This window comes from Arthroderma uncinatum (assembly GCF_011692745.1).
Source record: "Arthroderma uncinatum strain CBS 119779 chromosome Unknown scaffold1, whole genome shotgun sequence".
Classification (NCBI taxonomy): Eukaryota; Fungi; Ascomycota; class Eurotiomycetes; order Onygenales; family Arthrodermataceae; genus Arthroderma; species Arthroderma uncinatum.
The window spans coordinates 4,839,070-5,261,293 of NW_022983863.1; the positions used below are offsets into that span (position 1 = coordinate 4,839,070).

At 48.8% G+C, this 422,224-nt stretch overlaps 144 protein-coding genes and 2 non-coding genes across 146 annotated transcripts; 78 read left to right on the forward strand and 68 right to left on the reverse strand.

The window, feature by feature from the left end:
- Positions 1-1,851: 1,851 nt before the first annotated feature.
- Positions 1,852-3,090, reverse strand: GIQ15_01463 (uncharacterized protein; the record flags this gene model as incomplete). The annotated part of the gene is made up of 1 exon (XM_033548880.1): positions 1,852-3,090. The coding sequence occupies one exon, from the start codon at positions 3,088-3,090 to the stop codon at positions 1,852-1,854; it is 1,239 nt and encodes a 412-aa protein (XP_033409831.1).
- A 3,262-nt stretch (positions 3,091-6,352) lies between these two features.
- Positions 6,353-10,043, forward strand: GIQ15_01464 (putative HC-toxin efflux carrier TOXA; the record flags this gene model as incomplete). Its single annotated transcript, XM_033548881.1, has 11 exons — positions 6,353-6,414; positions 6,472-6,684; positions 6,744-7,027; positions 7,113-7,634; positions 7,941-8,065; positions 8,398-8,572; positions 8,629-8,652; positions 8,710-8,781; positions 8,845-9,027; positions 9,413-9,514; positions 9,670-10,043. The coding sequence occupies 11 exons, from the start codon at positions 6,353-6,355 to the stop codon at positions 10,041-10,043; spliced, it is 2,136 nt and encodes a 711-aa protein (XP_033409832.1).
- A 2,745-nt stretch (positions 10,044-12,788) lies between these two features.
- On the forward strand, positions 12,789-15,287 carry GIQ15_01465 (carnitine O-palmitoyltransferase 2; the record flags this gene model as incomplete). Its single annotated transcript, XM_033548882.1, has 4 exons — positions 12,789-13,101; positions 13,161-13,190; positions 13,254-15,095; positions 15,163-15,287. 4 exons carry the CDS (start codon positions 12,789-12,791, stop codon positions 15,285-15,287), a joined length of 2,310 nt encoding a protein of 769 aa, XP_033409833.1.
- A 1,302-nt stretch (positions 15,288-16,589) lies between these two features.
- On the forward strand, positions 16,590-20,897 carry GIQ15_01466 (DNA damage-responsive transcriptional repressor RPH1; the record flags this gene model as incomplete). Its single annotated transcript, XM_033548883.1, has 5 exons — positions 16,590-16,802; positions 16,859-16,956; positions 17,068-17,960; positions 18,022-19,066; positions 19,136-20,897. The coding sequence occupies 5 exons, from the start codon at positions 16,590-16,592 to the stop codon at positions 20,895-20,897; spliced, it is 4,011 nt and encodes a 1,336-aa protein (XP_033409834.1).
- Positions 20,898-22,366: 1,469 nt separating this feature from the next.
- On the forward strand, positions 22,367-24,629 carry GIQ15_01467 (uncharacterized protein; the record flags this gene model as incomplete). Its single annotated transcript, XM_033548884.1, has 4 exons — positions 22,367-22,672; positions 22,979-23,928; positions 24,073-24,122; positions 24,214-24,629. The coding sequence occupies 4 exons, from the start codon at positions 22,367-22,369 to the stop codon at positions 24,627-24,629; spliced, it is 1,722 nt and encodes a 573-aa protein (XP_033409835.1).
- A 308-nt stretch (positions 24,630-24,937) lies between these two features.
- On the forward strand, positions 24,938-25,972 carry GIQ15_01468 (serine/threonine protein kinase; the record flags this gene model as incomplete). The annotated part of the gene is made up of 1 exon (XM_033548885.1): positions 24,938-25,972. One exon carries the CDS (start codon positions 24,938-24,940, stop codon positions 25,970-25,972), a length of 1,035 nt encoding a protein of 344 aa, XP_033409836.1.
- A 3,231-nt stretch (positions 25,973-29,203) lies between these two features.
- On the forward strand, positions 29,204-31,025 carry GIQ15_01469 (polyamine transporter TPO5; the record flags this gene model as incomplete). Its single annotated transcript, XM_033548886.1, has 3 exons — positions 29,204-29,388; positions 29,444-30,004; positions 30,074-31,025. 3 exons carry the CDS (start codon positions 29,204-29,206, stop codon positions 31,023-31,025), a joined length of 1,698 nt encoding a protein of 565 aa, XP_033409837.1.
- A 58-nt stretch (positions 31,026-31,083) lies between these two features.
- GIQ15_r0004 lies at positions 31,084-31,199 on the forward strand. Its single transcript, XR_004500573.1, has one exon. It is a non-coding gene; the product is annotated as a 5S ribosomal RNA (ribosomal RNA).
- Positions 31,200-33,267: 2,068 nt separating this feature from the next.
- Positions 33,268-34,721, forward strand: GIQ15_01470 (uncharacterized protein; the record flags this gene model as incomplete). The annotated part of the gene is made up of 6 exons (XM_033548887.1): positions 33,268-33,444; positions 33,512-33,594; positions 33,665-33,809; positions 33,884-33,919; positions 33,978-34,584; positions 34,681-34,721. 6 exons carry the CDS (start codon positions 33,268-33,270, stop codon positions 34,719-34,721), a joined length of 1,089 nt encoding a protein of 362 aa, XP_033409838.1.
- A 210-nt stretch (positions 34,722-34,931) lies between these two features.
- Positions 34,932-35,741, reverse strand: GIQ15_01471 (PEP phosphonomutase; the record flags this gene model as incomplete). The annotated part of the gene is made up of 1 exon (XM_033548888.1): positions 34,932-35,741. The coding sequence occupies one exon, from the start codon at positions 35,739-35,741 to the stop codon at positions 34,932-34,934; it is 810 nt and encodes a 269-aa protein (XP_033409839.1).
- A 605-nt stretch (positions 35,742-36,346) lies between these two features.
- On the reverse strand, positions 36,347-37,998 carry GIQ15_01472 (MFS transporter; the record flags this gene model as incomplete). The annotated part of the gene is made up of 3 exons (XM_033548889.1): positions 36,347-37,605; positions 37,658-37,720; positions 37,779-37,998. The coding sequence occupies 3 exons, from the start codon at positions 37,996-37,998 to the stop codon at positions 36,347-36,349; spliced, it is 1,542 nt and encodes a 513-aa protein (XP_033409840.1).
- A 1,037-nt stretch (positions 37,999-39,035) lies between these two features.
- Positions 39,036-39,807, reverse strand: GIQ15_01473 (uncharacterized protein; the record flags this gene model as incomplete). The annotated part of the gene is made up of 2 exons (XM_033548890.1): positions 39,036-39,348; positions 39,401-39,807. The coding sequence occupies 2 exons, from the start codon at positions 39,805-39,807 to the stop codon at positions 39,036-39,038; spliced, it is 720 nt and encodes a 239-aa protein (XP_033409841.1).
- Positions 39,808-40,521: 714 nt separating this feature from the next.
- Positions 40,522-41,595, reverse strand: GIQ15_01474 (dihydrodipicolinate synthase; the record flags this gene model as incomplete). Its single annotated transcript, XM_033548891.1, has 1 exon — positions 40,522-41,595. One exon carries the CDS (start codon positions 41,593-41,595, stop codon positions 40,522-40,524), a length of 1,074 nt encoding a protein of 357 aa, XP_033409842.1.
- Positions 41,596-43,708: 2,113 nt separating this feature from the next.
- On the reverse strand, positions 43,709-44,144 carry GIQ15_01475 (uncharacterized protein; the record flags this gene model as incomplete). The annotated part of the gene is made up of 2 exons (XM_033548892.1): positions 43,709-43,924; positions 43,986-44,144. 2 exons carry the CDS (start codon positions 44,142-44,144, stop codon positions 43,709-43,711), a joined length of 375 nt encoding a protein of 124 aa, XP_033409843.1.
- A 590-nt stretch (positions 44,145-44,734) lies between these two features.
- GIQ15_01476 (uncharacterized protein) lies at positions 44,735-46,302 on the forward strand (the record flags this gene model as incomplete). The annotated part of the gene is made up of 3 exons (XM_033548893.1): positions 44,735-44,932; positions 44,983-45,114; positions 45,199-46,302. The coding sequence occupies 3 exons, from the start codon at positions 44,735-44,737 to the stop codon at positions 46,300-46,302; spliced, it is 1,434 nt and encodes a 477-aa protein (XP_033409844.1).
- A 622-nt stretch (positions 46,303-46,924) lies between these two features.
- Positions 46,925-49,495, reverse strand: GIQ15_01477 (uncharacterized protein; the record flags this gene model as incomplete). The annotated part of the gene is made up of 2 exons (XM_033548894.1): positions 46,925-49,264; positions 49,469-49,495. 2 exons carry the CDS (start codon positions 49,493-49,495, stop codon positions 46,925-46,927), a joined length of 2,367 nt encoding a protein of 788 aa, XP_033409845.1.
- A 1,918-nt stretch (positions 49,496-51,413) lies between these two features.
- On the reverse strand, positions 51,414-53,329 carry GIQ15_01478 (uncharacterized protein; the record flags this gene model as incomplete). The annotated part of the gene is made up of 2 exons (XM_033548895.1): positions 51,414-53,131; positions 53,182-53,329. 2 exons carry the CDS (start codon positions 53,327-53,329, stop codon positions 51,414-51,416), a joined length of 1,866 nt encoding a protein of 621 aa, XP_033409846.1.
- A 2,972-nt stretch (positions 53,330-56,301) lies between these two features.
- GIQ15_01479 (uncharacterized protein) lies at positions 56,302-57,399 on the forward strand (the record flags this gene model as incomplete). Its single annotated transcript, XM_033548896.1, has 1 exon — positions 56,302-57,399. One exon carries the CDS (start codon positions 56,302-56,304, stop codon positions 57,397-57,399), a length of 1,098 nt encoding a protein of 365 aa, XP_033409847.1.
- A 1,646-nt stretch (positions 57,400-59,045) lies between these two features.
- Positions 59,046-59,937, forward strand: GIQ15_01480 (uncharacterized protein; the record flags this gene model as incomplete). Its single annotated transcript, XM_033548897.1, has 3 exons — positions 59,046-59,232; positions 59,294-59,535; positions 59,599-59,937. The coding sequence occupies 3 exons, from the start codon at positions 59,046-59,048 to the stop codon at positions 59,935-59,937; spliced, it is 768 nt and encodes a 255-aa protein (XP_033409848.1).
- A 563-nt stretch (positions 59,938-60,500) lies between these two features.
- Positions 60,501-61,743, forward strand: GIQ15_01481 (uncharacterized protein; the record flags this gene model as incomplete). Its single annotated transcript, XM_033548898.1, has 2 exons — positions 60,501-60,517; positions 60,579-61,743. 2 exons carry the CDS (start codon positions 60,501-60,503, stop codon positions 61,741-61,743), a joined length of 1,182 nt encoding a protein of 393 aa, XP_033409849.1.
- Positions 61,744-61,930: 187 nt separating this feature from the next.
- GIQ15_01482 (uncharacterized protein) lies at positions 61,931-63,841 on the reverse strand (the record flags this gene model as incomplete). The annotated part of the gene is made up of 5 exons (XM_033548899.1): positions 61,931-62,452; positions 62,507-62,836; positions 62,892-62,911; positions 62,969-63,614; positions 63,728-63,841. 5 exons carry the CDS (start codon positions 63,839-63,841, stop codon positions 61,931-61,933), a joined length of 1,632 nt encoding a protein of 543 aa, XP_033409850.1.
- Positions 63,842-65,034: 1,193 nt separating this feature from the next.
- Positions 65,035-66,594, forward strand: GIQ15_01483 (TLC domain-containing protein; the record flags this gene model as incomplete). Its single annotated transcript, XM_033548900.1, has 4 exons — positions 65,035-65,176; positions 65,241-65,551; positions 65,608-65,895; positions 65,965-66,594. 4 exons carry the CDS (start codon positions 65,035-65,037, stop codon positions 66,592-66,594), a joined length of 1,371 nt encoding a protein of 456 aa, XP_033409851.1.
- A 1,260-nt stretch (positions 66,595-67,854) lies between these two features.
- On the reverse strand, positions 67,855-69,550 carry GIQ15_01484 (ribosomal biogenesis protein Gar2; the record flags this gene model as incomplete). Its single annotated transcript, XM_033548901.1, has 3 exons — positions 67,855-68,692; positions 68,764-69,454; positions 69,517-69,550. 3 exons carry the CDS (start codon positions 69,548-69,550, stop codon positions 67,855-67,857), a joined length of 1,563 nt encoding a protein of 520 aa, XP_033409852.1.
- Positions 69,551-69,805: 255 nt separating this feature from the next.
- Positions 69,806-70,566, forward strand: GIQ15_01485 (uncharacterized protein; the record flags this gene model as incomplete). Its single annotated transcript, XM_033548902.1, has 4 exons — positions 69,806-69,913; positions 69,991-70,209; positions 70,275-70,395; positions 70,466-70,566. The coding sequence occupies 4 exons, from the start codon at positions 69,806-69,808 to the stop codon at positions 70,564-70,566; spliced, it is 549 nt and encodes a 182-aa protein (XP_033409853.1).
- Positions 70,567-72,003: 1,437 nt separating this feature from the next.
- Positions 72,004-73,440, reverse strand: GIQ15_01486 (uncharacterized protein; the record flags this gene model as incomplete). Its single annotated transcript, XM_033548903.1, has 2 exons — positions 72,004-72,886; positions 72,947-73,440. The coding sequence occupies 2 exons, from the start codon at positions 73,438-73,440 to the stop codon at positions 72,004-72,006; spliced, it is 1,377 nt and encodes a 458-aa protein (XP_033409854.1).
- A 2,078-nt stretch (positions 73,441-75,518) lies between these two features.
- On the forward strand, positions 75,519-76,992 carry GIQ15_01487 (uncharacterized protein; the record flags this gene model as incomplete). The annotated part of the gene is made up of 6 exons (XM_033548904.1): positions 75,519-75,743; positions 75,834-75,868; positions 75,955-76,028; positions 76,091-76,309; positions 76,372-76,712; positions 76,774-76,992. The coding sequence occupies 6 exons, from the start codon at positions 75,519-75,521 to the stop codon at positions 76,990-76,992; spliced, it is 1,113 nt and encodes a 370-aa protein (XP_033409855.1).
- A 1,075-nt stretch (positions 76,993-78,067) lies between these two features.
- GIQ15_01488 (pH-response regulator protein palA/RIM20) lies at positions 78,068-80,871 on the forward strand (the record flags this gene model as incomplete). Its single annotated transcript, XM_033548905.1, has 6 exons — positions 78,068-78,208; positions 78,277-78,331; positions 78,397-79,288; positions 79,344-79,918; positions 79,983-80,385; positions 80,442-80,871. 6 exons carry the CDS (start codon positions 78,068-78,070, stop codon positions 80,869-80,871), a joined length of 2,496 nt encoding a protein of 831 aa, XP_033409856.1.
- Positions 80,872-81,631: 760 nt separating this feature from the next.
- Positions 81,632-82,562, reverse strand: GIQ15_01489 (regulatory protein cys-3; the record flags this gene model as incomplete). The annotated part of the gene is made up of 2 exons (XM_033548906.1): positions 81,632-82,242; positions 82,304-82,562. The coding sequence occupies 2 exons, from the start codon at positions 82,560-82,562 to the stop codon at positions 81,632-81,634; spliced, it is 870 nt and encodes a 289-aa protein (XP_033409857.1).
- Positions 82,563-83,453: 891 nt separating this feature from the next.
- Positions 83,454-84,995, forward strand: GIQ15_01490 (uncharacterized protein; the record flags this gene model as incomplete). The annotated part of the gene is made up of 1 exon (XM_033548907.1): positions 83,454-84,995. The coding sequence occupies one exon, from the start codon at positions 83,454-83,456 to the stop codon at positions 84,993-84,995; it is 1,542 nt and encodes a 513-aa protein (XP_033409858.1).
- A 7,643-nt stretch (positions 84,996-92,638) lies between these two features.
- On the forward strand, positions 92,639-96,085 carry GIQ15_01491 (dDENN domain-containing protein; the record flags this gene model as incomplete). Its single annotated transcript, XM_033548908.1, has 6 exons — positions 92,639-93,260; positions 93,391-94,262; positions 94,323-94,382; positions 94,439-95,192; positions 95,442-95,762; positions 95,826-96,085. The coding sequence occupies 6 exons, from the start codon at positions 92,639-92,641 to the stop codon at positions 96,083-96,085; spliced, it is 2,889 nt and encodes a 962-aa protein (XP_033409859.1).
- A 1,439-nt stretch (positions 96,086-97,524) lies between these two features.
- On the forward strand, positions 97,525-98,656 carry GIQ15_01492 (uncharacterized protein; the record flags this gene model as incomplete). Its single annotated transcript, XM_033548909.1, has 3 exons — positions 97,525-97,687; positions 97,762-97,997; positions 98,051-98,656. The coding sequence occupies 3 exons, from the start codon at positions 97,525-97,527 to the stop codon at positions 98,654-98,656; spliced, it is 1,005 nt and encodes a 334-aa protein (XP_033409860.1).
- Positions 98,657-99,577: 921 nt separating this feature from the next.
- Positions 99,578-100,979, reverse strand: GIQ15_01493 (uncharacterized protein; the record flags this gene model as incomplete). Its single annotated transcript, XM_033548910.1, has 4 exons — positions 99,578-99,939; positions 100,013-100,380; positions 100,434-100,800; positions 100,868-100,979. The coding sequence occupies 4 exons, from the start codon at positions 100,977-100,979 to the stop codon at positions 99,578-99,580; spliced, it is 1,209 nt and encodes a 402-aa protein (XP_033409861.1).
- A 7,708-nt stretch (positions 100,980-108,687) lies between these two features.
- On the reverse strand, positions 108,688-109,614 carry GIQ15_01494 (uncharacterized protein; the record flags this gene model as incomplete). Its single annotated transcript, XM_033548911.1, has 1 exon — positions 108,688-109,614. The coding sequence occupies one exon, from the start codon at positions 109,612-109,614 to the stop codon at positions 108,688-108,690; it is 927 nt and encodes a 308-aa protein (XP_033409862.1).
- Positions 109,615-110,862: 1,248 nt separating this feature from the next.
- On the reverse strand, positions 110,863-112,201 carry GIQ15_01495 (uncharacterized protein; the record flags this gene model as incomplete). The annotated part of the gene is made up of 2 exons (XM_033548912.1): positions 110,863-112,106; positions 112,177-112,201. 2 exons carry the CDS (start codon positions 112,199-112,201, stop codon positions 110,863-110,865), a joined length of 1,269 nt encoding a protein of 422 aa, XP_033409863.1.
- An 881-nt stretch (positions 112,202-113,082) lies between these two features.
- GIQ15_01496 (DNA mismatch repair protein) lies at positions 113,083-116,150 on the forward strand (the record flags this gene model as incomplete). Its single annotated transcript, XM_033548913.1, has 2 exons — positions 113,083-113,329; positions 113,386-116,150. The coding sequence occupies 2 exons, from the start codon at positions 113,083-113,085 to the stop codon at positions 116,148-116,150; spliced, it is 3,012 nt and encodes a 1,003-aa protein (XP_033409864.1).
- Positions 116,151-117,782: 1,632 nt separating this feature from the next.
- On the reverse strand, positions 117,783-121,382 carry GIQ15_01497 (cell division control protein 25; the record flags this gene model as incomplete). Its single annotated transcript, XM_033548914.1, has 2 exons — positions 117,783-120,797; positions 120,864-121,382. The coding sequence occupies 2 exons, from the start codon at positions 121,380-121,382 to the stop codon at positions 117,783-117,785; spliced, it is 3,534 nt and encodes a 1,177-aa protein (XP_033409865.1).
- A 5,297-nt stretch (positions 121,383-126,679) lies between these two features.
- On the forward strand, positions 126,680-128,009 carry GIQ15_01498 (homoserine kinase; the record flags this gene model as incomplete). The annotated part of the gene is made up of 3 exons (XM_033548915.1): positions 126,680-126,746; positions 127,302-127,600; positions 127,662-128,009. The coding sequence occupies 3 exons, from the start codon at positions 126,680-126,682 to the stop codon at positions 128,007-128,009; spliced, it is 714 nt and encodes a 237-aa protein (XP_033409866.1).
- A 331-nt stretch (positions 128,010-128,340) lies between these two features.
- GIQ15_01499 (uncharacterized protein) lies at positions 128,341-131,935 on the reverse strand (the record flags this gene model as incomplete). The annotated part of the gene is made up of 9 exons (XM_033548916.1): positions 128,341-129,479; positions 129,545-129,909; positions 129,957-130,081; positions 130,202-130,294; positions 130,433-130,708; positions 130,766-130,828; positions 130,894-131,065; positions 131,111-131,153; positions 131,239-131,935. 9 exons carry the CDS (start codon positions 131,933-131,935, stop codon positions 128,341-128,343), a joined length of 2,973 nt encoding a protein of 990 aa, XP_033409867.1.
- A 1,719-nt stretch (positions 131,936-133,654) lies between these two features.
- GIQ15_01500 (uncharacterized protein) lies at positions 133,655-134,332 on the reverse strand (the record flags this gene model as incomplete). Its single annotated transcript, XM_033548917.1, has 1 exon — positions 133,655-134,332. The coding sequence occupies one exon, from the start codon at positions 134,330-134,332 to the stop codon at positions 133,655-133,657; it is 678 nt and encodes a 225-aa protein (XP_033409868.1).
- Positions 134,333-140,958: 6,626 nt separating this feature from the next.
- GIQ15_01501 (NADP-specific glutamate dehydrogenase) lies at positions 140,959-142,681 on the forward strand (the record flags this gene model as incomplete). Its single annotated transcript, XM_033548918.1, has 6 exons — positions 140,959-141,004; positions 141,071-141,201; positions 141,276-141,357; positions 141,420-141,482; positions 141,543-141,829; positions 141,905-142,681. The coding sequence occupies 6 exons, from the start codon at positions 140,959-140,961 to the stop codon at positions 142,679-142,681; spliced, it is 1,386 nt and encodes a 461-aa protein (XP_033409869.1).
- Positions 142,682-144,801: 2,120 nt separating this feature from the next.
- GIQ15_01502 (Allergen-like Asp f 7) lies at positions 144,802-145,705 on the forward strand (the record flags this gene model as incomplete). The annotated part of the gene is made up of 2 exons (XM_033548919.1): positions 144,802-145,598; positions 145,654-145,705. 2 exons carry the CDS (start codon positions 144,802-144,804, stop codon positions 145,703-145,705), a joined length of 849 nt encoding a protein of 282 aa, XP_033409870.1.
- Positions 145,706-147,902: 2,197 nt separating this feature from the next.
- GIQ15_01503 (uncharacterized protein) lies at positions 147,903-150,760 on the forward strand (the record flags this gene model as incomplete). The annotated part of the gene is made up of 6 exons (XM_033548920.1): positions 147,903-148,070; positions 148,124-148,255; positions 148,331-148,802; positions 148,870-150,034; positions 150,092-150,573; positions 150,672-150,760. The coding sequence occupies 6 exons, from the start codon at positions 147,903-147,905 to the stop codon at positions 150,758-150,760; spliced, it is 2,508 nt and encodes an 835-aa protein (XP_033409871.1).
- A 748-nt stretch (positions 150,761-151,508) lies between these two features.
- Positions 151,509-154,424, reverse strand: GIQ15_01504 (ribonucleoside-diphosphate reductase large subunit; the record flags this gene model as incomplete). Its single annotated transcript, XM_033548921.1, has 5 exons — positions 151,509-151,552; positions 151,617-153,094; positions 153,161-154,101; positions 154,161-154,318; positions 154,406-154,424. 5 exons carry the CDS (start codon positions 154,422-154,424, stop codon positions 151,509-151,511), a joined length of 2,640 nt encoding a protein of 879 aa, XP_033409872.1.
- Positions 154,425-155,083: 659 nt separating this feature from the next.
- Positions 155,084-155,673, reverse strand: GIQ15_01505 (uncharacterized protein; the record flags this gene model as incomplete). The annotated part of the gene is made up of 3 exons (XM_033548922.1): positions 155,084-155,301; positions 155,378-155,526; positions 155,582-155,673. The coding sequence occupies 3 exons, from the start codon at positions 155,671-155,673 to the stop codon at positions 155,084-155,086; spliced, it is 459 nt and encodes a 152-aa protein (XP_033409873.1).
- Positions 155,674-156,014: 341 nt separating this feature from the next.
- Positions 156,015-156,788, reverse strand: GIQ15_01506 (phosphoribulokinase/uridine kinase; the record flags this gene model as incomplete). The annotated part of the gene is made up of 2 exons (XM_033548923.1): positions 156,015-156,667; positions 156,749-156,788. 2 exons carry the CDS (start codon positions 156,786-156,788, stop codon positions 156,015-156,017), a joined length of 693 nt encoding a protein of 230 aa, XP_033409874.1.
- A 1,539-nt stretch (positions 156,789-158,327) lies between these two features.
- On the reverse strand, positions 158,328-159,739 carry GIQ15_01507 (uncharacterized protein; the record flags this gene model as incomplete). The annotated part of the gene is made up of 3 exons (XM_033548924.1): positions 158,328-159,415; positions 159,458-159,648; positions 159,729-159,739. The coding sequence occupies 3 exons, from the start codon at positions 159,737-159,739 to the stop codon at positions 158,328-158,330; spliced, it is 1,290 nt and encodes a 429-aa protein (XP_033409875.1).
- Positions 159,740-160,407: 668 nt separating this feature from the next.
- Positions 160,408-161,706, forward strand: GIQ15_01508 (dihydrofolate synthetase Fol3; the record flags this gene model as incomplete). Its single annotated transcript, XM_033548925.1, has 1 exon — positions 160,408-161,706. One exon carries the CDS (start codon positions 160,408-160,410, stop codon positions 161,704-161,706), a length of 1,299 nt encoding a protein of 432 aa, XP_033409876.1.
- Positions 161,707-162,519: 813 nt separating this feature from the next.
- Positions 162,520-167,304, forward strand: GIQ15_01509 (STE/STE11/CDC15 protein kinase; the record flags this gene model as incomplete). The annotated part of the gene is made up of 14 exons (XM_033548926.1): positions 162,520-162,699; positions 162,801-162,935; positions 163,012-163,041; positions 163,107-163,171; positions 163,226-163,658; positions 163,718-164,554; positions 164,612-165,091; positions 165,163-165,297; positions 165,363-165,641; positions 165,711-165,918; positions 165,972-166,422; positions 166,483-166,717; positions 166,769-167,147; positions 167,228-167,304. 14 exons carry the CDS (start codon positions 162,520-162,522, stop codon positions 167,302-167,304), a joined length of 3,924 nt encoding a protein of 1,307 aa, XP_033409877.1.
- A 580-nt stretch (positions 167,305-167,884) lies between these two features.
- Positions 167,885-169,703, reverse strand: GIQ15_01510 (Methionine aminopeptidase 2, MAP 2, MetAP 2; the record flags this gene model as incomplete). The annotated part of the gene is made up of 7 exons (XM_033548927.1): positions 167,885-167,941; positions 168,012-168,098; positions 168,183-168,344; positions 168,407-168,679; positions 168,747-169,342; positions 169,411-169,545; positions 169,664-169,703. 7 exons carry the CDS (start codon positions 169,701-169,703, stop codon positions 167,885-167,887), a joined length of 1,350 nt encoding a protein of 449 aa, XP_033409878.1.
- A 424-nt stretch (positions 169,704-170,127) lies between these two features.
- Positions 170,128-171,088, forward strand: GIQ15_01511 (DnaJ domain-containing protein; the record flags this gene model as incomplete). Its single annotated transcript, XM_033548928.1, has 2 exons — positions 170,128-170,303; positions 170,383-171,088. The coding sequence occupies 2 exons, from the start codon at positions 170,128-170,130 to the stop codon at positions 171,086-171,088; spliced, it is 882 nt and encodes a 293-aa protein (XP_033409879.1).
- Positions 171,089-171,503: 415 nt separating this feature from the next.
- GIQ15_01512 (outer mitochondrial membrane protein porin) lies at positions 171,504-172,795 on the reverse strand (the record flags this gene model as incomplete). Its single annotated transcript, XM_033548929.1, has 6 exons — positions 171,504-171,653; positions 171,721-172,223; positions 172,284-172,314; positions 172,386-172,474; positions 172,579-172,612; positions 172,748-172,795. 6 exons carry the CDS (start codon positions 172,793-172,795, stop codon positions 171,504-171,506), a joined length of 855 nt encoding a protein of 284 aa, XP_033409880.1.
- Positions 172,796-173,304: 509 nt separating this feature from the next.
- Positions 173,305-175,561, reverse strand: GIQ15_01513 (asparagine synthase (glutamine-hydrolyzing); the record flags this gene model as incomplete). Its single annotated transcript, XM_033548930.1, has 8 exons — positions 173,305-173,338; positions 173,412-173,516; positions 173,569-174,839; positions 174,895-175,043; positions 175,106-175,141; positions 175,194-175,246; positions 175,359-175,409; positions 175,536-175,561. 8 exons carry the CDS (start codon positions 175,559-175,561, stop codon positions 173,305-173,307), a joined length of 1,725 nt encoding a protein of 574 aa, XP_033409881.1.
- An 818-nt stretch (positions 175,562-176,379) lies between these two features.
- On the reverse strand, positions 176,380-177,088 carry GIQ15_01514 (SUMO conjugating enzyme; the record flags this gene model as incomplete). Its single annotated transcript, XM_033548931.1, has 3 exons — positions 176,380-176,633; positions 176,708-176,982; positions 177,054-177,088. The coding sequence occupies 3 exons, from the start codon at positions 177,086-177,088 to the stop codon at positions 176,380-176,382; spliced, it is 564 nt and encodes a 187-aa protein (XP_033409882.1).
- A 535-nt stretch (positions 177,089-177,623) lies between these two features.
- On the reverse strand, positions 177,624-179,492 carry GIQ15_01515 (uncharacterized protein; the record flags this gene model as incomplete). The annotated part of the gene is made up of 5 exons (XM_033548932.1): positions 177,624-177,722; positions 177,780-177,872; positions 177,927-178,693; positions 178,753-179,209; positions 179,295-179,492. 5 exons carry the CDS (start codon positions 179,490-179,492, stop codon positions 177,624-177,626), a joined length of 1,614 nt encoding a protein of 537 aa, XP_033409883.1.
- Positions 179,493-180,400: 908 nt separating this feature from the next.
- GIQ15_01516 (peroxisomal-coenzyme A synthetase) lies at positions 180,401-182,198 on the forward strand (the record flags this gene model as incomplete). The annotated part of the gene is made up of 5 exons (XM_033548933.1): positions 180,401-180,934; positions 180,997-181,033; positions 181,090-181,958; positions 182,017-182,053; positions 182,131-182,198. 5 exons carry the CDS (start codon positions 180,401-180,403, stop codon positions 182,196-182,198), a joined length of 1,545 nt encoding a protein of 514 aa, XP_033409884.1.
- A 363-nt stretch (positions 182,199-182,561) lies between these two features.
- On the forward strand, positions 182,562-183,450 carry GIQ15_01517 (uncharacterized protein; the record flags this gene model as incomplete). The annotated part of the gene is made up of 4 exons (XM_033548934.1): positions 182,562-182,809; positions 183,021-183,076; positions 183,158-183,309; positions 183,427-183,450. The coding sequence occupies 4 exons, from the start codon at positions 182,562-182,564 to the stop codon at positions 183,448-183,450; spliced, it is 480 nt and encodes a 159-aa protein (XP_033409885.1).
- Positions 183,451-183,826: 376 nt separating this feature from the next.
- On the reverse strand, positions 183,827-186,172 carry GIQ15_01518 (fungal specific transcription factor domain-containing protein; the record flags this gene model as incomplete). The annotated part of the gene is made up of 5 exons (XM_033548935.1): positions 183,827-184,295; positions 184,378-184,622; positions 185,202-185,497; positions 185,559-186,021; positions 186,113-186,172. The coding sequence occupies 5 exons, from the start codon at positions 186,170-186,172 to the stop codon at positions 183,827-183,829; spliced, it is 1,533 nt and encodes a 510-aa protein (XP_033409886.1).
- A 940-nt stretch (positions 186,173-187,112) lies between these two features.
- Positions 187,113-190,814, reverse strand: GIQ15_01519 (uncharacterized protein; the record flags this gene model as incomplete). Its single annotated transcript, XM_033548936.1, has 6 exons — positions 187,113-188,046; positions 188,103-188,236; positions 188,290-188,576; positions 188,646-189,199; positions 189,248-189,464; positions 189,869-190,814. The coding sequence occupies 6 exons, from the start codon at positions 190,812-190,814 to the stop codon at positions 187,113-187,115; spliced, it is 3,072 nt and encodes a 1,023-aa protein (XP_033409887.1).
- Positions 190,815-191,079: 265 nt separating this feature from the next.
- Positions 191,080-193,356, forward strand: GIQ15_01520 (ribosome biogenesis protein Nop4; the record flags this gene model as incomplete). Its single annotated transcript, XM_033548937.1, has 1 exon — positions 191,080-193,356. The coding sequence occupies one exon, from the start codon at positions 191,080-191,082 to the stop codon at positions 193,354-193,356; it is 2,277 nt and encodes a 758-aa protein (XP_033409888.1).
- A 203-nt stretch (positions 193,357-193,559) lies between these two features.
- GIQ15_01521 (progesterone binding protein) lies at positions 193,560-194,096 on the reverse strand (the record flags this gene model as incomplete). Its single annotated transcript, XM_033548938.1, has 3 exons — positions 193,560-193,738; positions 193,838-193,933; positions 194,000-194,096. 3 exons carry the CDS (start codon positions 194,094-194,096, stop codon positions 193,560-193,562), a joined length of 372 nt encoding a protein of 123 aa, XP_033409889.1.
- A 1,250-nt stretch (positions 194,097-195,346) lies between these two features.
- Positions 195,347-197,711, forward strand: GIQ15_01522 (general amino acid permease AGP2; the record flags this gene model as incomplete). Its single annotated transcript, XM_033548939.1, has 3 exons — positions 195,347-195,581; positions 196,367-196,532; positions 196,595-197,711. The coding sequence occupies 3 exons, from the start codon at positions 195,347-195,349 to the stop codon at positions 197,709-197,711; spliced, it is 1,518 nt and encodes a 505-aa protein (XP_033409890.1).
- Positions 197,712-197,952: 241 nt separating this feature from the next.
- On the reverse strand, positions 197,953-198,942 carry GIQ15_01523 (uncharacterized protein; the record flags this gene model as incomplete). Its single annotated transcript, XM_033548940.1, has 2 exons — positions 197,953-197,973; positions 198,049-198,942. 2 exons carry the CDS (start codon positions 198,940-198,942, stop codon positions 197,953-197,955), a joined length of 915 nt encoding a protein of 304 aa, XP_033409891.1.
- Positions 198,943-199,284: 342 nt separating this feature from the next.
- GIQ15_01524 (fungal specific transcription factor domain-containing protein) lies at positions 199,285-201,876 on the forward strand (the record flags this gene model as incomplete). Its single annotated transcript, XM_033548941.1, has 6 exons — positions 199,285-199,415; positions 199,498-199,574; positions 199,635-199,680; positions 199,749-200,511; positions 200,575-200,826; positions 200,905-201,876. 6 exons carry the CDS (start codon positions 199,285-199,287, stop codon positions 201,874-201,876), a joined length of 2,241 nt encoding a protein of 746 aa, XP_033409892.1.
- Positions 201,877-202,805: 929 nt separating this feature from the next.
- On the forward strand, positions 202,806-203,909 carry GIQ15_01525 (casein kinase II subunit beta-1; the record flags this gene model as incomplete). Its single annotated transcript, XM_033548942.1, has 1 exon — positions 202,806-203,909. The coding sequence occupies one exon, from the start codon at positions 202,806-202,808 to the stop codon at positions 203,907-203,909; it is 1,104 nt and encodes a 367-aa protein (XP_033409893.1).
- Positions 203,910-208,600: 4,691 nt separating this feature from the next.
- Positions 208,601-209,926, reverse strand: GIQ15_01526 (branched-chain amino acid aminotransferase, cytosolic; the record flags this gene model as incomplete). The annotated part of the gene is made up of 3 exons (XM_033548943.1): positions 208,601-209,303; positions 209,369-209,666; positions 209,743-209,926. The coding sequence occupies 3 exons, from the start codon at positions 209,924-209,926 to the stop codon at positions 208,601-208,603; spliced, it is 1,185 nt and encodes a 394-aa protein (XP_033409894.1).
- A 693-nt stretch (positions 209,927-210,619) lies between these two features.
- Positions 210,620-216,221, forward strand: GIQ15_01527 (SCY1 protein kinase; the record flags this gene model as incomplete). The annotated part of the gene is made up of 6 exons (XM_033548944.1): positions 210,620-212,063; positions 212,132-213,267; positions 213,672-213,694; positions 213,936-214,091; positions 214,158-215,037; positions 215,106-216,221. The coding sequence occupies 6 exons, from the start codon at positions 210,620-210,622 to the stop codon at positions 216,219-216,221; spliced, it is 4,755 nt and encodes a 1,584-aa protein (XP_033409895.1).
- Positions 216,222-217,094: 873 nt separating this feature from the next.
- GIQ15_01528 (uncharacterized protein) lies at positions 217,095-217,836 on the forward strand (the record flags this gene model as incomplete). The annotated part of the gene is made up of 2 exons (XM_033548945.1): positions 217,095-217,697; positions 217,774-217,836. 2 exons carry the CDS (start codon positions 217,095-217,097, stop codon positions 217,834-217,836), a joined length of 666 nt encoding a protein of 221 aa, XP_033409896.1.
- A 1,071-nt stretch (positions 217,837-218,907) lies between these two features.
- GIQ15_01529 (uncharacterized protein) lies at positions 218,908-219,387 on the forward strand (the record flags this gene model as incomplete). The annotated part of the gene is made up of 2 exons (XM_033548946.1): positions 218,908-218,991; positions 219,046-219,387. The coding sequence occupies 2 exons, from the start codon at positions 218,908-218,910 to the stop codon at positions 219,385-219,387; spliced, it is 426 nt and encodes a 141-aa protein (XP_033409897.1).
- Positions 219,388-220,065: 678 nt separating this feature from the next.
- GIQ15_01530 (RSC complex subunit Sfh1) lies at positions 220,066-221,954 on the reverse strand (the record flags this gene model as incomplete). Its single annotated transcript, XM_033548947.1, has 3 exons — positions 220,066-220,137; positions 220,239-221,541; positions 221,614-221,954. 3 exons carry the CDS (start codon positions 221,952-221,954, stop codon positions 220,066-220,068), a joined length of 1,716 nt encoding a protein of 571 aa, XP_033409898.1.
- A 697-nt stretch (positions 221,955-222,651) lies between these two features.
- On the reverse strand, positions 222,652-226,707 carry GIQ15_01531 (uncharacterized protein; the record flags this gene model as incomplete). Its single annotated transcript, XM_033548948.1, has 7 exons — positions 222,652-222,672; positions 222,733-222,997; positions 223,058-224,066; positions 225,348-225,446; positions 225,544-225,652; positions 225,771-226,541; positions 226,594-226,707. The coding sequence occupies 7 exons, from the start codon at positions 226,705-226,707 to the stop codon at positions 222,652-222,654; spliced, it is 2,388 nt and encodes a 795-aa protein (XP_033409899.1).
- Positions 226,708-227,240: 533 nt separating this feature from the next.
- Positions 227,241-228,524, forward strand: GIQ15_01532 (transport protein sec13; the record flags this gene model as incomplete). The annotated part of the gene is made up of 6 exons (XM_033548949.1): positions 227,241-227,243; positions 227,300-227,338; positions 227,437-227,552; positions 227,631-227,661; positions 227,725-228,131; positions 228,200-228,524. 6 exons carry the CDS (start codon positions 227,241-227,243, stop codon positions 228,522-228,524), a joined length of 921 nt encoding a protein of 306 aa, XP_033409900.1.
- An 831-nt stretch (positions 228,525-229,355) lies between these two features.
- On the reverse strand, positions 229,356-232,837 carry GIQ15_01533 (ankyrin repeat protein nuc-2; the record flags this gene model as incomplete). The annotated part of the gene is made up of 6 exons (XM_033548950.1): positions 229,356-229,589; positions 229,648-229,841; positions 229,891-232,174; positions 232,220-232,237; positions 232,378-232,698; positions 232,751-232,837. 6 exons carry the CDS (start codon positions 232,835-232,837, stop codon positions 229,356-229,358), a joined length of 3,138 nt encoding a protein of 1,045 aa, XP_033409901.1.
- Positions 232,838-233,385: 548 nt separating this feature from the next.
- GIQ15_01534 (uncharacterized protein) lies at positions 233,386-234,680 on the reverse strand (the record flags this gene model as incomplete). The annotated part of the gene is made up of 2 exons (XM_033548951.1): positions 233,386-234,611; positions 234,662-234,680. The coding sequence occupies 2 exons, from the start codon at positions 234,678-234,680 to the stop codon at positions 233,386-233,388; spliced, it is 1,245 nt and encodes a 414-aa protein (XP_033409902.1).
- A 952-nt stretch (positions 234,681-235,632) lies between these two features.
- On the reverse strand, positions 235,633-238,092 carry GIQ15_01535 (uncharacterized protein; the record flags this gene model as incomplete). Its single annotated transcript, XM_033548952.1, has 3 exons — positions 235,633-235,882; positions 235,931-237,706; positions 237,764-238,092. 3 exons carry the CDS (start codon positions 238,090-238,092, stop codon positions 235,633-235,635), a joined length of 2,355 nt encoding a protein of 784 aa, XP_033409903.1.
- Positions 238,093-239,256: 1,164 nt separating this feature from the next.
- On the forward strand, positions 239,257-241,400 carry GIQ15_01536 (MFS multidrug transporter; the record flags this gene model as incomplete). The annotated part of the gene is made up of 5 exons (XM_033548953.1): positions 239,257-239,287; positions 239,343-239,868; positions 239,919-241,037; positions 241,102-241,180; positions 241,236-241,400. The coding sequence occupies 5 exons, from the start codon at positions 239,257-239,259 to the stop codon at positions 241,398-241,400; spliced, it is 1,920 nt and encodes a 639-aa protein (XP_033409904.1).
- Positions 241,401-241,679: 279 nt separating this feature from the next.
- GIQ15_01537 (myo-inositol transporter Itr1) lies at positions 241,680-243,427 on the reverse strand (the record flags this gene model as incomplete). Its single annotated transcript, XM_033548954.1, has 3 exons — positions 241,680-242,829; positions 242,882-243,178; positions 243,246-243,427. 3 exons carry the CDS (start codon positions 243,425-243,427, stop codon positions 241,680-241,682), a joined length of 1,629 nt encoding a protein of 542 aa, XP_033409905.1.
- A 329-nt stretch (positions 243,428-243,756) lies between these two features.
- GIQ15_t0011 lies at positions 243,757-243,828 on the forward strand. The gene has a single exon. It is a non-coding gene; the product is annotated as a tRNA-Thr (tRNA).
- A 227-nt stretch (positions 243,829-244,055) lies between these two features.
- Positions 244,056-246,690, reverse strand: GIQ15_01538 (translation initiation regulator Gcn20; the record flags this gene model as incomplete). The annotated part of the gene is made up of 8 exons (XM_033548955.1): positions 244,056-244,407; positions 244,464-244,932; positions 244,986-245,072; positions 245,132-245,305; positions 245,376-245,679; positions 245,726-245,806; positions 245,857-246,579; positions 246,628-246,690. 8 exons carry the CDS (start codon positions 246,688-246,690, stop codon positions 244,056-244,058), a joined length of 2,253 nt encoding a protein of 750 aa, XP_033409906.1.
- A 1,290-nt stretch (positions 246,691-247,980) lies between these two features.
- Positions 247,981-251,343, forward strand: GIQ15_01539 (uncharacterized protein; the record flags this gene model as incomplete). The annotated part of the gene is made up of 2 exons (XM_033548956.1): positions 247,981-247,998; positions 248,098-251,343. The coding sequence occupies 2 exons, from the start codon at positions 247,981-247,983 to the stop codon at positions 251,341-251,343; spliced, it is 3,264 nt and encodes a 1,087-aa protein (XP_033409907.1).
- Positions 251,344-252,389: 1,046 nt separating this feature from the next.
- GIQ15_01540 (uncharacterized protein) lies at positions 252,390-252,870 on the reverse strand (the record flags this gene model as incomplete). The annotated part of the gene is made up of 2 exons (XM_033548957.1): positions 252,390-252,535; positions 252,594-252,870. 2 exons carry the CDS (start codon positions 252,868-252,870, stop codon positions 252,390-252,392), a joined length of 423 nt encoding a protein of 140 aa, XP_033409908.1.
- Positions 252,871-253,383: 513 nt separating this feature from the next.
- On the forward strand, positions 253,384-254,354 carry GIQ15_01541 (mitochondrial 54S ribosomal protein YmL9; the record flags this gene model as incomplete). Its single annotated transcript, XM_033548958.1, has 2 exons — positions 253,384-254,191; positions 254,251-254,354. 2 exons carry the CDS (start codon positions 253,384-253,386, stop codon positions 254,352-254,354), a joined length of 912 nt encoding a protein of 303 aa, XP_033409909.1.
- Positions 254,355-256,494: 2,140 nt separating this feature from the next.
- On the forward strand, positions 256,495-257,046 carry GIQ15_01542 (uncharacterized protein; the record flags this gene model as incomplete). Its single annotated transcript, XM_033548959.1, has 1 exon — positions 256,495-257,046. One exon carries the CDS (start codon positions 256,495-256,497, stop codon positions 257,044-257,046), a length of 552 nt encoding a protein of 183 aa, XP_033409910.1.
- Positions 257,047-258,564: 1,518 nt separating this feature from the next.
- Positions 258,565-261,554, reverse strand: GIQ15_01543 (JmjC domain-containing protein; the record flags this gene model as incomplete). Its single annotated transcript, XM_033548960.1, has 2 exons — positions 258,565-261,233; positions 261,284-261,554. The coding sequence occupies 2 exons, from the start codon at positions 261,552-261,554 to the stop codon at positions 258,565-258,567; spliced, it is 2,940 nt and encodes a 979-aa protein (XP_033409911.1).
- A 794-nt stretch (positions 261,555-262,348) lies between these two features.
- GIQ15_01544 (para-hydroxybenzoate-polyprenyltransferase) lies at positions 262,349-263,179 on the forward strand (the record flags this gene model as incomplete). The annotated part of the gene is made up of 1 exon (XM_033548961.1): positions 262,349-263,179. The coding sequence occupies one exon, from the start codon at positions 262,349-262,351 to the stop codon at positions 263,177-263,179; it is 831 nt and encodes a 276-aa protein (XP_033409912.1).
- A 55-nt stretch (positions 263,180-263,234) lies between these two features.
- Positions 263,235-263,930, reverse strand: GIQ15_01545 (phosphopantothenoylcysteine decarboxylase; the record flags this gene model as incomplete). The annotated part of the gene is made up of 1 exon (XM_033548962.1): positions 263,235-263,930. The coding sequence occupies one exon, from the start codon at positions 263,928-263,930 to the stop codon at positions 263,235-263,237; it is 696 nt and encodes a 231-aa protein (XP_033409913.1).
- Positions 263,931-267,281: 3,351 nt separating this feature from the next.
- On the forward strand, positions 267,282-267,921 carry GIQ15_01546 (uncharacterized protein; the record flags this gene model as incomplete). Its single annotated transcript, XM_033548963.1, has 2 exons — positions 267,282-267,479; positions 267,568-267,921. 2 exons carry the CDS (start codon positions 267,282-267,284, stop codon positions 267,919-267,921), a joined length of 552 nt encoding a protein of 183 aa, XP_033409914.1.
- A 347-nt stretch (positions 267,922-268,268) lies between these two features.
- GIQ15_01547 (monothiol glutaredoxin-5) lies at positions 268,269-268,838 on the forward strand (the record flags this gene model as incomplete). Its single annotated transcript, XM_033548964.1, has 3 exons — positions 268,269-268,283; positions 268,349-268,613; positions 268,684-268,838. 3 exons carry the CDS (start codon positions 268,269-268,271, stop codon positions 268,836-268,838), a joined length of 435 nt encoding a protein of 144 aa, XP_033409915.1.
- A 542-nt stretch (positions 268,839-269,380) lies between these two features.
- On the forward strand, positions 269,381-270,157 carry GIQ15_01548 (uncharacterized protein; the record flags this gene model as incomplete). The annotated part of the gene is made up of 2 exons (XM_033548965.1): positions 269,381-269,510; positions 269,568-270,157. 2 exons carry the CDS (start codon positions 269,381-269,383, stop codon positions 270,155-270,157), a joined length of 720 nt encoding a protein of 239 aa, XP_033409916.1.
- A 290-nt stretch (positions 270,158-270,447) lies between these two features.
- On the reverse strand, positions 270,448-271,568 carry GIQ15_01549 (uncharacterized protein; the record flags this gene model as incomplete). The annotated part of the gene is made up of 3 exons (XM_033548966.1): positions 270,448-270,789; positions 270,850-271,403; positions 271,472-271,568. 3 exons carry the CDS (start codon positions 271,566-271,568, stop codon positions 270,448-270,450), a joined length of 993 nt encoding a protein of 330 aa, XP_033409917.1.
- A 678-nt stretch (positions 271,569-272,246) lies between these two features.
- GIQ15_01550 (uncharacterized protein) lies at positions 272,247-273,736 on the forward strand (the record flags this gene model as incomplete). The annotated part of the gene is made up of 5 exons (XM_033548967.1): positions 272,247-272,284; positions 272,383-272,539; positions 272,644-272,706; positions 272,766-272,905; positions 272,980-273,736. 5 exons carry the CDS (start codon positions 272,247-272,249, stop codon positions 273,734-273,736), a joined length of 1,155 nt encoding a protein of 384 aa, XP_033409918.1.
- A 553-nt stretch (positions 273,737-274,289) lies between these two features.
- Positions 274,290-274,948, reverse strand: GIQ15_01551 (MSF1; the record flags this gene model as incomplete). The annotated part of the gene is made up of 2 exons (XM_033548968.1): positions 274,290-274,679; positions 274,796-274,948. The coding sequence occupies 2 exons, from the start codon at positions 274,946-274,948 to the stop codon at positions 274,290-274,292; spliced, it is 543 nt and encodes a 180-aa protein (XP_033409919.1).
- An 806-nt stretch (positions 274,949-275,754) lies between these two features.
- GIQ15_01552 (PX domain-containing protein) lies at positions 275,755-278,777 on the forward strand (the record flags this gene model as incomplete). Its single annotated transcript, XM_033548969.1, has 2 exons — positions 275,755-276,278; positions 276,335-278,777. 2 exons carry the CDS (start codon positions 275,755-275,757, stop codon positions 278,775-278,777), a joined length of 2,967 nt encoding a protein of 988 aa, XP_033409920.1.
- Positions 278,778-279,156: 379 nt separating this feature from the next.
- GIQ15_01553 (Lpz11p) lies at positions 279,157-280,461 on the reverse strand (the record flags this gene model as incomplete). The annotated part of the gene is made up of 5 exons (XM_033548970.1): positions 279,157-279,376; positions 279,426-279,562; positions 279,627-279,902; positions 279,967-280,278; positions 280,357-280,461. The coding sequence occupies 5 exons, from the start codon at positions 280,459-280,461 to the stop codon at positions 279,157-279,159; spliced, it is 1,050 nt and encodes a 349-aa protein (XP_033409921.1).
- Positions 280,462-281,213: 752 nt separating this feature from the next.
- Positions 281,214-282,309, forward strand: GIQ15_01554 (pre-mRNA-splicing factor srp1; the record flags this gene model as incomplete). The annotated part of the gene is made up of 4 exons (XM_033548971.1): positions 281,214-281,299; positions 281,696-281,831; positions 281,892-282,186; positions 282,257-282,309. The coding sequence occupies 4 exons, from the start codon at positions 281,214-281,216 to the stop codon at positions 282,307-282,309; spliced, it is 570 nt and encodes a 189-aa protein (XP_033409922.1).
- An 860-nt stretch (positions 282,310-283,169) lies between these two features.
- GIQ15_01555 (uncharacterized protein) lies at positions 283,170-283,691 on the forward strand (the record flags this gene model as incomplete). Its single annotated transcript, XM_033548972.1, has 2 exons — positions 283,170-283,451; positions 283,506-283,691. 2 exons carry the CDS (start codon positions 283,170-283,172, stop codon positions 283,689-283,691), a joined length of 468 nt encoding a protein of 155 aa, XP_033409923.1.
- A 411-nt stretch (positions 283,692-284,102) lies between these two features.
- GIQ15_01556 (uncharacterized protein) lies at positions 284,103-284,935 on the forward strand (the record flags this gene model as incomplete). Its single annotated transcript, XM_033548973.1, has 4 exons — positions 284,103-284,106; positions 284,223-284,327; positions 284,419-284,798; positions 284,858-284,935. The coding sequence occupies 4 exons, from the start codon at positions 284,103-284,105 to the stop codon at positions 284,933-284,935; spliced, it is 567 nt and encodes a 188-aa protein (XP_033409924.1).
- Positions 284,936-285,187: 252 nt separating this feature from the next.
- GIQ15_01557 (gamma-glutamyl phosphate reductase) lies at positions 285,188-286,674 on the reverse strand (the record flags this gene model as incomplete). The annotated part of the gene is made up of 3 exons (XM_033548974.1): positions 285,188-286,092; positions 286,153-286,314; positions 286,374-286,674. The coding sequence occupies 3 exons, from the start codon at positions 286,672-286,674 to the stop codon at positions 285,188-285,190; spliced, it is 1,368 nt and encodes a 455-aa protein (XP_033409925.1).
- Positions 286,675-287,126: 452 nt separating this feature from the next.
- Positions 287,127-288,879, forward strand: GIQ15_01558 (COP9 signalosome complex subunit 3; the record flags this gene model as incomplete). The annotated part of the gene is made up of 5 exons (XM_033548975.1): positions 287,127-287,282; positions 287,377-287,613; positions 287,673-288,104; positions 288,202-288,354; positions 288,409-288,879. 5 exons carry the CDS (start codon positions 287,127-287,129, stop codon positions 288,877-288,879), a joined length of 1,449 nt encoding a protein of 482 aa, XP_033409926.1.
- Positions 288,880-289,199: 320 nt separating this feature from the next.
- GIQ15_01559 (iron sulfur cluster assembly protein 1) lies at positions 289,200-289,671 on the reverse strand (the record flags this gene model as incomplete). The annotated part of the gene is made up of 2 exons (XM_033548976.1): positions 289,200-289,354; positions 289,416-289,671. The coding sequence occupies 2 exons, from the start codon at positions 289,669-289,671 to the stop codon at positions 289,200-289,202; spliced, it is 411 nt and encodes a 136-aa protein (XP_033409927.1).
- Positions 289,672-290,179: 508 nt separating this feature from the next.
- On the forward strand, positions 290,180-291,072 carry GIQ15_01560 (NADH dehydrogenase iron-sulfur protein 7; the record flags this gene model as incomplete). Its single annotated transcript, XM_033548977.1, has 4 exons — positions 290,180-290,222; positions 290,289-290,478; positions 290,549-290,925; positions 290,978-291,072. The coding sequence occupies 4 exons, from the start codon at positions 290,180-290,182 to the stop codon at positions 291,070-291,072; spliced, it is 705 nt and encodes a 234-aa protein (XP_033409928.1).
- Positions 291,073-291,487: 415 nt separating this feature from the next.
- On the reverse strand, positions 291,488-292,746 carry GIQ15_01561 (uracil DNA N-glycosylase; the record flags this gene model as incomplete). The annotated part of the gene is made up of 3 exons (XM_033548978.1): positions 291,488-291,808; positions 291,865-292,324; positions 292,388-292,746. The coding sequence occupies 3 exons, from the start codon at positions 292,744-292,746 to the stop codon at positions 291,488-291,490; spliced, it is 1,140 nt and encodes a 379-aa protein (XP_033409929.1).
- A 576-nt stretch (positions 292,747-293,322) lies between these two features.
- On the forward strand, positions 293,323-295,241 carry GIQ15_01562 (uncharacterized protein; the record flags this gene model as incomplete). Its single annotated transcript, XM_033548979.1, has 2 exons — positions 293,323-294,189; positions 294,243-295,241. The coding sequence occupies 2 exons, from the start codon at positions 293,323-293,325 to the stop codon at positions 295,239-295,241; spliced, it is 1,866 nt and encodes a 621-aa protein (XP_033409930.1).
- Positions 295,242-295,822: 581 nt separating this feature from the next.
- GIQ15_01563 (ubiquitin carboxyl-terminal hydrolase 14) lies at positions 295,823-298,469 on the reverse strand (the record flags this gene model as incomplete). Its single annotated transcript, XM_033548980.1, has 6 exons — positions 295,823-295,970; positions 296,032-297,718; positions 297,780-298,053; positions 298,114-298,254; positions 298,312-298,379; positions 298,439-298,469. The coding sequence occupies 6 exons, from the start codon at positions 298,467-298,469 to the stop codon at positions 295,823-295,825; spliced, it is 2,349 nt and encodes a 782-aa protein (XP_033409931.1).
- Positions 298,470-298,678: 209 nt separating this feature from the next.
- GIQ15_01564 (21S rRNA (uridine(2791)-2'-O)-methyltransferase MRM2) lies at positions 298,679-299,889 on the forward strand (the record flags this gene model as incomplete). Its single annotated transcript, XM_033548981.1, has 7 exons — positions 298,679-298,852; positions 298,906-298,956; positions 299,008-299,034; positions 299,092-299,444; positions 299,504-299,552; positions 299,611-299,772; positions 299,827-299,889. The coding sequence occupies 7 exons, from the start codon at positions 298,679-298,681 to the stop codon at positions 299,887-299,889; spliced, it is 879 nt and encodes a 292-aa protein (XP_033409932.1).
- Positions 299,890-299,942: 53 nt separating this feature from the next.
- Positions 299,943-302,438, reverse strand: GIQ15_01565 (Atg7p; the record flags this gene model as incomplete). The annotated part of the gene is made up of 7 exons (XM_033548982.1): positions 299,943-300,032; positions 300,101-300,451; positions 300,505-300,972; positions 301,029-301,173; positions 301,229-301,998; positions 302,073-302,181; positions 302,248-302,438. The coding sequence occupies 7 exons, from the start codon at positions 302,436-302,438 to the stop codon at positions 299,943-299,945; spliced, it is 2,124 nt and encodes a 707-aa protein (XP_033409933.1).
- A 2,549-nt stretch (positions 302,439-304,987) lies between these two features.
- GIQ15_01566 (imidazole glycerol phosphate synthase hisHF) lies at positions 304,988-306,744 on the forward strand (the record flags this gene model as incomplete). The annotated part of the gene is made up of 3 exons (XM_033548983.1): positions 304,988-305,110; positions 305,171-306,598; positions 306,664-306,744. The coding sequence occupies 3 exons, from the start codon at positions 304,988-304,990 to the stop codon at positions 306,742-306,744; spliced, it is 1,632 nt and encodes a 543-aa protein (XP_033409934.1).
- A 225-nt stretch (positions 306,745-306,969) lies between these two features.
- On the reverse strand, positions 306,970-309,249 carry GIQ15_01567 (DNA polymerase epsilon subunit B; the record flags this gene model as incomplete). Its single annotated transcript, XM_033548984.1, has 2 exons — positions 306,970-309,163; positions 309,218-309,249. The coding sequence occupies 2 exons, from the start codon at positions 309,247-309,249 to the stop codon at positions 306,970-306,972; spliced, it is 2,226 nt and encodes a 741-aa protein (XP_033409935.1).
- A 260-nt stretch (positions 309,250-309,509) lies between these two features.
- Positions 309,510-310,921, forward strand: GIQ15_01568 (tetratricopeptide repeat domain-containing protein; the record flags this gene model as incomplete). Its single annotated transcript, XM_033548985.1, has 2 exons — positions 309,510-310,613; positions 310,676-310,921. The coding sequence occupies 2 exons, from the start codon at positions 309,510-309,512 to the stop codon at positions 310,919-310,921; spliced, it is 1,350 nt and encodes a 449-aa protein (XP_033409936.1).
- A 71-nt stretch (positions 310,922-310,992) lies between these two features.
- On the reverse strand, positions 310,993-311,597 carry GIQ15_01569 (yippee family protein; the record flags this gene model as incomplete). Its single annotated transcript, XM_033548986.1, has 2 exons — positions 310,993-311,503; positions 311,551-311,597. The coding sequence occupies 2 exons, from the start codon at positions 311,595-311,597 to the stop codon at positions 310,993-310,995; spliced, it is 558 nt and encodes a 185-aa protein (XP_033409937.1).
- A 434-nt stretch (positions 311,598-312,031) lies between these two features.
- Positions 312,032-313,787, forward strand: GIQ15_01570 (disulfide-isomerase; the record flags this gene model as incomplete). The annotated part of the gene is made up of 4 exons (XM_033548987.1): positions 312,032-312,402; positions 312,452-312,830; positions 312,887-313,326; positions 313,397-313,787. 4 exons carry the CDS (start codon positions 312,032-312,034, stop codon positions 313,785-313,787), a joined length of 1,581 nt encoding a protein of 526 aa, XP_033409938.1.
- Positions 313,788-314,254: 467 nt separating this feature from the next.
- Positions 314,255-317,543, reverse strand: GIQ15_01571 (uncharacterized protein; the record flags this gene model as incomplete). The annotated part of the gene is made up of 2 exons (XM_033548988.1): positions 314,255-316,870; positions 316,926-317,543. 2 exons carry the CDS (start codon positions 317,541-317,543, stop codon positions 314,255-314,257), a joined length of 3,234 nt encoding a protein of 1,077 aa, XP_033409939.1.
- Positions 317,544-318,906: 1,363 nt separating this feature from the next.
- On the forward strand, positions 318,907-320,995 carry GIQ15_01572 (MPE1; the record flags this gene model as incomplete). Its single annotated transcript, XM_033548989.1, has 4 exons — positions 318,907-319,078; positions 319,153-319,432; positions 319,496-319,593; positions 319,656-320,995. 4 exons carry the CDS (start codon positions 318,907-318,909, stop codon positions 320,993-320,995), a joined length of 1,890 nt encoding a protein of 629 aa, XP_033409940.1.
- A 395-nt stretch (positions 320,996-321,390) lies between these two features.
- On the forward strand, positions 321,391-326,490 carry GIQ15_01573 (nuclear pore complex subunit; the record flags this gene model as incomplete). Its single annotated transcript, XM_033548990.1, has 6 exons — positions 321,391-321,699; positions 321,764-321,830; positions 321,898-325,149; positions 325,216-325,422; positions 325,901-326,060; positions 326,241-326,490. 6 exons carry the CDS (start codon positions 321,391-321,393, stop codon positions 326,488-326,490), a joined length of 4,245 nt encoding a protein of 1,414 aa, XP_033409941.1.
- Positions 326,491-327,037: 547 nt separating this feature from the next.
- On the reverse strand, positions 327,038-328,204 carry GIQ15_01574 (dolichyl-diphosphooligosaccharide-protein glycotransferase; the record flags this gene model as incomplete). The annotated part of the gene is made up of 4 exons (XM_033548991.1): positions 327,038-327,219; positions 327,288-327,643; positions 327,706-327,803; positions 327,857-328,204. The coding sequence occupies 4 exons, from the start codon at positions 328,202-328,204 to the stop codon at positions 327,038-327,040; spliced, it is 984 nt and encodes a 327-aa protein (XP_033409942.1).
- Positions 328,205-328,748: 544 nt separating this feature from the next.
- Positions 328,749-330,008, forward strand: GIQ15_01575 (uncharacterized protein; the record flags this gene model as incomplete). Its single annotated transcript, XM_033548992.1, has 2 exons — positions 328,749-328,805; positions 328,893-330,008. 2 exons carry the CDS (start codon positions 328,749-328,751, stop codon positions 330,006-330,008), a joined length of 1,173 nt encoding a protein of 390 aa, XP_033409943.1.
- Positions 330,009-335,674: 5,666 nt separating this feature from the next.
- Positions 335,675-336,609, reverse strand: GIQ15_01576 (uncharacterized protein; the record flags this gene model as incomplete). The annotated part of the gene is made up of 2 exons (XM_033548993.1): positions 335,675-335,761; positions 335,878-336,609. The coding sequence occupies 2 exons, from the start codon at positions 336,607-336,609 to the stop codon at positions 335,675-335,677; spliced, it is 819 nt and encodes a 272-aa protein (XP_033409944.1).
- A 714-nt stretch (positions 336,610-337,323) lies between these two features.
- Positions 337,324-338,155, forward strand: GIQ15_01577 (kinetochore protein spc25; the record flags this gene model as incomplete). Its single annotated transcript, XM_033548994.1, has 2 exons — positions 337,324-337,546; positions 337,611-338,155. The coding sequence occupies 2 exons, from the start codon at positions 337,324-337,326 to the stop codon at positions 338,153-338,155; spliced, it is 768 nt and encodes a 255-aa protein (XP_033409945.1).
- Positions 338,156-338,341: 186 nt separating this feature from the next.
- GIQ15_01578 (meiotic recombination protein Ski8/Rec14) lies at positions 338,342-340,517 on the reverse strand (the record flags this gene model as incomplete). Its single annotated transcript, XM_033548995.1, has 9 exons — positions 338,342-338,525; positions 338,590-338,776; positions 338,828-338,921; positions 338,977-339,143; positions 339,207-339,338; positions 339,388-339,464; positions 339,526-339,562; positions 339,614-339,631; positions 340,172-340,517. 9 exons carry the CDS (start codon positions 340,515-340,517, stop codon positions 338,342-338,344), a joined length of 1,242 nt encoding a protein of 413 aa, XP_033409946.1.
- Positions 340,518-340,897: 380 nt separating this feature from the next.
- Positions 340,898-342,242, forward strand: GIQ15_01579 (cell division control protein 10; the record flags this gene model as incomplete). The annotated part of the gene is made up of 6 exons (XM_033548996.1): positions 340,898-341,024; positions 341,108-341,236; positions 341,293-341,374; positions 341,446-341,583; positions 341,643-341,856; positions 341,910-342,242. The coding sequence occupies 6 exons, from the start codon at positions 340,898-340,900 to the stop codon at positions 342,240-342,242; spliced, it is 1,023 nt and encodes a 340-aa protein (XP_033409947.1).
- A 377-nt stretch (positions 342,243-342,619) lies between these two features.
- GIQ15_01580 (guanylate kinase) lies at positions 342,620-343,470 on the reverse strand (the record flags this gene model as incomplete). Its single annotated transcript, XM_033548997.1, has 3 exons — positions 342,620-342,889; positions 342,962-343,164; positions 343,458-343,470. The coding sequence occupies 3 exons, from the start codon at positions 343,468-343,470 to the stop codon at positions 342,620-342,622; spliced, it is 486 nt and encodes a 161-aa protein (XP_033409948.1).
- A 371-nt stretch (positions 343,471-343,841) lies between these two features.
- GIQ15_01581 (uncharacterized protein) lies at positions 343,842-345,905 on the reverse strand (the record flags this gene model as incomplete). Its single annotated transcript, XM_033548998.1, has 7 exons — positions 343,842-344,098; positions 344,160-344,266; positions 344,320-344,599; positions 344,687-345,122; positions 345,179-345,601; positions 345,650-345,816; positions 345,875-345,905. 7 exons carry the CDS (start codon positions 345,903-345,905, stop codon positions 343,842-343,844), a joined length of 1,701 nt encoding a protein of 566 aa, XP_033409949.1.
- A 693-nt stretch (positions 345,906-346,598) lies between these two features.
- Positions 346,599-346,934, reverse strand: GIQ15_01582 (DUF814 domain-containing protein; the record flags this gene model as incomplete). Its single annotated transcript, XM_033548999.1, has 1 exon — positions 346,599-346,934. One exon carries the CDS (start codon positions 346,932-346,934, stop codon positions 346,599-346,601), a length of 336 nt encoding a protein of 111 aa, XP_033409950.1.
- Positions 346,935-350,127: 3,193 nt separating this feature from the next.
- On the forward strand, positions 350,128-350,442 carry GIQ15_01583 (uncharacterized protein; the record flags this gene model as incomplete). The annotated part of the gene is made up of 1 exon (XM_033549000.1): positions 350,128-350,442. The coding sequence occupies one exon, from the start codon at positions 350,128-350,130 to the stop codon at positions 350,440-350,442; it is 315 nt and encodes a 104-aa protein (XP_033409951.1).
- Positions 350,443-353,346: 2,904 nt separating this feature from the next.
- On the reverse strand, positions 353,347-355,552 carry GIQ15_01584 (glycerol-3-phosphate dehydrogenase; the record flags this gene model as incomplete). Its single annotated transcript, XM_033549001.1, has 3 exons — positions 353,347-354,626; positions 354,686-354,934; positions 354,994-355,552. The coding sequence occupies 3 exons, from the start codon at positions 355,550-355,552 to the stop codon at positions 353,347-353,349; spliced, it is 2,088 nt and encodes a 695-aa protein (XP_033409952.1).
- A 763-nt stretch (positions 355,553-356,315) lies between these two features.
- Positions 356,316-358,064, forward strand: GIQ15_01585 (3-hydroxyphenylacetate 6 hydroxylase; the record flags this gene model as incomplete). Its single annotated transcript, XM_033549002.1, has 4 exons — positions 356,316-356,672; positions 356,736-357,493; positions 357,556-357,674; positions 357,745-358,064. 4 exons carry the CDS (start codon positions 356,316-356,318, stop codon positions 358,062-358,064), a joined length of 1,554 nt encoding a protein of 517 aa, XP_033409953.1.
- A 432-nt stretch (positions 358,065-358,496) lies between these two features.
- On the reverse strand, positions 358,497-359,055 carry GIQ15_01586 (uncharacterized protein; the record flags this gene model as incomplete). Its single annotated transcript, XM_033549003.1, has 3 exons — positions 358,497-358,654; positions 358,715-358,774; positions 358,836-359,055. The coding sequence occupies 3 exons, from the start codon at positions 359,053-359,055 to the stop codon at positions 358,497-358,499; spliced, it is 438 nt and encodes a 145-aa protein (XP_033409954.1).
- Positions 359,056-359,515: 460 nt separating this feature from the next.
- On the forward strand, positions 359,516-361,465 carry GIQ15_01587 (shugoshin C terminal domain-containing protein; the record flags this gene model as incomplete). Its single annotated transcript, XM_033549004.1, has 3 exons — positions 359,516-359,564; positions 359,637-360,620; positions 360,684-361,465. The coding sequence occupies 3 exons, from the start codon at positions 359,516-359,518 to the stop codon at positions 361,463-361,465; spliced, it is 1,815 nt and encodes a 604-aa protein (XP_033409955.1).
- Positions 361,466-362,956: 1,491 nt separating this feature from the next.
- GIQ15_01588 (porphobilinogen synthase) lies at positions 362,957-364,171 on the forward strand (the record flags this gene model as incomplete). The annotated part of the gene is made up of 2 exons (XM_033549005.1): positions 362,957-363,181; positions 363,263-364,171. The coding sequence occupies 2 exons, from the start codon at positions 362,957-362,959 to the stop codon at positions 364,169-364,171; spliced, it is 1,134 nt and encodes a 377-aa protein (XP_033409956.1).
- Positions 364,172-364,706: 535 nt separating this feature from the next.
- Positions 364,707-366,983, reverse strand: GIQ15_01589 (C6 zinc finger domain-containing protein; the record flags this gene model as incomplete). The annotated part of the gene is made up of 2 exons (XM_033549006.1): positions 364,707-365,983; positions 366,056-366,983. 2 exons carry the CDS (start codon positions 366,981-366,983, stop codon positions 364,707-364,709), a joined length of 2,205 nt encoding a protein of 734 aa, XP_033409957.1.
- Positions 366,984-369,057: 2,074 nt separating this feature from the next.
- On the forward strand, positions 369,058-370,579 carry GIQ15_01590 (salicylate hydroxylase; the record flags this gene model as incomplete). Its single annotated transcript, XM_033549007.1, has 3 exons — positions 369,058-369,183; positions 369,390-370,117; positions 370,201-370,579. The coding sequence occupies 3 exons, from the start codon at positions 369,058-369,060 to the stop codon at positions 370,577-370,579; spliced, it is 1,233 nt and encodes a 410-aa protein (XP_033409958.1).
- A 619-nt stretch (positions 370,580-371,198) lies between these two features.
- On the forward strand, positions 371,199-375,118 carry GIQ15_01591 (uncharacterized protein; the record flags this gene model as incomplete). The annotated part of the gene is made up of 11 exons (XM_033549008.1): positions 371,199-371,264; positions 371,355-371,384; positions 371,463-371,535; positions 371,596-371,667; positions 371,721-372,442; positions 372,497-373,268; positions 373,327-373,809; positions 373,872-374,104; positions 374,197-374,575; positions 374,644-374,815; positions 374,878-375,118. The coding sequence occupies 11 exons, from the start codon at positions 371,199-371,201 to the stop codon at positions 375,116-375,118; spliced, it is 3,243 nt and encodes a 1,080-aa protein (XP_033409959.1).
- Positions 375,119-375,265: 147 nt separating this feature from the next.
- On the reverse strand, positions 375,266-377,576 carry GIQ15_01592 (uncharacterized protein; the record flags this gene model as incomplete). The annotated part of the gene is made up of 3 exons (XM_033549009.1): positions 375,266-375,573; positions 375,646-376,295; positions 376,777-377,576. 3 exons carry the CDS (start codon positions 377,574-377,576, stop codon positions 375,266-375,268), a joined length of 1,758 nt encoding a protein of 585 aa, XP_033409960.1.
- A 1,102-nt stretch (positions 377,577-378,678) lies between these two features.
- On the forward strand, positions 378,679-380,826 carry GIQ15_01593 (replication factor-A protein 1; the record flags this gene model as incomplete). The annotated part of the gene is made up of 6 exons (XM_033549010.1): positions 378,679-378,785; positions 378,841-378,986; positions 379,039-379,129; positions 379,187-379,733; positions 379,792-380,684; positions 380,736-380,826. 6 exons carry the CDS (start codon positions 378,679-378,681, stop codon positions 380,824-380,826), a joined length of 1,875 nt encoding a protein of 624 aa, XP_033409961.1.
- A 1,500-nt stretch (positions 380,827-382,326) lies between these two features.
- GIQ15_01594 (uncharacterized protein) lies at positions 382,327-384,309 on the forward strand (the record flags this gene model as incomplete). Its single annotated transcript, XM_033549011.1, has 2 exons — positions 382,327-383,031; positions 383,089-384,309. 2 exons carry the CDS (start codon positions 382,327-382,329, stop codon positions 384,307-384,309), a joined length of 1,926 nt encoding a protein of 641 aa, XP_033409962.1.
- Positions 384,310-385,802: 1,493 nt separating this feature from the next.
- GIQ15_01595 (uncharacterized protein) lies at positions 385,803-388,392 on the forward strand (the record flags this gene model as incomplete). The annotated part of the gene is made up of 4 exons (XM_033549012.1): positions 385,803-385,957; positions 386,035-386,596; positions 386,662-386,847; positions 386,929-388,392. The coding sequence occupies 4 exons, from the start codon at positions 385,803-385,805 to the stop codon at positions 388,390-388,392; spliced, it is 2,367 nt and encodes a 788-aa protein (XP_033409963.1).
- Positions 388,393-388,749: 357 nt separating this feature from the next.
- GIQ15_01596 (uncharacterized protein) lies at positions 388,750-389,067 on the reverse strand (the record flags this gene model as incomplete). Its single annotated transcript, XM_033549013.1, has 2 exons — positions 388,750-388,901; positions 388,980-389,067. 2 exons carry the CDS (start codon positions 389,065-389,067, stop codon positions 388,750-388,752), a joined length of 240 nt encoding a protein of 79 aa, XP_033409964.1.
- A 588-nt stretch (positions 389,068-389,655) lies between these two features.
- GIQ15_01597 (uncharacterized protein) lies at positions 389,656-392,610 on the forward strand (the record flags this gene model as incomplete). Its single annotated transcript, XM_033549014.1, has 1 exon — positions 389,656-392,610. One exon carries the CDS (start codon positions 389,656-389,658, stop codon positions 392,608-392,610), a length of 2,955 nt encoding a protein of 984 aa, XP_033409965.1.
- Positions 392,611-393,408: 798 nt separating this feature from the next.
- GIQ15_01598 (uncharacterized protein) lies at positions 393,409-397,095 on the forward strand (the record flags this gene model as incomplete). Its single annotated transcript, XM_033549015.1, has 2 exons — positions 393,409-396,034; positions 396,101-397,095. 2 exons carry the CDS (start codon positions 393,409-393,411, stop codon positions 397,093-397,095), a joined length of 3,621 nt encoding a protein of 1,206 aa, XP_033409966.1.
- A 303-nt stretch (positions 397,096-397,398) lies between these two features.
- Positions 397,399-398,505, reverse strand: GIQ15_01599 (uncharacterized protein; the record flags this gene model as incomplete). Its single annotated transcript, XM_033549016.1, has 5 exons — positions 397,399-397,548; positions 397,610-397,793; positions 397,859-397,910; positions 397,985-398,148; positions 398,204-398,505. 5 exons carry the CDS (start codon positions 398,503-398,505, stop codon positions 397,399-397,401), a joined length of 852 nt encoding a protein of 283 aa, XP_033409967.1.
- Positions 398,506-399,184: 679 nt separating this feature from the next.
- Positions 399,185-400,362, forward strand: GIQ15_01600 (Poly(A)+ RNA export protein; the record flags this gene model as incomplete). The annotated part of the gene is made up of 2 exons (XM_033549017.1): positions 399,185-399,448; positions 399,520-400,362. 2 exons carry the CDS (start codon positions 399,185-399,187, stop codon positions 400,360-400,362), a joined length of 1,107 nt encoding a protein of 368 aa, XP_033409968.1.
- Positions 400,363-400,885: 523 nt separating this feature from the next.
- GIQ15_01601 (methionine-tRNA ligase) lies at positions 400,886-402,727 on the reverse strand (the record flags this gene model as incomplete). The annotated part of the gene is made up of 1 exon (XM_033549018.1): positions 400,886-402,727. One exon carries the CDS (start codon positions 402,725-402,727, stop codon positions 400,886-400,888), a length of 1,842 nt encoding a protein of 613 aa, XP_033409969.1.
- Positions 402,728-403,154: 427 nt separating this feature from the next.
- GIQ15_01602 (DUF1715 domain-containing protein) lies at positions 403,155-403,772 on the forward strand (the record flags this gene model as incomplete). The annotated part of the gene is made up of 1 exon (XM_033549019.1): positions 403,155-403,772. The coding sequence occupies one exon, from the start codon at positions 403,155-403,157 to the stop codon at positions 403,770-403,772; it is 618 nt and encodes a 205-aa protein (XP_033409970.1).
- Positions 403,773-404,712: 940 nt separating this feature from the next.
- On the forward strand, positions 404,713-406,161 carry GIQ15_01603 (WD repeat protein; the record flags this gene model as incomplete). The annotated part of the gene is made up of 1 exon (XM_033549020.1): positions 404,713-406,161. One exon carries the CDS (start codon positions 404,713-404,715, stop codon positions 406,159-406,161), a length of 1,449 nt encoding a protein of 482 aa, XP_033409971.1.
- Positions 406,162-406,525: 364 nt separating this feature from the next.
- On the reverse strand, positions 406,526-408,544 carry GIQ15_01604 (pheromone processing carboxypeptidase Kex1; the record flags this gene model as incomplete). The annotated part of the gene is made up of 3 exons (XM_033549021.1): positions 406,526-407,875; positions 407,944-408,304; positions 408,375-408,544. The coding sequence occupies 3 exons, from the start codon at positions 408,542-408,544 to the stop codon at positions 406,526-406,528; spliced, it is 1,881 nt and encodes a 626-aa protein (XP_033409972.1).
- Positions 408,545-409,464: 920 nt separating this feature from the next.
- Positions 409,465-410,091, reverse strand: GIQ15_01605 (DUF431 domain-containing protein; the record flags this gene model as incomplete). The annotated part of the gene is made up of 3 exons (XM_033549022.1): positions 409,465-409,586; positions 409,641-409,658; positions 409,740-410,091. 3 exons carry the CDS (start codon positions 410,089-410,091, stop codon positions 409,465-409,467), a joined length of 492 nt encoding a protein of 163 aa, XP_033409973.1.
- A 571-nt stretch (positions 410,092-410,662) lies between these two features.
- On the forward strand, positions 410,663-411,375 carry GIQ15_01606 (cAMP-regulated phosphoprotein Igo1; the record flags this gene model as incomplete). Its single annotated transcript, XM_033549023.1, has 3 exons — positions 410,663-410,698; positions 410,761-410,844; positions 410,938-411,375. 3 exons carry the CDS (start codon positions 410,663-410,665, stop codon positions 411,373-411,375), a joined length of 558 nt encoding a protein of 185 aa, XP_033409974.1.
- Between the last annotated feature and the right edge of the window lie 10,849 nt (positions 411,376-422,224).

The window sequence follows — 422,224 nt, forward strand, 5'->3', positions numbered from 1 at the left end:
ATGGGCTGGCCTGGGTCATTTGAACCCGGCAAGGGAGAGGCAGCAGATCAGGCCCGGGGTTGCAGCACTTACAACGACACGTAGACTCCGTGTGTATCCCCTAGGAACGAGGCTGACGCCAACGGCTGGCTGCTACTGCGAGGAGAGGACTTGACAGGACGGTAGATGGAGCTGGCGAGTGGCGGGCATCCCACAGTCTGCGTGCTGGAGAGACTCTTCCTTATTCTTCGCGGCCGGGAGACGAAGCGGAGGGCATCGCGGGCAGCGTTGTACAGGCTCAGGGAGCGGTGGACGGCAGGGATGAAGTTGGTTTGGCTGATTCGTCGTGGCTGATGGAAGTTGAGATTAATTTGGGATCCTTGGGTCCGCGTATTGTCTCATACATCGCGTGTATTAGATACGGAGCTACCTACCTTTTGCAGGAGTCCACTATCTAATGGAAGTCACTTTTCTGTAATATATGGTAATTTGGATACAAGACTAGTTAAGGATGTTTCAGCGAGAAGTCAATGGCTTATGTAACACTTTCCAGGTCAATACCTCACTCAATAGCATCAACCATCAATACAACATTTACCATCAATAGACAACCGGATGGTGATAGACGGAAGAGGGTCGCGTGTCGTCGATGGCCGTCACCGTCGCACAATATCCCTCAAATCACCGTTGTCTCTCACAAAGGAGCTCACAAAACGCTCATATATCAAAGGGAACCTGCATATACTAACTGGCTGACTGGCTGACCGACAGTAAAACCGCCCCTGAGTCCTCGGGCCTGTCCGCATGTATGCAGCTAGCGAGAGGAACAAGCATGGCTTCGGGCATTGGTTATCCAGCCTGACGCTGAGACTGTACATATCAGCTCGTTCCAACACGGTAAACAGTCACGATGGACGATATAGAAGAAACATGAAAACATGACAGGTCATCTCCTACGTCTTTTCCACGTGGAGATTCATGCACAAATCTTCGTATATACGAGGGAGAGAGCTCTCTACCACTCCACCGTTCCATCACGGTGCTTTGAATGTCAGCATGGACAAGGCTATTTTGCGATCCGCCACAGTACCCAGACTCCGCATTAATACGTCCAAGCAAGGGGAGAGAGTCGCCCAAAGCGTCACGCCGAGCACTCCGAGCGTCACCCGAAGCCGTCCAACAGTCCAACAGTTGGAGATAGCTCGCTGTATCGCGGACGCGCGTGCACTTGAAATGAGCTTCTGCAGTTTAACTCACGAGATGCGTACCTGCATGTCTACACACCTCTAACTCGGCACCGGAAGGCTAATTTTGTATTGGTAAAAGAGTTTTGTCTGGATGATCGCTGGAGCAGAGTTAGTGGCGTGTACCCCTGAGTCGCTCATTTTCGCTCTCAGGGACGGAAGCTTTAGGATGTCAACATGTCGAGAATTTTGATAATCTGTTGAAAGATATTAGTCAATGTACGGAGTATGGGTGTATGAATTGCCTGTTAACTACGAAAAAGACACCGTGATAATATCGTAAAGAAATGGAATTAACGTCTAATTAATAAATATACAAAACAATTCAATAAGCGTCGTTGCAACTTTCAGATATACTCAAACGATTTTGCTCCAAAAACGCTCCAACACGGCCATAAAAAGATACAAGAATAAATGAAAACACAATGGATGAGTTCGTGTCATTGGTGGAATGAAATAATTAATAGTCGAGTAATTGAGCTGAGCCCCTGAAGCTGATAAACCACAAACAATCCCTTAAGGTATAACAAACATCAAAATATCATGTCTTCCTACTTCTTTCGAAAATGATGAAGAAGGATAGACTTGCTTCAGTGACATCGTGCCCACAGCCTGTGACTTTGACCGTTTATTGACCGATAGTGTTACCGACGAGTCTCTCGGCAGCACCAACAGAGTTGGCAGCATCGAGGTTGTTAGCGGCATCGACGTTCTTGATGGCCTCGATTTGACGTCCGGCAAGACCGTTGGTAGCACCACCGAGGAGGTTTCCAGTAGCGCCCTGAACGACACCAGTGGCAGTTCCAGTGATACCCTCAACACCGAGCTGGCGCTTAGCGGCATCCAAACCGTTGGCAGCACCGGCACCGTTGGCAGCAGCGACGTTCTTGATGGCCTCGATCTGACGTCCGGCAAGACCGTTGGTAGCACCGCCGAGGAGGTTTCCAGTAGCGCCCTGAACGACACCAGTGGCAGTTCCAGTAATACCCTCAACACTGAGTTGACGCTTAACGGCATCCAAGTTGTTGACAGCATCGGCACCGTTGGCAGCAGCGACGTTCTTGACGGCCTCGATATCGCGCTTGAGGACACCTAGTTCCTTAGCAGCACCGAGGTTGTTGGCAGCAGCGACGTTCTTGACGGCTTCGATATCACGCTTGAGGACACCCAATTCTTTAGCAGCACCGAGGTTGTTGGCAGCGGCGACGTTCTTGACGGCCTCGATATCACGCTTAACGGCATCGACGTGGTTGGCAGCATCGGCACCGTTGGCGGCAGCGACGTTCTTGATGGCCTCGATCTGACGCTTGAGGACACCCAATTGTTTGGCGGCGCCGAGGTCGTTGGCAGCGGCGACGTTCTTGACGGCCTCGATGTCGCGCTTAGCGGCATCGACGTTGTCGGCAGCACCGAGGTTGTTGGCAGCAGCGACGTTCTTGATGGCCTCGATCTGACGTCCGGCAAGACCGTTGGTAGCACCACCGAGCAGGTTTCCAGTAGCACCCTGGACGAGGCCAGTGGCAGTGCCAGTGAGACCGTCAACGCCAACCTGACGCTTGTTTGCGCCCTGGGTCAACTTTCCGGCAAGACCGATAGCCTCACCGCCGACGTTAGGGCCGGTAATGCTACCGGCTCTTCCGAGAGTGTTTTCGGTGGCGCCTCCGATGATCGAGTTAACACCGGTGTCGCGCTTGACCTGTCCCTGGGTTGCCCCATCGACAGTTCCTCCAGCAACGTTGTGGACTACTCCGTTAGCAGTGCCAGTAGTTCCGCCAACAGTTCCTCCGACAACATCACGAACTGCAACTGGGGCAGCAAAGGCAGAGCTGACCATGATGGCCGAGAGGACGGTAGATGAGAAACGCATCTTGATGGATTTGAAGGAATGTTAGGTTGGGAAAGAAGGAGTGTGGAGAACCAGAGGAAAATTGAGAGAAGAGACTAAAGAATGTGTAAATGAGTGAATGTCTCAAGTTGGTTGCTGGATAAGAAAAGAAGAGGTGATCCAAGAGGATTCTTCCATCCTTTTATGCCACCGGCCTCACTTCCTGCTCCCTTTCGATATGTCACGCTCGCTCTCCCGTCATTGCAGATCCGGCCAACAGCTCGTGTCTCCTTTCGGAGGCGGCCCCTTTAGCCAGTCCCACTCACAAGGAATAACTGCTGCCATCCGTGCTATTCGCCGCATGCTCAGTCCTCACCAGGGCGAGCTTCTCCGGAGTTGGAAGTGATATCTGCACGATCCCATCTTTGGCTCCACTCCGCTTGCACGGAGTAGTTTTCATTCAATAGGTCAAAGTTATGCGCTGGCGGAGGCCTCACTACCAGAGCTTGCTAAAGCAGGCTATCATCTCGGCTGGCATTCTTGTATCTGTAGGTAGCTCCTACTCAAAGCTGTAGATAGAGTACGGAGTATTGATAACTGGGTATCCTTTGACAATACTCCGTACTTCCTGCTCCTCGCCTCTAGACCACCCTGGAGTCTGTTTGTCTCTGCCTGCTCTCGACTTTTGCGGACGGCTACCTGTCGAAAATCTCTTTGTGGCTGTTGTTGTGATGTTGAGGTTAAAAGAAAAAATGTGGCTTGTCGATCGTCGAATCTATGGAAAATTGAGTTTGCGGGGCAAAAAGGGGTCGAAGCCACCAGTTCCACAGGTCGGCTCAAATGATAGTGCACGCCCTACACCATGTTATCATAGTTAGGGGTTTAGTTAGTGATCTACATGCTCGCAGGTGCACTTATCAAGCCTTGTTCCATGGGTGCTGTTGAGCAACCACCGGCATATGGAGATGTACCTGGCAAGTGAACAGCTATCCACGCCGTCAAGCTTTGCCCCTTGAAACGAACCATACCGCGCATACGCTTCAAGGTCTCAGGAACGGCAATAATGGAAGGTGTTTTATCGAACTGGTCATTCGGAGATGGCGACTATTTGTCAACCTAGTCGGACTATCTCCACGGGTTATCAGCCTTCACTCTTGAAGCCCTATGTCATCTATAGAAGCATTTAACGTCCGCCACTTCGCTACAACACACGGAGTACTAACCACCACAGGGCCTGAGCTAGAACAATCGAAGGTGAAACCAGTCGCCTTCAATATGTCGCGTGGGCCTTCGTAGATAGGGGAAACCAATCGTATGGGTTGGAATTGGGCCATATCTCAACGCTCCCCACCGGTGCAGGTAAGTCAGGGATTCCTAGTTATCGGTTGTGCATAGTTCTCGTCAATAGTTAATTGCGAAATAATCTCCGATATTCCACTGCGTCCGATCACATATTGGCGATACGCCTCAGAGAGGCTTCTAAGCGGCAGGCGGACCTGTTTATCGCTTCAGTGTGGACAACTAGTATTACGAATACTACCTGTTGGAATATCTCCCACTTAATTATCGATAGCCCCAATAGCGGGGCTTCCTTAGCAACGGTATAGCTTCGTTTAGCGCCTCTAGCTTTAACGGTAACGCCCATCACAGCGGGATGAATGTCAGGCACCCCATGCCCTGATGCGAGTGAGTCGTGGGAGGATGGGAGGATGGGAGCTGCCATTTGCTGCGCGGACGCTTCGAGAACGAGGCTAGAGGGCATCGTCAGTTGATCTTCATGAAAGCGGTCTGTCTTAGAATTATCCTACCAGGGTAAGGCTTGCACCACGAGTCGACTCGACAGTAGGAAGATATCCCGTACCAAACAACCGTCTCTGCCGTCTCTGCCGTCACTGACAAGCTAGCAATGCCCTTGATTGAAATGTACTTAGCCAGGGGAACTCTCGTGATGATCCTTCATTCCAGTTGATTATCAATCTTAAAGCTGAAGATCCTAATTCAACGTCTGCGGTTGTGAGGCAGACTACTACTGGTCTCTCTTGGGCGCGTACTCTGTACTTCCGTCGAAAGAAAGGAATGCAAGCAAACAGGAGAAGTGTTGTCTAGGTTAGATCTCGGGACCCTACAACCTAGATGGATGAGTGTGATGAGATGTTTTAGTCCGTTTGGAAATATCCTCTTCCAGGGTAGAAATGTGACGAGGAGCCTGAGAAAGGCTGAAGGCATGGTGGCTAGTAGCTTAATCGAGTTCCGTAAACTTTCCGGAAAACATTTGCAAAGTTACCAGTCAGCTCCGAGGACCAGGAACAGGGCTCGATGTTAAGTTCCATAATATATTTCATCTCGATCCATCCGTGGCTTGTTTCTTTCTCTACATCCTGACGTTTTGTTGTCCAGGATAAATTTGGCTAGAGCCCGGCTTAGTCATCGCTCAACTCCATGCTGATTTGAAACAACATTCCGTTCCCGAATTCCGTTCCATTCCCAAAGCTCAAGGGATAAACAAAATGGCCAGGTTATCTGTGGCCTTTGGCATTGAATCTAGCAGTTGAGCATGCGAGACTCACCAGGCAATGACAATATGCAGTCCAAAAACGCCCCTAGTCGACGGCAATATCGCCAGTATGGTACCTCCTGTACAAACTGTGTTCGCGGGAAGTCAAAGTGCACCCCAAGTCAAGGAGACCAAACGACTTGTCAAAGGTAGAATATCTCCGTTTATTTACTTTTTTGTCTTGGGTGCTTTGGCCTAAACCATGTATGCGATGCACAGATGCCAGCGTCTAGGAAAAGAGTGCCAGCCAGCACCAGCAACTCGTAAGCGGAGAGCTGTCGATCTCTCTTTAACTGCGAGGACCAGGAACTTAGAAGAGAAGCTCGATGAAGTCGTTGGTTTGCTCAAGCCTACGGTGGAGCCCCAGATTCCCCTCAGAGCGCAAAGCTATGCGGTATGTTCTCGATGTTGACTATTCTAACCCGGACTTGAGCTTATTGGATATAAATTCGCCTTTCTAAGCCTTCCCTGGCGACTCCTACACCATCGGCTGTAAGCTCCGATACACCACCAAGACCTGCCTCCCAGGGCCTTGGAGTGCCATCGGGAGAAGCGGAAAAGATTCTAAATACCTTCAAAGGACAGCTATCGAGCTATCTACCCTTTGTAATCATTGAGGATTCAATGACTGCGGAGGCATTTTATAGCCAATGGCCTTTCTTCTAGCTGACTATTGTGGCCGTCACGTCAAGATCAACTGATAAACAACTTGCCTTGGCTGAAGATATTAAACAGCATATTTCCCAGAGAATGCTTTTTGCAGGTGAAAAGAGTTTGGATTTACTCCTCGGCATTCTCACCTTTGTAACATGGTTCGTATGACTGACTTCCGGGATGTCAGAATTGACCTTGACGTTAATATCCTCTAGGGGACGCTTTACTGTCTATCCCGCACAGATCTTGACAAACCTTATGCAACTAGCTATTGCCTTGGTATATGATCTAGGTTTGAACAAGCCGGTGTCACAAGAGCCAGCTCATCGAGTCCTGTGGGAAGGACTCCCGGAGAAAACTCACAGTCCGGGAGTACGGACTATGCAAGGGCGGAGAGCGCTACTCGGTTGTTTCGCTTTAAGCACAACGTACGTACACCTTTATCTTTACCCCTTAAAACTAGACAATCACTCATGACTTCATTTAGAATTGCGTCATACTTTCGAAGGCTCGAACCTTTGCGCTGGACCCCGTTCTTAGACGAGTCTCTTCAAATATTGCTTGGATACAAAGAGTGCCCGTCTGACCTACTCCTAGTTAACCTCGTGCGATTAAGCCTTATCGCTGAAAACTCAGCAGAGAGCCATTGGCAATCATCGCCTGTATATCCGATTCAAGGCGATGGGACGCTATCAGAATTTTTCCACAGAGCAATCCACGCACGACTCGACAAGTTTAAGAAGGACCTTTCTCCAGAGCTCCAGCAAAACAGTAGGACATTGACACAGTATATTTTGCATGTAAATATTAACCAAGATTTCTACAGGGGCACTTTTACTAGGACTATATGGTGCAGAGGTCACTACCCATGAGTTTTCAGTATCGACGGATTCCAGCATGTTTACTGCTCCAGGGCTTCAACGCGTTGATTCGCTTTATAGCTACTTGCGTGCTACCAAATCCTGGCTTGACTTGTTTTTCACAATCCCACCAGCTGAGTACGTGGAATTTTCGCTATCAGTTCTTGCACTGCTCGGCCGGTGCCTTCTGGCGGCATTCAAACTCTCCACATTTGAGCACCCAGATTGGGATGTGTCTCTAGCAAGGGAAATTTTGCCCATGCCACTCATTCTTAACCAGGTGATAGAAAAGATGTCACAAGTAAAAATAGATGCCGGCTTAGCCAACATCAGCGAAGAATCTACGGACATTTATACCCGTTCTGCGAGGAAATTCTCCGCAGCGAAAATGTACCTTGAAACTCAATCTGAGAAAAAACGTATGAAGAAGAATACCGAGGCCGGAACAATGACCACAGAAGACGCGCCGTCGGATATGTTTGATGATATGTGGGTTAATGACCTGCTATTTGGTCCCGGTGATTATTTATTTGATACCCCCTTACCAAGACCGGATTTGGCTGGACCGGAATCTCGCTCCCAATTCCGTTCCTGAAATCCGGAGGCAAAATCCGGAGGTCAATTCCGGTCGTCGAATATAAAAGGTCAGGAACCGGATTCCTTAGTATTTATTTACAGCTCCTTCATCATAGCCTTGTGTTTCATTAGCTATTAGCAGCTCGATTCATCCATTGCCATGTCGGAGAAGGGAATGGGGGTTGGTCCGCCCCTAGATCAAGCAGTAAAGACGACGGAACAAGGAGAATTACAACCTAACCATTTAGAACAAGGTGATGAAGGAGCCGATGAAAAGCCCAAATACGTATTTGGTGTAAAGCTCGCTTTCATCCTAACGGCTCTCGCTCTTGTGATGTTCCTTTCGCTACTGGATATTTCAATTGTTGCTACGGTGAGTTAAAATTATTATTTTATTTTGCAACACTTCGTCTCATACTAACTCCTCTCGTTTTCTTAACTGTCAGGCGATTCCTCGCATTACAAGTGAATTTCGATCACTATCTGACATTGGATGGTATGGTAGTGTGTTTCTCTTGGGAAAGTGAGTTTCAATGCCGCTTGATATTACTCCTGAGCTGAAAATTGGGCTCACAGTACAATCTTAGCTTTTCACTCCAACCTTTAACAGGGAAGATATACACGCATTTCAGCCACAAGGTCAGCATTCTAGCGTAATTGGTTATCTTACTAGTACTTTTTATACTGATTCTCACGGTCTCTTAGTATACTTTTCTGGCGTTTCTTGCGGTTTTCGAATTTGGTTCACTGCTCTGCGGTGTTGCGGTTTCATCGAACATGTTAATTGTTGGTCGGGCAGTAGCAGGATTAGGATCCTCAGGCCTGTCAAATGGGGCCCTCACTGTCCTTTCATCATGTATCCCGGTACATAAAATGGCAGGTAGGTCGGCTTTAACTCTCTGTTACCGAGTATAGCTCAGACTAACGTTACCACAGCTTATCTTGGGATCCTTTTGTCAAGTAAGAAAGCATAAGGCTGTAATGCGAGACGCCGTTCTAATGAATCTTTCATTCTAGTCGGACAGATCGGGATTGTTGCTGGTCCACTGATTGGGGGGTCTCTAACGGAATATACAACATGGCGGTGGTGTATGTTTACCCCTGATTCTACGTATAATCAAGGATTACCTCTTATGACTAACATATGCCTAGGTTTTTACATCAACCTCCCTATTGGAGGCATTGCTGCCGTCTTGCTGCTTCTCGTCGATATTCCTAACCGAAAAGTGAACCCTGCCAGCAAACACCATCTCCAGCGGCTTCAAAAATTAGACCTCGGTGGATTCGCTCTGTTTGCTCTCGCCGCGGTACAACTCCTTCTGGCTCTCGATTGGGGTGGGACAAAACATGCTTGGGGAAGTGCCACTATTATAGGCCTCATATGCGGTGCTGTTTGCACCACGGCTGTATTTTGTGCATGGCAATATTACAGAAAGGACGCTGCCATGATTCCTTGTTCGATAATCAGACAGCGAGTTGTTTGGTGCAGCTGCTTGCTCGGTGGTTTCTTCATGGGCGCTATGTTGTTGATATCGTTTTATCTGCCTCTATACTTTCAAGCAGTGAAGGGTATTTCACCAACCCTCAGCGGAGTTTACCTACTGCCCCAAGTTATAAGTCAGATTATATTCTCCGCTTTCTCCGGTATCTTGGGTATTTCTCTCTTTCTTCTGGTCTACCTCCGTGGCTTATAGTTATCACTAACATTCCACACCTCTAGTCAAGAAATTCGGTTACTATCTCCCGTGGAGTGTCGGTGCAAGCATCTTGATATCAGTCTCCGCGGGCTTGATATCCACCTTTACCCCAGCCACCTCAGCAGGTATGTGGATAGGTTACCAAATCCTCGCGGGCGCTGGTCGAGGATGTGGGCTTCAAATGGTAATTATCTATACTCCTCTAACGAATCACCATTTTCCATGGCATTATCAGGAGTCCCTTACTAACATAAGTTATGTGAGGCATAGCCTATAATAGCAGTACAAAATGCTGTGACCGCCGAGCAGGAATCAATTGCATTCGCTATTGTGATGGCCACCCAGACGTTTGGGGGCTCGGTGTCCCTCGCTCTCGGCAAGGCAATTTTTAGCAGCGGGCTGGAGACAGCGCTGCCCATATACGCCCCAGAAGTAAACCCCGTGACGGTTATCAATGCAGGAGCAGGCGCAGTGAAAGACGCCGTTTCTAAGCACTTATTATCAGGGGTCTTATTGGCATATAGCGAAGCCATTTCGCATGTATTTTATGCAGCTACTGGTATCGCTTGCGTTACATTTCTGCTGAGCTGGGGGATCGGCTGGAGAAGCGTGAAGAAGCGACCTGAACCTGGAGAGGCCAAGTCAGAGACTTGACCTGAGTTCAGGCTCGCCATAAATTAATATATCGCAAGAAAAAGGGAAGTTCTTCTTGATTACGACGAATCAAGGCTGGCCACATACTAAGCCGGAGCGGAGCATGCTATTTTGTTGTGTGAATATGGATAGAACATATAGAAACGAACGGTCATACCTCCCACTGTTTCGTTTTGGATAGTCCATTAATCTAACTCGTGTGCAATTGTTGAGAAAACCGACGACATTCTCCCGTAGATGGTTGGTTTCGGTGAATGTGTGAGAAAGGTGGAAGTCATGGTCAAATATTTAAAGCCTCGGTCATATTTAGCCGCGGCACAAGCTCAAGCTCCGTGGTCCCAACATCACCAGCTATAACAAGCTACTCCATTACATGCGACTAATTCCCAATGATATACAGTTTAGCCAGATGTGTCCTTAAACTGTAACATACGTACTCGTTTTCCTCGAAGGGTCATTTTTACAACTCTTTCAATTGGATTCAACGCGTGCGTTGAAACGATGGCAGACCTCGAAGCAAAGCAAAGAGCAAGGGAGTCGGTAGAAGCTTTCCTCAAGGTGTAAGCTGCCTTATTTTATCCTTGGAATATTGCTCGCGATATACCCAAATCCAATAACAATAATTCTTTTACTAACATACGTCTCGCAGGTATGGAGAAATAACAACAGAGAAGAATTACGAGGTGCATATAAACCCGCCCATCTATGCATGTCATTATCCCAAACATGGGTGCCGCTTGGAGTGTCTTGCGGATTACTTCTACAGTATGGGATAGCATTAAAGATAGTTATTGACACTTTTTCCTAAAGGGATATGACAAACGATTCTTTGAGGATATCCGCCTTATCGATGTGGAACCCTCTGGAGGGGCAACCTGGGAGTTGGACGTGACAGAATACTGGTCAAATCTGAACGGTACCGATTTCTTAAGGCCCTCTATATGTTGCCATTGATTATACAGAATGAACATATCTAACCATGCTGCATGTACAGGCGTTATGCATGGGGGCGCTTGTGCGGTTGTATTTGGTACGTTGGTTCTACCGTGTCTACTACTCGCGCAAAATACACCAGGCTTCAGATACCCACCTGCTTTGAATCACTAGGAGGAAGATTATACTAACGTACTTGCCGGACTGAAGACATGTGCACGGCTATATCGATGAACCCGGTAACCAAGCCGGGATACTGGTAGTGCGTGTCCCTCTTGTTCCTTAAGGACGGCCCAGCTATCGCATCCTCGGTCCCTCTAGCTAATCCAATATAGCTTCTTGCAAGGAGTTTCACGTTCATTGAACTTATCCTACCTCAAGGGTATACCTACTGGTATGTTAATGGCAGATGCATCACGCTATACCTACGGTTTTAAGAGCCTTGTATTCTAACAAAAATAGGTACGACTATTCGGATTAAATGCACAACCCTTCAGCATGGAAGAACAATGGCAATGCTTCGCGGTGTAATGGAGTCGGTAGACGGAAAGATTATATATGCAACAGCAGAACATCATAAGGTCGCTACTCCTGCAAAGCCAGAATTTGCAGAACGGTTAATGAAGGAGCGAGAGAGGATAGAACTAAGACGAAGAGAGAAGCTGTGAAGAATAGATCATCTTTTACACAAACATATATCAATTTCCGAGGACGACGTCTGATTTAAGCATGTAACCCTGCAAGGATAGGTTGTTGTTTTTATTTTACTTTTCTTCTCGCAAAATGGCCACACCGTAAATAGCTACATACAAGTGGCATATAGGATGGAAACAAGTGTAACCCTCGACACCACAGTATGATACTTGCCGGGTAGGGTTACGGCGCCGAGTTACTCCCGCTGAAGAGAGGCAAGGGAGCCGGACGCTTAATATAAAGTTGCCCCCCTAGAACAAGCTCCCTTTAAAAGAAGCTCCGCTGCCCCGACCCCCCATCCTCGGCAAGCTGGCCCGATAAATAATAGATAAACCATTTGCATCGCTCCTATTCCTATCTCTAACGAAAGTAACATTTACAGTAACGTTGGAATATTTTTCAGAACCATACTATCAAAGAGAGAACAAAGTGAGTGCTGGTTGGCTATCTTCTTGGTTTCAACAAGTTGGATTCTTGGGTTACTCCCGCTCTGGTTGACACTCGCATCTACTATACACCCTCATGTCTGTTGCGTTATATCCTACATACTCTACATCCTACCGGCCTTCTCCTATACCTTATCCGACTTCACATGTGTGGCTGAAGGAGTCGAGCCGGAAGATGAATGAAGCTCGTGATCTCATCTCGTGGTTGGAGTCGCGGGGTTGACTACGAACTACATTCTGTGTATGGCGAGGACGCATCATGATATCCTCCTTATATATCCAATACCCATTCCTTACATGGAAACACTCTCTCGTCCATATCTTTTGGTTAATACCGTGGCATCCTTTACTGTCGCCGCCTGCTCATCGTTAAAAATATACCCCTGCAAGCAACGACGTCATCAAGTCCAACTCCCAAATGCCGCCATACTGTCTGCATGATTGCCACTATTTTTACCGCAGTGCTTTACGCCTTTTATCTATCTCTACTCTAGTTGCTGCTCGATACGCTTAATATCTGTCTTTTTTTATTGTTTTGCGTTCTTTCGTCCAGTACTTATTCATGGCAGGCCAGGTTTTCAACCGTATAAAACTCCTTCGTGATTCTCTCAACGACACTACGGATAAGCGTTCAGCTTCCCCTTCGCCTAAATTATCGCCTACTATTAGATCTATGGGCAACAACGGCGAAAATATGACCACGTCTAATGAGAATCCCGTGGAAGGGGGCGCCGGGAATGGGGACACCCCAAAGGAGAGCAAAGGAATTACCTTTGCTAACCAAAACTCACTGCCAAAATTACCTATACCAGATCTCGAGTCGACTTGTGCCAAGTATTTGGAGGCTTTAGCACCGTTGCAAAGTAAGAGAGAACATGAAGCCACAAAGGCTGCCGTGGAAGAATTCATGACAGGTGAAGGGCCTGAACTTCAGGAGAAGCTGAAGAAATATGCTACTTCCAAGTCGAGCTATATAGAACAGTTTTGTGAGTAACTCTGCTCTCGGAGTGAGTATGCGTTTAGCTGACTGTCCATCATGAATTAGGGTATGATTCTTACTTGAATTTTGATAACCGTAAGATAGATACCTGAAGCTTCTTTCTATAATTAAGATCGGGATGCTGATACAGTTTATTAGCTGTCGTTCTCAACCTTAATCCATTCTTCCTGTTGGCGGATGATCCGACGCCAGCAAGGAACAACCAAGTAACAAGAGCAGCATCTCTTGTCGTTTCTGCCTTGTCCTTCGTTCGGGCAGTACGGAAAGAGGAACTTGCGCCGGACACAGTACGTGGGAAACCACTTTGCATGTTCCAGTACTCACGGCTATTTGGGACGGCGCGAGTACCTACCCCCAATGGCTGTGTCATTGGTCAGGACTCTGCATCTAGACATCTGGTAGTGCTATGCCGAGGACAGTTCTACTGGTTCGACGTGTTGGATGAAAACAACGACCATCTGATGAGTGAGAAGGACATATCTATTAACCTTCGAGTGATTATCGACGATGCAGAGCAGACACCAATCCAGGAGGCCGCAAAGGGGGCGGTGGGAGTCCTGAGCACCGAGAGCAGGAAAGTATGGTCTGGGTTGAGGGATATCCTGACGCAAGATAGAAGCTCGAATAACGCAGAATGTTTGAATATCGTCGACACTGCGTTATTTGTGCTCTGTTTAGATTCCACAGAGCCGTCCAACGTGGCAGAGCTCTGCGGGAATATGCTCTGTGGCACAGGCAAGATTGTTCGGGGAGTGCAGATAGGGACATGTACGAACAGATGGTACGACAAGCTGCAGATTATCGTTTGCAAGAACGGCAGTGCGGGTATAAATTTCGAACATACCGGTGTGGATGGCCACACTGTGCTTCGCTTCGCCAGTGACGTCTACACGGATACCATCCTCCGTTTTGCCAGGACTATCAATGGCCAGGCACCGAGCCTGTGGGCATCCAGTAGCCCTGCACCATGCAAACGCGACACGGTAAATCGGTTGGACGACGCCAGCACTACGCCTCACAAGCTCGAATGGGACATGGGCCCCGAGTTAAGTACGGCGCTGCGGTTCGCTGAATCCCACCTGGCAGATCTGCTGCACCAGCACGAATTTCAGGCCCTGGATTTCGCGGGGTATGGAAAGAACTTTATAACCAGCATGGGCTTCTCGCCGGATGCGTTTGTGCAGATGGCGTTCCAGGCAGCTTACTATGGATTATACGGACGCATCGAGACGACGTATGAACCCGCGATGACGAAGTTCTTTCTGCACGGAAGGACGGAGGCGATTCGCACCGTCTCGACCGAATCGAGCGAGTTCGTCAAGACGTTCTGGGGCGATAACCCGGTGAAGGAGAAGGTGAGGGCGCTCAAAAGGGCGTGTGAGAAGCATGTCGACACCACCAGGATATGTTCGAAGGGGCTGGGCCAGGATAGGCATCTCTATGCGCTCTACTGTCTCTGGCAGAGGTCGTTTGGCAGTGGTCCTGCAGTGCTGGAGGGGGATGGACCCTCACCTGCAGCCAGCACGCCGGACGAAGCGCACAGTACGCCCAACTCCCGCGGCGGCCGCCAGCTACCGACGACGCCAGCGCTGTTCAGCGACTCTGGCTGGGAGAGGATCAATAACACGATCCTCTCGACGTCGAACTGCGGGAACCCGGCCCTGCGTCATTTTGGGTTTGGGCCGACATCCGGCGACGGGTTCGGAATCGGGTATATCATCAAAGACGACTCGATATCCATCTGTGCGTCCTCGAAGCACCGCCAGACCAGCAGGTTTATGGACACGCTAGATTCGTATCTGGTTGAAATACGCAAGCTACTGCGGGCTACGGATCAGGCCAGCGGGAAGGGCAAGGCTGCGTCTGTACAGGAGCAGGCTGGAAGGACCGAACGCAAAGGTCGAGGACGAATGATCCGGACAGACTCCCTGGGCCTCATGGATGGCATGGAGAGCGGCGATGACGATGGGATGGGCGGCTGTATGTCTATCTTTTTCCTTTTCTTTTCTTCTTCCTCCCTGTACGATTACTAACTATGCACGTCTAGACGGCTTCTTCGACGCGGGAATGCTGCAGCATGCGCTGAGGGGGACGAGTACGGGCGAGAGGGAGGACGGCAAGGCCTCTCCGCGACGCCTGGTGGGCAAGAGCCTGAAGTTTAACGAATACTAGGTGGAGGAAGCCCAGAGACACGGCGGGTAAATAGTGTAAACATGAGTGGTCAAACTATTGCATATACTTCTGTCTGTTTCCCCGCGATGATAAACTATAAGCCCGCCAGACCCAGTCGTCGACGTCTTCCCTGCATGCCATCTGACCACTGCAGGCCAGTGACCTGGAGACTGAGGCCCCCTGGAGGCGGTTGATGCGTTGTTCGTCCTTCTTTGCTTCTTTCTTCCGTCTGTCTTTCCTCCCCCTTTTGGTGGATCTGATAAGAACTTTTTTTCTTTTTTTTTACCTTTTTTTCCTTATCTATGAACCATCACATGACCCTCTTACGTCATCCTTAAAGCGGCGACCCTCTTTTTACCATATCAGGACTAGCGTAGTTGATTGTTACCCGAACAGGACTAGCGCCATCCCTTGTCAGCCAATTGCCTGATTCGGCCATGTCTTTTTCGACTTCTGCCCAAGCAAAACTTCCAACGACCTCGCAACTACTGCACATCTACTGCATCTACTGCATCTACTGCGACCTCACCTCCTCCTCCTCCTCCCCCGCCATCCATACGTGCAATAGGTGCGACTGCGAGGTGCTGCTCTGCTGCTGCTGCTGGCTGCGAGTGTTGGCTGAGTTGGTGCTGCTGCATGGTCGTGCTAGGATCGCTGGGTAGGGGACACACGGAAAAAGGGTACTTCCAGGCCTGCGACATTAGCACCAAAAACCGCATATTTACAAGGGCCTGTCGGAACCAGCACGACCGATCGAACCTTCGACTTCTTCCCTCTTCTCGTCCTCAGGAGCTGCGTCTTGGACACCTTCACGATCCCCAATGGTGTCTCTGCTGCTCCTTGCCCACCATCTCACGACCTGACACTCCGCCCCTCGACGAGACCTGATACAGTCATACCAGGCCGGCTGTCTCGAGTCGTTGGTTTTTTCCACTCACAATACCGTACTAAGCGACCTTAACACCCGGAAGTAACCCGCATACTCGATCCTGGTCGTTCTCCCTTCTGCCCAACCATATCTACTACACTGCACGCATTCGCTACTTCCAACCATACTTAATCTAATCCTGCGCCGTACCTCGTCTTCCCGCCCTTCTGGCTCTTCTTCTGCCAGCTACGGACCCGTTCGGGGGAATCGATACTGCCTGCTGTCACTCTTCAAGGGCGTCTAGCCTCCTCTCAACAAAATCAAGGCTGTATAGGGCTGACGAGAGAGAAAAAAACAAAGCAAAAGAAAAGAAAAGAGAACGGTTAGGAAGAGCGAAAGGTGCGACACATGTTCGCATAGATCAGCCTACAGCCATGGCGGAACATCATATCGTTCCAGGCGGCAATACAGCTGCATCAATGACCCCACCTGCCAGCGCCGACGGAGAAAAGATGCATCCTCATAGCCTCAATTCTTCCTCTACGTCGCCTCGTCCTTCCATTGAGGATGACGGTACTTCTCCCATCATGGACGATATCCATCCCGATCATTATTATGAGGGTGGGAGAGTACCGGTCTTCAAGCCGGTTAGTCGTGTCCGCGGATAATTTTTTTAATCATCTGTACTAATACTGGATGCTAGACCATGGATCAGTTTCGAGACTTCAGGGCCTTCGTTCGTAGTATCGACAAGTACGGCATGAAGTCCGGGATTGTCAAAGTGATTCCACCGAAGGAGTGGTGAGTACCGCAAGCTTCAATGACATGTCATTAGCTTTTATAATACTATCTAGAGCCGCCATTCTTATGATTGTCTTGGGTGTCTGTCTTGCTAACTCATGACACAAACAGGACGGAGTCCCTTCCCGCCCTAGATGAAGCCGTCAAGACGATCCGCATCAAGAACCCCATCGTCCAAGAATTCACAGGGTCTCACGGAACCTTTACCCAGGCGAATATTGAGAAACAGCGGTCATATAACCTGCCACAGTGGAAGGCTCTGTGTGAAGAGATTAGCCACCAGCCTCCAGCTCGGCGCGGAGAGAGACGCTGGACTCAGGGAAAACCCCGCGGAACAGCCAGAGGACAATCTAACAAGCCTGAAGCCCAGAAACGCAAATTAGCTCCAAACAAGCGTAAACCCAGTGAGGAATTACCCGAAAACCAGGATGATGGTGATGGATCTAAGCCGGAAAGTCCACCCACCCCAGTGTCTCCAGAGTCCAAGCCCGTCAAAGCCAAATCCGAGGAATTAAGTGATGGAGAGCCGTTGCCAGCCCCCAAGCCAAAGGGCAGACAACCCAAGTCTGTCTCTGCTCGTCGGAAAAACAACCGGGATGAGCATGATGACTACATTGATGAAGAAGCTTTCATCGATTTTGACTATCATCTCTCCAGTAACGAAGAGTTCACCGCCGAAAGGTGTGAGGAACTCGAAACCGCTTATTGGAAATCTCTTATGTATAACAACCCCATGTACGGTGCTGATATGCCAGGTTCTTTGTTTGATGACGCCGTCACTTCATGGAACGTTGCCAACCTGCCCAACCTGCTGGATGTCCTTGGCCAGAAAGTCCCCGGGGTGAACACTGCATATGTCTACCTTGGCATGTGGAAGGCCACCTTTGCTTGGCATCTTGAAGATGTTGACCTGTACAGTATTAACTACATCCACTTTGGCGCTCCGAAGCAGTGGTACAGCATTTCGCAGGAGGATCTCCCACGGTTCGAAGCAGCAATGCGAAGTAGGTTTCAGCTGATTTGACTATCGATAATGCAACGTGGGTAGCTAACCGTGAATAACAGGCATTTGGCCGACCGATTCGAAGAACTGCAGCCAGTTCTTGCGTCACAAGACATACCTCATCTCCCCTACGGTTCTCAAGTCACAGTACGGCATCACTGCCAACAAGCTAGTTCACTATGAAGGCGAGTTCGTTATCACATTTCCTTATGGGTATCACTCCGGATTCAACCTAGGCTACAATTGCGCAGAGTCAGTCAATTTCGCCACGGAAAGTTGGCTTGACTATGCCCGGATTGCCAAGAAATGCCACTGCGAAACGGATACCGTCTGGATCGACGTCGATGAGATCGAACGAAAGCTACGAGGCGAATCTACTCCTGAATACTACGATGAGATTAGAAGTGAGCAGTATGAAGGTGCCTCAGACCTTCTTACCCCGCCTAGGAGCGTTCCGGAAAAGTCCTCAAGGCCCAGGAAAAGGAAAGTCGATGGTGTTGAATCCAAATCCAAACGCGCTAGGTTACATTTGGATTCTCCAAGGAAACCTCCATGTGTTCTGTGCCCAAATAGTATGGATTACGAGGAACTTTTGGCTACCGAAGGTGGCTTGTCGCAAGCACACAGACGCTGCGCGTTGTTCATCGAAGAAACCTCCATCCTCAAGGACGACTTAGGTCGCGAAATCGTTTGTGATATCGACAAGATCCCCAAGGCTCGAATGGGCTTGAAATGCTTGTTCTGTCGCGAGGTAAAGGGTGCTTGCTTCCAGTGCATGTACGGAAAGTGTGCGAGAGCGTATCATCCAACATGCGCGTTACTTGCTGGCGTACAGGTAGAATTTGGCGAGACTGCAGTTATTGCTGATGACGGCCACGAGTACTCGGTTCCGGCCATTGATCTGAAATGCAAATATCATCGTCAGAAGCGCTTTGGCTCACTGCCCTCACAGCCTCTCGATACAGACTCCAAAGTTATGGAGACGGCGCTCAAGTTAAAACCTGGAGATTTGATGCAGTTTCAAGCTGATAAGGAGATCAATGGAGCTGTTGTGTTGGAGAATCGCCCATCGGAGCGCTCGTTGATGTTGAAAGTGCTTCCAAGAGGGTAAGTATTTTTTACATTATTATTTCTTGTCGTGAACTAACGGTATACCTTCTTTTTCTTCCCTTCTAGTGATGTGATTGAACTTCCATACCGTTGGACCTTAATAGTTAAAAAGTCGAATTTCCCGCCACTACCTCCGAACATCGTACCGCTTCCCCCTCATCTATCTCGAAAGCCCGATTCGAGAAACGATTCGAACTCTTCCATGCCTTCTCACGGCATGATATTTGGCGATACCTCTTCGGGCTACCGCTGGGAGGACTTTGTTTGCGAACAACCACCATTTAATCCGGATACGTGTACAGTTGACCTGGCCAAACCGGAAACACTATGGTATTATCTTGGCAAGACCTCCACGGACTGTCGTGCCCAGTATACCCATAATATGGATATTCCAATTCATAATTCTAGGTCTAATTTCCTTGAGAGTGTAAGAACACTTAGAGCACCCACTGCTCCAGCTAAGCCCGGCCGTCCTCCTATCTATAACTCGAGCCCAGTGATTTCCAGAGCCCCTTCCGTGACCCGGCCGCTTCTAGGACCAACAACCACACAGGCAGCAACGACGACGGTAGTAACGACAAGAGCGGCGTCCCCGGCAAAGTCTCATGCTTCCAATGCACAGACAAATGACAAGCTCCCAGTGTGGAGTCCAAGCGACAGTGCAATGAAATCTACAATGGCTCGCCGGCTTATTGCTTCTATTACTGAACATGCCAATGTAACTGCTGGATATACTATTGTGAATCCTGACTTTGTGGTGCAGACGCTTCTAGGAGATGATACCTCGCCCATCCCAAAGAACGGCTTGGAAAAGCTCAGAACCTCCATGTCCGAATCGCAGGTCCCTGTCCGATCCGTAGATGGCACCCTCTCCTACCAACCGCTAAACATGGAGGGCGACGACGTCGATCATCTCATCCGCATGCTTCGATTCGCCGTGAGCAGCCTCACCAGCGTCGTTAACGTACCGGAGAAACCCAAGGCCCCGGAACAGCAGCGGATAATAGCACAAGAGCCTGCAAAGGTCCTCGAGCTCCAACCCCAAGAACCCGCCGCCCCATCCATCACCGGAAGATGGACATTCCTGGAAATGCAGCGCCGTCAAACCCCGTCCGTCTACTGCTCGCCATATGCACCAGGTTTTGGGTTTTCGGATTATGCCAAGGAGGAATATGGACTAGTAGGAACTCCGCAATCATCTCGAAAAGAGCCTTTAGCAGCGGACTATTTTGCTAAGCTATCACCAGAAGACCAGGAAAAGATAGTCCAGGCATGCGGGCCGGTTCCCCCCGCCTCGGAAAGCTTCTCAACCCTGGATGACTCGATCATAGCAACTCATGGCCCTGAAAACCAGAACCTCCTATTCCCTACGACAGAAATTACCGCGCCTAATACCTCCGCGGCCATGATCCCTGATAACCACCTCCATCCCCTATCCGTTTTCGATATGACCCTTCGCGCCGACTCACCTGCTTCGAGTTTCAACCGTGTCCCACTCCACTACCAGTCTCCTCAGGAGTTCGGGAGCCACATAGACCACGAATCCTCACTGCTCCCGCGCCACCTCAACGACCACCACGATCTCTTCGGTGATCAGCAGGCAAACACACGGTTTTGGCAGAGGAGCGTGCCGTGGAACGATGTTGATACTCAGTCCCATGGTGACGAGCATAGGCCATTTTTCGGGCCCCATCTCCGTCCCCCAGGACATGAGTATGCTTCGTCGGAAATGGAATTTGGCAAGGGTCCTGGGTCGCTTCATTCAATGGATATGGCTGGATTTGGTTTTGATGGGCCAGATGATCTCTTACCGGAGCCCAGTCCATAGAAAAATTCCTCTACCTATAGTCTGGCAGCCATAGCTGTATTTGATTACTCTTACGCCCATGATGGGATGCATATACCTCGGCTCTCAAGTCGGTTTTTATAACGCCGATACTTCTTTGCCTTCATTAAATATGTTTTACGATAGAACCCTTTTGTTTCCTTTTTGAATTCCATTCTGCCTTTCGACAGTTGGCTTAATTTCGGCAATGCTGTCCATTTTTTTTACCTGTCCAGTGGACGGGGTGGGATAATATCCTTTCTCTAGCGGACCGCATGCCGCTACGATGCAACAAAAATACCTAAAATCCTTTTTTCCGTTTCCTTTTCTTTCTTTTCAATCTCGACAACGGAGAATACAAAGGCTTCAACAACTATTGTTCAATTCTTCCGCTCGCCGCCGTGTCCGTCCCTCTGCACCTTGCTCGGACAGCTTCAACAACGCCACGGGATAAAGGATCTTAACTTCCGCGACTCACTCTTAGACGATGACTATCATGTCCGCCCGTCTCATTCACGACGCATACAACCAATGCCATTATGATGACCCCAGTCCTCCTTCGCCCCGCGTGTACATTTGCGTTCCTGAAGCGTTTCGCCCCCATTATATTCGCTGTCCCCATGTTTTACAAAAAAGAAGATAAAAAGTCTGTGTTCATGACACCTTGATTGTACTTACCCATACATCTTTAACCTAACCTACCCCCTTTCACTCCTTTCCCTCCCCTTGTTTATGGTCCCCCTTCCTACGGTATGTGACGACACATTTCGATCTCCCGGTGGTTCATACCACATAAAAATAGCCAAGATATCTCTCCCCCATATGATCTGTACTTTCAGTTTCCCACCGATCTACCCATGAACATCCCCCCCGCCCCCCCTCTTTTTTTCTACCGTCTGCTTATTCTATATCCCTTTCCGAGTCTGTGGCCCTTTCTCTTTCTTGTTACTTTCCTCCTTTTTGAACCTCGTGTTTCGTCGACGATATACGGGGAGTAAAGAAGGGGTATTACAGCAAGAAGGTCAAAAGCCATACGAGGAGGAAACGGGATTTACCAAAATAAGCGCCTGTTTCTTAAGGCACATCCAAAAACAATAAAATTTTCTTGATTCTCATGATAGTATATTTAAATATACATAGACGTATTTCCGTATAGATTGTAAGTCTCATTATTATTGAATGGTGGTATGAGTGAGTAGGCAGAAGAAGATATGGAATAGTAATGAATTCTTACAGACACTGCATATATGTGAGATGCGAAACATTACCGATAACGCAGTAACTGTAGTAGAGAAAATGGAATCGGCGGTAAAATCCCTAATATATATGTGGCCAAACTGGAGAAGTTCTTCTCTTCCTTTCCGTATCCATTATTGGGCTCTGAGATATTCCAAGATCATAGTGCCAAAATTCTATTAGTAAAGATTTCTATATCTTGTCTCTGCCTTCAAGATTTGCCCTCGACTTCTTTAATGGAGCTTTTCAAAGGTCTAAATTTCCGCCATCGAGCTCGCGCCGGCGCCAATAATGGTCCACACGATGAAGAAGACGTGGACCAGGGAAATATACCGTTCCAGAGCCAACAACGCCAGCGCCAGCCACGGCTTGAGCCCAAAAAAGGGGGCGGTCAGGGCAACACACCCGCAGCGCTCAAGGAGCCCCCTGAAGACATCAAGCAAAGCATCTCAGCGGTAAAGACATTCCTTGCGGCCCGCATGGCTATGAGATGCCACTCCTGCGAAGCAAATATCACCGAGGGCTTCTGCGTTAGAGACTGGGTGCGTCGCTGGTTAGAAGGCGCTCAAGGTAATCCGAAAAAGGCGTGCTATGTATGCGCAGCGCGATGCACCAGTTGCAAGGCTCTAACATGTCTCGGCTGCGGTAATAAGCCCCAAAAGTCAAAGAAACCTCGTGAAATCGAAGGATGTTACATGGATTGGTGCTGTCGTGACGGGAGACTGTTTGGGATATGGCTTTTGCTAGCAAGATATGACCGGGTTGAGATGCGTTGGCAGGCGTCCTCTTCAACTACAGAAACTACACCAGCCTCAGCAAGAGGTAATTATGGTGCTAACAACAGAAAGACACAGGATGCTAGAGGAATCGGGTATGCAGATGGCAGCATGAGCCAGCATAACCCTTTCGCGGCGCTCTTCTATGACGGACCCGGACCGCCTCCAGGATCCTTGCATACACCGCTTCAGTTCCAAGGCGCAGACAAAAAGACAGACGAGTTTGTGGGCAAGGTGTTTGATTTTGTCAGCGAGCTGATTCCAGGGCCTGCGAATAAGAACCTGCCTCCCGAGCTTCATGGAATGTTGCGGCTTGGTCTACTCTTGGACAAAGTTGCAGAATTGCTCCGAAATGACTCTCTGGACGATGTGACAAAGCGCGCCCACGTATATAGCAATGTCTTCGACCTTGTTGGAAAGCTGGCTTCGCATCCAGAATTAGTTGATCTAGTTCGAGACGCTCGATACCATAAACAGCAAACTCCTGGCCTTGAAGCCCTCTCTGCCGCGTCGAACTCATCGCACAGTGGTTCCCCGCTTGTGCTTGGTGAAAAAATTGCCTCCGTGAGAGAGAGATTGAAGCAACTGGCCCGGCAAAGCGCTATTGTCCTTGAAGCTTCTGGATGTCAGGATCTCACTACTAGGAGTGGGGAGAATCTGCTTGACTGCTGTGAGAGAGTCGTTGCCATATATACCATAATAGCAGAAGATGAATCCCCTTTGGAGGAAGCCAGACGGAATTCATCAGCAACTCCTCAAGAGAAGTGGGAAGCGTTTCACCAGAAACATGGAGTTTCTCGAGATGAGGCTGTTTTTGAGCAGAGCCATGCATACTACCATAGAGCTCTAGCCATGATGCACTCGGGCCCTGGGCGAATCAAGCGTATGGTTACGGAGGTGGCTAACATGTCAACTTCCTTGCCTATAGGAATATTCGTCAAAGTGAGTGAAAGTCGGCCTGATATGATGAGATGTCTGATAATGGGGCCACCTGATAGCCCGTATGGATATGCACTTTTCGAGTGAGTTTCAACTTTACCCTTACCCCTATACCTTATTTCAGGAATGTTGAATCTAACTCCAATTCCTTGAATGTATGGAAATACCAGCTTTGACTTGTTTTGTCCGTCGGCCTATCCAAACCAGCCTCCGCTGGTGTTTTGCAGAACAGCCTTTGGTAGCATTATAAACCCAAATCTTCATCCTGATGGGAAAGGTAGGTGATATGGCCTATTTCTCACTTTCACAGAGCACCTCCATTACAAAGGTAAGAGGAAGTATAACGCTGATATTAACCGTTTTTATAGTCTGCCTCTCCCTCCTTGGAACATGGCATGATGGCGATGCTGCAGCGCAATGGCAACCAGGAAAATCAACAATTTTATCAGTCTTGATAAGTATCCAGGCTATGATTTTCACGGAGGACCCCTGGCGCAACGAGCCGGCTTTCACCAGCGCCGTGGGCACAATAGCGGATATGCAGGCGCGTAAATACGTGGAGAAGATTCACCCACGAGTAATCACAGCGGGGATGCTACACTGGCTTTTTAAACCCGGACAGCGACATGGAATCTGGGAAAAGGAGGTCCGAGCTCATTTCCGATATAACGGAGCAAAAATGATTGCAAATGTCGAGAAATGGGCCATAGCAAATCCAGCGCTTAAATCACAGGGCCTGGTACAGGAGTTAAAACGAGGGCTAGAAGATATCAGCCGCCGTTAGGTCACAATGCAAATAAATACAGAATAAGATAGCAGTTTGGTCTTGATGCTTGGAAGAGGTGACATGATTCAATTGTCTCCAATGTTTATAACTAGTAAAAGCTCAAGTCTCCGAGATTAAGATGGGCGTAAGCTAGGAAATTGGCACCCTCCAGGGCTTGTTTTAGCTAGATATAACTAATGAGGCTACTTTAGTTAACCCTTAACTGAAAACACATGCCCCAACCTTGTACGGATAACTTCATTTGAACTCCCAACGTGGTTACAAAAGTTGCGGTCTTGTCAGCAATCACCAGCATTCATTATACCATGAGCTCCAAACTCCAACTAGATGACCTGCACTGGATTAGTGAGGGAGCCAACTGCCACGTCTATGAGGTAAACCGTTTCATCGCAGTCAAGGTGCCTAAACCTGGCGACCAAGAGCGAGAACAGTTTCGCAAAGAGGTGAAGGTTCTCGATATTCTCTCCAGCCACCCGCCCTGCCCATACGTGGTATCCTGTTTCCTGCACAACGATGACTGCATCTTTCTCGAGTACATGAGAGATATCTGTCTCTCCTGCAGAATCCAGCAGAACCACACCCGGGATGGTGGAACGATGCGGGTGGTTAGAGTTGATAAACTCGAACCGCTCAGTCTACGAAAGATATGGATGAGTTACCTTGCCCGCGGTGTGGCTTTCCTCGAATCTCTTAATCTTGCACACGGCGATCTTCGGCCTGAGAATATTCTGCTTGACCGCAACCGCCTCAAGCTCTCAGACTTTGACTGTACTTCGGAAATTGGATCCGTATTTGAAGCGTGCATTGCACCATACGGACGGCTACTTGGCCGCGAAGGGGGCCCCGACGAAGGAACCGCAGGCCTGCTTGGGCCACGAACGGAGCAGTTTGCGCTTGGCTCGTTATTCTATCTTATAAACTATGGATTTAAAGTCTATGGTGATCAATGTTTAGGCGACGATCCATCTGGTAGAGAACATGGGCCTGCAGTCTTGGATCTGCTGCAGGCAATAGTGTTTCCGGAGCTGAGTGGGGAGGCAGTGATTGATTCAATTATTAGGAGGTGCTGGCATGGCGAATATAGGACGGTGATAGAACTAGCAACAGACACAGTGAGCCTACTTTGCGCCGGCGATGTTGATAGAAGCAAGCTTGAGGATTCCAATATACCCCAGGAGGAGTCCTTGTTACATAGGAGGGTTTGCGAGGATCTTGTAGCGAGCGGACTCCCAAAAGCCCTCTCCTCGCAGAGCCCTCGAGGATTGGGAAAACGAATGAACCGCAGGTATACTCCGTATTTGCGGGAAAGTTCTGCAGTAGGGAGGTTAGAGCATATGTGACAAGCTTTTGTAGAACCGATAAATAATCCATTGACAGCTGGCTGACAGCTGTTGATCACATTCTTAATGTCTCTAGCAAACATTATGCCAGAGTTATACATAGATCCGGTCTCTCGACTTTGCGTCGTACTAGATAGTGACTCCGGCAGCTTCATAAACAAAGACTTGAAACGTAAAGGCAGCTCCTGGATCCGACCAGCCTTCGGCAGTGACGGTTTCTCCGCTGCCGTTGATAGCTACAGCACGCCAAGTCATTGGACGTACACAACGACCTTTCTTGAGTTACCCGTTAGAACCGAGTGTTCTCTGAAGATTGTACTCATATAGCAGCTGCGTTAACAACTGGACAGGCTATTAGGGGTAAAGTCGGCCTTTATTCTGAGATACGAGATATTTGATTGATTTGATTGGTCAGGTGGGTCTGGAGCAATCTATGAGATTTCAATCTATCAAGCACTGATCATCTAAATACACGATATTGAGCTCCTATTTATGTTCCTCATACGGCCATGTATCTTGCCATCGCGGAGATGCCAGCTACAGCTGAAACAGGCGTTAAAACGCCGGGCGTAGCATTTGTTCGATGATGGAGAGCTGACACTGATATTTAATGAAACGGCGTAGTTGACTAACGTGTTTCGTACGATCAGGCAGTATTACACCGAATCTCCGTTCAACATTTATATAGTCACAAAACAACTGTAAGGTTGTGTCTGGCTTGCAAGTATGCACTTGGCCTTTTGGTTGAACTGGGTATTCTATTATTAACAACAACGGCAGAAACCAAAATGAGGAGGCAGTGATTATAAAGAGTATCAACTACTTCCGCATACACAACGAACATGACATTTTACGTCGTTTCCAAAACAAAACAAATCTGCTTCGCCCACTAGTGGATGAGAAGGGTTCCACATCTTTAGACCCGATGTCCCGGTAGATCACAATGAATACAACATCAAGATTCTTATGAAACATCATCGATGTTCTAGCCCGTCCCCAGCATCATACGAAGAGATTGTAGACTAAGAAAGGTTTACGGTTCTTACGTAGATAATATAAAATAGTCCTGGCGAGATGTTAAAACCCTTCTATCTGCCAGAGAAATTTACCAGGAAGATAGGGAGTTTGTGCTAAGGATAATGAAACTCGATCCAAGGGATAGGTCGACTGCTCGTCAGCTCTTGGACGATAAATGGTTTTTCCAACCTTGAGGCCCAGGATTCCGATTATATAGATGTGAATTTCATGCCAGTTCAATTATAGAAACATGCTCCACATCGCTAAATAAAGTTGTGGATCCCGTAACCTTAATCACTCAACAAAATAAACACCACGCGGCTTTGCATATAAATTACTTTAATTTTATTGCAAGTAGCTCGAGTATAAGTTATTACGTTCGGCTCCCCTAGCCATTTCTACAAATCCAGCTGGTCGTCGCTCTTCTCCTAAAGGTTTTCCGTTCTTATTAAGTAAAGATATAACGAATTAATATTAGCATAGCGTCCAGAATACAAGGCTATTCCAGGAACTCAGAAGGATAATAGAGATAAGATGGGTAGTCAATTATACAGTACTGAATATGGTTGAGAGAATTTAAGCAGACCCTCATGGCTTTGGAAAACATTTGGTACGGTTATCTCACATATTCTAGGGCTAGTTTCTTGGAGATAGAATGGATGATTTGACTATAAAGGGTGTAATAATCTTTCCTCTTATGTATAACAGCCCCTACCATTCCATAGGGGCAATATCCCAAGATATAAATAGAGTATACAATCAAGTCCGACTATAAGCTTAACCTTCTAGCTCTCATTAATAAAGACAGCGTGTATATCTGTCAACTGTATGTTGAATGCCCTGTTATAGGCAGTTGAGCATTGATCCAGGTTAAAGCTGTTTTCACAACAACCAACTTTCTATAGTATTATACTCCCACTTTTTATAAAGTGGGAAGAAAGGGTTTGTCTTTTTCCCCCTACGCACAGATTATTGGATGTAGAATAAAGCCTTTTATCTTCTGTGGAGTCAGTGGGGAGAGTTTTACCTAATATCTATGTAGATTCCTTCAGTCATATTCTGCCAGGGCTATATTGTTTATACAATGAGACAGATAATATATCTATCTATAAACAATAACAAATCTCAGGATGGCCCAGCAGGCTACGTGCAAAATGCCAGTACTCTGGAGCTCGGCGTTATATGTCTTCATGTAAGTCACATATCAGCACATACAACACAGCTCACATACATCTCACTCATCAACACCACACCTCGTTTGCTCCCGACCAATAGCCTTTGAACTCGACGTCCGTTTAGAGTCGAATTTGATACACATGGCGCCAAAATCAACGACCATTAGGCTTGCTTCCAGTATCTTCTGGCTTGTATCGTCATGTGTCTGGCTAGCAGTCCATTTCTACATAATGTGTCGTGCTGGGGCTATGTCCGCCTCAGATGAATATATCATGTTTCTTGCTGTCGAATCAATCATAGCGGCGATGATTAGAGTCAACGAGGACATCGAGGCCAGGGCCCAAGAGAGAAAGGAGGAAATGCGGTGGTTCTGTATGTATGCTCAGCTCCTTATAAGTGTATTCTTCAGCTAACATTGGATATATAGTAGCCCAACTATCCATTACGAGACGGATGATTCAGGACCCCATCAACTAGTTGAGCTTGAAACAGTTGTCCTATCCATTAAAGCCGGTCGACAATGTGCTCCGAACCGGGTCACGGCGTTAATTCTCTGGAGCGTCAATATTACAAGAAGCCCACAGTTACCGAAATGTGCTCCTTGGTTCTTTTTCTGTCCGGCGGTGGTGTGGTACTGTGTTTTGATATCACCAGGCGAGGAGGCGGAGTTCATCGAGGGTCAGGAGTATAAGGTGTTTGTTTTTCGACTACATCGCGTGTAAAATAACACAACGTCGCAGATAATTGACATCGACATGGACATCATCATAACCCCCTTCCGCGCCTCGAAAAGTCGCGGTGAAGTGTTTATACGGAGCTCTCCGCGTCCAGGTTTTGGGTTCCGGCAAAGCGAACAAGCTTAAACCCTGCGCTTTGCCGAAGATGACGGGGATGCGGGGGGAGAGCTTTTCGGCCCTTCTCCTCCCCGTATTCCAATTCCTATATCATATCGCTGGATGCGCCTCATCTTCTCCTTCTTCCATGGAATATTTACCAACTAACCGACCTACTTGACCGTTCACCCCCCAAATCCCCAAGATGACGACAGCGTCACAGGAGGATGGCGGGAGGTTGCGGAGGGCGTCGGAGGACGCAAATGCGAACGCAGCCTTAGCGAAGATGGGATATAAGAGCGAGCTGCCTCGAAATCTGGGCATGATGAGTGTTCTTGGTCTGTATGTTGTCGCGGTCACCCCGTTCAAGCTATTCGGCGTATCGGAGTCGTCTATTTTATGTGCATTGGGAATCATGAGCTAACTGGCTGCTCGGGCGAAACAGGTCCTTCGCTATCATGGCTGCGCCTTTCGGCCTGAGTACTACGTTATATATCACTCTTACGGACGGACAGTCGGTCACTATAATCTGGGGTTGGGTGCTCGTTACTCTGATTTCGATAGCTATCGCAGCTTCACTTGCCGAGATATGTTCCGTATACCCAACAGCGGGTGGAGTGTATTACTGGAGTGCGATGCTGTCAACGAGGGAATGGGCGCCGCTAATGTCATTTATTGACGGGTGGCTGACATTAGTGGGAAACTGGACTGTGACGCTGAGCATAAACTTCTCGGGAGGCCAACTGATTCTGAGTGCGATTTCGCTTTGGAAAGAAGACTTCGTGCCCAACCAGTGGCAGACGATCTTGATGTTCTGGGCTGTTATGCTAGTGTGCGCGCTGGTAAATGTTTTTGGATCGCGATATCTGGACCTCATCAATAAAATATGCATTTTTTGGACTGCATCAAGTGTACTTATCATTATGGTCACATTGCTCTCGCTCGCTGATCAGAGAAGAAGCGGGAAATTCGTCTTTACGCACTATGATGCATCCGCTAGTGGATGGTAAGTATATTCCCCCCTTTCTCTCTTCGCTACCTACTACCTTATCTGACTACTCTTCTCAAATTTCAGGCCGACCGGTTGGGCATTTTTTGTCGGCTTGCTCCAGCCTGCTTATACCCTGACTGGTTACGGCATGGTTGCAGCCATGTGCGAGGAAACACAGAATCCACATCGGGAAGTTCCCAGGGCTATTGTTCTCTCCGTCGTCGCGGCCGGTGTAACCGGCCTTGTCTATCTAATCACCCTTCTTTTCGTCCTCCCAGAAGTCAAGATGCTCCTATCGGTTGCCAACGGTCAACCAATCGGTCTTCTCTTCAAGACAGTCACCGGCTCGGCTGCTGGTGGGTTCGGCATGCTCTTTTTGATCATGGGAATTCAAATATTTGCCGGGATTGGTGCTCTCACTGCTGCCAGCCGCTGCACTTACGCCTTTGCCCGTGACGGCGCTATACCAGGATCTCGACTCTGGAAACGGGTAAATGGTCGACTTGGCGTCCCATTGTGGGGGATTGTTCTCTCGACTGTAGTCGACTGCCTCCTAGGTCTGATCTACTTTGGTTCCGCGGCAGCATTTAACTCCTTCACTGGTGTTGCTACGATCTGTCTATCGACATCGTATGGTCTACCGATTTTGATATCCATTGTTCGTCGGCGCAAGATGTTTAAAAATGCGCCCTTCTCTTTGGGGAAGTTCGGCTATGCGATTAACATTACAGCAATCTGCTGGATATGTTTCTCTACCTTCCTTTTCTGTTTACCGGTGTCATTGCCAGTGACGCCATCGAGCATGAATTATGCAAGTGTTGTATTTGCTGGGTTTGCCACGATCAGTGTTGCGTGGTACTTTGTCCGGGCTCGCAAAGCGTTTACAGGACCTCCAATGGCGATGGACGACGTCAGGAAAGATGAAGCTGGCGTGTTGGCTGGTAGGACCGTGCCTCATACCGAGGACGGGGTTACATCTTTAGATAAATCTGAGCCAGAGAAGCAACATGTGGAACATGAGATGAAGAGGGAATGATAAGATTGATGAGATATACATCTGTTTTAACTCCATTTGCTCCCACAACATATCACATACGAACACAGGAAGTGGAATATAGAGCTTCCCGTCCGCTCAGCTGTACTCAAGCCACTTGCCGGCCGGTTAGTAGTTGGGTGGGTGACCACCAGCGAATCCTGGCTTTCGTATGTTTTTTTATCGCACTTCCTTGGACTTATTAGGCTCTTTCGACTATGGGTCGACCTCGCCGTGGAAGCTGGCCATTAATATCAACCTCGCTGACCTCCATAGATGAAAGAACACTTACACCACTTTCAGTTCCAAGGTTCCAACACGTTGAAGTGTGTATATATATCTTTAGTCTAATCTAGTGCTCATATGAGATTCGCTTGCTAAATGATTATCCGAAGATATAGAGATGGATGCATAATGTTACAATAAACACTTCGCGGCCTAAGCTCAAGGACACACGATCTAAGTACGACAATACTCGTCACTTGCTACACATATACGCACCTTCATTGACGCCATACTAATAATAGGCTGAATATTATTTACCTCCTCAACGTAGAATATCGTAATCCATCCGAGATTGTAATATTCCTTGCAGCCTCATATGGTTATCGAGATCAGACAAACACAACATTTAACGTACCTAATTCTTCCCTTAGACGAATCTATATAAACCATGAGCATTTTCTTAGGATAAACCGGGCTTATAGTACTCGTGTCATTGGTATTTGGGGACAAATAACTACACAGCCATCACGGAAGTATTTGCCAGGTTGAACAAGTAGAGATGCCACTTCGGAGGTGAGTATAGATCGATATGCGATAACCGGAGCCCAATTTTCGTGCATCCATAGTTTAACTTCCTCTTCCGTCTAGATATATAACAATATAGCAATAGAACCAACAGCGGCATGGCCGAGAGTCGAATCAAAGAAACCCCCGCCGATGAAGAAACTCGAGAAGCACGAACTGACGAACTAGAAGCTATTGATCAAAGGCCCTGGACGTTTATAAAAGCCTCATTTGGTTAATCGGGCGCAGGTCACCTCTGACGGTCGACATCCATTCTCAAAAGGGCAGTTGGACATCGCAACGAAAGCCGATGCAAAGTGTCGTTCTTGTATAGGTTCATTGATGTGACGAGACCTCCCATTGTGCTGTTGAAGTACGGAGTAGCTAACCAATGGACATGATAGGCAAAAGGCCAGTCAAGCTCGCACATTTGATATGCATGCAGGGGATACATAAACGTCAAAGCCATGCCACAAACGCTGCGCCAGGGTTTAGGATACAACAACCTGCGTATTTGGTTGCGCCCTCCAACCAGCAGGCCTTTGTTTCATGGCTGCACTTGGGCACTCGATCGATATACGGGGTCTACGGAGGATACAAGATACACAAGAAAAGAAAAGAAAAGAAATGCGCAGGAGGTTCTCTCGAGCTATTGGCCGATATCGACCAACTGTCGCTCCCCATTTGCTGATCGCGTGGCACAGGATGGCTTGATTTCAGCCCCGTCTCCCTCATTTCTGACGTCCAGGAGCACTAGCTAACCGTCACGGTTTAGGTTTCGCGGTAGCCGACAGCCTCTCAGGGTTTTAGAATCCTCACGATGGGCCTCACACGACGGTCGGGCCTCGGGATGGGCTGGGATAGGCCTGAAGAACCTCGATGGACGCCGCCCCGTCTACCGAAAGGGCGGGCGAGACGAGGAGCTAGGGGTAGGTCATCACAGATTGCCCTCGCTTCCCGTATCCTTGCATATATGCCGTGTCAATCTGGATCTTAGTCGACAGGGTTCGGGCCTCTGAAGGCGAATAAGCACCCGGTACTCGCGTCCATGTGTTGAACTCGCATAATGCAAGCCTTAGTCGCTCTGTTATAGCACAGGCAGCAAGTACGCTGGTACACCTCACGAAGGGCAATGTACAGTTGACTCCACCCAACTGAATTTTCGCCCATCGTATATGCCTGGGAAGACACGCAAGACCTGTGCTTCTGGGTACAAAGCAGGGCGAAGGTTGCGGGGAGAGCTCGTTCGCAGGAAGTCGAGAAATTCCCGAGATCCGAATATTTATTTAACGGGGCCCTTCCTTCCCTCGGCCTTATACCCCCTTATATACCGTTGTTTACTTCGATCATCCCCCATTCCAACAAGTCGTTGTTAATACCTCCATCGCGAAGGATACTACTTCGTTATATTGAGAAATAGAGTCGAACGTCAAATACATTTTCGTTGCAAAAGGTCATGGCTTCCATCACCAGGAGAGTAGCTCAGTTACTGGGCTTCGTTGGCTCGAACCCTAAGCCTTCAGACGAGCTTCCCTGGAACCCTCACAATACCAACTTCCCTACCCGCAAAAACCTCCCTGATATTCCAGGAGCTCCCAAGGGGGCTGCTTGGGTATGGGGTAAAGATGACAATGTGAGCAGGATTCTTTTATGTTTACGTGCTCTTTTTGAACTTGTCGAGCTAATCATTACGGTCATAGCTTGGGAGGCTTAATCTACTCACCCCAAGTCGAATTAAAGCGGCTGCGGCTGAAATCAAAACTGGAGAAATTATACCCCTAGAGTGAGCGACTACAACGTCCAGAAGTGATACTACGGTATCTGAAGAAGGAATCCGATCTAATATCATATAGTCTACCCCTCAATGTTCCAGAGACGCCTGGTTTTGCCCGAGAGAAATTCGTACATACTATCAAAACAATTATGAAAGATGTCGCATACGACGATAAGTATGAATTAAATACACAGAGTGGAACTCAATGGGATGGATTCAGACATGTGAGTACATTCCCTATACTAAAACCCACAATATGAATTGACCGGACATGCCTAACCACGTCTCTCACCAACAGTTTGCTCATTTATCATCTCTCAGCTTTTACAATGGTGTAAGTACTCGTTACTATTCTAGTACGAGAATAAGTGTATGCTAAACTTTTGAAACAGACAAAAGGAGATGACATAGTCGGGCCAGATGCAAATCACAAGTGCAGTATACACCATTGGGCAGAGCATGGTATCGCAGGTCGCGGAGTTCTATTAGACTATCGGTCCTACGCGAAAGCCAACGGGATCGAGTATGACCCGTATACTGCACATGCCATCACATACGAAGAGCTCCGCAAATGTGGCAAAGCACAGGGCATCGATATCCGACCCAAGGCCCAGGGTGGGGATATAAAAGTTGGTGATATCTTGTTGATCAGGTCGGGATGGGTGGAAAGTTACCATGAGCGCAGCCCCGAGGAGCGTACAGACCTGGCTCTCCGGCCGCACGCTGTCGGTGTCGATGACGGACAAAAGTACGCTGGGGTTGCACAGGAGGATGCGATGCTTGACTGGCTGCACGACTGCTACTTTGCAGCTGTTGCTGGCGACGCACCGGCCTTTGAGCGATGGCCAACCCCCGTACCATACTATCTGCATGAATACATCCTTGCTCTGTGGGGGATGCCACTTGGGGAGATGTGGGATCTCGAGAGACTGGCGAAGAAATGCCATGAGACCGGGCGCTGGTTTTTCTTTTTGACGAGCGCTCCGTCTAATGTTCCCGGTAAGTTACACTGCCAATATTTTGGCAATATATGTCATGCATCCCATACTAGAAGAAGGAACTTATCATCCATTCGCTAACCACTATCTGTAATAGCCGGAGTGAGCACCCACCCGAACACGACTGCTATTTTCTAGTTTCCTGAATCAGAAATTAGTGATACTCCGGGGGATATATGAATTTTTTTCTTTTTTACCTAATCATTGTTTATGGAAATCATTTTTCTCGGATCCTGCACAAGTCCATTCATGTTATTGTGTAGATGCTATTCATGGTTTGTAGAACAGCTCTTGTACATATATATATATATATACGTTGACCACCCCCAATGAATGATCGCCCTATATTCATGCCAAAACCTTCTCCATGGCGACACGATATGCATCCATTGCGATATCGCCCAACTCCTTCCCGAGACTGATTCTCCTAACCCCCATATCCGTCAACTCCTTCACTGTTAGGTACCCCGGCCCAGTTTTCAGTCTCGCATTCCACAGTCCATCAAATGCATCAACGCACATCTTTCCTTCCTCCCTGGACACTCCACGCCCATAGTTACCGCCCCAAACAAAAACGCAAAATGCACCAGCTTCCATAAAGGCCTTTCCTCTCGCAATGGCTTCTTCAATAGTTGCACCGTGTCCCAAAACGTCTGTTCGTGCATTAATCACAAAATCGGGAACCCCGAGCTCAGCTGCTTTGGCCATAACTCGTTTGATGCGATCCACGGCTTCAGACAGTGGCATTGACTTTCCCGTTTCGTTATCTTCGTCTTCAAGGTTACATCCCACCACGCCAGCGTCGATGAGTGATGTAATGGTTTCTTCAAGTCTGTCTCCCCATCCATCCCGCATGTCAACTGATAGTGGTATGGGGTCTTTGTTGTCTCTCGAGGATATGTGTCGGTTAATTACGCCAACGATATCCTTGGCCGCCATGGTGAGCATTTCCGGCTCAAGTTCTTCGTCGGGTTTGCCATGTACGGCTGCCACGGCAAAACTGCTGGTTGCCAGGGCTTTCGCTCGGTGTTCACCCTGGCTTCCCTTGTGGCTAAGGACGATGTCTGCTGTCCGGCCGTCATAGACATTGCAAAGAACCAGGGGGTCACCTTTCTTATGAAGGCTGCGGAGGAAGAGTGCACGATCGTTTTGAGACATCTTTGCTTGTTTGTATTGGAAGAGGAATATTATTATTATTTATTTCGTATTTGAGGTATTGATTGTGTTGATCAAGGAAGGGATTGTTGTCTTTAGAATTGGAGAACGTCTTCTTCCATCGAGGGAGAGGGAGTTATTTATGTCTATAGCTGTGGATAGCAGAGACAGCGACTTTAGAATCGAACACGGGTAAACCCCGATCCCTATCTCAGTGCTCCGCCATTTCGAAGGGCGTATCCTCTGATCCTGAAAAGTATACTGCTGAAGTTCAGAACCCCTGATTTGATATATTGTCAACAACGTTGCAATGTTTCGTGACTCACTTCGCCTCCACATCTTCGGAATACGGCATTCTTCTTGCATTTTGCTTTCTCACCCGTGTTTCCTGTCCATCTTCTCCTTCGTCTTCTTCCTGCAAAACGCCAATCATGACGTGGCGGAGGGCGCAAAGTGGAACGCGAAGAGGACACGATATCACGTGGAACAGGGGTCTGTTTAATTGTTTTTTCCACCAAAAAGTACACCAGGGGAAAGGGGTCAAGATTCATTATTCAAGAGACGATACACCAAGTTCACGGGGAAAGGACATTGAGAAAAGTGATCACTTATATGAACCACCGAAACTCTTCCACTTCCGGACCATCTCGAAGTCTTTTCGTTGGCACATCACTCGCCGATGTTTTAACGCCTGCCCGGCGATTGCGTCGCCGATTATCCCAAGCCATATACAAACCAAGTCCAGCTGCGATGCAAGCGCCTACGCCTCCAAAAATACCAGTGGTGATCAATGCAGGCTGATATTTTGGTTTATCCTTCTCACGAAAGATATTACTACTGACTAGTCCCATGAGGTTGGCCAGCGGCACGCCGACAGAAGTGAGCAAGACACGCCGTCCTTCATGGGCGACATTGTTGTTGTACCAAGTACTCAGCAACACGGATGGAGCAGATGTACCCCATGTCATCATGAAGGCGCCAAAGTAGGCAAGTCTTATGTGTTGCTCGACATTGTCGATGGAGGCATAGATCATGAATCCACTGAAGGTAAGGAGGAAGCCGAGGACGATGAATGGGGAGCGTAGACGGGTGGCGTCAGAAATGAATGCTAGAATCAGCAGCATTGCTGCACCGGTGCAGTTGGGTGCGACAGTGTATAGATTCGTCTTCACTGTTTCATAGCCTAATCGCTGTATGATCTGGGGCAAGAAGAGGGCAACAGACTGCAGTGGGACGCCGAGGCAGATCTCGATTGAAATGAAACAGTATGATGTGGGTTGTCTGAATATTTCAACGGCTTCACGGAATGAGAATTTCTCGTTGACGACGGACGATGAATCCACTTGTATACGGTGGAAGGCGAGGGCCTTCTCCTGCGCGTTCAAGAACCTTGCCTCAGCTGATGTGCGAGGGAGATACCAAAACGCAAAAGCGGAAAAGCATACGGTGCATGCTCCCTCGATGAGAAAAAGGTAGCGCCAACCTTGCAGTTTTGAGTTGGGGATTTGGAATACCCCGAACGCAAGTAGACCAGAGAAGGCGTTTGCGATATTCGACGCAGCGTAGAATATAGCGAGGCGTCGGGCCAGCTCCCCTCGCCGATAGAAGGTGGTTAGGTAGTAGATGACCAACGGTAAAAAGGCCGATTCAGACATCCCCAGTAGCCAACGAAGGGCAAACAGGCCACTGAAATTATAAGTGGTGGCGGAGAGGAGAGTCAGGGAACCGAAGCTGAACATGCATATCGGCAGGACACGGGCTGGACTATATTTCTTGCCGAGCATAGCGATTGGAGGTGCAAAAAGAACATAAGGAATGAAGAATATCGACAGCAGAAGGTTGTATTCTCCGCTTGCAAGATTGAGATCTATCAACCATTATTAACCACAGTTCTCGAGAGAAGTAGCAGTAGGACATACCCTTGCTGAGGCCGTTGGTCTGGGCATTTCCAATGTTTCCTTTATCGAGAGCATTGAAAAGATCTGTTACCGTTAGTTGAATCCTGTATGGCTACAAGGGGGACATAAGGAGCTAACGTACACATCACTGCGAGGACAGGGAGGAGTTGAATATCAAGCTTGGAACAGAGTGCGCGCTCTGCCTTATGGTCGACGACTTGAACCACAGCATTATCGGCAACCTGTCCTTCACCATCTTCAAGCGTGGTTTCACAGTTATTCCCATGACTGTTGTGGCTGGCTGACTCGATACCGTTCTCTCTGAGGACCCCGTCCGGCAGGATAGCCTTGCAATCATCCATTGGCGACAGTTTTGCCTATCTCGCGCAGATGGTCTCAAAAGAGTAGATGGCAGAGAAATCAGGGAATGGTAATGCCAGACGCCCTTCCTATAGCCATTCCGCAGTATCATGTCAAAGAAGAGGAGGACCAAACGACACAAAGCCACGAGACCAAGATGCTGAGGAAACTTCCGCGAGTAACACAGCTGATATCCGGATATGCCATGGTCCATGGTTCACTATCGATCAGGCATTACCCTGCTAAGCAGTGAATGTGAGTAGGAAGAGATCAAGTTATCCCTTGAGATACCTTGCCATTCTTTCTTAGCCACCTGGTTCCACCCGGTTGATATACATCTTTATCACCTCTAGGTCTCTGAGTAAATAGTGAAATGGTATAATCAAGACACTATACACACGACAGAGGATTGTATACAGGTATGATAAGGAGTATATTGAAGTAGAGGTTTGTGAATGGACGTTTGTTTAACCCCTTGTCACTTTATGCGAGTAAACTTCTGGGTGGAGCCTGCAACTCGGATTGCTATAAAACCACGAGAGAACTCGACTTCCAGAGTCAAGGAAGCAGGGAGGATTAGAGTATTTAAATATTTCTATCTACATGTATCGATGTTGTCCGGTGGTAGTACATCCAACTAGGAAGAGGTTGAAACTGGGATCCATTCTATCATTCTATTTATGTATGCTTATGCTCCGTGTACTACCTAGGGTATCGAATGTGTAAAAAGAATGGTACCAACACCAATCCCTGGTCCGTTGCGCCATAAACCATGGTTGTGCTCCGTAGGTAAAATAATCATGTCTCAAGAAAGGGTGAAGGTCGTCTGCTTGTTAGCAAGTACTTTGTGGGCGTTTACTGGAATGCACGTTTACATGCTTCCACCATGTTAGTGATGGCCTGTCTGCCAGCCTGCAGCACTCCATCCATGGCTAAAAATGCATGCGGCATCCGCTCCATAACTATCACCTCACACTTGACGCCAGCCTTCTTTAGCTTTTCGGCGTACTCCTCGCCTTCCTGGCGCAAGACATCTAGTTCACCTAGCATGATCAGCGCGGGCGGCTGGTAGGGCAGGTCCGTGTTCATAGTCGCGATAGGTGGCGTTGTTGGTGGTGTCTGCCGTGTTGTCCATGACTGGGACGACGAGAATCTGGAGCTTGAGAGCAGGCATAGAGCGAGCTATTGAGCGATGGGCTATGATTGCGGCAAGGTTGCCGCCAGCCGAAGAGCCAGCGACTGCGATGCGGGAGGTGTCGATGTTAAGTAGCGAGCGATCGCCAGACTGCAACCAGAGGAGCGCCTCCCAGGCATCATGGACAGCCGCTGGAAACGGGATTTCAGGACCAAGCCTATAAGGGTAAGTATATGCAGACAGGTGAAGAGATAGGGGTAGGGTCATACCTATATCCAACGGTGACCACGACACATCGTGCTCTACTACAGACATTCGTGCAGACTGCGTTCTCCGTGTCTAGATTACCCAGCACCCATCCTCCTCCATGGAAGTAGAGCATCACTGGCCATCCGGCATCGTTCTCGGGTTCATTCTCAGCGGCATCTGGCCAGAAACATCTCACCTGGACATCGGGCCCGTCGCTCTCCTTGCGCTTGATTGCAACATCCCGCGTCTCGCCAACGGGTATAAGGGGCCCGGCGCCGGGTATGAGCACCCCTGATGCTCGAGATGCACCTACGGGCTGGTAATGAACCTGCTGTAGGTCTTTGATGTGCGAGTTGTAGAATGCAACATACTCTGGGTGCAGGAGATCGCGGACAGACTCATGCAGAGGGTAAGGCGGTTGAGACATGTCTGCAGCCCTCGCTTTGTTCGTTCGTTTCGATATCTAGCTATCCTCGTCTTTCGGTATCTCGGTTGAGTGATCGGCTGTATCTGTTCCCTAAGCTCGAGTTTGTGGCTTGCAGCAAGTTGGCTGCTCGGCGCCTCGCCGATGCATGACTTTATAAACCTGGCCCTCCCTCCGTCACTCCGCCAGTTGTACTCCATAAGTAACTCGGTATTCACCCTCTTTGTTCTTCCTCTTCACACCATCTCGCATGTCGAAGTCGCATCGCACCGCTTAACCTGGAGTCTCCCCCACGCAACGCGGGACGAGCCAGAGCTGCGGGATTCCCAGCAAACTTTGCTAGTGGCCGGCGGGACCAGCATTGAGTTTTGCGTGGCTTACTTTCCAGCAGGAGAGCGGCTGAGGCAGTCGAAGGAGCGTGGGAGGGCAAGTTGCTGGTAGGCTGGGAGACCGGTAGCCAAGAAGGAGTATCAATATTCAGATTATCTATTTTTATCCCAAGCCAGAAAGAGCCAGAGCCAGAGCCGGAAGAGACCAGAAACAACCATAAAGAAGCCAAAAGCCATAAAAGAAGCCATAAAAAGAAAAGCCATAAAAGAAAGCCATAAAAAGAAAATCCATAAAAAGAAAAAAGAAAGCCGAAAAGAAAGAAGAAAGCCAAGGAGAAAAGCCCAGAAAGAGTCATTACTAAGTATAAGGGACAAGGGATAAGTACAGCTACAACGCCTTCTCAAAGTCAGCTAGCTCCTTGAACTGCATCGCATACGTATCCCGGGCCTCCGTCGTCGGCCGTGGAAGAGGTCTCCGTGCATTTTCCCCATAGCCATAATGGGACTGCATCGCGGACTTGATGCCAACGACACCACTCTTGATGGCGGCCCAGTCGCCGCGCGAGAGGACGTCCTGCACCTCACGGGCCTCTTGCATCTTGCCCTCTGCATACAGGTTTAGCAGCAGCATGCATGTCTTGGGAGCCAGGTTCGCAATGCCTCCGATAATCCCGGACCCCCCACCGATCATGGTCTGGAGCGTAAAGTCGCCTGATCCTCCGAAGCAGAGGAACGTACTGCCCGCACTGCTGGTTCCGTTGCCGTGGCTGTTGCCGTTGCTGTTGCCGTTGCCATTGCCATTGCTGGCGCTTGCTAGCTTTGTACTGTGTAGACGCTGTGCGGTGGCGACGCGGTTGAGTTTTCCCGTATTCCCACAGGTGAACTTACAGCCCACGATATTGGGGTGCTTGCTTAGGGCTGTGATCGTGTCTGAATCCAAATCCAGCCCTGACGCAGCAACAGGGTAGTTATATATAACGATTGGAATGGGAGAGGCGTCAGCTACATCTGTGAAGAAATGCATGATCGTGTCTGCATCGAACAAGCCCCGGTAATACGAGGGCGCGAGGACAAGGGCGAAGTCCCCCCCGCTTGCGTATGCATCACGACATAGCTGAATGGTCTCGCGCGTTGACTGGGCACTGCAGCCAACCATTAGGGGCATGCTGGCATAGCCGGCGCTGTCTAGAGCCTGACGGGTATTTTCTGTGATGGAGTTTCGCTCTTGAGAAGATAGATGTATGGCCTCTCCGTTGGAGCCATGGACGGTGATGCCTGTGACGCCGGCCTGGGCTAGTCTTATGGCATGTTTTGAAGTGGTAGTAAGGTCGACGTCTTCGGTGACGGGTTCAAAGAAGCAGACTGTTGGCACGTAGAAACCCGGAGTCAGGGTGCGCACCCCCCTGGTGACGGGCTGCAGGCTACTCCGGCCCATGTTGTCGCCATTATGCATTGGAGGCATTGGGTGTAGGGATGAAGGAAAGGCGGAAGGCAGAGACGACGGCATTCAAGCTCGATCAAAGAGATAATATAGGGAATGAAGAGGTTTTGATGTTCAGCGTAGGAGTAGGGAGTATATATATATCAAAAGGCAGACCATTGACCGTATATGTCGAAGTTATCAAAAGGAGCAATGGAGTTGAATTGAGGGAGTAAGAAACAAGATACCCCCCCGGTGATATATATATGCCTCCACGCTTTGCATGGCAATCCCGGGGAATAAGTAGAGTTAAAGGGCAAAGGGTAGTTGGAAGCCTGAGGGAGGTCGCATCAGCGCCCGGAGGCGTGGGTGTGGAGAGAAGCCGGCCAACATTGCATAACGATTGTCCCAACCAATGAACCCGAAAACGAGGGCTAGAACTAAAAAAAGAAGGTAAAAATAAAGGAGAACTTTGAAGCGAATCACAAGGCCAAAAGATCGGTGTGAAAAGAAAAAAACATGAGAGCGTGGAAGGCCATGCTTGTCAAGGCCAGCCTTAGCTCACGATCCGGCTGATTGGCATGGTCATTCATTGTACATAGTACGGAGTGGCCGTGGGATGCGCGGGTTGTGGGTACCCCCGTACCAAGTCAATCTCCGAGCGATAGTGAGAGTCCGATAGCTGAGTATCGCACTTACTCCGTATCAGAGGGCGGAGAGAGCTGGAGTACGGAATGGTAGAAGGCCGGAAGTTGTTGATATAACCCATGTTTGTTTCCTCTATCGACTAGTTAGCGTGTGCAAAAGAAAGGAGAAAAAAGGGAAGAAAAAGTAAAGTAGAGACCAAGGAGAAAAAAGCAAACAACGACGCTGTGGAGAACCGAGTCCGATCAACGAAGGAATCAGGGAGAAGAAGGCCGGTATCCAATTCGTTGAACCAAACGAGGAGAACGAACAAACTAGCAGCAGCGAGAATCCGCACCCGCAATTTACGATGGGAGATACGGCGGAAACGGCGAACGGCGATTTCATTTCTTTTTCCTCCTCCCTTGCCCACTGAGACCCCCATGTTATGATAGCATACGTACCCATATAGGTACATTGGCCGATGGGGTTGGTGCTTGCGATTGTTCCACGATCCATGACAAACAACGGGAAAAAGTAAAAACTGAAATATAAGTTGCTCCATAAACTATAAAATGATAGTCCTATATCATGGCGCTCGTAAGTACTCCGTATACCCTCTTTTAGTGCTGCTGAAGAGTCAAAGGCCATCGTTTCAGTTAGCTAATGAGTAACTTACGGACAGGCTTAGGTTTCGGTTAAAAATAGGAAGGATTCCCGGTCAGACTCCAGATTAGGACACCACTGCATCAAACCCATGGGCGTGGGATGCGCTGTGATATATAGTGCTCAGGGATTTGCCTCTCGGGGAATTGCTGTCTTGTTTTGTTGAGGCAGCATCAGGGCCTTGCATGGGTCGTGGGTGCTGGTAGCTTAGCGTTGGTGGTGATCACATTTTGCTGCATGCAACGCATCACTTCTCAAGGCGGAGGATGGGATAGGATGAGATAGGGATGGGGCCTTGCAGGGCACCCCCACCGTCGCCGCAGTTGCTGCTTGCCTAACTGGGTGCAGCTGAGCAGCTGGGCGGATCGACTTGGAGATGACCTTTAGCGGGAGTGACGCGAGATATACTGCGTAAGTCCTTTGACCGCTCTGGACTGCTAGTCTAGCTGCTGGGAGGCGGAAATGGTGGCTGACCCATAGTTTCCCCGAGACGGCTTCCAGATGTTTTCTCGCTGCCGTCAAGAGCTGTCTAGAACGATGCAAGAAGGTGATTGTTTCTTTTTCTTTTTCCTTTTTTTCTTTTCTTTTCTGTTGTTTTTCCCACGTGGAAGTTAGCGGGATATTGCTTCTGTTTCGGTTCGTTGATGTCTGACAAGCAGGACAACGCATGCTTAATTTGAGATAGTTGGGCTAGCTAGATACATTGGATTCCTTCTAGCGGAAGACTGGAGAAGAAAGAAATTTGAATATAAGGCTAGGTCAGAGTTTTCCTTTTTTTTAGATATAAGCCGAGCACTCAATCTCGACATCCGTGTTGCGTGGTAGGGTCTTGACCGCAACGCATGTTCGGACCTACTCCAAAGGGTTAACGCCCGCCAATAAGCAGCAGTGGGTGAGCGGAAGTGCAGGAGGATATGCAGTGTCGTACCGGCTTGGGCTCGAAGCTAAGATACTGAGCGTAGACCTCGTTGACGGCTGCAAAGTCGTCCATGTTGGCAAGGAATACATTGACCTTGAGCAGCTTCTCAAGGCTAGATCCTGCAGCCTCTAGCACCGCAGTGATGTTGCGGAAGATCTGTGCCTGCATCACCACACCGAGTCAGTTCTTCGCATCCTCATCGACGCTCTGCCATCAGACGTACAGTGCGGTCCTTGACTGTCCCCTCGACCAGTTCGCGGGTAACTGGATCAGTGCCAACCTGGCCGGAGCAGTACACGATGCCATTGTGGATGATGGCCTGTGAGAGCACTGGCAGTGGCGCGGGCGCCTTGTCGGTGAGTACAGCTCGTTTGGCAGCCATCTTTCTCTTCTTCTTCTTGTTGTTCTTCTTCTTTGCTTCTTCTTGTTCTTCTTCTGGTCAAAGAATCCAGCGTGGGGGAAGATACTGCTTACGTCATCTGCGCATAGCCCTTCCTCTCGTACTCTAGTTCAAGACTAAGCAACTCTACTATATGAAGTTATCCGGCTGTCGTGCAGTAGTCACAGTCTTCGCATGGAGTATTTGATTGCCAGTGAATGGATACAGACGGCGCCGGCTTCGGGCGATGCGATGTGACTGGTATATTCCGGCTTCCATCTCTCTACGAGTGAAAGGCCCTGATTCGACCCGCATCCCCCCAGCGGCCAGCTCTTCTCCCTACATCCTACATCCCAGCAGATGCTCCCCCCACCAAGCACCAGCAACCAGCAAGCACCAAATTAGACTGCAAATTAGACAGCAGGGAACCGGGGCTAGTGACGTTCGCCGCGGAGTAGGGCCCGCAACGCCGTCGATACCACAGCGGCTCACCGACAAGAGGGATTGGTGCGAGCACATTATCGGGATATTGAGATCCAGGCCACATCATAGAGACAGAACGAAGAGGAGAGAAATAAGGAGATAACGCTGCTATGACGTCGAACATCGCTAATCAACCGAATGCTGAGGCAGCCGAGCTGAAGGCGCGGTATGTCGGCCGTATGCTACAGGACGTCGATGGCCCAGTGCCGGTTATCGACCGCGAGGTAGCACGGCGTAATTGCCAGGTCATGCTTGATGCCGCAGACGCTTTGGATGTCGACTTCAGGGCACACGCAAAGACTCATAAGGTAATGTTGTATCCCCCGGATGTATTGACGTGGGCTGACGATGTTGCCAGACAACCGAACTCACCCGCTTCCAGGTTGGGGAGAAGTCGGATTCCGTGCGACTGATAGCGTCCACGCTCGTGGAAGCAGAGCAGTTGACTCCATTCCTGAAAGAATGTCAATCAAAAGATCGGAAGGTAGATGTATGTTTCCCCGTTGCAACCTTGGGAGGAGGTGCCGCCGTGCCCCTGGATGATGGTATAGGACTAGGTTGACGGTATGAACAGTTGATCTACGGCCTCCCCGTTCAACCATCTTGTTGCCCGCGTCTGGCTGAACTGGGTAAGATACTCGGCCATGGAGCAGTGACATGTCTGGTTGATAGCACCGAGATCATCCCGTATCTATCTCGCTACCATGCGCTCTGCGGCATGAGGCTGGGCATCTTTATCAAGTTGGACACAGGCTATGGTCGCGCCGGTGTAGCTCCCGATAGCTCGCAGTTCGACGCCATAGTAAACGAACTCTACGCCCTGGAGATCAAGGAGCCACACCTCCTGACCCTGCGTGGCTTCTACTCGCACATGGGACATAGCTATGGGTCTGACAGCCCATCGGAGGCAATGGATTACCTGCGCCTGGAAATCGAGCAGTGCGAGCTCGCCGCGAAACGTGTCTCTGCATTGCCTCCTCCCGTCCAGCCCGACGGAGAAGCCGACTACTCGCAGCGACGCTTCATTCTCTCCGTCGGCGCCACGCCTAGCACCACCTCAGCGCAGAATCTCACGGCCTCTCAAACACTTTCCTTACCTGGAGCAGACAAGGTCAAGGCACTGATCGAGCAAACTAAACAGAAATATGACATCGAGTTGCACGCGGGTGCATACGTGACGTTGGATGTGCAGCAGTTAGCCGCCCGTGCGCGTCCGTGCAGCTCACATCTATCATTTGATGACATAGCGCTTACTATGCTCGCAGAGGTGGCATCGCTGTATATGCACCGTGACCATCCCGAGGCGCTTGTTGCATGTGGTTCGTTGGCTATGGGCCGTGAGCCATGTCGTACCTATAGTGGCTGGGGTATAGTTACACCCTGGCGCGAGCAAGCAGGTGATGACCAGCAGCAAGGGAAGACAGGTCACTATGATCCCGATGGGGACAAGACGGGTTGGATAGTCGACCGTATCAGTCAGGAGCACGGCATTTTGCGCTGGAACGGGTCGCGAGAGAATATGCAGCCACTGCGAATCGGCGAGAAACTGCGCATCTGGCCAAACCATTGTTGCATTTGCTGTGCAGGGTTTACCTATTTGCTTGTTGTTGATTCGACAGCCCAGGGAACCGAGAAGGACCGCATCGTTGATGTTTGGCAGAGCTGGAGAGGGTGGTGAGTATGAACGCAGACAACGGACAGACACGGATACACACGCTATTGGGCCATTAGAGGTACATATCTCCATTGCATCATATTGTTAGACACGGTGACGGCAAGGTGCATCAAGGCTGGGGGCCGGTACATGGAAGTAGCTACGGAGCATTAAATTTCAAATAGAGACAAGACTACCTGCTGTGACTCGTTACACACGGTCCACTCCGTTATAATCGTCATATTCTCGTGCCAACGTCGATCATTAGAGAAAGGACAGGCGAAGACGCAAGTAACTCCATGGTTCCAACACCAATGCTAACTATGCTGTGCAGTGCTGTGCAGTGCAGTGCTGGATAAAAGGCTAGACGCAAGCTGGTACGAATCAGAAAAGAGTAAAAAGCAAATCAGAGTAGAGTAATCGGAAATGACAGTAAAAAAGGGGGAGAAATCAAAAAAAGAGAGCAAATCATATCTCATATCTTAATTCCTCGTATCAATCTCATGAGAAACTCAAATAGCAATGCAGAAAATTTCAAAATCAAAAATCAAAATCAAAAAGAAAAAAAGTAAACCAAGTGATACAAAATGGTTACAGAAAGGGGAAGGGATAGAAACCAACGAACTCATCATCCAGGACTTGGAAACTAGAAGCAGTCATCGGGCCACTCGAATTGGTTTGTCTTCGCAGCACTTCCCGCATGCTCAGCTGGCAACTTGGGAACGGGCGGGATATTCTCGTTCCCGTTTTTCCCCGGCGTGACGGTGATAGGTTTATCGTTGTTTGCTTTACGACGGGGTGTAATGCTGTGCTTCTTGGGACTGCCGGGCCGGGATATCATGTCTGCTGTTGGAACCGAGGCGGGGCGTGGGGGTGGAATTAGAGCTGTGTTTGCATTTGTATCTGCGTTGTGTACTTGCATTGGCATGGGCTTTGGCTTCGAGGCCAGGGGTGGTTTGGTAGATGATGGAATGGGAAGAGGGGCCGGAGTCGAGATAGCTACTGCCTCGGACGCGTCGGAGCCAGCATTGTCAGAGGTAGTGATTGGGGTTGGGCTCGAGATAAGGGCTTGCTTTCTGGTCAGGGCTGGAGCTGGAGCTGGGGTTTGGGCTTGCTTGGGTCTGGATTCGGACCGCGCGGGGACAGATGCAGGGCGGGTGATTGTTTCGTAGCCCGAGAGGTATTCTGGTTTGTTTTCTTTTGCTCTGCGAGATGGCTGGTTCCGTCGGACCTCTGTCTCGGCGCGTACATCGCGAGGACGAGGACGCGGGCCGTTTAATTCGGTGGAATGGCGGACATTGCGCGGCGGTGAGGAGGCGTCACTGTTTTTAATTCCCCTGCTATAGGTGGTCGAGATCCGACGACGCCGGATACTTGCAGGGTCGGGGGATGGCGACTTGCGTTTTCGTGACGGTGGTGTGCTTCCGTCTGTGGTCTGGTTGGCGATCGTGGCGGTGGGAGTGTTGGTAACATCCGCTTCTCCAATTCGTGGGGTGGTGCGCCTTAGTCGTGGCTCTGATTTTCTCGTATAGATTGGCTTCTCCGGGCTGGATTCTTGCTCTGACAATTCACAAATGGTGTCTGGTTCTTCTTTGTCGAAAAGCAGCCTCTCCGAAGGCAGGGAGGGTAATGCCCCTGGAATGAATTTCTTCCTCCTCATCCGCGAATATCGCAAGTCATGAGCTGAAGGAGCCGAGGCGGTTGGAGGACCAGTAGCATTTGTGTCTCTTTCTGACTCTTCCTCTTTGCTTTCGCTCTCGTGTCCGAGCGAGCTGAGCTCCCGTTTGTATTTCATAAGTTTGTCTTCCAAGTTACTAACCTTTCTCCGCAGTTTGGTTTCCTTGGCTAGGTCCTTGTTGGACTGTTCTTTCCGAAGAGACTGGCCGATGTTGAGGAGTGATCGGGAGTTCTTGATTGTTTGAATTGAGGAGCGTTTGGTGGAAGAAGGCGGATGTTGCCGTTCAAGTGGTGTCGGGGGGAGTTCCTTGCTCGTGCTAGATTGAATAGATGCACTTGGTCGATGGGATTGCGGCTGTGGTGTTTGAACTGGCGGCAACTTGGTCGGACTAGCGGTGCTTTCCCTCGAGTGTCCGTATCTATATGTTGGAGTATGGCTTCTATAGGCCGAGGAAGCCTTGTATTCCTCGTAGGCCTTCTCGATGCGTGCGGCTTGAGGTGTATCAGCCAACGAGGCCATTGACGCTGACCCTTTGGACGAAGAATCTTGGCCCTTCCAGATCTCAGAGACGTTCCCCCATACGCCCAGCGGGTTGAATGCGGAGACAATGGCCTTTCCGAATCGAAAGACGCTCGAGGAGTGTTTGGAGTCGGCTACATCGCTATCGGCCGTGTTGACTGAAGAAAAGGACGCCTTCTTGCCATGTTTCCCATGTAGAGTGGGAGTTACGGGTGTATGTCCGGTCGACTGCCATCCGTTTGCGCGTCTGCCTCTGACATCATTGCGTTCATCCATGTAATTTGAAAGTAAATACTCCTGTTCGTCCCCGATGAAAGTGGATGGCGGCTGCGTGCTGACCCGATCATTCATACTCCCTTCTAGGAATCGAGATTGACGTTCTTGTCTCTCCCTAAGTTCCGTGACGTCCTGTCCTCTGCGTGAACGAAGGCTGGGTTTCTCAGACACTTCTTCTTCGCGAGCAATACCATTCGAAGCCTGCTCGCCGTCCCCATTCATCGACCAATCATTAGACCGAACGCGTTTCTGAGCTGAATGTGGCTGGTACGAATGGGCAGCGTCAGCACTGAAGCGATTGGGATTTGCCTCGCTGCGTCGATACACTGAATGGGGCTGGGCATCTTCTTCACCCAGCGGGTATGATTTGCGTTTTGAAGGCCCCGTCACCACGGCCCTATTGGTATCGCCGTAGTACCTGTTTCCATGGCCATTGCTAGGTTGTGTAGAAGCAGCTGCAGCTGACTGTTGTAGCGTGCTCTCCAGCTGGCTATCAACAGTGAATTCACCACCCTGTGCCCAATAGTCCGTTAATAATGTCAACAGTGCAGGAATGGGCAATATTGATCCCTGATATTGGGAAGTGGGATAACCAAGGATATACAAATCATCGAGTCGTTGCGGGTGGTGTCATGCTGGATCTGTGGAGCGCCAGAACAGGATCGTGGCAGCGTGAGATGTAACCCGGCCACGACGATAATATTAAACAAAACTTACATCGACCATTCTCCCCCGTCGAGACATGACTCGCGATCCTCTATCCTCCCTCTAGAGAGCAAAAGTCATCAAGCCGAGTAAACTGGATAAATGCATCATTAGCCACGTCATGTTGTTTGGATGTTGCATGTTCAATCTGGTTAATTGACTTTTCTAACTGCGTTCTTGTTTGTTTGTTTATTTATAGTAAAACGCGTACACAACACTTACCAGGCACAATAATGACGAACAAACGTATGAACGAGCTACCTGCTCGTGAAGATGCAGATAGCGACTCGACTCCTCGACTCGACTCGACTCGACGACCACCGTCCTGGTCGTGCTCGGATTGTTGACGTTGGCGGGATGTAGCAGGTTTGTGAAACACAGGGATCCAACTCGAGACTCGGTCGATAGACGAGAGCAGTGATAACGAGATAATGACGACGAGATAAAGAAGAGAAAAGGAAGAATGCAAGCGTGAAGGACGTTGCTGATAGTGACGAGCGAGGAATCCGTGAATGAAAAAACCTACCTTTTCGCCTCCCCCACGCCAGACTCAGAACATCCTCAACGACGACATAAAGGCCATGGGTCCGTCAAAATCTGCTTCTCCTATCCACTTCAAGCCAATCCACTCCCCGCACTCGGAGATGAGCGCGTAACGGAGTCGAGTCGAGTGGATGTTTGTGCTGCGTGGAGAGGCAGAAGAAGAAACGAGACGCCGGAGTTAGGGAGAGGGAGGGTTAGCGCTTCCCGCGGCGCGGTTAGTTAGGTGAAGTCAGCTACAGGGAGACAGGCAGGGCAGCCAATTACGCGCTGAGGGATACTCTACGGTACATACGGAGTACAGTGAAGGCAAGGAAAAGAGTGATGGCTATAGTATGTAATGTTTTTATATTCCCATTTGTTCAATATACGGATACGATAGATATACCTAAACGAAACAGCACAACAGATCGATCAACAAGGAAAGGAAAAAAGGGGGCGTTTAGGAAAAAAGATATTAAACAGCACGGGCAATGGAGACCGAGCGGGGGATAGCGTGTGCGAAAAGAAAAAATAACGAGAGATGAAATAAAACATTTCGAATGGTATGGATATATTCAGAGATTAAGGCAATCGCTCGAAGGCCTGCGTCCGTCCGTCCAAACCTGGTTCTGCGTATATCTTCAATTCATTTGATTGGACTTTAACCTCCTTCAGCTGACTTTTTTGTTTCTCGGTCCGTTCAGATGACGTTGCTGCGCCTGTATATATAAGATAAGAGATAGAGATATAAATAACTGAGGAGGAGGGGAGGGAGGTAGAGAATAGGAATGAGAACAGGTTAAAGTATATCTGAGAAAAAGGTTGGTGGGGAAGAAGTGAAGTAGGAGAGGAAGAAAGAGGAGAAAAGTAAGTCAAGGGTGTGCTGGATATCATAGAAAGGCAAAGAGAGAACAAATTCAATAAGCGAAATAGAAGACGAACAGAAGAAACCAAGACATATCAGAAGGTGACCGTGAAATCGAGAGACGAACATGTAAAATAGAGAGGATAGCCAGTGAGCGTATAGCGGGAAGCTGGGTCGGGCTAGCGTTGAAAAACCAGTTCTGAGAGGATCGTGTACTCGACGCGATCTAACGGCCCAAAGCCAACCAAACCAAAGCATATAGAACATTTGACACAAGGGCAAAACAAAACCAAGCCAGCTAGCTAACGAAAGCTGCGCAGCCAGGCAAGCAAAATACCACCAATTCCCAATTCCAATTTTTTTTGTTGCGGTAGAAAAAACGATCTGATCGCTTGGTGAAAAGCGATCGGTCCAAACGTTGCTTTGCCAGGTACTGGAGCTGGAGCTGGCGCTGGCTGTCTTGGTATGGTACGGTTGGTATATGGCACATGGATAAAAACACGGACAAAGGAAAAGTCTCCATCCAGGTGGAATAACAGACAGAACCGATGCGATGGTGGGTGTAGGCGTTTAGGCTACTCGGGCTGGACCGGCCATTCTGGTGGCTACTCGTCCGTCGGCTCGCTTGTAGGTCATGTTTCCAGCGATACTGCCATCGTCGTCGTCGAGATCGTGTAGACCTGCAATGCGAGAGAGGAGGCTTGCTCTGCTATTCGCGCCAGAAGAGGAGGAAGTAGATGGTGGAACGATGGAGTCTGCTCTCTTGCCGTGGTGGAGAGGCTGGGAGAGATGGGCGGAGCCAAAGACGTCTGTGTGGCCTCGCTTGGAAGAGAGAACGGGTTCGGAGCGGAAGGACCAGCCTTTGCCGTGGGTTGGATCGTAAGTCGGTGGTGGTTGACTGTTTGACGACGAGCTGGAGTTTGATGAGTGCGTTTGTTCTGTTGGCGTGGCTGGTTCGATGACGTCGTTTGCAGTGCTTGGGTTGTATGGTGGGAGAGATGGGGCGGCGGCGATGAGAGAGGATGGAGGTGGCATCTGTGGTGTCTGGGAGGTTGTGGAGTGGTATGCTTTTGGATCTGAGGAGCGGTAGTCGTATCGTGGTGCGCTGGATGACGATTCGTGTGGGATGGAGATGGGCGGTAGACTCGCCTTGGGGTTGGGGTCGGATAGCTGTCTGGATGGGGTGTGTGGTGGTTGTTGCTGCTGCTGGTATGGTGGGTATTTGTTCTGGGATTCGTATTCTGTGCTGGTCGAAGAATGGCGTAGGTGTGTGTAGCTGGGCATCGGCGAGGAGTATGGTCCTTGGGTCGGTGGGTGGTGTGGTGGCTGCTGCTGCTGTGACTGCTGTTGCTGTTGCTGTTGATGCTGTGGCGGTAGCTGGGGAGCGCAGTACTGTGGTTGTGGTGCACCAAAGGAGAGATGTGATTGACCCTGAGACTGCACTGGAGGACCAGGTAGGGCCATCTGACCAGGTGCTGGCTGCTGGTACTGCTGAGATGGTGGTCCCGGTGGAGGAGGTGGTGGTGGATAGCCGTACCCCTGAGCCACCGACTGAGCGCGCTGTGGTGTTGGGCAGTAATATCCTCCCTCCATACCAGAGTTGCTGGTGCTTCTCGGTCGCTCGACGGGCGTTCCTGGATGATACGAGTCCGGCGTGACATGTCTCTCATCGTAGCCGCCGTAGTCCTTGCTTGATTTCGGTTCTCGACGACGCATACGCACGTCACGTCTGATACGCACTCGACAGCCCTGCTCAGCCACGATACGCGAGAGGGTGGTGCTCTCGGACAGTCCAGGGAACTTCTTTGCACTGAACACGGTGAATGCAACGGTCTTGACCTCTAGACGGAAATACATGCTCTTCTGTGGCTGCTTCGACTTCATGGGCATGGTCATACCGGTGGTCGAAACGGTGCCTACGGGTGCAAGAGCGACTTTATCCTCATCTTTAGCGTCCTTGGGCTCCTCGTACAGGCTGAAGTTGAGTCTGTACAGTCCCTCGTGTCTGACGGAGAGATCGGGGAAGATGAAGTAGCCTGCCTGGCTGGGACGGTCGAGATAGGCGATGCCAGCGACTGGAACTCCCGTCAGCACCGGACAGGAAGGCGGTTGGCCCTGGACTCTGCCGTGGGCGAAGGGACGGGCCCATTCGAGCGTGGCAAAGAGGAAGAAGTTGGCGTTGTAGGAGAAGGTGACGTCTGTCTTTTGCATGTCGTTGTTTGGGTCCGACTCGAAGATGCGCATCTCCACGATCGGTGGCGGGTCGACAGGCCGTCGGTCCGCGGATGCTACTCTCGTCAGCGATGTTATCAATTCAACAATGGTCTAGGGTACGTACATTTGGCACCGGCGCCGCAAGCTCTGGCGCGTTCTGGCTGCTGCATGACCCTGAGCGAGTAGGTGATCTTCTTGCCCTCGCGGGTGATTCTGGAGGAGGAGTGTTCGGTCTCATTTGGAGGGTGAAGGATGGATGATTTGGAAGCCATTTTGGCGGCGGGTCCCGGAGGACGCGAGCAGACGACAGTTATCTCACTTCTCGAGTCAGTCTATCGTGTATCTTCGTGGTGATGATGTGATGGTTGATGTGATGGTTGATGTGATGGAGGGCGCGTACACACCATGCACCGACGGCAGAGTCAATTGTGTACTCGTGCGGTAAGACGAGCCGTCTGTCTATTCTGTCTATGGTGACAGAAGTGAGTACTCGTAGATATGTCGTGAGTAGAGAGGGAGGTAGAGAGGGAAGTAGTAAGAGAGAGTAGGAGAGAGTAGTAGGAGAGAAGAATAAAGAGCAAAGAGTAAGAAAGAGGGAGGCGAGGACCAGGTCCGGGGCTCTGGGGCCGCACTGATGCCCCCGGGCCCAGCGTATGGTAACGGGCGTGACAGTACAAGGGTGTGTCTTGGCTGATCTTGGCGCTTGGCACTGCTGCTTCGCTTGGCTTCCCTTCTTCCTTGGGCCACGCCGGCGGGCTGGGCCGGCAGGGGTGGAGACACTAGTCCTTGATCAGGAAAGGCGTCGTTACCACCGTACTGCCCGTTTCTTTCACTTCTCTCGTCTCTCTCTATTACATCTCTCTATTATCTCTTCTATCGCCCTCTCTCTCTCCCTTTTCATCTTTTTACTCCGTACTGGTACGATCTATGTATAGTATATGTGTTAGCATGTGAGAGCAGGGATAGTGCGCGAGTCAGGGCGCCACTGGTAGCATGCGGCCCCGCGGAGAAAGTGGGCGCAAGAAGGTTTTCCCTGGCGGTAACAAAGAAAGAAGAGAAACTCAGAAAGTCAGAAAGTACCGAATACGCCTATTTAACCCCCGCCAAGACCGCACAACGTGGCCCATATAACCACCTTCTTCTCTGAGCGACTCTCCTCTCCTCTAATCTCTCGTAGTTCTCAGTGATATATATACAGTGAGTAGAGAGAGCAGAGAGTACAGAGGAGAGTGAGTATGGATGATCGATCCAGTCCGCCACCAACCAAGCTCCCACCTGCCACCGCTAATCCCAGCATTAATGCATGTGCAGTGCGGCGAGGCGCATCTGACCTGCCCTGACTCCATACGCCGATTACTCACCCAGCACCACGAAGGCGGGTTCAGGAGGAACAGTCGTAGATTGCCTGCCACACAGCCTGGCCAACCATCCACCACCAACCATCCACCATCCACCGACCAGTCGACCAACCACCGACCAACCAACCAACGGATCCAACCAACGGGTCCAACAGACAAACAGCTGGGTTATCGTCTGACCAAGCCCTCACACACGTCCATCCAGCAGCAGATACCATGTCGGACCTTGCCATGGTAACGGATCGGCCGTACATACAGTACATACACTCCATCTAGTCTATAGTCCATCTGGAGTATCTGAGTATCTAGCTCGGACGGGCGGGAGGGACACGGCCTTCTTGCATGCTTATAAAGGAATGTCAAAGTCGTGCTTGTAGACAGGGTGTCAGTTCGTGCCATGGCTAACGGTATATTAATGTCGACAGGTAGCTGTAACTTGTAGCATACGGCAGATCACCAGCGTCTTCTGCCGTCTGGTTTCTTGTTTCGGGATCTGGAACCGTCGCGTCGGGTGCATTTCCTTGTCAAATAGCACGATACCTGTACGGAGATATTGGTGCACAGAAACTGCATCGCCATACAGCTTCATCTTCACGTCAGGCTGATTTGTGCTAGGTCTGCTCCTCCAGCGCCAGAGCCACGTCGCCGGTGCCCTGCTTCTTCACCTTCGTCTGTTGGTTATCGCTGTCAGCTGTCTCTTGTTATCCTGTTGGTCTCGAAACACTCTTGGCCGCCCGTTTCATCGCATATCTATCTGTAACGGCGGGATTCCCAGGGCCGGGCGGAAGAATAACTCGAGAGGTCAGATCTATTCTTGTCAATGCGGATAGCTAATAGTTCCGGCACGCTACATCTCTTAGTCCCGTTCGCACTCCATCCAAAGCAGAGCTTGCCTGGAGAGTACTCCATATACCCATTTAGGCATAGCAGACAATAACAACAACAGCCACGCAGAACAGCCAAAAAGGCTTAATATATATCTATCACGCCAGTCACAAGTGTTCAATAGTGAGCCACGCGGGTGAAGCGACCGTCGACTCGCCCGATTGAGCAGTCCAATTCGTACCCTGCTAACGAATCAGTTCTCGTACGAAGCAGCGAACGAAAACGATAGAATAAAACGTGGCGTGGTCGAACTTCCTTTTTCCTGGCTATGTCGCTGGAAAGCTACTTGACTCGCACCGACGAAAGTTGCAACGGGGAGGAGACACGAGCGAGGATTAACACGCACGCCCAATCAATATTCCCGTATGAACTGCGGTATCAAGGGATTACAGGGAGAGAGCGAGAAGAGGTCGAAGGTTTGACCAGCAAGCCCTCCCCCGGTCCGTATCTAAATCGAACAATCCAACCACAAAGAAGAGAAAGGCGAAAAAGCAAGCACAGGGAGGCTTAACTTAACTTATTCTGGTGCTTTGCTCCGGTACAGAAAAAAGATCTGTTAACTCTATATATATTCCTCCGCCCAGTCTTACATAACTTTCTGGTCAAGGTGACGGGCGCGTGTTAGCGAAATTTGAGCAGTGCGTCTATCTTTGTTCGCTGATATAGCTGGGAACTACCGTTAAGGCCGTGCGATGCCAGGATGAAGGTCGTGGTTCTTCCGTATGCCTCGCTTCTCGCTTCTGGAGAGAAATGCGACAGGTGAGGTTTTATGCACGCATGATGATCATGCAGTGTATTTATGACTGATATATGTATTCTCTGTAACTTGATGCGCGTCATCGGCTGGGATCAAATCAGCTTTGAAATCGTTGCATCACGGCCGAAACGCCTTCATTCGCTCCTTGTGCCACCCGTCATCGCACAGCCTTGGCGTCACACATACACAGAGACATAGACAAGAGCAGGAGAAAGGGATAGATATACGATGCAGCCTCCTTTCAATGTCAGCCGTCGTCACTTCAACTGATGTCCTCGCGGTATATGATACCCTGGCCTCGATAGGCGAGACGGTGCTAGAGATTGAGATCTTGCCGGAAGCCCTTGGCCCGTTCTTGAAGGATGATGGCGAAGGCGGCGGCGACGTCGGATATATAGGTGTCACCAAGAAGGCGCTGGTGCGGGCATTTACTACTGCGCGACGGGTGTTTTTCGAGTCTAGAAAGCTGCGAGAGACAGAAGAGGATGCTGCATCGGCTTCGGCTGTCATCCTGGTGTTTGATTCAGAGCACTTGACGGCCTGCAACTGGCGGAAGCGAAGGATCCAGTCGAGGGCTGGCGACGACGACAGGGGATACAGACACCTTTTATCCGTCGAGTGCAATTTCACTGCCTCCTTGCTTCGGTCGCCTTTACATCGTCATGCAAAGTCGCCGACGCTGTGGTATCATCGCTTCTGGGTCATGGCCCAGCATGCGAGATTACCAAAGTCTGAGCCTGAGTCAAAGTCTGAGGTTGAGATGCTAAAGGCTGAAGTCGACCTTGTGCTGCGGGCGGCTGGACATCATCCCATGAACTATTACGCCTTCAGCTACTTACGGCAATATCTAGCCCTGTTGGCTCGGATCGTTGGTGGTGATGATGGCGATCGATCGGATCACATCACATACGAGGTCGAGGTCGATCCCGCAGCGAACAGGGGAGTTACTTCCCGCCTAATATCCGATGCTCATCTCGTTACCACGGTGCGTGACTGGTGTCTACGTAACCCCGGCGATAATTCAGGCTGGATGTTCTTACTCCATCTACTCTCGCTTATGGACGATGGCGATATCCAACACGACGTCGTACAGTGGGTTATCCTGTTTGGGTTTGACGTGCGATGGCAAAAGGAGGCCCTCTGGACCTTCGTTCAGCTAGCTGTCTTGAAGTTTAAGGTCGTGTCTGATCTTGCTTGTACGGTTGCTGCCGACTCCAACGCCAGCGCCAGCGCCAGTGAGCAGGGTCAGGGACAGGGACGAACAGTGGCAAGTGAGACTAGCCCAGACCCAAGGCCGTGGAAGAGATGGGCTCGTAGGGCGGCTATACCAACTACAATATGACCGGCATTGCTGGTACGGACGGGAGCTAAGCATCGTGGCGGTTTTTACACGTTGCTTGAAATACAAGCAGTGTTGCTCTTCACATACTGGCAGAAGTATACGAAATGTAAGATCTGGACAAGAGAGGATAAGAATAGAAAACGCTATAACGCTATCATTGAATCAGAGGCTGTCTTGCTAGGAATAACGGGCTTCCTGCATCTACATCGTCAATAGCCAAAACCTTCCGTACCGGTGACTGGACGTGCAGGGTAGCGTCGTGTAGTCGAACAAGGCCTTGTTGATCCCGTTGCCCGTTGTGTAGGTAGATATAGTCTTGACCAGGACAACCAATAGCTGAACATTCAACACTCAAACAGTTTCAAGAGAGAAACATCCAACAAGTATTCGCTAAAGAAGGACGGCCGTATAGCTGTATCACTTCTTGCCTTCAGCGGCAAGCTTCTTCGCATTCGCTACAGGCTGTATCAGTACCTTCCACCACGCAAGCGAAATAACGAGTGACGTACCAGCTTCCTGCTTCTTGCGCATAATCTCAGCCTGAGCCTCCTTGGTACGAGCGAACTCAGTGCCGCTCATCTCGTTTTTCTTCTTCTACACGAGGGGTCAGCGCTATCGCTATCGATAAAAGCGAGGAGACATACCTGGCCTGCCGCCTCCTTCAAGTTCTTCTCTCTCGCCTTGTCACGCTGGTTACCGCGGGCCATGTTGCTATATTAGTTTCACACGGGACGACACGATGCGATGTGATGCGTACGAGACAGGACTGGTTAGCAATACAGATAACGGGGCTGCCGCTGGGCGCGTAGAGAGAGGGAAAAGAAAGTCGATCCTGTTCGCTTCGAGATCGAGTGGCCAGCGTCAAAAGTAGAGGGTGGTCATGTGACATGGACGTTTCCATGGGGTTAAAGGGACGATTGGCTGGCGATGGTCGAGAAGAGCCGTGTTTCAGCGTCGACAGGGCGCAGATGCGCTGAGATGAACGATATCCAGTCCCCAGGGGTGAAGACAGGCCATCCTGAGGCAGATGAGAGCCGCTGGGCTAGGACGGGGCCAGGAAGGGCCAGCTTGAAGTCTTCCCTCAGAGGTTGCCCTTGTTGATACCCGCTGGAGGCTGCATCTATGTATAGACCCCCAGCATTGCTGTTTCATGCTATTCATATCATTCAAGTACTGTACTATGGGGGGAGATGTAAACTAATTCTTCCATTCAAGGTTTCTTCTTGCGCCTATTGTTCATGTCCTCTTTTATTCTCTTCTTGTCCCCGTCTCTTCTCCTCTCCCTCATATTCACGTTTCTGTGTTTATCCAGTGCTGCCATCAATGGCTGACCTGCGATATGTCTAATTCATTACACTCTTGACTGAGCTTTTCCTTCTATTGATTATAGTGTTACTCTCCAGGCTGTTCAGCCATTGCTCATCCTGCCGGCCAGGCTTCTTCCTACTGCTTCTACTTCTACTTCTACCTACTTCTCTTCTCATCTTCTATCTTCGTTCAATATCATCCTCTTTAACTACTTCTTTGATCACTGATATAAAGCTCATATATCTCCTTCAACCTCCAGCAATACCAGGACAAGGCAATCGTCCGACTTTCTCTACCGCACCTGTCAAGATCACACATAATACGGAAACATCCTCGAAATGGCGTTTCCAAAGCTTCCCTTGGCCGGTCCGGGATATGTGATCTTGAACATCGTCCGGGTCATGAACATCATCTGTCTACTCGCCATCATCGCAGCCAGCGTTCTCTTGCTAGTGAAGACTTTCTTTGTGTCCAATTTCTTCTTCTTCGAAGCTGTCACCCATGTTGCGATTGCATCCATCAGCTGTACGTTTCCCTGGGACCTTCCATGCTAATATAACTGTCAAAAACCCTAACATGATTGTAGCATTTCTCATCGTCTCCGAACTCAGCATCTTCCGCGGATATTTCGACCGTAACTGGCCTCTTCTTGGCCAGGACTCAGGCTTCATTACACTTGGAACAGCCATGGTGCTACTTGGCATATCAACTCTAGGATATTTGAACAACCAAGCCACGAGCCAGGATGCAATAGGCCTTCCATTCTGGAGACTTATTCTGGGAGCCGGTATAGTCTCTATCGTCACTGGAAGCATTAATATTGGAATGGTTCGTATTCAAACTTGCCCCGTAATTTACCACCCTGCCCACTTACTGACCATGTTTCTATAGAGCTTCTTATTCCGCGACTCAGATCTCGGAGTCTCTGCACGCCATGTTCGTGCTCGCGGAGCGGTCGCTACACAGGAAGCCGTCACACGCAAGGACAGCTACAAGTCATTCCAGCTTTCCCGCAAGGGGTCTCTGCCCACGTATAGTTCCTCGACTTCAAGTCCGCGGTCTGCATCAGTACGCCATGCTCCGCGATTTCCAATTCGCATTTCCTCTCCAGTCATGACTACGACAGAGGAGTTCGCAAGGTCACCAATTACACCAAAGTCTCCAACAGCTGCAGACCTGGCTGTTCCCAACCTTGCCCACCATCCCGCAATGTATTCTAACCACGTATGATGATATCTCCCTGGGTGGAATGTGGATCAGGATTGCGCATAAATATCACCTCTGCCAAGTGTTCTTCTTTGATTACTGAAAGCTTTGTCTTTGTCGAATCTCATTTGTCATTTCTTGCACGGTTATTAGCAGGCGTTTCGGGTAGGGCGTTGTTTCATGGTTTTATTATATTGAGGACTCGTTCATTTCCGTGGTTCCGTGTTACTTTATTTCCATCCAGGCCAGCGAGTGTTAAGCGTTCAAGGGTTGTGAAATAAAAAAGAACATATTTTCTATTTAACCAGAAGACTCTAACCCAGTGTTTCTATCTTGATATCGTTACATCTCTTTGTGCTGAAGAGAGTAATGGTAGAATGTAAAGTCACTACTATGGAGATCCCTGTAGATAAAGACCCAGCTCCGCGCTTAAAATATATATCGATGACACCTATGCATATACAAGAAAGCTATCAACAACAAACCACCAGAAAGATACTCGCGCGGTGCAGGATGGTTCAAGTTACTGTTCTCTAGAGTCCATACTATTATACTCCCTTCCTATAGCAGAATCTAGGGTATTGAAGATGCTCTCCTACGATATGTACGTCCATCAACCACGCACCTTGCCTACGAAACTGCTAACATTCAAACAACCGCAAAAGCATCAAGGGGTTAGCCATCTTCTTCGCGCCCATATTAATACCCAAGGCAATCGCACTCTTCCGCTCAGTTAGCTCTCACGTCGCAAACCGCCCGCCTCCTCAACCTCTCCCCCCGCTCGCCTCGCGTGCTCTTAACATCCTCTTCTTCTCGACCGCGCTTTTCCTCGCTCTCAGTCTCCCGTCCGGAAACAACGTACTATCCAATAAAAGTTTTGGAACAAATGATATCTTTAAACTCACGAATTCGCGCTTCAATACGCCTACGGAATTACTCTTTTCGCGCCTAAGGCGACTAGGTGGACAGTATGAAGTTGAAAGCGAACATGATTCAACCCTCAAGAAACTATTTACCTCCCCCATTGCAAGGGGAGTGTATTTACAACTTGGATCAGAGCCTCTGATAGCTTGTCCGTTTTGCTCGCTTGACAGCTCGATCACATATCTGCTGTATTATCTACCATTTAACACTCTTGTGCCGCATCTCTTCCACCTACTCGTCATCGGCGCAGTGACTTCTGGCGCTATCGTGGGCCCCAAAATAGCTCGATGGAGGAACAAGTTTCTCATCGGCTCCGTGGTGCTATTCGTGCTTGAGCTGTGTGTTATCCTACGAGCGACCTCTCCTCTCTTTTCCCTCACAGAAAATACGCCCAGCGCTCAGCGCAATAAATGGACAAACATATACAGTCACTACCCAGACGCTCCAACGAGTTTGCATGTTCAGCTAGTCACGCTGCGACCTCTAGCGTTTACTGTGTTTGACGCCATTTGCGCAGCGCTTATTTATCTATCAGCTACAGATAGGCTGTTCTATACCCCTCCCACGCCCGCCGAGCAGGCACAGCAGGTTGTATCGATGTCTGCGGCGACAATGATGACTGCCTTGACAAGGCTACAGGCTCTCAGCGTGACGAGAGGTGCGATCGCACGCGATCCGGAATTAAGTGCAAAGTATAGCGCTTATCATTGCGGGGGAGGAGGAGGGAAGGGAGATGACGAGTGGATATGGCAGGAGGAAGAGGTTATCAATGCTGTGGCAAAAGTGATGAATGACAGAGCTTTGCAGTCAAATACCCGTAGGAATGAGAAAGGGGTTGAGATGCTTAATCCGAGTGAGTATGTGGATACGATTACAGCTGGCTTGGAAGACCCCGTTAGTAGTTGACATTTGCACAAAAGGGGATGATCTAAATTGCCTTTGACATGTGTATGTATATAATTCGTTGGATAGACTAGATGGGAATTAAGATCGGTTGCGCCGAGATAATGTAATGTGTATTATGCTTGTATATTATATGTACACGGTGTATTCTAGCCTATAAATTCCAAACACGCAGCCAGGTAGCAGTTGGCTACTGCTTAACCCTGGACTCCATAGACGGCACTGTGTCAACCTCCACGAGAGGACCCTCGTACACCCTCCGTGCATAGGCAAGATAATAGACAACACTAAACACAACCACAAATGCCCAAATAACGACGCTATAGTTCATATCTCCCGCTGTCGGAACTGCTTTGGCAGGGAAGAAACTAAATATCAGAATGACTGTTAGGTATATGCATCCGAAGATATTGATGGCTATCCCCAAGGCGCCGCGGACATGCCATGGTCCCCAAACTAGGCGGGCCCCGGTAGTGTTGGCGAGGGCCGGGCCGGTGTTAGTGGTCGAGGAAGGGTATGACACGCTTCCCGTGCAGCGGTGGTAGAGGAGCAGGATGGTGGCAGTCAAGTAGCTGACGTATAAACATGCGACTGTTAGGGAGACGATAATGTTAAAGGCTGTGGTTGAGCCGATGACTATAAGAGAGAGAAGAATGGTAATGGCAGCTGTGACGAGAACAGATGTTAGGGGAACTTCGGTGCGTCGCTCAACCTGCAGATTCAAATTAGTTTATATTCAATGCAAGCTGTAAATGGAGATACAAACCTTCGCCAATGCCTTCCACCCCGGAAGACCTCGATCTCTCGCAAACGACCACGTCATCCGGGACGTAGAAGCGAGATAATTGCAGTTTGCAAATAGAGCAAGCGTAACGATGACTGAAGCCATCGTTGCGGAGCCAGCAATTGAACCCGTAGCCTGGACGAAGATTTCCATGAATGGGAAACCGGTTGGTGATGCTAGGGCGGCGGGCAAGTTGACTATGCTAAACAGGGTCGCGATGAGCATGGCGAGGCCCAAGCTGCCGTTTATGAATAGTGTAAGGATTATGGAGCGCGGGACTGTGATAGACGGGTTTTGTATCTCCTCAGACATCTACATTGGGTTAATAACCGTGAGAATAAAGGTTAGATATGGGAATGAGACATACATGATATGCACCATCGAGACCTATAATTGTTATTAGCAAGGGATGCATTATTTAAGGAACATAGAAGGGTGACTTACCCAAGAAAGCAAACGCATTTCCTATCAATCCAACTAGGAACGATACCCCTTGACTCGACCAACCTCCCTCGTTGATGAAATTCTTAAAAACCAGACTGGCATCATTCTTCACTCCAAACTTAACGAGCGGTATCAAGACGGCCAGAAACCCAACAATATGAAACGCCAGAGCTATCTTCTCAAAGGCAGGCAACAGTCTACTCGTCACAGCATTGATAAAGACACAGTACAATGCCACAGCCCAAAGAATCAAGGCTGTATGCCACGATTTGGGCGAATACGACGGATTAGTCAATGTAACGAGTCCCTGAATCATCGAGCCGGTCAGAAAGCAGGCGGAAGCAAAACCAGCCTGCCATCCAGCCACGGTCAGCCAACCGGTAATGTAGCTGAGGAATTTGCTGGAAGACTTTGGAGCGAGCATGGCGACCCAGTGGTATTGGCCGCCGGATGTGGGAGCCATGGACACCAGTTCGGAGAGGGTAGTGAAGACGGCCAAGTTGCCGACCCAGATTACTATGTAGCCATACACGATGCCTGCATGGCCGCCATTCTGGAGGCCCGTGAGGAAGAGGATCAGTGACGCTTCCCAGGTGATGAGGACAGCGCAACTAAAGCCTAAGATGGAGAGAAAACGGAATCCTCGCTGATAGTTTATTAGTTAATGCATATATATATTAGTTAAGCATATATATACATATATCCAGGTGATCGCTATTGTTAAAGGTCTTCGAATGCAAAGATGGGTATGGTACACACCCTAAGAACTTGCTTCTTCCCTAAACGCCTGAGTTCTTCGCGATCAGCGTCTTGAAAGGAGCCGTCATTATATTCGTTGGCCGGCTCGAACGCCTCGCCACGTTCGTTTCCCATGAGATGCAACGGCAGCGTGTATCTCTTCAGCGATAAATAGGGAAATCAAAATCGTGTTTATTTTTGAGGCTGAGAGCAAAGTCCGAAGCTGTCGAGATAGAAGTCCGTATGGAGAGTGGTTATATAGAATTGGGTTTGACTAGGATCAGCTAGCCAGGGTGGCATCCGGCGTAGATGAACGCTTGGAGATGCATGTGTGACGGAAGAGCAAGATCCGAGCTAGTTCTGCCTGATACGAAGGATTTGGAGAACATCGTTGATCTTAATATACGTCTGAATCTAATTTGATGCCTGTATATCGTCCCCGGCGTCTCGATTTGGGTGTCGATTATGATGTCGACTCCAACTTCTGTTGGTACGCCGTTCTCCGTACTCCGAGAAAAGGAGACGACCTGAAGAATATCCTGCGGGTCTAGCGTTAGTTAACACTGTGGAGGCGAATAACTATCTGCACGGAGTTGAACAAACTGGGATGCCATGACTTTCATCGTTGGTGAGGCGCTGAGATGTTGGCTACCCCTGAAGCTATACGAACTATAGCTCTACTCAGCATCACCGTCATCCAGCATCCAGCACCCAACATCTAGGAAACATCTAGTAGTATTGATATCTAGTAGTATCAATGTCTAGAAGTATTAGTATCTAGTAGTATCATCATCGTCGTCAAGAGCGATGAGTAAGCAAAAACACGTGGGCCCGCCAAAAGGAGCGTTTCATGGGCGCGGGACGAGCAAGAAACATCGACAAAAGGCATCAGGACGGACACTCTGGCTGCTTCACCTTTGCCCGGCGGAGCATCTGTATAGCTTTCTCTCGCTTCGCTATACTCCGTACTCGGTCTGGCTGCGTGGTGCGTCGTCGTGGTCGAAACTTGCGACACCGCCATCTAGGGAAACCCTGTCCTGGTCCCTGGCCCAAAAATCGAGGATAGGGATACACACATCACCGAACCACTTTCGCCCCCGTCGCCCGCTCGCTGCACAGAAGAGATTTCGGGCTCTCGACTGACCTCAATCCTCGATCTGGGTGGAGTGAACTCGCCCATTGCACGGTTTCCCGAGTCTGAATGCGATCTCCCTCCCTTTCGACCTTTCGTTTGCCTCTCTCATAGTTACGTCCGTACCTTCGAAGCTCGCAGCAGGTCGACGTTTGAGCACAATCTCGTGAAGCGGCAGGACAAGTGACGAGGGGCAATGGCCAAAGAGACTGTAGCCGTGGCCGGTGGTCGGAGTGAGGACGGCCTTACTAACGTCAATGCCTGTGTCTCGACCATCGAGGGAAGCAGAGCGTCGAAGGGCACTTCCTGGCGAGAATGGGTGGTTGCAAATCAGATAGGTGCGCACAAAACAACAATTGTATTTATCTTCGTCTTTTTCGTACTCTAACTGATAGGTCTCAGGTGGCTCGCTTTCGATCCTCGCTGCTATTCTTGCCGTACATACCTTCGTACCTTCTCTCAGGGCCTATACGACTCCGTACCTAGAGCTCCCTCACTACCATGCCGAGACAGGAAAATACACTCAGGGGCTGGATGACGTATACTTCATCATCAGCTCTATGCTGGGCTTCACTGCTACAAGGGCTATCGTAATTGACTGGTTATTTTACCCTATCGCTACCCAGCTGGGGTTGAGACACAAACAGGCTGTTCGATTCGCTGAACAAGGATGGCTGCTAGTCTATTATCTCGCCTTCTGGACATATGGAATGGTAGCTATACCCCGATGACACTGCTTTTTTTGGCATATACTAATGCAATTGCGCAGAATATTTGGTACAACTCCAGTTACTGGTTCAACTTCCGTGCGATATGGGCAGACTGGCCCACCCGCGAGGTCTCCGGCAGCGTTAAGCTATACTGCCTCCTTCAGCTATCATTTTGGGCCCAGCAAATCTTTGTCATCCATATCGAAGCCAAGCGCAAGGATCACTCGCAGATGTTTATCCATCATATCATCACCAGCACGCTCCTTGGGTCTGCATACGTCTACAGCTTCTACAATGTTGCGAATGTGGTTCTCTGCTTGATGGACATTGTTGATTATATGTTACCGGTACATACCCTCTTGCTACCTAACTAGCTATCTAGTCTTGCCATTACTTCTACTAACGACACTTGCTAGTTTGCCAAAATGCTGAAATACCTTGGATTTGAACGCGCCTGCACAGTCGCCTTTGGTGTCTTCCTTGGCACCTGGGTCATTGCCCGCCATTTCATCTACATGGGTCTCTGGTGGTCCATCCACAAGACAGTTCCCGCCGACGTTCCGTTTGGATGCTACTCTGGCGCTACTGGCAAGCAGATATCAACTGGCTCCCCGGATCTGTTCTTCCACATCTTCAGCCCCTTCCTGGACCTCAACGGTCCAATTTGTATGACCAACACGGTCAAGACGATTTTCCTTGGAATGTTGCTACTATTGCAGGTCCTATCGCTTATCTGGCTGGGGATGATTATTAAAGTAGCGCTGGGCGTTATATGGGGCGGATCCTCGGCAGAGGATACGAGAAGTGACGATGAAGGAGAAGTAGACGACGCTGAGCCAAAGGAGAAGGCCACCGTCTCTGCAAGAAACACGAACACATCGACGAGCTCGGAAGGTACCTCCTGGTCTCGATCCGTCATGGCCAACGGATCGAACCATCAGAGCCATCCGGTGCGCATACGAATGACCCGTGGACGAGTCACGCTGAGTGACCATAATGATCGAAAAACTCTCCTTGGTAGAATTGGCTGTGACAAGTCAACATAGAACTAAAAAGGCGTTTTGCTCTTTTTTATCATCTCGCAATTTGCATCTCCTGCCTTTGAATACTGCTTTTACCCATTCATCTTTCCATCTATGTTTTCATTTGCTTTTACTTCTTTTTTTGATTTTCGCTCATCAGGTCTGATTTTGTGTCGAGAAGCTTCCCTCCCTGCTGGTAACGGTGACGGTGACGGTGACTGACATGTGTTGAAAGAACTTCTATCATTATCCTTCCTATACCCATAAATATGCTCGGTTAAAGCTCTTTTTAATATATTTCCTGTTTCTCGCCTGCAAAAGAATATATCATATCATTGCACTTGATTGTTTTATGCGATTCTTTCTCTCTCATCGCTTCTTCCTGCTGTGTCTGTCATCGGCCGCTCCCTTTGGGAATACATACATTATTCTTCCCTTAAACAACGAAATCTGCTACGAAATTTAGACGGATGGTTATTATTTATTTACATTAATTTTGTTTTGTTTTTGATTGATGCGTTTCGTTTTGCCGTCCGCTCTGCTAATATCTATTGTTAAATGCCTTCTTTCCTACCTGATGCCGTCTGCCAAATAAACGAAGTCGGAATTCGAACGCTGGGGTCATCGTTTCTCTTGGCTTTCGTTATTTGTTCATAGCTCTATACCATGTGTATTGGTTGTATGTTTTGTCTGCCTGCGCCTTCATTCTGGTGCGTATATAAACTGCATTTGATACCCGGGACAATGTGATTTCATAGACGGCCTATCTCAAGCACTCGCCCGGTTTATTATTCCACTACACCCATACTCCTCTACTTTCCAACATGCATCTTCCCTGTAGTCAGAACCCGGGAGTTGTGAGGGATAACGTATTGAGTTTTGATATCGAATCATGAAGGTTGAGCCCTGGTAGCTTCTTCGGCTAATACCTTGGTCCTGGGACTTTAGCCAGGGGAAATATACTCGGGACCTGAGGCTGCACCTGAGGCTGCGTGCACAAAGTCATGGTACATTCGAAGTGATTTACAAAGTAGCAATTCCCAGCTATTTAACTTCAACTAACATGAGTTTAACACCGATAGAGATAGGAGTAACATTGTAGAACTGAATTTGATATTTTTTGGCCCTAACTCCCGTGGATATCACTCGCTCAGTTTGGTCTTTTGAAAGATCGCTGAGTTACAGCACATTTAACAGAGAAAGGGAAAGGAAACGACAGATGATGATAAATACAGAATAAAATATATTTGCATCGAGTTATTTCATTCTCCCTTCGTTACCATATCAAGCCTTGGCCTTCTTCGTTTTCTTTGGTTTCTCATCAACTTGCTTGCCTGGCTTCGCCGTCTCACCCTTTACCTTTGGGGCATTCTTGGCCAGCTTCTGGTCTTTAGCTGGCTTCTCAGGTGTAGCAGCAGTATCTGCAGGTGCCTTTTTCTTCGACTTCTTCGACTCCTTCTTCTCTGTGGCCTTCTTCACGACCTCGACGGGTTCGACGGCTTTCTTTTCTTCCTTATCAGCCTTACCGTTAGATATCGACTTGGGCGTTGCAGCTTTCTCCTCGGTAGCCGCAGCTTTGCCTTTTGACTTCGCCTTCTTGGGAGTTTCCTCCTTGTCCTCAATTGCAGCAACAGCAGGGGCTGGGGCGTCCTCAATCTGCTCTGGGGCAGCAACAGCAACCGGAACATCTTCTACGGCTTTCAATTCCGGGATCTCGTACTCGTAGCCCATCGCTTTCATCTTCTCGGCCTTCTTAGCCCTTTTCGATGACTCCTTGGAAACAGCCTTCGACCACTCCTCGCGAGACTTCCCCCCCTCAAGTCGTCGTTTTTCAATCTGGTTCCATGGAGTCTTCTTAAAACGGCGGTTGGCTCCCTTCCACATAGCTGGGTGGACTTTGTCATTAGGTATGTACTTGCATTTCAAGATGTGGCCGAACATAAGGTAATTTTGCATAGTGCCTGCAACAACCTTCGCGACAGACGTGGATGCAAACTCGATGAAGGCGTAATGTTTCGAGCTACCAGTCGTACGGTTGCGAGAGAGACGCAGACGTGTGATGTCTCCGAATTGGGAGAAGTAAGCACGCATCTCATCTTCATAGAAACCGTGTGGGATTCGCCTGGACATAACACGTATGGATTAGCCTTCGCTCAATAGGACTGCACTGGAATGGTGGATGGTGAAACCTACCCGACGTATACAGTGCCTGGCTCCTCTGGCTCCGCATTCTTCTTCTTCTTTTGTCGAATCGCCTTCATCGCTTTCTTAGAATCGGGGATCCTCGGGACTTCTTGACCTGGCTCAAATCCTTCGTCACCTGAAGCATCCTCCTCTCCACTGCTTTCGAATCCCCGAATCAATGCAAGGGTTTGGTCATCTTCAGCGGCATCTGAATCCGCATCAGACTCGAGAGTAGCCTCTTCTTCCACAACTTCAGGGGCCGTCTCGACAAGTTTCTCGGCCTCTTTCCCTTTATCCTTTGTCTTCTTCGTCTTTTCAGTAGCAGTAGAGCTCTTCTCCTTTGAAACGATGTTGGCAGCAGGTTTCTCAGATTTAGCCTTCTTCTTTGGCTGCGTTTCCTTCTCAGCCTTAGGTTTAGCTGCCGCTGCAACTACCTCCTTCTCAGGTACATCTTCGTCATCGCTCAGGAAGTCGGCTGCGCGTTTGCGGGGTTTCACCTCCTTCGCAGGCTTCTTATTTACTTTAACAGGCAGTTTCTCGGGTTTGGCGCCGTTAACCACGCCGTTTTCTTTTGCCGGCTTGGAATCAGATGGCTTCGCTTTGGTCACTTGCTCCTTCACTGGCTTTTCTTGTGTCTTCTTGGACTTCTTCGACGGTGGATGGTCGCTCACCGCAGGCACGGACGTAGCGGTCGCGGGCGCTGTAAGAGTGGGTTAGAGACGTGTTCTTGTAAAATTGAAAAGAATAGGGATATTAGCAGACCTTTGCGCTTGTTGGCCTTCTTTTCTGGAGCCATTTTGATATTCGATTGGTTTCAATTGTTTGTTACGAAAAGAGGCTATCAGTTCGTGACCTCCATAGTGATTTGCTAGCCAAATTTTTTTTGCTTTGGATTTTCTTGTGGATCAAGCGCCAAGATTTCGAGAGCTGCTCCGCGCGAAATCGATAACTACGCGTTGGACCATCATCGAGCTCTCTTTAGCACTCAACCACCATACTTGATCCGCTGTGTACGGTATACACTGGTGGCAGCAGCTACGAGGTGAGAGCCATGAAGAAGAGAAAACGTTCTAGCAAAAACAAACCTCTAACCCAAGAAGAAATATGGGATGACTCCGCCCTCATTGAATCCTGGGAAGAAGCTGCGGAGGAATACAAGGTACGTTTAACGGCTGCATCAAATACGTCCCTTGTGATAAGCTGGAAGTATTTCTAATTGTTTATCTTCTATATCAGCTCTACCACAGCATCCAGGCCAAGGGCCAGAAAGTTGAGGACGTATTGCGAGAGGCTGAAGCTTCGAATGGAAACGAAGATGTTATGCAGGTAGAGCATATCACGGGAATAGAGGCTGTCGCAGAAGATCATGCTGTGAACCTATCCGAAACTGTGATTGTCGAAGAGTCGGAGGGGAAGGAAAAGTATACAGGTGGTCAACCAGTAGACCACAGCCAGGTAAATATTACTCTCTTAATTTGATCGCCTGAACAGGTTGCTAATACATGGCCTTCAATATATAGGACAACGCTATCCCAGACGCAGTCGCAGAGGACAGCCAGCCCGCAGCTGGTGGACCAGCAAGTGGAAGCTTTGCGAGCATGCCACAGATGGTGATTAATGGAGCTCCTAACCCGCCCAACAGTAAGTGCATCTCTGGAACTGGCGGCAGGTCCATATGAACGCTTTGGCTAACGAATAATCCTATATATAGTTCAAGATGAAGCACTCAAAAACCTCATGATGTCTTGGTACTTCGCAGGTTACTACACTGGATTATACGAAGGCCAACAACGCGCGGGAGCAAAACAGTGATATGGTAATTTTGAAAATTGAATCATCTGCATATGCATCTTGGATAATATTCTTCAGCCAAAACTCGACGTGACGACAGCCCCATCCCTTCCAATAGTTGACAACTTGAATCACTCCGGCCGCGGAAGGTTAACACTCGATAAGGAACCATTTTGGGCGTTCTATGGGTCGTCCTCTGACGACATGGATCCTACTTTGATGGACTGGATGACATTGACTTCTTGCAAGTTCAAAGCTAGCAACGAGACCAGAGGCATGTTAGGGCTCTAAGCCCAGTCTGACTCTCAGGCAGCTTGAACAGAATGGCCATGCTAGATCATAAATGGTAGCTCGCAAGCCGAGTGCTTCTGATTATCCGCCTTTCACAATAGAACACAGAAATAGTACGGTTATTGCGGAAATAAAGAATGAAGTGTTGACTGTAATGTAATTTTATTGGCTCGATAAATATAAGTGCTACGATAAAGGATGTATCTAACTCTATTTGACACGCCTCAGCCCTATGAAGCAAACTACGTTAATAGAATGGTAAAAGGCGGGCGCAACACGAGCGAGACAAGTCGAAACTTTTTGGTTTGATATTGGCAATATTATTGACCTCGTTGCGAGAACGCAGAACCCATCATGGAGAGGACGGACGAGACTTCGATGATGCCGTTATTTCATTTCCCTCCTTGTATATCATGCTATTCCGGCCCAGTTAACGCTGGTGTATGATTAGCGAGTTTGGTATTGCGCCCATGGCGACGGTTGAAGAGATCGGGTTCCGGTTGAGGCGAAAGGATACGGCAGAGTACATTCGCATGTACTAAGCGATCGGATTCTCGCTAAACAGCATTTGATACCGCAGTTAATGACGCGGAAGCATTATTCCACACTGTTCACGTAAGTAAAATTGTTTCAAGATGGATAGGCCTAGTTCAGGCCGCAATGACGCCCATTGATAAAATCGAATGAAAGGAAGATGCAAAATGAGTGATGTATGCCCAAAGCGAAGCTCATCGATCGCCCTTTTGGCAAAAGCAGCCCTCTGAAGAGAGAAAACTTCCACTGGCGGATGAGTTTTAGATTAGGCAGATTGAGATCTATCTGGGTCTCATATTAACAAATTTGTAGAGGTAATGGATGCGTATACCGTTCGACAAGGGCATAGAGACCGTGAATATGTATGGGAAAGAAAAAGAAGAAGAAAGCAAGAAGGAAGAAAGTCGGAAATGCATTTTGTATGTGGTGTCACTAACCGCTTTGGGTTAGTTTTATCACGTGATATCTATATCTTGAAGAAGACGAAGAAGATGAAGAAAAGATGAAGAGAAGGATTCAAATGATAGATTTTACATGATAGATCGTTATATCTAAAAGAGACTAGGTACTGGGTATAGTCTATGTGGTAGAGGGACACACGAGAGAACCGAGTCGAGGATGAAAAGGCCATGTCTAAAAACGGGCGAGCACCTTCTCCTGGGTATCTCCCATAGCCCACTCGCTGCGGTTTTCCTTGCTGAGCACTCTGGTGGCTTGTTCGGCTGTGAATCCCTTCGCCTCAACAGCAGGGTTATGTCCAAGCTGGTTTATCTTTCCAACTTCTTCGTTGGATACCTCCGTAGACGCCTTGCCGTCTGCACGTTTATACACCGTGACAACGACAGCACCACCGAGACCGAGGTTATGTTGTAAAGCAACATCAGTACCCTTAACCAGACGGTTGTTGGCCCAACCACGCAGATGCCAGACCAACTCTGCGCACTGAGCGATACCAGTCGCACCTAGCGGGTGGCCCTTGGAAATCAGGCCGCCAGAGGGGTTGATAACCATCTTTCCGCCGTATGTGATGTCGCCCTTCCGAACCATCTCGTGAGCCTTTCCTGGCTCGCATAACTCCAGCGCATCGATGGTGATCATCTCGTTGGCAGAGAAACAATCGTGTAGTTCGCAGACCTTGACGTCCTTGACGTTCACGCCGGCTTCGGCAGTGGCTGTCTGGCAGGCATATCGGGTCATCTCAAAGCCCATGAGACTGATGGAACTTTGGTTGTAGACTGAAGGGGTGTCTGTGGCGAGACATTGACCAGCTATGAGGATAGCTTGGCTCTTGAGGTGTGGTCTGGCGTCGAGGAAGGCTTGTGAGACGACTACAGCTGCGGCACCGCCGTCTGATGTTGGGCAGCACTGGAGCTTGGTCAAGGGGAAGTGGATCATGGGTGCGTTGGCGACTTGCTCGAGGGTGTACTCGGTTTGGAATTGGGAGTATGGGTTTCGTTTCGAGTGTTCGTGGTTGATACGCCCGATTTCGGCGAAATCCTCGGCCTTTGCGCCATATCTATTGACAATGGGTTAAACATGTCTCTTTAAAAAGATTGTATGGGGAGAAGTAGCTTACTTCTCAATATATTCAACACCAGCATTACCAAACATCTGGGCAGCTCCTGGAGCATTGGTAAGTCCTCTGGTGGCAAACATCATCTCGCCTAGTTTGCCAGTGGGGTTCTCTCTGTCGTCAAATTTGGAAGAGAGACTTCCGGGGCTCATCTTCTCGAATCCAACCACGAGCACGCAGTCCGCAGCACCGTGCGAGACCATGGTGCGAGCCATAGCCAGGCCGGTTGAACCCGTGGAGCAGTTGTTGTTGACATTGTAAATGGGGATCTTCGTAAGTCCGAACTGGTAGAATACTCGCTGGCCACAGGTGCTGTCTCCGTAGCAGTAGCATGCTACACCCTGGTCAACATCGTCGTAGGTTATATGGGCATCCAACATGGCCTTGACACCAGCCTCGAAACCCAGCTCATGATAATCAACCTTTCCGCGTGGCTTGATGAACTTGGTCATGCCAACGCCCAAGACGTAGGCGGGAGACTGTGCGCGTTTGCCCATTGTGAAGAGTATTAAGCAGTCGGGGATGTATACGGAGTAAAGGTTTATGCTATGGCGAACAGGCTACAGTCAGCAGAGTTCAAGCGGCGTTAGATGACGGTCGACTTACAGTCTTCAAATATTGAGCCAGAAATACCTATCTTCGAGCCCCATATCCCCAGAAGGCAGAAGTCAACCGTATTTATCTCCTTTTGCTGCCATCCTGTGCTCCGAAGCTCGTTCTTTTTTTTTGCGGGGATCCCGAGGTCCCGAGGCACGATCGATGCTTACATAAGCTGCTTTCACGCATCCATAAAAGCAGCATAACTATCAAAGTGATGGAAAGCAACAAACACCCGCGCCGTCTGTTTAGCCGGAGTCTTATTCCCGTTTCATAGCTGACATGTGGCCTGGGGAGATGCTGTAGACTCTGGCCATATTCTGCAAGCCAATGAAGAGTACTGTTGACGGACTATTAGATGGTGGCAACTGCAGAGGTCCAATGTAGAGTGTTTAAATATATCGCTTTTGCGATGTATCTGCATCGATTGGGCTTAAGGGCCTCCATCTTTTGCCGGCATGGCTACCCAACAACCCTGAACCGATAGCACCAGGATCCCGTCCGCCCCGAAAGTGATCTACCGTGTTGCAAAGTGAAAAGAAAGGCTTTCAGTCGAGGATGCTGGCGATGATGCCGATCTATGCAGCGGATAATGGCAGGACTTCTCGGCTTATAAACAGACTCCTTAAAGCGTCCGCGGGGCAGGGTTAAGCGAAGTGCTTGAATCATACAGGATACTTCCTCCTTCGAGAACCAACATCGGCGGTACAACGGCGGTTGGGATCGAGGCACCACGCCCTTTCTGCAGTACGACTCAATGGGCTGCATCAAGGCAAGTTTCGCAGCCTGGTGTCTGCATCGATGAACCCTGGTTTTATCTGCCCCTCTTCCTCTGAGTGTCTTTGGCCTGCTCATTATTGGCCGATGCCTGTCCGACGAAAGCCAAAACCGCCCTTCAAAAACGTCACTGGCCAGACATCCCTTGATGCGTTTGTGTGATGCTGGATGAAAGGTACTTCTACCCCCTGTTCTGTGGCATATCTCGCACAGGGGGAAGTAGCAGTGACCTGATAGCCTGCAGAACACGCCCAAGGTTCACATGTAGCCACTGGTGCCTTTGCTCCTCTCTAACGGAATATCGTTAGTGCGCCATCTAGCCTCAACCTTGGGATGTAGAGCTCGCTGCACTTCATCTCCGAGTCTCGTCTCTCTTCTTCCTGAGGCAGCTCATCTTCAACTTCACTCCTCCTCCACCGTTGGGCTTCTGCTGTAGAGGCTACTCATCTCAGGGCGTTCGTCTCTCCCCTTCCTTCTCTCTCTGTCTATATATCTCTCTGGCCGACTCCTGCTTTCCTACTCGTCTCTTTTCAACGTCATTCTTGCGGTCTGTTCTCCAGCTTGCCAACTTCCCCGCCATCTCAAGGTGCCGCTAAAAGGGAGACAGTGAGCTTTTTCTGCTATCAGTGTTGGAATACATTCCGTTTGCTCTTTTTCATCCTCTGGAGGATAATCCCTACTGACCCCAGTTAGCTGGTGATTCTTTGTCAGGTGAATTAACTTATATATTTCTTCACTCTCATATATTCTTTCTAGTCACTGCATAGTATATATTCTTTGTTGTCCATTTGGCTGTCCCTTTTATATTCACCTATATACCTTCGCAGCTCTCCTCTGAGATGCTGCCAATGCATTAGCACCCAATACTCCTTTGTTTTCTTGCTCTATATATACTGGACACTTGAAAATACCTTTGCTTGTCTGCCTGTTTCTGCACTGCTGTTGTAGTGACCCCCTCTGTCATACGCTGTGGTGGTGGCCCAGTAACAACCTCATACTGGGATATCCAATTCACCCCCAGCCCCTTTCTGGCAGATCCAGAGACATAGGATATAAAAAGACTGGCCAGGTATAACTGTCCAGCAAGACCCATGGACACCTGTGGGACGCTGAGAGGTCTACTCGCTCACACGTCGAGAGGCCACTTTGCGTTCCATAGGTTTCTGCGGGTGAAGTTCTGATCAACACGAAGCCACCGCTTATGTCGTCATCACAGGAGGATGCTGGACATGTAACAGCACTCACGGCACCAGTTTCAGCATCCTCCTTACAACAGCCGGCGTCACCAGCGAACCCACAGCAGACAGCCACCAAGATGCCACCCTGGGCCATACCCTTCGACACGCCGGCCAGAAACCGCTTCCTGAAAGACTACCGGATTCAGGCGGCCTCTGCAACCTCAACCATCCTCGCCTGCCTTGCCGTGGTAAGCAGTTTTCCCCGTCGTTCGGCGCGTTGGTGATATACGCGGCTTAAAATGTGACTTTGCTTGGATTCAGCGCTGACTTGACACTAGACGCCACTGGAGAACGTGAAGACTCGACTCCAGTCGTGAGTCTCTCTTAGGCCTAATAATCTGGTCTATATTTGGAATAACAATTGTAATTATGTATACTAATCTGATTTGTATGACTTAGATACAACTTTAAAGGGACCACTGACTGCCTTCGATACATGCTAAGACATGAAGGCCCAAGAGGCTTTATGGCTGGTAAGTGATCTATGGCTTTGGGATTACCCTGTCTCTAAGCATCATCTCACTTTCATATCCAGGCGCTCTACCACCACTGGCAAGTCTTACGATAGTCAGAGTTACCAATTTTACCATCTATCAGAAACTTAAACATACACTCTCCGACCTCGTTGAAAGGAATACCGGAACCTCACCATTAGTCGTCTACAACACTCCAGGTTCCCTTCCAACATTTACCGGTGTCTCATGTTTTATGCTTTCTGGAATGGTGGCGGGTGTTTGTGCTGCCCCCATTGCTTGTAAGTGCCATCTACAACATCCTAGTTTTACTTTTTATAGCCAAAAACTAACGTAGACTCAGGTCCCTTCGAACTGGCCAAAAATGTGGTTCAAACTTCTGTATTGATGGCGAGTAGCCAGCGTGGACCAACCGGACAGGGCCTCAAGTATACGTCACTCCAAAATGTTCCACGTCTTTCAACTGCTCAGGCCATCAAACAAATCATCTCTCGTCATGGCTTTAGTGGTCTATACACCGGAATGGGTCTTCACATGGCCCGAGACACAGTCGGCACCGGGCTGTATTTCGCCATCTACGAAACCTCTAAGCAATTGATATCGACGTACCTGGGTGATCACCATTCTCCGTTCGGGCCACCGTTGGTCGCTGGTGCGCTCTCCGGAACCATCCCATGGCTATGTGTAAGTGAAGTCATGTTTGTATATAGGGCGTACCAAACCTGAGCTAATACCCATCTTTCAGACATACCCACTTGACACGCGAAAGACTCGTCGACAGAGCATGATCCTAGGAAAATCCAAAGACATGGGAGCCGCATTGGCCAAAACCTCTGTTTATACAGGGTTGTCAGTTATCATACTACGCACGGCTATACAGAATATGCTCCTCTTGACGATGTTCGAATATTTCAAGAGAGAGATTGATAAATTGCCAGTTGATCCGAGTCCGCCACTGGTTTGAGCAGTTTTGATGCATCGCAGCTGTTCGTGGAATTTCGAGTTACTCTGACAATATTTTACTGCTCTGTTGTTTTCATCTTCTCTTGACCTTGGGTGATGTTTTTTACATATCTTCTTTTTCTTTGTCCATTTGGGATCTATATGAGGATGATGGCGATGCTATAGGTTTTATCACTTGTCTATAGTCTCAATCTTTTTGTTCGCTCGGTCTTACTATCGAATTCTTCTCACGCGAGCACTGCCGAAGCAATGCTGCATACATATGGACCCCTTGTTTCTTATGCAAGCTACAGATGCAAATACTGATTTTTGATTGCTTAATTACGTGGTATCAACACGGTATTCTGTAGATACTCAGACCTTCTCTTCCAACAGAGTGTCGCTTATCTATAACCTTTATAACTAACGTTAAACCCGCAGTATAAAGGTAAACGGTAGCTAGTCCATAGGCTCTGTTGCATTCGATGGTACGTATCTGATGTGGCCGCCCGTAGCAGTACATTAGCGGCTACATGCTCCTACTTGGAATGTAGTTACACACCTAGGCAAGGATTGGCTCTATCATTGTATTGTTGAAGCAAAAAAGTCCCTTTGACTCCATAAATCATCTCTCAAAATTATTAGAATTCCGTACTATCGTGGTCAGACGTTACGAAAATGTGCTCTTGGTGGTGAGAGATTCGGCGTGGGGTCGAGGTCTCCGTGGTGATCGCGTGTTTTGTTTGAGATGAATCTGATAACGTTCGACACCGTTGGTCGTTCAACCACATCCACCACCACAGCTCAAGCCCAACGCGTTCACTTCTTTTCTACCAGCTGGGAGCTGTGGGCTATAGGACAGTTTCCCGGTGTATCAAATCACCATGTCTTCGTAAGTTCCCCAATTACAAAACGTGTTGATGAAAAATACCCCTCCTCCGCAGTAAACTGGTGGCTATACAGAAGAACCGCAGGCTAATATAATTCTGTTTCAACATAGAAGCATCCTCCAATTGCCGTTTAGACGGTCTCACAATGTATCCCTCTCTGATGCTATGAAACAATATATCTCTACCAAATATGACCAACATCCGGATATGTTCGCGGAGGACTTCATAATTATTGACCAGATGCGTGCGGACGCCGTCAGCCTACAGGAGCCCCATGAGAGTGGGATAGTTCGGCTGGTCATCTATGCCGCACAGCTAAAATGGATTGGCGGGAAGTTTCCGATCGATGTGAGTTCGACTCTGTGCGTTGGGATGGGGAGGCCTGTTCGTCAGTACTGATTAAGGCATTTTTGCAGGTTGGCGTGGATTTCCCATGGTACCCTGCGTTTGGATTTAACACAGGACAGCCAGGTTAGCTTGCACAGGGCTCATATATGTACGCTGTGAGGAATCTGATAATAACTTGGCCGACTTAGTATCCCAAAATAACCTCCGATCCGAACTCGCCAATATACTCTTTAATCTTGCCGCGCTCTACTCACAGCTCGCTGTTTCTTTGGGCCCAACAAATTCGGAAAGCCTTAAAGCCGCCTGTAAATATTTCTGTCAGGCAGCTGGTGTTATTGAACACCTCAGAACCGATATTCTACCAGATCTACGGACTTCACCGCCAGAAGACATGGATGAGATGACCTTGCGAAGTTTGGAGGAGCTATTACTTGCTCAGGCGCAAGAGTGTTTTTGGCAGAAGGCAGTTAAGGACGGTCTTAAAGATGCCTCAATTGCACGTCTCGCCGCGAAGGTCTCCGACTATTACGTCAATGCCGGGGGTTATGCAGTGAAATCCAACACCATCAGCACCGACTGGATTCATCATATGACTGCAAAGCACCATCATTTTGCTGCTGCTGCCCAATATAGACAATCACTCGATTGCCTAGAAAAGAGAAAATACGGCGAGGAAGTTGCAAGATTAAGGGATAGCCTTTCGTGTGCCAACGAGGCGCTGAAGGAAGGAAAATGGATCAATAAGGTTGTTTTGAATGATCTTAACGGGCTAAAGTCTCGAGTCAGCGAGGACTTGAAGAGAGCCGAAAAGGATAACGATATTATATACCTGGACCATGTCCCTCCAAAATCCGAGCTTAAGCTTTTAGACCGGGCCAACATGGTCGCCGCTAAAGCCCCTGTTGAAGTGACAGATGGACTGTCAATGATCGGGGAGGGTGCACCTCTTGGGCGTGCACTCTTTGCGAAGCTAGTGCCATATGCTGTGCATGTCGCTGCCAGCATTTATGTTGATCGTCGAGACCGTCGCGTTAATGAGACTATTGGGGAGCTTGAATCGATGACAACGAAGCTCCGAGAGTAAGATATTCCAGTGTTTCTCCTTGACTGAGCTTAGAGCTAACTATCAAAATAGTCTCTTACAATCCTTGAACCTCCCCGGATCGCTTCAAGCACTCGAAAAGCCCCTTGGCCTACCACCAGCTCTAGTCTCCCATGCGGAAGAGATTCGTCAACAAGATGGACTAAATCGCATTTTTACATCTTTGGATGATACCTCGAAACTCAAAGCAACTGATAAGTCTATTTATACTGAGGCAGTTGAACTGTTAAAGGCGGAGAAGGACGAAGATCAAAGGGCCCGACTAAAATACGGCACTGATAGATGGAATCGAGAGACATCGGAGAAGGCTGCCCCTAATCTTTATTCGCAGACGAGTGAAATAGAGGGCTACCTCTCGTCAGCGAATACTAGTGATAATTTCATCCAAGGAAAACTAAACGAACATGGACGAGTGCTCCAGGTTTTGGCAGGGACTAATAGGGATCTAGAGGCGTTTGTACCCAGCAGTCGAAGATCCGTGTTGTCCCCTCAAGTTGAACGTGAAATAAGTCGGCTACGGGGTGCATTGAACGAAGTTAGTCGACTGGAGAATCGGCGAAAGCACCTGATTGAATCTCTGCGAGAGACATCTAAAGGTGATAATATCAGTATGTGGCCTCTCTCTCCCTCGTTACTTGATCGAGGGCAACATATGCTAATTTACATTCCTAGACTCTGCACTCCTCAAGGAAACAGGGCGTCTAGAACGTGAATTCCCCATGCAGAAGATCCAGCCTGGTCAATTTGAAGGGCTGTTTGAAGAGCATCTCCGTCGTTATGATAGTGATCGCAACATTCTTTCTGGTGAACAGAAGAAACAAGATCAACTAGGAGAACAGCTGCGAGAGGCTAACAAGGCGTTTACAACTGCTCGAAAGGGCGACTCGTCGACCAAGGAGAGAGAGAAGGCATTGCAGGACCTGGAGATCGGATATCTGAAATATAAAGAGATCATATCTAACATTGACACGGGGAGGAAGTTTTATAACGATCTAGCTAGGATCGTGGGACGATTTAGAGAGGATTGCAAGAAGTTTGTAAACCAGCGGAGGCTGGAAGCTAGTCGAATGGAAACGTAAGTCTTTCCTCCTCTCCAATGTGTTTGCAAATTCCTAATGCTTGTTTATACAGAGATATAACCAACACATCAGCCATGGCAGCGATGAACATCACGCACTCGCCCACACCACAGCAAATACCAAGTCAACATCAGCATCAACATCCACAAGCAATCCCTCGTGCAAGATCCCGCTCACCTCAGAAATCAATGTCCCCGTTTCCAAACCCCGCGGCACCACTTACAGCGCCGCAGCCTACACGAGCCAACGTCATACCTCCACCAGCGTCCCTGCCATCTGTAGGCGGCGGTATCTGGTCGCCCGAGGCGGGGATCAAGTTTGCTCCGTCGGGCCCGCCAAATGCACATGTTGCTCCGTATCCGGAGTCAAGAACTATTGTTGAACCTTCGGCATCGGACGTTAGTAATGCAGCTGGCGCTGGTTCTTCCGGTGCAGCAAAACCAGGACACTGGGATCCGACGAGAGGTCTGAGGTTTTCGTAGTTCATGTTTATAAATGGTATATATGAGATATCTCGAACTCTTGGAGTTTATATTTTATCTATTTGAGCGTCCTGACTTGGCGTGTGTATATGATGAATATCAGGGAAGCAAAGGGTTGTTTTAAGTAATCAAACTACTTCTAGAGCTAGAAAAATAGATCTCTCTTTACGTGCTTTGCAGCGATTGAATGGTTGGAGTGAATAGATGGGCATAACATGAGCTGGAATTGTTTTCCTTCACCTATTTTGTAAATAGTATTATAGATGGGCTGGACCATTCATCATCATCGAGGAAAACATACATCAGCGTCGTCTAGGAAAATCGTCAAAACATAATCACTGCCCATCATCCATCCATCCATCAGCAATTGCCCTTTTGCCACCAAAACTCGTTCATACACGGACTGAAAAGGGGAGGATGGTAGTTTGGTGCCCTCTTCTGTCCTGGTCAGATGAGCGTGTAACAGTCGCTCTGTCCACCTTTGAGTATCCCTTCCTGGCCTCAGGCTTTAGTTGAAATGCAAAAGTGTTTCCGGTCAACCAGTCAGAAATGGCAGGGTGCTGCGGCCCGCCAAAAAAGATAAAAATCCAAAGATGAAAATTACAAATAAGAATAGATAGTCGAAGAAGAAGAGGAAGGGGCCTTGGGATCGGCGATGGGAGGAATAAATGGGGATAGACCGTCGCTATCCAGCCGATTCAGGTATGTCTCCAACTAAAGACCAAGAAGGAAGATAATAATGCCGGCATTGAATTATGAATCAGGGCGACGATTGAACTTCGGAGGCAGGACTTGTGGTTGACGCCTGTCTCTGTTTCTGCATTTGGTGCCGTCCGTTGCTCTCCTGGTACTTGTGGAACATGCCAGATAAATCTCCCTCGGTAAGCGCGGTGCCATTCTTCTCGACAATGAGATTCCTCAACCATCTGTTTTCCATCTCTAGCTGGCTGACCCGGGATTCTAGCGTGGTGTTCTTAGTGGTCACTTCTTTAACTGTCTTTTCTAGGTTCTTTTCACGTTCCTTCTTCTTGATGCGGAAACGAGCGCTGGCCGCGGTGTTGCGTCGGCGTTTGTCTTCTTCTTGGGCCAGACGGTCGGCCTTATCGATGGCTGCAGCGGTGGCAGCGTCCGGTTTCCGTTTTGATGGAACTGATGTGGATTGTGATTGTGCAGTGGACTGTGTTGTTTGTAGCTGTGTATGTGTCTGTGGTTGTGGCTGTGGCTGTGTCTGTTGCTGTGGTTGCTGCTGTGCTGGTGCGGTCTGTGGAATGGTATTGCTGGGTACGGGTTGAGCTGCTGGGTAAGGGGATGATTGCACTGGAACCATGGGTGGCTGTGGTTGGTAGTATGGGAATTGCGGAAGGTTGAAGTCTGTCGTTATCAATCAGCCACAACGTTACGATAATGTTAGATAACCAGCATCCGTGCTCACCATTCAGCATCTCCACGTAGTTCATGTCCTGGCGTCCGCTTGCCGGGCTCACTGTCCCCGAGACGGGCTGCTCGTCCATCTTGACATTGCCTGCGGGATCGAAGTCGAGAAACTCGGCATTCGTGAAGAGGGCGAGTTCTGCATCCACATCGAACAATTCCTCTGGCTTTGCGGTCTGCTCGTACGGAGAGGGAATGGTATTGAGCTCGTTGAGATACTGCGAGAAATTGGGCGCCCGACGCCCGTTGAAGTCGGCCATGACGGCGGTTCTCTGTCGTGTTCAGCTATTGTTCGTGAGTCAAGCGCATCCGGTCCTTGTCCGGTCACCGTCGGACGGTCGTTAGTCGGCTGCAGCAAACAACACGCTAACAGTCGCTGTCTGTGTCTGTCTTAGACGGTCCGACGATGGTGTCGAGTGATATGTGTTGAAAGAAGAAGAAGAGCGCAGCGCAGGCTCGCGGTTTGGGGTCGGCGGTGGGGAGGAGGAGAAAGCCCGCGATGACAAATCCGCTTTTTCGTTTTTCTTTTTCGTCCTTTTACTTTCCTTTTCCGGTTTTCGGGCGAGCGATTTTCTGACGTAAGCACCTCGGCACGTCTTCCGCTGCCCGTCCGACATGGATATATGAAGATATATCCGTAGATAGATATAGATGTGGATATAGATGTAGGTATAGATATAGACGTTAGGTATAGGTATAGAAGTGAGACTGCCTTCTTCGTACCAGTTCGGCCGTAGTTTTGTCCCTTTTGAAGCCGCGAGGACGATATCTACGGAGATTTTGAATTGCCGTGTATTACTCAAAACCGTGCGATACCGGATGAGTAATCTAAGTCCAATAAAAGTAGTTAAATACGGTAATTGTGGTATTTTATGGTAATATGCTTAATAAGGTATTTATTTCCTAATCTGGAAATAGTTTTGATGAGTCAGCATAGAACAGTCACATGAGCGGGATATATCAAGCTCGTTATCATGTGATGGATGCATTACATAACATGACGAATGAAGATGGATGTTTTGATTGTAGATAAGAGAGAAGTAAACAAACCTCGAGCTTGCGCAAACTGAACGCTTCTTGACACGATTGCTAGGCTTACGGAGGATATATGCAAAGCCCAAGCATGCGCAGCCACCGTGGATAGACGGATCATGGCACGCCAGGCCTCCATCCTCGCTCCCACAGCAGCAAGTCTGTCTGATACGCTTCGAATACCCTCCTCCGCAGCTCCGTTGATCAAATCGCTGGGCAAGCTTTCGCGGCCCTCTCTTATTTCCCTGGTACTTCAATGGCTAGAAAATAAGAATTTACCCAGCTGCAGGCCATATCTACTCTCTGACGAGTCGAAGTCGCAGGATCAAGATGACGAGACGAATCCGTATACGCCAGCTGAAAGCGTCGAGGAACTAAGGATAATATACGAGGACTTTCGAGGTCGAAAGGGCGGGAAACGGGAGATAATTGACCGGATCCTAGAAGGGGACTGGCGACGAGGCTTAACGCTTCGCCAGCTTGCGATGGCGGACGCACAATATATCGAGGAGCACCCTACAAGCCATCGGTGGACGGTGCTCAGGATAGAAGCAAGCAGCGCTTCAGCGAGCTCTAGTACAAACGATACACAGAGCGGCAATGATGATGCGACAGCTCTCCCACAGTTTCAGGCTTCAACTTTTCTCAAAGCTATGCAGCGCGAAATATCACCCCTCGTCAAAGCGCATTATCATGTTCACCGATTTCACTCGCTCCCTCTAACACTTGTTCGGATACTCGCCATCGACTCACCTTACCAATCCCCGCGCCAATCTCCGTATACATTTACGGATACCTCAAGGTTGATCTACCTCGCCTTCCCGGACAGCGCACCGTTTATATATTCCTCGCTCGTTTCCATACCAAGCTCAAAGAAGGATGGGACTACTAATACATATTCTACCGACATTCGGACCTTACGGCGCATTATCAATGATGCGATCCCCAAAGCACTCTCACGCCCGCAGCGCCGGTATACGTTAACTTCAACATCCCTGGCGGCTAAGAGCCTTCATACCTTGCTTACACTCCGAGGGCCATGGAGGACGAACTCTGCCAATGGGGCATTTACAGTGTTTTCAGACGCGGTTGCTGAAACTGGGCCTCTAGAACCGAGGCTAAGCACCGACGTTCCGTTCACGAACAATAATACTGAAAATATAAATCGTGATACCTCAAATGACCAAGAGAACCAAACCCTCAACCATTCGAAGAAACAGAAACGACCCCTTCCAGAACTAAAATCCAATGCACAAACACTTAAGAAGCGAAAACAAGCCATAATATCTCGTTTCGGAACTACCGGTGACCCTAATCGTGTACTCTCTTCTTTCAACCCAACGCTAAAGCCTATTGATAGCAGCAAAGGCTCTTCTATTCCTAAAGTCCAACCATCCACCAGCCAATCCCTGCCACAAATAACTCCCAATCCTGTCTTAGACCGCCTACAAATTCATCTTCAAGATCATCCAACATTAGCCCCGGATCCATCTCCTCCTCATACCGTGGTCTCACTCACATTCTCGGGCTCAGATGTTGTAGCGGGCCTACGACAACTGGCTGAGTTAGGTGTGATTGATGCTACCCGGATGCCGTCGTGGATGACAGGCGAGGAAGGGGTGAGCACTGCTGTGATTAAAGGAGGTACAAGGGTGTCATAACAATATTCATAATAATATTCATGGGAAACTGGCGCAGGAATGGGAAGGGATTGTTTTTTTAAATACCTGCATCGTCGGTTGCACTTATTCAGCGATTTATACGTACCGCCATCGCAGTACATGGCTTAGATTCAGACCTGCTTAATGGAATTGTACAAATGAACAAAGGAAACTTGATTATATTTCTGTGTTAAAAAAGAATGAAAAGGGTCGCATAGGTCGACAAGCTATAGGAAATATGCGCCAAACCCCGGATAATGTACCAGCATTACGGGCTATTATATATATCTCAAAGAAAGTAATGCGCTATGCCAATGCTAGCGATACCGCCGTCGGTAACCCCAAGTTTGATGATATGTAGAATAATCTGCAGTTGACACACGTCTGTTAGTCCAAAAACATCTTCAATCTGGTCTCCGACTCAACTATTAGGAGAAGGAAAAATTACAAAGATGTACTCGTACCCCGTATGCAGCTCAAACCCAGGCTCCGGCCTATATTTAGGTATCCTTCACTGTTCAATTTGCCCTCCTTCACCAGATGCTGCATCAACGGCAAATCATCTGGTTGCCACGGCGATCGGCTATGAGGTAGAGTATTCAGTACAAATCGTACATTATCAAAAAAGGGGTGGAATAATCTCACCAATAAACACACCGAATCTCCTTTCCGCGCTGACTGGAAACCCATTGTTCAAAGCAGGACTTGTGGATACTATTGCCACATGCAGCTCTGCACCAGACTATAGATTCATTTTCAGCTTCAAACGGCATGAAGCAAATCGGACAGTCCCCGTCAATTTCTTTGCGGTTCCCCTCAGCGTTGCTTGTAGAAGCGGCCTGCGAAGGATCTTGCGGCGCATTCTCGAAAATCTGGCGGAGCTCCTAATCATGATAGTTAGCTATCTGTCTTCATCTCGAGTTTAAGATCGATGGACTTGCCGATGATAGAAACGCGAGCTGGTAGCGGAGATGTTCATGTGCTCTAAGGACATGATATAGGACCTGTGCAGTCATTTAGGGATCATTTAGGTGAATGTTTTCAGAAGAATTTGGTGATTGAAGACAGTAAACAGGGTATCATACGTATACTATATGCTTGCATTGGTTCCCTTTCTGCGAATCTGGGCAGCTACACGTAGGCTCTTTCCCAATGACAACCTGGTATATATTGCCTGTTGATCCGGCAATGTCAATATATTCCTCCGGAACTTCCTCGGTCCCTCCTCTAGTCCGCTGGAGAACAAATAATCTAATACTACATGTTAGTATCTTGATATATGCGGCCTTTGGAGCAGCTCGAAGGGCTCACTCCAGGCTGTCGAGCAATAGCTATTTACCTTTGTGTTCTTGCCCTCTCTAGCTTGACTAGATAGGTCTGTGGAGGTTTTGATCTAAACGCGCGAAGTCTGCGCTCTGCATCTCTCCTTCGAGGCTCCTTTGCCTGCCTTTTCTCCTTTTTTGGTGTCGCTTGAGGGGACGCTTCGCCAGTGAGATCAATTACGACAGCGTCATCTGGAGGAGTCTTTGTTTTTCGCGCCCGTCGAACTGGCCGGGGCTGTTCACCCGTGGTATCTGTTTCTCTCTTTCTTTTCATCTCATTTAACCAAGCATAACAATACGTAGATAATGAGAGCTCCTTGATATATATATATACAGCTTTCGCTTCCTTTAACCGCGAAGAAACGCGGAATAGCCGCCATATCACGTGATGTCACTCTCTTATCGCGCATCTTGAAGTCGACGAGCGCGAAGGCATCAACAGTTGCGAGCTTCATACCTGACCCAATTGTAAACGCCATCCATGTCGCGGCCACGGGCCATCTCTGGCGCAGATGCGCACAAAGAGCCACATTCTATCTCATTGAAAGGTACGCATGCTTGCAGGTATAACGAAACGAGCCACTCTAATGTATGTTCTAGTACTACGGTGAGCTCTTCTGGCGAAGGTGCGGACTGGCCGAGCCAGCAGCTGATATTTCGACGAACAGTCTTTCACGGCCGTCTCTATCGTTTCAACACCCTCTTCCAGACTCTGATGCACATATCTCGAAAAAGGCGTCGCTCAGCTACCCTTCAGACACGTCCGACCCCCAGTTTATACTAAGTCCCAATGTGGGTGGGAACCATGCCGTTAGTAATGGGAGGAATGCAGAGACATACGATGCTAATTAACCGGTTTTTATAGCTAACGCTACCGCCAGCATTTGGGTCGGCATATGTTGGCGAGGCGTTTGCGTGCTCGCTATCTGCCAACAATGAGGCGCTTAACGGCAACTCTCGTGTGGTCACTTCGATCAGAATACAGGCAGATATGCAAACTCCCTCACAGACAATTCCACTCGAATTACTCCCACCGGACAAAGAATCGGACCAACCGGCTGGTACATCGGCGGCCAACTCTGTACAGAAAATAATCCGGTTTGATTTGAAAGAGGAGGGTAACCATGTGTTGTCAGTAAGCGTCAACTATACTGAGACTCTCATGGCGCCCAACAAAGACGCACACAGCGGATTCCAAGCCTCTGGGGGGAGAGTGCGAACTTTCAGAAAGCTTTATCAGTTCATTGCCCAGCCTTGTCTGAGTGTACGGACCAAAGCTACAGAATTGGCCCCACGTGAAGTAGAGAACCGCTCTCTTGGGCCATACGGGAAGACACGGTTACTTCGTTTTGCGTTGGAGGCACAGCTCGAAAACGTCGGCGATGGGATCATCGTCCTAGGGGTAAGTGCTTTTGACTATAATCGCAGGGGCACCCATGTTCCGATTTACAGAAAAGATGAGGTGCATTTAGGCCCTGATATTAATTTTGGCTAGGTCCCCATGCTTAATTCAAAGCCTCCATTCAAGTCGACATCACTAAATTGGGATTTCGATCAGAAAGATGGAGATCCAAAGAGAGAAGCCCCGACCCTGGCCCCCCGGGATGTCCTCCAAATTGCATTTCTTGTAGAACAGGAAGAAGGCCAACAGGAAGGTCTCGAGGTGACTCAAAAGGATATGAATCGAGACGGCCGCACATCTCTCGGGCAGCTCTCCATCCAATGGCAGGGTGCGATGGGCGAGAGAGGATACTTGACAACGGGAAGCTTGATGACAAAGAAGAGGTCATAACACCTTCCCAGATAATAATGAGAAGCACCGGCCCCTGGCCAACGTTGGTATTCTCAAATCCCTGAAGAGGTTTGATGTCGCTACGGGGTAAAACCCTGCCTGGTAGATTGGGGGCCGGATGAACCCAGCAACCGTGCACCAGGTTTGTGCCTGAGCGCTTATCCATGGCATAAATGTTTGCTGTTGGTCATCTACATAATTTAGCCAACATCAATTGCAAGGAGCAGGGAAGGGATGAGATCCTCGCTGGTTCGAGGATCGGGGCTGAGCTGCCATGAACTTAACGATTTGATGTGATAATTTTACAAGGTTGAAACCGGCGTCTAACGTGAGACATTGAGAATGCTACGTACGGAGTATACGGGATCGCAATATATTAATGTTATCGTAGAGGTGTGGAGTAAACCAGGGTGTCACCAAATGTGCCCACATAGTGGCCTTTAGATACATTTTATACACTTCGTAAGTAGTTAGTTATGTCGTCGTCATCTTCGCTTCAAACGCCACTGACATTATATGAGAGAACTACATTATACAACTATCAATTTGACACGGTACTCGTTTCAACGAGGAGGATGGACCGAGAATAGCATCAGCTGGAGGAGAAAACCCCGTTTTACAACGTAGTCTCTGAATATATTGGATTGTATCCCGTGTTTTGTACCGCCTATATCTCTCCAGAGGTATGGTCTATATTGGTTTGTTTCCTTTAGATACTCGATAAGTTTATAGGCGAGGCATACGTAAGAATCGTCAATCAACTGGTAATGGAGTCCATGAGAATAGACTAGGATACGCCGTATATCAGTGAGAGGAACCTGATAATATGGTGTTGAATGCTGATCTATACTCCGGCCCCTATGGCAGTAAAGAGCTGTGTCATCAGGGCTCCTCAACGTCCTGTTTTAGTTCCGAATACGTCTATGAGTTCACAAACAACAGTCCCTAAATGCCATTGTACAGTATACGACACCCCCAGGTTATTCGAACGCCATATCTTTCCATATATCTATCCTCTATATGGTACTTTATATGATACGATACAAACCACTTTCACTATGGTTTTACTAGTCTCACCAACCGGTCAGCCCGGGACCTGGAATCGGTATATACCTAGCCTTGCTTGTTGGCCTGGAATTTTACAAAGTACTAACTCTTATATAGGGTAAACAAGACGACTCAAGTACTAACACCGTTATAGACAATGAGAGAAACGCGAAGGGTCAATTTATCTCTGGCGGCTTGACTGGGATTGTCGAATTGCTTGATAATGGCACTGTTATCAAGTCACCCTTTCCCGGACCCATGATAAAAGATCATATCCAGGATATTGCTAAGGAAGCTAGTATCTACCAGCGACTTGGCCCTCATGAGAGGCTTGTTAGACTAGTTAGCTATTCTATCGACGGTCTTATACTTGAGTATATGCCAAATGGCGACCTCAAGGCCTATCTCCAGGCTCACAAATCAAGTCTCATTCCAATGAGCCTTAAATTAAATTGGGCATACCAAATAGCGGGAGCTGTCACACTTCTACATGATAATAATATCCTCCACTGCGATATAAAACCTCGAAACCTGCTTTTGGATAACAACCTCAACATCAAAATTATCGATTTCTCTGGCTCATCGATAGACGGGTCGAAACCAACATCAGGTGAAGCGACTCGGTTTTATCCACCACGCGACTAGAGAGATCCACCAACTATAGAAATATATCTCTTTGCTCTAGGCTCAACTCTTTATGAAATCTTTCGAGGAATCAGTTCTTTTGAAGATCTTCCTAGTGATAAAGTAAAGACACTTTATGAGGCCCAGCGATTCCCAATTGTTTCTGATATTCCGTGCGGCAAAGCAATCGAACAATGCTGGCGATTAGAAATTAAATCCGCTCAACAGCTACACACTGCCATCGGAGCTCTAATCCACGATATTCCTTAACTAGCGTACTGTAGGCACAAGGTATTCGCACATTCCAGCTAACCGCATTTCCTTTTATTTAAAATTTTGTGGTTGCTACAAATACAGGGTGCGCATGTCAAACTGTTCTACGGAGTACTTTGAAGCTTTCAGCAAGCTAGCCACGGTCCGATACGACCCTGCAATGGTCCCCTGCTTCCGCTCCGATGTTCTGGAAAATATTCCTGGCAATTGGAGGTATTCCAGCGCATTCTATAATCTTCTCCTTGGCAAGCATATGGAAGTTTCAAACGAGATAGCTTCCCCGTGTTTTGAATATAGGTGCATCTAGCTCTTGCTCAGCCCTGGTCCGCTCGTCCATGTAGGACATGGATTCGATATATTATGTTTACTACGTGCTCCGTCGATAGAGTTCGGGCACATCTGTAGGGAACAACCTTGAAGCCTCAAGGTGAGACATCAACGCTGTCTTACGCATCTAGATATGCAGGAACACAGCATGAACGCAGGCTGGTTCCAAAGCTATCCAGAACAAGTGACACGAGTTAAAAAAACGAGCTCTTTTTTCAGCAAACGGTTTTCTCTCGCGGTACTCTCGTATATGGACAAGATTTTCATATGTGCCGGGGAACTGCTCCGCACCCCTATTATTGGCCACGACGGCGTTTTCCGTATCGTTAGCGCCCGCTATAAGCTTGCGAGAGAGGCGAGTTGCGGATTGCAGGGTCAAAAAATCAATCAAAATAAAGTAAGAGTTCCAGGCGTCCGCGTGAGTGAACCGCCGATGCAGAACTGTCGCGATCTGCCAGCCCTGTGTGACAAGAAGAAAAGCCATAATTCGCAATCGAACTGACTGTGAGTAACAGGTTGGAACCGTTGATCCGCGCTATCCTGCGAATCTGGGAAGAGCGTAGTCTGCCGAGGAGTATCAAGTTATTCCTGGAGCCGTGGCCCTGGGCGCTCCTTTTGGTGCCTGAAATAGGGCGACGGGCTAGCTTCTTTGGAAAAAGGGGCCGATGCAGGTCTATGAACAGACCATGCTGATTCGAACGAAAGGGGCCATTCCGAGGGACAGTTTGGCAAAGCAATGGAAGTTTAGCTGCGGTATTGTGAGTTTACACGGAAGGATACGCGTCGTCAACTCGAGGTTTTTTCGGAACAAACGCCACCAGTATCCTCATTTGACATGATTTGCATTCTTCCTGAGCCGTGATGGCGCTGGTAGCCCTCAAGCAATCGATACCTAGAGGGAGGGATCTTCTGGCACTGACGACGATATGAAGTATGCTCGCTGGAGCAGTTCGTGGGACCGAGGCCAATCAGTGCCCTGTCGACCTGGGGGCGTCGTATCTTGTCGCTGCCAGCGATGGCCGGTTGAATCCACGATCCCTGGATGATCGACCGTAACCCCTGAGAGCTCCACTCGAGGGGTGAAAGGTGAAGTTTTTTTTTTTTTTTTCTGGTCGTGTCTCGAGAAAACAAGGCCGAAAAAGAGAGCGTTCGCGTGTCTCGAAAGACGATGTTGGACAGTCAATGTATCCTCATTTCGAATCAGGGGGTTAAAACATCCGTGATTGCTTGATAAACAAACGGGACCGGCGGCGGCAAGACAGGCCCATGGGGTCAGGGAGTTATATTCGAAGCCTCAGGCAATTATGACGCTGATGTGGGACGGTATATTTATATATTATCGTCAATGCTGATTCCTCCATACTGAACTAGTCTCCATCGTATATCTGGCTCATGCGCATCATTCACAGCGATCTCCACATCCTCGGCCTTGATATGAGCATTCAGCAGCGATGGCTGTCCTGTGGCAGTCTCAGAGATGCGTATCGAATAAGGAATGTCTGGTTGCTGGCTGGTTGCTGGGAGAAAAGGGTCGTCCCTTGAAGCCGATGTAAATCGTCGCCCGAGTCAGTGCACATCGGTTTAGCTCCGTAGATATAGACTATTAGTTAGGACTCCATGTCCATAATTCGCCGTAATATTAAATTTTTCGTTGCTCGGGGGATTGTCGATTGTCCGATCTCACAAGAAGTTGTCTTGGTATAGATCTCTCCATCGAAAAGCACCCCGGACAGCTTCACTACTGACGGCACAGCACCTCGCAGCATCACTCGAACCCGGTCGAGTCTGCCCGTTAACTCGCGTTCAAACCGCTAGCTCGTGCATGCTGGACGCTGGTTTCAAGTAAATACCAGAACTATCCCCAGATAAAGTCCCCTAAAGCCCACTCTCCTCCCTCCGTCCCTCGCTCGCTCTCCGCCTGCACCAACGGAAGAACATCGCCAGCAGCAGAACAGACGTCGCCAGCACTCCCGTCAAGTCAAACGAAGGACAGATCCAGCTGGTCAATTGCTGGATATACCTGTCGACCCCCGAGAAGGCGATTTTTCGCCTGCAAAGGACAAAAAACCTTACCGCCGTATCGCATACCAGCTACAGAGCTGCCGTTTCTTCTTCGCTCGCGGGACTTGTCCGGCCCCCTTGGTGAAGCAAAGCTACTTTGATCGCTACAGGTTGATGACACTCATGCGCGAAGGAGTCAGCTACCTGCAACTGTTCTAATAGCGACTCTGATTTTTGCCTCCCATATACCGTTCGCCATGGCGCCTGCGCTCACCGTCGACACGCCCTCCTCCGCTCCCCTGGCGGAGTTTTTCTGGATAGCCGGCGTAGACGGCTCCGAAATACTGGATATCTACTCGAAGCTAGGAGAGGAATACAATGCGTCAAGGTCGCCGGCAATACCAGTGACAGATACAATTGAGGAGGATGCAGACGCGGAGGTGGAACAGGAGAACACCCAGTCAACTGGCAACTCGCCAGCCCTCTCGAACAGGAACTCGTACCAGTTCCCCAAGTCTGGCGATGAATCGCGCCTATCCTTTCGATCTTCGTCCTTTGAGCCGACTACAGAGCCCCAGAGCAACCGGAGCAGCTTGACGATCAAAGGTACCGCCAGTTCAAATGGTACCTCCTTCCTGAGTGACGCCGATTTCGATGACGCCCTTCGCAAATTCGCCTCGGAGAGGGACTCGTTTTTGACAGACCTTAGCCTCAGTGCTGGAGCAGTCGTACCAAGCCGCCCGAAACCTCGACCGAGGACGCAGAAAATCGTCGCGGAAGATGTCAATCCCTTGAAATCTAGCATTGGGAGCGTTCGCAGGCACATGTCGTTTAGAGATATGAGCAGCATGAAGAGACAGCCATCGTTGGCAAGGCAATGTACGCCTTCCCCATAGCTTTTCTTGAACCCCCGTTGTTTTTTGACATTTTGTTTATACTGCATCATTTCTAACGATTCATTATTTAGCCTCCGTTCGGACATCCAGACGTTTAAGCAACTATAATTCAGTCATCCCTGTACCGCAACCGCTGGAAATGCCCACAAATATGCATCCTCTCAAGCGAAAGTTTGAGCCGGTTCTACTCGACAGATACCCGCCGAAGGGAGCTCCAGATGAAATTCAACGGAGAGGCAAATTCCCCGACTATATCCCCATGTTCGCCTTTCCCAACGATATAAATATTGTGTCTTCAGACGTACGGCCGCGGTCAACATGGCACGGCTTCGCCATGACTGGCGGTGACGGATCTAAGCTGTACGGGGTGTGCGTGACAGTATGGATTCCACTAAACCACAATGCCTCTGATGAACTAGAAAAGAGATGTGAGGAGTGGAGACGAGACAATATGACCAACGAGGAACGAGAGCTGGCTTCCAGTCTCGGCGAACGACTTGGTCTTGAACGAGCCAAACTGTCCAGACTACTCGCGCAGCTTCCTACTGTTCCATCTGGATCCGCATCTCGAGAGAACCTAGAAGACGAGATCAGTGCAGTAGAAGAGAAGATTGGTTTAATGGCCGATCTTCTGCGCCCTGTTCGCCACGGTGCTGCCTCTAAGATTGATGGTTTGACAGACGGTGATACCGGGTTCTGGATTCCCCGAGCTTATGGCATCCTCGGAAAGGACTCGTCCATGGTAACCTTCTGGAAGGAATGGCTTAAAGCAGTCACTGTTCCGATGATGGATGGCGCCATTCTCAGGGTTCCTCCGACCTCTCCCAGAGTGGGCAGATGGCAGCCATTGGAGAGATACGTGGTGAACTTGTGCATGGAAGCATTCAGCCCAATCTCTTCCAAAACCCAGGTCGAGATCTCTATTCGAGAATTACGACTTTTCGCCAGAAAAGAAGCCATCAATGAGCTGCCTGGATCACGAAACGTAAGCTACAAATACTCCTAACGCCCCTTTATTTGCAATCATCCGCTAATTCATCGATAGACTGATCTATACCCTCTATTTCGCGCTCTTTCGGTCTCGAATATCATAATTCTATTTGAAGTATGTATCTTTCCGTATCCCTAGGCTTGATTTTTAGAGTCTAACAATCTCTCTAGTATGCACTCGCTGAATCGAGAATAATATTCTTGTCATCACATATCTCCATGCTGAACCTTGCAAGTAAAGCACTGGTTGAACTCCTATTTCCATTCCAATGGACAGGTGTTTTTATCCCTATTCTACCCTCTCGCCTCATTCAAGCCATTGAAGCGCCGTGCCCTTACATCGTTGGCATCGAGAGGCGATATGAAAACATAGAATTCCCCTCGGACGACTTTGTACTTGTTGACCTTGACCAAGATCTCATCGAAAGTACATCACGCCCCACTCCTCTCCCTCGCCATCAACGTCGAAAACTCCAATCATTATTGCAAGCTGCTGCTCCCCTCCATCATCGGTATGGAGTTAGTGCTGGGCCACCCGCATACGCCATGGAAACCTTCCCATATGACTGTGTGCCAGCAGAGATCCCATCGATATATTCACCAAAAGCGCCAGCCACAAATCTACCCAAATACGTTGCGCTTAACTCCGCGTCATTCGGCCAGCAATCCTCGACTAACCCTGCTCCAATCTACAATACCTTCTTATGTGCCAAAAACGATATCTCACTTTCAAGGGGCACCGATCGCCCTTCTACTAGCTCGACGTCGAGAAACAGCAACCCATCATCTCCAAGAACCGCCTCACCAACTTCTATAAAATTCCCTCAACCATCAACCCCAGTATCGCGGAATGATTCTGGATTTGCGTTGCAGGCATCTCTTCGCGAAAAGCGGTCAGGCCACTTTGATCAGGCATCTCGCAGAAGTTCGTCTTTAGCTATAGACCGACGCCAAATACCTAGGAGGCCCAGTGTCCCGTTCCTCGGACACTCCTCTAACCTTTCCGTAACGACATTAAATACAGATGCTGGAACCTCTGTATACGCGCCATCGATATATGCACAGTCTACAATCGCAGCATCGACAATAATGCCCCAATATTTCCAACCTTTACGAAACCCAGCCGGATCCACCTTAATAGAAGGCCATTGCATGCAGCTACAACGACCTATAGACGAGAAATCTACGTGTGCCATTTGTGATGAAAGAGCAGATGAGGCAACGTATAAGTGTACCGGCTGCACAACAGTTGTACACCACCGCTGTGCTGGTCAGATCTGCCTGGTGTGCCCTGTCGCATTCCACCCAGACCAAATCAGAGCAGCCTTTGTACGGTGTTTTGCAAGCTTGTTGTACACATACAAGAAATTTCTTCGACCGGCCAGTGGAGATAAGAAAAAGAACGGTCTGACCTATGACTTTCAAATGGATGCTTTCCTTAAGAGTCTACCCCATGAGCATGCAGAATATATGACCGTTTTGCAGCAGACTCAAGGTACGTCCTAATTCTAACCTTGGAATATAGATTTTATTGGCTAACAAGTCCCTTTTTTTATAGGATTTAACGAATTCATTGGTGAACGAGAACGCGCGAAGCAAAAATCGAAGGATCCACGAATTACCCTGTTCGATGAAATTGTGCTTTCGAAACGTAACCGTGGACGTTCGTCATTTTTCTCCGGCCGGATGACAACGGACTTCCTGAGCGATACCACGAATCATCTCTGGCGATCAGCAAGCGCCTCCTCTTTTTCCCCGAATACCCGGAAGGAGATACCTACTTCACTGGATTGGAAGGCTGTCGTAACTCGAGGTTAGTACATACCTGCATCCTTGTACCATTTCTCTATGCCGCCATTCTTTTAACTTTACTAACCTTGTTTCAATCATGCCACAGTGCCAGCAAAAATGGACCCAAACTATATGAAAGAACCACGAATGATACAAGGGACTCCACGAATCTCTAAAACCGTTAATAATGCACGACGAAAGCCCGTTCCTGGTGGCAACTAAGATGCAATTCCTACTAATAATACAGAACCATCTCATCCCGCCCAAGCCATCAAGCTTCATAATCCAACCCTATTTCCAAATCTCCTGAAGACATCGATGGCGATACATAGCATAAGAGGAGCAAGCGCATACCCATTAGAAAGAACTCGATACCCGACATAGATTTCTTCCCTACCCTGTGCGTTTCGCCTCATGAAAATGGACATACCACGCTATTTCATCTTCTCCTTCCTTCCATTTAATCTAGTAATCTCCCCGTTTTCATCTTTGGCACCTTTTCTATTTTCTATTTCCCTCTTCTAGCTTCTGTCCCTCGTTTAATGACAGACATCACGCTATGGAGCTTTTGGCGTCCTGAACCGGGGTCCATACTTTTTTTTTGCCTGCATTTGGTTCCAATCTCCCTATTTTGATCTATTATACTACATATAGTTGCATTTTCGATGACTTGATAGGAACTAACTACAACGCTGGCGGATGGGTGGTATGGGAAAGGATGGAAACAAACTTCACTGTTACTACTACCTATAATAATAATATTAATTAATTTCATGAACATATATAGTTTTTGATCCAACAGCTGTGCGTACGAACTCTGGAATGTTTGCTTGATACAACCGCAGCATGAGAGATAATCATGTAAACCCACACAGGCTGAGTTTCCGAGAGTTAATATGCTAATATCCGTGATTGGGTTGATGACAGGTCTCCAAGAGTAGCAATGACGTGCGGTAAACGTATGCATCAAGGCTTTGCTTGCCATGCCGTCTTTAATCCCTACATTGTCGCTTTTAGATAGAAGAAAAAAGAAGGAGAGTATAAAGTCTTGGCGTTGAACTTGTCTTGGCAGGTACAAGCCTTTTTCTCACTAGTCCTTATCGGGTTTAGTTTCCGAACACGATGCCAAGCCTCCTGAGCCTACTTCGAAACTTCCACTTTCCTTGCATCTTTTGGACAACATCACAGCTGATGGGACTCGAGTTCGGATATGGGACTCGTGGATAGCCATGATTGCGTCCCTGGGACGCGTGTTCTTCTAGGCGTTTCTGTCTTAGAATGTACTGTGGAAGGCACAATTGCGTCGTCCTGGAGTATGGCATTCCAGGCGGCCACAAATTATTACATAGCCTGTAGTAATATATATATCGTTGATTATCCTATGGACTTCCAGTTGGAAACAGCAGAATCCCCAGTGCATAAAGCATTATAGTTTCCTTAAATATCTCCCCAGAAGCCCTTTTGCAATGGCCAACGACGACGAGTTTCACGATTTCTACAAATATACCCCGTCAAAGCCAGCGGCTATCACCTTTATTGCCTTATTTTTGATATCCTCTGCCGCTCACCTCTTCCAGCTTGTTAGAGGCCGCGTTTGGTTTTTTGTGCCTCTGGTTGTTGGTGGTATATGTTAGTATTCAACTTTCAAGCGTTTGAGAAATCGATCAGATGTCCATGTTTGGAAATACTAACTCCGCTTTCAGTCGAGATAGTTGGATTTAGTGGTCGAATTATCTCCAGTACTGAAGCTCCTTTGTTTACGGACACTCCCTACATAATCCAGAACCTCTTCCTCCTTCTGGCTCCCGCTTTGTTCGCCGCTTCTATATACATGGAGCTTGGACGTCTTATCCTTGTGCTGGAAGGAGAACAACATTCTATTGTTCGCCGAACCTGGATGACAAAGATATTTGTTACTGGAGATGTCTTATCATTCTTAGTTCAAGGGATAGGTGGGCACATTTCAATTTTGAGCACTCTGATTTCTTCAAGGCGACACCGTCCCGGGATATGATTGGACAAGAACAGTTAGCTAACGTGACCTATATACTCCGTATAGGTGGTGGAATTATGGCAAGCGGAAAACCCTCGAACCTGTCCCTTGGCGAGAAAGTTGTCGTGGTCGGCTTGATAATTCAAATTCTCTTCTTCGGCTTCTTCATCATCGTCTCCGTCATTCTTCATCTCCGAATGAATACCCATCCAACCACTGCCTCGTTATCCCTAGGCTTCTCGTGGCGCAAATATCTCTATGGCCTTTATGCGGTTTCTATCCTTGTCATGGTGCGTTCTGTTTTTCGGGTTGCTGAATTCGCACAAGGCTCAAACGGGACACTATTGAAGCACGAGGTTTACCTTTACGTATTCGATGCTGCGTTGATGTTTATTTTGATGGTGATATTGAATGTGGTTCATCCGGGTGTTATCTCGGCCTTGGCTCGGGGAAAGGTGGCTCTGAAGACAACGGATACCCTGGAGATGCAACCGGGACGGGATGATTTGACTGGACCACGAGGGGTTGAACCTACCACCATGCGCCCAAGTTTTACCGAGTCCACCTATGTAAGACATGCTATTGCGACGAGGGGCTTGGCATAATTTCAATATGCCCTTGGGTTGTTATCCCTAGCTAACTGTTGGCCCGATGTCCCGTCTCTAACAACTCCAAGTTCATCCTCTCTAATAATATCCCGAATTATAGACTGGAGCCTGTTTGTTCTTCTTTACCTATGAACTCACTCTCATGCCAGTTCTATCCACATTATAGTGGATGAATATATCCTGTTTACCCTAATCCTTGGCTTAAAATATCCCATGTATCATATTCGGTAAGCTTGTTGTGGAAACTGGCGTCTTGGAGATTCATCTCGACGCAACATCTTTGAGCATCAACGCAGAAAATATCCGGTAGAAAAGTCATAACTGCTACTCCGTATACTCCGTGGATCACGAAGGGCGGAATAGCATCGTCTACCATGCTGTGGTACTTCCCCTCGAGGCAGGCAATAGCTAATATCTTCAACTCTCGAGCCACCCCTATCTGGATGAGGGTTTCTTTGACCTCTCAGCATCGCATATATAGTTAGCCAAGTTAGGCCTGGCGAACTAGGTGCCTAGTGTACACGAATGCTCCTTCTCCTCGGAAACTAGTGTGATATTCAGTTCAATGGCCTGTGTCAGATTTGTCTTTACCTTTCCGGACTCAGCAGCAATCATACAGGTGTTATAAATCTGTGTAGTTTAGATAAATGGGCTCGGTGCTGATGACATATCTATGGAACTCTCTAAACGGGCCGCTACCTCTGTGCGATGTTACGGACCTCTTAGTTTTATCAACCCAATTGAAATTAAGTGCCATGTAGTACGGGGTATATGAAAGAAATTTATTAATATTATGTAGGATATATATATACAATTTTCATCAATAAACATAAGTATCCTTAGTTCTTATATGAAATATATATGAACCATCCAATTTCCCAAAACAGTAGCAAATCCAAGATTTAAATAACTTAAGTCTTAGTTGATGCCGACACAAACTGCGTAGCCGAGCCACATGTTCGCACAATTTGAGCCAACTGCCGGGTTCCAGGTATAGAAGTCAGACAATGCAATACCATACTGGTTAGAGAGATCCCAGCAGCCGTCGCCGCTAACAACAGTATGCCACTTTGTACAGTTCGCAGCGGCACCTGCCTGTGTGGGTGCTGGTGGGGGTACTGTCGTCTTCGTGGATGACGTTGCGGTGGTTGTTGTCCTCGTGGAAGTTGTAGTGGGTGTAGGAGTAGGTGTGGGAGTAGGTGTCGTCGTGGTTGTTTGCACGGGCGTGGTACGGTACCAGTTCGCCTTAGGATCTCCTAAACATTCTCCAACGGTAACAGCTGAATCACCAAAATGTTAGCGGGATAAAGGTCAAATGATCGGCGAGGAAAGAAAACGGTAGGAATAACATACCCCTCAAACCCCTATTTTTTAGCTCATCCAGCAGTTGCTGTACCAGTAGCTCTACAGTCGTTTGATGTACATCGTGGGCCAAGGCAATGCTACCTCCTGCATCTAGCTGCTGCTCAAACAAGCTAACGCTGATAGCAACACCGTCGGCGGTATCGTGCTCGTAGTCCTTGGTATCAATGTTGGCATCAATGACATGGTATTTGAGATCAGCCATTGTCTGTAGAACCAAAGTATTATATGCGAAATAGGGGGCGCGCATATAAGTTGGTCGGTTGCCATTGATAATTGAGGCGAGAACGTCATCCAGCTTTGTCATTTCGGAGACGATACCGGCACGAGTAAGCGTAGATAAGTCCGCATGGTCATACCTAAGAATTCGTTAGTCTCTAGAAATAAGGTCTTCCGTAAACAAAACACTCACGTATGTGATGCAATCTGATGTCCTCCATTAAACGCCCGCTGAAGCACAGCGCTGTAAGAGGTAATGCTACCAAAGTTCTGAGCATTGACAAAGAGCGTTGCCTTGGCCCCATTGCTATCAAAGATATCTAGTAGCTCAGATGTATAATCGTAGGGACCGTCGTCAAAGGTTATTGCCACGGTTCCATTGACTGTGCAGCCCTTGATAATTTGACCAAATGGAACTGCGATAGCAGATTGTGCGGGTACAGGGGTGGTGCTAGTTGGGGTTGGGGTCACTGTCGATGAAGTGGAGGTAGTGCGTGCACTTGTAGTTGTGGGAGTAGTTGTAGGAGTAGCCGTAGTTGTTGGAGTAGTTGTACGAGTAGCTGTAGTTGTTGGAGTAGTTGTAGTTGCCGGGGTAGTTGTGGTGGCCGGTTTAGTTGTCGAGGTCACCGGCTTGGTCGTTGTAGTGACTGGCTTGGTTGTCGTAGTCGCAGGCTTGGTCGTTGTAGTGGCAGGCTTGGTCGTTGAAGTAGTTCTGGGGAACAACCAGGGGAAAATCCATGATTTACCGACCAATTGCGGTTGTTCAAGGTTCAATGGGCTTGCTACGACGCAGCAAGCAAGTAGCGCAGCAATAAAGAGTGTATAGAGTCGGATCAACATGATGCCCACTGCGAATATATATACGAAACCCAAAAGAGATGAAAGAGAGTTGGTACTAAAGAATGTCAAAAAAGAGTGTGTGGTATGGGTAAAAGAGTGTCAATTGACGGCGGGCAGGAGGCCTGTTGCTGCGTCAATACATATATGGAATCAAAAATGCCATAGTACCGGTGGTACTGTGCTGTTTTATATACCCATGACCAGCATGGGCCGGCTTGTCCCTGAACGAAGCGCGAGATTTAATATAGAAATATTAGAAACAGAAGTACCCCGTACTCGGTAACGAGTGAGCGGGGTCTGCTATATCTCGCCCAATCGGCTAATATTTGAGATAACAGGGACATGGGAGTTGTTGAAGACAAGAATAGGTCTTATTATGGAATAGTGCACGGTTTCCGGCCTTTCGATCTAGATTTTCTAGATTGGGGGGCGGAGGCTGACCGGCATGCATCAAATCCTCGCTTATATGCAGGGGAATCATCCAATAATGGATATAACGGAGCCTCAAATTGTTGGAAATGACTCGTAGCGGCGTCTTGCCAAGGTGAAAAGAGTGACTGCCAATATCACTTGCTTTTAGACAACCCAGCTATCCATTCAGCCGGGTGACTCGTCCTAGACCAGCGAGCATCCAAGTATCCTCGGCTTGGATTCTTCGTATAGAGAATGTGCTAAGGGTGTAGTTGTCATTAGTCAGGGTACTCCGTATCATCGCTCGCTACACCACGCTTAGCATCCGGAGTGGTTTGGATCTCAACTTCGATCTTTCACCTTTGGCAGAAGGTTTCTAGGTTCAGGGGTATATCGTGGACAAGGACAATGCAACTAATATTTTTTAGTTAAAACTCTCAAAGTCCTCATGTGGATTTGCAGGCGATGTTGGAAAAAATCCTATTCCTGCTACCGGGGTGGCGACGGGGGTCACGTTTCATCGGAGACCGTCGTTCAATCCCGACTAGCTGTGTCAGAAACTACCCCGTCGACGACGCCATTTGCCTGATATGCAATGTATACCACATTGGGCTAGAATAGCAGATCTTTCGAGGCGTAAGAATGGTGACGATAAACGCCTGGAGTATGCAATCGCCCTGAGCCGTCATAGAGTGCCGACATGAACGTCCATTGATATATATCCGCGGTGCTCCGGACGGAATTTTCCGGCCGATAACTAGTCGAAGGAGCTACCTGCTTCGAGGTAAAAGACCGAACCAACCCTAGAGGTGATTGGCTCGCGAAGGGCTCGTGCATATATCGATAGTTGAAAGGTTGTTCCGCCCCGACCTTGCGGATTTATCAAATTTGAGGGTGTATGTAGTATGGTCTCCTTGCAAGGAGCTTCAAACCCCATAAGAGTAGTTTACACTACACATCTGGTAAAATTATTGGCAGAGATTGTATGTCGCAGAGACCGGGGGTAAGAAATATGTGTTGGCTGATTCCCAGTCCTGGAAGCTTCAGTTGTTGCGATCTTCACGGGAATTGTTCCGTCGCATAACTAGATGTTAGTTATTACTTGAGAAAAAGTGAACTGAAACTTCTCCTTTATTGTTACCTTCTTGAACCGACTGGAATACTCGTCGTATCCGCTCTAACTTCTACTCCCCTACCTTCACTTTTGCAATCAAAGCTTCTTTCGTCTCGAGCTCAAGGATGGTCAAAGATTCGAAGTCATCGGTCACTATAAGCCTTTGATCCGCTCCACGGTCCACGAATAACTCCACAAGACCGTGTAGCTCGTCGCTCTTGTGATTATTTCTCCCCAGTTTTAGTGGTTTTTTCCAGGTTATTCCTTGACCATTGCGGCTGGGTGTCAGGGTCAGCGGCATAGCTAAGCAAAACACGGACCATTTGGAACTCCTTGTTTTGGAGCGAGCGGGCTAGCAGGGGTTTCCCGCATTTGCAGTGATTGCAGGCAAGCCCTGGTCATTCGTGCTGATACGTAAGAGTTAGGCTAAATGATGAATTCGAAATCGAGGAAACATCGGAATGCGGTGAGTCTGAATTCCTGTTGCAAATTGTGTGGTGTATATGAAGGGCTTAGACCTGCTAAATGGACGATATTAGTCTAGTGGGGGATAATCTTTGACCCTTGAAGACGATTGTTTTACATGGTGAATATTTCCTCCCTTAAAATGCGGTCACTCGAGGCCACTCTAGTACCGAGTAATACTCCGTAGATGCGTCGTTTAACTCGGTTAGCCAGCCGTCATATCTATCTCTGGGTGTAGTGGCGGTTGACCCCAGTAAGCATCACCCCTCCTGCTCAGCTCGTCAATGGTCTCGAAGGGCAATTTGCGTGCATATTCGACAAAGTTAACGAATGGTTTCCAAAACTCATCGAAACTGCCAGCCCGGTCCTGAACAATGGTCATCTTCACGCGTCTTAAAGACGAAGCGGGAAGATGTACGGAAGCGTCGAACTCTGGTGCGCTACTCCTGTGCATCTGGACCCTGGAAAGCCCTCTTACAGTCCGGTTCAACATTTGTTCTCTCGCGGTAAATTGTGCTTTTGGCGCTTTGGGATGCCGTTTACGGCCTGGCTTAAAATTCATCGCCGCATTATTCCCCCGGAAATGTCAATTTCTCCTCGCGGGACTGCCCTGGTGACGTAGACCTGAATGTCAACGCTTGTCAAGTCTTCCATCCGAAGCCACGGCTTATATTGAAAGGCATCCTCCTCGAATGTTGGCCAACGTTGACTTGAAACGCAGAGCTTGACTCTCTTCGGGGATACCTTGGTTAACTTCAGCATCAGATATACCAGTTCTGAGAGGTTGTCATTGAATTCAGAGAAAGCTAAATAGAGTGATTGATGGATATAAGCATTTTCAACGCAGAGGCCATATCTAGCCAAGCCCGACGGTGCATATCACCATCAAAGATGATATAAATAATTTACCCATCTTGTGGGGACGAGAGGTCGACCAGGTTAGCCTGCCATGCGTTCGTATCGTGAATGAACCCCAGCAAGCGTCGACTCGTGCGCGCGTCGCGGGTATCTTTCTACTGCTCCGTATCGGCTAGTGGGATGAACTAGGTCAGGGCGGTATCACACCTTAGTTACTCCAGAAGAGCAGTGTTGATTGTTGCGGTTTTCTTACTCGTATGTATAAGATCGCGCGCTAAACTGACGATGCACAACGTTGGAAGCTGAAGCGACAGCCTTGAGAGTTTTCATAAGTAGACCGTCAAGCTAATATGAAATATAGGGACGAAGTAATGATGAAGACGTTGAGCTTGATATTCTTGTATCCAAACGTCGTTCGTCGCGGGGCTGTGCTGTGTCGACGCCAGAGCCGCCTGTTTGTTTGCTTTTTCAACGGTGGCTAGAGTTAGTTACCTAGTTCGACCTTGTTATATATTGTTAATCGAGCATTATCAAGGAACTCGAGGAGCTTTACCTTACCCTCTGCACTCTTGCCTCGCTCATAGTGCTATGTATGGAGTATCTAGCGAGGTACAAAAAAAACTGGTTACTAGCGAGAATCCTTAATATCCTGCAGTATTTCACAGTTGCGTGGCTAAGCCTCCAGGACCCCCTCAACAGTTCATCAAATACTGGTGCCGAGCGCAAACATAACTAAATTACTCTCTAATTATTTGGTTTCTAACATAATTTTAACCAGTTTCGCAATATAGTTAATTTTCCGCTAGCCAAGCCCTATACAGAGTAACCAACTGGCTTACTGTTGGCATTTGAACTTCTGCGGCATATTAGCAACGGCCTTTACTGTTCCAAATATGAGCGCGCCTCTAAAAATCTAGGGTGGGAGAGCGGTAATGTCTAGGATCTGAGTGGTGACAGGAAGAAGGTCTGATTCTGGATATTGAGTGCAATACCCAGTGATGTATTTTTGAATTCGCCTTAGTAGAGCAGCTCTAAGCCAGGTGTAATGGATTATTAACGACGGGCAACCTTTCCAGCATTATACATGCTCGTTTAGCACTAGAACGCACCGTAATCTGCGATATATCGCCCATGATAGGGGTTCAATCCAAATGGCTTTGAGAGAAATGCAAGGAGACTCTACCTATACTCTTTAACTGACGAAGCTGTTAACTGACGAAGCTGTTAACTGACGAAGCTGTGAGAGGGAAGGATGTTGAATCCCATACGGGCGAGGGGGGGCTTCAAAATTATTGCGTTGAAGGTGTTGCATATGGAGATAGCCCATATTGCACCTTGTCCGATAAAATATCGGGGTGCGATTGAACAGTTCTGGAAAGCCACCCCTTCATACCCTAGAGCTGGAAGTTTGAGCTCTGAGCCCCAAGGCCGCGGGCGTCTTTATGTTAGATTTCCTCGACATATAGACAAACTGTGGCATAAGCATCCTCATTTGATAGATATTCGCTTGTATCTTTTTCTCTTCTTGTAGTAACTTTGCTTCTGGGAAATTTAGGCTTTAAAGTTAACGACGGGCCGCACTTTCCGAAAGTTAAAACTACTTTCTATCCTTTTTCTATATCGGTCAACAACAATAATATCCGTGCCACTAATTCCTGGATCTTCTCATCGCCACCCGTATCATCAAGATCTCCGTCTCCCGTCTAGCGTGCTCTATGCACACTTCCTCCCAAAGCGATGCCTTTCATTGGATTGCCACCGCCGCCGCCACCTGGAGAGAATAGGATAGCTCCATCTGCTACTTATTTTTATTCCCACAGTGGCTGCAGCACCGCGATTCAGATCGCCCTCTCCCTGCGCGGCGATTCCGACCACTTCCATCCTAGCCTAGAACCGGGACCGTACTTCGGTACTAGCATGCAATCGAACGGTATTTGGACCGGAAGGGAGGCTTCTGCAGTTTGCTGGAACGGCGTGCTCCGCGGCAGGCGAGAGGCGCCAGAGCTGTCTCAGACACAGAAGCACAGTATACCAAGGGGGGATTCATGAAACGAGCTATTGCCGCTATGTGTAGTCCGTATGTTCTCTACCAAGGATGCGAAAGTGACGTGCTCTGTACGGAGTGCATCTGAAGCTTCGTTCATCACCAGTGATCCGACATGATAACATGGCCGTTATCATCCTACCTCTCGCACAGAAAACCCTATTCCGTCCCGTGGTCCTGATTCATATCACCCTCCTCCTTTATGACGACGCTCAGAGTCAACTTTAGCTCTACAAAGCTACACGTCACCATTCAAATAACCTGAAACGAATGGGCCAGCGCTTGACGGATCTCGACCGCCTTCGCAGAGTCGGCCGGGAGCTGTTTCAGCACCTCCGAAAGTGCAATCGGGCTCATCCGTCCGTGCTGTGATGAATACAGGTGTTTCTGCAGTTGATTGTCAGCCACCGCATACTCATCACAAAAGGACAAAAATGTTGCAGCATTTGAGAATAACGCCCCGAAAATATGGATATGATCAGGATCAGTACACTTTTCCACATCTGACGAGTTATAACAAACATTCTGGGTACACAACTTGCAGTAAAAGGTAAGAATACGAGCAAGGTTTTGTTGCAAAGTAGCTCCGCCTGCTACCCACGCCGCCGCTCTCATGATAGCTAGGCTTCCTGCACTTCTAACACAGTAAAGGAGCATACGGTCAACATGGGACGGTAAGCCAAGGTTGCGGCTTCCTAGAACATCATAGCCTGGGTTACCTTCTGGCACATTAGGGGTAAATTCCGGTCGAAATTTGCATCCCCTTTCATGTATCTGAAGGTGAAAGGCTAACAGCGCTCATGGGCCATGATACGGCATACCTCCAGTTCTGAGGCAAACCCTGAAAGATAGCTTGGATGACCTGGGTACTCCAACCATCTGCCCACCATCGTATGGGAGCTCTGTGTAGTAGTACGGAGTAATGAGCAAGAATAACCATTGCCAATGGTTCCCGGGCCTTGAAACACGGGAAGAGAGTGTCAGGAAATATCATGGGAAATCGGAGTGCCATACCCCAATCCTTTCGTTTTGTTTCCATCATAACAAAAGAGTCCCATAGCTGGCTTATTGCAAGACGATACGTGCCTTTGAGGTCATAACCCTCACCGTTACCTTGAATCTGCCGTGGGGGTACCCACTCATTGCATAGTTCGTCTACCAATTCAAGTGCAGTGACTGTATCTGTTGATAGATATTGCCTATCGGTAATCTGTGGGCCTCGCTGGAGAAGTATCCCCATGTTCCCTCTTTGGAGCGAATCCCATTTCACTTTCAACAACGTCATGCCTTTCCTGGTTAAGGCGAATAAGTCAAGCAAGTCCCCTATGGGGTCTGGCATTGCACTCTCATTTCCAGACAACTGAGACGAACCAAATGCAAAGAAAACCGTTAAGTGTGAGAAGGCAAAGATTGCGCTAGAATTCGACATAATCTCTTCAGGAGGAAGGGACGCGAATTCCATAATAGCTGCTTGATAATGTTTCTGAGCTAGCTCCTTGTGAGAGAGTTCCTGGGGGGCGATACCCAAGTGCTTTGTTGCTTTGAAGCGAAGATGGTGAATATGCAGGGCTGATATTGCTAGGATCCCATGTTTTAAGAAATTAACGGATTGCATTTCTCGCGGCACAGTTACTTGCCATATTGGCCTATACGCTTCATAATCCGCTAATGATGCAAATGCGGTCGTTGCATAGTGATGCATAAGCTCATGCTCTCCGGGAGCCACGTTTGGCGTACTGTTCAACGGCCCGGGCACGGTGGTGAAGGAAGATGCGGCTTCAATTGCTGGAAATAAGAAGCAACTGCCAGAGGGAATAGAAGACGTTGAGTATTCTTGCTGATAACCCTCAGCCAGAGGTTCGTTGGTGGCAGGGTTGTTGGACCGGTGAATTGGAAATGGCTTTGTAGCAGGAAGTGGTTTCAAAGGCCTTTCTCCAGATTTCTGAACCTCCGACCTTGCGGGATCAGAGGAGCTAACAGCATACGTTCTAAAACTGCAAGCTGTTTGCCTGTACCTGCAGTTATTGCAGCATGGAGCTTGTTCGTCGCACTATTCAAGATAAGGTTGAGCAGATGTGCCAGCCAGTCTGAAAATATATGTATAGGGCCCTACCTTCACCTTTCTTTTCTTACACTGCAAGCAAGCATTGCGAGATCTCCGGCGTTGGCCTGGTGCTGAGTTGTGGCTGTTAACTGCTTTCCCTGTCATGGGGGTATCGGATGCGCGACAAGTCCCAAACGAGATGTGTATTAAAAGCCAGGTACGTAGTTATTAGACCTCGAGTCAATGTAGCCGATAAATGTTTTGAGGAGCTATAATAAATTCCTTGCTGCCGTTCTTGAATCAAATGCACTCCCTTGACGTTGCTTTATCATCTGCGAAGAACTTAGGCTGCCACATAAAATCGAAATATAAAGATTTAAATACGAACCTATTACGAAGCTTCTTTAACCACTTATTTTGGGGGCTTGGGGGCTTACATAGTCTGTTAACGAAGAACACCATACGAGCACAGTAATATCCTCCTCTAGTGTTAAGGGATATGTAGGAAATAATCTATGGGTAGAGTACATAATTTATATTATAGAAAGTATTGCATCTTTGACTCTATCGTGATCATTATTAACATCCATCATATAGCTACATACGCTCAAATCAAACATCAGCATAAAATATGTTCAAAATAAAAACAGATACAGGGCAGAGAAAGCGCACTAGATAGCGATTCTTGCTGCTGGCGGGGGTATAGGGGCGGTAACTCCATTTTCCATCTTATCTTTTATAATCTTTCCATCCTTCCCATCTTGGCCCAAAGGAAGCAGTGTAGTCGTTACATTGCCTTGAGTCTTTTTCACACTGGCGAAATTTTCGGGAGTGTTTGCCTCGACGTCCTCCTGCACTTCTTCGTACATTAGTTGAATCGTCCGAATTTCTTGAAGCACATCCAGTTCGCAGTCTTCCATGCAGAAATCACGTTCCCGCTGTTCGATCTGTTGCCTAATTTTACCATACTGGGACTGGTGGTAGCGCTTTCGGTTTGGTAAACCAGATCCTTTCAGATAAGTTAGGTATCCGGCGATGGCAGTGTTAACCGCCCCAAAAATTGTAATCAGGACTCGGGGTCCGTTTCCAGCCCCAAGGGCTGTAAGTGCCGCTGCCACGATAATCTGTACTCCCAAACAGCAGCTTATTAGGAGCGTAAAAAAGCGGTATTCTCTTTTGTAGCGAGCCTCAGCATTGACGACGCGGGTATATATCCCAACATTAGAAGCTGGACGGCGGAATAGACTGGCTGTTGCGAGTCCGGCAGGTGTGTCGATACCCGTGAGGACTCTAAATGTCCTGAGTTTGGAATGTGCTGATAGAAGATGTGGCTGGCTTAATGAAGTCTCGGTTCTCCGTGTCCCGTTGGTTTGACCATTAGTTTGGGTATTGGCCAGTCCATTAGGCAGCCCGTCCCCATTAACCGGCACATCAGCAAGTCCATTGGCGAGTCCAATAGCAAGTCCATTCGCAAGGCCATTAGCCCGCGGCATCGTCTCTGACTCTATGGCGTAGCCTTTCTCCTCTCTATCGAATGCATCGATGATACGTCTTACCGTACCACGGTTTTCTCCGTTTGTCGTGTTTGTAGCTGCCATGGGGCGCTGGAAAATAAGAAGAACAAGTACTCCGTAACAGCGGTCCACCAGCTCAGGAGAAGGCAAGGCTGGGAATGTTTTGGAAATTAATTGGACAATAAGAGAGGATGGATGAGAGTTAGCCTGCGTCCCCAAGTCTTATTTAAGGGGAGAATGGAGATAGTAACACATCAACGAGGCACAGCCGACTTGACTTATGCAAAAGTCATCGATGATGCGCCCATTCTCGTCCATTCATAACAGAAGGATGGGCGGATAGGTCCAATCCAACCACTGGGGGCGGTGACTTCTGCAATGTCCAATAATCGCCCTTGTCTATAGAGCCTCCCGTGTATTCTGTCCGTTGGCTAGCCTTATTCAAACTAGAGCATGGGTTTGGTCTCAGCTCAGAAAAGTTCCTTTGTCGATCGTCAAGGGCGTCTATGGCTTGGATTGGACAATAGGATGCGGCTATTCAGCTTATGCTCCATAAATATGCATGCATACGAATGGAATTAAAGGATCATCCTGTACTCCGTATTTCAGATGTAAGATGTTCACATCAGCGACAACACTGAATGAGGCAATCGAGATAGATAGGCTGTTATCTTAGCCAGTTCATGTCGCAACACAGGCAGTGGCTGGTGTGCTGAGGGCGAAGAAGGTGAGAGTGTTAGAACAGTTATATTCGACCAACATGTTAGTGTCAACACGTCCGCCCCCTCACGTGTTTTTTGATCCCTGTTTCCAAGTTGGAACAAGGATGAACAGGGCGATGAACTGAGGAATGGACTGCATTTGCGTTAGGCGTTGCCAGGCTGAGCGGCAGCTATTTCTGGCTGTCGTTGGACGCGGTTCGGACACTCTAGGAAGAGATTATGAGTGGAGCAAATAAGATATCGAAAATATGTACTATTATCAAGACCGAACTGGATGTGGAAAAGACCAGAGAGATGTCTAACTAAATACAGCAAAATAGATAACCTCCAGCCCAACAAGGGATACATGCGCGTATAAACATAGATATTGCGTTTAAGAAAGGGATTAGGTCAGCAGGGACGTTGATCGTAAATCAAAATAGTAGACAGACGGGGGATGAGGCTCCAGATGAGAAGAGGGTAAGGAGATAACGGAACTCGTGGGGTATACATGCAACAGTGGATAAAAATGAGATGGAAAAGTGGAATGCAAGGAATACAAAAATATATATGAAAACCTGAGGGGAAGGGAGAAAAAGAAAAATCAATCGTGGAGGTCGGTCTAGCGTCGCTAATGTTCTTTCTTGTCTTTTTCCGCTGGTTTATCGCTTATCTTTTCTTTGCTGTCGGTGATGTCACCGCTTGTATCTGACCCTTCGCGTTGGGTTTCATCTCCGGTGTCTTCAGAGTCGACGATTTCACCCCAGCCGGACCCACGGCGGCTAACTCGTCCAGTCGCGCCAGGGATGATCCCACCTACCTGCATCCCAATGCTCCCAGTAACGCTGTCGTTCCGTCCGTGATGTGAGTGCATGCCACTTCTCACGCTTCCCCGGTCGGGGGCAATTATACCTGACATAGAATGAACACTGGCCCGCTCATTGTTGGAGGCTCCGCCGCGACCTATGGCGCCTACCACATTATGTGCAGAGGAGCTACTTTGGTCTGCTCCAGCTCCGCCACCCATATGTCCACTCAAGACGCTGAGTGGTAGACTCTCACGACTGCCGCTGAACAGAGACGAGGGGGCAAGGGCAAGCACTGATGCATTCGTATCAAGCGAATTACGCCGCCGACGTTTGGATGACGAGGCCAGTGTGAGCACGGATGCATTGTCGGTCAATAAGTTGTTTGCGGTGGCAGTCGAATAAGTGGTAGGATTTAGGTTGGCGTTAAGGTGTGGTGGAACCGCCGTGATTGGCGATGTAGGAAATTGGTGCGTAAACTGGACACCAGGCTGTTGGCTGGTGGCATTGTGAGATCCTGTGCTATTTTCGCCACCTATCCCAGCCGAGTAGTGGTTCGCATTTTGTGCAGCATTGAGCTGGGTTGACGGAGCAGCGGATTGAATGGTCGTGAGAGTCGTCGTCAGAGAGCGAACTGAAGGCGCCGGTGATGAGAAGGTGCTGCCCTCTCCGCCGCCAGTGGAATTGAATCCGTTACCCCCAGTAGCACACGTACCGGCTTTAGAGTAGCCCGTATCCGAGATCGTGGTGTCGCCGGTCGTGGAGAGTGTAGGTGCAGCGGATATGTCCCCAGTTGCGGGAGCTTGGTGGTCATCGTAGTGAGACAACTGACTGGGCCGTATACTATTCGCGGGTTCAGAGAAGGAGAGATGGCCATTCGTATGTTCCTCAGATCGTCTATCGGCAACGCCCGAGAGATAAGGGTTGTTATTCTTCTTGTTCTTGGTAAGAGTGCTTGAGCCGTTTCGCTTGCCAGACGCATTATTCGGATTGCTGTCAGATGAGGAGCTCTTCAGGTTTGTGAGGCGCTTCATCCAGTGGGAAAACGGTCGTCGTCTCGCATGGCGATCTGTGGCTGCCTGTTAGCCTTCCCGAAAATGAGAATCTCTGGTTTCGGTTTCAATTCCAGGAAGACCTACCAGCTGGTGCTTCTGCAGCTGCCATACTTGAGAATCTGTCAGTAGCAGCCGGCTTTGATAGCAGGATCTTAAAGACGAAATGGTGTCGATTCGAGCGTTGCCTTCGAGATAAGACCAGCTATCGAATTGCGACTCCGCGGGCCGCTGTGCCACCTCCAAGGCTGCTTTCTTGCTTGCCCAAGGGTTCAGCTTCAGGTACTCCAGGCGGGCCAGATCTTCCTATACGATGCCAGGTCCGGAGCGTCCTCGTTTCTTCGTCTGCTCTCTCGAAAATGGTTGTCAAGGGCCAAACTGCTATCGTTGACGTCGAGCTGCGCCTGCCGATAAGCTTTGGGGGCGTCCTGGTCGTCCTTAATAAGCACTCACGTGATATGACGCTTCTGTCAAAAAAAAAAAAAAGGGTGACAGAACAACCACAACTGAAGTCCTGGCGCTTTCACGAACGGACCAGAGGCTTTATAGGAGTGCTCTGGGGGCCCGGTATGCATGGAAGCAACATGATACACCTATGAATCGTCTATCCCCCATACACTTGGCGGTTTCATTGTCCAACTGGTTACACTTTTCGCCGCTTGTCTCGAACCTAGATTATTAATATGCGAGAGAGAGAGAGCTCTTTATATGGCCTGTCTAGGATAGAAGAGAAGAAGAGGCATCTATAAAGAGATCCGTTCGAGTCTCCTCTCTTTGGGGGAGAGAGAATACTCACATTTGTATTTCCGTTATCACACCAGAGCGTACTTTCCTATAGACCACCAAGGCGAGAACTACCCAGCCATTATTGATACCCGAGACTTTTGTTTGCCGTCTCCCAAAAAGCGGCTGACCATGGACAGTTTTGGTATTCTTTTGGATCAAAATATATCTCGTGGGTTCCAGCTGAATCTACGCCCCTGAGCTATCATCATGGACGCGGGCGTTCCTGTCATTCGTGTATTGCCCCCGGAGGTTGCGGGGCAGATCAGATCTTCCTCTGTTGTGACAAATTTGAACGGAGTGATCCTTGAACTCCTTAAGAACTCCCTTGATGCCAATGCATTCACAGTGACAATAAACGTCGATTTTCAAAAGGGAACCTGCTCAGTGGAAGATGACGGACAAGGGATACCACCAACTGAGTTCAGTGAAAATGGTGGTCTCGGGAAGTTGCACTGTATGTACAAAAGACAAAGCATTTCTCCGGGAGCCTACTGACGTTTCCTCTATTAGACACGTCAAAGTTCTACGTTCCAAACGAAGTCTATGGCCGCAAAGGCATATTTCTTTCGTCTTTGATATCCATGGCCTTGGTGACTATTACTTCCCGTAATGGATCATTCCAGTCGACAAATTCTATCATATTCCGCCATTCAAAACCTATCTCAAGGCTTTGCCCAGCGCCAATTTACCATGGGCTCTTGCATCCTCAGCATGGCACGAGAGTTACAGTTAATGATCTTTTCAGTAATCTCCCGGTCCGGGCCAAGCGCCGGGCACAGGAGCTTCGAAGAAATGAAGACGTCGACCGAGAGTGGAATGACTTGAAAAGGGCGTTGACTGGTCTTTTGCTTGCATTCCAAACTCCGGTTAAGCTATCCGTAGTCGATGCGTCTAAATCCCGAAAGCTCGTTTTTCGGGGCCAGCCTCAGGCCCCTCTCAGCCGCCAACAGATACTAAAGGACGAAGGCCAGCGGTTATTTGACCTGGAGCGTGTTCGATCAATCCTTGGGCAGGCGGGATATATCGCTCCATGCGACTTCCCGTTATGGGTTGCTACATCAGCTAGAAGTTCTGATATCCTAGTAGAAGCAGCTATATCTCTACAACCAAGCCCGACAAAGCAAGTGCAATTTATCTCATCAGGAATCAACCCTGTCTACTCACGTGGGGACGCCAATCTTTTATTTAGTGAAATAAACCAGCTATTCGCCTTATCCAACTTTGGGGTTGAAGATTCTTTCAAAGGAGTTAGCGGTGACATCGAAGGGAAACCCATAGGGGACATGAAAGCTTCATCTGATTCTCCGGACAGAAAGCCCAGGCCCAGATCCAAGGGTGTTAATAAATGGCCCATGTTCTATCTACGAATTACAACAGATCGGGCAAACCCGGCCTACAATCTAGACTCTGAATTCTCCAACCCTAGAGTATCCATCCAGAAGGTTCTCAGAGTTATCAGTGCAATGATTCGCCAGTTCTTAGATCAATACCATTTCTCCCCTCGACGAACGCAACGCCCTAAAAGGAATAGACAAGAATCTTCGCTTACGTCTGAAAATGAGCAACAGGAACGATGTCAGACTAAACGCTTACATCAGGAGGACCGTTGCGTCAGAACAGGCACTTCTAGCCCACCGATAATATCAAAGAGCGCAGCTGCCACGATCAGCCCACTGGTTTCAAAGACACTACCATTTAGAAATTTCGGTGTTTGGTCAAGGGTGAAGAGCGGAAGTGGTAGAGCCTATCATGATATCTGTGCAGGTTTACCAAGAGGGAAATCTCAACCCACCTGTCAGACAGATAGCATGTTAGGTGGTGCGCAGCCTTCACGGCCCTCATCCGCTGCCGCCAACCCAATGAATATAGGGCCGGGTGGTTTCCAAACCCCATTCGATATCCCAAATACGCCTAAGGTGATAGGAGTTAACTCTGGGCATGAACACGATATATTCGACGAAACACAAGATCCGACAGATGAAATAGTGCCTTGGACCGACCCTCTCACAAAAAGGGTTATATATATAAACAAACGCACTGGTCAAACTGTCACGGCGAAGAACTCGAAGTACATCAAACGGATTTCTCGTTCCGCCTCAACGCCTCAAACCATTAAAGATATCCAGTCGTTAAACTGCGAAGGCAAAGGTCAAATACAAACGGAAAATTCTGAGTGGCTTGACTCGTTCCTCGAAACATGGAAGAATCCTACCTTCCCTTCGCCCGAACTTCCCATTCCATCCACAGTATCTAGGGCAGGTAGTGCGGAAACATGGCGTGCCGGTGCTATTGTTGATACGCATTGTCTCAGTTGCGAGGGCCTCCAAAATGGCGCTTTAACCGGGTTGATAGGCGGATTCGACGGCAGGCTTAGCAAAGATGCCCTCTCAAAAGCGAAGGTTATTGCCCAAGTCGATAATAAGTTCATACTACTCAGTACGTTTCTTAAGCGCGACGAGCAACAGGACGAGGAGGTATTGGTGCTGGTAGACCAGCATGCTGCAGATGAGAGATGCCGTGTCGAGGAATTATTTGCCGGATTATGCGGCTTATCGGCCTCACATGTTGTCGATACTACCACGTTTGCAAAGCCCATGACCTTCAGACTCTCGACGCAGGAGGCAAAACTATTCGAGACTCGTTCGGGTTATTTTGCGTCTTGGGGATGCCGCTATGAAGTCCTGAGGGAGGCAGAGGGGCGTTACCACCTTGTGATAAATAGCCTGCCAACTCTTATCGCAGAGCGATGCAGGATGGAGCCTAAACTTGCCATTGATATGCTGCGCTCAGAAATCTGGGAACAAACAGACATAGCAAAAGGTCCAGCGAAACTAGTCTTGGATGATACAAAAGATACGGACCAGAGGCCTTCTGAAAAGGGGTCTTCTGCAAAGGCCTGGGGGGAGGCAAAGTCCCGTCACTATTGGTTGGAGCGTGTCGGGAGCTGCCCGAGGAAGATGGCCGACCTTATAGTCTCACGCTCATGTAGGTCAGCGATCATGTTCAATGACACGCTGTCTATCATGGAGTGTGAAAGCTTAGTCGCTAAGCTTGCAAATTGTGCATTCCCATTTCAGTGTGCCCATGGGAGGCCGTCGATGATACCAATCATAAATTTAGGAACCAGGATTTCATTTGACTCGACATGCAATCCTTCTCAATTGAGCTCATCTTTTGATGATGCGCGCGGAACAAACCCGCCTGATGGCCGGCAAGCAGAGCCCTGCTCGGATTTTGTCACTGCCTTCAACAAGTGGCAGAATGGCCCTCCATAATTCAAGGCGGTTGGTATACGGAGTATATCTTTTTTGGTCAGAGAAATTGGGCCCAGTACGGAGTATACTCCGTACAAAGAACCCCTGGAATAAATTTTGTATAGATATGGTTTGGTAATATTGTATACTGCAGTCTGCTTTTGGGTTCTTGACCGGCATATTTTTGGTATTTTAGGCTGGGGAGCCGGAGGCTTATTATTTTTGGAGCAACAAGAGATCCCCTATCCCAAACTTGAGTCCTGCATGTTCGCCGACATTTGTTTAGCGGCTACTGGACAATGCACTGCATTGAGCCGCATTCGACTCCCGTCGTGTCCAACACGGCAGAGGTTCGGGGACGGCAGATTTTCACAGAAAAATGAGCCAACCGGGGAGCTATTAATACGGTAGAAGAAAAAGCAACCACGGGGATATAAGGCGATTGCTGCACACATCCCTGGGTCATCACAAATCGCTTCACACCCTTACCGCCTGAATGCAAACGGATGACAGCTGCATCAATGATTGGTCATGTGACGACCCGCGTATTCCGCTGAAAGCGCGACAGGGTCAAGGGGCGGCCATGCAATGCAGAGTGGCCTGGTCGTACATGTCGACAGGGGCGTCGCTTGCCCTGCGTCTTGCAGCAGTGGCAGCTGCAGCCGGCGGGATTAGCGCGACTTGACCGACTGGAATGACGACACAGCATTATCCCTAAAGCCCTAATCGTCGTGTTTCTATATGCCGCATGCATGCCGGAAAGAGCCCTACAAAGCAGCTGTATCCTTACTCCGTAGACCAGTGACAATTATTTGCAAACGCTTGAGCTAATTAATTACGTACGACTATGGAGTATCTCTTTGAAAATACTTTTTTTCAAGTTCTCTGAATTAAGCAGCTCTATTCATATATACACTCTCGGCTATGGCGATAAGCAAGCAAAAGGAACGAGAAACTGATATCCGTACAATGAATGTAACAGGGCGGACGAGAGAATATTAAAGAAAACTGGTCGGATGCACATGAAAAATTAACTCATAATTACTTTCGCCTTTGCCTAATATTTTCCAGCTCCACCCTGACCACAAAGAAGTAGGAAAAAAAGGTATACATGATCTCGTCCCGTCCACCCTGCCATTTTGAAACCGCACTCGCGTGCTTCCACATGTAGATAGACGCGCCATGATGTTTCCTTTTAAATAAGAAGATTATCAAGGCATAAACAAACGTGTAGTAAAAAAAAACAAGCAATAAAACAAGTTCCCCACCCAATGAGGTATACCCACCACCCTCAGATCTAACATATGTAACAGTCGAGTCAAGTAAATTGTTTTAATAGACAATTGAATCTGCAAAGAAAACATAAACGTATTGACAAACAGGTTGGTATTGGATATCTGATAAAAAAAAAGGAAAACCTCCAGCAAGTGAAAGAGTATATGTCCGTAAGAGGGGGAATAAGTTCGTTTGTACGGTGGAATAGAAAGAATACAGACAGCGGGAAAAAGTAGAGCGAAAGGAGGATAGGTCTGGCCGTAAAAGTCGTAAAATCGTTATGCATTAGTTTTTAGCTTCGATGCTAAAGAGAGTTGTAGAGGGTTGTTATGTGTTGTAGGATGATGGGTATGTGCTGGTGATACTGAATAAGGGATATCACGCAGCAGGAGCTTTGAGTTTGGAACTGTGAGTCCATGCTAAAAAGTCGAACTTGTCCTTAGTATTCTCTTTGGCGAATACTGAAGGGCTGGGTTCCGTTGGAGATCCACGAGGGGTAGTTGCGCGCTCGCGAGGTTCCAGAACAAGAGATCGTCGATAGTACTTTTGGAAGCTCTTATCACCAGCAGATCGGACACGAACAAGCTGGTCTTGTATCCAAGTCTGGAGCTCTGGAACTTCACTGAGTCGATAAGGAATTTGGAAGCGTTGGAGTTCGCTGATGATTTTGGCGGTCTTCATGTGCTTGTCAAAGTTAATGACCTCGATGGAGTTTCCATCAGCCGCGAGAGTGCGGGTGTTTTGGTTGCCGTGGTCGACGAAAGTGAGATCAGTTAGGTAGGTTCCGACAAAGGGTAAGCATGGAGGCACATGATTTTGTAGTCGTTGTCTAAGGACAGCGTAGTTGCGGGATACATCGACGATTTCTCGGAGGCTCTCTAGTGAGTTCTTGGTTTTAATGGGGACCAATTCCCATGTGCGCTTTAGGCGAGAGATGGTGGATGAGTTGAGTGAACAGATGATAGCCATGAGGGTATCGTAGTTGTTTAGTTCAAGGCATTTCGTGGCTATCTTGACCCATCGCTTGACGACCACGGCACGCTTCTTCGGCTCCTCCAACTGCAAGATAGAGTCAGCAACAAGGTTGGCAATGTCCGTTGATAGAGTGGACATTGCGCGAACGTTGACGGCCAAAGAGCCAGTTTTCTTCATCCATTCTGTCGACAGAAGTTCTTCGGGGAGAATCGAGCAGAAAATCTGGGATTCCTTAATCGTAATTTGGCGAGCAAGCTCAAGGGGGTCGAAGTCGAGGATACTGATACTTGCGCCACCGCTCTTCCACTGCTTCAAAAGATTTAGTTGACTCTTGGTCATGTTTGAGGGTGGTAGCGGCTGGTCGGGGCTGATGTATTGGGCGATCGATGTATTCGTCTTTCCAACCGAAGATATCAATCGTGGAACAACTGGTCCATGGAGGGATGATACTTTTTCGACTAAGTCGACAAGTCGCTTGCCAGCAGTGGGTAGTGTGATCAAAAGTTTAGTCCTGGCAAATTTGAGGATCGATGGTAGTGCGCAGTCATCAACGTCGTGTCTCCAATGGGCCTCGAGCCAACCCTTAAACACATTGTACACGCGTAAACGTACAGGTCCACCGGCTTTGGGGGTCTCGCCAATATAATCATAACGGTCGATCAAAGTCTCAGCAAATTCGACTGGAGAGGTGAAATGTCGGAATGTAAGGTAGAAAGTTGAAACAAATAGTGCGTCAGGTGTTGATGCGTGGCAAGTTAACTTCTCAATCAAGGCGCGGAGGCTTCCACCGGTCACTTGGCCATCTTTGAACATAAGCTCGTGTGCGTAGGTTTTTTCTAATAGGGTATCCTCCTGTTCATCGCCATCTGATGTGGTTGATCCCTCATCGGCTTGCGAACCGTCTTTTGAAGGGGATTGGGGAGTAGTACTTTCAGGCGAGGTAGGACGCGTAGGTGTTTCGATAAATTGTGTTCCTTCAGTTTCAGTTGGTTCAATTGAGAGATCCATGTCGCTATCTGGAGGAAGGGGAATGTAGATAGCTGCGTCCTGTTGCCAAGGCGCATCCCCAGTGGTTTTAGTTGGCGAGTATGCGTTGAATGGCTTGGTGAGATCGTGGTCGGAGTTTGCGGCGAAGGGGTCGGTGAGGTCGGTGAATGAGGAAAATGTGGAGGTAAAAGATTCACAGAATGGCGAGGTAGGAGTACGGAGGGTTGAAGCGTCGGTGAATGAGGACGGAGTCAAGGATATTGTTGACATGGATCCATCAGGGATCTGAAGGGGTAGTGGCCGCATTGGCATTTCATCAGACTTCGTTGCTGGCGTTGGCGAGTCGATCTTGTCTGATAGTGGCTCTTCGCGATGGGTTGGTGTAGCGATGTCCTCAGCACCAGGGACTGAAATACCCAGTCCGACGTTCTCCAGTTCGAAATCCCCAATCTGCTCCAAGACTGTCCTGGCCCTAGAAACACAGTCCCCAGCACCGCGTACACAGTCAGTAGCAGCATCGACTAGCCGTTTGCCATCACCCGGAACGAAAATCGTTTCATCGTCAGGGTTGTTAGGCGCACGAAATGCGTCGCGGGCGGCGTGGACAAGTTCGGTGATCCGCTCGTACATGGCATCCTTTGACCGTTCCAGCAAGTAAGACCGATGTAGGTCGCGTTCCCATACTTCCTCAACGACAGATAATAGCGTCTTGCATGACTGAACAGCTTCCTGAGTCGTAATTATCAGTTCAGTAGATGATGGTGATTGTAAATGTAGACCGATGAAGGATCCAAGGACTCCTAGAAAACCGTCGTGAGCAGCAGTTAATCGCCCAGATGCAAGGTTGGGGTTTTTGGTAGCAACGGATGAGTGACCGTTGTAAGATATTCTGTGTGATAATGAGGCCCGTTTGACCTGTACTGATGCAGGGCGCTGTGGTGTTTCGCGGCCAGATCTCTGACTGATTGTGGTTGAGTTAAGCAAGCTGCGGCCGCTGGCTCCCTCTCCAAAGCTCCCCCTCCAGCTACTCGAAGAGTTTGGAGTACCGATGGAGCTCGTCGTGAATTGTGAGGCGAAATTGAACGAACTCTCAACAGGTGGAGTGAGAGGTCCCTTGAACATTCCATCCAAGGCATGTGGTGAGTTTAGGTTGCTATCCAAGTGATCCAACGCCCTAACCAGCCCGACTTCTTCGCTCCAGACGTCTAAAAATCGAACTCCTCGCGTGACGATGCGGAAGGCCTTGAGCAGCATCAGGTCGAATATGTTATCCAGACAAGTTTCGAATTGTCGCCCATTTGCAATGTCCTGCAATTGCTTCGCCAGCTTCACGAGTGATGATAGATCGGAGAGGAGAGCTTTCCTGTTTCGTCGTAATCCGTCGACCCTTTTAACCAGCCTGCAGTCTCTCGTCAAGCACTCGGATTTTTCCTGCCAACCAGTAAGTAAATGGATGCCAGCCTAGACGTAACAAAAGAAAACAGTTATACCACCTACCAGTAGGAATCGTACTCCAGCAATCATTCCCCTCATGTAATCCTGGTTCGTGAATTGATGGAGCGTAGACCCGTTGCCTCCCCTGATGACATCCCAGAAGTCCATCAGAGCCTTTAGCAGCGGGTGCATTTGTTGGGGGTCATATGCCTCGCAGTAGTTGGTAGGCAGCCAGCCCCTGGCTCCGGTCTCGAGGAGAGTACCATCAGCCCAGCCGTTGGTATGTACAGAGTGGACGAGGATAACATCTCCCTGGTCCAAAGGCAAAGTGACGGTAGAAGACGAGATCGGTCCATCCGGGTGAAATGGGTAGAATGCCCTGAGATAGTTATGGAACAAGGACCGTTCCTGGTCGCTTCGATCGACCATTTCTTCGCGCGAGCTATGCGGTGTCAACGGCGGTGTCATTCGCAGCTGGGCTTTCAAAGCCGTTATCAGTCGATGGTTCGTGGCCACGGCCTGTGATCCAGCATCGTCCTGAGGGATGTTTAGGGGCGCAACATATTGGGCGTTAGACTCCATGATCCACAGAGAGTCGAGTTGCAACTGAGGTTCGGATCCCAATAGCGTGGTCGAGGCAGCTCCTCCTAGTTGCGATCAACGGCTCCCTCTTGCTTGGTAGTCTGCCGCCCTCAACATAGATCCTTCTCTTCTCCTTGGTATGATCTTTTGTGTATTCTCTAGGCGGAGGCAACAAAAATATGAGCGTCAACAAAAACTTGTTCAACAAGTGGCGAACATTGGAAGGTTGACATGTGACCTCACAAACTGCCAAAAGGGGGAGTATGTATACTACTCACCAACAAGACGACACCTGAAGACTCGACCACAACGGCTCTCGAATATGATGCCACAGTCACTGTTGCGAACTGTTACTGATGGTCTAGGTTAATGGTTCCTGAGCGGCTGAGATGTTCCTGCAGGGCAAAGTGGTTCTCCAGGAGAAGCCCGGGCAAGATCAGAAACACACGTGTGGAAACGGCCAGTTCGTCCAGGAATCCAGCAAGGCAGCGATTGAATTGTCCTCGGGGGTCGTCCCAGATCTGGTTAACAGCAGCCAGAGAGGACGCGTTGATCTTAAGAAAAACAGGGACGAGAATATCGTCACGCTCTCTCCACCGGCCCAGAACTGCGGGAGGCAGATATGGAGATGTCTCAGGAAAGCGTGAGAGAGATCAAAGAGGGTCTTCCAAGCACGGAGGGGGGGAAGTATCAGCAAAAGCTTCAGTTGAACTTAGGGAATGTTGAGGATGATATCAATCATAGCCGGAGGTGAAGAGAGACGGAGTGTTCTAAGGGGAAGGAGGGAGAGAGAGAAAACTTCCAAAATCCCAGAACACTGGATGCATATGGAGACGCACACCTTCGCGGTCTTACTCCAGAGTCAGGTCCTACAAGCTGCCTGTCTCTGCAATTTTGCCCTCCATCCATGCACGCCGATGGAAGCTCGATGGGGCCCGCTAATTAGCTGTGAGCAACGGGGGGCCCGGGACGTCTTACTCCACTAGGTTAGTATAGACAGCCCGCCCTGGACCTTGTGCGGATTGCTGTAATTTGAAGTTCATAGTAATTAATACGAGAAATATTATATGTGCTAATGCTAAGGGTGACAAAAAAACAAAAACGCAAAAAACGAGAAAACAACAACAATCGTCGAATCTTTTTTAGCTTCGAGTGGAGGGCGCTAAAAGCAAAAGGAAAAAAGGGTTCTAACGTTTGTGATGGCCGGCACTTTTGACAGCTCTCGAACATCCTCTAGGAAAGCAGCCTACACATCCCGGTGGATATCGTGGCCATCATCGTCCAATCCTTTTCGCCACATTCTACGCACAACCATGTCTCCCAGCACCGGGCGGATCAAATCGCTGCCTTGGCTGCCTTTCCCTCCTCCCAGACGCTGACCGTTCTTCCTGTCCGTTCCTTTTATACGGCGTAAACAAACCGCGTCTTCCATGTTTTTGCAAGCATTGTGTGGGCACGCGCCCTTTAGCGCACTGAGAGAGAAACAGCTGCTGCTAACATATCCACCTCGCGGCACCCCGGAGTCCTTTCTCTGCACGTGCGGCAGCGCCCGAAAGGAGAAGTCGGGAAACACGGTAAACGTCGACCTTGGTGCCCAGCCGACTTTCAAATTGCCGTGACTCTCTGGCAGTTGCCCACGAGACGGGGGGACTCCAGCAGGAAGGGTAGCATTATAAGGTGCTTCTTACTATCGCCATCTGCGGTCTAAGAAAAAAGGCTAGGCCACATGCAAATCTGACTATAAGCAAATGATGAACGACGGAAACCCTCACGGTCAACTAATGGGGAACGGCGGCATGGACTATATGTATACTTACGGCTGTGTGCTCCGTATGGGAATGTACGGCCAGCATAGTGTGTATGATAGGCGGTCGAGATGTCTCCAGAACGTATCATGTCTTCCCGGTGGCCCTGGCCAAGACGCCAACTGTAGAACTAAAACTAACGGCACACCGATTATAGTTGGCTCCTATTGGGGATGACCAGGGGATTGGGTTAGCCTCCCCTTGCCTCGTCCACCGGTTCTTGCCAGGGGGTTCCCTGTCAGCCTGTGTGGGTCGAGTCCACTTTCCGACTACCTTCCGGCTCAATCGCCTGAACAGGCTTATATGTCTCGGTAGGACGCAGACATCCAGTATATTACTTAATGGTATTCCGCTATATTCTGATCGCCTTCTTTGAACAGCAGTCTCCTTCTCGAAGAATGATACTCTGTATTTTGTTACGCAAAACCTACTTTTGTCTGCAGAAATGATAACATGGCTAATTAGTCAATTGCTAAGCGAAGAACCATGGAAATACTTTCCTACGTTCTGTCAAGATGGCTCTTGTGGACGGGGCGGGAAGCACTTGGCGTGAACTAGGTTCTGTGGTGGAGATCTCCATTGCATGATGAAATCACATTTCGGTTCAATTTTCCCAACTGTCGACAAAAAGGCATCCTTGTTCAAAGGAATGCTAACAGCTATCGTTGCTTCGACGTTCCTCTCTCCTCCATACAAGCTTTGACAACAACTTAGGAAACTGAGCATCTGTCTACCACCGTGCATACAAGCATGCACGATGTTTACTGATATAAATACGCCGACATGACGCCAAAAAAAAAAAACACACAGGGCCGCGTCTATTCCCCTCCATTGCATGGAAAATGAGGCGTTATGTAAAAAGACCCAATTGTTTGCAAATCCGTACACCATGATCATGCACTGTTGGTGATGGGGGGGACCATCACACGTTCTCTGGCGTCACCATCACTCGAGATCAAGCAAGGGGAGGATCATCATCGCGATAGTCGTTGTTCTCCTTTCCCCAACCTTAAAAAAAGCAACCATGAATAACCCTGAATTATGCAGCTTTATGGTTTATTCTTACCTAATCAATTCTTCACGCTGAAGAATTCACATGCCGTTGGCTTTGTTACTTTGAGGTTCCGTTACTACATACGCTTTCAGAGGAGTCAGATTTACCTTCGGTTCCCTTCCGCACGACCTGTCAACTTGACTTACTCGGAAAATAACATAACTGACTCCCGTCCTTTGATGGGTGAAGGGAACTGGGGAAATCAAAACAACATCTCGCAATGGCGAGGGATCCATCAGGGTTACCATAACTACGGTGCTTAGTTCTGAAAGGCATTTCAACATCATTCCTATTTTGATCGACAAGTGGCCAAGTTTAGCCTAACCGAATGATGAGTTAGAACGCTTACGCTCTCCTTGATTGGCGTTCAGAAGCCGCCTCCGTCGCCATTCGACACCACCCTTCGTAAGCTGGGTGGGTCGCTGTGAACGCCAGTTGTTGTTCACTACTAGATAGTTATACGCCCACCGATCCTGATGCAGATATATAGTCATGGTATGTCTGAGGCGCCATTCTATGTGAAGAAACGTGCACAACCACGATGCATATCCATGTACTACGTATGGGTCTTGACGATCACCCATCTTCTACTAGATTTACGGAGTCAGGTTGTGATCAAACGGTGGGCAATCGATAGAGAGCAGCCTTGCTCGTGCCAAACGCATAGCACAATATGCCTCAAAATACGGAGTACGCCTCGAAGGTGTTTTTCTTTTAGGGGACTTCTAATTTCGGAGCGATCCAGCCCCCGTGGTGGATTATGTACACTTTGATGTGCATCCTCAAGTACTCCATACAGAGCCACAGCGCCCCAGCTTACCCAAAGGCACGGATATGGGACTCAGAGTGCACCCACCCCTCAAATGATACTCAATCACGATATTCCGCCAGGCCCTGTGCGCTGGATGATGTCCCAGCTTGCATCTCTAGGTTTTGCATAGTGCATGTCTCTCCATTTTCCCGGTGACCCAACGGCCAAAGCACACCTGTACGGAGCACTCCGTCTGTGGTACTTGTGCCCTTCGTACGGAGTACACAACGAGCATGTGTTCACAAAAAACCTACGGCCCACCATGACTCTACTCGACTGATCATATCCCAGATAATATACCGCCAACTAACCCTCCAAATCGGCGATGACTTCATGAACCCCTCATCTCAAGCATACGTGCTTGAGTATATCCTTGGATGGTGAAACGTGGGCCAAACCCTCGGAGATTAAGAGTGCAGACGGCCTGTGGAATCAATCAATTCGACACCCCTTTCAGGCGTCTTTTTCTCGCCCCTGATCTCGCCTTCGATAGTGCCTTGGATACCACATCATTCTCTCTCCCGCTTGCATGGCCATGGTATATGCTCAGGCCCCTGGCTAGCCTTTTTCGCCTCCAAAAATGAACCATGTGGGGATATACTCTCTGCCGGTAACGATTTACCCCCAAGAGAAGCCTAAATCATATTCCGTACTCCGTACGATGTACGGCGTACTCTTGTCATAAACGCACTGCAGCAGGGGCAAGTGTTTGGGTCCATCTTGTAACCGGGCTTTGTGCTGGTAAATGAAGACAGCCTAACGCACACACCTATACTCCGTACGGAGTAGCCTCATTTATATGTTCATACTTGCATGCTCTTCTGCCGCGTTCTTGGCCGATCAGGCGACTGTTACCGCGTATAGGAGCAGGCTAAGCTGATCAGATTCCTGCTAAATTTAATACTCGGGGTTGGGGGCTTCGCGCACCTAACTACCACTTCCGGGGAGGTTGTTTACTCAAATGCTGCGCCTTGTCCTAAGCAAGAGCACCCCGGAGAAAACGAGCTATGCCGTATGCTATGAAGAGATCGCTTGCAAGGTGGTAAAAAGGGGGAAATGAGGCATGGTCAAGGACCTACCCTGTTGCCCAACTCGTACTGATGACCTTTAAGGGGCTGAGTAAGACAAGAAAGACCCGTTCTTACTATCCATCAGCCTTTAAGCTGCGGCCGTCTGCGGCCAGCAAATAGTCGACCCCCGGGTATGGATGGCAGCTCAAAGGCTCCCAACGAGATGGTATTCGAAATATCGCGAGATGGAGCAAAAGCATGCTCAGTTACTTAATGCGGACGCTTGAGTTACACTGCTCCTTCATATCTCTTGGTGACGGTTAACCTGGGGCCCCATATTCCCGCCATGTCAGCGCCACATTGAATCTATAGGACAAAGATGAATCCAAGAAAGGGGGCTCGAGGGCTGTCCGTAAACGGAAGTTTTAGGGCTTCCTGCGCGATAAGATAAGGTCACGTGATGTCTAAATTGCACCACCAAAGAACGAACCACCAAGAGTCATAGAAAGCAGATTCTTCGTCGACGCCGATATACCTGCAGCTAAGGGAGTGTATATCGATAGTGGCCCTGTGCATATTTCCGGCTCGTCCAGTTGCTGTCTGCTGAATTGGTCGAAATGGCGTCGTTCACAATCAGGGTCCCTTGTTCATCCGCCAACATCGGCCCAGGATTTGATGTCATTGGTACGTTAGATCGCTGCAATCGATAAACCCGATACCACCCCCTCCTTCCACGGAGCCTCAATGGAGACGGAAATAAGCATAGGAAGGTTAAGTTCAATAGATAAATCAAATGATATAGGCTAATGATATATATTTTATGTTAGGCTTGGCACTATCTATTTACCTCGAGCTTCATGTCACCCTTAAGCCAACCTCAACCTCGTCTTCCAATCTTCGATTAAATTGCGGTATAACATACGAAGGAGAGAATCCCGATGAAGTCAGTCTTGACCCCGAAGTAAATTTAATTACCAGAGTAGCACTATACGTGTTACGGTGCCACAATCACCATGCGTTCCCTGTCGAATGTCACGTACATATCAAAAATCCAATCCCATTGGGGCGTGGGTTAGGTTCAAGCGGTGCTGCTGTGACAGCAGGCGTGGTTTTGGGCAACGAGGTTGGTAAATTGGGGCTGGATAAGGCCAGAATGCTAGACTATTGTCTCATGATTGGTGAGGAGCCTCCTACGCTTTGCCTCCCTTTCATATGCCGATGCTGATCTATATTCTATAGAGCGTCACCCAGATAATGTTGCCGCTGCTCTATATGGTGGCTTCGTTGGTACATATCTCAACGAGTTAAAGCCAGAAGACCTAGCATGGAAAGAAATACCCCTGAGTGAAGTACTTCCGGCCCCGGCCGGTGGCATAGATACTGGCGTCAAACCACCAGAGCCGCCAGTTGGAATCGGTCATTACAAGAAGTTCCCATGGGCAAAGGAAATTAAAGCCATTGCTATTATTCCTGAGTTTGAGCTTCCCACGGCTAAAGCAAGAGAAGTTCTTCCTCAGACATACTCTAGAGCTGATGTTGTAAGTTAATCGACGCTTCTATCCCTAACATCTATGGAACCGATACTTATCCTTGAAATAGATCTATAACCTCCAACGAGCAACCTTGCTTCCTTCAGCATTGGGTCAATCTCCCCTTGATCCTGATATGATCTACCTCGCCATGCAGGATAAGGTGCACCAGCCATATCGCAAGCACCTGGTCCCTGGCCTTACTGAGATTCTCAATTCAATGAATCCGACCAGCCAGCCAGGCCTGTTAGGTATTTGCCTTTCTGGTGCGGGTCCGACGATATTGGCCCTTGCGACCGAAAATTTCACGGAAATTGCTCAAAGAATTATAGATAATTTCAAGGCTAATAACATTAATTGTGTTTGGAAAGTGCTGGAACCTGCGGAAGATGGAGCTACTGTAGTGTATAATAGTTGATATAACCATGAAAATATATTATACCGTTCAGTATCTTTTTTTTTTTTCTCGAAATAACTGGATCGTGGCATTGGATTTGATACCAGGGTCACAAACTAAATATATATATAAACTCGAAGTTTGAAATAACGTTGCAGTAACTACATCAAGTCTTACAACACGTATACGCTGGAGTAGGTGGTGGGATTAAATATCTATAGCTATATTGCACATTGATGCAGTCCACACGAAAAACAGCGGGAAAATATACCAATGAGATCTTTTGGCATAACAATAACTGACATTAGCAATTCTATGATAAATTGATAATATAACGATGACCCCGTGGATATTAAAACATTCCTTCCATATCCAGGTCGATAAACTCCGGATTCCCAACCCCCATATCCACTGCGTTTAACACATCATCAAAAATACTGGTGTCCATATCTGCCTGGGTCATATTAACTTCATTACCGGTTGACGGCCCTGCTATTGCCTCTGAAGCTGCGGCATCCAACATCGCATCTAGGCTTCCTGGAGTTGCGCCTGTCCCTGTAATGCCTTGATTCTGCTGCTGCTGGCGCTGTTGGTCCGGCTGCTCTCCAACATCCAACTGCATCTGTCCGCCCTCGCCAACGCCTGTAAGATCCATATCTTCCATGATGTTGCCAACGTCAATATTATCAACTGTCTGGGGCATTTGAGGGACGGACGTAAGGGCTGCGACGCGCCTGGAGAGGCGGATAATGAGCTCGGCTCGATGGGGCTCAGTTTCTATCACTATACTTAGCGATTCTCTCTGAAGATTAAGCGCATCCCTCAGGCTAAGCATTTGACAACGAGGCAGGGAGTCTTTCAAAGTGTCGTCGATAGGTTGATATGTTGCCTGTTCCAGTGAGAAACATTCGCGCATAGGCGCACATATTAGAGTAGCTGCGATATCAATAGCTAAATCACCACTCCCTGTTTCACTTTGCAGTTTAAGCTCTTCTAGTATTCCTGCAAAAACTCGGATGGCGCCTAGATGCTTCAATCCGGCCAGCAGTTGCCTGTGTGTATAGCTTGGAGGCGTCATGCTGATCTCCGGGTCTGTACTCCAGAGTACTAATGATGAGAAAGTATTTCGTATTCCGGTGACCATGCCGCCAGGCGCAGAGTTGGATCTCCATCCTTCTAGCTCAGCTCGGTTAGAAATCCCGGTCCGTTGGAAAGACTGATACGGCTCAAGGGCATTTAGGATAGGCTCGATGTCTGTCCTTGAAGGGTGGCGGGCTTTCGCGTCTTTAAGCTCATCCTCGAGAGCCCGTGCAGTAATGGATAATACCGTGCGATGAATCTCCTGGGCCTCCCCAGATATGGAAGTTGGCTTCACAAGCGTAGACAGAAGGCGAAGCGACGTTGTGAGGTCGGTGCCGGATTTCCAGATGTGTTTGCTTAGCCAGGTTAAAGCCATTACCAACGAAGGTAGTAGAAACGGTTCTAAAAGATCTACGGGTTGATAATTCATCAGTGCCTTGGCTGTGCCAATCGAGAGTATATAGAGGTCAACTTACACTCAAATCCACCCTTAAGAGTATCAAATTCCAGTTTTCCAGCTTCGCATGCACTTAAGCTCTGGCTAAAAAGTGTAGCAACCAAAAGGTAGAATTCTTGCGGGCTGCAAGACGACATAGATTCATCACTAATGCCTTCAGCTATGAATAACGCTGTAATCCAAGCGCCGAGATTGTGGGTTTGTTTCTCTGTTAAGTCTTCAAGCTTTTGACTTGAGGCGCCTTTCTCGAGCAGGCGGCACATAAAAGAGTCGGGGTTGTAAACTCCAAGGTCTTGGTAGCTGAGATCGTATTTGTACTTGAAAGCCAGAACCAAAAGTAACACGCTTCCGAATTCGTCGTAAACGGGTTGACTCTCCCCTTGTCTATTGTTACTGACTAGTTCCATCATATTTGCGCGTAGGATTCTTACCTTGGTCCTCCTCCCATTTCCAGGAATCCAATAAAGCACATAGAGGCTGCAATATGCTCAACGGGCTTTTGAACAATAACATAATATCCAACGCTTGCGGCCTGCGCGACAAGGAGTTGCATATACTTTTTAATGTCATGGTATCCTTTCTCAAGCACAGGCTATGCATTACCTAAAGAGGACCTGTTAGCAAATATCAAAAAGATTTTTAAGTCCTGTGGAAGGCAATCTTGGAGAATATTTACCTCAGCTATAGCCTCGACGATTGCCTTTGCATTGCCATCCATCGATTCAATCCCACTCAGCAATTGCTCTGCTCGTTCGGGGCTATTATTGATCTGAGCAACAAGTTCATGTTTCACAAATCTTCCTCCATTTGGCAGTGTCTGCATTGGGTTCTCTCCCAAGAGACGCTCAATGCTTGATTCAGGTATTAATTTATGTAAGGCACATGAAAACAAAAATTCTTGTCTTACATCGGATAAAACCGAATTGCCGTGCATAGAAAATATTTCTGAAAACGATGGGAATGTATTTGGGTCTACCCGTGCCAAAGCACGAGTGATACACAGTTCAACCGGTATAGGCTCAACCACCGATCCTGCAAGGTCTGCAAGAAATGGGGGAAGCTTATTCACGAGAAAGGCCCGGAAGAGGAACATCGTTTTATGTGGCTCATTCCGGTACATACCGTTGGACAGGACGTCGAATGATGCTGTGATTAGTTCTTCAACCAGTGCCATGTGATTTCCCTGCAGCGTATATAAGTATAAAGCATCAAGGAGAATGAAATGGTCATACGAACTTACCCCATAGCGATTATTTAGGTAGTTGATAAGGACGTTGTCATCTATTAAAGGCCGTCCTACAAGCTAGATAACGAAAGTAAGTATAGCTGCATATGGCCAGCAACCCAAAATGAAAGTATACGACATACCAGAGAATTGACATATATATATAGCCCGGCCCTAGAGCTAACAGGAGGAATATCCACCACCCTCGATTCAAACTCCAGAGTAGAAACATTCATCTCTTCCATCGCTGGATCTTGGGTAGTTTTCTCGCTCTCTTTCACGAAAAGGCCAAATTCTTTCTGTAACGCATCAAGCCTATTGCGCAACGGAATAGAAATTTCAGAGCAAACTGGGGCATACGCTGTCAGGGCCTGAGCCAATTTCTTTCGTTGGTGCTTAAAGGCTTGAAAAAATGTTAGCACTCATGGGGGCTATCTATTGCTTTGGCGAAGAAAACAATCTGATAGTTAGCGAGACACAAGACTTACTTTCTGAATTTTGGGATGATAGTGCAGTTGCACCTATTTCAGTTCCTGCCAAGGCCCCGAACAAAAACCCGATTGCTACAAATATTGAAACAACATCGGGCGAGCTTAGCAACTGTCCTCCACCACCCTCACCCTTCTCCGTCTCGGTTAATCGACTCCACGATATTAGGGTCAAGATCCAATCGGCAATTGCGGAGCAGGTATTCATGAATCCGAGAGCGGTCTTTGGAGCATGGCCGGTGGTCACAGCTGTAATTACATTTTGTATGATGCCATAGTCGGTCAGCAAGGTGGTCGGTTTTTTCAGAGTTTCTGGGACCGAGGCCTTCCCCCCATCGATTTCGTGATTGGCGCTGTCATTATGCGTTTTGTCCTGCTTCTTCCGGTGCTGGACATCGGATTGAATGCTTGAGTGGGCTAGCAGAGATGGCAGAATTTCGAAGATATCAATATGAGCAAGCCTATGTATAGCGTCCACATAGTCCGGTACCAATGGGTCCCAGTCAAACTCTGTAACCGTCCTTGACTCCAGTATAATATCGACCAGGTCTTTGCTCGCAATAGGATGGCGGCGTAGCATTACCCTAGCTAGTTCCTGGAACTCGTCCGAGCTTATCCTTTGGCCAACGCATTGCTGGAGGAGCTTCTGCCATCCTGACTTTGATGCGCTAGACGACCGATTTTGTAACGCAGCCATCACGTAGATATCGAGTTTCTTTGAAACAATATGAGCTATGCAAAGACGACAAATATCGCATGTCGCCTATGCGTGTATTTTCCCGAATGCAAATAAAAACAAGGGTATTTATATATAGCCGTAATCAAGAAACGGGCAAACACATTGACCTGGCAAGAATCGGCCGTTGATTTTAGCACCAGGCCAAATGAGTGAAGAAAAGGCTGCTTCACTGACGTTATTTGATCAATATACTCTACCATGGAAAGAGAGACGTCGTCTCGAATATTAGTAATATAATTAGGTAATTCATTAGGTAAACAACTTATATAATCACATCAAACTTTACATAATATGTAAATCACATGACCAGTTCCACGTGGTCAAAGCCTAAGTTCTTGCTGCGCCACAAGTTCAACGACATCTCGTCAGTATAAAAGAGAACAAACAGGTAACAAGATGGAGGGACAAGAGAGGGACAAGAGAGGTAGATGCTAGAGAGTAAGCACTAGACAGCATTTGCCATAGGACGCTCTGTACCGTGCGAAGGAGATGTGGGTGAGGTGTTAGCGTCTACGGAGTATAGATTTTGGATTTTTGTATCCTGCATGTATTCTCACATGCCTGTCGCCGTTTCAAAAAATTTGCCACAAGCACGCCTCTACGGAGTAATATCGGCGATACAGACGGTCAGAGCCCGAGAAATCCTTGGCCAATAGCAGTGGAAGAAAGATAATCGCCATAATCTCCAATAATCAGCCTCCATCAACTACCTCGTCTTCACGCAAGCTGTGGCTGGACTTGGAAGGATGATACAAACCGGAGCTACCGAGTGTAAGGTTAGTGTTCGACAATGCTTAATATAACGGATCATAGGGATGATGTGGGCAGGGGGGTGTGCCCCTTTGCCTCTTCCATCCGTTGCATATTGATGGTGTGCATAATATGGGCTTGGTTTGGCGTTTGGCGTTTGATTCTGTGCCTGTCCTACACATGGAACTATTCTAGATGATATGCAACAGCTTGGTGGTGGCTACTAAGTGCCCTGTTAGGAACCTTGTAGTTAGTAGTCTGCGAACACATACCGATGTACCAGCTGATGCTAGCCAACGCCACAATAAGAGCGTTTATTGTATAGGGTCGAGTCTGACAGTCTGGTGTATGTGGCACGCCTTTCGTGGGGATGAGATAATAGGCCGCTCGGTTGCAGAATGGCAGGGATGGATACTATAGGTCAAATATATGCAATAATCATAATATAGTATTACTCCCTAAAGTGTCAGGGGTATAGGTCATCTCGACTACCTATTGGTTAAGTGACATAACGATACCAGGGGATAGCTTTAAGGTATTAAAGAAAAAGGACACCTGAAAAAAATATTGAGCCTAGACATGTAGAAGTATTTTTATCGTGCTTTGATAAAAACAGAATGTTAGAAAGGCTCATAATATGAAATATTGTGTCTGTCGCTGTCACAGTACGCCAGAAAGGATTAGATATGCAGGCCGGAATGTGGGTTTATGAAACGAGCGGAAGGATATACATAGAGATTGCCACCAGAAGTAGAGAAATCTTGTTGTTGCTCTCTATGTCAAAAAGAGGGCAGCGGGGAATGAGAAGGGAATATATGAGTATGAGAGCGTCATTGTCGTCGGTATCATTCATCATCATCATCCGTTGCTGTATTTTTTTTCTTGGGGTTTTTTGTTTTTTTTTTTTGTTTTTCGATTTTCCTTTAGCTAAGACCTTGTGCTTCTGCTATGCCTCGAGTATGTGTTCGATTGTCCGTCCGCCATTTCATCCGGTGATCGCGGTCCGACCATCCAATCCTCCATTGCTAGCCACTCGCTCCAGCTCTTCTCTGCGGCCTCAATCTCGGCATTTTCTGATCCCTGAAGTGGCCTGAGGAATGGGATAGTCTCGAGGGGCAAGATATCGTAATCCTTTTTCACAGCCGCCCATCCTCCACTCTTCGCGGCAAAGAAGAAGTTGCGACGCTCCTGTTCGTGCAATGAGCCAATTCCCGACGCCCAGTCATCACCGAAGAATCCATGCAAAACACCTGGGTAGTCCATTCCTGTTGCCACCAGGCGGCGAATGTAGGGAACCATCGACACGCTTGGCGCTGTCGAAACCCCTGATGGCGATCCACCGGGTGGACTGGAAAGAGAAGCATCAGCCGCAGAGTTAAAGATCGGAGTCGGTTGTCTCTGGAACGGAAGATGTATGTTTAGGAAGGAGGAAAGAGCTTGTACAGGAACAGTGTGTTGGGCGTGGTCGAGGAAATAGCGTTGACAGCTCTGGTAGCGCGGGTACCATTCAAAGATATCGAACGTCGAGTCTTCAGGGCGCTGGGAGGCTTCGGACATGCCAGCCCTGACCACCGAGTCGTAATGGATACGAGGATCTGTCGACATTTTCGCGTCGGGGGCTGCTATAACCTGGCTACTCTTTCTACTGTTGAACCCTTTAGCGCTCCATTGGTTATATCACGTAACATTAACGCTTCTCCATTCAGCCATTGACCCCCTGCTTTCATTCCATGTTCGGCGGTTAGAAATAGGGCGGGGAAGGAAGAAGTGTAATTGCCACGGTGATCCTAAGAAAGATATAGCAGCATTGGGGGGGGAGGTGGTGGTATGTACCTGTTTCCGGTCCACACTCTGCGGAACAATGGCCAATTCGAGGCGCGAATTGAGGTTGTGGTTGAAAGGAGCTTCTTGAACAAGCGTGGATCTCTCTCGGGTATTTGATTCCCTATTGACATTGGCTAGGAGATAGGGCTGAAAGGCTGTCGGCGCATGAAGGAGACGAAAGGCAACGTATATAAACCGCAACAGTTGAAGGACCTGATATCATAGAAGGAGAAAAAACAGGCAGGCAGACGCACGCCGATGGATGCGTATATTGAACACCGTATATTCTGGCCACTGATCAAAGCAACGAGGCAAACCGTGAGGGTGGAAGCGTCTATTATAGGAAAGCGAGTTGGAATGAAGAGACCTGTGCCTGGGTAGCGATTGACTTTTTAAACCATCGGGGAAACTGGTCTCGAGACGTCAGCAATGGAGAGAGAAAGGATAGAGAAAAAGAAATACAGACAACCCCCTTCATGCTACTTGGCGCGGAGGCGAAAGTACGGAGTGGGCATCGGAGAGCAGATGAGTATCGCACTCATCATGGTGAACCAAAAAATAAAATAATTAAAAGAAGAGGCGCTACAAGGGTTGTAGTGAGTTAGTCGGAAGGGTTTTTGGTCTTGATGGAGGAAGGAAGAAACATGCTCCACTATCTCTCCTGCGATGGACTTGCATGCATGGTGGAGCTACCTTGGGCTGATTAAAAGGCTGCTGGGCAGTACCCGATAAACTCGGGAGGCGAAAAATAAAAAGAAGAAAAAAAATAAAAACGTAGGTTCGCCCCTGTTATTAATCAGTGTTTACGTTTGGAGGATGGTAACCGAAAGTATGAGGTGCATGGGGGTGCGGTGGTGGATGGAGATGTGCATGAGCGTTTGTTTCGATTTGAGAGATATCAAGAAAATAAGGAGGTCAGATGGTACGGAGGATGCCGTACCAGGGAAAATCAGGGAGACTGGTTTGTAGTATCAAGTACTTCATAATTCACGGTAGGTGATCTTCGTTCCATTTCCTGTTCGTTCGCTCCTTTGATCACGTATATTGGGTAGGCATACTCCGTGCTTCGTACGGAGTCTGCATGTGTTTAATGCCCAACATGTATAGATCGGTCTAGCAAGGGATGTGCGTTTCACAGTTTTCACGTCAAGGCTCTGCAGGCGCCTGTATGTATAGACCATAAATCTGTCGTTTTTTTATGGATTTAGGGTTCGTCTCCGGCCTACCTTGTTTCCGTCACCAATATGAAGCCGTCGCTGCAGAGTAGCGATCTATGAAAAGGTGAGGGGGTTGCTTCCAGCCTGGTCCCGTTCGTAACCAAGATGACGCTGGCCCTGCCTGCCGACTGCGGACTGCCGTTCAGTGACCGCCCCCAGAACCAGTGGACGGATGTTTTACGGTAAGTTGGAGATAATATAGTCTTCGTAACGGCCAACGTCTCGTGCAGCTCCTAGGGGTCCAAGTTGTTGCATTCCTCCCTGTTAATGGGGGGTGCTTGATAGGCGGTCCAGATGCATGCCATCAAGTCAATAGGATATCGTTTCTCGAAGGTCCTTGAACCATATGTTCCTTCTGTCCGTCTTTCTTTTTCCCTCTCTCCCTCCCGTTCTCTCCCTCTCGTTTCTTCGCTTGGTCCAAGAGCCTCTGGCGGAAGTACGATGTCGTACCGTTAGTGGAGAAATGATAGAGCAGTGGGCCCTGTAGGGACAACAAGCTGGTGGAACATGGTGATTGGACATATTTGTTATGTAGGTCGGAGGTACGGAGGTACGGGGGCGGCAAATCGATCCATCTCATTTGTACCTGGGTGCGTGGTCCTTGTCGGCTGGCCCGTGTCTACCAACATACTGGTTGGTTGATGCCTGTTCTTACGTTGATCTCCAGCAGCACCACAATTACTATCCTCCGGGGGATTGGAACGAATGAACCTGCACCGGAAATAGATTAACTCTTCCGGTTGAGATGGTTCCTTGGAATCCCGGTTCTCAGGACAGTCTGAACCGCCCATATAGTACGGAGTCCATATAGTAGCAATCCAAGGTCAACCGAAACAATATAAAAAAAAGTATCAAAGTACCTCCGTACTTCTTGGCACGTCGTTGGTGCCTCTATACCTCGATCGATGGAGATCTGGTGATCTGATCCCTAGTACTTTTTCTTTTGTTTGTTTTACAAGCCAGAATCAGCCCGTCCCCGATTCAAAAGTCTAATCCCGTCTGTTTTTCACCTCTCTTACGGATGGCTTCATCATCCGATGTTAGTCCGAGCTAGCTAGCTAGTACTGAGTGGTGCTGTTTGGTACGACGGAGCTTTCCTTGGAAACAAAAAAATTGGCTGCTGTCTGAACTTTGAAGCATATGTTGGCGTATGCAGAGTGAGGCAGAGCTCCACAGGGCGTTAGAGGATGCAGGAACGGGAGTGGATTGTCTGTTTGAAAAAGAACTCTTCCGTGATTCGTGAGTGCAGCATGTCGAGTAAGAAAGTTGCTCCGTACGCCATCGCCTATAGCAGCGCTCCCAGCAGCCCTATAAGCAACGGAGAAGGGCGATCGAATGGTGCAGGGGTGTCCACGACGTCTAGAAAAAACTCAAGCCACAGCTCCAGGTCCTCGGGAACTAATTTGCCACCTCGGGTGAGGCCCGTTAGCTTCTATCAACGTAGGCTGGCTTCACAGGCGAGGGAAACATACGGAGGGGACTGCCCTCGGCCGCTCAAACGCTCGCTCGAAGGGAGAGTCCGACGATGTGCGACTCATGCAGCCTCCAAATTCCAGCCAGCTTGCAGTATGGACGGCCACCTGCATTGGAGATCCCGTCACTCACGGCTCGCAGGAAGAGTCTGCTGTTCAGGCATGGAGGATGCTTCGTTGCACCGCGAGGCCTATCATCGCCAATAGTGGCTGTGGCGGTGCAACGTACACCAGCCACATATAAACATTTTCCGAGCGAAACTCAGAATCCTGCGTGTGATTCCCCTTCTGCGCGGTCTTTTCGTATTCCTGTGCTCCGCAAGCCTCCGTCAACCCCGCCAGCCGAGAGACTAGAGACGAGAGACGAGAAATGACGAGAGAAAGACGAGAACGAAAGAGGCGTGCGGCTCATTAGTCATGTCCGACCTGTGGCTGGTGGCTGGTGGCTTGATGTGGCTTTTTCCATCGACAAACGACCGAGACGGCCGAAGTATCAACGACAGCACAGTTCGATCTCTTCCAATCCACTCTTTGCTCTCTCTCTCTCTTCCGGTGGATTTGATTGAATGTCATTGTGATGCGTCTGATCCCCGTCTTCTAGTATCGCCACTCCAGGCCGGGTTTCCTACCTTCTTGAAGGAGGTCAAGCCGCGGGGGAAAGCATAACTACTGACCCTGTCCATCTGCCTGTCCGATTCCTCGAGCTTGGAGAATGGCGCCTTTTTAGTGCTACATTCACCGCTCGCATCGGTTGGTCAGAGTAACTGGGGCACACGGACCGGATTGACGTGCGTACGTACGTCTTAACTTTTTCGTTATGCGGAGTGTTGACCTGCTGGCCATTTGGTTGGAGATGTATGGATGAATATGTACATCGTACATATTAGAGTAGGCGGAAGTCAGTACCTTATTTTTCGATACCTAGCAGCCGCCAGTGGCAAACAGATCACTGACACCGCTTCAATTCCGGAACTCTTTCAATTGTTTTATCTTTTAGAGCTCCCTGCTATTGCATTCGCGTGGGAGCTGGTTGTATGCGCGGCCCGTTGCCACTCCTGACATTGAGCACATATCCTCAACTACCATTCACCTGTTTTGGAATTCGAGATTAACGTGGCGGATATCTACCGGTGTCTGCTCTTCCTATGTTTATTATTTTTTTTTCGGCCTACGTCTAACCATCAGAATGGCGCCAGGCACATGCTTCTACTTCATTTATTCGGCTCACTCATGGAGAGACGTGGCGAGTACGGAGTATTCTCTACATCAGACGGTCTGAAGAATGTTAAAGGTTGATACCTCAGATACCCATGTCGACGGTTTCCCAATCTCTTGATTACTCGGTGTGACTTTTTGGACTGGGGCACTAGATGCAACGACGGCTCATCTGTATCATATACAACACGGGGAGAAATTGCGGTGAATAGCTGCAAGATGACTCGTTGAGTTATCTGGCAACGAAAAAGGGGGTTGATAGGTTGGCAGTTGGCGGGTTCTTCAACGAAAACGGGGTTGGGCGTTTTCTCAAGGACTGCCATCGCCTTGTTGGGGCTGCACTATCGATATGGAAAATTCAATGCGGTGACTGCTCTGATCTGTACTGACTAGTGCATTGACATTCTTTACAGCTAGGCATTGATGGCCATGACCATGGTTTTGGATATGCACCCCTTACCCGCAGAGAGGAATGTCCACCTAATGCCGTGATTGCCGGACACGGACCTAAAGAAGGTCTATTGTGGGAAGGTGTTTGTTATATGCAAGGCTGGGTGGATGAAAAGGTTGATCGTTCTGCAGCCATATTACAACGAGACGAGTTTACTGCCCATTGGCTAGAACAAGCCGACGTTTTTTTATATACCTCCTGCTTCCTTGGATTTGCCACAGTTTCTCGATCACTATTGAAGATGACTTACTAGTACCCGGCTTAGGCTCTTGGGGCCAATTGATTCTTGAATATGGGATCCCCCAACTGTTGAGTAGCCTACCGTCTTATTCTTCACTGAAAAATGTGCCAGAATGTACTAGTGGTTTTGGTCCTGCCAATGACGCTGGTTAGATGCGGAATTCATGCTTGTCCCTTGATGAAATGAAGGTTGGCTCGCGTATGAGAAGTAACACCTTGGGAATACTTATGTTCCTCAACTAGCCTATTTGTTGGGCTACGTGCATACATATATATATATATACGTGGCGAGGTGAATCTCGTCTGGTCATATGGTATAAAAGTAAATTGGGTTATCCGATTATCGATAAGACTGTATAGGCAAGGATAACTCGCTCTGATCAAAGCCTGCCTGTTGATTAACCCCCAACGATTATTGGATAGGATATACCTCGAATTGACATTAAATTAAGCTGCATATCTTATATTATGCACAGTTCCTCCAGGATATATACCAATGACGTAGTTGGATTAAAGAAACCCCAGGAATGCGTTCCTTGTTGGTTTTCACTTTCTTTATACAGAATATGGCTAAGCCTAAGTCTAGATGAAACTAAGGGAGGCTCATTTTGGATTCACTAACCCTGTCCTGTCTGTTACTTAGTATAATTATTCATTTCCCTGATACAAGATATCCTATGTCTGTTATATCTTCACCTCCACCCTTTCATAATGATAGGACATATGTATAGTAGCACATAATCCGGGGACTCCGCTCTGCCGTTAAATTCTAGATCACAATCACTAATACAAGAACAAAGCGAACCGTCCATATAGAATATCAGTAGGGTAGTATAGATTAATAAATACCTCATCTCAACCCCGGGTTCCTACGGTAAATATATACTCCGCCATGAGGCATATCAGTGCAGAGATAGGGCTTAGCGCAGAGACGGCCGGAGAGGGCCGAAGTCGGAAGGAGGCCGAGCCAGAAGTGGGCGAACGGGCGAACGGGCGGGCAGAGATAACATCGTCGCACGCAGATAAGAGCGGCAGCCGCCCGGTGGTTAAACAATATAGGATAGAGATAGAGAGATAGAGAAAAGAGCCTCGGGAGAAGGAGGAAGGGAGGTCCGCTCTCGGCTAGCGCGCGTCCTTATCAGTCTCCGCGGTCGGAAGGTTATCGGGCATAAGCTTCATCCCTTATCTCTCTGCTCTCCATCGCTCCTTTCGGCTTTATCTCACATGTGCAGTTCGGGGTCGAAAGCTGAGCGATAAAAGGTTTGGGGAACGTTATTCTCCGACCTTGGCTTGCGTGGGATGTGCGGTGGGAGATGCTCCGTCGATAGTGACTGACTGCGTAATGGTAGGTGAATAATGTGATGGTAAATGAATAATGTAATCGATAATGGACAGTGAGTAATCGGCTATCTGTAGAGTGCCAGTGGGTGGTCGGAAGATAGAGGATGTGTGTGTGTCCCGATGCTATCTCTGCCACCCGATAGAGTCGTAGCCCGCGCTGGCTGGTGGTGTGGCCGGGAAGAGTTGGGACGAACCGAGAAATTCTCTTGAACCTCTCATGAACTTGAGAGTTGGGATTTATTAAGCTATTAACCTTTCCCATCTCTTCCCTTCCTTTTTATTCCATCTTTATCTTTCCCTGCTCCTCGTCTCTCTCATCTTACCCTTCTTCCATACCGTACCCTGCTATCCATATCCCTGTGCTGTCACAGACCTTATCTTATCAAGCTCATAGCTATACCGATCGGCCGATCACCACCTACCTACCTATCCTGCCCTACGCAAAAAGATAAAAAAAGATAAGAAACGAAAATGGCCAACTTGCCAATTGAGCCTGAATTCGAGCAGGCTTATAAAGGTTCGTGCGGATGTGCAGGTTAGACGTACCTGGGGTTGCGGTCTGGTTGCTTACACGGTGATATAGAGCTCGCCTCCTCGCTCGAGAACTCGACTCTCTTCCAGAAACATCCGGAATACAGAAAGGCGCTGTTGGTTGCCTCTATTCCTGAGCGAACGATCCAGTTCCGTGTCACATGGGAAGATGACAAGGGTCAAGTACGTCATTTCCATCGATCATATATCATCGATTAGATATTGAAGAGATGTGCTGACAGAGGCTGGTGATGTAGCTGCAAGTCAACCGGGGGTACCGGGTGCAGTTCAACTCGGCCCTGGGTCCGTATAAGGGTGGTCTGCGATTCCATCCGACAGGTGAGTACCTACCCGCATAAGCCGGTTCGTGGGGGAACACGGTCTAACAAGCATTCGCGCAGTCAACATGTCGATCCTAAAGTTCCTTGGTTTTGAGCAGATCTTCAAGAATGCTCTCACAGGCTGTAAGCATCTCAAAGAATTCGTGACCTTGGTAGGTAGCTAACGATGTGTGTGCTTGGTAGTGAACATGGGTGGTGGCAAAGGAGGTGCCGACTTCGATCCAAAGGGCAAATCGGACAATGAGATTCGCAAATTCTGCAGTGCCTTCATGATGGAGCTAAGCAAGCATATTGGTGCTGACACTGATGTGCCTGCTGGCGACATTGGAGTCGGCGGCCGCGAGATCGGCTTCCTCTTCGGCGCGTACAAGAGACAGCGACACATCTGGGAGGGCGTGTTGACCGGCAAGGGCAACAGCTGGGGAGGAAGCTTGATCCGGCCCGAGGCTACGGGATACGGTCTTGTCTATGTATGACTCTCCCTTATCGTCCTTATAATATGTCGTGGTCTGTGCGGGTCACTTACTAACAGTGGGTTGCTGCAGTACGTCCAACATATGATAAAGCATGCAACGAACGGACTAGAGAGTTTCACAGGCAAACGCGTTGCCATCTCTGGCTCCGGAAATGTTGCCCAGTACGCTGCTCTCAAAGTGATCGAGTTCGGCGGCATCGTCGTCTCCCTCAGCGACAGCAAGGGCAGTTTCATCGTTCGAGACGGTTCCGACTCCTCAATCACCCCCGAAGAGATCCGCCTGATCATGCAACTCAAGGATGAGCGAAAGCCGCTTTCCGGCATTGCCAACCATGCCGCCTTCGCCGACCGATGCGAATACATCGACGGTGCAAGACCGTGGGTCCACGTCGGAAAAGTCGACGTCGTGCTTCCCTGCGCTACCCAGAACGAAGTCTCTGGTGAAGAGGCAAAGGTGCTCGTCGCCAACGGCGCACGCTTCATCGCTGAAGGGTCGAACATGGGCTGCACGCTGGATGCCATCGAACATTTCGAAGGTCACAGGACCCAGACCAAGCGTGATCAGGGCGCGGTGTGGTACGCGCCCGGCAAGGCAGCAAATGCAGGAGGGGTGGCAGTCAGTGGACTGGAGATGGCTCAGAACTCACAGAGACTGACGTGGAGTGCAGAGGAGGTGGATGGGAAGCTGCAGGGGATCATGAAGGATTGCTTTGAGACTGGGGTGAAGACAGCGAGGGAATATATGGAGGTGGACGATGATATGCTGCCATCATTGGTGGTAGGAAGCAACATTGCAGGTTTCATCAAGGTATCTGAAGCCATGCGGGACCACGGCGATTGGTTCTAAAAACCCATTTTATTTCCTTCTTTGTATTTTCGGGGGGTGGTTTTGGTTGCCTCGTTGGTTTGGCTTGTCTGGCGTCCGAGGTATCATGTTCATGTCCCTTCATCTTGGGCAGGTTTTTTTTTTTGACAGGGCAGTTTTCTTGATTGTTGTATGCACTGATCAATCTGGATCATGCCATTTTCCTTGATTGAGGGATGGCTGGCGGGCGTACATAGAAACAGCCCATGTACGACATCCCCATTCCTGTCAGGGCACCAACTTTTTTTAGGCGAATAACGTTGAGTGACATGATGACATGTTCTATTTTTGCATCCAATTACGGTCTTGAGGCAGAGAAACGTTAGCAAAGTCGGGTCCTTTGTCCAGCCTGCGCCATGGATTCCCACAGGTTTGACCTGAACATAAAATAAACGAGCGTGCATGAGAAAATAGGAATCGAGCATGTAACGTATCGCGTTTACCACGGATACGTGGCTCCCTCGCTCGCTCAAGGATACGAGGTCGTAAAATACCAGCTGAATATAGACCAAGACGAAGAAAGGCGAGGAAAGGCGAAGATACGAGGGATAAGATGAGGTCTAGCCGCCTCAGCCCTGACATGGATGGCGGGTTCTACGGCAGTGGAGCAGGCGGGATGCCTCCGTACCGGCTCAGACCAGCCATAACCTGAAAAGGACCCGTATTTACGAGAGTGAGAGAGACGAGTTGAGATGATAGACGGTGTAGATGTGAGATGATGTATGGAAGAGAGTCGAGTGAGGTCGGAAGATGCCTAAAGGGGCGGCGGTGAGGGACGGCAGCAAACGCACTTCTTCCGCATCCCACCACGTATGTTATACGCAGTCAACGACCACAAAATGCATGAGATCGATCGGACGAAGCGAGATGACGACAGAGCGAGGAGTGAGGATTGCAAGGTGGACTGGCTGCATGTCAGAGCCCACCTGTGAGCGGCTAGAACGTGGCATGAGAGATGATCGTACACGGAATTCAGCGAGTCGCGAATTCGCCGTCCCCAGGTTCTTCTTCCAGGCCCTCCGATCCCAAGTCGAAACCACGTACTTCCTGGTTGATATCCCCAGTCATGGCCAGGTTGAGATCTCGCTGTCCCCGCTGGCCTTCGTCGCCACGAGCCGGAGCCGGAGCCGGAACCAGAACCGTCTTCCCACTGTGGGAGAGGGAAAAAAAAAGCCTCCAAACACGGCGGCTCCACGATGAAAAATCAATCCGACCCTCAAAGTGAAATGCGAGTTAAACAGTTAAAATGCGAGTTGAGGCGGAGGGAAGTGCCTCAGCGATGTGATAGGTGGACGGGCGAGATGAGTGGCTGATGGAGCGAGCGGTGAGTGGTCGATGGCGCAGGAACGAAGAGGATAGGCGGACGATCCGGGTTTCAGGGTGATTTCCATGGTCCTACGTAGGATCGCATCAACAAGTCGCACCAACCTACACAGCTTGATTACAGTCAAAGGCGTACGAGATGAGAGGACGGGCGGAGATTTCTACGGAGTGTCAGTACGCAGTATAAGTTGGAAAGTGACAGTGTCAAACAGGTTATGGCAGGCAGGTTGAAGATAAGGGTGAGAGCTGTCAGCCTCTGGCGGTGGCGCCTAGGCAGGAAACGGGCTAGGCTCAGGGGTCAAAAGCGAAAAACTCGGCCCATCAGGCACATTTCCAGGGGTCACGGCCAGTAGGAACGCTGGGACTTCGCTGGCTGCTGGACGCTGGATACTGGACCTCTTCGTGGAGGCTTGGGCGCTTTGTTGGCAGGCCGCGCTAGCCTCGTCCGTCCCTTTATCTACCCTGCCCGTCCCTTCTCTCCTGCTCTCCTTCTTTTTATTCCTCTCTCCATCGACTCTCTCTATCTACACACACTCTCTCTTTCAGAGCAGCCTGACTCTCGCGACACATCATTCCTTTGGTGTCCTTGACTCTTCCGTCTCTAACTCACTCTCTCTCACTCTTTGCCTGGAGCATTGTGTTCATCTGAATCGCTCGGTTCGATTCTCGCATTCTTTCTGAACATATCACCCACCGCACAAACAAGACCCCCTTTACACAGCTCACTCTTTAAGCTGTTTTTTATCGTTGAGCTAGCTCTCGCATAAACAATCACTACAATGGCTCCTCAATTTCTCAAGGCCTTGACTGCCGCCGCGGCTCTCTACGCCTCGCTCGCCACTGCTCTGCCCGTCCAGAAGCGCACCGTCATCTGGGAGACCGTCACCGATGTCGTCGTCGAGACCGTCACTCGCACCTCCACCGTGAGAGGCGTTCCCGGACCTGACAGCACCATCGGGCCACCATACGGCTCTCCCACCATGCCTGCTGTGCCTACCGTCGCTGTCCCAACCCAGGAGAAGCCAATGGACCACAACAAGGCTCCTGAGCACACCACCCCAACACCACCAGCTCCAACTACCACCGCTGCCCCTCCACCACCACCGACCACCAGCGCTCCTCCACCTCCTCCACCAACTACCAGCGCTCCTCCACCCCCACCACCAACTACCAGCGCACCACCACCTCCACCACCAACTACCACCCCACCAGTCGTCATCCCAACTCCTCCACCAATGCCAAAGCCACCAGTGATCAGCGTTCCACCAGTCACTCCCCCAAGCACTGGCGGCAGCGGCTACTCCGGCCCCTGTGCTCCCGGCGCTGCTTGCTCTGGTGAGATCACCTTCTACGATGGTGGTCTCGGCGCCTGTGGAATGAACATTGACACCCAGTCCGACGACGTCATTGCTCTGCCATACGAGCTCATGGGTCCTCTCAGCAACAACAACCCCTTCTGTGGAAAGACCGTCAGCATCACCTACAACGGCATCACCTCCACCGCCATCGTCAAGGACAAGTGCATGGGATGCACTGGCCAGAACATCGACATGACCCGCCATCTCTTCTACAAGTTGTAAGTTTCCCATACCACCATTACTTTATAGACTATATACTAATTCACTTCACAGCGGAGTCGAGGCTGACGGTCGTATCCCTGACGTCAAATGGCACTTCATCTAAACTATTTCTATCAAATCTGGGTTGATATAGTTTACTTACTTGCTCTTCTTTGTACATGTAGCAGTTTGTTTGCTCATCTTCCCATGAACGCACGTCTTTACTTTTTTTTCACTTTATGGCGGGAAAGCTTCTGGGGATAGCATGGCATTCATTCGTTTTATTCAATGGTATGGGATGGGGTTACTGGGGAATAAGGATTGGAGATACTTCTTCACTCGTTGCGTTCACTTCTTTCCTGACTGTCCCTTTCAAGGGACAGTTCATGGCCTTCTTTTTTATACCGTTATCATTCGTCCAGCCGATTGCAGCCATGCTGCATGATTTTCACATTCACATTCACATTTTATCTTTTTACCTCTTTCTGCACAAAATGTTCTTGTTCCTGTTTTGGCTCCCAGATAGAATGGATTACGACAAACACGAAAACTACTTATTATGACTTTTCATTTTCCCTTCTTCTATTCGCCGAGTCAAGTCATCCAGTTGATCCATTCGTCTATCCCTACCTTCGTTCATGTGGAATAGAACTTGCGCTTGTTGCTTCTTTTGTGTTTAACCATACCCTCGCTTATATTTGGTTTGTTCAATTGTCTCATTTCCATCCTATTGTAGTATCTTGTAGTTGCGGTTATGTAGTTGTGGTTGTAGTTGTAGTATCTTGTAGTTGTGGTTGTAGTTGTAGTTGTAGCTGGCCTCGATGCTGTAGATCGTACAGGGACCACAGTCTAGACATCCAGATCTTCATATACTCAATCGCATGCCATGTCTTCAGTACCTAGTCGACAACTAGTACCCGTATAATCGCCACGCCTGTTGGGCAGCGCTGAACCTGGCTGGTTTTCACCGTACATGCATAGAACTATTACATGCAGTGCCGTTGGGCTGCCGGAGGATTATTACCTATCGCATCCTGCAAGTACCCTACACCCTATAGACACCCTAGAGGTACATACATCACTTTGGATACACCCTCAGCTCCGCTCAGCTAGAGGATTCAACCCAGTTTCGGCCCTGGGAGCTCATCGAGGATCTGGCATGCCCATCACCGTAGTCCTTGGACATATATTTGTTTTATTTTTCGGCCGGGTAGGCCGCACATGGATTGTCGTTCGGTTTCGGTACATATCATATTCGTCGACTACCTTGCTCCATGCTAGCTCGAGGAAACACAGGGAACCAGCGAGCCAGTGTATCAGGATGGTTCACCAGCGCACCCTTAATGATCAGACAGGCTTGCTTGACTCGAGATGATGTGCAGCCACCGTCTCGACAGTGCGATCACCCGTTCACCGCGACAGAGCTATCGAGCCTAGCTGCGGACGAGCGGACAAAAGGATGCATATATTTGGGCGATCGAGCAAGACTTGCAAGCAGGATGGACAAGTGGAAGCGAGCGCCACGTATCACGAAACGGATCGAGGCTGAAATCGACGAACTGCCCCGAGGCTAGGATGGGATCGACCTGCGGCGATTCGATGCGATCGCCTCTCGCTAATTTCCACTATCTCGAGATGCAGCTAATCAGACGGTGTTCTTGGGCCTTCGTCCATCCACCGGGCCTTCGCACTACTCGCGGACTAACGTGTCTAGGCATAAACTAGGTGCTCGATGGAGACCGAGGACTGGGTGGCTGTCCGGCCGTCCTTTTGCTGCATCTCATGATGAAGAGAGAGAGCAGCAATACGGGGTGACGCCGCAGAGTCCGCGCAGAGTCGGTGCGATAGCCTCTTTAGCCTGCTTTATTCGCCATCTCCGCCTCCTCTCCTCTTCATTGTCCTGTAGTGCTGCTGCTGCTGCTGCTGGTTTTTTCTTCTTCTTCTCGCTGGAGATCGACCCGGCTTTGTTCGCGCGGTATTTTGTCTTTCAGGCCCGGTTTGATTGACACTGGATGCGCCCTCGCATGTGGTCGATGGAGTAGATACGGGGTCTCTAGTCAGTTACATGCTTTGACCGCATGCGGTGTTTCTGTTTCCCCATATCACGTCTCCGTTCTCCCTCGTTTTTTCCAACCTTCTTTTCAATAACCTTCTTTCCCCCGATCTTCTTTTCTTTCCATCGTCTTTCCTTCGATTCGCTTTCCTTTCGTCCTTTCGTCTTTCGTCTTTTCCTTTCGACTGCTCGACTTCGTTTTTCTTTCCTTTCTCGTTCGTCGCATGGATGGATTGATGGTGAGCCGACGACTTGCGCGAGGTGAGCAATGGACTCGGGAATAGATCACGAACACGGTCACGGCCGGAGAACCATCTTCGCCGTGACCCTGCTCATGGTGGTGCTGTCTGCCGGCTCTGTTGGGCTTCGGCTGGCTTCACGACTGTATATGCGGCAGGCCGTGAGGGTTCGTGATTATTTGATCGTTTTGGCATGGGTAAGTTGGTATCTAATGGCGGGTGGTTGCGATGTTTGCTGACCTCCCTCCAGATTTGTGCATTCGGCCTTTCGTTCTCGATATTATACGGAACGACCAAAGGGCTGGGTTTGAGGATGCAGTATATAGCTACAGCGCAGCGGCTGGACTTGAAGAAGGCGATATATGCGTTTTCCGTCTTTTACGTATGTCGTTCAGCCCAAAAGTACCCAGGTACCGACCTCATGGGAACGACCCGATCCGCTAACTCGGGTATATAGAACCCTACGTTGATGTTGATCAAAACATCGATACTCTTATTCTACCTTGACAGTATAGCTGATGTCCGCGCCTTTCGCTGGGCTACCTATGCTACCCTGTTCGTCGTCAACGCTGGTGGCATCGCTATGCTCTTCCTTAGCATATATCGCTGTCGACCTATGCGGTCCGGCTTCATGTATCCTCCAACGCCAGACAATGCGAAATGCACCAGCCTCGTCGACCTGTACCTGGCCTCCGTCCCTATCAACCTCGTGACGGACTGTGCTATTCTTGCCTTGCCCTTGCCTGTCATCTCACGGATGAGTCTGCCGTTCAAAAAGCGTACGGCACTCTACCTCATCTTTGCCGCTGGCGTGTTGACTACCGTCGTGACTATCATGCGCACGGCAATGTTACAGCATGCCTACGTTTCGCGAGATCGGGTTCAAACCGCTGCGTCCTGGGACGGAATTGATGAGGATGCATTCCCATGTATGCAGCATCCATCATCCCCTTGCCCACTGAACGCATTGAGAATACTAACATGTCCATGTAACAGGGCATGCATCGGAAGCAATCCTGTGGTCGGTTATTGAAGTGAATGTTGGCATCGTTTGTGCTTGTGTTCCTGCCATGAAAACATTACTTGCTGAACTTCTTCCACAGTCATTAGGGGGCGCGAACACTTCCAAATGGCGCAAAGACATCAAGGAGAAATCTCCGATGAGGGGTGACAGCATACTGGTCGGACGAGACTCTTTGACACCACCGCCTCTCGCCATCAATGGAGAGAGGCGATCATGCAGCCCTGACTCGACCTACAGCGATATGGATGTCCAGCCTGGTTTCAGGGAAGCAAGGGCTAGGAAAAGCAACTCGCACAGCCTAAGGAAAGGATGCACGGCTCGTGGGTGCGGCAAACCCAGACGAACGAAGAGCATGCTGGAGTTGACGAACAAGGAAGCGCTCCCATTTTTGACCGCCATAATCTTCCTATTATTCCTCTGGGGTTTCGCATACGGCTTACTCAACACCGTCAACTTTCACTTCTTAATCGAGGCAAAGACGAGCTATGCCAACGTTATCGGTCTGCATGCTGCTTATTTCGGAGGTTACCTCATCGGACCGGTGATTGGAGGCTTGATGCTAAAAAAGACAACTTTCAAACTAACATTCATCGTCGGACTGTGTCTATATGCCTGTGGCATTTTAATATCCTGGACGTCTGCAGTGCTGGCGTCGTTCCCGACCTATGTCTTTTCGAACGTGGTCATCGGTACTGGCATGGCCATTGTTCAGACCAGCTCCCACCCTTTCCTTGCTCTTTGTGGACCACAAGAGTATGCGGAAATGCGCTTGAATATCGCGCTCGGCTTCCAGTCGATCGGTAGTGTGATATCATCAATATTGGCGAAGAAGGCGTTTTCCCCAAAAGAAATCAACGCCGAGGATCTTGTACAGATGAAGTGGGCTTACTTCGCAATGGCACTCCTTCACATCATGCTAGCTATTGCAATGCACTACCTCTCTCTTCCAGAGGCAAACGATAACCAGCTCGCCGACCTCGCACGCCAGCGACAAATGGCCAACTCGACTAAGCTCCATGACATTCGGGTTGTATGGATCACCCTAGCACTGGCCGTGTTTGCTCAATTCTTGTTCATCGGTGGCCAAGAGGGTATCAATGTGCATTTCAGAAAACTGGCCAGGCAGACAAGAATAAAGTGAGTCCTCCCCCCTGGCTCCTTATTTTTCATAACCTATGTTCTAACCCGTTTTAGGAATGTTACATCTTTTGAATCCCAGGCAATAGGGTTTGCACTCTTTGCCCTCGGTCGGTTTGTAACGGTTGCTATGCAACTAATTGCGAAACCACGCACAATTCTTCAGATTCTATACATGGGCCTCATTGCCTGTACGATAGTTTGCGTGACCGTACACGGCAGAAGCGCCATGATCGGTGCTCTAGGCACATACGCGTTCGGAAGTGGCATATACGGCCTGACTTTCGCAATCGCCCTACGTGGAATGGGCCACCACACCAAATCAGCAGCTGCATGGTTAACCTTTGCAGTATCTGGCGGCGCAGTCTTTGCTTGCGTCCAGCGCGCAGTCGCTATAAATCGCGGTGTTCAATTCTCGTTTGTTGTTCCCGCTATACTCTTCGGCATATGTTTGGTATTCCCGATCTACCTAAACGTCTTCCCCGCCGCACAGAGACATACCGATCCCACATTGAAAAATCATCGTTCAAGGGGTGGTAGTATGGCATATCACCCCACCCAGAACGGCCGAGGAGAAGGCTTCGCCGTTCCGGAATCAATATTTCCTTCACAAGAAACTATCGCACGAGTCGTTCAGCAGTCGCAGGACCGTTGCTCGACATGTATATCGTCACCTATGCAGACGCCAAAGCCTTCGAAAGGCCATCACCGTGGACTAATGCATAGTTTGTCTTCATGGCATGCTTCCTTAAAATCTCCCACATCAGATAAAGCTTCTCTGTGCGAACCGTGCCAGTCACCACGAAGTAATTGGAACATGAGTCCGAGGTCAGAGAGGAGGAGATGGCCATCAGGTCCGTCTTCTCCTCCAATGGAAATGGATGAGGTTGATGCACAGGGGAGTTCGAGCTATCATCGTTCGTGAACAGCGGCATGGAGAATAAACTAAACAGGCATTAGCGGGCGTATTTGCTTACATTCTTTTGTTGACGATTTTCTTTTTCTTGCCCGACAGCCAGTCCTTTTTGCATTGACATATACCCTGCATCATTTGTTTGTATAGGCTGGGCATTCGGGAGTTTTCAGTTAGGTTTTCGGTCGAGAAGCCAGTATATGTATATGCCAAAGGCATACATAACACAGCACACAGTAAGATATTAGGTTGCTTTGATAGCTCTTACTTTTAGTTAAAAATATAATATTATAATTGGCAAACTCAACAGTCTACAGTTCAGTGTTAAGGCAGAAGGGGAATCAAGATAGAACTAGCCATACGAGAACGTTCGATTATCCAATTGCGACATAAAAAGGAAATGAAAAGGGGGAAACATTATTTTTCACATTAATTTATCAGTTCGACTCATAGACAACATAAAAAGAATTCAGGGCCATGCAATAGAGGGGGAATAGGGAAATGGTCGAAGAGTTCACGTATATACGTGATTATAAATACGGTATATTGTTAGATTGACATCTAACCACTGCACATCACACACTCATCCTTGTTCTCAATGCTGCCTAGGATACAGTTAGTACCTTGGTTAAATGAAAGACGCTCTATACGGTTGAGGGAGCAACTTACAAGCAAGGACTTTTTGTGAGTAGATGTCAGCTTCTGTCTGAGCATCGTCCTTTTCCTCCTTCGATTCAGACTCATCAGCATCAGCTGGCTCACTGGTCTTCTCAGTTGAGCTATCCTGGGAGACAGTTTTCGAACTTGACGAGGCGGGAGTGCTCGACTCCTCATCTGGGATGGTTTTCTTAGAAACTGGTCCTTTAACTGCCTGCTGTGTTCCGTCGTACATTGGGCGTGGGACGGCAGAATATGCGCTCGCAGAGCCTGCGATGCCGACACGTTTCTTCATCGCTCCATTGGCGCGTGCAACGTTAGTATCGACAACTTTGAGCTGTTCTTGGTCTACGGTGAACTGGATCGGGGCGGATGCAGCCATGGTGCGGAGATAGTACATGCCAGTCTTGAGACCGAGCTTCCAGCCTGCGAAGTGCATACTGGTGATTTTACCCATGGTGGGCTCTTTCAAGTGGATGTTGAGTGATTGGGACTGGTCAATGAATGCACCTCGATCGGCGGCCATTTGGACGATGGTTCGCTGAGAAATTTCCCAAACGGTCTTGTAGAGAGCCTTAATGTCTGCTGGAATGTTGGGAATGTTTTGGATAGAACCGCCGTCAGCAATGATACGGTTCTTCATGTTATCAGACCATAGACCGAGGTCGACTAGGTCCTTGAGGAGCCATGGGTTGACAACCTGGAACTCGCCAGCGAGAACACGACGAGAATAAATATTGGACGTGTATGGCTCAAAACACTCGTTGAATCCGAGAATCTGACTTGTGCTGGCAGTGGGCATAGGGGCGAGGAGCAAACTGTTGCGGACACCATGCTTTGCGATGTCGGTCTTAAGAGAATCCCAATCCCATAGGTCGGTTGGAGTCACATTCCACATGTCATATTGAAGGATGCCCTGAGACACTGGGGATCCCTCGTATGAAGAGTAAGGACCGTCGGCCTTGGCCAGCTCGCACGACGCGGTCAAGGCAGCGTGGTAGAGAGTTTCAAAGATTTGAATGTTCAAGAGTTTGGCCTCGGGGGAGTCGAAGGGTAGTCGGAGGGCAAGGAAAGCATCAGCAAGACCCTGGACACCGACAGCTATTGGACGATGACGGAAATTGCTTCGCTTTGCCTCTTCGACGGGATAGTGGTTTCCATCGATAATTCGGTTCAAGTTCATGACAACAACTTTAGTAACTTCGTGAAGCTTGCCAAAATCATATTCACCACGGACAGCGTCTACATATGTAGGAAGGGCAATGGACGCCAAGTTGCAAACTGCGACCTCATCTGGGGCGGTATATTCAACGATTTCAGTGCAGAGATTAGAGCTTCGGATGGTACCGAGGTTCTTCTGGTTACTCTTTCGGTTGCAAGCGTCCTTGTAAAGCATGAAGGGGTTACCAGTCTCAGTCTGAGCCTCGAGAATAGCGTACCACAGCTTCTGAGCCTTGATTGTGCTTCGGCCTCGACCTTCCTTCTCGTATCTATATACTAGTTAGGCGGGGGATTTTTTTTATATACTAAATAGCTTCGAGGTGGTTGGCACTTACTTTGCATACAAGGCCTCAAATTCATCTCCGTAGACGTCAGCCAAGCCGGGAGCCTCATTTGGGCAGAAGAGAGTCCACTCAGCGTTCTTCTCAACTCGTTTCATGAACAAATCAGGAGTCCACAGGGCCAAGAAAAGATCACGGGCTCGAACTTCTTCCTTTCCATGATTTTTACGGAGGTCAAGGAACTCGAAGACATCAGCGTGCCATGGCTCCAAGTAGATGGCAAAGGCACCTGGACGCTTGTTGCCACCCTGGTCAACATATCTCGCAGTGTTGTTGAACACACGGAGCATGGGCACAATGCCGTTGGAAGAGCCGTTAGTTCCAGCAATGTAAGATCCAGTAGCACGGATACGGTGAACGTTGAGCCCAATTCCTCCGGCAGTCTTTGAGATCAAAGCACAAGTCTTGAGTGTATCGTAAATACCTTCGATACTGTCCTCTTTCATATCAATGAGGAAGCAGGAGGCCATCTGTGGCTGTGGGGTACCGGCATTGAAGAGAGTTGGAGAAGCATGAGTGAAGTACTTTTGAGACATGAGGTTATACGTCTCAATCACCTTCTCGACATCCTCGCCGTGGATACCAACGGCAACTCGCATTATCATGTGCTGTGGTCGTTCGGCGACTTTGCCGTTGGTCCTCAACAGATATGATCTCTCGAGTGTCTTAAAACCGAAATACTGGTAGTTGAAGTCACGGTCGTATACGATAGCTGAGTTGAGCTCCTCGGCATGTTTCATGACAATCTCGCGAGTCTTCTCGGATATCATTGGGGCTGGACGGCCGTTCTTGGGGTTGACATAATGGTAGAGATCGTCTATGACGGACGAGAATTGCTTCTTGGTCTGTTTGTGGAGGTTCGATACAGCTATTCTCGCGGCGAGGATGGCGTAGTCTGGATGGGTGACGGTCATGTATGCAGCAGTCTCTGCGGCCTGTTGGGATCTGTTAGTGATATATTTGGCAACAGCGAGCAAAAGAGAAGACGGCGTACCAAGTTGTCGAGCTCGACTGTGGTCACTCCCTGGTAGACACCCGAGATGACTCTCTGTGTAATGGCTGCTGCGTCGACATGCTCGGGGTTGAGGCCATAACATAGCCTCGACACGCGGGCAGTGATCTTGTCGAATTGTACGCGCTCCTTGCGGCCATCTATACCGTTCGTTAGCTATGTGACAGGGCATAACTCGAGTCGGGATATTCAGGCCAGGGATGTGCAATAAATCAAGGGTTATATACCTCTCTTGTAAACGAACATCTTGCCAGCTCCCTTTCGATTTCGTTGTCAGACTGTGTAATAGAGCTGTGCGAATAGAGTAATCTTCTTCCTCTGAAGCTTGTGTGCAGAGACGCGAGGAGACGGTGAAGGTGGCTGCTTCGAGGGGTTGGGGAGTGGAAGATAAGCACGAGAGACGATCGAGGATTTTCCAATTTATACACAGCGACGCGTCTTTCTTCTTTGGGACGCGGCGAAAATGGGAAAAGGCGTAGTCACGTGACAATATCAACGCGCTTCAGGTTTTTGGCGGGAGGGCGGATTATTAATTATTGATTATGGGTATTCGATATAGCAAAGCACGAGACGGTGGCTGGGACGATCGGAGACCCAAGCATGAGGGGCACGCGAGATACTACTATACAGCTGCGGATCCCTCAAGTATGTCAAAACACATAGCATACTCCTGAGAAGAGGTATTACGCTAACATCGGGCATTGTCTGGTTAAAGACAAGTATACACTCATGTCATTCAAGTGTGACAAGTCACGCAAGTCAACTCATGTCAGTCAACGTCAAACAATTCTATTGGAGCCGACTAAGCGGACTGTTTCTTCTATGTAAAACAAGAGTATCACCGGGAACAAGTATACAAGGCGAATGCAAGATGAAAGGCGAAGCAGTAAATTGAGTAAGGACGCTTAAAGGGCAATAGCTCCAACGATAGCAACGACCAGAGCTACGAACACCGAGTCAGCCTTGTTGAAGGACCCAGCGTTGTGCGTGCTGGAAGGAGCAGAGCCAGAACCGGAGGTCGAGGTTGGGGTGGAGCCGGAAGTGGTCTTGGAGCCGGTGCTGGAGGCAGTTGGAGAGGAAGTAGAAGACTCAGAAGAGGACGAGGTGTTGGTATCAATGAGCTCTAGAGGGGGTAGACTTGGTTAGCGACTGTATTTAAATTATCCACACCCGAGGATTAAGACGGATCTTGAACGCACTGATATCATGTCCAGCATCGGAGCAGATCGTCTTGAAGGTCTTCAGGCCAGAGTCGACATCTTCCTTGCAGAACTTGACAATCTGCTTCTGGACAGTGTTGCTGGCGGAACCGCAGACCGTATCAAAGTCGCCAGGAACATTCTGGGTGCTGTTATAGACCGTTAGCCCGGTTATCATACTTCCAAGGTCAGCATACAACGTACTTGACTGCTCCGATGACACAGGCAGGAGGGAACGCCGCGACGAGGCCGCAGAGGGCGAAGAAGACGAAGACGAGAGCGGATCTGGCGAACATGGCGAGCGATAAAACAGACGTTCGTAGGGGGGAAAAAGTGGTAAAAAAGGACGGAAGCTGAAGAGCGTCGAGCGTAAGAAGAAGCGAAGTGGTAATGAGCGTGGTTATCGAGCGATAAAGCGACTGAAAGAGAGACCTAAGGAGCGATGGTGATGGTTAACGGTCGATGGACGAGGGTGAAGAAGGAATGTTGATGATGGATCTTGTCCCTGCCAAGCCGCCAGCCAGGGCCTCAAACACGCTAGGCCCCTGGATCGAGGGAGCATTTAGCCGCCACCAACTCCGACACAGACTATGTCATCTATATCATGGACTACAGTATATTCAGGATATATAGACAGTTAGTTCTTCCACCGCGCGTCCTCCTTGCTAACAACGACCTCCGCCACAGGCAGCCGGCAGTCCACAATCTCCCGTCCGTTGACCAGATCGTTCTCCCTCGCCCTTTTGTCTGCCTCCTCTTCGTCCTTCGCAATACCGGCACGCACATGTCTCTTGATCAGTCTCTGTCTCGCAACCTCAAAGTCCACCTCGACAAACCACAGCTCGTCCAGCAGCGCTGCCGCATCGCTCCACGGCCGCTTATCGAGGGCGAGATAGTTGCCTTCGAATAGCAGTATGCGAGCTGTAGGAGGGATGGGGATGTCGTTCTCCACCGGGTCTTTAACGGCGTGGTCGAAGCTGGGAGCGTAGAGGGTAGGCGAGCTTGTGGTTAGCGGGTTGCGCAGTGAGCTGATCAGGGTTATCAGGTTGGTTGGATCAAAGGTGAATGCTGCACCGCGGCGAGCAAATGCGAGGACTGGATCTGGCATGGCGGATAGTTGCGCGCGGGTAAGGTGATAGCCGTCCATGGAGATGCAGGCTGCAACTAGAGAAGGACTCATGGCGTTAAGGCGATGGACGACGGCGGTTGCTAGTGAGGTTTTTCCTGAGCCGGGGATACCGCTGATACCGACCATGTAGCGTGCCGATGGCTCTGTGGATTGGAATGCCCCTACAGTTAAAATCTGTGAGTACCAATGCTATCCTTACTATCGGGTATGAGGGGGCCCTTGTAAGAGTGGACGTCGCATACCCCATACTTTCTGCGCGAGACGCTCGACCTGCTCGTCCATCGTCAAGTGTACCCACGAACTACACGAGTATGAAGATCTAAAGAACGTCTGCTGTTAATAATGGTGAGATGGCTGGTGGTGAAGTGGTGGAGGTATAACTCTACGCTTTCCGCAGGATATGCCCACTGTTGTTACTAAGCAGGGTGTTCGCTCCAAGTTTCTCCAATACAGAGACCATCGGTATGACAATTCCAACATCTTAAGATGAGGCTAAAATTCCACCCTTGCGGCTCTCTATCATGATCACACAACCTGACTTAGGTACTTTCTCGTTACGAGGAGCAGTCCGCTTTTGGCTCAGGATTACTGAAGCTCATGAGTAGCACCCGCTACTAGTCGGACATCTATCAAGATCAACACTCGCGTGGCTAGCAGTTGTGAAACCACGCAACAGGTCAATTTCCCACAATGATCGTGATATACCCTATCTCGAGATCAGCTTATCTAGTGGCCGATCGAGCCTTAACCAGGGCCACATCGATTGCAGATCTATACTTACTACAGCCAAGGAAGTAGTACTGACTCAAGCATGACAGTGACAAAAGGAATCACCATTAGGAGCTCCAGACAAGCTACTTCCAACGAGACAAACGAGCCAAACAGGCTTGAGGTAGCTTTTAGGCTCATTTACCCCAGATGCATTATATCTCCTGAGTCGTTCAATCGCCAACATACCTCGCATTCATCCAACAGGAGACTTTTCACACGGCCGAAACCATGAATAATTTTATCACTTTAACTGCTCTGGCACTCGTCACCGCTACCATTGGCCTCGGGGAAGCTAATATTTCCAATGTCCAGCATCGGCTAGTTCCATCTCAGAACCTCTAACATGAACAATGTCATAACGGGTGAGCTTGCGGATGTGGAGTAATTCCGTCAGGGGTTGAAGAACCAGGCAAAACTAACTCAAATATAACTTTCAATTACTAGTAGAGGCCTTCCCTTTGGGAATGGAGCGTTGCTGTAATTATGCACTTAAAAATATCTACACGCCTACGTTGCGCTATCAACTACATTTATTATATGGACAGGCTTTAAGAGTAGGACATCGGCTAACATATTAAGCTGAGTCTACCGCCTACTTCTACGAGTTGGTTTTTGAAATGTATGAAGTGCCCCTGAAGTTATATAGGAAGTGCTGGAGTTAAGCGTGGATAAGCTTGTTTAGTGGGGTAGCCTGGATAAGCTTAACCACCAACGCGGGACAAAACACTACACTGAAACAACACCTTGTTTTTAAATGCGTTGAACAAGCCGAGAAAGTCATATTAAATAACCGTACCATCGGTAAGTAAGTAAGCAGGCAGCAAGAAAGTAGATATAAACCCGCCCAGGCCCCAAAGAAGAAGGAAACATATAAAAACACCCGCAAAAATCAAAGAATCATCCATCCTTTTTAACCATAAGGCTACACACACAGGGTACAGCACGGAGGTATTATATCGTCTGTCCTGCACATCTAACAAGAAAGGAAATATCATAATGCGTGGAAAGTAAAGAAGTAGAAGAGACCGGCTCTTAGGAAGGGAAAGGTGGTTACTCGGCGTTACGCTCGCGATTGAGCTCACGATTAATGATACGTGTCAGGCCGGCGGTGGCCCACCATTCTTCTGGAATATCGTCTCGTCTGCTCAGAAGATTGAGCGTGTCGTGTAGCAGTTGCAGGCCGGCTGCTTCATTCTCGAGCGTGAATGAAGAAGCGGTGGGCGCAGCGTTGTCAGACGACGTACCAGCATCGGCCTGTGTTTGGGATTGGCTCTGTGTCTGTGATTGGTTTCGTGACTGGTTTCGTGACTGATTCCGGCCCCGGCTTTGGTACCGTTCTGTATCATCGTCTGCCTCTGTATCTGAGTTTTCAGAAGAAGAGATGAAATCGCAATTTGCAGGGAGGGGTGGGAATGGGTCGAACATGATGTGCATGCGCGAGGAGGCAGTGGAGCCAAATGATGAAGCAGGGGTGAGAGATGTAGGAGCCGTGGTTGATGCTCGAGATACGGCCGCGGAAGCTGATGCAGTGGCGGAGGTGAAGGAGGAATCTGCACTGGGAAGATGGTTGTCTAGCGGGATGGTATTGAGCAGCCTGGCCCATGTGTCTGATACATCGGGGACCTCGTCATCCGTGGGCATGCGGTTGACGTCACGGTCAGTGGAGAAGATGTCGTCTAGAGAAAATGAGGGTGCAGTCGATGGTGAGTTACGTGCCGTGGCGACGGAGCGGTGTCCCACGCGACGGAGTAGAGGCATGCTGGCGTCCATGGTCCCCTCGACCGGGGAAGGGTCATCGAACTCCTGGCCGGCGGCCTGAACGGGGTCCTCAGGATGGGCGGGCGCGAATCGAGGCGAGTACGATGCGCGGTGTCGAGTAGCATGGGCCACGGACAAAGGCGGGAGATCCTGGCCGTGCGGGTCTCTGGGAATCCTCATACGACGGCCGGGGGAGGCATAGTTGACGCTATCTCGTAGCAGCCGACGGCCTATCTCACGACGACTGACGCCTGGCATCTCGACATTGTCCCACACGCTTCCGCCATAGTCGAGCAGTGGATTTCTGGCGATACGTGGGAGTGACGGGTCCCTATCGCCGCCGCTGCTGCGGTCGCGGTCGCGGTCGGCCGCCCGAGAGACTGGGTCGATTATTAGATGCCTGTCTCTGGGGTCGAGCGTACCGATGGAACGACGGGCAGCCTGGAGCCTACCGAGGGTTCTCCGCGGGTATTGTGAGGCGTGCGAGCGTCGGATAGACGAGCGACCTGCTGCCGTAGGGTCGGCTGGTGGCTTAGGGCTGGCATCTGCGGCAGTGCGAACACCGGAACCAGCACTGGGGCGCGTGCGAGACGCTGGAGGAGTGTAGTCGAGCCTGACGGATCGTTAGTGTTGATCGATATAAACGCGTTCTGAGCTGATGTTATCACGGGTCCTGGAGGGAGCGACACTTACGGGACACCCATGATTGCACAGCAACGGCGAGTATTACTAGAGATGGCAGAAGAGAGACGACGCGAGGGAGAATGAAGGCCCCAGAGAAGATACCAAGTATTAGGTGAATAGTGAGTGTTGTGATGGAGGTGAAGCTGAACCTGGCGTATCGAGTATGGCGATTACGGGGTTGCTGAGGTGAAACGCGGGTAAAAACTCCAGCCACCGTAGCCACACGTGATGGAGCCGCGATACGAGTAGATAATGGTGGCAGTGACAGTGATGATGATGACAGTGAGATAGAGATGACCGAGATGAGATGGCTGTAGAGAGGAGATGGCCGTAGAGAGAGGGCGATTTGAAGTGAAGCGAAATGGAGGATGTTCCTCGTCTTCCGCCTGGCGCAGCGTCGCAGGGGTAACCGACCACAGCTACACAAGAACCAGAACCACGCTCTATCTAGAGTAGATGAATAGATATAGAAGTAGTAGATATAAGAAGAGAAAAGTAGATATAGATATAGATATAGAGTAGGTATAAAGTAGATATAAAGTAGAAAGTAAGGAAGAAGAAACTACACCTCACGTGACCACGACTTATAAAGATCGAGAAACAACTTGAAGCTCGACTTGAAGACCAGCTCAGATTCACGATTGAGACCGACACAGCGACATAGAAGGTCTACTATGGGAATTGGCTGATGATCGACCTTGGCCTCGCCCGCATCGCGCGCCTGGTGCCGCCAGCGTCGCTCGCCTGGAAAGCCGTCCACGTCGCAGGCACCAACGGCAAGGGCTCTATCGCGGGCTACCTCTCGACCCTGCTCACGGCCGGCGGGCTTCGCTGCGGCTCCTTTACCTCGCCGCACCTGATCGATCGCTGGGACTGCATCACCATCAACGAACGCGCCGTGCACGAGTCGCTCTTCCGGCATGTGGAGGAGCAGGTCAAGCGGCTGGATGCGAGCCTGGGAGTCGGCGCAACCGAATTCGAGCTGCTCACTGCCACGGCCTTTGAGATCTTCCGGCAGGAGAAGGTCGACGTGGGAGTCGTCGAGGTTGGGATGGGAGGCAGACTGGATTCGACGAACATCCTGACCAGCGCCAATGTGCTGGTGTCGGTGATTGCGAATATCGGGCTCGACCACCAAGCTATACTGGGCAGCACGCTCGCTGAGATCGCGGCCGAGAAGGCCGGTATCATGAAGGCGGGAGTTCCCTGTGTCGTCGACGGGACAAACCAGGAGGAAGTCAAGACGGTGATGAGGGAGCATGCGAAGGAGGCCGGTACTGCTGCCACCTTCGTTGAGCCGGACGGTATAGCGGCTGCCTATCCGCAGCTACAGCAAAGGTTCAACGACCTTGCAGCCCAGCCGCATCAACGGTCGAACATCTCCTGCGCGATCGCCGCCCTGGAATATGCTCTACCACGTCTACGAGCAAACTTGAAACCCTCCGACCTACTCCCGTTCCTACCTCTCAGCCCGCGCGCCGGCAGACTGCAGCACGTCGATCTGTCCCCCCTCATACCTCGCAGCGAACGCGTCCTGCTCGATGGGGCCCATAACCCGCAGTCTGCCAGAGTGCTATCATCATACGTCGACCAGACCCTGCGTCGGCCAGAGACAAACATCACCTGGATAATCGCCGCATCACAGGGTAAGGACCTGCAGGAGCTGTTCGGCAGCATGCTCAGGCCCGGAGATAACGTGGCTGCGGTCCAGTTTGGCCCTGTCGACGGGATGCCATGGGTCAGAAGCGTGCCGGACACTGAGCTGCTGGCCACGGCCAGGTCCGTCACAGATATCGGATCAACCACGCAGTTCGGACATGATATCGTCCAGGCACTGCAGTGGGCGCACCAAACCGCCGCCGACAAGCCCATCGTCATAGCCGGCAGTCTCTACCTGGTCTCTGACGTCTTGCGTCTGCTCCGCCAGACCACCGCCGCCGCAGATGATGCGGATGCTGATGTGGCTCGCACTGTGGCTTATGTGTAAATATTACTTGATTGGGAATAATGCCACGAGCAATCCTGTTTCATCGGATCTACAATCTCAACCCTCTTTCCCCGGACTTTTTTTTTATTTTTATCTGATACGATCCCCCCTGGGCCTGCTGTCGTACGGAGGGGGAGAAGCAGGAAGCGAGACGAGACCAGGAGAAACACCGTCGATCCAAGTAGACTCGTTCTCATGACCAGTTCATTCTCGTAGCAGCCGTAGATACGTAGAATATACGTAGTTTATAGAGAAACGTCGCCGTCGCCGTCTCTCTAAGCGGCGTCTGCAGTGACAGCCAAGTGCGTCATCGTTACCCTTAATTTCTTCTCTCACCACCACACATCCAGAACCACGCGGGATAGAGAAGCACTGCGGTTGAGAAGACGCTGTTTGCTAATTGTCTGCAGCTCGACAGGACCGGCGCCCGACGCTTCTCTCCCAACCCCTTGCCCGGGTCCAGATAGCTTCCTCCCCCTGCTCCCTTACTGCTGCTGCTCGCTTTCGTATCAAGAACCTCCGCGTAACCATCGACCAGACCATCCCGCACCGAGAGGGAAGCGAACAGGCGAACGAGCAAAAGAAAAACAGGCAATAGGCAGCAGGCCACAGGCGGGCTGCTCAATCAATGTGCAACACCACCGCACCGCATACCTGACATGAACAAACCACAGCTGTCATCGCCACTAAACAACTCCCTTTTCACCGCAACTCCAGGCCCGCCACGCCATACCATACATACCACGGCCTTCCCGCCAGCAAACAGACGTATACAGACAGATACAGAGAGACGGACGGACCGACGGCCGAACGATGGTGGTGTCCCGACCCCGCGACCGCGAACAAGATAATGGAGACGCCACCCGCATCACAAATACCCCTTCCAAGTCGTCCAGAATGTCGAGAGCGGACTCTAGTCCGCCCAAGAAGGAGCGGGAGAGGGACAGGCAGATCAAATCGTCAGCCAAGGACGTCGCGGAGCTCACTGATTTCGTACGTTTGCCTACCCTTATTCTGAGAGCTGCGAGCTGAGAGCTGAGAGCTGCGGGGAGCGTGAGATGGACCAGATCGGCTAATGGGTGTGCGGATGATAGCAATTAGGGGATTGTCTGGGCAAAGGCGCCTTTGGGTCTGTCTACAGAGCTCTGAATTGGGGGACAGGCGAGACCGTTGCCGTCAAGCAGATACGGCTGGCTGATCTACCAAAAAGCGAGCTGAGGGTTATCATGGTGAGTGCTGGCCGTCTACCATCGAGTGCTGCACGATATATATATACCGGGCTTGATCTAATTATTATCCATGCAGCAAGAAATAGACCTGTTGAAGAATCTAGATGTAAGCTCGGAGAGATTATACGGATCAGGAACCCGGTCTGGCCCAAGGTAACTAATCTATCATAGCATTCGAATATCGTCAAGTACCATGGTTTTGTAAAGTCTGCAGAAACCCTAAACATTATACTAGAGTATGTCCATATACACCTCCCCAATACTCTGCTATAGATCTAACAAGCTGCTAGGTACTGCGAGAACGGATCCTTGCATTCCATATCCAAAAACTTCGGCCGTTTCCCAGAGAACCTTGTTGGACTATACATGTCACAGGTACTTCACGGACTGCTCTACCTGCACGAACAAGGTGTCATACACAGAGATATAAAAGGTGCAAACATCTTGACCACCAAGCAGGGTCTGGTGAAGTTGGCGGATTTTGGTGTAGCCAGCCGAACCACGGGACTTCATGAGTCCAGCGTCGTTGGCACACCATATTGGATGGCTCCGGAGGTAATTGAACTCTCCGGTGCGACGACAGCCTCGGACATCTGGAGTTTGGGTTCAACCGTCATCGAATTGCTTGAAGGGAAACCCCCATATTATAAGTTCCAGCCCATGCAAGCCTTGTTTCGAATTGTCAACGATGACCACCCACCTCTTCCTCAGGGTGCTTCTCCCGTGAGTAGTCCCTCCCCCTACCTTGCTGGTATAATGACTGCTAAAACATACCATTCTAGGCCGTAAGGGACTTCCTCATGCAGTGCTTTCAAAAGGACCCGAACCTGCGTGTTTCTGCAAGAAAACTACTCAAACATCCCTGGATAGTAAACGCTCGACGATGCGACTCTGTTGTGCCGAAGAAGTCCACCGAGTACGAGGAGGCTGTCAAGAGTGTTCAGGAGTGGAACGAAGCACTCCGATCTCCCAATTCAAATGCCATCCGGAAGACCTCACAACAATCGGGGATGGGGAATAGTCCCATGTCGACACAAAAGGACCCTTCCCTTCACCCCGTGAATATAGCAAACCGAGACTCCCTATCTGTTCTCAACATGAACGCCGCTGAAAAGTACCGCTCCCCAGAAAATGCAAATGACGATAACTGGGACGACGACTTTGCCTCCGCCATATCTCCTCGCGCCCTTCACCTCCCACACCTTAAGCCCCAGGATAATTTCGGCGGAATGCTCTCTCCCGAAAAATTAAAGGCCTTTGCATCCCTCGAAGGCATAACTGAGCTCTGCCAGTCAGATAGCTTCGGTGTAGACGATGACGGCCAAATTAACGATTCCATGAATAATGACGAACCTGACCCCTTACAGACCATTCGGCCACTGACCCGAAAGTCGCCTGATGATGAAATTATGCCACCACGCAGTCCACGCAGGAGACATAGACAATATCCTGGTTCCGCCTTTAGGAGGAACCCAATAATATCGTCAGCCTCAGGAGCGGCGAGGCCGGTTCGCCATTCGCGGCCTGCGAACTTTTATGAAGAGAGTTCGGTGGAGGACTATTCGGATCTCATTGAAGCGAATGACGAGGTGTTGGAAAGTAAACTGTCTGCCATGCCGGTGAGAACATATCAATTACTCGCTCCTGAAACAATTATCATTCTAACGATTTTATAGGGTACCGGGCAAGACGAGAATGCCATCCAAGCCCAAGCTCTAATGGGTCAAGACATATTCTCAGGCGACGAGGAAAACGGCCCTATAAAACCAACATCACACAGGCGCAAAAGATCTGAACTCGCGCGCTCCCGGTCAGCAATTGAAATAGAAATGTACGCTGAGAACGAAGCAGATGAAGACTTCTCTGATATCTTAGGGGACGACGAGAGTACGCTTGTAAAGCTAGAAAGTGACGAAGGCTCAGACCGCAGCACGTTACTTCTCAACTCTAAACTATCTACTAACTCGTGGCTCGGCGATATTGATGATGAGGATGATCCATTTGCGCAACTCGAGGAAGGGCTGGATGAGTTGGACTTGGAAGCTAACATTGCGCGAGACAAGTATGCCCGGTTACGAAATCAGGTTGAGAGCCTGGTTAGTTCGTTGAAAACATCGCAGGATGACGAAATTCTAGTAGATATATCAGACCAATTGGTAAGTGCTCCCCGGCCCCTTTTTACTACTATTATAGATTTTTACTTTAGTACCATGCTAACTCTTACTAGATGACCATATTTTCAGACATGCCTGAAACCAAGTCTGTGATTATGAGTGCTCATGGAATGCTCCCTATCCTAGAAATTCTAGACACCTGCAGGCGCCGGGATGTCATCTCTAACCTTTTGAAGATAGTTAATGCTGTATGACTTACCCCTATTCCCCTTTCAAATGGCTGATGCATCAGGCACTGATACGTGCGTGATAGATCATCTACAACGATTATGAGATCCAAGAAAATCTCTGCTTCGTTGGTGGTATTCCAATCATCAATAAATTTGCCTCGAAGAAATATCCAAGAGAAATCCGTCTTGAGGCAGCGGCATTTGTCCAACAAATGTTTCAAACATCTACCCTAACCTTGCAGATGTTTGTCAGTGCCGGTGGATTGAACGTTCTTGTTGAATTTCTTGAGGACGATTATGAGGATGAGAGGGAACTTGTTTTGATTGGTGTCAATGGCATATGGAGTGTCTTTGAGCTGCAGGTATGTATCCAGCCCTTACATTATTGCATCTACACATCTTACTGTGATTGGAATCTCACACATCGCTAGGGGTCAACTCCAAAAAATGACTTCTGCCGAATACTGTCTCGAAACTCAGTCCTGGACCCCTTGTCCCTCGTTTTGAGTAGGGTACTCGACGAGGAAGAGGGCGAATTGGCAGAGGTTTGCGAGGCTCGTATTTCTAACATTTTTTTCATATTTTCACAAGCTGAAAGCCACGTCAAAGAAATGGTTGCTGAGAGAACTGTCCTACACCGTAAGTGGAATGCATCTACACCCTGGATGAATTCATACTAACGTTTATAATAGGCGTTTTGAAAGAATTAAAGAGAATGTCACCCACTCCTCAGATAACGATGCTTAAATTCATAAAGAATCTCTCCATGTTATCTACGACACTGGACTCCCTTCAAAACTCCAACGCCATTGACGTCCTTACCGAACTTCTCCGATCAACGATGAAGAAGCCCCATTTCCGCGAAGTGTCAAACCAAATCTTGAACACAATCTACAATATGTGCCGTCTCAGCAAATCGAGGCAGGAGGATGCCGCATTAAATGGCATAATACCTTTACTTCAAAAGATTGTCAAAACGGAGCGGCCCTTGAAAGAGTTTGCACTGCCTATTCTCTGCGATATGGCACACTCTGGCAAAGTTGGACGCCGTGAGCTGTGGAGGAATAAGGGGTTAACGTTTTACATCTCCCTACTCTCAGATCCTTACTGGCAGGTCACAACTCTGGATGCGATTTTTACCTGGTATTTTACTCTCTAGCCCATCTTATACTTGGAATGATTCTTACTAACAATTACGATTAGGCTTCAAGAGGAAACCGCTAAGGTTGAAGAGTATCTTCTTGATACCCAGCACGGGGATTATTCATTCACAGTTGCCATTATCAGATGCATGGCAATATCAAAAGCCAATGCCTTTGAGAATCTTCTTGAGCCACTCCAAAAATTACTACGTTTAAGCCCTGCGATCGCAGCCACTCTTGCCAGACCTGATATGTTTGAGCGCATTGGCCAAAAACTACAGCATACCAAGCCTGCTGTAAGGGTGAACCTGTTGCGTATACTATCTACAATCTGTGACTCAAGCCAGGAACAATGTGGCCTTCTCCGCCGCTATGGACTTCTCGACGCGATCCGAGAGCTACAAAAGGACTCTCGAGTTCTTGTCAGGGAGCTCGCAGGCCAACTTGTAAAAAATAGCGAGGAAAGTGATAGCGTCAGTCTGAACGGATCGAAACGAAGACCAACCCCAAGACGCAGAAGCACGTCCACGGCTGCCCCTCCTAGCCTCATCTCAAGTCACTCCATGCCCGCAACCCCTCAAGTGACCAGGCCGGGTTCTGCAAAGCCATACTACGAAGGTCGGGAAACTCCGCGTCGCCAAAACGGGCTTGATGGCTCCTTAATCCTTCGCCCTGGGAGCCGGGACGGCAGAGGCCCAAATATACACCCTGGCCTGGCAGGGAATGGTAGTACTGGACTCTCAAGCAAGACTCCGCGACTAAGTCATAGACTATCGCAACAAATTCTACCAAGTTTACAACCAAAGGAAGAAATTCGAACCCCAACATCTTCACGCACCCCGTCTCTCCTTCAACCATCATCGAGGAGACGCAGGCCAACTAATAGCAGTAACTCAAATTGGACTTGAAATTGTACTGGACTAAAAGAGGAAGCGGGCCGTCTGTATTTATTATAGAGCGATTGTGGAGTCGGCGCATTTGGCGGGTTCAAGCTCTTTTCTTGGAAGCATCCTTATAGGTACAAAAAACGGTAACACCAATTTTTGTTTTTATCTGGTTCTATGGGTTTCATAGAGCATCTTTATAGCATTTGGAGACTGAGATCCGAAACCACACATTATCTTATCCTATTCCTACATCTCCGTGATACGACCAATCTTCTCCCCTAGAGGCTTTCCTGCCAAAGGGTCTATATATCCTACGATCATAGTTGATACTAAGAAATCTTCGCGCCGGAATACGGATATAAAAATACTTTATACAATCCAGCGAGTGCTGGAGATTTATTGAGCTACGAGTGCCGCCTAACCTCCATCCCCGAACATCTCCAATTTTCATAATAATCATATAAAGGGAAAAAAAATAAGGCCGTCGTGGGGGTAAGTCGTGAATGTAACATAACTCATAGTTGATCCGCTTTGTGGTGTTTCCACCTTTGCAAGGCCGTTAATCTATAAGCAACCTCAGTAGTCATCACCTCGGCTAATGACCTCTTTTACGTTTGGTCGTAGCAAGATTGTCTATTATTTTAATTCTATTAGCAAGAGAAGCTAAGGGAAACTTGAGGTTATGAGGAGAAGGATAACTTACATGCTCAAACTGGGCTGTATAGGACCCCTTCACGTCACAGAGCGGAGGGTATGCATCGACAAGTCCGGAAGAGACTAGGTTGTTCAACTATTTGATGATGGTGTCAGCACGGAATATTCCAAATATAGATTTCCGCTTTTTAAGGAAGAAAGGGGAAATGTGGTTACTTACCCCAAGAAGATATTTCTCCTGACCAAGGCGATCAAGATACCGACGGCAAAATGGCAATGTGCCGAAGTTCTTGTTGATAAGGCTGTACAAGTTTTTCGCGGAGGACAAGCGTAGAGGCACACTCGGGGCATTGGGCACTTTAGCATAGTGAGATGTTTCCATCTATTCGTTTTGACCAAATTAGTCCCAGATGCAACGTTACAACGCTGAGAGGAACCACTTACATCATCCCTGACATATCCCTTTCCGGTGCTACCAAATGTTTCGATGGCATAAGTTTCACCTTCTTCCATCTTTGTTTGGTCACCACCCTTGACGATTGGGACGCTCTTCCCGTTTTCTCCACCGTGAATTTCGTACTGGCCAATTGTGTGGCCGTTCAAGTTGCGAATCGCCTTGATGGGATAGCTCGTGCCGTTCAGTTCGAGTTCGTAACTCTCCATCGTTTCCTGAATGGCTGCACCGATATCACTCATGCGGACATCAATTCCCGCTTCCTGAAGGGGTGGCATCGTTAGCCGGGGAAATAATATAGGAACGAGAGGAGAGGAACGACAGACATACCTTGATTCCGGTGTTGGTTGCTTCCTTGACGGCGGTAAGCAGAGGATCAAAAACCGGGTCAAATGCAACAGTAAAAGCACTGTCGACGATTCTGCCATTGATATGGACACCAAAGTCCACCTTCATGACATCGCCGTGCTGAAGAACGACCTTGTTTCCAGCATTGGGAGAATAATGGGCCGCACAGTGGTTGATATTCAACCCGGTAGGGAAACCCATTCCGGCAACCAAGCTGTCTCCTTCTTCCAAGCCCATGTGGCCGGTCAAATGGCGAACTCCATCTTCAATACCCTCGGCAATATCGGTCAAAGTGGCACCGGGCTTGATCAGCTCCTTCTGCGCATATTGGCGGACCTGACGGTGAATTTCGGCCGCCTGACGGTATTCGGTGAGGAAGTCATTGTTCATGCGGTCAAGGTGTCTCTTCTCTTCGTTTGTAGTACGGTAGGAATTTTCGTTTAGATATTCCACGATCTGCCCTTCGGGGAAGGTGTTGTTGGGGAATAGAGTAGTCAATGGAATGCGTGGTGGTTCAGTCTGAGCTTTGGCAGCCTTCTTCTTCTTCTTCGGCTTCTTCTTTTTCTTTTTCTTTTCGGCTAGATGTAAGATTCATCTTTAGTATATCTCCGTAGTCAAATGAGGGCGAGTAAGGTCAAAAACGAACCGTTTACTTCGGTCGAAGCACCGGGCTGGTCGTCCTCTTTGTCATCGTCAGAGTCTCCTTCATTCTCGGCGTCGTCTTTATCAGATTCTTCCTTGGAAGCTGCCTTTGCCTCAGCAGAGCCACTCTTGCTATTCACTACAGAGATAACGCGTTAGATCCCTTCTGTACACAAGGTAAGATGCTCAACAGCACCCCCACATCGAGAGCTACGAGTGAGGGGTTTGAAGAAGAAGATTGATGTGAAAGGTCTTACAGTCGAGCTTTGCGAGCTCTGGGGCAGCCTGGGCAGCCATTATGGAGCAGATCGTTCTGTTAAACTGGTTTATTTTGGGGATGTAATTGCGGGCGGGAAGTGGGTTGGTTTATATAGGCCCTCCTCGTATATATCGTCACTACCGGGAAAAATATTTTAGCGAGCACAATGCGCCCATTCTTGGATACTATGCATGTGACTCTGCTGGGATTTCTATACAGGGCTCTGAGAGAATAAGATATAGATATATACGTAAGAATCTCACGGGAATATGCAAATTTCTCCAAGATCTCGCCCTCATCGTCGAGGAAGCTCGCGGAGTTTCATCTCATGTATACGGTCATGTGACCTTATCAACTCGGCGATAAGGAAGTCGGACTTCACGACGTTTCTTCTTTTGGGCCGAATATCAAGCTGACACTTTCGACTTTTGGCTACGAGCTGGAGGGAATAGACATGAAGGAATGCCATTCTGTCCCCATAACCCGTATCTGCGGCCACCACCGACCCTCTTCCTCCACCGTTCGATAACACGGCTCCATATCAGCCACTTCTCGTCCACGGTCATCCGCGCTGCGAGCCAGACGCACTATGAAACCCTCGGCGTGCCGGTCAGCGCGACGACAGACGAGATCAAGAAGTATGCAATGTGCCTCCTTGTTCAATGCTATATGACCTTGTGGAACATCTCTAATTGGGATTCTTGTGGCGTTGGATAGAAAGTTCTATGCCCTCTCCCTAGCCCACCACCCAGACAGAAACAAGGATCCCAGCGCGACGGATAAATTCTCCTCTATATCTTCCGCGTACCACGTCCTTGCCAACCCTACAAAGCGCGCCCGGTATGATCGAGAGCACGACATTCGCATCCCTACCGCCCAGGGCGCCACCAGGCCTGGAACCGGTAGTTTCTCATCAGCATCGTCTGGAAGCTCTCAATTTGGTTCGCGGCCTGCGTCTGGCCTGAGTAAACGCCGTGGAACGTTCAAAGGGCCTCCGCCGAGTTTCTACGCAAATGGCGGGTACGGTACTAGCTATAGACAACATCAACAACCTCAAGACCACCAGCAGCACCAGCATCGATCGCATCAGGAACATCCCTCCTCGACATATCCTCAATACCATGATTCTGACGTTCCGCATTTTGATGCCTGGTCTCATCGACGGACTCAGTCGTATGAAGACATGAGACGGCGGATGAGACGGGTTAGATTTATGGAAGAAGAGAAGAAGCGAGCTGCCGCCGAGGGAGCGGCGTCTGGTGGCGGATATGATGGAGGGAGTATGACTGTTAGATTTTTGGTGATATCGGGGATTTTGGTGGTGTCTATGCTCAGTGCGAGCCTTGGGAGGTCGAGAGAAAAGGACCCAGGATTACGAGAGTTAGCTGCGAGCCAGAACCGGTCGAGGTCATCGTCGGAGTAGCAAGGTTAAGATGATAACATGAGTATGTATAGATTTGCGTCTTTGTACAATATCGTCGCCGCATAGAGGTATAACTATATATATAATTAGACAGGGCAGTTTTTCTTCCCGCAAGGCACCATTTCAGTCCCCTTCTAAAGCCGCACCGCACCGTACTTAAAATGGATGTAGCGCATGGATATAGATAAACGACGGAAAAGCAAGAGCAGACCGCGAGAAGATGGGGAGTATAAACGAAGTATATATAGTACTAAAATCTGAAGACAAAAGAATTTATTTGGCTATAGAACTTTAAGATGTCAAGGGGGAACGCATAGTTCTGAGATAGTACAGGGGAACGCTGGAAGGAAAAGCATTCGATATGTTCCTATTGGCAGGTTGTGGCATTGATCAGTGCTGGTATAGAGGCACTAACTTAACCCTCGAAGGTGAAGCTGGCGCCAACCTTGTGGGCAGCCTGGTTGAGGTTCTGGGTATCGAAAGAAGCTCCGAGACCGAGGGTGACACCTGGGCGGAGGAGGACGTTGTAGGCAAGGGCAGCGATACCACGGTCGTTGATCTTGGCCTGTAGGGTGAACGTTAGCATGCTGACCAGTGGTGAGTGTAAGGAGATGAGAGGAATAAGCACGTACCTTGGCGAAGGAGGATGGGTCAAGTCTGTACTTGCTGGCAACCTCGAGGCCAACGGTGTTTCCAGACTTGGAGTCCCAGGTGGCCTTGGCACCAGCCTCGACCTGAGCGTTGACGCGGTGGTAGTAGCTGGCAGCGAAGACGGAAAGGTTGTTGGAGGCAGTGATGGCGGCAGAGTACTCTGGGAGAGAGTAGGCGACGGCAGCGGAGTACTTGGTGATGGCAGCCTTCTGGACATCATAACCACCCTCGGCACCGACAAGGAAACCCTCGTGGCCGAGGACGGCGTCGAAGTTGGCAGTTGGGCCCTTGAGGAGGTCGAAGAAGGCACGGGTGTGCAAGTTTGGCTGCTTGAAGTGGAGGTTCAACTTGGCGCCCTTGGACTGGGAGTACGGGATGTACTGTGTGAGAACCTCGGCCTTGAGGCCCTTGGTGATGTTGTTGTCGAGCTCGAGCTTGGTGTCGAGGGCGTTGCCGGTGGTCCACATCTGGGTGAGGGTGAGACCTAGCAGGGTTAGCAGGCGATCTCAATTGATATCATCTTAAGTTGGGTGGGGGGTATTACCAGTTGGCGCATCGACATATTTGGCCTCGAGCTGTTTTTTTGTTGAGCTGTGGTTAGCCAGCGACCCAATTGCACGGCGGAGAACATCAAATTGAGACTTACAGATCCAGCAATGGAACCCTCATGGGCAGACTTTCCCTTCACGTTGAAGGTGACGCCATTGGGGGCCTTGGACTTGACCTCGAGGGCGGCTGTGATGCAATTGAGCTGGTTAGCGCTTAAGCTCGCCGAGAGAGGACAACATCATCACAAAGAAAACAAGACGACGAGCGAAAATAGCTGAGACATCACGTACCTGGGCTGGTGTGGTAGAAATCCTTGTTCAGGAGCTGTGAAAGATGCGATTAGTTTGCAGTCCCTTCTCTCTCTCCTGTAGCTGTGGAGCGTTGGGGGAAATGGGGGGGCCCGTTGCGGGCGCCGTTGACGAGCAGCAGCGCGCGAGACAAAAGCAGGAGAGAGCGTACATCATTGGCAGCCTTAGCAATGTCGCTGTAAGCAGCTGGAGCAGACATGGTGATGGAGTTGAGGGTGGTGAGGGCTGTAAGAAGAGGTGAAGAGATGGATGAAGTCGGAGTCGAAAGGTCGAAAGCGGGAGGGAAGAAAGAAGAAAAACAGCGAGCAGGTCACGGGGTCTCAGGAGCACAACCCAAAACGGGCGTGGGCAGGGACGAGCTCCTATTGGTCAGCCCCTGTCACGTGAACTACCACATACGAAGATACATAAGAGAAAGAGATGAGAAGAGAAGAGATGAGAAGAAGACGAGAGGAGAATAAGAAGAGAAGACGAGAGGATGAGAAGAAGAAGAAGAAGAAGAAGAAGAAGAAGAAGAAGAAGAAGAGAAGAAGATCGATTGTTATCTAGTCGACTATCACTTTTAGGAGCCAGTAGAGGAGATACGCCAAGGACAACCGATTGTACAGATACCCAACGAGAGACAAGGACAGGAGAAGATGAGAAAGACGAGAGAAGAAAAAGAGAAATAGATCTAGTGAGGATAGCCGAACAAGGGTAGATGCTGCTTTACTCGTACTTTGCAACGTGGGTAGCAATGGCCCTGGAGACTGTCAGTATATATGGAAGGAACAGGAAGAAGAGGAAAAAGAGAGAGAAAAGAGAGAGAAACATACCGTCCACTGGGATCAGACTGTTTGGACCATGTTGGAGTCCATCGCATGACGGTGGATGCGCAGTACTGCGGGAAGTGCTCGTCGAACATCATACGGTACCAGTATCTGCGTCCTGTTAGCACTCACTCTTGGTCTTTTGATATACGGAGAAACATACGCTTCCTTGGAGTCAGGGATATCGTCACCCCATTCAGGCTTGGGGTTCTTCATCATCTCATCCGTGACATGGAGCTCGGCGTTATCCTTCAACGCATCAATCCACCCGTACCCAACGCCATCACTGAACTGCTCCTTCTGACGCCACAAGTACTTCTGAGGAAGATATGGCTTCGTCTCTGGCTCGTCGGTGGTATCGAATGCCTTTCGCAGGATGTACTTCTCGATCCTCTCCTTGTTGATCATCTTCTCGGCCGGGTCGACGCCCATGGAGTCTTCCAGGAACTGCTTGTCCAGGAACGGAACGCGGGCCTCGACACCCCAGGCGGACGTAGACTTGTTTGCACGCAGACAGTCGGCAAGATGGAGGTTCTTGACTCGTCGGACGGTTTCGGTATGGAACGCGGCCTTGTCAGGGGCAGCGTGGAAGTAGAGGTAGCCGCCGAATATCTCATCACTGCCTTCTCCGCTGAGAACCATCTTTACGCCCAGGCCCTTGATTTTCCTGCTTAGGAGGTACATGGGCGTCGAGGCGCGGATGGTGGTCACGTCGTATGACTCTAGGTGGTAGATGACATCAGACAGGGCGTTGAGGCCGTCCTCGATGGTGAAGGTGAGGGCATGATGCTTGGTTCCGAGGAACTCGGCGACCTCGATGGCGGCCTTCGTGTCTGGCGCGTTGGGAAGGCCGATGGAGAACGAGTTCAGCTGTGGGATAGTGCTGATGGTGGAAATCTCGTTGGAGTCATCAATTCCAACCAGGCCAGCCTCACCGTTTCCTTGGGCCTGAGCGTTGTTCTGCAGGTCCTTTTGGGCAGCTTGCATCCTCAACGTCTCACGCTGGGCAATCGAGGCGACCAGGCTAGAATCGAGGCCTCCCGAGAGTAGCACTCCATACGGGACTTCTGCCATCAGTCGTTTCCTTACGGCCCTCTCGAGGCCATCACGGATCAACTTGTAGTCAACAGGTGCCGATGGAACGTTGGCTGGATCCCACCATTTGGGCTGGAAGTACCGGGTCATCTTATCGGTCTTGGAATCATAGACATGACCGGGAGGGAAGGAGATGATCTTATCACAGACGGGATGGAGTGACTTGAGCTCGGAGGCAAAGTAGACTGCACCGGGGGTCTTTGAGGACCATCCCTGGTAGAAGCTTGTGATTCCAATCGGGTCTCTGGCAGCCACCACGCGGTTCTCTTTCTTGTCAAAGAGGACCCATGAAAACATGCCATCGAGATACTTGGGCGCATCGATGCCGTGTTCCATATACTGTATACATGTAAGCTATTCACTCTCTGTCAATTGTTTAAGCTGGGAAACATACTAATGGAATGACAACTTCGCAGTCTGAATGTGTCTTGAAGTTGTAAGGCGTCTTTAGGCCCTTTCTGAGAATTCGATGATTGTATATCTCGCCATTGACTGCCAGCGCCAAGGTCTCGTCATCATTAACAAGAGGCTGAGCTCCGGAATCTACCAACCCAGCATCAGCAAACCATGTCTTGAGCAGGAAGATATGTCTCCCGGCAACTTACCGACTCCGACGATGCTCAATCGCTCGTGTGCAAGAACTGATCGTGCTGTTAGCTTGTTCCATCAATCTCCGAATGGGTCAGAACGCACTTGTGTTGTTGGCAACGAAGTTTCCGCTCCAGTCGGGTCCGCGATGGCGCAAACTGTTTCATTCAATTCTTGCTTAGCCGGGGTCCATCTCTACCATTCTTTCTCTCTTATCCTTCCTGCAACATGAAGCTGCCTCTGAGAGTAGAGATATCGGGGGTGACTCACGCCTTCGCCATGCGCAAAGCGGTCGGCTTGAACTGCTTCACATCAGGGTGACTATATCGCAGCAGTTAGCACAGCATTCAATGCACAGTAGACTCAATTGCCGTCAGAAGCAGAGGTAGAGCTGAAGGAAAGATAGAAACGCAGCGATGGCGAAATGCCGATAAAGGGGAGTCATACCAATGGCACGCGAATATGCCACACATCTCTGCGGTAATTGAGGATTAACCAGCTATAGATCTGATATTCAAGAGGGCAACCTGTCAACCAACGGCGAATTAATAGATATCAAACGGCGATGTCCAAAGGATGTCTTCTCTTTCTCTGTTCGAGGGGCAATAAATTATTTATAAGGTGGGAAACAAAGTTTTTGAGTCACCCACGGCTTTTCGGGGCAAGACGCGATGAAGATAAGGGCGAGCCTGCTAATTAGCTCCCTATCCTAGATCCTTCTTATGCCCTAGTGATCCCCCTGTTATCGTTCTGCTAACGTTGTCACCGTCGTCGTCGCTGATGCTGCTTGCGCCCTTGTATCTACACCGGTGCGTTTGTGCTTCCGATGACGGAGCTGCTAGTGGGCGAACAGCTCGACTGCGCCGCGCCAATCAGATGGTGGACGATTTGCTTTCCGCCCCTGGTCGCCGCGGTGCAGGGAGGCCAGGATGATGCCGCAGTTGGCGTCGTTGGCATCGCTTTAGCGCCCTGCTTGTTTATACGGGCTATACGGAGGAGTGGAGGGTAGAGGGGTAGGGATAGATATGACATCTCATGTCATCTCATCTAATCAGCCGTCATTGTTCGTAACTCGTAAAACTAGACATAAAGTCTGGCACATCGATAAGACTCCATAAATCGATTCCAATAGACAAAAGGATAAAAGGGAGAGGTCGAACAACGCCATGCTAACTTGGGAAAACGAAAAAAAAAACCGAAAGGAGAGACATGAAAGGAACATGAAAAGAGATGGAGAAATTTGAGAGAAACCATGGCCTCAGCTGGCCCGGCAGGAGACTGTAAAATGAATCTAAACTGCAGGATGCTCCTTTACGACCTGTCGGACCTTCTTCTCATATGCAGGGCGATCCTTTTTGAAGAGGTTGTAGGCCTCAGCTTGCGCCGGTGATTCTGGGTTCGGGTCGTCAAGCAGGTCCTGGATGCCGAGCAGGATCTGCTTGATCGTAATGGCTGGCTTCCAACCGTCATCTTCAGCCAGGATAGACAGGCAGACGGTCCCGGATGGGTAGACGTTCGGGTGAAAGAGCGGCGGAACGAATTTGCCTATTTAAACCACAATGGTAACCCTCGTTAGAAAAACGTCAAACGTATGTCAGTTGGATACCGTCAAAACGTACACTTTGGAGGTTTCGTAGGGTATTCTGCGCATATACCGTGAGAAGTCAGCTTTGTCTTTTCCTCTCTATATATAAAATCGCCACAGAAGGGTTGGAGGTACGGGGATAACCCACCGTCTGGGAAGGTGAAATCAAGCTTGAAGAGGCCGCCGTCCCATAGGGTCTTTGACTTGCCCGGCACTCCGCATTCCCATCGCTTCAGATCGAGTGCGCCTTGGGGTGTTCGGTATGGTTTTGCGTAGAAGCCAAATGGATGGTCACGGCGCCATTGCTTTCTAGCAGAGGAAGACGAGATCAGTCTCAACTTCGAGGCAGGCTCGGGTGTATATCTGGAAGAAACTCTTACCGTTCTTCCGTAAGGCGATTAATGCAAAGCGACATATTGGCTGTGGAAAATGGGGACTTTTTTTGGGTAATCTGGTATCTGCTATCCGGTGGCGGTTGGAGGTTGTAGGGCGCTGTCAAGGATGTAGGTGGAAGGTTTCAGGGGAGAAAGAACTTTTTATATCATAACACACTGAGCCAGGGATACCTGCGCTTCCTCTCACTCTCTTCTGTCAACACTTTTGTTCACTTGATTCACTTGGTTCACTGGCTTTGCTTTGCATTTGCTCCAGTGAGTTCGATAAGGCCCAGCCATCGCTGTGGGGGATGGTCACGTGTGCATATCACTTTCATTGATCTCATACTACAGCAGAGAAGTATCACTGTTGCGATACAGTTGCAGGTTTAGATGGCGTGTTGGAACACAAGTAATAAGGCCAAAGATAGGCTGAGGGTACATTAAAAAGTGTTAATATTCTCCTAAGGCTCTAGGTATCAAGACAGGCTAATCATGGAACAGGACTGTTCTGATCAAACAACACAGATCTCTTCTGCAGGACATTCAATACATAAAATGGACACAGATCATATGTCAATCGTCATATCTCCCCTCTTCGAATCTCTCGATGTCGAAAAAGCGTGCTGTTATTGTATTGCCATTGAATATTCGGCCCTCGAGTGCATTAACCGCCTATAGATCACAGTTAGCAAAGTCCATGACTGATCAAGAGATGGAAAGCCGGCTTACTCGTAACGCAGATAGTTGGTTGGTGAATTTTATAAAGACGGGGATCTTCTCCTTGCTGTCCCGGTCAATATAAACTCGTTCAACACGGCCATACTATATACTATGTCAGTCTACCACGAGTAAAAGGGGGCAATCAACGAAACATACCTTCTCTCCACACTCTTCCCCTATTTCTTGCATTAATTCGCCGGATTCAAGTTCGGCATCAAGGTCTAACCCGTCAACCATCCCATGTAAGATGACGACGTCAGACATCGGACCGAACTTTCCGTGCTCTTCCTGTTTTCTAGCACCGCCGATAATTGTACCCCTTGCACCACCGGGCGTAGCAACCCCGCCTCCTTCAGAATCCGGTTTCCTCTTCTGTTTCTGCACCTTGACTTGAAGAGGTTTGACTATGCCGGACTCGTTGGCTCCAAGACCGGAGCCCTTTGTCCAGCCGTATTTCGTCAGCAGTCTCTGTGCAAAACCTTTCTGGCCCGGTCGAAGGGAGCGAGGAGCATTCTCATCGCCTTCGTCTTCTCCTGCATCTTCTTTTTCACTGGCCAATGTTGCCTCGAGTTCGGCCTCTGTGGCAGGGATATCTCTAGGCGCTGCAGGTAATGCGTATCGAACCGGAGGGCGAGATATGGTGGCAGCACTGTAGGGCTGGGTAGCTGGGACTGCTGGGACTGCTGGTGGAGGGGGTTGTTCAGTAGGTGGTGGTGGCGGCGGCAGTGGTGACTCTGTCTGGTTGATATTCGAGCTCAGCCGTAACCGTCGCGCATACGCATCTTCACCGGTTGGGTCATCGGGAATTTCCACAGCAGGTTGCGGGATGGCTTCTGAAAAGGTGGGTTCTGGCTCTGGAGACTCTTCGGGGGGCGCATTCAGGTTTGGTGGTGGCGCGAAGGACGAAGGAGGAGCAAATTGTTCTAAAAAGACAAAAAACGTAAGCGTGGAGAATAACAACATGCGCCTTGAAATAACTTACTATTCATCTGTGGCCTTGAGTATTCACCATCACTCTCCACGTCGCTGTTATACCGTTGTGCCAACCTGTGAGCATACAACCTGTCCTTCCACTCTCTAACCTCGCGTATTTTCTCTTCGCTGTGTTTGTATGCCTCGTAGCTATTCGGGCGCGTTGGGTCATAGATATCGTCCCAGTTCTGTATAACCACCTCGGCCCCATAGTTCTTCTTCCGCTTCTTTCGGCCCCCGCGCTGCCGTTTCTCTCCTCCATAGAACCCATTCACGTCGTCATCGTCCGCGGTCGCCGTCCAGTCTGCAAGAGTCGACTTCCCCACCGGCCGACCAGCAGCTACGGAAGGATTGGCAGCTCCCTGGTCTGGAGCTGCAGGGCTTGCTGATCCCGCAGCAACGGGCGGCTTCGAAATGCCGGGTTTCGTTTTTAGCCTCTGAGCAGGCAGCTGTGGTCTCTTTGTAGGCTGAAACCGTAGAGAAGCTGCAGTCATATAGAAAAAAAACCAAAAGAGGATTTTCGGGGTACAAGTGAGCCAATCATGCCGGTACAGTCTGTTGAGTAGGGAGGGTATATGCTCTACCGGCACTTATCTGCTGCTTTTTCGCCGCAGAGTCATCTTGTTGGAGGGTCTCCGTAGCTTGCTTGAAGACTACTGGCGCGCGAGATATAGATGCGGATTCTGGAGGGTCAAGTAAATTAGCGTAGAGCGACATGCCCGCCTTGGGAGTAGTCGTCTGGGGAGCCATCGTGAATGCTTGTTCGACTTCTTCCGAGAGAAGAGTTCTGATATCAAACCGTCTTCCGTCGAGCGCATCTCATCTTCATCTTCAACTTGAACTTGAACATCGCGAGGCCGGAGATAGCGGGATATCGTTTCTCCGTGGTAGCTGAGTCAGCCTTCTCTTTCCTCAGCTGAATGTAAACATCGATATCTTCACTTGCTATACGGAGGACATATTTTCATTTCCTGGTTGTCCGATTCTCAATGATAGTTCGGTCAGTGTTATAAGGGAAGCCTCCAGTTTCACCAGTCCAGAGACACACCTGAGCTGAACATTCAAACATCAAACATTCAGGACGTAGATCCCGGATTATTTTCGTCATCCAGAGAGCGGTCAACGAATTGAACACAATAGAATGCCAAATCCGTACGCTACAGGAGATACTACGGAGTCCGTCCCTCTGACTCGGGCGCGGAGCAAGAATTCACAGGATCAACTAAAATCCTGGACAGAAACTTCTTGTAGGGCTGTGAGGAGAAGTGAGGAGAAGCATGAGGGGAGCCCAGTATCTAAGTATATGGATAAGGCTGATATAGGTATCGTGATAACCATGGTATAACCACGAATAAGGTGGGCTGAATCAAAGTCAAGACCGTCTAAAGACCCCATCTAGCAGTATATAAGAGCAAATAATAGTAATAATAGTTGGAGATCGATCCTGCGGAGGCCGAAACATCTCCAATATTACGTCATCTAGGCCGAGAGTAAGAGCCGGAGTCGCAAATCTCGCGATTCAGCCGGACGGACAAGGGCATATTTATATGGAACATGGGCCCGCCCGCCCGTGTTTTGTTTCTAGTTGTCTTCTTCATAGATTAGTCGGCCATCCGTCGATGTAAACAGTTGTTCATTGTATATATATATCCTCCAGCATGTCTACTCTCTCAACCTCCTTCGCTCGTTCCGGAGACCAGCCGGCGGTGATCGTTCCTGGGAAACCCACACCGTTCGTTGCAAGTTACGCCACGCTCAACGCCGACATTGCGACTTTTCAAGAGAAGCTGGCGAAGCTGGGCGTTGCTCACGGTGCAGCTGTATCCATTGCCTTGACCAATTCTTATGAATTCATCGTTTCGTTCCTTGCTACGTCGTGGCAGCGAGCCATTGCTGCACCGCTCAATCCAGCCTACAAGCAAGATGAATTCGAATTCTACATTGATGACCTGAGCTCTTCTTTGGCGCTGGTGCCGAAGGGTGCATATGCGCAGACCAGTGCTGCGGTGAGAGCTGCAAAGAAGTATAATGCTGCAATTGCGGAATGCTACTTTGATGGATCCCGAGTGGTATTGGATGTGAAAGAGAACGGCAAGCTGGCCGGGAAAGGAGGCAAGGAGGTTCAGACTGCTCAGCCGGACGATACTGCGCTGGTTCTTCATACGAGTGGAACGACCGGTAGACCCAAGGCTGTATGTGGCCCCATCGACGATATACTCTTTCAATCGGAGATACTAATATTTCTATATTTTAGGTGCCACTCACACATCAAAACCTCACCAGGACAATGAGTAAGTAATAGCCATGCTGGAGAGTAGTTTTGTATCATGCTAATGACGTATGGTAGAAAACATTCAGGCCACTTACACCCTGACTGGCAACGATCGGACCTTTCTCGTAATGCCACTCTTCCATGTTCACGGCCTGCTCGCTGCTTTCCTGGCCCCATTGCAATCTGGCGGATCTGTTGTTGTGCCTCCCAAGTTCTCAGCCTCTGAATTCTGGTCAGATTTCATTGAATACAAGGCCAATTGGTACACGGCGGTACCAACCATCCACCAAATTCTGCTGAAACACACACTTCCATCCCCCATGCCCAAGATCCGGTTTATTCGGTCCTGCTCTTCACCACTATCTCCCAAAACATTCCACGAACTAGAACGTGCATTCAAAGCCCCCGTGCTTGAAGCATATGCCATGACGGAAGCGTCACATCAGATGACAAGTAACCTACTCCCACCAGGTAAAAGACAGCCAGGAAGCGTTGGTATCGGCCAAGGCGTGGATGTACGTATTCTGGATAACGATGGCAAGGAAGTGCCCCAAGGATCCGAGGGAGAGATTTGTGTGCGTGGAGAGAACGTCACCAAGGGCTACCTCAATAATCCCGCTGCCAACAAGTCGTCGTTTACCAAGGATGGCTTTTTCCGAACCGGTGACCAAGGGAAAAAGGACGAGGATGGCTATGTCTTTATTACCGGCAGAATCAAGGAGCTGATCAACAAGGGTGGTGAGAAGATTAGCCCCATCGAGCTGGACAATGTTATTGCTCAGAACCCACACGTTGGGGAGGCCGTATCATTTGCTATTCCGGATGCCATGTACGGAGAGAACATCGGAGTGGCCGTTGTCCTGAAGAAGAAAGGAAGCATATCTGAAGACCAGCTGAAATCGGAGATTGCTCAAAAGGTCGCCAAGTTCAAAGTTCCCCAGAGGGTAAGCATATTAAAATCCCTACTGTGCCATTAGGGGCATCAACTAATAACATTCCTAGATATGGATTCTTCCCGAAATCCCAAAGACTGCCACAGGTACGTTCCATTTCTAGGCTTGTCTCAGGCTTGTACAGGTGATGATTGCAAGCAGCTAACTATTCACCCTTATTCAGGCAAGATCCAGCGCCGTAAAGTTGCAGAGGCGATGCTCAAGAAGGATTCGCCCTCTCCAAAGCTTTAAAATGCATCGGCTAGCATTGGTTTATGGTTTATGGTTGTTCTTTGACTCTATGTCTATAGCTATTATCACTAGTTATATATTGGATACGCCCAAGTATCGGAAATTGTCAATAGTTTTATGGTGTAGGATATAGATTTAGAATGCTTACTACTTTATTGTGTCTCCTCTACTCCGTATTTGTTACGTAGACATCGAAGTCGGCCGATATTCACGGAATAAAGTTGCTTCCCCTGCCGTGGCTGCGCCTTTCCCCTTGTTCTGTTTACCCCGGCAAAAGCGAACTCTTAGCCAGAAGAACCCGCCGTTTGCTCCGTCTATACCACGGTCTTTCTCCCACTGTTGGTTACCTAAACTGCTCCAAACATGCACCCCGCAACATCCCTCCGTGTTTCTTCCTTTTCTGCGCTCTTCGCACCCCGCGTCCGGCCTTCTTCTGCCCTTGTCTCCAGTCGTGGGAATACTGTATCTCTTCTCTCCAGGCCTCAAGTCTGTCTCCGGTCGCAGGTTACTCTCACTCGCAGCATGGCTACCGCAGCGCCGTCGAAGAAGGAGTGGATCGTTATGATGCCTGATAAGCCCGGCATGCTGGCTAAGAGGGTTGAAGTCCGAAAGTGAGTTGATCATCTTTAGTTATACATATGGGATTTTGCAGGGGCCTTCATCTCGATCCATTGGACTTTCATCAGGCTTGGTGTCTTTGCGGTATCATCTCGAGAGGGTTGTTGAAGCTTGCTTGCTTGATATTTAAATACCGAGGCTAGAAAGAAAGATATAGACAGATAGCCTGAACGACGACTGAGGACATTGCTGATCTGGAAATAGCACGCATCTCCAAAACCTCAGCCCAATTCTGGACTCCGGATTCCTTAAAATGGGAGGTAATACCATCTACCACCTGTCCAATATCTAATCGCGTTTGAGGTTCAATTCTCATTCCGGATATTCACATTCTACTGCAGGCTCGACACTTGACCACCACCCGGCCGAGGGAGAGAATCCACCACCGATGAATGGAAGCGCCCTCGTTGTCGCGGCCGAAACCGCTGAGGAGGTTCGCGAGATCCTATCTAAGGATATCTACGCTACGTCGGGAGTATGGGATGTTGAGAATGTATGTTTCCCCTCTAATGCTTTTCCTTGATCTTCCTTCTAGATAATATTTACTAATATATAAATTCTGATAGATGAAAATTATTCCGGTAAGAGTTAATCGTTCCAGTCGTGGTAGGTTATCCATGAGAGCACCCGCTAACGTATTATGTGTGTCAAAACAGTTCAAATGTGCTATTAGGACAGGTTTGTAGAATCATATTTCGTGTTCCCTGCACTTTAGCCAAAGAAATAGGTATATGTAAATAGATATGCTAAACGAATACCTCTTACTCATAATTCTTTTATGATACCATCCACCCATAATAGGGGGTGATTCGGGGGAGCTTCCTATCAACTATATTTGCATTGATATAGAGACGTTAATTTATCGAGTGTAGAATCAGCATGGACGTGGAGGGGAGTTTAATATACAGGTATACCCAGTGTAGCAGTCCCACTTGTGTAGAGTAACGTTAGTCGTATCGGGGAACTGTATATGCAAGGGCAATCCGCGAAGGAGGGGAAGGTATGGATATTTACAAATCCGAGTCTAGAAGACCCATCATGTATTGGTTGTCGAGGAACCAGTCTCCAAAAGTATGCGACATATCAGTGTCCATCAGCTCAGTTGGGATTTGGAATGATGCCATAGAAGGATCAGCTGGATCATTGAAATTGGTAATATTGTTGCCATCACTTGTAGATGGCGTCAAAGTGTTGGGCCCAAACCCAAGGGAAGTTAAGTAGTCGTCAAACTCCTCTCCTGGTTTTGGTATAACGGGATAATCATGCGGTTCTTTCGGTTGAACGTCGACATATAATTTTGCAACCTGATAGAAGACTAAACATAGCCGATATAATCGGTCTGCTGCCTCAGATACACCTGCAGCTGCCTGAAGGGAAGTTGCAACTTCGCCAAGCAGGTTTAGGTCCTCTAAGTCAGATGCCGCAATAGTGTGGCAGAATGTTACCATGAACGGGGCAAAGGGGCATTGTAGAAGAACCCTGGTGAGCATAAGTTAGCAGTTAGCGAATATTGAATCGCCTAGTTGTGGTAACTAAGCGGGCGGTTGGGGGGTAAGGTTACCAAGTAATATAGCCGTTGAAGAAGAATGAATCAGCCTTCTCTAAAGAGACGAATATTTGCTGGTGAATCTGCAAAGCCTTTCGGGCTGCTTGTACGCATTGGAGGTTGAGCCCGGAAGGCGTCTCAGGAGGCTGGGACGGTGGGGCTGCACGTTGTATTATGGTTGCCATTAGATTATAGGTCAACTCTGATGCTGGGACAATCCATTGAATATGTGCCTTATGATAAGCATTGCTAGTGTCGATCTAGGAACGTGGTTAGTGAATATGCACTTAGTATTTCAAGATCTCTTGTCGAGAATGGTTGGTTACTCACGGCAATTATTTGATCTCTCCATTCCTGAAGTCGAGAAGACAGTTCAAATACTTTTTTTGCACGGATTTCTTCACTCGAGGACACACCCCTCACGGAGTATAGGTGTTCGTAAACCTCGCCAATTATTTTGGAACAAACAAGCCAACATCGAAATAATGTGTGCCACGGGCGAAGTGCGGGATCTGATGAAAATGACGGGTAGTTGAGAGCGATATCATAGTCTGGAAGTAACGATGCCCTTCCTAGACAAAGAGACAAGCTCCTATCCATCGAGTATATGAACCAAAACAGATACTCTTTCAGCCTGGTATCTTCTGGAGTATCGCCTCTAGTAAAAGCAGAACGATGGTAGCCAAGGCTCTGACACATTCGAGCTGCACTCGCCACAAAGTTCCAGCTCAGCGAAATTTTTGCAGATTCCGTTGAGTGAAGTACCTGCCAGTTATACCAATACGGTGAGAAAAATATCCCTTGCTTGTTGGGTGAAGGACGATGGATGAGGCACATACAGCATATGTCAAAGCCATAAGGTTGTCCACGGTTGGCTCTGTGAATATATCAAATGAACTTATCACTGCTATAAAATTCGTCATGCAGAGATCGCTATATTCCTGAAATTTGGTAGTAGCTGGGTCATCTTTGAATCGGAAGGCAAACTCCTTAAAGATGTGTGCCAATATAGCATTGACTGACCCGAATCGCCCTGACGAGTATTCCTCAGTGCAAAAGTACAGGTCTTTACACATCTGCGTAAAACGACTTGTGTCCATCACGGGAAGAGTTAGAAAGAAAAGAGGCGGGTGGTCTAAGGTAATGTTAGCTGGGTTAATATATTGGCAGCAAGGGGGTTTGAAATGCGAAAATACCATTTGCGAGTCGTAACAGGGCTAAAACAGCATTCGAGGGGGGTAGCTCCAAGTCGGAAAGCTTTATCCTCTCTTTGGGTGTCTGGCCCGGGAATCTTAGAACGTTCACAGAGGACGGAAGAGATTGTCGTTTTATAATATCCTGTAGTGCGGATAGAGCATGGGACATCATAGGGACATGTGCAAAGGGTACTCTTTTCATGGCATTCTCAAAAAGTGCGCTCGCATGCAACGAGTGGGCACTAAATGATGATTCACCCTCAAACTCTGGAGTACGCTTTGCTTCAGATCCTTCTGGACCCTGTAAGACGGTAGGCCCGCTTGGCCGTTCATTACGCCTGGATGATGAGGGAGGTTCTGGAGGTTTAGTCGAGGATTGTGAAGCCGTAGCCGCCGGCAACGAAAGGGTGAGATCTTGTAGCAGGCGCTCTATCGTTGAGAGCCGTTCATCAATGGTTTCAATCTTTCTTTCACTGTCATTGGAATTTAGAAGGTATTCAAATGTAGGAGATTTCCGTGCTCAAATTGATGGGACGGCTGGGGTCATGGCATACTATTGATGCGAAATCAGAACTCGCTGGCGCTGCTCCTTCACTCGCGGAGTGGTGCGGCATATTGTCTTCCCAATTCGACAATTAGAGCAGGGTGAAGTCCTATCACATTTTATCTAGAGGTAAGAATTAGCTGAGCTGCATCTAGCAAAGGCGGTTAGACATTGACCTACCTTTCGAAGGCGACAGTTATCGCACTGGTGGATGATAAGTAACCAAAGCCATGGTTAGCTAGGTAAACGGCTGAAAACTCTAGGTATAAACAATTATTACCGCTCTCTGGGATGCCAGGCTCCTTTGGCTGGCTGATGGAGTATCACTATCTCTTGATTCGGCCGTGTCCATTGTGGTTGTCTGGGTATGTATCGAGTACAGATGTTACGAGCGGACCGCTAATTTCGATCCAATATATGCAACATTTTTTTTTTCATGACATCCTCGTTTCTCCACATGAGAGATGTCCGAACTTAGAAGAACTCAGACACCCCTAGATTGTTCCTGCTGCCTATTTTCCAAGCTTCTTGGAAGGCAACTCGTATAAAAATAGAGTATCCGTGGTCAGGGAGCGAGGGCGGCATCACGTGCGCATAGCCTATATTAAAAATGTATAGCAGGCCGACGTCTTCAAAGGCATGAAAGTAAAGTAATAAATTGAAGGCAAGCACCCCAAATTGATAAATAATCTTGTAGATAGTTGACATTGCCCATCATTACATCCCATGATACAATTTTCCGTAAATGCCGTCTCAACACATACTTTTCATAAGAAATAAACCCAAAAACGTGGCATATTCAACTCACAAAGGGTATCCCAAGGAAAAATAATATCTGTAAAATATCCATGCTCTCTATCCAAGAAAATATCCAAATATACCCAAGTCAACATTAAAACAGTAAACGACAGCTTATCCAATCATCAAGGGGTATTTGTAGCAAGACTCCAGGCTAATACCAAATTCTCTTTCAGATAAAAACGGTGTAGAAGAGAGTGAGAAAGCAACCCCTAAGGGCCAGTAGTCACTGCGGCCATAACTGAACCTTGAGAGTAGTTTTGAGCAATTGTCACAGCAACAGGGGGTTGCCCAAAAATCGGAGGTCCAGTATAGAGATTCCCAAGGATGTTTTGCCGCATTTCATCTTCGTCCCATATAAATTCCCTGCCGCGACTCAACCTTTCCTCTCGAGCGTTAAGTTCCGCCTGGTCAATACACGGCCTCCCAAGGCCACACCGGCTTTGGGTGAGTAGAAACCGAAACAGGGTAGATCGGAGTTTATCCCAGAGCCTACCCTGTTGTTTCCACTCTAGCCTCTTCGCAATGCGTAGCATTCGCGATACCAGCCAGTTTCTTTCACCAGAATCGGGCTTCTCGGTATATTGGAAGCCGCCATTGTTTAGAAATATCCATAGAAGCGAGGCTATACTGGGACTCGATCGTGGATTTATTCCTCTTATCGCCCGGTTGACCCAATCCAAATACTCGTCAAAGTTTTTATGGTTCAGGTAGCAGTCGTGAAGACCAAAATTAAGATATAATAAGCAAGCCATACACGTATATTCGTCGATGAAGCGAACATCGCGTATTCCATGGTCGTAATCTGGTAGGTTTGCCAATAGAGTGTAAAGTGGCGAGGTTTCATCAAATGGTTTCGGTGGCTTGTCGTTTCCATCCTGAGGCGACCGTAACGGCGGTAGTGGCTGGTTGTACAAATACGAGCATTCCAAATCGTCAAGTGACTGACAGAATGCAAGGAAATCCTCACATGCCTGGAGGATATCCGCGATGTCTTCAGGATCTTCATTCATGGGATTATCCGCAATCACTGGAATAACCTCTGGAGGCGCAAAACTAAGATTCTTAGGGGGTATATCCGGTATTTCACCAGTCCAAGGGAGACCGGCGCCCACAATTGCATTTGAAGCGCAACAAAAATCGACCCTATGAAAGAGTAAGTTTCAATTGGGTAAAATTATGCATGACTGTTGGATAATTACCAGTAAACGACCTTTTCTAGGAATGGGCCAGTCGGGCTTCTTGTCCGCATTGCTTGCATCCCGCCCCGTCTCCGGATTAATTGCCTGATCCCTTGGAAATGCGTGCGTTCGACGACGGCATCCTTTGACCATTTCTACTGGATTATTAGAATATGGGGAAATGAATAATTGGTTATAAGGCACTTACCTCAATGACAGTTAGACTGGCAACAGCATACAATGTGCCGTCTTCCTTCTCAATATCGTCGTTTTTCAGACGTTCCTTGATCAACTTCAACGCCCGCATTTTGTGTGTCAGGGATTGAACAGTCTCTACCTGCCCTTCCATACCAGCTCTATGCTTTGCAGCAACCGCTAGCATGGCTTGGAAGGGAACGGGGTCGTGAAGAGCTATATTATGAAAGATGGCCCGAATGGGGTTGTCCTGCTGAGCGTTCTCCATCTTGTACATCATCATGGGATACTTCGTTACATCTGTGCAGGGGAAAAGTTAGTGATCTAGAAGCTCCACCGTATATTCGTGCCCGCGAGAAGTGGACTTACAGTGATCAATTAATTTATTATCAACAGGGTTCAAAGCTATGGGGAAGCAATTGAAGGGTTCGTATGTTGCAAGGGGAGACTCCGCTTTAGGATTGGTAACCATCTCTACCGTATGCTCCCAATCTGCGGCACCAACACCATTCTGGCTGGCTGGAGAACTTCCAGTAGAGGTCCTCCTGGGTTTATGGGATGCTGCAGCCCGTTGACTGGCCCTGCGTTGAATCTGGCTGCGAGCTCGGCACAGCTGTTTCGGTTCGTCATCGTTATCGAGCTCTTCTATCTTCGGCGAGGCGCTCGTTTCGCTTGGTGTCTTCCCCGTCGACCATCCCGTAACCTGCACCCGCGTGGATTCCAGACGTGCTATACCGTCGAGCCGCCGTTGATGGACATACTGGCGCATGGCATGGCGTCGAACCTGTCTTCGGGACTCGGAATCTGTGACCAGGACGAACTCAAAGTTTCGCGGTCCATCTGCGGCAACTTGGGTTGACGGCGAGTTGGCTGCTGAGCTGGGGTCCGCGCCTGCATCGAGTGTTGCAGCGGACTTCCCCATACTGCCATTTTACACGACGGAGCGCGGTCGTCGGCCAACAGAGCTCAACGGGAGACCGTTGCTGGCGCCACCAGGCTCCGACGGTCGGCTACCCTTCCAACGGCTGTCCCTCCACGACAGGGGCCTGAGGTCTAGAGTGTCGTGTGTCGTATCGACGGAGTAGCTCGTCCGGTTGCGAAGTCCGATGTTGTCCTGGCCGCATGCAGCGTCGTGCTCGCGCTTTCGTTTCGTCAACTTCGTCCAGTCCGGAGATCGAGATCGAGTTCCTAACACGGAAGTGGGGAAGTCACGTGTTAACACATATACAGGGCTGATATAGTCGCTATAGATAGATATGATATAAATATATGTAGATATATGTATTGATATAGGTATACGGTATATACGGTATGTGGTATAGGATGTAGATAGGATGTTGGACAGATAGCTCCACTGGTGCTAGTGAGTCCTTGCTATCAAGGTACAAGGTTCATTGTAGAGACATCCAGTGTTTAGATATACGGAGCTCGCGAGACCCTTATTGGTCGCAGGTATGGGGCGCATTATTCGCCGTTAGTCGTTGTATATCGCCGTTGATATCGCCGCTGATATTGTGTATATGTTGTGTGGTGAGTGAAGGCAGGCTCTCATCCAGCTTCATTTCTATACTTTGACAAGGCGGCGAGTATACCGTCACTAACAGCTTCCTCCGAGGGCTTACTCGCTTTGGAACCCTCGGCTTCTGCCTCACGTAGAACCTCCAAGGCCGCCTCGTCATCTTCAACAGCAGCGTTCCCTTGGCCAGGCTGAGGTTTATCTCTCGTGTAAAGTCCACGTCCCTTTCCGGGCTCTCTCCTAGGAGCCGCGGATTTTTTGGACGCCCTTTCAGTTCTAAAGTCTTCCTGCACCGCATTCGTCCACTGCTGGACCTTCCTCTCACCCCAGCCAGGCACTGCACTGATTTGCTCCGGCTGTGCATTAACTGCGTTCCGCAGCGTCCCAAATGTAGACATCAGGCTGGCCGCATCAGACTTGTTGATGCTTCGAGGCGCCGTGACAAACTCCACCAGGCTATCCTTATATGTTTGAGCTTGCCGGGATCTAATCGCCGTTGGCTGTGCTTTCTCACTGGACTTGAACAGTTCCAGATAGTGTGCGGCTTCTGGGGCAGACCAACATAGGATGGTAGTCAGGTTGTTGACTAGACACGTTTTTGATAATTCCTTCAGGCTGTCTTCATGGTTCGGTATGTCTACCATCGTGAGAAGTATCCGTAGCTGGAACTTCCCTCCCAAAGCCTTAATTCGGGTGTAGATGTATTCTGGATGTAGCCGGTGGTATTTCAAAGACAGGAAGAGCGCGCAGCTGGTTGTCCCAACGACATAGTCCGCCGGTATATCTGCATACTCCCATGGCGTCAGCTTTATGTGGTGCAGAATCGGGTTTCCTTTTTGTCTTGATGAAACAAGAATAGAAGACGGCCCTCGACGTGCTGGAAGAGCCTGTGGTTTGGGCTGTTGCACTTTTGGCGCAGCGCCTGGTGTGGGAGGCGGAGGCGCAGGAGCTGCCTTGTCTAACGCTTCGCTAGATGCGAGGATATCGTGGAAGTCCTGTAAATCTCCATACTCGTCGTCCATGGCTATATGTCCGGGATCATCTAGACTAAACGAACGGGTGATGTTGGGAGGTTCGTAGCTCTCTATGCATGGCTTGGTGATGCCCCCACAGGTCAAAAGTGAAGTTGTGAAGCTAGAAAAAAAAGTTTCGTTTTTTTGTATCTCCAAAAACTTCAACACCACAAACAGAAAGAAAAAAGGCACCAAGCCCGCGCCTTGAATCATTACTGAAATCATGGCTGAGAATAATAAAAGAAGACGGCTGTCAGCCAGCGGAAACTTCAAGATGGACAAGAATATATCAACTGGCAACGCCAAAGCGGAAGACACGGCTCTAGACACCACCAAGGAAGACCAAAGCCAAACCCCAGTGAAGGAACGCAAAACTAGAACACTCTTCGTGCGATCGCTACCTGCTACGGCGACGACGGAATCGTTGACTGAACATTTCTCGCAATCTTATCCGCTAAAACACGCCACTGTCGTGCTCGACCCGCAAACGAAGCAGTCCAAGGGCTACGGATTCGTTACCTTCACAGACCATGAAGATGCAGAACTGGCAGCGAAGGAATTGAATAACTCGGTGCTTGAGGGGAAGAAAATAAAAATTGAGCTCGCCGAGCCACGTCACCGAGAGATTGACGAAAAGGAAGGGAAGAGTGTACCTTCTTCTGCGCCGTCGAAAGTAAAGGAACTCAAGGACAAACGAAAGCAAGAGGCATTACCCCCGAAACTTATAATACGAAATTTGCCGTGGAGTGTGACTGAGCCGGAACATTTGGAACTGCTGTTCAGGAGTTATGGAAAGATCAAACATGCTGTTGTGCCGAAGAAAGGGACGCGTGTTGCCGGCTTCGGGTTTGTGGTTATGAGAGGAAGAAAGAATGCGGAACGAGCAATCGAGGGAGTCAATGGAAAGGAGGTTGATGGGCGAACATTGGCCGTTGATTGGGCTGTGGACAAGAATGAGTGGGACAGTATGAACAATGCTGCGGAAGAGGCAGCTGAAAAGGAGGATGGAGGTGATAGTGAAGAAGCAGAGGAGAAGGAACATCTTGATGTCGTCGATGACGGAGAGTCGGATGTCGATAGCGAAGAGGACGGAGGAGTTGAACTAGGTGACGAGAATGAGGATGACGATATCTCAATGGGCGATGCCGAGGATGATGACTTGGAGGAAGACGAAGAGGAACCAAATAAGGAGGATGATCGCAATGCATCTACGATATTTATTCGCAATTTGCCATTCTCCGCTACGGATGAGTCTCTACACGAACATTTCACCCAGTTCGGCCCAATCCGCTACGCCAGGGTCGTGCTTGACCCAGCAACTGAGCGGCCAAGGGGCACGGCGTTTGTCTGTTTCTATAATGCAGATGATGCTGCTTCCTGCATTCGCGGAGCACCCAGGGAAACAGATATGGCACGCGGCAAAGACCCTAGGCAAAAAGCTGCAACGAGACAAATGCACTCCGTTCTTGAAGATGAGAATAATGATCCCTCTGGGAAGTACACGATGGATGGCCGTGTGCTACAGGTATCGCAAGCAGTCAGCCGAACGGAGGCTGGAAGACTTGAAGAGGAAGGAAACTCACGACGTGAGACTCGAGACCACGACAAGCGCCGACTATTCTTGCTTTCAGAGGGTACAATTCCTTCGAACTCCCCGGCATACTCTAAACTCTCTGAAACTGAGCGGAAAATGAGAGAAGCCAGTGCCAAACAACGACAAAAACTTATCAAGTCCAATCCTATGCTGCATGTCAGTCTTACTCGACTATCTGTTCGTAACCTGCCACGACACATTGATTCTAAAGCACTTAAAGCTCTAGCACGTGAGGCCGTTGTTGGGTTTGCAAAGGATGTTAAGAATGGTCTTCGCAAGCCAATATCCTGGGAAGAATCCCGCCGGAGCGCAGCCTTGATGAAGGAGGCCGACCAGCTTCGAAAGTCTCAGAAGAAAGGAATCGTCAAACAGGCGAAAGTAGTATTTGAGGGGAAAGATGGTGCTAAGACGAGTGACCAGTCCGGAGCAGGCAGAAGTAGAGGCTATGGCTTCATTGAATACGCTACCCACAGAAGCAGTTTGATGGGACTGCGATGGCTCAACGGCCACGCCATCGAGGCATCGGCTTCTACACCGAATGCTGACCCTGCCGACAGGAAGAAACGTCTCATTGTGGAGTTTGCTCTTGAGAACGCACAAGTTGTCAACAGGAGACGAGAACGAGAGGCGAACACCCGGAAAGCTGCACAGTCTAGCGGGGATGATAAAACCGATGGGCCCCGCGGTGTAAAGCGCAGCTGGGACGGTAAGGGTGAGAAGAGAGAGAGAGGAGGAAAGGGTCACAAGAGTAGTTTCAAAGGGATGAAAGATTTCAAAAACGGCAAGGGAGGAGCAAAAAACGACAAGTCTGATCGGAAATCCGCAAGGGCTCCAAATAAGGCCCCATCCTCAGAGAAAGGAGCTAACGGAGAGGCGGCCGGCGACAAAGACAAAGACATTGCTAAGCGGAACAGGATCATTGCTAGAAAACGGATGCTGAGGAGGAATAGGAAATGAGGATGTGCCATGTTTATATTTAGCGAGTGTTCCTGGACTTTGAGAATGCTATATAAAAAAAGGGCCGTATATGAAAAGGCGTTTGGCCGTTATTTTTTTGATAGAAATACAAGTTAAAATATTGATTAGGATACCATTATGTCGTTCAATAAGTACACTGAAGTGTTATAGCATGCGGAAAGGAGGGTTCCTTGAGTAGTAGCTTATAGGTTGGTGGCTCCCGCAACCTTGCCTACAATGTTATATCTCTTGCTGAAGAACTTAAACCAGTCTTCTAGAACGCCCTTCTCCTTGTCATCTAGGTCATCCCATTTTGGAACACAGTCCTCTGGCTTTAGGGACGACTTTGCAAGGGCCCTGGAGGAGTCTTTGCCGACGAATACTACATTTTTCCAAGACAAAACGTCAGTATAGGGTACATACGAGAGAGAACTATCTCATATCAACCGAGAGATGGATATCAATGAAAGCTCATGCTCACCATTATAGTTCCCCCCTTTGGCATATGCTGGGTTTCCAGACACATCGAAGACGATTCCCTTGATGGCAACGAGGGTAGGACGGCTGGGATCAGAGCCTAAAATGCGAATCAAGGACGGTCAGCAAGAGGAACAGCTACAAATATTGACAACAACACTCTTACCGTCTGATCTAGCTAGGTCTGCAACAGAGATAGGGTCGTCCTTTGGCGGGTTGAGGTTCGTGGCCACGGGAGACATGAAGCTCTTTGGGTCTGCCATGGCTGATCAGTTGGTATGTGTCTGCTTTGAACTGTTTAATAGACTATGGCTGCAGGTGTGTCTGTCTGTTCGATGTGATATTCCGTTGTTGACGTTGTGCTTTTTCTCTCTCGACCTTCCGAGGCTGGAGGTTTGGCGGGGGAAGAACCCGTGGATGTGCCCCGCATCCGTCATCGACATCCTCCCACCAAACTCCCAGCATCCTACATCGTGAAGTATCACGGACAGAGCTGCACATACAGGAGTTCGTTGTCTATATCATTGATGTTTATGATACTTACAAGACAAGCTCCCGTGGCCTAGGGTAGACCGTTACTGCGGTGCTATGCGGCCGTACTTTGATGATATCACCATACGTCTGAGCTATCAGGCTTCAGTGAGGACATTGAAAGGGCTATGCTGCCTCTATATCCAGATCAATCTGCTAACAACTATATATTCAACCGGACAAACCGTTGCGAGTTTCGTCCTAGCATCGCACACAGCTTCTTGACGGATTGTTGTCAAACCAGACACCGCGAGGATGGATATTTAACTACGTGATACTCCATGGATGAAGCCGGAGAGATAGTTAAAGACGAAGAGGCCAGCCACCTAGAAGGATAAATCCTCCCTCGCAATATGACCGGCACAACCATGTTCAGCTCTGCTGCCACTCCTTGTCGTTGATAAGGTTCAGCCCGTCCTGTCGGCGGCGTCCGCGATGCAACGCCAGCAACCAATCTCTCCCATGTCATTAACAACCAGACAATGCCGTCTGTCTATGGCGTATTCCATCTCTGCTGGCGCCAAGGTGTTGGTTGACTCTTTGCGAGATCGCCCCGCCACCGAACTTTATGCTACTAACAAGAATTGGCTTCGACCATTTCCCTCGGCCACATGCGAAGAAGAGCTCGGCCAAAATAGCGTGGCGAGATAGCGCACTTTTTTCATTATCGGGCTAAGCTCTGCTGTCTGGGAGTGCGTTCTTGACATATTTTTGCTTCAACGATACGTGCTTGCTGTGTGAACTCAGTTTCTTCAGCTCTTTCCTGAGGATCTGCTTCTTAAATAAACCTTGCCTCAGCTGCTGGGGCTTCTCAATTCTTCTGGAACAGAGGTAGCAAGGCTACCAGACTATTAGCTGAGGAGTTTCATCTATATATCAAGCTCCACTTGTTTGCTATTGAGCTTTCTCCATGCTTCTTGACTACGGCCTGATTTTATCCTTCTCATCTTGAGGGTCTTGCAAAGCAGCTACGCCATAAGCGATGGGGACCACACCCCAGGAGCAGGAGCCCGCTATGGGCGAGAAGGGCCCAAGTGAACTCCCCGCATATCGAGAAAGCGTTGACGAAGGCGCCAGCGGACCTGAAAAGATCAGCACCGACCATACACATCGCAAACTAAAGCCCCGACATATCCAATTGATAGGTATTGGAGGCACTATCGGCACTGCCCTTTTCGTCCAGATTGGAAAGGGCCTGTTAAACGGCGGACCGGCAAGTTTGTTTATTGCATTTTCTTGGTGGTACGTTTCTTCCTTCATTTCTTAAATAAGTTATCCCTCATGGCGAGCATGATATTTATCTATCATTGGTCTGTGTTTCCTCCGTTTTTCATCAAAAATCATTCCTCCTGTTATTATCTATTACTTCAAATCGGATCTTATACCCGTGAATTACCCCCAATGAACTATAGTGGTAATATCAATTGGGATAGTGCCCACTTCCAATTCGCCCTTTTATGACAAGTGTGATGCCATGAATATTCCTGGAGGTACCCGAGGATATTGTGATGGAAGTACGAAAGTATTTGACCTTTACATTGGCCATCCCTTCATGTTGGGGCTATGACCAAGAAAGTTATTTGTTTTTGCGTACTTCTACTATTACCTTCCATGAAAAAACGTTTGAGTCTTATGATGAAAATAGGTGTACCTGTATCTTGGCTATTACTATGTGTAAGAACCCCCGATCCGTTCAATACCACGCCATTATACCCCTTAGCCCAGCAGCCGCCGCCGGTTGCTACCAATAAGCGCCAACACCCTAAAGCAACGAATATGAACTATCTACTATTCCAAGCTCATTCCGCCTGGATGCCATTTTCACTCCCCCTAACCAACCTCATCTGCGCCATGAAACTTTCCTTTTACTCTTTTTATATCAACCCCTGAACGTTAGAGTTTATGCTAATATCTAATGGTCCTTCTGTGGCTTATGGAAATATAGGTATGGCAGAAATGGTAACCTATTTGCCTATATCTTCACCTTTTGTCCGATTTGCAGGTCGTTACGTTGATGAGGCTTTTGGAGTTGCCGTTGGATGGAACTTTTTCGTCTTCGAGGCGGCCCTGGTTCCTTTTGAGATTGTGGCTTGCAATTTCATCATCCATTATTGGAGTGATGCCGTGCCGGCGGCAGGCATTATCACTATTGTGATTATTCTTTACGCGTTCGTTCATAAATATCTACACCTGATGAGCTACGTGACCTACTAACACTCCTGACTGGCAGCCTTTTTAATGTTTTCGCAGTCCAATGGTATGGAGAGTCAGAGTTTTGGCTTTCGCTGGGCAAAGTTATACTTATTGTCGGCGTTCTGAGCTACACATTTATCACTATGCTCGGCGGCAGTCCGTTAGGCGATCGATATGGCTTTCGGTATTGGAAGGAGCCTGGAGCCTTTACAGAATACTACAAGCCGGGAAGCCTTGGTAAATGGCTTGGTTTTCTCCAGTGTTTGATCCTAGCAAGCTTTACTATTGCTGGACCCGACTATGTTTCCATGGCAGCCGGTGAAGCAGAAAATCCGCGAGAAACGATGCCGAAAGCCTACAAGGCCGTGTTCTACAGGTTGACTGCATTCTTTATGCTGGGGAGCCTAGCTATTGGAATCAATGTGCCTTATGACGACCCGACGATGAAAGATGCTTTTTTGAAAGACCTCCCTGGCGCCACGGCGTCCCCCTACGTCATCTCTATGCGCAGGCTGAAGATCCAGATACTCCCGGACATTGTAAACGCAATGGTTCTCTCTGCAGCGTTCAGTGCCGGTAATAGCTATGTCTACTGTGCTAGTCGATGCCTCTATGGCCTAGCTCTTGAAGGGAAAGCTCCTCGGATTTTCACCCGTTGCGCACGCAATGGAGTGCCCATCTACTGCGTTGGAACTGTACTGCTTATTGCGCTATTAAGCTTTCTACAAGTCTCGAACAATGCTTCTGTCGTCCTTCAGTGGTTCGTCAACCTAGTCACGGCATCACAGTTGATCAACTTTTCAGCTATAACATTTACCTACATTCGATTCTACAAGGCACTGAAAGCGCAGGGTATCTCTAGAGACTCTTTGCCGTTCAAGAGCCGGTTCCAGCCCTATCTTGCGTATTACGCCTTTATTGGGCCTTTTGTCATGGTATTTGTGGGCGGATACACGGTATTTTTGCCCGGGAATTGGAGCATCCCAACCTTCCTCTTTTCGTATACGATGATTGCGGTTTGCCCCGTGATATTTTTTGGCTGGAAGTGGTACAAGCACACGAAGTTTTTGAAACCTGAAGAGGTGGACCTGGTTGATGGCGTGGATGAAATCGAGGAGTACACACGGAATTATGTACCAACGCCTCCAAAGTAAGATCTTCTCTCCTATATTCCTGCTTTCTATAGTCCAATTTGGGATTGATACGATTGGCTAACCGCTTGAATTTCAGGAACGTTTTTGAGAAAATCTTGAACCTCATATTTTAAGAGGAGATACCCGCTTGTTCCGGTCCCTGGTTGGTAAGCGCAGGGCTTGCTGTATTATGGATGGACCCTATTTAGAAAGATATATTCTTACCCCTTTGTGGGAAATGGCTTCACTTTTGTCCAGATCTTCATCGAAACCACCAGTTAACCTATCAGATGTTAGAAATGTATTTCCAGAGGCCCGTAAAAAAAAGAGAACACGGCCCAAGTATATGTGTACTCACGGAAGCTGTTACGCCTTGTCCAACACCTTTGATACTGTGCCACCATCCCGTTGGGATGAAAAGGGCATCTCCGGCGTGGAGGACGGCATCATAGCCATTCTCTGATTGATTTCCGGGACTATTACTCTCAACCGTAGGGACAGATTCCTCTTTGCACTGTTCAGAACTTCCCCAAACAGCCCGGTCCAAAAGTTGATTCTCTGCGCCCTTCATCATTTCTTCGCCTCTAATAGCAGAACTATGGCCATGTCCGGCCTGGCTTGACGCCAGCTTTTCCCTAACTTCTGCAAATACTCCACGCCCAGTATCTGGTGCTAGCAACCTGACACGCTTAGAGCCAGCTAACTGCATGAACAGGTTTGGATTTGGGTCGCGGTGTAAAGGAGTATATGTCGGTGCCATCCCCACCCAGATATTCGTATCGTAGATATCGCCCTTCCCGGCCTGTGTAACATACGAAGGAGTTGGGAAATCATCCCGAAGTGAGCTCGGCAGATCAATTAGCTGGCATTGAGCTAGGTATAGCCGTGGGATGGGACAAGACTCGTCCGTATCCGCCGGCGGTAATGACTGCACCGATCGTGTCCATTGAAGAAACAGGCTCAACGGCTTGTGTGCGCGTTCAAAGATGTTTCCGTTCTTGCCATCAGGGATAGTCAATTCCAATGGCACGTAGCAGTCACCGTACGGTTCGAGGTAGGGATAGTTGAGGCCACTACACGGCGTCGAGGGCGTTGACAACGGAGAAAACCACCGTGAAGCCGCGCGATAGTCTCGAAACAGGCCTCGAGGTAGAATCACTGGCCGCTGGAGCTTGAAGTAGGATTCGCGGAAGAGCGCAACGCTGTCCTGGCCCAGCGCGTCCAGAGGGAGATATCGCGATATCCGCGACATCTTCTCCCAACAACAACGACGACGACACTAACAACAACGACAACGACAGCAACGACAACAACAGTCCAAGTCCAACCTCAGTACCAGACCATCCTTCGTGCTGCTCTGATATCGACGACGGCGACGGGCATCGTGAGTATGGGAGCAAGACGGTCGAGCCCACGGCTAAAAAATAAAGGCTGGTCAGCCAAGCAACTAACTGGGCGCCCCTCGCTCAACTTTCTCCCATCTTTTACCCCGGATTGGCCTTTTTCCGTGGAAGCAATTCTCAAGGAGGCATTCATGGCATGCCCTAGGAGGTGTTGGAACTAGCCGTCGACGAACCGGGCAGACAGAAAGAAGATGTCGTCGAAATCTCCCACGGTCGATGGCCAAACGCCGACTGGAACAACTGACGACGGGAAGCGCAAAGCGGAGCCAAACAGCGGATCGCAGACGCGAACGAAGCGAAACCGATATATCTCCCTAGCATGGTATGCGTGCCCTGCATCTCCTTTGCCTGTCTCTGCCGGCCATGTCTCAGGTCGAGGCCCTGCATTGCTGACAGTTCTATAGCAACGAATGCAAGAGGCGCAAGATCAAGTGTAACGGCCAGGTGCCCTGCCAGCGCTGCGGCCATCTCTCTCTCGAATGTACGGAGTATAACCCTTTCGTCTCGGCATAGAGAGCTTGAACAAGCTAATTCTTACAAGGTTTATATTCGCCGAACTGCTGCAATAGCAATTTCAAGGATTCTGAGTACGTTTTTAGCTCCAGGGGACTCGCAGGTAGCTTGAGAATCGCCACTAATACAACGCTACTTAAAGGGAATTTCGGTCCATGAAAGATCACATCGAACGGCTCCAGGAACAAGTGAACTCGCTATTCGAGAATATCAATGGCCTCCATCGACAGACGGAGTCGCCTGCCATCGAGAACAGCCCCCAGCTGAGCCGGGAAGCCTCACGGTCGATATCATGGCACCAGCCAACCTTCGAGACCCAAAACATCCCCATAGTGAAGCCACGGGCGAAACATCTCCGTTTCCATGGACCTACCAGCACTGCGTTCAACTTTGCAGTTGCCAAGTCTAGCCTTCAGACGATGGGAATCACTCATATAGACGACGGCACGCAGGAGATATATAACGCCCAAGACGCCACGCCTACCCAAACGCCCCCTTACCAACCAGCCCCGGTCTATGCCAATGTCCAGCATTCAAATAAAGATCCTTTATTTGCGATCAAGCGGGAGGAGGCTATTCGATTATGTAGGGTCTACGAGGAAGAGATAGGGCAGATGTATCCTATGTTTGACGTGGAAAAAATGATTACACAGGCGAACCTCCTCTTTGCCTTCCTTGAAGCTGCAGATCGGACGGTTTGCTCAGGGCGATCCAAGTCCAGCGCCGACTGCCTCAATGACGACGATACCGCGATTTTGAAAATGATCCTAGCAATAACTCTTCTACTTGAAGGAAATGGGCAGAGCGAGTTAGGCACTCAATTATACTTGAGCATCAAGGAAAAGATAGAGGCCAACCTCTGGGAGCTAGGGGACCTGAAAATGATTAAGCTTCTTGCTCTTGTGGTTAGTACAGCCATGATCCGTCTCATAGGTTGGATATTTATGTCTTGCTAACATTGGGTATAGGCTACATATCACTTCCATACAGACGATGAAGTTCTAGCTTATCGTATGGTCGGCCTTGCAGCCCGCATGTGTATTGAGATGGGCTTACATCGCCGAGATGCCGTCTTGAAGACATTTCACACACCGGAAGAGTTGACCTCTGTCAATAGAATATTTTGGTCTGTCTATACCTTAGACAAACGATGGGCTTTTGGAACCGGGCTCCCATTTGTCATCCAGGATGAGGACATCGATCCATGTTTACCTGAGCCAGTGAGTGTCTATCTTTCTCTTCATGCCTAAGTTCAAAGGGGCCAATTAGAATCTAACTTGGGAATGAAATGATCGAAGGACGAGGGTGTCCCTTATGTTAGAGCCATGGTTCATTACTGCCGTATCGCCTCTAAGGTCTGGTATTCTGGCTTCGGATCAAAAGCCGACTTGAGTGTCAAAAAGGAAAAGATGGGGTATCTGGATTATCAGGTTGTTGAATGGATGAAGAATATCCCAGACCCGCTCAATTTCTATTCGGTTGATAACGCACGAAACCCCGAAAGCGTCAACCGCGGACTGCAACGACTACGCTGCGTCTTATATATCCGTGGGAACCATATGAGAATACTCATATATCGACCAGTCCTTCATTCAGCGACCAGCATTGTCGAAAACATGGGGTACGCTCAAACTGTGGTGGATATTGCGAAAGACACTATTCGCGTCCTGACCGAACTCAACCGAACGACCGACATCTACCGTTCCCAGCAGATTCTCTTCAACTATTTCCTTATCGGAGCCCTTGTGGTTCTGTTCCTTGCAATATCGCACGCGCCTGTTAAATTTAACCGCCAGCTAACGGATGAGTTCCACATGGCCCTTAACCTTGTAAAGGGTTTCAGCACCAAATCATATATATCAAAGAGGTTATGGAAAATGATCAAGGGCCTGCGCGAGGTGGGCGAAAAGCTTGGGCTGATACCCCATCCGGTAGCCCCAGAGGTGGCAGACCCCCATTCTACAGCAGCAGTTGCCATGGCTGGACTGGCGGGACATCCAATCGACGGACTGTCGCCATACGGCGCGCAGAACACCAATGGAGAACTAGGGAACAGTCCTATGAACGGCTTACAGATGAGCAATGAGCTTACATACCTGTTTGAGGCGATTGAGAATTATAACGGATATATTTCAACCTCTGGGCCTGAAGGGATGAATGGAGGGGGCTTCGTCGGCACCGACCATGCGCTGCCGAGCACTGGAGAAACCATACCCACCGTGCTAGGAAATGAAGGGGAGTTTTCGAGGATCATACAAGACCTCTTCTGAATGGACAGGCAAATCAAGTACATTAAATGAATATCAATATCAAACAACAGTATATACGGAGTAGATATTTTACTAGGCAAATACCAGGCCAACAATAATCCAACGTTCATCCCGTCTCAGGCTTGTAATTTTTATAACCGCCCCACCTTCAACACAACGTATCCTTCATCAGAGGCATCATGTTTGTCTTTTATTCTCAGATATCAGGTTTGTCTTCTTCCTTGAGTAAATGTCTTCTGCAGGAAGTATCTTGCTTACTCAGCGTAATATCACATGACTGACCCAGACCTCGAACCTTCGAAAGTCGAAGAGTTGGAAAGATATCGGATATTCGACGGGAGGGATCTGACTTGTTCTGTTCTCCGAAGGGATTAACCTGCAGTCTTACGAATTTGCTGATACTGCAAGCCTGGGTCCATCTGGCTCTTTTAACCATTCTCCTCAGCCGCGCCGGACACAGCGGCCAGATCCCTGTCGCAACGAGCTCAACCGCTTGTTATCGATACCACGATATTTAACCCACCATATTTTACGAGTTTAGCCTCCCTCGGTCTATCAAACTCGGACATTGTCCTATACACACTCGCTCTAGAATAAGAGCCTGCCACTCACCCTCCCCTCACGACACAAAATCGAAGAATTATACCAGGCGGTGGGGGCCAAAAAAATCGAGACCGCGCTCTAGGAGACTTCGCGAATTTCAACTAGTCACACCACCGGTTCTACGCAATGGGTGTTTCCTCCTAGATACGTCTCTCGTTTTACCTCTCTCATTACGCGGTTCCCTCCCACGAACCTATCTACACGCGAGACAACCGCCAATTTAACCCTATTATCGCCCTATCACCCTAGCCATTCTCATACCATCCGCTATCAACCAATTACCCCTGTTACTTAGCGACCAAGGTCGCATCTAAAACACGTTCACAATGTCACTATTATCAGATGGGGCAGGAGAGACGTGGATCTCATCATACTGCTCATTGATGGGCCATGAATACTTTGCAGAAGTCTCAGAAGAGTTCATTGAAGACGACTTCAACCTGACTGGATTGGGGTCCCAGGTGCCGTTGTATAAAGAGGCACTAGAACTCATTTTGGATGTGGAGCCTGATTCAGAAGACGAAGATGATGAAGAAGAGGAGGACGAGTATGAGGAAGATGAAGATATCGTGTTAGGCGACGAAAGATCTCCAGACTATAAAAAGGCTGATAGAAAACACAGTCGTGTTGCTAGCGATTTAAGTGTGATCGAGAGCTCTGGAGAACTGTTATATGGGCTAATCCATCAACGCTACATAACGTCCCGGCAAGGCATGCAACAAATGCTAGAAAAATATCAGCTGCAGCATTTTGGATCCTGTCCTCGAGTCCTATGTGGTGGATGCAAGGTGTTACCTGTCGGCCGCTCAGATATCCCTGGGGTAGACACAGTAAAACTATACTGCCCTAGCTGTCAAGACATCTACACCCCTCCAAACAGCAGGTTCCAGTCCGTTGATGGGGCCTTTTTCGGGACAACTTTTGGTTGTCTATTCTTTATGACCTTCCCAGAGCTCGATGTTGCATCAAAGACAGACTCCGCTACCAATGCACTAGCTGGGTCCAACGCACGACGTACCTCCTTAAACACGCCATCATCAGCCAACCCTTCACAACCAGCTCCAAATCAACCAACCCAACTTAATGGCTTTATGGTAGCCAACCTTGCGCCAGGCTTGGGCCACGGTAAAATATACGAACCGCGCATATACGGCTTCAAAGTAGCAGAACGCGCCAGGTCTGGGCCACGGATGAAATGGCTTCGAATGAAACCACAAGACATTAATGAGCTGGATGAAACGGGAATATACCATTCTGGTCGACCAGATAACGGCCTTGGCGGTGACGAGGACGAGGAGGACCAGGGTGACAGAGATGCAGCCCTGACAGTCATTAATCAACGCAAGAAGGCCCCCATCCGTCGACGGAGGGTAGCTGCGCCGCACAGTACGGATCCTATGGACACGAATGGGGATAAGGCGGGCAAATAGAAGTAAGTTTTTTCCTATACGGCGTTTTACTTCTTACCCTTTATGCATGTACTAATGTTAAGCAGAACATCTTTGTAGCCTAACCCTGGCAAATCACCGTCGGCTCATTCTGTTTAAGCTGTGGATATGCCCATTTCAACTTTTCTTCTCTATATTCTTTGACTCGCGTTCACGCATCGAGAGGAGTTACACGTGTTCAATGCCGCTTTTATGTGCATGTCGAGTATTCACGGGATAGGGCAAATGAATATAAAAAGGAAACATACTACAAGCATGTAATAGCAGGCGAGATCCTCCCAGCTTACTCCGTACATCACTATCTTCATTATTCACTACGCATTTAGTTAATCCATGGCGAACGTTTCTAGAGACGCCTAATTTCTCCACATTCTAGTTCTACCTGACCATTATCCGCTTTCTCACATTAACTAGCGTCCCTGGAGTACCGGTAGGGCGTCACACCGTTAAAGTCTGAGCATATAATGCGCTGAGGGTGTGTATGGTGGTCTAGGTCACGGAAGGTTGTGCTAGCTTCATCGGAAGGGGCAGCAATATCAGATTTGAACATGTCACTATCGTTTCTCCCAAGACTCCCCGAACTATCAGCAAATGGTTACTGCGTGTCAATGTAAATATAACTCACCTTTACGCCCTTTCTCCTCTTTTAGCCATGGTCTTACTATTTCTCCGAACATTTAATAAAGTTCCGCAGGGGATGGATGTAAAGAGCTCGTGAAACAATAGGACGTGAGGTATAGAGCAAGGATGAGTGAAGAAGAACTCATGTGCGAAATAAAATGCCTGCCTTGGTCAATGCCTTAGATATCTCTATGCAATGTTGTAGAAAACGAAACGCAATTCTGGCGATGCCTCTTTGGCTCACCCCAAGGCGCCTTTTCGTAGATTAGGGTCGATGCGGCTGGCTCTTGGACGTTAAATAATACCAGCACAACCCTAGAAAGGCTGCCGTTTTCTCCCGTATTCTTCATTAACAGCGGTGGCTCAGCTTCATAAATCTCACATTCGGCATGCAGTCACGCTCCCCAACGCCAGAGTTGCGGCCGTTTCAAAAACCAGGCCTCAAAACCAGCATTAGCTGAGGAGAAGACCATGTAATAGATGTAGGCTCCTGGCGGCCCGGCCTGGTGGGCCTTGCACACCCATCGCATCTCCTCGGATACACAGGATAGAATATCAGCCTCTATACCCGTTCCGGCTGGTCATGGATAGGACAAGGCTCCTCTAGGTTCATCTACTTGGTCAGTGATTGACTCGGGAAGACCGTCCCGTTAGTTAGCAGGATGTTCAGCCTTCCGGCTAACCTTTTAGTTCTGATTTGCCCGACAAGGGTACGCCGTATACATATATCGGTGCCTTTAGATCTATATATAGGACCCATCGATCTTCTGGAGTAGACGCATATGCGCATATATATTCCTTGGCCGATCCTGTGTCCTGTCACTGCAGAATCTACTGGATATCCATCACTTGTTCATACCACACGGACTCAAACATTTTTAGTACCTGAAGAAAGGGACCATTCAGCCTAGATACTCCCATGATGGACTGTCAAGAGTCGTATGTATCGAAGTTCTCTGTCAGAAGTGCATTCAGTCCGCACGCACACCCCAACGAGGACTGGACCAAGATATCAGACCTCGCGGAGAGGCGTCGAATCCAGAACCGAATTGCACAGCGAAACTATCGTGAGACCCATTCCTCTTCTCTTCACCATCATTGACCAGGCGGTGGTCTTAGAAACATATTGCTAACAACCTAATTTCAGGCAAAAAGTTGAAGAAACGACTAGAAGACCAGCTCAGACAGACCACCTCGTCTCCTGAACACTCCCCAGACGAGAGTGGTCCAACAAAAGACGACTACTTCATGGCGGAATCAAACATCGAACAACCCGCTGCAAGGACATTGAAACCTGCTCTACAGCCAAAGCTATCGTCAAGCTCACCTCCTAGCACCTTTCAACTAGTTCACGAAGCTCCCGTCTACTCTCAACCATACGACAGTGTCAACTCCATATCTCCAACACCTTTAATGTCCTATTCTCCCTATACTACTTATTCGGATGGTGCCATACCAACACCATATTCCTGTGCATCATTACCGGATGTGATACCGGAGATTTATGGAGGCCAGGGGGGACAATCGGGGGGTGATTGCCAGGAGTCCTCCATAACACCCTACTTTACGTCACCCAGGCCAGAAAGATACTGCGGCATTGATGTTGATTGTCTGGTCCAATCCAACATGGCTGCTATCACATCTACAGCGACCGACACAGCATCTATGTCATCGTATATGAAAGTATCAGACTCGATATACAGCTACCACTACGCCGACATGTACCAAATATCTGGAGCCGCTGGTACGGGTTCAGACTCAGGAAGATACTAGTCAATGATGGGTTCGGAATGTTATTAACGCTTTAACGATGGGACTTTGCGGGATTGTTCTTCTTGTTGGCAACATAGAGAGTCACGAGGATCTTTTCTATTTTTTTTTTTCATTTGATTTGTCCATTGATTTTGTATATATTTCCATTTTCATCTTCATTTTCACTCTCGTATCATAAACATCATGCCATTTCTACATCGTGCTCTCAATGAATCAACCTTTTGGCTGGGGACTAAGGCGGACTAAGGTTAACTAATGTGAACTAATATCGTAGTGTTGATACCCGAAAGTTAAAAACCTAGGGCGGGCCGATGTGTATGTACCGTCGACAAGGAGTAACATCTGATGGGGAAACTGGCTTTTGGCCATACCAAGGCTAGGTAAGCATTGTGGTCCAGATTCAAGCTAATTAAAGCTATAGCCAAGCTCAAATTCCACACAGGGGAGGGTTCAAGACGCATGAAATTTTGGGGCAACGCCACAAAGGCGCATATCCCAAGTGATGCGGGATGTATCCCACTCATATTTTAGCAGCAGCATCGCGCGGAGTCCAATATTGAAAAGGGACCGTACACTACCCCGTATTCTTGTCTAGCCTAGCCTAGGAATGAGCTGCCCTATGGGTGTCCATCATGCAGCATGGGTTCGACACTTCCCCAAAGTAGAACGCCAATATATCTTGCTTTAAAGCATTTCGATGGCTTCTCTTATCCCCAATCCCCCATGTTGAGCTAGTAACGAGGCCATTTTAGTCTCATGTGATTCAATTCAGGTGGTTCGTGCTGACGGGGAACCGTCAGGGATGAACCAAGTACCCTGAGGTGTTCTGCATAGCTTTCTCGTATACAAATCTCCTTGGCTGCTTTCGACAAACCAAGATAGCTACCAGTGGGAACCGAGATCATGATATACATGATGTGAATAGAGGCAGGGATTATGTCCGGTTCACATGGTTCAGGTCTGATGTAGACGCACCGTTCGCTCAGAAGGAGGTTAGGGTTCCCCTGCAGCCTCGTCTTTCCTTCTCAATATCATTTGAGATGTGTATTATTAGTTTGAGAATACGAATTAGGTATCTTCAATTCCGCGTTTGTGCATGGCCTATGTACCTATATTGACTTTATGGTTTCTTCCCTTGCTATGGTGAATTCCTATATATATATATGCGGTGAGATACATACCTCCCTGCACTCTGCCGTTAGCCAGACGCTTCCACTTAGTTCCGCACTCCTTGGGGCGCCACGGAAACCGGGGTACAGAGACAGCAGACTCCCATTGGAGGGAGACGCATACGCCTTCTGGGGATGCCGTCATTGCCAAATACTTTCCGCGTTTCATCGGTTTCCACAGGTTAAGCAGGCGTGAGCTGCACGCGCAGGGACTTCGTATCCAACGCATTCTTCATGCTCAATTGGCCCGCCGAATATCGAATATGCTCACTCCTTTCAACAAGCTTGCTTCTCTATGTGTGAGGGGGAGTTTAAGGCAAGATTGGTCGTGACAATAGGATTTTATGCATATATCTAAAAATAGACTTGGAGCCGCTTAGCATCCCATGGAAGGTAGGCAAGATCACAATTTCATACTATAAATAACAACGACTCCCCATATATCTTGGCGCGCCAACCGACCATTCATGCGCGCAGACTCGACGCCAGTCACAGATCTCCCCCTCCAGGGATCCTGTTACCGACCACTTAGGCTGAATATAGAGGTGTCAACGTGGCATATGATTCGTATACCACTTAGAATCACTTGATTCATTGAGTTTCCATGATGCCAACGCCCCCACGACGGCCTGCCATTAAGAGACCAGCTTTTCGAAACCTCCATCGATTTATAAGGGATGACTTTCAGGCACTAGATCGAAAGTAAGCCGGTCACTGGCAATATTGCCATCGCAAAATGTAGCTAGCAGGGACCAGGTACTTTGATGTATATGTTATTTCATTCTGTAGACTATTTTTATCTATGGTCTATCTGGGCTTGACTGTCTGTGTCTGAGTCTGGAATATTCCTCTCTATGAAGCAACAAGAAATCAAATCGCCTAACTTGGAAGTCGCCGAGATCTATCCCAAATGTCTATGGCGGGAGTTCTATTTACAGAACCCCCGAAAAAAAAATTGTTGATCGCACCACTCCGCAGATCTTGTACTCCCGTCCGAAGGTGATAAGCAAGTGTCGCCTTAGAGAACACCTCACAATTTAACGCTATTTATTCCAGAATTAGTATCATCATTGAAGCTCCGGGACAGGCGGGTAGTTCGGGGATATATAGTTACCTCCATTCATGCTCCACTTCACCATATTGGATTTCTTCGATCCAATTCTTCATCTCAAGGGCAACCTTGCCCGCCTCTTCGTTCTTCTTCAAGCCACAGTCGATCTTCTGCCCCTTCCAGCTGATATCGCGGATCGGGCTAACAATAGCAGCGGTACCAGCGCCGAAGATCTCGATGAGTCTGCCATCTTGGGCAGCCTCTGCAATTTCTCCCATGCTGACTTTACGCTCTGCTACACCCCATCCTTTGGGAGCGAGTCTCTCTTTGGCCAGAGCCAGGACAGAGTCTCTGGTTACACCTTCGAGGATTGTGCCATCCAGTGGAGGAGTCAAGAGCTCTTTCTTGCCAGTCTCCTTGTTCTTCATTGCGATGAACAAGTTCATGGTTCCGACTTCAGTGACATACTCTTCTTCACCGAAGAGCCATAGGTTCTGCTGGAAGCCGCGAGTACCGGCCTCCATCTGTGGGACAATGCAAGGAGCATAGTTTGCACCGAGCTTCTTGTCACCTACACCGCCTGGCCAGGCACGGACAGCATAGTCCGTGGCCTCAAGGGATATAGCCTTGAAGCCGGTAGGGTAGTATGGGCCAACAGGACTGGCAATTACGAAAAGAAGAGCAGACCCAGGAGCAGCAACTCCTAGGGATTCCTGTGTTCCAATAACAGTTGGTCTCAGGTAGAGAGAGTATCCCCGCTCGCTGATAAAGTGGAGAAGTTAATAATGGAGGGTTTATAACTGCACAGGACGATGGGATTGCCATACCTTGGGATGAATCTGCTATCCAACTTGACAAGATCACCAATGAGTTTCGTCATTACCTCTGGATCAAAGGTAGGGAGTGCAATTCGCTGCGTCGACTTATTGAGTCTCGCCATGTTCTTGTCTGGCCTGAACAAGCGGATGGAACCATCTTTAGCCTTATAGGCCTTCATACCCTCAAAGCACTCAAATGCATAGTGGAAAACAGAGGCAGATGGAGCCAGACTCAAGTTCTGGTATGGCATGATGCTTGGTGCAAGCCATCCGTCCTTGGTGTTCCATTTCACCTGGAGCATATGATCTAGTTTCATCCGGTTAGCATTTCCGATGCAATTGCCCTGCTCTCAGGCCGTTTTGATTGGTGGAATGGCAAATACCGGTGAAGGTGGCTCCGAATATGAGGTCCTTGTTCTGCTGCAACTCCTTTGGGGAGCCCGACTTGGTGATAGAGAGCTTCGAGTAGTCAACCCCAGGGAGGCCATCACTGCGCGAGCGGCTAGCACTGTAGTTCCTCTGATATCTGCCGAACCTGGTCGTGACAGGGCTCTTTGGGGTGGTCATTGCGCTGAGAGTTCGGTTCAATCTGAAAAATGACTTCATAACTGCAAGGATACAGCACACATAAACCTGGGGTTCGGATCAGGGGAGGAAGAGACAACTCCAGAACAGTATGCGCGGGATCAATGGCTAATATATGTCCTCGAAACAAGTGACTCACGTAAGCTTGATGGTCTTGGTGCAGGATGAAGGAAGAGAAAGAAGGCACGCTTAACCGCGGTCGTTTCGCTTGCCTTCCTCTTTGGGCCAATCGGATCACGAGATCGCAGCGTGTTGCCGATTTCGGATTTCGGCTCGGGCCTTTATTTCTCCTTCTTCCGGCCGAGATAGAGCCGAGGTCACGTGGATAGTCACGTTTAAAGTCACGTGTGTAACAGGCTGGCGACGACTTCCGACGGGCCAAAAGACCAACAAGGGCATCAGGTTTCAGGGCGGCATATCCAAGGGGCTGGCAGCTCTCGGCATTTGTTGATATACTATCTCTCATTTACAGACCCATCAATTGGCTTTACGGATTAGCTAACAGCGCACTAACGCGTCAACCGCGAATTTGATGCTTGAATATCGATATCTAATGGCTGCCTAAAAGAGCAAACGTCTAGCGTAGATACAAAGATATCTAAGCATAATATACCAACATGCCCCTGAACACCAGCTCTATTTCATGATAAACGGCTTGACAAGTGATCCTTCACCATGTTCTCCTCGGCTTTAAAGTCGTTCTCATCGAACATATCTAATAATTACCAGTTCTCGCCCAACCCCTCCTTCATATCTGGGCCCTGGAAAGTTCATGATGGAAAGAACAAGAAGACGGGGAAGGCCGTTTCGATATTCATTTTTGACCGGAAGTCCTTGGATCCACGAACCGGTGGCTTGAGCTCACGATCAAACACTACCTCGTTAAAGAAAGTTCACGAAGAGGTCGTTGAAAGGCTCAAACGAGAGGCAGCAAATCTTGCCCGCCTAAGGCATCCGTCTATTCTCCAAATAATTGAGCCGGTAGAAGATACGCGGAATGGCGGCCTGATGTTTGCCACGGAGGCCGTCACAGCATCTTTATCTGGTTTGCTACAGGAAAAGACGGATCAGGAGGCATCCAGCCGAGTCGGGGGAAGGGCCAGTCGACACATGATCGAAGAGGCCGACGGATCACGGAGAAGACGTGAAATCGAAATTGACGAGCTTGAAATTCAAAAGGGGCTTCTTCAGATTGGGAAGGGTCTTGAATTCTTGCACGAGTCGGCCAAAATTGTACATGGCAATCTCACCCCTGATGCCATTTACATAAATGCAAAGTCTGATTGGAAGATATCTGGCCTATCATTTGCCGGGCCTACAAGCCCAGAGGTGCAATCACCGCTACCACCAATTGCCCTGTCAGAGGCTCTCTATCACGACCCTCGCCTGCCCAAGTCCGTGCAACTCGACCTAGACTACACCTCTCCCGATTTCGCTATTGACTCAAACATCTCCCCGGCCGCAGATCTTTTTTCTCTTGGACTCATAATCATTGCCCTCTATAATTCTCCTCATGTATCGCCTCTAAATACGAACAACAACACAAATACATATAAGAGATTACTCAGCTCTGCCGCCACGATTCCCTCACAGTCAAACTCCTTTCTTTCCTCGGGGCCAATACCAAAGGATCTAGCTAGCCAGGTTCTGCCAAAACTAATAACAAGGAGACCGGCTCAACGGATGAATGCCAGTGAATTCCAACAGTCTCAATACTTCGACAACGTCCTCGTTTCCACCATCCGCTTCTTGGACTCTTTTCCTGCCAAGACACAAAATGAGAAATCGCAGTTTATGAGGGGATTATCCAGGATTTTGCCAGAGTTCCCAACATCTGTCTTGGAGCGTAAGGTTCTTGGAGCGTTACTCGAGGAAAGCAAAGATCGCGAACTCCTGCCGCTTATTCTCCAGAACGTTTTCAAAATTCTTGCACGCCTCCCTTCAAGTCAACGACTAGTTCCAGATAAAGTTATTCCCCGTCTTAAAGAAATATTTCTCACACCGGGCAATAAAGGTGCCGTTCAGGATCGAGATAGCAGCAAGGATGCAGGACTCATGGTTGTTCTTGAAAACACGCAAATTCTTGCTGATAATTGTTCTGGAAAAGTCTTTAAAGATGGTTCGTAGCCTTGTCTTACTGATTTTCTTAGTGTTGGATGCTTCGTTTTGCTAACTGGTTTGTCATAGACGTGATACCGCTAATCCACCTGGGCTTGGAATCTCCAACTCACTCGTTGATTGATGCGTCTATGAGGTGTCTCCCTGTAATGCTACCTGTCCTTGACTATTCTACCGTGAAGGATGACATATTCCCGCCAATCGCGTCTGTGTTTACCAGGACAAGCAGCCTTGCAATTAAAGTTCGGGGGCTGGAAGCGTTTTACGTTCTTTGCGGCGGTCCACCCAAGACCAGCCAGTCTGCAGACGACCTTTCGGGAATTATAGCAGACTCTCGGCCAGTGAAGTCAAATTCCAACTCCGTTCTTGACAAATACACCGTTCAGGAGAAACTAGTACCATTGCTGAAAGCAGTCAAGACTAAAGAGCCGGCGGTGATGGTGGCGGCTTTGAATGTGTTTAAACAGATCGGACAAATGGTCGACATAGAATTCGCAGCACTCGAAGTCCTTCCGATTTTGTGGAATTTTGCACTTGGCCCTCTCCTTAACGTTCAGCAGTTCTCGTCGTTTATGGAGCTGATAAAATCACTCTCGTCAAAGGTTGAGAGAGAGCAGACCAAGAAATTACAACAGCTATCCTCTAGCAATGAGGGAGGGAGCACTAAAAACACAGCAAATCAAATGGGAGCATTGTCTCCATTGAATAACGGTAGTGAGACTGGCGGCGATAAGTCTGACTTCGAACGTCTCGTGCTGGGCAAGGGCAAGTCGCCAAACACTCCTATAGACTCATGGGGTGAATGGGGGGACTCTGCTCCATCCAAGGCCCAAGCCCAGGTCCCTACGAAGCCAGACACTACACCCCAATTTTCGTGGTCTAGTAGTTCTACTACTACACGGCAAGGGAATGGCGGACTCGCAAAGCCAAACGCAAATATGCGGTCAATCACGCCCGACATGGCGATCAACGCCTTCCCATCCCTTGAACCTGGACATAAGAGCAACACTTCATCCTTTTCTTCAATGGCTACCCTCCAGCCGCTCTCACCACAAGCACCCCCAAGCAACATGATGATGGGCGGTAGCTTTAGTTCTCTGCAAGGCTCCCACCAGTTCACACACTCCGGCACCGGCTCCTTTAATATACCTACCATCGGGGGTAAGCCTGCTAATGGCAGCAATTTATGGCAGGGGCAGAGCCAGGTGAATACTACGCCTTTCTCGCCATACACCATCGCTCCACCCCCTCAAGGCAACACTCAATTTCAACGCAACCATTCTACGACAACGAACAACGCTACATCTTCCTTTGCGTGCTTGAGTTCACCTCCGGCTCCAAGCCCAAGCTCGCAGCAGAAACAGGGACTAGATAAATATGATAGCTTGCTCTAGGCTACCTGTTTAGGTGGAGTGACATACTACTCGATACCCTTGGAGCATGGTTCTGGCACGGAAAACGGTTAGATAATTATGCTACATGACTTTATCAATTCACATTTATTCTTTACTCATGAAAATAATCATACTCAATTGTCTGCCAACACCATCGCTGTAGTTATCGATAAGAAATCCGGAGACTAGGAAATTCTAATTAATTAAGTAATTAGTTAATCGTCGACTACGCGAAAAGGTACATGTGTCAGGCTACCGGATTGGTTAATTATTGGTAGAACCACGCTGCAGCTTGCCAGCCCGCCTCTCGCATCCTAGATGACCCCTCTCCAGCGCTGCTGCAGGGCTCCCAGCAGCTTCCTCCGCCCAGGCTGCCACCTCCCTTCCAACCGCTTTCTCCCTCCAAGCCGCCTCTCCCAGCTTTTCTCTCCGCGAGCAGCATCATCTAGTTCGTTAAACAGCTATCGGCACTTCTCTAGCACCCGCAAGAACTCGAACTCAGGAGCTATGGATACCCAGACGAAACAGCAGTACCTGGCCGATTCTCCACCGACCATCGTGAGACTGGAGATACGGCCTCATTTCGAAGCTCTAAAGGACGACAAGTTGAAGAGATACTCTCATTTTATTAGCAGGTGAGATTGAGCTGCATCCATGGAGAGTCGTTCTAGTACAACACCTGCTAACTTTCCACCTTTTAGAGCTGCTTTCCAGGGAACAAGAATCACCCTACGTCAGGTCTCTCCCGAATCCGAACCTATCTACGACCTTATAATATCACTTTATGCTTCATGCAATGGCGATTGGAAGGCCCTGGCCGAGAAGACGAACACGAGTGCCGAGAATTTGCAGTTCTTTCTAGAGTATGCTGCACAGTTCCTAGGCAACTGTGGAAACTACAAGGGATTCGGGGACTCCAAGTTTATCCCCCGGATTCCGTCTAGTGCACTCGAAACTCTGGCTTCTGGGTCACCTGAGACGAAGAAGCACTTTGAGCTTGCTTGCAAGTCGGGAGGAGGTATCTATGAGACCTCTTCGCCTGACCTGATGCATCTGGGCTACCCTGAGAAGGGCCAGATGACGACATATTACCCGGATTCTCCATCTATCACTAAGGAAGAGATTACTTTGATTGGCGATTTCCTGGAAAAGAAACAGCTCTTGCTGGAAAACACAAGACTCAGAAAGACCCAGGCTGGCGATTTTGAGTTGTTAATTGCCTCGGCTGAAACTTCACCTGCTGGTAAGGATAGAGACGTTGGAGATGTCGATGGATGGGATCTGGAAGGCAAACTTGCCGGAAAGAAGCTTAAGCTTGTATATGGCGACTATGCTGAGGTTATGAAGAAAATTGCAGAGAGCATCAAGCAGGCTGGCTTGAACTCGGCGAATGATATACAAAAGAAGATGCACGAAGAATACTTCAAGTCATTTACCACCGGGTCAATAGAAGCTTACAAGGAAAGCCAACGTAACTGGATTCGGGATATCGGTCCAATGGTGGAATCAGACATTGGATTTGTCGAGACCTACCGCGACCCTCATGGTGTCCGAGGAGAGTGGGAAGGCTTTGCTGCAATGGTATTTATTCTCCCAAAGTATGAGTGGCAGAGGTATAAATTTGCTGACGTGCCGTGTCTTGTTTGCAGGTCAATCTCGAGCGAACCAAAGCTTTTAGCAAACTCGTTGAGAATGCTGAAACTATGATTCCAAAGTTACCATGGGGCAAGGAATTCGAGAAGCAGACCTTTTTAAGCCCTGATTTTACATCGCTTGAGGTGATGAGCTTTGCTGGAAGTGGCATCCCAGCTGGAATTAATATCCCCAACTATGACGACATCCGCCAGAATCTCGGCTTCAAAAACGTGTCTCTAGGCAATGTGCTCAGTGCGAAAGCACCGAATGAACCTGTCCCCTTCATTCGCGAACAGGACCTAAGCCTCTTCCGCGAATATCGGGATGCTGCCTTTGAGGTACAGGTTGGTATCCATGAACTGCTCGGCCACGGAACTGGTAAATTGCTGCAAGAAACGTCTCCAGGGAAATACAACTTCGACGTGTCAAACCCACCTGTGAGCCCAGTTGATGGTAAACCTATTTCCACATGGTACAAACCAGGCCAGACCTGGAGCTCTGTGTTTGGATCCATCGCTTCTTCATACGAAGAATGCCGCGCTGAATGTGTTGCTATGGCTTTGGGATGCGACTTTGGTATCCTTCAACTGTTTGGCTTCGGTAACGGTAAAGATGACATCAACGGCCAGGCAGGTGACGTTCTATACGCAAGCTATCTCCAGATGGCACGCGCAGGTGTGGTTGCACTTGAATTCTGGGACCCAAACAGCAAGAAATGGGGCCAGGCTCACATGCAAGCACGATTCAGCATACTTCGTACTTTCTTAGACGCTGGCAACGACTTTGTTCGACTAGAATACAAGAAGGACGATTTGTCTGATTTGGAAATCCACCTCGACCGATCTAAGATCCTCAGCCATGGACGACCTGCGGTTGAGAAATATCTGCAGAAACTCCATGTGTACAAGAGTACGGCGGACTTTGAAGCTGGAAAGGCCCTATACGACGAGAGCACACATGTCGATGAATGGTGGGGAACCAAAGTCCGCCCAGTCGTCCTGCAGAAGAAGGTGCCTCGAAAGGTGTTTGTACAGGCCAACACGGTGCTTGACGGCGAACAAGTCGTGTTGAAAGAGTACGAGCCTACTCTTGAAGGCATGATCCAGAGTTATGCTGAGCGCGATGTATAATTGACTATGCAGTCCTCACCATTGGCCCTTGAGGGTTTTATGTTCATTAAGGATTAGATAAATATAACCCTTTATACCTAACTTTTACCCTTAGATCTGATTGAGACAAAGGTGATTATCACTAGGTGTAGCACTGTGACTGGGAGCGTCTATCGCGAATATGGTGTTGTCAAACACTAGCGTATCCATAGCTGCGACAGCTAGATAGAAGGATACAGAGTATAGAAGCGAGAACAAGCCACGTAGAGTGCTAGCAGGCATCGGATGCAGGGAAAAGGGACAAAGTGATATGTGGTGGGGGTTGTTATTCATATGCTCGTCCCTATTGTCGCGTCGCTATTGATGGCCCGAAAAAGCAACATGGCAACATTAGGAATCGCAGGTCCCTGCTGAATAAGCCTATTGACAGCCCGCGATGAAAAGAAAAGAAAAAGATGGAGAGAAGATGCAGGATCCTTGCATGGGAAAACATGGAGAGTCTCTTCTATTGATGCTGAGCATGTCAATGGATCAGTAAACGGACATTATCTGCCCTCCTAGCCTTCTTACGCCACGCATAAATAACTTAGATCCTGGATGTCAACAAAGTGGCATTCACCTGCTCCAGGATCAATATCCCAAACATCCCATTGATATACCTCTTAACATCTCATTGCTATAGACAACAGGCTCCACCTTGCTCTTGTTTGTTTTATATCTTCCTGTGTCCCTTCAAGCCTCACCGCTCCTGGTGGTGTTTTCCTTCTCTTCTTTCCTGCTTTGCTGTTATAAACTCCCCTGGGATCCCCTTTTTGGTCTACCAACCCCTTCTACTCATAGCGACTGTTATTCTTTCCAACTTCTCTACATACAACAGGCTATCCCGCTCAAAACATGCTGCCACCGTCGGATTCATTTGCTCACCAAAACCTCAAACTGGCTGAGGCTCTGGCCAGCTTGAGAAAGCAAACGGTTGCCCCAGCACCTCCACCGCCATACGCTGCCACTGCTGCTACTGCATCTTCTGAGTTACTAGGGGAGTTTGAGGATGACGAGGATGACGAAAACCTGCCTCTCTCCCCAATTGTCATCAAAATCGACACCTCTATATCTATCGACGGGCAGAACAACACCGTTGCAATCCCCACGTCGATGGGACCAGGCGAGGACAGTCAATCGCCAACATCAGATGTTCCAAGCCCGTCGACAGCCACTGGCCTGTCCATACAACAGCTACAGCAGCTACAGCAGCGACGACAGGCGAAGTCTGCCCAGCTAGCCTCGGCAATCATCTCAGCTCTGAAATCAGCCGGCGCCTTGGATGATAGGGAGACTGGAAGGCAGCGTCCAATCGAGGTTGATGTCAACGCCGGAATTCGAATTACTGGCAACTCAAACTTGATATGCCCTGGAACCCGTAGGAAAGCGGGACCAGAACCTGTGTCAACCATAGCTCTGCCTACGGAGAAGTTGGGCAGGAAACGACGAGCACAGTCGGTATGTATTCTTGGAATCCTTTGTTATCAACCCGCGCACCCTTTATTTGGCATATTCATTAACACCCTCACTATAGGAACCTCATGACATTCCTGATCTGAAGCGAGCACATACTACTCAGGAGTCAGCTGGTCGCTGAAAACCAGAAACCCAGTTTATTTTTAACGGATCCCACCCTCACTGGGGATATACCACTTCCAAAAATGATGTAACTGTGGTATCGGAATATGGTTGGCCCCATGCCAGGAAAAACCATCGTCTTATCGACGTGAACAAACATCACTTGTCTGTCATGGCGTTTGTCTAGATGAATGCGGAAGAAAGGTAAATCATCGCTCCAATTCGGTGTTACACATACCTGTTTGCTACGATTCTAAGATGCAAAAATAGATTTCCCACGATCCCACGCATTCCATTATCAATACTCCCTTTTCTGTTTATTTTTACACCACAAAAAGCGTTCAGCGAGTTGAGAGGCCTTCGAAATGGAATAGAGTGTAACCCCACAATACCCGCATGAGGGTTGATGTTTTCTGACGACGAAATGTATTACTATGAGGATGTTTACGGAGTGATATAAGAACTTGGGGAATTTAGATAGATTAACGCTTTTACGAATTTCTGGGTGGGCATAGAGACCATACCCTTGTCTACACCTTGTTATCCTTGTTATTATCCCTCTTCGTAACCACTAAATAACTTATTACCTTCGTATTTGTTGGACTCGATCTAGAGCCATGGAATAAGTTACCGAGGGGCCATCGATCGCGCGACCTGGCGTTCAATAAGCCACTTCGCCGGAACCATGAGGTCTGCTTTTGGAACTAAGACTCCCCTCATTGTGTATCGGTAATTAATATACCCGTCAAGCAACTTTGGCTTGAGATGTAAGGATCTTCACTGTTGATGTCACTGCGGAGAAATTGTAAGTGTTCGTCATTACGCGAAGAAGTTGATCTTCATATAACTTCATCATAAGCATAGTATATCAGTTTTGATTCAGGTTTTAGACTGGAGAATATCCTAGAGTAAACAACGTCAGTGTCTTGCCACGCATATGACGTCAAATATTTACTATTGATATTTAAGAGAATAGGGTAGGTAGTAAATTATTCAATTAGAGAAATTAGACGACATTTACTTGCTATTATCAATTCCCAATATCGTTGACATAAGCTACATCTATCACCACGAAGAACACACTGCAAAAATGAGCCACTATTCTAACGTTCAACATCCGGCTGGAGAATTTAAACCGTCACGGCCTCAAGAGCACCATCAAGCAGGCCCAAAGGTGAGGAGTTTACCTTAACTTGCCAATACGTGCTCAGTGCTAAGCGTATGGTAGCATAAACCTGATGTCAAAGCATCGCCAGCGGATAATGTCCCCGAATATCACGCCGAGTCAGTTCCGGTAGGCTCTGCTCCTCCAGAACACACATATCAACCGCACCCATCGGAGGAATATGCAGGGGATGAAGAAGGCGGTGCTTCTGCAAGCGCAACTTTGACAGGTGCCACACCCGCAGACGTGTATAGGGGCATGGGAAAGCCGTTACAGGGCGAGACAAGGACGGAAATGAGGCATGATGGCGAACATCACCGCAAGAGAGATGGCTCTGGGCTTGAAGGGGTGGGAGCAAACACAGCAAGCACCGAGACAGACCTGAAAAGGCTGCAGAGAGAGTAGGTTGGAATATTAGGGTGGCTAAACCGATACATTCCCAACTCCCTAGTCATGGAGATTGATTGGTATAATACAATCATATATATAGCACGGCATTGCCTACTATCCTCAAAATTATAATATTAAATTCCTCATGAGTTGCTCTAGCCTTCACTTGCTCCACATAAGGTATCTCGCTCGCAACTAGCTGCTTAATAGCAATATCCCAAATGGCATGATTTAACAAAAGGATGATCAAAAGCGAAGAAAGAAAAGAAAAAGGTAAAGACGGAGCCAGCTTACGCCCTTTGCACCGTATCCTTCTGTAACCGGCAAATGCATACCCGCGTTCTCATAATACATAGATAATGAAGATAGAAAAAGAGGAAAGGGAGGCCTTGCCGGTATACATGTATACTCCTATTTCTTCCAGGAGACTTTCGTGATGAGTGAATCACGGATATTCGCGAACAAATATATCCACAAGCAAGGGTAGTGGTAATAGTGGAAATGAAAAGAAGATGGTTGCATATTTCTTTCGCCGTCTGGCTAAATTTGCCAACATGGGGGTATTTTGGTATACCTTTAGACCTGGGGTGGACTGAAGTTGGCCTTGAGAAATTGGCTCTATCAAGCTGTGATATATCTAACCGGTGGTAAAGGCTTTGATAAATATAGATGGAAGTAGTCACGAGTAGTACCTTAGCGGACAATTGAATGGTCAACATAATGAAGACCCTTCTGCCATGCTGGTAGTCGCTTGTTGCATTCATACTGGAATCCGCAGTTATGGCAGAGTGTCTAGAAAGTAGAACACACTGAAGTTAGCATAGCTGTAAGATGGAGGATGTATAATATATGGACAATAGGCTTACCCTTGGCCCTGCTGGCCCATCCCTTACTGCCCACACCGCGGAGCCCCAAACCAGACAATTGGCACAGCGCCATGCCTGTCTCTCCCATTCGGCCAGTGTTCCTCCTCCACCTCCGTAACCAGCAGTCCCACCAGTGTCTGGCGTGCCCCTTCCGCCGGGGGTTCCGCTTCGACCAGTTGGACTAGGACTTCTAAGTCGACGTTTCCTCTTACTTCTCTCTCCACGGCCCATAGGTGTCTCGCTACCGTCTGGTACATCGAAATAGCTGCCGGAACCTTGCCGCGATAGCTCTGGTGCAGCAACTGCAACTGCGCCCGTCGACGAAAACCTAGCAGTCTCTCGTCGAAGCCTTCGGATCTGTCGTTCTCGATCGCCCTCTCGTTTTTCAATCTCTTCCTTGGATAGAGTCTCGACTCTAGTTTCCCATTCGTCTCCTAGAGTATCAGGGTCGTAGCGCCAACCGGCTTCTTTGCCATTTGCTGTTTGATTATCAATTTCAGCTCCCAGGCCACCTGTACTGCTGATAAGGCCGCCGCTCTCGCATGCTTCTTTCTTCAGCTTCAAGACAGCTTCATAGATTCCGTGGGCGATTGAACTTGCCCATTCTGGACCAAGACCAAGATCCGCGCAAGTAACTTTTGAAAACTGCTCGGCCATCCCCCTGGAATGTAAGAGCGACCATTCAAATTTGTCACTGTATAATTTGTTTTGGAGGTTTATGTTAAGGCCTACGATGCATCGGTACGCATCGTCGGGATCATACGGCGCATCGCTTGCGGATGGGTCTGGCTGGGCATTTCCATCCTGCTGTCCAGTGCTTATGCTGTCAGAGGGAGCAACAGGGGTTGCGGGAGTTGTCTGCATTGGCGTCATCGGTCGTTCCCCAGTGACGCTTATCCTAGGAGCAGCATCTATCTGCTTTACTTGGCTTGATGTCGTCTGAAATAGGGGGTGCATCGCAACACCTGCGTATTCCTCCAGCTGCTGTCGAATTTGGTTACAAATCCCCATAGCCGTTGACTGCGGATTTGGCAAGTCCAGTTCGCGCACGAACACCGACGCAAACTCCTCTGGTGTCGTCAGGGCCTCATGAAGGTTCCAAAGAAAGGTATCTTTTATTCTATATGGGGGTGCCGATTCGGGCTTTCTGTAAGCGGGTAGGGTAGGATTGATACCGGCCTCCAAGTAGTTTCGCGGTAATGGGAACGGTTCGGCAGGCTGGTACGCTGGAACTTCGAGGTCGATTCGTATCGGTATGAGGTTCACGGGCAGTTGCGCCTGAGACTTCAAGTGTCTCTCTCTCCTAAAGAAACGGTAAGTATTTTGATATGACAAATAAAAGGAACATATCATGCGATCGAGGATAAGGCCATACCCTGCTTTGATTGTTTTTCTAACAACCCAGTCTCGAAAGTTGGCTTGGACGTTGACAGGCGCAGATATCTCCTTGCCCAGTTTCTCACCCGCCGGACCCTGAAGGGGGTTTAATTCCTCCCTCCGTAAGCTGCGCAACCCTGTCGGCCGCCTGGGCCCTTCGCTGTCGTCAAAATCATCGTCGTCATAGTCGTTCTCCGCATAATTCACGACCACCGTTCCGCGCTTCGTGGTCCTCACGGCCGCGGCGGCCGGCGCAGTAGGAAGAACGGGCGAGACCAGCGAATTGGCATACTGGCGCAGTCGGGGAGCGTAGGAGGTCACATAACCTAATGGTGGCATCGTGAAGCAGTCAAGAGCGGTGCAGCATGGAATCTAGCACAGCAGCTCGATAGGCATTGCCAAGAGGAGGCGGAAGCGCTTTTCGACAAGAGACGCGTCTGGGGGTGGTCGACAACTCAAGAGCAGCTTTCAGAGCTAACAACAAACCGACCACGTCGCACACAGGGGATGGGAATAGATGGCAGACGGCCCAGGATATAGGAAACGAGCATGGGAAATATTATTTTATCCTCCAGGGGACGTTCTGAGGTTTTTGGCCGCAGATTTTACCTGGAGAAAAAGAAACATGGCTTTTGGTGGCGCTAGCCAGATGCAGTTAGCGGGATTATGTAATTATAGCTTCAAGAAGCAGTTTTATATACGTTGAAGACGAGAGTACGAAGGACGAGACAGTAATAGTATGCACCATATCCGTATGTATAGCTCGGTGCGTCTCTACATACAAGGGGGAATAAACGGAAATACAAATGGAACAGAAAGAATGCACATAACGACTGTTTGTTGCGCCCTAAAACACCTAAGGATCTGAAACAAGTATAAGTCTTGAAAGTTCAAAAAGGACAGATTCAAATTGGAGCTGCAAACCGGGTAAAAAGCAGAGGATCATCGAATAGATATTGCGAGGACTAGATGTCTTTCTCGCGAGGGGAGTCAGATATTTATGGATTATATGAGATGGAATCGTCGACTCCATGGTTCAACGCAAACCGATAACGCTCTGTGGTTGGTGTTAGTATGATATCTTTGCTGTCATATATGTATATTCCTGGGGACATACCATTTCTAGGGTCCACACCCTCCGGATCCAAACCTTCAGTTTGCCTTCTACTCCTTCTACATTATCGAGCTCAACACCCTCCCACCAGCAGCGTCGAGCGGGCTTTCTCCAGAAAAGGAGTAGCTTCTGTGCCATGCCGACTGCATTAGAGTTGGCTAGGTCGCCTCTGATGTCGGTCCGCAGTTTTGCCAATGCCAAACTGCATATAACAGCCTTGTTGGGTTCGTCTGCGCGATGACCCCATCGGTCATCATGATTGAATCCACTATAGCATTGTTAGATAAAAAAAAAGAACAAACTAATAAGAAAAATAGGCCAGACATACCCTGCTGTTAGCATTTCGATAAGATGCTGCTCGGTTGATCCTGGCTCGTCACTTTTTCTTAGCCCGGAGAAAATACCGTCCTGCTTCAGCAATGCACGGCCCGCAGCTCGCTTGATCTCCATCATCTCCGGATGCTCAATCTCCGCGGTTGGCGGAATAGTGTAAAAATCAAGGTCTTCTCGGAGGACAATGATTCCAGCACGGTCTTGCAGCATGTCCCGTGCAGGGTTTGGGATAGGGTCAGCCGCATCTGCAGCTGATGTTGTAGGGGAAGGTGAAGAGGATGGAATTGACTGGGCAACAGTGCGGAAGAAATCTAGCATGTACTGAAGAGAAAGCGGATCGTAATCAACTGGGTATACGTCCCCCTCGTGGAATGATCCCATGTGCCCATCGGGAAGGAGCCCATTGGGGAACAGGGATAGGAGAACAAACTCGGGCAGAGTAAGCAGCTCATCACGGGAGAGAGTAAATCTCATGCCACGTAAATCTAGCGTTATATGTTCATCTCCGCCGATATCTCCCAGGGAATTAAGCGGCGGTCCGCCAGTTTGTTGCACCTGTGTGATGATACTAGCAGCCCCTCCCGCGGCAGCCATGACGTAGGTAAAGGATTGGAGTGGGATGGACCCCTCGGTGTAAGGAGGCGGAGGTTCACCGTCGTCCTGACCCTTGCCAGACGACTCTCCTTTATCTCGAGAAAGCTCAGCCTTTGTCTCGGTAACTACACGCGGAGTGACGGGAGACGAAGACGGAGAAGCTTCCTCGAACGGGGGCGCAGGTGCAAAAGCAGGAAGCGAAGATGCCCCTGACTCGGTTACTGAGGAGTCGAATCGGTCGAGCTCTTGGTCCGCGCTTGAATAGAGAGACGAGAACGAAGGCGGTAGAGGCGAAGGAGAGTTGGAGGAAGAATCGGATGGCAAGGAGTTGAGAGGAGGGGGGGAATTGCTGCGTGAATTATTGTTATCCACGATGGTGAGATCAGGTAGTTCGCGACTGGGCTGCACCGCTAAGGCGAGCCTAAGATAGATCGAATACTCGAAGAGGAAGACACGGCTTCACTGGCGACTGGGCTCAGAGAGTTCTTCCGTCGTCTCCTTGTGCTTTCAGATATGTAGGACCGTATCGAGAGAGGAACAGGTCGGTGGTTGTGAGTGACGATGATCCTTGACCATCGGGGATGGCGCTTATGATTAGGTCGCCGGAGTTGCGTACTCCGTAGCCTTGCAGATATTAATTGGCAGGTGAGGCAGACTGGGCGATTAGAGGCCAGCTAGCTATCTAGGATGCGATAATTGGCTAAAGATGGGCTGAGGCTTGTAAAAAGGAGAGAAGTTGTTGTTTATTCTCCTTGCTGCTGGCGATCTCCCCGATCTTGATGGAAGCGCCCCCAGGTCACGTGGAAGTCGCTCTCACTTTGCCTGATGGATGAGATGGCTTGTTGATATCTTTATTGATAGCTGAACACGGTGTATATGGTTTTCGAGAAGCAGATGGCTGCAGGGAGTTTGCTGAAGAAAATCCTGAGTGTTGGAAAATGAGTGCTCTCAGGATATATATATCTTCAATCGCCCCCACGTTGATTATGCGTCCTAGCATGGGTATAAAGTGGCCTTGATGCATGCATTATAGCTCTGGAAGCTTCAAACTAGTAAAAGTAGTAAGCTGGTTTCATAGAGGAGCAGATGTTGATCCTAACGCACTTGATAGATAAAGATATCGCCATCATAAGGGATATACAAGAGGAAGAGACGGTTTAGAAGTGAATATTAGCTCGGCCCTTGAGCTTTATCATCTAGAAAAAGGGGGATTACAGTCCAAAATACTATCTTGTCTCCTTACCTTGACGCATTGTAAAGAAGTAAGCTTGAACTTATAGCTACTAGTATATTCTTTATTGGCCTGGTATCACGATAAAGCGTCAGTATGTTCATGGAGCTACAGCTTAAACCTAATACCTGGGAATAGGATTGTAGAAATATTTAAGAGGGCGTGTCAAGTATGAATGAAAGTTAAACGTAGGAAGTTCGCATATATATACTAACGTTGAATTTCGCTCAATCGCCAAAAAGGGGTATTCTAATAAAATAATGTTGGGATACAGCTCTATAAACATCCCTCTCCTCCTTTCCAATAAACACTAAACCAAAAAAGCACGCTGGTTTATCTCAACTAGCCTAGCCAAAGAGTTGCGTGTCAAAATCGTGGCGAAAGAAACAGTCAGGCGGATTGGGTATTCGGCGATCAACAAGTTGGGATTTCCAGAGGAATTTTTCATATATGGCATTACCGTCCTCCGCTTGCTGCTGAAGGGGAGACGGCTCGTCACTTATATCTTCGGACGGGATATGTTCTTCAAGAGAGTGGGGGTGTTGTTGCTGTTGGGGATCTAGAGAAGCCCGTGGTAGTCAGGCTTCTAGAGGGCGGCCATTTGATTTAGAATACGGACTAATGAAAAGGGAATCTTTGAGCTTGGCTGAACTTACGGGTATCATTATGGGTGGTGAAGTCTATGGTAGTGGGGATGGTGATGTTCCCTGATGGCTTCCTTTGCTCTGGGTAAAAAGGGCCGCCGGGATGTAGAGGCTGTGAAGTCTACAAGGTCCATTAGTAAAGTAAGAACGAGTGCGAGGTCGGGAACGTTTTCAATTCCAGTACCAGTAACGAACGTGTCGTGGGTCGGGCCGTAGGAAAACTATGAGTGAGTACTGACTTTGCGGAATCCGTCACCGTCGACGACAATTTCGCGGTCACGGAGCTGTCTCATCAATGCGAGGAAATTACTCTCTTTGAATTTCTGGCTTTGGTCGTGGCTCACGCGGTCGAGTAGTTCTCCAGCGGTCCTTGAGAGCTCATCGGACTCATTTATCCCGTCAATAGAAGCTGGTATATTGTCAGAACCAATTCGGATAACCTCTTCGACTGGCTCTGATAACGATGTTTCTGGTTCTATTTGTTGCTGTAGTGTGGACTCCTGTAATTCAACTTCGGCTCGAGCTTCCGCGAACGCAGCTTCGAATGCGGATTCGTCAAAAACTTCAGCGGGCTTGGACTCGTGCTGTAAGCTTTCGGTGGTGGCTGGCATGAAGTTGTCTGGCCTAGCAAATCCAGGGTTGCCTAGCATACCCATGCCGGGGCGATAGGCCATGCCTCCCTGGAACATGGTAGACTGCGGAGTCTGCTGCACTCCATGTATGGGTTCATGTTGTCGGTGAGTAGAGTTGGCTTGAAGTATAGAAGCTTCTGCTCTGATGTGGTGTTGTGGGTGCTGTTGTTGTAACGACGGCCCGGCTATGTGTAGGTTTTGGAAATCTGTAGCCCAGCCAGAGACGTCTGCGCTGGGCTGAGACGCAAACTGAGGAGGCGGAGGAAGGAATGTGTTGAGGTTAGGCTGTTCTGCTAGCAAGGGAGTAGAGTAGCCAGCTTCAAAGGCATTGAACTCGGCATCGAGCTGCCCCTGAGCTTGGTTGCTTGATCGAAAGCCCTATAACAGAGTTAGTACAGAGATTCTGGCCATGTTTTGGGAGGTGTCATACCTGCGCCGGAGACTGTCGCGAAGATATCCTATCCTGCTGAAGCGTCTGGTCTACCGATGTATGCTTCTGGAAGTTCTGTAGGGCGTTTGAAGGCCCGCAAAGCGCATCCGCCATGGCTGGTAAAGCTAGCTGACCTGGGTCGACGGGCGTTGTACAGAAGGACGGCAGTTTGATCACACTCCTTGCACTGAGTTACTCGCTGAAGATGGCAGTGCTGGAGTGTCGGAGAGCTGGAATGGTATATATGTCGAGTGGAAGCAAGACCATCCACATGCTTTCAAGCCCGGGGAAGAAGAAGAAGAAGAGAGAGCGAGGGGATCCCCGTGACCCGCCCGATAAGCCGAGGCTTCTTCTTCTTCCCAGGTGTCCCAAAGAGGAAAGAAGCCGACGGATAAAGGTTCCTCCCTTGACTGATTAGATAAGATCAACTGTGGCTGGTGACACGTGACCTTCTTGACGCCACAGCCCTTTTTGGAGCCATCGTGGCTTGTTCCTCTTTTGATGCCAGTTCAACAGTTAAAACAACCACCTTCACCATCTACCAGCTGTTGACCTTCTCTCTCGCGCCCCCCGGTCTCCCTCCCTTACCCCGTCCTCGCGCCAATTGAACAAGCTGCATCAAGGGCGTCAACTATAAAATAGCCAAGATGGTAGGAATATTCTCCCTCTCTCCCCTTTTTCCAGACCCCGCTAACTGATACAACAGGCCCAGGTGATAACCAACTCGGGTCATGACGACATGATTGTACGCCCCTCTCCGCTCTCTGCTCGACGTGGCCTTACTCTGCGGGGGAACCGACACGTTGGAGATGCTCCGAGGAATATACTAATCGGGTTAAACAGCATGACGCTGGATTAGATTACTTTGGACGGAAGCTCGCGACATGCTCCTCGGATAAGACAATCAAGATCTTCGAGATCGAAGGAGACACACACAAGCTCCTTGAAACGCTTAAAGGGTAAGGGGATGTCCCACGCCGCATCATTACTTTATCAAGCTGTGTTCGGGTCAACCTTGCTAAACGCCTCCTTTCCAGACATGAAGGAGCGGTGTGGTGCGTTGCTTGGGTACGTTATTATCATATCTCTCACTTAGCTATTGAAGGCAGCTATTAACTTACAGTCTTTCAGGCACATCCAAAATACGGCACAATACTAGCATCATCCTCGTACGATGGGAAAGTGCTCATATGGCGCGAACAAAGCGTCGGCAGCGGTGCGGCCTCATCTACTTCCTGGAGCAGGGTTTTCGACTTCTCCCTTCACACTGCTTCTGTAAATATGGTATGCTGGGCACCACATGAGCTCGGCTGTCTGCTTGCATGCGCCTCCTCCGATGGACAGGTCAGTGTCCTTGAGTTCCGCGACAATAGCTGGACGCATCAGATCTTCCACGCGCATGGACTGGGGGTGAACTCTATCAGCTGGGCGCCCGCCGCGGCCGCAGGATCGATCATAAGCGCCAACTCCGGAGCCGGCCAGTCTCGAAGATTCGTTACCTGTGGAAGCGACAATCTTATATACATCTGGGACTACAAGTATGTGCCCTACATCCCTTATGGTGTAATTGATAATCTTATAATCGGTATGACTGACTTTACCTTAGCTCCGAGACCAAGACGTATGCCGCCACGCAGACACTGCAAGGCCACACCGACTGGGTCCGCGACGTAGCTTGGTCCCCCAGCATTCTATCACGCTCCTACATCGCCTCCGCATCTCAAGATAAGAGCGTACGAATCTGGACCTCTGACCCATCGAATCCCCAGGAATGGACTAGCGAGAGACTCGAGTTCGACACCGTTGTTTGGCGCGTTAGCTGGAGTTTAAGCGGTAACATCCTTGCTGTTAGCGGTGGTGATAACAAAGTTAGTCTGTGGAAGGAGGATCTGAAGGGAAAATGGGAGAAAGTCAAAGATATCGAAGAGTGAAAAAACGAAACGAAACCTGGCTTGGTTCTGAATACGAATTTAATTAATTCCCAGCTGCTTTAATACATTGCGTGCTATCTTTATGGAGTGGAGTTTTAGTTAAGACGGGGAAATCGTATCGTCGGAGCGGCTGCTTCGCTTTATTTATCGTTTCATCCTTACCTGACTTCCAAGTTGTGACTTCAACTGATCTGATCTGATGATGCAGGCGTTGCTGCCTATGTATTTTTCTACTTCCTACAAGGCGTGCTACGTATAGATCCATCATAAACAACCCCAGGACAGATTCAGTATACAAAGTCCTCCTATATTCCGGTCTAGGAGCATCCCATGAATCTATATACAAATTATCCAATACCTCAAAGAAAGAAAAAATAAAAAATCTAATCAACTTCCCGATTTCAACTTTCTTCCACCACTCGAAACGTCCTCCGAACTCAGTCTAACGCAAAGAAATCCACCGGATGGCCTATATACTAACGGGATAGAAACAATTCATTGAAAACAAATATCTACGCAGAGAAGAGAAGAGAAAATCAAAGACAAAAAAGAATGGTATAACGCGTCACATAACATAGAACATATGGCACAACTTAAGTCGGAGAGAAAAAGGTGGAAAATGGACGTAGATAGATAAGAATGAGAGAGGAAAATTGTATAGAAACGGCCTCGGCCTTTTTTTTTAATAAACGAAGGTAAAGAAAGTAATTAGGGGGGGTAAAAGTATGGTAAAGTAGAGGTGAAATGAGGTATCCAACCCGCCCCTGTCCGACGGAGGGATAAATATCTATAGATGGAAGAAAGGCGGAGGTATGTCTGTCTGTATACGCATCACATATCAATTGAGTCGTTAAATCGTAACACGCCGGTTTCACGCATGACCCCATTGACGTTACCGGGCATGCGGAAGAGGGTATCATTTGCACCTGCGAAGCCAGTGCGTGATGTCGAGTTTGAGCCTGCGTTCTGTTGCTGTTGACGCCGCTCGGCGCTGTCGTCTGATGTATCTGCTACTAGCACGAGGCCGAGCTCTTTTATCGATTCGGCGAGAGAAGGCATTACGTTCTATACGTGGTTAGATGGGCGACTGGTGACTTGCATGTGTTGGGAGGGTGGAACTTACGAGAAGGCTTGATCGGCACATTAGGCCCATGAGGTTATTACTTTGAGCGATACGGGCGGATTCCTTGATGGATAGGGATGCGCGGCCGCTGTATTGGATTGCCGGAGATGAAGAGGGCGGAGACGAGGATGCGGAACGGGAACCGCTGCCGGAATCTCGGGCTTGGCCGAGATCGTTGCAGAGTAAGACGGGATCTAGTATATGTTAGTAACGTGTGGCGCACCTTGGGCGGTGGAGACTTACAATTTGGCTGTTTCCAATTCAAAGCCACGCATATTCCTACATTGTAGCTTGTGAAGACCACCGACCTCATGAAATCTGGGGTGGCCAGTCTGGAGGCACGGGCATGATTAAACACGCGTGTGAGAACGGCGTCGGCAAAGTTGTTGATGTTGAAGGTAAGGCGGAGGTCGAGTTCTTTCTGCTCGGCCGGGGATGGGTAGAGGATACATAGGTTTACATGGATGGAGGTGGGTAGGTGGAGGAGGACTTCTTCGAGGGTTAGGAAGGACGTGGCGAGGAGGCGGTGGGCGGTGGGGATGTCGGTTATGGACATTGCGGCGAGGGAAGGGAGGAGGGAGCTGGTAGAGTTGGAGCTGGAGTTGGAGTTGGATGGGTAGGGGTTTGTTGGAGGATGTTGGAGGCCGATGGCCCTGAACTCGTCGATGGATAGATGCGAGATGGGTATGCGTACGCCATGATGCATGATTGTGAACTCTGGATAAAGCACCGGCACTAGATCTCTGGTCATCTGTACGAATATCTGCACATAGTCGCCCGACAGACTAGAGCCGGTGACTTGTCCGTTATGTTCGGCGTCAAAGGCACTGGTGGCTTTCCAGTAGGTAGCAAAATGGGTGATTTCCAACGGATCCCCGTAATACGGCTTGATGACCTGGAAGTTGAAGCGGATTTCACCGATGGCTCTCAGCCGGGGATCAAAGACGGGAAGACAGCAGTGGCCTGAACTTCTGCCGTTGTTCTCAAAGACGTCTGGCAGGGCGACTGTCTTGGCGATGACTTTTGATCCAAAGGTTGGGAAGATTTCAAAGTCGATGGCAAAGTTTTCCAGCTTGTCGATGTGGAAGGAGATGAAGCGGGAGTCTTCTTGGAGCGGGAGCATGACGTTTCGAGGGATCAGGTCCGTCATTTTGGAGGAGATGGTTAGTCGTGCGGCGGCGTAGCGGCCTGTTTGGTAGAAGACGATGGGGTCTGCGGAGGGCGGGTTGAAATGGATCTGGACGAAGGTCTTGTTGTCTAGGAAGTTGTGGCCGTAGTGACGGAGCGGGATGATGGGCGGAGGCAAGGAGAGGTCGGGTATGCCGTCGACCTCTAGAGCCGGGATATCCTTCTTCTCGTCGCTTTTGGGAGTCAAAGTAGCTGTCATGGCATCACGGTATCTGGGCCCATTGAGGACGTCGAGCGGAGTGTGTCCATGGATCGGACGAGAGGTCCGCTGGGACCAGAGCAGGTTCATGCATTCGAGATGACCCTCCCAGACTGCGTAGTACATGGCCGGCAAGCCTTTTTCGTCCAGAGCATCCGCATCTACACCGCAGTCTAGCAGCGTACGCAGACATCCCACACACCCCTCGGCCGCGGCGTGGAAGAGCGGAGTCCACTGATACAGCTTATCTCGCTGGTCGAGGTCTGCACCGTGGCCCTTGAGCAGTAAGAGGACAGAGGAAGAACGACAGGAGCGAGCAACGAGATGTTGCGGGTATAGACCCTCTGCGTCTGGCAGGAACTTTGCATCTCGTTCGAGGAGGATCTTGATGACGGCCAGGGAGGCATGCTGACAGGCCAGGTTGAGCGGTATATGATCCGACTCCGAGGCCGGGTTGATACGCGCGTTATGTGAGAGCAGCTGCTCGACGCAGGAGACCTGGTCCTTGATGATGCTGTGGATGAGAGGGGTGAAGTTATCGTGGTCGGTGAGGTCGATGGTAGCGAGGCCCTTTTCAAGTAGGGCATGCACCATGCCGACTCGCCCATGCATACAGGCGTAGTGCAGCGGTATTCTCCCGTAGACGTCAGAGTGCGAGATATCGACGCCACGCTCGAGGGCGGCGTCAAAGACGAACTGACGGCCCGAGATGACGGCTTCATGGAGACAGTTGCGCTCGTTGATGTCATCCTCCGCATGCACATCTACGAGGTTAGTTTCGAGCAGCAGGGTGAGGACCTCGTCCGGGTACTCGTTGACGGCCGTGAGGAAGATGCGGGTGAGATGGTCGGCGGCGTCTGGGGAGAGCTGGATCTTGCTGAGCCAGTCCCGCAGCGGCTGGAGGTTTCCCGTCACGGCGGCCGAGTTGAGGATGTGTAGGTCGCTGTCGTCTTCTTCGGCGATGCTGGCGGGCCTGTCCGTGGAGCGAGGAGCGTTGAACTGGATGTTTTCACCTTCGGCCCAAGCCTCGAGCTCGAGTCTGGCCGTCGTTGCGCGGTCTGAGAGGTCGCGGAGGACTTCCCGGTTGAAGCACGGCTGGACCTCGACGGCGCGCTGCAGGTAGAGTTCTTTTGTCCGGGACTGTCTATGTTAGATGCGTATAGTTGTAGTTGTAGGGGTACACACCTTGGACGTTTTATCCCACTGCACAAGTTAGTATCAGCTCGTCTATGGGAGGGAGGTGACTTGCCTTTTTCAGTATCTTCGACACCGCCGTCTCATTCACCTCCACAAATTGCTGCTCCCGTTAGTCCTGATATATATATTTGCAAGTGTAAGCGCACCTGGAGCTTGTTGAGGTCTCCATCGAACTGCTGAAAGCCCTCGATGAGCGCGACAAAGTTGGCCGGGGCCTTTGAATTGGACACCGTCCGGCGCGACTGGATGACCCGCTGCTTGTCGAGCAGGGTCTTGAGCCGCAGCGAGAACTCGGCTTCCTTCTGCAGATAGAAGACGTTGACCTTCTCGATCTCGCGCTCGAGGCGGAAGAAGAAGACCTCCTTGTTCGCGCGCAGGGCCGCCTGGGCATCGAGCACGTCGCCGGTCTGGTCGAGCACTGTGCCCTGGGCCGGGATGGTGGGCGTCGCGCTGAGCTGCTTGATGAGCTGTACATTGTCAGTATACGTAGTGGAAAGATGTAAGATGTAAGAGGGATACCTTCTTGAGGGCCTTGTAGTTGAAGAAGCTGGCGGCGTACTCGGGCAGGTCGAGCTGGCGGCGCTGGATCTGCTTGCCGAACTTCATCGTGGCGGTTACAGAGATGCCTCCATAGAGAGAGAAAGTCGTAGAGCGAGAGAGAGAAGAAGTAACAGAGATAGAGATAGAGATAGAGAGAGAGGCGAGGGGCAGGAGGAGTGCGGCCAATAAAAGCGGCCGGATCGGGCAGCTGGGTCCATGACCTCACTCATACATACTTATACCATATACCATATACTACTACTACTACTACTACTCTCTATACCTACTCTCTCTACCTACTCTATACCTACTCTCTCTATACCTACTCTATATCTATACTACTACTTCTACTCTCTATATATATCTACTCTACTTCTATCTACATCTACAATTGTCTACTGATTGGCCAATCACAGCGACGCCTGGAGGCACGTTTAAGCATGCATTACTATCCTACTACAAGACATAAGCAGAAGACAGACGCTGAAGAGGAAGAAAGAGAGAAGGTATTACTACATATCATGGATTAAGATGTCACAGCACAATCTGTACAGCGTGCTTTAAGCCAGAGAATGGACAGAAGGGAAGGAGAAAGGAAGGAAAAAAAAGAAAGGCTAAAAGTTCTGAGATATACCGGCATTCCCCTGCTGCGGGTGTGGGAAGACGCTGGGACTCTCGATGCGGGTGTTCCGTCGCGCTGAAACGTCGCGGATGACAGGCTGAGGTCCCAGGCCCGGTGGTGAGCCGTGGTGGCTGTTGCTGTGGCCGTGGTGGCCGCCGTCCGGGTAGTATGCGCTCTCCTCGTAGTACTGCGCGCCCGGTGGTGCGCCGGGAGGCATCATGTCGTCTGATATGTCCGAGTGGGCGCCGGCAGAGTACGCTGAGGAGGCATTGGACAGGCCGCGGTGGATGTTGGCCTGGTTGGGGTTGGGATTCTGGGCTTGAGGCTGGGTCTGGATGGGCGGCTGGCCGACGTGGAGGGCCTTGGGGATGCCGCCGACTGCTGGCTCGGCGCGACCGAGTCCCTGGCGCTGCTCGTCGTCGGCAAACTGGAAGGACTCCTCTACGGGGGAGACGTCGCGCGCGTACATGGCGCCGCTGTCTGCACCGCCGCTGGATGCAGTGTTGGTGGGCTGATGGCGCGAGTTGCTGGTCGTGCCCCAGCCGCGGTAGCCAGCGCTGGCAGCTGCACCGGCTCCGGCACCCGCAGCGGCGCCGGGCGTGTCCTTCATGGCAACGTCGGTGTCGTACATGCCCACGGCGGGTAAGGTGGGATCGTTGTTAGGGTTGAAGCGGTACTCCTCGATCTCCTGTTTGCGCTCTTCCTCTGCGAGCTTGCGGGCCTTGCGCTTGCGGTACCAGAAGAGCAGGGCAATGATAATGAGCGCTACCGAGACGACGGGGACGACGACGGCGATGGCGATGGTGCCGCCGGGCGTGAGGCCGCCGCTGTTGCCATTGCCGCTGCCCGAGCCACCTGGCAGCGTCGGCGCCGAGCTGGAGGTGGACGAGGAGGAGGTGGACGACGGGCGGACGCTGGTGTTATGGGGCACCGAGGCCGTGGAGGTGATGACCACGGTGGTGTTGGACGGGCCTGGCTGCGTCGGAGTCGGGGCTGGCGGAGTGTTTGTGGGCTCTGGCGCGCTGGTCGGCTGAGGCTCAGGGGTTGGGGGGTCTGGCGACGGCGCGGTGGTCGGTTCAGGCGGTGGTTTGGTCGTGGACTCGCTCGTTGGCGGAGGGCTGGGAGATGTCGGTTTGGTCGTGGACTCGCTCGTTGGCGGAGGGTTGGGAGATGTTGGCGGCGTCGGACTGGACGGGGGGGTCGTCGGCATATTGCCGCCTGCTCAGTCAGTCCATACACCCTGTATCATATATCCTATCATCACATACCTGTCGACATGGCGGCCATCTTGAGTATCAGAGGTCCAGGTCAGGTCATCCAGGTCTCAGGTCGAGGCCGTCGGCCGTTGTCGCAGTCAGCGTCAGTCCAATGTCTTGACCAGATACGGAGTATATCTTGAGGTAGAGCTGAGTCTATGATAAAGATGTGAGTAGAAGTCGTGAAGTTGAGATGTGAAGTCGAGATGTGAAGTCGAGATGCGAGATGAGAAGGTGAGAATCTGGCTGAAAGCGTGGCGGAGGACCAGGAGAAGGCCCGCTTTTCCCGGTTGGGCGTGCCAAGGTAACGTCTCGTATTCCCAATCAGAAGAAAGAGAAAAAGCCACTTGACAGGGAGAGGAAGAGGAAGACGAAAAGACGGAGGAGAGGAAGACGAGGAGGAAGAAAAAGGCCAGAGGAGAGACATGAAGATAGACGAGATGGGGCTGAGTATAGACTTTTCTCCCCTGAGCCACCAACCAGTCTCTCTACACTTTACCTATACTCTACCTCTCTCTCTACACTCTACACTCTCTTCCTCTCTCTTCTATCTCGTCTCTCTTCTATCTCGTCTCTCTCTCTCTTCCTCTCCCTCTTGTCTCTCTTGTCTTTTTCTTCCCCCTTTTCAAGGCGTAACGTAACGTAACACTGTAATACATATACATACAGTAATTTGCAAGGGTGTAAAAGTGGCTTGACGCTGGTAACGCCATTACATACCATACACTAATACACTAATACGGGCCCTAGTCACGCCTTCTAAGAATAGAACAGCCACGAGAAAGAAGAAAAGATACAGAGAAAGAAAAGATGAAAAGAGAAAGACGAGATAGACGAGAAAAGGAGAAAGAGAAAGATGTAGATACAACACCGGCAGTGCCCGTCTATATACGACAAAAGGAAGCAGTAGATACACACGACGCCGATAGAGAAAGTAGATGACGAAGAAGATGAAGAAGATATACAAATTAGATCATGGAGAACTATTTACGCATGTCCCACTGCGGCTTGAGGTTGGAGCTGAAGTCGTCTCTGGTCCCGACCGTCTCGGCAGGCAGTCGACTGACGCGGTAGGCTCCCGTACGGATGTTCTGCGCCTGCATCGCTGAGATGCCTGTGTGGTGGCTGCGGATGGAGCCTGCGTCGCTGCCGGCGGTGCTGCCTTCGTTCTTGAAGCGTGGTGGTGGTGCAAAGTCGAGGGCGGTGTACGTGCCGGATTTACGCAGGGCGTGTCTATCTCGTTAGTATGCATATAAGAATAAGATGGAGAGATGGACTTACGGGCTGGGGACGGCGGGAAGCTCGTCGAAGGAGGAGACGAGAGGACTATGGGAGGGCACCATGAGGTTGTAGTGCTGCAGTCCGCCGAGGGGCGTCTCGGGTCGGCCTGCCTGGCGGTCCTTGGCTCGGTGGGCCGGAGCAAAGTCGATGGGCAGGAACATGTCGTCCTTGAGCTTGTGGGGGGTCGGCAGGACGTGCAGGGGAGACGGCGGAGGGAGTGGCTTCTTCTGTCGGGGCTGGGGCATGCGTCCGGACGCGGAGGAGAAGGCCCTGGGACCGCCCATGTGTGTCGGCGCGCTGGAGAGCGAGTTGGTCGCGCTGTGGCCGAAGCCCATGTTCATTCCGGGCGGCGGGCGATGGCCTGCACCCGGGTGACGGCGTGGTGGGAAGCCACCGGCGCTGGCACCGGGCATTCGGGGCGGCGGTGTCATGGCTCGACGGGGCAGAGGTTGGGCAAACGGCGGCGGGTTGGGCAGCGGAGGCACCTCGGCGCCGTAGTCGTCCACGTATTCCTGCTGGAAGGGCTTGCTGTCGTCAAAGTATTCCTTGTAGAAAGATCGGATGCGGTTGGCTCGCTGTTCGGGGTTGTCAGACGGGTCTTCGGGGGGCAGTGGGCGGATGCCCATGGTCAGTCTGCGGGTATCTATGAGATGGTTGGAGTCGTAGTACTGGTCATAAACGTCGTGGATGCTGTCGGTACCGTCTTCCCCTTCGGCATGTTCGTGGTCGTACTGTCCGTGGCCATCTCCATCCTGTGGGTGGTGGTCAGGCAGAGCTTTTGGCTCCTCGGCGGGCATGATGCTGAACTGTGGTAGGCCGGGAGTTGGCTGGTTGTTGCTGTGGTGGTTGTGGCTGCTGTCATCGCCGTAGTCGCTGTCTGTGTCTACGTGTCGACGCTGTTCAGATAGATCAGTAGTAGTTTGATTGGATAGACCCAGGTCGAAATCCAGTTTTGGTGCGTCATTGGTCGAGTATGCAACGCCAGGAGCAGCAACATGGTCGACGTGTTCCCTTTCTTGCTGGTGGTTTTGTTCTTGCTGCTGTTGCTGAAGATCGGGCGACTGTGAGCCGCCGCTGTGGATAAACGCGCCGAGATAGTTATGGCTGTTCCGTAAGGCCGGCTCTTTGTTCTCTGTGCCGCCCAGCTGACTCTGGCTGTTCGACGGCGGCAGTCCCAGCTCGTCGAACCGGTTGTCTGACTGTAGATGCGCTGCCGGCGGTGAATTAGGGGGCTGGGGTGCCGCTAAGGGGGGAGAAGTGGACATGCGTTGCGCGTTCCCGAGCAGATTCTGAGACATATCATCACCTCCGAGTGCGTGACTCTGCCCGCCGACATTTCGACTGCTTCCGGCCGTGTAGCTGGAGTTGTCGTCCATGTTCCCGCCTCGACGGCCCGTGGGAGACGACCTCATGCTGCCGTGGGTGTCAAAAGTAGAGGCCGGACCGTACTTGTCGCCACCAGGCAGCGTCCGGGATAGCGAGTGCAGCGACTCCTGAGACTTGTGCAGGCCCGGAGGCAGGAAATAGGGACTCTCCATGGTCCAGTCCATAGACATCCCCGGCTGGTGGTTCCCGGGGCCTCCCTTTTCGGCTCCCTGGCCTGGGAAGCCGGGACCTGGAGGCATGTTCATCTTCGCACCGCTTGAAGCGGCCGGGACCTCGTCGAGGCCATAGTCAAGGGCCTTCATCTTGTCCTGTTCATCTTCCTTCCGTAGTTTCTTGACGTGGCGTCTGTGCAGGATGAAGAAGACGACGAAGGCGCAGACAAGCGGGATCCTACATATGTCAGTATATACATCAGAAAAGAAAAGAAGTAGATAGTGCATAACATACGCAACGCCGAGGGCGATGGCGAGAGTGGGAGTTTCCGTGAGCGTGCGTCCACAGTCCCTCCCGACATTGTTATCGGGGCTACAGGTCGCATCTCTGCGTGGGACAAGCCGTGTGGTGTCCGGCGTCGTAGCATCTCTCTTCGCCAATGGCCGGTCCATCGGTTCTGTCACGGATGGCAGTTCGTCCAGTCGTCCACCCAGCGCCAGCAGCGGTATCCGATGGTCAGGAATGGGAGCTGAGCGAGCGAGGAGAGCATTTCCTGACAGCGTCTCCCTTTTACCGTGCTGGTGCTGGTGGTGGTGCCGGTGGGCGTGGTGGTGGTTATGCATGGCGTCCGGTCGTAGCAGTTAGGTCATAAACAGGATACAGAGTAACAGGATACAGAGTAACACGAGCACGATGCAATGCAGAAACCAAACAAGGACAGAAGTGATGCAGATGATGCAGATGAAGCAGAAGATGAGTCGTATATCGCCTGTCAAATGAGTGTATATTGTATATCGTCGTGGAAAAAGGAATGGCAGCCCCCGGCACAGCCCTGGAGCCGGTAGTAGAGGAGCAGTAAACAGGCGCAACAAGGAGCGGACGAGCGAACGAGGCGGCACTCAGGCCATGCAAGGAGCGTATCGGCCGTCAGTCGGTGGCCATGTCGAGGTATAGACGAAAGGGACGAGGCGTGAAGAGAGGAAGACGAGAGACGAGAGGGAGGAAGAAGAGAAGTTGACCGAGAAAAGGGTGAGGCCCGCTGATTGGACGTGCCCTGGCGGCCCCTGGGCCGTCCATGCCTGTGCCCTTAATCTCCTGCCTTAGCTGACATTCTTGACATTCTTGACCTGCCTGACCTGACATGATACTGACACTTAACGCTGTATCTGACTTGTTCTATTCTTCTCTCCTTCATCCTAGCCCAGTCCATCCCTTCATCTTGCTATTTACTGCGTCGAGCTCGAATCTCGTCTGTGGCTGATGATCCTCGATCTTAGCGAAACTTGCTACTTTCTTGACTTTCTTGACTTTCTTGACTTTCTTGACTTTTCTTGACTTTTGCTTACTTTAGTTGCTTTCTTTGCTTTTTCTAGTCTTCCAGGCTTTTGCCTCTTTATCTCTTCCATCTTTGCGTCTTTTCTCTCTTTCGTCTGTTTACTCAGATTGCTTATGTAAGAGTATTGGCTTATGTAAAGACTTAATAAGCTGGTGACTCAGTTGTTAGTCAGTATAGTCACGTGTATAGTTTAGTCATGACGTCATCGAGGCAGAACTGTAACAAGAAGGAAGAAAAGTCGAGATAGTTGTATAGAGCACATCGGGACTGGTAGAGAGACTACCTAGGTAGCTAACTACTTCCTAGGATATCAGCGAGCGACCATGGATAGCCCTAAAGATGATAGGTGAACCACCCTTGAGGGTCGCATCCCGGCACTCGCATCACCAGGATAGCCGAAGTCTTAAGCCCCACCGTCATCTCCTCCTCTGCTCTCCTTCTGCTCCCCTTCATGGCCCTCGTCTTCATCTCGGATAGGCATTGTATGATATAAAGTGTCAGGTCTATAAGAATTGACACCAATTGACTTTCCTGGAGCCGAGGAACCGCATCCTTGGCATCCTCCTCTTGCTTCGGCGCCCATCCCACCGAGAGATATCGGCATCGACATCGACATCGATATGGCCGTGTCAGACGTCGAAAAGGCGGCTGGCGACGAGCAGGTCGACAGGCCGGACTATGAGACTCCCGTCCCTTCTCGCTCACAGTCTCTCATCTCCAGCTCTACTTCCTCCGGCCACAGTACCGCCCTCGCACCCATAGCCACCCACCAGGATCATGGCCACGGCAGCGGTAACGGATATGATATCTCGGGTTGCATGTCTCGCGCGACCACGAGGGACCTCGAGCGGCATCCGACTCTGCTCAGTCGCATGGCCACGCAGAGGAGTCAGCATAACGAGACCGTCGGATCAACTAGGTCGCGGCCCTTGGATAGGCCGTTGCCCGAGTTTGGGGCCGGTAAGCCGTATCCTCCTCCCTTGCCGGAGAAGGAGGAGTATGTTGTCGAGTTCGATGGGCCAGATGACCCTTTGCATCCTCAGAATTGGTCGTTGAAGAGGAAGTAGGTTCCCTTTCACCTCCACAGTTGGTATGGGATAGCTAACTGGATAGGATATTCACTGCTCTGATACTGGCGTGGACGACAATCATCTCATCTTTTACAAGCAGTATCTTCTCCACCGCTACACTCGAGGTCTCTCGCATCTTTGGCGTCTCTCCCGAAGTAGGCGTCCTCGGTCTCTCTCTATACGTCCTGGGCTACGCCACAGGCCCGATCATCTGGGCTCCCCTCTCTGAGCTCCGCGGTCGTCGGTTTCCCATTATCCTGGGGAGTGTCGGCTTCACCATTTTCCAATTCGGCCTCGCTACAGCCAAGGACCTCCAGACCGTCATGCTCTGTCGGTTCTTCGGTGGCTTCTTTGGCGCATGTCCCGTTGCTGTAGTCGCGGCCGTATTTTCAGACATGTTCGATAACCGTCTCCGAGGTCTGGCCATCACCCCGTTCTCCATGACGGTCTTCACCGGACCCCTCCTTGCGCCCTTCATCGGCGGATTCATCCTCGAGTCATCCCTTGGATGGCGCTGGACAGCCTACCTCCCTGGAATCTTAGGCGCCAGTGCCCTGCTCCTCAACGTCTTCTTCCTAGCAGAGACATACCCTCCAGTTGTCCTCATCGATAAGGCGGCGGAGCTCCGCCGTCTGACTAAAAACTGGGGGATCCATGCCAAACAGGAGGAAATTGAAGTCGAGTTCGGCGAGTTGATCGAAAAGAATTTCTCACGTCCTCTGAAGATCCTATTCACTGAACCGATCGTCTTGCTTCTCAGCATATACCTAGCCTTTATCTATGGATTACTTTACCTCTTTTTGACGGCTTATCCGATTGTCTTTCAGCAGATACACGGTTTCGGTAAGGGTGTTGGTGGACTGCCGTATTTCGGAATGATTATCGGTCAACTTATTGGCGGGGCAACTATCATCTTCTCACAGCCATGGTATATTCGCAAACTTGAAGCGAACGATGGTGTAACTGTGCCAGAATGGCGATTACCACACGTCATAGTCGGTGGCGTGTCGTTCACCATTGGTCTCTTCTGGTTCGGCTGGACGGGGTATACAGCCAACATCCACTGGATTGTGCCCACTCTCTCCGGCCTCTTTACCGGTTTCGGGCTGCTGGTCATCTTCCTGCAGTCTCTCAACTATATAATCGACGCCTACCTTCTTTTGTACGTGCCCGGTCCTGTTATTCATATATTTCGTCTTACAGTCTGCTAACATATGACTCTATAGTGCTGCATCTGCCATTGCAGCAAACACCCTCCTCCGCTCTCTTGCTGGAGCAGTCTTCCCTCTCTTTGCTTCCTACATGGTACGTCACTTAAATGATATCAACATGTTCTCAACCAATTCTAACACCCACATAGTTTAAAGGGCTGGGCATCAACTGGGCCGGGACATTATTAGGCTGCTTCTCTGCCCTCCTCTGCCCCATCCCAGTGATCTTCTACTTTTACGGCCACCGCATCCGTGCCAAGAGTAAGTTTGGCCCCAAGTTTACGGTCGAGCAGGAGATGGAGCGGGATATGTAGGTGTAGGTGCCTGGTAAGGAGATATCCCGGTTTGTCCTCTCTTGTAGTGTATGTATGTACGTGCGTGTTTCTCTCTTTGGTTTCTCCATTGGTTGGCTTTTTTTGGACTGGTTAGTTATATACCCTGCCATGATTTGATGGCCTATTTCGCTTCCCAGTGTGCAAGTTTCGTTGGTTGACTTTATATATGTAATATGCGTTTCGTGTATCTATATACGCTTAAAACTGAACGCTTTCAGGTGTTGAGGCTAATATTGAAATTGAGTAAATGGCTATCTACTATGTAGAACGCTTCCTCTCTACAAAGATCCGCCAACTCTCTTCCACTCCCCATCCCTGATCTAATAATCCCCTAACTTCCTCCAGCCCTAGACCCGTCATCTCAGGATAAATTCCCCAAACACCCACCCACCCAACACCGCAGACTATAGCATATATACAAAACGTCCACCCAGGCCCCATCCACCGCATCATGGGCAGAAACGTCAATCCAATAATAAAATTGGACCCCCAGTTCGTACCTGTTGCCAGCGCCGAGCCGAGACTGCGCACGCTAAGCGGGAACAACTCAGATTGTTGCCAGGGCACATTACCCAACCCAGAGGCATAAGAGGCAGTATACGTAGTGAGGCAAAGGAGAATAACTATTGCCCGTGCGTTGGCTGCCTTTTCAGGGCCGGTGATGCCCGCGTCGTCAAGGGAAGTTGAAGGGAACGCCATTGCGCAAAGAACCAGCGAAGCCACCATGACTGGGATAGAGTAGAGGAGTATTCGACGCCGACCAATGCGGTCGATCAGTGAAAAGGCTAGGAATGTAAATATGAAGTTCGCCCCCGCGACAGAGAGAGAGGTGAGTGTCGGCGAGGAGAAGGAGAGGGATTTAAATATCGTTGCGGCGAAATACATTAGTGAATTGAAACCGCAGAGTTGCTGTAGTGCTTGTAGCATGCATGCTATTACGAGCGCACGGCGGTGGCAACCGATCGAGAAGAGATCGGTGTATGTTCTTTGGATCTTCTGGAACCATCGCCATTGCATTGGGAGAGACGAGTTCGTGGCCGGGACCCCGGACTGCGAGTCTAGCTCGCTTGACGCCTGGATAACTTCTAGTTCAATATCTCGTAGGATATGCTCGACGATCTGGTTACTCGTCTTTGTATCGCCATATACTCTTCGCATAATCTGCCGAGCTTCACTGGCTCGGTTTGCTCGGACGAGCCACCTTGGAGTTTCGGGGAGGAAGACAAGTATAAATAACTGGATGACAGCTGGAGAAGATCCAAGACCGACCATCCATCTCCAGCCGCCAGGTTGGGCGGACAGAAGCCACCCAACAAGGTAGGCGATGACCTGTCCCCCGGTGACGAGCAGACTTAGTATCGTCACCATCCTACCGCGCAGGTGGGAAGGGGAGAGTTCAGATATATACCTAGAGACGGGTAAGCATTTACTGGTCAGGTATGGAGTATGCTAGTACCTACAGTGGTGTGATCAGACTAGCCATCCCGATAGCCAGCCCGACCAGACTCCTTCCAGCAATCATCCCCCAGACCGTAGACGTAACGCCTTGCCATAACGCGCCGACTATAAACAGCACATCCGCGATAACGATTGCGGGCTTGCGACCAACTCTGTCTCCCAAGATGCCTGCCAGCGGACTAACTATGAGTGCAAACAAGCTGGTCGAAGACGTGATCAGACTTCTGTCCAGAATCGTCAACTCGCGGTGAGAGAGGTCTGTTCCAATTGATACCAAAGTTGACGAGATGACCCCGGTACTGTTTAGATAAATGGTAAGAAACGAGCTCCATGGTATAGCCTTTGATAGTAGTCATAGAAACATACTCGTATCCGAATAGGAAGCCGCTTATACCAGCCGAGAGTGTCAGAGCCCAGATGAACCACGTTCCAGAGCCCTTAAGTGTAATATCCTGCGTTTCATATGTATTACCTTCCTCATCGGCGTGGGATGGGCCGTCTAGCAACGGTGCTGCCGCGTCTCTGCCGTCTTCATCAGCCCTTGCCATCGTGTCTAATTCTACCCCTTCCACTTTGCTTGCTGCGTCTCCCAACTTCGCTATCAACGAGTAGTGTCTATATCCGCAGCTCGGAACCTCACATGGCGCTGGAAACGAACGTCTACCGTCTGCGTGATCGACTCTTGCCCTTCCACGCGACTTTCTGGGGGAAAAAAGGCAAGCGACGTCAGGAGATCACGGGGTCAGGTTTGCTCCACGTGACCTTTAAATTATCAGCCAATGAGAGTCCAGAGTTGGTATTAACACGTGATCTTCTCATTGGGCGTGGTTGTTATCCACGTGATAGGGAAGATATGCGGTCGGTCTTAACTAAGCAGGCCCGCATGGCTTAATGGTAAAGCGCATCACTAGTAATGATGAGATTCTCAGTTCGATTCTGAGTGTGGGCATTTTTTTTCTTTCTTCTTCTATCTTTTTGCTTTTCTTTGTTGAACTTTTGAACTTTTTGTAGAAGTAGTATGGAGTATTTTTATCGTGTATATGGCCGAGTGTGGGGATGGCACAGGCGACCAGCGCATCAGGACTTCTCTACCTCTACTCTACTCTTCCATACCATCTACCTCTCCTGCTATACTTAGCAACATGTAAAGGTGGATGCAATTGTTCATTAATATAACTAATGAGCCTTAGCCACACCAGCAGCGTCTGCCTGGGCGATAATCCTCTTCTTATACGCATTGACATCTCCAGGGAATTTCTCCACAGTCCCCTTATCACAGACCCAAAGACTGTCGCAAACATTCTGTACCATCGTGACGTCGTGAGAAACTATCAAGACACCTCCCTGGAAGTTCTTCAGTGCATCAGTAAGGGCGTCCATGGCTTCGATATCGAGATGATTGGACGGTTCGTCGAGAACGAGAATGTGTGGGTTTGTCAGTGATATACAGGCGAACGCTACACGAGACTTTTGACCTCCGGATAGAAGTTCTAGTTTTTGAAGACCGGTCATACCAGTGATACCAAAACTGGAGGTGGAAAATGTTAGTATTCGAATTAACAAAAGATAATATAGTGGACTCACGCTCCGAGATGCCGTCTGTATTCCTCTTCGGTCTTTCCTGGGTACTTCTTAGCCATGAAGCCGACGGCACTGGTGCTCATATCCAGCGCATCGACGTGATGCTGGGCAAAGAAGCCAATGCGAAGTCTCGGGTGTTGAGAAATCAATCCAGAGCTAGGCTGCAGCTGACCGATAAGCAGTTTCAAGACAGTGGTTTTACCAGCACCGTTAGGTCCAACGATACCAATACGTGAATCCAGCTGGACATCAAGGTCGACATTCCTTAGCAGGACGTTATCCTTCGTGTAGCCGAACGTCACGCCCGTCATCTGAATAATCGGAGGAGAAAGCTTCTCAACCTCCGGAAATTTGAAGTGAACGGTGTACTCGCTCTCCGGGGCTTCGAGGACAGGCATTTTTTCGAGTTTCTTGATTCTGGACTGGGCTTCCGCAGCTTTGGCGGCGTTGTACCTGAATTTGTCGATGAAGGCTATAGAGAGTAAGTATTTATGAATAAATCGCTGTAGTGATATGGCTGCTCACCTTGCAAATGAGCCCTCTGGACCATCTGGTTTTCATATTCGCGCTTGGCGTTCTTCTTTCGTTCTTCCTTGGTGGCGTAGAAAGAGTCTGTATGGCCGTGGTTAGCGGTGCATTAAGCGTGTACGAAAGGATTACATTGACCATACCAAAGTTTGCACCCTTGTAGTAATCCAGTCGTTCAGAGTGCTGGTGGATGATATCCGTCGCGACCTCGTTAAGGAACGCCCTGTCGTGAGAAACGACGAGAACGGTACTGGGGTATGTCTGGAGATAGTTGGAAAGGAAGGTGATGGATGGAACGTCCAACATGTTAGACGGTTCTGCGCACTGTTAGCTCTGTGATCAAAGTAGTAACAAGTGTCCTGGGCGAGGAAACTTATCCCAACGTACCGTCAAGCAAGAGTAAGTCGGGTTCGCAGAAAAGGGCTCGGGCCAGAGCCAGTCGCATTCTCCAACCTCCGGAGAACGTCCTTGTAGCATACTGTTGTCGCTCGGGAGAGAAGCCCAGACCGGCGAGGATACTTGCCGCACGGGGTTCTGCCTTGTCTGATTCCATTTCTGCTAGTTTGGAGTGGATATCGGAGAGAGTGATATCCAGGGCCTCTCGCTCTTGGTCGAGCCTGATAGCATCCTTGGAAGTATCGGCCATGGTTGGCCGCTCTGTCTCGATGGTCGCGAGTTGAGATGATATTTTCTGCCCAAATTAGTATTCTATAAGGTAAGGGGAGGAGTAGACGTACCTCCTGATCAGCAAGTAGGCGCTTTCTCCAGACGTCTGCGTCCAAAACGGCCTGTAGAGCTGGGGTATCATCACCAGTAATCTAGCAGCCGTCAGTACATGATTTGCTCGAAAGTGGTATAGGTTACTGACCTCCTGCTCGACGTGGAGAATGGATATATGTGTTGGAATGGCAACCTCTCGTCTACTGAGTGCACGCAGGAGAGTCGACTTTCCGATACCGTTCTGACCAACCATACCATACCGCCGTCCAAAGGAAAGACTGAGGGTGGTGTCTGTGAGAATACGTTTGCCACCGATGGAAATATCGACACCGTCGACCTTGATATCCTTGCTCTTCGTCTGAGCATCAGCCCCGAGCTGCAAGGGGTTGACGGCCATGAAGAACTCTTCGTATGACTGGGCTTCATCAGATTCCGTAATCAGCCTGGAGGCTTCATACTCGACGTTCTTCATGATCTTCCTGTCCTGCTTGTCTCTGATCTTGCGTTCTGCCCTTTCGAGCTTCTTCCTGTCTACTCTGGACTCGACTTTTCGGGTATTAGCCGACTCCAGATCGACGGTGACGCCTGAGAGACCCAGGGTAGAAGAGATGTTCCTCTGCGAGCCTACGTGGATGGTATGATCCAGCTTCTTCGCGGCGGTGGACACTTGTCTCTTCTCCGGGTCCACGGCGCTCAGGGTAGTGATGAACTTTTCTACCAGGTTACGGATAGCTTCTTCATTCTGAGCGCTGAAGTCTCCAGAGGCAGAGACCAGCAGTGCTGCCACCGCATCCGCCGCCTCTGACAGCGGAGAGAAGCCACTGTGCTCCACGTCGCCGTCGTATGCCCTCGAGGCATGAGTGAGGTATCCCTATATCGTTAGCCATTATCATGTAACTCCATTCTCTATAGGACTCACCACCGCATAATCTGATATTACATGATCGATGGACGGAATCTGCGCTCTGATTTCAGCCTCCATGATGGCGACACGCTCTACTCAAGAACTACTCTGCATAAAATAGCTGCGTTGCTCTACGAGGTTCTTCTTGTGCGTTGTCTTCGTGGACATTTACAGATTACGTAATATCTCTACCCAGCATGAACAAACAGTAACAAGACGACAAGATGGACAAAATAAGAGATAAAAATAACAGATAGACGGAGAGCGGCTAAAGGGACAGGATGGTTGGCCGTCGACTCTTGCGTACCTTCACAAGCCTGCCGGAACGATGCTAGGAGGTCAGGATGATAGGATGGGAGGATAGGGATAGGATGCTGTGCCTCAGCTCCTGCAGGAGACGCGAAGACTCCTCCATCTTCTGTCTCTCCATCTTGTCCATCTTATCTATCTGCTGTCTTCTGCTGTCTTCTTCTGTCTGTCTTCTGTCTGTCTTCTGTCTTTTGCGTCTGTCTTCTGTCCGTCTGTCTGTCTTCTGTCTTCTGTCTGCCCTATCTCTCTCTCTCTGTGAGACGTAGAAGTAACATAACGTACGCTGAACACGGCCGGCAACACGAGCTTCGGCGGCTTCGACCCTTTCAGCTCCCTCGCGGCAGGCCTGAATCCTGGCTCGCTGGCGCTGCTGGCGCTCATCTTGAAACAGCGCCGACCTTGGTCTCCGCTAGAAAGAGACTCACCCCTCCCTGGTCTCCAGCACGCTAGAAGAAGTCTCCCTGGGCCAGGATCAAGCAGCGGACGGAGATGCCAAGTTCGCATGTCGCACTGTTCATTGGCCGGTGCAGGGAAATCGCTTCAGATCTGCCTCTCGCTGGCTCTCCTGGCGCCAAAGGGGCAGGATTTCGATCAGGGAGAAAAAGTAAATAAAGCCTCTAACACGGAACACCTCGCTCAAACATACCGTCATCCTATCTCTCGTCTGTCCGTCAATATCTCGTCCATCGTCAACATCGCATCGTCTCGTTCATCTTGACATCGTCAACATCTCGTCGTCCATCTTCGACATCGCGACACCGCGCCGGCGCCACAGTATCAGATTCCTGCTCCACCAAACCCTCTTGAGCCGCTCCGGAAATCAGATCTCAGCTCGCTTCTCGCTTCTCCCGTCTGATGGAGTGAAGGCGAGCCTCATCCCTGCGTGCAAGCATCCTGGCCGTGGACTCTCTGCGTTGCCTTGGGTAGCGTGGCTGGCCGTGTTTGTGTTTGTGTTTAGATGTCGCCCCGAGCTGCCTCGTCCATCACCATGACACCAACATAGCTGCCGGACGCTCAATTCGCGATACCTGTCTGCTCCTCTGTGCTCTGTCGGCGAGGATGGAATATGTGCCTGCGGTAAGTCTGCGCTCTGCCTCTCGCGGTCACATCGTGTACCACCGTCTACCCCTAGGCCTTCCTTCTGCTCGTCTCTGCTGGTTAACTGACGCTCAACAGCTCTGTGCCGCGGGCACAATTGGTATAGCCCCAGCTGGCCTTGCCCTTGGTCGCCCGGAAACTGTCAAACGCCCCTCGACGCTCGCCTACCAACGAGCATCCTTCTTCGGCGGGGAACCTGATACTGCTCTCTCCTCGCCTCTCTCGCCTCGCCAGCAGCCTCTCTTCTCGCCGCTACATGAACAGCATCTTCACCAGCGGCATCACTCGTCCTTTGGCCCGGGAGAGACCCCACGGCCTCCCAGAACCTCCCCGCCAGACTCTCGCACATTCCCCCTGGAGGAGGAGCTGTCGACCGCTGCAAAGCTGGATGCCCTGATACAGCGGACAGATGAAAAGATACTACTACGGCCGCGTCGAGAGAATAACTTGACGATACTGACTCGGGATGTGGAAGAATCCCCCTGTCCCGAACCTCAATCAGTGCCCAACTCGGGACGGCCGTCGTCCTCCTGGGTTCGACGACTCTCGACAATCACCTCGTCCGTATACGGGAGCTCTATCTCCAGCTCACGGCCCCAATCCCCTTCCGTCAACAGCTCCAACGCCCCCTTTTTCCCGCAAAACCGCTCCTCCAACCCCCCTAATAAGCTGGTCAAGCGGTCAACCTCCCAACTCGAATTCCCTGACGCCTTCGAAACCGCGCCTTCAAGACCGCATCGTTCCAGTTCCATCATCCGTCGCCCGGCTACTAGCCACCAGCGCACTGCTGCCGCCATGCGGCATCGCTCAGCAACCGAATCCCATATTGTGGTAGAAGAGGATATCGCCCTGGTATCGCCACGCACTCAGACATCCAGCGGGATCAGATTGAACGGATCTCCTTCACCCGATCCAGAACCCATATGGCGCCCTTATTTTCGCGGCATCGCATCTAATTTCTCTTCTTTTCGCACTCGACGACGCTCGTCCTCGGTCAGACAACGACGGGAGCGTTCACATCAGCATCTACATTTACTCCTAGAGCCAGACGTTGTACCCACTCTGGTGCTGGCCTCGTCAATCAAGACTAATGAACCGATACATCCACGCTTCAACTCTACCTTCAAACCCACGGAACAATCCGATTCAACATGGGGAAAGGCCATACCAGCTCGCGACCATATCTCGCGCGAGTCAAGCTCGGATAAAGAACGAGCGGCCCCATCTTACGCCGCAAACGAACCCGCTACTATAAAGGAACCCAAGGAGCCCAGGGAACCCAAGGAACCCACACAGCCGTGGGAAGAGTCAATAGTAAAACTGGAGCGGAGACAGCGTGCCTCTCTCGACCTAAAAAGAACCAAGAACCCCGACGGTGAGCTTCCACGAACAAGTAAAAGTGAGAGGTTGAGCGGAAGTTCTATGCGACTACGAAGAAGGAAGAACATCACAGACCCCGAAATCTTCCAACGGCCCAACACCTCCTACCATAGAGAAAACTCCTCTGATGCCACCTCCCCAAAGACATCTCAAGACGATGATATCGTTCAAAAGCCTCGACTAAGGCACTCGCCGCAGTTTAAAGACCTTCGATATGAAGTCCTAAACGAGAGACGGTCGGCACCATCCTCTACCTCAGGTTCTAGGCAGTCATCTGCCGAGCAGAAGATCTACATTACACGAGACCGAGACCAACGCCACTCGGCCGCCGCTTCAGACCCAGCATCTACCATACCAGGATCGGATAATGATACACGCATCTTCTCATCCGGAGATGAGGATGAAACTGATTGTCATAGTGATACGGCGTTTGACTCCTTCCCAACACGCGCAACGAGTAGTCATAAATCTACATCCCGTGGGCCCCGGATAGATACTATCTTTGACCAACCGGACGGCAAATCAAAGTCCTTTGCAGTCGATGAACAACATCAACACCTATCCGTGTCATCTATTCGAAGAAGGTCCGATGTACCTAACGGCAGCCTGAGAAACATCTCGCCTTCGGAAAGTGGTCTCAAGTCCGACGTGCGTAGAATGACACCTTCGCCGAAGACCATAATCACAGGTCCACAGCGCGCGAGTCGGAAGTCTTCATACCCAACGCCCTCGGCAGATAGCGCAGAGAAGCTGCGTTTGTTCGCAGAAACGTCGGACAATGAAGATGATTTCCCTATGACGCTTGGTCCTCCACCTAAGTCACGCTCGGCCGTTACGCTCTCCAGAGCGTCCGACGTCGGTTCGCGAATGAGCGTGTTCGACTGGTCGGAACAACAAAAGCCCACCAAGGATGGCGATTGTTCTGTTTATCGGCCAAAAACCGCCCATGAGAAAAATCTGGCGGATTCCCGTGGAGGACGAGCGGCTGCGCGCAGCGCCCCAAACACCCTACATCTTAGAAGCCAGAGTGTTCCTATTGCCAAGGAGTCCGCTGGACAAAAGGACACAGGCTTCCCTCTTAAGTTCGGGACCTGGGGTCTAGGAAACAAGGGTCCAAGTGAGGATTGGGATGGTGACTTCGACTTTGAAGACTCCGACCAGCCAACGCTCGGCTCTCCGGGCGGCGGAATGTGTACCACTAACAGCATGAAGGTTCCTCAATCTATTCTAGATCGACAGGAGAGCGTGCATGGCCAATACGGTCACGTCCAAGAGCTGACGGTTCTAGTTGAAGAGCTCAAACGACTCCAGGTCCAAGCCAAATCGTTACATATAATGGACGGTCAGTCTGGAGAGTTATGGAAAGAGGCCCAAGGCATAATAAACCTCGCTACGCTTGAAGAAGAGGACGAGGTGCGCCAGAATGGTTGTAAGCACCAACGCCAACGATCATCTTCATCCGCAACATTCGACTCGGGAATGTTTGGCCTGGAATCTAGCCCTGAACCCATGCCCATGCCCATGCAGCTGAACAACAATGAAAACCTGAACAAGCCCTCCCTATCCCTCCCCGGAAAGGAAAATTCGGATCCAAACACAAACATAAACGCGACATTCCCCTTTTCCAAGAAACCACGAAGGGAATCCTCGGCAAAAGCAAGGTCCGTACTCGATAACATTCACCATCTACGGGATCTTCATGATGTCAATGCAACGATCCCACTCGCGGTCAATGATAACCAGCAACGTTTTGCCTTTGATACCCAATCCCTGCGCGACCTCGTTGTACGCGCAGGTGTCATCACACGGTCACTCAAAGACATAGTTCGGAAAGCTGAAGGCGTCTATGTACCACCAGAACCAAACCACCTTACTCCCGACCCGCCGTTCAGCCAGATATTCGTCCATCCCTCAAACCCCATCACCACAAATGGACTATCTTGAAACCTACAAACAACGAGAATCAAGATTACAAAGAACATGAAAACAATACCCTCGGGCTAGGAACCTGTATTTCCATTTTTTCCCTATAAAGCCGTCCCCTTTTTTCGCCCTGCCCTGCCCGAGGGATATTCTAATGACTTGTTATGGCTCATGTGCACACTAAAGAAAGATAATAAACCTTCGACTTCAGCCTTTCTCATATGACCCTTTTGTTGACTAATTATTCTCTCTGTCAGTGCCTTTCCTTATCTTTCTCTTTTTCTCTCCAAAAGCTTACATTCCTTTGCTGTACTACCCCCAAAACTTTTCCTGTTCTCTACTTGGACTTTTAGCTTTTTTTTCCGTGCTTTTTTTTTTTGTCTTGTCTGCATACTTTCTCTTTCCTGTCAAATTTTGCTTTTAGCCGGTAATGACTTGTGGTTTTGTTTTCTTTTTTCGTTTTTGTTCCTTGTTCCTTGTTTTTTTTTTTTACTTTTTTTTACTTTTTTTTTTTTTTGGAAGTTATGGCTGCTTCCTTGTTTCCCCGTTATTCAATTATTCGGGAAGGCTTATGTGAAACGTTGTTGTTGGCTTGGGTTGGGCCTATAGATGCTCCATTGCGATTGGTATGATTCCGCTGAATAGTTATACATGAACAGACCAGAGAGTTATAAATGGGATGAGTGAACATGTCTTTGGGAACAATAAATACATTGCCCTCCACAAACGTATATCGTTGCTGTGCATGTGGTTTATATACCTTTATAAACATATCATAGTAGTTCAAGATTATTTCAGTATTCTAATTGTACATTGGGTTTTCGCTCGTCTTTTCTAATGTTCATCTATTAAGGCATAATCAAAAAAATAGGGAAGAAGGGGGGTGTATGTATGTAGAGATGGGAGATTAAAGAGACGATATAGCAGCGGTTCCTCCATTAAACCGTGCCGAATGAATGGATGGGTTCCCCTTAAGTAGTACAGGCAACAAAAACGCCGATACACCATGTAGAAACATAGGGGATAAATTTGTGTCAAAGGTCGGCTCTGGGAGTCGTTATATAGAATCAATTAGGCTTCCGTTTACCAATATTCCAGCCCCAGCTCCGTAGCTTTTTGACTATCTTTGGCGTCACGGCTACGGTAAGTGGGACTCGAATAAAGATGAAGCTCTTATGTATGGCGTATGCGAGCGCAAGTTGTGTCCATATGCCTATAATCGATTAGTAACTATTGAAATAAGTTGAGATGAAAGGAGGGTCATGACATACTTGCTTCTCCCTTATTTGCCTTTTGTGCTTCTTCAAGATCATCGGCAATGCCTATCTCGTCGTCTTCTTCGGTATGAGGACGCGCATCCTTTTCTGTGCTCGGCCATATTTTCGAGATGGCGTTCTTCACGGAGCCAACAACGATATGTTCATAGTGGCCAATACGATCAACGCCCATTAAACGCACAGCTGCAAAGCAGAACGGGAAGTCCAGTGCAGACAGAAAGAAGTAGATTCCTAGTGCAGCCCATCCGTATTCGCGGGAAAGAGTGCGCATTCGCTGGGAGAACGACGGTTTTGCGGATGGGTTGGGGGTTGTAGAGTTCGAGCGAGTGAACGTTCGGTAGGTATATGATTTTCTTGAGAACTGAGGACGGATATTTCTAAATGGAGAGAAGGTCGAGGCTGTAGATTGGTGTCGTATGGCTGCACTGCGAGAGCTCTGGTGAAGGCCTATCCATGACGGCGACGGCCGGGAGGATTCTAGTGATCTGAAAGGCGCTGTGAAAAGGTGTCTGGCTGGCCCTCGAGCCAACCCTCGCGAGGATATCATGTCTATTGCTGTCTGGATACTTCAAGACGTCGTGTTCGTGGTAGAAGTAGAACTTGAGCTCCGTGTTTGCGAAATCGAAGGCATCGACGGATTTGGCCTTGGCGCATCGTAGCTCCAGAAAAACCTTGGCGCAAGTTCCTTCGAATTTCTATCTCGATCTTACTTTTTTGCTTAACGGCGACAAACACGAGACCATTGAATGAACAGCTGCTCGCGGCGGCCTTCAGTATTACGAAAATGCCTCCGCGGCTACCTCGAAGCTCTGTGCAGCAATTGTTTGCGCCAGTCCTAACACACCAGCTATGCACTCCCTCCAGAATCCTCACCACGACGGCCAAACGGTCCTTTGGCATCAAGCCAATGTATCCTCCTAAATTCAGCCATAAAAACCTCGATGCGGACCTACCGATTCTCGCTGCGCACCCGATAGCAGCCCATCTGCGTAAAGCTGGCTCGCTGCCTCTCCGGACGGGGGCTCTTGCCATCAAGAAGGGAATGACTGCCATCTACGACCCAGAGACTGGCGTACGGACTCCCTGTACTGTTCTCCAATTAGACGGTGCCCAGGTTGTTTCACACAAGACACTCGAAAAGAATGGATATTGTGCTGTCCAGGTTGGCTCCGGGTTTAAATACGAACGAAACGTGACGAAGCCGATGTTGGGCCATTTCAGTGCAAACGGTGTCTCGCCCAAACGACATATACATGAATTTAGAGTCAAGGACGAGACTGGACTACTGCCGATTGGCGAGGTTATCAATGCCGATTGGTTCCAGGAAGGTCAATACGTGGACGTTCGATCCAACAGTCGAGGAATGGGATTTGCGGGTGCTATGAAGAAATGGGGTTTCCACGGTCAAGATAGAAGTCACGGTGTCAGTTTGACGCATCGTTCGCTCGGTTCTACGGCTCCTTCTCAAGGTGGTGGTTCCAGGGTCTTCCCTGGCAAAAAGATGCCGGGAAGAATGGGAAACTATCAAGTGACGCTACAAAACTTGAAGGTGTTGAAAGTGGATGCTGAGAATGGCATTGTCGTTGTTAAGGGTGAGTTTACCTGCCATTCCCCGTTTAAAAAAACATATGCTTACTCTTAAAATCAATAGGGAGCATTGCTGGTCCAAAGGGACGCTGTGTCAAGGTTCAAGATGCAATTAAGAAGCCATGGCCAAAGATCGAGGCTACAGAGCCTGCTCCGGTTGAGGAATAAGCGTTGTATTGTTTCATGAAATTCTTTATATCTACTGTACAATAGCCCTTTAGAGTGGCGTTTACCTGTATTTTTTTTCATCTTCCAACCCCCCAGGAAACGCGCATGAATGTAATTTGGATTGTCTAGGCGTTTAGCTTGCCCTTCTCCCCCAATTATTCACATTCACCCACTTCTCTTAAACCAAACAAATTAAGTAAGGGAGTAGCCTCCCGCCCACAATCCCATGCTTCCAAACGCCATGCCAAGTTATAATTGTACAACCGTAGGTTAAAAAGGGGCGATGTGAGTTCGAAATCCTCGGTTTAGATCACTTATATTGCGCCTTTAAAGGGATCCTCCCCGGATTTGTTTAGCAATGGCACGGTTGTACCATCCTCCATCTCGAGGCTCCAGACTTGAGTGTTGAACTACACAATTATTAATTAGCATACCGATATTCGCCAACAGCGGTCAAATTTACGTCTATAAAAGCATGCATGGACTTACATAGCCTAGTCTGCCCTCTCTCATGCTCTTGAATCGCATCTTTCCCTTTCCTCGAGTTCCCTTCACCCAGAAAGATATATCGATACGGCCATGAAGCTGGTTCATCTCCCCGCTTATCCATGGGATCTGTTGCGCGAAGTATATCTCATCGCCGAGAAGTTCCCGGGCCTGGGGGGAATGCCGGAGAGCATACAGCGTACTGCTCACGATACTAGACGACGACTTCTGATAATTGAAAATCGCGAGACTAGAAACGCCAATTATGGCCAAAAATATCGGAATAGTGCGTAGCCATCGTCTATGGGAGTTGATTGAAGGTAGTTCACGGTCTGCTCTTCGTGAGAGTAAGGGACCGCTATTTGGCTGAGGGGGCGCAATGAGTGTGCGGCGAGCAGGTATCGATGCCCGGATAAGTGTGGTAGGCTTTAGAAGGGGCCTATGGCACCGTATGGCCCGGACGGAGTTCATGGCTGCGGCTAGGAAACGGTGGAATGGCGATTGCGATTTGGTTGCTGGTCATGGATTTAGGTTGCAGGCACTTTGATGATCGGGAGGTTCAGATTTTCCTGATCCGGTCTAGGCCAAGCCTGTCTACTATCAACATCTCTACTCCATACATCTATCACTGTATACAGTCCACTAGTTACTCGCTTGTGAGGGCATCGTGGACCTGAGCGTGTCTAGACAATAACTGATTCTGTGGGCAAAGCTGGAATACAGAGAGCGCCGCATCAACCGCCTACTCTATGCTCGTTCCGCCTATCTTTTAACAGTTTACCCGGTGTCTATCTACCTATCACCTCAGCAAGCCCGTGTACGCACGACTTATACTGGTAAATGAAGGGAACTAGGATACTTCGACTTCCTCCCGTTATATTTCTCATATGGGTTTCAAGTTCTACGCAACTAAGAAGCTCCCTCCTAAGTAACAGGGGAAGGCCCAAGATGGGTTCGACCAAGCGCTCATCCAAATAGCATCGGGGTCTTGTATCCATAAGAACCTATGGGAACATGTGGCTATGTTGGCCGTGAGAGCTGAGCTTCCTGGTTCCTGCGCGATCTGAGTTGAATTTTCTGGTTCACTGCAAAACAGGCTCACAGGAGAAGCTCCAATACCGTGTCATCAGCTTAAGTGCAAATATAGCAAGCTCCCGCGCGTAATTAATTAGATGCCTGGCGATGGCTATAGCTAATTGTTGCACAGTTCAGCTTTCGAGAGCTACACAAGATTCTATTCTCAATCTCAAGCCTGATCTGCGGAACTATCCCCGCTGGAAATTCTCCCGGCAAATCGTTGCACATCCTTCCTGCGTCTCGTTTGCTCAGGACGCCAGCGGATAGGTACGATGCCAGCATGCTCTATTCGTGCATGTGCACGTCATTAGGTCTTATATATACGAGAGTTACTGTCGTGACAAGGATATATATAACATATTTCTATTATCTAAGCACCAAACATAAGGTAGTATTCAAGACATCGGCTATGCAGTCCGCTAATCTACACGAGCCTACAGGACGAAGGATTACGGTCCAGTAAACCTCTCGCCACATTATGTTTCACTTGATCCTCCGTCAGTAGATATATAAAGCGAGTGAGGCCTGACCATTGATTCTCTACTCAGGCCATTCTTCATACACTGAATTATCCATCATGCAAATCATCTGGACTGCTCTTCTCCTCGCGAGCTCTGCGCTTGCCTTGCCCGCAAACCCCAATGGCAAGGGGGACAACTGCTGTACAAAAAAGTCCTCCCATACGAAGAAGTTGACCGTGAAAGACTTCGACTTCCATGCCTCATACATCTTCTCCACTCCAGCCCACCAGAACTCATGGGGATACGTCAACTTTGGACTGTATAACCCCAACACCGACTACCAGCCCAGCTGCAACGCATCATCCAACCAACTGTCGGACTTCTTCTACGGCAACGTCAACTACAAATGCACAGACCCGTCCGGTTACGAGACCACCTTTAGTTTCTCCCGTCCAAACAACGACCTCCGCGTAAACCAGACCTGGGCCTGTAAAGACGAAGGCTCCCACTTTACCGCACACGCCGGCGCTTTGCTCAAGCTCGACTGCAAGGAGACCAAATGGCAGAACCCCGACTGGAAGCCAGGCCAGTTCTACTCGACTCGGGATATCACCTGCACGCATGTTGATCGGAAAATCCCCATCACGGATCTGGAGGCAGTAGCGTAAGATGTTGTCTGTTTTCCTGTCTTGACGAATTGATATGAACCGTTCTTAATGTTTGGGGGTTTATGTTTGGGGGCATGTTTGCCCACTTGCTCTATACTTGCCTACTGGAGTTGGGACTAATGCCTTCTCCCATTTGTAAATACCCTGTGAAATGCCCACGAGAAATCAGAATTTAATGTTTTCTTTCTCTCTGCAAGGTGTAGAAATAAAGCCTAAAAATGCCGGATCCAAGTTTTAGTGTTGAGATCGTCATCTGATAGCCTCTCGGTTGGGATGTCTTAGACTATTATTAGGACCAACAGCGCACACATATAGCACCGGGCCCTATAATGAAACAAACTTCCCAAAAAATATGACTTTGCCAACACGTCGGAGTCGCTTATTTATGTTTAAGCATTTTCAAGTTGAAGTCTGCGCATTTGAGAAGACCAGTCACGTGTTTATTGACCACGACTTATCTGATCTTCATCTATGAGACGGCGACCTCGAGGGTTCCTTATATACAAATAATTTTGGGGATAGACCTATTGGCTCACAAGAAATAATATATTCATCATGTCCTCCACGCGGTTACGAAAGACGTTTAAATATCCAGACTCACAGAGCGATGATGATAGTCGTCCTGAATTAGATGAGCAAGGTGGGTAGTATTGACCTCCTCAGGCGATACGACTACCCCTGAATGCCTACTAAGAATATATAGAGCAGGAGGCCTTGATCGAATCACTTCGCAAGGATAATGAAGCAGGGAACGCCTTTTATCAGGTACTTCAAATATCCTTTTATGGTAATATGGTTCGATATGTTAACAGAACTATAGTTAATTCTAGCTTTGGTCCCTTGCATTTCCAGCTTAATATTTATACCCACAGTTGTAGCATACAAATCTGCCTTCTATGATAGATTTTATGCGCTGCTTAGCATAGTGTCTCTACTCCTGACGGCATATTATGTAAAATATTTTCCTTTGCCGCAACTGGAGTCAAGAAAAAGACACGCTATAAGCCTGGCAGAGGAGAAGAAGGACCCTATCAACCGATACGCTGTTACAGTCAACGCTGTTCTTACTCTCTTCATGATTCTCGTGGGATTTTTGGGTTACCAACGAGATCCCGAGAACATATACCAGATTTTATACGTCATCCCAGCTGGTAAGCTCCCCCGCCCCCAGTAAGCTTATCAAAGGCTAAATATTCACTGGACGGTTTTCTTGCGTAGTGATGCTCTTCACAGCTGTTGCAGCTCGGAGAACAATGGTTTCAGTCGACCTCGATGAACTGGAACGTTTGCGGTATGGGTATAAAGGGGCATAATCATACCAGTGATACACTCCTATCTACCACAGGTTTCTTCTGGGACATATAAATTGGCTACTAGAAATGGATCCAAGGATGATTCAATACCACCGATAATAGGCGTTAGAGGATAAAGGGTAACTACACTTGACAATCATCAGCTACCAACAATAGTTACTCCACATTAATACATCATATCTGGCACCCAAGCATGGGAAGCTATTTACTCCCATCCGTCGTCAAGGTCTTCATCACCTTCAGCCCATTTCATCGCCTGGAGTTTAGCCACTTTGTTTTTGGCTGCCTGTTTAGCTGTGCTGTCCACCTGTGGTTCGGAATCTGGTGATACTGGGACAGGCTGTGGGGCGGTTGCTGGTTTAGTTACTTGTTTAGTTTGAGCTCCAGCTCCAGCGCCAGTTTTCTTAGCTGACTTGACCTTCGAGCTGGCTACCACAGCCTTTTTAACAGTCTTTATTGAAGGTCGTGAAGTCCGAGGGCGTAGCATTGCTTGCGAATGTTGCGCCTCAAGTGCAGTCTCGTTCCCACTCTGGTCGCTAGTAGACCCGTCGGGTTCACCTACATGTATGGACTGTAGTTGACTGCGTCTTGTAGCTACCTTTCTGCTACCAGAAAGGTCAATGTGAGAGGAGGTTCTTCTACTAGGGGTGAAATCATCATCAACATCAATCCTGCGCCTTCTCTTGCTGCCAACATCATCTTCCAGGCTTGGATCAATAGGCAACGCTCCAGGTTCGTCGTCTGGGTCATCAATCAGGGCTGGTTCTGCTGCTGACTTATGGGGCTGGAGGCTTGGATCAACCAAAAGATCTTGGGCTTTAGCCTGTCCATTTGAAATTTCTGGATCGGGGTATTCAAAGGTAATGCCCTCAGTAGGTTGGTAGCGGTCCGTCATGTCTTCACGGAATACCGCATTGGATGGGACAACAAATCCGGTTTGAGGTCCCATGTCCATGAGAGCAGGATCGATTAAGCTTTCATCAAGATGACTAGAACCATTGTTTAGATTACCATCCATCTCATCGTCGGTATCGTGTTCATGATCGTCTAGGATAGGATCATTCATTTTGGCCTTCTCTGCTTCCTCTATCCTGAGTTGCATTCTGCGGCTTTCCTGTGATTCTTCGGGATGGTCCCCAGATTTCTTAAGCCAAAATAGGTTGGAATGGCTAAAGTCGACTAAAGATTCCACGCTTCTAATATCAGCAACCTTCTTAGTATCATGCCCAATTCGAATTCCAGTGGGTACATATCCGTCAATGGTCGGGTCACGACGTTTGCAGGTCGCACAGGGGCATATCTTTTCGCATCTTGGGCACTTCCAACTCCGTACTTCCAGCACGGACATTGGAGTCATATCGAATGCCCTATAGAGGCTGCCGTAGCACCAGTGTAAATTACATTGAGAACAAGTTTCAAGCTTCCAGTTCAATGTTGGGCCACATATATGGCACCGACTGTACTTATGCTTCTCAGCTTTGGTAATTTTCCGTCGTTTCCGATTTGACTCTCTATGGCTTTCATCATCATCGTCAACATTGTCCTTGACGGGTTTCGTGATATCGGTCCATGGGCGACGCTTCAACTCCACCTGGCAAATTTCTGCTAGGGTCTTCTTTTCGTACTTTTCTTGCTCGGTTGTTAGAGGCTGAAAAGGATCCTTATCGCCCTTGTCATTTTTCTCGCGAGAAAACTGAGCGATTTGGTTCCTCCAGCGTTCATGATCTCGAGTGAGGTCTTTCCAGCGGAACTGCTCCACCCACTTAAGCTTGGAGACACAAGCGCAGCTTCGTCCCATAACAAAACAGTCCATACAGACGTCATATGTATCTTCTTCGCCGTCAGGGAACTTGCCAATACAGGACGGGCATGTAAGAAATCGGTTGAAGATGTTGCATCGACAATATGAACAAGTGATGTTGCTTGAGAATGGGACAAGTTCGACGTTCCTAGGTTCTGGTAACCGCGTAGAAAAGCTCTCTGATAAAAGAATGTCAGTGTAGAGCGCAAAGAGGCGTTTAAAATCAGCTTTCAGAGCGCGAAATCTTGAACCCTGGCGCTTCGTTGCCTTCTCGAGAAGATCTGAGTATTTTTTGAGCGAGAAATAAACAATTGCTTTGTTCTTGTACTGCTCGTCTCTGCACACCATTCTCGCACGGGGTAGCGCTTCTTTTAACGCAAGGTCAAGAGTCTCAACGGTCGTCCTATTCCACGCTACCTTCATCGTACGCGTCCCCCTGTTCCACACTTGATGTGGTGCAAGAGGAGGAATTAAAATGAAGTCGCCGACTTTCTGTTCCACGATCCATGTCTTGAATGGCGCCGACTTCCAAGCGTTTATCTGCGCAAAGTGATCCTCAATTTCGATATCATGTCCTAATGTTGACAGCCAGTACTCTGAAACAACCTCGAGATCCTTGGTTTCGGTCATGAACCATATCGAGGAGCCAGGCTTTGTCGGTTTCCCATTCTCCACAGCGCCAGTTGATGCTTCGACCATGATATTATGCCCGAGGGTGGCGCACATCTCTCGGTGAGCAGGAGTGTAGGTACCCTCATGGCCAACATAGCACATCATATTTAAAGCCCTCATCTCGTCTGGGAGACTACTCATCAGATCGCCTGCGGTTGCTGCCTCCTTTCCGTTGGTTACAACCGACTCGTTCAAGTAATATAGGAATGGTGGTAGGAATCCCCGTAGCTTCTCATACCAGACAGAGGGACAATCAATATCCTTTAGGTACATGCGTTGACAGCTAGGGTCTTTGTAGTTTGTCGCATCCAGCTGGTCGGTGAGTCCTTGCATGCTGGCCAGGTAGTGCTGGATAGTTAGCGGCACGTTCGTCTTTTGCGTCAGGTCTCTCGCGCTTTCAACTAAGAATCGTTAGCTAGCGCACCAGTTACCGTGATGGAGCGAGACGTACCCTTGCTGCCGTGGTTGTCTTTGAGCCAACGTGAAGAGAAAATCCATTTCTCCAATCGGCTCTGATACCCCTCTACAACCAGTGGCTTCCCTCCCATTATAACATGTAGCTTGACGAGTTTCTCAAAATTCTCAATCCCTTGTTCGTCAATCGCGTCGCAATGAATCCGCGTCACTGGGTGAAAGTTGGGCGTAGACTCGACCAAGCTTGTATAATCGAGGTCCGGAGAGATGGGCTCAAAAGCCGCGCGTGGTAGCTGTAGCCCCGGCATGGCTATATGCGAAGATGCCGCACCGCAACAGCTGTAGATTTGTTGGCCTGTTTCATGCAAGTAATGAAGCTCTACAAAAGAGAATCGCGAAAGTAAAGCGATAATAGAATGATATCACGTGATTTAATTGGACAAAAAGTTTGGCGTTTCTTTCAACGTTCAATATAAAAAAAAACTTGGAATAATGAATTGACAGAGCGATTTGGCTGGCAGCATGCCATAATACGCGACAACGATATCGTCAGAAGGCATTGGGCTGGCCATAAAGGTTTATACTGGTGCGCCTTCCTTCCTATTCCGCTGGTGAGCTCTCCGTGCGCAATGAGAAGCTATCTGAAGCTCAGTTCCAACTTCCACATCTATGAAGCTTACAATTCTTCGAGATACAGTAGAATATTTACCCGGATACAGTATTAACGTTAGCATCCAGGATGTTGCCTAATAGTTGCAGTTATATTCGAACCGGCTTTGCGGTTTCCCATCGCGCCCTCACGAATTGCCGTGCAACGCGGCCCGGAAGAATATACAATGCTATCTCTCCCAGTATATCTAAGTATCAACAAATACGGCGCATACGCCAGCCATTCCTGCGACACAGCTCCTCCGCACCGGCTGTAATTGCCAGCCAGTCACCAGAGAAATATTCTCCGCCGAATACAGGCATCCTCGCTGCCCTCCCAAAGAAATGGGTTCCATATGCAGAGTTGATACGACTCGATAAGCCGACGGGGACGTACTATTTATATTTCCCATGTCTCTTCTCGACGCTTCTTGCCGCACCTTTAGCCATGCCGATGGCCACTCCACTGGAGGTTGTTTGGTTTTCCGGGTTGTTTTTTGCGGGAGCAATGGTCATGCGAGGCGCAGGATGCACAATTAATGATTTGTGGGACCGTAACTTGGATCCTCATGTGGAAAGAACAAAGTTTCGGCCAATTGCGCGGAGGGCAATTACTCCTAAGGATGCAATCATATTTACGGGTGCCCAGCTCTTTGCTGGGCTTGCTATCCTTCTTCAATTCCCATTTGACTGCTTCTGGTATGCGACCCCGAGTCTGCTCTTCGTTGCCGCGTACCCTCTCGCGAAACGTATAACAAACTATCCCCAGGCAATGTTGGGGTTGACATTTTCATGGGGTGCAGTCATGGGATTTCCTGCCTTGGGGGTTGATGTTTTGGGAAATACCAGCGTCCTAGCAGCATGTGCGTCTTTGTACGCTAGCAATGTGGCCTGGACGGTCCTTTATGACACCATCTATGCCCATATGGACGTGAAGGATGATGCTAAGGCTGGCATAAAGTCGATTGCCTTGGCGCATATTGATAATAGCAAATATGTCATGTCAGGCCTCGCGGCAGCTCAGGTTGGCCTGCTAGCTGCAGCTGGAGTAGCAGCTGGTGCTGGGCCAGTCTTCTTCGTGGGGAGCTGTGGTGGTGCTATGTTATCACTGGGGACCATGATCTGGCGAGTTAAACTGACCGACCCTCGCGACTGTTGGTGGTGGTTTAAGTATGGCTGCTGGTTCACCGGGGGCACTATATCCCTGGGGCTCCTCGGGGATTATGCTGTAAGAAGATCTGACCAAAGTGAGAATCGTGAAGACGAAGATCCAACGACTCAGTGATTGGTTGATTAAAGCGTGTATGAATAGAGTGTATCATAAGTTACTTGGCCCAACACTAGGCTTCACAGTACTCCTCAATAACTTTCACTATCTTCCTCCAGTCTTCCATAGCACCATCTCCCACATCGCCGCACGCAAGCTCTTTCGCCATTGGTTTTAGAACCGTGATCCAGCCACCATCAGTTTCAGATTGGAAGCCCCAACTGGTTTCTAGAGTCTCGATATGTCTTCCTGTGAGCGGGTTTTTCCACATTGCAGTGTTCATCGCAGGTGCCACGAATATCTTTGGTGCAGGTTTCTTCCCACGGTCAATCGTGCCAGAGGTATCCCAGGCTCGGACGACGGAAAGTAATAAATTATCGGCCATTCCGATCGCCATTTTCGCTAGGGTATTTGCCGATAGCGGTGCGATAAGAAGTACGTGAGCCCACCTCCGTAGCTCGATATGTAGAATGTCCGCTCCCCTAACCCATGGTTTCTTCCATTCATCTTCGTCATGGTATATGCCCTCGACACCATTCATCTGCCGAATATTCTGTAAAGTCGGCTGCTCGGCACTTTGCCCACCGAGGAAATTGGCAGCGGATTCTGTCAGGATAACACGGATTGAGAACTTATCCTGGGATCCTAAAGAAGCGATTATATTTGGTAGTTTAATGGTGGCAACGGAGCCTGTCGATGCTAATAGAATATGGGTTTTCCTATCATTGGCATAGTCCGCGGCCGAAAAGGCTAGTCCTAGTTCATCCATTTCTGCAAATGTTTATAAATCTCTTGCGTTGAATGTTGAGCTGAATGTTATTCTTGATCATAGATGGAGATGTTCACCACAGGATATTCGACGACCGTTCACAACTTTGATAACGTATTCCACCAGTCAACGATCATCACCACTTAATGAACACACCCCAAAAACTCTGCATCCACCAAAACAACCACCTTCCAACAGCCACAAAATGGTCAATGAGGCAGCAATTGCTGCTGCGATTGAAGATTTAAAATCGCAAAAGACTCCTAATTACTCACAAACCGCTAAAAAGTTCAAAATTAACCGAATAACGCTGGCGCGGCGGTATCAAGGTGCTGCAGTCTCAAGAGCTGAAGCAACATCTATCCATCGCAAAAAGTTGACAAATGCACAAGAAGAAGTGCTCCTACAGCATATAAATCGATTATCAGAGAGAGGCCTATCACCTACGCCCCAGGTACTGCGAAATCTCGTATACGAGCTCACTAAACAGGCTGTTGGCATCAACTGGGTGGCTCGGTTCTGTAGCCGGCACAAGGATCGCATTAAGAGTCTCTATCTCCGCACCATTGATCAATCCAGGCATGTTGCTGCTAATTCCAAGCATTTTGAACACTTTTATGAGCTTGCAAGTACTTGTTTATTAGTAGTTAGCTATTAAATATTGATATTAACCTCTTCTTTAGCTTAGGGAAGCAATAAATAAGTATAATATTACTCCAGATAATATTTACAACTTTGATGAGAAAGGCTTCCTTATTGGCCTAGGACATGCTGTTAAACGGGTGGTTCCTGTTCATGCGCTTAAAAATAGAAGGATAACAGCTGTACAAGATGGAAGTCGCGAGTTTATCTCTCTACTCGCTGCTGTCTCTGCAGATGGAGAATGGATTCCTCCTACACTTATTTATAAGGGAGAAGGTGATCTACAAGACACCTGGGTGGACGAATTTGACCCTCAGAGAGAAATAGCATATTTTGCAGCATCTCCGAATGGCTGGAGCAATGATAACTTTGGCAAGGAATGGCTTCAAATATTCGATAAGCATACAAAGGCAAAGGCTGGCCGGGGAAGAAGGCTTCTTATTCTAGATGGCCACTCATCTCATATCAATATGGGATTCATCGAATATGCAGATAAAAACCGTATCTTGCTAGTTATCTTACCTCCACATTCAACACACCGTCTGCAGCCATTGGATGTTGGGATATTTGGGCCATTAGCCAGTGCATATTCCCAGGAAGTTGATAATCTCTTACGCAGCGGATATGGGTATCTATCAATGTCAAAGCGAGACTTTTGGAGACTCTTCTACGCTGCATGGAAAAGAGCTCTTACACCAGCAAATATTAAGTCTGGATTTGCAAGTACAGGGATATATCCTATTATGCCTCAACGTCAAATGAAATACTTCGATAAGAGACCTCTAACACCTCCGAATATCGATATCGAGCCTCCTACCCCTATTACTGTACGGGGTCTCCGCCGCGCGGTTAAGAAAGTGCAGCTCCGGCAGTCATTAACCAGCCTTCATATATCAAAGATCATCCGCGCCAGTGAGAGGCTGGTCTTCGATAAAGAGATCTTACTACATGAAAATAAGTCTCTTACAGCTGCACTTATACAAGAGAAGAAGAAAAGGAAGCGAGGCAAGGGCTTAGGCCTATTTGAAAAGGATAAAGCAGACCAAGCGCAGATATTCTCTCCATCTAAGGTTGAAGCAGCAAGGCAGCGAGCTATCGAGGTAGAGACTAAAAAACAAGATAAGATAGCTCAGGCAGAGGAAATAGAGCTTCAGCGATCGATTTACCGCGATAATAAGACTCAAGAGGCTGCAGAGAAGAAGGCTCAAAGGCTTGCAGATCAACAGCAACGTAAGGAGGCTCTTAAGAAGGCCCGCGAGGAGACTGCAGCACGGCGCGCAGAGGCAGCGATTGAACGGAAGCGTAAAGCTGGTGAATTGGAAGCTGAGCGAATGGCTAAGAAGGCCAAAAAGGCTCAAAACAACGTCTCAAGCCCTATCTCACCTTCCCGATTAGGAAAGAAGAAGACTTCACCTTCTAAGGTTGCTCCTATCGATCCTATTGCTCTAATACCCAATTTCCTATCCCAACCGCGGGGAACCCGTTCCGGGCGAGTTATCAAGCCCAACACTCGTTTCTTTTCTTAATCTATCTGATTTGTATGTAAACTAGAACCCTACTATCGTTATTTAATAGTCAATTTTATTTGTTATTTACGTTGTGTTGAGATATCTCGATATTTACACGCATGTTTGGACGTAAGGAGCATTTGGAGGTGGTGATCGTTGACTGGTGGTGATCGTTGACTGGTGGTGATCGTTGACTGGTGGTGATCGTTGACTGGTGAGATACGTTATTGACTCAGATTAGTCATTACAAATTTTATGCAAACCCTATTGGCGCGCGTCTAATGACATACCTTGATATTTACCTACTCCGTACATGTAAGTTATATCGCGGGTACCGAGAAGCCATGACTTAAATTGTTGAAAGGGATCTATAGATTAATATTAATCCGCTAGATTAATTAATAGAAAAATAAGCCGACAATGGTTACTGGTTGCCTATGAAGGGTCAGCTCATATCCGCTCTGGTTGTCTAATTGCCTCCTGGGATTCAGGCTGCTACCATGTCAAGAGCTGCATTTCCTTCAGTTCTATTCCGTCTCCCTCGCCCAAAGTGCGTTAGGCGTACTTCACTGGCGGAACTCTTCTCCCGAAACGTTATATACCCGATTACGAACTCTCCCTATTCGACGGACGCGAAACGAACGTTGACAGGTACACCTAAGCACAAAACAACAAAAATAACATTAGGAACCGAGATAGTTGGTGAATCTGGTAGCCGATACTTGATTGAACGAGTTCTACAAGAAAAGGAAATTCCGGATATCTCTGTTTACCTAGCAACGTTGGTTATCCCACCCTTCCTATTATGGACTTGTCTCTGTAAATATACTTATATTTCAATAAGCTAGTAATGGAACGGAGAAGTTCATACTAAAAAATGTCCACGATTTCGAATGCTACCACGATATCTACCGTCGCCTTTCTGGCTCTCCTTGCCTCCGTCTGTTGCATGATACTATGCCAACCCAGTCGATATTTGTCTATGAATACCTTACCGATTATCTTCTTAATATGGCCAAAAAAGATATACCTAGTATGGCTACGAAGCGAATCCTTTGAGATGCCTTACGTGGTCTTAAAGGGCTACATGATCAGAATATCGTTCATATAGGTAGGGACTTCAAGGACTTCATTTTTGTTACATTTCTTCCCAGGGGCAGTTACTTATATTATTACTATAGATATCAAAGCAAACAACATTATGATCGACTGGGAAGAAGAGCATGGGAGAGTTACTATCAAGCGGGTCCAACTTGCTGATATCGAGGATAGTGCAATTGTACCACCTGATTGCGATATCCTTGGGAAGGCTGTGGGAAATTGGATGTGGCGTAGCCCGGAGGCCCATGTAAACGCTCGTGTGAATACGCCCTCTGACATGTTCTCTTTTGGGATTGTTGTAAGTGACTTCCTTTTTTTTATATAAGAAAACCCCAGCCTAAGTAGCTAGTATAAACAAGGTTACTAACTGTCTAACCATCCAATAGTGTATCTGTGCAGTCCTAAAGCATGTTATCCTTGCGGTAGATGCAAAGACACTCCCTGAAGGTGTAGAAGTTCAAGCGATCGTTCTCCAGCGCCAACTCTCATATTTTAGTAACAGTGATTCTACCACTGCATTCTTGAAGCATATTTGTGATGAAAGTCCCTGGCGCAAAGTTATTGATGTCCTTTGGAATGGATTCGATGAAACCACGCCCCGTGAACCTTTTGCTCTGTGGAAGGATGTTGACCCAGTCTTTAAAGACTTGATTGCTGGCTTGACGGATCTTGATCCCAAAAAGAGGCTCACTGCTCAGGGGGCTTTGGATCATCCGTGGTTCAAGGGAATCGAGGAATAAAGCCTGGCGTTTTTGTGTTTTCGCACCTGATCACAGTTATTCCTCAACCATGTAACATAGTATCTAACATTTTCGTAAAGATTAATGGGCATTAACCCAGAGACGCATCTAATCAATCGACATACGTATATTTGTATCACGAAGTGAATATACTTCTCGATGGTGCAGTTATTTACATGCATCTTTATTGGTTGTTTATCATTATTAATACCCGTCGTTCACGTGGTTAAGCTTTCCGCAAAAGTTCCCCGAAGCTTCAACTTCTGAGATACATTATTTCCTCCTTTATATCGTATATCCTTAGCACGATAGAGTATATAATCTCCATTGCCATGATGGGTCCCAGAATGCCAGCTTCGTCGGTAAGGATTATACTGTGTTGATACTCTATTATTCCAGCGCCCAGGCTAACTAACATCATCAACAGCTCCTTCGATTCGCCCGCCTACCCAACCCGGCGATAAAGAGATTCGGGCTTACTCCTTTGCAAATACGCCTGCTCTCGGACGAAACTAAATCCGCCATCGATAAAGCAGTGGCCTCAGCACCCGTCGTTTTGTTCATGAAGGGCACACCAGAAACACCACAATGTGGATTTTCAAGGGCTAGTATCCAGGTCCTTGGTCTACAGGGCCTGGACCCAAAGAAGTTCACGGCATTCAATGTGCTAGAGGACCCTGAGTTGAGACAAGGTACGGATAATAATGCTCTCTGATATGGAAGATGCAGCTGTGACTAACGCGGGGATCTGATTTACTGTAGGAATCAAGGAATACTCCGACTGGCCAACTATTCCCCAGCTATACGTCGAAAAGGAATTCGTTGGTGGATGTGACATCCTGATGTCCATGCATCAAAATGGAGAATTGTCGAAACTATTTGAAGAGAAGGGCCTTGTCGTGCAGGCAGAGAAATGATTAACTCCACGTTGATTTCTGTGTTGCATGTCAAAGAAAAGGCATCCTAGCATATGATATACTAGTCGGCGTTTTAGAGGGTCAAATTCTGTTTTGAATTGTTTTTTATCAGTGACTCGTGGATTCCACTACCTATTTTAGTACCACGGTGCCTGATGTGTAAGATGAGATATATAAGATTACATATGGGATGCCATATACACCACAACCTCCTCTCTTGCTCTCTTCCATTATACCCAGTGTTTGGATCATTATCAAGTGCTATGGTTGGCACCCGAAGGCAGTCGTTGTCGAGATCGGGAGCCCTAGCCCTTATATCCAAAATAGGAAATCTTCACTACATACCTTCTACTACAACTGTCCCATCCACCATTTGAGTCGATGAGATACCATACTCCTATCTACTATTGAAATAAATACAATATTTGAGCTCAATGGCTACGTCGCAACCTTACCGCACTGTATTCCGAGCTCCAGTTACCCGGGCTTCGATGCGGGCACATTCCCCTGGCAGAACCCCGTTTTCCAGAGCCAACGCAAATATGAGGAGACCTGTTCCTACTATCCGCTTGGAAGCCTCGAAGGCACCCAACCTGAGACCTGAGACAGCTAGACAACGTGCAAGTACTGGAGATGCGAAGGAAGGATACGATGTTCTACATTCATTCGTTGGTCAGTATCAAGTTTAGACGATGGTACCTGGACCTATATTTCTGATACATTAAATAGGGCTACTAGAGACAACACAGCAACAGCTTGCAGAAGAGCTCGCTACAGCGATTACAGGCAGCGAGGAGACGCTGAATAACCGCCTCGACACTATGACTGCTGCGTACGTCAGAAGAGCAGATCAGTTTCAGACTGATTGCGAGAAAACCTTTGCCTTTGCCCCAACCCAGAACCCAGCTTCTACACTTCCCATCGAGGACCCTTGTGTGAAATTTGACTCCGTGAGCGTTCTTGGAATTGACCGGGATAAATTTGTACGCGTAGTGGATTCCCACAACCGGTCCTTGGATCGGCTATGGGCTGAATGGGAGAAGGTACAGCAGAAAATAGCCTGTCTTTCTGTCGAGGTTCTCGGTATGGATGGCGCCGGTGTTGGCAAGGATTCTAGCAAGAAGGTGATGAAGAAGAAAATACACCGTGCCACTACTCTATTCCGCAAACAACTCTCCGAACAAGAAGCCATGCTTGGGGAGCTTCAGAAGCAGGATCAAGACATCTCAGCAATGACAGAAAATACGGTCAAGCAGCTACGGGCTCGACAGAAGGTACAATGCCATCCATACTCCATTATTCGATCTGCCCATCTGTGAGAGGTTACTAACAAAAAACTCGAATAGAAATGTATTGACCAAAAGAAGAAACAGCGCGACGAAGTATGCCAACTAGCTAGAAAGATGATGGCGCATGTTTAAGCTCCGGTTGACGGCTATGAAATAGTGGAATAGCCGGCTATGCTATGCCTAGTATGAGGCGGATATATCGTATCTTTCATATCTTAACCAGATCAAGTTCTCTGTTGAAAGGTGGCTATCATTTACATCATTAGTAATTTTCTAGACTTATAATCCATACGAGAATCTTTATAATAATATATGGCCTCTCAGCTCTTCTGGTCCCCTTGTGCCGACAATTTAGCCTCCTCTTGCTTTTTAACCTCTGCCTCGTTAATGCTTTTAAGCATTTTGATCCTTTGTCGTTCTTCAAATGCCTCTCTCGCTTTCATGATTCGCTGTACAATTTCCCCGGCATTGACATTTTGGAAGGGATGATTGCCGATCTCTTTGAATATACCCAGTCTTCTCGGTTCTTCGTATGGGTCAAAGGTTAGGGGAATGAAAGTTGTTGGGCCATGGTATACTACATCAGCCATTCCAAAAGGGCTAGCCTTGAGGTATGCTTCCGTTGGCGTGAACGGCGCAGCAAATATGACAGCATTTACATACTAAAATGAGGCGTTAGCCTATCAAAAATCTTGAGGGGGCAAAACAGGGGATATCCTTACACGACACTGGAGGACACAGAGACCACGTTCAAAGATATTCATGATTGGATAATTCAAGCCTTTCCAGCGGTTGATTACTTCGTCGTCATGAACACCGGCCACAATATATGCGGGACCGTAATCTTCCCCGTGTTCCTTTATTCTTAGAGCAGCCTGGTCTGGATGAAACCATCCTCGGGCAATTCCCTCCTCTTCTTCTACGGAGTGCACGCAGCGCAGGAACTCGATGTGGCCAGACGAAAATAAGTCAAAGCCGCCGTCGACATATACAATCTTCTGTCCTGGCTTTGGTTTTACACCTTCCACCAACAGCTGTAACTCTTCTTGGATTCCGGATGCGGCACGTGTACTTAGAGCGGACGGGCCGTTCCAGTGCCAGACTTCTGGACCTGGACGCAGGCCGGTCTGGTCTGTGGCGTAATCCTTAATTCTTTGGAAATGACTCTTCCCGGCCTCCTCCATTTCTTCCGGGGTACCAGAACCCTCCTTGCCGGTTACGTAGGCTAGGAGAGACTTGATAAAGTGCGTCTTTGTGCACAGAAGCATACGGCCAACTAGATCAGTGGTTGAGATCCCAGGGGTACGTTTCACCACCAGAAAGCGCTCAGCTGCTTTGACGAACCGATAACAGTCATTGCCGTCACTGTCCGAGGTGATATCATCCCCATGGACAACATAGTGACACCCGTAATGGGATATCCACTCCAGAGAAGTAACATATGGAGCGTAAGGGATGGATTTTGAAGACCATCGACAAGCATCAACAGCAGCAATTCTAAATATATATCAGCGAATATATATACGAGAAGGATTTGGGGTTACCAGCCGTTCCGCAAGAGTCATCACAGTTGGGCCCTTGTTGTCCGAGATCTCCTCGTCTGAATGCACACCAACGAGTAGTTCCTTTCCGAGTCTGCGGGCTTGTAGCATGGCTCCCGCATGGCCTAACCTCCAAGACCAATTAGAACGACAACTATATTATGCATCACTCGCATTGCGCGCGCGATTCAAGTCAACTCGAGCCAGGGATAACCAACCATGGTGACTGAAGTCAAAGCACCCGTCTACCCAGATCCTGTCCTTTGATATCGGGACATCCTCCTGGGGGTCAACCGGCCATTGCCCTGGCTGTGGGAGTGCCCCGCGTTCAAACGCTGGCTGCGTCATAGTTCCTGTGTGATATCCCAGGGAAAAAACGAAACAGGAGTAAGAGAGACCTGGTCGCGTGTAGCTGTTCAACTGCCGTATATATCTCCTTAGTGGCGATGCTGTCCCGCATCGTCGTATTTTGTATCTTGTCGTTCTCCATGAGGCCGAGTCCCTTTTCCCTTTTTACCCCTGGCCGGGAGGGTTTGATACGCCCTCGATACCAAATACCACCGTACCTCTACCGCAAAATGGCCTACCCCACCGCAGGGCGTACTGTCACCACGCGGTATCGTCTCCATCGGCCCTTGATGTTCTCCTGCTACGCCGCGATCCCTGGCAACATCCAACATCCATCTCGTATCTCCAACAAACTACGACGGCCAGCCCATCGACAGGCGCTCAGCTTGCCGGCGTTTCGTCCATTGAGGACCTAGCATGTAATATCGGAACCGTGCGAGAGGCGAGGGGGTCCACACCCTTGAAGATGCAGTCCGCCATAAAGATGAAGCTCGAAACCGAGAAGGCTTCAGCTCACAACACCGTACGTTCATATCTGTCTCTTCTGCTAGTTCCTTTTGCCTGCCCTTTATATATCTCTATACCACCCGGCAAGCCGCAAAGCTGGACTTCTCAACCGCCGTCCAGGTCCGCGCTGTGTTGCTGGACGTAGGGGGCTACCCGCCGTCCCCTAACCCTGGAGATAGAGAGGTAAATTAATCTGCCACATGCTTACTATGTGCCTTTTGACGGCATCTGAATCTGTCTAGGGATTTAATACTGCCTCCTCCATATCGACGCCGATAACCGGCAGCAATAGCTTTGGACCACAGAGTGCTACCAATATATACTCCCACATACATGAAACAGCAGCGAAACGAATACAGACACTCGAGTATCTACGCAGCGCGTAAGTTAAACTCCCACTCTCACGCCCATAAATAGACGGATCAAGTGCTGACTCGGGATATGCGCAATCGACAGCCACCATGGCCGAGTCTACTGGTTCAATACCGTCCATTTTTCCAAAGCCGATCTCGCCCGTATGCCCTACTTTGAGAAACGCAAACTCACCCGCCGTGCCATAAACTTCCTCTTCCTAGGCTTCTCTCTCCCGCCGATACTGGATGTCAGCTCGGGGCTGTCTGAATACCTGAAGTCTCTGAATGCTCTGCTACTTGAATTTGAATCCTTCCAGCAGATACACGCTGTAGATGGTGGCTCGGCCGCAACTCTCGCTCGTGCAAGGCTGCCACAGATGTTCAAACGGTCAGGCCAGTCCACAAAGACGAGACGAACAAGCTCAGCTACAGAGATTGGCCTACCGATGCAATCGGTAGACCATCACTCCGAGATAAAGGTCATGGGGAACATGACTTCTGCGGGGGGAGCGTCTGCAGTGTCTACCTTCCCATCCAACTCGGAGTCACAAGATCTACTTCCCGGAGAAGAATATACGTTTCTCCTAACGCCCTCATTGCCATTTGATCCCGACTACTTTGAAATATTTTCTACTTTATGCGATGTGCTTATCGATTGCTATTCGAGATTGGTTTCCCTTGTCTCTCATCCTGGTCTCTGCAACGCTGCGCTTGGTGAGTTGTTTTCAAAGGCTGACGCGAAACTACGAAAAGTCATCGTAGCTGGTATTGTCAGGGAGTTTGAAGACGCTAGTCGAGCCAGCGTGAAGAGTGAGATTGCGGGAGTCGGCCGTGTAGTCCTAGGTGGGCTTTTGGGCTGACAGTTGCTTGGAGACTTTGTACGTTTAATGATCAATAGATTTATTCATCTAGCGCATGAGAAATAATGACTTTCGACTACTTTTTGATGAATTTACTGTGTAGCTGTGTATATCGTAGCGACGTATATGTATGGTGTATTGACCTCTAAAACTGATCGTGCGATCTTTGTGTGTATGTATATAGTGTACAATCGGACAATCGAAATCTTGCACGTGCAAAAAGCGAACAAAAATTAGGAAGGGGAACGCTCATCTAAACCGAGTGCGCCGCTCCCATTTTATTTAACCCCAGCTGACAAAAGAAAGTGGTATCCAACGCCAGAGCAAGTAAAAGCACAATTTTTAAGGAAATCATCATTAAACGCGGGGTCGGTTCAAGGGGACTGACTATCCGTAACTCCGGCGGATATAAAGAGAATAGAGGGGAGATTCTCTGGTTTCTCGAGGTCGATATGTTGATGATGGCGTGATAGAGTCGTGCGTAGAGTGATTATGTAGGTGAGATGCGTGTATAGGCGATTATGAGTCGGAAGTTGTAGTGATATCGCCGGATTTATTGGTGCATGCGCTGGGCCTCCAGCTCTTTCTTGTGTTCCAAGAAAACCCGCCGACTCATCTCAAGAACGGACTCAAAGCCCTCTCGGCCCTTCTTTGCGTTTTGGCTGAAGGTTTCCACGCTCACGTCCTCGATCTTGTTCTTGATTTTCTGCCATCCACTGCACATGGCCGTTATCTGGGCCTCCTGCTTGAAATCTGTCTTGCTTCCGGGCATCGAGTTGGATGGCTGGTAGGTGACGACTTCTCGGACCTTGAGGACATTGGCCCATGATAGATTGGTGGACCACATGGTGACTTTCTTGGATCGTGGGTCGACATAAGACACCTCGAAGACGTGAGATGTAGAACTACCCCCAAAGAGTTTGAGGATCCATTGAGGCGCCGTCTGGTTGCATGTTATCAGACGCTCCGTTCGTAGCTAAGATAAAGTAAAAAGCCAGAAGTTAGCCAACCAATTCATATACCGTTATACGAGTTTGGGAGCAAGGAAGCGCGACTCACGATTCCGGTTTCCGGGTTGATATCGTGGGCAAGCACATCAACCGCGATGACATGAGTCGACTGGTCGTTCCATGGGCAATATTTACGCCAGTTGGCCGTGGAAACCTCGTCCCATGAGTAATCGAAGGTGCAAGTAGATGCGAAGACTTTCATCGTCGTTGATATGGATAACGGAGGAAAGCGACCGATCTGACGACGCCTTTTTTTTTAAACACGAGGGTTTAACCCCAACTTTTGGTGAGAGCAGCCGTATAGAGAAGTATGTATTAGTCTATCAGCGAGGAATTCGAGGAGTGCCAACGAAGCCGACTATGTATCTGAATGAGTGTCGATAAGAGATGGGCCTTTCGTTCTGATGACGACTTTTCGATCGAATTCGAAGCAAAAGTAGAAAAAGGCCCAAAAAAAAAAGATCGGGGCTTCGGCTTATTCATCAATGCCAAGACTTCCCGTGCCGGTTTGACCCGCCAAGGCACACGAGCCTCACGTGCTTTCGTCCAGGGCGCGTTTCTTTCACGCTGCAAACATCGACATCTAACATCTCTCATCTTTGTATGTGACAGCCGCTCTCACGGATGAAAGACATGGTCTGTCGCCTCCAGGCAACCCCTATGAGATGGGTGGCTGATTGATATACGAAGTAAAGGGCAGTATGGAGATGAAACACGTGACTGGTTATCTAAAACACCCTTGAGCCCTGAACTCTTATCGCCAGCTCGATCTAGTTGTCCAAACCTTCCAACAGCTGCCAATACCAATTGTTGCTGCAAAACGGTCACAGTTGGATGGAATAGACCCATTTCACTGTCACCGTTTATCCCTGATTACCCCCTTGTCCTGAATATGGGTGCAGAGCTCCGAAACTGGATTGTTGAGCTCCCCCTTTGAGCACATATAGGGGTGCTACGATTCTAGCCTTTTGACAATAGAATGCCCTATCTCGGCGTCTGCTCAAACCCATGACCGAAATAGCTAGCCCAGCCATGGCTACAGCAAACGAGAAGGTTGCGGACGTTGCACCCGCCGACGCTGTTGACCAAAACAATCCCGCCACACCGCCGTTGAACCCGACAACCCAATCTCTCATCGACCAAGTCAGCCTCTTCCTTGCCCACGCCGATAGAATAACTCTCGCCTCTATTTCTGCTGGATTGATTGCCGTTTCATACGTGGTGTTTGGTAGGCTTGCGCTTCTTTTGGTCGGCGCAGTCGGTGGAGTTGTCTTGCATATCTGGTGGGAGGGACGTGAGAGTGCAGCGGATGGAGATGGCGAAGCAGCGGGAAAGCGTAAACGGCAAGAACTCAGCCTAGAGGTAGCGAACAGGTTGACAAGCTTGTATGCAGACCGTGGTGCCAAATCTGGAGAAGATGAGGACGCTTTGCATAAATCGAGGGACGCCGTCTTGGACTACTCTAGGCTAGGGCCAGCTACGGGCACCGCATTAACGGCTTTTACGGATTCAGTAATTGCTGACTATGTAAAGTGAGCTTCAAACTCTCCCTAAATGCGATGCTCTATAAGGCTGATTTCCCTCTTAGCTGGTGGTATAAACCAATTTTACCGTCTGATGTTGAGTTTCCAAAGGCCTGCCGCGATACGTTCGTCAGTATGATCCTGGCCGTATCATCTCGGATATCTCGCAAACGACCTGCAGACATTTTCCTCCAGTTTGCGACCAATTCAACCTCATTTATGATTGTCTTTTTCAGCGAACTTTCCGCCGCCGTGGGCACTGCAACGGCCGGATCTACGCCTGTTGCGGACTCCATAGATGATTATTTGGAGAAAAACCCGGAGAGCAGTCTTGCCAATGTCTTATCGCTCAGCCAGCAGGAGAAGAAACTCGGCCTCGTTGGAACCGACATTCTCGAAACATTCCTTGAGCCTTCAGTTTACAATTGTGGTCCTCTCCGCGTGTTTCTGCGTGAGGTAATATCCCGCTTGATACTACAAAGGACAATAGATATGTGCTCTGATCCGGAGTATATTAATACCTGGATCGTGTACTTTCTTGAAGAAGGGGAGCCACAGCTGATGAATGCCATCGATGCTGGACTTGAACAGGTAGGGGATCTCAAGCAGAAAGCTTCGCCTAGCAAGGCTGCATCAATCTCCAGTATACCCGGAGATAAATCCTCTGGTGTCATCACGAGTCTAGGAGACCATACGCCAGTTGAACAAAGGCATACCAACCAGGTGCAGAATGCGAATTATTCTCCTGAACCTGAATTGGTGCATGAAGGTGCTGTTGCTGGTTCGACGGGACCTGAAAGAGCCATCAATATACCCAGTTCTAGCCAGAATATTGATAATACTAGTATATATACGCAACTACCTACCGAGTCATCCTCTTCGAACAATACCGATCTTCAGCCTACCCCAGGTTCAAGCACCAGCCTTAGTGAAAATTTCTCTAAAAACCCCGAGACTCCCCCGGGTAGCCAGGCCAACCCAGGCCTAGAAAACTCTGCCGTTCCGCCGCTTACGCCGCAGTCCCCTCAACTTCGTGGTTCCTCAGTTTCGATAGTCGAAGACTTCAACGAAGATGACAAAACGAACTTGCGTTCAAAGCCAACCAGCGAATATTTGCTACAGATTGAACCCAGCAACTCTAAACTTACTGGCTGGATGATTGCGAGAAAATATAGCGACTTCGAAATACTTCATGAAACTCTACGACGAATTTCCGTTGTATCAGGTGTCTCCGATTTTTCGTTGCATCATAATGAGTTACCTGGGTGGAAAGGTCGAAACAGGAACAGCCTGCGGGTGGCCCTTGAGAAATACCTACAAACTGCTTTACAGTATGAGCAACTGGCAGAGTGCGAAGGAATGAAGAAGTTTTTGGAAAAGGGCCGTCAATCGGGACTTGATCCGGACCCTGCATCGGCAAAGCCTGGGTTTCCTTTTGCAGCGCCTGCTGCAGTCTTTGAGAATATGGGGAAAGGCGTGATGGGCGTGCTTGGGACTGCACCGAAGGGCGTCGCCAATAGTAAAAAGGCTATTGTTGACGGAGTATCGGGAATATTTGGGGCGACAGGGAATGATGCTAGAAAACGAGGCAACAGCAACGCAGCTACTAGATCTTCGAATTTGCGAGGCGGTTCTATTGATATCCGTTCATCCTCTACTACTAACTTCACAACGCATTCGAAGAATCTCTCATTGAGCAATCTGCAGGATAAGCCACGGACGTCCTTCCAGCGACAACCAACACAGCTTGAATCGGAATCAGAGGATACCAACGTCGAATTTCCGATTTCAACTTCGCAACCTGGTAGCTCGTTAGCCAGCTCGCGCGAGTGTTTATCAGATGCGGGCAATGTTACTCCAGAATCATCAGATACACCAGATGCCATGCATGCAACTCCTCCCCCTGAAGTAAATGAAGAAACGCAAAGTAAGGCCGACCATACGCCTGGGTCTACCAGTCCGCCTGTTACAGAGCCGCCAGCTAAGAAGAGTTTTGAGACCCGTTCATACCCTCCACTCTCTGAAGAAGAATCGGTCATTGTAGTAGAGCTATTATTCGCCGTGATCAACGAGGTCTACAGTCTTTCATCAGCGTGGAACATTCGGAAGAGGCTGCTAAATGCGTCAAAATCTTTCCTTCTACGTCCAGGAAACCCCAGTCTCGAAGCTATTCGGTCTCTTCTTCAAGACTCGGTGATCGATGGAAATACGTCAGATGAAGCACTTGCTAGATGTATCACCAAGCTACACAAAAGTAGCATGCCAACAGAGGAGGATATGAAGGCGTATCCGCCGCCGCTCTCACCAGAGCAGAAAGAACAATTGAGGATTAAGGCCAGAGCTCTACTAATTAGCAGGGGCATGCCACCAGCCCTGATGGGTATTATGGGTGCGAATGCGACTGGAGAGGCGCTTGGGAAAATCTTCGACTGTCTTCAAGTACCATCTATTGGACGGGCGTTTGTTTTTGCTATCCTTCTACAGGCGATTAGGGTTGTGACACAGTGATGCCGATAGAGTTGTATATAAAAGTAGCGCTCAACCGGCGGATGCTGAAAGATTATAAAAATTTCCCCCTAAGCTAATGTTTATCGTATAAACCAAAGAAAAGGGTCTATCTTGAATAGAATAGGTCTATCTGGCCAAAGTTAATATTACATCTGTTTTATCTTTCGTGCCCCTGAATAAACCAACCGCCATTTTTAGAAATCAAAAATAAAAGAATGCTGTAAATGTATAGGTGGTGATGCGAAGAAGGAAGATCAGAAATTTTCTAGTGTCAGGAAATTACCAGGATGTTCTAGATGCTAATGTGGGAGGCGATATCGACACAGTGGGGAGGTTATGAATCTATGAAGCGAATATTGAGAAAGGAATGGGTAGAATGTTAGTCTGAGAGACTAACGAAGAAATCCCGTGTCAACTCAAAACTGAGCCAGCTGCTCGCCATACTTGGGGCAACTTTTAGGAGATTTGGAACGATGCCCTTGTAGAAGCCACGGATACCTTCTTCAACAGCTATGACTCGGATAGCATCGAAGATGGAGGTGTATTTGTACCCCATGCCAGACATTGTATTTATCTGGAATCGGCGGCGGAGAACATCACTAGAATTCCGTAAGCTAAAGTTGAATTGATGGGAGTTGGTGGACCTACAATGGATATGTGCATGTCTGGGCAACACCGCCAGATATAGCTCCGGCCAATAGCTTTCTCGCAGCATTGGGATTAGAGTCGCCGTCAGGTGTAAGGTACTTTCGAATCGACTCGTAGGTCATGAAATTTAATCCAACCTTCGAAAGTCAGCCAAAGTCGTCGCGGGGATTAAAAGTAAGGGGGCCATGCGGGTAAACTCACGTATGGCGCTACACCGGCGACGGTGGGAAGAATTCCTCTGTAAAGGGCAACAATGCCACCCTCGTTTTTATACATAAGGCACATGGTCTCATACATCCCAGGGAGTTTCGTACGAGGCTGGTTTTTGAGCTCCGAGAAGGACGCAGATTGTATGGAAAGACGGGTGCGTACGATATCTAAGGGGTAAGTAAAGGTGACCGACGTTATACCGGCAAGGCCACCACATGTAAGTCTCCGTAGGGGAGTAAGTTCTCCGCCTGGTGTGGGTTCGAATGCCTACGACCGAAGCCAGTTAGTTGAGGGTATCTAGTGACAGCCAGCACAGCTACCCAGTACATACCGTTTTATATAAGTTGTAACTCCCAAACTGGACCGCCGAATAGGGAACGATTCGAATGCAATTGGTGCCGTTTCCGCGCATAAATCCTCTCCAACCTTCCTCTCTCCACATTTTTGCCAGTCCTTTCCCTATGGAGAGTTTGTATTCCTCGCGACCAACGCTCTGCACCTGGAGTAGAATCTTCAACCTCTCGAGCGGGGAGACGATTGTTCGGGACACAGCGCCTGCGACTCCACCACCGAGAAAGGCCGCAACAACTGGGTCTGATAACCTGCTCGCCACTACCGCAAGGACAGAATTCCGTTGCTTTTCCTAGAGAGCCAGTCACACCGTCAGCCTGCGATTCATACATAGTGTATGCAGCATGAATATGCACCGTAGGTGTCTAACCTGTGTGTGTGGGAATACCTCTGCTGCTCCGGCGGGCAATTGTCCTATGCTGTGACGCAGAGCGGCTCTGTCGTCCGGACTATCATCTTTGCGATTGAGACTCATCGTGAGGGGCAGGGATTGGATAGTGTTGGACCTAGAGCAGTCAGTAGATGTCTCGTTAATGGTACAAAGGGTACATGGAGCTACCTGTATCCTCAGGCTGTAAACCCTAATAGCTTCGAAAGCGGTCCTCGGACCTGGTGATCCTGGTTTCGGAGTAGTCAAGGCTAGACCCGAGAGGGGTGAATTGAGAAAGTGATAAATTTATGGTAACACATGCTATGGAGCAAGAAGGACGATGGTAAGAAGGCCGGATTAAATAGCGGAACACCGTCTGGAGCATCCAAGATTGTGAAATGTTGGAGATAAAGGAGTAGTGCCCGGAGAGTAGGCTTGCGGTGGAATTAGGGAGTTATCCGGACCGGCAACAAAGGAGACAAGAAGTGAACGGGCCAGTCATGCCCGTCTTGGTCAAACGAGAGGCTCTGCAGGCCGGGACCTAACGCTACGATGCTATCCCGATATCAATCCGTATATCATCGTCCAAGGGAAAAAAGATGCGGTTCAACTTCACTTTTCGGCCATCCGTGGTGTCGTGCTGAGTCAGCCCTTACCTAAGCAGGGAAAAATCTTCCCCGGTTTGTTTCTTGCGTCGTTTCTTCCTTTACTCCTGATGTCAACAACATCTGCTGCCCGGTGAACATCGACAGCTTCACATCGCATCGCACAGCTGCTTAAGACCGTAGCTCTGCCTCTCTTCTGCAACAGACCATTCTCATCTTTTAGTAGGGCTTCCTTTTCCGACATCCCTCACCATGTCTCGTGGCGGCGGCACTACGCTATACGTTACCGGTTTTGGCCACGGCACTCGAGCCCGAGAACTCGCCTACGAATTCGAACGGTATGTCCTCATCGTCGAGCTCCCCCTAACCGATACCTCTCGACCGGTCCCTCTCTCTACGTCTTGAGTCCGAACCGTCAAAGCGATATTCTTTTCTTCCTGCCCCGTAACGGTCCTACGTCCCGACGCCCTGATATAGTCTATTCACGATGACCTCCCTCGTCCATCAAGATAGCTCTACTATACCCCTGGTTCCTGTTGTGAGGCTCATGCGGAATATATTATATATATATATTTATATATTATCTCTCACCCTCAGCTGTCAATACTAAGAATGTCGCTATGGATGCGTTCGTGTTGCTAACATTTCTATAAAGCTATGGGCGCCTCGTGAGATGTGATATCCCAGCCCCCAGAACAGCTTCAAGTCGACTGTAAGAGCTCTGTCTATCCCAGGTTCTGTCTTATTGAACGTCGCGCTTACAAGTTCAGCTTTGCTTTCGTTGAGTATGAGAGCCGTCGCGATGCTGACGACGCTTACCATGAAATGCACAACAAGCGCATCGGCCGTGACGATGTATTGAAGATTGAGGTAAGAGATTTACCACGCGAAGCTATATACTGGTTTTTAATACTCATACGATTATCGCAGTGGGCGCGTACTCCACCATCTGCATCGTGGCGCTTTGATTCCGGCCGTGACCGTCGCCGAGACCGCACTCCCCCACGCCGTGGCCACCGCTCCCCATCGCCCCGAAGAGGTCGCGACTACTCCCCGCGCAAGGAGGAGCGCCGAGACCGCGACTTTGAGCGACGCGATAGAGACCGTTCCCGCAGCCCCGACGACCGTGAGCGTGAGCGCGACCGGGACCGGGACACCCGGGATGACCGTGAACGCCGTGATGGCGAGCGTGAGAACGGCACCACCAACGGAGATGAAAGGAAAGGTAATGCCGCTTGGCCTCGCGGGTGACAACTGCTCGCGCTATGTTTCGATACAATACTAACGTGATATAGTTCCCTTGGATTCTCCCACCCCCGCACATGACGAGTTGGACACTGCTGAGTAGGTCAATCGCCAAGTTGCGAAGCATCCCCATCTTCCGCCATCCTGACGGAATATACCTTCCTCGCTATGCAAGATTTGCCGATTTATGCTAGGCCGAATGACGGTGAGAAACTGGTGACCCTACCGTGTGGCATCGCTCCACCTCGACGACTAGCACTCCTCGCAGGTCATGATTCCCCGTTCCTTTTATTCCATTCCCTCGGTTCTCTATTCCTAATCTCCTTTTTTATCTTTGCTTGCGTGTTCATTTTTTTTTATTCTTTAATGGGCAAGTGGGTCTTCATGCAATGTATAAACACCTTATATCAGCGTTAGGTAAAATCTATCTTAGAGCTCTGTGGCGTCCTTTCGTTTAACCCCTTACCTTAGAGACAGGTTTTACCAGGTTGATCGTGTATCCTTGCTCGGCAGGTTCTCGCTAGCTCCATTAGGTGTTATATATATATATCCGTGTATTAATTGGAAGATCTTGTATTACTCGATAGTTCTTCTGACGCTTTAATTAACCGATGAAGCTCCGGAATATATGCAATTCAGCTTTGGTATTTCGTATTTCGTGTGTTGTTTGGTGGTCCAACATTATCAGCATAGAAACCAAGCGTCAGATAAGGACACTGCTCTAAATATACTCTCCTCCTTATCATCAATCAACCAACGCCATAAACTACTCTGGATACACAAATATATTACTTCACTTTGATACACTACATTATCTACCTTGAAAATGGGGTCTCCGGCGATTGCATGCATAGGCATCATAGGGAAACAGGTTCGAGCTCCCCCTCCAAAGCTCAATATACCCATAATATCTGTCCAAGCTAACAACTATACTCACTCCCGCAAAAGAACAACCTCCTTCACATGTCACTTTTCGAGCCACATGTAGATGATAAGCTTGAATTTTCATTCATTTTAAATGCAAGCTTGGATATATTTGATATGCGACAGCAGCATGCGTCTGTGGACCAGGATCTGGGTCTACTCCACGCGCTGGATGAAAGGCTCTCCGTCTATGGATGGTTAACCAACACGGGTGTGAAGTTTGCAATTGTTGTAGACCTGGAAGGAAGAGTTTCAACACCTTCATCAGAACGAGAAAGGTCTTTACCCGTTGTTGGGCTACGGGATTCAGACTTAAAACCGGTACGTATCCTCGACGTCGCTGATATGTACAATCTATCCTAACATTATCTCTAGGCATTCCGGGCTCTACAAACTGCATATGTCAAGCTGTTACAGAACCCTTTCTACAATCCAGATGAGAATGTTCTGGGGAATGAAGCCCAAGGGCAAGCGAAGCCAACGGGCATTTCCAGCCGCCAGTTTGTTAACGAGGTGAACCGCATTGGCAAGACGTGGGCTCCCGGGACTACCGGTCTTTAGAAGTATTATGGCAGTTGGCTCGACTGTAGCTAGTTTCTAGTTTCTAGTTGCTGGCTCAGCTCAGGTGTCGGCTATCGTGTCTACAGAGCCTACGGCATGGAGTTTGGTTATCTGTGGTTCAACTGGCGTTCGGGCGTTCATCATGAATACACTCAAGTATCACGTACATCTATAACAATAATGTCCATCTCTGTGTCTGTCACATCTGTTGTATCAGTCTCTCTAAGTCTTTCGTCAAGCGATATCAAATGCCAACGTCACGTGATATCAACTACCGATCGGGCCTAGCGTAGGGCTTCGCCCACACACTCCACTCCCAAATTCATCGCCAAAAATTCTTGAACTCAGCAGTTGTTCAACCACGCCGCTGCGAAAAGAAGTCCATCAGCAAGACCATTTCGCACCGCAGCCATGGGTAAGCAGACTCCCCGGACACGCCTTGAACCGTTTCCAGAGCACCCTCTTGCGTTCGAGCTGTCAAAACCTCGAATGATGGCCGTTTGACGTTTACTAACAAGCGATATTTTGCAGGTATCGATTTGGACCGTCACCATGTCCGCAACACCCACCGAAAGGCGCCAAAGAGTGACAATGTCTACCTTCAGCTCCTCGTGAAGCTTTACCGCTTCCTTGCTCGTACGTCTTGAGAAAATCCGATAAGATCGCGAAACACAAATCGGGAAAGGCACTTGAAATTAACCAGGGATGTTTTTGTGTGTGTGATTAGGTCGTACCGACGCAAACTTCAACAAAGTCATCCTCCGCCGTCTTTTCATGTCCCGCATCAACCGCCCACCAGTCTCTCTCTCGCGTCTCGTATCCAGTGTTAAGAAGGGACCAGAGGAAGCTTCGTCTGGCAAGACCATCGTTGTTGTTGGCACCGTCACCGATGACAACCGTCTACTCGAGGTCCCAAAGATGTCCATTGCTGCTCTGCGATTCACCTCCTCCGCCAGAGCCAGAATTGAGAAGGCCGGCGGTGAGACTTTGACCTTGGACCAGCTTGCCCTCAGAGCTCCAACTGGTGCCAACACCATCTTGTTGCGCGGACCAAAGAACTCTCGTGAGGCCGTCAAGCATTTCGGATTTGGCCCACACAGCGGAAAGGTTAGTTTTGTGGCATACGTCTGCTTTGATTGGCTTATTAAACTAACGCGCAACACTAGAAACCATATGTCGAGAGCAAGGGACGCAAATTCGAGAGGGCTCGTGGACGAAGAAGATCGCGTGGTTTCAAGGTTTAAAGTGGTTGTTGATGGGATCTTATTTCAAAGGTCAGCTTATAAAAATAGTGTAGCTGTACTTGTGATTGAAATGAAATGAATTTCCTACTCTTTTCATCCACATGGCTACAGGCTCTTCTAATGTGAAATACTCTTGACACGACACGGTTCTTCAATCCAACGGAATACAAGGAATGATACTCATATTTCTGTTCAGCTAATGTGGTGTGGTATCTATACACGTTTGTGTCCAAGAACTAGGGGAGTCGCTGTTTAAATCTCCATTTTCTCATGCTTCCATGTTCGGCCACCCTCGCCCTGGAAATAATCACCCGCAATGTGACCCTCACCCCGGACTAGATACTTGTATATGGTTAAGCCTTCCAGTCCGACTGGCCCTCTGGAATGGATCTTGTTAGTACTGATTCCAACCTCAGTACCAAAGCCATATCTCATCCCGTCTGCCATCCTGGAGCTGGCGTTCCAGTAAACGCCTGCGCTGTCAACGGCGCTCAGGAACCGCTCAGCAAGCTCTCTTGAAGATGTCAATATCACATCAGTATGCTTCGAGGAGTGGCTTCCTATATGTGAGATTGCTGCATCTACATATGACTGGTCTGACGTTCCCTCGATAGTCTTGACAGCCATGATCGCCTCAAGGAACTCGGTGTTGTAATCTTCTTCAGTTGCATCTTTGAGCAATGCAACTTGAGATGACTCCAACTTGTCCTGGAGTGCAGCTTTCGACTTCGCATCACATCTCAGGGAGACTCCCTTTTGAGTTAAAGCGGCAGCAACCTTAGGGAACGTAGTGGACAATGCTCTTTCATCAACCAAGAGGGTTTCTGCGGCATTGCAAGCAGCAGGGTAGTGTAGCTTCGAATCGACAATAACCCGTTCTGCCATGCTAGCATCAGCATCTGAGTGGAGGTAGATGGCACACCTCCCATCAGCATGGCCAAGCACAGGGATCTTTGTATTCGTTTTCACGAACTTGACCAAGTCGTTTGAACCCCGGGGAATCACAAGATCGATGTGGTCATCCAACGCCAGAAGCGGTAGGATAGCATCTCTAGTTTTTACCAACTGGACTGCAGCCTTTGGTACCTCGGTAGTAGCAGCTGCCTCTGCTATCACCTTGGATATGGCTATGAATGATTCGGTCGACTCCTTTCCACCTATTTATTAGTTAGTACAATCGACTTTTCAATATATATTTATAGGCGTTGGGAGCGTACCTTTCAAGATGGCTGCGTTACCCGACTTGATGGAGAGCGCAGCAATATTGGCAATCACCTCTGGACGGGCCTCGAAGATTATCAGCAAGACACCAATTGGGCAGCTGACCCGTTCAAGGATCAAGCCATCATCTAGCTTGGTGCGTAAGGATATCTTTCCAACTGTTGATAAATCCAGCAATTAGCAGTTGTTTATAGCGAGAATCCGGGGTGGTACATACTTGGATCATCCAAGCCCTTGACATCGAGAATTCCCTTCAGCATATCCTCGTATTTCCCCGGGCGTGCCAAGTCGAGCCTCTTCAGTATACTCGAGCTTAGGTCCCCCTTCTCTACTGCTTTAGTGGCGGCCTCTACATCCCTGGCGTTTGCTTGGAGGATGGCATCTCTGTTCTTCTCGAGAGCGTCATGTATGGCAACGAGTGCCTTGTTTCTGGCGTCAGAGGAGAGGACGGCCAATTGTCTCGCACCGGCCGAAGCGAGCTTTGCAATCTCCAGGGGAGAGGATTCCGTCAACGACATGTCGGCGTCAATATATAGATGATATAGATGGTATATAGTATAGATGGTATAAACTGGCGAGGGGCAGGGACGGGCCTTGATGCAACTGTGCCGCACTAGTAACTTATGGCGTAATGCAGGTATCGCCCGTTACCGCTGCTTCTCTACGTTAAATACAACAAAGGCTGATCTCACATCTACTTCACCAAGTCAACAGCTTCCATCCTCACCCTTTGATACTCACCTTCGACGACGTTCACGACCGGAGTTTGGTTTCTTTTCTTTTCTCGCGGTCAGGATACAGGCTGACTCTGCCTCTTTCCTGGAACCAACGGCGCCGCTCTCCAGTGTTATACCATTATCGTCTTCATCCAGCGAGTTGTTCGGCTGGCTGGCTCATCGTTGATATTGCCTGCGTAGGAATTCCTACCAAGTACTGTTTTGCTCGTTCTTGCGTCGGCCGCTTCTGCAACATGGCTACTCAGCTGCTGCTGTCATTCCCTCCCCCGACGGAGCTGCCAGACGCCGAATATGACCAGAAAATCCGTGTGCTGTGTGCAGGTATCAAGAAGCTATCGCCTAGTGCGCTGGTCGGTCACAGTACGGCTGAACAGGGAAATCATCTCGACGTGAGCACCATATACCATTCTAGGCTATTCTGAAATATCTTATATCATTTTTCAAAGTTGTGTATGCATTGGTGCCTAACATGTTGCTTATTAGATACTGGACCCTGCCAAACACTCCTTGGCATATCTACAGGTTCTGTTGGCATACTACCAGATATCGCAGAAGCCGGGCAAGTTAACCATCCCTGATACCTTTCAGCCGGGAGGGGAGGCCTGGGGAAGGGCGCTGGAATTCTTTGAAGTGTTTGACCCCATACAAATCCGATATGCGGGCCGTGACTTCACAAGGCTTGTCGAGACCATTGCCCGGATCGCAGAATCCGTTTCGCGGGTGCGTATATAGATCCAGGCTGGCGGTATATCATCTGCTTCTCGCTAACGTATTTGTAGCCTCTACTTGCTGTCCAGCCTCTGAAAAGTGCCTTGCTTCGGCTTGATCCATCATGCTCGACACTGACGACAACACATACTTTGTTTGTACGTACTTGCCTTAAGGCAAAGGCCTGCCGCGCTGCATTGCCGGTACTAGAAAAGACCGTCTGCCATATCCCCGCATCGGCAGATAAAATCTACCATCAACGAGCCCAGATTTATCCTTGTGACAAGGACCAATCTAGCGTCACATACATTACGGATTCTTCCGGGCTGGCGGGATCTCTCACCTACCGGACATATCTCGAATATTACCTGTATGGAGCTATGATCTATATGGTTCGAAAGGAATGGGAAAATGCACTGCGGTTTTTGCATCTTGTAATTGTTGCGCCTGCCACTAATTCAGTGAGCAAGATCATGGTGGAAGCATACAAAAAGTGGATTATAGTACGCCTATTAGCCAGAGGACAGGTATGTTATCGTTTTTTTATACATATCTAGAACTGACTATGATGACGGATATATATTAACTCTGTCTTTACAGAGTTCGTCTATGCCACGAGGTACACCTCAATATGCGATCAAAGCATATAAGAACTTGGCAAGACCGTACGAGGTGCTCGCTGAGATCTTCCGGGATGGCACATTACAGAGGCTGGAGGCTGAAATTTCGATAGGGGCGGGAGTCTGGGACGAGGTAGGCCGAATCGGAGTTTCACTTACCATTTGGGAGAGGTACTAATTACGACAGGATAACAACTCCGGCCTTGTGCGCCAACTTCCCGACGCATATCGTCAGTTCTCAATACTTAAATTGGAAAAAGTGTTTGCCGCGCTATCAATACCCGATATGGCAAGCAGAGTTTCGTCGGAGAGCACCTCTACAGCTGAACTGGAAGAGTTTGTGGCTACACTGATAGCAAAAGGACAGTTGGATGCACGTCTTGTCCAGGCCTCAGATCCGTCTGGGGCATCCGTACTTCGCTTTGGCCGGACCAATAAAGCCATGGACCCGTACTTAGAAGCCCGGCTGTGGGAAGACCTTGTCAAAGAGAAGATCCGCATCAAATCAATGATAAAGAATGTCGCGAGGGCGGACTTGAAACTGGAGCTGGGTGGTGACTACATTGAAGGGTTGGGGAAATCTCAGCGGAGAGCCGAGCAAGTAGCCCACAGCCGTACCTCCGCCTTTGATGAAGATATCATGGGTGTGTCACGTTAGATTGTCTTGATACGGCGCCTTTTAACGTACTTAGATTTCAGAAAAATAGGTTTTATTTGGAATGCGTCATAGTTCTCTCTGTGATGAGAGATGTTACATTGTTTAGAGCTGATTCAAATGTACAATCTGTGCTGCTCAGGCTTTAATAGAGATATTTTTAAAATAATCCGGCGCTTGACCAGTGGGTAGGAAATGAATGTGAGATGGTCCGAGTGGGGGGGATAATTTTTCGAAAAGCAGAACCAATACACGGTGCTTATTAACAGAGAAGAATGGGAAGAACAGAAGTGATATCATAACAGAAACTTCTTCATCTCGACTTAATTCGAACTAGCTGGGGTAGGAGTGGCGGGTTGAGCGGCGACATCGGCGATGGAAGCGCCAGTGCCAGAGAGGTCGGTGGGAGCTGGGTTCTTGGAATAATAGTTATTGATAGCAGACTTGATAGCGTCCTCTGCAAGCATGGAGCAGTGCACTATCATTATTCGTGTTAGCAATCTACGATTTGTTATTTAGGGATAGAGTATTGGACTCACGCTTGACTGGAGGTAGGCAAAGTTCCTTTGCTATCTCTGTATTTCTAATCTTTCCAGCTTCCTCCAGCGTCATGCCTCGTACCAATTCGGTCAGGTAACTTGAGCTGGCAATAGCGCTTCCACATCCAAAGGTCTTGAACTTGACGTCGCTGATGGTGTTGTTGCTCTTATCGACTCTGATCTGTAGCTTCATCACGTCGCCGCAAGCCGGAGCACCGACTAGGCCGGTCCCGACGTCCAGGTCTGCCTTTGACATTGATCCGACATTCCTGGGGTTACTATAATGATCTAACAGTGCGGAGGAGGTCAGTGATGGGTTACGACTGGAACAGAAACGGGCGATACATATCTTTTTCGTGGTAGCTCCTCGTCGTCCGGAGGGTAACAGCAGGCGACGGTGCGAGTGGCGTCAAAGCAGGCCGTGTTATAGCTGGCGATGCGAGGCATCTGGACGCCCGCGGCGCAAGGGAAGCGACTCTTCTGAACATTGTGATGCTATCTGTAGCTTTTGTGTCCTCCGTAGATGGTGTTGAGAGAAAGAGAGTGAGTTATCTGATGCCTGGAGACTTTCGGCTTTCAAGATCAGATAAAGTGAAGTTGCTCCGATGCTCCGCGGACCACGTGATGTCACGTTTCCCGACCTATCACGGCCGCGATATACGATATTAGCCAGCGACTGCGAACGACCTGCAAAGGACGAGAAAGCACCAAGCGAACAGGAACACTCCCCGCCCGCCGTCCGTGGTATCTAGTGCATCGAAGCCATGAATCCCTCTCGGGGAGGCAACTTCGCCGTCAGGCTGCTGGGTAGGTGGTTCCAGGTTTGAGATCGCGCAATTGTGGCCGTCAGCTCTAACTGTTTGATACATGCAGGCCAACATCGCCCCATCCTGTCCACCACCCTCCCGTCCCTCTCCTCCGCCAGATTCCAGTCAACACACTCAGCGACAGAGCAATCGGGCGCTCTACAGTCGACAGCCGGTTCTGTTCCCGCGCGGAAACCAAGGAGAGAGGTCCCTCTGCCCAGCCAAGAGAAACCACAGGGTGTTTTGGACTATGCCTTGTTCGTGTCCTCCTCGCAGTGTTAAGCTTAGAGCTTGAAAGGAACGCTGGAATTGCAATGGCTAATATAGGCGGGATTTCTTGTTTGTTAGGACGACTCTCGACCAGGTAGCCAATTGGGCTCGACAGGGCTCGCTATGGCCCATGACTTTCGGTCTCGCCTGCTGTGCCGTCGAGATGATGCACTTGTCCACCCCACGATACGATCAGGATCGCCTGGGAATTATTTTCCGAGCCTCCCCCCGCCAGTCTGACGTTATGATTGTTGCTGGAACTTTGACAAATAAGATGGCACCGGCCTTGAGACAGGTCTACGACCAGATGCCCGAGCCACGATGGGTTATTAGTATGGGCAGTTGCGCCAACGGCGGTGGATATTATCATTACAGTTACTCTGTCGTTCGTGGATGCGACAGGATTGTGCCTGTTGATATCTATGTTCCCGGCTGTAAGTTTATACATGACTGCTGGCTTAAATTTCTAGTTACTGACTGCATTAGGCCCCCCTACCTCTGAAGCGCTCATGTACGGAATTTTCCAACTGCAAAGAAAGATGCGAAACACCAAGATCACTCGCATGTGGTACCGACGATGAACTGTTTACTCTGATGTTCAAAAATGGAAAATATCCTGTAAAGTAACTTTCTTTGTACAGCATAGTGTTGGCTTTTCACTATTCTCGATTCCCTCGCAGACACCACTTGTTGTTCCTCGTTCTCTCTCTTTCTCTTTTTTTTGTTGTTCCGTTTTCCTTATAGATTGAGAATCTGCCAGCCAAATCCTATTTTTTACGGGGGTTACAGTTATAGTGTTGGCACTGTAGGCAGATATATCAAGCCAAAAGAATAAAATCGATGTAATTCCCAGCTGGTGTATCAAGTGGTAGAAGATTACGACCCCGCTACCGGGTTAACGCCTGATAAGGTAAGGACAGCATGAAATATGGCTAAAACGCTAGAACGGTCCAAGAAAAGAAGCAGAGTATCGATATACGAGATGATTGTGAAATGTCACTTGGTCTCCTCCTCGTCGTCGTCGTCGATGAGGTCCTGGCCAAAGTCACTATCATCGTCTGCATCGGCAGATGTCTCTTTGGGTGCATCCGTAGATGTAGCAGCCTTGGTGTCTTTCTCTACTGTGACGGTAGCAGACACGACCGCAGCTGGCTTCTCATCGTCTTCCTGTGGCGTAGTTGATACGGCCGTGGCAGCAACGGTTCTAGAGACAGCCGTGGCCGCTGCTTTCGGAGTCAGGCTCCAATCAATCAGGCCTTCGTCTCCGTATTTGGACTGTAGCCAGTCGTTTGCCTTTTTGAAGTGGCCGCAGTTCAACTAGACAACGTTAGCTGGACATCCTGTAAGAAGTGATAAAGTAACAAGATACGTACAAACCCCCTGTGAGCGCTGAGCGGACTCGGGTGGACGGACTGCAAGACGCAGTGCCTGTCCCGGTTGACGGCACTGATCCTCTTGCCGGCGGGAGACCCCCAGGCGAGGAAGACGACTCCGCGCGTCCGGACCTTGGCCACCAGGTCGATGGCCTTTTGAGTGAAACGCTCCCACCCTTTCTGCGCGTGGCTGTTGGCGTTGTGTGCTCGAACGGTCAGACAGGTGTTGAGCAGCAGGACGCCCTGCTCGGCCCAGGGGGTGAGGAGGCCGCCCTTGTTCGCCGGCAGCTCGAAGGACGGGTAGTCGTTCTTGAGGGCGATGTAGATGTTCTTCAGAGACGGAGGCGCAGGCGTCGGCGGGCGGACAGAGAAGCAGAGACCGTGAGCCTGGCCGTGGTTGTGATATGGATCCTGGCCTATAATCACGGCCTTGACCTTGTGCAGCGGCGTATATCTCGACCTGCACTCTTAGCACGATGTCTATACAGAACAACAATATCATAGAGAAGGGGAAGGGAAATACCACGAGTAGATATCCTGCTCTGGGGGAAAGATCTTTGCCCCGACCTTCTTCTCGTCTCTGAGGAAGCGCTTCAGGTTGAGAAACTCCTTGGTGACGAGCTCATCTTTCAGGTAGGCGAGCCAGCTCTCGTCCAGCGTGTCTATCTCGAGCTGCAGCAGCTCTCTCTGCTCCGGCGTCAGCTTCGCGGCCCAGCTGGCCTTGTTGAAGTTGAGGATGGTCGTCGACTTGCTGAACGCAGCTGAACCGTCTTCATCGTTCGTCTTCGTCTTGGGCGCGCCGAAGAAGGACGTGATGCTGCCGTTGCCCTTGGGTTTCTTCGTCTCCTTCGCCGCCAGATGGCTTCCGTCTCGTTTCGACATCTCTATCTCTATCCTTCTTTCTATATCTTTGTCTATCCTCTATCTTCTCCTTCGTCTGTATATTTCCAGGCACCAGGACCAGGCTAGTACCTGACTAAGCCCATCCTGCAGACGCCAAAGCAAAGTCGAAAAAGCAACGAGCGCCAGGTCCGGCGGCGGTTTTCGTATCTCCTCATCCTCCTCTTCCTCCTCCTTCGTCCGCCTCTCTCTCTCCCTTTCTCGATGATACCGTCGACGAGGCCAGGACGACATTACACTCATTATAGCCCTGCTCAGCGTCTGCGCAGGCCCGTCCAGGGGTCTCTGCTAGTCTCGCTGTCCCCCACGCTCACTACGCCGGCTTCTTCCCCACAGCTTCGTCAAGCAAGCTGACTGCTCGCTCGTCTAGGGGCTCTTCCAGGGAGCCGCATCTACGATAGAGAGCCTGTCAACCCCGGACTATTCACTCGTTTGGCTCAATTATGTCACAGTATGCCTTAATCAATCCAATCTGGGGCATTGGTTAAAGAGGCTTGGGCTGCTGCCAGTCAATGCGCTGTTACACGACTTCTCTTCCACGTTTCGGGCCGTTTAACTATGGTGATGATTTCTGCTCGCGGCCCTGAGCCGGGCTCGCCGTCGTCGGCCACCTCGCACTCGCCCTCAACGGCCTCAGAGTCGTCCGAGGTGTACAGGCCAACACACCCCATCGAGCATCTGCAGGGCCCCTTTGAAGAGTCCATCCTCGAGTCCATCAACGGCTTCAACCAGGAAGTGCTCTCGCCGCCAGACGCGGTCACCCGGCGCAAGCAGCTGCTGCAGAACGCAAAGTACCAGCGGTCATGCTCCGGCAAGTGGCAGCAGCGCATGGGCGAGCGGTATCATCCGCTGTGGAAGATCATGGCCCAGGTCTCGTTTGGCATCCACTTGCTGGCTACGGGCTCGGCCAGGTCGGAGCTCGAGTCGGTCCAGATACTGCGTGTTCATGTCGCCGAGATCGATGGCTTCGTGAGGCGGACGATGGAGGACTATCAGCTCGCTCACGAGGACCTGACGGCTCGATTCGACCTGCTGGCCGTGCCTCTCGCCAACCTGGACGTGCTCGACTCCATGCTCGGCGACGAGACCTTCAAGCTCTTTCTTGTTGACTGTATCGGCAAGATAAACCATGTTGTCAGACGCTCCGAGATCTCGCTGCAGGACTCCCTCAAGGACCTCAGAAAGGCCGTCATCGCCGTCAGGACCGTCAAGGACTATCTCAATATCCTGCCCCAACACCAGAGCACCTGGTCTCCTTCTTTTGGCGGTGTCTACGCTGATATGTTTCAGAGGGTTGGCCTGTGGCTCACCAGTCTCACCAATCTACAGTCGCAGGGGATCCGGCTGGTTGAGTTCCTCGTCAACCTCTCTACTTCCATCTCGAGGCTACGGCTGAGAATTGGCCTCAATCACGCAGGCAGTACAGTATGTATCCCTTTTCCTACTAACTGTCATTGTTACATGCTTACTGTTTGCAGCGTTCGGTTACCCTCTCCCCTGATATATTTACGCCGCCACGCGCGGCAGTGTCAATGGATAATCTACATCAACATCAACATCAACATCCCCCTAATAGAGCATCCTACATCGACAAGCCGTTGCCAGATATACGGCACAGGGATCGCTCATTTTCATCCCTGAAGAGGTTTGGCGCAAAGCTCCAACATCGATTCTCCTCCGTCAGCCACCAATTATCACCCACTCCTTCAAGAAGCAATCTTTCCATAGCAGAGACCGTCAGAGACTCTCCGGGTCGGTCACCCGCATCACCCTCAATAAGCATACAGACAGCCACCCCGGACATACCCGATATCCCCGAACTAGCAGGGTCGCCTCCCTCAACGCGACCAAACCTTCCCGAACTCGCAGGGTCCCCTATACCGTCTCCCACCATTGCTGAATTAGCAGGGACTCCTCTAACGCAATCCCAGCTCTTTAAATCAGTAGAGCTGGGTGCATCATTAAATGAAATACCCCGGGACAGCATGGAATCAAGCGCCCGTACTTTTGTCTATGAAAACGTCGTTTCTCTACCAGAATTCGAAAGGGGCGCGCCATTATCCTACATTGAGAAACATTTCCCCGAACTCGCCCTCACAGACATCCCCATACACCAATGGCCCAAGGAATCATTTAAACCTATCAAACGGCCCCTCACTCCCGCCCAGCTACCTCGTCGAGCAACAACTTCGAAACTCAAACCTTTCCTCCGCGGGCTCTTCTCTAAATCGTCTTGCGTACAGCCCACTGAATCGATCTCCGGCGACAACAGCTCAGATGAATCACAGCCCATAGACACGTCATTCAAGGAACTGAAAAAGGCCCCGCCCAATACTATATCCATACGAACTCTAACAAACAGCGAGCCACGGCTGCCACTCCCTGCTCCCTCCCTTTATAATCGAGATACAATCGGCGGCGCCACCCGGCCGTCGTCTATATACTCTAACGCTTCCTTCTTCGGTAATAACGACTAAACGAGTGGCCTTTGTTCGTCTCTCTTTTCTTTTTCTTAATCCACATTCCTTGCTCATATTTTCTTTTATGTTTACGTGACATGTTTAAATATACATATTATCCAACGCTGTCTACTGTATACCATAGCCCTTCTTGCATACATATTTTTCTTCGGTCTTTTTTTTTTTCACATCAGGTCTCGCAGCTTGTTGATGACATTGCAGCGTTCTCCATAGTCGGTGCATGCAATTGATTGCCTCCTCTTTAATTATTATAGCTATTGGGAGTTTAGCCTACCAGAAAAATACTAATATATTATTCGCTTCGGTTAACCCCTTTTGAGATTAGGTTGTTCGCAAGTTAGTTACCTGGTGCTGGGGGAGCGGGCTAGATGCTCTTCAGAGTGCGTTTAATGGTAGTATATTGATCTAGTGAATGTAACTCGGCTAACATTTCGGAGCGCTTCTCCGACCTTCAAGCTATCATCGTAATACTAATAATAATGAAGAAAAGGACTCGTGCTGTGTGCCCATTCTTAAGCTTCATCATCCATGCTACCTACCCTGCCACCAAAGAATCATGCGCCATGACCACTGCAATGCTACACGCGACGGAAAATATAAATATATGCAAACTGCTTCATCTCTTCCACGTCGCCAGCTTCAGCAACTACTTTCTCGTCGTTGAATAGAATCCACTTAGGCTCGCTCTCTGCAGGGAGATGCTTTCGAATGAATGCGACGTAATGACTATTTTTCGGTTAGCAATGTATGGTTCTCATAAGTAAGTTGAGGGGAAGTGGTGCCTTACCCTGCATGAACAGAAGTGCCCTTGTGGCAGACAATTGATTGGAGGTCGAACAAGGCAGGCTTTTGGTTAGACCCAGGAACGGCGGTTGATGGTGCCGAGCTCGTAGTAGCAGCACTAGGTTCTGGCGCAGCAGGTTCATCGGGATGGCTAAAGACCCAGTCCAAGGCTCTAGTGACATCCCAGTCAGTAGCTCCAAGAGCCTTCTCGGCCTTGTCATGCGGAATGCCCATGTCGGCTAGTTGGCTGATTTTATCATCGCCGTCGGAAGGCTTTGGAGCACCTGTCGCCGAGCGAGTAGTAGAAGCCATGGGCTCGTCAATACTGGGGTCGTCCATATGAGCGAGGATCCAATTCAATGCAGCCTCCTGGTCGGAGTTGCCAGTGTTATGCAGCGCTTTCTTTACCCTATTTTCAGGGAAGCCCATGCCTAGCAGAGCCGCATATGCTTCGGAGTTGGGTACAAATTCAGGCTCACTTTCGGCATCGTCTGCTAACAGCTCTTCATTGTCCTGTTTACCAAGGGAGAGATATTGGGTCAAATCAAGTGGCTCCTTGCCAACCTCTACTGGAATGTCGAGTTTCATAGGTACGTAATTGACCACCTCCCAACGTCGCGCATTTACCACCAAGTTCTGAGGTAGTGTCTTGAACAACGACCGCTTAGAGAAATTCTTGTTGCCGCACCCTGAGCAGGTGAGTTCAACGTTTTCCTCCCTCGTGAACATATCAATGCAGGTTTTAAGAGGGACCGTTTCCCACATCTTATCGGTTCCAGGGCCCGGCATGAAATGGTTTAGCCGTATAGCGGGAACTGTGACCGAGATGTTATCTTGCTCGTCAACTTTATACCGGACTTTGCGGCATGACGTACACTGCAATCGTTGTTCGACAGCGAAACGGAATGACTCCACTGGGTTTGGCGTCTGAGTAGAATGAGGGGAAACACTGATAATCTTGAAGAGATGCAAGAGTAGCTCGAATGCATCTTGTTGACGCATCGTTGAAAATTCGGGGTGGCCTCTCCCAATAAGATGTTTAAACATTGATGGCGAGATTCCGTGCTGGTAAACCACATCAGAGTTACTACCGCCGGCCGCGTCAGGCACAGAATAGCGCCCTGAAAGGAGGCCATCTGCAATTTTCCTCAGCTGAGTCTCTAGATCCTCGGCTGGGGTAGGGGAAGTTGGTGGCTCCTCGTTGGGCTTGAAATAACGGTTCTTAAACTCTGGCAACGAGAATAAGCACTGCAGGACGCTGGCCATGTAGCAGCTGTTTCCAAGATTCTTGAGACCGGTAAGTTCTGGGCCGAACACCGGGTTCAACACCTTTCCGTCATCAGATGTCATTGAGAAGTCCCATTTGAGGTTCTGTTCGATTTGTAGCTCCGTTAGGCTTTTCTCCGTTTTTTCCTGTTCTGCGATGTTGAGTCCCCAGTGTGAAATATGTTGGGCCAACTCCGGGTCAGTCTTCTCATCGTTGCAAGTATAGCAGTAAATATCTGCCGAACCTTCAGGGGTTATAGATCGAAGTTTGACGGCGACACTATGCGATTTCTCGGTCGAGTGGGCGAGAGCATGAGAGTTACCACCTACCCCGCCAAATTGGGCTCGACCGCAACCAACAGTGCCACATTCAAGGCAAAGCCAGAGATTCTCCTGTAGGTCACATCCGTAACATTTGGAGGGTTCTAAAAAATCGTTGTGAGCGAGTGGTTAAGCATGGTGGTGTGGTTTCGGCCCAGTCCGTACCTCTAATCCTGATTCCTTGGTTTGAACCTTGTTCTAAAGTTAAGGTATGCTCGCAGGGAGTGAGCTCCTGCTCCCATGCCTTGACTTCTTCCTTTCGAGAGAACGTAGGAGCTTGCATCAGCTTATCGACAACCTCCAATACCTTGGGCGAGCACTCCTCTACTTTGTCAACACCGCATTCGAGGCACACCACCTTCGTGGCAACGTCGTACTGATCATCCTCAGAGCTTGCTTCGATAGCGAGCTTCGACATCTTGACCGGTGGTTCGGCACGCTGGAAGATTGTTAGCTCGAAAGTGATTAATACGCAAGCACTCTAATGCGGCATTCCTACCTCTACCTGCTTTCTCGTTCTCTTGATATTCAACGCCAGAGGGTGGCCATGACGACGAGTGTGTAAAGCGCCATGTCCCCTCTCCCCAGCGCAGCCTCCGTTAAAGCAGTGAAGACAGACGTTTAGCCCTGCATCGTTGTCCTTTCTCAACTGTCAGCTCGACATTTATATGGTATGGGGAGTATTGTGGCTGCCTACTATGGAGTCAAAACATTGTGTACAGTCCTCACGGTAAACAGACTGGTTCACAGTAGGTGGGCTGAGATCTGCACGTCGAATATGTGTTAGCGGTAAAGCTGCTAAGTAGATATGCTCAGATACATACCAGCCGAAGCTATGTGTACGCACGCCATCATGCAACTTGGTGATAATGACGATGTTGGTGGAAGTGGGTTGTAAGTGGGCAGAAGCCTGGGGAGAAGATCTGTTTATCTAGATAAGGGCGAGTATCCACATGTAGCCGTCTTAGTCAGCCCCTAGCTGTTTCGTTAGTGACTTTTCTATCCATGGATTATTTCGTCGATGGAAAAGTTCACTTGAGCTTCATAATTTCACGATACTAAATATGTTGAAGCCTCTTTTCCAGAATAGGGCGCTGTTTAGCTCTCGCTCCGCTGCAAACCAGTTCTTTCGGTCTATATCTTCAAAGCAATGGCAGACCAGGCAAAACAAAGATACCTACGCCAAGGAGGCAGGAATGCAGGGACTGAAGAGTCGAGCTGCCTTTAAGCTATTACAGGTTTGAATTGCTCTATTTACCGGCTGAATATCGTGTTCTAACCCATATACTAGATCAATGATAGGTATAGGTTGTTCAAAAGTGGCCAAACGGTGGTTGATCTTGTAAGGTCGTTTCATACTCGAAACCAGCTCAAATGCTAATGGATATTCAAGGGATACGCTCCGGGCTCCTGGTCTCAGGTTTGTCAATTACCCGTGGTAGATTGCTTAAAGGTTGAGGGGCTAATGTACGAATAGGTGGCTGCAGATCTCACAAAACCTCGCGGACGGATCGTCGGAGTCGATATAATTCCCGCGCAACCCCCGAGAGGAGTGTCTACTATCCAGGGGAACTTCCTATCTCCCCGGGTACAGCAGTTTGTGAAGGATTTTGTCCGAGATCCAGACCGGGGTCGACCACGGTCACAGTTATCTCCCTCCAAAAACGATGAAGAGCCGGCTCCGATCCCGAACCCAGACATGGAGGGTAACGGGGGCTATATTGATTTAGAAAGAAGCTCTAGCGCCAATATAGCTAAGGAAGGAGAAGAAAATAAACAGACACCAAGGAAGGCCAAAGTGGGATCTGTCGACGTGGTTCTTAGTGACATGTTTGTCTTACAGAAAGGCCTACGAACGAAAAGAGAATACCAGGCTAACATGTTGAAAGGTTGATGAATACAAGCGGCACGAAATCTCGCGACCATCTGGGCAGTATGGTATGTGGAATCTTCAATAATAAATACAATGTCCACTGCTGACGGACAATGTGAATAGGAACTATGTAAGGCCGCGCTCAATTTCGCCTCTAACGTCTTAAAAGAAGGGGGCCATTTCGTGTGCAAATACTATCAGGGACCCGAGGAGAAGGAATTCGAAAACGAATTGAAACGGCTGTTCTATCGGGTATACCGTGAGAAACCGGAGTCTTCACGCAGCGTAAGGCCCCTGTATTATCTCCCCTTCCTTGTGCTTTGCTAAGAATTCCCCTAGGAATCCAAAGAAGCGTACTTCATCGGTATACGAAGAAGAAGCGAAAAGCAGCAAAAAGATTAGGGCATGCGAATGGAGTGTCGAAAGCTTGTACCATGTCTCGACATCGGGTATCATTAAATCTCGACCAATTCATCGTCATCACCGGCGTCTGAGTCTCCGGAAAAATCTAGCTCTGCAGCAGCTGCATCCGCCAGACGCTGGACCTACTTTCGTTAGCGAACATCACTAGTCCTGGATTTCAGCGTTGACAAACCTCTTTTAGCCCGCTTACTTCCTCGATATACGAATTCTCATTCATTGCGCGCTTGACGAAGTTCCAGCCATCCTGCAGGTATAAGTCAAGGACCTTGCTGGAGCAGGCACTGCAGAATGGGTAATCCTTGCCGGTGACGACGACATTGTTGAATCTTGACAGATACCCTCTAATTTGATGCGGTACTATGCCTAGCGGATGGGGGTTTTCGCTGTTGTCTTCATCGAGAGAAGTAGTCGCAGGAGCTTCTGCGCCGTGAGGATGCTGTACGATGGATACGAAAAGCTCTACTAAAAGAGCAGATGCGATAGCAGCAATACCCGGCCTTGTGACAGTGCACTGTTGGTCCAAAGTCTGCGCCTTGACGGACTAATGAGAGTGTTAGTGGTGTAATTTGGCTGAAGGATGGGGTTGATGCTTACGTTGGCCGGTGCAACAACATCGTTGCAAAAGTAACATCCAAGCCCATCTTGGGAGCCTGCCGTCTTGACAGAGCCATGGCGCATAACGACAAACGTGTCAAATCCTAGAGCGGCATTCAAGACTATTTTACCCGCTGCTTTTCCTAATAAGGTTGGCAGCCAGCGGGATTCTCGTGTGTCCATCAACAGGAATATGGCATCATGCTCCTCAATGAGCTGCTTCAGCAAATCAAAATCAGCTTTAGTCTTCTCTTCATCTACCACTGGATGTCCCGCCATCGGCACCGAGAGGACATGACCTGTCGAGTCAACACCTGGATATATCTCTTTGAGAGCTTCGGCAGCACGCAACGCCTTCTTAGCTCCACCCTCTAAGCAATCCTTGAAGTTAAACAGAGGCTGCCTAACTGGGTTGGAGAAAGAAACAGATCCATTGTCGACAAACGTGATTTTGTGAACACCCCAGCCCTACGATTGCAAATTAGCATATATGCAACCTCCTTTTGCAACGATTTTATACTTACAAGAAGATTCCTAGCAACGTAACTTCCAAGTGTACCAGCGCCAAGTAACAAACATTTAGTTGTCTTGATATTTTCGAGGTTGAGATTTGGGCTGATTCTCCACTTCATCAACTTGAGGTTCAGGTCTACTGATTGATCGGCCAGCCTATATTTGAAACGGGGTGAGCTATGTTCTCAGAGCGTTGTGAACATGTACAAACCTTTGTGGATCCATATATTCTTTGAGGTCAACTGTTCGACCAGAGAGCTTGCCGGCGGGATTTCGCTCCCATCCTGTGATTTTGGGCATAGTTGGATGTTCTTCACTACCCTCTGCGCTGGCATTTGGTTGAGAGCCTTCAGTTTCTAGTGTCATGACCACACTCCTTCCTTGGTCTCTCCGTGCATGCACGTCGCGGTATCTCATGATTTGGACCCTATTGAGCTTCCACCTTTTCTGGACAAGCACCAACAGGTTTCTTAGCACCCAGCTAGGTGCGTCATCATAATTGGATGGGTCCGCGAAGCAGATATAACGATCTTCCTTCTCGGCATTATCGAAAAATCCTTCCTCATACTCAGACAGCGAGGAAACGCGCCATTCGTAACTAGCCAAGGTTGCCTCCTTCGCTTGGTCCTCCTTCGGCTCGTTGTCCTTAGCAGCACCCCGGACCTTTTTGGCCAGGAAAAAACCGTGCTGGCGGGCGTCAACCCCATACCGCCAAGTCTGAACAGCATCAACTAAAGTTGCAGTCTCAAGGCCAGTCAACTGCCGCGATGCACTGCTCGCAGATTTCTGATCAGGGGTATCAGTCGAGCCCTTGTTGGTGGAGTCTGATACTAGGGCCCATGGCGGACTTGAATGGATTGCCGGAAACGCAAACCAGTAGGAGAACTTGTATTTCTTGAGATCCGCGAATGAAAGGACTGTGAAAGACGCCAGCAACGAAGGACATGAATATATGGTTCCATCATTAATAGCATCCCATACCTTTCACCAAATTTGGATCATTAGCACGGCCATCAAAATAAGGAAATGTTAAAAACAAGCACTCTATCACCTACAGTTTTCCCTGCCAGCTGCAAGAGCGCAGGCTTATCTGCATTTCGATACTCCTCGATCGTGTTTACATTCTTAATCATGCCCTCTGCCCGATAGTAGCCTGCCGGAACGCTGATGATGTCATGGGTAAGCCGGCGTCCTAGAGAGGGGCAGAGAGACCGTGAAAGCGACACTTACTCGTCTTTAAGCAAGGAATTTCCTAGTATCTGCATTCGACATGACTCCTCGGGGCGATCGGACGGCTTTATTTCATAAAGTCCGAGTACTTTGCGTGCGGAGTCGTCGAGCTTGTCATGGTCAACCTTGAGTGAAGCCAGTGAGGAGTAGAAGGGCAGCTCTATGTCAGAGATAAACGGCGTGTACTGCATCTTGGCTGGTTACTGCGCCTGTAAGTGAAGGTTGAAGTTACAGTACGTTATATCAAGATGCAGCCAGACTCATGTGTAAAAGAGAAGAAGGCCGCTGGCTTGTTGATATAGCTCTCTCTCTACTCTTTGCATCTTCGAGATCAGCGGGACAAGGACAGGCGCCTGACTTAGTCAGCAGATCGGACATCTTGCGCTGCTTTTAGCCTCTGGTGGCCGCTTTAGACACATCTTGGTCCTCCTTTTGTGTTCTCGTCGCTATCCAGCAATATGTGAAATATGAGAGAGATATCCTGTATATATACTCGTACCAGTAGAGCTTTACACATCCATAAGAAGGTTGGCGTTGGATTTATCAACTGCAAGTCCTGCAAGCTGGCCAGCGCTAGGCGGGAAGCACCTGTACGGAGACCACTCGTGCCAACACCTGTATACATATGTGTGTTGGCATGTTTATATGGAGATGCTATAGTTAGGCATTAAGCATATACCTACGTTCAAAGGGTATATTTAAAGACAGATCCCGCGGAAGTTGAATTAAAATTCTCTTCAATTATTATTCCATTTGAGCAGTTGAAGTGTCGGAGGCCAGCATCCAATCGACGAAAGCTTACAGCGGCGTTTGTTTACCACCGCACACAAAAGTACAACACCCGCTATATCTATTATACCTCTCGACAGCGAGTAGTGTTTAACCTATACCAGGTAATCCAACCGGAATAGGTGGCGTATTGAAGAGATGTTGGTTGGTATTTGTGGAGGTATATTCTCATCCATCATGCGGTCCCTGAAACGGCAATTTGCTAATTCAGTAATACAGGTATATGTGCCGGGAAGAAATCCGTTGCCAATTTTTTGATAAAGAATCACGGATTTCAGCAGCTCTCCATTGCTCCAGGGAACCATCAGACCATCGTTGAAGAACAATTTGAGCAGCTTTCGCTCACCAGCTCCCCGGACCCGTCAGCCCAGACCTTCGAAACAACCGATGAACTAATCGACTTTGTGACCCCGAGATGGCGAGAACTCTGGGTAACTACAGATATACCGGATGATTCTGCGCTAGAAAGGCTTCTCCTAAGGCCGTTCTTCCTATTAATTAGCGTTGATGCCCCGATATCTCTGCGCTGGCGCCGGTTCACCGATAGGTCTGTTTGTTCGGCACTAGCTTCTATTTAATGAACAGGGAATGCTGATATTCGGAAATAGATGCTGGAGGAAACAGCTAGAGCCACCAGATCTGGAGAGGTTTGTTCTGATTAGCGATCACACCCAATACGACCCCAAAATCGGCGCTGCCTATCTACTGGATCGAGCACATGTTCGTCTGTTTAATACGTCCTCTTCGTTAAACGAATTACACTCTGCGCTGGACTCCTTGGACTTGCTAAACAACAACCGCTTACGGCCCGTCTGGGATCAATACTTTATGCAATTGGCGTCCTTGGCGGCACAGAGAAGTAATTGCATGAAGCGACGAGTGGGATGTGTGCTTGTCAAAGAGAATCGCGTTATGACCACGGGGTACAATGGAACCCCTCGCCATATGAAGAATTGTAATGAGGGTGGATGTATGGCTTCCTTCTCCTCCGTTGAGGTTAATAGTGATATTCTGACTATTCATAGGTCCTCGCTGCAACATGGGCCAGGCCGGGGGTACAGTTTTATCGACATGTCTCTGCATGCATGCTGAAGAAAACGCTTTACTGGAGGCCGGGAGACAAAGAATCGGAGAAGGATCTATCCTCTATTGCAACACGTTGGTGTCTTCCACATCCCCATGCTCTATATAGACACTAACATACAGCAGATGTCCATGTCTGACGTGTAGCGTCAAGATAGCTCAACTCGGCATAGCAGAAGTAGTATACTCCCAGGGGTATCACATGGATAGCGATGTTCGTGCCTGTCTCCTATTTCCTTCCCGTCCTCCACGGTTTATTGTCGGTGTTTTCTAACTTCACTTAGACGGCAGCAGTATTGAAGGAAGCAGGGGTCAAGCTTCGGCAGTTCTCGCCTGTAGGTAATCCATCCCTATCTTCTGCAGGCCCGGTATTAACATCCAACATAGCCCTGCAATCGCCTTATCGACCTCAAGGGACTGGATATCAACATCCCAAAGCACGAATAGTCGCTATCCCCTGCCCATACTAAAAGCTTGTCTGGATCTTCAGACAAGGGTGTGCTCGGGCTTGAGATACTTCGTATTCCGCCACACGATCTATGCGCAACCACCCATGATAATATTTACAGTCTAGCGTTCGAGGTGATTCTTTTGAATGATAATTTGTTTTTTTCCTGTTCAGGTCGGGCAATTGAAGAAACAATTCGTTTATATACGCGTCATGTTGGATAGAAAGGATGTTCTTAAATATATTATAAAGCGGGGTTAGAACCTAAAACGCGAATTCATAAATAGTTAATTAGCGATAACAAAAAATTGATTTCTGAGTCACTTAACAGCGAAAAGGATACGTATTCCACGACGATAGAGAAAGGGGAGACCAGAAATCTACAATCTCTTCAGTTGTTCAATTCCGGCAGCCGTCACAATGCCTACTGTTCATCTCCTAGATTATGTCGCGGGGAACATCCGGTCCCTCGTCAATGCATTAAATAAGCTGGATTGTCAAGTAAAATGGATAAAGTCGCCTCAAGATATCCAAAAAGCGGAAGTATGATTATTCCTCTGTTTATCACTATGAATTTCTACGAATGCTCACAATTCATACTAGATTCTGATTTTACCTGGTGTTGGTCACTTTGGCCACTGCATGAGCCAGCTTTCCAGCGGCGGGTTTCTCGAGCCAATAAAGGAGCATATTAACTCTGGAAAGCCGTTCATGGGAATATGTGTTGGCTTGCAGGCCTTGTTTGAAACGTCAGAGGAGGCTCCCGATGTCAAGGGATTAGGACTGATCCCTATATCACTCAAGAAGTTTGATTCCTCTGACAAGAGTGTCCCTCACATTGGTTGGAATTCCGCCATCTACAGCGAGAACAAGTGCTACTATGGCCTCAATCCTCGTAGTAAATATTATTATGTCCATTCTTACGCGGCTCCCTGTGATGCCACTGTCCTTCAAGCTCAAGGATGGAAGGTTGCAACCGGCAAATATAAGAACGAAACCTTCATTGGAGCCTTAGGACGGGGAAACGTGTTTGCAACTCAATTTCACCCAGAGAAAAGTGGTCAGGCAGGATTGAGGGTTCTGGATGCATTTCTCAAGGGCAAGGAGATCGATGATCTCCCTGCTTCCGATCTTTCTACCGCCAGGGATGGACTGACAAGACGAATAATTGCCTGTCTTGATGTCCGCACCAACGACGAAGGTGATTTGGTGGTTACCAAGGGTGACCAGTACGATGTTCGAGAAAAATCTGGAGCTGAAGGACGCGGCCAAGTGAGAAATTTGGGGAAACCTGTCGACATGGCAAAGAAATATTACCTAGAAGGCGCCGACGAAGTAACGTTCCTCAACATCACATCGTACAGAAACTGCCCACTAGCCGACCTGCCGATGTTGGAAGTTTTACGACAAACTTCTGAGACCGTTTTCGTGCCTCTAACCATTGGTGGTGGTATTAGAGATACGACAGATACAGATGGAACCGTTGTCTCTGCTCTGGACGTGGCTAAGATGTACTTTAAGTCTGGTGCTGATAAAGTTAGCATCGGATCAGACGCTGTGACTGCCGCTGAAGAATATTATGCTTCTGGAAAGAAATTGACTGGCAAGACGGCCATTGAAACCATTTCGAACGCCTATGGTAAACAGGCTGTTGTCGTCAGTGTTGATCCACGACGTATATACGTCTCTTTCCCTGAAGATACCACCTACCATACATTCGAGACCAAGTTTCCAAGCGAAAAAGGGGAGAAGTATTGCTGGTTTCAATGTACGATTAAGGGTGGCCGAGAAGGAAGAGATTTTGACATTAAGCAACTCATCGAGGCCGTTGAGGCGATGGGGGCTGGCGAGATATTATTGAACTGCATCGACAAGGATGGGACAAACAGTGGATTTGACCTTGAATTGATCAATGATGTCAAGTCCTTTACTACCATTCCGGTCATTGCCTCCAGTGGAGCTGGAAATCCTGGACATTTTGCAGAGGTATTCGAAAAGACTTCGACAGATGCTGCACTGGGTGCTGGCATGGTATGTTCATCTTGAAGATATATGAATATCTCCCTACATTTGTGCCTTGCGCTAACTCTATTTAGTTCCACCGCGGTACCTATGCCGTCTCAGATGTAAAGAACCACCTTCGTGACGAGGGCTTTTTGGTCCGTGAGGTAGAGTAGTATGGTTGAAACAGCTGTTAGATATCTTCAATTGTGTTATGGGACATGGTTGATATACAGGTTTTCGGGGATAGACCTACAAGATAATCAACGGACTTAATTAGTCGACTGTAGGATTTGCAAAGTTATGATTATATATTATTCAATTCATGTTATTTCGATCAGGTATCCGTAGCATAATTCGTTAAAACTAAGACTTTGCTAAATGCTTATCCACCAATCTATTCAAAGAAATTCCTCCTTTATACACCCCTTTTTCGTAGCCATGTTATATTCAATCCATCTTGCAGTGTCACTACTTCCTTCAACTACAAATCGCCCGGGATTCATAGCGTGACAACCTTCATAGGTGACTGTAAACGGGTCTGCGTCGGGATCAGCCAGCACTAAAGCGGTGGGGAGAGGATACAGGTGCAATGATGAGCTATGGTCCCATAGAATCGGGCGTACGGCCGGTGAAAACGGGCTGAGATAACCTTGGTCTAATATTGACTTGACCAGTTTCCGGGCTGCAAGTAAGCTTGGATGTACTTCATCCCGTTGCCGCTTGTTTGCTGCCGTTGAGTTATCTTCTTCAGGGTCGAGATTAGTGGTGTCCTGACTTGTGTCTTCAGCGTCGTCCTGTAAGGGTTTCGCTACACTGTCATTCTTCATGACTACCGCATTCCGTCGTAGTCTGCCAGAAATAATGTCTCTGAAAACGACTATTTCTGAAACACTCGGCTCATCAATGGTTATCCGGGTAGGGTTCGAGGACCAGACAGCCGATTCGTCTATCTGGCGGGAGGAGATGGAATGATCCTGACTGTAAGCTGATTGGAAAACTCGGCGAATTCGAGAGGTAAATAACTCCGGGATCAACGGCCTCGGGATACATGCGGTTGCTCCAGGGGAAAATGAAGAGGCCCATGGATCATTCTCACCGGGTACAAACACGAAGGTTGAACTTCGAAGGAGGTTAGGGAATTGCGTCAACACTGAAGCAAGGCTGTCAAAGAATTCTTTATATTCAATACTCCCACAGTTCCCAGCTCCAATTGCCGCGTCGTGGACAAAGTTGCCTATCAAGACAAATGTCGGAGGCACTTTATTGTCGGATGCTGCATTGTATTTCTCTAGCACCATTGAAAGCGCTTGTAGGGTCTTTGGATTATCCAGATTCACTTCGCCCATGATGACGACATGCTGCTCTTCCATCTGTCGGCGTGATAGTGCATTTGTTTTCGCAGATTCCGCCTGACTCGACCCGACTTCACCATCTATCGGGTCAAGCGCAGAGTCAGTCGGTAGCTTTGTATTCCAACCACGGCTCTGGTTGTCAATACCAAGAGAAACTTCCCTTCTCTCGCACGGAGGGCCCCCAACAGATACTGCAAGGAATTTCCCGCCAATTGCTCCGGAGCCTAGAGCTACTGAATCTTCGTCATCGTCTTCATAGACCCCATCAACGAGCAAGATCATCCCTGGCACAAACCAGGCACCGTTTACTGGAATCCCCTTGGCATGTTCCATATCTATAGCTACTGTTCCTGAGGGATCAGATAGAATATATCCTCCGTTTGGGGAAATTGAGAGCAAGCCCAATAGCAAATGGTTGGTATTTCCTCGTCCCTGCAAGCTTGTGATAGAGGTGAGCTTGTAGGGTTGATTTGACTGGGAAGCGGCATTCGACTCGCTGAAGGATGTAGGTAACGTCGATGTTTGAAAAGTTTCATTCCGTAGTAGCCGTTGATGAAGACGATAATAACGATCCCGAAAGAGGCTCACCCTGTTGTTAGCCGGGGGAAAGAGAGAGGGATGCCCGTGTGGCGGTTCAAAATGTTTCTTGTTCACATTGTATGTTAATCGCTGCTGTTCGAATGCGCTGACAATTTTAACCCGTTTTCTTGCACGATCTCGCTGCTTATCTGGGGAATCGGCAGGTTGTTCTGCAAGATCAGGCTCAGCTTCCTGGGGCGCAGAAACGTCTTTATCGGCTGGTTGGACTTGAGAGTCACTTCGATCGAGTCCGCTATGTTCACGCTTCTTTTGGGGTATAGATGTATCAGGAGCCTTCTTAGCTACGGCCTTTCGATCGTGTTGAACCCGGCCTCCGACCATGTAGCTTTCTAATTCGGCCAATATAGTCTTTAAGCATAGCTTTGGACCATCCTCCACGATCGAACCACCCCCAGACTGCTTCCATAACTTCGCAACTTCATCGAGTACCAGGTCCGCAAGTCCTTCCTGGCGCCATCTCGAGCCACAGGACTTGCCGATGAAGGTCGCAAGGGCTTGTAATGTAGACGAATTGAAAGCTAGGTTGTGTCGTTTCGAGAGTGTCCGAAAAGCTAGCGGCCTAATTGTATTAGGGGGTATAACGACGGGGAGTACGGAGGGTTCATGGGCCCTGGAGGCGTTTGATTCATTGATACCTGAGCTTTAACGATGAAGTTAGCGGGGGCTCGAAACGAGATGGAAGCGAGGTCCATACCGGATAGGTACTGATGCCTGGAGATTGACCATGGGTGATATTGTATATTTAATATTCCGCAGTAAATATTTATATAACCTGCATCGAAGTGTGAGCGGTGCAGTTGAAGCTTGACGCGTGGATTTCAATTAACGATCTGAACGCGTTTGCGACTTTGCTAGCGCGTTGCCAGATTACATCACTTTTTGCTCTCTTCAAAAAGAACTCTTCACAACGAACACACGAACAAGGACCACACAGCTTCTTGAGATCTCGCTCTACCTTCTCAGACGGCACAGTGACGCTAATTACGATGGGTGACGAAATGCAACCCAAGGCCGAAACGACAGCAATGGACAGTGAAGCTACGGGGACAGACCAGAAGAGCCAACTAGCTCAACTCATCAAGCTCGCGTCTGCCAACGAGGCGACGAAGGACTATGGCAAAGCCGTAGACCTCTATTCCCAGGCGGCCGAGCTTCAGGCCGAGATAAATGGCGACATGGCACCTGAGAACGCAGATATACTATATTCCTACGGGAAGTGTTTGTACCATGTTGGCGTGAGCAAGAGCGACGTGTTGGGCGCGAAGATGCCCCAGGCTACGACTGAGCCGGCCGGAGGATCGAGCAGCAAGACGGGGAAGACTTCTACAGAGGAAGAAGGGTTGTCTTCGAGCATTATCAAAGATGCGCTTGCTAAGCGAATGGAGGAGGGGGGTGAAGGTGAAGGACTGGGAGGACCGTCAGCTGGCCAGAGCAAGACTGGTGCAACACCTCTTTTCCAGTTTATCGGGGATGAGAACCTGGAGGCTTCGGATGACGAAGAGGACGACGACGAAGACGAAGGGGGTAAAGGTGGAGAGGAAGAGGAAGAAGATGACGACTTTGCGAATGCGTTTGAGATCCTGGATCTGAGTCGTGTGCTGTATGAACGGCAGCGGAGTGAACTGGAACAAGACAAGGAGAAGAACGAGGAGAAGCTACGACAGGTGAAGGAACGGCTGGCCGACACATACGACCTCCAGGCCGAGATATCACTAGAAGGCGAGAGATTCCCGGACGCAGCCACCGATCTTCAGTCGTCACTACGGATAAAGGAAGAGCTATATTCGCTAGAAGATCCTATCATTGCTGAGTGCTATTATAAACTGTCACTCGCCATGGAGTTCTCTTCGGTCATGAAGAAAGAAGGGGAAGAGGACGACCAAGCGAATGATGCAGAGCCGCAATACGACCCAGCTGCCCGAGAGCGAGCTGCAGGATACATGGAAATGGCGATCAAGAGCTGCAAGGGACGAATTGCAAAGGAAGAAGCCCGAATTGAGAGTATTGGTGCAGAAGATGCGGAGGCAGTGTCAAAGATAAAACGGAACATGGAGGACGTCAAGGAAATTGTATCAGACATGGAACAGCGGGTACGTTGAACACTTGTAAGAAAACATCCTCGTTACTGTCCGCTTGCTAACTTTCTTGCCAGCTCGTCGACCTTCGTCGGCCGCCGGTGTCTATCCCCAACGCGGAACGGACCAAGGAGGAGCAAGCAGCCGCCCAGTCGATCAAGCTGGAGGAACTCACCAAGGTCGCAAATGACCTGAGCGGACTCGTGAAGAAGAAGAAGCCAGCCCCAGCTCCAGCTTCATCAAGTGAGCCAGAGGGCAAAGGGAAGCGGCCGCTGGAGCCAGAGGAGGAGACGAACCCTAAGAAACTAAAGGGGGAGAGTTGATTCTCAACGTCCACAGATATGAAAGAGACCTGCTTGTATATTATTATGAAATGACAGACGAAGCCGGGTATTTACGACGAGCGTTGTTTCCGCCTACGCCTCCGCTTGGCCAGAGAGGGAGTCCATATACCAGAGAACAGATCCTCGCACTCGTCTTCGTCCTGGCTATCGAACTCGATCTCGTCGCCCTTGACCCCGTCCGTAGATGTAGTAGATGTTGTAGTAGAAGTAGATGAAGGCCGCTCCCAGGACGAGGACAGGCTGATCCGCTTGCTCTCGACGATGAACTTGCCCACCTTGTACTTCTGGCTCTCGTCCTCGGCCGCGATGTACTTCCAGCCCAGCACCGAGTGGCAGAAGCGACAGGCGATGTCGCTGACCGTGTGGGCGCCGGTGACGAGCTGCCGGGCGACGGCGCGGTGGGCGACTGTGTTTGCGAGCGCGCTGGCGGCCGGATGGGCAGCTTTGGGGTCAGCTACGAGATACGCTCGTCCGTGGCGGCCGGTGAAGCCCTTGCTGACGACCTGCGAGGTGAGGCAGATGGTGGCCGCGCAGTTGGCGCATCGCAGCGAGGACTCGTGGCTGGCTGGTCAGTATATCTATATCTTGTATCGATGGCGAGGACGTACTCTGCTTCAGTCTGCGGCAGGTAGTTCGGGAACTTCATCTCCTTCATCTTCTCTCTCTCTCTCTGTCTCTCTCGCTCTATCTCATGTTTATCTATCGTGAGGCTGGAGTGAGGCTATAAATAGTTATCTACTACATCTACACCTATCAACATCAACATCAACATCTACCTACACCATCTACATCTACATCTACCTATCAACTACAACTATGAACATCTACACTATACGGAGTACTATCAACATCTATCTATCTATAACTAATGTAACTAGAACGTAGATAATGTAGCGAGATTCAAAATACAACTGGCGTGAACCAGCCAATTACTAGCTGGGAGGCTGAACTGCGGGCAAAAGAACAGATTGTCCTCAAGCTAAAAGCAGCAACTCCCGCCTCATATATTAACCATCCCATCCCCAACTTCCAGCAACTCTTCCTCCATCCTCACACTCAGCCGTCTGCCCCAATTGACCACTAGCAACCATGCCGGGTGTTCGAAACCTCCTCCTCGCCCTCGCCGGCGCCTCGCTGGTCCCCGCCGTCTTCGCCGCTGACGACGCCGCCTCGGACGTCCACGCCCTCAAGACGGACACCTTCAAGGACTTCATCAAGGAACACGAGCTCGTCCTCGCCGAGTTCTACGCTCCATGGTGCGGCCACTGCAAGGCCCTCGCCCCGGAGTACGAGATCGCTGCCACCGAGCTCAAGGACAAGAAGATCCCCCTCGTCAAGGTAGACTGCACCGAGGAGGCAGACCTCTGCCAGGAGTACGGCGTCGAGGGATACCCTACCCTCAAGGTCTTCCGTGGCCTCGATACCGTCAAGCCATACAATGGTGCTCGCAAGGCCCCAGCGTGAGTCGAATCTACTCTCTTTTATATAGATGGCAGCTAACATGGACAGCCTCACTTCATACATGATCAAGCAGAGCCTCCCATCTGTCTCTGTGGTCACCCCCGATAACTTCGAGGAGGTCAAGGCCCTCGACAAGGTCGTCATCGTCGGCTTCATCGGCGAGAATGACAAGGCCTCCAACGAGACCTTCACCGCGCTCGCTGACTCCATGAGAGACGACTTCCTCTTCGCCGGCACCAGCAGCGCTGAGCTGGCCAAGGCCGAGGGCGTCACCATCCCCGGTGTTGTCCTCTACAAGGAATTCGATGACCGCAAGGATGTCTACGACGGCAAGATCGAGGCCGACGCTCTCAAGGCTTTCGTCAAGACCGCCAGCATCCCGCTCGTCGGTGCCGTTGGCCCAGAGACCTACTCTGACTACATGTCGGTATGTATCCCTAGCTGCTGCTTCAATGATGTTCAAGACGATGCTAACAGGCACAGGCTGGCATTCCCCTCGCATACATCTTCGCAGACACCACCGAGGAGCGTGAGAAGTTCTCCACCGAATTCAAGGACCTCGCCAAAAAGCTAAAGGGCAAGATCAACTTCGCTACCATCGACTCCAAGGCTTTCGGTGCCCATGCCGCAAACCTCAACCTTATCCCAGAGAAGTTCCCAGCCTTCGCCATCCAGGACACCGTCGGCAACAAGAAGTACCCATACGACCAGGAGAAGAAGATCACCCAAGATGAGATCACCAAGTTCGTCGAGGGCGTCATCTCCGGCGAGATCGAGCCCAGCATCAAGTCTGAGCCTATCCCAGAATCCAACGACGGCCCAGTTGCCACCATCGTCGCCCACACCTACAAGCAGATCGTCATCGACAACGAGAAGGACGTCCTCGTTGAGTTCTACGCCCCATGGTGCGGACACTGCAAGGCGTAAGTTGGCTCTTCTCCTCCCCCTCCCCCTGTTTCAGCCTCTTATACGTCACTAACACCGTCCGTGCAGTCTCGCCCCCAAGTACGAGCAGCTCGGTGCCCTCTACAAGGACAACAAGGACTTCGACTCCAAGGTGACCATCGCCAAGGTCGATGCCACCGCCAACGACATCCCAGACGAGATCCAGGGCTTCCCTACCATCAAGCTCTTCGCCGCCGGCGCCAAGGACAAGCCAATTGAGTACACTGGCTCCCGCAGCATCGAGGACCTCGCCAACTTCGTCCGTGACAACGGCAAGTTCAAGGTCGACGCCTACGACGAGAAGAAGATCAAGGAAGAGGGTGATGTCACCAACAAGGTCAAGGTTGACGCCGCTTCCGAGACCCCTGCTGAATCCAGCACCGAGACCGCCAAGGCCTCCGAGGAGACCGCTGAGGCCTCTGGTCACGAAGAATTGTGATTTATTCCTTCCTTTTCTTCGCTGGCTTTATGTAAACTTATGATACTACGTTTACTTGAGTTGTTACAACTGATCTGACTTAACTGCCCTTTGCAATGTTTTTTTGGTTAATGGGAAAGGGGGTGGAAAAGGAAAGGAAGAACAGCTTTTCTGCTTCCTTGCATCGATTGTTCTGCCAAATACCTTTATAATGAGATTTCTTTTACTGACCTGCACTACTTTACTACCTGCTATGCATGTTCTGCCTGCGTCCTGTCCAAACCATGCTCACTGCTGCACTAGATTAGATAGTCAAGCAGATTGTATTGAAAACATTTAACGATCCGAGATGGTCTTTGAGCTTTTTCCAGGCGGCTTACCACGATTTAATTCATGCATTAAGTAAAAGTAAAAGAAAAGCAGGATAAATATTGAAAATTGAACCAATCGTTTAAACTATATTAAGGCTATTTATATTCGTACAATAATCAATCAATGGTGATTATGCCGGCATTATGAGCTTGCCGGTTAGCTTCTGATTCGTTATTCGGGACCGTATTTGCATTCGACACAACATGCTGGTTGATGTTGTTACTTAATGAAGCCGGGATAGAATTATTCCCTTCCTCGCGTTTAACCTTGTCTGCGCCAGTAGCACCATTCGGTCGCATGAGTTGAGCAACATGTGTTTTAACAATGTTATCTAGCACCATGATTAGGTCGGCGGGATTTTCAGCTTCGGCCATTGCACCGTCTCCAAGCCCACGCCAGCCCTCCCCGTTGACGCGTAATATCTTATTTGTCAACTCGCTTTCTAGCGCCACCTGGTTCATTCTGACGCTGGGCATGGTGCCGTTTCGTAGAAGCCAGCTAATACGTTGTCGGCGCTGTTTCATCGTGAGATGAAATCGGTATTGGAGGGATGGGTATGTGATATGGTACATTTTCGCGGATCGGGCTGCTATCCTGACTACGGGGCGGGATCGATCGTTCGTTTCTGCTAGAATATTCTCGAGAGCTTCTAGGAGGGGCAGGGTGATGGTAAGCAACTCTAACGTAAAGCCCAGGCCAGCTGAGGGATCGTTGAGTATAGCTGTTAATGATTCCATGATGCGTCGATGAGGGTTCTTGCCGTTGAGGTCGAGAGACATGTGAAGTTGAGCTAGGGGCCGTTTGTTCCTGGCTTGCGGGGTGTCTTGTGAGGGTATGGGTGCTGGTGTATCAGTATATTGGAAGGATATAGACGCTCGTAGATTGTTGTTAGATGACGGGTATGTGAAGGCTAATTTGGAAGAAGATATCGAAGTTAAGGCGAACCCTTTGCGGTGGATGAATTCCAAGGCAAGAATAGTATTCGTAAGACGTTGTAACCAGGAAAATAGCTGCGTGATAATTGGCTCGCCAATGCGTGTGAGGAGGCGAATTGCGAACTTTTGAGATCGAGGTTTGAAGGCGAGGACGGGGTCGGAGGCTAAGCTGGCTATTCCAAGTTTCGAAACAGGGACCGCAAACATTCCGGTAGCTATTACTATAGCTTCACGGGTTCGATGGTTAACCCCTTGGTATGATAGGTAGATCGTGTCCCTCACAATAGCCCGCCCGCTCGACAAAGGGGAGATTACTCGTAGTTGGTCAGGAAGGTCAGATGCCTTGAAGCGAACACTTATCCTGGGGACCTGATTATCAACGCCTAATACCAGCTCATCTATCGGTGGGGAGTGACGGAGTCTAAGTTCCTTTAGACGGTTTGCGTTTGAATGCGCCACGACCATGCCAGATATAGCATTGGCGAACTTCGCGAAGGAAAGGTGTCGAAGCTTGTCGGGTAAGCTTCTGCATTGTCCTGTGATAGGGTGGGCCTGCCGTAGTCGTATGAGTCGACCATTGCTGGATGATTGAGGTTGAGATAACGCTGGTGCATCGCTCTCCAACTGAACCACCCACCAGTCATCCCTCTCCATACTGCTCGTAAAGGCGACGAGCCAGTCAGAGTCCCAGTCCCTATGCTGGAAGAGTGATATGTTTCGAATCTCATTCACGGGCAGCACTTTGCGTAGGGTAAACATGTCTAAGTTTCCAGGGCTTATTAACTTCCAACCCACGACCCGTCCGTGGCTTTCAGCCTCCTCCATTGCAGCTAGACATCTCAGTCGACATATGCGGTCGTAGGCGTCTATAGAAAGCCCTTTACTAGGGTCGGATTCGGTGTCGTGTCGGTTTAATGAGAGCGGAATAGTCTGTAAAGCCACTCCACCTCCTATCGGTTCGATTGCAACCCTCAGCGTTTTCCTGTGGGTGAGGTGAGCGTCAAGGTAGCAGTTTCCGGGCTCCGTTGCTGATTTGTTTAGCCCAAGGTGTAATCCCCCTTGGCCATACAGCTTGGCCATAGCAAGTTTGTTATACATTTCGAGGAACACGTCGCCGATATGTTGTGATATAATTCCTCGCAGTATTGACTCAACAGATATTATTTCGCAATCGAACTGTGTACTCTCGATGGAAACCTCTTTGTTATCTCGAATCCAACGAACGTATAAACGAGATATTTCTGGTTGACTAGCCCCGGCTCGACGCTGTGACTTGTTGAACCTAGCACCAATCTCAATCCAACTCTTTGGCCCAGGTCGATTAGCCCAGTACTGAATCACCAGTGTGCGGTGTAACAGCTCAATGCGTAGATTGTCTCCCCAGTAAGAACGAGTTAAAGCAACGGCCTGTCTAAAGCATGTCATGATCTTTTGGGTCAGAACTAGGTTGTGAAGGAGATCACAACATCCCACAATCCCTGATTTCATAAGAGTAGTGTTGATGGTGCGTTCTAGGCTATCACGAACTGGGCCCTTAGAAAGAACTGATGATGGAGTGAATATGAATCGGAGGTCAACAAAGAAGAACTGGGAGGCTTTTGTTTCCTGGGCTATTGAGAGGTCTAGTTCAATTTCATGCGGGATTGTGAAAGTGACCCTTCCATCATGGATGTGATATGTGGCGTATTCTGGAATGGGATCATGGGTTATGAGTCTGATGCTTATTAGTTTATTGATTTTCCGAAGTGTTTTCAAGGTATCTTTAGGAGATAATATTCCTGGAGGGAGGAATGCCAGCTAGTTAAACTGTTAGACATTTAGATCTGTATTAAAATTATGATAAAAAACTTACCGCGGGCAGTGCAGAAACAGCCCCAGTCGAAAGGGCTTCTAATGCTGTTTCTAGGTCAGGGTTTCCCATTTGCGCCTTAAAAAGATCGCGTTTTATATTCCCAGCGAGGAAGAGCGTGTGGTGATATAAATCATAGCGCTGGCGAATGAAAGACTGCAAATCAATTAATCTGCCAACTTCGACTGCCTGTCGGCCCCATTGTGATAGAACGAGGAGTTTGATAAATTCAGCCCTCTTTGCCTGAGAAAATTCGAGTATCTGGCTCTTTTTAGCAGCGGCCAGGGTAGACTGACTACCGCCGCCTGGTTGATTGGGATGGACATCCCCCAATTCGCTCAGAAGCTGCAGAAGATCGTTCCAGCACTGGACAACCACTCTGTTAATACCTTTAGCAAGTGGGAAGAAACCTTGTGTTATATGAGCTATTTCGGGTGGAGGGAGATCTAGGGACGCAGACACAACGGCTTGCTGAGACTTGATGCCATTCGTTCGACCATTCGCGTGGGAGTTGTTTTCGGCGTGGCCGTTATTATCAGAAATCGCAGTATCTCCGTTCATCGTCGCGGCGACGCCCCATCCTCCGTGGGCGCTTGGATCGTCCATGATGATGCCAGGCATTTCCCAGGGCTGCTTCTACCTGGCCTCCGACCAAGGACTATCGAAAATTATACCAAAGCGTTTCGATCACTGGCGGGCCCATTCACGTTGAAGCTGAGGGTATCGAGATCGAGCCACAGTTCTCAGAGACGAGGTGGCGCAACAAATATCATTAGATCGCAAGGTCTAGCGGGCACAACGGGGCTATCAATATCCATAATCGAGTCAGCAGGGCTTTTAGAAAGAATGCGAAAGAGGCAAATCGAAGATGGACACACTGACCTCGCATAAACCTCATCTCAGCCGCGGTCTGGTGAATCAAAGCTTAGAGGGGAGTGAGGCAGCCCCAGTGACGCCGTTTAGCCACAGGTCGCCGCGTAGAAGAGGGCAGGTCGAGGTGTTCAAGGCATGAATGGGCCTTATCAATGGCTGCAATGAAGCAAAACACAGCAAGAGCGAAGCGCATCAAAAGTCACGATAGAAAGACGTCATGTTATGTAAGCATGGCTGGACTCCCGGTCACGTGATGTGATGGCAAATTGTGCTGACTTTTGACAACTTTTGACAACGTCTTTGGTCGACAGCTCAACATCTTCCTGGCAACATTTCATATATATCAACACTGGTGTCTGGCTGTGAAGGTATTCCCCATACACCAAGTCACGTTGCATCTCTTTCTCTGGTTCTGCTGCTGATGGTCCCTCTTTGTCCAGCGTTTTAGATACCTTACTACTCCCTTGCACCCTCCCTGATCGTGTGATTGACTGTCCTGAGTTCCCAGCTGTGAAGTCGCCATCGCCGAGTGCATCTTTTGTCCTGGCTATTGCAGAGGTTCTCAGTCCTTCTTCGCTGGGCGGCTGGGGTGTCAGTTGTTGCTATATGTGATATCTTCATCTTGTAACCCGCTTGGGTGTTAGCAGGCCTGGAAAGAAAAGAAAAAAAAGACAGCCCAGTTTGATCATTGAACAAATTCTGCTCTCTCGCCACTCGGTTTCCTTATCTTCGTCTTCTGGAAGAGCGGCTTGACTTAGACGGCGTTCCGACCCTCCGTCGCTTTGATTCTTTGCCTCGATTATAGTTTTATCGATTCAAGCATAAAGTCGCCGTAACTTGATCATTATACTTCACTTCTCCAGCATTTCTCTCGCCATAACCATCTTCCCTCTTACTGTTCTCCTGCCTCCTGTACTGTGCGAGACACCGGCCGTCCTTGTCTGTGCCCCGCATCCACTCCCTCTCCCTCCTCTCCTATCGAAATCTTTGGCTCTTGGTCGAAAATAGGTGTTCCTTTGGCAAGAGTTTTATTGTTTGTTTACACATCGAGCTTGATCCCAATTTCAAAATCTAGACATTGTTCATATTTGCAGCCTTGTTCCTAGCCATCATGGCCTCCTCTGTCCATTTCAAGTTCAAGTCTCAGAAAGAACCCTCGAGGGTGACGTTTGACGGAACTGGTATATCAGTCTTCGAGCTGAAAAGGGAAATTATCACGCAAAACCGGTTGGGAGACGGTTCTGAATTCGAGCTTTCTATTTATAATGAGGATACGAATGAAGGTTAGTTAGTTCAGATCATGAAAATCGGGTTTATTTATCATATATTCTAACGGACATTGCTTTGATTATTTTAGAATATGACGATGATACGGCTATAATCCCTCGCTCGACCTCTGTTATTGCTCGTCGGTTCCCTGCAACACGACCTGGAAAGGGGGGTGCTGCTAGATATATGTCAGGCAAAATGCCTGTAACATCACGAAGTGTCCAACACGACGCGGAACCTTCTACACGTCAGGATTCCGGTGATGCCACCGTGGAAATTAGTAGTATACAGTCTGAAGACGAGAAACTCAAGGCCTTGTTTCGGCTGCAAGAGACGCAGTGGAAGGAGCAACAGAATGACATGACAAAGTGAGTCCTTGTTCTATAATACCCCTGGCAAGCTCGTATATTTTACTAACTACTCCGTCTCAGTATGACACCCGTAATGGGTCGAGGTCGAGGAAAGCCTGTCAGCGTTCCAGACCACCCCCCTCCACCGGGGTACCTCTGCTATCGCTGCGGCGAAAAGGGTAGGTTGCCCGCCTCTGTTTGGTTCTTTTATGTATTTGCAGAACGCTAATTGTATTAATAGGGCACTGGATTCAAGCCTGTCCAACTAATAATGATCCACGATTCGATGGTCGATATCGGGTGAAACGGTCGACAGGAATCCCCCGCTCGTTCCAGAAACAAGTAGAAAAGCCGGATTCGCCTGCTTTGGATGGTTCAGATGATAACTCAAAACTTACAGGGGTTATGGTTAATGCTGATGGGGATTTTGTTATTGCTCAACCAGATAAAGCTTCATGGGAGTTATATCAAGAAAAGGCAACTGCCTCCAAAGCAGCAGAGGCTGAAGCAGCCAATGCTGAGCGAAACAAACAATTGCAGAACCGGGCCCTTTTCTGCCCACTTGACAAAAGAATGTTGTTAGCGCCTACAAAGACACCGTGCTGCAAAAAGACCTATTGTAGTGATTGTATCACTAATGCCCTAATTGAGAGCGATTTTGTCTGTCCAAATTGTTCTGCCGAGGGTGTTTTGCTTGACAATCTCTCAGTTGACGAGGATGCTATTAAAAGGTTGACGGAATTTGAATCCGAGAAGGCACAGCAAGCGGAGGGAGCTGAAGTCAGTGCTTCTGAAAAGATAGATTCAGAGCCGGCTCGTAACAAGGAGCAGACGCCGCAGGACTCAGCCGCCTCAAAGAAACGACCAGCAACGGAAAACGGGACCACCCCAGATAATGATCAGCTCCAGGCTCCTGCCATGAAGAAGCAAAAATCGCGAGATAGCACCGGTGATACGCAAAGCAACGCTCAGCAAACCACCCCCCAAGGCAACTCTCAAAATAACGCTCAGAATACCACCCAAAACAATGCTCAAAACAACGTCCAAAACAACGCCCAAAATAACGCCCAGAATAATGCTCAAAGCAACCCTCAAAGTAATTCGCAGCAGAGTAACCCCCAGCAGCAGGCTCCTTTGAATCCGTTTCCGCAGATGCCCCCACAACCCATGATGGGCCCGTATGCGCAGATGAACCCATTCGCCGGACAAGATATGATGTCAATGCCTGGGTTTTACAATGGCGGTAATAACTGGAGCCAGGCCACACCAGATGCATATATGATGGCTGGAGCCGGTGGTCCCTTTATGGGCGGCCCGAACCAGCAGATGGCCCAGGTTAGATATGGGATGCCCAACCCTGGAATGAACTTCAACAATTTTAACCCCCAGATGATGAATCCGATGTCTCAACCCTTTCAACAACCATATGGAATGACCCCCTTTTCAAACCAACAGCGGAGTCACGCCAGCGAGCCGCTTGCGAACGAAGAAGACTCCCCATATTTCAGACAGCCGGTTAACCCGCACCGTCACCATGGAAGGCAGAAGAGAACCCGCCCCAGTGACTACCGGGAGCTGTAGGGATGGCCCTTCATCCTCTCTTCTGGGGCCCGTCTTCTCCAACGCGCTGTGTTTGTTTCCTCTGCCCGTCAAAACTTCAAACGTGTACAATAATGGGGCCATGATGTATATACAATGACTTTGAAGCCCCGTCCACTTAATTATAGCTATTCCTTATCATCGATCGTATTCTTGTAGTTGTATTCGTTTTGTAGTGTAGTGTAATGGTGAAGCTTGTACCTTGAGCGCGCCTAAACCCTTGTTGGTTAGCTAATTTTGCTGCATCAGAATATGTACCAAAACAAATCAAAGATTCGTCCAGGCTGTGTTGCAGGGCGAGATAGCCATTCTCGCACAACTTCAATCCCGATTTCCAGGCAGGTTTCTTGCCATCGGTCACTCGCTTCGCCGTTGCAATGTTTTCTTCACAGGGAGCTGGTTCTGTGACGGCCGCGTCTACTCGAACCCGGCGACGACAGAGGCCTAGATCGGAGGACGGTTTTCAACCTCCACGGGCGAAGAGACAACGGTCTGCAAAGCACACTGAAGCCAGCGGCGATTCAGTCCTTGACACGGCCGCATATGAGCAGGCGCATTCTTTGGCTATAGAGGCTGACCTTGAAGACGGCCCTTCACTTGCTGGCGGCGACACGTCCATCAACCTTCCCGTGCGCGGTCGTAAGGAGTCGGATAGGCAGACTTACGATTCGCATTCGACCCTCATAGTAAGCTCCCTGGCCGGTTTACCTGTTTTATGGACGTGTAATAGGACTGACGAATACTACGTAGCTGGATAATGGCTTCTACAGTGCTACTCGAGTCTCTGCTTTACCAGAGCCACTCCAGAAGTCTTCAGGTACGCTACCCATCCTCAAGTTACTACAAAATTTTACAACATATTAACAGTCAGACAATTATTCTAGCGCCATTCCGATGTGTTATTTCTCCAGAGCATGGGAACTCACTCATTCTTACCCATAAGCACGCATACGTTTGGGCCTATTCGTCAGGTTCCTCTTCCATAAACCCCAGCGATGTCTCCACATTCAACATACCTGAACCCTCCGCAAGACATATCGACCCCCTCCCGCTCGGCGCGTTTACGTCGAGCTCGTCAACAAGCGATGCGGGTATGGTGGTGGTAATCCCATCAACAGGGAAAATAACATTTTGGCAAACCATTTCGAACAGCGCTATTCTTGGGCTGATAAAGCAAAAATGCAACACCATCCATGGCTCCATACCAGGAATGATGTCTGGAGAATTTGCGACTGGCCTCCTTAACGCGGAGCCGTCTGGGTTTATCATCACCCTTTCCACCGGTCGTGTTGCTCACCTCACCATCATGGACGCCCATGGCAAAGCAAGCTTGAACATAAGATTCCTGGACTTGGCCAACCGCGCTGCAAGTGGTGGAATTTTTGGTGGACTGAAGAGTGTTTTGACTGGCGCTACTTGGAGAAGGAGTATTGCTGCTGCAAAGAGCGGCAAATCGACGCAGCGTGGTCAGCGGGAGGTCATTATCGCGACAACTTCGGGGTTAATCGAAGTCTGGGATATACACTGGAACAACGGTAGCAGCCTGAAGATACGCATGGACGCAATGCAGGAGATAAACAGAGCTCTCAATGAGTCGGACTTGGGTCCTGAAAATGGAGCGCTTGCCTCCATCCAAGTTCTGGACTTCGCGTTTAAAGATGCTGGCAAATCTTCGGGTGATATTGGACAGGATCTCTCACTCTGGGTGCTATTTTCGGTTACGGGACAAACTACCTCATACTTCGTTATCGACTTGGCCTTTCCAGAGAACCAGCCTGAGGCTAACCAGGTCGTCAAAGTGGATTACGACTGTTTAGATCAGACCTCAGCCGAATCTACCCCAAAGATATATGTCCCTAACCCGGGGCAAAACGCTTTTATTGTCTTCCAAAATGCAACTGCATTGGTATCACTAACGCCATATGAAACGCCCACCAGTGACGACGCTTTCGAATTCCAAGATCTAATTCGATTCCGGGAACGAGACAATTATGCAATTATCGGGTCCAGTCTCGATGACGGTGGTGATGAGCACCATCGACCCTGCTGTGTATTGGTTATTCAAAACTACGGACTCGTCCATCTCTCTAGCTTGCGCTTGAAACAGGAAGAAGGCCAGGAAGATCAATTGACCACCAAACTGCGGCTTGAGCAAATTGTCTTCTTTGAAAATATCAAAAACAACCCAGTCGATTTCTATCATTACAAGGAACTGGCCTCGAGATCTCATCTTGAAGAGGCAATACTAAATATCAGCGACGAAATTCTTCGGTCGAGCTCAAGATATATCTCCGCTACAGCCCCGTCACTTGAACACCAGATGACCCTGCATTCCAATGCTCTACAGGCTCTTGCAAAATATATCAAAACCCAGCAGATAGAACTCGGGTATTTTACTCGATGGCAGCTGCTCTGGAACGCAGAGAAAATGGCAGCGAGTAAGGCAATCTGGGTTCTTTACAACAGCCTCAAGAAGAGGTACCCCGAAAAAGACCTATATCTCGGTCATTTGATCGAAACCATGGGAGAAAGATTCAAGACTGTTACTAAAAATAAGGATGGGCAAGAGGATCCTATCAGAAACTGGTTCATTTATGACACCTGGCAGATGGAGCATATCATCCCATGGATAATGAATGGAATTCGAGTCGCCTACAACAAACCTCCGAGCGTGACACCGGACTTTATTGACAAAGTCTGGCAGGCAGGCGAGATCTCACTCGCCGCATTGGAATCTGCCTTCAGTTTCCGCCGAGAGAACGCACACCTGTACGGAATCGACGAGGCTTCGCTGTCAATGAAAACCCCGCGGTGTGCTGAACTCCCTGAATTTTGGACTTCGCTGGATGTTAACTACGACGAGACGGAGAACTTGCTAGACACAGAGCTCAACACGTGCATTCAGTGGATGCGACAGAGGTCACAAAACAGCAACCCAGAAGCCGAGGACACGCCCGCCAAAATTCTTGAGACCAATCTTCCAAGACAGTTTGAAGTCTTTTCACAAATTTACAAGGAACGACGACAATGGTGCGCAATGAACGAGGACCGTCAGATCCAAAATGACGGCAAATCCCTAGAGAAATCCCACCACGAGAGACGGAAGCATCAGCTATACAAAATGGCCGCGATTGGCCATCTGGAGGAGGCTGTAACTTTGGCTGAAAATTTCAATGATATGACGGCGCTCGTGGAGTTGATGGTTGAGGTTCACGACAAGATCGACCGGAAGCACCCTCAGAAAGCGACGGATCGAGCAGCCTCTGGCGCCCGCGAGGAGGCCTTGGATCAGTGGCGGTCTAGGATTGATACTTACTTTACGAGATATGGAGAGCCTTGGGCCGATGCATTCTTCACCAGACAAATCAGCTCTGGTCAACCCGCCCTGTTGCTAGTTATGCGAGAATACAAAAACGACGTTACCCGATTCCTCCGAAAACGCCCCGGATACGGAAAGCTGTCATGGATGAACGAGGTCCTGGGGGAGCGCAATTACGACAATGCAGCAAAGATCTTGACCGAGCTTGCAACACAGCACGAGACCAACCTGTGGAGCAAAAGGGTGGAGCTTGCACTGGCAAAGCTCTCTACTCTGGCCGCGAGGGAAACACAGACGGGGATGCAGGTGAACTTGAGTCGTTTTGAGGACGAGACGGAACTGGCAGCGATACAAGAGTCAGTGTATGACAACCTCCCTCACCTGAACGAAGCCATCGACGAAAGCGCGCGACTCCAAATTGCGAATGACCAATTCGCGAACGTCATCGTCCGCTCCAAGCCTGCTCTACGCGAGACCCTTCAACGTGGGCTAGCCAAGCTGGTGACGCGATGTCCGGTTCAGGGAGACGAACTGGCAGATCTGCTAACGCTCATGGACCCGATCCCTGTAACGGAATCGGAGGATAACGAGGTTGCCGGCCACGAGTTTAGCCTTGCTCTGCGGGCCCTGAACCTGGGCGGGTCCGTCAAGGGAGACAACCGTTACCGCGAGAACCTGGAGAAGATTGTATGGCGCCGATGCATGATCCGAGACAACTGGGAGCATATCAGCGCAACGGCGGGGAAGACAGACGAGGAGGTCGAGGACGAGATACGCTCCACTGCGCTATTCAAGACAATGGTGGACTATACTAATGGTGAGCCCCTTCAAACCACTCATAATGTATATCTAGCAGCCAGCTAATTATCGAACTGTTTGACAGGCCTTGGTCTCGACACCGAGTCAAACCACCTGCACCGGCCCGGCGACATCCTGGATAGCGTTGACGTGCCGCATAAACTCGTGGCTCGGCTGCTTCCCGAACAGCGTGCCCACCTCTCTACCGAGCTTGAGGGCGAGAACAGCCTATTAAAACGGTACATCGAGAAGGGAAAGCTTGAGCACTGGTTTGCATGGATTGTCGAACACGGTGTGTCAGAAGTAGAGCCGTGACCCCAACATACCCCCGTTTTCTCCTTTGTTTGCCCTGTCTACTCTTTCCCTTGCACGATATGTACTTCTACCAGCATGTTTGTTGTATTTAAGCAATGGTGGCCGCATAAAATAACAAGCCGGTGTTAATTGACTGTTTCTTCCGTTGTTGTCCATGTTTTGGTGTTTTGGTGTTTCTGCCAGTTCTGCCGGTCACCGCCACCGAATCCGGGGTAAAAGTGGGTTCCTGTTGGCAGCTAATGCGGCAGGCGGTCACGAGCCTTATTGCCGGGGCTTTTCGCCTAGTCCGACTACGAGACTATATATACAAGGGGAGGTCCCTCCAGGAGACTGACATCATCACCAACAGACACTACACCAACACTACACCAGACACTGCAACTGACACAATTACCTGATTTACCAGTGAGTAGCATTCCTCTATGTGTAAGCTCTAGCTAATTGCGGCTGTCTAGTGACTCGCTCCCACAAGATGAACGACAGAGACCACTCTGCTGTCGCCGACGACACCGCAGCCAGTCCCCCAGAGCACCTCCCTCGCTACTTTGCAAAGTCAGGACACGTCGACGCTGACCCCAAGAAGACGAAGAAGGACGGCGGCGGCAAAGGCAACTGGTAAGCGTCTCCCCCCTTCGCCCTCGTCCTCGTCCTCGTCCTCGTTCCCTTGCGGCGTTTCACCCCCTCATTCCGGAAACTCAAAGTCAGCCAGCTTGATGACTTGGGTCCCTGGCTCATATCATCATACGATCGATGTACTATCATACGATTGATGCTTACTTCTGTCTGTTCTACCAGGGGCCGCTCTGGAGACGAGGTACACGACTACGGATATACATTCACCAATACTCGCCGTCGGTCCAACAGCAGCACCCACGGCCTGGCCGACTTCAAGACCAAGTTCGAGACACATGAGCCCGAGCCTGTCTTTGAAGAAGAGACGCACGGAGACGAGACACAGTCGGACGGTGTCGTTGAGAACGGTACCAAGCTTGAGGGCACAGATTCCAGCTCCAACGGGGATGCTGTCGAGGCGAGAAAGCCATGATGAAGTCATGAGGGATCATACCACATGGGCTTACGCGTAATCTGCTACATCGTGCCCATATTTTTACATGATCGTACGTTTCGTACTGATGTCGGTCGGACGTTACATTCCCGGCCCTCAGTCATACTCTCTGTATCTTAGTACAATTGTCCTCTATTTCCCTAGTTAGCCTGTTCACGGTCTGTGGCCGGTTATACTGCCTGCCGCTTCCGTAATCATGAAGACCATGATAATGCATGTCCTTTTCCACTAGAATGCTTTCTGAATTCATTTATTGACGAGAACCTCGCTGTCAATGCCATGCGTATGCCAGGAACCGATCTAAACTCTATTCTCGTCGTTATCCTCGGGTACGGGTGACATCGTTAAGTAGCCAGTTGCTTTCAAAGAGAGTTATGTAGAGTTGTCCCCCCATTGTTCATTTCTATACCTATGCCCATTAAAATAAAAAAAGACCCCGGTTATGTTTTTTTGGTGATGTTGAAGCAGGGAGGTACCGTGTAATTGCACCAATCTCATAATATAATTTTACAAAATCAACGAACAATTAGAACGGAGGGATCGATAGGGGGTAGGAAGAGTTCTTGACGCGGAAAACGCTGATGAGGAAGCTGTACATGACCCAGGTCACGGCACTCCAGAGGATAATGGTTACTCGCTGCGACTGCGGATCCAGAATTCGAGGTGCTTTCATAGCGAGGGCTATCGTTCCGAGTGACAGAACACCATCTATCGCAGTCCGTTAGCAAGCGAACTACAGCGGGGTAAGAGGCTGAAGGTGAGATGTGCAAACTTACAGATTGCAGCTACAATCTGACTTTCTAGTCCATACTGGTTTTGAAATCCGCCAGAAAAGTAGCTGATGCCTCCTTTACCGTCTCCAGCAACGTATGGAACTTTGCGGATATGGTTGAACATATGTCCGGTGGTGAAGAGGAGAATCGCAAGAAGGCTGAGGGCAGTCCATAGGTTTCGGCTTCGCAAAATTGGCAGGATATATTTGGAAGAAATCGTTATAATAGATATAACAGCCAGTGCTCCTATCAGCATCCCAAAAATGCGGGTGTAGTTTACAGGTCGAACAAGGTCGGGCTTCGGGCCGTCAGGGAGGTTACGGCTAATCCACAGGTGCATATGTTCTGCAGTAACCGGGCTGGAAGTAATCTGTTAGTTCTATAACTATATATATGATATCTTCAAGGAAATCCCACTTACCCGGTAAAGTCATATCGAATCGGCTTGTCCTTGCCCTGTGAGCCTGGGCCCGTGGACGGGGGGAAGAGGAGCAAGATAGGAGCAGTTTGTAGTTGGAGCTTATTATAGTCAGTAACGGGGTATTATCCTAGCCAGAGGGCTCCTTATTTACCTGTTGAAATGTGCTTCTTCCATGGGCGAAGTCCAGTGTGCCGAGAATTAGTTTCGAGTCTCCCAGGTTGGCCTTGTTCCAGGTTCGAGTGAGAAACTCCCACTCGGGCTGAAACATCTTGCAAACATCACATCCAAAGCGCGAGTCCAGGGCCGTTAGGAGGAGGAGTGTGTGGTAGTTTCGAGGTTCGGCCGTGAGCTCACGATAGCTTGCATCGTCCAGCGTAACTGCGCCAGATGACCTTGAGGCAGCCTTGTATTTCAGGAATTTATCCCCATCCTTCGGCGAAGCAGCCAGGGCAATGCCAATTGGCCATATCGCGCACAGAAGTAGTGATATCAACCTCATCTTGGCTCGTTGCTCGGATGTTTGTCTCTACAAAGCGCTTGGTGACGAAACGGTGTCATCTTGGCCGACGATGAATTGAATGCTTATGTAAGCATTATCAACGCGACTTCAAAATATCTCGCCGCGATGCGCTTGGGAAATCCTTCTCATAACAACCTATGTTCACTTATTACTTGCTACGATTATTAAAGAGTATACATCTCGGATTGGTATCTGATATATATTAATTATAATTTTGGATAGGAAAGCTTGGAATATGGAAGTTGTAAGTCAATTCGCCGTATAAACAAAAATGAATGAAGCATACTGATTCAAGTGCTAGCACCCTTTTTCTGACCTCGAAGCAAAGTTCGAGAAGAGCCTGCATTGCACCAGCTTGCTTCTGGCTAGTGAAAGTGCTCGGTTGCCCAGAGTACAGTTATTGTTGTCCGAACATGACAAAGATACCATTAGCAGACAACTGCACCAGACAAAACAACAACTGGAAAATGTAGAGGCGGAGAACTTGCGGATACAGGAACAGTCAAATCTCGCACAGCAGAACATGGAGGAGCTACACAGATCACTCCAAGCTAAAATCAAAGTGATCGATAACCTGCAGGTTAGTTACAACTCAACTTAGAGAAAACTTGCACCGTTGTTTTTATCCCATTCACCCTGGATTTTAGCCTTGCTGACAGACTCATAGGCAGAGTTATCATCTCTTCAGTCGCTTTCTGCTGAAATGACCAAGCTCCAGGCTGAGAATGCAAATTTAACGCGAGAGGTCTCAAACATGAAACCCGAGCTTACTCGGCTCCGCTCACAAAATAGCTCTTACCAATCCGTTCTCTCCGAAAAGCTTTCCTTAGAGCGTCAGTTGAGCACCCTTGAAGTCGAACTTCGCGCTGAAAAGCGCATATCAGAAAAGGGACGGAAATCGAATGTCGCTGAGAAGGACGACACCAGCCTTGAGGGTGCCGACGTGACCGTTGAAAGCGAAACACAAATTGGCAAAGACTCAAAACAAGCTCCTCAACCAGATACAGGAAAGCCAGTTTCCGCAGCATCGAAAAAACAAGTCAAATCCAAGGACCAAAGTTCTGGCCTGTCTCCTGTCCGCCGCCAGAAGCCCAAAGCCTCAAAGGAAGCATCAGAGAACCCTCCCCGCCGACAGAATTTCGGAATGGACGCCGCGATAGGTACTCCCGGACCCAACCAAATGTCCAAGTTGCCAACAAAAATATCTGCAGCCCCTGGTGACAAATCGATCTTCTCTATTACTCCATTTCTCAACCGTCAGAGCAATGACTTCGAGACGCATTTCACATCTAGTGAAAGCGAAGACGATGGCCTCTCATTTGCAGAACCGGTGGCATCACGCACTAAAGTGAGTGGCTTGTCTATACGTGAGAATGGCGTCTCTAACACCATCCCTCGCAAGTCGATTGTCCAACCACAACAAAAGGCCGCCAAGCCCAGTATAGATACGAAATCTACAAACATTGCAGCTCCGCGTGTTGCAAAGCGTACTCAGAAACAGAAGGAAGCCAAGGAATTGTCATCAGACGATGAGGAACGCCAGGATCCTACCAAAAAACGACGTATAATTCGGACCATGTCTGAGAAGCCGCTTTTTGATGGGAATCCTGGGGTCATGCGCACTCTGTCAAAGCAAAAGCCGCTTTTAAAAGACCAGAGCGGTATTTTGGCAGATGCAGACGGGAAACATTTTGAAAATGATCGTCGCAACCGCCGACTTGGCTCGAATCGAGCCTTGGATATTCCTTTGTTTTCTCCCTTAAAACGTAACATGAGGGGCTAGCTAGATGGATCATTATTCAATTTTCAATACAATTTTCCATATACTTACAAATCCGTGCGTGATTCCCTCCCCCGGCTTTGTTTTAGCCTGGGGGGTTGAGCATTTAATATTCAACTTTCATACCAATGCTCTGATACCATCATTTGATGAACGCGAACATGTCAGGTCACGTGGTGGTCCATTACATAAGCATACAGCTTGTTCAACTTGGAGCATGCGATCAAATTCAAGAGCATCAAAGATTCAATGATATAGCTTTCGACGCTCAGCGATTCCTTGTGAGATATATTACTGCGCGAATCCGACTTTGTAAGGGCAGATGACTCTGACAGTCCAGGCCCTTGAGTCAGCTACCTACAAAAATGGCGTTGTTCTAGCTTTCCGTCACCTGTATCGCACCTCGTTGAAGTCCATCAAGTACTCAAGCCCTTCGCGCCACGTTATACGCTGGATTCTACGATCATCGTTCAGGAAAGGTTCCGATATAGATTTTGAACCGCATCGAATCGTTAATACTCTACATTTCCTCGAGAACGCAGCTCACCCTGGAAACCTTGAGCGCAAGATTCTAAAGACATTGACGATGGTTCGATATTGGCAACAGCCGCACATCGCATGCAACTCACCAGCGTATGTCTCCATAATCCCACATTCTACTTCTCCATAACTAACGGGCGACTCTTAGGATGCATGGAAAAATCCCCAGACCCCAGGCGATCGCTGCGAAACAATTTAACAGGACTCTACACTTGCTAAACGAAAGTATGGAGCTGTGTCTTAAATGAACCAGCTTGCATATTCGACCGACCCTATCACCTTACGCCGACTCCGACCAGGAAACCAAAACTCCAAAGCCAGCTCCCCTATCTTTGAGAAGCTAGACAAAGGCACCACCCCTGGTGGTTGGACTCTCCATGCTGCAGGGTCACCACTAGCAACACCATCAGGACAAAGACGTCAATGGCTTTTGATGGGAATCTACGGCGATGCTCTCGTGATCAATGCCTAGATATAATGCACCTTGACATCTATCTACTCGCATCGGTATATCCCTTGGCCAATAAAACACAGAAACCGTCATGTATTGTAAATACGTCATCAGAAAACCTTCCAGAAGCACTTTATCACATGATCCTTCCCGATTCTGCAATTTTGGCTTGTGCCTCGCCGCCCGAACTTTACTTTTAATCGTCCATATCTCTACAAAGTGGTTTAACTTGTAGAATGCAATAAATGCTGGATTATTGCTACCAGGGCTTTCACAGATCACCATACAGGTCAGCTAATAAGTTATCTTGTCTTCTGTTAGCGAATCTCACCGCACCGTTTGGCTATCCTGCTGTTATCAGCCCCAGAAAACACCCGGGAAGGCGCGGGGGGTTTTGAGAGTGTAAGTGTGGATGTACGGTTATAGGTTAGCATGAGAAGACAGTGACAATAGAAGAATGCAGGCTTTGAGACTAACCTAACTACGTACGAGTAGACTTAACGACCGACCGTCCCCTCAGCACTTGATCCTCTCAGCGTCGAAATCTTGGGCTAGGCAAGACCGCTCGATTTGACCGTTTATTTCAGCCGCGTTGAATGAGTATGTTGATAGAATTGAACTGTGGAGCGAAATAAAATAGAAATGTGGAGTTAGTGTTGGTCGTTCTGTAGAATGGACTTCGGATTCGATTCTGCTGAGAGGCAACCAGGAAGCGAAGACAACGAAAGCAGTTTGCAGGCCCATACGGACCACTATGAATGGGAGCAGAAAGTTATCAAATCTCTTCCCGAGGATGATGGCATGGCAGAGATGCGAAGGCGGATCCAGGCCATACGGAAATTGGATATCTCAAGCCAGGAGAAGGCCCGGTTAATGCATAATATCATGAACGAACGATATTATTCCTCGATACAATGCTCGTCGCCTCCCCCCATCCCACAAGAACATGATATACCACGCACACCCGATTCCTCAAGGAGCAAACGGTTGTTAAACTACCTTTCTCCTACTTCAACGGCTGCTGAGACTGTTACTGGTAGCCCATACTACCTATCCCCGGAAGACCTAGGCCGAACATACTTTTGCAAGCCTGTTGAAGATTATCAGCAGGATGAAGACCCGTTCATGGACACTCCTGGAGATACATCAAAGGCCGATGAACCAGTAGAGTTAGGCTGTGCTCACTACAAAAGGAACGTCAAGATCCAATGTTTTACGTGTAAAAAATGGTACCCTTGCCGATTCTGTCATAACGAAGCCGAGCTTCACACCCTTGATCGAAAAAAGACGGAAAACATGCTCTGCATGTTATGCCATTCCCCCCAACCAGCAAGCCAGTGGTGCAACTCCTGTGGGGCCCAGGCAGCCTTTTATTACTGCTCGATATGCAAACTCTGGGATAACGATTCAGAGAAAAGTATATACCACTGCAATGACTGTGGAATTTGCCGTCTTGGTCAGGGAATTGGGAAGGACTTTTTTCATTGCCAGGTAAATGTCACCCCATCTTATAAATTTGCACATATACTAATTTTAATAGACATGCTCCGCATGTATGCCCATTGCTATTCAAAATACCCATAGATGTATTGAGCGCTCAACAAAATGCGATTGCCCAATTTGTGGGGAATTCATGTTCACCTCCCCTGACAAAGTTATATTCATGCGATGTGGCCACAGCATACATGAAAAATGTTTTTCTGAGCATTCCCGCAGTTCATATCGCTGCCCTATATGTAGCAAAAGTGTCACAAACATGGAGGCCAACTTTAGAAATCTCGACCGTACTATAATGAGCCAGCCAATGCCCCCTGAGCTTAAAGATACCAATGCCCTTATATACTGCAACGATTGCCGTGCTAAGAGCGTTGTGTCATATCACTGGTTAGGCCTAAAGTGTGAAGTGTATGTCTGAAATTATCCTAATTCATATGAAAGCCTGCTAACCAGAGCTAGGTGTGAGTCGTATAACACTATTCAGAGGCAATTGCTGAATGGCGGTTCGGACCTAGCAATTTCCACCGAGAGAAGACAGAATCTCGATACCGATAGCAACCGCGGACTAGCAGTCCCAATTCCTGGGGTTTCCAACGATCAGAACATACACCGCCTAGGGGCAAGAAATTCTGTTGTTGAACCACCGGGGTCTGTCCGTCTTAACAACGAGACTCCGATAGACGCGCGAGGCGCACAAGCCCGTAGCCTTCCCCATTCTTCCATTCTCCATGATTCAAGAGCACATCAGAGATCTCCGGTGGTGACAAACTACTTTGGACTAAGCCGTAAAGACGATGAACCAGATACTTCGACTTCGCGACACAACGGGCCTGGACGGCTGGCGAGAGGGAGCTTTAGTGGTTTCAATTTCTGGAGTGGCGTAAGTATCAAAGAAAGGCTTGGGCTAATTGGGAGCAGTGATGGTGGGACCGAGCATGCCAGTGATGGAGGCTCAGAACGCGAGGAAGAAACTGACGATGAGGATGAGGATGATGATGATGATGAAGATGAGGAAAGCCCCGACGGTATCGATATTTTTGGTCATCGGTAGAGAGGCTAAGGCGTTAGTCAGCAGCATCATTAGTTTACAGTATATTTAGGAACAAATTTACGAATCATGAACGTAACCCTGCTTTACATGTATCTCGTCGACAAGGTAGTAAATTATTCCGACGCCTTTCTAGTAAGGGGCAGCAAGTCATAATCAATCCGCTAAGCAATAGATATACGTATTTCCACGAAATTACCTGCGCTTACTACTCCAGGCGCAGCAAGGATTAGGAAGTGTACATGGCTACTCGCTCGAGTTGCCAGCCTGTAATCAAAATCCTGCCACCCGCTTTTTTCTCTTCTCTTTGAAAGGGGGTTTTCTCTTCCCAAATATACCCTGTTCAACCTGTGTCATGGTAAAGGCACTTTCAGTGACTTGGCTACTCCCTATGCTGGGGTTTATGGTACTTATTTCTGGCTGGCTTCCCCATGGCCTAGCTATTGGAACATCTGCTGAGGTGCTTCGTTGGGATTGCCCAGCTGAGGATAGAGGTCTCTTTTCTTTCCGTTTACGCCGTTTTGTGATGCTCTCACTTTCAGACTGAACGTTACTTTGTGAGGAAACCATGGCTTGCCAGTCATATAGGTTAGGGTCGCTCCCACTAGTCCAATGTGACGCCGTGGCCATAGTCTTTCGCGAAATTGGTTTTTGGCGATTAATGGTAGTAAAGCGCCGAAGGCAGTCCAGTGTCGCTCCAGGCAGAGCCTCAAGTTGACTGCCAGTCGAGCTCTCTGCTCGCATGGGCGATGATGGGATATCACTTTGAGCCCATCGGCTTAGTTGCTCTTTAAATTCCGAAACAGTGTGGGATTCCGCTTTCGTTGGAGAGTTGGTCTCGAGCTGCTCATCACGGGTTTCGTCGATTTTGGAGCGAAGTATTGCGATGCTTGCCAGGCACAGCTCCGAGATTATTGACCTGATGATCTTTTCCTTTGAAGCTCGAAGTCGGTTTGAAATTCCGTCCGGTAAAGGGCCCAACCAGTCACAAATCATTGTGTCGTAAAGTTCCATCAAGGAAATATTCTTCCTTACCCCTGGATGTATCATAGAAAAATCCGAGGAAGGCGAGCAGGGCAAAGATAGCATACTTATCTGAAATTCGGGTAATAGAACATCCCCTGAATCTGCAAATATCTGGATAAAACGGTCAAACTCCTGTGCCATGTTCTCTACCTCGTCTATCAAAAATGACGGCTTAATGGCCTCAGCCCTGCAAAGAGAGAGTCAGCGGGAGGTATCCAATGTAGCGGAATGATTACTAACATTAAACGAGACGTTGAACAAGGGGCCTGAGACTGCAGTAGGGTGGAAAGTTGACCAGGTAGAGCTTTTAGCCAATCGCCAAAAGGAATTGCATTGTCAAAATCCTCAGGATTCACCATTATCTCAGTTTCCGAGGGAGAAGTAGCTAGATGGTATTGGAGCTGCCATTGCTCCCTAGCATCATACGTAGTGATAGAGGATCCAAAGGTACCTTGATGTTGAGTTAAATGGCGTGGTCGGCGAACGGGCACTAAGAGCGATTTATCTCCATCCTCTACTATAAAATCAGAGTCGTCGATAAGTCTTGCGTGGTCTTTGGCGAGTTTTTTCTTTCGCCCATGCGGCGTAGGTATGTGGGCTTCTAATGTATCTTTCTGGAGCGTTGTTGCTAGGTATTTGCATTCAACCAACCTTCCATCGGCCAATTGTCCCATAAATGCAACTGGCTTAGGGACATCGACTTCGCTATTGTCTTCATTCGATAAAGGGGAGAGGCTTATTTCTTTGAAGACGATGCTTGAAAAATTAACTGTAGTATCTGATATCCTCGTTCCAGGTATGGACTGTTCATTGACAGCACCAGGTAAAGGGATAACCTTAGCATCGGAGATGGACACCGGATGGGAGGGTTCATCAGGAGATGAGAAAGTCTGAAAAGTCATCGCAAGTAGGTTTAGACGAGAATATAATACGATAAAGAAATCTAGGATATCAATCATGATAAGCTAAAAATCAAGCATGGGAAGTTTAAAGGAGCACTTACTATCGTTGACCGATATAGATGTCAGTTTAAGACTTATATCCTCAGGATCTCGAAAGTGTCTCCATGAAAGAAGAATGTTTGCCATACGAAATTCGTCCCTTTGGCTAAGGCGAGAGTCTTCGGGCGGCGATATATTTAGCCAAAATATCCTTGAGGTCGTCAACACGAATATGTGAGAAGGCGTTTTCTGGCTACGCAGAACGTCAAGTATCCACTCCGAAGAAAGCTCAAGACCAAGGTCAAATGCCTCCTGCTTAGGCGGGCGTACATCTATACGGCAAATAGATATATTTCGCCTGTCACACACTAACAGTTGGTGGATGGTTCCGACCCATGATATTGCACCCCAACCGTCAAAGTGATCGATATGCTCAAGACTTCCCTCTAACTCCGAAAGTCGTAGAGAGCCACTTGGCCCACGCTCTGCAAACCAACCAGCTTTCCGCTGTTGTCTGTGTTGTAAATCCCAGACGCTCCAGTTCCCTACACGATCAATTAGGGCAACCTGTCGCTGGTACCAAGGGTTAAACGTAACAGAGGCGTGGGTATGGCCACCAGTCAATTGACATGATATATTAACAAGTGGGTTCGGATCAATCTTAGCTAGTAGGTACTGCTCAGCATATTTGTCCTTGTCATTTAAAATCACTGGAACTGGGATTCGGTGGTAAATCGGGCTGAAAATAGTGGTGGAGAAGGAAAGCCTGGCTGCAAAATTCTTGCGCTGTTCATTCATAGCCTCTGAGGAAGATACTTGCTGCACAGGGCCACCTGGGACGGTCCATACTATAGACTGGTCATCGTCAAGGGTGGTTTCAGCGCCCGAAGCCAAGGAAGCCCGGTCGAAATCGTATGGACATAGGGTGAGAGAAGAGCTGGAATTTCCAGACAAGCTGACCATTACCGGCATTGTTTGGTCAGCTATACGATCATCTATCATACGTGCAACATCTCCAAACGCTAGACATCCGTGACCACTCGGCTCAAAGCGAGTCGCGGCAGAAGTAATGGCTCGTGAGGTTGCCTCCTCGAGGACCATGTTTGATAAGCCATGGGTCAACTCTGGATGCAGGTTTAACAAAACCTTCTCCGCTCCTTTTGTCGCAGATTCGCTATTCCTAGGCTCTTGAGAGAGGTTTGGATTTATGCCATGCGATAATATATTTGCGTCGCTCGCGAGCTTGAAGATGAGGCCTTGGCTTATATATTAGATATTATTTTTAGTGAAAAAGACTTGTCTGGGATTATACCTTCATTGTGTGCGCGCGAAAATTTCCATTCTTGCAGCTCCTCGACATAGGTAGCTTTCCCCAGGTGGCCGAGTGATACTTCATTTTTTAGATGATCATCCATCTGGTTCTGCAGTCGCCTTAGATGTAAAAAGCGAGATTTTGAGACAATATAAAGGCATATCTAGTAATGTCACTGGCGCACACAAAACCTCAGGAGTAAGACATTAACTAGAGGCGTCTGGTATACCACATATAAACCTCGATGTGCATGCTGCGAAGCATGTAGAATGAAGCTATTTCGTTTCTCTTCAAAAAAGATATAAAACTATACGGATTTACAAATGGCCGATATCCGATAAGACCGATAAGAACTAGTCCGCTTTCGGGCAGATAATGTTTACTTACCTTGTGCACCACGAGCAGTTCATATCAACAAACGCGAACACCCGGAAGACTCCTGTTCTTCAATCGGAACCTACCTGTCTGAAAGATTGTATTTTAATAAGCGGCTATAATTCAATATGGCAGCCTTCGATCCTTATTCCTCAACGGCGCGACCGCCACTTGCAACCGCTGATGCGCCCTCCATGGCTGACCAGCTCCCCAATATCAACTTTCGATTCGAGGACCTACGCTCTAGAATGACCCAGTTTTCCCAAAAGTTTGACTCGTTTATTGAAAGAGGAAGAAAGCAAGTGCTAGAAGAAAGAAACCAGTTTTATATCGATCTTGCTGAACTTCAAGGTTTGCGCTCATGTCTGCACTATACATATATGCGGTTTTGTCCTAACAGGGTTTGCTTATATAGAGGACCAGCGGATGAAGGAAAAGGATATTGAAATACTCAATTTGAAATTACAGACGCATGGGCAAACTCTCCAAAAAGAGAGCGCCGAAGCTGCTGAGATTCATGATGCCATATCGCGAATCAGCCAACAGCGCGACGCTAGGTCGGCCATTCGCGATCGACTCCAGCAACAGATCAACGAAACTCAGCGAAGCATAAGCCAAAGGTTGGAAGCGCAAAAAGCTCACGCCATGCAACTCGAATCACAGTCACGTCAGAATGTACCTGAGTTAGAATTCTGGCAAGATCTACTCTGTTTACGAATTGAAGGAGCCGGGAGAGAGGACCGGTTAAAGATTATTTATACACATCTCTTGGAGAAGGATTGGGATAGGGAAGCCTGGTTTGAGCTCGGAACTGCTGGTCATGAATACGAGGTTCTACACTGCCGCCCTAAACTTGAAAAATCCGCCATCGCCGAAGTAGTGGAAATTGTGAACGATGATAGAGACTTTGGTGCCTTTCTGAAAAGAATGCGGAAGCTCTTCGTTGCTGCTTTAAATTGATGACATTTATATGGGCCCACTCGTTTATATTACATTTTTAAGCGCAACCTTGCAAAAAATACTAGGTCTTGGGGTTTATGCATCATGATCGTTTCATGTTTATATCGAGGCAGTTACTTTCTCTGGCTCTATATCAGTACACGAATGCACGGGTCACTCGTTAAAAGCGCATTGATAACCAAATCGTTAGCCGCTGTTAGCTTCACGATATAGCGTTATGCTCTGGTTAGCTCCTGCTGCAGCAAACCGTTCTGCCTTGCCTACTTTTGGTAACCATTTGACACTCCAAATGGCCCGATCAGATTCAGACAACGTCGCAACACAAGCCTTCCTCTCAATAGACCACACTTTCACTTTGCCATCGAAAGATCTAGCTCAAAATATCAGTAAACTCGAACGTCTAACCCCCCCAAGAAACAAAAAAGCCCACTTACCCGCTTAAAAGATATTCGCCAGTCTCACTCCAGTCAAGAGACATGACCCAAGCAGAATGGCCAGCCAAGGTCGCAAACTGTTCTCCGGAGGTTGTTTCGTAAAGCATTATCATTGTAGAATCCCCAGCCGCGGCCAGTAGTTTCCCTCCAGGAGAAAATGCCACTGCCCTGACAGGCGCAGCAAGTCCTGCAATAGTTAGCTATGTTGGCCCTGAGTACGAGGTTTTCTGTAAATTACCCGAAAGAGAAAATGGCATTCTTCCCGCCGCAAGTTCGAAGACATAAACGCTCCCGCTTTGATGACCAGATGCAATCAAGCGTCCGTCAGATGACTTCAACGGAAGTTAGCAAGACATCCCTTTGAGAACATGGGGCGATTTGCATTACCATGTCAATACACATGCCAAAACTTCCTCTTGTCTCAAAGTTCCATACTTCTTCCAGGTTATTTTGAAGATCCCAGACTTTGATGCGGCCATCGTGGGTAGTACCAGCGAGATGACGCCCATCTGAAGACAAGGCAACAGCCCATATATCTTTTATTTTATCATTATCTGCGTAAAATTAGCCTGTGTCCTGCGTCGGTTGGCAGCGTCATGTCTGAGAAGGTCTCCTACCTTTGAAGTCCTCGCTCCACATTCCATCTGCGTGACGCCATAGCTTCACTTCTCCTCCGAAGCCAACACTGGCAGCTAAACATCCGTTTCCACTTGCGGTTGCCAGGTGATGGCAGCCAATCTTATGGGCGCCTGAGAGGGATTGAGCTATGCCAAATCCCTCTTCGTTGGTTGAATGTACCTTTAGCGAGGAAGCTCCGGAAGCAGATAATATCTGGGTAGGAGACACGGCGAGAGAAAATATCTCCGAGATATGAGCTGGAATATGTTAGAGATTGCGTGTCTCTCTTCACTCAAAGATTTATGCAGCTGGAAATACCGTTCTCTATTGTATGTAGGCCCAGGATTTGTTTTGACTGCATCAGACTGTTAGTATTACGTAGAGTATGTACCCAGAGCCCGCTTACCATCTTTCTTAATATTGTCTAGTTCGTAGCACGTAGCTTTCTGTAGGATTCCCTAAATGAAAGGTTTGGTGAAGGTGGTATATCTCGAGTTTGTGAGAAGGGTATCTACTTGAATGTATAAAGAAGTTCTTAGAGCGAGGTTGACAAGACACAACTCCACATTTTATTTCATAAAACCATCCGTCGAAGCTGCAATGCATAAATTACACGACTTTGAAATATACTACAGGTTAACTGAGCCTCGCCGTACAAAATCTGTAGAGTATCAAGTGAGGACTGGAATCCCTCCACGGAGAAGAAACAAGCAAACAACGGAGTGTATAGTTGCAAATATATGGTACAAAATAGCCAAACGCCCGCTTTTCTTATGGTAAAGCCTGCCCGCAAACGGTGCACCCCATGACTCTGATAAGAAATAAATTATAATCGATCGGATAGAAGAGGTTTATATGTCGCGTGCAGGGCTCTCGGAGCTCCATTGCTTTTTGACGTCTATTGATCAATTAGCATCGACATCCCAGGAAAATATATATATATAAAGAGGCTATAGAAACGTACCAGAAACACAGTCTGGGCAAAGCAGATGTGCCCGCTTGGTCTTGCCGCAAGCCGGACACGAGTTGAGACTGATGTTGTCCTTCAACGCCTTTCCAGCCATCTGTCTGTGTCGTTTCTTCATGTGCGAGGTCTTCTTCTTTGGCACGGCACGCAGGATCGACTCCCAGATGTCCGACAGCAGAGACGGGAGCGCGGCTGCTATTGTGAGTCGGACGGGAGCGTATTTCGAGGCGAGGGTAGAGGATATGCTGGCGACGGTGCCGGTCCTGGAGGTGGACAGGAGGCCGAGTGTCCTGAACGCGGGAGAGAACCCCATCGAGGGGCCGGCGAACCTGATAGCTGCCATCCTATCTGATCGTTGGCTGTGGTATATGTCGACGGTATATGGCGGTTGATAATCGTCTTGAGAGCAGAAAATGAAGCCAGTTTTGATTGGTGAATGCAACCAACCTGGCGCTAGGCCCGAACAGGCATAGGGGGTGAAGTTGCCCCTGATCCATCGAAGAAACGGCGAGACAGCAAAATAATAAACTGCTAGCTCGCGCGCAACGATCTCCCGCAGTCTGAATAAAGGGGTGCTATCTCACACAAGCCTTCCTTTCCATTTAAATCCTCCGCAGCTACAACCAGAGCTAGATTCTCCCAATCGCCCGTCTCCACCGTTCTTCGTCCTCCTGTCCATCGTCACCCTTCGACTGAGACCCAAGAGCCTCACTGACAGCAACAATGGCAGCCGCTGCTACTCCCACCGACGCCGTCTTCCCCCGGAGCCATGTTGGTTTCGACAGCATCACCTCGCAGATCGAGAAGAAGCTGTTGAAGCGTGGGTTCCAGTTCAACGTCATCTGCGTTGGTAGGTTAAGCATTGATACAATCACCGCTTCACCCCTGCTCCTGGGGATATCGAGCTAACATCTACGCTTTGTCTCATAAAAGGCCAGACTGGTTTGGGAAAGTCGACCTTGATCAACACCATCTTCGCCTCTCACCTCATCGACTCCAAGGGTCGCTTAACGCCAGATGAGCCCGTCCGTTCGACCACCGAGATCCAAACTGCGTCGCACAGTATGTTGTCTGTCCATGTCACCCCCTGGAACCGTAACTGATCAATTCTTTGATAGTCATCGAGGAGAACGGCGTACGTCTGAGACTGAACATCGTCGACACCCCTGGATACGGAGACCAAGTCAACAATGACAGATGGTGCGTCAATGATATTCCCCCCTATACCCCGGGTTGTTGTGGTGGGACTAATTTCGTTCTCGATACTCTAGCTGGGACCCCATCGTCAAGTACATCAAAGACCAACACTCGGCCTACCTGCGCAAGGAGCTTACCGCTCAGCGTGAGCGATATATTCAGGACACACGAATCCACTGCTGTCTCTTCTTTATCCAGCCATCCGGCCATGCGTACGTCAAGACACCCTTTGAATCTATACATGAATGCATTATTAATCACCAAACTATAGGCTAAAACCAATCGATATTGTCGTTCTCAAGAAGCTGTCCGATGTCGTCAACGTTGTGCCAGTTATTGCCAAGTCTGACTCCCTGACCCTGGAAGAGCGTCTCGCTTTCAAGGAGAGAATCAAGGAGGAATTTACCTTCCACAACCTCAAGATGTACCCCTATGACAATGACGAGCTCGACGATGAAGAGCGTGCTGTCAATGCGCAAATCAAGGTAATTTCCTTCCTCTGGTAACGATTGCAGCCCAAACTAACATATCCTTTCAGGACATCATCCCATTTGCCGTTGTTGGTAGTGAAAAGTCCATTATTGTTGGCGGAAAGCAAGTTCGAGGCCGTCAGAACCGCTGGGGTGTGATAAACGTCGAGGATGAGAACCACTGCGAATTCGTCTATCTCCGCAACTTCCTCACCCGCACTCATCTCCAGGACTTGATCGAAACCACCAGCCAGATACACTACGAGACTTTCCGCGCCAAGCAGCTCCTTGCCCTGAAGGAAAGTAGCGCAACAGGCCACTCTGGAAGTCGCCCAATCAGCCCTGCTGCTGACCGGGAATTGAGCCGTAACTCCCAAAGAATGACCATGAACGGCAACTAGGTTTTTGCCATATCAACGCTCCCCTTCTAAGGGTTTCAGGTGAACGTGGAACATGATACCCAACAACTTAATCTTCTACGGGCCAGAGTTAGGGGGTTCAATAGCCCCTGACATCAACGTTTATGTCCGTTTCTTTATTATTCGTTATTCCGTATTCCATTTGACATTACTTTTTAATATTGTTACGTGCGTTCCATTAGCCAGTTGCGGAAGACTTTAAGAGCACTGTAGTCAATGCGATAAATCTTTTATAGAAGATACTCCCTGCCTCAAATCTCATAGGTTGTGTATATTCCGCATGTCTATAATGTTAATTTAGGCTTATATATGGGCATCACTACCCCTTCGAATGGTAAATCGGGAATGCTAGAGCATGGTTACTGCGAGCCGAATTTCCCGCCGTCTGCAACCCACTCCCTTAGCTCGAGATATGCTGCATCGAGCTCGTCGTTAACAACGATCTTGTCATGCGCGCCAGGTTCCTTTGCGTACTCCAGCTCAACCTTAGCTTGGGCAAGTCGCTTTTGTAAGCTTTCCTCAGTCTCGGTACCGCGTCCACGTAGACGGCTTTCCAGTTCTTCGAGGGAAGGTGGAGAAAGGAAGAGGAATCGGGCATTGAGGTCGGTGCGCTTCACTTGTTTCACGCCCTATTCGGAAAATTCGAATATGGTTAGTTATAAAATCAACGTATGACTTAAGTTGTGTTCAGCGTGATTTACCTCCATCTCAATATCCAGCACGCATATCCTTCCTTGGTCTGCAACATGCTTTACAGCCGCGATACTGGTTCCATAATGGTTGCCGCCGAATTGGGCATGTTCAATGAACCCTCCCTCGTCAACGAGCTTCAAGAATGCTTCCTTGGTGGTAAAGTTGTATTCTCGACCATCTTGTTCTCCTGGTCGTGGGCCACGAGTCGTGTCTGTATATAGCGGGGAAATATCGTATTAGTTTTGAGTAATTCATAGCAGCTCGTTGTCATATCGTATAGCGTGTAGGACTGATTGATGGTCATTTGGGGGGGCACTGACGAGACACTGAAAAGCCGAATTTATCTGGGTATTCGGCGAAGAGCCGCTTAAGCAGGGTTGACTTCCCTGTGCCAGATGGCCCTGATATCACGACGGGCCGCAGGCTCTGAGCTGATGCAATACCGCGCCGTTAGCATCATAGACCACGCCTTATAAATCCTGGGCCGGGAGTACGCGTACATACCTGTGGAAGCCATGCGTGCGACGCTGTAGCTATATGCAAAGGGATGAATTAAACGGTGAGATGAAGACTTACACCTGACTAACGTTGTCTCACAGTTCAGAAGTGCTCCGCAGCCCCTCCTGATATGAAATATCATCATATCTTGGCAGCATGTTGCATGAAGAGAAACAAGTTCCATTTCGATGTTGTAGATATCCAATTACTAAGCAGACCGCCACGAAATTCCAACTGCTCGTACACATATCTCATATCTCATTTGCTCTCCATGACACGAAGAAAGGCTAAAGAGGCAAAAGGCGAGGAAGAAGGGAAAGCAAATACACTGGTAGAATAATCTCCTGGGCCCATGGCGTTGTCCTGCTTATATCATACATAAGCAGTTGGTCATGAGGCCGGCTTGTCTAAGGGGTTCTCATTTTCAGACTCTCGTAGCTTTCCCTCCGTCTGGGCCTCTTGCTCTAGGAAATTTGACCATAGCTCCGCAAGAGATTCTTTGCGGGTGTCTGGGTTGCCGCCAAAATAGCCAGTGGCAAGAGAAGGTGAGCTTGGTGTCTTGAATACGGATGAGGATCTTGGAGCCCTGAGGTTGTTAAATGTCCCTGAGGTTCCAGGGCGAGCAAGGCCTGCTTGCTCTCGTTGTTCTGGGAGGTAGAGAGTTAGTTAACAAGAATAAGGAGACTCTAAAAGGCAATCAGTGCCTACCATCAGTCCATCCTAAGAGAGCAGCAATGAGCTGCAGTATCTGGAACTTCTTCGGGTCTGAGCGGTCCAGTGAGAGGAAGTGCAGAAAGTGGTTCGTAACCAGGTTCCTATAATAGCTATTAGCAAGAGGATAATTGAAGTTGCCAGTAGTCTAACATACCTATCCACATTATCTTCGGGTTTCCCTTTCTTCAAGAACCGTAGAGCTTTCGTGAGATGCTCATTCAAGGTGACAGCTTCATGACGAAGCTTGCCTATGAGCAGGTTCTTCTCCTTGACTTCTTTCTCAAAAGGTAACGCTCGCTCTAGATTCTTTTGCGTTTCCTCTAGTGCAGCGTTTGCATCGGCAGCACGCTTCTCGGCATCTTCTAATTTCTTTCGAACCTCCTCTACTTGGGCATCGGTGCTCTCCACCAATTCCCGCAGTTCTTGTTTTCGAGCTACGCATATAGTGTCAGTAATTTGTACGTCAAGGTTGTTATCTGAATCCGATGGTGAGAGTGTTGAGCTTGATGGAGAGTTCCTACCAATTTGGATTTCTCTTAATGCCTTCTGGAGTCCTTCAACGGCCACCCCCTGAGAGTTGTAATCAGAAGTTACCTTATCGTAATCGGCTCTAAGCGTCGATAGCTGTTCGTCTAGATCTATAACTTTTTCTCCTAGACTTTCTCGAATGGATCGTTCCTCCATAGCGATGATTTCCCAGCTGTGCATTGCTTGTTTTGCTTCCTCAAACTCTGTCCGTAGCTCTGATTCTTGTCCCAGCAGTTCCTCTTTTTCCTTAACCCAATTTTGCTGGGTAAGGTTTATCCTATTTCGTAGGCTTGAGAGCTCTTTCGACTGCTGGTCACGGTCACCTTCCAGAGAACTTATATACGCGGATTTAGAGTCCAGTTCTGATCTCAAGGTAGCATTTTCGCCCTCGTATTCTTCAATCTGTGCCTTCTTTTGAACCAGCTCCTCCTAAAATTCGGGTTAATTAGGATACACGCATGTTCACGACACCGGGGAAGACTTACGGCGTCGGCCTTTAGCCTCTCTCCCAGTTGGGATTTAATTGTGTTGACCCTCCCCAATAAACTGTGGAATTGCGATTCTGCCTGTTCCTTCTGACTTTCTGCAACCCGGAGCTTCTCTTGGATAGTTTCCATCTCCTCGTCATGTTTATTCTGTATTTCTTCCAGGGAGCGTCGCATTTCAATCACCTCTTCCCGGAGGGAATCTCGATCCCGCACGAGAACATCAAATCTGTCATCGGCGCCTGGGTCGCCCGCTTCATTTTTCGTAGAACTTGCATGGCTGTTTTGGGGTGAGGGGTGGTTTTCATTTGAGGACGATGTTTGATCTTCGGTGGAGAGTGTCTGGAGGCTCTCCGTGATTGAGGTTGTTGGCTCTGCCGACTCTGCCTCCTTGGAACCATTTATCGCAGCATGGTCGAGTTCCTAGAGTTATTGAAGAGATATTTAGTATCTTTCTCCGCGGATAAGTACTATGACAACAGAGTGCGCATGCAATACCGTCTCGACTTGTCCCTCGTCCTGCAACTTGTCCTTCCCAGCATTCGCGGCGCTCGAGACGGTATTCCCATCTTCCTCGGTTTGCGCTCCTCCTTTCCCGCCTTTCTTCTTCCTGTTCTTCTTCGATTTGCTATCCGCTACTGTATATTGAACTGTTAGAGCTTTGTCAATGATGTATGGTTGAATGCGGCGACCGACCTTGGCTCACGGCCGCTGAACTGGTGGGCATTTGCTCAGCTACTGTATGTTTTATCAGGCAATTGGGCTTAGGGTAAAACGATTTCCCAGGATCTATAAGTCCGGCGTTTAGTGGGAATCAAAAATGTTGGGGATTGAAGGGTACGTTGTTGCTACTTTGTATAAATCGGAAATTCAGGGACGTGTCCACCAGCTTTGGAGATCTTGCGTCAGCAAATCGGAAATCGTATTTACCCTACTAGTAAGACCACATCGCATCACGATCGTGGGTGGAACTGTACACTTGTCTCACTACTTAAGACACTGAGAGGTACATAATTGGTTTGGTGATGTCTTTCGCGTATTTGACGCTGAGGATGCCTTTTTTTAGAAGGCTGTCTTATTGCTAGCATATTCTATCGATTGGCGTTCGATCTATATATATACGAAGAACAGGTTGTTGTAAATTGCGGTATTGAAATCAGATGTTCTAGATATGACGTCGGCTAAGGTAATCAGGGCGTATTCTGGGGGAAATGAATGGCTCAAGTGTTATCCTATCCTTATCCAATGTTGTATTGTTTGCTGTCTCGATTGTTTCGCTTCAAACAACGGAGCCATCCAACCGATTGGCCTGAAGAGAGTAGAAACGTCCTTAATAGCCGAGAAGGACACCCCTCGTAGTTGCGCTTACGCCTGATCGCTTGGGCATCTGAGATATAAAAGATATACCCCCCCGCGCCTGTCACATGAAATCATCCAGGTAGCTTTCGTCTCGATCCTGATTGTTACTCTGCTGAACATTGTCCACGCTCAGTAGATCATCATAAGCGTGCTCCTTTTGCCACCTCAGCTCATCCCTCTCCTTGCGTTCCTTCTTCTCCATCGCCTTCTTCTCTTCTCTGGCCTTGCGTTCTTCCTTTTTGACGTTTGCCAGGAATTCTTCCTTCTCGGCTCTGAGATCAGGGAACTTTTCGACGCGAGTCTTGTTCAGGCGGTTGACAATTGGATTCTGCCGTTGTGGCACAAAGACCTTGCGCGTAAGTTTGGGGTTGTGGAATGAGACTTGCCCCGTGGCCATCGCTGCAGTCTTCTGCAGGTTCGACCATGGGGTATATATGATAGTCACATTATCCTTTTTATTTCCTACTTTTGTCAATCGATGCCCCCGCCAAAACTATACCAGTTTTTGATAGGGAAGAAAAGAAGGAAGATCGACGGGGAATTCATATCAGCTGTTCAACATGCCTTCGATAGAATTTGCCTTGGTTAGCTGTGCGCAGTCCTCGAGCAGCTCCTGGGGGATATTCTCCCAACTCTCATCTTTCCGGAGACGAAGGTAGACATGGGCACTGGACAAGTTGTCGGCATGGAACTACGTGCAGATAACACGTAAGGGTCAGCGAAAATGACTCCCTTGAAAAGGAGGATAGGAGAGGGGGAGCAGCGCACCCTGGAGAGAAGAAAAGGTTTGACACCGAGTAAGCCATGGGAGCCGCAAAGCTGACAGAGTGGCAGGACGCGTAGTTACCAGACATCGTTCTCAAGGCCATGCTTGATCAGATCTTCGTCTGTGATGTTTCAGAGGCCAACTGTTAGTGAGCTGAGCGAGTGTTCCGGCTTATCGAGGGGATTGTCTAACTTTCAACCTTGTCTTTCCCAACATAAATGAACGCCGCAGGAGTCACCGTATTTGACGTAAAATAGTACACCATCTTGCGCCGGGCTACAGCACGCACACGCACGCTCGGCTGAATCAGAATCCAGAGCACCAGTCAGTCCCGTCGACGAGGCTCAACGTCGTCCTCGCTGGTCTCGCTGTCACTCTCTCCCTGCGCACCCTTGATCGCAGCCCACAGGTCGAGCTTATCTTGTGATCACCGCCAAGAGGTTGGTTATCACACGTGACTGATGTGTCAGCCAACATTTAACGAAGCTCGTTCTGGGATTTGAACCAACCAACGTCCAAACATCGAGACAGGAGACAGACCGGCCGGGAACAGACCCTGAAGGAAAAGAAATTATCTGCAACTGGAGAGAAACACAAAATGGATAGAGTATGGTATTTGCTACGGCTCCATCCGGAGTCATGGAGTAGGCTGCGGACTAAAATAGCCTCCAGCCAATGGCCACAGCTCCAAACGCCGTCACAATGTTGGATTTTGGGGTAAACCAGCCTGTCAATCAAGGCAGCAGCAGCACTTCGGCAGTCCTGGTCACAGTCGTTTACTTGAAAATTGCCATTGCTGTTGCTGTTGGTAGTAGAAGATCCTCCCCCGTCTGTGTGTTTGCGGAGCAGGGACCAGGCTGTGGGGTGCATACAACGAAGTGGAAGGCAGAAGATGGACGGTGGACACTGAGGCTGGATTGACGGATCTCCCAAGGCTCTGACGAGACAATGACGCCCTTCCAGGTCTACGTCAACGTGAGGATGGTACGCGTGAAGTACGCCGGACAAAGCAATTGCGGCGGCGGATCAAGCAAAGGGCAAAAAGTTTCGCTGGCAGCCAGTGCACGAACAGGGGTTTTCGGACCTGAGCCGTCATCTCAGTCTCCACGTATATCTAACATATATATCAGACTGCCCCCATTCTATGGTAGCGCTCCACGAGCTGCATGGAGCGTTTGTCGGTCCAGGTTACCGTCCAAGCCTCCACAGAGAACCCTGCTTCTTTGCCGCATGCATGCCATGGCTGTTATTGCTCTATCCTTTCTGAGCAATCAATCTGAGTTTTAACGCCGCTCCTAGGGGATGCTGCGCCATTGATCCAGCTGGATCCTTACAATACCCGACCATTGGACTGAAGATCCTAGTCGCTGGCGGTTCCCGATGCACGGCACCTGTGCAAATAGGACGTCTTCCTCGCTGATCATGCAGGTGTGCCTTTCTTTCTTTTCTTCTGCTATTTTATTTTTATTCTTATTTCTAATTTTTTTATTATTCTTTCTATTCTTTTTATTCTTTTTTTACTTTTACTTTTATTTTTCATACGGCGCTTTTGCGTTCAACCTCCGGAGCTTCCACCCGCTCCCTAAGGACTCCAGTTGAGATAGAAAGCTCTAAAGACTGCCCCACGCTGGGCCGCTACAATCCGCCTGCGATCCCAATGAAAATCATGACAAGGCACTGCTGGCGCTAGCGGCGTAGCTGCAAAGTTTTACGTGTCAGTCTGGGTAGCCGCTGTGATGCGGCTTACTGCATAATACTGACTCAGCAGACCGTTGGGCAACATTCGTCTCAACGAAACTATGGAGTAGACTTGAGGGATCATGAAGAGGCTCAAGTGCAGGCTTGACTACACAGACGAAAAAAAAAAAATATTATAGTAATCCAGCCAAGCAAGGGGGGGCGGGCCGCAGATGAGGGTGGATGTACATATATGCAAGCACGATGGAGAAAACTAGGGCTGCGGGCAAGGGTAGGTAAGATCTTGCTAGTTCGTTTTTTTCCGATGGTAGAGGTGGACGCCGCTAATACCTGTCCCCGGCTATAGACCAATACCCTTGCTTTATGATGCTATGGAAGTCTGGTTCTAATGCATAGTAACACCACCTAGTTCATCACTTCTATAGTATCTAGCATGGCGGCTATGAGGCGTCCAGGCCCTGATTAATTAGTGACCTGGGAGCTTGCAAGCATGACGCACCAACCTGGTGTCTTAAGGCACGGCTTCCTGCTTAAAAAACATGCTGCATGTCAGCCGTCAGCCTGTGCCGGCGGCTCCCCCCCTCCCGTTCCCCCGTTCCCCCGCCGTCCAGGGATATCATTGGACTCTGTACTGACCACATGGTTATCACTAAACACTGGCAACAGAGTAGGATGGCTTGCTTAACGTCCTCCTATGGGCCTGTCCTCCCATCCCGGCTACATGCCAGGGGAGCAAACACGAGTCAAGCCTCACGGTCAACTACGGGCCACAGCAAAAGCGTTGGTCACATCTCGTTGGTTGTACGCCTTATCAGGGGTGTTTTGGGGACCTGCACCTCCGCATAATCAGGAGAGCTATACTCCTAGAGACGTTTAAATCTGGACCCTTAAAAGGTCCTCCTTCTCGAGCTCACCTCAACTATATAAATCGAACGATCCGGGCAGTCAAGTTGAATAATTTTTTTTTCCTCATCAGCAAAGAACAGATCACATCCTCGACTATCATCCTCGTCTATCATCCACATTCGCATCTCCTACAACAAGCTATTCTTTGCCTAGAGCATTTCATACTTGCTACTTTCACGCCAGCTTCTTGCTTTTTGCTTCGTGCTTCTTCTCTTTCACCATGGCAAACAGTCCTAATACCACAAGCCCCGAGGCCGTCAGGCGCGCGTTGGAGTCGGCAAGAAATAGCGACGACGGCCAGGTCGACCCAAGAGCAAATGCTGTCCTTGAAGCCGCTATCAATGAGATCTGGAGACGGATACAGACCCAGCCAGAGACATATGTCCTGAGCCGAGATGAATTCTCTCTATTCAACTATTTCCGCGACCGATTCAGGAACTCTCCCGTCGCTCAGCGAGCCGTCGAGCGGTTCTGGAACAACTTCAGAGGCAACCCATCCGACATTGATGGTTATCTACATCATCGCCGCGCGTGATGGGTGCTTAAACCCTTCACCTGACGACTACTGGCCACACGTACCATACATACATTGATACATCCACCATCACCAGCCCCGTAGGCAGCAGGCTGCCTTGGATTCACTTCCTCTTGCCCTAAAAAAAATAATAATTGATCTACGGCTGGAGAAACAAGAGCGGAGTACGATACGCAAAACGATTTCACCGATACTCGACATAGCCCTAGCCACACCATGCCACGATACATAATTATTTTTTCATACCACCAAAACGAGTTGCATCATATACATCTTTTCCTGGCTTTACCATTTTCTGTCTCCTTTCTTATTGTCTACTTTTCCTTTCCCCTAATATTTTTTTTCTATTATTTCGTTTTATGATGTCATTGTGGTTTATTTTCTTTATTATTTTTCGGATTGCGGCTACTCTCATTGCTAGACAATGATTTCAGCGGGATAAGGGGCAAAGCAAGGAGGAGCTCGGAGCTTAATAGGCTGGATTCTGTTTTACAATCTGGTTTTTATGCTTTTGGCAAGGGTTTTCGATTCTAGCAATACTCACTCTGGGAAGATGACATGTATAATTAGAATAGAATATTGTTGTTCACACTCAAAACATCATACCTTACCAACATCTCCACCGCGCAAGGGAAACCAGAAGGATAAGCAACACCTTCCGCAGCATACTTTTTCTTGTCAAAGTGTGATGCGGTGAGCCTCACGCTGGATGATAATGAGACTTTGCCTCCTGACAGCCAGAATAGGCAGTTGGACATCGGCTCAACTCAATAGACGGGAACGATGAAACCTACGCCCATAGACGCTTTTACCGGAACACATTATCCCCATTTGGAGTATGGCATAGCCGACGACATGTGGCTGGTCGTATCTAAAATTGAGGAAAGCTTATTGAGTCAAAAAAAAACCTTCCCGCGTGGCTCATCCCGCGCTTCGGAAAAAGGAGCTACAGGATGTTAGGATGTAGGATGTCAGGATGTTGTCGAAGTAGCTTTAGCCCCCGATGGCACTTTCGTATCACGAGCGAGATCGGTTACAGGTACGGCGTAGTTTGACGACATTCTGTATAACCAGTACTCGTATACTCTGTACACGCAACTTGAAAGTTGGAAGTCAGAAGCGATCATAACGGTGGCTTTATAAGGCGGAGACAAGGCCAACTCAAAGATAACGATGATGGTACTCCGTATATCGCTGGCGAATGCTGGGAAGACCCTGGAGCAGGCGCTGGAGCAAAAAGGAGCATCGGAAGGAGAGCCGTCTGCTCTCTCCGTCCGCATTTCTCATAATCCGTGGAGATGCACGACCGTCAAGGGTTTTTTTCCGTTTGGGGGGCACAACTACAAAAAAAAGTAACTGAGTTCATAGTCAGACATGATCAATGTTAATTTCAGGACGTGCCAATCCAACCAACGGCCGTTTGACAGCGAATAAGTGGATAAATTGGATATATATATGTAGCCTTGCATATATGTAAACGAATATAAAGTTAAGCCAAGGTGAAAAGCTTGCGATAATTGCCTAGGTAGGAAAATGGAATACGTCCTTTTAAACCTGCGCCAGGGCGGAGTAGCGAAGGGATAAAATAAGAGTACACTAAAGCTTCACTATTAATATCGGCTAGGGAGAAAGGCATCACAGGCGTCAAGGCGGGATACCTGCCAGCTGCTCTCACTGGACTGTACCCAGATCGCGGAGCGTTTTGAATGGCCCGGACGAACCCTCCACCTCCCCATTGACGGGGGTTGTATGTATATCAACTACGGAGCATAAGGATTGGCCTGGGCTCGCTTTCCGTCTAACGACATGGTAGATACTTGCTATAACGTCCTCCAGATCCAACAACGCCTACGGATGCCTTGAGAACTGGGCCTTGAGAACGACGGAGCAACTGGCGGCCATCACATCCCACTGTCTTGCTTCGGGCATTAAAACATCCGGATATACAGCAGCCAGAAAGCTAGACAGGGGTGCGATGTACACAACAAGAATGTCTACATAATCTTGTGATCAACGAAAACCCGGTGGTCAGGTTCGACCAGCTAGATTTAAAATCCAGTCAGGCCATTGATATGGGCGGGAATACCTCCGCAAGGGGGTGCCGCCGGTTTAGGTTGAACACGTTGAGATATACGCCTTGCCTTGCATGTCCACGGCCAAACCAGCAAATGGAGTCATGAGCATAAACGCTGATCCCATGCCGTGATAGAGTTGCTTTGATACGACCTTGAGCATGGTTGAAGCCACATCCTACGCGCGGGAAATGCACGATATACTTGGTCCGTATTTTTACGAGGACAGGAATGTGAGGCATCGAGCGAGTTTTAGACCGTCGACATATTAGCCGACACTGGCGATATAAACTCAGTGCTCTTCTCCGTTGGGAACCTTCTTTATTACTTTTTTTTTTTTTTTTTTTTAGAAATATAGTTTTGATGCACAACGATGGAGGGATGTACGTACAGCGAACTCTTGGTATATACGTACAGTCTACGCAGCGATACTACGGTGGCGTCGCTTTTGTGCAGTGAGACAGGAGGATGACCCCCCCATCGCAGCCTGGTCCGGGGGAGGATAGCGTCATCTGACGACTGAGAGCACATAACAAGCGCAAGGCCACGAGGAACGGGGATGTTAGGAGCGGTTCGAAGGAACGCATTAGACACAGGAGGATGGTCTACATATGCGGGTGACCGGCGTTGAGAGCTTTAGGCTGTGCATACCGCCCACTCCAACTAGTTTAGAAGCCTGCGAGGAATGTTATGGAAGCGAGGAGTAGCGCGAGCAGAGGACCGAACGGGATAGAGAGTACATGGTATTAAAAATGTCATAGCGTCTAGAACTGGTAAATCTTGGGTAAAAGAAAATATGGCACAGATGATGGAATGATACTTAAGAGGACCCTCAGAACTTTCCATTTTCCACGTCTTTTCTGGAGATCCCGAGCCGCGTTTTGTCAAGGCCCATGGACATGAGGAACTTTACGGAATCGTCCCACTCCGCCTGTTTCCGCTTCGCATCCCATTTAAGCTCTTCCGCCATGAGATCGATGACGGTGGGCAGGGTCTCGAGAGCGGCTTGGGCGTTTAGGAAAGCCAGTCTCGTTCGTCGGGCCAGGACGTCAACCGCTGTTTGGGCATATTCGCGGCGGACCGCGTACCGAACCTCCCCGTCAATGAAGGGGTAGAGTGGTGAGAGACGAAGGCCTCTCAGCGGGAAGCGAACATCGGTGGGCTTTGACAGAGCAGCAACCTCCCATGCGCGGTCGCCGTAGGATTGGGTAAGATGCTTGGCCACGTCAGTTGCCAGGCCAAAGTGTTGGATAAGGTTGATGAAGAGCGTCTTCGAGTATCCGTGAGCGCCCATCAACCGGACCCTGTGGGTTTGGCATGTTCCGTCAAGCACGGCGTTGTCGCTGTACGAGAGAACGCCGCTCGTATTTGGGGTTGAGCGTAGCTTTCCTGGTTGAAGGTTAAACTGCTTGATGGCTTCATCGACTGCCTCCTCTGCCATCTGACGGTAGGTCGTCCATTTACCGCCCGCGCATGTTAGGAGACCAGAGCTTGAGACGGAAATTAAATGGTTGCGGACAAGAGATTCGGTGTTTTTGGCTTTCGGGTCACGAACAAGAGGACGGATTCCTGACCACGCAGCTAGAACGTCATCACGTTGAACGTTAATATCGGGTGCAAGGTATCCTCTGATCTCGTTAAGAATCCAGTTGATGTCCTCTTCAGAAGGGATAGGATTCTTGGTGATTTCAGTTGGGCTGTCCGTTGTACCTGCAATCGTGTTTCCTTGCCAAGGGAGGAAGAAAATAACACGACCGTCAGAAGTTGAAGGATCTATAAGTCCCATCTTTGCGGGGCTGTAGTATCCTGGAAGGATGATATGCACGCCAGAGCTTGGGGCCACGATTTCACTGGCAGTGGGCTCGTCAAGCTTCCTGATGGAATCAGTGAAGGGTCCCGTGGCATTGATGATACATTTAGCCCTGATGGTAAACTCGCTATTTGACTCTCCATCTCGTTCCGCAATCAGATCTTTGACTTTGGCGCCATTAAGTTTGCCGTTGGCATCCTTCGTCAGCTCGGTAACTTCCATATGATTGACAACGGTACAGCCGTATAGAGCTGCAGTCATCGCCAAGGATACGTTCATACGAGAATCGTTATGCGCTCCATCTGTAGCGGGAAGTAAGCAATCCAACCGTGCAGGGAAGCAGGATGATTGGGCCACGAACCGTAGTAAACCAAAGCTCCAAAAAGGTTATCTTTTCTTAGCATCGGGAAAGCATCGAGAGCCTTACTTCGGGGCAAGAAGTACGAACTCTCGATGCCTTCGGAGCCAGCAAGAAAATCGTAGCATTTAGTTCCTGCCCAGAAATAGGGTACCTGCCACCATTTCTGCACAGGAACCATGATTGGAAGCCACATAGACAGATGGGGGGCCGTATGGAGGAAGTATTTCCTCTCACGTAGGGCTTCCTTGACTAGAGCATACCTTCAACCATATAAAAGAACACAAATCAGCCACGAAAAAAAAACAAACATGCCAGAGGTGGTGTCGTGACAACATACTGGTTGTAATCCATTTCCCAAACGGCCTTTTCCAGGTAGCGGACGCCTCCATGAACCAGCTTTGTACTTTTACTACTCGTTCCGGCACTGAAATCATCCCGTTCGACCATGGCAACGCGCAGGCCACGAGTTGCAGCATCGAGAGCAATTCCAGACCCAGTTGCACCTCCACCGATCACAAGCATATCATAAACATTATCATCTCCGTCTGCCTTTGCAGAGCTCTCGACGGAGCCCTGAGCGGTAGACTGGGTTTCCGACTCAACCAAGCTTCGCAGAGCGTTTATGGGCAGTACTGCGGTCGAATGCCTTTTCAGGTCATTGATCTGTTCATCTCGCGACTTTATGACCGGGAAATGAGGAGGCTGAAGCTTACCACCCCGGGTAGTGGGCGGAGGGACAGCGGCAGGATCGGAGCCGGGAAGATTGCGAGGGCGATATGAGATGTAGAGAAGTCCACCGCCACCGACAACAGCTCCCGCCGTGTAGAGCAGAGGTTTCAGAATGCGCCGTCTCTGATTGAATGACATGGCGGTTCCTAATTGAGAGACAAAAATCAGAGAGTCAGCCTCGCCTGGTACCTCGCAAGAGAACGAACTGGTCTTCCGCAGCCACCGCGATCCCGAAACCGGATAATCACATGGGATCAGAGACACGATTCCGTACTCACCTTTTCTTTTGTTTTTGTTTTTTTCTCACGGGTTTCTCTACTTGCAGGCCTATTGCCGGTCAAGCAACAACAGAGAGTGAGACAGACGAGCTTTGCAGGTTTTCGAAATGACCGGCCCGTGTGGAGTGTAGTGGACACTGCGAGCAGCTCTGGCTCCAACGATTTACCTTTGATTATTCATGATGAAAATGCTACAGCTCTGAAACTCATGGACGTAAACAGGGGCTGATGTTCGATCCTCAGGAGCCTTTACCCAAGTTCGCCGCATCCTACGTCACCGACGGCAGCGAGAGAGCGCGTCTCTGGCCTGTCACAGCTTCGCGCTGCGCTGCATGGGAGGAAGGACAGGGCAGAAGGGAGAAACAAAAGGTGCCGAGGCGCGGAGATACATTAACCCGATAGCCGAGCAGAAGTCACGCACGGGCGGAACTCTTCCGTCATAAGCGCCGCTTGGAGAGAAACGTGCTGCGATGGAGACACCTATATAGTAATTATAAGCGCGGGGTTCTCCTTTTGACGCCCAACAGAAAAGATCTGAGAAGACCTGAAAACATTTCTGGTTTCTGGATGTGCAGGAACGGGTGTTTTGTCAAGTCCACCCCTTACCATCCAGGACCCTCAAGATGCCGTTCGCACAGTTGCTCTCCAACGCAATCAACTACCCCGTCGAGTCCTTGATCATCTCGACCTGTGTGCTCTCGTGCGTGTTCATCCTCGGCAACGAGTATTTACGGTATGCGGCTCGCATCAAGGGCTTCAAGGGTCCTGCGGGGCTTCTCATGATTGGGAATCTCGAGCAGATCCAGGAGGATGCTGCAGAGCAGTACCGGCAGTGGTCGGGCGAGTACGGACCTGTTTACCAGATCCAACTGGGCAATATCCCCGTCCTCGTCGTCAACACCGCAGCTGCTGCAAAGGCGTTGTTCAGCCAAAATTCCCAGGCCTTGAGCTCGAGGCCCGAGTTCTATACTTTCCACAAGGTCAGTCGGTAGCTTCTTCTCACACTACCTTCTCAGAATTCGACGTTAACGTCAGGAGAGCAGGTTGTGTCAAACACTGCTGGTACCACTATTGGAACTTCGCCCTATAGTGAATCTCTTAAAAGGCGGCGAAAGGGTGCTGCGTCTGCTCTGAACAAACCATCTGTTCAGTCCTATGTAGGCCATTTGGACGTCGAGACCAAGGATTTTGTTGCTGAGCTGCTAAAATATGGACATGCGGGCAACACCGCCATCGACCCCATGCCCATGATCCAGCGACTCAGTCTCAGCCTTGCGCTCACCCTCAACTGGGGTGTGCGTATGGCATCCCAGGAAGAGGCGTTGTTCAAGGAAATCACCCATGTCGAAGACGAGATTAGCCGGTTTAGAAGCACCACAGGAAACCTACAGGATTATATCCCTCTCTTGCGCTTGAATCCTTTCAACTTTGGCTCTAAGAAGGCTGCTGAAATGAGGGACCGCCGTGACAAGTACCTGAACCATCTAAACGCGGGCCTCGAGGAGAGAATGGCGAAGAACGAGCATCAGCCCTGTATCCAGGCCAACATTATGCTCGATGAAGAGGCCAAGCTAAACAAGGAAGAGCTCACCTCCATCAGCTTGACTATGCTTTCGGGCGGTCTAGATACGCTAACAACTTTGGTTGCTTGGAGTATTGCCCTCTTCGCGGAGAGGCCTGATATCCAGGACAAGGCTGCGGAGGCCATCAAAGAGTTTCACTCTGAAGACAAGCCATTGTGTGACGCGTTGGATGATCAAAAGTGCGAGTACATTGTTGCATTGGGCAAGGAGTGCCTCAGGTATGTAATCCACAAAGGCGGGATCTAGTGTGGGATGGCTAATGCTGACATGTACGCTCTAGATATTTTACGGTTCTTCGCCTTGCCCTCCCTCGTACATCCATCAAAGATATTACTTATGAGGATAAAGTTATCCCGAAGGGCACTGTCTTTTTCCTCAATGCTTGGGCGTGCAACATGGGTAAGATCAAACCCGACTTGTCCACTTCTTGGTCTGGCATCATGTATACTAATCGTTATCTTTCTTATAGACCCGTATGTATGGACGGATCCAGAGGTGTTCCGCCCCGAACGCTGGATTGAAAAGCCAGATGCACAGCTCTTTACATATGGCCTCGGATATCGTATGTGTGCTGGCTCGTTACTGGCAAACCGCGAGATTTATCTCATCTTTATCCGCATGCTAAACAGCTTCAGGATTGTGTCTGACCAGAAGATCAATACCCATCCGATCCACGGAAACTCAGACCCAACGAGCTTGGTGGCCATCCCGAAGAAATACAAAGTGAAATTTGTGCCAAAGAACAAAACAGCATTGGATGACGCGATTGCTAACTTTTCCTCGGTATAAACAAACAGAGATATTTGTTATATATATGTGGCTTAGCCGATGTTGCATTACGACGCCTGTCATTTGCATTTTTCAAGTCATGACTATTTGTTTTCTTTTTTTGCATCCGGTCCATCAGAATCATGGACATAATATAGGGTTGGTTTAAAAAAAAATAGGAATATGATTAAGGTTAATATTTCTCTATTCATTAGACGTAGTAATTAGTAACTTGTGATGGCCATTTTTATCCATCGTTAAAAAGTAAACCCCTGTTAAGAGAGGAGCTAAGCAGAGCTGTCTAACCCAACGCCTAAACCCACGCATATAACTGGGCAAAGCTCACTTCCATTCCTATGGAGCCTGACATCCACATACATCCATGGTTCTGATATGCCTTGCACAACCAAAAGTAGCCTCGGCCAGGGGGTGAGTACCACACCTCGCTATAATTTACTTCTTAATCCCAGGGGCTGCCTGTTCGAGCAGGATTCGTACTAGGGGAACTGGAAGTGGCTCCTTAGGGGCCTTTTCATCCTTGGCGCCCTCAACTTGTGGGTTCTGGTTCACAGCAGACGAAGTCTCGCGATTTTTGGCTTGAGGGATGCCGCCTGAACCAACTTAGCAACGGGATGCGCTTTCTCAGAGTGGCTGGGGGTAGCTTAACTTACTTGCTGCCATATTAATCACTTTCAACACGCTATCGAAATTCGCCATGATACAGGCAACAGCTAAATCAGGAGGGGTTTAGCCCTCTTAACGGTATATGATAAGGGATGAGGCGGCCCTTACCTTCCGCGCCATCCTGTAAGGTCGCAAGCTTTGCTTCCAATGCCTCCAACTGAGTAGTCAAGGCACTACTGGTATCGCGTAGTTGTTGGATATCCTCTAGCTCTGCTCGTTTTGCAGTAACATGAGCTGCTAGACTGGAGGACTGATTTCCAGGACGGGATGACAGGGAACCTGTTACGGAAGAGGGGAAAATTGCGGTTGTGCGCTTATTGTAAGACATGAGTCTTAACGGGATTGTAACGGTCTAGATTTAAAGGTGAAAATCCTCCCCATATCTAATTGCAAAGCCCAGGTAGAATGACGTTGCTCCTTGACGCGAGCTTCGGAAGATAATAAAATCGACCTTTTGGCCTTATCGACGGCCCACGAAAGACATATCACGTGAATATAAGGGTAGTATATTACAGTACATGCGTATCTGACGGTAAAATACTTATATAATCAAGCAAGGAGGTAGTCTAACTAGAAACGGATAAACATAAACAATGCCAAGCCAGATGCTTTCCAACCTTGTGCTCCTCAGCAAACACAACGCTTGATTATTTTACCAGTACCAGACTCGACACAACAACGCCATAGAAGCCTTGAATATCGATACAGCGACGCCTTTGGATTGACAATACTGTCTGGCTTTCTATAACTATATCAAATATTTCCACCTGCTACGGCCTCGACCAGTCATGGCGCGATTAAACGACCTTCCCACGAGTTCAGATTCCATCGAATCCTGTATGTATTCCTCGACTGCATCAAGAGATTGCTGAACTGTATGGAGCTATTCACTAATACAGAGCCTAATAGTAAAACGGCGCTTTATACGACAAAACCGTGAGATTGCCCGAGCGAATTCAGTGCAGTCGATCCGCATTCGAACACTCGAAGCTGAGGTATCGCATCTCCTTGCTGAGAATGTTACACTCCGCGAAGGAATTATCTCTGCAAACCATGAGCTCGAGCGATATCGGACCGGTACGCATTTCGAAAATCGCATTAATACGCTAAGAGAAAGATTCGAGTCTGGTTTGGGAGAGCTATCAGCACTTGTTAAGGACCTTAACAAACTACCGTCCCAATATTGTGATGTTGGCGAACGGGTTGCAAAGGAAGACCGGGTTGAGAAAGAAGGGGAAATAAAACGAATAAGCCCCCGCAGCCTTCTACGACTCTCTGAAGACGAGGCTATGCTGGAGGATGGCGGTTGTTTGCCTGCGATTCCAGAAGATGGGGTCTACGCTCCCGATGCAGATGAACGGATAGAAGAGGAAATAATTCAGGAGGACGATGACATGGAACCGGTACAAGCCATGGATAACATTGAATCGACAGAGAGGAAGCCCGAGGCTCGTACACAGGAACAGGATGTTTCCGTGACCTCAAAAAACACACCATCGGATGAGTCTCGTTTCCCATGGGCTACAAGGGAAAATACAGTGGCAGAGATCCTCGAAAAAGTTCGTCCAATCAATACTCGACCGAAACGAAGAGATAGCTCTCTTGTTCAAACGCTGGTTTCCAAAAAGGACGTCGAAGTCGATCGAGATGCTGCGCCTCCTGCTACGGTGGCTGGCTCTAAGCGGAAATTCGATGCGCAAGAGTGCGACGCTCTTCCACAAGATAAACAAGAACAGGATAAATTCCAATACACACTCTTCAAAAAGGCCCAGAGGCAGCTATCTAATGAAATTGGAGTTGGGGCCGAAAATGAAGCAGACCCTATATCTACGGGCAAGGAAAGCCTTAAGCCACGCGCGGATCTGGCGAAATCCCGGCGCGCCCTAGGACCAAGTATGTATACTCTATTCCTTTTTGTGCATCGCTCTGGACGTTAATTAACCTGATCTGTGATAGAAAATGTAAATTTCAACCCAAGGTCGACTACAAAGAAAGTGGTTCAAGATAGCGTGGCTGTCGAAAAACGGAAGGGATCCGGACGAAGGAAAACAGAGACGCGGAATACCTCACGCCCTAAAACTTCCGATCAACCCACGGATACGAAACCAGAAGTCTTCATCCGCGAGGATGTGCCTCTTTTTAATCATCCGGTTGAAATTTCGTTGGATGATCACGATCCAGTGGAGAAAACATCCGAATCTACAAACAGCTTGGATAAGCCTCTATATTCAGAATATCAACCAACAACCACTAGCGAACGACATGCCCAGAGACCAAGACCATCCAGGCGCTCTCGGGGTCCTATAAACTACGCTGAGCCTAGTCTAAGAGGCAAGATGCGGCGGCCAACAGAGGATCTTGTGGACGCTGTAGCGGAATGTACAACAAAACGGCTTTCAAGGTCGCAAAATGATCTGGTTGACGACCTTCAAAGTGAACAACGCGCTATCAGGGTCGATATCAATCCAAACCTATCCAAAGGGAACCAGTCCAGCACGCTTGCACACAACATTTTCGACCTCTCAACATCGAGCCCAGATGGCAAGCTATCTATGGGCGGCGATAGCAACTACACCAGTGATAATGATACAGACACCGATGGGACATGGTCAAGCCGCGAACACCGAGCTCGGTCTATGCGTGCCCCTACCCCAGACCCTAGTATCAGACCGGTGAGACAGTCTCGCAGGCAATCATCGAACCCGAACTACAGAGTGGAGGCACATATATCAGCATAATGGGATGCGCTACAGCGTCAATTGACAAGTAGCCTGAAGCCATATTGTGCGGTGAGACCAAGTCTAGGGTACACACTGCTGAAGAAGCTGCACGACATGGCAATCTAAATCTAATCCATGTATATATGAATGGCCGCTATGCGTTATGAAATAAATTTGAGATTCTATCAGGCTAGTTGATAAGTCAAGCCATCGCTCATTCCATCTTCGAACCAATCTTCAAATCTGTAGATAAGTGGTCCTCTAACTGTTTGCCAGAGGCTCTCGCAAGTTCTATAGTCATGACCCATTATTTGCCAGCCCTTTGAATACTTTCGCTTTGATACTTTGTGCGCGCGGCAATCACAAGCCGCTCTCCAGCGTGTACCCTGTCCCTTCACCCATGCCCGTCGAAGGGCGTCGGATGGTATACATACGCACCGGACATTACTGGACCGTTCGTTTGCAGATTCCGACCGAACCTTATTCACCAAATGTCCCGTCTTTCTGTTTTCCTTGGGGTTCATGGCTGGTCAGTCTGATTTCTGTGACATGCACCAGGTGCTGTGTCTTCCTGGCACATAAAATGGCATCGGTAATATTTAAATCAACTCAAACCCTCCGCTGCGCGCTTGGCGCTATTTTTTGTTCTTTGGAATCCGCTCATAAGCGTTCGGTCTTCGTTTCCGTTTCTTATGGGCCAGTGAGTCTCCGTGACCTCCGTGGTCAGGGCATCCAGATCCCTGGTCGAGTGACGTTTGTCAGAAGAAATGTTTATAGAAGGTTGCTTGGAAGCATGGGGTACGAACCTTTTGGGGATCAGCTTTGTCTGATCGTCCTTCGTCGGCGGAAGAGTCATCGTCGAAATCTGAGTCTGACGATTCAGATTCAGAGCTGCTCTCGCCGGCGGGCCGTGGTTTGTGGTAAATACAGCAGACTGTCAAATGGTAAATGTGAGTGTAAGTGATCAACCGTGTATGGAATATTGACATGGTTGGAATGACCGTACCTTTGGAACTCTTTTTACCCTGACCTTCGTTATCAACAACGTCTTCTGCCCATTTAATATGTCTTTCCTCTGTTGGCGGTTGACTGCTTTCCTCCTCCCGCTCTCCTCTTAGTCTTAGAGTGCCTGTTAGTGGAAGGCCACCCCGCTCCGGGTTAGTTGTTTGGGTATTTGCAGCCGTCCCCGCGGCGCTTTGAGCGGGTGTTCGAAGCATAGTGCCAGGTCTTTATGTCTGACAGAGACACCGAGCGAACAGGAGATATATATGAACTCTTCCGTAGGCGAGAAGAGAAATGCTGACCTTGAAGATAAATCGGACTGGGCGAACGTCATGGAGAGTTTCGGCAAGGATGTGCTGACTAAGGAAGGCTAACTAAAAATTCGGCCAGCTGAAATGCTGGGGTACAAACGGTGAAGTCAACCCACGAAACGGACGAGAGACAGTGACTATCGATTGAAGAACGGGAGCAGTCAAAGAGTTATTTTCTTTCAGCGAGGATTCAAAGATGTCGTTTTCTAACCTTGTGTCGGATATTGCGTTTAGAGACTCGCAGGGCGACGAGCGCGGGTCGACGAAGCCCAGAGGCGCTCGCTCGCATGTTACTGCTCCATCTTCATATCAGAGCACCACCACCAGCGTTAGCATCTCGGGGAGTATCTCTAGCCAGCTGCATGCGGGCTACAGCCACCCGCTAGCCAGAGAATGGCAGTCAGAGAAGCAATTAACCAAGGTCAGCCTTTCTTCTGGCCATTAACACACACAAGTGGGGGGAACGATAACGGCTAACGGTCGGTGGCTTTTTTTTATTTAGTCCATGCTTATCTACCCTCTCTTCATCACAGACCGACCAGACGACCAAATCACAGTCCCTTCCCTTCCAAATCAATTCCAGCTGGGTCTAAACAAGTTGGTGCCATTCCTTAAACCGCTGGTCAAAAAGGGTTTGAGATCCGTCATGCTCTTCGGCGTCCCGATGGCGCCTGGTGCAAAGGATGCTCTGGGGACGATGGCAGACGACCCGTCTGGACCTGTCATACAAGCCATTCGCCTACTACGCACTAATTTCCCAGCCCTCTACATCTCCACTGACGTATGTCTGTGCGAGTACACGTCTCACGGACACTGCGGTATCCTTCGTGAAGACGGATCGTTGAACAATACGCTTTCAGTCGAGAGGCTCTCGGACGTTGCTTTGGCGTACGCTCAGGCTGGAGCTCATTGCGTTGCACCCTCTGATATGAACGATGGTCGAGTTAGGGCTATTAAGCTCAAGCTTATTGAGGCAGGTATATCGCATCAGGTGGTGCTGATGTCTTATGCGGCGAAGTTTAGCGGGTGTTTGTATGGGCCGTTTAGGGATGCGGCTGGCTCGTGTCCTTCGTTTGGGGATAGGAAATGTTATCAGCTTCCGCCTGGTGGTAGGGGGTTGGCGAGACGGGCTATTCAGAGGGATATAAGTGAGGGTGCGGATATTATTATGGTGAAGCCCGCGGGTGCTTATTTAGATATTATTAGTGATGCAAAGGAGCTGGGGAGGGATATGCCTGTTGCTGCGTACCAGGTTAGTGGGGAGTATGCGATGATTCATGCGGGCGCGAAGGCCGGCGTGTTTGAGTTGAGGGCGATGGTGATGGAGAGCATGCAGGGGATTCTGCGGGCTGGTGCGAGTATTGTGACATCGTACTTTGTGCCTGAGCTGCTGGACTGGTTGGAGTCTTGAGCGAAGATTTCGGAATAAGGGGACTATACTAATGATCTATCACACGAGGTGGGAATGGATGGGTTCGGGAATAACAAAATAAAACATGTCGATATAGATAGCAGAACATACCAGGACTATAATTTCTTATCAGAAACAAAGGTGACTACTACGATACATAAACACATTACAGAAATAAAAAAAACAGACGCCATTTTCATAAAACGCCGCTAGGCCAAGGAGAGATGAAAGCAGGAGCATGAGAGTAAACGACTGTATACTCGCCAACAAAACAAGGTGTGGATCAAAGGGACACGATAGAAGGAAAGAAGAGAAAAACACACGAAAGAAACCAAAGAGTATATCAGACAGACATGAAGAAATGGAAATGGCCTAGAGCATGCAACCAATGCCATTGGTTGGTTAAGTTTTTTTTTTTTCACCCTTTGTGCGCTTTTTAAGTAGTTCGTGGCTAGCATGAGGAATGCAGAACAGGAGAGACAAGTAGTATATACGCCAAAATGAGGTATGAAATGTATGGAGGATCACGATGAGGTCAAGGGTAGTTTGGCTTCAAGCCCTGGAAGCCATACGGCAGGATTTGCGAACGGACCACTTCGCCAGGGGCGATGTATGCGCCACGTCCGAGCGTGACACCTGGCAGGATGGTGCATCCGGCGCCGATCCAACAGTCTTCAGCGATGACGACGGGTCGACCCTGATACCTGCTTTGGGAGCCCTTGCGTTCCTGCATACTTCCGATGGCCATGGAGCTGAGGATGGTGACGTTTGGACCGATCCACGTGTGGGCGCCGATGTTGATGGAGCAGTCGTCCGCGAAGAAGCAGTTTTCGGAAATGAGGACGTCTTCGCCAATGTTGATATTGTAGCCGTAGTGGCAGTTGAAGGGAGACTCGAGGATGGCGCCTGGTCCGAGGGATCCGGTCGGAGTGCTGGTTGATGGTGGAGGAGCGTCTGGTGGCGGTTCGATGGCGGATGGCTGGAGAATCTGGGTCAGGAGACGAGTTTTTTCGGCGGAGCTGATGCCGTAGAGAGGATTGCCGGCATTGGTGAAGCGCCAGAGTGCGGCCTTGCACTGTTCCCGGTCACGGACAAGTTCTGGGTCGAAAGGACGGTATTGTTCGCCGCTAAGCATCTTTTCCTTTTCAGACTTCTCGTTGCCGCCTTCGAAGGGCACATGGGGTTCCATGCTGCTTAGAGCGAGACGGGCCTGAGTCGGGTAGCTGCTTGTGTCGACACGGGGAGGAGGAGCATGGTTCGGGCGAGGTTCCATGTTCGATTGGAAGACCGGAATGCCGGGTTTTTGGTGCGCGTTATTGTTCGTATTGTTCGTGTTGTTACCGTTGTTGTTATTGGTACTGTTGTTGGCGTTGTTGTTGTTATTGCTGTGGGAGTGGTGGTAGTCTGATTTTGGAGGCTCGGGACGCGATATGTCGGCGATCACCGGTGCATCTCGGTATTCAAGCTTGGGAGCAGAGTCTTGCATCATGTGGTGATTGGCGGCCTGCCATGAACCCTTCTGCCATGCTACACGGGCGACGGTACCGCTGGGGCTGGTCATGTAAGCGGCCTGGGCTCTTTCGTTGTCGTCGACCGAGACCGGTCGTGTCTTGCTTCCGTCGGGTAACATTGGGCCGCCCATTCTCGAGTCATGGCGCTGGGGACTCATGTCCTGCATATAAAGGTTTGGAGGTTCGGGGTATCGATCCTTGGACTGTAGTGGAATGGGCCCTTTGTTCTGGGATGGTTTCTGCCAGGTGCTGCGGACGGAATAGCCTTCGCAAGGGAAGCCACCGCGGATACAATTGTTGCCTGCATGAACCCGTCAGAATACGAGTATTAAAATTATATTTTATGACAGGGAGAGAAAGTGGATGAACTTACATGATGGGTGCTGTTCGTCGCATTTCTTCTTCCTTCGCCTGCAGGTCATGCATCCCGTCTTGGTCCTGTTGCTGAAGACCCTCTTTCGCTTTGGCGCGACCTGAGACGAATTGGGAGACTGGCTCTGCATATGGCTGGACGAATTGCCACCTTGCATGTCCATGGTGGATGCATTTTCCGACGGGGTCTCGCTCTGGACCTCGCGCTGCAGGGCTTCGGCGAGCTGGGCATCGGATGCGTCCATGTGCTGCTGCTTGGAGTGTCTCTGCGAGTTGTTCATCATCTGTGACTGCGAGTCATAGTCCCAGCCGACATTACTAGAATTCGACTTTGCCTCGTCGGGACGCTCGACGCTGGTATATGGCTGTTGGTGCTGCTGTTGGTGTTGGTGTTGTTGTTGCTGGTGCTGCTGGTGGTGGTGTTCCGAATTGCCATTTGTGGCGGTTGGTGGGTGAGGGTGGTCTGCAGGCAGCTGAGCCGGACTTCGGGGCGCGAGTTCGACGTGGTGACTGTCTATACTGGATCGCTTGCGCTTGTTTGAGGAGGCAGAGTTGTTGTTACCGCTGCTGCTGGCGGTATTTGTGTTCGGGTTTGTGTTTGCGGTGTCTGGAGCTGAGGCAACCTCCGCCTGGTCAACCGGCGTGTCACGAGACCCGTCCGCGCTTGCTGGCTTGTCGTGAGGCATGTTGGCGCCGTTGCTGGCGGTATTATTAGTAGTAGTATTATTATTGTTGTTGGCGTTGTTGCTGGTGCTGGCGGCGTCATCGCGAGCCGGCGAGGGACGCAGGTCTGGCTGTCCGTTCATGAGCGAGGCCGAGCGGTCTCTACCGTTAACCGCGGTGAAGCTGGACGGGCTCTGTTCTGGGCTCGCATCAGCCGCGATGTCCCGGCTGCCGCTGGGCAACGGCGCAGGTGCGACGACGGACATGGTCGTGCTGTAGCAGCCGTCGGCCTGGCGAGGCGATGCTGATGGTCTCGGTGATGCTGGTGATGGTTATTGTGGGCGGGTGGAGGGAATGCGACTGTCGAGGGCTGCTGCAGTCCAGACGAGACACGACGACTGGACAATGGCACTGGCCGCGGACCCAAAAAAAAAAGAGAACAAAGAAGAGGTAGACTACGAGGCTCTGTCCATGTATGCGACGGACGGTAAAAAGGGGTATTGGACGTCGAGAGGTAGACGAGAGGCGAGATAGACGCGATGGAGAGAGAGACAGGGAGAGATGGGCAGAGGGAAGAGAGGGAAAGGCGAAGGGCGATGGGCAGAGGGCAGGAGGGCGGGCAGAGGCAGAGCGAGACGGCGCTAGTGAAAGGGCAGGAGGGCGAGCTGCAACCGCCAGCGCTGGACGGGCAGGCGGCAGGGGCACCGCCAGCGCAGGACGAGCAGCCAACAGCGACCGCCAGCAGGCCACTGGCAGACCACCGAGTTGGCCGGGCGGCAGCATGGGCGGGCATGGGCGAGCATGCGAGGGTGCTTACCGCCTAATGGTTGGGTGTGGGCGGCTGGGCGGATCGCGCATGGGGGCGAACTCAGGCCTCTCTCGCTCTCTCTCCCCTAGGCGAGCGCTGGAGGGCAGGCAGGCCGGCGCTCCCGGGGCATCCCGGCCCCGCCCTCTATGCCCCTGCCCTGGCCCCCCCTAGCCCTCCCTGGCCCTGGACGCCCCCCTGTCCGGCGCAGGCTTAGTTAAAGAGCGTCCCCCTGGCGCGGCCTGCGGGCGCCCATTGGCCAGCGTCCACCAGCCCCCAAGCCCCTAAGCCCCGACCCTTGAGCCCCCGACGCCTGTCCGGCTGCTCCTGCGCCCTCCTCACTGGCTGCGTGCGTCGACGGGCCCTGCTGCGGTGCCGCGACTAGCGGAGTCGCCCGCCAACTGCCGCTCTCGACAGACCCTGCCATCAGGCAGTCATACATACTCTCTCTCTCGCTCTTCTCTACACTCTTCTCTACTCTACTCTATAGACTCTACACTTCACTGCACTACAATATAGACTACAGCACAAGCAAAAACAGGGGCGGTGGACAGGCAGGCGGACAGGCAGAGACGGCGTCGTCGGATATTAACTCTGCCTATTAATAGCCCGCCAGTCAGCCGCTGGGACTGGTAGTGGCGTCTATGGGGATCACTCTGCAGTCCTTCCATCTCGTCACCTTCCCTGCGTTCGTTCCTCGGTGCAGCCCGCTAATCACAGCGCGAGGCCCGGCCTGCTAGTGCTGGCGACAGTTTCAGATCCCTCCCGCTCCCTTATGCACGAACTCTCACCCGCGACTTTTCCCCGACCTGCCCACAGCGCTCTGCGTTTGTTTCTTCCCTTTATCCTTCTTTCACTGTTTTGTCTTTTTATCCTGGGTCGCGTCTTTATCCTGGCTCCCGCGGATCTGCCTCGCTTGCATGTCGCCTACTCTGACACTCCCAACCTGCGCGGTCCTCGCTTTGTCTTATCACCTTCCCTTCTGGATGATTATGTAACTCTTTCGGAACAACGTCCACCCGATAGGCTTATGTAATCCGAAGACATCCATTTAGGGCGCTTCGTCCGTGCTTCACGCTGGTTTGTTGTTCCCTCTACTCCGTACCTACTTAGGTGCAGCTCTATAGTCTTATGTATGCGGCGTTGATGCCCGGGTCGTAGTTTTTGTTGCTGCAAGGCATTGGGATTCGTCCTGGATCGCCCTGTCAAACGGGTATTTCCCCGGGCTAGCCCCTCGTCTCATGCCTCGAGAACAAGGAAAAAATAACAGCGCGACTGAGGGAATATCCATTTCTATCCCGTTTGTAGAGGCATTGTCCACTCCCAGTCATTTTTCTCGGCGCACTGGGGACTCGCCGCGGCCAGACTCCCTCGATGCTCTATATATGCAGCTGTTATTATCCTCAATGCCTTCAATCGTAATTTCCACCTCACCTGCTTTTGCAGATGTCCTCTCTCACATTTTTTTTTCTCTCCCCCCTCTCTCTCTATCTCATGCCGGTGGATGACGCTGACATTTTGGATAACTCCATCTAATGCATTCTCCCTGCTTCCACGTAGCTATAGTCGGCGCTGGCCTGGGAGGCTTAGCTGCGGCCATCGGCATCGCTCGAGCAGGCCATAAGGTCACCGTATTGGAACAACAGACCGACATTCAAGAGGTAGCACTTTTCTCCAACTGAGACTTTCTCTTCTCTCTTCTCTCTCCCCTCTCTCTCCCTGTCTCTCTCTCTCTCTCTCTCCTTCTTCTTTTTCGTTCACAGGGTGGAACATATCTAAAGGTCAGATATAGGTTGGCGCGGGCATCCAAATCCCCCCTAATGCATCATATATCCTCCGGGAATGGGGGCTGCTTGCTGATATCGAGCGTGTCTCCGTTCGCCCAAGAGATTTCACCGTGAGAGCATACCGGACAGGCAAGGTACTTTGCGTCCAAAATGCGTTCCCATATACCTTTGAGCGATATGGCCTCCCATACCTTCACATTCATCGAGCAGACTACCATAGCATCCTGCTGCGTGAGGCCAGGAGGCTAAACGTCGATATCCGCCTGGGCTATACTGTCGTTAACATCGACTTCGACGCCCCTGCGGCCCAACTGCTGGATAAACCTGATTTTCACGCTGATGTGATCATAGGAGCTGATGGACTTCGGTCCGTTTGCCGTGAAGCTCTGCTGGGACATGCCGACCCTCCTCACCTGACAGGTGATATGGCTTATCGCATCGTTATCGAAGCAGACGACATAAGGCAGTACCCGGACCTGGTTGAATTTGTAGAACAGCCGGGAATGACACACTGGATTGGACCGGGCGGGCATGCAGTATGCTACTCTCTGCGGGGTGGGGAGTCGCTCAATATTGTCTTGGTCTGCCCAGACACTCTGCCGGAGACGTTGAACCTTGCCGATGCAGATCTAGAGGAGATGAGATCTTTCTTTAAAAACTGGGATCCACGGTTGCGGAAACTCCTTGGCCTGGTGCAGGAGACGCAGAAATGGCGGCTGCGGAATAGCAAAAGGATGCGCTCATGGTCTCACCCCAAGGGGAACTTCGTCCTGCTAGGGGATGCCTGCCATGCCACTCTCCCTTATCTGTATGTACCGTCCATAACTTACTTTAAATCCCTCTGGTGGCTTGCAGTTGAGATAAGTCGTTATACTCATCGATGTGTTTTAGGGCCCAAGGAGCCGCACAGGCTATCGAAGACGGGGCTACCCTCGGTACCCTGTTCAAGAAGATCCGGAGCAACTCTCAGCTGCGTGATCTCCTATCGGTATATGAACGTAGTCGCAAGGAGCGTACCACCAAGGTTATCCAGGGCAGCACCGCGTTGCGAGATGTATTCCACATGTTGGACGGTCCAGGCCAGCAGAAACGGGACATCAAGCTCCTCCAGCGGAACCCCTTTGAACCATATCCTATCCCCTGGATTGATCCCAAATTCCAGGCGTTCCTATTTGGCTATGATGCCTTTGCTGAAGCATCAAGCGCTTGGGAGAGATATATGAACGGCGAGCATTTTGCGCCGAAGCTGGGGTTCCATGCCCATCTATAGAGGCCACAGCAATGGGTATCTTGTTGTCACGACGGGAGGAGAGCCACACTATGTATAACAAAATTGTTATCCATGTATCGACAGGTATATTAGCACTTAATCACTTCGTTCTCATCACTCCCCGTAAACGATGGACGTCGTCGATGTTGATGTTGTACAGGATTAAGGCTGTAGTTGTATACGATGACTAAGCAGGCAGCTATTAGGTAAGTGGCCGATTTGTTTTGGGGGGTGGGATGGGCTTTTTGTTTTGGCGTCAAAGGGCAGCGAGCAGCGATTTCCACCCGACACCATTGTGCCATCCACCGCACACTCTCATCCTCCTCTGACAGGGCCTCATCCAGCTGAATTGCATCACGGCCAGCTCCCCCTCGCCCCCAGGCATTTCAAGCGACCGTCCCGCGCGAGTTATATCCGCCGGTCTTCTCTACACCTCTGCCCCTCCTCTCCTTCACCTCCTCCGCCTGGCTTACGACGGGCTCTCTTCTCTTCTCCCTCTCACCCACGCCTCAGCCACACCTGCATCGGAAAAACGCCAACTACTTGCTTGCCGCGGCTATTTAGGACGGAGGAGCTTGAGATCCGGGCCTGTTCCCTTGAACCCTGAGATTGATGCGCTATGTCGGTCTCTATCCGGGAGCTAGATATTACCGTTCGGGCCTTCTATGAGGGAAAAGGCGAAGCTGTAAGTCCATGATAGTGGTCGCTACGGTGGTATTTGAACCATGCTGGATAGATCTAGTGCTAATCCGTTGCTTTTCTTAATTGCTCTTAGCAAAAACAAGCCCAACAAACCCTTACTGAGGTATGTCGTTGACACTGCTGCCTGGAGCTATCTCGCTTCCTAGATATATTCGACGTGTAACTAACCGAGGCCGTGTAGTTTAAACAAAACCCCGAATCATGGGTGTTGGTGGGCAACATCCTTCAGGAATCCGAATATGTTCAGACAAAATGTATACTTGTAATTCCTGTCGATTGTCTTGATATATCATGTGCTAACTCATATCAACTAGACCTCGCCCTCCAAGTCCTCGACGATGTTATTATGACACGATGGAAAGTCCTGCCTCGAGACCAATGTCAAGGTACAGGGAATCACCCCCCTTCAGCCGCTGATGAACACCTCCATACTCACCAGCTGCATTAGGAATCCGAAATTTCATAGTCAATTGCATTATCGACCACTCCAAAACGGAGGAAAAGCTGAAGAGCGAGCGGGCCTTTCTCAACAAACTTAATCTCGTCCTGGTGTCCATCCTGAAGCAAGAGTGGCCACACAACTGGCCTACCTTCATCAGCGAAATCATATCATCATGCCACACAAGCTTGTCGATATGTGAAAACAACATGGCCATCCTCCGTCTGCTCTCCGAAGAGGTGTTCGACTATTCCCAAGACCAAATGACCTCTACAAAGGCTAGAAACCTGAAGACTACCATGTGTCAGGAGTTCTCTGCTATATTTCAACTGTGCTCTGAAGTCCTAGACACTGCGAACCAGAGCAGCTTAATCAAAGCCACCCTTGAGACGCTGCTGCGTTTCCTGAACTGGATTCCTTTGGGATATGTGTTTGAAACACCCATCATAAACACCCTCTTGACTAGATTTCTAGACGTGCCAGAGTTTCGCAACGTGACGCTCAAGTGTCTTACGGAGATTGGAAGTCTTCAGATCGGTCCACAGTACTCATACGATGAGAAGCTCGTTCAAATATTTACGGACCTTCTGACAACCGTGTCCAAGATCATCCCCCTATCTTTGGACTTGAGGGAAACCTACGCGAACAGCAATTCCCGAGACCAAGAATTCATCCTTAATCTCGCACTTTTCCTTTGTAACTTTTTCAGCGTTAGGCTACATGTAAGTCATTCACAACGCATCCTTTGGGTATATATCTTCTAACACATGTGGCAGCTTATCGAGAAACTCCCCAATAGAGATTATCTTACTCATGCGCATTTCTACCTCATTCGAATTAGTCAAATTGACGACAGAGAAATCTTCAAGATCTGTTTGGAATACTGGACCCGGCTGGTCCAGGAACTATATGAGGAGATGCAGCAGCTCCCAATCACAGATATCAATCCGCTAGTCAGCATGGGAGTTAGCGGACTTTCAAATGGCGGCGCGCCTCACCCAAGCACACTCGCAAACTACCCTCTTCGAAAGCACAAATACCAGGAAGTTCTCACCAGTCTAAGAACCGTCATGATCGAGAAGATGGTGAGACCAGAGGAAGTGCTGATCGTTGAGAATGACGAAGGTGAAATTGTGCGAGAGTTCGTCAAGGAGAGTGATACCATTCAACTGTACAAGACGACTAGGGAGTGTCTTGTCTATCTTACCCATCTTGACGTCGTAGACACGGAGAACATCATGGCAGACAAGCTTGCCAAACAAGTAGATGGGTCTGAGTGGTCGTGGGCCAACTGCAACACCCTCTGCTGGGCCATTGGATCTATCTCTGGAGCTATGAACGAGGAGACTGAGAAACGATTCCTCGTCACCGTTATCAAAGATCTCCTTGGCCTAACGGAGATGAAGCGCGGCAAAGACAACAAGGCTGTTGTGGCAAGTAATATTATGTATATCGTGGGCCAGTACCCTAGGTTTTTGAAAGCCCATTGGAAATTTTTGAAGACGGTTGTCAACAAGCTTTTTGAATTTATGCACGAAACCCACGAAGGTTTGTGATCCCAATCTGATAAATGGCTTTTTTATACGGGTGTATGTTGCTAATCCAGAGAAAACAACAGGTGTCCAGGACATGGCATGCGATACTTTCATCAAAATCGCGAACAAATGTCGCCGCCATTTTGTTGCACTACAGCCTAGTGAGACCGAACCTTTCATCGACGAAATTGTGGGATCAATGAGAAAGATCACCTGCGATCTATCTCCCCAACAAGTCCACACCTTTTATGAGGCTTGCGGTTACATGATTTCTGCCCAAGGCCAAAAGGGGGTTCAAGACCGTTTAATCGAAAACCTCATGGCACTGCCAAATGCTGCATGGGATTCGATCATTAGCCAGGCTACCCAGGACCCATCCACACTCCAAAACGCAGAGACCATCAAGATTGTTGGAAATATCATGAAGACCAATGTCGCAGCTTGCACCTCCATCGGTAGCTATTTCTATTCTCAGATCGGCCGAATTTATCTTGATATGCTCAACATGTACCGAGCATCAAGTCAACTCATTTCAGACGCTATCGCATCAGATAGTAAGTATCCATTTCTTGCATAACATGCTTTCTTCCTTCGATGATCGCTGACTTCTTGCTAGCAACGGGATATGCTACCAAGACACCGAAAGTTCGAGGGCTACGGACAATCAAGAAAGAAATCCTGAAGCTTATTGACACTTATGTTGAGAAAGCCGACGATCTTGAGATGGTCAACTCCAGCATGGTTCCACCGCTTCTCGAGGCCGTTCTCTTAGATTATAATCAAAATGTTCCCGATGCTAGAGAAGCTGAGGTGTTGAATGTTATGACAACCATTATACACAAGCTGCACGTATGTGACACTGCTGCACCCTCTTGCAATTTTTGACTATTTACGACCATCTACGACCCTTTTATTACAGAACACGCTAACCATATAATTAGAACCTTATGGACGACAAAGTCCCGATAATCATGGAGAACGTGTTCGAATGCACATTGGAAATGATCAACAAAGATTTCCATGAATATCCAGAACACCGTGTGGGATTCTTTAAACTGCTACAGGCGATTAATCTGTACTGCTTCTCAGCTTTGTTGAAACTGGATACAAGCCAGTTCAAATTTGTCATCGACTCATGCATGTGGGCGAGCAAGCACGACAATAGAGAAGTGGAAAATACTGGTCTCACCATGTGTCTCGAGTTGATGAACAACATGGCAGACTCAGATCCCCAAACCTCGAGTGTTTTCTTCCGCCAATTCTACCTCCCAATATTGCAGGATGTATTCTTTGTGCTTACTGACACCGATCACAAAGCTGGTATGTTGATTTTACCGTCGATATACACACACAAAGGGAGCCAAGGGCTAACTCAAAATTACTTCTAGGTTTCAAATCCCAGGCAATGCTCCTTGGACGAATGTTCCACTTTGTACAATCGGAGAAGATTCGGGACCCCATCTACGGTCCTGATCAGGCACCCGTTGGAACATCAAATCGGGACTTCCTCCAGGAGTACGTTGTGAATCTGCTACAAAGTGCCTTCAAGAACTTGCAAGAGTATGTTGAATCCCCTCAAATGCTATTCATCCATACAACAACATCGCTAATAACCATAATAGGGCGCAAACAAGACAATTTGTTACCGGACTGTTTGTCATGAATGATGACTTTAACAAATTCAAGACTCATCTACGAGACTTCTTGATTTCCTTGAAGGAGTTTGCTGGCGACAACACAGAACTATACGCCGAAGAAAGGGAACAGGAACTGAAAGAGGCCAAGGCAGCTGAGCGAGACCGTGCCATAAAGATAGGTGGGTTGCTTAAACCTTCGGATATGGACCAGGAAGACGAGCTGTGATACACCAACTTGGATGTTCTTTTTGATCCTTACCCTTCACAGAGAAAAACATTACGAACCCCAGTTTATGTCAAAAATTCTCTCGTTCATCTCATAGGAAGTTTGTAAATCATAACAGGCCTTATTTCAACAGTGCAGAATTGCATTCTACAATTGCACGTCATTATCAAATAGTCTCACTTCCTCGCCTGGTTTGAAGGGTGGTAAACCAATGTATGGGCAACCATCACAACGGAACGCATCCCCAAGGGAACAGTTCCCGCAACTCCCAGTTTTCCCTTGAATAGTAAAGTCAACCTCGGCTATTTCCTCGGAATTCAGTTTTAATGCTGCTAGTTTTTCGTCTGCGTTCGCACGCTGGAGTTTATCTTCTGCTTCAAACTTTTGAGCTAGCCCGCAAGTACAGTCCTTGCAGGCCCTTCGGCGCTTGCCAGCTTTGGGTCGGCATTCTGGGGCTAGAAATTATCAGTTAATCGAATTGAGCATCCTAGGGGGAAGAGGGAGAACGGAGGAAAAGGTGAACGTACGCTGTATAATAGGTCTCTCTAGTTCATCCTCGTCCATTAATTCATCCTCATCAATTAATTCATCGTCATCATCGTTCCCCGGGCTATTAAACACATCATCTGTCCCTGTCGACAACGTTACTATGTTATTCTTAGATGTCGTCGGTGGCTGTTCATGGTTATTCGCATCGATGTCTTTCTTGGCCTTCCGGCTTTTGTTTATTGAAAATGACAGTGAAACTGATTGCTCTTCAAAGGCTGGCTTTACCAGCTCTCCCTTATCATTGGCCATCAATCCGCATAGTATCGCCTCGGTGCGTGCGGGTTCTTTGATTGTGGCAGACGATCCATCCTGGTATTTCAATATGCCGCCGGGCTGTAGAGTTCGAACGATCTGCTGCAACGTTTCTCGGCCTACCAGCCGCTCGCTTTCCATGCTAGTTCCATCAACGTCTGTGAGAAGTAGAACTAGATTGTAAGTGGACTCCGGGAGGGACACAAGGCCAGCCGCAAGCCGATCAAGCATTTGTAGATCCCTGGTGTTTTTGTCATACTGATTGAGGAGCTCGGCCAGCTTGTCAGGGTTCGATGAGAGTGAAGGCGGGGAGAGCAGCAACACTTTAGGTGCACCACTCATGGTGGCAGCAGGCGACATGGCGGGCGGAGGCTCCCTGAGCACCGGTTTGTAGGGTATAAGAGCTGTAAAATCGTAAGGGGATCTTGAATGAAGAGATGACCGCTTGATCAAATTATTTTCTAAGTCGCATGTATGACTGGCGTCAAGGATTACAAATTCGATAAGCATGGTGGGCGGATACTCTAATCTAAGCAGTCACGTGGTGATAAGAAGCTCCACCAAGCGCTATCGGAGTGGCGTGATCTTTGATGTTATTATTCAACAAGCAGGCCGGACGATGGTATAATTATCTGGAACAGACATGAAAAAGCCAGGCATAGCTTATAATATTGTACCAGAGATGACACAGTGCTTTATTAGCTTGGTTAAAATGCCCTGGAAATTATAGAAGAAACGGAATAAGCGGTTCAACGCCTTATTTGATCTATAAACTGTTTTAAATAATTCCATTCTAAAAACAAGCTATTCGATATTAGCAGAAGTTATTAGGTAATGTATTGGGGTTTAGAACTCACATGGTACAGCCAACACACAGGCCCGCCGTTGCGACTTTGACGAGATTTTCAATATCTAGACTTCCGGAGACACCAGTATATTTCATCGATAGCCAGCCGATAATTCCTGTAATGCAGACACCTAAACTTGGTAGTACCTCCCTGGCATGTAGCTTGCTATTATGATTCTCAAAGAATCCCTTGATAAAGAAGCTGCTCCAAATTATGCGGGCTGCCATGTTGACAAGGTTCGCCCACAGAAGTCCATATACGCCGGATTGCGTGATTTTTAGAAACACATATGCAGCTGCCACAAAAAGAGCGGATAGAATCCCCATCCACTTGGTTTGTAGCCGTAGCTCGGAATTCGTAGCCGCGGCGGACACAAACGCTTCGGTGATGCCGTTTACTGCCAGAAATGGAAGATAATAGCAATATGACGAGAGGACTTGCTGCGTCTCGGGGGAGTCCCAGTGTGAGCCAATGACAAGCTTTATTGCAAGAGGAACGGCCGCAGGTCCGATGGCACCAATCACCACGCAAATGATAGTGTAGCCACGAAGGATAGTAACGAAGTGGGATTTTACAGCCGTGATGGATTTATCCACGGTGCGCCCGGCTTCTCTTATACCCAATAGTTTGCTGAATAAATTGCGACTGTATTCTTCAATCGGTTGGAAAACCGTTCGGGCAAGGAGGCCTCCGTAATTCGAGGCCAATGCATACTGCCCCTGGATTTCGAGGCTCGCTAGTGAAGCAAGTATGACGGAATCACTCTGCGTAAGGATATGTTTTGCGACAGACTGCAAATACAGGTTCATACTCAGGGTTATTAAGTGCAGTGGAATAAAGTCAGATACAGAATTGGGGATAGAATTGGCATTTTCCCTTAGCATATGTTAGTTTACGGAGGTCCAGACGGCAATGGCATATTCCGACTCACGTATGGTTAATCCGAGCGGGATATAGATGAAAACTGAAGTTCCGTGCTATTGGCCTGGCGGCAACGAGATATCCGCAAAACAAAAACGTAGCATATCCAAGTTGGCCAAGTGCAATGGGGAGTATCCCCGTGTTCCCATAGCGTTGGTTTATAACTAGTACAGTAGTACAGCTGAATAGAGCCCTTGCCACGGAGGATATCATCTCCACTTTTGCTCTTGTACCGTAGAGCATTCTTTGTTGAATCACCGCAAAAAGAGGTTCTGAGAGGAGTTCTAAAATAGTAGCCAACTGAACTATCAAAAAACTCATTTTCTCGGTGCGGTCAAGGACCATTTCGCCTTGGCCCAGATGAAGATAAAGAGCACCAAAAACATATGCCATTGGAATCCCCAGGGCTATCGGAACATACGAGACATTCACAACAGCTTGACTCCCACCACTCTCTGCATGTTTGGGATTTTCTTTTATCTGCTTACTGGCAGAGTCACTTTCAGCGGACTTGGTAGCATGCGTTGGTTGGCGCTGTGCTGCCAGTCTGATACTTTCTCTTGAAAAGAAAAGAACCGTAATTGAATACAGCTCAAGCTGGGAAGCGAGACCTAGGGCATACGGAGTGATGTGACGCAAGAGAATTTGATTTGCTAGAAATGTGAGCCCGCGAGAGACCACTTGGATAGCAATCAGATACACCGGGCCCAGTGCCTGGGAGGTATTTTGCGCCATGCTGGTGCCGAGGTGCTCCAAAGAGACAATATATTCTTAGATATCAACAGTAATTTCCATGGTAGACCATCCCAATTCGTGGAGACGAGGGCACACTGTGCTAGGTCTCTGGTGTCGAGAGTAGAAGTTGATACTTGTCGCATCCAAAAAACATCGGTGCTAACCACGTGATATTTCTAATTTCCAAACGCGTCGCGAACAACTTACATAATCCCCCCACCATACCTACCTATCCTTCAAACGCGTCTTCTATTAATGAGGAAACTTGACGTTGACAACTCTTCCACATACCAGAATACCTTGAGGACTGTGCATACTACACGATTCAAGATGGCGAACCAGATATCAGTAGGCGCGCTGAGGTTGGAACCCTTTATAGCCATGATTCCTTACTTTGAACTAATTTAATTCCTGCAGTGGCATGTTCGATGGCACGAAACCAAAGGTCCTCCAGCCTATACTACAATGCCTTCGGATAAAGCCTGTCACTGTGCGGGAGCAAGAACGCTTTGGGGTCGTTTTTAGTGATGTGACAAATTTTGTTCGAACAATGTTACCTACCCGTATGTACCGGCAGCCCTTCGAGTGGCTGCACTTCAGCTAACCTCCTTCCAGAGTTGAACAACTACGTTAAGGAAGATATGCTTCGCCGTGGATCCTTCGTTCGATTGACCAATTTCCAAGTGAGCGTCGTAAAAGGCAAAAAGTGAGTGGCATGGTTACGCATATTTGTAAACATGGGGTCGCCTGCTAACGATTGAAGTCTTCTCATTATTATGGGGCTCGACGTTCTCAGTGACCTAGGCGAGGCTGAGAGGATTGGAGATCCAAAGCCGTTGGAACCCAAATCAGGCGATGACATGGGAGCACAATCAGCCACTCTCTCGAGCAATGAGTTCTATAATGCACCACAGGCGCCACAAAACCCTCCGCAACATTTCCAGAATGTTCAGCGCCCTCGGACAACTGGTCCTACGCCTAACGCAAACATATTTTCGATTGAAGCTTTGTCCCCATTTTCTAACAATAAGTGGACTATCAAAGCTCGTTGTACACACAAGTCGGAGATCAAAACATGGAAAAATGCGCATGGGGAGGGAAAACTTTTCAGCGTTAACCTACTGGACGACAGTGGAGAAATTAGGGCGACGGCTTTTAAGGACCAGTGTGATCTTCTCTATCGAGTCTTTGAAGAGGGTAGTGTATACTACATTTCAAGCCCCTGCACCGTGAAGATCGCCAAGAGACAGTTTAGTAATGTCAATAATGACTACGAGCTTACATTTGATAGGGATACCGTCATTGAAAAGGTAAAGGAGCCTCCTTCCTCTAATACAGGACCATCAAGTTTCTAACTTTGATTACTAGGCGGAGGATCAAAATGATGTCCCTCAGATCCGTTTCAACTTTACTGGCCTCGGCAACCTCCAATCTATTGAGAAAGGAACTACGATTGATGTTCTAGGCATACTGAAGGAGGTCGATGCCACTTCCCAGGTGACATCAAAGGCGACTGGGAAGCCATACGACAAACGAGAGCTTACGCTTGTTGACAATTCGGGGTTTTCAGTGCGCCTCACGGTCTGGGGAAATACAGCAACTGCTTTTGACACAGCCCCTGAATCAGTTATTGCATTTAAGGGAGTCAAGGTGTCCGATTTTGGAGGCCGCACCCTGAGCCTGTTAAGTTCTGGCACAATAACAGTCGACCCCGATATCGAGGAAGCACACAGGTTAAAGGGCTGGTATGACGCACAAGGAAAGTCAAATTCCTTTACAGCCTATTCCTCCGAGGGAGGTTCTGGAGGTGGTGGCTCGTGGCCGGCCTTCAAAACCGTTGCTGAGATTCGAGATGAGCAAGTGCCAACTGCTGAAAACCCCGAAAACTTCGCGTTAAAGGCCACCGTCATCCACGTGAAAGATAATTTATGCTATCCTGCGTGTCCGAACGAGGCTTGCAAAAATAAGAAAGTGACAAGGGGTGATTTGGACCAGTGGCATTGCGAACGATGCGAAAGATCCTACGCAAATCCAAAGTATCGTTATGTACTCTCTCTTAACGCCTCTGACCATACGGGACAAATTTGGCTTAGTTGCTTTGACGAAGCTGGCCAAACGATATTTGGTATGACTGCGGATGAATTGATGAGGATTAAGGAGCAGGACGATGCAGCTGCAACTGAGATAACTAAAGGTGCAACATATTGCACGTGGAATTTTAAATGCAGAGCGAAGTTGGATACTTATCAAGAGCAGCAACGGTAAGCTTTCTCCATCCGGTGCTTAACTTGATGCTAATGATCGATTTCTAGGACCCGATATAACGTTTACGTTGCAACCCCCATTGACTACTCAACGGAGGCCGACCAGCTTGCCAAATTAATCGCCTCTTACAATATTTAGGCTGACTGTTAGCAACTGGCTGTTGGATAGACTTAAAGAATGCCCTCGTTCCTTGAAATACTTCTGGGGGATGGGTTGTCGTAGTAAGGTAGACCTCAAAGTAGTTTAGTTACATAATCAATGCAATTCTGCTGACTCATGGAATCATGTGACTGGTTATTATTCACCTCAAACTGGGGATCACAAGGAGAAGATAAAAAGCAACTCAGCAACAACACAGCGAACGAGGAACGGATCCAAAACCTCGCGACAACGAGCGATGATGCCGTTGCTGCTGCTGGTCAAGATCAATCTTCTGTAAGATTGGAAGTGGTTGAGCACCGTCTCTCGGCCATACTTGTTTCTACACCGGCTTGAAAGGATATTAGCCCTGCATACGGGCCTTCCTTCCACATTGTGTGATTATCCGCAAGACCTCTGGATTATGATATCGTTGTCTGCTCGAGACAAACGATCATATCGCTTTCTTGCAATTACTTCCCCACCTTAAACAGGCCGCCTGGCTACTGGTTGGCATCATCCTGATGAAAGCTGGGAAAGCCATATTGATATCACTATTGTCACTGTTTGGTTCGCTTTAATGAGGCACATGCCATGACTAGTTGACTTTCTAGGGAATTTATTATTTAAACGATGACTCGAATACCATGCCGCTCGACGGCGGTTCGAGGGATACGCGCTCGCCAAACCTTGCCTAAGGTTACCGCGCGCAAACATAAGATTATATTGGAGAGCATCACACAAGAGAAGAAAAAGCTTCGCAGTGCCGTATGTATATGGTCTATTCTTAAACCGTACTTACGTCAAATTCTAAGTCGAGGATAGCTTTCGTTTGAAACTAAACCGCCTGCTGGATATACGTTCATACCAGCAGGGAACCCGGGGTTCACTAATGGATGTAAGGAATTATGCCGAAAGGATGGGTTCAAGGTTTACACAGTATCGGTTAGTTCTTTTACTTCCCCTTTCTTTCTGCGATGTTTTGCTGCTCCGTGCTTTCCGTTTGGTCAACGTCTGGTTACTGACTGTTTATTCTAATATTTACAGACGACCCCCCATCAACGAGCGCATGACCTTTCTCAGCAAGTCCACAGAATCGGATACCACTTTCCTAGTGTTGTGGTAGCTACAATATGTATGGAGCGGGGGTTATTCCTCTCTTCGAGTGGGAGAGTAGTAGCATATCATAACCATCGCCCTGGAGAGACGCAAGGTAACAAAGCTGCCAACTCAGAGCAATCACAGAACACGATCGATGCGGAAGCACGGGATGCAATAAAAGATTTGTTCCCCAATATACCGACTAAAGACCTGAACACGATTATAAAAACGGCTTTTCGAAAGGTAAGTCAACCTTCATCATCGTGTTCGTTACTAATTGGTAATTAGGGAAAACGTAGAGTTGGTACTGCAGTTGAGCTTCCATTGGCACGCCGGGCCCAACTGGCAGTAGTTGCTCACATCCGTCATATCTACACTAACTACGACCGCCTGCTAAAAATGACCTCCTTCCAGGAAGCTAGGGCAGCAGTCGAGGAGCCATGCCTTGCGAAACTTGTCCATTGGAGAGGCGACGATGAGAATGGCGCAACAGTGCTTGAAGACGTATTTCGAGAAGTCATCGTTATATCTGACGATGAAGATGATGACCGAGATAACGACGAGGAGGAGGCAGAAGTACCAGCCCCATATGAGGATCGCAGACAGAATATGGAGCCGATGTCAAGCAATGCCGCCAGAGGAGAGGCTCAACACAATTATGGAGCCCCACGGGAAAACTATCCTTTTAATCCGGCTGGCGCCCGCCAAATCACTGGACGAGACCCTTCTGCTGCCAATTTTGTTGCTGTTGAGCCTCCCAAGCAGTATACAGAACGGAGGAACCATGACCACCGGGGATTTAGGAGATACGAGGCGTGGGATCGAGCAAGGACCCGGTATAGCAACCTTGTAAACAGTGGTTCTTTTGTACCCGCCGCACTAGAGCCTAGAGAGCAATACTCTCCACGTTACTCTCGTGTTGAACCGCGGTCTGCGTTCCCGGATGTTGGAGGGCATCATGTTCAGTTGTCACCAACTAGAGAACGTGCGGTGACAACACGACCTACTGATCATATCAGGAGAGAAGTCATTGCAGATTATGCGCAACCGATAGGCAGTTATACGTCAGCAGGATTTACTGCGCCGCAAGAAAGAGAGCCGCTGGTAAGGTATCCCTTAGCGTATAAGCTATATCGGCCGTTTTGAGACTAACGATATCAGCAGAGATATCATCGCCCCGCGGACCATGCTTCTTTTCCTCCTGCCTTTGAAAGAACTCAGCAGGCCTATGTTTCCCGACAAAGCCCAGTTCCTTCTAATCTACATAGGGCAAGCCAGCTCGAGTCTAGGCGCAGCTATCCTCCATCTGAGGATACAAGGTATGGGCTGGTTCATCATGAACATCCCCAACCCCGACAGGGGCCTACTAACGAAGCCCGTGACTATCCCATCCTTCCATCGATCGAGAGTCCGATGGCACCGGCTAGCCGACCAGAGAGACAAGAAGAATATGACACACGAATGCAAAGCCCGATGGTGATATCAGGCCAGCCAGTATCCAGGACCATGAGACCCCTTGGCCCTGGGCCACCCCCTCAACCAGATAGGACGGTGCAAACTCCGCATCCAAGGACGGAGAGGCACTGGGATGATCCAGGATACACCCGTGCGATTGAACCGTCGCAGAGACCTTACAGTCACTCTGGCCTGTACCAAAACGAGTTTTCTCCGCCCGTCGCCAGTCAGGCCCAGCCGCTGCGACGCGCAGAGACACTCGCACGCCCGGCCCCGGGACAGCGAATAGTCAGAGTGTCGCAGCAGAGCGGCGGCTTCAAGGACTATCCTCGCCACGTGACGGAGAGCTGGGAGCGAGGTGTATCACATCAAGCCATAGCTAACCAAGGTGATACCAGGAGAGTGGCTTCGCGGTATCCCTACCCCGACAACCCAGCGATTGTCATACGGCATAGACATAGCATGAACTCTCGCCTGGTTGCCTATCCTGACGATCCACCCACGGCTGCCGGTAACCGCTTGACGCAGGTTCGCCTATATGATCGACCCGTCGAAACGCGTCCTCTTATGGTAAGCCGCAATCTCTTTCTTGTTGCCTCAGGACCTCATGATCTAGACCTCAATGCTCATACGTATATGACACAGCCTGGCGAAGCTCGATACTCTACACAACCTCTCCAGCAGCACCACAGCAGCAACTACAGCTCAGAAACAGCAGATATGCGCTACTCCTACGTGGCGAGCGATCGTCCACCCCCAGGCACATATCCCAGTGCCGCCTCTGCCTTCCACACCTACAGATCACCTCCACCGCAAGTACGCACCTCCGAATCTACTCCTACCATTTCCCACCCTGTTGCACCTCATCAACTCGACCCAGCACATAGCTACGTCCAAGGACAGCCATACACCAGAGAGTACCTGTAGCATCCTGTTTATCTGTAGATACTATCTTCTCTTTATTTTATTTTTTTTGGCACAAGCCTGTTAATATTTACCTCGCTTAATGTTTACCCTGCAGATCGACGTATGTGAAAATCGCCCTGGTACCTGACGCAGGAACGCGCAGGCCCAAAGGCAAAAAGCCACACACAGACGAAGCTTAATAAGACTACATAATATAATCTCTCTCTTTATACGAACTGTCCTGTATACCGACATGGGCGACCCAGGGATCGATGTTAAGATGAACGAGCCCGTTCGGCCAGGGATGCAGCGTAGGATTGACCGGGGCCGTCGAGGAGAAAAGCAGGATCAGATCAAGCCAACCCGGAACTTCGGCCCTGGTCTTTACGATCGAGCACCAGGAACAACCAAGCATGTGAGACACAGGCTAGTCCTCGCGGTCTCTCGTTATGAGAGAGACCTGGGTCCTGGCTGGTCGCTGGAGTACGGGGAGATGTAACGATAACGAACGCCACCGCCGTATCTGCGGCCGAACTCGCCAGACAGACAGACAGACAGACAGACAGACAGAGAGAGAGAGAGACAGAGAGAGAGAGAGACAGAGAGAGAGAGACGCGAACTGTGGCCTTGGAGGGCATCATCTCCGTGCTCCGCCAGCAGTCCCGACCAGCAGCCAATCCGGCTTTCTCTGGCGCGGCGATGTTTTAGCGAACATGGATCATGGTTTGCCCTACGCAGCAGCTTCAACAGGTTGACAGGATCTCGAAGCCGTATCCCTACCTTATAACGTCTGACAGGTGGGCCTTATCCACCCACCGCGCTGGAGCTGGCATCAAGTCGCTTCCTGGGTCTCCCCTCTTGGGGCAATACCCAGTCTTCGGATTTGGCGATTGCGCCGTTCGGCTGGACGGAGTTGGCTGTCCAGGTTTGGCTGCGATGAAAATGGCTTCATCGCCGGCGTCTCTCGCCCCAATGGATGTCGTCTGCTGTCCTTCCTCTTTCTCTCTTCTCCTTCTTCTTCTCTTCTTCTTCGTCTTATACCGTCCTGGTCCTATACAGAGTGCTCCCTGATACCTGCGGCCAGATTGCCCTCTAATCTTGTCACCCTTGTCCTCCTACCGCTAGCTTTCTCTCGTTGGCTGGCTGGGAATACGGAGTACTGTGAGCCGAGATATACTACGGACTGCATACATATACCTATATATATACACTGCGTACGGAGGGGCGAACGTACTCTCGCAAACGTCTCAAAGCCCAGGCGACTACCATGGGCTGGCTCTGGTGACCGAACTAGGTATCATTGCTGACTGCCGACAGCCGCGGGAGACAAAACCTAGCCCCCTCGGGGTGCATACGACACACTTTCGCTGCTTTCCTGGGAGTCTTCGTCTCGTCGTGAGGGATAGATCCGTCTTCAGAACAGGAGATCTCATTTTATACAGTAGGGCCATCAATGTCCCGGTGCTGCATTGAAGCTGTCTAACATTTACACGTCTGCTCCAGAATAGCCAGCCATGGCGGAAAATGGCACAGAATTTCGCGCCGTAACTGTTCACCAGTCGTTCCACGCCGAATTCATCGTCTTGTCGTTTGTTGTTAGCCTCGTCGGGTGTGCCACATGCCTCGAGCTCCTGCACCGACGAACTGCCCGTCTTGGGCTCTATAACTGGTGGGTTGAATTCTAGCGGAGAACGCCCATGACTCGATGATCCATCATACGCTAACTAGCATGCTATGGCTTTTCAGGTACTTGTTGATCGCTGCGGCCGTTTGCATGGGAGGTATTGGAATATGGTGCATGCATTTTATCGGAAACTGCGCCATACGGCTGCATCGAGACAACCTACAGTACCAGATTTCTTATAGCTCGTCGTTCACAGCCACCTCGTTCTTCCTGCCGATTGGGGTCCTCCTCTTTGCGTTCTACTTTATCGGCGCTAGCGAAAGAGCAGGCTATCTGTATATCGTCGCTACCGGGACTCTCACCGGCGTTGCTGTCTGTGGTATGCACTATGTCGGGCAACTAGGGATTGCCAACTATAGCTGCACCTACGAGATCGGCAATGTAGTCGGCGCCGCCGTTATTGCTATCTGCGCCAGTATTACTGCGCTGGGAGTCTTCTTCCGGCTTCGGGCATCATGGACGGACAACTGGTGGAAACGGCTCTGCTGCGCGTCAATTCTGGCCAGTGCTGTGTCCGGAATGCACTGGACTGCAGCTGTGGGAACCGTGTATCGGGTGACGGACGATATCGGCACGATCGGGCAGCTCTCATCATCGCAGGCTGTTATCATCTGCTGCACACTGGTAATTATCCTTTGGTTCCTTCATGTATATTCAGACACGAACACTTTCCGCTAACCAGTATCTAGTCTTTGAGCTCGTGCTTTTTCCTTATTTGTCTCGCCGTTATTGCCGGCCGACAACGTCAGAGAGTGGCTAAAAGAGTACAGCAGCTGTCTCTCGCCTGTGCGTTTTTCGACTCTTCTGGCAGTGTCATGGTGGCACCTGATGGCAGTATCCCAACTCACAAGATAACGAATCATTACGTTGAACGAGTCAGTGTTATTCCATAGCCCCGGCATATATATATATATATATATATATTACCTTCCATGCATACTAACAGCTGCTTTCAGAGTTTCGCCGATGATGAATTCAACCGAGTGCACCCAGCATTCCTCTGGGCGTTCAGAGCAAGCCGGAATTGGCCCTATTTGAGACAGTTCGTACAGGGCATGAGTTACTATATCAAGTCGGATGAGTCTATGAAGCAGTACTGCCCAGGTGCCGGCACTACCCCGGACACAGGCGATAACAACGTCGACTTCGAGCTCATTTTCAAGCAGCTTTTTTGTATGGCTGCACAGGGCCTTTCCGACGAGTTGCGACTGCCACTCGACAAATTGGGAGTTCTGTACGATGATGTCCTATTGACGGGAACCCAAGCCTTGAAATCTCGCATCAAGGATACCGAATCTCCGCCAACACCCTCGACGGTCGTGGGAAAGGGACAATGCATATTTATAGTACGCCAGCTCAGCAAACAGGAGTCCATCGAGCTGTCGATGGGGGGGTATCGTTTTGCAGCTCCCAACCATATCTCAGCTACGTTGGCCAAGTCGATGCAGGTAGATCCCAAAGATATGTTAAACAACCTAGTACGGATGCGAGATTACTCGACTTCCGAGAGGATGTTAGATCCAGGTGTCTATCTCGTGGGATTTTCACTATACCCCTCTGTCTGGACGGGGTTCGACGTCCTGGTGTATGGAGACGCTCCGAACCTACTTCCTAATGTCCGGCTACCGATTGAATCCGTATCCCAACTACATTTGGATATATTATCTAGAATGGATGGGTGGCCGCTGTCTCTCTGTTTGAAGTGGCTAAAGGCCAACGGTGGCTACGAAGACCCCGAGGCCCAGGCTTTCTGTCAAGCAATGTACGGGGCCGCATCGAACCTCTCTGCCTCTATTGATAGTCCGACCTTTGGTCAGGCCAAATTCTCCTCCCAGCGGATAAACATTCCCTGCAGGTCGCCAGGCCGCCCGCAAGCGGCTGGAGAATGCGTCGCATTCTCATTTCACATTATAAACGGGCTACTTACCCGTACCACACCACCACACCTACGCCTTACTCCGCTGCGGCTGTTCAACGTCCAGCAGCAGGTCTACCCTGGTATTTCAGACCACGAAGTGTTCCGGGAGAGTCTGAGGGACGAGTTTTCCCACTGTCTCTACGGCGAGGGGACGAAATTAGGCAAATTACCCCCTCCACCATCCACAGCAAGGTCGATGTCGTTACGAAGCTCAACCCTGAGTCGACCAGGGGACGAGGACTCGAAGAGCATAGCGACGGTCCAGGACCAGCAGGATCCCTGGCGGCCTGCGCACGGTGGCATCGTGATCCGCAACCAAATTACGGTTGATGTGGTGCAGAAGGACGAACAGGCATTATACAATAATGACGGCTACGAGATGCAGAACCTCGGAGCTACTGTGGAAGCAGGGTATGCCAAAGATGAAAGTGAGACCTTCGTTGATGAGCTCTGCGCGATCTGTCGAAAAGCGGCGGCCGAGCAAGACCGGGTGAATAATTAATCATGAGAACTCACCCTCCCCCTTACGTATAATATCTTCATGTCTATTGTATATTTACAATTTGTCTTTATTGATGACCGCTCGAGCCAGACGTCTGTACATAATTAATGAGAAAAGTTTCACCTAAACACTGGATTATCAACACGGGCAGGGATAAAGTGGCTGCTGGCCGAGTCGGGGCAAAGCTCGCTCTGCATAGAAAAGAAACGTAGGAATATAATTTAACTAGCCCGGCATCCAAGACGGTGGCTGTACGGAGTAGGCTAAACTGGTTAATTTAAAATATTCTCCCCAGGACAGCCGCAGATCGTGTTTTGGAAAGCCGACTACCCCGCCGCCCAATTTCAGGGGTCGCCTTCAAGCCGCCATCTCGACGCCATCAGCTTCGCCCTTGGTGACCGACTTTCCGGTCTTCTTGATGACCGCAAGGACGTTCTCGTAGCTGACGGTGGGCTCGGTGGTGACCGTCGCCTTTTGCGTGTCGAGGCTAACCTCGAAGGACTTGACGCCTGTACGGTGTCAGTAAGTAGATAGAGAGAACATCTCGACAGTGACGCAGCGATCTGGGTGAACGGGGTGATCCCTACCGTCCATCTTCTTGAGGACGCGTTCGACAGCGCCTGAGCAGCCACCGCAGGTCATGGTGACGTCGAAGATGTACTGATGGTCTGCCATGGCGAGGATACGGGGCAGTGGATGGTAATCTCGGTTGGCGGCAGGCGACTTGTCTCGAGATCGAACGTAGAGATCTGCTCGGAGTATCGTATCGTCGCGAGATCGATCTCGGGGCTAATTATAGCAGGACGGCGAGCGTGGTGGGTTTATATCGAGAAAAAGAAAGGAGGCCCAAGATAAACGGACTGAAGCGCACCCTCGTACTCCGTATACTCGACACTCTCCGGACAACCGCTCAACACCACTGGACACTGAACACTAGACACTGAACACTGGACTGGACGCTGGACAGCCAACGAGAATGATGCTATTGATATCGCCTGACTCCTGGTTGCCACCAAAAGCAAAGAACCCGACGGCGTCCTCTCGTCGTTTGACCAAGTTTCTAGATGCTGCGACCGGAGCGCCCGCAAGATGTCCGCTTAGTCATCAGGGCTTATCATGAAACACCTCCAGAATAGACCATGACGCTCTCCCTGTTTTAACCAGCACGATCGCCATTCTTCGAGCGGCAGAAGACACCTTTCTGGCCGTCGAAGATACCTCCTTAGCTTCCCGTCCAGCACCGCGGGATCGCAGACAACCACCATGGCCTGCCAGGACGACGTCGACACAGGCGGCCCCGTCCAGCAGCAGCAGACCGCTTCGACGCCCATACCCAGAGACACCAGGTCCCAAGATATAGAGATGGCCTCCGAAGACTCGGCCGTCAGGCTCGCCCTTCCTCCTCGCCTCGCAGCGCGGTTCAACCGGGTCTCCGCGACCTACAGGCGCGCTTCCGTGCCCTCCATGTCCCGCCGCAACTCGTCGTCCTCGATACACTCCAATCTATCGGTCCACGGCGGTTCGCATGGCGACCACATGGCGCCGCATATCCGTCGCAACATGATCCTCGAGTCCCGAAAGGCCCGTCTGGCAGACAGAGCTGCGCATGTGGAAAAGGTCAGGCTCCGTGCAGCCATCGCAAAGAACGGGGCGAAGAGCGCTGCGGCAAAGGAAGAGAGAGCCCAGGCTGCTCAGCGCACACGGGAGAAGCTTCTAGCAGACATTACCGCAAGATGCGAGGAAGAGGTGCGCCGGGCAAAGAAGAAGGCGGAAGATACGGAGGAGAGGAAGGCGGCACAGCGCGCAAGGCTCCGCTTGGAGATGGTCGAAAAGTTCGCGGAGGCTGAAAGACGCAGGCAGCTCTACCACGAGACACCCCGTCGTCGCCGGACTTCCAGCGTCCCGGCTGTCCCGGCTGCCCCAGCGGCCGAAGGGGTGAAGATTAACAAGCCAGAAGTGACACGGCTTACCCCGGCTGCTGCTGCCCGCGTCATCCAGAAGGCATGGAAACATTACCGCTCACGGGTACTGGTTTCCAGATATCTGGCTCTAAACCTTTCCCTCGAGAGGATCGGACTGCTGGGATTCGAGCGGACCGCGGCCTTGGTGGCCAACGAGGTCACCCTCGATGTGACTGCCACCATGCTTCGGCTTTGTGGTTTGCAAGATACCCAAGGAGGCGCCCTTGGTGAACGGGGCGCTGTTCGCATCTTCCTGAGCAGCTACGTTATTGCTGCTTATCCAGAACATGTCCTGAGCAGCGATGGCGAACAGGAACAGGACTTAATCTCCAAGGCTAGAGAACTACTCGTTATCTTCCAGAACTTGCTTGACAAGATTGCTGTACTCGGACTTGCCGATGTTTCTCTATCTCCTAACATGCTATCCTTGTCCGAGGCCTACAACATGTTTGTCTCCGCCTTCCACGCTTGGAAATCTCGCGATTCAACTGTGCTTATTGAAATCATGGTTGCCCAATTCACTGAGTTGGAACTGATCTGGCAGACGGTAAAGGATGACCGGGCTGGTGGAGTCGCAGGTGATTATCAACAGGGCATCCGATACAACCAGACCTTGCTCCTAGCACGATTGAAACGGCTTGTTGGCTCTGATGAGGCTATGAAGCTGATCAAAAAGTCACTGAAAAAGGCGAACTGCAACAAACAGACCAATATATCTACTGAGAACACGATTCCCAGAGCAGTCGATAAGCCGTCGACGCCAGCAGCGGGCTTGACGGAGTCAACAAAACCGCCTTTTGAGGAAATGCTCCATTACGCCACCGCAAACATGCCAGAAGAACAGCTGGAAGTAGAGGCAGTGTCACCACAGGACCGGCTGACAAGAGCCCTGACAGCTCTCCCAAACAACCGAACGCTCGTCCATGAGTTGCTCATAAATAGGGAGTTCCGTATTGAACAACGCCACTATACTGAAGTTCGCCGGCAAATAATGCAGCATGTTTGTGATATTATGAGACGGGAGGTAGCTGCTGGCTTTGGTACCAAGTGGACCGTTGCTCTGGCCACTGTCATCCAAGATAGGCTACTCCGTTTCCTCAGGCAAGGGAACTCCTTACATAACCTAATCACTGAAGTCCTGGACCCTACCCACATTGAAAACCAGTGCAACTCGGGCACTTTTTCATACGACACCTTCTTTGATTTCATGGGCAACATACTGTCTAAGTTGTGTGCTCCATTCCGTGACAGTGTCGTGGAAGAGTTTGCAAATGATAAATCCGGGGACGAAATCGACCGCCTTTCACGCCTGATGGGAATCATCGACCTTCTTTCGCTGGATCATACAAACTTTATGCTCCAGGTGGTATCGCCTCAGCTAATTGAAGAAGGCCCGCAGTACGAACAACGTGCCTTCGATAATGATCTAGAGAACGGGACAATTACGCTTGATAGGACTCGGGAATTTTGGCAGCGGAATTATACGATGTTTGGTGCAGAACCCCAGCCGGTCATGGGCAAGATTTACGCTCAGGGCATGGTCGATCTCGTTCTAAACAATGCAGTTATTCCCGAGGAACGTATTCCGGAGACCCTTCACGCAGACCATGGAAGACTAAGACAGCTTCGATCTCAAGTCTTTAAGATCGCTGCCACTGCTTCAATTCTCCTCACTGCCAAGAACCTGCTCAAGCGTGACGTTCGCTCCCAGTGGAAGACCGAGGCAGACAGAATTCTTGCCCTGGACTGGAACAATATCAAGGCTGAACGAATTCAGTCAATTATTGATTCTACCCACCCCATGCCCACTGCGACTAGGTCTCAGCTTTTCCACACAATCAAACGTGTCGTTGCGCCAGCTATCGCGGCAACTAATGCTGCCTCTGCTCTCGCCCCGTCAGGTTTATCTGTGACCACGACCTTCCAGTCTTTCTCTGTCAGACCATCTTCGGGCTCGTCAGATGTCGGTTCTGAGCTCTCAAGTGGCGCGATATCTTTTACGGACCCCGTGGCTCGACTCATGCTCACAAGGCTCCGAGCCCATATTCTGGCCCGTTTAAGCGCAACCAATACAAGGGAACGCGTGAGAATGACGACCACGGCAAGCCAAGGCCTTGCAGGTGCTGGAATGCCTGAGTTCGTCAGTGAAGTAGGAAAAGTTGTCGAGAGCCTCGACAAGATCCGAGAGGTGGATTGGCTATGTCATTCACTTGTCCATGAGAAGATCTGGCAAGAAATCACCGTCAACTTGCCATGAAGTAGTTCCTGAAGTTTTCGATATGTCTACTACCTTTTCGTTTGCTTTATTGTTTGGCACATGAGTTTCTGTATTTTTAGTGCCGCTCGCTCCCTCAAGTTCATATATATCGCGAAGCTGATGGCTGCGAAGCTATATAACAACCGCTATCTAATTTTTGCACAATGATACGTTTTATATCGAAATTGTTACCAGTTCAGAATTTGTCTTTTATTCTACTAGTAATCTACAGACTGTCAATCTTATCAAGTTACATCGCAGTAAATCCCCTTGCATATGACCAAACTGAAGACGGGGGTTGCTCGTGCTTACATAATATTGAAGACTTGCCATGTCACATCTCAGAGGGCGCCAATCAACCGATAGGGTGGCGTCTCTACGGAACACAGCGGAACAGCAACAAAATGCCGTAAAGCCCGGAATACTACGATCAGGAGCTCAAAATGGGCGTATATTGAATGAAGATGATGGTCTCTAAGTCTACAGGCCATTTTGGGCCTCTATATATGTGTGTGTGTAAAGGGCTAACCCTACGATGAGACGTGTGTAGGTGGATATGCCAGGGGCCGTATGAGGTCACGTGATGCAACATATCCGACATCACATGTTGACGCCATTATTTATTTGGGTAACCTTTGTAAAGAAGCACAAGAAGCCAGACGGAACCAGCGCTCGAAGACGGCAGTGCGGAAATTCTGACAACCTGAGCTGAATATCGTCGGATATAGAGGCGACAAGTTTTTTATGGAATATTTCGCCTAACCGCCATGGGTGCGACCTGGGCGTTGAACGGGGAGAATGGTCGTAAAACGCCGTGATATCCTCCTTGCCTGTGTGGGAGGCTTTGTCGCATGGGGACTCATAACGAGCTGGTACCCGTTGATACGATTTATTGGATACTCTTTTATCCTGGGGGCCGTGGCTACATTAGTCTCCTTGGCTATCATTTCGATCGTCAACGTTAGGAATCCGAATTACGGCGCCAGGTCCCCGGAGTTATGCGGCCAGCCAGTGGCTTTCCTGTCTGCTGATAACTGGCAGCAGGATTCAAACAATTACGGAGATACCATTATCTACAAACCTGCTCCCCTCTATCCGCAATCGTTTATCGTTTCCGCGGCGCTGGATGAATTACTACAGTTTGTCAAGAGAGACTTTATTGGGTCATGGTACGGGAATATTAGCAACAATCCAAAATTTGCGGATGAGATTGATTCCACTATCAGAACGGCAATTGGACATATAAAGGATCGGCTACTAAAGGAAGACTTCGTGGAGATTTTTGTCGCCAGAATTGTTCCTATCGTGACGAACCATTTGAAAGATGTTGATCTGGCGGAACGAGCCGTGAGAGGCAGGAGTCTGAGCCATGGCGTGACAGAATCAGAAGAACTAGAGATTGCTATTGCTGCTAGGTACAGGGAAGGAAAACTTCATCCAGCCGCTGCGATATCTTCGCCCGACAAGGCCCAAGCTCAACAGGAACACCTACGCAAAATCGTGGTTTCGCTTCTACCTGCGATACTTCCTGCAAGCCAAGTGAATAGTAGGGCAGTATCAGTCTTGACCCGAGAGATTATCGCATGTGCCGTCTTACTCCCTTTGATAGGAGTCCTCGCTGACCCAGATACATGGAATCAGTTGATGGAAGGTTATGGACGAACAGCCCTTCAGGACCGGAAAACGGTCCGAAGATTGCGTGAGGCGCTGGACCAACATGCTCTACCTCTAGCAAAGTCAAAACAAGCCTACATATTCCCAAAGCTTAGTCCAAATGACTCCGAGAGGGACTTTGAGCGCTTCGTTAGGGCAATACGGCGCTGTAACAACTTATCTGACGCGAGGAGATTTAGAAACAATGTTGCAAGTCAGCTCAAGCGTGAAACCATGTTTGATGGACAAGACCCAGTCTATATCCGGCGATTGGAAACCGCAAAGCGGGCATTGGACCAGAAAGTTGCAAAGCTCTCTGCTCCCAGTGGCGCCAGTAATGCGCAGCCATCCACTCCAGATCAGCCATATAGCCACATCTCAAAGCCACAAGACATCTCGTTGGTGGACGTTATGCATAGCGCAGCCGGGCTGTCCTATTTCATGGAGTATATGGATCGTTTGCACCTCATGTCCTTAGTCCAGTTTTGGATCGTCGTTAATGGATTCAGGAATCCGCTCGAGAATGATATTGGGGATGATATATCTTCAGCGCCTGCGTCTTGGACCACAGCAGATAGAAATGATATGATTTTGATAAGCGAGAATCATTTATCGAAACCGGAACTCAAGGTCGACGAGGAGTCTCGGAAGATTGTCAAAAGTTTCATCTCGGCTGGCAAGAGGGCGTCAGCAGAACAATACTGGAGAGCGCGGAAAGTGGTTCTAGCTACCCAGTCAGCAGTTTTGGAAGAGATGAAACGCAAATACTATCCCGCATTCAAAAAATCAGACCTTTACTACAAATTCCTAGCTTCTGACGAAGCGGGAGCGGCAGCAATGACAACAGCAGCCGCATCCCCTTCTCAGGAACTAGACAGACCGCCTCTTAGCCGGTCAATGACTCCCGGGAATTACCAAGCTTCCCGGGTTTCCTCTCCAATGCTTCGAACAGACTCCCAATCCAGCGTGAAGCCAGACTCTCGTCGAAGGTCTACATTGTTTGGCTCTGATGTGCTGGAAGGCGGGCAACGCTTAGATTCAGACAACCCACTGTTCACCGACGACATTGAGTCTGACATTATGGAGGCTTCGACACATAGTCTTGGCCGAGACTCTCAAAGCGGTGAGACAGATGTACAGACAAACCGAGTGTTGGAAAACATGGAAGCTGCTCTCAATGATATTATTTCCAATACCCCCAGCGAATTAAAGGCTGACGAGGCCAAAAGTGGGCTTCCATCACCGTCCCCAAGAGCCTCGCTCGATATGGGTCGCGCAGATGGGCAGACCACCGAGAAAGGAAAGCCGAGCATATCATCGTTAGGCCTTGTCAATACATCTTCTCGAATTGGGGTATTTACAGATGATGATTTATTCCCAGACCAAGAGAAATTTATCGAGGATGAATATGCAGACCCAGATGTGCCAGAGAATGACATCCCTATAGAGGAAGAGATTCATGAGGCAGCCCCCGGGGACCTGGGCCTTACAGAAGCGATATCGGCTCTAACGGCAGATATAGAGAAGCTTGTTTCGCAGGAAGCTGTGATCGATTCGTTGACGAGGAAAGCAGAGTTGACGAACAACGTGGCAGAACTACGTATTCTAGGGAAATCCAAATCGAGCTTACGAAGAGAAATTCGACGTAAAGAGATGCAGAGACAGCAGTATATTGTGCAGGAGAGTGACAATAGTTTATATGGGCGCTCGACGGTTCAAATACCATCGATTTTACTTGATAAGGAGCCCGATGGTCGCGAGTACGCTTTATGTAGGTGTTATGCTCCTTGGCAGTTGTTCTAATGATGGATACCTTCTAACTTATAGCATTGATTAGATGTGATCGAGGTGAAACGGAATGCGGGTGAACAGATGCCAGTCGCCTCATGGGCTGTCCCACGACGATACAGTGAATTCCACGAACTTCACCAACGCCTTCGAGCACGGTACCCTTCAGTGAGAAACCTGGAGTTCCCACGACGACGTATGGTTCTAAAACTCCACAAAGATGTTCTCCATAAGCGCCGTGTCGCGCTAGAATCGTACCTAAAACAGATACTCCTTCTACCCGATGTGTGCGGTAGTCGTGACCTCCGCGCATTCTTATCTCAGCGAGCCATTGCTCCGTCCCGGGAAAAGACCGGAGAAGGCGAAACTAGAGACATAGTGACACGTCTTTACAACTCGGTGGCTGACGGCATGGACGATTTCCTCGGGAACATCGCTGTGCTTGATCAACTCTCTACGGCAGGTCAGAACCTCATATCTGCTGCAACAAGCCAGTTGGGCGCCTCCCAGGCTGGAGGACTCGGCGCTGAAGAGGCAGCCACAGCAGCCGAAGCAGAAGCAGAACTTAACGCGTTTGAAGATCGGGAGCTCGAGCCCTTCATCAAGCCAATCTGTGATATCTTTTTAGAAATCTTTGAACTGACGAGGGGCAACAACTGGCTTCGTGGACGAGCGGCTGTTGTTGTCCTACATCAGTTGCTTGGTGGAACAATTGAACGCAAAGTGCGGGAAAACGTCAAGTCTCTACTCCAGGATAACTCTCTGCTCCATTACATCGGGCTGATAAAGGATACTATGTGGCCGGACGGGAAGCTGCGTGAGGCCAAGCTTCGAACGGGCCCGGAGAAGCTCAAGAGCCGAGCGGAAGCAAGTGTGATGCTAGCTACTTTGATCCCAGAGCTTGCAGCGGGTGTCGTTGGGCGTGCAAATGCGCAGGCTGCCGCGAGACGGATATTTTCAACACTGAATAACCCACGGCTAAACCTACATCTTGTTTATACCATTCTCGACGAGATGCTCCTTATTTTATCTAATGGACGATGAACGTGTATTCATTCTACTATACATATACCTCTATACCCTTTTTATTTCTTATGAAGTTGATAGAGATAGTAATAACGAAGTCATATTACAACGCATATCCTCTGGGCTTACCAACTTGATATCCATGATACCAATCTAAATGTATAAAGGAAACAGAAGATGAGAGAAAGTGAAAGCGGAGAATTTCAAATTAATTCAGTACGACGACTCGACGCCCCTTGTGACAAAGAGTATCTAATGCCCGTTGCTAGCCATAATACGACGACAATCACGACGATGGTTTAATGGTGACAGTGATAAAAACTACTCAGCAGCGGCAGCACCCTTCTTTTTGCTCTTCTTGCTGGGGGCGGGTGCACCTTCCTTCTTCTGATGTACAATGAGCCTGGTCCACGACTCTTCCTTATCCCACTCGAATCCAGCCAGGATGGGGTTATCAAGCTCGTCGTCGGCCTAGATGGGATGTTAACCACAAAAGGATACCCACTACGAACTGGCAACTATATGAGCTCACCTTCTTCCTGAATTGCTTGTAAATAGCATCGAGCGAATCCTTGATTGTTACGCCTTTTAGGTTTCGAGCAGTGACCGCGAGGCCTAGTGGGAAATTTAGGTCAATCTTCTTGACCGGCGGTGTTGTGAGGAACTTCTTGAGGACATCCTTGTCCTCCAGGGACGAAGGTGAGGTGTTTAGCTTCCTATAGAAGGCATACATGGTCAGCACCTGTTTAAATGACCAAGATCGAGACATGATACTGCTTACCAGTTGAGCTTCTGTGTTTCTGGGGCTATTTGCAGTTCGATCCCTAGTCCTTCTACACGGTTGAGAGAGAGAGAAAGAGGTTAGCCACCGCGAGTCAACGATGACAAGAGATAGGGAGCAGCATACCTAGGTCTTTAATGTTCATGACGTCCGGGCTCGAGCTGCTGACCTTCTTCGAGGCTTTCTTGGCCTCTGCTGGCGATGGAAGGCCGGCGATGGCGGAATCGACTTTGGTAAGTGTGGCCATGATGAGCGAGACGGCACGGGCTGGAGTAGGTTGATGTGGTAAACTACATGTCCTTGTTAGGGAGTGACAAGTAGGGAGGCTAGCCACCGGCGACCTACCAATCGAGTTCCGCAGAGCGTGTGAGATAGCAGTTGGAGTAGCTGACGGACAGTTGCTGGGCGGTTTGATGGATTGTAGTCAGGAGAGACTGGAGAGAGAGAGAGAGAGGAAGAAGAGAAGAGGAGGAGGAGAAAGGGGAAGAAAGCGGGGTATATAAGAGCAGCCAAAACAGCGTACGCAGCCACAGGCCGGAAGGGGAAATGGGAGGTACCTCCGTGAAGGGAGGCAGGACCACGAGAGTGACCTGCTGCAGCCGCGAGCCGCCGCCCAGCAGCAAGGTCGCGTGCCATGTACCGCCCATGTACCTGGTACTTCCACCTTCCCGGGCACACGCGAGGAGCCAGGCCTTCGCCTTGTCCTTTGCCTTGTCCCTTCGGCGTCCTCGTCACCTGAGCTGGCGTCACACCAGAGCTTATCCCCCGGAGCTCGGCGTCTCACCCTCTGCCTCTATCCGTCCATGTGTCTGTCTCCGTCTCCGTCCTGTATCGAATATCTCCATCCACGCCCTATATGGCCCCAGTCACCGTCAATTGTCTCTGTCAAGGTCTATATGGCCTGATGATGGCCTGATGTTGCTGCTGCTGTTGCTGTTATGACTGAGCTCCCTCAGGATCCGCAGCTTACATAAGTAGCGGCCCTGCACCCCGCATCCAGCTTGTCCCAAAGGGGAAATTCGGCGGGCGACCCGTGGAAGCTCCACCCTTGCCCGTTTTAGGATATCACGTGTATATTAGTCATGTATTATATAATAAGGTCACGTGTATATTGTTGATTAGTCAGTTAGACAATTTATACCTAACCTCTCTCTTAACTTTACATGCTTGCTCCGAGGGCGCTTCCTTTATGATAGATATCTTGAACGCGCTCGCGAAAACCGCAGTCCCCTCCACCCTATACCATATAATAACTACCTTGTTAGCCCTATCGAAAGGCGCCTCCTACTTTTCTGTCAACCTCCTACAGTCACCACAGCCACGACGATGACGGGCCTCTTCGGCAACATCTCGTCAAACACAACCACCGCCGCCTCCAACACAACGGGCGATATCTCAAAGGATGTTGCTCTGGTCGCACCGCCAGAGGATAGTATCTCGGATCTCGCCTTCTCTACCCAGAGTGACCATCTAGCCGTCGCGTCATGGGACAAGAAGGTCCGCATCTACGAGATCAATGACCAGGGCATGAGTGAAGGGAAAGCCATGTTCGAACATCAAGCCCCAGTTCTCAATTGCTGCTGGTCTCCGGTACGGCCCTTTCTTTATATATATTCCATTCTGTTAGCAGCTCAAAAGTATACTCACAGTTTTTCACCTAGGATGGCTCAAAAGTAATTGGTGTCGGAGTAGACAAAGCAGCCCGCATGCTTGACCTCCAGGGCAACCCTACAACCCCCGTCCAGGTTGCCGCCCACGATGCGCCGATTCGAAGCTGTTGCATGATACAAAATCCGGGCAACTCAGCCCAACCGCTCCTTGTCACCGGTTCGTGGGATAAAACTGTCAAGTACTGGGATCTGAGGCAGTCGACCCCAATTGGGACCCTGCAGTGTCAGGAAAGAGTCTACTCCATGGATGTCAGCAAAACCCTCCTAGTCGTTGCCACAGCCGACAGATATATCAACATCGTCGATCTCAATCAACCCACCAACATTTACAAAGTCATGCAATCCCCGCTCAAGTGGCAGACCCGAGTAGTGAGCTGTTTTACCGACGGCACCGGGTTCGCAATAGGCAGTATAGAAGGCCGCTGTGCCATTCAATATGTCGAAGAAAAAGATGCAAGCGCGAACTTCAGCTTCAAGTGTCACCGCGAAACCCCACAGGGTCAACAGAACGTCAGCAACGTCTACTCTGTCAACTCGATTGCCTTCCACCCACAACACGGTACATTCAGCACTGCAGGGAGCGACGGAACATTTCATTTCTGGGACAAAGACGCGAAGCACCGCCTAAAAGGCTACCCCAGCGTTGGAGGAACCATATCCACCTCCACCTTTAACAGAAATGGAAATATCTTCGCATACGCTGTCAGCTACGACTGGAGTAAAGGATATACTGGAAACACGCCCCAGACACAAAATAAAGTCATGATGCACCCTGTCACACCGGAGGAGGTTAAACCACGGGCAACTTCGACAAACGCGCGAAGAAACAGATGATCTAACTCCTTCCATAGTCTCTTTCTCCCTTCGCTTCTTCCTCTCTCTCTCTCCCTTCCTCCCTTCCTCGCCCTCTCTCTCTCTCTCTCATTACCAAGCTTATGAGCACCAGGTACACGTTGACGAGCAAATATCGGCGCCATGTCCCTACGATAATAACAGCTACAAGTCCCGGTTCGCTCTTAGAAACATGTGAGCTTCCCCCAGAACTAGTAATGTTGCATACAATATTCATTTATTTTTCTCTACTCGGGTGTTAGAAGAACGACGGTAGTATGTACTGGTTTGGAGAGTAAAAGGAATATATCAATCGGCGTTGCCAGGCTTCTTTGCTTTGAATTAAAATAGTTTCTCAAATTCATTCACCACTACTACCACCGTCCATTCCGCAAATGTGTCTATTACCTAGTTACCCTTACAAATTTAAACCCCTCAGTAGACTTAAGATGAAGTTACAATCAATCCATAGCTAAACTTGCTAGAAGATGAAATGAACCTCTAGAGCAACTCGCAAATCATTTGCTCAGGACGTGGGTAGAGTGACTTGAGAAACGCCATCAGTAACCTCCTCAACAGCCTTACCATCTGTCTGAACCACTGCTGTTTCTGATCCACCATCCTTGGCTGATGCCTCAACAGAAACTTTGCTGTCACTGGGCCCTTCGTTCGGTTGGGCCTTTTGCTGCTTTTTCTTAGACTTTGCAGCCTTTTTCGCTAACTGCTTCGCCTTCTCTTCTTCCTTTTTCACACGATCAGCCTGGGATCCGCCAAACTGCTCTCTCCACTCATCTGCCTTTTTAACATCAATATTGCTAAAGAGGTATTTTGCCTTGCCAACCCGATGGCCCGGCTTGATATTGGTGGGTTTCCATCCGTCCTTGATATCATCGAGGCTTGGTATCTGGCTAGCTGGAGCGTCTAATTGTTCGAGAATAGAAGCGGAAGTGGCAGGGAGGTATGGGCAGAAGACGCTCGAACAGAGATGGATCAAGTTCACCACAATGCCAACAACCGCTGCTGCACGCTCTGGTTCGTTTGCTATCAGTGAGTTGTCAAGCTTATTAGCCTGGATTAAACCGTTACCAGCTTCGGCAATTTTCATGGCAGTGAGGATGCCAGCTCGCAGATGGACACCTTCCATGTCGTTTATATATTGGCGGAGAAGACCAGTTACTTCTTCTAACACAGGGTAGAATGGTTCAGTAACGGTGAACTCTGGAATAACCGAACTATAGGCCTTTGGGCTAGCAACCAGCTTGATTACCCGGTTTACAAGGTTACCAAGTTTGGCGAGTAGCTCCCCGTTGTTGCTATCAATAAAAGACCTCCATTCGAATTGAGTGTCACCAGTCTCTGGACGGTTCTTTAGCAGGTAATATCTCCAAACATCAGCTGAAATTCCCGTGTCCTTTGCGTTGTTCCCGAAAACACCAATTCCGCGGGATTTGCTGAATTTTCCTCCTTCATAGTTGAGATATTCAGTCGTACTGAGATGGTGTAGCATCGTCCATTTGTCTTTTGTACCTAGCTGGCAACCAGGGAAGATAACTGCATGGAATGGTACGTTATCTTTCCCAAGGAACTGATATAGTTGAACATTCTCAGGGTTCCTCCACCACTGTTCCCACTGGGGGGTATAGTTGGCGGTGATTGAAGGGTATCCAATACACGCCTCGAACCAGACGTAAAGAACTTTCTTCTCATATCCTTCCAAGGGGACAGGGACACCCCATTTTAGGTCTCGAGTGATGCCACGAGGTTGAAGGCCCTCCTTCAACCATGACTCAGTAATAACGCGGCTGTTCTTCGGCCAGTCGCCTTTCTCAATTGCTGGGCCGACCCAACGATCAATTTCAGGTTGAAGTTTGTCTAGCAGGAGGAAAATGTGCTTTGTTTGCCGACGAACTGGAGTCGCGCCATCCACCTTGCAACGGGGATTGATCAGGTCGAAAGGGTCAAGCAGGTGCTGACATTTATCACACTGGTCTCCTCGAGCATCGTCATAGTGACAACGCGGACATTCACCTTCGACAAAGCGGTCGGCGAGGAAGGATTCGTGTTTCTCGCAAAAGGGTTGTTCTGTTGTCTTTTCCTCCAAATATCCGTTTTCGTGAAGCCTTTTGAATATACCCTGGGATATTTCTGTGTGCGGTTTTGTAGGAGTACGTCCAAATATATCAAATCCTATATTGAACCACTCGTAGACTTCCTGATGTATCTTATTATATTTCAGGCAAAGTTCCTCGGGAGTCACACCCTCTTCCAAGGCCTTGGTCTCAGTCGCAGTACCGTACTCGTCTGTCCCGCAAACATACAACGTTGGTCTACCGCATGCCTTATGGTATCTATCAATATTTGCACCCATTAGTCTCGTAGTTATGCTTGCAAGAGCTTCTGAAGTGTCTCAAGGGGTGTCCGGAGCTCGCATCGACTCGCCTTGAAAGCACATCAGCGCTCAATACCGAGCCAACAATATTGCCTAGGTGAGGAACATTGTTCACGTATGGCAAAGCACTGGTGATAAGAATATTCCTTTGGCCCTGTTGGGGCAGAATCTTCGGTTCTGAAGCCATGGATGTTTCGGGCTAATCGTGTGGAAGTGGGATGGTTATGGTTATGGCGGGGTTGCGAAAAACGCGAGGATAAGAAATGTCACTTTTGGTCACAACCCAAACTCAGCCTCAGGGAAAAAAATATATATATATACTTTCTATCGCAGAAATCCTTTGATCCTTCCTCTACATGAAATCACGGGGCTCTACCGCCATTCCTATGCACTATAATTCGCAAGAATGGACAAGGGCCATTTCCTCAATGATATCCTTGGCCTCGAGGACGAGTTTTATGCCGAAGGATACACATTAGGGACGCTTGATGGAACAAAGGCTGGCTACAACGAGGGTTGCGTTTTCGCAGTCGAAAATGGTTTTGAAAAGTTCCAGGCTCTAGGTAGACTCTACGGGAAAGGGATAGTATGGGCTAAGCGTCTGTCAAACCAACAGGAGGTGTTGCAAAGCACCCCTGAGCTAGCAATCAATAACGATGACGACGCGCAAACTGAGTCCAGGATAAAGACAGTGGCATCGGACATAAAACCCATCCCGGCACAAGAAGTCCCCAGCCTTCCTCATAACCCACGGCTGGAGAAACATATTACGACTTTCCTCTCACTAGTGAACCCTCTCACATTGTCTTTGGAAAACAATGAAGAAGCCGTTGCCGACTTTGATGACCGATTGAAAAAGGCCACCGCGAAAGCGAGAATTATCGAGAAAATCCTTGGGGAACCAAGTGATCATACTCCTCAGAGCTCCCTAGGAGCGAGCAACATAGAGGATATCAGTTCGCTTCAAGTCAGCCTCTCCAACAACATTCAGTCACGAAACTCACCTTCCGCAGTTTCGTTCTAAGTTTCTCAGAGCAAGGGCCTATCCAACAGTAGACTAGGAGCCTAGATTCAAGCGGTTGTTTGAGAGCTGGACCAGCAGAGTAAGTAATATTCCATTTTCTTCTTCACATAACACTTTTCTAACATGCAAGATAGTTTCCTATTCCGTTCCGTTTTCTCTAAGCGGACTATAATTTTATGAAGCATATCGCCGTTAACAAGAGCTGTTCCCGGGTATGCAACACCGCACATCCATGCGCTAGACAGCCTAGTGAGCTTGTTGCTCTTGAGTACCTATCATAGACACAATTCCTTATGTGTAGACGGTGATACTCAGCCCTCGGCTCATACTAGTTGAGCATGTATCATAACGGGTACATGGTCGAAGCGTTAATATGCACCACCCCAACCCTGTCCTTCCCACTAGGATTGACCGCCAGTATATAGAGGAAGCTCGCTCCCGTGATAAGCTGCTCCGTCTGATTTGATTTATTTCTTACGGCTCCCTCCGCTAGGCGCTATTTGGCGGAATACTGCATGGTTGGGATACGGGTAAACCAAGCCAATATACGAAGGTACACCTAACTCTGGACCAAGACCCTTGACCATTTATTTGTCTTTTAAGTATTGGGATAACTATCAAGGTTATAAGTCCTCTGGAGGTTCTAAAGTTCATACAATATTTTTCCGTTGGTTTAACCATCAAGGAATGTAAATAGATAATGAACATCCATCAAAAAGGCGTCGCGACCATCTAGATAGCCTAGTTACAAGCCGCTAGACAGGGGTTTCATATCATCATGCAAGAGGCCGTTTGATGCCCGGAAGAACATAAAACTAAGCGACAGCGGCATGTATGATGACATAATATCAGGATATCCTCATAATTAACTGCTTCTCTCGGCCACTTTGAATTTTATAATCTCCATTCCCATCCTATTCTTCAGAAGGTGTATAAGTTTATGATGGCATCTCATAAACTAGAATTGTCACACTTTGCGGACCTCACGCCAGCACCGCAAGAGCGTCTATGGCATTCCGCACCCCACCCGCGGCTCCCGATTGCCGCGACCTGCGGCGCAGATAAAATGATACGCATCTACTCACTCTTGAATTTTACATTAATCTCCTCAATATCCGGTGGCCATAAACGAAGCGTCCGCAGTTCAGCATGGAAGCCCAATTCTCGGGAAGAAACTGTGCTTGCGACTGCAAGCTTTGATGCAACTGTCGGTATATGGAAACGGTGGGATGATTTCAAGGATACTTCAATGGGTGTGGCACACTCATCGATGCTAGAAGATGGTAACATGGATAAATATTCAGCACCAGAGGGTGAAAATGAAGAAAGTGAAGACTGGACATTTGCTGTTCTGCTAGACGGTCATGATAGTGAGGTCAAAGGTGTTTCTTGGTCTTCCTCTGGCTCCTTTCTTGCAACATGCTCTCGCGATAAGTCGATTTGGATATGGGAGGATTTAGAAGATGGCGAAAGTAATTTCGAAACTATTGCTGTGCTCCAGGACCATCAGGGCGATGTTAAATGTGTTTCCTGGCATCCAGAAGACGATTGCCTCGCTAGTGGAAGTTATGACAATACCATTCGACTATGGAAAGAAGACATTGATGATTGGAGCCAAGCTGCATGTCTCAGTGGCCATGAAGGCACCGTGTGGGCTGTTGACTGGGAGGCACCATCGCGCTCTAGGACAGATTCTGATAATCACAACAAAAACGGCGCCCTTGATTTACCTACCATACCTAACACTGGAGGGGAATCGACATTAGCACAGGGAGTTAAGCCGTGTGCGCCACGGCTAGTGTCTTGTTCGGACGACAAAACCATCCGTATTTGGAGGAAATTGTCCGATCAGGCCCTCACAGATACCCAAACCTCAAATAACTCGATACCAGGCACTATACGTACAAATTCCATTGACGAGACATGGGTTCAAGAGAGCATTTTGCCGGTGGAGCATGACTTGTCCATTTATTCGGTGGCTTGGAGCAAACGAACGGGTCTTTTAGCTTCTACAGGTGCGGATGGGAAAATAGTGATCTATGCAGAGCGACCAAAATCAAGCCAAAAGGATCTTAAACCCAGTCTTCATGATCACTTAAACCAGCCTCCAATCAACACCGGGGAAGACGGAGGCATCGATGCCATTCCTACTGAAAACACGCATGATGTTGATATTCATACACCAGAAACAGAGTGGCACATATTGTCCACCGTTGAAGCAGCTCATGGTATCCATGAAATCAATCATGTATGCTGGGCAAAACGAGCTGATATTCATAGGAGTCCAAGTTTTAAACCAGGCGAACAAATTCCACGTATGCAAGAAGAAATCCTTCTTAGTACTGGCGATAACGGAATAGTCAGGGTTTGGGAGATAGTCGAAAAATAATTGTCCTAGTGAACAAGGTCCAACATTCAATCTTGGCTTGCTATTTGCCGTCGTCCATATTCTTTTTGTTGATTGATACGGGTGTAAAACTAAATGGTAGAGGGGTCCAAGGTCGGGGGTCGATGGAGCCAAACACAGAGGTATGAGTAGTGTTATATTTATAATGAATTTATCACGCCCGCTGTATATTAGATGAGAAATGCACCAGACGCCTAAAGATACAAAATACCGGGACTTCAAACTTGACAATTGTCACCTGTACATCAAGAAACGCAATAAAATAAATTCAAACACACCAATCTAACGGATGCATGTCAGCCAACGTTCTGATTTGATGTTTAACGCATTGAAACTTCGCGGTAACCTAGCCTCTCCCTTGTATGTGCGATGCCTTTTCCTCATTACAACTTCCTTCGTCTGCGGATGCGCTGCCCCTTCGATCATCATGCGCCTCCGACGCTTCAGCGGCGTTATATAAAGTCTCTAGTTCTGCTTCGTCAGGCCTAGCAGCGGATTCAATGTCTCCTCTCCCACGGTGTTTATTCCTAAAGGTTGGTAGGCTGCCAGAACTGAGGCCCTCGAGGTTAGGGTAGATTCCTTGGTATTCTCCTCCCTGTTCACGTCTCTTGGACCGCCAAATAAAGAACCCCCATATAGAAGCGGCAATCGCAACTACAACCAAAGCGACTTCGCCAGACTTATAATAGGCCCGCCATGTAGCGATTTTCATCTTTTCTTTTTCGCGTTCTTCAGCAGTTGTGCTGTTTGGATGAGCACCCACAGATGTCGGGGTTCCTTTGAAGCCATCGATTCTGGAGTCGGCTGGATCACCTCCAATGCTTGTGATATCAACGTCGATAAAACGGTCCAGCATATCACGCGAACGCCGAGGGAAATCAAATGGGACCATATGGCTAGCATTGTAGAACTCGACATACGTCAGGTTTCGGGCTTGCTGATATATTCCGGCCGGATGGCCTTCAAACTCCCAATCATGACGCGGCGCCCAAACGCCAGGGGATAGCTCGAAACCCGTAGCGCCGGACCATTTCATGTTATGAATTAAATCTTCGGTGCCAATATGGTTACAGATCAAGTCTTTGTCACCACTAAACAGAAGAATTGGGATTCCGCCCTCGAGTAAGCTTGGGAGTAGTTGGATAGAAGGCACGGACTTTTTGGCTCGTAGGCTTCTCCCTACGCCTGGTGAACACTCGCGCCAACCTGTCGTCTTATCCTCATCGATATTCAATGCCTTCACAACATCTTCTCGACGAAGATATGAGGTAACACTGGATATATCTGGTGGCCAATTCATGCCGCATGAATCGGATGTGTCCTCAAGTCTGATATCGTACATGTTGAGACACTTCCCGTCAGTTTTTGTAGTGTCAAGGATCATATTCATCACCTTTTCGCATTCGTCGATATGGACTCCGAATTTGCCCGCTTCGTTGAGTTTGGACAAACATTGTGTCTGTTGAGTTTCCACGGCCTGAGCTTCGTCGGACGCCTTATCCAAAATGCCCTCTTTATAAGAATATGTTAAATATGCACGATATTGCTCATGTGGAGAAATCCACCCGTTTCCAATGATGAGGCCTTCCACATTCCAGGCAGTCTCGTTGGCAGCTAGCTTCTTGTTACGCTGAACGATGGCCTCGGCTATATAAGGGATATATTGACCCGCATATGATTCGCCGGCGAGATAAATCTGCAACATACAATCAGTTTATGGCGTAGCTAAAAACGAGGAGCCAGAAGTGGACAGCGATCACGTACGTCGTCATTCTCATACTCGGGAAATAATTTAAACCAACGATCCAGGAACACAACGAACTGTTCAGCCATCGGGCCTAACTCATTGACATAGCTATCCGTGCTGACATAGCTGAATCCGGTACCAACTGGCTGGTCGACAAATAGAAGATTGGCAAACTCATCCCATGAGCCCTCATTATAAATCAGAGTATGGTCGTCCTTTAGTCGATAAGGACCGACTTCCATCAGAGCGCCATCCATCGAACTGCAGCCAGGACCACCGTTCAGCCATATTACTGTTCTCTGGCGGTTTGCTATATGGCGGTTTTGGTAATGCCAAAAGAATAGGTTCCCCTTGTGTTCAGAATCGACCTCGACGTGCCTAAGGTTTGGTACGAGTTAGCGGTTGCTGGATAAGATAACAGTCACACATTCATAGGAGAATTATTTACCCAGCGTGCATCTTGAGTAGAGGGCCCTCGGGCTGGCCCGGAAGGGAGCGAACGAAGTAATCTGAAGCACATTTTGCTAGAACAGCGGCTGGGTTCGATAGCAACAGGAGTAGCAAGACCCATCTTGCGCCTGCGCCGCCAGACAGTGTCAGGCGAGGGTTGTAACGCATTTTATGTTTGGCAAATCTCCGACGCGCAGTAACGCATAGTTAGGGCCTGGTCCGGGAGGGGATCCTGTGTGAAAAGAGAGTGGGAAAAAGGTGACTGGTGAAGGACTTTCCAGCCAGCCCGAACATTGAACAGCGAGACGTCTTGGGGATGGAACATTTGGGAAGCTAAAAATGGAGGCTGACTTCGGTTACATAAGCCGCCCCTTTCTCCATACAGTTTCACCCCTTAACTATCTTCATCTTTTATTCTCTTCTTCTGCTTCTGCTTCTTCTTCTGCTTCCTCGCTATGGCCTCCTCTCCCAAGTACATTGCTTTTGATCTACAGGCAAGTTGCCACATATTAATAGCTTTGCTATGATGTGTGGCGACGTATTATCAAATCAACATCGTCGTAACTCACAACTAGATGGATACGCCGTACACTATCCACCAGGCTTCGTGTAACAAATGGTATGCTTTGACACTAACATTATGGCTTGACCAACGCATCCTTGGGGTATTCAGCTATATATTGGCTCTCAGGCGTGAAAGTCAACAGCATGCCTTCTTTTATAAAAGGTCCTCTATCGCCTTGTCCGCGTCCTTTTTGATAAGGTCAGACATGCCCTGTAGTATTATAACCGCATGTTAGTGAACGGAGATGGTAAGTTGGGTAGGAAAGAGAGAAAAGGCTCACTTCTGGCATAATTGGTCCTCCGTCGGGCCCTTTCACATATCGGAACGGCATTTCTATAGACTCGCACTTGTCTATTCGAACCACGGGAAAATCTATCCAAGGTATTTGGTCCAACGGTACTGCAGCAGGCGTAAGTTCAGCTTCATGAGTACAGAGTATTCAATCTTGAAAAAGGCAACTGAGGGAACTTTTTATAACAATGCTTCCGAGCCAAAAAAAAAAAAAAAAAAGAAGAAAGGAAAATTAATTCATACCTTTGTCCTGGGTCACGATCCGCGTCACTCTGACGGCGGTATCTGTAGTCATCTGCTTGGGGCCTAATCGACGGCATGCATACCCCTTCTGCCTCAATTCAGAGGTCCGGTCTGCGGAAGGTTAGTATGCACTGATGGCGATATGAGTTACCGCAGCCCACATACCTCGTGGTGGATGGTCGCCTAGACGATGAAAAAGCTCTTAGTTAAAATGGTCAAGGTCGACCTTCTCAGGTGCAGAATTCTATCCCCATTGGGTCATACCGAGTATACCGCCAAACAGGAAAATTCGAAACTCATCTCCGTCAGCCGGCGACAGCTCTGTGGTTGCCGCTGGATCCAAGAGGCAAATGGCCGACTTCCTGTCTGAAAAGAGCTCCTCCACGCTCTGGTGCTCAACACCCAGGTTACTCTGTGACGACAGGCTTGTCGGTAGGCGCAGAGATTCTTGCACGGATGTCAACATGAATTTTGACCCGGCGTTGCCCAGCTCTTCAGCAATGCATCTATACTCCAGTGCAGACCATGACCCAAGTTCCGGATCAAGATGCTCGACAACGAAAGTAGCGGGTATTAGCCCATCCTGGGCCGGACCCTGGCCTTTATCAGCACCCATCTTTGCCCTTTTCCCGCCCTCTGGAGTGAAGACGGTCGTATCTAGGGAGAAAATTATCCAGAAAGACTCCGTCGAAGTAATTAGCTAATAGCAGAACGCCTAGTAATTCGTCACGGAAGAGTGCAATTGCATAGCGCTTTTAGTGGTAGCTGCCAGCCGTTTTTATTGGCCCTCTTTGGTGGAAATTGTTATCGATATCGTGATTTTGGCGCAAGTGGGATGGATGGGCAGAAGTCTAATGTGCCGACAGGTGATGTAAGGCGAACGTCAGTCTTGTATCTTCGTCCTCTTCTCTTCATCTTCTTCCTCGCCTTCGTCTTCCAACGACTACATAAAATCCATCAGCCGGCCCCCTTTCAACTTCCTGACCTCGCTTACGCTCTCTCGTCGTCCACCCGCCCGCGGCAGTCTTCGTTTTCCTGATCTCCAGAGGTTCGTCGGTCTCCCGTAGCCTGCTAGTCGAGTGCTCATTCACCCCGGTTTCGAATCCACCATAAGGACGCAGGTTCTGAAAGAATCGGGTTCGAGTCGTCTCTGCTTATACGGATATCAGAAGAAACCGTCGCCCACCATGAACCCACACCAGCAGAACAAGATTGATATCAACGTGAGCCCTCCACGGTACCTGGTCCGCAAACTACATCTTACTGACGCCCTTTATGCCTGCAGTCACTGAGTCCAGATGAGCAACGTCTCTTGCGGATGTATGGCAAGATGCCAAACAAGAAGGACCTCCTACAAAACAAGCTCAAGGTAATTGTTAAGCGTTTGCCGTCTACTCTCCTCTCGCTTTGTCGTTCGCCGTGATCGCAGCAGCCCTTCAGTTCTAATCGTTTATCTCTCTAGGAACGGAAATACTTTGACTCAGGGGATTATGCCTTGAGCAAAGCAGGAAAGGCCTCTGATGTTACAACCATTGGTTCTCGTCACCCGCTTCCGGAGAATATTCCACATCTCACTGCCTCCTCTCCTCCCCAAGTTAACGCCACGCCCAACCATTTCAACGGACATGCACCAACGCACTCCCACTCTGGAGGAACCAATAATGGAATGTCTCCGGGTATGAGTCGCAGCCCCATAAAGGAGGGAAGCTTTCTCCAACGACAGGCCAGCATGGAGGACAGCAACGCCAATGACGAGTGTTCAAATAACAAAGATGTGAGCCAGGCGCGCGGCGGAACAAAGGAATCCCCAAACGTCTCGAGGGATCCAGTGCCTGAGCGTCTAAGGGAAGACACAAGTGACTCTTCACCGCGGATGAGCGAGATCCCTATTCGAAGATAAGCTCTAGTTCAGATCAGCCCTTTGATTTAATGGCGCTTGCCAGCAAAATGGCAGTCGCAGAGCTATTTTTGATCGGCCAGGAGCGTACCTCGTCTGAGGAACGATGACTAGTATGGAACATGACAGCCTTTGATGGCCGGGAATTACCCTCTCAGACAAGTGCGTCTCAGTTCTCTGGAATCACGACTCTTTATGACCTCTACACTCGTCTCTTCCCAAACTTTCAGCCCTTCGTGGCTTATGCCTCCAGTCCTTACCCTCGAAACAGACCTCCAGAAAAAAATATAACCCGGTTTGGTGTGCGCTACCCCATGGCCTCTCATCGCTATTTTAACTGTTTCGTTCATCATGACGTATTTCTAATTCTTCTTTTGTGATACTCACATTGACGCTCTGTCCTTTTTATGCCATTGGCCGATGCGTTCTCACGGCAAGCGAAGTTCTCTACAACCAATTTGTACATGGCCACCCTACCCTGCTTCATCGCATATTCCGTTAGTTAGCCGTTCCACCTTTTTCATGACCCCTATCCACCTATCTCGCTTTCTTGACGGCCTGCTCGCTTCCTAATTGTGACTCTATTCCCATTTGTTTTTGTCCTTTTTCAATTTATAACCCTGCTCTTCCTATTCCATTTCAGTGTTTCTAGCAGCTTTATATCAATTCGATGGGTGGCTGCACTCGGGACCCTCTACGTTAGCCTACAACATCCAGAGCAAGTCGCGACTTTCCGTCGCAAAAGTAAGGGCTTACAGGGGGATATGTCATCGTAGGCAGCGAATTACCCGTCGCCTTCTGGCAAACCTCGACCCAGCAGCTGTATACTCCGTAGTCATCAGCTACTAGAGGTCCATGTCCGTAGATGATAACTCCGTGCCTCTATATTATTTTTATGTGCAGGAACACGTGTGAAGCTGCAGGTTTATCGGGGCTTTTTCGACTGGCGAAATTAGTAAGAACATAACTAAAATATAAGCGGTCAAACAAACGCCATCACATCGATCGCCAGTTGAATATTAACCGATATCTTTTGGCCCCCGCACGACATCGTCACCTCCATGAACGACTCACAGATCTCGCTACGACCGCAGACCGTCCAACTACGCGTCATCTAGACTTGGTTCAGAACCTTAACGTTGGGCCCGCTCAGCAAGATGATCTAAGAAACGCACCAAGAATACTCCAAAACCAGCAACCAGCAACAACCAGCAACCAGCAACCAGCAACCAGCATCAGGATTAGGATCAGGGTCAGGGTCAGGGCCAGGGAACAGAGGAACGGACGAACATTCGCAGTCATCGCCTGCTAGCTACGCCTGAGGGATCCAGCGTCCCCGATACTCTCTGCAGTATCCCGACTTTCCAGTCCAGATAAAGCCATTTCTATTTGGAACGAAACCAGCCAGCGCATTTGTCCATGTGGATCTTCCGAATATTCTCGTCCGTCTTCTTTCTTTCCGCCGTGGTCCTCTCTATCCCGCTCGCGTTCGATGTAGGAGGGAGAACTTGTGGCCTTGCATTCTCCCTCTCACTCTCGGCCTTCTACTTCTTCCTCTCGCTCCTAAAGCTCACAACTCCAGCAAGATCCATCGTCCGAAGCTCCCTCGTCTTTATCGTCAGCTCCACCCAGTGGCTTGTCGTCCCAGCCCTGCTAATATGGTCGCTTAACCGTTTCTCTATTGATACAAATGGGTCTAGCAGTTGGGTGGAACGGGCGTTTACATCGATCAGGGCCAACCATAGCTCTGTAGGCCAGTGGGTGTTCGGACAGGATGGCTTACTTGAGGCTGCCATTATCGGTCTCTGGGATAAACTGTTATGCTGGTCAATGCCCGTATTTCAGTTAGCGGAGGGCTTCTGCAGTCTACTTGTCATTCAAGCCTCTGGTCAGATTACCAGGTATCTCGTTAATAGGAGCGGGAGAAGTGATAGCTGGATGGTATGTGACCTCTCTCTCCCTCTCTCTGAGATCCGTCTACATCGCATGCCCTTTATGGGAGGTTTTGGCTAATACTTTACAGATTGGGTTACTAGTTTTCTCTGCGTCAATCATATCTAGCTCTTTATATTTCCTCTGGCGTGTCCTCGGTTTCCCAGAAATAAGCAACCTCGACTCTGCACTAATTGGAGCGGCTATTACGTGTGCCATCATACTCTGTGCATGGGGCATTGGTAGCGGACGAGGCAATCCTGTCGAAAGTTCACTATTATTTGCTTACGCTGTGCTGTGCTTATACCAGATTTTTACCGATTATCAATCATCCGCGCTGGGGAAGACGACGAATCCTCCTGCACAATCCCTCGAATTTCCTCCATTGCCGCCTATCATCATGGCATCCTACACAACCCTAATGCATACCCTTTCCGCATTACCCTCCATTATCCACACTTTCTTTAGCGTGGTCACCGCAGCCTTCAGTGCCATTACCCCGTCCGTGCTTATATCTCTTATATACCGACTTTTTGTTCTCTATGCATCTACCCGAATTATTCCTGCTGTTCGTGAGTCAGGGGGGCGTGCTTTGTCGCAAGAGGCGTCTTTGGAAGATACGGATGGTGCTGGTCAATTTTTAGGGCTCCTCAGTTGGTTTTCGCCTTCAATTCTGATAGCAGTATATACCAGCCTGCTTATGCAGCACTTTGCGTCCATGTCTCGAACAATAGAGGAAGAGGGCGAGTGGTGGGCTGCGCAGTCTCTAGGAAACGGGAATTTTTGGAGATGGGTGAATTTGGGATGCACTATGGGCTTATATGCCGTGGAGGTATGGCTAGGAAGACAGGATGATATAGATAGCAGTTTGACTGGACATTGGAAAAGTGACTAAGTAGATTCTAGAAAATAAATCTACTTTCTAATAATAAATTATATAAATAAAAAGATTCGATAATAAAAATTTTCTAGTATTAGTATTCTTTATTTATATATATAAAGATATTATATTAATAATAATTAATTATTAAAATAAAATAAAACTATTTAATAAAAATAAATAAATTTATAATAATAGTTTTTCTTTTTTTATTAATTTTTATTTTTTTTAAATTTTTTATTTAATAAAAAATATTATTTAAAAATTAATATTATATTAAAAAAATTTTATTATAGTTTTTAGTATTTTTTTTTAATATTATATAATTATTATATTATAAAATTAGCTCTATTACTAACTAATTTTTAATTATTAATTAAATAGTTTAAATATATATATATTTAACTTTTTTAATTTATTAAAAATTAATAATTAATTCTTTTATAATATTATATTTATATTTATATTTAAAATATATTCTTTTAGTAATTATAATTAAATTAGAGATAAATTGATTATTATAAGCTAATAGCGCTCCTTAATTATTTAAAGATAATTAGAGATTTATATCTACTATAAAATAGAAGATATAAAGATTTTAAAGAAAGCTTAAATTAGAGATAAGTTATTATAAAAAATAGCTTAATATTAAAGTAAAATAGAATATTATAGTAAAACTATTTTTTAGTTCTAAGTATAGCTTTAGTTAATATCTTAGTTAAATAAAGACTAAAAATCTTTATAAGTAATAGAAATAAAGTTAACCTATATTAATAAATAAAGAAATATTTATAAGTTCTCCTTTTTTTATTTTTTTAACTATAGATTCTCTATTTTAATTATATCTTTTTATAGTTTAACTATTAATAAAAACTATCTTACTAATTAAATTAATAGATTTAATATAGTTATAGCTATTTATTGTTCTTATTATATCTATTTAGATAAAAAGTAAATAGTTAATCCTAATTTAAAATTAAAGAAATATAATAAATATATTTATTTTATTAAGTATTATAATATTAGAGAGTTAATATTAAATTTAGACTAAAATAAGTTTATTTAGACTACTAATTATTTAAAGTATAAAAAAGAAAAAACTTAAATATATATATTAGAGCTTTTTAATTAATTATTATAGCGTCTTTAATATTATATCATACCACGTGACCATCTTCTCTATATAAGAAGTGGGCCTTAGCTAGTATTAATTAGTCAATTAATTAACTTATAAATAACTTTAGTAAAGTAGCTTTACTATATAGAGCTAAACCCTTAATATTAATAATATATCTTAATTTATTAAACTATTATTATTTATACTTTTATAAAAAAGCTTCTATTACTAATTAGAAACTAATTTATTAATTAGCTATCCTTAAATTATACTATAATAGTCTATAATCTTTTATTATTAAGGATGCCTAGTAGTAGTCTACTAATTAGTATTCTATAACTAATACCCCTAAATAACTACTATTAGTAGTTCTCTTTTCTTATACTTTAGTTAAATATAGCTCTATAAACTAAATTACTATAGCTAGACCACTATAATAATGTTATTTAAATAAAATAGTAAACCTAGTCTATACCTATATTAATAATAATAAATATACCTATTTAGGAGAAGCTAAATAATAGGCGGCTACCTCTCTTCTTTAAAGATATTATAGTTACCTAATTTAGCGCTTTATAAACTACTATTTAGATTTAACCTATTTTTAATTTAAGATCTATTTATTTTCTTCTTTTCTCTCTTATTAATAATCTATAAACTATCTATAGCTATTTAAGAAGGTCCTTAGCTAGAGCTAGATAAAAGTTACTATTAGTATATAAATATAACTCGCAAAGATATAAAGTATAATAATAGTATTAGTAATAAAAGAAAGATAAAGCTAAAGTATATTTAAAGACTTCTTGTCACAAGCTGACGGCGCTCCTTGATTACCTAAAGGTGATCAGAGGTTCACACCTGCCGTAAGACAGAAGGTACAAAGGTCTTAGGGAAAGCTTAGGTTGGAAGTAAGTCATTATAGGAGACGGCTTGGTACCAAGGTGAGATAGAATACTATAGTGAGACTATCCCTCAGTTCCAAGTGTGGCTTCAGTCAGTGCCTGGGTCAAATAAAGGCTGAAGGTCCTTATGAGCAGTAAAGACAAAGTTGACCTACGTCAATAGGCAAAGGGGTATTCAGTGAATATAGTATAAGACAACTAGAATGGTGCTTTGTATTAAGCAGTATAGTAAAACTGTAGCTGGTTTGATCGCGAGTATAAGACTCTTGATCCTAAGGTAATAAGCGTCTTTATATACATAGTATATATCTAGTGATAGGTACAATAGTTCTCCGCCAAGGGGTTCCTATCACTCCTATCGGTTGTTGTGATAGTATCGATAGGGAGCTGCCAAGCCCGTCCTATCAGTCCTATCGCTATTGGTCACGTGACTGGTGCCCTCAAGGTCTGGCCCGTGATCCTCCCATCCAATGAGTGTATATCCTGGGGCTGCGCCGCAGGTGGTCTGTAACATCATCCCCTCCTTTCTCAACAAGTCGTCCCAACGCGCATATATAAACCTGGTTAGTTTCCCTCTCCCTGGTTCATTATTGTGTTTTTCTTGAGTATGCCTCGCCATGGCTCGTTCTAAGGGTATTACTGATGTTCCAAAGTCTTCCAAAGATTCTTCCTCCATCCATGCTCGTGTGCTAAAAGAAAACGTTGCAAAAACTGGTGTCGCGATGCCTTCCCATTGTGTTCGTTGTTTAGAGAATGGCAACCTCTATATCATGTCGTCTCATTCCACAAAGTGTTTGAAGTGTATCCATACAGGTCGTCCTTGTGTTCATAATCATGCACCTTCTTCATCTGACTGGGCCAAAGTTTGGCGTGAAAAGGAAAAGTTGGAGTTAAAAGAGCGTGAGGCTCACAAGGAATCTCAGCAAATTCACAAAGCCTTTCAAAAAGCATTAAATGATTCCGATGCCCATCTCAATCATCTTGCTTATTAGCGCGAGTTCCTTCAGAATTATATCAGTAAGTTTGTTGAATCATCTGTCGAGACCATAGAGGAGTTAGAAAAGCTAAAGGAAGAGGAGAGTCGTCTGGCCGAGCTCCAAGAGCATGACTTCCAACGGCTCCTGAGTAAACTGAGTTCTTCGTCCAACCTTACTTCGTTCCTGAATCCTACTCCACTGATCTCTTCTCCTGACGCTAAGTCCGCTGGTGAAACTCCTTCACTAAGCGCGGTGAATCCTTCAGGTGTCTAGCTAGCTCATAAGTGTTTTCTGAGAAGTCGTATCCTTTCTATTTGACCAAGTAGTGAGTTCGTCTGCTAATCACTTTCTTGTCTAGAATCTTTTCAACTTTATATTCTTTTTCTTGATTTTCTGGTTGTATTTCTGGTTTATATAGTTTGGTGTTCTGGGGTGCTTTTTCAATTAGTGAGACGTGAAATGTTGGGTGTATTTACATATGTTCTGGGAGTTGGAGTTTGTAATTGAGTTGTCCAATTCTTTCCAAAATCTTGAATAGTCCCAGTTTCTTGTGATCCAATTTGTCGCTTGGTCTCAGTGTTTTAATATTTCGTCAGAGTAGAAATACTTTTTCCCCCTTCTTAAAGTCTGGCGCTTCCACGTGCCGTTAGTCATAGTAGTGTTTCATTCTATAGTTCAAGAATTCAAGATCCAACTATAGGTGTTTATAGAGTTCACGCATCTGTTCTGCCAAAACCTCTGCTTCTAAGGCGTGCGTCTTGCCTTCTTTTGGTGTTTTTATCGTTTCCGTTTCTCTTCCATAGTTTGCAAAGAAAGGTATCATGCCTGTCAAAGCGTTCTTCGCTCCGTTATAGGCGAGCTGTGCCATTGGTAGTAGTAAAACCCAGTTATCCTATTCATAGTTAATATAACATCTCAGGTACTGTTCCACTGTTTGGTTCATCCTTTCGCTTTGTCCATCTGTCTGCAGGTGATATGCCATCGAGGCTTTCTATTTAATCCCTATTCTTTCAGTAAGTGTCGTCCAGAATTTACATATGAATCTTGTGTCTCTATCTGATATAATTTCGTCCAGTAATCCTTTGTCTGCAAAGACATGTTATAATAGGATATATACTGTCTCTGGTGATGTAGTCTTTTCAATAAATGGTATAAAATAAGTATACTTCGTCAATCTATCCATGACTATAAATATCAAATCATATTAAATGCCCGTTCATGGCTCTATTAACTTCAGTAGCTTGACTATAAAGTCCATCGCTATTGATTTCCATGCTGTTTCCTTATATAGTATAGGCTGTAGAAGTCCATATAGCGCGTGTCATTCTGATTTGTTTTGTTGGCAAACTTCACACTCCTGGATGTATCATTTGATCTCTCTCTACATTCCTGGCCAATAATAGTTTTGCGTTATTCGGTCCATGGTTTTTTCAATTCCGAAATGTCCTGCAACTTTTGCATTGTGGTTATCTCTTAGTATTCATAGTCGTACTTCTCTAGGTATATATATCAATCCTTGATATAGAAGTATTCCGTTTTCCTTTTTGTATTTTTCATCGTTGTCCTTGATTCGTTTGAATAAGGGATCTTTTATTATTGCTTTTTATATTTCATTTGTCAGAGTGTCTTCCTCGGTCGTGACCGTTCGAGTAGCTCTCAATACTTACTGATCTAAGATCATACCCTTAGTATCTGGATCTAGATACAATATTGCTCTAGATTCTCTTTTCTTTATTATCAAATCTAGTCTTCTACTTAACGCGTCCGCGAAGGCATTCTCTATTCCTTTGCAGTATTATATTTTAAAGTTTGTAGTAGGCTAGTACCTTAGTGTACCATCTTGACTGTTGACGTGTGAGTTCCTTAGTCATCGTAAAGTATGTCAGATTCTGGTGGTCGCTAATAACTATGGTCAGATGCCTTGCTCCTTGGAGCTCTTGTTTCCATCTCTTAAATGCTGTAATAATTGCTAGTAATTCTTTATTATGGATATCATAATTCTGTTCTGCAGAGGTCATGGTTCTTGCATAGCATATAACCAATCTTAGTTTTCCTATATCGTCTTTTTGTTATAACCATGCTCTGATCGCACAGTCTGATGCGTCTATATTAAGATAACTCTCTTTGTTTGGGTCAAAGTATATTCATATGTCTCCTTAACTAAACTTTTCTTTAAGTTCTTTAAATACTTATTCTTCATTGGTTCCCCAAATAAACTCTTTTACCTTCCTGAATAGGTCCATCAGGGGTTTTACTGTTGCTGAGAATTTGTGTATGTATTGTCAATAATAATTCACTAGTCCGTGGAACTGTTGTACTTCTTTGACTATTGTCGGCGTAGGCCAATCGATAATGGCTTTGATCTTGTCTGGGTCCATCTGGATTCCTTCTGTTAACACAATATGTCCTAGGAACTTGACTGATTGTTTATAGAATTCACACTTTGATGCTTTGAGGTAAAGCTCATACTCTTTAAGTCTCTTGAGTACTTGCCTGACTTTTTCTGTGTGGTCTCCTCGGGTTCCTTTAGTAAATATCAGAACGTCGTCCAGGTATACTACCACAAATATGTCCAAATATTCGCGTAGCACGTTGTTAATAAGCGCCTGGAATGTTGCTGGTGCGTTGGTTAATCTAAAAGGCATAACCAAGAATTTGTATAATCCAAATCGTGTCCTGAATACTGTTTTCCATTCTTCACCTTCTTTCATTTATATTTGGTAGTAGGCTTCTTGTATGTCCAATGCCGTGAAGTATGTTATTCCTCTAAATCTGTCTTATATCTCATCAATGAGTGGTAATGGGTATCAGTTCTTGATCATTATATCGTTAAGTTGTCAGTAATCCACGCATAATCATAGACTTCCATCCTTCTTTGATACAAAGATGATTGGGTATCCTACTGGTGATTGCGATTGTCGTATATATCCTTTTGCTAAGTTGTCGTTAATATATCTTCATAATGCTTCAAGTTCTGTCTCGGTCAACCTATATGTGGGTTTATATGCAGGCGTCTTCCCTTCCACTAGGGGTATCTCATGATCCCATGCCTGATATTCTGGCAAGCTTTCTGATGGTTCTCGTTCTCTGAATACCTCGATTAGGTCGTGATACTCCTTCAGTATCTATTGTTGTAGTTTCTCTATTTCAGTAGCTTCCTCCGTTTAGTGAACCGTTTCCTGCTTCTTTGTTGATCAATCATTTGCAGTTCCTGTCGTTCCCGTTTCAACCTAGGGCGTCTTGCCCAGTATCTGACCTCGATCCCTTCTTTCGGTGCGAGTGGCCGCAAGGGTATCAGTCCTCTGATCAGAGTGGCGGTTTCCACCATCTAGTCACAATGTGCCGTCTCTCCAGTTAATAGTCAGGTTGTATTTTGCTAACCAAGGGTGTCCCAAGACCATATTGTAACTCCCTAGGCTTATCACGTCGAAACATTCTGTTCCCTTATACTGTCCTTTGACGTATACCTTCATACCTCTGGTTTCCTTGTCGATTCTCTGGTTCCAATCTTCGTTAAGTCCTCCCAGTTTGTATGGTTCCTTTTTCATTTGGGTATGAATCCCTGACTACTTCACAAATTCCAGATCTATAAAGTTCCTAGTAGCTCCTGAATCGATCAGTGCTCGCGCGTTTAGCCCTGCCAATTGAACTACTATCGCCAAGTGATTCTTTCCTCTTGTCGCAGCTAGACTTCTGCCTGTTTTAAGTCCTGTAGACTGTCAAAATCGTCCATTTCCTATCGTCTTAGTTTATTAATCATGAGTTCCGTCGTACGGTCCTTTAGCACTAGTTAAAGCCTGAATTTCCTCATTCAGTTCTTCCCAACTAAGTTTGTCTATCGAGTCCTCGTCCGGGTACTCCATTGTCTGTGTTGCTCAATCCTTTTGACTCTCTTAGAGCTGTAGTTGTTTTCATAAGTGTTGTGTCGTCTTCAACCAATATCTGGTTGCCGCTTTTCCTTCAAACTGTGTGGTATGTCCTTCATACTGCACAGTGATTTGTTTGCCTATTTTCCAGTATAAGACTTCCAGTCATTCGTGTGGCGTTATGTTTTCTTGGTCCGTTATATTGACACTTTTTCCATCTATCCATCCTAAGTATTTGTCAATGTATACCAGACACTCCTTATCTATACAATACCTCCAGTAGATGTTCTTGCTGTCTCTGCATGATGGGCATTTTATATAGTTTTCGTAGTGAAATCTTCGTCCTGATTTCCATATTTCTTTAAAGATGTGGTATTTGTAGTGGCAGTCCCACCCGTATTCGTCATGGCATGGGTGCCTGGGGTCTCTGACTTCTGTCTGTTTTTCCTCATTGTGTCTGAAGCATAGTCCTTTTTCTTCACACACTGTCCAGTGTTTGTTAGGTATCTGGTTATTATATTTCTCTCTTTGTTCCCGTAGTAGTTTGTGACTATCTTTGAACGTTATCTGTGGTGCTTCGTTTTCCCAATTGTTCGTTTCCTGCGTATTTTCGTATTCTGATTCGGTTTCTCCTTCCGAGTCTGTTTGTTCTGGTGTCGCAATTCCTTGGTTTGGGCCTGTTGCTGGATCGTATGTTCGTTGTCCTATCGTCGCGTTCTGTCGTATCAACGCTGGTTGTTTTCCTTGTTTGATCCGCTCGTCCTGTTTCCGCCATCCTTGTCATTGCTGTATATCAGGTACTTGTTTGTATGTGTCGTCGAGTTCGTCTTTTGGTGGCTATAGATAGATGACTTTCCTTGTCGCCCTAAGGTATTGTCTGATGTTCTGTGAGTCTTGGTAGCCTCCTCTACCTTGCTCCTTCTCATTGCTACTAGTTTTAGACGTAGTGGTAGCGTTGAGGTGCTTCTTGGTATCCCCTTGTTTCTTCCTGCAGTCTTTTACAATATGCCCAGGTTTCTCGCAGTAGAAACATAGCTTCTTGTCCCTGCATCTTTTGCTTTTCTCAGTGTTGTAAGGTCGTTTTTCAGTGGCGTCTAATTCCATGGGTGTGGTGCCGTAATCGTTGCGTTTGTTTGACCCTTTGTATTGGTTTGCTTTCCAGAAAGTGTTCTTTCCTT